Below are 511322 nucleotides of genomic sequence, written 5' to 3' on the forward strand. Positions count from 1 at the left end.
CCTCAAGATCTTCGAAGGTCTCTTCCAACTGAACTACTCTATACGCTCATTAGTTAGCATAATCTTTGAGTATTCTTTAGGCTTTTATGCAATGCCTTTTATCCAGTTCTTTGCCAACAATCAAGGCAGGCAGTGTGTTTAAAATTGAGAGAAGGAAGCTATCTCCTCAAAGTCATTGCTTCTTAGTAGATAAATACTGTATCATACAGTAGATCTATTTTCTAAATGAAAGCCATTTTTGACATAAAAAGTCACTGCTTAAAGGCATTTTTATGCCACACGTTATTTGAAGTTTTGAGAAAAGTTTTTTCATTGAATGATGTTCACTTGAAAAATGAAGAAAAAAAGAAAAGAGAGAAAAATTAAGTATGAAAGTTTTCCTTTAAATATTTTGCATATGAAACCCACTAATATAACTTATGCTGTGAGGGAATGCACCACTCTTCATTCATACACTGTCAAAATGCATGACAGTAGCCTAGGTTTTTTTTCCCTTAATTTACTAATTGACAACAACTGCATTATTGGGGATTTTAGGTATTTTGTTAAAGCTGAGTAAATCAATGCTCCCATTAATTTGGCATTCAATGTCAAGACAATTCTAGTTTAAAATGAAAAGTAGGAAGAGATTGTCACATCTTGAAACTAGGAAAGAAGTTAAGTTAAATTTAACTCTCATTCTGTTTGTCACCAAGGATTCCAGAAGGAATGTGGAGAAGAAGTTTAAAAAATATTGAAAGTTGCTAGACTGACTTATTTTTTTTATAAGATATGAGATTTGGTGCTATTCATATATGCTTCTAAATCTTATTATTTGGTCTTCTGTTGGTGACATGTTGTTAAACAGCACTGTGGGTGTTTCAGAGCATTGTGACTGTCAGCAGATACTATCCTATGTAGATAGAATGCAGGGATGCTTTTCCCTGTTGCAAATAGGAAAGATGTCTTTATAAATATATCAATATCAGATATGATAACATTCCATGAACTGACAGCAACAGGAACTTGAGAAGTATACTCTGCACATCCACTAGCATCCTCTAAAATAAATGCTGGTTTCTGTTCACAACAGGAGGACACGTGCTCACATAAAAGGATAAAGAAAAAGAAGGAGGGATCACAGAATCACAAAATCATAGAATAGCTAGGGTTGGAAGGGGACCTCAAGGACCATGAATCTCCAATCTCCCCTGCTACATGCAGGGCCACCAACATCCACATTTAATACTCGATTAGGGTCAGTAGTAAAATCAGTGAAAAACAACTCAGTTTTCTGACTGCAGTTGCTATTCTTCTTTTTGGGGTAGTATCTAGGAATGCTAAAAAGAATTCTATCCTATTGTGGGCAAGTCACTGTCTGAATACCGAAAGATAGCCCTAAGGTAAAATTCTTATGCTACTAAACGTGAGAAAAGCAAGAAGAAGAGAAGCAGATAAATAGTACAGGAAATAATTATACAAAGTTGATCACTGTGATAAGCAATAAAGAATTCTTCTAGGTCATAATTGATGGTAATTTTGCTCTTACTGTGATCTAATTAAAACCAAATGGAATTTTAGTCACGACAGAGTTCATCATCATCATGATTTATCATTACACGTTCACTGAACAGTCAGAATGCTTTATTTTGCTATTAGAAGGCTTCAATGATCTGGACCAAAAAAAAAAATCAGTTATCTTTTAAAATAATCTTTCTAAGAAACTTCAAAGAATCTGTGGAATTTTGTGGATGACAGGCCATCTTTTTGAGCTATGATGACGTGAATATAACTTGTGGGAAGATTGCTCCAGAAATGCAAAATACTGCTCTATACATATCCAATTCTTACACATTCTTTCTTGCGCACAGTCAGTACTGACACACGCACAGCAAACCACTGCTGGAAAAAAGATATTGACATTCAGTCTGATCTAAACTAGCTGTTCTCATCTTATGGAATACTTATTCTTTAATAGGAAATATGAGTTGTTATACCTTTTCTAAAGAGCCAAGTGATAAGGGACAGATGCATTTTTTTAAGTGTATAAGTACTCCTCAATAGGTTTGAATATAAATGTATAGATCTGTTCACTTTTAGATATAGTATGCACAAAGGTGATTCACTGATATATTAATAAACATATCACTTGAGAATTCAAATTCTTTACAGTCTTTGCTAACTGACCCTCATAGCTATGTCTGATTCTTACATATTGCAGATCACATGAAAGCTTGATTATTTTTTTTAAACAGAAAACATCTCTTGAGTTCTCATTTCAAAAAGACTCCCTACCAAGGTAGCTTGAATGTCTGTCTACACCCATCAAGCACAAACAGCTTTTTTAAAACTCATTCAAAATAAACCGTACAAACGGAAGTTTTCATGATATCCTACATTGCTTAATTTAGTAGCAAAACATGAGGAGAAAATTGCGACAAAATTCTGAACCTGTAGTATGTGCTTTATCACAATATAGAGTCAGTAGAACTCTCAGTTCTGCCCTTTGTAGTCCTAGGGAATGAGACTTTAACAGAGAACAACCTCAGAAAGCATTTACTGAAATGTGAATAAGAAAGGTCTTCTCAAAGATTCTCTGAATGTGTGATGAAAGAGACATAACCCCCAGATGCAGTCCCAGAAAACACAGAACATAAGTATAGTCTAAGGTCACAGTCAATCTTGTTAAATGTAATCAATTCTTAAGGAATATAAAGTTGGAGCAACAAAACTTCAAAAAGGTTTCCATTATACAAAATGATGCAGGTCAGAACAGATTACGTCCTAAGAAAAATTCAGTGCAGCCAGTTGAACTGCTTTCAGTGTAGAAGGTAAAAAGTGTGGATGAAACATCCATGGTTGTGGTGTACAGTAAATCATACAAGTATGGAAAATGAAATCCAGTTCACCACATTTATCTATTTTAAAATTAGTTACAGTGTCTAAGTTAGGAGCTCATTTCCGAAGATGCCAAAAAACTTTCAATTTAACTCAGTTTTATTTTTAACTATCTGCATTTTAGTTAGTCCAATGAGCATTTTCATTATCCATATGCTAAAAAAAAAAGTCTGAATCAATTTACAGAAAAGGTATTTCTTAGTACACATATTCGCAGTGTTGTCACCTTATGATGTAACTGTAAGCTGCAGGCTTTTATTTGCTCTGTGGTGTATTGCATACACCTGCTCGTCAGGTTAGAGTTCAGGTGTTTAGCAGTCACAAGTTGAGCAACCCAGTGTGCATACAGTTAGACAGTTGCTGCCACAACAAATTTAAAGCAAATTTGTATCAACAAATTTAAAGCAAAGACTGCAGTAAAGTGTACAGGGTAAAACAAAAAAAAAAGTGTAATGTTTCTTTATATTATTTAACTGTTCTTTCAGCTAATGGTAAAGATGAATCAAGAAAACAGATGAAAGAATTCAGAAAAGGAAATGATATTTTGAACCCGTATATATTATTAGCACTGGTGATAAAATCAATGCATAGAAAATAAAACTGGAACACTGGTGTCAAAAACACATAAGATGGAGATGATAAGGCAATGCTGCTGGAAAATCACAACTGTAACAAAATTGTAGTGATGGATCAAAGGCAATATATACAAACTGAAAGAAAAAATAAGGAAGAAGAGAAAAGGCAGTCTGGTACAGACTGTTAAGATTTGATCCTGATGTTGAATTCCAGTAGATGATTATCAATCTAAAAATTACTTTGAATGCCACTGAGAATACAGACTTTTATATTTGATTGTTTTGAAGGCATTAAATTTATCAGCTATTTTACTATAGGTTTGGAAAAGGACTATATTTGTTCTTCAATCTTTTTGTCATAACAGATGCTACGTCATTGCATAACTATTATTACATTTTTTCCTTAAGCTTATCTAATATGGAAGAAGTAATTTAAGCTGTAATACCTGTGCACTTTAAATACTTCAGCCAAGATAAGGCTTGTTCTATTAAACAGCTGAGCTAATAGTTTTTGCAGTATTGACAACTGACAAGGTCTCTAGGATTTCCATCTCTAAATTAGAAACAATCGATATAGCCTATTGAAAATTGTTCAGTGTAGAAAGCAACTTTTCAGCAAAAATACAGAAGGATGGCAATTAGTCTAACAATGGCAAGCTAGAAAAATTAGAGTGTACCTCGAAGCTACTTACTTTGGGCATTCTTTGCTCACTAAGTTACAGCATTTCCAATTTCAGATGCTACTAATACATAAATATTGAGAGAGAGAGAAAGAACAGTCTCTTCAAATGATATCCTACATTTTGATCAGCTAAAAAAGCTTTGGTGGAAGCGGCTGAGTCTGTCACGGCTTGTTTTAAACCAGAGATGAAGAAATTGTTTGTTTCCTTCTGTTCACCTGAGTCTTTTGAACTGGAAAAAACAGGCAGAAGACTACAATGGAAGAGTACTGAAATGAGAAGATATGCTAAAAGATGTTTTTCAAAATTTTTGACAACTAAATATCGTTTGCAAATTAGCTGCTGTCATTATGTGTTTATATCATGATTTATTCCTTGAATGTAATAGAATAACAGTTTCTACCTAGAAAGAGATGGACTTATTTGCCTCAAAGTACTAATGAAGGGGTTTGCATAAACTTATGTTTCTATAGTCATTTTGCAAGGCCTTAAGATTACTATATTTCTGAAAGCTATCACAGTTCAAAAGTGAAAAGAAAAAAAAAAGCTATTATTGCGAATCTAGACAATATTTTTTGAAAGTGGCAATTTTAAATTATTGGCCCAGCTCAATCAGTTAAATGCAAGGTAGTGCCATTACCTTAGCAAAAAAAAAAAAAAGTACAGGAAAATACATATCATTTTAAAATAACTGAGGTTGAAACATTAAATTTGAAGGATTTCATTTAAGCCTTCATTTAGGAGGTTTTTTTTCCTTCCTGACATAGAAAAGACATAAAATGTAAATATAAATCATTTTACTTCTAATTTATTAAAATAATTATCTTATATCTGAATTATCTGAGAATTTTTTTCATGAGAAACTTCAAATATATTTTCTTTTTATGATGTAGTGTGAAAAAAATATTGAAGTGAATAAATTAGATATGGGATGCAAACTCAGTTGCAATCAGTTCTATTGTTTACCTTTCTCTGTCTCTGCCTGTTAATATCCTTGATTAGGCCAAAGTTAAAAATATTTTTTTAACTGCACGTTATTAGACCATCTTTGTGATATTCCTTGTCTGGATAAAGCAATGAAGCTTTCTAGAGGCAGGTCATCAAGATTATCTAGCCATTTCCTTCATGCAGATTTAACTCAAGTGAGGATTCAATCCCAAAGCATTTACTGTGAAGTGCCTGGTTTTTTAAACAAAATAGAAGGTGACTGATATTACCTTTAATGCTTGAACATTTTGTATTTGCATCTTTGTATTAGCATAGCTTTACTAATTTCATTTTATAAATATTGTTCTGAATTACTTGGATATCACAGTTGAGGTAAATAATGTAAGGTGATGGTTCCATTGTCTTGCATATGTTTGTCATGCTTATCACAGTAACTTCTCTACATTTTTCTATATTTTCAATAGAATCATAGAATGGCCTGGGTTGAAAAGGACTGCAATGATCATCTAGTTTCAACCCCCATCCTGCTATGTTCAGGTTTGCCAACTACTAGACCAGGCTGCCCAGAGCCACATCCAGCCTGGCCTTGAATGCTTCCGGGGATGGGGCATCTGCAACCTCCTTGGGCAACCTGTTCCAGTGAATCATCCATTTTCTATCATTTGCCATGATATAGAGGGTAGAAATGAGTACAAAAATTTCTGTACATAGAAGATTTTATTGGGTCTCCTATTGATGCAGAAAAGCAGTCAAAATTAATCACTTTGAAAGTGATCAAAAATAAGATTATTATAGACATCATAAAAACATGCTAGAAAGTTCTCAAAGGAAAAAATCATGAAGTGAAATTTTGAATCATTGTCAAAAAAAAAGGAATTCTCCTTCTATGTTTTTTCAGCCAGCTTTTTATTATTCTTTGCCACCTGGAGTCCACATATTTTTAACTGTTTAAGTTTGAAAATTTATGGATAAATCAGTAGTGCCTCTTTGTGATTCTAATAATATAAATAGCTTTGAAAATCCAGCTATGTATCCGAAGGACCTTCTCAATTTTTTGAACATTCAGAACAAATCTGTTTTGACATATGTTTGAAGAATGGACAAAGGTTAGGGCTTGTTCCTATTTCATCTGAGTTAGTTTGGCTATGATAACTTGCAAGGAATTCATTCGTTCCCATGGCAATGCAGTGAATTCTGAGAAACTTTGCTTCTGTCATAGTAAATGAAGCAATTTTTTTTTTTTTTTTCCCTGAAAATATACCAATTAAAGGAAAATATCAGGTAACAGACAAACTGAAGGTCCTTGAAGATATATAATTAATTTCAAAGGGATTTGCAAGTACTTCATAAACCAAAATAGGTCAATAGAAATTTGAGAGCACTCAGATACAATAAAATTCAAAGAAACTCAAGGTAGGAATTCTTAATAAAATTAGAATTAGAAAAGTTCCCCTCTGGGACATCTTCTCGGTATTGCAAATGTTGCTTAATGTTAGACCCTAGTAGCTACTGAGGAAATACACAGATTTTCTGCCTCTCATTCTCTGTCAAGGAAGAACACGTCCCAGAGAGCATGCCATTGCTAGGAGAGAGATGACTGTGCATCCCTGTGAGGGTGACAGGTCTGGACCTCTCAGAAGGCAGCAAGAGTCTTCTCAAAGGCAGGAATGGGAATTCTGGTGAGGATCAGCCAAGCGTCTCTTTTTCTGTAACTCTTCTGACAGCACCAGAGGGCTTTACTCGGGACACTACACAAAAATTAATGCAATACTAATTGAGCCCCCAGAAGGCTTTTTTTTAGAAGAGTGCAGGCTATTCCTTACACAACTCAGCTACAGCTGTTACAGACCCTGAAACCACTAGAAAGCTAATGTATCTAGTTCTCTGCTGTTTCTTTATTCATCTGCCACAGGAAAAAAAAATAATGAAAAAATGAAAAACAAATTGTAACTTGTCAATTATTACATAAAACATTACATGAAAAAAAAAAGACAGTGACTTAATATAAAAATTATCAAATCTGGTTATAACTGTATTATGCTAGTTATCAATTTACAGGAATAAACTTCACTTCCACTTATGAATTTGTGAATTTATCGGCATAACTTTCTTCTTCTTCTAAAATAGATGGGACTAGGTGTAATAGTAATAATAGAATTTATCAAAAATTGTTTCTTTGAATAATATGACAACATATTAGCCGAAGAGGAAAACAGAGCATTGTGATTGTACTCAAACTCTTTTCCGCAGTCAGAGCATATAATGGACTTAGTTTAGTGCATGGAAAGTCAATCTCCTGCTTTATTTATTCCCACAGCACTATGACTTTATCAGCATCTTAATAGCTAAACAGTAGTGCGATCAAAACAGTTACCATTTATCTCCAATCGTTCTTCCTATTTCAATGTATGTATTTCAGTTGCAATTGCTTGATTTCTGTTTAATGCTTCAAGTATTTATGAAGTAATTGTATTGAAGTCATCCTCTCCAAGGCAAATAGTCTATTCTTCTTACTCTCTTTGTCTTTAATAGTCATATTTAAAAGAAAACTTCTGCAGTTTTCAGTCCATTCGCATTGCTTGTATTGTCCTTGGAAAAATTTGGATACAGCACCATTAAATTGAAATTGTATATCACTGTTGCTATTTTTCAGTTTTATTTCAGATCTTAATTGAATCATCCATCTATTTTCAACTGTGATTGGTACAACTTATTTGTTTTCTAGTTGGCTGTCAGGGTCCCCATGCTGAAATCATGATTTCAGTATGCTGAACAGACACACAGTGAGACAGCCTCAAGTTGAATAAATTATAATCTAAATAATTCCTGATAACAAAATTACACTCTGCTTTCAATTGTAGTTGTGAAAGTGAGGAAAAATCTAGGCAAATTAATTCATTTCACTTCTGGGGCAGGATGTGAGATGTTAGTGAGTTCTGTTGTCCAAATCAAAAGCAAGTGATCTAGTTGTTCTGTTGTACATTCAATGGTACACCCGTTCATTCATAACATGTGTAGGTGTGACAGGGAAAATATGATCCTCAACCGCACATGTAAGTTCCTTCTTTGTGTACATAGCTCATGTATCAATAGGATGGGTGGGGCTATTTAATATAAACTTGTGTTTTATGTTTAAAATTTAAACACAGGGAAAATCTACTTGCTTCTACTGTTTTTGGAGCTCTGCAATAAACTGCATTTTATAACTTCTGCAAGGATCTATTTTTCATCACCATAGGTGGATGGAAAATGGTTAAAAAAAACCAAAACACTCTAACGATACTGTGATTCAGTATCTGGATAAACATGTTGTCATGATGGTCTTTGCAGCTCCAGGTCTCCTGCTGTCAAATTATGCTACACTTTTGGAAAACAAAGGAATATTTTCTTGTATCTCATCTGCTCATTGTCTAGTGTATTAGACTGAACTACTGAAGATGATTTGTCCTGCTGCCCCAGACTGTGACCTCTGCTCATTGCAGAGCCATAAATTTAGTTAGTTTACTTCCCCTGTTTTGTTTGTTTTTGATTGTTTGTTTTGGGTGGGGAGGGGAGAAGGGGGTAGATTTTGGCACAACAGCAGTCAGCTGTGAACTGATAAATTATGTGAGATCTCCAAAACTGAGTTATTTAACTTTTTTAACCTCTCCAGCAAGTAATTCTGCATTTAACAACTTTTCCTTTACACAGTATGCATGTATTTATATGCAATGTCAAATAGAGTGCTTAAAATTCAACTATCCAACAGTTAAGGCCCAGTTTTTTTTATAGAAATAAGTGTTAATAAGTAGCAGTATCTGTTTGGGAGAACATGATGTAGATAAATACTTGTAAAAGCAAGTTTGGAAAGCTTTCTGGAAAAACTATTTTAAGTGATCATGTCAGTATAACTTCTACTGCAAGAAACAGCTTCCCGTGAACTTTTCACGCTGAGTATAAAAGCATCTTAAAATAGTATAGAATATCCCCTCGTCTGGAGAAAAATAACTGTGACAAGAAGTACCTTTATGCTAAATCTAATGATGCTCATTTGGAGATGATTCGTACTGCTTTTTCATCAGTGGAATGGGTAAAGTGAGGGGCTTTTAACATAATAGTAAATTTTGTAATATTTCTTCAGGATCTATCTATCTATATAAAGATGGGCTCAGTACATTTCACAATGATTTTAAGCTGATATTGAGTTTTACTTCAAGTTGGACCAAGATCTTCTCACCTCTAAAAAATGTTTCTAATGGAACATGGTCTGTTAGATTTTTCAAGTTTTCCCAGATCTTCAGGTTTAGGGAAAGTCACATTTCTTCTGAACTCCAAGCATGAGAATTTGGATTTGACTTTGCTCATGATTTTTGGCTCAGTATGCGGAAGAAGTAGCCTAAAGTCCAGACGTGTTTTTTTAGGTGAATTGAAAAGGATATTATTCTCATCATTTGGTAGCTATATCTTTTCCATCCATTAGGAAGATGGCTAAAATTGGGATATATGGTAAAGCAAACATTTGAAATAGGCACCAGCCAGAATGATGATTATTGACAGAGCTTCAAAGATATCAGTTAGTCACCATTTAATATGTCTTATGTCATGAATTAACATCCTTCATTTAAGACATTGTGTCGATGAGTTCCTTGATACCTCTATCTCCAAGTCACTGGTGCATCAAGAGAGAGAAAGAAGAGAAACGGTATTGAGAACACTTATTGGTTTTAACTTATATCTGAAGAAGTCAAAATCTTCCAAACTCAGGCTGCTGGTAGGATGTAATGAATCATACCACTTCTATTACAGCAGGAGAAAAATGAACCTTTCTGATTATGAAGCAGAAATAAAAGTCATCAGTTGATGTGGGCTGTACCAGTGATCTATTAAGCTAGGCTGAAGTTTAAAAAGTTGGAAATGGAAATCTGAGATTGTTAGATTTTGATTGTAGTCTGATTTTGAAATCAAATCATTTTGCAATAAAAAAGGAAACAACTGAAAAAAAAAAGAATAAAAGAAAAAATGAAGTAGTGAGCAGTAAGGGGAAGAGAGGGCGACACTCTAGCTAAATATTTATATCCGTATGCATTTATCCAGATGGAAATTTAACAGATTTTGAGGTCCATTATTTTTTTACCCTGGCTGCTCATATTTTCCTGTGTCATCCACTAGAGATTTTTAACTTTAAAAACTATAGAATAATGAGTGATATGACACAAAAGAATTACAGTGCACACAAAAAATTATGGATCTGTCAGTTACAAAAAAGATATTTAGTACCATAGAGTGATTTTTCCAGTGTTGCAGTCAGCTGCCTTCAATGTCTGTTGTCTCCAAGGCTGAGTGAATCACCTTTTAAATATATATAAAGATCTCCTGTGAAATCACTTTGTCAGTAGCTCAGCTACACAACGTGGAGATAATCTGTATCAAAAAAAATCCTGACAGGGACTATGCTTCCTTAGCAGGTCTTTGAAAGCTTTCTACTTAGTGACCTCAGGCTTCAGTGAGTCACTATAAAAAGTCAAGCTGCTGGTATGTAGGTAATGAATGCACAGATTCATACCTCCACTATTGCAGCTACAAAAAAAAAAAAGTGAACATTTCTGGAAATGAAAATGTGATGTTTGTATCTGGAAAAGAAATGTAATGCAGTCTTACCAATTTCATAGTGCACATCTATGCTGTCACATGGGTTCAGTGCCTCTTTCACTCCATGACACATCTCCAAGTAATTTACACTGCATATATGCTGCAAGCCAAGTTATTTCCTTACAAAAAGGAGCCAAAATATAGTTTTGCTCAGAAGGTTGCATCTTTATGCAGTTGACAAGCTATATGACTGTGGCTAGTCTACTTCATAAAACTCTACATTTGAGTGGTATAATTGTGAGCTTGCATGTCTGGATCAACAAAGAAATATCAAATGCATACACGCTGAACACAGTATTAAGAGGAATTTTTTTTGTTCTATACACTCTAATCACTCTTTATGGAAGCCTTCACTCAGTATATACATGGAGTGACTCTTTCTACCAAGGCACAATGTGAAGCCTTGCCAAAGCCCGGGCAACTTGCTCTAGGGGTTTTGGACCCAATGATCTCCAGAGGGCCCCTCCAACCTCAAGCATTCTGTGGTTTTGTGACACAATGAAATCTGCTGGAGTAAGGAGGAAAATGAAGTAGACTCCTACTGCATTTTATTTTTTTCTTTTCCCAATTAAAAAAAAAAGATAGTCCAACTTAAGCCACAGTCTAATTGTAGTCTTAGGTGACAAAAATGTTATAAATGAAGTCTTTCACTCCTGTATTTTTCATAAGGCAGTGTAGTATTCAGGAATCAGAGAGAGAAATTGATATGTAGTAATTTTAAGTGACACAGACAGACTGAGCCCTCTGTTAAATCCTTGCAAGGGGAAGAAGCTAAGCTAGCTTCCAAACTTGACGAGACAGACCACAGAAATACACAAGATGAGAGATCCTGGACCTTCATCTCTGCTCAGGGCAGAAGGAGTCTCCCCTTACCCCAGAAATGCCCCTACAGAACAATTACAAAGCTTTTGGAATAGAAAGAGGAGTGAGTGGTGCTATTGGTTCAGACCCAGCAAGGGACAACCAATGTTAAATTGGTCCAACCGAGGACCCAAATCAGAATCAGTACCGCCAGAAAAGGCCAAGAATACTGCGTTTCTATGTGGGGACTCTTTGCTGACAGACATCAAACGACAAAGGACATGGCCCATGAAGCAGCAGCATGGCAGCCTGGAGGTTTTGTGTGTAACTTACAAGTGTTTTAGTCTGCTTCATGTCCTAAAGGCAGTGATGAGGATACACATTTGTGCGCCTCCCTCCATTTACTTTTGAGCAGATGCCCTCCTCCAGGTCTAGCTGTGCTGAAAGCCATTGCTGATCTCCTAGTTTATCAGAGACTTCTATAGACACTTTGCTCTCAGTGAGTTGTGCAAATTCACTCCAGAAGCAGGTGAAACAAAGGCAATGTTCCATGTGTACCACTTGTTTCATTTAATTAATACTCCACATGGTCTCCCAAGCAGGGAACAAGAGTTATTTTATGAAACAGATGCACTTTTTTTTCTTAAATAAGAAAAAAAAAAAAAAAAAAAAGATCACTGGGGTTTCAGGGATTACCTCATGTTTTATTAAAAAAAAAAAAAAAAAAAAGAAAAAAAAAAAAAGAAAGAAAAGGAAAGAATTTTAATAACTCTAAAATGTTTATTTGATATACAGTTAAATAATACATACACACAGAAATAAACATGTATCAGCAATCACACCTTGAAAATGCAAGAATACAAAGCATTTCCAATTAATTACAGGTCCATCTGGTCTCTGTGGGTTGTTAGCAGAGTAGTTAGTTTTATAGTTGCAAACTCAGGAGCTCAAATTCAAATCCAGTTTGTAAACTACGGATTGTACTCCAAACTGCAGTCATTAACAGCTCTAAGCCTGAGGGCCCTACTGTACCTCCAGGGCTATTTTTAGAGCATAACACTCCAGTCTTGGGTTCAAAGTTTTCCAACATTTTATTTTCCAAGTCATGCATACAGAATTTATTATCCTTTTACATCTGTTTAATAGAAAACTGAATGCAACATATTAGGACAGGTATTTTACGTATTAAAATGTTTTATGACAGAATCTGTATTCAATCAGATGAAGTGAAGGGTATGAAAAAGCTTATTCCAAAGAAGAGAATATAGATGGAGTATGTATGACACATCATTATCAGGAGAACTGCCCAACTAGGACAAAGACTGCTTTCGCTATCTATAACTTTGACATCTCAAGAATTATTGCTTAAAATTATTGTCTTTATATGGATAACTGAAGACGTTTCCTAAATGAATTATAGAATCATAGAATAGTTTGGATTGGAAGAGACCTTTGAGATCATTCAGTTCCAACCCCTCTGCTACAGACAAGGACACCTCCCTCTAGACCAGGTTGCTCAAAGCCCCATCCAATCTGGCCTTGAATGCTTCCTCACTGGGCAACCTTTTCCAGTGTCTCATCACCATTGCAGTAAAGAATTTCTTCCTAATATCTAGTCTAAACCTACCCTCTTCCCATTTAAAACCATTTCCCTTTATTCTGTCTTTACATGCCCTTACAAAAAGTCCCTTCTTAGCTTTCCTGTAGGCCCCCTTCAGGTACTGGAGAGCCACTGTAAGGTCTCACCTGGGCTTGCTCTTCTCCAGGCTGAAGAGCTCCAGCTCTCTCAGCCTGCCCTTACTGGGGAGGTGCTCCAGCCCTCTGATCATCTTCGGTGCAGATGCATAACCTTGCACTTGGCCTTGCTGAACTTCATGAGGTTGGCACGGGCCCACCTCTCAAGCCTGTGCAGTTCCCTCTGGATAACATCCCTTCCCTCTAGCATGTCAACTGCACCACTCAGCTTAGTGTTGTCTGCAAACTTGCTAAGCGTGCACTTGATTCTTCTGCCCATGTCACCTACAGAGATGTTAAATAACACCAGTCCCAGCACCAGTCCCTGAGGAATGCCACTCATCACTGGTCAATACTTGGATATTGAGCTATTCATTTTAACTCTCTGAGTGTGAACATCCAGCCAATTCCTATCCAGCACATAAGTCAAATCCATTTTTCACCAATTTGTTGACCAGTGAACTGTGCAAGCACGTTTAAATACTTTAATTTCCTTCCAGTGTGAAATTGTTTAAAATCTTTCTGGTAAAATTCCGTGAAAATTGTCGTACATTCCATCAGAAGACAATGAAACTAATTCCCATTGCCTATGCTCTTCATAGCAATTTTTTCTCTATTCACACTTGATGGCATAGGCTCTAAAACCTGAAAATTGTCTCAGAATAATTTCTAGTAGAGTATTACTGGTATTCCAACCATTACAACAATAAGCAAATACACAGACTATATTCCTTCAAGATTCACTACTTCCTGAGTCTTTTAGGAGGTGGGAAGATACTTGAGACTAGAGTGTTCCTTGGGAAAACCCAGGACTTCTAGGCTGAAGGAGAAGAAATTAATTTTCTTTCTTTTCATGTGTTATTCAGTCTCTGATTTTTGCCCTTGCTCTTATTAATACATGACAAACCAACTTACTCCACTGATTTCTCTCAGTTCTTATACTAGAGATATTTGTTGTTTTTCTGATATGCAGAAAACTCAGCAGGGAACAACCGATACTTCCATCCTGATCCTTTCAAATTCACCGATCAGACTGTTACCTAAATATCTTATAACTTCAGTGCTGTTCTCTATCAGCTTCTAGGGTTCTGGATAACAAAGACAAGCACTGAAATATCTAAACCATTATTTTTTTGTCATCTTTTTAGACTCATGTTTGTCATCCCACCAACAAACATTACAACTCAGATTATCATGATGTTTGGAGAATACTGGTACACATGAGCACAGAATTTTAATTTCCTGGAAGAAATTCCTAGGAAAGTGAAACTAATAGGCTAGTGTTTGTTTGTATGTTCGTTTTCTTCTGTGCTATGTAAACAATTCTGCTTGCTTTGTTCTGGGATTAGTTTTTTTCTTTTCTTCTACTATTGTATTTTTGTTTAATTTGACCTATGCCTTTTGCAAAATAACAAGGCTTAACACTGTATTCGATATTGTTATTCATATGAGGTCAGCATAAAACACTTCTTGTTCTCTCCTTGGATTTTTCAATCCTTACATGATATACACATATTTTTCTGTTAATTCCCTTGGAATAGCTACTTTGTTGCCTTCAAAAAAAGTTCTGCATAGTATTGAGACACACTGCCAAATGAAAATATGGTCTTGATACATCTTGTCCATGACAAGCCTCAGTTTTCTTTTATCCTCCAGGGAAGTCTATACTTTAAGTCTAGACTTGACTCCAACACACTTTAGGCAAATGCTACAGTGTGTGCATTTCAAAAGAAAAAATTCTTTCTGTTTTCTCTTCAATTACGAGAAGGCCAATAAAAAATTTAAAAGTGATTCTTGTGCTTGTGGGAGGCACAGAAACTCATTTATTGTATTATTTCGGGTAGTCATGAGTTCACATAAACAGATGTTTCTCTAGCCAGTTTAGAGCTTCGCATAACCTTAGAAGGCAGCAGACGTAAAAAATATAGAAAAACAATTTGGAACCTAAATTTGAATTTTGGAATTCAAATTTTTTCTTGCAGATAATGAGGAGCATTACATCACATATTTTATCTCTTCTGCTCTGCATAAGAAGTAATGTTCCACCTTATTTTTCTCCAATAGCTCATGCTTTCAATCATTCCCATTCTTCTCCTTACTGTATAAATTTGAATCCCATGGACTTCAGCTTAAAACTTCTACTTTGCAAGGTGTATGGCTCCTGAAACTCTGCTGACAATTGTCCTGTGACCAGAAGGCATAATGATTTTTGATCTTTGCTTTTCTGTTAAATTCACCAGTTAATTGAACCCTGAGTATTTCTCATCTGCCCTGGATTTCTTTTTGTAGAAACATCATAAAAATATATTCTGGTTTAATATTTGAATAATTATTTGGATTCAAACCTATTCCATGTAATTCCCCTTCCAAAGATTAAAGAAAAGACCTTTGTCAAGTACATAGTCACCTAAGTTTCTCTTCACAATCAGAGAGAAGCAATGAGAGAGACAGACAGGGGAGATCCTCGTAGACTGATCCTGCGTGATATTTTGCAGGTGATTTGCTTCTTCCACTGACTGCAGAGAAAAGTCTTTTGCGGAGAGAAGGAATCTGGACTCCTGATACAGACACTCTGATGATGAGTCCAAAATTAGATGAAATAAACCTGAGTGTGATTCACTACTAAGCACTGAACTGCATCCACTTACCTTCATGTGCTCATGACTCCTTTTGCCACTGATTATTATATTGTTTCTCTCGCCACATTGTCTTGTACATATCTGAATTTAAATTGATAAATTTTCTGTGTTTCCAAATACACAGTTCATGTATCTCAATTTGTGGCACTGATGATATTTCTTAGGAGTTCCTCTGGACTGAAAACAGAACAATTCCTTCCTTGTATGAGCTATGCTTCCTCTGTTGGTGTTGCAAGCTCATATATTCTGACACAATTCACTGAAATATTTTTGCAGTTTTCCATCTGTGAACTTCTTTTGCATTTTTAATTGTGAACTGCTCCACATGTATTTATGATTCAGGTACCCATCCTTGCAGTGTTTCATATCTTTAACCAACTCCAGCATGTGAAAATTCTCACCAGGTCTTGGGGCTTTAGAGATTTTCTTGAACTGGAAAAAAACTACTTTGTCAATGGCAAGTTCCAATTTTTTTAGAGTGTTTTGCCCTAGATGCTCTCATGATTTAGCCAGATGCTAATGATTGAATTAACTGTAAAATTGAAAGATTTCTACAACTTATAATTCTATAAATTCCTCCACAAATTTCTGCAAATCTTTCTTCGGAGTCTATCTAAAAATCTCCTACATGTTTTATTTCTATGCGAAGTGTGAAGTACTTGAATTTTCTACTGCACTTTCACAGTTAGCCTTCTCTGCTTGAGCTATTGAAAACCATTAAAACATCAAGTAGTTCAAAACCACCTACTGTCAGCAAGAAGGCTGCTTTCTCTCTGTCTTCCTTTTGCTGGTGCCCATTGCTTGTAGTTCATTTTAAACTTCCTCTGGTTGTCCTCCACATTTCCCAAGGGGTTTAACTCTGTTGGGGCCTTGAACTACTTACTCCTTTGTTCTGTGAAGGGTGAAGCTCAATTGATTTTATTTCTATTCCAGTGTTTCATTCAGCAGCCACACAGGGAACAGGGAGATGGCTGATATCAACTGCACTTGGTGAGGGTATCCTTAAAGAACTTTTGAAGTCATCCTTCCTTCACAACATGTCACTTTCTTCCAATTATCACAAGCAAAAACATCCTGACTGAGGAGTTTCCCAGAAAGTGAATACTAGCAAGAAAGCAGACAGGACTAGAAGATAGGACTAGGAAAACTGTGGAGAAATTAGAACTGGTTTTAGCCTTCATAGAAATGCAAGCATCTAGCAAGAGAATCAAATGTAGCAGCTAATGAGCCTCAATAAATAGCACAGCTGTTATCCTTTTGATTATATTCCTCTTCCTCTTGTCTTGCTGGTGACCTGAGCAATGAAGAATCTTTGTGGAAGAAGAAAGCAATTCTATTTCAAGGTAAATAGTGATCTGAGCTGAATATGTTACTCTTCTGAGATATATTTTGTCATCCTATGTGATCAACAGTGGAGGAAATGAGCATATCTCAAAAGGAAGAAATAGTATCATTTTAAGCAAAAACATACAAAAACTCTGTGTGATCAGCATCATCTATTCCTTCTTCTAGAGCTTAGAAATTGCTATTTTGTCTCTAGAAAGAAATAGCTCCACACAACTGAAACATTTCCATTTGATGATGTTCAGTTTTCTATACTACTGTTGTAGAAGGAAAATATTTTGTTTTTTTTCAGTAATTAAAAAAAAAGGCAAGTGGCATATAGATATGGAAACAGCCAATGTTGTAACTAATAAGGTCACTAGAAGGGATATGAACACTTCTTGACTTTGTTTCTCTTTGTATATTCATTTAAGTATTCGCCACAATAGGAAGGTGCAGATGGTCCACCTACAAGCTGATGAAAAAGGTCCATGCCTAGCCTGCAAGGCTCTCCCTTTCATTAGATTAGTCAGAGTCTAGCTGAATCTAGTAAGTACCAGTTACTGTGAAGTAGTCTTCTTTTTTTTGTCTCCTTTTTTTTCCCTAAATATCCCTCCTTGATTAAAAAAGAAAGGAAAAGAAAAGAGGAGAGGAGAGGAGAGGAGTGGAGAGGAGAGAAGAGGAGAGGAGAGGAGAGGAGAGGAGAGGAGAGGAGAGGAGAGGAGAGGAGAGGAGAGGAGAGGAGAGGAGAGGAGAGGAGAGGAGAGGAGAGGAGAGGAGAGGAGAGGAGAGGAGAGGAGAGGAAAAGCAGCCAGGAAGATGCAACTTTTGAATGCACTATTTACTTTTAATCAAAATTTTATTATAAAATTATAAAATTATTATTGTTATATAAATATTGTTTAATTTAATATTTGATATTAATTAATTCATATTAAATATATAATTGTTATTTTATTATAAAATTATATTTTCCTTAAATGTAGTAAAGTTAGTTACTTTTAACAAAAGCTAAGATATTTTAGTGTTTTTTCACTCAGAAATATTTATTCCCCTTTCTTAATGAGTTGTAAGTCTAATATTCTACTTACAAAGTACAATTCTTCATTCAGAACTAAAAGGTTACTAGTTTTTTTCATTGACAGCAGCAGTGTTTTTTCACTGCCGTATGGTATTTCAGTTATGTGCTCTTACGATAGGATGGAAATAACTGTCAATATAATGACAAAAATGGCATTGTGAAGAGATAATCAATCTCTCATTTCTAGAGGAAATTAGTTTTGCATACTAGGCAGCTTTTAAAATGCTACACAAAAGGAGGTTGGATTTGCTTGCAAGGAATATGTACATGCGATCACCACCCACTTAATGTTCATTCCAGCAGAGGGCTGAATTCCTGTGCCAGCAACTGACCAGCGTACTTTGGATTCCAGGACATCATGAAACCCTGCTGTTGTTTTGATAGAAGAGAAGGAGGGATGAAATGAACTGGACGTTTCAGCTCTACTCTACCTCAACTTAAAACACAAGATGCTGTGAGTGTTGTTCTGCTGAACACTGATCAATGTGATTGTAGCTTTGAAGCTGGCTGTACATCATGCAGCAAAGATATCTTTGATTAATCCCCTCCTGGTTAGTTTAAGTGATAGAAAGCTCCCTGAGGACTCAGGCTTGCTCTCCTTCTTTGCAGAGATCAGAGACAAATAGTTTCTTCCTGCGTTATTCTTGTCTTGTGTAAAGAGGATTTGTACAGGGAAGTCCCCAGTGTAAACAGTATTGAAAAATTGTTCTAAAGGATTAAAGCTTCTCTAATGATCTGACCAAGGAGTGTGTCTTCTAGCAGCCTGCACTGAGGCACTGAGGTTTTGGCTTCAAGTTATGAGGCAATGCACTAGACATAAAATTTCAAGTGGATGTGAAAAACAGAAGCAATACACATCAGCATATTTATTAGAATTAAAAATGAATAACAGTTCTTCCCCTTTAAAGGAATGTAATTTGCCCAATAAATTATATACACTGGTCTAACATCTACTTTTTTCTCCTTTTTTTGCCTTGTGAATAAAAGGTAGTACTAGGAAAATAGATTTAGACAGAAATGCTGGAACTTGACTGAATTCTCAGATTTCCTATACTGTTACTTTAAACCTGATAGGGACACACTTTTCTCCCTAATTAGAATATTGTTCAATGTCACTTCTAATTCAATAAACAGGTATGTCCATATGACTGTCAAAATATAAAAATAAAAAAAAAAATCTACATCACACTGACTTTTCACCAACTTTATCCTATATGAATCTGTCTTCTTTCAAACAGTGCCAAAAAGACCAATTTTGCACCTTAAGTGAAACTTCAGTGAGGAATTCATGCTTACAGCATCTTTCAAATTCATTGCCTGTCTCTTACAAAATGCATATTCTGTTAACTGACGGACTAAGAAAAAGGTAGCACAATTTGATTTAATAGTCAGGATATCTATACAATAATTCTGTTTATTTTTTGAAGTGAAGCAACCAAAGGAGCCATAGAACGGTCACTTTTGCTTAAAATATAATCTGTGTCAAGATTTAATTCTACCTATGGCTCTTTTTTTATAGCAGGGAAACTGCACAGAAAAGAGATAAGAAGGCTCCACCAAAATATCACCTGAAAGAATTCTTGTTCTTCCATGGAAGAATCCAGAAATGAGACTTAAAAGGAAAAGTAAAACAATTGATACTTTTCTGTATAAACTGTGATTCTAATTGGAAAAAGTACTTTTTGTGTGCATACATGTGTGCACTGAGAGCAAATTGAAATGTCATGGATTAATTCACTTATTTTTTTCAGAGAACTTGACTGGATCATCTGGATGGTATTTGTCAGTGCTTCTTTGTTGCTGTGTGAATGAGAAGATGCTTCATACTTTCTGTGAAGCGAGACAGAAAATATCTACGTGCAATGCTGATAAAGGTTGGTTGTTAATGGATCAAAAACAATGTAGCTTTTAAATTTACCATTCAGCATCTACTGCGTAAGACAGAGGAGAAATAGATAACACTGATACCCTCATAATGGACTATCTGTTTAGTTTGAGTTTGTATAAGAACTATAGCAAGAAAGAGTTTTGGGTTTATATCTGCCCCAGCCATGCTATCCACCTATGGAGCGTATCTGATGGGTTACAGACCATATGTACTCTCCTGGCATCACTCCCTTCCCATCTCCACAAAACTGCTACCCTGCTCCTTCCAACTTCTTTTGGGCTTGTCTCACTCCTGTTCTGGCCTCAGCCCAACTTCACTGTTCAAGTGGCTGCCACTCTCACCTGGATATCCATTCAAATTCATTTCTGTAAACAGGTGAACTCTCAAAGCTGGCACTAATAGAAGTAATTTCACTTTTCTACTCAACACAGTTATCTTGTTTCAGTTCAATGTTTTGTCAGGCTTATAGCCTGAATCTGTCTCAAAGCTGTCCTACTCTCAGTCTGCCTACCAATCCTAAATAATCTAAATGATCCTAAATGGTAAAGATGAGTCTTTAGCACTTTCACCCCTTGCCTGGGTTGTGTACCTGTCCTTCCAGTGCCCTTCCCATGGACCATATATTATTTCCAGTCACATCTTCCATTGTCCTTGCTGATCATGTTGCCTTCGTTCAGGTTGGCTATTAGGAAAAAAATTCTTCTCAGAAATAGTAGTGATTTATTGGAAAAGGCTGCCAGAGATGTGGTGAAGTCACCATACCTGGAGGTGGTCAAGAAAAGAGGCAGATGTCTCACTAAATGACATGGTCTAGAGCAGTCACAAGCATGGGTTGATGGTTGGGCTAGATGATCTTATTGGTCTTTCCAACCTCAACAATTCTGTGATTCTATGGTTTATTTCCTCTACCCTGATTTCCCCACTGGATAAGTACAGGGATAAGTGACACTGCTTCTGGGTGCAGCTCCTGGGGGCCCCACACCAGGGTCTGCCATGTTCCTATCTAGACACAAGCAATGCAGTGTTCACCACAGTGAATCAGCTGTGACTACAGCATAGTTCTATTGTTTTATGTTTCCAAACTTCACATTCTTTTATATGAAATAAGAACAATGCCAACACAGCCCCATTTCATCAAGGCACTTAAGCATATATTAGTCATCTATATTTATACTCAGCAGATGTTTTACTTTAATTCTCACGGAGGTCAGCATATAAGAGAATATTTAAATGCTTACCATAATGGAATTAGGATGAAGCATCTGTGTTTGAGAAGAAAATCAGCCTGCTGTGCAAAAAGCAAAAGAAATCTGAAGGTATAAAAATATCAAATTTGTTCTTTTAAACAGCACCTTGTTGCAGCTGAATATCAGCACACAAGAAAAAAGTAATAGTTGCATACTTTTCTAAATTTGGAATATTCTGTACATTTGTTTTATTAGATACATTTCTTGGTCAGCTGAAATGATCCCCATAAAGTTTTCAGTAACCTTTCCCATTTTTTACTTCCTTTTTTGTCACATTTAATAAACAATCAAGGAAGAGAAAGCCAAAAATCCAGAAGCTCTCAAGAAAGTGATCACGGATCTCGCATCTTCACGGATTCTCCAGTTACTGCTAAAATAGCTCACTGAAGATGATGTGTTATGCTTCCTTTCCATTTTTCTTTGGCAGTCCTCAAAACACATCACATATGTGACCTCCCTTGTCCTATCTTTGTCCTCAAACATTAATTAGTTTATGCTTTGTGACTAGCTCCTGCCAACTAATATCTCTGAAGTTAATCATGTCACTTGGGACATGTGTATAAGCTTAGATTCTATGTAATAGTACTAATTATAAAATGAGATGTAAGGTTATTTGACTACATAATTGTATTGTTTTGGGAGGGTACAGAAAAGCAAGGTAAGTTTTCAGATGTTGCTGGTGAGAGGAAAAGTTTGAGTGTAAAGTGCTGCTCACCAGTTCATTAACACCTTTATTTGTCTTTCTTCACTATTCCTTTCCCTCTTCCATAGCAATATCCTACGGCAATGGTAAAAGCTACAGTTGATGCCAGTGAAACCAGTGGGAATTCTGATAAAGTTAACTCTGAATGTTTTAGCAATAAAGCATGGTGTTTGTTACTGCTATGAGGCTCTGAAGTGATCTTCAGTTAGGACAGTGGTATAAATACAGATAAACAGTTTGAAACTTTACCTGCAGCACTGATAGCGTCCTTCTCACTTTTTATTTATACCAGTAATCTTAAAAATAAGGCCACTATAAAACAAAAGTATTCACTACTATTTCAAAAAAGAGATGATATGAATTTTTTTCAAATGCCCAGTAGATTTTAACTTAGAAGAGATGAAATTTCTGGTTAAGAAAAGGAAGGATTAACTAATATAGAAGCTGAAACTATATTTAAAATTAAAAGATGATTGTCTCATAGAGTAGGATAGGATAGCTGCATTTTGCAAATTATATAACGTGCTACTGGAAGTAAATAACTGCCAGAAAACATGCTTTGATCATAAAAAATGATTACCAAGGAGGATAAAGGTACATGGTGGTACAAGAATAATCCTGTCTTTCATAGCACACCCATTGCAGTACGTGTGGATAACAGAACAGCTGTCTCAACAACTAACACTCTCAGCATATGACAGCATAAAAGCTGGTGCCAATGTCAATCATTCCTCCTGATGCTAAATCTTCTGATGCTAGATCTTTAGCAGAAGAGTGATAAAACCAAACTGTATTCATCTGCAAGTGGTGGTGCAAGCCTGGCAGAGCCCCACTTGCAGTCCTGTAGCCAGTGGCAGGAAGCAAGCCTGAAGTTTGCTTCAAGTGTCTGTCACCTGATGTGTGAAGTAACAGGATTTCATCAGCATGATCCCCTTGCCCACATTTTAAGGGGGCAGTTCAGCAATTTAAATCAGGGACTGATTATGTAATTATACCTAAATATTTTTCTGAATATATGCAGTGAAAATGTGATTTTTGTCTAGGAGATTGGTTGGCTTAGCACTTCCTCCTGCAAGCCTGTTTGAATTTGGAGTAGACAGAATTTCTTGGAAACTGCTGTGCTTCAATATGCTGTTATTTGTCAAAGTTAAATTCATCAAAAACTTCATTACTGTGTAGTCTGAAACTACTATCACAACTAGGAGTCGTGTATGCACTTTTTGGCATTGTTAATGAACAGAGAAACTATCTCCCATCCTTCCTGTGCTACAAAGATCATGCAGACTATGTTCCTCGAGGCAGAATGCTTCGAAAAACCCATCACTGCCACTGTTCTGCTGTATGACTTTGATAGAAGATTCACGATGTGATGGGAGCCAATCTGCTAGCTGCCGTTAAAGCCATTATTTGGTTTTCTATCTATTTGTAAAATAACTTCCTTTAAAGTAGTAATTTTGTCTCTTTGTACATAGACTGAATTGAAACTATGGTTTTGAGTTAACAGCTAAGCAAATACATGGGGAGTTTTCTTCTTCGAATAAGCTAAAATTGTTATATATTCTATTCCATCTAGTTAAGTAGATATAGCAAAATAAATTATTATTTTTGCAACAGCTTGGCAGGCCTTTCTTGTATTTTATGCTAAGTCTTCCCCCAACCCCCCCCTACTCTTTATCTGAATTCTACGTATCTTATTTGTCTGCACAAGTAAACTGTGTAACAGCAGATAATTGTTTTCTTTTCCATATGAAGGAAAATACTGTGGAAATGGTATAATAGTGAACTCAAATCTCCACAGAGTTCTACACACTGTACTTAGTGTCTATGTTTTTTCTACTTTAAATATGCATGAATTCAGTCTCATAGATGTTTCTGATGTGAAAACAGCTAGATCTGAAACATCCTACAAGCACCTAAATGTAACATACGAACAAAAATGGTTTCAGAGGAAATACTCTTGGAGCTTGTGTCTGTACTGTATAATGCTTGTTTTGATGTTTTCCTTGGCTATTCTGTATTTTCAAGTCCTAAAGACATGTGAAAAGAAAAAAGATATTGATGGGGGAAGGGAGAGAGAAAAAGAAGGGGGGGGGGGGGGGGGGTTCTCTGGTGTCCTTGAAATGGAAAGCAGTTGGGTAAAAATAGGGTTTTTAGGAGAGATTTATCGCATTCAGCTTTAGCTCTGTGAAGGTTAAACTTCTCCATTATCTGTGATGAGAATCGGCAATAGACAACCATCCATGACAAATATCCCTGAAAGTTTCTGCCTCTCTCTTTTGGCTATTGGAGAAGCCTGTTGACAGCCTTGGTCTAGGCTCCTGATTTTTTTATATCTAAAGTTTGGATAAATTAAATCTATCCATGGCCATCATAATAAATGTCACAATAATCTTTATTTATTATAATAATTCCTTCAGCGTGGGGAAGATCATAGTAGATCAATTTTTCTGTATTTGATTAACAGTCCTTTATTCAATGTTATATTTTACCTTGAGCACGAAGTTGTCTCTACAAATGTAAACCAAAATAAAACTACAAATATGCCTCCATATAAAAGAAATTTCAGTATTTCAAATTCCTCATGCTTCATATGAGATACGATACTCATCACTTTGAAAATCAAATTGTACCAATTCTAACAGATGTTTGCAAGGAAAATAAAAAGTGGCACTGGGTAAATAAAAGGGTTAAAGAGAAAATGAGACTTAAAATATTCCTGGAGAGACCTATAGAGTAATAACAACTAATAACTTGAGTTCTCTGTTTGTAAGCAAGCCCTACCTACAAACATATTTCATAGAAGAACATTCATAATATTTTGATGACAAAGTAATTCCCACCTTAACCTACAAGAGTAACACTCCCTAGAGGCATTAGTGTTGTTCTGTCTGCATGTTTTATGGGTTCTGAATCCAAATGAAAAATTGCATTTACCCTTTCTTTCAGAATAAGGAAAGCAGAGAGGCAGGAAGGGTCTGAGTTTTGAAATAAATATTGATTAAAAAAAGAAAAAAGTGTTGTCATTCAAGAAACTTCAGTACTATCATTCAAGAATAACAATCTTGTCTATTCTAAATATATGAATATTTGTTTTAGATCCACAAAATCCTTTGGAATAATTATTGTACAGAAACTTGTGGCTTTGCCATAGAATGTTTTAAGTGCCAGCAGTATCCTTTTTACAGTTACCCCTTTATTTATTGCTGTGTCAGAAGGGCATAGGTCAGGAAAGACAATATGAAGTAGTCTGTTCACTAGCAAAACACTGACACTTTAGAGGCTATATTTTAATTTCTCCACAAATTGGTCCTGAGTCAAGAATGCACTTTAGCAAACTCCTATCGTTATGCACTGAATATGACCTAGGATATATGCATCCCTGGACTGAATCCAGAGACGAATGCTTTGTCATTAATGTACTGATACACACATTTTTACTATTTCCTCTAATTTCCCTAGAAGACAGGGATTCACACCATGCTACTACAGAGTCTGTAATTCAGATAATCAGAGGACTAACACAGTGGCCATATTTGTCAAACAAGAGGCATCCATATTGGGCTAGAAAGCTGCAAATGAGGTCATAGTTAGATATACACTAAAAGAACTTGCAAATTTGTAGCTACTTGACCCTGTCCCCCTCAGAAAGCATCGACATCTAAGTGATTATATTTATGAACAATCTGATTAAGGTCCTGGTTTTTTTTTAACATAGAATATTGTTAATATTAAACTTAAAATATATATTCTAAATATTTTAAATTATCTGAAGCGTTTATCCTATATATTTCCTAATGATTCCGGAAGAATCTGTCTATGCATTGTGACAGAACAAAATTCTTTAAAAAACTAGCATTTAAGACAAATGTTGCTACTACACCTTCATATCCATTCATATGACTTTTTAAAATAATGTAACAAGGAAATCATAGGATCCACCATTTTACCAAGGTGACTTCAGAACGGACATTTCAAAGAAGAAACCACAATTTTTTACACATAACACATAATCTGTACAGACCACAGCCATTTAACTCTGAACAGACAACACTTGCTGATTTTAGCATGTTGGTGAAAAGAGTGGGTATGTTAATTGCATAATTGCAGTTTTATATAATGATATTTGTGATAGGTGAGTTTCTAATTTACTACTACAGCATGTTACAATGGATTATTATCCACTTATCAGTCTATGAACGGCCCTGTATCCATTACACTGAGACTCACTTAAGGGTAGAATAATCACACTAATAGAATAAATCTATTCTATACCCTGTTCACAGGGCAGTCTTTTATTCAAAAGAGTATGTGAGATCTCAGCAAGGACAGAAAGTCCTTGAATGGGTTCTCTTGATCCTTAGCATTGCTGATCATTGAGCTAACTCCTTGCAATTTCATCATCCATCTGTATCCTAAACAGAGTGAATGGTCAGTTAAGGTGATAGGGATATATGGAATCAGCTCCTTTACATCAACCCTTTACAACAACATAAGTAGTTAAATGACTCTCTAATGAGTGCCTGACAGGAGTACACTGAAATTAATGAGATTTTCTATTGCTACGTTAAAAATGAAAAATTTTAGAACTCTTCATGTAGATTATGTTTATTGGTGGAAAACTGTTGTCAACTTGTCTTCTAACAAGGCCTAAAATGCAAACAATGCTGGAAGACTACTGACCAGAATATCAGGATAAAGTAACAAAAATTTGTTATTAAAGGAATAACAACCAGTGTGTAGCTCTACTCTAATACTGAAGGTATTATGAAATTACAATGCAGCTGTGGTAGAATTTCTCAACCAGAGCAGAACTACTCACACTGTCACCCCAGAAAACAAAATGTCACACCACAGTTTAGGCCATCACTGTATGCCAATGGCACTGTGATGTGGGCATGCAGCTGCATTGGTGTCACATAATATGGAGATATGTATACTTTATATGTTTTTTGGGGGTCAATTTAGGAGAGAAGTACTTTGAATATCCCAGCTGATATAGTCACAGCTTTGCAATTTGATCTCCTTGTAGCATCACAGCATTATGCAGAGACTGTGGGACTAAAGATGGAGATGTGTTTCTGAAGCAGTCATGCCTTTTTCAGTTGCAATGAATTGGTAGAAATAAACACTGCTGGGATACAATTCATCTTATCCTTAAATAAATGCCTAAAATAAGTCACACAACACCTTGAAAGTGCCTATTTATCTCCACTGACATTAAGGACTGCCTAAGGTTAGATCTAGAATCCATATTACAGGTATATTTATTGAAATTAACTAGAAGTTCAGTGGAAGTAAACATTTGCACATCTCACTTTCTTTGATAACATCTACAATTTTTTTTTCTGTCAAGGCAGCAAACAAACAGCAAAACACTATTTAAGTGCAGCGGACCAGCTTATAGCTGTACTGATGAAGTTTTAGGGGCCCTAAGAAGCACAGGTTACATCTGTAATGTAGACCAGCATATTTAGAATTTGGCTCCCAGCCCAACTCAGACTGTCCTTAGGTCTGTGTGTCGAATTTAATACTGTGATTATTATTTGATATGTATTAGAGTAGAGCCCAGGTAAGAAGAAAAATCTGTGCACTGTATTGTAGTTACCTATCTGTCTACAACCATACACATATTAATTAATATGTAGATTAGCTACATATTAATTATGTTGTATTACATGAATACATTTATATTTGTGTACATATATTTTTTCTATATATTAGAAAACAAGGCTCAGTGAAATAGTAGCAGCAAATGGCAGGTGCTTTAAACAATAACACTGTCACCATCTAAAGGTGCCCTAAGCAAGATAAAGACTTGTCACATTTCAGTGGTTCTGCCTACTGATGTGACTTTTGCTTGCAGCAAGAGGCAAAATCTTATGTATCCAGCTGTGTAGAGACAGGGGTTTATTGATCAATATATGTCTTACTGTTTTATGAACATGTATTGCAAGAGATTGTGTGTGACAATCACTGCTCCTTATGTGTGTGTGTGTGTGTGTATATAGGCAGCAGATATTGATTTGGTTATCTTACATATAGCTTTATGATTATCTTTTCTTAGTAACATAAATGATATAGAGACTACAACTAGTACAAATGTGTACACGTTAATTGAGATATTTAGTTTACTTCAGGTTGTATTTCTGTCTTGATGTGTAAATGCAGAATCAGATAAAAACTAGCCCTGTTTATGTAAAGCGTCATATTATGAGAGCTATAAGATTATGAATTTCTCCCACTGAAAACATGCCTGTTCTCCTCATCATGCATCAGAATATCTGTTTAGAACATAAGTTCTTCAATGCAACTTGAATAGACCAGATACTACATTTAGTCATATAGAGTTATTCCACCAGCAATTTCTAAAATAAATAAATAAAATGACCAAAATGGTTTAAAGTTCAGATATACCTAGATAGATAGATAAGAGAAAAAAGTAGGAATGGAAAGGAAATATACTGTCAAAGTGCAGAAGACAGAAAGCATAGATCAAGAATATTGTGACTGAATGAGAGTTGTGGTAGCTGAAAGTCATCAGTTAGAATGTGCCTGATGGCAATTTATACAGGCAAATAAAATTTCTGTATGCACATGGAAATGTCAAATGCAAATATATATGTGACAACATTATTCAAACTGTGCAATATGACCACAAGCAAAACAGTTCTATATCTCGTCAGTGTACTCTAAAAGTAAAATGATTTAAGTAAGAACTCAAAAGAGAACAAGCAGAACAACAGATTCAAAAATTCCTTTGTCAACTCAAAAAGGTTAGATAAATTACCAGATAGACTATTAAGAGGAGAAAAACTGCACTGAGAGTAATTTAAATTTACACTCAACTACTGAATTTGAGCCTTACGTATTTGTGCGGCCAGCAGCTCCAAAAAGAAAGATAAACATTATTTGACAGCTCTGGAGTAGCATGTCCACATTATTTGACAGCTCTGGAGTAGCATGTCCACAACACATGTCCATAGCACATGCCTTAAGTGTTAAACATGCATTTCACATTGAAAAAAAAAAAATAAAGAAAGAAAGAAAGAAAGAAAGAAAATGCCCAAAATGTTCTATACAATATTCTTACAATGGGGTAAAGTGTGCAGATAATCTACCAAAAAAACAAGGTATCTGAATGCCCATCATCTGTGATGGGTAGGCAATGCTTGGATGTAGTTCAAGTTCCTTAAAGAGATTGGAGTCTAAGTGAAGTGAGCAGAGACCAAGTAACTCTTTACAGTATTTTCTATCTTTATTGTGTTTAAAAATGAGTTATCTTCTGATCTTTCTCACATTTTAATCCTGTCAGATGCATTTATGCATTTCTAAAGTATCACATGTCTGAACTAGGGGATGAAACATCGATAAGGGTAAGTGTTGTTTACAAGCTATTGCAAAGAAAAGTTAGGATTTACAGTGTAGAAGTTAATTCAGTGGTGATGATAAGTTGATAATTATGGAGGACAATAAGTTGATAATAATGGAGGACAATTTCCAGCCTCCTTCAGTTCAAGAACTGTAAGGTTAGGTAATTGTCTTTGAATTAGGGTTCAAAGAGTTTCTGAGAGACAAAGACTAGAGATGCACTGTAAAAAAATTCTGCATAACCACATTTGACAATTATTTCTTCAATGTTAAAACACATCAGTGTTTCCAACATTAAGAATTAAAAAATAATTACATCCTCATCCCTTATTTTATATGACAAGTTTCAAAAGCTCATCTCTGTGGCATTATTGTATTGTCAAAACGAAATTTTCAAACACTGTCTAGAAAGCATAAAAAAAAATTGTCAAGGATAAAACATGCCAGAAAATTCATGCACTGCACTCCAGGCACATCTCCTTAATAGACATGAAGAAAAGTCAGTATGTTAGTCTAGGCCAGAAAGCCCTGTGCCTTTGCTACTACTCTAGATTATTTCTCTGAATTAATGTAGACAGGTATCTCCAAAGGATAATGTATCCCAACTGAAGATGGACTCATAAGATTTAGGGCCTCCTGAATTGCTCTCTTGAGTTTCTACATCTCTGAGGGAAAACTAGACAGTTTGGATTAGGCAGTAGACTTTTAGATGGTTTTAGTTAGGTGAGATGTACGTGCCTATAGTACATTCAAACAGCATAGTAGTAAAGAGAGGCAGTCAGCTTTCAGAGCTGATTCATGCTTTGTTAGTGAATATGAAGAAAAAGATGTAAAGTCTTCATTTTTTCCCATTGCTAACAAGCAATAAAGAAAATCATGTTAAGTTTCAGCTGTAAACAGTGAAATAATAGCAGGCAAGTGAGCATTCAGACTACTAGTAAACACCAAATAAACACTAAACTGTGTTTGTGAAATAATGAAATGACTGTCTATGCCTATATCTTGGAAATGTGTTTCAGTGCATTTCTTATTCTGCAATCCATATAGACATAGCTGGACTTATTTTAAAACAGCTAGCTAGTGTGGGACCTAGAGAGAGGTCAATATTGCAACTAAACCTTCACATTATATTTTGTTGTGTACTGATTCTCTTCTTGTAGATCACACATCCAACCAAATGAAGAGCAACTATTTTAATGAATTCCTAAAATTTGGGGTTATAATGCAAGACCTCCCAGAATAATGAGGCGAATAAAATCAGAAATGAGGACACATTTCCTCTGGGTTTATCCAGCATTTAGTTATGTAGATCGAGAGGAAAAAATATAAGTTGAAGTGATGCAAGGAACATATTGTTTCTTTCAGATAAGGAATGTTTTATGAATTCCTATGAAGTGTAGGGAAATGCATAATGAAAAATTATGCCATCAATAATGCAAACTAGAAGGGGAGAAATGGAACAAGTTGGGCCTGAAGCATTCTATTTATGTAAAAGAGCACTTCTGTAACCTTGTCCTGATAAACAAGGAAAAAAGGTTTAAAACATTCCTTTTAATGAATCTTTGTGGTTTCATTCCACTGATGAAATAAGACAGACTATAATTGGTAAAAGATACTAAGTATAGTGTCGTGTCTTTAAAAGCAGCATATTTGAAAGATTTATTTTGACGGTGTTTAAATACAGGGTCCAGAAGGGAAAAAAAAAAAAAAAAAAAGCATATTGCTTATTCTCTTATAATGCTTTGTATTGGTAGAAGACCAGTGGGAGATGCTTATCCTTACTTATTTCTGGAGGTAACCCTTTGCATAGGAGAAATGAATATTTTTGTGCTGAAACGTGCACTTATTAGAAGTACAAGCAATTATCCTAACATTATGTGTGAAGCTGCCTGTAAAAATTGTACTTGGTAAATGTGAAGAAAGAAAAGAGATAGTAAAATTGTTCAGAAAGAATATATTCTGTTGTAGTTACTAAGAAAATCATTTTAACCTTGCTCTGTTGGTGTTTGCTGTATTCACCTATGAGACAGGAGGCAGGCCCGATATGGTAAAGATTTTGTCCCCAGTGCAGAATCAATTGAAAGAAAGGACATAACCTGATTCAATGCCATCAGTATAGAAAGGATGAACAGAGCTTTGACAGTTTCTAATAACAGGATCAAATTAGAGGGAATCCCAATTATCTGCTGTGGCTTTATTTGTGAAACGGCAAATTAGAATAAATTCATATGACTAAATAAAGCAATCAGTTTTCAGAGGAGACAAGAGTGCTTACAAGGTAAAAAGAAAAAATGAAATAAAACAGTGCTGTTTTTCAGGACTCCCTTGATTTAAGAACTCTGTGTGCTAAAGGATGCATTCATAACATAGCAAAACGAATGCTAAGCGGTAAGTGTAGGATCTGGCAGAAAAGTCTGGATCTTTCTTGATTTTCCTTTAATTTAACAGTGAAAAATATTTCAGTAGTACGGATCTCTGCATTGTATATTTCACTTTGAAAATTACTTTCCGTCTGCCAGATGAAGGAAAGAAACAACATGTGTTCTAGATAGGACTCCAGAGGTCACTGGAAATGTCTGGAAGCTGCAGAAGTGTTAAAAATGTTGGGTTTTTGTGTGTGTGCTTTTGCTTCCTGTATAATAACATGCGGGTGATCTCTGTGTGTTTAGGAAATGTTTTGTGTACTACAGAAATGTTACGCAGCGGTCAGGAGCTGTCTAATGCTGTTAACGAGCTCTCTGCATTAGATCCCCTCATGGAGGATGAAAGACATTTTTAAGTGCAGTCGAGTGCCATTCTACGAGTGTGGACTCTGAGAAAATAAATAGACCAGATTCAAGGTATTGCCTAAAAAAAAGATGGATGAATGGGAAGGTGCCTTTATATTAACTGAATTGCTATGAGCTTAGATAAAAAAAGAAAACCGTATTGCTTAGAACAGCAATGGTATTATTAAAAATGGCTGGTCTGGGTGCAATCTCCAGCTAAGTGCCTGAGGACAAAAACTATCACAGTTCTGATGCTGGTGTTTAATATGAAATTATATCTGTGGCTGGAAAAGAGCTCTTTGTCTGACAGAGCAGGGAGCTTTTGTTTATGATGTTTATTAGAGCTTACCAGGAAAGGTGGCTAATGTAGGGTGATAAGAGCATTACTAATTTTCTTTGAAAAATGGCTCTAAGATATTTTCCATTGTGAATTGTACATTAAACTGCAATTTCTTTCATGAATTTCCTTTTCTTACAGCTATGCGATACTGATTCTATACCCATCATATGGCAATTCTAATGCTCATATACAATGAAGTAGTAAAACGAGTGCTAAAAAAAACAAGATTATAATAAATAAACATTGGGCTAAATATTTTTGCAGTCATGCTTCTTCAAACAAACCATAGCAATACAGAGCCGAGTGTAATTCAAAAACACATACCTAATATAGAAATGCTAAAAGAAATTATTGTCTTCTCTTCCCATAATTTTTGGTTTGCCTTGATTCTAAGTAGTTCTATCATTATTACAGATACTGCTTTCAGCTAAAATCTGAGAATACTGCAAGACCTGCTTTATGCAAAAGAATGAGGTAGACTAGTATAGATTTCTGTCCTTTTATTCCCAGCAACAATTTGCTGAATAGTATGAAGAAGGGACAATCAAATATTGAGATGAGATGTTGGCTAGAAAAATTATTCCCTCACATTCTCATCAAAAATATCAGAAAAAGTTGAATTTAAAATAGCAATAATAAAATACTATTTTCATTATGGTTTTTTTTTGTTTGTTTTTCTTTTTTAACAAGGTAATTAGTTTAACAGGAAATCTCTGAAACCTGAAAAACCCTAATGTTCTCAGCATTTAAAATGAAAATATTTCAGACAAACATAACTAAATCCTGGAACTCTTGGAGACATAAAAATGAAAATGAAAAGTCTTGGAGTATGGGGGTGATGGTTCTTTTTCAGTTTTCTTTGGAATTGTAATGTTGTAATAAATTATTTTTTTCACTGGTACAGATGAAAATTGTGTGGACTTAGTATGAGGCCTGTGGGATTTTTCATAGTGATTCATGTCATCCAGACAGTCTCTTGCCAACTTTTATAGTCTTGAGAAGATCATATGTGAAGTTCTGTTTCCATTCCGTGTTCTCCTTGAAGACCAGGAGATTTCACAGGAAACTTGTATTTTGAGCTGTCATTTTCATAACTTTGAAGAGAGAAGTCAGGTATAAGGCAGTAGCAACATATACTCTACTGCACCCAGTCTATAACCCCAGAATCTGCTTTCCATGATTACGTTTTCTGTAATGGTACAAGTTCCTGGAGATAAAAGTGTTTATTTTTGTGTTTGATGCTGAAAGATGTTTTAAGAAAGCAAATATATTCAGCTCCTTATAAGCCTGAATTATTTAAGTGATGTATAATAGTAACTGCTGAACCTTTGTCCTGTAACAAGAAGTATACTGGATGAAAGAATGAGTAGTCTGAGAGAAAATGTGCTATTGAATGAAAGCCAGTCAAACTGCCACCATAAGAGAGTGGAATCATCTGTGGACCCTGAATTCTTTCCTGCCTAAGCATTAGTAATCTCTCACTGCCTGTGAGTCTGTTTTATTTTGCAGTGAACTAAGCCATTTTTGTACAATTTCTGTAGACTTTTCACCTAAGGATTCAGTACCCTTTAACAATCAATACAGTTGTCCTTATATTCTTGAGCACTTAACCCCAGCACAATTTTCATGTCCTCCATAACTTCTTTGATTTTTCAGCATTATTCTTCTGTATATTTCCAGTTCTACTGCAAGGAAGAAAATTATTTTCTGTGGCTGGAATTTAAAGTTTCAGTAGATGTCCTTTCTGCTGTACTAATATAAATGTCATCTTCACTCATGACAACTCATAACATTGAACTCCTGCTTTTTGTTACTTATAATTCATTAGCTGTATTGCAAGTATCAAAATATTGAGTAAAGAACACTGAGGAACCATCCAAGAAACACAGCTTTTAGAAATTTCCAAAATTGGAGAGATTTGAAGGAGCAAATGCTGGGCAGCTCCATACGTTATTACAGTTATCCTTGCTGATTTGTCTCAAATTATAAACAATTACAGTGTAAAGCTGGAAAAGGGACGTAAAGAAACTAGATTGCAAGGGAGGAGTTAGAATGCAAAGAAAACAAAACTGAGAACATAAGATGATAAAAAGGAAAGGAAGAAAAGCAGTGCATTTATTGAAAAGGGGTTTAAGGAAGGTCAGATTAACTCTGGGATTTATGAGCATTAATATGAAAGAAAAAAAGATCACACACACACCCCCAAAAAAGAGGTTTATTAAAGTGCTTATATACAAAAGCAGCAGAGATAAGAGAGCTAACAGCACATACACATTTGAGACTTATGGTACTGTGGGAATAATTCAGCTGGGCTAGAAAACAACAAGAGAGAAGAAAATACTGTGAAAGGAGATACTTTTGGATGACAGAGATAAAGAGAGGAGAAATCTGCCGATTGGTGAGAGAGTTTAACGCTATCACAAAGACTAATTCAGATTAGATATAGAGATGTTTGAAAGAAGATTCTGTTATTTTAGGCCATTATTCCACCATTCCTTTATTTAACAAATTAACAAAATCAGTGTGCAAGCTGTAAATGAAATGAAGGATAAAGTTGGAAGCATAGTGCATGTGCAGCTTAACTCTGCACATAATATAAGGAGGTACCAGAATGCTATTTATGCATTTCTACTTGGATCTCCTGTCTACTAGGCGTTATATATAGTAGTTATGGACATACTCATTTTTTGTTTGTGATGCTTTTACTATTCCAACTTCTAACCTTAAGTTATTGATTATCTGAGTTTCCACAGAACTCCACAGGAAAGGAGAGTGCACAGAAGAAAAAAATAAGCTTTCTTGAACTTGATTTCCATTTATGATGTTATGAATATGTGTTGCAGCCAAATGAAAAAAAAAAGAAATAGAGAGAGGTGAGTAGGAACAGTACACGAGTGTTGCTGGTTGGTGAAATCCAGCAGTATGGGCTTCCGCTGCCTGCCAACCCACTCTTCCACATGCAAGAGTAATTCATGGGAAGGTTAATGCCATCTCTTGTAATGTTTTTTACGGTAAGCAGCGCATCAGTTTTTCAAGCTCTTAAGATTATTCTGATCTATAATAGCTGCACTGAACTCCTGTATGCAGCCTGAAAGATAAAACACTTTTTTCACATGGCTACTTCACAGCTGAGTTTTTATTTTTCAGCTACTATAGATTTAGGATGGAGAACCTATAGAAAAGAGACGACACTATGAATTTAAAGGTAAAGATCTGCTGCAAATTACTTTGCTAACTGTGCTGTGATGGCAGCTGCTATGGAAGGTTTTTAGAACATGATTGCAAGAATGACCACACTTCTATCAAAGCCCAGCTAGCCTTATATCCTGTTTCTGACAACAGTTCATCAGGAAAAACAGAAAGAAATGGCAGATATGCTATGAAATTCCTCTAGAAAGGCTCCTAGTTTCGCAAATGACCAGCTCACAGAGCCTCGGTACCAAAGGCATTGGATTTTTATTTAAAGGATTTTTTATTCTTGAATTTGTCTCACCATTTCTTGGACTCATTTTTTGCATTTGCAGTAAAACATGTCCTGTGACAGTGATTACATGGCTTCATTACGTACTGTGAGAATCATTTCATTTGGAGGCTTTGTAAATCTTATGCTGTGAGAAACAATGAATAAACGTCTCTGTTCACCTACTGTATTAATAATTCATGATTTTACAGATCTCTGTCTTAATCGTCTTTTTATCTTGTACAAAGAGTTCTAATCTATCAACAGAAGCTATTCCTTACCTTTTATCTCACTGGTTGCGTTTCATTCTAATTTTTATAGTTTCCTATATGTTTTTAGTGATAAGAAACACCAGAACTGTACTCAGATATTCAAAGACTGAGCAGACCACTTGCAGTATTACATAATGATTTTTCCTGCTTTATGTGGTGTTTATTTCTTAACGATTCCTTTTTTTTTTTTTTTTCTTTGCTCTTTTGACTGCTGTTGAGTATGGAGCTGTTATTTTCATAAAGCTATAACTCTGACGTCTCTTTTTCCTGAGTTGCAATCCGTAGTAGAGAGGATATCTGTGTTTATTTCTGTTCTTATTTTCTCCCAGATTTACTACTTTTCACCTGAACATAGGCGAACAAAGAATTTCACCTGCCATTTTGTTATATTTTATGTATTTATTCAGTAACACAAACAAATTTCTTTCAATCAATATGTTCTCATGAAAAACACATTTTGATAACTTAGAAATATATATTTTATGATTTCTGAAACTGTTTATGTCCTCTATAGCCTCTACAACTTATGAACGAGATAATAGTTGAGAAGAATGTAGGAAAAATATCCTCAGGGAGAAATATGTATGCATAGTTTTTTCAGGATTTCACTTCTTAGAAAACCTACATAGATTGCTCTTAAAGTAATGCTTCCTGTTCTTTTCTGTGGAAACTAAAGCAGACACAAAGAGCGCAATTACACTATTTGATAGAGCAAATTCTCAGCTTGAAAACATTATTTTTTAACATAGTTGCCATCATTAGCTATGTATTTTCACTGGCAATGAACAAGAGCCTACATGCCACACTCATAAAATTCTGCACTAGCAGAACTAGCAACATAATAAAATTGCAGATATTACTTTCAGAGCAGCCCTCATATTTGTGGTTTCCAAGTTGCCGTAAAGATCGTGAAGCCAGCACTACTGAAAAGGACAGACTTCTTCTATTATGACCAACCCATGTGACGTCTGACAGGTTTTTTAATGGACTTTGATCTGTTGTTCCAAGTATGAGAAACTATATATATCTTCTTAATGATTTGGATGGCCCAGTTTTACAATGCATATTATGCTCATTAGCTCGAAGGTATGGAAAACCTTGATTTAATAGTCAGACTTGTATATCTGTATTGTAATTAACCTAATGCTTATCATCAGAAGATTATTCCCAAACAAAATGTTAAACTTTGCATTTTGAGAAAAATTCATCTTCTTTGTTAAGATTCATAGCTCACACTAAGAATTACATAATTTGGTTTAAAGCAAAAGAATACAGAAATAGATCAACATAACCAACCCCAAAGACATTCTCAGAGTAGGCCAAGACAGTAGAATTCTTCTCACATAATATTGGAGATATGTATTAAAAACCATTAAAATATTGAAAAAATGCCATGAAATGCTAGAATCATTGAAATTATATATATTTTTAAGATTTGAATCATTTGAATAGCTGTAGCAAAGGATTAATCTTAATTAATTAATTTGAATTGTAGAGATCAGAATTTCAATGACCATTTGAGATTCTGGGGTGACGGGATAAGGTGAAGCCCATTCCATACTGAAACAATGCTAATATGCTGTGGAAGATGTTTTAGTCTATAAGTCATGCTGAAATACAATCAATAAGATCATGTTTTCCAATCTAAATAAATAAACGAGTAAAGGAAGAAAGAAGGCAGTCATCAATGAAGTAAGAGACAAAAATGTCAAGTAATGAAGTATTCTAAGAATGACACTCTTTTCTTTTTTCATTCAGGCAGAAATCTGAAACAGTGGCAGTCATGAGCGGCAGTTTAAGACACACTTGCTTCTTAATAGTTTTAATGTGCTTGTCTTCCCGCTCAGCAGGAAACACATTAGTGAAAAAATGTCAGATGCAGCCTCACTGGAGAATTAGTCAAATTAATTTATACAATGTTATAGTAATTGTGAAGCAGTAGCAAAATCAAAAACAATGTTAGAATAAAATTTTCTTTGCTAGGCTGGGTAAATTAGTGATCTCTGTCTCTGCTTCATAGATTCTGAAACATTGCTTTTGCCCTAAAATTTTGTATTTGTTTGGATTATGTGTTGTGTTTAAATTAAAACGAGGTGGCAAACCATCTACAAACCTTCTGATGTCACTAAAATTAGCATTTTTTTTATACTCATCTCTTTGCTAGTAAGAAAAATATTACCTTTCCTTGTTCATTTCCTTATTTTCCCCTTTTACAAAATGTGTTCACTGACTCAACACTTAAACTTCAGTATAGAATTACTTCATCTGAAATAAGAGCCAGTCATAATTTTCATATCTGACACAAATTAAGTGATCTCAGAATTTAAAAAATAAACTGTTCATTGTCGTCCCATGTCAGTTTTCATTCAGTCTGTTTCTTTTTGTGCTTCAGTCTTGTGTGGAAAACGAAAACAATTCAGAATGATCTGCTTTCTATGTAGGTCATTTTATTTCTTTTTTTTTCTTTTTTTTTTTTTTTTCCATTGACTTCCTTCGCACCAAACAAAGTTTGCAAGCATGAGGATTCACTTCCATCCAGCTTTTGCAGACCACAGGAATCAGTGAAGATCTCACATAGTCTTAAGGAATATCCACTTGAACTACAATCTCACCACAAAAACAGGTTATTAGTCTATACATACACAGTGTTCTTGAACGTCAGTGGGCAGTTGTGGATTTTCAGTGGAGAAAAGCTTTTTAAGTGCTACAAGTTTAACCTGTTCAGTCCACTATCATAGTCAGTAATATCTTCTGAAAAGGCCGTCTGGCACAGATGAGTTTCTACAAAACTTCTCAGCAATAATAATTTTATTTAATTTAGAACTATAACAACTTCAAAATTTCCTTTTTCTCAAAAGGTCTTTTGAGAATTCTTATGGGCATACTATGCATTATGGAGGATTAAAAATTTTATGATAGAAATACTGATCTAATTTTTGGGGCACCAGATACTGAATTTGGATCATTTACAACCAGTACAAGAGTGATGGAGTGTAACCAAAGCTTCAGACAAATAGAGTTAGCAAAAAATCATAGAATGGCTTGTGTTGGAAGGACCCCAAGGATCATAAACTTCCAGCCCCTCCAAAATGAACTAAGTTTTAACACTTTCTAATTTTCCTTTGTGCAAAAAGCTTTCACTTTTATGTCTAGATCAACTTCAGTGAAGGCAAAGAAAGAATGTACTCTTGATGAGATTGCTTATAATTTTTCTCTAAAACAAAGGGAAGAAGGACATATCAGTGTAGAGCTGAGAAAAAAAATACTAAAGAGGCCAGACTGTTAAAATTCATGCATATTAAATGAACATAAGAAAATAAATGAGAACAAATTACATAAGTTTCATAAGCTACACATAAAATGAGTCACCAGATAGAATCAATGGAGCTCTAAATGTTATTGGTAAATAAATGATAGATGAGATTGGCAGTCTTGAAATGTGTGAATTGTTATTTTTGCTATTTAAAAGAGAATTTGAAATAAACCATCTCAAAAATGAGATCTGTTAGTCTAAGGAGAATGTTTTCGCTTTCATTTGTGAAAATAGAAAATAGATAATATGCATCCAGGACAACAGCAATTTGACAGAAGAATCAATCTCAAATTCTTAACTTCTGACATCTGAGAGGGTATTAACAAACTTTGTAAATATTTTTCCAAATTTAGGGGAATTTAAGGAGCAGTAAATGTTAGAGGTCATTGGTGATATTACTAAATGTGAAGGCAAACAAAGAATCGGATATTTAGTTAAAATTTCATCATGCCAAATACTTTAAGAGAGAAGCCTTTGTTGTTAGTATCTTTTGGAATTATCAAATATTTCTTACGGTCCAGGTATCACTTAGAAATATGAAACTGGGTAATAATTGCCATGATTTATTTTATGGAAAAGTGATCAGAAAAGGATTGTATTTTCAGACTATTATACAGTTAAACACCTGGAAGGAGAGTTCTGGATATTTCATCCCAAAAAATTTTAAGTATCAGAGATTATTTCTAGTTACTGTATCTGTTCACTTACTTGACAGTATGACCTGCTTCTTGGTGCAGAACTTCTTTACTCAATCTACAAAATTTTACAAGTCATAAAACTACCTCCTGATTTATTTCCTGGTTATGTGCTACTACTCTAATGGAAGTATTTTCAGCAGCAGCTTTTCAGTTTACGCATTTTATTCATATATGGAGTACAGAGAATTTTGTCTTCCAGTGATTTTGGTTTTAGTCTGCTTTTTGGAGAAATAAAAGAGTGCATGATTATGAGACATTCATTATGCTTTTTTTTTCCCCCTTATTTTATATATAAATTTTGTAAATAACTATAACAAAATATCACAGAGTAACTACGATCCTAAAATCTTCCTGAAAACAGAAAAAAGAGAAAGAGATTGTTAGTACCTGAAAGCCTGAAATGAAAATGTACCTCCTATTAGATACAAGAGAATAAGCAAAAAGATACGACAAAGTTTCTTAAACCTTCTTAGGTAGTCACTCACATATATACCAAATATTTTATTGAATATATCACTCTATGTAGAGTATATTTCCATCAAAATTAATATGAAATTTCTGTAGATCTTTTCTATCAAAAGTATAAATAAAAAATAAATACATCTGTATAATGGGTGTTTTTCACATTGTGACATCATACCAGGTTTCTGATTGGAACTATTTATCAAGAAATAAACCAATGGAAATACAGTCACAATGAAAGGAAGTTCGCACCATATTTCTCACTTTCTTGAGAAATAATTATTCATATATGTGCATTCAGCAAATAAATCTCCCACTCATTCTAAATAGAGCAGCACATACATTATTTTTAGCCTCCAAAAGCTGAAAATAATATGCTAGGAAAAAAAAAAAATTGAACCATAAGAATTCCACAAATTCCTTCATGGTAAATTTGCTAGTTATTTTCTTTTGCATATGCTGCTGATTTCCAGCCAAAAAGCAAAGTGACAGATTAAATTTCTCCGGATTTGTAAAAATTTTTTCTAACTCTTTGGATGTGCTTCAGTGTCTCTTGTCAGATTAAAAACCTTATGTTCTTGAAGCATGAAAACCATGAAATAAAGCAGAGTGATTCTGTCACCCTGAGGACTTACTACAGTCAGTAAAAGAAGTCTTGATTTGACAAAAACTCAGACAAGCAAGGCCACTGAAATATTTCCAGATGTTAATTTTTAGTCATTAAAAAGGTTCCTTTTTTTTTTTTTTCCCCATATAACAAAACAAAGCTGATCCAGAAATATTAAGAAGACTTCTGGTATATATTTTGAGTAAAGAGAGAAACTAACTAAACCAACTCAAGAAGAAGCACTTTCCCAGAATGAAGAACAACTAGTCACATACCCAATTGCCTTGGGAAATATGCAGGGCTACTACAAAAGGTAATGTGGGTTTTCAGTGGGACTCAAAATATCTGAACATATCTTAACTACAGCACTATCCTCTATAGACAAGGAGATTTGGGTGGATAAATATGTAGAAACAAAACTGGAAGGATTTGTTATTGGTAATTTTCCACTGCAGGTACATTGGCAATATACCTGCAGGATAGTAATTCAGGTGACAAGAGGCACATCAATTAGAGTTCAACTTATTTACTTCTTGGTTAGTTGTTGGAAATGGAAACTGAAGTGCAATAAACTCCTAGGGTACAATCACTTGGCCATTGTATGATTTCATTTAACTGAAATCTTCAGTAAGAGCATTTAAAACATGCAAATGATTCATTTATTTCTGTTTATTATTATCTGCTGAGGACAGTAAATGGAAATATAACCTTTAGTTCAGAAGAAGTCAATGAAATTGCTCTATTTACTTCATGGGAAATTGAGCAAATTTTGCCGACTGAAGATCCGATCTTATTTTTAAATTGAAGAGAAATATAGAATTTGAAGGCAATTGGGTCTGACACAAGCCTTGTAATTACAGTAGATCTGTACATCATGTTTGCTTTATTCTTCCATGAAGCTGACCTCACTGGGTTTTTCAGCATTAAGCAAGGCTAACATACTTGTTTAGCTTTAAACTTACTTCATCCTTTGGCATTTTAAAAAATTTGGACAGAAAGTACTGAAGGATCAATCTCTTTTTCTACTGAAAATGGAAAATTCATGTTAAGAACAAAATCAAACAGGTCATGGCAGCTGACAGAGAGGCAAAACCACAAGCTGTATAAAAAATGACTGGCAGAATATTTCTGGTGTCACATCACCAAAACCCATTTAAAGCTTTCAGTCTTTCACAGTGAGCAGCACTCTCTGATGCTAGTTACATCCATGGGACTGCTCTCCCCTTCCTGGTGTCATGCAGAGGAACAAAACCATGACAGTTAGGCATTGCTCAAAGGAATTCTGTTTGCTCTTTTAGTAAGTGCCTTTTTCCAGACATCTGCAATTCACAGAAGACAAGGGCCTCTTTCTAAACAATGCTACATATTTTATCCTCTCAAATTGTTTAGCAAATCCTTTATTGTGTCCTAAGTTTTTCATTTCTTCCCAACATTTCATCCACTGTATTATGGGCATCATTTGAGGATTTAAATCCAAAAACTGTTACTGTGGCTCCAAAGTCTCAAATGAAAATTGAAAGATGTAGTTCAGCTGTTCTTCTATAAATATGCTGCAATTATAAAGAAATAAGGGTCAATACAGAATCCCAGAGAGCATTGCAGTAACCTGCACTCACTATATTTAACTAGAGACATGAAAGCTACTTAGTTTCAAGGAAGCATTTAAGTATTACAAATGATGAATTTACAAATTCATGAATTTACAAATTCATGAATTATTGATGAAATAGAAACGTCTCTGGAATTTGAGCAACTTTTATTTGAACATAATTCCCCATATTTCAGTACAGGCATCTTAACAGCATTTTTTCAATTCAGTTTGAGATTTTGTATAGATGGCAAGACTCCTTATTCTGTAAGTATCTGTGACCATGTACTGCAAGTACAGTTTGCACCAGTGACTGTAAATCTATTGTCTCTACAGTCAAAAATCCTCCAGCTCAAAACAACATCCAATTTCCCTCTATCCATCCTGTTCGGTTGAACAGGAGACACTGACTCTGTGAGACACTGGAACTGGTTGTCCAGAGAGGTTGTGAATGCCTCTGCCCTGGAAGCATTCAAGGCCAGGCTAGCAATGGCTTTGAGCAACCTGGTCTTGAGGGAGGTGTCCCTGCAGGGTGGTTGGAAATAGATCTTAAAGGTCCCTTCCAACCCAAACCATTCTATGACTCCATGATTCTATGAAGAATGTGGCATTTGGTGTGTAGAAGTAGCCAAAGCGGTATGCTGGCATTGGGATCAGGCCGGTGAGACAAGCACCTTTTGCAAAGAAGCATAAGACTTATTGTCACCTTGATTCACAATCTTCTGTCTCATTTCGGATTTATTTATTTTTCTCATAATTCCTATTTACACTGTTCAGACTGAAGAAATTCATGCATTTGTTTCAGAAAATTGTATGAGTGGTAAATTTGTAGCCCTAATTTTAGCGAATATCAGCAATCACTGAGAACTTTCCGAATGAAAAATTAACCACTTTTCAGCCTCTATTAAAATACATAGATGTCCATGAAGCTGTGTTGTGCTTTAACCCAGCAAGCAACTAAAAACCACACAGCCTATTTCTCACTCCTCTTCCTCCCAGTTGAACTTGTAGATTGACATAAAACCTATTTACTATGACAGAAAAGCAAGAGAGGGAAAAAAGTAATGATAATAATATATAAGTGATAACAATATATATATAAACATAAATACATACAAAATAAGTGATGTAAAAAGCAATTGCTAACCATCTGCTGATCAATGCTCAGCCAGTCCTTGAGCAGAATCTGCCTTCCTGGACAACTACCTTTGGATTAATAGTTTTTTGCATAATGCTATATGGTAGGGAATATCCATTTGGCCAGATTAGGTCAGCTGTCCTGATTCTCCCCCCTCCCACCTCCTTGCGACCTCTCCCAGCCTCCTTGCTGCTCTCCAATTATCTTTCCTTGCTGCGTATCCATGAAGAAGCTATTCTGGGAAAATATTTGAATTCTTCTAATGGGGAATGTGACTAGTGAAGGAAAATTTGTAAAGGTAACTATTTTAAAATTCTTCTTTGCACAAAAGGAAATGGAGTTATGAAAAGGAAAAAAGTACACAACATTATCAAACAGGAAAACATTTCATTTTCTTCATTTGACTACAAAAATGACAAACCCTTATGACATATCCATTACTGTTGCTATCAAAAGAAGTCCATCAGGACAACTTGCAAGCAAGCAAACAATACTGAGCCTTGCCTCAAACTCAACGTGACAGACACTGTCCCGGTGCCTTCAGATTTTATTATTACAGAACTCAACATGTGGTTAAACAAAAACATGCAGAGAAATCAGAGAAGTTTATTTCCCTTCCTGTATTTAAATTAGACATGATTTCAACCACATGTCCTCAGAAACATTTCTCCAGTATGACTTTCTACTTAGTCTCTTCACTCCACATCATGTAGTTATAATGCTCATATTTCTAGATTTTAGCCTTTAAAGTACAAGTCTACACTGTCCAGTTTCGAGTTGCAGAGCAGTTGCAGAGCAGATAGACTAGAGCTGCACATTTGTATAGTCAGCCCAAAGTTAAAATGATTACCAGCTTGAAAATCACATGAACAAAAATCAGTTGGCTTTCCTGACCTTTTCCCTTAGTTCTTGACCTTTTTTGCAGCCTACTGTACAAATGGGGATTAATTTATGAGTGAGCCCCGAAGACTGCATTCATCTCTTGCCTTTTATCATCTGAATATTTTTCCAAGGAGGTTGTTTTCCATTATTTCTTCTTCAAATGATTGTTTCTCCTTTTCTTCTATTACGTCCAATGTCGCTGCAATCTTTTACCCTGAATTGATGTTGCTTTCTAGTAGTTTCATTTCTGAAATTCAAGACTGTCTAAATTTTTAAACTTTTACACCCTTTTATATCTAAAATGACTATTTTATAAACCACATGCTACCTTTCTTTCCGCTAATCTGAAGGAGCTTAATTACCCAAAGCTGCAAAGAGATCTAAGACTACAAATTAGTTGTGCACACCAAAGGATGAAGACACAACGCCATCCTGTTCCCACTGAGACATTTTTACAAAAAAGTTGCTATGGTAGGCTGCAAACCCAACACTAACATGACTACCCAGCACAAAATGAAGTCCGCTCACACTTCCTGCCTGTTGTTTGCAGTCACTTTCACCTTCCATAATAAAACTCCTCTGCAATGGTAACTACAGAGAGCACCTTTGACTGAGATAAGGAGCTTCTTATGATGTAACATAAAGAAAAAAAGGAAGAAACTGTTTTTTTGGGATGACTTTCACATTATATGTTTAACTTGAGGCTTGGTAGGAGTTTCAGTGAATGATTGCTATAAAATCTGAACAACTTCTGTATTAAATCAGAAAGACTCCCTCTCTTGGGTCTTTTCACCCTCCCTTTTGAATGGCCTGGTAAAATTTCCCAATTTTCTCTTGCATTACATGTTTCAGCTGCATGTAATGTATTTTGGTCCCAATGGGGCAGCCTGGGAATTTGATGTCTTCCTAAGCCATGAAGGAAATTCAAAGTTTTTACCATGCATTTTGTACCCCTTCAGACCATCTTGTCAAACAATGAGAGCAAAAATTATACTGCTCTTTTGATGAAAATAATCCTCAATAATAAGATTTTTTTAACTTAAGATGTGTATAAAAGCATTCAAGATTTCTGAAAGCAGAATGCAAAGAAATGTAATGCTACTTTACTATTTTATTTCTGCTCAAAATCTAGCAAAAAATCAGAATCAGCTATTGTTGTTATGATTGTCTATATAGTGACAGCCCATGAAAAAGTCTGTTTGCTGTTACTAATCCTGCATTTCTCATTTTCAAGAAAGGAAAAGCCTCAAAAATTAGGAGCAGTCAAAAAACTATTCTTTTTGAGACTTCTCACTTACAAATCAAGTCTAAGAAGAAAATGATTATTAGATAGACACTATTCAGAAAGCTTTATGAAAAAAGAAAAGGCAAAAGAAAAAGAAGACTCCCACAACAAAAGAAAAAAAACATTATATTAATTAGCATGAGTGATTTCTCCAAAACATTTTCAAAAGTTATCAGTATTTGTAATGCAAAAAAATAAAAGGTTCTCACACAGATGTACAGAAAATCCAAGCACCTAATGAATTTGATCTCCTTTTTTAAGATGGTATAGTGGCGAACACTTGCTCATGAATGGTATTCTGCTATTTTTATAGGAAAATAAAAGCTAATAGTTGTTGTCCAAGGTGTATTTTAGGCTGTAACCTTTAAATTGATATATAAAGAAACAGCTCTGAATTACTTTAAAATAAAAATAAAATTGAAAAAGTTAAGGCAGAAACAGGTTAAGAATTCAATTATGTGGTTGAAGACAAAGATTGAAAAAATGCAAATTGCAGCAATATATTTTAAGTTTACCTCATCCAAATAAAGACATCATATAAGATATACTTTAGATTTTTCTGCAGTTTATTTATTAAGTTAGAGTTAATAATATTCCATTAAGTGTAATCCACAGAGTAGTTTTAAACCTACTAAACTAAGAGCAAGCTGAACTATGGAGCAGAGCACAGGCACACTGATCTAAGCCCTAGCATGGAATAGATACCATTCCCAGGGGGAATTCAAATGTCACTACCCTATTTTGGGCATTGAGAGGTTTGAATCTGGTGGACCAAAAGCATACCACAAAGTCAGCTGACAGTGACATCAGAAAATATGTTTTATTTGGTAGAATGGGTATTTTATAATGGAACTACAAATTTGTAAATTTAGATCATCAGACTAACTTTCACAGACAGGATTTAAGTCAGTATTGTGTACAATGGGGGTTACTTCCTAAGTAGAAATGCTATGGCTGCTGGCTCCATCCATTCTTTGGTTTACTGCTGAATAATTTATCCTTTTGTCCCCCATCCATTTGCAAGAGGATTCTCACGCTGTTTCCAGAGAGAAACAAAATTGCACTGCGTCACTCTGTCTAGAATGACAAATTTCCAGTCATTCAACTTTACAACCCTTCTTATTAAATGAAAAGTTTGCACTGAGAAACTACTATTTATTCCATGAAGTTTGTTTAATTTCTGTTTTTATCATATGAAGAGGAATTCTATAGTTCTGTTTATGATATCAAGTGCTCTAATTTTTCATAATTAAGACCATTTGTTTGTCAAATCATTGGTGTTTGCACATCACAGCAATGGAAAGAACAGTGCTGAGTACATATGGAAGATGTTCACTGAAAATGCAACTGCAGGCTGTTGCTGTTTGCACAAGCTGTAGCTCTCAGCAGAATCTGGGTTGTGTACTGGGACATCACTGTTTAACTATTACTCATTCCAAACTTTCTGGTCCTCTTGCATTAGGGAAATCTTTCATTTGAATAACGACCTCAGAACTACAAACCCATTTTCTGCTTGATTTAACACCATGGTTTTGTTAATCTGGTGCCAAGGATTATCCAATTTGCATGTGAAGCAGGAGTATTTTAATTCTGGGACCTGGATGAAAAGTTTGGCCCATGAAGTGAAAATGACCTTTCCACAAAAAGAAACAAATAACAGAAGAGAAAGTTTTCTGAGTGCTACATATCTGGTCAGGAGGACAACTTTGTATGATTCTTGGTTCTAGCTGATGCTTTTCTGCTCTGTGCTGTTAATTACCCTTGTGCAAGCAGAACTCCTGAATTAACTCCATTCATCTACTGCTTTCCTACTGCAAATCTTGTTTGAACCATGATAAAGCCATGCAGTTTCACTGAGATTTCATTAATTTCCATGTCAGCCAGGGAAACTGATATACTTTTAATTCTGAACGCTCATTCTGATAATGTTCTGATAAGAACACTGAAAAGCTAATTAATAGTATGATGTAGTCTTATGAGTTCTGAAACACAATTGAACACAGTGCATTTGCAAAACACGTAGAAATGTGCTTCTCTCTCTCTCTCCTTTTTTTTTTTTTTTTGTTTACAGACACTTTCCTCTTTTGTTTTATACTGAGATACAGTACATAAAGATGGGTTGGTTGAAGTCAAAGAACAGCACAGAGCCTACTTGCCAATTTTCTTGAGATATGGAAAAAGTCCGCCTAAAACTTCATGTGGTTAATTAAAGAAAATTAGTGTTTCCAAAAGCCCCTAATGAAGAAATGTGCTGAAAAGTACAATTGTGCTCATGTCTAGCTGTCTTCAGAACTGTCCATAAGAGAATTCTGACTTTTTGTGACTTTTGAAGAGTGCCTCAGTACTTCTGGATTCTGTTCTCACAATCATTCATTTGTTAAATTAAATAGTTTTGACCACTTCTTCTATTCTCCAACATCTCTTTCTGATTCTTGTCAGTGCTTACTGTGAAGACAGCATTCTGAAAACAGAAGTCAAAGCTGAACAGTCTCATTCATTTCATATTTTTTAATGCAAAAAATATAATTCTTTTCTTTTTTTTTCCTGCCTATTCTTTCGTGTAGTTTTGAAATGCATTGACATTGATCTTTCATTTCATATTAGAGAGATTGTCCAGGAAAATTACATCAATAGAGAGTTAATTATATTTTTAAAATAAAAAGTTATTGTGTTGTTTTGAATTAGTATAAGTCTCTGATTTCAGATTCAGATTAACTACTAGCACGTTTGAATTGTAATCTGTTTAAGATTTATGTTTCCAGCAGGAACTTTTTTAAGATCATTGATAAACATGAGAGATTGCTGGACATTCTGTATAGAGTTTTTAGTTTCATAAAATACCTCAGATGTCTTCTTTAACCATATGCAATGCTAAAACATATGTGTATTATTGGACTTTAATAGGTTTATGTATAAGCCAGGGAAACATAGATACTTTAATTCTGAATTTTCACACTGATGATGCTGTGTTAAAAACACTGAAGAGCTAATGTAGCATTATGTGGTCTTATAACTTTTAGTGCATTTGAATATGGTGCATTTGCAATGTAGGTTGGAATTCACTGTCTGTTATTGTTTACAGATAACATCTCTATTCTAGAAGAATTTTCATAGTTAATTTTAATAAATTTTTACTTATTCAATTTTTGTTATGTTTTGTTTGTTTGTTTGTTGGTTTTTGTTGAATATATTAACTAACAAGAATATTAACAAGAATAACCTACAGTTTACAATGGTCAGGGATCCTCTGCTAGTGCTTTTTCTACATTATTTTAGGTAGGCAGTTAATGCTTTTGCCAGACTGGAAAGGCCACAAGGTTAGTGCTAAGACTTTCCTCTTTAACATTAACAGGGCAAAAACTCTAAATTTTACAATAGCAGGTTGTCTTCTTTTTACCAGTGTGGCATCAGTACAAACTTCCTTTGGACACGTTAGCTAATCTGCAAATTTGCCAAATTGAGTAAAACATAAAACACATCTGAATTTCATGATCAGTACGTGTCCCAGTTCATGGAAATTTTTTATTCCAGTATATCCAGATTGCTGTGATACTTCCTGAAAATGTATATGCATTGTATGTGCAATGAATATACTTCAGCTAGATCATAGCAATAATGATGGCAGCACAGGTCTGATTCATTTTCGTTGTCTTCTATTTTCTCTTTTAACATCAACTTACACAATTATTCTGCAGTAGCTGAAGCTCACAGTGTGATTTGTTCTTTTGAATTTTGGAGAGGCAGCTTAGTAACTACAATTTTGGCACTTTGGTGAATACATAATATTTCTCAAGATCTCACAGTCAAAACACAATAGATCCAGTAAATATTTTTTTGCTATGCCAAACTACTGAAGAAGTTTTGTTGCACAGAGATGTCATTCTTAACTGAAATTGTGAGTAGGAGGTACAGTAGATAAGTTTAATTTGCATGAAATTTTTTTTCCATTACAATTATTCTGCTATTTTGTTCATGCCATCATTTTCTGATAGAATATTTTTTCACAGAGATTTCAAAAATGTACCTTTCCTTTTCTCTCATTTTACATTCTCCATTCTGTGTCAAATCCTCTGGGATTGTAGAATAAGTCATATATCCTGAATTTATAAAACAGTAATATTAATTTACATTTGTTTTATTTTGCAAAGTTTTACAATTATAAAATGTGCATTGATATTTTGGAAAAAAGTAAGTAGAGATGTCCAGGAAAATACTTTGACTTTTTCTTCTTCACTGGAATTTCTGTCTCTTTGTCTTCCGTTTCTGTAATCAACTGTTAGAACAAAACTTTAAAGAGCTGTTTTTATCTTTGATGATCCATAAAGCATCACACTTCAACAAATTATTGTTTAATAAGCTTGTCACAAGGACCTAAGTGCCAGGAAGTTTCATTAGTCATTATATAATGGATTAATATTCACTGGTGCAAAAATCACTCTTCAGAGTTTTACCTCCATGTAACTGAATTTAAGGTTAATGGTTTTGAAAAATATGATGCAACGCTGTTCAGCTTTAAGTGGGAAAGATAATTTTTTAAGAACTTTCCCATTAAATTTCTTTTTCAATAAACCAATTCTCTACTATAATCTATTCCCTTTATTCATTATTTGTTACATAATTGAGTACTTGACTGAAAACTGAGTTATTTGTGTTACTTCTGAAGTGGTTGGCAGTTATCCTACTACATGCATCACGAAAGATCAGTGACACACAGGGAGACTGGTTTGTTCTGTCATAGGGAAGGATTTTGCTTAGTGAACGTTCGTCCTCTGGGTGTGTTACATAAAGGGCTGACTTTCAAACTCCCATATAAAGTGAAACCCAATAAATACAGCAATAAAAGACATGCTTCATATTCTGAAAATGGCATATTATGGAAAATGTAAACAAATCTTTATCCAGGCAGTCTGTATGTATAATAACTGCTGCTCTAAGGATGTTTATTTTTTTATTGAATTAGCTTTGTTCTATTTGTACTTTGAGGTGTAGCCTCAACAGTGATGAGTACAAAGGGGTGATCACATCCCTGCTCCTGCTGGCAACATTATTTCTGATACAAATGAAGATGTCATTGGCCTTGTTGGCCACTTAGGCACACTGCTGGATCATGTTCATCCAAGCACTGACCAATACCCCCAGGTCCGTTTCTTCTACACAGTCTTCTAGCCAGTCTGTACCATTACCTGGGGTTTTTGTGACCTAAATGCAGGACCATGACTTGGTCTTGTTTAACTTCACCTCATCTGCCTTAGCTCAGCTATCCAGCCTGCTCAGATCCTTCTGCAGGACCATCCTACCCCCAGGCACTTCCTGTCAACTTAGTCACCAGCAAACTTACTGAGGTTGCACTCAGTGCCCTCAATTATTTCTTTTCTACTGATCTGGAGCAGTTCTCCCTTGGGTATGTAGTATAGTGAAGAGCTGGCCACTCTCAAGGACTAGAATTGATAGTCTTAAGGAAGACTCAGTGATCAACATATTCTTTTATTATTATACGTATATTAAGGCAGCTTACTAATAGTTTGAGAATGCAGATTTATTTATCAGTGTATGTCATCATACCCTGTCCTTTGTTCTGCACATACTGGATTCCCTTTCCAGGTTATGAAAGAAGTCAATTCAGCTACGTGGAAAACAAATAATGAATGGAAAGCATGAAACAGATACATTATCTCTTTCTAGAGATACAGAGTCCATGACTTGGTCCTTTCATTCATGCAGTAACAGTTCAGGAATAAGAAAGAAAATTAAGTGAAAGGCTCCGGAGGAAAAAAAAAATGCAGATGGAAGAAAGGAAGAGGAATTAGAAGAGAAAGAAGCAGCTTTCACGTTTCTTCTCTCTTTTCCACTTGTCAGATCTTGCTTGTCCCCATAGTATGAAGGTGCTTCATTCAGAACATCACCAGTTAAATGCTATACTATAGATCACTTTGATCTCCATTTAACTGTACCTTATTAGAGGAGCATGTTTTGTTTAAGTAGAGATGAGGTTATTCATAAGTAATTTAGTGCCACTGAGAAAAAAATCAATTGTGGGAACATTAAATTTTCATTAAACATGTTAAATGTAACCTGACAGTCAAATGGTTTCCAGTCATATGGGCTTTACTGCAATATTACTTTAACTAACAGATGAAAGAAGAATTAGGTAGCAAAGAATACTTTGCATGCTTTAAGATAGAGAATAAAAGCGGGGTATTTCTCCATTAGCTCTCATTTTGCAGGAATCCTCAGCTACTTGAGATTTATCTGCATTTCTAGATATACTGTGATTGTGGAATGAGTAGTACATGCAAAACAAGAGCAGACTGGAGCTGTCTGGGCCAAAAAATATCAGACACTCATGTTTTTCTGGGAAATGACACATTTTGTAAACCCTGCAGACCTGAGAACATCATACGTTGAGATGCTTTGCACTCCATTCTTCCTAAAATCACAAGGATTTTTCCACATTCGTTTCAAAAATTTTGACATATTTGCATGTATTTCTGTCCTATAACATTGATCTCATCATAATCAAAACAAAATTTTCTAGATACAGGGTGACAGCATGCTCCCCCAGACGCCAACCTTCTCCTTTGACCTGCCCATTATGCTTATGGTCTTGCTCAGGACTGATAATATTCTTTTGTTAAATGCTATGAGAATGAGTCAAACATTTTACCCAATAAACAGTGAGTGGCTTGAGTGCCCCTTGAGATCTAATCCTAATAGCAAGACTGCATGAGACCTCCCCAATTCCTTCTAGATATTGTGAAGTTTGAATGACTATAGTCTTAGGCTGGATTATGTGGAATATTTACCCTTGAGAGAAGATACACCTCCAGAATGAAATGTGGTGAGAAATCCATTCCACGATAGTTACCTAAGCAATTTAAGACCTTCAAACTTTAGATTGTTAGCAAATACCAGGAGAGCCTTATATGCTGACTCTAAAAAAAATACAATATGGAGTATGGAGTAGGGTGGAGGTATCACGTCCAAACTCCATGATCATCCTGCACAGATGTGGACTTGATGAAAGTATTGGAACTGACAAACCATCTTGTTATCCTGAACCAGACCTGAGCCATCAGCTTTCCACCTTTCTATCAAAAACATGTTCTCTAAATAAAGTTTGCAAAACAAAGATATGTTTTACTAGAGTCGCTCAAGCTCTACCTGAAAATTGTATAAAAATGGCTTAAGAGAGGAGGATTTTTGGGAAAGATACCACTGCAGACAAGTCAAGGGGACACCTCTGGCTTCTGGATCCAGTCAGCAGGCTAAGCCTCTCTTCTAACCCCACCTAGTGATGCCTATTCGGTCAGATTCACGCACTCATTATATTGAATGCTTCACCCAGAAAACTTAGAAATCTCTGTGGAGTTATTCCATGACTCAGTGCTTATGGTTGGCCATATTCTTGGTTAACTTCATATCCTTTGGGGTGTATTTATCACCAGCAATCCAAAATTAATCTGTAATCCATTGCTTTCAAAAGCTGCACTGTTCACTAATCTAGCTGTGAGAGATCTGATTGACTGGTCAAAAAGCCCATCTGAACACGATTAGATAAACTGTGTAAAAAAATATTTGTGAATCTGTAGTCATGATAGTTCGTGACATCACCAAATTGGGCATCATTCAGAATCTAAGATCAACCATCCCAGGTCATCTGATGTCTGAGGATAAACTGAAATGCAAGGGGGTTTATTTTCTGCCAAATTTCATTGCCCTTTTCACATAACATACTGTATGAATGACATGAATATGTATGCTAACGTACTGCATATGTATGTCTTAACAGTCTAAATGTAGAACTTGAACTCTGAGAGTGCATGCTTGATTTGTCAAGTCTCCCAATCTCTATCACAAGTAACAAAGGAATGATGCTTTCTAACTCCACACTGGAGCTAGAGTGTTCTCTTCCCAGATTTTAGATGACATTCCCTAATCTAATTCCCATTTTCACACATCCGGTCACCTAGTTCCTGGTTTGTATTTCTCTCATAGAAATTACACAGTTCTCAGTTCCATGAGAGTGCCAACATTGTCCCTCACTTATTTGCACCCTAATAGTGCTCCTGCAAGTACCTCATCTTGCTCTTTTCCTGGCTGTTCTTGTCTCCCACTGCTACTCCTGACCCACATTAGCACCTAATGCTATTGTTCCTTCACTCCAGAAGAAAGGTTCCTGTTCTGTCATCAGCCTAAGGTTTTCTCCGAGAGAGCAAGCTGCAGGTAATTTTTTCCTATAGAAGCTATGCTGCTGCCATGAGTTGTACATCCCTAGACAGTAGCATAGGGTGGTAGAGCTTCTTCCCCACCTGAGGACTAAATATTGTGGAAGGCTGTGACAGTCTTCCAATGAAAGCTTTTCTGAGCACCACCACTTTTAAGCTTGAGCTAACTGAGGTTTATGACTTGCCCAGCATCTCACAGCTGTCCTCTCCAAGTTTATCAGGTACCAACAGCATAGTCTGATCCTATTAATTTGAGTGTAAATTTTCACTCAGTCAGCTACTGCCTGTGATGTTTCATTTCTGTTTATCTATCAGAAATAAGTGTCTGCTTTTCAGAATGGGGTGTATATATTTGACACATCTCTCTCTGGTTCTTCTGATAAGTCACTGTGTAACAGTCAATCATGCCAAAGTATGAGAAGAATCTGAGCTTTATTTTACTGTTACTGCCAGTCTCTTTTGCTCTGATACATCTGCTTAAGTATAGAAAATGATGTTGTAGAACTACCGAAAATCTGATTAGATGTATTACTGCTTTTTCTGCCTTCCCAGATAACTGAAGTAATACAGTTCTACCGTATGAGAATATAGTGTTATTTACCTGTTCTGGCTTTTGAAAGACATCAGCAACTGCTTTTCAGAACATATCCATGTCGAAATTTGCTCTTGATTTCTGCAGGAGCTTAAAGAAAGACACATATGCTGCCATTTGTGTCCTATTCAGCTTAGACAGTTTCTGGTAAAAATGCTTGATTTTGATCTTGATATAGCAAAACTAAATAGAAATTGCTAGTGTCTTACAATAAACACTACATGGGTTATAAGGAACAGGGCAATAATAAATGTACTTACTCATTTCAGAAGTTTGTCATTTTAACATTACTATCTCTTACATTGTTAACTTAATCTAACATGTAAAAAGGTACATTTCAAATACAGAACTGCAATGAAAGATGCTGGTCAGCTTCAACATATGTCCCAAGGTTTCAACTTTAAAAAAACTGAAGGCAGCTTTTAAAAAATGGACACTTCCATTCACAGAAAGCTTTTATGATCCCAAAAGCTTTTATTTTGCATGTATAAATCAGGCTGTGGAAAAAACTGCCAGTTTATACTCTCAAGCCAAGTAATGTGAAAAATTCCAGCTATTCTCCTCTTAACATCATTAATCTGTGTCTTCTCTTCATAAAATTCAGCCCAGAAAAATGCTGTGTATTTTCCCATATATTCCCAATAATTAGACATTTCTACTGAACACCACACCTTTGAGTTTCACAGAATCCAACATCCAACAAGAAGCTGAACCCTGAGTGTCGAACTCCTCACCCCATGATGGGTGGTGACTGTGAAAAGACCTTCAACTCGTATCTTTTGCCTGATAAACACTTTCAATGACCAACTGAACAACATTGTTAATACACCATGGCTAAGAATAATTGCTTTTACACACTGAAAATAAAGATTTTATGCATACATTGGCTTGAACAAGTTTTCCAATTTTAGAATGTGCTACGTTAGCTCCTTCCAGCCTGTTTTAACGCTGACCTCCCCAGAGAGTTTCTAAATAGTTATATGATTGTCAGTTTGAGAAAGCAGCAGAATTTCTGGCACCCTAGAGGCAATGAAGATGTCATAGCAGGTTCGATCATTACTGCTTCAAAAAATGTTACAAACTTTTGATGGATGACATTTCAGAGGATGTAGTCATGTTAGTTGCTTAATTTTCTTTTAAGGACAAGGAAAGGTGGGGTTGTTTTTTGTTCTTTTTTTCATTAACAAATAAGCTTTTTTTCATATGCTCTAGCTTCCAGCATATTTATCATTGCATTCTTTAAGGGATGCATAGATAAAAAATAATCCCTTACATACTAATATTGGTTTCTTTCTGGTTTGTATCCAGAAAAATTATTTGGAGTATGCAGTCTTCAGCAGAGAAAAGCACCTCAGAGGAGAGGAGAGAACTATCCAGCAGTGCTCTTCAGTGGTTTCCAATCAACAGAGCATTTGTGAGGGGATCACTATCTACCACTGCTTAGACTCATAAATTAGTTTTATACAAGCTGAAAGTACTTGTTTCTGTGTGAAGGCAAGCTAACAATTGAAGGGCATATTGCATCCATCTTCTATTAGCAGCTCAGAACTCTTAGTTGTCAAGTCTTTCAAATATTTTCTTTTTCAATGTGATTGACAAAGCTAGAGGTCACTGATTTTTTACAAAATTCTTTCTTGAGGAGTTTTTTCTTGCATTTCTATGGACAGTGAGTGAAAGCTGAATGGAAGTTATCAGGATCTGGACAGTTGTGAACAACTTGCTATTCAACCTTCAACAAAATATTTAAACTTTGTTTTGGAAACCTAGAGGTCATTTTGATAATGAGAATGTTGGTATTTTTATGGTAATCCTGGACAAACATGAAGAGGGGCAATGTAAGCAGTTTGCTGCGTTGGTCAAAATAGGTGCGCTAGAGCTGAGTAAGGCAAACAAAAGAAATAAATGAACATAGGTAATGATTTTAGAATGTACAAAATATGCTGGAGTAAATATGCATCTGTGTTCATATGACAGAAAAACAGAAACATGATTATGTTCCTTCAGATTTACTTATAATTTATCTCACTTTGTGAAATCATACATGATACCTTGATGTTTTGAACTAAGGTTTTTGAGAATAACTCAGGCTTAAGCACAGTTTTGTTGCTTGCTAAATTCTGAACCATTTAAAGCTTTGGTGTGAAAAATGTTTTCAAAAGAATTGTTAAAAATTTGATATAATGGGCTAAAATATTCAATGTTGATGCTAAACTTAATACCGGCATATATGGGAAATGATATGCATGCCCTATCCAGTCCCTTGTTATGGTATTTAATTAAGAATAAAACATTAGCACCATTTTGTATTTTGTTCTACAGGTTTATTGTATTTTATATATGCGAAGCCCCAGATGACTGTTTTTGACCTCTGTCACTCCAGAAATACCTTTGCCATCTTCAGAGACTGCAAAAATGGAACAGAGCTCTGGAGAATGGCGAAGAGTGGAACACAGAGTGGTGTCCTTGTGAGGGTCTTCCTATGCTACTTGCTGGTCTTCCACTGTGCTTTTCTGCTTAAGGTCTCAATTTCCTTTAAAATATCTGAGGATGAGTTTGATTCATTGCAATGAAAATGGGTTTGCAAAAACCTCAGGCTTTTCTGCTTTGTATGTGTGTGATTGCTGTTATTCCAGTCAAGGAGAGTGGAGGGCTGGGATCTAAACTTTGCAGCCTTTCAAATCCTTGGTGTTCACTGCCTTAATCATTCTATCAGATCTGTCCTACTGAAGACATGGCGCTGTGGGAAATTCAGGAATGACAGTTAGGAGAAGAGAAATATGCAGCCCAGTAGCGTTGAGGGAGTTCTGAGCTCAATTTTCTGCTTTCAGCACTATTTAAATAGTTTAAGTTCACTCATTTGGTAAAAGTCTTTGTGCGTGAAAGATATTGTGCACCTCAGTCTTTGGAGTCCATTGTATCTCTAGCACTTCAGAGAAGACTCTATCCAGTAATCTATATTCATGTCTCTCAGATAGTCCTTTCAAGAACAATTGTTATGGGGTCTGACTCCACCCAGTGTATGTGCCAGACTGAGCTGGAAAGAATGTGTGCTTTTATATCTATCTTCTGCATCGTAATAAGGTATATAGCCATCCAAAGACCACAGCCTCTTGAGATAGAATAAATTTGTAAATCCCAAAGAAAAAGCTTAGTTGTTGAGGGAACTTTGAGGTCAAGAGAACAAGCACTTAGGAAATGCCATCTGACTAGCCTTTGAATGTCACAGTGCTCCTGAATCTTAGGAGCATTTAGAGAAGGTGGTTAGTTTTGTTCCTATGAGTCAGTTCCTGCTTAGTAGCTCAAATCAAAGCAGAAACTGGCTATCAATATGAGAATATTTTTGAGGAATTAAATATTGGTAAAACAACCTTATTTAAATTGTATTAGAAGGTTAAAATATATTAATTTGGCAGTTATTCTGGAATAACTGGCAATTCATCAGCTCACCTTAGTTCTCCATCCTTTTCCTTTGCCCTGACAGAGCTATTGTGTTATTACAGACTGGACTCAATACACAAAATCTTTCTAATAAATTTCAATCTTATTTCAAATATTGATACTGTGCATGAACTGCTCTTGTGAGGGTTTGTAAAGGGGATCTTTTGCTTCAGGGTAACTGAGAATCTCCTTCTTTCATTGTCTTGATTTATCAGCAGCCTTTGATACTGGGGTCCTATTACACTGCCTTCAGCACCTCCTGGGTTTTTCAGGCTCCATGCTGGACATACACATCATATTTAATGAAGTCCTGTCTCTATAGTTATATGCTGCTCTTCTCTTGTCATACTGATGCCTAAAGCCGTGTAGTGCAATTGTATTTTGATGGTGCAATTTGCCATGACAACACTGCAGTACAGTAAAATTCTCACTTTTCTTTGTTAATTTTTTATGTATAACTTACACAACAGGTGCACAGAGGTGATAATCATCTGAGAAATTATGCAGCTGTTTGTTTATGAATCTATATGATAATGTGATCTCTAACAATGCTTGGCACTTACATACAACTGACAGGCTCAAAGACCATATGGTGTTAAACTTACAGTTTTTCTGTTGAGAAAAAACTATTTTACAACAATTGAAAAAGGTTAGTTATGTTTCTAAATGTATTATTTCCTTCTCATTAGCATATGTTAAAACAAAATTGTTGTTCTTTCTGATAAAAATTCTGTTACATACAGCTTTTTACTATTTCCACCATTTATTGATCCTAATGTGGAGCCAGTAACGTAGTCAGGCAGCCTGAACATCAGAAAGGTAAAAGTGGGAATATCTCGGGATAAAAAGCTGTTTTCCATTTCCTATTCTTACATTCACTGATCAGAGATACCCTGTTTATTCCTGCTGTTCATCCATTTCAGGACATCCTGTGCAGCCTCCTCGCTGCTACAGGGCTTTAGCAGATATGGTGTCAGCATCCCTCCAGACCTGACTGAAACTAGTCCCCTGTATGTGTGTATGAAACCTTCAAATTTATCTGAAAGCTATGAATCAGGTTTGATATATTTTCTGGGAAACTGCCTGAGCATCACTGCCAAGTGAGAATTTTGACAGCCCTTATTACTTCATATATACTGAGTTTCCGAAACATGTATTTCCCATAGAGTAATTTAAAGTTTCATAGTGGTGGGGATGTTACTGTGAGATTTGTATCCACTGATTCAGAATGAAATCAGTCTTCACCATTTAACTAGCACTTAAAGTAGTAATGAAATTAAAAAAGATTATCTTGTCTGAACAAGTCCTATTGAAATTTTTAGTGAAAAATCTACAGTCCATTTCTCACTTCTACTTTAAATCTTTTGATACACAGAATACCCTGTCATAACAGAAAACGTTAAGAACTAACAATCTCACTCCTTGCATAGCATGGTTTGGATTTTTTCATTTTTCACTTTGGTTCCTTTTTATTTTTCTGTCTTCATTTTCTTCTTTTTCAGTTCATCATTTCTCTTGTGGACAACCATGTGAGTGCAGTGTAGCTAGTAAGAGAAAGAAGAGATTGTCAGTTCTCATTTTTGCCGTCACATCTGCAAGACCTCCAGAATATCTTGGTCCACAATCACCACTGTGGTAAGAACTACAGTGTTACATCCATCTACGTTGTGTCCAAATTCAAGGATATGATGTCTTGAGACTAAAATGTCACTTCCTTAACCTGTATTTACTATCTGGACTGCTCTCATCTTTCTCTTAATCTAAGTTCATGAGCACAGAATCAGATATACTTCTCATTCTCAATACAGAAGTCCTTCCAATGTGTAAAGATTGGCTTTCATCTATATGAGCTTCCAACCTTCTTTGTACACCCTACTTGTCTTTTTATGTAAATTCTAATCTCTAGTCTAATGGGATATTAAGTCTCATACACAAGGTGTTCTTTTCTAATAGTAAGAAAAAAATTCTGGTGCATTTTTTCAGATTAATTCCTGCAACTTTTCTTTGATAGCTTAAAATCCAGTATTTCTGGCTGTGGAGGACTTCTTTCCATGGACCAGTGACTATGCCTGTACTGCTAAATGAAAGGGTCAGAGTATAAGCCTCAGTTCTGAGCCCCAGATGACTTATCGCTTAAGTGCTAATATTTCCCTTCACTACTCTTGGGCAGTCAGGTGGACAGCATGCATAGATGAAACCAGGTTTTGAGGGGACTCAGGATCAGGCACTGCAGTTATCAATTGGTTCCTTTTTATTTGATTTAGACACAGCTAATGAATCTGCATCTTACATCTCAGGTGTGAGCTGGTAGCTGTTAGCAGAGGAAGTTTTAGCTAGGTTGAGGACACTCAGATTAGAGTGTCCTTCACATCAAGGCATGGAGGAAGAATTATTGTTGCAATGTAGTTCTGAAGTACTGACCACTTGGTTTGGTTTCTCTGAGCTGACATTAAAATAAAAAAGATGTAGAGTAAGAGACAGATAGCAGCCCTCCCCATGCTGACTCCTATATTCCTGTAGAGAGAGCTTTCACCCTGGAGAAAGGTAAATGGAACCTTACCTTCAATGCAGTAGCTGCCATGTTATCTTACTGCAGATTAGATGAAATATCTGATTTTCTGGAATCCTCCTGATCACAGTATGACCTTCAGCAGACTAGGACATTATCTGCAACATTTTTTTTCATATTAGAGATAGGCTTACAGAATGAAATTCAGTGAGTTAAGGTATTTAGCTCCAGTGTTTTGGTTCAGCCTCATTTCTGCTGCACTGTACTTTGCACTTTCCATTAAGTGAAGAGTAATTTAAAAATGTGGGAAGAAACCCCCTTTTGAAACCACTCGCTATCATCTTTGCACGGCCCTCACTTCCAAATGTTGCAAAGTAAAGCAATGTGGAATCCATTCATTAAATGACACATTAAGCAGCCAGTGCCTTTTTTCTATATTGCCTGCAATAAAATATATTCAAAGCACTTCATATTTCATTAAAATTATCAGTGAAATGATTTTCATCTAATGTTATTTCTGCTTTTAATAAAAAGGCCCTACAAAATGAATAACTGAACATTTTTCCTTCCTTTCTTTCTCCTTTTACAATTATGATATTGAAAATATCCCACAAGTGAGGGAATGACCCATAAATTGAGTTATGAAGGTCATATTCTATGAAAAGCGGATATTTTCCATATATCTTTAAAGGCTTGATCAGACCTACTGGGTATAAGCTATTTTAGTTCATGGGGAAATTTAAAACTACTCTCTTAGCTTGCTGTAAGACTATTTACAGTAGTCTATATCAACTTTGAAGCATGGTCTAAATACGTGCATATATTGTTGTTCTCTTTGTATGTATTTTGGCCGTGTTAAACATATAATGAAAGGTTTGCTTAAACTGTCAAGTTTAAAGTAGTTCAGAAAGCTTTTTTTCAGAAGTCAGATCTGTGACAATTAGATTATTTCACTGTGATGTTGTTCATTGTTTGCTGATTAGAGAAAGACTTTGAAAGCAGAGAAATGATTACATTGGAAATGGTCATTTAGAAAAAGAAAAAGATTTCACAGACAGATTAATTTTGTTTCTTTTGATCGTAAGCTTACTGTGAACATAGATAAATTTAAGCTTTGCTGTAGGTGTCTCAGATGGGTACCAGATACCCTGAAAATATGAAAGTGGGAGGGCAGCTCCCTCAGAAGCTACAAAGGAGAGTAAACCCATGGGGTGTGTGGAAATAATCTGTATTTATAAAAATAAAGATAATTCACATATCTATGCTTAAAATAATTACAGAATTGGTAAAAATCGGGGTTACAATCTGAACAGTTAAGAAATGTTAATGTTGTGACAAAAGAGATATACTGGAAATTCTATTGGGTTCGATAAGATAGCTGGACAGGATTCACTTTTAATTTTTGGATATTAATAGAATAGGAACAGGTCATATCATAGAAGGGAAGTTATGAGAAATTGTTTGCCCTGAAGCAAAGGAGATTAATATAAAGTACGTAGGGTTTATCACATAATAATGTGCTATTTTTTAACAGCTTTAATATGAGCTGTAATTATAAGTGTCCCATCTGCAGTATTAGGAACAAACACTGAGCCAAAGAGAAAAATTAATAATTTGGGTTAAGAAATTAAAAAAGAAGATACAAAGTACAGGCAGTTATTCAGTTATTTCTTGGCAATCTGACTTGGAAATTCACAAACATATTCCATTCCAGCATCCTATGAAAGCATAAAGACAATAAGTACAAAACTGACATAGCACAGGGGAATGTATGCACTGAAGAAAATAATATAATAAGATAAATTACTCTTGTGGCTAATAACCAGAAGCTAAAAATTATATCTGGGATGGTCTTTCCAAGTTAAAAGATGATTCTCCCCATGTGTTAGGATTTAGGGCAGAACAGCGCTTCAGGGGCTCTTTGGCTGTTGAGCTCCTCACTTTAGCTGGCTGGTTTGTTCAGTTTGAATGTTGTTTATCAGATTTTTTACAGATCACTTTAATTCCTTTCTGTTAGATCAGCCTGCCTAGTTTCTGCACCTCACATGCTGCAGGTGCCCCCTTAGAGATACTAAGGCTCTGGCCTCATCAGTACCCTGCCGAGACATTTATCAATTGCAAGCAGAGACTTTTCTGATTGGATTAAAGATTGATTATACACTAATCACACCATCTAGACAGGCAGACAGGCAGCTTGTGGTCAATGGAATCTTGCAATCAGCACTGGGATAATAATATGCAGTTGGGATTGTTGAACAGCAGATTTCAACGCACAACCTCCATACTCTGAAAAAGACCATTTACATCTTAGACATCTTTGAGAAGAAATGGATAGCCAATTTACCAGTGGGAACATTAGTTGAAAGTACTTCCTAAAGCATTAAGGCTGCCTTTCTAATGGGGGTAAGTGCCTTCATTTCCAAAAGCTGTCTGCAAAGATCTTTGCAAAAGGTCCACAGAAATAGCTGCAGCTTATTGACTGTACGTTTGTAAAAGCTTTAGAGATATTAAAAATTTGACAGTTTCCAACTACATTTGCCCACAACTACAGAAAAAGTTGTACTTACTTTGGATCAAATCAATCTTCACTTTTTAAAACAGCAAATCAACTTGAGGTGAAATTGTGCCTGTATTTTCAGCATACTGTGGAATGCAATCTTTACATACAGTGTACAGATGAGATAAACCGAGCTGCAGAATATGTTGTCCCTGTAGCTGATTAATCCCGTGTTCATAGGCCCCTGATCAGGAAATCCCCAGAAACCAAAGCACATCCAGCCAGAAAATTGATGGTTCTGCATCTAAGAAAGTGTACTAGAAACTTAATAGAAACTCTTTTCAGTGGTCTTTGGGGATAGGACAAGGGGAAATGGACATAAACTGGAGCATAGGAAGTTCCGCATCAACATGCGAAGGAATTTCTTCACAGTTCCATCACAAGGGTGATGGAACAGGCTGCCCAGGGAAGTTGTGGATTCTTCTTCTATGGAGATATTCAAGATATTCATATTGCCTGGACACCTACCTGTTCAGCCTGCAGTAGGGAGCCTGCTTTGCAGGGGGGTTGGACTTGATGATCTCTGGAGGTCCATTCCAATCCCTACAGTTCTGCTGTGATTCTGTGATTCTATATGTGTCTGTGTGGAACAATAATCAATGTGCAGCCCTTAGCTGTCAATTTACAGAAGTAAAATTAGAAGTCTAAATGTGCTTTTTCATTACTGATATCTACTTTTTACACAGTTGTTCTCTTCTACATAATGAAGACATCCTCATCTTTTTTTTTTTTTTTTTTTTTTTTTTTTGGTGAGGGAAAGCAGGAATCAACTTGTTTGCTGTTCTAGTCCACATTTCAGTTCTTCCAGTATCTAAAAGGGGGCTATAAGAAAGAAGGGAACAGACTCTTTAGTAGGGTTTGTGGTGATAGGACATGCGGAAATGGTTTCAAACTAAAAGAGGGGAGATTCAGACTGGATATAAGGAAGAAGATTTTTATGGCAAGGATACTGAAGCTCTGGAACAGGTTTCCCAGAGATATTGTGGATGCCCCATCTTTGGAGACATTCAAGGTAAGACTGAACAGAACTTTGAGCAACCTGATCTAGTTGTAGGTGTTCTTGTTCATTGCAGATGAGTGGCACTACATGACCTTTAAGGGTCCCTTCCAACTCAAATGACTCTATGATATTTCATAGGATAAGTATCCTGCCAGGGAAGGTTATGGAACAGATTATTTTGAGAGTGATCACATAGCAGGTGTGGGACAGCCATGAGATCAGGCCCAGACACCATAGGTTCATGAAAGGCAACTCTAGAACAACCTGAAAGGAGGTTGTATTGAGGTGGGGGATCAGCCTCTTCTCCCGGGTAACAGTGATATGACAAGAGGGAATGGCCTCAAGTTACACCAGGGGAGATTCAGGTTGGATATTAGGAAATACTTCTCCAAAAGAGTGGACAGGCATTGGAACAGTATGCCCAAGAAGGTTGTTGAGCCACTTCTGCTGGAAGTGTTCATGGTACTAAGGAGCATAGTTTAGTGGGAACATTTGCGGTAGGTGGTTGGCTGGACTGAATGATCTTAGAGGTCTTTTCCAACCTTGGTGCTTCTAAACATGTGAATTAGGTGCAACTTTTGACAAAGTCTGCTCATCTCATACATAGTTTTACAAATATTTTGCTAAAAGAGTACATTGGAAAAAAAAACATTTTTTTTCTTTTTTTTTTTTATTTACAAAAAAAAAAAAAGGTACCCTGTAGGTGCATTTAAATGCAATGGTCAAAATGTGGTAGTGATTATGCAATCAAGTCATAGTCCCAAGTGCACGAGAGTTTTCAAGATTTTCAGTCAAGTAAACAGTTACAGCGGACATAGGCAATTGGTTGACATTTCTAGAGATTCTTCTTTTGACTACTGTGTATTAAGCAGAGCTGCGCTCCAGATTACATATGTTTAAAAACAGCAACTAGAACCACGAGGACTTTTCTCTGTTTCAAATCTAAATGCAATGATGTATAGAGAGTACCATAAAGCCTCTAATATTTTTTTATGTTGCCTCTATGTTTAGAAGTATGATCACAGAATCATAGAATTACGGAACTGTAGGGGCTGGAAAGGACTTCTAGAGATCATTTAGTCCAATCCCCCTGCCAAAGCAGACTCCCAGATTGCACAGGTTGGCATTCAGGTGGGTCTTGAATGATCTGAATTTTTTAAGAAATTGCACAAGAATAAGTATGGATAGGAGGCTGTGCATCATCACCAAATAGTAGGACAATACAGTGGGGTAACATTTGTGTGAGAACATTTACACGTTCAGTGTGGAACAATAAAATATATTTCAGCATTGCTTTTAACTCGTAAACATGCTGATAACAATTATCTTGTGCTTTCAGTTTGCAAGCTATAATTACAATACCTGCAAAAAAGCATCAGTGAACAGAATCCTAATCACTGAGAATGGCAGCCACCTAGAAGAGATTTAAGCTATGTTTATTTCATTTTTAAAATTCAGCATTACTTTCAAAGACTTTAGGTAAAATTCAGAGCTAAGGAATATTCTATTTTCAGTTTCTTACTATGGAATTAAAAGGGTCTTTAGTTTTCTCATAAAATTTGAACATTTTTGAACAAATTAAAAACAGCATTAATTTTCTTGGTTTTGTTATTTCTAGCCAGAAATATTCTGAACAAATTACTAAAGTAGAAAAACAAAGAAAAGAAAAACTGCTAGCTTAGGTGATTCTTTAGAGTAAAAACCATGGAACTCAGTCTCTGACAATATGTTTAGTTACAGTCTGGTTTTGTTTACTACAGGAAGACTGTATGCAGTATTACCGTAAGAAGAATTTCACTTAAAGACTCAGAATCGGGATTTTTTCAAATAATGATAAGCTAGTTATCCAGGTTGTGGAAATCTTAAAAAACAAACAAGCAAAAAAGTGAAAAAAAAGAAAAAAGAAAAGAAAAAAAAAAAAAAAAACAGCTTAGGTTGTTAATGTGTGAATACAGACAATAAAGTTTCCCACTTTCTCTACATTTTAAGCATCAATAAACAATATAAACTCTATGTCTTCCTGGCTGTGCAGAATAACTTTTGCAACAGAATACTTGGCATTTCAATTTATAGGAGTAAATATTGCTAACGAGGAGGAGCTGCCATTCCACACCATTGAAGAACAAGTTTGCAGCACTGGGTAAAATAGGTTTGTCTTCTACTCCTTAGAGCAGATTTTGCTTTAGTATTACTAAATGCAATTTAATGAGCAGCTGATTGAACCATGTACCTGGTGGAACTGTAACTGCAGTGCTGACTTCTGTTGGGAACAAAGGCATGGACATATGAGTGACAGCTCCTCCTCCCAGATGGTCTCCCATGTGAGGAGAATCTCCATGATAACTGGGTGTCGTGGTTTTGTGTTTGTTTTTTTGTTGTTTGTTTTCAGTATTCCACATCATAACATCATGTAGTGCACTGGTGCTAATGCTCAAATTCCAGTACCTATCCCTATACATTATGGAAGTCGTAGGATCTGGCCCTTCTGGGTGGGGCGGTCTCTTACAGCCTTGCAGTGGGTGCTGGAGGGTGCTTTCCTAGCTGTTCCAAGCTTTTCAGGTTTGACTTGGTCTTGGGAACTCTCTCTCTCCTATTTTATTCAATTTATTAGTCTCAATTTCAATTAGATTGTATTATATTGTGCTATCTTGCATTCTGATATCATAGTTATTAAAATAAGTTTTCCTCCATAGATCATTGCTGCTGTTTTTTTCTTCCTTCCTTGTGCCCAGCTCCCATCTCCATCTCTTTTCCCTTTCCCTTCCATTTTGTGGGGCCGGAGGGGGGAGCGAGGGGCCTACTGCACCCCTGTCACAGGAGAATCTAGTTGACTCCATGACAGTTTTTGGTGGAGAATGCAGGCAGAAGTTGCTTTTTAGCTTTTAGAATGAATCTCTTTCTCTGTTCTCAGAGAGCTTCGTTAGGGAACATTATCAGTAGTTCAGGTTTCTGTGCTGGAAAACTTGACCTTGAAAGCCCAGGTGTACTGCCAGTATTCTGGGATATTTGTAAACTTTGAGCGCTGCTTAGTCTGGGCAGTGCTTTTTCCTTTTTTTTTTCTCCTCTCGTCAGCTTCCATTCATGAATCCCTTTTTAGCAGCTACCAGCAATAAACCCACTCTTTATTGTGGGGGTGCTGTGTAAGAGATTAAAAGCCATCATGTTTCTCATGATTTATTGGCTAATTATCAATGTCATGATTTCTTGTTGTGGAATTGTGTTCATATATAACCAAATAAGGGCACTGATGGAGACACCTGCATGGTACTTATATGTGATGTGGTATGATTTGAATTTTGACACTTACATCCCAAATGGAATAGCTAATTTTACAAACAACACAATGTTCAGACAAGTTTCCAGGCTTTCTTCTCAGTTTGTCACACGTTTTTCAAATGCCAAATTGATGCTCCTTTTTGTGGGCATACTCCTGTGTGTGTTATTAGTCTCCCTGAACATATTCCTACGCATTTGTGGTATGTGGAAGGATATCCTCCAAAACCATGACACTGGGCTTCCTTCTCCAGGGTCTCTTCAATGAAATAGAAGAGAAAAAAATAAAGCAAGGCAATCCCAGAGCACTAAGAGGTTTCCTGAAGGATGTGGCAGCAAAAAAAATAAAAGTTCAGTACAAGCTCCTCCTTGGAAAAATGATGGCATAACGGTGCAACACTGAGAACTGAAAATTTGGGAGTTACCTGTGACATTACATCTTTACTGAATTACCACTGACATTAAATCTCTGTTGGAATATTTAATGTCATACGTTGGTGATATACAGAAGGGAATGCATCTAATAAGGATATCTGGAAAGGTAAAAGCCTATATTTCTGTTTAATAATTTTATTTTTACTTTTGGAAAGAAAGAATTTCTTGGTAGTGTTTTTGACTCTTGAAGTAATCTCCAAATAGAAAAGAGACGTAGATTTTAAAAATAAAAATGTAAGATTTTATTTCTCCCTTGGTACCGTGAAAAGCCTAATCAGGTTTGCATGTATTCTGATTACCGTTTCACCACCTTCTGTCTTCCTTGAATGATTTTTTCACTTTTTGTATAGTTTCAATCTCTTCAAATCCCAAACCAATCTTGAAATGAAAGCAAGAAATACCAACTTTCCCACCACTCAAATACTGTAAGTATAACTATTACAGACTTTAATAAAAATCAGTGAAAATCAAATCTGTTATTCACTTTACCTGTAATCCGAAGGCCACAAATACAGATCTCCTTCCAAATTTTTCTAAATGACGAAAGTTTCAGTCTGAATTGTATAATAAGGAAACCAGCACTGAGACCTGGAAACCCCACTCCCTGTAAATTTTTGTGAATACAAGAGCTAACACACAAGTCCCAGTGAATTTCTCATTTTTGTGCTGAGAAGTAGTGTTTGCAATAGTATTACCAAATAAATAAATAAAAACATTAAAGAAAGCATATCTGAATATTGTGTGTAACTGGAGAATCTGATGATGGAGATGATATATTCATGGCAACAGATTTAGTAATGTCTGAAGAAGAGGAAAGAAAAATACTTAGTAATTAGTTATCATAGGGCAATGCAGTTTTCAATAGGTAAAAACTAAGACTGAGGGAGAACTATAAGAAGTTTTGTTAAAATATACAGTACCTGTTTTATCTTTTTACTTATTTTAATTAAAATTTCCAAAAGGAAAAGATTCTAGAAGTTTCTTCATACATGCCCATGTTTGCCCATGTTTGCCTACACTGCACATACCAACATTAAGTTTTAGTGCACCCCACTGGGAAATTTTAAAATGCATAATGAAAGCCCATATCAAACATTTCCATTAGAAGCTCATCTTCTGGAACAGAAAAGTCTTTGACTGAAATCTCTATGAAATTCTTTTGCAGAGGGAAAGTAGTGATTTAAAACATGAACTATCTATTTACCCTCATTTAGTTACAGTTCACCATAAAGTAATTCATATTTAGCACTTTAACTCAAGCTAAGGGGAAAAGGGAAAGTTGAAAGTCAGCATAAGATATGAATATATGTGATAAAATTTTGTAGCAATGATCATTGCCTCTTAATAGAGTAGTTGAAGGTTAAGGTAAAGGTTGTCAAAAAGAGAAAAGTTCCCTATCATTTAATGTTCTGCTGATGAAATGACAAAGTAATAATTTCACTTGTGGTTATGAAATCACTACAAAGTTGGAGAATTACATGATATGGAAGAACTTCTTGAAGAGAATAAAAAGCCTGTTTTGCTGCTAAAGAGGAATATCAGAGATTCAACTAAAAGGATGTGGGAGTGAGGTAGGCTCTAAGCACAAACCCAGCAAGGAATAAACGATGACAACAACCACCCTGATTTCTAGCAAATACTGAGAAACCTTGTGAAGTGCTTGAACTGAGCAGGACGGGACAGTTGAGTGAGCAGCTTTAGTGAGTATAGGTATGAGAGGACTGGATATAGAAGGATCTGTTTACAAAAATGGAAATATGGAAGTTTCAAGGGTAAAGTTTTCTTCCACAGTGATATCCTGCAAAGAAAAGTCATATTATCTGCAGATTTGAATATGAAATGGATTAAGTAAATAGAACTTTGAGTGCAATTCTGTTAAAAATGTAGGCCATACTCAGTGCTTGATTAAAATCTCTTAATAGCACAGTATGTTTAGTAAAATTAAAGTTCTTAAGTAAATACATGAGTAAATAATTTGTAGGTCCATTTACTTCTTTTATGTCTTAACACAGTTTCCCTCAACAAATTATAAATGGACATTGCTTGTTTAATCAAAGAAGCTCATACATCATGTCAGGAGTTTATAAGCATTTTTGTTCCTCAGGAGAAAAAAAGGGCAGTCTGATTACAGAGCTGTTGTACATCTCATTTCAGGCAGTAAATGTTGCTTGATTCTTCCTCACAGATTTTACACCAGAAGAGATTTGCTCTGAGGGAGGCTAAACCCAGCTGGGACAAGGCCTCTCTCTTATGCTCTCAGTGCTGGGAGAGCTTTCATTGGAAACAGCGCTTCTGACAGCCAGTATTGAACAAAGTTAACAAGATGTTGTTTTAAAAGAAAAGCAAAACATATTGCAAAGCAAAGAAACTGTAACACTGTAGGGGTTGTTTGCTCTTTAGACCTGCTGGAGGTGTTGCAGACAAGAGGATCTAGGATATAGATTTGATGCTAAGATTTTCTGGTTTTGTTTATTTGTTTGGGGTTATTTTTAAGCTGAAAAATCTATTTACATCCCTTAGGTATTCAGAGTAAACCTTTCTTCCTGAATTGTTTTACAGAATGAGAGAAACTCAGTGCTGGAACACAGTATGGGAATTACAGAAGTCAAATAAATTTCAGTCTCCAGACATAAATTGCATTAACTTTCCATGCATTCATTTTTCTCTTCTTTTTATTAAATATAGCACTGTAATTCATTTAATAATCCCAGTTGTTGTGTATGGAAAGCATATGAGGTAGTAGTGCACTAGTGAGGGCAGTCTCAGTGGTGCTGAGCTGCTAGAATATGAAAGATTTCTCTTGGCAACTGAGCAGGTTCTTAGTACATAAAGTCCATTCCAACACTAGATAAATTGTTATGAGGAAAAAGTAAGTTTATAGCTTAAAAATAAAATCGAAACAAATACAAACAGAAGACTGTGTTTAATATGATATCATTTGAAAATGGGAATAGGAGTTAAGCTAGATAATGAGGTAAGGTAGTTTCCTAATGCAGTCTGATTATAACATGAGAATCCATAATGGTCACCAAGAAAGATGTGAGACAACTAAATGCAACAGAGACTCAGGACATGAGATGTGTAGTGCTTATTGGTGTGGGACCATTATGCTTAAACAGCAAATGTGGCATAAAAATTAATTTAAGATTTTCCTTTTTTTTTTTTCTTCTCTTCTTTTTTTTTTTTTTTAATTTTTAAAAGCAGTTGTGATGCTTAATTACGCACTGTTTCCTCTCTACACGACTGTCATAAACATTGCTACTTGTCCTACAGGAAGGCATGTTTGTGTGTTGCTAAGCAATTGATACTTATGGAAAGAAGCTAAACAAACAGACAGTTTTCATGGAAGTGTATGCAGTTGTGAACATGCAACCAATGACAATCCTTAACAAAAATATATTGAGACCATTGTCATGTATTTCAGTGCAGTAGTTATTTTCTGGTAAGTTGGCCTCCCATTCTCTTGTGACTCATGTTTATCAGTATATTTTTGTACATAGGAATTTGGGAGCATTCAGAAAGGTTTCTCTGAATAAATGCTAATGCACTGGGAACTTGCAGAACTACGATATCTACTTCTGTGGAAAAATGTGCTTTAGTGCATAGATTATTAAGACAAGGCTGGATAAATACAGAGAATGCTACTGTGTGACAACTCGGATGGGGGATATCCTATGTAATGCACAGCAACTTTTGCCCCAGTCCCTTTTGAATTTAGGTCAGAGTTCAGTCCTCATCAGTTCCTGATTCACAAATCCTTCTAGCTTCTTGTATTTTTCAGATGCTTAGCAGCTGGGATGAACTGAAACCCTGATTCCTCTTCTGTGCACAGAAAACATATAGGAAAGCCACGAGGCTCGAAGCAGGTAGGTGTATAAATTCCTGGATTTCCTGCTAGAATTCACTTTTTTGTTTTTGTTAAAATATGGGCAACAGCCTAAGAGTAAATACTGCTGTGCATACAACCTTAACTTAATTAAATGCTTGGGGAAGAAAATGGCTTTTTGTGGACTTTGACTCAGGAGAGTGCATTTATTGCCTATGAGCCATCTTGTGCTCTGGAACTGGTTGTGCTTTAAAATCTTAATATGGCCTCTCAGCTAGCTTCTTTGTCTCTGAGATAGATCTGTAATGCTGAGGTATTAACAGGTAGAAAAATTAACAGGTATTAACAGTGACTGCTCTTCTCTCAGTCTGTTCCTGAAAGTTATGCTCATTGAAATGTAACTGGATACAACATGAGCTCATGCTTTATATCCTCATAGAATCTAGACCTGAGGCCTTGTCGTTCATATTTTGTATTGAACCACTGCTGATATATATTTTTTGTATATCAGAAAACATACATTTTTTGTAATAGTAAGTTGGCTACAGAATTCTTCAAGCCACTTGATAAGAAGTCTTCAGAGCTGTATAACTTTGAAAAAGACAGAAAACTCATGAGAGGGGAAAAAGATAAAGTTACTTCCTAATTTACAATATTCTTTGAGCATTGAATCCTTTCATCTTTTTCAACTGGGTGAATGTTTAGTGGAAAACTGCATGGCCTGTGGGAATACGAATGATTTCTGCTCAAAATCTGGACATCTGTATGTCAGAACAAACACAAACCAGTCTATAATCTTGAAGACTGGCAAGGTCAGTTAAGTGCATTTAACATGATTCTAGCTGTCTCAGACTTTGAAGAACTGTCCCCTAATAAGAATGGATTTGTAAACAACTAAATACATAAGATCTGTAATATTAGCTTAAAAAAGTAAGACAGTCTGCATCAACTCTTTAATAAGCAAACTTTGGCATTTTACTTTAAACTAGGAACGTGGTCTTTGTTTTTCTTCCTGTAACATATATCTTCCCTATTTAAAATAGATTAAATAAATAAGTCTGTAAGCAGCAAAATAAATTGGATGGGTTGCATTAGCAAAACAGTAGTTCAAATGCCACTGTTCAATATTATCATTATCAATTGAGTATTTGAATAGGCACTGCATAAGATTGGTCTTTTATTAAAGGAAAAAAGATTTAATACAGATATCTAACTATGTATTCTATGTGATGATTGTAAATGAAGAATCAATAAAGGCCTGGAAAAGTTGAAATGCAATGGTGGGATTTCAATCTAGGAGTGCACCATATGATACCTGTAATCCTTATTGGTTTTCAACCATTGTGCGAACACATCAAACAGTAAAAATCTGATTTCTTATGGGATTGTGACTCACAGTCACAAATATACTGTGTTGTGTAATAAAGGACTCATACTGCTGCCTTTCCCTTCTGAGTATATTAAGATGGTCTTTGATCTGTAGTGATCATCTTCTTCAATAAAATACATAGGTATATTATACCTTTGAAATTTCTGACTATTATCTTTAGCCCAGTAATCCTAGAAGCTTTAAAGGTGACAGAGGAGTAAATATGTATGTAATTCTTGGGAAACTGGATGGAAGAAATGACTGCCCAAAATAGACTGGGTCATACAAGAATGAGATAAAGCTTGTGCCAGTGTCAATTACTACATAAATTTCCTGATATGATTCACACTGACACATTTTATATTTGTACTAGTAATTTTCACTGACATTTAACTCAAATGTGTAGCTCCATAGAGGCAAAGGAAGCTTGTGTGGGAAGAATAGTGAAATCCAGATTATTTTTTAATACTGAGTAATAAGTCTGAACTGCTTATTTTACTATAAGGGATTTGGTATAATCAAACTGTATTTGATAGATCTATCTCCCAGAAATCAATCTATCACTGGACCGAATTCCCCTTTAATTTTAATGTTCAGTTTTATTTATGACTGTAATTTTATCAATTATTCCAATATGGGGTTTTATAATACACTTCAATTATTCCAAAAAATAGAACACGATTTTCACTATAATGTACGTAACATGAAATTCTGTCTTCTACCACACAAACGCAACTTGGCTCACTGAAATGGGTAAGTGTAAATTTAGTGTGTAGCTTCATTTTATATCTGATGTATACTGCTACCAAAAGGGGCTGCTCCATTCTGCTATGCAGGCAGTCTTTCTTTGCATTTAGTAATTAGTAGAAGCACGCATATTAATGATTTGCATTTAGTAAATGGAAAACTGAAGAGTTGGACTGAAAAAGATTCAAGTTTTTTGGTCATGGGTTTCTTCATAACATAAGCCAATCATCCTGTCCTACATATTACTAAATGTTACTTTCTGGATATCTGGCAATATTCTTTAATACTTAGATGAAAGTAACGTGTAATTGGCAGACAGAAATTAAGAAGTAATTCTTTCTGTTCTTCTTTTCAGAAGATGAAGGAAAGGGGATGATCAAATAGGACATGCATCTTCTTAAGCTGCCCAAATATAAGACAATTTTCTGTTTGAACTCGAAGGTATTTTCAATTTATCCACCAAACATCTAACTCTTTGGATAACATATTTTCCTGATGGGTCTCTGTCCATTTGGAGATGTGACTAAGACTATACAGAAACAAAGTAAAAAATTGTCTGAGGCATCAGACCATTCAGACAAAGTGATAAACATTAGCTTCAAAGACAAAACATTAGCTTTGAGAGATCTTTTAAACATATTCTGATCTCCATAAATTTTAATGAGGTCAGCAAAAATGATCTGAAATAATCATGTATTGCTGAGTTTTAAAGAAATGTACCTGCATGACAGTTCCTCAGAGGACACAGTTCTCTTTACAGGCTTATTTCCTCCTGCCTTTTTCAGAGGCAGTTTGTATATTCACTTTTGTAAATGAGATGGAAGTGAAATGATGACATGTAACATAGGCTCAGAACCCATCTGAAAGTCAGGCATATGGGAATAGGGCTGTGAAGGTGCTGCATTGTGTCTGCCTAGCTTTGATATTCTTATAAGCATTTTTATTGGAGAAAGATATGGAAACAGTTGGAGGGAATCTTTGTTAAATAATAAAAAGCCCTCATAGAATCATGAATTGATCAGGTTGGAAAAGAACTTAAAGATCATTTCCAACAGCATACTACTCTTACTCTAACAACCCTCTGCTAAACCATGCCCCCAAGCACCACATCCAAATGGAGTAAGAGGATTTTCCTCTTCCAACAAAATGGATCTGAAAAGTGCAATGAATTTCCACTGCTTCACAGGAATTTTTTTCCAGTGGAAGACTGTAGAAATAAAGAGGAGTGAGGATAATTTTTTGAACTTTTTTGGAGATAAGATACCTTGCTGCATGGTGTTTAGGTGGTTTACAAGCTATGGAAATCAAGAGTGTAGATTGTGTATTCAAAATGCAGTCTGGAGGTACATGGCCAGAAAAAGTTTCTGTTTTTCTGCTTATACATTCAAATGACCTGATAATGACCTAAATCACACCAGAAACCAGAAGCAAGAGAAGGGTTACCTTCGTTAGAAGAAAATAATCTGCCAGTCAGAAACAGGACATTGAGATGTACAGGTGGCATGCTATGACAGGTGTCATAGGAGAAAAACTCAGAAGGTTTCTGACCATATGCCTGTTGGGCTATTCATATCACAGTACAAATCATGGGAGAATGCAAAGTGCGTTAGAGCTTTCTAAACACTGCTTAAATAAAATCATCACAGTGGTGCTCCGTATCCTGTTAAAAGCAACCCTTGGGTTGAAACTTTTGTCACTGGCAAGTTCTCATTTTCTGACATTTGATAGAAAGTGCAGTATGTGATGATGCTTGAAGACAAATCTCTTACAGAGACTTGAGTGGTTGAAGTTGTATATCCCCAAGGAAATAAGTCAGGAGAATGTCAAGTCAGCAGAGGCAAAGCCACATTTGAAGGATGGAATGGTTTGGGTTTGACTCACTAATGAAACTTATCAGAAATCAAAGTAACCTGTTTACAGTTCTGAAAGTATTTAAGTCTTCCATAAAGCACATGTACATGGTAGTAAAAGCATAGTTTTTCACTCTTTGAGACATTTTTTATTTTCAAATTAAACTATAAATAGATTGATATCAAGAAAAATACACATTAATATAATGATAATACAACACAACTATAATTGCTTTATAACTACTGGCTTATTTCTTACCCATACATATCCAAACATTTAGGGATGTTACAACAGAAAGCTGTCGTCTTGTTGAACACTAGAGCAGATGACCTTGAAGTGCAAGCTGTCCATAATACGTAGCACAAATATTTCCTTTTGCAATTCTAAACACCAGTGGTTTGAGAACAATAACTTGTTTCAAATTCACTGATAATGAAACAGTGAGGATCTCCATTTTTCATCTTGCATGTAAAATGACAAATGATTTTCAAGGTTTGATCTCTGCTTAAAAACAACTTTCTACTCAAAGGCTCTTCGGGTGATCTTTTTATTTGTTTTCCTTTTCAAGACTTCACATGTAACTTCTAAAGGAAGATGACTTATAAAATGAATTTTCCTAAAATGTAGTGAAACCTTCTGTTTTCAATGCAGCGTGTTTATGAGTTGTATGCTCACACTGCTACGCGTGCCATGTGAAAAGAACACTCAGCAGTGTACCTGTGTTTCAGCTGTGTGATACACTGTCAGGCTTTGGGGAAAACAGCTGCATAATTTTGTTCAGAAAAAGTCTTCAGGGACATTTCACATAAGAGATTGTATTCACTGACTATGATATGAGTCAAAATCTCTTAGACTTGCTACCAGAGCTATTCTTGACTGCAACTGATGATATTTTCTATACATATAAAATGTCATTTCCTTCAGAATTCAGGGATGAATTCCTGTAAAAAGCTTCAATAAATGATAGAAATACATTTCTTGCCTTTACATATAATTATGTAAAATAAGGATCTTCAATTTTAAACTAATCATGCTCTCCATTCTAGCACAGAAAATATGTTCTAAGAAAGGGTACGTGATACCATCAATTGGAGTAGTGGTGTATAACTAGGGATAAAAACTGGGGTTTCAGAAGATCGCTATCGCTTATTGAAAAAGCAGGGATGTACAGAGACTCAGTTTATTAAAAAAAAAAAATCTGTAGATAGCATTATTCTGTGCTTGTAGTGAACGCAAGTTTTTGCTGCCACTCCCACTCAAACCACAAGCAAGCAGGGATATGGAGAGATTTCTCTGATCTGGGAAAAGCAGGCAGCGCTGCCCAGCGCTTGCAGCTTCCGGAACGATTTGCAGTGGAAGACGTTCTGTAAAGTCACTGCATATCAAAAGTTTAAATTGAGTAGATAACAGGATAAAGTATCTGCAGGATGGAGAGAAAAGTTGAGTATTGAAAAGCGAGTTTGAGTTTAATTTTTGCAGGAGAGAAAGTGGGTTAGAAAAGCATATATGCTATAGCAAATGCAAGAATCCATTAAGTCAATTAATATTGTCCCTCAGGTTACCGCTGAAGAGATTCAGTCTGAAAGGTTATGTTGCTTATTGTTCAACAAATCTCTGAATAGGCTTCCCCAGGTACTTGGTATAAGCAAACATTGCAAATGTATGCTTTAGAATGAGCGCTAATGTCTCTCTCCTGATTCCTGACAATGTCTTCTCTGTAAAATCACCTATTAAAAATCACCTGTTAAGTAAATGAGATACCCAAGAGTTAGGTAAGAAGATTTGCTTTTCTTTGACTTTTGGTTAAATCATAGAAATCTCTCAGTAAGATTGTGGAGAGGACAAAAGAAAACATTACTGATGGAAAATGTGGTGGTTGCAGGTGTCAGAGGAAAACTGGTCCTGTGTAGGTAAGGGGGAAATTTTGTCTTCAGTGCAGCTATTTCTTTGCCTTTTCTGCCCATTAAACAGAAAATTGTCCATGGTATGAGTCTCCAGGTGCTGTTGCTACTTACCCAGGCATGCAGCTTCCTACATTATTCTAAGCACTAAAGGGAGCTGTTCACCACTAAACTCTTTTCTCTGCCCACCTACCTCTGTATTACTGCACCGTCCCATAATTTTTTTGCCCTCTACACAGTTCTGACCAACTTGGAGATAGAAGCTTGAGAAAATTAAGCTCCTGAAAATACTGTGAAAAGCAATGACAATATCACATATGTGAAGCCTCTGCCATACACTTCTGAGAATTTCCTGCGTCCTAGAAAACTTTATCTGATTTTGTGCTAGGTAATATATATCTTTTTAAAAATAAACCTTTTTTCAGACTCTGATTTGTAAATCGCTGAAGAGAATATCTGTGCGCATGTCTGTGCTGCTCTGCTGTCTGCTTCTCACATTCTCATGTCAGAGATTATAATCTCCTTGGAGGGAGAATTGCTGTTAACATAAACAGAACAGAGGTCCCAATTTGCTTTAATACAGAATGAAAAACTCCCTTACATGAAGGCAGGAAGCAACTCTGAGCAAGGAGCACAGAAACAATGGCTCTCATGCCCAGTTTAAATAGCTCTTTAAAACAAAATATGATGAGCATCCAGCAGTCTGCTTGGTAATGCAACCATTTATTTCCAACTTCATAAAGCAAAAGAAAGGCTGTTAATATCAGCAGCTAATTACAGGACTTCCTTCTCTCTTCAGGCACATAAAAGAAGCTGTGAAGTGCAGAAGGAATAGACTGCAGCAGTGGCAGATTGAGGCTCTTCTCGTTAAATTAAATCTGGCTGAAGATTTAATGTGTTAGAGTGGACAGCAGTGATAATGGGTACTGTTTCTTTAGTGTGCCTGTGTATAAATTAACTACCTTTAAGTGCTATTTGGGCAATAAAGCTTCAGCAGTTTTGCTTCTAGTTCCACATATGCTGCAGTAATTACAAGCGTAACTTTATTTACTTCTGGCAGTAAAAGTATGAATAAATGATGTCTTGTTGCCTTGGTCATATTCTGGTTTTGGCCTCCTCTCTCAGTTCTGCTATTCTTGAGTCATGTCCTCTGCTCTGCTAATGCTATGAAACACAAACTTGGCAGATGTCTTGCTGCGTGACATATTTCCCTTTCACTCAGGTCTTTAAACATTGTCTCCCTATTTTTTCAAAGAAATGTGAAGCTATAATAGAAAAATAGCATGCCTGTAGGGCCCGTGCAAAGCAGGGGTGCTGTGTCATATCACAGGTTATTTCTAGACAATTTAAACATTGCTGACTATTACCTCTTTTTTACTTTATCAGTCTCTGCGTTCCAATCATAGTACCTCACCATCAGTACTGAAACTAATTCAGATGTGAACCTTAAGCTCAGTGACTAGATTGATTTTTCTCTTCCTAATTCTTGTTTTCTCTTCCATTACGAAATACCACCAGGAATCCCACATGGGTAATATATCACAGTTTTTTAGACAACTGAGTAAAAAATCCTATATTCTCATAACTTTCAAAAACTTGGCCTAAAAATAGCAGTATCAATCAGAAGAAAAGATAACCTAGTTAAAAAATAAAAATAGATTATCTTATTAGTTTTGCAAAGAAATTTTGGAAAGCTGGTTGCATTTTTTTTTTTTTTTTAATTCCTATAATGCCTGAAATTATGTTTTCAGAGAGTTTATAAGATTATGCTATTTAAGAAGCCTGTTAGGCTAATATTTGCAACTTAATGAATTTTGTCTTGAAATGACACAATACAGGAAAAAAAATACTGCAGTATCAGTAAAGTTGTAAAGCCATCTTTATCCGGAATATTCAGGTGATTTAAAAATTAGACAGAGGCACTGAAACTACAGGCAGGGCGTGTGTTTGTGTGTGTGTTGTATTTGCTGCTTTTAATTCAGATTTACTAACCTTGCGATTTAAAGAAGAGCACTGACAGATTTGGGCACAAGCAAAGAATTGATTTTCAGACATTCTGCATATTCACAGCTTGCAGTAATTTTTTTTTTTTTTCCTAAAAATCAAATTAAGGTTCTCAACCATGAGGTTTTGCTCCTAATTTTATATGTCCAAGCAGTTGCTAACTGGAGATTACTGTTGTACTGTTGTATTTACATTAAATTTCACCATTGTTGTTTGCTTGCTTTCTTCCTAGTACACAAAAAAATGATTATAATTTTATGGTTAGATGCAAGAATGCTAACATTTGAAGGAAGAAATACATGAACAACTCCTAATTCTAGTATTTAAACACTCTTTGGATTCAATATTGCACTTTTAGGAGAAGACTTTATAGCGTTTTAAAAACAGCTTCACATACAAAAGGCACCGTTGTGGCTACTGCAGAGGGAATCACACAGATCTATCAAAACTCTCCAGTCTGGAGTATTCTGATAGTGTGTATGTAGTGGAAAGCTGTACACATTCCAGATTTAGCCAGTGAAAAATTGACCTCTAAATTCAGTTTTGTAAAGCTTCATTTTAGGCTGAAGGGTTGACTTTTCTTTTTAACTCTGTCACTGACGCCCTATGTGATCCCATAGCAGCCATTTCACCTTTCTGATATCACTTCCCTCCTGCTGTTTCAGCTGCTGTTGTTTTGAAGTTCAGTAGAAATACAAACACATTTTCCTCTTTCTACACAGTATCACAACCAATTGCCCCCCTTTTCTTCATCTCTAAGCTTCTCCAAAGATAAATATGTAGTACTTTGTTGGCGCTAGTAGACAGGCTTCAGGAGAACTTGAGCTGGAGTCACAGAAGTAGGAAGAAAATAGTCCTGCTGCAGGTTTTAATTTAATTTCCAGAATAAGAGAAATGGTATTCTGTTTCTCCATTGCAGAGCTTTTGTCTGGAATAATTGTTTCACTGCCAGAGATTCAGAGCTTAGACAAGCAACAGTTTAATGGACATTCACTCTTATGAAGACAGTTTTTGTATTGCACTACTTGAGAAAGCTGGTGCTTGAAAATAAATTAGCATCTGATGTGTTGTGTTCTTTGCCAAATGAACTCACAGTGAATAGAGACGATTCGCACAAGTACTAAATGTCACTGGACCTGATAATCTTGCCACACCCAGTGTTAGGTTATTATCTTCTGTCTTGTTCCTCTAAGTGTTCAAAACTTCATAGTCAGTGATTACGATGCTTGAAACTGTTCAGTAACAGTTGCCTGGGGTCCCATATTGTGCTCAGTTTTGTCAAGACAGAGCTGCCAATTGCAATCTCATGCTCTGGAGCCAAACATGATCACTGGGAAAGGAATTTGGTTCAGATTGATTTCAAATTGGTGATGTCTAAGATTTCTAATATTTATGTTTTATATAGATAGGTGCATTCAATTATGTTTCCAAAAGTAAGTCACAGTTTGGATTTTTTCCTGGCCAATTTCATCAGAAAAAAACTATTTTTGAAAGGAAATCAAAGGTCTTCCATTTTTCTCTCTTCTGTACGGTTTGGTGTGGGATACATTTTACCTTGCTTGACAGCAGCACAATCCACCAAGCCTCCCATGGCATCTCACTGCTTCTGACTGCAGAGCCTTATTACAGAAAGCAGTCCTCAAGCCTGCCCTGCACCACCTCAGCTTTGTGAGAACTGTTTCCCACACAGATGGAGCTCTTCAAAGCCATCAGGAGACGAATATGAGATTCCTGATTTCTCGCTCCCACCCTGGGGTGCCCTTGGCAGCACTGCACCTCTCATGTGAGCAGCAGAGTCTCCACTTCCCTGGTGCACTGGCTGGCAGGCAGTTAGGCCTTGGGGTGTGGGCAAGGAGAAAGCAGCACTGCTGTGCAGAGGGACAGAGATGTCATCTCTTAGCCTACAAATGCCACTTTCCTGACTGGCACCCACCTGCCTCACTGTTCACTCTGTAAATGTTATACCCCCAGAAACTTTATGCAAGCAAAGCTTGCTACTGTGGCTGTGTGTGTCCAGAGATCCTTATTCTTTCCAGGGAGGAGAAAGAAGCTCCCCAACAGAGGGTTTTGTTTTCCCTTCCCCACTTTCTAGGAGGGATCATGAGTGTAGGTGATGTTCATGTATTTTTGGTTACGCTGATAGATTAGGCTGGAGATACAACTGAGATTTTGAGGAATATTTTTTGCTTTGAAGCAGAGGAAACTGTCCTAGAGATCATCTAGACCAAGTGGAGAACTTGTCGTCAGTGAACACAAAGCACCAGAACCAAGGGGAAGCCTGTCATTTCCTGAAGGTTTAAAAAGGGTCCACCTCTTCCATCCTGGCAGAAAACATCACATCAATGACAGTGACAGATATCTGGGCCTCTTTGTATCTTAATTTATTCCCAGTCAAAATAAGTTTGCTGCCAGTTTTATAGTGCATTCTGTGGTACTTTTATGAAAGAGATTTCACCAGTGTAAATTATTATTTTATTACTTTTGGCAGACAGAATGTTTAACAACTCATTTGAAATGTATGCTTTTTCAAAACTCGCTAACTGTACTGGGAATCTTTACACAGAATCTTAATTTATCCCTTTATACTTCAGTAGTTTTTTGAATCCTTCTTTTGAACCACTGAGCGATTTTCAATCTGAAAAGAGAATCTAAGGAGCAATATGCAATTGTCACACACATCAGGCTTTTAAAAAATTGATTTTATGCCTTTGATGTAGTCTAGACAAATGAACATATTTCAGAAACATCGCACATCTTACGCTGCTGACTGGCTGATGAAAGTGTTGCCTAATTTTTAAATAATTAACTCTTCTATTTTTTGAGATATTAATATCTTCAAGAGAGGACTTTACCCAGCAAGGGGTACATGCCTCCATGTGGACCTTCAAAGCACGTGAGCAGGTGTTGCTCATCATCCCCTGCTCCACAGCTGGGAACTGCTCAGCTAAGCACTGACCTCCTTCTCCATTGACAGATACAGATGGGTAAAGCAGGAGGACTGACAGAAGAAAATGAAACACTGTGTGAACAGGCCTTTCCATACAAAAATCTCTCCTTAACAGCATGAATATACTCAGGTGTTTAGAATATATATATTTGTACAAGTGCAAATGATTTTCTACTGCAATGATCTTTTGGAAGGTAGGGATTACTTTTTATCCTTTTTTGTATCATCAGGCTAACGAAACAGTCAATTAAATTAATCCTCTGCAAATTTAAAGTGGATGAGAAATGAACACAGCTATAAGCTGTAAAATTCACAGCCAGAGGATATTGACAGGGAAACAGGTTAATGCAATCTGATAAAGAATTAGACCCTTAGCCCAAACTGCAGATGCTCTGTGCATAGTGTTCCTCTTTATGTCAGTGAGGACAGTAATGCCAATGGTTGCAATTCTTAACAAATCTTAATTTACTTGACAAAATCTGCTGCTTATCTTTTCATTGATCCTTCTGCAGAAATGGCTTTTCCTTTAAATTAAAGCTGATTATTTCTAGACTGGAAACATAAAATTAAGATTCTTTATCTCCTCTATGTGCACATCTTTACATTCCCAGCTTTTTTGATTCTTACATTATCCTTACCTCCAAAGTGAGTCTCCTTTTTGGAAGAAACCATTGCACTGGAGCACAGATAAGCATAAGGAGCTGCCAAGACAAATCTCATTAATCCCTTAACAGACCAATCTTCATGACTGGATTTTGAAATAGGAAATGCAGTGTTGCTTCCTTTATTAGTTAGTCGGTGGAATCAATTGTCTGCTAACTAGTAACTAAATAGCCAAAACACTTAAGCATCTGCATATCTTTAGGTAGGAGAGGAATCCTTCTGACATTGATGGGAGAAATGTATGTTTAAAATTAAACCAGATTGTAAGTGTTAGTGAAACAGAGGTCTTAATTAAAATATTTCTCTATGGAGAAATATTTATCAGTGTTGCTTTCTAATTTATACACGAGTAGGTTTTATATTTACCTGTAAGTGTACTGATCTGTCTTTAACTGAAGAAAGTCTTATTGAAAGTAAGAATGTATGTGAATCAAGATGGAAAAGCACGAGCATCTTCTATACTGAATTTTTTCAGTAATTCATAAATAATGAAAAAAACCCACAACCATATATTGTGGTTCTTTTCATATATATTAATTTTCCACTCACTTTTCAAGCATTATGCTTTTACCTAAGCTGTCCGTTCAGTTTCAGTTCTTAAAGCCGCCTATAAGCATGTAAAAGAGGTCCCTGCTCTGCCTCAATACATGCATATTTATCATAATAGGTCCAGAAATCTGGCCACTCTATAGTTTGTCAACCATTGCCACCAAGATAGTTGACATCACCTTACTGAGTATATTTACCATTCATGTTCGAGACAGATTTGTGGTGCAGCTTCAGATTTGCCATGGTGAGTATATGAGGCTCTGTACAAGGAACCAACAGTAAATGTTGACCTGCACCTACCTTACTCATATGATTTTCTGGAAGTCAAGCAAATATAGAAGTGCCAACTGACTCTAATGTCACTGTGTATATTTTATTCAGAACAAATAAAAGGCAAAAATCTGACTTTTTTACTGTTGGAATGATTTGTAAAGGATCGGTCAGTGTATCCGGTCTGGTGGGTACATGAGAGGAAGGTATTTAGAGAGCACTTTGTGAGTTACATGTGAACGTGCAAAGTGAATTTCTGAATTCTGCAGTTTTGTGGTGTTTGTTGGGTTTGATTTGTTTGTCTGTCTTTTTTATTTGGTTTGGTTTCATTGTCGCTGTTGTGTTTTCTTTTGTTATTTTTTCTATATAACAGCCATAAGTTTCCAGGTATTTAAGGTACTTCAGCTACATACTTCAAACTACAAAGCCATGGCCACTTTTTAGCATACATGAAATGCTAAGGCTTCTAGATAAGATGAGCTTGATTTTTTAAGAAGTGTTCCAAGATTTTCTTTTAAAATACTTCAGATGTTACAAATTTTCTTATTTAATCAGCTCAGATGTAATTTTGTACTACCACAAAATGCACAAGTCATGTCAATGTGGTAGATTTGCTTTGTGCTTAAGGAGAAGAGATAATCTTATTTAAGATGTCAGTTGGATGAAGAACATTTGGTATGAAAAGGCAAATGAGCAGACACTGCCAAAGTATCATTGCTGTGAACCAGTTGTTCAATGTTTGATGACAAACATACTGAAGACACTTAATGTACATCAATTTTCTCTGAAAATATGTCCACGATGCTGTGGAGTCAAAGACAGCAGTTGTGGTGACATAACACATTTCTTATGTGCTGTACTGAGTTGCAAGAATATTTCACATCCTAGAAAATTGTGTCTTGACAGTGTCCCTTGGATTTTATGCAGAAATTATGATTTTCTTGTATAAGGTTACTGGTGGCCTGCCTTTCTTCATGCTCAGGCTTAACCTTGGAAAAATTTACTCCATGTAACAGAAACAAGCATCTGGTATCTTAACATGAAGGAGAAGAATAAACTCTGCTATTATTGAGATTCTGTTGATTCTTTTTTTTTTTTTTTTTTTTTTTTTAAGCTATCACAAAAGACTGTAAGTCAAAATGTGTAGAACATAACAAAACAATGAAACAGACTACAAACTGCATTTTGCAACTCTGAACTTAATATTCTTGTAATGCCCAAACAATAGTGCATCTTAGGAACAAGATAAAAACAGTAATAGTGTGTCAAATTCCTGTGAAATGATTCCCCTACTTTGAATAGTATAACATCACCTATTGAGGAATGCATTTGTTTAAGATGCTGCTACATCTGATTATAAGATTATATTTAAGCAGATAATATATACTTTAGTAAGTATTATTTTACCACTTATTTAGTGCTGAAGTATAATCCTGTTCAATGTAAAGGGCTGGAATACAAAATAGATCTGCCCTGACTTAATGAAGGATATTTTCCTCCTTCAGTTTATGTTCTTTTTCAGATATAAGCTTTTTTGAGTTGTAAATGCATCTTTTTAGAGTTTTTCCTCTTCACACCCTGAAGGGGCAAAAAGTAGATTAATATTTTTGGGTTTTGTTGGTTGTTTGGAAAAGAAGTTTTTCATGAATACCAAAGCGAGAACTGTAGCATGAAGAATAACTTAAATGGCTTTCTAGCATTGTACAAACAAACCATGAAAACTTGAGATAAATGAAAAATATTGAACTATGGAATTGAGTCTCTGGGTGAAATTAGGCACAGTATGAATTTAATATCCAGGATACATCGTCTGTTTGGGATTACAAAAGTCACCTATTAAAAAGCCAACATTTACCAATAGTTATATCCTGCACTGTGTGTATGCCTATGTGCATATTTCACGTGTTAAAAAAATTTTAACTGATAGCAATTATTAACTTTTCTATGGAAAATAATTTATATTTTGTGCTGCATTTACAGATTTACTAAATCATTAAATTTGGGAGGTGACTGAATTTGAGCACCAAAACTCAGACTTCAAGGTTTAAAATATAAACTTTAATGAGGAAACCGTTGGAGTTAGCAGTGCAGGATGGAAAGGCACATTGTGCTGATTCAGAACTTCTTTTTGTTTTGCTTTGTTTTTTTTTAGTTTTTTGTTTTTTTCTGTGTGTATATGATTTCCCACAGACTGACACTCCTTCAACCCTAATTTTCTTCTCTCCTTTCATCTGGTTGCAGCCCCTAAAGGAAATAATATTCTTATATGTACAGTATCCTAAAGCTATATAGCTTTTTCCTGGCAGGCACTTTACTTTTGTCAAAAGCTACTTACATCTAGAAGATATATAAAAAAAAAAAAAAAGGTATTTCAGAAAAGATGTTATATTTATAGACCCTGCCTCACTCCCGTGGGCCAGCTTCCTCTGCCAGCCAAGATTTCAAAAAACTCTGCTTGGGGAAGACATCTGCTGGTTGTGGCAAAGCATCTGACAGCTGGGAAACCCAGAAGTACTTTTCCACGCTGAAGTGATAGTAGGACATTTTCCACCTGGGTCTGAAGGAGCATTAAAGATGGATTTGCGTGACAAATGATATAGGCATCTCATCCTCTTTAGCAGAAGGCTCCTCTGGAAGCTCTGCACCATAACACAGTTCTGAATCTTCCCTGAGTTCTCCGCTGTTACATGTGCAAATTCAGTATTTGAACTATGTTTCTAGGTAGGCTATGTAAGACCTGAGATAAGCTGCAACAGTCAGATGCTGTGTCGTACTTCTAAGTCCTCTGAACTTCTGTAATATGGCCTCCCTTCATCTCATTTCCACATGCTCATCACACACAAATTTAAATAGCTCTTTTAGATTCACCCAATCTCAAGTGATCTAAGCTCCTCACTTCTCCTACTTCCTTTAGTTGGTGTGTAACCAAACTGTTAATGCTCAACTGCAAAAGGATATTCATCCCCAAAACTGTCTTCAGATGGCAGTGGGAAATCAGAGCAGATGAGGTGACAAGGATGCCTGACCCATCGTTGCCATTTTTCCAGTGGATTCATCTCTGCAAACAAGTTATATTTGACAGAGCTGGCTACTTACAGTCACAAACCAGTCTATATGTCATCCAATTGCATTTCTCAGTGTTGCAACAAGGCCCTAGTTTGATGTTCAGGATCAACTGAAGAACCAGGTTTTACCATATGGATTGATTTGCTTGTTGGCTTTTCACGTTCTGATAAAAAGCAAAGCCTTATATATGATAATAAAACTTCTTCACATGGTAAAATATAAGTGCTTTATTTTGAGTGGACAGAAAGTTCTTGGATATAGAATGTTTTGCCTTTAGACATTTTTCACTTCTGTTTCAATGTATATGCAACACAGAAAAGGAGGAAAATTATTTTTTTCATTACCAGCACAAAAGGAAACTATTTTGTGTAAATCTTGTCTTAAATTATCTTAATCTACCAGCAGTACCTGCACCACTGCTCTACAGAGGCTGTTCCAGAAGCATAATTGCTTTATTCCTCTATAAGGCAGAAAATAGCCACATATAACTGCCATATTTTTGATGTGATTTTCCACCAAGATGGCAAATGAGAGCTAGACAAATCCTGTTTAAATTAAAAGATTGGGTGAATGACACCCACTGTGGTTCCACGACTTTTTGTGAGATAGAACAGACTAAAATTGTTAAGTCTGAAGTTCTGCTCCTCTGGAATATGTATCTCTATACCACAGGACCACATTCCTTGCAAAACATCAGTTCAGGGCTGTGTACACATATTCTCATAGTTGTTATAATCTCAGACTTCTTATGTACAGACTAAAAAAGTCTGTGTCTGTGCAAAATGTTCAAAAGTCTGAATTCTGAAAGGTCTTAGGCCTTACTACAGAATAGAGTTACTGGTATTGTCTAAATTCATGGGTAGACTGGGCCTTTTTTATAATGGCAAAATATAAAGAGAAAGAAGTGGATGTAGATTCCCCATAATTTTCAGCTTTTTAAATTACATAGGGGATATGTAATGCTGGGAGTTAGTAATTTCTTTCGCAACAGTCAACTATCTTTCCAGTTCCTCAACCCTGGCCCTAAGGGTTAGCACAGATTGAGTAATGAGCTCCATATTCTCATAGTTGCAGTTTTTATTACAGTAGTGCTGTAGGGCTCCCCTTCACATACCTTCCAAAAGGAACAGGTTAAGAATTATGTATTACATTTTTTTCCTTTCTTTTACCAGAATCCTCTCTGTCATGTGCAGGTTTCATTTTAACTAGTTGTTTGTCATGTCAAGCTACATGTAGTAAGAATTAAATTCATCCACAGATGCTATGCTATACTATGCCTGTTCTTCCCTTAAATGTGTCAGATCTGAACTGTGTCTGAGTTGTGAACTGGTAGTTCTCTCTGTATAAACACAGTATATGAATGCATTTCTGAGGGTTGGGGGGGGGGGGGGGGGGGGTGGAAGAGGAGAGGATGAAAGAAGAAAAAGAAAAAAAACTTGTTCATTTATCCAAACTTCACTTCACCCAAAAAGTTGCTTTCAGAACTTCTGTTAGCAAAGGCATTTATTTTGCAAACCAGGATGCCATTTCTCTACTTTTTTAAAGGAACCCATTAGGCTTCTTTAAAGACAAGATCTTACATTTATGTCATGCATAATTTTTTCATAAATACTCTTGACTAGTTAGGAAATACAGAGGTTTTTTTGCCCTCAGTAGCCTGTGTTACAATTTCAAGTTTCATGTTCTGTTGTGCCACTGAGATAGAAGGAAAGAAATGAACTCTGCTATGCTATCCTTCTTGTCTTGCAAGAATACTAAAACTGAGTTACACAGAACTGTGTACTCCTCACTGTGTTGTAATCACTTGCAGTGTATTCTTTTTTATTTATTGCACAGATATGGGAAAAATATTTTAAAAATAACACAGAAGCTCTGAACATTCTCAGAACTGCTTCCTTCTATTATTGCAATAATGCAGTTAAATGCTGAATAGATCTAGTATTTCTAAATTTAATTAATATTTAAGCTTAATAATATAATGCATAATATCACTATTTTCTGACATTAATGAAGTCTATTTTCTAGCACAAATTGAACCTGCAGCTCTAAAATAACACTAAAATACATTAACATTAGGTCATCTGCTTTGCATTTACAACAATAAACTCACATTTTCAGAAAGGATAATCTTAAACAACATTTTTTTCTGTACCAACTGTACATCTTTATCTTAAAATTCCAAATGTTTCAACAATAGAAGACAATTAAGGACTAGACAATTATTCTTCATCTCTCAATGATTTATGGCACAGAGGAAGACCTTTTCTTGAGATTTTGAAGTGCTAAGAAGGAGAATATATTTAAGTTGGCAGCTTCCTGCCCTCTCCCTTATTTACTAGGCACAGGAATTACTTCGCTGTAGCCATCATACTAGAAAATGAGGCTATCAACTTGATTACGTGTTTGGCCGTAGGTGTGGATGTATATAAAAGGTTGTGTCCCCTGGCATTTATATAAGCACATGTAGAAAATGAAAATAAAGCACACACATTCCTACAGCAGCTAAAATAGAAAGAAAACAAGCAAGACACAGCTTTCTCTAATAGGCTCTAGTAATTATTTGCAATAACATGTACTATGTGTTACATGCATTCCAGGCACTGAAAGAACTTTTCTTATTCCAAGGAGCTCACTATATAATCGTGGAGAAATAAATAGCCAGTAAGAAAAGGAAAGGAAAGGCAATGAATATTAGAGAATGTTTACAAAAACCTGTGCTGTTTTTTTAATGTTCATGTAATTTACTTCAAATATTGAGCATATTTGCAATAATCTGTATAACTACTGACTTTAGGGCTTTACTAAATCTGTATTAATAAAACAAGTGGTACATTTGAGTGCTATTATTCTGTCTCTATTGATGTCAGCAAAAGGAAAGTTCATTACTTATTACTTATAGAAAGATGCAATATTACACCTCAAAATTACAACTGGGGAAAAAAAAAAAAAAAAGAAAAGAAAATTAATACATCAAACAAAAATCTGAGCGGAGTAAATAATCAACCCACCCTATCAAAAGACTACCAGCAGAATGTTTTAAAAATTGTATTAATATACTGTGCCTTTTCTCTTCCTACTTTGTTTGCTCTTATTTCTTTTCACATGCCACTACCAACTCAATAATCTCCTACAGAGCTTGTCATACTGAGGAAAGTAGTTAACAATGACTGAAATTGTGCATGTAGCTCTTAAGTTCCCTGTTAATAAATGGTATATGAGCTGGATACAATGCATGAGGTTAAAACATAAGACCTTCATTGATAGGAGATATGCAAGAGATCTCCCTTAGCATTCATATGCGTACTGACTATTAAACAATGGCACAGCATGGATCCTGGTTTACTCCAGCTTGGTGCTTCACTAGCAATCAACTTATGTTAAAACAGAACATACATACACCGGACTTTAAAATTCACATTTTTTTAAACCCAGTTATGTAGAAAAGAACAATGCTTAATGTACCATTGCTGAGTTTGCAGTGGTGAGTGGCAAATCAAAGAGTAGTAAAAGAAATACCGCTTTCTACAACTTGTACAGTTATTTAAGGGAGGCAACATTAGAGTAATTTCTCCCATTTTTCCTTGTCTGCTTCTATTCCACAAGTCGACTGTGGCTCCTTTATTCACTTTTGTTATCCCCCTTTGCCTTCTTGCCATGAACACAATATTTTATTTAAATGTTCTTTGTCCTCTCTGTTCTAATCCCACATCTACTTAGCTCCTAAGATTGCATTCCTGCACTCATCAATAATAAATGACCACTTGTCTTTGTTCTCTAAAGATGTGTGTTATTTTCTTGGGCTTAAGCATATTCTCATTGCATATTTTCTTCTCAAGTAGTGCAGGGTGTATCTTTACTACACACATAGCTAATGTGAGATTATTTTTTTTTTCAGTGTTTTACTTGTGTCAGATAATGTTGAATACATAAGAACCACCCCCAGGCACAAAGTTCCTGTGAAAAGTTGTCAGCAATATTGAAGAAGTAATCTTGAAGTGAAAGAGACGTAGTTCATTCTCATCAACTTATTGAGGATCTTTCCCCTGATTGAGTTAGGTGGAAAAGTTTTGTAGTCTAGGTCCTCTTACTGCTAATATTCACTGTTGCACATAAAAAGTCTGTGTATTTCACCCAGAAGGTTTGGTGCTTTATTATTGTGTTTGGTTTTTTGTTGTTGTTGTTGTTGTTTTTGTTGTTGTTGTCATTGTTTTTGGTGGGCTTGGTGATTTTTTTTTTTTATTGGTTTGGTTATAGTGATGGCTTTTTCTGGAATTTTTGCTATATATCTCATAATAATTAGTCATGTGTATGTGTCCAGCTCCAGTATCCTAAACAGCTATAATGGCAGTTGATCTTTCTAGGAAGAGCTGTGATAAGAGAGATGTTATTCTTTGTGTTTAGATTCCAGTTAAGAAAGCTTGAAGTGGGCTACAGTGCATTCAGATGGGGTTCTGTTCTAGGCAACTTTGGCGGCCTTCACAACCAAGCCACTGGGATAGTAGACTCCGAACAGGAGTAGAAGTTCGGTGATTCCCATTTCTCTAGACTTCCTCTCACAAGAAAAAAATGCTGCTCTGTGATATTTAGGAATTTACAGCTTTAAAAGATTTTCCACAGAATTTCTCCAGTCTATGTGAATACTGTCAGACAAATCTCATTTGTGAGATACTGAAGTGGACTGTTATGAATACATATTCCCAGGTGATTTGTGATTAGTATGTGCCTTGTATTTACAGCTGGCATCAAGGATAGAAGTACAAAATAATGTAATTCTTAAATTGTATTAAATGAACTAAGAGTTATCATTATTATTATGATAAAAAAAAAGATTTTGTACATCTATTTTTAAACCCTGTGTAATTCTATGATGCTTCTCCATTTAATTAATGTGCCAGTACAATAAAATAACACAGAAAATCATTATTTTGTGACATTAATGAAGTCTACTTTTCGAGCAAAATTTGAATAGGCAATTGAACAACAGTGCACTAAAACACATTAAAACCAGGTCATCTGCTTTGCATTTCTAACAATAAGCCCGCATTTCCATGAAGGGTAATCTTAAACCACATTTTTTTTTCAGAGCAGCCAGTACATCTTTATCTTAAAATTCCAAATGTTTCAACAATGGAAGATTGTTAAGAACTAGACAATTATTTTTCAGCACCCATTGATTAATGACTTAGTCTATGACACACAGAGAAAATGTAGAACAAAGGAGTGCATTATAATAATGCGCAGACATTAAACCATCTTCATTAATAGGGCCTTTTTGGATTCTGCTTAGCATGAAACAAAATATGCCATAAAGAAAGTGAAGTATTAGATTTAAATATCTCTTTAAACTTGCCTGAAAAAAAAAAGAAAGTAAGTTTACACTGTGCCTCTAGTCTTAAAAAATGTTGTTTTCTGGGATTCACATGTTCTCCAAACTAGGTGAACTGCAGCCAGGCTTCTGAGTTGTTCTTTTGAGCTATGCTTCATGTTCTTCATACTTAATTTTTTACATGAAGGCTTTGCATTAAAATGTGACTGTATCATCCTTATTTCTATTCTCTGCAATAGCAGAGTTCAAGGTATTGCTCAAAACTACTATCAAAATCTGAATATGTTAAAGAGCTTAACTAATACAGAAATATTAAAAGCTCTTGAAGAACGTGAGAAATAGGTAAGAAAAAGGTGTAAATAAGAACAGCTTTAAATATTAAAAAATCAATTCTGTTAGTGTTCTGTTTCAGTTGACACAACCCCAAAAGTTATTTCATGTTTTAATCCTTGGGCTACTGTGGCTCTTCCGTTCATAAGTAAATTTTCAACTTTGGCACTCTGTCTCTTGCCATTGACCTTGACAAGGTTGCTATTGATTAAGCACATATGCACATTTGCAAGACCAAGTCCTTATGTGTTGAATGGGCTCTCTATTTTGTTAAGATAGTTGTACTTTTTTTTTTTTTTTTTTTTTTCCCCCACCTGTTATGTTCCTTTTATATTTAATAATGATTATTTTGCTCAGTGCTGTTGTGATTCCTTACTTCCTGTTTTTCTTCAGCTTCACACACAGTTCAGAGAAAGAGGCTGCAAAATGAGCTGAGTATAGAGGAAGTTCATAGCATTTGGGATGGATGGAAGAAAGATGGATTGTGGAGAGGTTGTTGGAGCTAAGTGAATAATTCACAGTGCATAATTCATCTTACAAACTTAGCCTTTTTGTACATACAGAACAGATAACAGTGTCTTCTAGTTCATCCATTATTCAGATTTATTCTGTTTCTTTTGAAAGTGCACAGCACAGAGCATCTAAAGCATCTCATCACAGCTCCTAAAATGTGAATTAAAGTATCTCCCTGTATTCATAGTTTATTTATCTTTTCTGCAAATCAGGACCATTTAGGCCAAGGAGACAATCAGGGGAGCTGCCATGTTGTGGGCCAAGAGCCCATCCAGCCCAGCATGTCGCCTAGAAATATGTATATGATTCCAAGCAGTAGAACAGAAAAGGCTTCTCTCTTTTCCACCTTTGAGAGAAAATTGTTAGGTAAGAAGAGACTCGCCTCTGTGAAGGATCGCAGTACACCTGGCTGCCTGTTTTGGAAAGCAGCAGATGAGTCACCACAAATATTTGGTGGTTGACAATGAACACCATAATTGTTATTGGCTATAAAATTTCCAGTCTCATTTGGGGATCCACAATAAAAATTTCCCAAAGAGCTTAGACAGCATAAGAGATGTAGGGGACGAAAGTGAATTGTGCCTAATTGGCTTTAGTTTTATTCACTTGCATGAGAACCATTCACACAGAATTTTATTGCTGATTTGAATTCCTTTTAGTGTATTTCATATACAGTATGCTATATCTAACAATGGTAATTACTGATGGTGTTGTTTTCTAGCTAGATATAACAATGCTTTGATGAACAATTTTTTGTTTTAATTGCATTAATTTAAATATGTGTATCTGACAGAATATCTAGTGACAGCTTATCTGGCAAGGACATCTGTGGTTCAATAAACACAAATCACACTAGTTTGTACATATTCTATAACATTAACTTGTTGATCAATGTTTAACAGCTTAATGCTTGAGACATTTCATCACACATTATATTAGTTTATCAATAAATACTCATATCTTCTAAATGATAAGCTATAAAAAGAAGGAAAGAAGTATAACCCTCCCCATCTCTATTAGAATACAATGGACAAAGATGGACAATGGACATTTAATTAACATTAATGTTAATTAAAATGTATTGATATCACAAAATAATCATGATTTTGAAATGTTATATGAAAGGAAAAGTATTTTTCTTAAAAAAAAAAAAAAAAAAAAAAAAAAAAAAGTTATCTTTTATACTATCTTTAAATCCTTTAGGAGAAAGCCCATTGTCGTGGGTACTGCCTTTCCATCATCTATTCTGATGAAAAAGAAAGCTAGAAAAAATCACTTTTTTTTTTTCTTCTAAGCTTTATTTTACCTTATTTTATAGGTCAATAACAAACTCTTAAGCTCTGATACAACTTTGTTTTTCTGCGAGTCCCCTTCAAGTCCCACACAGTGTCTTACAGGAGCAAAATTACTGATAGCCTCTGGACTTCAAGGGCAGGACCCTGCTGTGATCGGGTAACAGAAGAAAGCCTCAGAAGTTTCTTCTAGCTATCAGAACTGCCCATTGCAAAATGAGCTGGATGATTTTAAGCATTTTAAGTAGTCACCTTAGATAGTGCTGCTTAGCACTATCATCACTAGAATTAGGGCTTCTTTCCTCTTCAGGTCTGAATACTGTTTTTCCTGGAACTTTGTTTCTCCAGGTCCAGTGCGTACTGGAATCATACCCACAGTGGAACTTTAGAATCAAGGATTTGAAGGACATTTAGATGGTTTCTGAGTTAAGGCCGGTGTTTCTGTTTCTCTAAAAGATACATTGAATCTCATGGTAAGTAGGAGCTTCCCTGTTGCAACAACTACCGAAGTAGTATTTGATGTCATTGAAACCCTTCCATGCATAGTTTCTGGCCTGCCTACAATTCACTACTCTCACCCCACACATTAGTTCCGTTGCTTAAGTTTTCTTTTATACTTTTCTTTCTAAATCATGATCTAACTTGAACTTACTTATTCATTGATAGAGGGAGCATAGAGAGGACATTTTTCCATATGGTTTTAGTAGTTGACAGAAGCTACTTTGCAACCACAGTGCTAAGTGCTATAGTTTGCACAGAAAGGCACTGTTAGTAATCAGCCAAGACAATAGTGAAGTCTCATCTAAATAGTCCTAAAATAAGGCTTATTGTTTTGTTTGTTTCAGAAGGAAATTGGGTCTTTGCAGAGATGTTATAGATGTCCCATCCTTGAAGGTCTTCAAGACCAGGATAAATAGGGCCCCAGGTAAACTGATCTCGTGTCTGATTTAATTGTTGGCAAGCCTGCCCACAGAAGGGAGTGGAAACAGGTGATCTTTAAGTTCCATTCCAACCCAATCTATTCTATGATTCTATGTTTCTATAATCTGCTTGATGGTTGAACTTGCTGATTTTAACTGTCTTTTTCATCCTAAATGATGCTATGGCACTACCATTTTTGCTCTATTTGAGCTATTTTGCTGTAATGTTTTAGTACTGTACACAAGTTTCAGTGAACTATTGAGACAGAAAATAAATTGATTAATGTGATTTGACTCATATTGCTTGGGCAGAAGTTGAACTCTTCAAAGATTGAGTGCTTCCTATGCATAAGCAATAGATGCTTCCAGACAGCATGGCAACATTTGATTTTAAGTTTTGAGTGCTATAAACAATCAAAATCAGGTATAATCTTCATGTTCATCTTTTACAATGCATTCTTTCCATGCTTCTGGAAGAAAACAAAACTTTTATCCTACACCACAATATTTGATGGTTCCTTGAAACATTACTGTTTGAACAAGAATTTTAAGGCCTGGGAATTGCAATAAAAGTCATCGGGGCTTGGGGTGTATTTTTTCTTCTGTTAAGCTAAGGTGATTTCTTCTCTTTTAAGCACTAACATTCATAATTAATTTTAATTCATATGGACTTTTCCTGGATGCAGCTGATCCCTTTCTCTTCCAGAAGCTTCTTCCTTTCCTTGTAGTAGTTGCAGAAGGTGCCAACATGCCACAACACCTGTTTTACAGAGAGGAAGAGTTTCCAGTGCTGAGTTGTTCCGTTCAACCAATGCATATATCTGAATTGTTTCATTCAAGGATAGAGGGGTCAGACCATTTTTACTGTGTGCTAATTTGCAGCACTCTAGTGAACAGTATTAACTCCTGACTCTTAGTGTGATGTGTGAGTTTTATTCATTATGGATACATAAATGTTCACAGCAGATAATCTACTCTGACTTGAAATTCCTGACATGTGTCCCAATTCATAATTTTCTCACTGATGTCTCTTCTTATCCTGAATAGCACTGTATTTTAACAATCAAGGATCAGTTCTTGAGTCCACTAATTTAGCCTGTAGCTCCATTCTATGTCTTCCCTTGTAAACATCATTCAGTTTCTGTAATCGTTGCCTATTTCTCTCTTCATTTCAATAGTACTACCATAGGCCTTTCCTGCCTCAGTAAATATTTTTTTTCTGAATGTGCTGTGCACAAAAACACTTGCTACCTGAGGACTTAACAGTGCTAAGCAGGTCAGAAAGATTGCTGTCTGAGCCCAGTAGATGGTACTCCTGTTTAGATAGTTCAGTACAAAATGTGTTGCTGCAAAACGCAATCTGTCTGAGCCAGAATACTGGAAATATGCCACAAGAAACGATCGTACAATGGATAGAAGAGATGATCCAGACAAACTCACTGATATTCTTCATGATTTTCTTCTGTTTCATGAATTATACTGTATTCTGTATTGTATCTATTTCTGTTCATATTGCAGTTTTGCAATAAACTCCTACTGACTTTAGCATCAATGGGAATTTCTTCATAATTTCTGTTGATTATATAGAGGCCTGCAGTTATATTTCTCATTTATTGTGTAGTTGCAATGAAACATAGATACATCCATATAAGATGGTAAGAAGTTATCAAACTCAGCACTTCCAATGCCAAAAATGTAACTCCGTGCTCTTTCAACAAAGCAGAATGCTCTTAGTAGAAATTAGCAGTCTAAAGAAGGCTGTGTACCACAGGGAACACAATCAAGATCTTTACAGACAGCATATCTTGGGATGCTTTTTATTTAAAATAACATTAAAAAGCAAGCACAAGAAATCAGAATGCCTTTTAGAAGTTTATAAATCTTATTTCACTATTGTATACATGCCTCAGAGGGATAAAAAAGGTTTTCCTTTCTTCTTTGACCCTCACCCCTCCTTTCCAGGAGGCTAGATAAAGCTTCAATATGATCTGATTCTTTGAGATAAAAAGGCTGATTTTTCATTTTCCACCAAGAAGAATCATGCTGTCATACGAGCATAGTGGGGAGATTTGGAAATCAAGAAAGGAAATCCCTGGAAACAAGCAAAATAAACAATAGAACTGCAAGCCTATTTACAAACTCCTCAATATTTTGTCTATATTCTGATACCATAAATACTTCTTGAACACAGTAGCTTTAACCACCACAGGCAAACAAGCTTTGAATTATTGCTCTGCTGCAACGTAACAATTCCATTGCTTTGACCCTTGGTGTCTTGTAAAATACAGTAGAACAATAATTGTCAATCCTTCCAATACAATGTGTTATATTTGACAGAGGTCAGCATTAGCTACAAGACCTTTGGCTGGTGCTCAAAGAGGTAATATCTCTTCTCTAGTTCAGCTGATAAAATGTTAAATAGAATCAGTATTGTCCATGCTTTTGCAAAGACAGAGATAAAAACAGTTTTTATACTATACCATGTTTTTAACAGTCAGAAAAGAGATGACAGTGTATGTGAACTGCTTTAGTAAATATACTATTTAAATGTCAAAAGTTTTAATTCCTCTGAAGATAAATGACATAATTCTTTCCAATTTGCAGTATGATTAATTCAACAGGGCTTTGCATTGTGCAGAAAATAGACGACTTTGTTACAAATCTTACGTGAGTAAGATTTGAAGGAAAGGGACTGACTCACAGATATTTTGTGTCAGCACATGATTTGTATAAAGAGGGCATACAATCAGACATAGTGATAAAATGCACAAGCATCGGGAAATGCTCTTCTTTGGCACTACACAGGATCTAGTGGCAAGGTCAGCAGCTGCAGCTTCTACTTTTCTCGAGTTATAAGCAATCAGTGGTTAACATTTTGCTTGAGTTGTTGAGCACATCTCCTGTCTATCATTCCCGAGCATTTTGACTGAAAATAAGACAGATATGGCATGAGTCAGTACTCCACATATAAGGGAGAAATCAGACTTTTAGACCAGAAAGATCTGGCATATGAGAGGGAATCTTTTTTTTTTTTTTTAATTTAGTTTGATAAAATTATTCCTAGTGTTACAGACTGTGCATGTAAAAAAAGCACAATGTTGAAATGCATATCAACAAAATGTTTCTCGTGATTGCTTTGAGTATAATCCTTCATCTCTGTCTATGTAAGTAAACTGCACACCAAACAAATCTTTGCTTCCCACCTTTCCTGAATGTTGCTGGACATTCTATTTTGAGTTAGCTGTCTGCTCAGATTCATGAAGATTGGGGCACTGAGAAGACATTTTTTGGTCAAGAAGCAGTCTGTAAGAAAACAGCCATTTCAAAAAAGTAATTTGACGTTGAGCTTGAGTGCCCACTGTGATCTTCCTGGTAAAGATAAAACCAGGATGTGTTTGAATCTTAGAAATCCAAACCTTCTGAGTGTTTGAGAATTTCCTCTGTGCTGAGATACTGGAGGTCACAAGCAGTTTGTAGCAAAGACCTACACATCTTCAGAGCATCAAGTACAAGAGCAAGAGAAAATGGTGGAAAAGAGACACTTGAAAGATTCCTAGTCTTTGATGATCATTTGTGTTATGCTTACTCATACAGAAAAAAAACCCATCTCCTATCTTACTCAATCTGCATCGCTGCCCCTGCTTCCTTCATCCTGACTTTCTGTAGAACCACAGTGTTCCTGCCTCTGCTGATACAGAAGTCTGGTTCTACAGCAAGATAACAAATGAGATAATTATCTAAATGTAAAATGGGACGGAGAAAAAAAGCCCTAGCAGTGTTTACTGAAAAATAATTGTTGGAGTTCAGCTGTCTGCATCATTCATTCCCCATCTCCTCTCCTTGCCCAAAGGCTGAGCTCACCTAGTTTACCTTGCAGTAAACCTCCAGTGTCTTCAGTATGTTGCTGGTAGTGTTTGTTTGGTTTTTAATATCAGATTGCTAAACACTTTAGTTATGAATTTCTCCAGAAATTAAACACTGACCTGTGATTCATGAGCTGGAAGAACAGTATTACACTGCCTGGCCTCTGTGTCCAGAGGGAAGGATTCATATTTCAGAGGTTCATGCTTCAAATAACAACAATTGCCAGTAAATTTCTCACAAACATGTTGGGGTGCAAACAATGTAGTTGTGCCTGAGGAAATCAATTTCATCTGACAAACAGGAGGACAAGCAAAGTCTCTTTTGGCAAAAGAACATTACAAGCAGACAGGAACAGTAAGTAAGGGAGAAAGAAAACAGAAAAACAAATGGGGGAAACCAGATTATCTTTTGTTGAATTGCCCTGTAAAAGAGAGAAAGAGAGAAAGTGTAAGAGAAAGAGAAAGAGAAAGAGAGAGAGAGAGAGAGAGAGAGGAAGGAAGGAAGGAAGGAAGGAAGGAAGGAAGGAAGGAAGGAAGGAAGGAAGGAAGGAAGGAAGGAAGGAAGGAAGGAAGGAAGGAAGGAAGGAAGGAAGGAAGGAAGGAGAGAAAAAGGAAGACAGAAAGAAAGAGAAAGAGAAAGAGAAAGAGAAAGAGAAAGAGAAAGAGAAAGAGAAAGAGAAAGAGAAAGAGAAAGAGAAAGAGAAAGAGAAAGAGAAAGAGAAAGAGAAAGAGAAAGAGAGAGAAAGCAAGGAAGGAAAGGAAGGAAGGGAGGAAGGAAGGGAGGAAGGGAGGGAGGAAGGAAGGGAGGAAGGGAAGGAGGGAGGGAGGGAAGGGGGGAGAGAGGGAAAAAGGGGGAAAGGAGAGGGAGAGAGAGAGGGAGAGGGAGAGATGAGATGAGAAAAAAAGAAAAAAAAAGAAGAGAAGAGAAGAGAAGAGAAGAGAAGAGAAGAGAAGAGAAGAGAAGAGAAGAGAAGAGAAGAGAAGAGAAGAGAAGAGAAGAGAAGAGAAGAGAAGAGAAGAGAAGAGAAGAGAAGAGAAGAGAAGAGAAGAGAAGAGAAGAGAAGAGAAGAGAAGAGAAGAGAAGAGAAGAGAAGAGGGGAAGGGAAGAGGGGAAGGGAAGGGAAGGGAAGGGAAGGGAAGGGAAGGGAAGGGAAGGGAAGGGAAGGGAAGGGAAGGGAAGGGAAGGGAAGGGAAGGGAAGGGAAGGGAAGGGAAGGGAAGGGAAGGGAAGGGAAGGGAAGGGAAGGGAAGGGAAGGGAAGGGAAGGGAAGGGAAGGGAAGGGAAGGGAAGGGAAGGGAAGACTGTATGGGAGAGAGGCTTATTATTTATGAAGTAGAGAGAAATCTCTTACCAGTCCTCTGTTTACTCCCTTGTTATTTCCCAAATATTTACCAAATACCAAAACAGCCATCCGTTCTCCTGCCTCTCAGACAGACACTTGGCAATGAGAGCTCTGCAGAGGTCCTGCACTCCCTCTGTGACTGTGTTAAATAAATAAATAAATAAATAAATACTTTCATCTTTGCCTCTGAATGCATTTGTACTACAGACATACATGGGATTTTTCTACAGAGACGAGGAAGTAAGGGCTACTTTTATATAGTGTTTTTAAAAGCAAACTCTCACCGTGGCTCAGAGCTTTGTGAGCATGTGAACAGCTGCATCCTTTCACATATTTGTTTCTCAAGAAGCCAAACACGCTGAACAAAGACACATGCTTTGGTGCTAATATTATGAGAGCATGTACACTAATGGCTGTATGCATGTATTTCTGTATTTACAATAGGTGTGTCTGAAAAGCAGGGAGAAAAAACACTAAAGGAAAAAAAAAAAAAAAAAGTCTATTACCAGGAAGGGTAAACATTTAGTGACAAAATTTAGTAAATTGTATGAAACATGGAGTTCTGTGCTCAGGAAAACATCCAGATATTCAACTCCTTATCTAAAGCATGTCCAAACTATCTGCACTTCTCGAATCTGCAAAGCTGAACTGGAAATTGGACAAGACAGGCTTTTCTAGTATTGCCTGTTTCTGGTTTAGACAGATAGAGGCTGATAGCATCTTCCTTCACACACTTTTGCAGCGCAGTTAGGTGGCCCAGGCCAGCCACAAAGCGCAGTGATGTGCAGGAGCGATAATGAAGCCCAGGATTAATTCCAGCAGACCCTTCATTTTATTCTCAGCAGAAGTCCAGCCCTATGTGCCCAGGACAGGATCCTGCCTGCCCTTTTGTGAGAGGAACATGGCCAGCTTCTAAATAGTGGCAAGATGTTGGGGGAGGCTGGAGGCTCTGTGGTGGCTGCATAGTCTTCCTTATCCTCTCAGAATTATGAAATCATAGAATTGTTTGAGTTGGAATTGATCCTGAAAGCTCATCTAATCCAGTTCCCCTGCAATGAGCAAGGACACCTACAGCTGGATGCTGCTCGGAGCCCCATCCAGCCTGACAGAATTTGTTAATCACAGAATTAAAAACTCCCTCTGACCTTGAATATCTCCAAAGATGGGGCATCCACCAACCTGTGCCAGTGCTTCACTGCCCTTGTTGTAAAAAACTTCTTCCTTACATCCAATCTGAATCTGCCCTCTTTTACTTTGAAACCATTTCCCCCTGTCCTGTCACAATAGACCCTGCTGAAGAGTCTGCCCCCTTCTTTCTTACAGCTGCTCTTTAGATACTGAAAGACCATTATCAGGTCTTTGTTTCCTCAACGACTTCTACATACCCAAGACAATAAAAACAAGGAAAAAATAAAGCAATAGATTCTACAGATATCAAATAGGCCATCACTTGTCTTCTTGATTCCTGGGGCATTTCCTTGTGTTAGCAAATGCAGACATCTGCCAAACTGAGATCTGTGGCATTTTGCTTAGTACTAGAGGATACAAACCCTGCTGTGGACTCCTTGGAGCCTGAAAAGTACACCCACCCCAATTCAACCAAAAGCTGTCTGCCCTCCAGAAACCAGGAGAAAAATGGTAGGAGCTGTATTGCAAAGGAGAAATTTAAAAGAGCTTAAATTTGTTTGCTCTGAATTCATTTTCACATGCAGAAAGATTATTTTCAAAGAACAAATTGTTTCTTATAGCAGCAAAAGCAAGCAGCCACATTTAAATGACAGGAAACAATTTTACAGAACAAATACTGATCTATGTTTGCAGCACATTAGCAAGAAATTGAACAAGTGTTTTGTTAAGCGTAGGTTTTACTATAACCTGAAAAAAAAATGGACATTCTCAGGCCTAAGATGAAGAAAGGCATACATAAAATTTCCTGACATTGTGAAGAGGGGGGAAAGGGATGTACAGAGTGATTGTAAATAGCAGACAGTATCGACAGTGGTGAAATATCAGGAACTCTGCAGAGCACTTTTAGTTACTTCTCAGACTTGTATTGGGTTTAAACGTTACATTTAATATGTGAACGTTTAAATGGGAGTCAGGTTAAAAAGACTCAAAGACATGAGGTTCCAGAAAATAACCACTGAGTTTGATCCCAATGTCAGAACAAAAATTGCAGGGAAGTACTTCATATTGTCAGACTCAGAAATTAAATTAAAAATCAATGAACAGTTTTTATTCATCAGTTCAGTTTTTATTCACCACGTGAATATTAAAAAGTGAGTATGAGGAACTGTAGAAGATGGAGAATTTGTTCTATTAAAACTGTGCGTAGTCTTTTCTGTTCTGAGTTTGAAACAAAAAAAATATTTAATATATTATTTTTCTTTAAACCTGATAAAATCAAATGAGTGGTTTTGGTTTTTTTTTTGTGTTTTTTGTGGTTGTTGTTTGTTTGTTTGTTTTAATTTACTTTCTTACATATGATCTTTTGCTTTCCTAAGGAAAAGCTGTGCTGTGTTTCTCAGAGGGAAAATCGTGATATCTTTTAAGCCAAGCACAGCGGTTCCATTCCGTTCCCCACAGGATTACCCCAGCTGTTCGACTCTGTTTTTAAGGACAGCCTGATGTGAAGACAGCCTTCCTCCTTCTTACGTGTGTGGAGTTTTCTCTGGTGTCCTCTTCCACTTGGGAGGTGGGCGCTGACACTCGGATCGGCTGCTGGCGGCGAGAGCTGCATTGTAATGCAGAACAAATGAGGGTTGGATACATGCCCTCATCGCATTCAGCCGCCACTGCTGCCACTTACAATTACAAAGGACAAGAGCAGGAGACACTTCAGCAGTGGGGAAGTATGACCTGCGAGCCGCAGCTCATTTTGCACTGCACTTATTCAATACAGCGCTGCCCTATAATTTCCTATAGCATTGTTATCTGTTAGCCGTTTACACAGTCACACCTTCATTATGTCCCCCGTTGCCAGCGCTGGCTGCTTGTCACATCTATTGATTGCACTCAAGCTGCAATTTGCATGGATCACTCGTGACTGTCCTCAGACAGGCTGATGTCCCTTGCAGGGGCTGATAACCCTTATAGGGGCTGGTACCCCTTGCAGGGACAGATACTCTTTACAGGAACAGACGCCCTTGAGAGGAACTGGAACTCCTTGTGAGGACTGAAACCCCTTATAGGGACTGATACCACTGCCAGGGACCAATACCCCTACCAGGTACTCATGCTTCTTATGGGGTCTGATACCAATGCCAAGAACTGATGTCCTTTAGAGGGGCTGATATTACTTGTAGGAACTGATACCCCTTTATAATTGATAGTCCTGCTGGGAACTAAAAACCCTTATAGGAACTGATACCCTTTATAAACACTGATAGCCCATGTAGGGACTGATACCCCTATGAGGACTTATTCCAGGAAATGATGTCCCTTTCTAGGGGGCAGCAGTCAGCAGAATACTGGCAAGGGAAAGTCATGCTCCCACACATCCCATTGCACTGGAGGATGAAAACCGAGCAAAGCTTCTTGCTCTCTTTCCCTGGATGGAGACCCTAACTGTGAAATTTCTGAAGGGCAGAACAGGTTGCCAGAGCTAGGAAGGTTTTTTCCTAAGTTGCCCACAGCCTGCTGGAGCAGGAACTCTCTGGGTTCAAGAATGGCAGGGGCTGGGGGCTCTGGGCTGCTCCTCCCAGCAGCTGACAGTCACAGGCAGGGATCCCAGCTCCCCCATCCATGAGGACCACAGAGAGACCATCCTTGAGCCCTGTAGCACACACACACTTGGCATGAACGAGTTACTGTGTCTGCCTCAACAATAACTACAAGGAGCTCAGTACTTAAATGCCTCTGTTGGGTATTTCACATTAATCTCTAGGATGTTATAGTGCAAGGACTTGAGGAAAGTCTGAGAAAGGAAGGGAGAATTGTATTAGACAGCTCTCAGCACTGTCTATGTTGCAGTAGGCTTCCTTTTTCTTTGTCTTAATAAAGTAGAAACTATTCATGTTAGTCTGAGGATGTCTCCCACACATTCAAGTTGATACATCAACACTGCATACATGCTGTGGCTTGAGTGCATTATGGCATGAACCTGGAATGCTGTGCTCTCAAACTGCATGCATGTGTGAGTCTGGCTGTTGCAGGCATTCTGCTGGAACCAGAGGGATGTGATTCTCAATTCTGTTTGTGCTGAAGTCAGTAGTAAGAGATCTGCTGTCTCTGGCTCAAAGCAGGACTGGATCTTGTAACAGTTTAAGTGGGTGCACAGGCAGAGGACAACAAGGTGATCAGACGGAGCTGGGAGAAGTGTTAATTGGCAAGCTCCAGGAGGAATATAAATAGTCTTTTGAAAGGTTTGATGATTCATTTGCCCTTTCCCTCCTGTACCTTTGTGTTTCAGTGAGAGGTTTTGTGAGATTCGGGCTGCAGGAGGAAAGAATCCAAGCTATCTGAACCAACTCTGGTAGCTCAGCCGGATAACAAAACCTTCACATTACTGCAGAGCAGGCAACTACGCAAACCCTTTCAAATCCTCTACACAAGTAGAGCGCAGATAAAAGCAGGCAGCAAAATGTTTCTGAAATTATCTGTGATGGAGTAAAATCATGCATCATTTCGTGAGGGATGCTGAATCAATGCTTATTACTAACAAGTAAGGTGCTTAAATCTTTCATTGGATATGGAAAGAATAGAAAGAGAAGGAAACGACTGACATGAGCCCGGTAAATTGTAACATGAATTTAAAATAAATCCATCCTAATTATTATTATTTTAAATTGTAACATATATATTTCCAATCATTCTCTCTTACTAGACATTAGATAACTTACTGATCTATCTACTTCATCTGCCTTTTGTCTTCTCATTTTTCTCTTGTTGCCACATACAGCATTTTAAAGGGATGATACCAGTGTATCTGAAAGACAGACATTGTAGAAAAAGAATCCAATCCAAGTAAAATGTTGGTAACTGAGAATTTTGTCATTGTTTTAAGAGAAGTAAAATCAGATAACCAAGACTGAAAACAATAGCTACTTTTAATAGCTACTTTTGAAAATTAATTCTGAAAATAAGCCAAGTATGCCTCCGTTATTTATTTAATAGTTTCAACATTAACTACTATGCACTTCATATTACCTAACCAATATGTACTTCAGAAATGTTCAGTTTCTGCATTAATGTAAAATATTATAATTTTATTTACTATTGCATCAAAGTAAATTATATTAAGCTACGAGCTTTCTACATACAGCTGAGTCTGGAGTTGCTTTGGTTGGATATCTTCAGCAAAGTACTAAGCTTCTATTCCAAGCCAGAAGGTTGTGAAAGTCATAATACAGTCCAGCCACTTACCTCTTGCTGTTCCTGCAATACAGAGCAACATGGTGTTGCTGTAAAAATTTGCAGCTAAGGTCAAGGCCAAGGGAATCAAATACACCCATGCAAGCGATAGAGTGCTGGGGTCTGTGATGGCAGGTTATCCGCATGGCAGTAGTACTGTGGAATGCCAGCAACATAGACAGGGTGAGACTTTTGAGACCCCATGTAGCTAACATGGCATGTGGCTTCTGACCTTGAATAGTCACTGATAATTACATTTTCGAAAGGACTTTGAAAACAGCTAACTCAGAAGTAAGACACGATTAAAGGATGTGCAGGGTTGGGGTGGGTTCTTCTCAGATAACAGCAAAGCTCATCCTGGTAGAAATCACGTCACAAAATCAATCTTCCTGTGTGAGCAGAGGCACTCAAGTAGATGAGGAAAGAGAGAGAGGAAGAATCCTCCTAAAACTTCTTAAAGTCCTGACGTGCTCTGGGTCAAGCTATCAGCAAGAAACATGTTTTCTATCCACATTGTCCTCTGAGCTCAAGGAAACTATATTCTCAGCCTTCTATCTCAGTATGATTAAGGGGGTATCTTGTACAATAAACACCACTCTAAATTATGATTTTTCAATAATTGTAATTTTACCTGAAATTTTTTATGTGAGTTGTTTAAATCCAAGAACAATGGTGAAGATAAAAGAGCTAGAAAGCTTTCTTGTGCTATTTCAGTATTTGCTGAAACTAATAATTCAGTGTCATATGTGATGATGTAGTGAGTCAGCAAACGTGAAATATCTCAAGGGAGCTCTTTGTTCTGCTATTTTTTTTCCACCCAGTGCTTCTGGTTGTCAACAGAAAAAAACATAAAATAAATTTTCAGATTCTAAATAAAGCATCTTGTGTATGATTCTAATACTTCTTGCTGTAAAAGAATGTTCTTCAACTGATTTTCCCTTTATAAAAGCTGTAAGAGGAATCTTGAGCATTTGAACAAAAGGATATTTATGAAACTGATTCTAAAAATGGGGGGAAAAATGAAGAAAATCAGTTTGCATATTTTATAAGCATTTTGTAAACTATATTTGTCTCACTTCAACCTACCCCACATTTATTCTTCTTTTACTTTCACAGTGGGTTTAGTTTCAGTTTTAGTTTAGTTTAGTCATTCAATTTTTCCCATTTTTAAGACAAGATCTACTTTAACTAATTGTGGTTGCTTTGAGGACTTGAAGTAACACTCAATTCACCTGTGGAAAAAGAAAAAGGTATTTCCACAATGTACTTGTTTCTACCATCTGGAGGCCTGTCTTTCTCCAGTGAGTGCAAAGAAGTGGAAGGTGACAAGATTCTTCATTTAGGTCTTCACCTGTGCCTAGTGTCAAAATTAGGTGGAATGAACTCAGGCTTAGGTTTCCAATCTTGTGATTAAGCAACGGAATTGAAGTTGCATTTCCACTGATTCTTTCCAAACCTCTAAGCTTGCCAGAGTTCACAACTGCCAAATTTATTCAGAAAATGTCCAGCAGTAAGGAGAAGTTCATTATTTTAAAATAAATCATGTCAGTTTGGCTAAGATTTTATTTGATACAGCAGTTGTGTTTTAAGGCTTCAGTGAATGCCTGTCATTGTCACCCTGATGTAAAGCTGATATTTACTTGTATGACACACAGAAAGTAATGCCTGAATGCAACTTCAGCAAGAAAAACTAAAAGAAAGAGGGTGGAGGCTAAAACCTCAGGCTGAAGGACTCCGTAGCTACTATTAATTAGCAAGGTAATTGACAGAGCCACTGTGTCCCTAGAGAACTGTGTACGAAATACACAAAAGTTTACCTGTTTATTATATAATCGAGTGTTTAAGATTCATCACTGATGGACACATTGTGCTTCATTACTTTTACCTGAGGTCTTCAAATAACATATTCCACCTCTATCTGTCTGTTGAGTATAGTCTGGTCCACTGAATCGTCCACAGATACCAGATTGCTCTGGAGTAGGGGAGATGCACTGTTGTCTCTGTCTCTCTTGATGTCTCTGCTTTTCCTGATGCGTGTTTTGGATCTGTTTTCCATCTCTGCTCAACTTTCCCTGACTTGTCTGTTCAACCTGGGTGGGATAAGTGTCATTTTCCTTCAGTGGTTCACTTGCTGAAAAACCCTCCAAGCCATCATCTTTAGATGACTCTTTTTTACCTGCCAGAAGATGCTTCAGCACCTCTATTTTCCTGATGCCTATCAGGGCTCAGGTTTTGGATGAAAGAAAATTGGTTGTAGTGCATGGAAAATAAAGTTAAGGAGAATTTGATGTTGAAGGTAGTGGATAAACCTGTAATAGCATTGACTGCATTGGATTATCCAGTCTCCTTATTCAAGATAATTTGAGGTATTTATTTTTTTCTTTAGAAAATACTACTGTTTTGTCGGTGGTGCTGGCAAACATTAATTTAGAGCTGTGATTGCATTTATATCTCCGTGATATTTCTATATCCACATTATAATATCATCTCAATCAAGAATTGGTGTCCATATGTGTAATGGATGAACCTAGACACAAGCAAAAGACAGCATTTATCTCAATAGTTTGTAGACTAACAAATGAAGCAAAAATGACAAGGAACAATATGGCTTGCCATTTTGTAGAACATAGATGATGTACCTCTTGCACATAGATGATATAGGTCACGCATTTCAAGTCTGCTAGAATTGAGACTTGATTTCTGACTGGTGATGTTTCAGTCTTACACTGATTCCATGATGATATTGTCATACAGTATGGACATCTATGAGAGGAGTTCTTGTAAAAACAGAGATGCTCCTTTCTTTTCATGTCTTTTTCTGTATTTTCCTGTTGCTTTTAGCTGTGCAATGATTATATGTCATCTTAATAGGAATGCCTTTTGAAAAAATATGTTTAAAAATAATGTGAAAAAACACAGTGAAGCACCTTCTGTAAAGCAATAGGATATCATTGAAAGCTGATGAATATGCTAGGGAATCTAACCAGAGGTTAATGCAATTTAATGTACATCTCTTACACTGACTGTTATTGTACCTTAGCTTCAGCCACCATCACTACAAGGTCAGTAACTGGTGCTGGAGGTCTAAAGGAAGGCTATAATACTAAACAAATGCATGCCTGCAAATACAAAATTTAGTCAAATTATACTTCTGTAATAACTTCTTTAAACTCTAGCACACTGCATTACTGAAATAATGCCATACAATTACTATGCTGTACTATTTTTCAGTACTGCCTTATTTCTTTACAATGCAGTTACTGCATGATTACTCTATAAAGCATTTTTAGAGTCCCAGAGAAGTTGGTTAAGGTTTCTCATGACATAGGCGAGTAGCATTCATTTTAGAAAATGGTTGAGTCTTACATCAAAAACTTTACAAGTCTTTGTAAGCCACCCAGCTGCTAGGGGGAGAATTTATTCATAGTGTAATTCCGGAAAATTTCCAAACTGGAAAGATTAGGGTGAGAATATATTGTATACAAGCATCCCTTGGTCACTTGAGATTTTCTTAATCCCCTGTGGTAAGCATTTACATCCATATTTTACTGATGCAAAAGCTGTCAGTGCAAAGAAATGAAGGTCTTTATTTTTATGTCTGGTCACTGTTTTGGACGCTTCTCAGCTGCCAGATTTCTTAGTCTGTGGTAACTGCAGCTGGAGGGTAATGCTGAGTTTCAATTCTTTGGGAATTCCTTGCAGACCGCCATCCACCGAGGTGGGCTGGGGACACACCAGTAACAGTGCCCCTAGTCCCAGTAGCCCTGCTGAGAGCTTATAGGGCTGATCATGTGCCCATGATGTGCTTGGGTCAAACGGCTGCAGTTCCTTGTGCTGCACAGGGAAGGTCCCCTAGGCAGATCCAATGTTTCAGATGGATAATTCAAAGTATATGAAGACATAATGATTTTTGATGTTTGTTAACAAATATTTCATAATTAAAAAAAAAAAAATACTGTCTAGCTGTTGTAGCACTGACACATTTTTAAGTGCTTAAATAAAGAATACAGCTGCTTAGCATTCTGCATATTGAGAAGGAAACCTGATCAGTAGAGGCCTTGCAGACAGTCTGTGAACAAGGTAATGTCAGACACAAACCAGAGGTGATCAGGCCAAGCCAGGACAACAACACTTAAGGGCTAAATAGGGATTCAGACATCCTTACTTTGGGTTCACTTTCATCATTCCATGTTTTGAGTTAGTTCACTAGACACACAGAAAAACATGATTAAAATCAAAAGCATTTCTGGTGATGAAATGTATGTCTACTCCCTTCCAGACTCAGAGCTGTTGAGATATGTTTTAATATGCCAATATAAACATCTTTCAAAACAGTTGTTTCATCCCCATCCCCAGCAACTGCTGCTGTTTTGCATGGCACACACAGACTTACTAATTACATTGATTTGCAGTCTTTGACATCTAGGTATGTTCCCCATTAAAGAGAGCATTGTCGGAGCAGTTTTGAAATGTTTATCTTACACTCATCGGGAGCTAAAATCTTTTTAGTGTTGTCTTAACATCCTGAAATCCAACACCACAGCTATTTTACATATAAGAAGATGCAAAGAGACAGACAAGAGGACTTGCCTGCAGTAAGGAGTTTATCTGGTAAACTTGATGCACTGAATATGGATCCATATCCTCATTGCTTCATCACCACCCTCACCGCTTCATCACCACCCTGTGATGCTTGGCCCCAAAGCTAAAGTGGCTTTTGCTGCAAACAGCCACACTGACAGCTCCTTGTAAGTAGGGCAAGAGTGGATTAGTGCAGGCATTTTGCGGCAGAAGGCTCTGGAGTCTCACCTGCGCAGCCACACAATTGTATTTCTGTACTGCTTTAATGCCCTTGAGCACTGTTTTGTCTTCCAGATTCTGAAGGACCTTTCTCTTTTCTCCACCTACCAGGCAGGAGATAGCAAAAGCAAGCAGAAAGTGGGGAGGATGGTAGAAAAATGGAGCACTGCTGCTACATTCCTTTCCTCACCGAGGAGCCTGTAGGACCCCTCTGCATATAAGCAGCATGTTACAAAGGTCTCTATGATGGCCTGCTGCTCTCAGCATCCACGGCTCCTTATAGAAGGGGTGGTACAGCTGGAAACTGTAGGATGTTGCAGCCAGGCATTCTCTCTTTCAAGGATTTATGCATGTCCTGGGATGTGCACAGACTGGAACTTGCTTCTGCTGCTGGCTGTGCTGCTCAGCAGGACCCTTTTTCTCTGGGAGGAGCACACATTGTAGATGCTGCAGCTCTCCTGTGGAGCATCCCTGGCATGCCTTAGATGCTCAGCCTCATTTTTAGGTATTTGCATTTCTAGAAGTTCAATGTATTTTTTTTCTCTTAAAAAAAAAAAAAAAAAAAAAAGATTTCACACACAATTTTTTGTAGTATTGTGTCATTAAATTACTTCATGTTTCAAAATACAGAGGAATAAAGAAACAATGGATTTCATATATAATCAAAATATTTTTATATGAAAAAGTTTTGTCTACCAATAATGCTGATTAAGTTTGTATTCAGCTTTGGATAACCTTCCTCAAATTGTGTTCTTGAAGTTGTTTATCTGAGCAATAAATTGCTTAAATAAATATGGACTGTTTTTTTCTCCTCATACATTCTCATTTTTCTCCATTTCTGTTAACAATTAACTCTACACTGCTTTCCTGAGAAATGACAGTATAAGTGGCAATCTGTAATTTAGGTGCATATACTGATATCCGGTTTCACACTCATTCTCCCCAACATTCTCTTATCAATAATCCAGTTAATAAACTATTTGGACTCTTCTTAACATTTGAAGAAAGTTCTCTGTGAGAACTTGAGTGAAGAAGTGTTCTGTCACAGATCTGACAAAGTTTGGATTCCTTACTTGGCTGTTTCCAGTGCTGAAAGACCTGCCTATCTCTCTAGAACAGGAATATTGGTACTGATGTATGGCCTGGGACGTGCTGTGTTGGGTCAAAAGAGAAGTCATAGCTCCTTAAACAAGATACTTGTACTTTGCAGAACTTGTACTGTAAGTCCTCCTATTTGTCTGGTTCCCAACTGCTCTGCAGTGCTGCAACTGGAGGTATGTAAAGCTACTGCCTTTAATATTATGGAATGTCTGCTTGAAGGTGAAAAACATAATGGCCTCCCCAGCCCATGGGAATAGGTGAAGCTCTAAGCTGCTTTATGAAAAGGAGCATGAAATGCTACTAAAGGTCATTACCAGGACATGCAGTAATAGCCACAATTTCTGTTGGTCACTCAGATTATCAACTGCATTGGCCGCTAGTGGCATAGCACATAATGGAAAAAGGGGTGTTATTCTATAATTTAGCCATTTTTTCTGCCTCACTGTTTCTGCTTTTGCATTTCCGAGATTGAGCTTCTCTCTCTGTCTTTACCATAGCTCTTGAAATCATGTACATCTTTGCCTAGGGGTAGATTCAAACTGGTGATGGGTGTGGTGATCTTGCACTGTCAAAAAAGGTGCTGAAACTGGACACCACTGAGTGGAAAAGATGTCTCCTTCCATTATGGAGAACAAGAGGAATAAACACAGCATACCTAAGGAATTTTGTTGACTTTGTAGTTGAGCACTACTGAAAGTAAGATTGCCCTGCACATCAACTCACTTTCAACAGGGGTCCTTCTACTAGTGTGAGCTCAGCTGTCCCATGCCTTCACCAGTCATGGAGGAAGCTGTACTACCAGCATAGTTCAGCTTTGCTAATGCTGTGCTGATAATAACTGGCCTGCTCAATGAGTGTGCCTAGAATGGAAAGCATTTCATGAAATTGTTAGCACTGAAAGATAGCTTCTGAGAATTGGTAAACTGTCACAATTTTCAGGTTGGCTTGGTAGCATGCCTTATCTAGGGACTGGCAATGCCATCTGGACTGTCTATCTTCTTATATTTCTGATTTCCTGTTCCAGTCATTTTGAGAGTTTAATTATATGTTATCAGAAAGAAAAACTTCAGAAACTTTAAAGAATTTGTTGAGCTGGAAGCCATCCCTAAGGATAGGTAAATGTTCTGGGATGCTCATTTTGTTCCTAATTGGGCCTTGCTTCTCATTTAGATTCCTAATGTATAAAGCACAGGTTTACTGAAGCATAGAAAGCACTGTTGACTAAATCTGGTTCCTAAGCTGAGTGACTTAATTTGCAGACTGGACAAGAGTTTGATAGCAGTTGAACATGCGATTGAGTTTTGCTACTTCTCATGCAAATGCAACTTTTTTGCTACATTAATAGAGAGTCAGCTGTGGTCAGAGCAACAGAAACCAGAAGGAAAAGGGGAGAGTGGGCGGTTAAAGGCTTAACGCTCAAGCAAAAATAAAAGTAATAATAAAATAGTGATTTTCTCACATATTCTGCATACGTTTTTTTTTTTTTTTTCTCTCTTTTTTTTTCCCTGACATAAATAGAAGCTTTCAAAGAGATGTTTACTTAAGCTACGGTTCAAAAGTTTGACTCTTTTGGGTGATGTGTATGTTATGAAAAACTACAGCCCGTAACTTGTAAAAGCCATGCATTTAAAAACCTACTTCCATGTAGGGCTTCCTGAATTACATCTGACATCCATGCAACACTGGGACAAATTCTAAGGCTCTCTTAACTTAGCTCATAAGGTATGGGGACCATTTCTTTTTTGTGCTTTGTGCTGTGCCATATAGCTAAAATTGAGGTTACGTGGGGCATACCTGGGAAAAAAAAAAAGCAGAACCACTCGTTGGAGGATCCAAGAGGTGACACCATTTTGGTATAAGTGCATTATCCAAATTCTTGGCCAACTGAGCACTTTTAGAGATGATCGTGGAAATATTTTTGTTTATTTAGTTAGAGAAATCTGTGTAACATGTAGCTCTGCTTAATCCAAAAACAACAGAGAACTAAAACAGCCAAACACAGAGGGTTTCTAATAGCTGGGAGAGTTGCAGTGGAAGTGCTTAGCAGCAGGAGCTGGGTAACCTACATTCCAACAAGAGGAAGTTTTAGATTAAAGGAGTTCTGATAAACAGGGTTTTACTGTGCTTCTCCAGCCGACTACAAATAGAGTCAGCACTAATGATGACATTAATTATTTAGCATAGTTTTTTTTTTTCTTGATATTCTTCTGTTTTCCGTTCACTGCCTGTGAGTCCAGATACATATTTTTAACTTAGATAATAACTAAGGAGGGAAGAGCACAGAAGCAGTAGATCCCCTGTAACTTAAAGCAGTATCTTATCTGTTGCATATGCTGGCTTTTTCTAATGAACGCGTAATGCTTTGTAGTCAAGCTTTTTAGAGGAATGCTGTTGTCATCTTTCCTCCCCATAAAAGCCCCTCTGCTCCCGACACATTAATTGCACAGTTGCCTAAATGAGGCACTGCAGAGCGTTAATGTATCAGTCTGAGTGACAACAGACCCTTCTTTTCACAGAGCTTTTGCCCTTGATTGTGAATGTAGCGGAGCACGTACCTTACAAACAAGTGGAGATTCAAGAGAAATCGCTACACTTAGCCTCTCACGTAAGGCTTGCGGATCAGGGATCTTTCGACAGTAACTCATACTCTTTCCCTGGAAACAATAAGCAGCGCAATTAGCGAACTAGTTAATAAGTGCTTGGTTGAGGAAGACAGCAGCAGCATTTCTGTGCTGCTGGAAGCAGAGTGTTCGGTGCCCACATGGTGTAAAGAGAAAATTAAAAGAGAGAGAGACAGAGAAAGAAAGAAAGAAAGGAAAAAAGAAAGAAAGGGGGGCTTGCGATCCTGTCTGCAGCATCTCTCCTCGCCTGCCGCCCTCAGGCTTTTCCCGAATCGGGCGGCAGGACGCTGCCGTTTCCCGCGGGGCCGCTCTGCGCGTCTCTCTGCCGGGAGCCGGGCACAGCCGACAGCCCGTGGGGAGCGGAGTTTGGGGGCGAGGGCTGGCGGAGCTGATGTCAGAGCAGGGCGGCGGGAGCGATTGGGCTGCAGGAGACTTTGCAGCAGCAAATCCGCCCCCCCTTCCCCCCTCCCGCTCGGCTCCGCACCCCCTCCCTCACTCCTCGCGCAATCCCTTCAAAGCGGCCGGGGCCGAGAAAGTCGCAGAGGTACCAAAAGTGGGCGCGGGGCCGGAGGAGCCGCGGCGGCCGCTCCCGCCCCCGAGCACCGCACGGCCGGGCCCGGCCCGTCGGGGCGGAGGCGCGACCCCACGCCGGGCAGCGCCGAGCGAGCGGCCCTCCCCTGCGCGCTATAAAAGCCGCCTCCAGAAAGAGAGGAAAGTCGGCGGGAGAAGAGCATCGCGGCGCGGTGCCGTTGCTCTCAGGTACGGGCATGACATCCGTCCTCGGCGGCAGCAGGGCGTCGGGAGGGCCGAGCGGGCAGCTGAAATGCAAGTCCAAGAGGAGGAGGAGGAGGAGATCGAAGAGAAAAGGTAAGAGGAATTTTGTTTCTTTTTCTTTTTCCCTTGATTTCCCCTCCCGCCCCCGCATCTCTCTGCCCGTCTCCAGCCCGCACGCTGCCGCACGCCCCGGCTGCTCCTGCACTTCTCGACTCTGGATGGCGCCCGCCGGCACCGGCCTCGACGGCCGCGCAGGGGCGGCGGTGCTTTCCTGTCCCGCGGGGCGAAACGGGGACCAGAGGGACCGCCGATCCCCCCGCCCTATTGGCTCTCCTCCTCTCTTTGTTCGGGGCCGCGGCTGAAACCCGCGGCGGTGCTGGCGAGGCGGAGCTGTCCCGGGTGCTGTTCCCCGGCTCCGCGGAGTCCCGCCGCGTCCCGCGGTGTCCCCGTGCCACCCGGCAGGACGTGCCCGTGTGGAGCACGAAGCGGTGCGGAGCCTCTCGGCTGCAAGTGGTGACCCCAAAGCTCTCTTTTTTTATCTTTTTTTTTTAAAGAAGGTCCGCCAAGTTTAGCTATTTTTGGTACTGTTCTGCTTCCCCCAGTGAAAAACCTTTGCTAGGGAAGTACTAATTGTCATGAGCAAGAAAAGTAAAGCTACAGGATGTCACTGCAAACAGGGAATATGCCCTAGATAAAAGCTCTTCTGAAGGCTGTCCTGTTTTCTCCTGTAGAGAGGATGACACACGACTGCCTGAGTTTTGATGTTTTGCCTGAAAAAGTCAAAGTTAGCAGATTGTGAATACTACAGTAAAATGAATGAATACAGGAAACAGTGCCAGTTGCAGTACACTTGGGCACAGTGATGCTAACTCCAAGTACTTATCTGAGCAGTAAATATCCCCCAACCTGTCATTATCACAGTTACAAGAGGTTGACACAAGTTTCAGCTTGTCAAGTGAAGCTGATACTTCGGCTACATTATTTCTTCTTCTGATTATAGAAATTCTAATTTATAGAGCACATTAGCTAACAGTCTTTTAATTATTGATTTGTGTTAAAGCCAATAATCATGTTACTGGATAACTTTTTAGAAATGTCAAATAAGGTTTTGTGTGGTAACAAGTGAAAATGGGTCAGATGCTGAATTCCGGACTCCAGTGCACAACTGCCTCTATTTCAACTTTCACTTTGTACTCTATTTTCATAACCATACTAACAAACAGTGACCTGAGCACAAGTGAGAACAGCAGACCTGCAGAAGCATTCATGCTTCTGGTATGTGTGTAGTCTTGACTTGCTGTTCCACATCTTTAGTATGCTGTAACATCCAGTGGTAAAGTGTGTTTTATGCTGTTTCAAAGCAAATATTAAAATATGAAGCAAAGAGAGAGCTCCCACACTCATTGCCTTTAAATCTGCTTGTACATAAGTTGCTCTCTGCAGGCTTTGTTATGTTTGTAAATGTTTGAGAAAAACAACTTTTGGGGGGTTACAAACTTAGCCTAACTACCCTGTGCTTGGCCAAGAGAAAAATGTGGCCAATTATCCACGCAGTGGAGAAAAGGTGCTTTGTTATGACAGAAAATCATGTGTCAGTTTTCTTTCTAAGAAACAGACAGAAATGAGGGTCTTTTAGTAATACTTTTTTGCTGCTCTGTTTATTCCTCTGTTTTGCCAAAATAAAGAGGAAGTTGAATGTCTAAAAACAAACAAACAAACAAAAAACACACCCACACACGCACACACAAAAAAACCCCTACACAAAACAAATGAAAAACTTGCTAAATAATAACCTGGTAAATGACAACTATTTGCAGAACACATAGCTGGATGCTAATAGCATTCTAGAAAGTATTTTTCTGGCCAGTATCAATGAGAACGTGCACGTGAAGAGTTTGTTTTTCATTCCTTCAAGCACACTGTTGTAACCACTTTACAACCAGGTAGTTACTGTACTTGCTATTGGGAGAAATGCATGTGTTCATGTTATTTTATTTTTCTTTTGTATATAACCACTGTATATAGTCTTAAAACAAACAAAAAGAAAATACACATTCCTGTGAATTTATGCTGGCAAAATTCCTCTAACTTGTGGCATGTCCAGTAAAAAACCTATTGGTTTTGATTATTGCAAAATCTTATTTATTTATCATATATTCCTATGCCTTTTTCTGATGGTATCTCCTGCAAAGATGTTGTTTAACAACTAGCTTTCCTGGAGGTTCATCAAAAAAATGTTTATTAGGCTCACAAATTACTACATCTTCACAACAATTAATATGAGCTGCATTATTCCGCAGTTCTGATTATTTAATAGATTGTGCGAAAAATCCTTTTATAGAGTTACAACTAAAGACTTGCCTTTAACAGTTCTCCAGTACCTATTTTGTTATTTATAGTAAGAATAATTTTAAATGATGCTTTAAAGTGTGTAAGCACACACATGTATTTACACAGACACGCAGATACATCTGGACACATATACAACAATTGGTTCTTGTTTTATGTTCAAAAGGAGCAATATCAGGGTAAGAAAATGAAATTACCTCTCACACCCCCACTCCTCAAGGAGGTGAGCTCTACAGATTATTTATACAATTTAATGTATTTTATTAGGTACATTATATAACATCTGTACTTAAAAACAAATTGAGACAACGTCTTATGGAACATCTAAATGCATAGCAGTAGAAGTAGAATATTATTCTCTATTTAATAACATTATTTTTCCTCTTCTATTTTACTGTCTATGGTTTTACTCATGTTTTGTCCTTGGTGTGAATTGTAAGTTAGTTTTTCTGTTTTTGCAATTTCCTTCATTCTCTGTATACCTGGATGCTCCGCTTTAGGAGTTTCTTGGGGGCAGAAAGCAAGTTCAGGCAAGGAGAACAAACAACATTCTTTGAATAGCTAAGTGTCTTTGTGTATTTATGGTAAAAAAAAACAACACCCAAAACAATGGAATCCATGTGCTGTGCTGGGAAACACAGAGAGAGAATTTCCATATATGCAAATTGAGAATTGAAGACACTGAGTGTGATTCCAGTGTACAAAGACATAGACTAGTAATTAATTTTCACGCACCTAATTTTTAGGTATATGAAATTCAGCAAACTATTGAGTATAAATATCTCGCCTTGAAGCATTAACATTAAATGTCCACTGGATATCACATTCCAAGCATATATTTGCTCAGAGATTCCATTCAGTTTTACACTGCTTGCAGAAAGTATGTTAAAAACACTTAAACGGTTGGATATTCACAGCTTTAGTTAAATTACTGGGGGGGGGGGGGGGGTGATATTTTGTCGTTTAAAAATAAATATTTAACTCTGAGCGGGAAATAAACTTCTTAATTTCTCTAAGACCTAATGAAAAATAAATGCAGCTGATTGCCAAAATATCTGCAGGCTAATTTTGTGCAAAAGTGGAAATGGATATTTTATTCTCTCTTTCTTTTTTTCTCTATATATGTGTATAAAATGACCAGAAGTTAAAAAGCTCCAACTAATGATTTAATGAAATCCATTCTAAATATTAGATTTGTAAAGAAAATTGTTGGATATGTGGGTTTTTGTGGTGTTTTCTCCAAGGTTTTGAAGCATGGCAGAGTATTGGCAGAATTCAGTGCAGTTGCCTCCCCATGCTCTGTGCAAATTTGATAGCCTGCAGTACCAATTTTGAAAAGCAAGCTTGCTTTCTGAGATAAATGGTTAAAAGTAGACCAAACAAAAGCAGAGTTGCCATTCACTGATAACATTAAAAAGGCACACTTTGGCAGCTTCCATTAACTTCTTAGAAATCAACACAGAGAAACTAAATATGAAATGGATGACTGAGGATATGTCACTTCTTAGTTATTTTCCAGCGTAAAACAACAAGTAAGCCACCTCATTTGCAATACCTTTTTATAGACCTAGCAATTAAAGTTAATTATAGGGAATGAGAGGGAATCGGGTATCCCTGATATAATGTAAAGCTTTGTCAGGGGTTGTTTTTGATAAAATGTGATATGAGATAAAAATTGACAGAATAAACTAAGAAAGGGCAGCGAAAGAACGCGAGAGAGACAAAATGATTGTGAAACAAAATTTCATGAAAAATTAATGAAATAGAAAGAGTGTGCTGAGGACAGAGGGAGGAAACCAGCTTGGTTCTTCATCATCCTGCAATGCCAAAGTAATAAATGAGAGTGTTTCATCTCGGCGAGGTTCAGGGACACAACTCTTTCCCCACAACAGGATTGTGTCGTGCTTCAAGATGTGTTCCGCTTATCTCATTCCCTGGCAGCTTGAGAGGAAGGGACTGGATTTAGTGATAAAATTAAATTGATTAAACCTTTATCCATCATCTAATTTGGTACCTTTCTTTTTTCTTTTCTTTTTTACTATTACCTCCAATTTCTAGTGATCCGTGTAATGACAGCAATTTGAGATAGCATCAAGGACATTAGCTACAATGACTGAACTTAGATTTAGAATAAAAATATGGGATTCATGAGTCCATACCTAAATAGCAGACAATTAGGTTATAGTGCAGCTGTATCTTCCTAGCAACAGCATATAAGTGTGAGAACAATAAAATGGTGCATTTTACTTTAAGACAGAACAAAATATTTCAACTTTACCTCCAAGAGTTAATTATGTAAGCAGAAAAAGCAGTAACACAAATGTTGACCAGATCGTAAATAAACAGCCACAATTATAGCCATTTTTGCCTTTTTGAACACAGGAATTTAGTCAGAGGTTTTGCTTTCTTCAGTAATGATTCACAAACACTGAAAGGTAGTGGCAGTGTATATAGTATTGGAAACTGCCTCAACATGCTTTAAAATTTTGTAGCTTCTCTGTGATTTGGATAGAGAAATTCTCCTATAAGGTGATTCTTTACAGCTTTGCTTACAAATTGCTGTTTAAGAGATATTAACAGAGTTCTGAAAATACTTAATGGCAGCCCTTTATGAAGTGCTACCCTACAAATGGAAAACCCCGCACTAAAAATTAAAGGTCACATGAAATTGCCTTGTGAAATATCAGGGGTACCAAAGGTCCATGGAAACATTTTCTTAGGTTCTTTCAATTCTCTTCAGGTTAGCGAGTTGCATTAAAAAGGCGAGCATTAGAATATCTGTCTGATCTCCATTAATTGTACTACTTTTGAATTACTGCTGTCCAATATTGCCTTGGTTTTGCAAGTAGTAATGAACCCGAATTGATCCCTGTGTTCACTGCTAACTATCTCTACAACCTTTCAGACAGTTTAGCGTTTTTTCCCATGTAAACTATTAGTTATCCAGACAAAAAAGCTGATATGCATCAGTAGATAGATTATTCTCAAGGCATTTGTGATGAACTTGACATTTATTTGTGTGTAAAACTGCCTGGTTTGACTGCAAATCATGTAAGTTCTAGCAGGGCTTACATTTCTTCTCTGACTTTTGTTTCCTGGTGCATGAATTTTAAACGAAGCAGCCAACCCAGAGGTGTTCTAACAGCATGTTGTGTTATGCAATATATTACAAAGACCACTTTGTTAACTGGTAGAAACAGCTTGTCAGCTCATACTAATAGGCAGCCCTCCCTGAGTCATAAAGTAACCAAATTTAATGCCTGAACAGAAAGCATTTAAATGGGCAGTGTTATCATTGTTGTTCAGTTGGTCTCAGATTTCTTGCTTCTTAAAATGGATTTGAAATATGAAGGTGTATTTGGGGCTCTGAGTTAACAACGCCTGTTCGAGACGAAAGACTGGTCTTTGCTGTGGATGGTTTGTGGAAATCTCTGCTAACCAAAGTGTGGTAATGAGGGAAGCACAGAGCAGGGCCGGGTGCGTGAAGAACAGTGTGGTTAATATTGAGAATATTATGGTGTCATTAGCGAATGAAAGGTATGTTCTTGCAGAGTGCTTTCTGCCTCATCTGGCTGTTCTGGCTCAAAAACGTATATTAGAAACATTGAGGATTCAGAGGCATATGGCAAAGGGATTAGAGATGTGTAAAACTTGAGCAGAAGAAAATTGATGAGATTTATATTGTTTACTTTGGAGATAAACATAAGAAGGAATACAGCAAAACCATATTAATGAAGGAAAGATTACAAAGAAAGTAAACTGGCTACTCTGATTTATTCCTGATTTATTTATTTACAAAGATAAAAGCCTTTAAGGAAGCTGAATTTCAGCACATTTCAAAGGAGAGAGGACTTTCTTCCGAGACAGCACATAGCTGGCCTGTGGGACTCACTGCTTCCAGGTATGAAAAAACAAAATGTACATATGTGTAAGGAGAAGAGGCACTTGATTAGCTCAGTTGAGAATAAAGATAAAAAGTTTGCTGCTCACTTCACTGAATACAGGTTTGGGCTTTATTTTGGATGTACCAAGAAGGATTTGTTAGTTTGTTTTTTAGTATGAGTTATGAATCCTCTTTTTCAGGAAGCTATCTGGCATGGATTAAAGGGAAAGGTGGTTTGTAGGTGGTTTATTCCCTTGTGGTCATTACTGGGCTGGCACTGAGCAGCCGCCCTTGTGCCTTCCGACATTGTGGAGAACTGCTGGAGGGAAGGAGATGTATTTTCTTGCTTTTTCTGATGACTTGTTCAGTCCTTGCCCTTTCTGTTACCACTCATTTCCCTGTACATAAAGACAGACCAAAATTCCCAATCTCCTTGATGCCGTGGAGAGTTTAGAAGGATGACAATATTAATATCCCTCCCTCCTTTTTATTCCCTTGGAAAAAGGAACAAAGCAGTGGGATATTGACAATGAGTCGTGTAACCACACGATGATTTATTAAGCAGTAGAAAGCCAGTTACTGACGTGACTGTGAGCGCGTTGCTGCGAGATGAATGCTGTGCACAGGAGATGGCTCCCACAGACAGTGGTTGTCTTTGTGCCGGTGTGGGATGGAGCTGTACCAACCATCTCATCCCATGGTGCAGCCATGCCACTTGTGAGTGCTGTTTCTGAAGTCTACCATGTGTGGCGGTGGTGCTTCACATGCATCTTGGGAAGCAGTGAGCAATAAGCAGATCTCAGCGAACTACTTCTTCAGAAGTGCTGCTTTTCATATTTTTTCCCCATTTTTACATCAACCTTAGGAGGTGCTCAAATTTATTAGCAGAGTCACCTTTCTCTGCCTGCTAATGAAACAACAGCATGAAGAGTCAATGCTGCTCGGAAGTGTAGGGTGAAATAAGTTGTATTTGACAGATATTTTATCTCCATTTCCATATTTACACACAACTAATTTTATGCGACTTACCTGCATCTTACCATCTGCAATGGCTACTTGTTCCTTAAATAGCAGGGTTTAACAAAATGATGGCCAACTCTAATAATGCTTACCTTTGTGTGAGGTCTGATGCTGCTTCCCTTGCTTCCAGTAAAATTATAATTGAAACTTTTCCACATGAGTTGGGTGGCAGAATTATGCTGCTATATATACGTGTATTTGCGATGAAATATTTTTATACAAAATAGGGACTTTTGCGGACTTCTCTGTCTATCTGTGTCAAAGCAATGAGCATATTAAACACCAATTTCTATTAGACAATGTCTATCAAAGCCTGTAGAATCCCCCGAAAATATTTTCTTTAGGAATTTTTATATTAAGCTGAATAATTTTGTTCAGAGATGTAAAGATAAAATCCATTTCTAGCATGTGTATCTTTATGCAGATCCATCCATACGTTCATGTGTGTGAATTTGCAGTTTTGAATACATAGGCATATGTGTAAACATTCTCATAAGATTTCTGTATTATCTCAGTCTGCGTAATATCAGCAGTCTTATAGACAAATCACAAAGACATAGCTGCGTAACAATTACAAGATTATTATTTTTTTAATTGCGAAATGAGTAAATGAAAGAAATTTCTTATAATCCAGATTTTTCAGGATATTTCTATGTTCTATTTTTGTATATATGTCTTCTGAGTAGCTGAGTAATTCAGAATGGCGAAGACAGAGACACTTGTGCAGAAGCCTGTAATATTCATGTCAGGAAACCCCAAATGTTCATCAAAAAAGGCGGATTTGGTCTGAAGGTTGCTTTTGTACTGATCTTTCTCCAGCTGATTTCCATGGAAAAACTGTCATTGCTGGGAAGAACAGAAGCCACCTTGAGCTGGTGCTCGTTTTCACATCCATGCCAGCAGACATGGCACACAATGCCAGACAAAAATGCCTATGGATCCTTCTGCAATATTTGTCTTAAATTAACGTTCATTAGCTGATTTCCAGGCTGTAATCTTGCCTCCCTCATGCCAATCATGAATTGCTGTTTATGTGCTCACATGAATGGCAATTTTGGGCGGTGAGGGGCAGAGCCACAGTGGTCTGCGTTGCCTCCATTGTTGAGCAGCGCAGATAGTAATTAAATTGGAGCTCAGCTCTTGCTGCTTGTGGATGAAGGAGTTTAAAAGATGCAGTACAAAGAGAGGCAGTTCTCTGCTATCACTGACAGCAGGTCTCCTCCAGCTGCAACTGCTGCAAAGAGTATTGATTGATCTGTGTTTATCATTTATTTATGCTAAAGCATCTGATGCGCGTCTGTAAAATCTGTTATTTCTAAAATCGAGATATTTGGCTCGTTTTCAAACCACATTCACCAAAAAAAAAAACCAAAAAAAAAACCACGGCTTTTGCTTTTGCAGATGTATGGCAGAGGTTTGCTTTACCCAGTGCTGTGCCCAACAGGAGCACTTTTTGTGCCCTCAGCTGAAATCCATAAGCACAAGTCATTTGATGATTTTTTTTTTTTTTTTAAGGAAATAAAAGTCTCACTGTGCGAACGCTTTAGATTTTGTATGCAGACATGAAGAGGGAATATACAGTGCTCAAACATAAACTTAAAGCATAACAATTCAAAAGCAAGTGTTACTGGGATAACTTCAACCCTGACTATAATACTTTTGCTCTGCATGTTTGTTTTTTAAAAGAAAAATTTTTAATTTTCCTGCATGTTAAAATATGAAGTGTAAGTTGTAAGGTAGAAACAGGCAGCACAACACAAAAGTATCCCAATTCCCACAACATGGTTATTAGGTGTCAAAGAATAAATGGGAGGATTTTTTTAAAAAATGTTTTTACTTAGTCTAAAACGAAATAGCCCTTGGCGGTTGAGCAGTGTGATTTGTAATAGATGCAGCTTAACAGGACACTGCTTTTTAGATTTGCCAGCACAGGTACAATTTTAACCACTGCTAAATGGTTCAAAGTTAGAAACCACAGAAAAAAAGTTTTCCTGAAGGTCAGTTCTTAAGTTTACTCTTTCATGATGCAAGACACATTGAATTAATTTTTGCCCTTCCCTTGGGATAATCCCAACTCTCCCTTGCCAGCAAGGACTCTTGTTGCCTAGAGCCACCCAAATGCACCCGTCATGGCACCACATTGCTCAGCACTGCCACAGTGGGACCTTGTTATGCCATGGCTGAAGCCCACACATCTCCACCCCATGGGGCAAGTGGGCAGGCAGAGCTGCCTCTGCCACAATATGCCAGCAGGGTTGTTTGCTCGACTTCTCCCTGGCTGCCCAGAGGCCTCTCTGTTTACTTCATTTTTGAATGTACTGTCTGCTTTTACTTTATTTTTTGATTTTTGATTTTGCTTTTTACTTTATTTTTAGATATCGACAAATGTATGGAAACGGATTTTTCATAAATATGATCTAAATTTCATAGCTATTAGTTCCACTAAAAAATTTAATTACAATGCCTACGGTATAGTTCATCAATTTGGGAAGTGCATGTCCTCCTTGGAGGACCAGGAGATTTTTTTCATTTAAGCTGAGACCACTGTAAATTGACTGTAACATTTAACCATAAGATAAATCTCTGACTAAAATATGGGAGATGATTCTAAGTTAAAAACAGAAAAAAGCCAAAAGCTCTATTTATTGAGTCTAGGAAAGTAATTCTAAAAGTTAAAACAATTTTTAGCAAATACAAACAAACAAATAAAAAACTATTTTCCATGCAACAATATTTTAACTTTGCCTCAAAAAACTCCAAGCCACTATCAAGAATCTCTAAAATGAAATCAAAGCAAGAAGCAACAAATTACAAATTATTTTGGATCTCATAGAGTGCTTTTTATAAAGGGACTGCGAATTAAACACCGTAGAAACCATCTCCGTCTTTCACATTAATGATTAAGATAAGTGCAAAGGCTACAAAAAGCCACTTTTAAACTAATACTGAAGGTATGCTACTCTGAAGATCCATGCGTTTATCACATTTGCAGTTTCTGAATTTGATTCACTCTTTACAAAATTCCTCTGCTTCTTGTCATTATCTCCTCACGTGTATCCACGCTTTATCCTTACAGATTATAGAAAGGAGTGTATATGGGAGCTTGGTGATTGGGTCAGACTAATATCTCACAAAAGGTTTCTGGGGTAGCGTGTGGCAAAATCACTTCCTAAGTCAGGCTCAGGGAAGCAGTAAAGAGCGAGTAACAAGATCTGCATACGGATATACAGGTGTTTAAATTTTCTGTGGAATCAGAAAAGAAGCAAGAAGCTGTTATTGTTTCCCTAAAATTTTTCCACATATAAAGAAGTTCCTAATGCACATAATTGTTGAAACATATTACTTAAGACCTGGTCTAATTCTGTTTCAACTTATCTAAACTGATCCTAGCTTGCTGGTCTGAATAAATGTTTCTGTGACACTGGCAGGTAAAGCTGCTGCCCCGTGCTTTTTAGACAAAAATGGGAGATAGCAAAAAATCAAGGTATGGGGCTAAGATTAATTTTCTAATCACGATGATAGCAAAAACAATGTTTGTAGGCTGTAGGGTGGCAGCAGTGGTTTGTTAATCTCAGTATTAACTCATTTGACTTCTGTTGATTTGCCCCAGGCTCTATTGTGAATGTTGGTGTGGGGCAAGTACCTGCCTACAGCCCACAGCAACACATGAAATTCCATCTGCCACTGCCCTGGGCTCCAGCAGGTATCCATGAGTTTATGCATTGGAGAACAGGTGCGGATTATTCAGTGAAACTTGTACAGCAAAAAAGAGACTCATCAGTGATGACTTATGATCCTTATGGATCCCTTCCAACTTGGGACAATCTATGAGTTTATGGTCACCAGCACAGTCCAGGCATAAGCATGATGCACAGGCGTGAGATGGGACATCTTGAATGTATCAGTGACCAAAATCATGGCGTGAGGGTAACAGCAACACAGCCCCTGACCGAGTGTGGGAACCTGGAGTCTGTCAGTCCTGCCTAACAGCTTGCCTCTGCTGAATGTTGACAGTATATTACATAATTTTCCCTGCAACAGCTTGTTTCAGAAACTTTTCCCAGTAATGTAGATTGTAGAATTTTGTTTTGACTGCTTTAGTGCATATTCATTAGATAAAAGCCCAGACAATTACTGTGATAGTTTCACTAGCAGGTGGAACATGTTTTAGGATTTGATGGGCAAGGGATTTGTTGGAATAATCTCAGAGAAATTTGGAGGATTATTTTTATGATGGGGGGTTGTATGAAAAGTGAGAATGTAAGCAGATTGGAAGGTGATTTCATTATGTTTTTACATTAGTTTGCTTCTACCATTTTAAATCTAGAATAAGTTCATACTTTGAACAAATAAATATCTCTTAGGGCAAGCAGTGAACCACACAGATAAATGCTGCCTAAACAACATAGCTTAAATAGTAATTCGTAAATAGTATGCAGCAGTATTTCTTAAGGGATATGATTTTATTGTGTTCATTTTCCAAAACAGTAAAAGAAGCTAGGAAAAATGTTTTCTGTCTTCACTTCTACAATGATTATTGTCATCTGTTATGTACATTAAGGTTACAGCTTAATTTTTGTTGAGTAGGTAATAATTCAGAAAATATGCATGCATCAACACTGCTTGTTGTGAATTTGCAACCAAAAGAACCATTTCCTTTTTTGTTTCCACTAGAAAAGAAAGATTGAGAGCAGAGTCAAGATGAAGAGAATAGGAGCCTGATCCTGCTTTGTCACGTGGGACACGTTCCCTCTTTTTCAGGAGGACTGGGCTCTACTGCTTACAGGGACCTTCATTCCATGGGTGGCCATTCTCCCATGGGTGGTCACATTGTCTTCATTGACCTCAGTGGTAATTTTTATATGGGTTAGGATCACAACAACTGGCACTGACAGTAATACATCACTGCCAAATTAGAATTTCTAAAAGAAAGCGAGAAACTTAAAATTACACGTTCAGGAAAGCAATTTATTTACTTCCTACATTACAGCAACAGAATTTAACATTACAGGAGGTTTAAAAATACATTTGCATAACACAGAAGTTATCAGTCTAGACTCCCCATCTGTTGAATGCCTCGTTAGTAAGTAGCTGTAGCACTTCGGTATTTGACTTAAACATCATGTAAAAAAATGGTAATAATTTTCTACACTATTTTGCTACTAATGAAACTTCAAAGCCATGAATGCCTGTGTTTATATTCAATTTCTATTTATATACTTAAACACAGACACTAGTACTATGCATATTAATGTGCCAATATGTGCTTCAGCATTGCGTACATTAACTTACATGCATATTCAGATAAAGGGCTGAGCTTGATGGAAGCTTTCTCCTAAGCTTCATACAGACCTTGAATCAAACCCTTAGTTTTTAATAAATATTGGCCCACACTTCCAGGAATTCTTCTGGTTCATTGTTACTTTTGCATGTGTTTTTTCTTAAGCATAAGCTTTGCATACAGGTGTTCATCTGTTGACTCTGTAGTGCTTCCACACACTCTTGTCCATTCTCCTTTGTCTCTGTTGTTTTCAGTGTATTTTAATCATGCATTGTAATCTCCCATGCCGCTATAACTGATTAATTAGCAGCCTCTCCAATTCAGGCTCTGAATCATTCTCTTATACTCAGATCATTTATAACCTTAGCTGAAAAGACAAGATTGAACATCTCCCTTGCAATTCATCTCTTTGCCTTGTGTAACTACCATGATTATTGTTTATTCTTTATTATGAGTGGGTTTTTCTAAGGATGAAATGTTAACTCTCTGTTATCTTGGCTCTTAACCTGCAATTAAATCCAATCAGATAGGCTGATGGGAAATAATGGAAAGTCAGAGAATCCACCACTCATGTTTCTTTGTAGGTCTGGGGACTTCAAATGTCCTTTTTTTTTCCAAAGATTAACTTAAGGAAACTGCAACTAGAAGAATTGAATGACAAATCGATTATTTTGCAGAGATTTCATTTGCTTATAATCTCAAATTTTCTTTACAGATATGAGGGATAGAAGTATGCATATATTTGTATATGTGTGAAAAGTAAACAAATCTGACATTTTCCTTGAACATAAGGATGCAAAAATCTATGGTTTACAGAAAATCACATCACAGGACCTGCTTGTGTTCCAGTAGCCTTGGCTGCAGCAGTTGCAGAGCTGGACAGCCCAGGGAAAGCGCTGTGTCCCAGGAGGATGGGCTGGCAGAAGGTGGTGGTTCAGGTAACACACCCAATGGGACAGAAGGCAGTGGCAACAAAGCTAAAACGCATGTCCTTAACAAAGAGAATGCAGGCTGCAGGACTTCTGGTGGCAGAGAAGATCTGTCCTCCACAGAAGATCGTATCTGAACTTCCCTCAATTCTTTGTCCAGATTTCCTTTTGAAGTTCACTGCTCAGAGCTTGTGCAGGAAGCATTTTTCTCCATTATGTTTGCCCTATGCATATTTTTTGAAGCAGGTGGGGTCAAGATATCAAGAGATTGAAAGGGGATCAAATACCCATTTGCAATTATCTATTTCAAGCATGAAACCATGAGAGCACAGCATGAAGGAATAGCAGAGGAGAAATTTTGCCAAGACAGTTTTCCAGGACAGATAGAATAATGAAGGATAAAATATTTCTTTGCTCCTCCCATGTACTGTCCCAGTCACCTACTCAAGCACCAGCTAGCAGCACAAAGATTTATTTCTCTAGAAGGAACTGGCTGTCTCCAGGTGTCACAGAATTTATGCAGCAATTGCTTGTTTACTTTCTACTACAGTTAGTGTCCATGTGGAATTCTCTGCCCTCATGAGGCCCATCTGGAGTACTCCATCCAAATCTGGGATCCCCAATACAGGAAAGGTGTAGAGCTATTGATGCAGGTCCAGAGGAGGGCCACAAAGATGATCAGAGGGCTGGAGCACCTCTCCTATGAAGACAGGCTGAGAGAACTGGGCTTGTTCAGCCTGGAGAAGAGAAGGCTGAGAGGAGACCTCATTACAACCTTTCGGTATTTAAAAAGGGATTATAAACAAGAAGTAATCAACTTTTTACTCTGGTAGATAGTGATAGGACAAGAGGGAATGGTTTTAAGCTCAAGGAGGGAAGGTTTAGGTTAGATGTCAAGGGGAGGATCTTCACAGACAGAGTGGTGAGGGCTGGCACAGCTGCCCAGACAGGCTGTGGATGCCCCATCTCTGGAGGTGTTCAAGACCAGGTTGGATGGAGCCCTGGGCAACCTGGTCTACTACCAGATCTGGAGGTTGGTGGCCCTGACTGTGGCAGGGGAGTTGGAACTTGATGATCCTTAGGGTCCATTCCAACCCACACCATTCTATGATTCTATAGATATTTGTAAAAATAGAAAGAAAACAGCATCTGATTTTATTTTAACTGTTTTTGTTTGTTTGTTTGTTTGTTTGTTTCCTTTCACGACTTTATGTGATTACCCAGGAGCTTTTAGGGAACTATATAAAAAAAAATATATATTTTCAAACATGAATAAGAAAAAACATGTGCATAGAGCTTCATCTCAACTACAATAAGAAATGTGAGGTGCCTTTCTGAAGCTGTGATTCCAATTTGCTGGCTTCCCAAAGAGCACAGAACAAGCGTGTCTGTGGCCAATGGAGCCCATGAAGCATTTTAAGACTGTCTCTAGCTCTTGTTTCATTCTCCCGGAAGAACTGATTTGAAATATTCCAGCATACCTTTCTGGAGATACAGCACATTTCTCTCCTGATTGCCTCTGTTTACTGTTTGTTTTTGTAGAGATCTCCTCACTTTCAGATATTTAATCACTTACGGCCTCATAGTGACCAGATGCACACTTCTCCTCTCAGCCTCTGCTATATTGGTTGGTCCCCTCAGCTGCTGTCATAGAATCATAGAATCCTTAGAGTTTGAAGGGACCTTTAAAGGCCATCTAGACCAACTCCCCTGCAATGAACAGGGACATGCACAGCTACATCAGGTTGCCCAGGGCCTGATCCAGCCTCAACTTGAAAGTCTCCAGGGATGGAGCATCAACCATATCTCTAGGCAACCTGCTCCAGTGCCTCACTACCCTCACTGTAAAAGACTTTCCTTATATCTAACCTAAATCTATACTCTTTGAGCTTGAAGTCATTTCCCTTTGTTCTATCACCACAGATCCTGCTAAAGAGTCTGTCCTCTTCTTTCCTGTAGCTTCCCTTTAGCTACTGAAAGGCTGCTCTCAGGTCACCTTGGAGCCTTCTCTTCTCCAGGCTTAACAGCCCAGGCTCTCTCAGCCTGTCTTCATAGGAGAGGTATTCCGTCCCTTGGATCATTTTTGTCTCTTTCCTCTGGACATGTTCCAGCAGGTCTATATCCCTCCTGTACTGAGGACTCCACATCTGGATGCAGTACACCAGCATAGAGAGACAGGATCACCTCCTTTGACCTGATGGCCACACTTCATTTGATGCAGTCCAGGATACAGGTGGCTTTCTGGGCTACAAGGGTACATTGCTGGCTCATGTCCACTTCCCATCCACCAGTACCCCCAGATCTTTTTCAGCAAGACTGCATTCAATCTGTTAATCCCCCAGCTTGTATTGGTAGTGAGGTTTGCCTTGACCCAGGTGCAAGATCTTGCATTTAGGTTTGTTGAACATCATAAAGTTCGCCTGGGCCCCCTGCTGAAGCCTATCTAGGTCTCTCTGGATGGCATCCCATCCCTCTGGTGTGTTGACTGTCTTTGGGCAGCACTGCATCAGGAAGGAGCTGTTGACTGATGCAACTGGGTTAGGCTAAATTTGAGGGCAACACAGTATTTCTTGAGGACCCATAATGTTTCAAGTGCTTGGGAAAGATGAGCTGCCGAAATGTTGAGGTGGTCATGAGGTGGTGCAAATACAGCTAGTCTCCCGGAAGCACTTGCACATAGAGTGATTACAGATGTGTTCCTAGCTGGGGAGCCCTGCAGCTGTGTTTACTCTTTGTCTTCTGGTGGTATGATGGGGACAAGGTAGCCTGGTGGTGCTCCCAGTCCTATCAGCAAGGAGGATATGTGTTTAGCCTGGTGTTCATATGAGGCTTGGGGGCACATTCTCACACCTACAAAATAGATTTCTAATAAAGGAAGTTCTATTTTGAAATTAGTAGTGCTGAAACTTAAAATTAACTTTTCCTTTATTACTAGGGCATATTTTTAGGTCCCAATTCACGTCTCATGGAAGTGCAGTCCTCCCACAGCTATGCTGGGTGTACTGAGGGCAGGGTGTTACAATTTCCAGAAAAAAGATGTTACCCAAGAGCTTGAATATTTACATCCTTTGCTTTTTATAAAAAGCATCCACTGGTTTTAGGCCTCTATGTGGTTTTAAAACAGTGAAAAAAGTATGAAATGCTATGCTTTATTTTCCTGTCACTTGATCTTCATTTTAAATTTGGCTGTGTGAAAGAGATCTTTGCTTGAGTGTATGTGCTGCAAATTGAAAAACAAAACAAAACAAAACAAAACAAAACAACAACAAAAAAACTCTACAGCATAGTCCAAAATTGCTCTAAAATAAATTTAGGTCTTTCTTTATTTTTTGCAATCTCCTGTTGAGCTACTCACAGGTAGCTGAAGATATTTATGTCCTCCTGTCTTCAGTGGTAGTGTGAGGCTGAAACCAGTGATGTACTCGCATTACTTGCTCACTGAAGCACATAAAGCTACTGTTCATGGTGGTAAGATGATCCAAAACTTTATTTCTGGGAGCCCTAACATGCTCCAAGGACAGTGTCTGGCCTTTGGAGAAGGCTTCAAGAACTGGATCAGTGCTGGTGACTTTGAAGAACGGAATTTGGTAGGACTCTACTCATTAAAAAACCCTGCTGGTGCAAAATTTAACTAAATGATGAACCTGAATGAGGACAGGAGTTTATTTACTCCAGGAATACAGCAACAGTTCTCATTAGCGCTGATGCTGTAGGCAGAGGCAGCTTGCAGCTGCATGCTGGACCTTGCCTTTCCTGGCTGCAAGTGCACACTTGTGAGTGTTTTCATCGTCCTCTTTCAGATGTCACTGTCCCCAATAGAATATTTATGGCGTTCAAGCTGTATAACAACTAAGCAGAGTGTGTTCCTGCATCCCTTATTCCCAGGAGCTGCTCTGACACACCAAGGTGGGATAATGGCACGAGGCAGCATGGCAGGAGTTGCCCTTTGCCACCCTATGTGAGCGACAAAGGTTTCCTCATGCTCATGAAACTAAATGATATTTGAGATCCTTTTCAACCCAGGCCATTCTATGATTCTATAATTCTGTGAACTATGTATGATTTGCCATAGAACAGGGATGGAATTATATACCAAATAAAACATCAAGTTATTATTTTATTTGAAATAATGATAAAGCCAATTATTCTGGAAGTATGTTGCACATACAGTTGTGACCAACTCAATAACTGCTTGCTTGAAAAAGAAAAATAAAGCCATGTATGGAATGTGGGAAAGATGTTTTGTACTTTGACATGAATAACACAAAAATAAATGAGACATTTAGAAAATGCAAATCATATCTGTTCTTTGTTTTAATCTACCATCCTGGGAGTTTGGAAAAGATAAGATTAGAGAGTGATCCGTGAGAAATATCATTGGTATACTGAATGCTTCAAATCATCAAGGACTCTTTCATTTAAAATAAAACCATCACCAAAAGGCTGTATCAATATATGAATGGAGAGGAATCAGATATTTCTGCCACTGCAAAAAGTTAATAAAGCAAGTCATTAGCATTAGTGCAACTTGCTTCTCTTTCTAATTTACAGCAACATATCTAGATTAACTGTAAAATATTCCTAGGTTTAGGACACACTGTCCTCCATTGAATGCTTAGCAGGAAAAGGTTATTAACATTGAATGGGGACTGTTCTCTCAGGAGAGCTGCAGATAAAATGACCAGGGAAAGAAATAGCACAACTTCTCAAATTAGCATAATTAGTAATTATCTCTTAATAGCCCCACTTGGCTTTGGAGACTTGGCACTTGAAATTCCGCTTAAAGTTCAGTGAGGAAAAACAAATTTCACGCTGAAATGTCTCAATAACACAGCTGAGCTGCTGAGGTAATCGTCTGGTTTAGGTAAAGGGAAGGAGATGAACATATGGATAGCAAAGATCTTTCCTGTAAGCACTGTGTTTGTGTTTGCATATGCAAAGCACTCAAGGCTTAATGGTACAATTGCGACTTTCTCTGGGGCTGTGGAGAGGGCAAGAGGATGAGAGAGATTTTTCCCCTTTAATGGAGAGAAACAGATGAAGATAATAAACTAAAAAGCGGAAATCCCATCCATTTTGCACTAGAATTGTGTGCACTCTTTTGCAAATCTAGCTGAGATAAAAAATCCCGGGACAAACAAGCCTCAGGGTGGATATAAAAGTAGCCTTTATTGTAGCCAGTGGCAGAAGTGAAACCTTCCCCCAAATGGGAGAAGTTCTCGAACATTTCACTCCAGGCAAAATCAGATGAATGAGCAAGGAGCCCAGTAACCCTAATTTTTTTCTTTACATGGCAAGGAAACAGATGGCTCTCTTTAAATGCTTTTGGCTGGGAAAGAACAAAAGCGGGAGAGAAATTTTTTTACCTACCTAAAATTGAGTCCTTTATCCGCAGTCAGAAAGCAAACTTATCAGCCCATCCTGATCAAAACAAGCCTTTGTTATTGAGAAGGCACTTTCTGATTTACATGTTGCACAGCTGGTTGGAAGCTTTCCACCAGGAAACAAACATACAATTGATAAACCTTCCTGAACTAGTTTGAAACAGGAAAAGAGGTTGTTTCACCCCATCCCCTCTGACAAAAACGTAATTCATGTTGGGGCCAACACATCTGGAATGGATTGATTGAAGTGACTGTTTAGGAGCTCTTTAGTAGGACAGTGGATTTTCTTTTACATGCTAGACACTTAAGGTGCAGGGAGTGCAGCAGCTCATGCCATGCATGGCAAAATGTGGGGCAGAATCAGGCTCTGTGGAGAAGAGGCAGTTTTTGCTCTGCAAAGCAAAGAGACACTTTGCTGCTAAGTAACTCTCCTTTGGTTCCCTGTCAACACACAAAATAGGAAAGATGAAGATAAACTAGTCCAAGGAGTTTGGCAGCTGTTATAAAACTGATAGGCTGACACACTCATGGCCAGAGGAGGAAAGGAGTTGGCTTAGAAACTCTAATTAAGGCTGGCCAAGGTCCATTAGCTCGTCTTCATGAGTATCTCCGCAGTCTCACACTCTATGTATCACCCTTATTATACAGGTTCTAGGTGAGAAATGTGATTAAGCAGTCTGCTCTCCTGTGTTTCCAAGGCCCAGCCTCTGAAAGCATTTCAAATGCCTCTATCAACCAATAAAATCCATTTCAAAACTCAAAAAGAGCATGAAGGGAAAAAGGGAGAAGGGAGTAAAGAAGTGGAAGCAGATCAAAAGAGATGAAATGACATTTGAAAAGTATGGAAATGAGGAGGATATTGAAACTGAATTAATTACAAAATATCCTAAAAGATGCAGGAATCCAGCAGGTCTGATGTAAATATTTGCAAGCTGACACAAAACAGGGAGATTGAGAGCATCGCAATGAAGCAAGCACATTTCTCCCTGTCCTTCCCCATTTTCCTACTTCCTAATAAGCACTTGACAAATAAATTAAGCTTCAGCACTAACAGTGGAGAGAGTACAAAAAATATTCTGATGGACACCTGAGATTTCTCTTGATAGTCTGTACGTGGGCAGCTGCAGTGAAGAAAATGCTACAAAAGGAAAATGCCCACTCTTTGACAAGACTCTTTGTTTAGTGATTGATACGTTTCTGCCTTCTTCCTTCCCTATAATATTGGGAACGCAAGCTGCTACTTCGAGGCCAGAACTATTAAAAAATAATAATCTGTGAATACTAGCTTGATTTTTTTTTTCCTTCAGAATATATAGCTGGAGGTGGTGAGCGTTGATTTGGTACCCCAAACTGGATACTTTAGGGTAGATTTTTCTGAGTGATTCTGTCATTATGCTGCTAAATTTCATATGGAGAAATATAGGAGTTTCGGTAGGATAGTCCTCTGTTTGTCTTGTTTGATTGTAAAATTCATTAGAAAGATGATCTTGTTCAATTTGAGAACTCCGGATTTGATTTTTGGCTCTGCTGCTGTCATTTTTGTGACTACGGCAATCTGCTTGCATCCCTTCTGCATGGAGTTCATGGGGACAGAGAAAAACCTTCCTCATTATTATTTATAATCTCCACATACTGTGAGCTCTTTAGAGACCACTAAAATATTTCTGAAATGATGTGGTCCTGAACTGATTTTGGACCTCCTGATTACTATTGTAAAAGAAAAAGCAACTTTACTAAATGGCATTTTTAGGCATAGAGGAAGCTGAGTCACCTGCAGGTGAACTTTCAAAGGCTACTTCTTTGACATTTGATCTTGTCTGACAGCGACTAATTATTTGACCTAATTCTGCAATGCTTGGCAAACCTTAGTGAGGTGCAAAGAGCATTTCTGTTCTGCTAAAACCAATGATAGACTGCTCAGCAGTTCCATCAGGATTGGACCTTTAAAATTGGACAGAGCAAGGAAGAGGAGAAACATGCAAAATTACCTGAGCAGAAAAATGCCTGAGGATAGTTCTTTCTTTTAAAAAATGCCATGGGGTCATACTGGCTTCATGGGTAGCATTTAATTGTGTCAAGATGATGATCTGTCACCTTGTACCATTTTTTCTTTCCTTTTCCAATTTTTGGAACCATCAATTTTAGCTATTTCTTGAATTGCTGGTAATTCAGAACAGGGAGTGAATAAGAACATACTGTGCATTACATTTGTGTTGCTTTCAAACAGAGTTAAGCATAACCTGTATATACAGATCATGGTAAGGAAATATCTGTAATTTTAAGTGGAAGAGTAAATTGGACAGCCTAACAGACCTATAGGCCTATTCCTTCATTTAATAAAGTAGGTCAATATTTCATGCTGTTCACATTAATGTCATTCATTTTAGCTTTACTAACAGAAGCTAATGTCTGGTTAAGCATTACTGGAATATAATAGATTTTAGAAAAGATTTTAGAAAAAGATAAATGGGTAAAAAACATAATTAAAAAAAAAAAATACAACCAAAGCTCTAGGTCACTGGAATGCACCTATAAAATTTGTTAAGTAACATCAGCTAGCACCATGGTTTTGAAACTCCTGTGTGTATTAAGAATAAAGTACAAATGAACTGGCATATGGAAAGAAAAATCTTGTGTACTTCTTTAGCTTCAGATGAGCTATTAAATGCTCAGGAGATATTAACTATGAGCTTTGTACAATTCTATCATAATTCCCATTTAACTCTCAGGGGGTTTATTGACTATTGGTGACTATCATGGTCTGGCTAAGTGCTATCCTGTGCTGTGCTGCTTTAGCTAAAAAGTACTTGTGGGTTTAACTCCTGTCTTCTTTGTTAGCTAGGTATCTGCCTCAGGGTATGACTTGTAGCACAAGGGATGCTGGGTTATTATTATAAAAGATAGGGAGAACATTATTCTATCTGTTGTTATTAGCACATTACCTGTTGTTAAACAGCTGTTTAGTGAAGGAAATCAAAGGAGTACATAAACACAAATACATTTAATCCGTCTGGATTCTTTCTCATTTTTCTTTTACTTTTTTTTTATAAAGTTAGAATTATTTTCACAGCTAAGAAACTCTTTCTTTAGTATTTCTCATACAGAGCTTTGGAAATTCACAGATGATAGGAGAAGGAATTGGGGTTCTTTTTATTTGCTTTTCAGCTTTTGGTTAAGACAGACTATGCTTTCATACCTTTTCTGAAAGAATAAAAAGCTTTCAAAACACTTCATAAAGGGTGAAAACCTTGTTCTTTTTCACACAAAAATATATAGATTTCCTCCATAACCTGCACCTTAAACCACCGTCTTTTTCTCAGACTCTTCTTAATACATGAAAAAGAGCAATTTAACCTGTATCTCTTCCAGTTCATGTTAAAATTCATTTCTTGTATTGGATCTATTTTTACATCGCTTGTGGAACATTTGTCTTTAACTCTTCCCATGGTCTTGTGCACAGTCCCCCTGTCATTCTGTAGAGGTTTTATCTTGTATCATCTGGTAACCTGGAATAGCTGTGGGACATGGAAACCTTTTCTGCTGTTGTCTCCTTCATCCTTTCGATCTCTTCCATTTCATAAACCATCACAACTTCAACAAAAATAGTAAAGGTAAAAACCCATGTACATGAAGTAATAAAATCCACTAACAGGTGAAGAGTTTTTAGTATTTTTACGTTCTTAACCTTTAAAAATATTTTCAGGGCTCGCCTCAGGTTCTGAACCCATGTGAACATGGAGTACTTTGGGTACAGCATACCTAATACTTTGCTAAATTATTTCCTACATTAAGAGGAAAAATAAGTCCCATTTTTACATTTGCCAAAGTAAAACAAATTCCTCACTGCATTCTGAACTAAGGATATCTCTTTTTTGTCCCCAAGCAAAATGTTGTAGTAGCAACAGGAAACCTTATAATTAACAGAAAGTAGGAAAGATGAGTTATTTCAGAAGGTCATAATCTAATAAGTGGAACATGCCCAAGAACTGTTTCTCTGAATAACATTGCAACAACAAGCAGGCAAACAGGCTGGAAAACTTGAAGTGGCTCAAGTGGACCTAGACAGAGAATGTAAGGTTGAGACGTATAGCTCAATGGGCCTATGAAACATTAGGACATCTATGTTTAGATGCAATATTCAAGTAGGCTCATGATCGAGGGGTGGATCTGACCATTGAAGTTGCCACACAGGTCATTCATTAATATAAAACCTGCACCACAATCAAGCCAGCTACACAAGTAAAGTCTCCTTCTCTCATGCAGTGGTAAATTCAACTCAGATCTTCTGGGCTGTGAACTTGTCTAAACAGACAGAAATTTTGTCGTTTGCTATGAAACACAGAAACCAAAGGCAGGCACCACACAGAATAAGTGACAAAATTTCCTGCAGGGCTGTTTTTTTTTTAAATGAGACTGGTCCCTACCTACAAGTTATCATTAGCTGACCTAGTTGATGGCATGCAATATTATTAGGTCTTATGGGAAGGAAGAATGATGTACCATATACGGGAAGTCAGCAGAATTTTGGATGAACAAGAAAGTGAGTAGATTTTTAGCAAAACAAGGTGAAAGAGCATAATCTCTGAAGTAAGAAGGGTGCATTAGACTTGATTGGTAGCACTGTAGAATATTTGCTCTTTTCAACAATCATTGAAATCAATCATTTTAACTTTACCCCTCAATATGGCATTCTATTTTAAAACTTCTCTGAATTCAATTTTGATACAAAGTCCCCCGTGTTTGCTGTCACTTCAGAAAGAATTATTTCATGTACAGATGCACACTATATTTTCTATTTTGTTTTTCTTTGTTTCTTCTCAAACAGAGAATTCAGTTGACTCCCAAATGACTCTTCTTAATCTGATCTCAGCTTAGAGAGTGAGCCATTCTCCCAGAACCAAGATATATCAGGATTTCTAGGAGGTTCATGTCATTTAATACCACAGAGGTGCCAATAAGCATACAGCTAGCACATTCTGATCTTGAAGGATACACAAAGTTGTATATTAACATTACTATTTTCTCCAGGAAGGCGGGCCACAGATGAATTCCCAGCAGTTTGATGGGCCATGTAGAGCTTTGTTTCAGCAGCACTATCTGAACCATTTCTTGCATGATATACACATGCCTTTGCAGTATAAATTCTAAGCTGTAAATGCTAAAGTTTCAACAAGAGCATTTTAAGCTTGTATTGGTAAAGTTGCTAGGGATCTGTTTTCATTCAGTCTAGTTCATTTAGTCATAATTTCATTTAGTCTCCCTGCCCTTCTCCCAGACACCTGTGGTTACACACACACACACACAAAAAAAATCAATCTGGTGTCACAGTAGAGATGAATTGTTGTTGCATACTTAATTTTTAAACAGTGTTTTACTCCCAGTGACCCCAGATAGGTTCATATGAGACCTTACACATCCAGAGATTCTAGACTCCTCATCTACTTAAACATGGTGAGACTACATCTGGAATACTGTGTCCAGTTCTAGGCTCACCAGTACACGAGGCATATGGTCATACTGGAAAGAGTCCAACAAAGAGATAGTTAAAGAACCGGAGTACCTCTCCTATGAGGAGAGGATAAGACAGCTGGGACTGTTCAACCAAGAGAAGAGAAGGCTCAGGGGGATCTAATCAATGTATACAAATGCCTGAAAGGAGGGTGCAAAAAGGATGGAACCAGGCTCTTGTCACTGGTGCCGAGTGCCAGGACAAGAGGCAATGGGCACAAATCTGAAATGCAAGATGTTCTCTCTGAACACCAGGAAGTACATCTGTGCTGTGCAGGTGACGAAGTACTGGAGCAGTTTGTAAGGAGAGGCTGTGGAGTGTCTTCTTTAGAGTTCTTTCAAAGCTGCCTGGAAGCGGGCCTGTGCGCCCTGCTCAGGGTGTCTCTGCTGGAGCTGTTAGTGGATCAGATGGGCCCAGATGTCCATTCCAACCTCACCCATACTATATCATCCTATATGGTTTTGCATCTCCTTAAAATACAGGCATCCTGGAAGGCAGGCATCAATATATTTTGGAAATAATAACAATAACAGTGTAGGACAGAAGATCAGAACCCAAAAGAACCCAGCCCGGATAACTCCACTGAGCCTTAACCAACAAGATGCTGCAGACACAATGAAATGAATCAGAAAATGTAGTTCAACTCACAGTGGCATGAACTGCCAGTTTTCCTTCTGTCTTTGGATGAAGAAAGAGTCAAGATCTGCTTTAAATTCTGACATCTGGTAAGTGTAGTGATATATGATTTGGCACACAAGCTAGTACATTACACAACAAAGTATGCCATTTATGAGGCTCTCTAAAAATAGGAAAGCCGTTTTTTTAAGTAGTGCAGTAAATAACAGAGTGGATATTTTAGTTCAAGGGAATATATAAGCCTTGGGGCTGAATTCAAGGAAGAACATTTTTATGTGGATTCACATCTTGGATTATCGAAACCATATGCCTGTCTCTAGTTTCTGCATTACCCAGTGATCACTACCGCCTGACATCTTGCAATAAATATTCATAATTGACCAAATGTGGTGATACAAGAAACAAATTGATCTCAAATAATGTGGCCAATAAAATCTGAGCTGTCAATTTCAAAATTTTCTTACACAAATGTAATAATGGGACTTCATTGTTCAGATTGGCATGGAATGGAAATTAGAAGCTTTAACACTGCTAAATGTCTTTAACTGTGAAATCTCAAGGAAAAATATTTCTTTGTTCATTCCTCAGCTGAAATGAGAATTTGGCGATTGATTTCAGGAGTGGAGCTTCATACTTTTGGCATAGGACTTCTTGACTTCAATAAGAGCAGGCAGCTGGCTGGTATCTGCCTTTAGCAGTCATCAGAAGCAGGTGCTTAGGAAGGTGGTTAAGCACAGGACAAGCAACACATAAGGGATCTTCCTGTCCTGTATGTATAAAGTGAGGAAGTTACGGGAATACCAGAGCTAGAAGTTTAACCTGATGAACATAGCTTACTCTGACACACTGTTCTTCAAGGTTTTAAGAGAGGAATGGATGGGATCACAGAGGGAAATAAGCAGCGTCTTAATTTGCTGAAACTCCAGTAGATCTGGTAGATTGCACTGAGTTACATTAGTACTATGGTACTTTGTAGCTTTTAAAATGAGGCTCTGACCCTCTGACTCTCTGCTTTTTCTGTTAAGAGATTTAAACTTTTTTAAAATCTTTTTTATCTCATTTTATGACTAACTACTATTAGTCTATCATGTATTAGATTTGCATATACTTATATGCAAAATCCTATTTATGTCCAAATTTCCTGCTCTAATGATTTCTGTTATTTGTTCAGTACCACAGCATAGTGTGGGGAGAAGAATAATACATCAATTTTCCTTTTATATCAACTCCAGAGCTTTACAATCCGTCCAGCTGGCAAGGCCCACAGAAGTCACTTTCTCATAAAGCAAGAGCAGCTCCAAGTCTGCAGCTTGCAGTGCCAAAGTACTGGTTCCCATATATGTGGCCCCACATGCAATTATGCTTGCAACCTACACCACGTTTCCATTAGTGATTACAGGTCCCCCTTAAATTATGATTTTCAAAAATTTGTTGGACTGGAATGACCATTTTGTTGCCATCAAAAAGCTTAGATCAGATGTCTATGAATTGACTATGAACAGAAATAGCCAGCATTCACGAGGTAGGTGCCATTCTCATCTGTGCTTTTCCATCTAACCATGTGCATGTGCTGTTAAAATAAATGAGACCTTGTTGGCTTAAAATCTGTACATTTCTAAAAAGCCTTGTTGGACTGGAGGTTATGGTAGCTCAAGTGCATAGAGCCCATGTGCATCTAATGAAAAGTTTCCTAACCTTTTTTTCTATTCAATACCATACCATTTCCTATGCTGCAGTATAGTATAAGAAAGGGAAATTCACGTATAAGAAAATGTGTATCCCCAGAAACAGAAGTATTCTTACTGAGTGAAAGAAAAGATGAGATAGAGAATAAAATGTTTAGCTGCCACTTATAAGACTGGTGCAAAATTAACAAAGTTTTAGATGGAACACTTACTGATACTGCTATATGTGTAAGAAGAGTAGCTGAATCTGTATGTTTTCAGTAGAGAAAACATGCCAGATCACCTGCAGCTTATACAAATGTATCCAAGAGAAGTCAGTTTTGTTTTTTTCAGAATATTCAGCTCTGGTAGTGCATTGCACTAACACAGGTGTTTGTCTTGCCAAGGATTGAAAGGAGTAGGGTTGGTCAGTTCAACACAGTGTTGTAGTCCTTCTCTTGCTATTTTGAAATTAAAAAAAAAAAAACAAACAAAAAACCAAAAAAACCAAGGTATTAGAAACCATAGGAAGGGCATAAGGTTAGTGAAAGAAATGTGGTCTTTGAGTTTTCCATTACTCTGCCAGCAGCTCTTTCTGGCAGATTACTTATCTGCCAAATTCATCATTAATAGCTTTGAGAAATTCCAGCATGTAGCTCATCCACACTCCTGCTCTAATCCAAATATTAAACTTGCTTCCAGTTTCGTACAAATTAGCTGCTCATCAACTCTTGTTATTACACAAACATGTAGCAGCTGCACTGCAGAAACTGATTACTGTGAAACTCCTTCAATTCCAGCTCTCTTACGCAACCTTCCTGTCATTTTACTCAATTGATTAACTCAATCCAATTTTACTATTAATTTAATTTCACTGTTGTCAAAGGCCTCATATAATTTTTCATATGTTTGTGTCTTTTGGGCCCATCTGTGCCCAATACATACTTAGATCAATTATTTAAAGAACACTGTTAGGCCTCAGTAATTGCAAGTATCACCATCCATGAACAAATATAGATTAAAAGTAAGTATTTTAAAATTATATCAACTGCAAAATCTAATCATGTTGAAATAATATGGGTTATTTCATTGATTCAGAAATGTATTGTTCATTTCATCTTGCCATATTCAATAAAAATTTAAGTTAAACTTTGTGAAAAATTCAGAGATTAGTTAAAAAAAAATAAAAATTAAGGCTTGAAGATCTCAGAACCGATATTTCTGACTGCAATCATAGTTAATTACTGTCAAACTTGTCTCTTAGATGCATCACCTGGATGTGTAAGTTCTTTGCACATTTCAATTCATATTTTCTCCACGTGGAAAAAAAAAAGTCCAGATAAGTTGGAAAGTGGGAGAATTTTCTTGATCCAGTTTTCTTCCAGGAAAACAGTCCAGCATTTAAAAGTTAACCCTGCCCCCCTACTCCTCTCCTCTTCAATGGTGAAATAAAAGCTTCTCCAGACAACAGTGTCCAGCTTCTCTAACAAATTCAGGAGCACAATAGCCATGGTCTGACTGCATAAGACCGCTGGTGCAAGGCAGATTTTTCTTTATTTAATATCTAGCATTACAGGATTCCTGCATAATAGTGCAATATAAATAATAATAATGTATGAAGATCATTTCCTAAGTAAATCACAAAGCAGTCAGTTCTAATACTGCACTGCTATTTGTTTTTCTTGTTCTGTGTAGATAAAACCACAGGTGTTCTTTTTTTTTCATGTGGAAGGTGACTTATCTATAAAACAAATAAGATGGGTGCCAGCTGCCCAAATTGCTCTCTAATGCTGTTAAAACAGTGTGCTTTGTGTTTCCAGGAGAAAATCTCTTCTTTAAATCTATAAATGGCAGTGTAAGTTCTCTTACATGTACAATAAATGTTCTGCCTGAAAGAAAATATTACTGTTCAAATGACTGGGTGGAATAAAACAAGGTTTTTTCATCAAGCACCAGTGATATATGCCCACAGAAAGGTGCTCATTTGGGTCCCTAAGACACGAATTTCCTGATGAACCATGAGACACTATAGGACCCCATGACACATCTGAACAACACCCAAAATATATTTTAAGGGATATAAGGCCCTAATATTCTCTGTTCTTATCCCATATCCAACACAGTTCTGGAAAACCCTTCCAACTTGATAACTAATAAAATGTTGGGGCCCTCTTTGGATAGGATACCTTGGAGTTAACTCTATTATATTATTGTGCTGCCTTAACTTACAGATTAAATGTGTTTAATATGTACCAAATTTTAGTTTCTCTAGTCCAAAGAACTCTTTCCAGAATACCAAATCAGCTCCTTGGCTGTCCTTTATTACTCTTTCTTGCCTCCTTCCCAAGCCAAGCAATAGCAGATGACATGCTGACAGCATTGTGCATTGCTAAGGGCAATTTCCACTGATAGATGATATGTCCATAACGGGTGAATCATCATTCTCATTTCTGTCTTTGAAATACATTAGTAACTATTAGTCAGTGTTATCACTGGACTTGCCTTCACAGCAGCTGTGCTGCTCAGACTGCTCCACTTTGTCACTGTCTCTGCCCCTTTGCTTGTCCAGCACTTGACATCATGGATGTTGACCTGCTTTGGCCTCCCTCTTATCAATATAAATTCCATTATTCTAATCATCTGGCTTCTTTTTCCACTTTTGCCACTTTTATTCTTATTTATTTTAACAGGTCCCAATTTACTTACACATAGGTGAGATTTTATCCCCTTTGGGTAAGCATAAATCACTATATATAAAATTCACACTCTGGATTGTAATCCAAAGTCTGAATTTTCTAATGATTGTTTGGGAGCTTATTTTGTGTTCTGATGGCTTTACAGGAGGTGATGAGTATCTTTTCATAGCCCTTGATGTCGTTTGTTTCTTCTTAGAAGGAAGCTATCACTTACTGCGTACATGAAAAAAGGTTTTGTCCACATCCTCCAATGAGGAGGATAGGATTAGCATATCAAGAAAATTGCTGATAGAATTAAATTACATTTCAAAGAGACTTGAGGGGTGAAAATTAAAAACAAATATTTCTTGGTAGGTTTAGGAAACAATATACAGTGTAAATCAGGATCTTCTGTTCCTTTCTCTGTTTGTGAAGGTTTTGTATTCCAGGAGCTGTGGAACGTAAGGTGATAGAAGCCTTACCAAAAGATGCAAAGCACTTCAAACTCTTTCTCTCCCCACTGGGCTCATCTGTCTTCTGCATTTCTAAGTAAGTAGCCAGGTCACGAAGAATTAATCTTGCAGAGGTTGAAAGTGCCATAGCATTTGCCAAGAAACCTTTCAGTTCAGAGCACTGAACTGAAGCAACCACAATAGAGAAGAAGCCTGATGAAATGGATCATAATCAGCTTTCTTGTGAAGCAGCTCCACAAGATTGTTGCCTCAGAGGCTCCCCAAGAGTGTGACAGACCTCTGGGTTTCTTATCTCTGAGGGATTTAATCTTCTGTCTCCTGAAGTATGTGAATGAGATGTGCTGCTGCTTCTTCTCCCAGAGTTCTGACAGGCAGTCGAATGGGTCATGTTCCTTCATAGACTCTGCTCAAAGATTTGGTCCAGTGTCCTTCTCCCAGGTGTAACCCCACGCTGTGCTATGAACAACAATGCAGGGAAACAGCACAGGAGCAAAAAGAACAGGCCACTTTTATCCCTTTACCAAATATTGATTAGCTGTTCTCTTGCTACATCATTCCTGAGCATGCATTTGTTACTGTACTGGATTCAATAATTGAATACATCAGTGTGCAGTGCAACATGAGGCAGGCTCTCTCCTGCACCTGCATCAGTATCTCTCTTCAGCACTTTTGGAATAAAAATAATTTCTTGCAAAGTCGCTTACACTGTTTCTAACTTTATTGTAATAGACACTGACCTTTTAAACCACTGAGACTATAGGGGGCTAAATTATAGAGTCTGCCTCCCTAGATGCTTCTTAGCTGTCATAATGAAGGAAGTTTACAGTGGGAAAGTAAATGAAACAAGCATGTTTTTAACCATATGGTAATTATCTGCTATCTGTGCAAAAGACATAAAGTGTTGTTTACCGGTTGTGAAAAGAGCATCTGAGAAGGGATTCCCTGGAGAGAGAGTGGGGAAGATTTGGCACAGTATCTGCTCTTCAGCTGGCTTGTAATAGAGCCTATCAATTTGGAATATGCAATTGTTGGTAGGTGAAGACTGGTCATGGCTGGCACATAATGTTTAAGGGGCAGATGATTGTCTTGTCAAGCAGATAGAGGTTTTATAAATTCGAACTGAATTTTGCAAATGCATGATTATTGGTTGAGCTTTAAAAGTGAAGAAAAAAAAAAGTAAAATGACACTTTTATATTGGAAATACATTAAATAAGAAAAAGTTACTCAGATAGTAGAGTCATTCAAAGACTAATAAGCTGTAAGCTGTATTCACTCTCTTAAAATTAAGTACAATGTAGTTTGAAGACTCTTTTCTTGCAGTACTGAAGTAATACATTCTTAAATAAAAAAAAGGAGGGTGGAAAGAAAGAAAGGAGAATGTGTCAGAGTTATAATTGTAACCACATAAGATTGCAAATCATTTAATTTTCAGTACATTAAATTATTCAGAATAATTGCCATGGCTCATTTGCACAAATCTACTTAAACTGCTTTTGTATTTCAATAACAAGCAAATTAGTTGTGAAAATCCAGGCAAATCATTTGCACTATACAGGCTGAACCTAATGCACACTTATGATCCTTTAAAACTGCCTGGTAAAGCATAGACAGGTTCAGCCTCAGGCATGTAAAAAACAGTTTTTGGTGGAAACTGATGTGCTAAGTGTCAAGTAAAGAGAACTCATTTCATGGTTTCATTTTTTTAACTGATTTTTTTCAGCTTTAGCCCTAAAAAACAGCAGGTTTTTTTCAGTGCTGAATGCTGAAAGTATTTGCTATCTATTTAATGCTCATTTCTTATGAACGATTCTTCAGAGTGGTGGGCATACATGCTGTGGTAAAAGCACCACATTTCGAAACAAAAATGTGCCTGATCAGTCTTTAAATCAGTTTTCCTTTTTGTATTTCTCAAAAAACAACATTTGCTGGAGAAGGAAAATGTACATTAGTCACTTTTATTTGTACCTTCAGGTAGACATTTCAGGAAAGGAAAATAGGAAGCTGAGTTTTATGGGTGAAAGAAACTCATGAATAAGAGTATAGGAGATACACAGAAACAGAATAATCCATGACAGTATATAAAGAAAATAGAGGCAGGATCCTAAGCAATGTGATCATTAAAGGAGACATGCATAAGCAAACTCAGAAGGGTTTAAGAGAGAACCGTTATGAAAGTGGTGGGAAGGCAGGTTGACTGACAGATTTGAAGGCAGCAACAAGGAAAAGCAGCTGAAACCCTTAAGACTGGGACAAAAAGAACCCTGCTCCTCACCACTACATTCTGTCCATCAGTATCTCCTGAAGATGTAGGAGCTGAGCCTTGAAGTCCTAATTTGTACCAGCAGTCCTTTGGTATCTGCCAGACTTTCAGCCAGGTTACTTATTGGATTGGTGTTTCAAAAAGTCTGTAAGTTGTAAATTTTTCTTAGCAGAGTTATTATCTTCCAGGCTTTAAAACCCAGCACACATTTATAGTGTCATTTAAATGAAAAACAATAATATATGATATACTCTGAATACTATACTTAATGAGCTATATTTTCTTTTAAAATAAGATTACAGAGTATAGCCAGAACATTATGCTGCCGTAAATTTCATGAGACTTTTTTCCAAACACCTCAGTCTATAAAAGTCAATGACTCACAGAGCAGACATAATCTAAGGGAACTTTGACCTTTTGTGTAATGACAGCCTTACAGCCTGTCTTGTCAATGCTCTGCTTCCTCTGAGTGTTCTCTGAAGACCTTAGTAAAATAGCCATTAAGGCAATTTCCATCTGGAATTTGCATTTTAATAATTCCATAATTATATTTAAGGAGTCTTCTTTATGTGATGCTTTTTTTGTATCATTACTCAATGGCCCACACAATTATTCACCCCTTAACTCAGAGCCCTCCTCCACATAGAACTAGAAGGAATAGGCTGCAAGAGGTGCAACAGAGCTGCTGTTGTTTCTCAATGACTGTCAGAACAAGCTAGATGTCTTTATTTAAACAAGATAAATATTACTATTTCTCAGATAAATCTGGGTGCAGGTTATTTAAGCCTAACGGCATAAAAAGCCTTCTGTTTCTGAGCACATCGACCCATTTCTGTCTTACACAGCTGCCATTCACAGTAATTTCAGTCAGGTGTGCAGAGGCTGAGCTCAGGTGACATTTCTTTTTCTTTGAAAGAAGAGACAAGACGTGTTTTTGTCTATGAATTATGCCTTCTCACTTTCTTCATATCTGAGTTTTCCTTGACAGATGCAAAAAACATGATACCTATCCATATTTTTCTCGGCTCAAGTTGTTAATTCTTATTTTTCTAGCTTTCCCATGTTTTACAGCAATGTCTGTGGGCACATTTATACAGTGGAAAGTGTAACTTTTGGTTACACTAGAAGTAACTGTGGTAGAGGATCTGTGCTGCTTTTGACAAAGAAATTTGCCCTTCATCTGCCTTAATCTCAAGAGCCAAAAGCCATTACTCCCTTGATATCAGGGTATATGCAGCAGACAAGGATAAAATTGACTTTCATTTACTAAGATGACATTCAACAGGAGATGAAAATGATTTTTTGTGATTATTTGTATTGAGGTCCTTGGGTTTCTTGAAAGTGCTTTGTGTGAAACCAGGCTTGAATGGTTTTGTAGGTCAGGCAAGCAGCATGCCACATCTTTCATGTTAGTGAACATCCTACGTTGGTAAACAGTTACCTATCTCTTATCAGGGATCTGCGAATGCATCTGCTCAAAAAGAATAAAACTTACCCACAAATGTGGGTTGAGTCCTCCAAATGTACTTTTCATTCTATGCCAGTTATATGAATCATGGGAATACAAAAAGGAGGAGGACAGAGGGGGAAATAAGGTAATTTAAAAGAATTTTGCATTATTTGTCCCTCAAAATTTTTTGTTTTGGGTGCATCTTTACTGGTTTACATATTCTCTTTTTTGATAATTTATTTTTTGTCTTGTCTTCAGCAAATCAGAAAATACCAATAACGGTATTGTTTGCTGTAAAGAGAACAAGAAAAAAAATACACAAAAAGCAAAAAATGCTGTGGGTATTACTTTATACTGTATTGCATACTATATCAACCTTTGTGCACAGTTCTACAAATAATACCTACATTTAGTTCACTGAAGACAAGCTGTGAACTTCAACAAGTAAATATCTGGTGAACCATATCAGCATTCACTGTCTTCATAGTTGTAGTGGAAATGTTAAGTCACAGCCCGAATCAGTGATTGAACACCTGGTGGGAAGGCAGGGCCAACCCAAAGGAGCTCAGCTGCATGAAATGTGCCTGAGTGACCACAAGGAGTGGAGTCAGGATTCATCATTTCCCAGACTTCACTGAAGGGTTGGCAGTGGATGTGAAGGTAGCTTGCTGGAGATCCTTGTCTACCTGAGGTGTTCTGAAGGTGAGCAGCTTTTTCTTTGTTTTTGTATCTAGGGCTGTTCCACTTGGGCATCTCCTTACTTGCTGTAGCCTGGGACTCTGCTAACTGACTGTCATTGCTGTGCTTTTCCATCAAATAGCATTACAACAGTACTTACAGGTGGCTTCAGAATATATTCTGTACTGTCCTACCTGGTAAATGATGCTGGTTTGAACTTAATAAAGTAAGATGGACAACCAAAGCAGATGTTTATTACCTTTCCTAATTCTAAGTTTCTTAGTCTGAAACAGTGGAAAAGCTTTTAGTCAGCTGTATTCTGGAGCAGTACATGACTTGTTAGGTTCTATAAAATTGATGGTGCGATCTGGAAAAGGGCATATAGGCTGCCCTTCTGTCACACATCAAAGCAAGAAATGTGTCTCTGAAACATCTCTTTTCTATACTTTGCTTGTTAATTTCTTATGTATTTTGTTCATCGGTGGTTAAGTTCACTGGTACATTAACTTCAATGAAATGCTTTAATTTAAGCATGAACTTGTTTGCTAAGAGAGGAAGCTTAGAAGGTGGGACTATGAAATTGGATAACAATTACTGTGATCTCTTTATCATTTAAAATCTTCTTAAATAAACTACTTTTTTCTCTTATCATTTAAGGAACTAGCAACAGAATGATTTAGCCTTTTTTACATATGTACCTTTACTTCTGCTTTTCCTAATATATTCTTGAACGTTATTTTGACTGCTAAATGGTAGTGTACACAACCTGGTAACTTTTGCTTTGGGAAATTCTAACCTTTTGGTTCTGTATAGACCACTGGGTATGAATACAGAGAATTTATATAAAATATTCTTTGCAATGCAGGATTCAGGAAATTGGCAAATTGGTTTTATTTTGTGCTTCAAGTGAATAAGCCTGACTTCAGGATGTTTGCATTTTTTTTTTCCTCTCTAGAAGGACTAAGTGGCTGAGAATACTGAATGGAAATGTTGGGATTTAGTTGAGCAGTAGTATGAGTTCAGTGTGTTTTTTGAATGTGAATGTGGTCTCATTGGCAGGAGTTGCACACAGATGTGTGGTATTAACATAGTGGATAATTGGATATTGCAAATGAATTATCCAAATGTGGTGGCTAACAGGATAATGTCCTTAGCTTATGTATTCAATGCTCCTCTAACATTAAGAAGGGGGAAAAATATAAGAAAAAATGTTCCTTTTTACATTTGGATTTTTAATCAGTAACAGTCTAAATTATCTTGATGCAGTTCACTATATTTGTATATACACCTCCATTCTTGTATGTTGAGTATATCCCCATAGTAATATATATGTGTATGCATAGAGATATATGCTCATAGCATGTGTACTTGGTTTTGGGAGATATATGATGTGCAGCAAAATAACATACTCTATCAGTGGGCCTCACAATGTTAAGAAAAGGTTGACTTCTTTTTCTTTTTTTCCAGCACAGTGCCAGAGAAAATCCCATTACATTTGTAAGGGTAGTGATGACAAAGCTTAGATGAGTAAATCAAAAGGACAAAATGGTGGAGAAACTGGGAGATCCAGCTATGAGGGATCTTGTATGTTATCACAGGTTGATCAATAAGAGGAAATGTACTGATTCTTATCAGTTAAAAATCTAATACTGATATTTTTATTCCAAATCTTTCATCTTTCCTTTTTTTTTCCACCTTTGCTAATAATAGGTGGTTTTCTGTTTCAGTCAATTCTGTTCCTTTTTTTTTTTTTTGCGTAACTCTTTACTCTAAGAAGAAACCTTTTGAAATTTTCAGATGAAATACTGTTGTCTACTGTACTTGGCATGGAATTTTTCTAAGCCTTGTTTTCCTTGCTGTTAGTTAAAAGAAAATATCATGGTGAGTTATACACTCAGGTTCTACTGAAAACTACGTTGCTTTCTTATCTGCATGTTTATTTACAGAGCACTATGCATTTTCTTCTCTAAATTAGTGAAGGCTTCCAGAAGTCATCCTTATCCACAGACATGGTTAAAATGCAGCGTAATATCTGATGTTCATATAGTGTTACCGTATTATTTTCTTGTTTGACTAATGTGCGTGCACTGAATATTTCTGCTTACTATTTTGAGGGATGTTTCAGAGGCCAGATATACTGCCATTCCTGTAATTTTTTTCTTTGAATTTTTAGCTCAGGGAAGAATTTGCTGTCTACCACTATAGTTACAGAAATTTCTCAGCCTCTGTTGTCTAAATGCAGGGTAACTTTTCTCATCATAATTGTCAGCAGATTTAGTATGTTTCCTAAGATATGTGACTGGGCTGCTCTTACCTTACAGTCTGTAGGCTGCCTGGGAAGAATCTAGGACACATCTCTGGTAATAATTTTAATAAAACTAACTACACAACTTATTCAGGGATTTTATTTCAGGTATCTCAGTTCGATTTATTTTCCTTGAAACAAACTGGGTATTAAATTGGTCTTCACTGATGGCAGCATTTGGCTTAAGGTATACTTGGCTATTTAATGTGGAATTTTAGATCAAAGCAGTGTCATCTGTGATATGAAATTTAATTCTCTTTCACTTTATGAAGAAATACTAGGAGGTTAAAATCACACAAAAAAAGTTTGTACAGTTTGCTGAACTATGCTTCAAAAATAAATTCAGAAAATGGATAAACATTTCTATAATCTAGAAAATGTAAAATATTGGACTTAACTATTTGAATTCTTAAGCTTTAAAAACATTATAAGATGTACAAGGCAGACTAAATCCATCAAACAACTTGCTCCTGGCTAACTTATATACACCAGATGGATGTACATGCTGTAACATTAATTTTAATAGGTTTGTCTTAAAAGGTGTGTATGTAGGTGTGCCAAAGACAGAGCATATGCAATAGAAAAAGTGTAATATTTTATTTCTGGATTTCAGAGAGAAAGAAGGTAAAATTAATGAAAGGCTATTAGGTACAAGAGCTATGAAAGGTAAAAATTCATGTGTTGTTAGGAAAAATATTTTGGGAAAAACAAAGCCTTCAAAAACAAACTTCTATAGAGATCCGTGAAACTAAGTCAGTAATTGTTTATTACTTGGAAACATTCTTAATTTTGGCTTAAGAAAACAGTCATGTCCCTACATGTTAATTAAATTTTTGTGAATGAATGTATATGGCTTAAAATGGAAATTAAGATTTGACATGAAGTATTTCTTTCACTCCAGACCAGATAGATGTATTGCTTTGTGTTTTGTTGCATCACTTACTGTTGATCATGAATGTTGATCCCTTAAAGAATCAAAGCTTACACTTCAGTATAAAATCAATATAATGTTTTTCAACATATAACTATAAAATTATGGATGAAATCTAATGAAAAACGTGCAATGCAGACTGCTGCTCTGTCATCACTTACAGGAGGTCTGAATCTTTAAAAAATGTCTGGACACTTTTCCCCAGCCTGTAAGTCACCTCTCTGAGTCTTGTGTGTGTGCAGAAGCAACACAAGCAGCAGGTTTCTGTGAATATTCCACTTCTCTCATTCTACTTCTCTCCAGTGTAAAGCCTTTAATTTTGATTTTGAGCAGGAGTCTGTCATTTTTTTTTTTTTTGGGGGGGGGGGTCCAAGATAGAGAAGTCACTGTTTTACCAGAACCACCATACTCATGAAAGTAGGCTAAGTTTTGAGATGAACAGTATCATCTGATGTATAGATGGGTAAGTTTGGACTTGCCCTCATCTCTGGCTTGGACACATTGTTTGGTTGTGAATCATTTTCTTTCTCTTGCCCTGCTTGCTTCCTCTGCCTTAATTTCAGCATTACCTGCTGGGATCAAGGACTAGACGGCTTCTTATTCTAAATCTTTCTTCTGGTCCTAATACTAAACCTTCAGATTATACCATAGTACAACATTATAAAATACATTATAAAACTTCATGGAAAATGAATACATCTTAATCTTGGGACAGGGTTGGAAGAGCACAAGATCTTGAGGAGTCAAAGCACAAAACATGATCAGAAATATGTTATCTCACCTTAAGCCATACTTGACCTTGTCATCACAACTGGCAATTTAAAAATAGCCTTAAGTTAATAAGTTAATAGCTAAGTTAATACTTAGATTTGATAATGTGCATGAAGCTTTTCAGTCTCCAAAATATGTAAGAGTTCTATTGATTAATCTTATCATATAACACAGAAGCTGCCTAATCCCTCACAATGTGCTTAAATGTGAAGGAGAAGCAGTGTTGCAGGCTGGAAATGTCACAATGAAATGCAAACCATTAACGCGGCATTGTGAGACATATCTCAGGTTAAGATGGCAACTGCCACCACACTGCCAAGGGCATCATTTTAAAGGGTAGCACTGAGTTTGAGAAAGACGTGTAGGTTCAAAACATGTCTATGCTGAAATGAACAGGAAAGAGTTTGATATTAGTTTGTCAACCAGCAGCAATCCACACTGCTGCTAGTATGCATTAGAAAACAGCAGCGCCAACCTACCTCACAAAAATCTCCCAAATATTTTGAGAAATTTAAGTCCCTTACTGAGACATCTGTCTTCACCATTCATCCCCCTTCCTTGTCCACTCCACACATCAAGAGCAGTACAGCTTTTCAGCAAGAAAATGACAACCAGTTATATCCACTCTCTTGCCCCTGAAAGGGAGCAAGCCATTGGAAGCAGTTTTTAGGACCTTGGAAAAAATACTCATCTACCAGTAGATAACCTCTTTAGCTTCTGTTTAAGACTGAACAGTGATTATCTAACACTTGGCAGTTATAGAATTGGAGAATCATTAAGGCTGGAAATGACTTGTAAGATCATCTAGTCCAACCATCCACCTACCATCAATGTTGCCTACTAAACCATGTCCCCCTGTACCACACCTACATATTTATTGAACCCCTCCATGCTTGGTGGTTCCACAACCTCCCTGGGCGAACTGAACTGTGTTTTGGATGATGGTAGTTCAAAAACACTTCTACTAACAATATTTACTGTCCTGTGAGCTCATGAAAATTATCATGTCTGATCAAAGTAAATATTTAAGGGAACAAATATAGGAATAAAGTACTGTCCTTCATGCTTTAAGTAGAACTATATTGCTGAATGTGTGTAGATGTGGAATTGGGCACTCTTTTTCCAGCTCATTAGTGAATTTAAGTCTATCTAAAGTAGAGGAATTTTAAGGGGATGAAATAGATTTTTCTCTTCATGACTTGAGAATATCCAGGAGATTTTTTTCACAAAAATTATATGAAGAGACTACTACCATTTCCATGACAATAAAGAAGAGAGGAGATATTATATATGATATAATATAGATATATATATGTTCATTTTAGCAGTGTGCAATCAGTTTGTGGCCTGATGATGGTAAAGGAAGGATTCTAAGTGTGATTGACAGAAGAAACCCTAGGGCAACCCTCTAAAGATGGCCATTATCATTTATTAAGCAGGTGTTGAAATGAATTGGTCTTTTATCGTAATGCAGATTTACAGTGCATTAGGCAATCCATTTTTCAATTTAGTGTACTGCCTCTGATAAATTAACAGATGTCGATTGATTTTTTTTTTTTTTTTTTTTCCTTCAGTCCCCCTGTTTACACCTGACAGCCAGTGCTTTATAGCTCAGCAGTTATTTGAAGTTATAAACATTATAATTAGCAATTTTTTAATTAGGCTGACAATTAACAGGAGATTTGCAAAGCTGCTAATTTGACATGTCATACTCTCCACAGTGTTTATGTTAACCACTACTTGAGTGAATTCAATTGAACAGAAATACGGTGTCTGCAAAATCAATCTCAGAAGAACCCTTCTCCCCACTTGGCTAACATTATGGCACTTCAGGCAGAGAAGTGGGACTTCAATGAAATTTTACAATATGACAATTCAAACAATTGAAGTTTAAGCAAGGCACTCATGTTAGCTCAGAGATGCAATTAAGCATTATGTGCCAAACACAGGCATGTTTTGAGTTGTTTTTTTTTTTGTTGGTGATGTTGTTTTTGTCATGTTAGAGTTCAAATTTATTATTTGATTGTGTGAGACAAAATAAACAAACTAAACAAAAAAAAAAAAATCAGTCTCAGCTCTGAAGATAACCTTAGTTACTTGAGTTAAGCAAAAAAAAAAAAAAAATCTAGTAAATATCACTGTAGTCACTGATTAATTCCATGTAACATTTCCAGTAGAATTCTGAATATCTTTGTGCCAACCAGAATGTTGTGAACAGAAGTGCTACTGCTTCAGCAGGTGGGAATTTTTTGGCTCTTTTCCCTAATCAGATCTTCCTCTCAAATAATAAGAAATACCTTTTTTTCTGATTTAATTTTAGCATCTTTATCTACAGAATTCTGTTGGTACTCCTGACATTGGAGTACCAATGTTGGTTGGACTGGATGATCTTATAGGTCTTTTCCAACCTAGTGATTCTGTGACATTGAAAAGGCTGGGTGGGTGCAGGGCAGTAAGTAGAATGCTCAGCAAGAGGGAGGAGTTTGTGTAGGGAAAGAGACAACTGATTAAAAAGTGAGCTGCCATCAACATGGTTAAGATAAATTAGTGGGGCAGCCTGGGAAAACACGTTTTTGGTAGGTTGTAATTGAAAGGACCAGAAGTAATATGTTCTTAGCTCATTTCTGTGAATTAAGATACTTGATCACATCCACTTTGTAAGGGAGGAAAAAAGGTTAGCATTTAAATACTAATAGACTTGATTTTCACTGGCAAGGCTCTCTTTGTTTAAGAACATGGATATTTCCTTCCCTTATATAGATGTTTTTTTTTTAAAAAACTTTATTTCACTTTTTTTTTTTTTTTTTTTGTCAAGCCATTTACTTTCATTAGGTGCCTACTTCTTGTATTTTGTTTCTGTATTGGCTTGTCTGTCTTCTCACTTGGTGTTTCCACCGGATGAGCTACCATCAGCCCTCAAACTAGAAGATGATAACAGTGAAAATAAAGAGAACAGAAAAACAGCCTCTTGCACATCTTCTTAAAAGTGTACTTCTTTAATCCCCTCTAGCCATCAAAAGATGTTTTGTACCCTTTCCCATGTTACCTTTTTTGCTCTGAAATCCTCACGTATAATGGATCCCTAACTTGACCCTAGATGAAGCATCAGGAGTAATCAGAATGTGCAGAAAGCAGTGCTCACCAAAATACTCACTCCCTGCAGTCTTCCAATGGGAACTTAAAAGAGAACCCAGACACAAAGTTATTGAAACCTTTCCTTCTATTAATACTATTGCCTGCATGTATACGTAACTTTAGTTACTTTCTGAATGTGCCTGCTTCACAGAAGCTGTGTGAGAATGAAAAAAATGTTATACTTGGTTTTCACTCCAGTCCAATAGGATGATAAAGAAGGGCTTATTTAAATAGGGAGCTCGAGAAAGACCTCAGAAATTGATTCAAAATGGAAAAAATGCTTCATATGTATTTCACTTGAAATGGGAGCTTTAATAGAGAAAAAAAATCATATTTAAAAATATGGCCTCTACTGGTGACATTGGATCTTGTTTTACTGGGGAGTCTTTACCTGGTGATAGGTCCTTGGTACAAATTTTCATAGGACCTGCCTCTGAAGTATCTTGTTTTTTCACGTGAAGTTAATGATTCAATATTGCATTCCCTTTCAGTGACTAAATGGGAATGATTTGGGGTTTGCTGTTCAATATTTTTTTTTTTATAACTTAAAACTTAAATGCCAATTTATTTTTAGAGCAGTTAAATGAAGGACATCTTAAAATAGCTCCATCAGAACAAATGAAGAATCAATACCGAGTGAGTTATAATTAAATATGTGGAGCTGTGGTTCCAGTATATCTTACTATTTTTGAACTTAAATTGTTTTAATTAGCTGCGTGGATAATACCACATTTGACATAAGGTATACTGAAGAATCCATCTACTATTTCTTTCATATAAAATTCCAGTTGCTCATTTCAAACAGTGAGTCAAACCCTGCTGGCAAAGAGTGCTATTAGTGGGCAAAGTATCCAATTTTTACCCTGTGGGACCAACACCCACCCCAGAAGCAGCGATTCTCCTCTGAGAATGAGTCAGAAAAAAGTACTTGATCACGAACAGCGTTCACTGCAGAACTTATCATCCTTATGTTGATAGGGCACAAAAGAAAGTTCTGTATTATGAAAATTGTCCTTGGGAAACTAAGAGTCAAGGGTAATACAATAAATGAGTAGGAGGAGACTTTCAGGGGAAAATTTTAAAAAGAGAGAAGAGAGGAAAAAGTTGTTTAAGACCTTGAGTTCAAACTGCATTTTCCTCATCAGCAAGATTAGGTACACAAAAGGAAGAGTGTTGTGGTAGGTGAACAGGCTGCAAAGTGAAATACTTAAAACGGAATCAGGTGGACAAATTTCATGTAGGGAGGTGCTGAAGAGGAAGGACTAATGGTCAAGCCTGAGGGTATTTTGTTAGCATGGGAGAAGCTAGTTAGTTTTAAGTAGTGCTTACAGAAAAAGGGAAGAGACCATCACTCCTCCATGGTACTATGGATTAAGGGGGCAAATAGGTAGTGCAGACTATGTTGGTGTTATGTATGCCACTGGCAGGCTTCAACCCATCAGTGTATCAAACCCTATAACCAGAAAGAAAGTGTATATTATAAGATAAAATAAATCTTTATGACAAAGCTCAATAAAATAGATAGTGTGGGAGAGGTGAGGGAGGCAGTTTAGCTTCATAGTGCAAACTGGCTAGTGCTGTTACAGTCTTTTGAATCTCTTGCATAATGTCAGGAAGGCCTTGTCCTCTTAGGGTAAAGGAGACAAAGGAGACACTCTGCTAATGAATATCCCAGAACAGAACGTGAATAACACTCTAATTGATAAAACTATTTATTTTGAGCTGTTTATTTAAGCACAGGAGGATTCCTAATGGAGCCATCAGACCTCACTCATTGGCTAATAGTTTAATTAGGCCCATCTGGTGAAGGCTGTGGAGAGAACTGTCCCAGTTCTCATATTGGCAGAGAGGTAATTTGTCATCCCGTGGCCCAGTGACTGGCACGCGAACATCTCTAAAGCCAAACAGAAGCTCAGCAATCTGTCTCACATGAGAATAGCTGAGAGCTGTTGGAGGCATTTGTGTAGTTCACCTTGGCATACTGTGGAGAAATGACGCTATCCTACAGTATCCTTGAGATAACCTCAGTAGAGAAATTCAGGCAGACTCCCTGAAAGTCAGGTTAATCTTGCCTATGTCAGCCAAACCAGGTATGGAGATGTTTTTCTCTCTTTTTCTTAGCATCCCTTCTTTCACACTATCCTAATAAAACAGTATGGTAAGGATGTTTTCTATTAGTTTCTATTTAGTGGCATCTTTGCTTCAGGTACAAGAACAGTAATGCTAAAGAGTTCATACAACCAGTCTGTAAAATGTGTATATTGATAAAACTATGGTTTAATTCAAATGAAGAAAGGAAAAACTTCAGAACTTATGGTAATTGCCTTAAAAGCTGAAATAAGTACTTTCTTCCCAGCCTGGTGTTACAATTAGTATAGGTTTTAGAAGACATTAAAACCACATTTGCTTCCATAGGGAAAATGTGAGAGAGCACGGGAGACAGCAAAGAGTCACATTTATTTACACACTAGAATTTATGTGGCACTTTTTCTTATTCTTCATTGTAGTATCACCCTCTGCCTTTTCAAAAACCCCTAAAGCACTTAATATGTCAAATGTTGACGTTTTTTTCCCCATCTCATAATGTCAGTGCTGACTAAACTAAAAGAAGCAAAGAGCTCATCCAACGCAAACATTGCTGTTTCCACTATAAATGACACTTGGAGAGTCTGAATAGTCTCAGAGGAGGCATCATCACTTAAAAAAATCTTCAAGTCAATAAATCACTCATTTTTATAGATCTCAGGTACCTATCTGTACCTTAAGAAATGAAAGATTGAGACAATACAGTCATTAAAAGGAATTGATTCTTGAGAGCTGAAAGCATCTGAAGTGAATGTTTCAATTAATCTAATGGGCAAGTAGTCCATTGTAATCTTCTGACCAAAACATATTAGTAAACTTAAATGTGTATATATATATATTTGACAATATTCACTGTCATTTTATAAGTATATGTTAGTACTCTTATGATTGTAGGATTTTTTCATGAGCTAGACATTGCAGAACTAAAGCAGTGTATTTGAACGGCATAGATTACATTCTGAGCTCAGCTGCTCTCACCTTGCCTGGTTGTGCATGTTGTGTCAGAAGCACAGTTATGCACTCACACCTGATAGATGCCAATTCCTCTCTATAGTTTTTACAATGAATAAATGCATTTTAGAATTAACACAAGTGAATCCAAAGAATTTCAATCTGCAGTTTCATATCTTTGCAAATAGTGTAGTTTATCAAAATTTTGCCAGTCTAGTTCCCTATTAATTAATTTTGCCTCATATTCAAGTACACGCATCATTAGTTTGTATCATTTTTTGCAACATCGTGAAAGAATCAGCAAGTCAGTTTTGTGCTCAGCCTGATAAACTGTCAAGACAATTTTGCTGGGAAAGCTAGCTGAAGCAGCGCAAATATTTACCAAGAGATTATCTATTCTTAAAACAAAGTCACTAATCCAGCTTGTCTCTTCCAGACATAATTCTGAACATGTATATTGAGCAAGCTAAAAGCATAGTAACAAAAATGTTTTGCATTGTAAGAGCCTCACAATCATCTGCTGCCTTCACCCAAATCTCTCTTGAAAACTCCTTGTTGTCAATCTTGCTGCATTGTGAATTCTGTTTTACTTACAAGAGTAGAGGAGACAGTGGATAAACTGAAAACATTTTTATTATTTATATATGTACTTGACTGGTAATGGCTGAGATTTCGATTCCTACCAATCAGTTTTCTCTTCACTCACCTGTCTTACTTGTCAGCACTACATGGGACAGGTGACAGACTTGTTCCTTGTTTTCTGGATGAAATATGGTGTGTCTGTGGTATATCTAGTTCTTGTCTTGGATTGGTATTCTTATGATGCAAATCATTCACAATAAATAAAATGCTACCAAAACAGTTCAGCAGTAAACCTACTTGCTGTTGGACAAAAAGCAGTACTGACTCACATCATTTGCAGAATGTGGAACAGAGTTGATCTGCCATCATCTCTGGGCTAGTAAAGGCAGCTCGTAGAAATGAGGCCTTGTAGATGAGAACAGCCTGAAACTGCAGTGTCGAGCTATGTGGACCACAGCAACCATATCCCTACCAGCTTGACTGGTAAAGGAATGCATTTCCAATGGGTATTTTCCACTGGAGCTGCATCCTGAAGTCCTGGTGCATCAAAGAGAGGCAAACAGGATAAATTCCTAAAATTAGCATATGTCACAGACACAGGGCTGCCCAGTTGCCCACCTGTGGGAGAACAGGCCTGCAAGCCAGTGCATACATTGAAGACAAAAATGGCATGGGGCTAACAGATTACTTCACTGAGACGCAGAGTAAAGTGCTAGATTATTTCTGGGACCTCAGAGAACCCCAAAGTAGATGAAAGGAATGTTTTTCCTACAAAGAATGAGAAAAATACGTATCAAAGATTTGTTCATTCTTGTATGTTAGGAAATGTGATCCAACAGGAAAAGGCTCAAGCTATCCATTTGTGGAAGACTGTATGGTTATTTATCTTGTTTAATTATGTTTCAAAAGCAACATGGTGCTGCAATAAATAACATTAGGCAACAGTGAAGGGAACAGCACAGAAAGCTGATTGTAACTTGTTCCTCTCACCCTTTTCACTTTAACCTCCACAAAAATGTGGGTTTTTCCATGTTGTCTGAGATATTAGGGACTGTGATATTTCTGGAAGCAAGTGAAACACAGCTGCTTGCTGATTAAGGGGATACAGGAGATGGCAGGATTACATTAGTATGATGCATGTGCTGCTACTCAGGGACCAGTGAGTTCCCAAATTTGGTGCCAGGCACACACACATGGTTGCACCTGAGCACATCTGAAAATGTGGTACTTCCACCAAAGACTAAACAGAGTTTATTATCACCTGTGTGCTAGAAAATAGGCATAAAATTCCTTGACTAGGATTGGAAAACCACCAATACCTCTCGAAGAAATCTGAAGAAGTCTGAGGCACAGTTTTCATTTTAACTCCAAAGATGCCAGCTGGAAAGAGCATTTGAGCTGCCAGATTCTGGCCAGGTCTTTTGTATGGTTTAACCATTTTCAGAAGTAATTTTTCAGAGCTTCACTTGGGAGGTTTTCACTCAGGACACTTATGAAGGGGGTTGCTTTCCTGACTGAATGACCTCTCTCCAAGTTTTGCATTTTTTTGAAAGTTTGTCTCAGGTTGGGCTCACTGCTCTTTCTTGGAAATCTTGCTGCTTAGTGTTTGGAAGTAAATTAAAGAGAATTAGCTAAGAATTTTGTAGGTCTAATTTTGACACTCAAGATTTTTTAGAATTGCGATGGCCGTAATGTAACAATTTATCTTGCAGACAAATGTAACAATGTCATAATTTCAAAAGCTAAACAGTCTTTCATATTTATTTCAGTTGCAGAGAATTGTTGGAGTTTTCATGTATGTTTTGTCTTTGTAAAAACAGAGAGTTTGAAGTGTGGGATCATAGATCGTCCTTCATGCTCATTAGCATTTTAATGGCTTCTCAATCATTAACAGATTTGATGTAGCTACTAGAAAGTTAAAACTGGGTTTCAATTTACATATGCACCTCGCAATCCGGTAGTAGTCAGTCATATTTTGTCTTACCAAGTGTGATGTTGGTCTCTGAAATAAATTTTCAACTCACTGAGAAAAGTAAGAAAGGAAAATTCAGTATGTCGTCTCCAGTTTCTGTCAGAAGCCATAATTCTGATTTGATATTTTTGCAGCTCTCAGAGAAAATTCTATCAGAAACAACTATTAGCAATATAACTTGAAAATGTAAGTTGAATGTATTCTACACAATTTAACCATATATTGTAATAACAGAAAGCAAGATAACCATTCATAACAGAATGATTTGCATATATTATAATATAGAGAAGATATTTATTTATTGTAGTCTAGCCTGGCAGGTGTCTCAGCGCCACACAGTCATTCATTCACTCGCTCTGTTCCTATGGGATGGGAGAAAGAATTGGAAAGAAAAATGTAGAACTTGTGGGTTAAAATAAAACTGTTTACTAAGATAAGAATAATAGCTATTATTCTTATATATATATATATATATATAATTTTATATAACAAGCGATGCACAAACAATTGCTCACCACTCCCCAACTGATGCCCAACTAGCCACCCGAGGAGCAGAAGAGAGTGAAATGAACTTCCACCTACTTCAAAACTCCTTCTGCATGATCTCATATGGTATGGAATATCCCTTTGGCCAGTTTAACTCAGCTGCCCTAATTCTGTTCCCTCCCAGCTCCCTGGACCCTTCATGAGAATGGCCTTGGCATTGCTTAGCAGCAGCTATGAACATATGTTATCAACTTTGTTTTGCTCTGAGAACCAAAACGCAGAATTATACCTGATGCTCTGAAGATCAATCCATCCCAGCTAAAACTAAGACAATATCCATCTCTTATTCCATACCATTTATATCATATTCAGAGCCCACCATTTCTATATGTTTTAACTAATTACCATCACCTACCTTGTCTTTTTTATACGTTTACACATATTATTTCCGTAGTCTATGAGCCATCTGTTTAAATTTTTCATGGTATTCATTTAGCTCATAGCTTTAAGCTGCATAACTTAACTGTCCTTCAGTGCTGGAGGAATCATTTGTAGTGTTGGGTTATTGCATACAGAAGCTAGCTCTGGTCCCATCAGAGTTTGTTTTTCTTTAACCTAGGTAGTTCTTACTTTAATACTGTTAACAAGGCAAATAAAAACCATAATAATGACAACGTATAGTATTATGTAGCCATTTAACATACAGAATTTAAATTACTGGCTGTTCTCACTTAGCATCACATCACCTTGAGGAACACAATGGACATCCCCATCGTACTGCATCACCCACCACATGCACCCAGGACCTAGAGCAAAAATAATCCCGTCATTAAGCTTGCCTTTGCCCAAGGCAGGAATGACCCAGACTGTCTTTCCCACCATGTTCTTTATGTGCACCACTGGGACTTTATCCCCTTCTATGGTATAAGAGATTTGACTGTGCAGGAGCAGCTTGATGGGCTGGTCCCTAACTATTGATTAACCAGGAGACTTTTGCTAAACGTGTGTCCCAATGTTGGAATGTCCCAGCATCCGTTACTCTCAATGTAGTATTTATCAGTCCATTGTATTGTTCAGTTTTTCTGGAGGCTGGTGCACGATAGTGGATGTCATATACCCACGTAATGCTGTGATCTTTAGCCCAGGTGGTTATGAGATTGTTTTGAAAATGCAACCTATTGTCCAACTCAATTATTTCTGGGGTGTCATGTCACCACAAGACTTGCTTTTCAAGGCCCAAGATAGTATTTCAGTCAGTGCCATGGGGCACAGGATATGTTTCCAGTCCTCTGGTGGTTGCTTCCACCACTGTAAGCACATGGCACTTACCATGATGAGTTTGTGGGAGTGTGATATAATCCACCCAACAGGCCTCCCTGTATTTATATTTCAGTCATCATCCTCCATACCAAAGAAGGTTTATCTGCTTGGCCTGTTTCATTATAGCACGTGTTTCACTTTCATGGATAACCTGTGCAATAGCATCCATAGTCAAGTCCACCTCTCGATCTCAAGCCCATCTATAGGTTATATCTCTTCATCCTTCTGTTGCTAGTCCAGATCTACATGAGTCACTTCAGTCCTACCAACCCAATCTACCTGCTGATTGTTTTGATATTCTTCAGTGGTATGATTCTTAGCTACATGAGCATCTACGTGACACGCTGTTACAGCCATGTTCTCTGCTCAGGCAGCAATATCTTTCCACAGTGTATTTCACTGTTTTTTTAAAAATATTTGACTATATTTTATTAGAACCAGATTATGTGAGTTGGCTTAATGTATAGCCACACCTTTCTGAACATGGCTGGTGAGGATGTACATATTATACTTAAGTATACTCTTTGTTCTCAGAAGCTACCATCTCCAAAAAAAGAGATGTCAAACCCAAAAGCATCACAGCATTGTATTAGAAATATTTGTAGTCAGGAATGATCAGAACAAATTAAGTTACCAAGTGCATGTGAGCCATTAACTGACACTCACCAACCTAGTATAGACTGTTATTAGTCCCATCTGACATATATCTATATCTTTCTTCTTTTCCTCCCTCAAAAACAGATCTGAAACAAACCTAAATGTGTTTTGAACTTATATACTGACAACGTATATTTGACATGCATATCTGGTTTGACTCCTTTGTGGTCTGGCACTCATCGCTCAGTAGTTATACTTCCTGTAGCATCAATGCAGAATCCAGAACATCATTGGGATCATCAGTAGATCCACCAGAGAGTGTCATTACTGACTTAAACAGTCAAGATTTCTGAAATAACAAAGGATTCTTCTGTTCTGAGAAATCAATGTGTCACCCCAATATGGCAATCTTTTTTTTTTTTTTAATTTTATTTTTTATTCTGAATTTACTTTTCTGTTCCCCATATGCTTCTAGGCCTTACTGGGGATCCAGGCAGCACTGACTTTTTTCTATAATATATAAAGATATCCTATGATAGCTCTGTTATGGTCTAGAAAGTCTCTGAAAAAATTCAGACAAAACAGATAACTACTTGGTCTATTTACTTCAGCTGAGAGGCTTTAATATATAGAAAGTGTGAGTATCATTATTTATTCTGTGCTTACTGTATGGAGGCCAAAGTTTTGAATTTCCAGCAATGCTTATTCAATATTTCCTTAGCGAACTTGAAGGAAAACTGCAAGTTTTGTTTGTTATTTTTTAGAGAAAGAAAATAATCTGAAAAGCTCCCTTGCATGACTTGTCCAACAGGTCAGATTGTAGATGACCTGATGGTTCCTTTGGATCTAAAGATTTGATAATCACAGTTCAGAGTCTGACTTAATGCCTTGAATTAGATATCTCAGTATTGACTGCAACCATCTGGTGACAGCCCTTATGTCCTGCAGTGATTAGTACTTTCTTTGAACTGGAGCATCAAAACCTTCTGGACCTGTATATTTTGGAGTTACTGTCTTTCCTGGATTGTAGGGGGGAGCAAGAAATGTGTTGGGCAGCTTTTCTCAGAGAGAGCGTAATGAGGGATGATATTCGCACAGTGCTTTTAGAAAGTGCCTTGAATGCACTTTTCATCACATGGCAAATTAGATCTCTTCTTGACAGAAAGTTAGACTTTAGAAATGTAAAATGTCTGTCATAGAAATTTCTAGCCACCAACAAAAGGCTCGCTTTCATCAGGAAAATAATTCAAAATCCATCTGAGTCATCATGAAAGATACGGGCCATGACTGTGTCTTCAAAACCCCATTGAGCTGAAGTACCGAAGACAAGAAAAATTGCATTCATTCCACTGTGATCATCATCTGTCCACTCAGTGCAGTACTCTCCAGGAAAAGACAAAGTTGGAGTGACAGATTAAGGAGCATCATGCGCATTTCTGTGTCACTGCCGGTGAGAACCTGTGGCACCATGTGGCAGTGGGTGTGTAGGGGGGTGCAAGAAAACAAACCCTCTGCACAGGTTTCTTTTTCCTCCTCTCTTTTCTTCCTCCCTGAAGTCTTGATATAAACTTGCTGTGATAGATGCAGGTGGCTAAAAATAGTGTGTTTTGTGTGTACCATACAAGCAAGTGAATAATTTTCTGCTGTGAGAAGGATGCCGAGGGACAGCAAAAACCTGAAGGTAATGGCAGGTAAGGCACAATGATGGAGTGTGGCTTCCAGCCCACTAAATCAGTGGCAGAGAGTACTTGGCACACTTGCCAATGCTGCTGCAGTCAGAGAAAAGCCCTGGAGAAATGCCCCCTGCATTTAAAAATTATATTTGAGATATACATGTTTTATGCTGGGAGCCTGATAACTTATCCTTTCAGTGTAGGGAACCCTGTAGTAACAAGGGATAGATTTTGCTATTTTACTTGTTACAGCTTCTGTCTCCTGGATTTTTAGCTTCTCTGCTTCTGGCCAAGAGGACACCATATATGTTTCCCCACAGCTATAATTGTTGTGCGACATGAAAGTTCAATAATTACGATAATTACATTGAATGCTGGACAGGATCTAGGAAGAAAGCATTATAATCAGTTCAGATTTTCTTGGTTTTATCTGTCACATCATTGGCACTACACCTGGAATTTACTTCGTATAAATAATAGAAGAAGAGGCAGTTCTTATGTATAGGATTATACTCCGACCTTTGGACAAGAAGGGAATCTGCTATAGAGGCTGCCATTTTGACACTTGGTGAATATAAATTCTGTTATTCTTTAGAGTCCTGTGCTGACTCTTACTTGCAGTAGTTTCCATCACTTGGAATGAAATCCTGATCCGTTTGAAGTCAAACAGCAAAATTCCGATCCATTGCAGTAGGACAGATTTAACTCCCAGAGTTGTGCAAGACCGTAAGTCACCTGCAGCTAGATGGTTCCCTCAGCAATGGATATTTTTATCGAGTCGACCTCATTTATGGAGTTGCGTTAGAAAGTCTGCTTAGGCTCAGAGAAGATACAACTGGAATAAAGCAGGAGCCTTCCTAATTGGAAAGTGGGGGAGGCCAAGTTTTACAAGAGGTATTCAGAGCTAAATAAGGAATAGAATAGATTCCCTGGGGAGCTTGAAATCCTTTTAAAACTTTTATAGCTTCCTATTTCTTTTCCTCTGGTTCTCACTGCCAGATGGAGGATTTCATATCCCAGCAGTATACACTTCTGTATCCTCACTACGATTGCTGCACAAGGGATAACTGCAGTAATACCCAGGAAGTGAGCCCACTGTTTAACAGGGGGAGAGAGCAGATATGCTGCTTATGAGGTACAAAGAGGTAGAGCACAACAGGCTGTCTGCCCCTTCCACGCTTAGTACTGTTGTTTTTCAAAGGATGTCTGAATTCCTAAGCTGAGTGAGGGGTTGTGAATGATACCCTTCTACAGCAGTATAATATAAGAGGTAACAAACTCAGAATGTTTCTCTCATCATTTAAAGAAAGTCAGATTTGGAAGGATGCTTTATATCTGGATGATGAATGCAGACTATAGCCACACTCCCCTTCATTATACAAATAGTTCAGACAAATATTCTTTCTCTCTACTTTCCTATTTGTTTTGCTGTGAACAAAAGACATGGACTAGTTACAAGGACTAGTATTAGATTGTTCATATCATTAATTTCAATGAGATTATGATTTTACAATCTGCATTTGATTGTGCTCCATTCAAAACAACGTCCCTTTGTGTCATGTCCACACATCTATTAAGAACCTCCACAGTATGGGCACTGTCCACATCCTTGGGCAGCCATTTTCAATGTTTAACCACTCCCTCTGTAAATAAGTATTTTCCTAATGTCCAAACTAAACTTCCCCTGACATATCTTGAGACTGTTTCCTTGCATCCGAGGACTTGTTACCTGAGAACTGAGACTCACACCCTCCTTGGTGCAATCTCCTTTCAGATAATTGAATTGAGCAATGAGATCTCTCCTCATGCTCTCCTCATCCTCTTCTCCAAGTGTCAGTTCCTTAGTCACTCCTCTTAAAACTTGTTTTCTAGACTCTTCACCAGCTTAATTGCTTTTACTGCCAGTCTGACTGACATCCCTCCAACAGCCTACTTTACACAAACCTGCACGCTTCCAGCAGTGCCTCCAGTTTTCATGTTAATGTGTGCATTTGGTGAAGTTCACCCATTGTAGAAGAAATTGCCTGTGCCCCATTTTGTGCTGGTAGCAATTCCAAACTGCCACATCCCTTCCTCATTTCTCTTGTCAAGATGTGTGAAGGCTGCTAATCATCATGTTCCAGGCAGATGCTCCTGTTCTACATCTCATTTCAATTCCCACTCATTTATGTGCAGTTTTGGGCACTAAAATATAAGGACATAAAACTATGAAGAGCACCCAAAGGTGGGCTACGAAGATGGTGGAGGGTCTAGAGGATAAGACATATGAGTAGCAGTTGAGGTTGCTAGGTTTGTTCAGCTCAGAACTGAGGGGAGGCCTCATGGCAGCCTATAGCTCTATAGGGGAGTGGAGGGGCAGCGTTGGTCTCTGCTTCCTGGTGAGAGCAGCAGGACCTGAGGAAATGGCATGGAGCTCTGTCAGAGGAGGGTCAGGTAGATGTTAGGAAAAGGTTCTTCACCAGTGGGAGGTGGGCATGGGACAGGCTCTACAGGGCAGTGGGCAGAAGACTAAATCCAGGATAACGTTATGGTCATGGCAGATTGTTTATAATATATAACACAAATCATTAAATTTGCATTAAATTGCAGAGGGAGGGCATCAGAATTTGGCTGCTCTGATTGAGGTATATTTGAAGAGAGAAAGAGTCGTCCCATTTACATGTGAACACGCAGAGTTATTTCTTTCTCTGCTTTCATGTCTTTCCTTTGCCTTCATTCAGTATAAGAGCTTCACATTATGTCAATTTTATGGCCTTATGTCTTGTGGAGGCTTAAGTAATAGCAATATCCATACAGCACATCATGCACACAGCACACAACACAAATATTTCATTAAAGGGAGATGAAAGAAGGCCAGAATTAAGTTACTGACCTGGGTTTTAGGAGAGCTGAAAAATGTTGCCGGTATCTGGGTACATTCAGATTTTAATTATAAGTACTATTTGGAAGATGGTTGCAGGACACTGAGCTTTAGTTTGCTGCAGCTTTTGTGTAGACAACAGTTAAAGCTAATCCAGATACACCTAAACAGTATTTCTCTTTTTAAATAAACATTATGCCTACTTGTGTACCTAGAAAGTTGCATTACTTTCCAAAGTATGGGTCTTTCTGTTATTTTTTTGAGTGAAACCCATATTTTAAACAGCAATGTAGTTCCTGCATCAATCTTGCTTTAATAAATTATTAGAAATCTGTTCAATTTTTTCCTGTTTAGTTTCAAGTTTAGCATAGTCCTTTGAGAATGGTAATGGCAGCTAATGAAGAGTCTTCTGCTGTTTCAAAGTACGGTAAAGTGAGAAGTAGAAAGCTCAGATTCCCTTACCCTGGTTGTGACCTGACTCCAGATGATACAGTCTCTCTGCTGGAGAGAAGGTAATTTAATGCCCGTTATTATCATACAATCCTGCATCTCCTTTGAAGCTGTCAGCTTCAAAATCAACTCCAGTCGTGTATGTTCATTTGAAATCTTTGCCAAGGTTTTTATCAAAGCATGACACAGAGCTGTTTCCTGAACACTCTCCCTTTCTTACACACCCAAATTAACCACTTTCCCCTCATCTAACCAAAGGGAGAAGTTCTTTGAGGTCCAGGCATATACAGTAAATGTTGAGACATGATATTAAGAGAAGGAGCATGCTAATTAGATTACTGACGCACTTTAAAAATATTTGCTTCCTCTGTAGAGCATGCAACATAGCTGGCATGTTAATTCAATTGTAAAGTAAATAATTTAAACTTGTATATTATTAACGTCGCGTTTTAGCAAAGTATGTATTTTGTTAAGTTGCAGAAACATAGAGATGTACTTAATTTATAAGTAATAAACCATGTTCATTGTTTGTGAGGTGGCAGATTCTTAGCTATGGGGTCGATATGATCTACAAGTGTCCTCCAGTCCAGTTCCTTCATCTGCTGACCTTGGTACCTGATATATGGGCACATCACTCAGCAGTTGGCTGCAGCAAAACTGGAGTACTTGTAAAGGTTTTACAAGCTGTAAGGGAATTCAGTATTGGAAATAATTTCTTTGCGGAAGGACACTGGGGAACATTTTATGACCCTTCACTTTTTTTTTTTTTTTTTTTTTTTTTGTAAACTGAGCCCTTTCTTGCTTCTCAGATGTTAATTCTCTTTGTGTAGTGCTTTTTCTTGTTTAATATCATTCTCTGCTCTGCAGCAGTCCCTCCTCCTCCTCTCCTTTGGACCAGCAATGGCCAAGTAGATCTAGACCTAGATATTAGTTATTTATGGCTGTTACCAAGGAATACAGGCATTTTTCATTTCTAAGTGACAAAATACTCAGGACAAACAGAACAGCAACATGTAAATTATTTGGAGAGACTGTGGCATATCTGAACTGCATTTATGATAGAAAAATGATAGAATCCTCATGTCACTCCAACACAATTTAGCCATTTCCCTAGGGAGCCAGAATGTCACCAGTGCCTGTGGGTGAACTACCTGACCAGCATGTTGGAAGGCAACACCTCAGGCACATCAAGAGGGAAACAAAACCTTTGTTGGTTTCTGTATATCTGATTTAATCTTTAAGTCAAAAAGGTAGAGGATGCTAAGGGAGAACAATGTGAGAAAGGCAGAGAAGGGATGCTCACAGGCCATTACCCTTCAATTCAGATTTCTCCTCCACTAGAATAAGGCCCTAGTATAACTTGCATAGAAGCCACCTTTTAGGAAGTGCAGTAAGATCAGTACATACCTTTGGCTCATTTCTTGGTGGTTTCAGTAAGTAAGTCTCAGGAGGCCTGAAAACGTTTCTGTGACAGTGAAAGTCAGAGGAACATGGCATCTCTATGGATTTGGCATTTTAATTGCAAATCAACTTGAGCATTAGCAAAGCTGAGATTCATGCAGCAAATTTCCACAGTTTGTATACAGAATGTAGAAATATCAGCATCTGAAAACAAAACCAAGGTTATCACTACTGAATGTGTTCTTTGTTTATCCAATCAAAGTCTATTATTAATTACAGTGGTACCTATACACTTCAAAGAGGATTATCTCTTCATATGAAATCCTGGAAGAGACAAGACTGGCATCCTAGTTCCAGAAGGAGGAGGTCACCTATTGTTAATATGTAGTAAAAAGTGTTAATAAGTACCCAGAACCACTAGCAGCAAAATCTTGCAACTGATTCACAGAGGTAAGGTGAACTCCAGAATCCTTCATAACCAGTTTCAAATATTTGATAGCAAGTTTCTTTAATGCATATATTCTGATTGTGAAAAAAAGAAAAGAAACAGGACAGTAACATCGATCATGTGCATAGGATTGGTGTGCAGTTATTGGCAATAAAGCTGTGTTAAAAAACAATATGAGATGCATGATAAAATCAGAATATAAATGATGCATTTAGGATGCTTTGAAAAGCAGTGTATCCTATTCTGATTATATGGATCAGTGTGTCACTGCACGCCATTAGTGGATGGCTCATGTGCCCACATCTGGATCATCCCCACGGATCATTTAAGGGATGACAAACTGAAGATGCTTGGATCCACAGAGTCCAGTTGTACCTCAGACAAGAAAGTTCCAGCTTTGTGAGAATGTGATGGAATGTATGTTAACATATGTGGAAGTTTAAGCCAATCTGTCCTGTTTATAAATTTGATCTGCCTAAGTTACTGGGAGGAAGGGAGAAACAAAAATATCATTAAAATAAAATCCATTAGTATCATCAGTAGCAAGCTTACTGCATTTCAGTAACATGTTAGTTGCATTCAATGTTCAGTGAGTGCTAAAGAAATATTTAAACTATCTTGCAAGGATTTTCTATAAATACCAGTTGGTTTACTTAAATTCATCCAACTGTGACAAAGAAATGGTAAGAGAAGAAATAAATCAGAAGGAATTAAAATGCATTTGTTTTGAGAAGTGTCTACTGAATTCAATGAATAGCCATATCGGGGTAAATGAAAGTGGTGAATATTTGCTCATTTATTTAAACTATTTTCTTTCCATAAATCAGTATCAGTCCCACTTCTAATGAAATGAATTCAATTAAGTGGGTTCATCAAAGCCATATCAATTAGAAAAATTAAACCAGCAACAGTAGTGTAAAACCTAAGTCTTTGATGCAAAAACAATAATCTCATTGAAAATGATAAAATAAGCACAGAATAAATCCCAGGTACTACAATGAATATAAATGAATTGAGAAGATATCTTGCATGTACAACTTCTGCATGTTTATACTGTATAGTGTATAATTGTAGGCAGCAATTAAGCATGGTACTTGAGCATGGCAGTGATGGTTAATATATATGCAGCTGTTCTTTGACAAATCCAGCTCTGAAATGCAGGAGTTTGGGGTACTGGATTCACATGCATTGGAGAAAGAAAAGTGGAAAATCAAGGTATTTAGGGAAGATCAGATTTACGCAGTGAGCCCTGTGAGTATAATTTTTTGCCATATTACTATCTGTCATCTTTTTATGTAGTTTTAGACCTGTGCATAGCTTTTAGTGCATTAGGAAGAGTTTCTTCATGCGACTTTATAGAGATATAACCAAAGCATACTAATCATCAAAGACTTAATAGAGAGGGGCACTGATCCTCTCTATGATCTTCCAGCTCTTCATCTCCTTCCAGGAGAAACCACGGCTGCAATTTAGGCAGGGCAACACTGAGGAGTGCTCTATGTGAGTACCATCCCATTACTGCCAAATGAGACCTGTTCTGATTGTGCTTCCTGCAGGCACAGCAAAGAGCTCAAATTAAAGTTAAGGCCACACAGAGGCCTATGGGAATGTTGCTGTTGAAATCAGAAAACCCCAAATTCATTCATGCAGTGTAGGTAACCCAAAGAGATGATGGGGATGCAATTAAATAAATCTTGTAATTCTCCAAGTTCAGCTCCAGAGCTCTGGAGATGGTGCCCTCACCATCAGAAACTTCAGCCCCCAGATCTCATTTTGATGGAACTTTTGCAACAGGATTTGTACGTAGCAAGGGAAATCAACAACAACAACAACAACAAAATATGCATTTTTCTCATTCTGGAAAGCTTTTCTGTTTTGTTGTGCTTTCCACGTGTGGTGCATAAGATGGAGCCATGAGAATCATTTTTCAGGATCAGAGCATTCTGCTTTAAAAGTGAGAGGTCTCTGTGCTGTCCCAGAGTTCTGAAGTATATTTTATATGTTGGAGACCGTTTCTTTCTGCAAAATAAACTTTAAAAAAAAGTGCCTACTCTTATTTTTTAGCATATTTCGTATGCTTGGATTTTACCTATTTAAACCAGTAAATCCCTTATTCTGCAGATGAAGCTGTCAGAGATGCAAAAAATATCTGTTGGCAAGAGTTTCATCTAGTGTATGAGTACAGCACAAGTAAGCATATAAGTTTGTCCCATGTAAGGAGCAGATCATAGAGTTTGCTTTGTAATAAACTTTTACTGCTACCACCTCCCCTCTCCGTAAGTTATCATCTTCCACAATAATAAAATAGTTGAGCAGCTATTAGTGTAATAAAGGAAAATATATTAGAACAAAGGTCCCTTCACATACCGAGAAAAGATGTTGATCTTTTCTGTAACATCTTCTTTTCCAGATGGCTACATGGAATGTGCTGCTGGTTTGGTTTGCTAATGATTTTATAATGTATTTTAATGTGACACCACGATTGTCTAGATCATTCTTACAGATATATTTCTTAAAAGCCAAATAAATATATCTGGTAGTACCATGTCATCTGAATGTAATTGAGGAAGCTACAGGCTTCCTACCTGCATTAATCAAGTGTAGATGAGCTTAATTAATCTCTCAGATGTAAATGGAGGAAGAGAAATGAGAGCTATTTTCTTGAAAGCTACTATAATAAGCTTTGAGAACATAAAAGCTGTCCTGTTTACAGGTAGGGATGTATATTGTTAGAGTCTTGTTTAAAAGCAGTTCAGCTCTATGAAGTCAAACACCTGGGTTTTGGTTATCTTCCAAACCTAATTTCTCTACCATGACAGAACTTGCCTAAAGCTCAGCTATGTGCACAGTTTATCACAAATGCCTCTCATTACTGAGCTTCCTCTCTAACTGTTCATCACTCATTTCCAAGGTGAGTAAAAGCAAATGTGTCATTTTAAATAATATTTTATCAATTTTATGGAGTTAGAATAATAACAGAATACCCATTTACAATCTCCTTTTAGGCTTCTCCATTTTGTGGCAGCTCTATTACAATTTGAGCGGCTGAGGTGGTACTTAAACAAATATCCATTGTAGCTGAATTTCAGATGCAAAGATCTGTTGATAACAGGATTTTATGCTTTGAACATAAAACAAACAAGTTCCCCTCCACATAACATTTCACAGTTCTTTAATGTGTCATGTGGGGGTAAATTTGCCAAGGCGTATTACACAATTAGCAAACTCAAATTTGAGAAAGGAACTTGTGTCTTTTTTGTCTTCTTCCCAACTGAGTCAGTAGCTTCCTGGTGCTAGCAGATTCGTGAAAATTAAATCAGGGGATCATTAGTTTGTCCAGTCTGACCAGTCTATTATGAGTCATTAGATCTCACTGCCTCTATTGAGTTCTGTAGTTTGCACTTCGCTGAGGCATGCTTTCCAGCAAGCTCTGCCACTTGGAAGAGATATGAATGTAAAGTCTACCACTCCAGTGGTTAGTCACCCTCACTGTTGCAAATTTGTGCTTTGTTCCTAATTATAACTTGTCTGGCATCAATTTTTTACAAATAGCATTGCTGGGCTCAGAAACTGATGTCCCCTACATCTCTCACTCTTCCTGTGACATAACTTATTTTTCATGAAAAGCAAAGGAAGGCTGAAATTTGCCCAGCAAAACAATGGGAGCCATACTGGCTCAGTAAGCCTCTCTGAAAGATATGAAGGTAATTTTTTATCCTATTTATTCCAATATTTGATTGAGCTTTCTGTCATGTTTAGTGGATACTCTTTAACCATGACTTCCTCTGAGGCAACACTTTGTTAATACTAATACTGAGAAAATATATTAATCTTTTGGCCTCTGGCACACTCTGCTGTCCTTCTCTCTTTAGCATATTCTCCCATTTCTCAATAGAATGGAAATTGACATGCAATTTCACTATCTTGCCAATGGTTCAGATACACATAATTCAGATCTCTGTTCCACACGTATGTCCCAGAAGAACTGCTGCTTCTGGATTGCTGTAAGCTCCTTTGCATATGGATACACAGTCCATGTACATGTAATCTCATTGTATAGGCACAGGGATGCATGTGCAGATGCTCCCAGGCACTACATCTTGTTTAGATAATAGCATTAGTTGATAGCAGAAATTGATTTACAGAGTCTCTTGATGTTTTCATTAAATGGATAATTTATGCACTTAACTTGTCCTTTTGGTCTTGTTGTAGCTCTTCCCATATGGAGATGTCTGGAGTTTTATAGATTAAAATCCAAGAAATGAAAATTAAACACTTGCAGGTTTCACCAAATTTGATGTTTATTGGGGAAAAAAAAACAACAAAAAAACAAAAAAACATTTCTAGCTCTAATTTGACAACAATATCCATTCATTCTCATGAAACAAGGGAATCCAAACTGACGGAAAGTCTCAGCATTTTTCTGGAGAGAGGCCACTGGGACTGTAAACTTGATCATGACAGATTCTTTGGTCTGGGGTGAGATTTATAATCAGAATAACCTAGAGATGGCATCCCAGAATGGCAGATCTGCAGCCAGTATTTCAGATTTGTACATCCCAAGTATTCCAGTCTTAGTTATTGCTTTTCCACACCCAGACTATCTACTCCAATAATGTAAATATGGAGTCTGTTTTTCCAGCTACTAGACCAGTGCCACTTATTTTAAAGAATGTCCCTAACTCTGGAAATACTGGAATTTCAAAAATTGGTTTAATTCTGAACTGGATGAAAGCTTATTTCACAACATTTCCTGCAGACTAGAATTAAAGAAAAATCACATTTTGAAAAATTTAATATGAAATAAATTTAAAAGGTTTTTTATGAATCCCTCTAATTTTCAGGATCCTGTCCACTATTACATAAATTTAATCTTGTGTTTATTACCAGAGGTAATTGATGATAGAACAGATTTACTATAGGGTATAGAAGCCCATTACTAACATTGCAAATAGCACAGGTCTTTCACATGACTGTATTGTGGGTCAAACTTTTAAGGCTGACCATTATTAAGCACAAGGACTTCAGCAGAAATGAATCAGTTGCATCTGTCTTGATCTTGATTGAAGTTAATGTTAACTTGCATAAGGCAGACTGAGTGTCAAAGCTCTTATCAGCAGGCAGCTTCTTTTATATCTCATTTGGAAACAGTATTTTCTGTTCTGTGAAGACCATTAGTACCTTGTCCATTTTTTGACTAATCATAATTAAAAAGCAGTGCTTATATCTTCCGAAATCATAAGGGATATACTTACAAAAATTTGATTAAAACATCCATTCCAAAAAACTTGGAATCTGAACACAACCTCTTTAATCTTCGCATTTGCTTTGTGTACCAGGGGGTGTGGATTTATGTGTAGGTGAATGAAAAAAGAGTTTCAGAGAAGTCTAGATAGGATGGTAAATGTCAGTCCTGTCTTGGAAGAACCTTTATTATCAGTGATGGCTTGTTGAGTCTCAGATAAAACAAAATTATTCAAAACATCTTAATAAAAGTGTCTGTTTGTCTCTCCTTTGCTAAATAGCAGCTTATCGATCTCTTAACTGTGCTATTACAATAGCAGAGTTTGAAATGTTTTGAAAACATCCCTTAGAGCCACACAACAATAATTAACAGCATAGCAAGTGCCGAGCAGCAAGTAGCTGATAATGACAGCGTCTAATGTCGATTGAAAGCAATTAATCATGGATACTACCCATAGAGCTTAGGATTTATACTTGGTTATTATAAAGCACTGATGAGGTCCCCTCTTGGTCTTTCACAATGTATGTATTAAGAGTATCTCTTTTCTATAAGCAGAAGAAAGCCGAAGGAATGCTTTGAGACTTGGGTTTCTTAATATATTTACTATCGCTCCATTATGCAGCTAGTGGCTGATATTCTCCTAGGAAAGCAGTATCATAGAGAAGCAGCAGCAGTTCATGCCTCTAATCTTTCCAGCAGAAAAGACAACAGGCAGTATATATGCACAATCCCAAAGTGGTAAATAAGTGCTAGCATTGTAGGATACCTTTATCCAACATAAAAACAAATTTTCATTGCCTGGCTTTCCTTAGGGTAAGCAACCAAGATCAGTACAGTGTGCATACCATGGCTTCATAATTCATATAAAACGGCATTCATTCTTTTCCTTCTCTGTTGTTCCTGACATCATGTTCCACTTGATCAATCCACTCTAATAGCTGTTCGGCACTTGAAAAGTGACTAGACTCTTAACCCTGAAGTGAGTTCACAGAAAGCAAAAGGGTGCAGGAGTTTGTCATGTTGCCACAGTCAGAGGATTTCAGCATTCAGAATTATCTCCCTGTAAACTCGAATCAAACATAACTCACAATCTCACCTAATTCCCAAGAAAGAAAGCAGCAAGGAATAGTGATTTTTAAACTGCAATGTGTTAAATATGCGTTCTACTTCCCAAGGAGCTCGCAGTGGAAGGGCCATCCCTATCTTCTCCCTGATGTCTAAAAGAAAAATGTTTACCTCTCTGCATTGTGATTAACTAAAAAGTTGAATATGAAGGAATCTCCACTAGTTTTGTCATTTGTCCATTAGTTTTGTCATTTCTATTAGCGGAAGCACTCATGAGATGTTTTATCAGATCAAATGTCTATCTAATTAACATCAGCATAGGACTTATTTTTCCCTTTGATATGCAATATCAAAAAGTATAAAAAAGCAACTGTTTGTTCAAGGCAAGGAGTCAGAAGGTATGAGTGCCATACTGTAGTTATGAAATTTATTTTCTTCCTTACTACTTATAATCAGTGTTTACTTCGCTTATCTCTATGATAGAGGAACTGACAAGCAAGCACCTGAATTTTTCATTATTTTCTGAGACATATAAAAACATTGTTCCTTTACTTTCATGACAGTGGCTGCAGTGAGTCTGAATTAATGACTCTGTATGTGTATTATGTTCATGATGGACATTAAGTCTTCCGGATATAATTTTCTGTAAAGAAAAGTCATTTTATTTCCAGATGAATAGGCACTCGATCATACTACCCAAGTCAAACAAAGTTATTATTTGGCTTTTTGCCTCATTGTATAGTATAGAAAGGTCATATTTTTAATAGCTTTGTACTCCATGGTAATCAAATTTGTAAGCCCGGAGAAATAAACTACTTGAATCTATCAGTGTCGGCACGTTTAACCACTGCTGTTCTGATAGTACAGTACGTTTCCTCTAAGCTGCAGCAGCAGAGCAGGCAGTGTTTTAGCTTGGTTATTAGGTTTGTATATTAAGATATAACGTACTAAACATATAAAATCAGGGTGTGATAATTTGAGCCATTTATTAAGCTTAAGTTTTGAGGACTAAACAAACCAAAAGACTCTGGTCCCAATCACATGTGTTTGTACACCAAACAAGTTTAGAATACTGTTAGACCAGAGTATAACTAAGTGTTAATAACTTGCTTGAATCAACAATAATTAGAAAGAACACCTGCTTTTAAAAGTCATTTTTCTTCTGGTTGACTGGACATTGCTTTTGCAGGAAATGAATGCTGATTACATGCAAATGAAATTTCTAAGGTTTCTGTGTGTGTGTGTGTTTCCTTTTTTAAAACAATCATGCCCTGTCGTTTGTCAGAAGCAATCCAGCTTGGCTGCTGCTCAGCAGCACCCATGTGTCAAGAAGGAGCTGTGAAACCTTGAGAAGTCCAGAGGAAAGGAGAATATCTTGCATCACCACTTGGGCTATCTATCTTCTGAAACATTAGATTAACCTGAGGTTTTTGTGCTTTTATAATAGCTGTCGTTATGAATTGGCTCAGAGTCAAGGTACAATCTGACTGGTGAGAGGAGTTGAATTATTCACCCGTAACACAACGGCTGGAAATAGGGCCTGCCAGACAGGACCATTAATGCAATGTGTGTTGATGGCTTCTTGATGATCTGCTTCAAAGTAGCTGAGGCTAGCTGCGATAGCCATATTGCTTTGGTAGTGACGTCTTGCTTAATCACTGATTTCATTTTCTTTTTTTCTTTTTTCTTGAATTTTACCTTTTCTGCAAATTGGTGGTCTGGTTGTGAGGCTTTGGTCACACTTCTGGAGCTCTAGAATAAGGAAACACTGATCCTAACAATTATTTTAAATAGTTTCTCTTATTTTCAACGGTTACTTATAATACATATTACTATCAGAAAACCTAAGCAATATCGTCATGGAGACAAAAGTCTTCCTCACCTGCTAGAGATTTCCTCGTTACTGTATACTGCTGGAACCATGTATTAGCATTTTGCTCATATGACATATGCTATGAAATTGGAATCTAAACTACCTAAGGATGTTAATTTAAAGTGGATTGTTAAATAATATGATGTAAATCCCTTATTCAAAATTAAAGTGATCTTCATTGGATTTAGCTTAATTCACTTTGGGAGTGTCCACATAGAATTGCCATTCAGTTTAATTAATCAACTTAAAAACCTTATTCAATATAATTTGCTTGAGCATTTTTCTTATTACAGAGAACAGTACTCTTCTATACATTCTCTGATAAAAAACAGAACTTGTCAAACTGGTGCTTTTCATAAGCACTAGAGGAGAAGCAACATATCTTCATGAATGGATTTTGCAGTAGAATGCTTTAACTCTCAGGACTCATCTCTGAAAGGCACACTTTGGTGTCTGCTGCAGTGTGCACTAGGTACTCTCCTGTAACTGCAGTCACACAGCAGGAAGCCCCAGCCCACTGGAGTACTCTGCTTCATCCAAGCACAAATCCATCAGCTCAGCTGGGCCCTGCTTTACATTTTTTGTAAGAGGATCGCAGAAGCAAGGCTTCTGTGAAGTAACCTTGCATAACTTAGAAAATAATCATTTTTTAGAGAATTAAAGGGATGTTTCTATATGCTTGGGACAAATTCTTCAGGCGTAGACCTTTTGAATGTGCAATAAAAGTGAGAATGACTCATTGTGTTTTGATTATTGTCAACAGTTCTGGGCCAATTTGGCTTGGTTCTGTGACTAATGGGGCAGCAGGATCCACGGACCCCCACCCCCGGAGAGGGGAAGAGGGAAAGGGAAAAGGTAGACAGATGGGCCTAAAAACAAAGCAGCAGTAATGAGCAAGGGGAGAAAACTAATTTACTAAATATGATAGCAGAATCTGAGATAACACAACATAATGCAGTATAATTGGAATTGAAGTTAATAAATCAAATAAATGAGAAAGAGAGTGTCCAAAACTAAACTCCTTACTCTAATGCTGAGATGGCAAAGGAGCAAACACACTGCAGAGGTGAGAAGAAAATAGAAGGGGTCTCACAACTCCCAAACAGCCTTATCTTTCCCTCTGAATGGAAAATGGAAATGGAACAGTGAAGTCTTCTGGGAACTGTAGTTCATTCTTTCTCTTTTGAGAACCAGGTACTTGGAACTATTGACAATCCATGGAACTGCAGCATTAACTCTTTAATTCCCAGTGCACTACATGATGTTATGATGTGGAATATTGATAACAAAAAATCAAAGAACCATGACAATTACTTCTCATTTTCTTTCTCAGATCTCCAATTTGTAACTATCTTTTGTTCCAAATGTCTTTTTTCATGCCTACTGAAACTGTTTCTTTTAAATACAGTCTAAAAAGTAACACTTTTAGTTGTAAGATATTTTTTCCCTATCTTCGAAAAAGAACTTGTTATTGTGCCAACTTACTCCAAGGTAAGTTTCTGTTTCAGCTAATTAACATCAAGTAACTAACATAGTTAGTTTTACAAGACAATATTTTTTCTGCTTAGAGATTTTAATTCACAGAACTTTGCTCCATCGAGATACTTCATTCTGAAATCTCTGAAGTCATAAATCATTTTGCCATTAAGAAAGACAGAGGTCACCTACTGCCTTCAACAGAATGAACCGGTTCACAAAGTGAAGATTTCAATTGATAAAAGGCTGAATTTAAATATTTCCTCTGTATCAAACAGAAAGCTCTAAGTCACGCACAGGCAGAGTAGCTGTGTAGAGCCAAAAAGTACCCCATGATACTGTTATGTCACTCAAATGACAGTTTCATTCTGGATGAGGTGATTAAATGAAGTCCATTTGCTTCAGTTGTGATGAACGTAGTTAGTGTGTGGCTACAGTGAGGCCAGAAAGAAGTAGCTTCAAAACTTTCCTCTTTTAGGAAATGGAGAATATCTAACTTGTCAAAATCTGACTGTATGATCAACACCAATCTTTGGGAGTAGTTCTTGTGATGGCAAGTGTTTTATTATCTTACATTTTCCCACATTTTGGTGCTTTTCTCCAAAGTTTTCTGCAAATCAGTATTGACCCATGAGATCTGGAAGCCAGAGCTTTGTTTTGGTGGCTAGAAATCGTTCCTAGACAGGAAAAAAAAGGGAACGTTAGCCAAGTTAAGTTGGTAAAGAATAAATAAATTATAAAGGAAAGCTACACGAATGTTAAAGTCTGTGTGATAACATATTCTTTTTTTTACATTCTCTTTAATGTTAAACAAGGGCTATTTCATTGGAAAGGCAGGTTGATTGTCTGTGAAAACATCAATTAAGCTTGAAAGGAAATCTTCAATGAGCATAAAATTCATGAATGCATTAATTCGTAACTTTGTATGATGTGAAAAGGAATCTAGTAGTATTTTTCCCTGTCTTTTACAAATTCCATCTCATTAAGGGAAGTTCCCAGGGACAGATCATGGAGAAATGTAAAACAAGAGATCTGAGTACAGCAGCAGGTTAGAAGGTAAGCACAGAAGCAAATAATCAGTGATGGTGCTGAAAGTCCCAGAAATTCAGGCTAATTGATAGAATTGTGTTCATTATGTGGTGAGAATCTCTGGTGTGGGCAGAGACTTAGTGGAATACAGAGAGGAAAACTAAAACCTAGGGTTTCCAAAGACACTGAGGGGAAGGAACATGTGTTCAAGCCTCTGAAACTGCTGAACAACCTTTGATCTTAATGCCATGGCATTTTTTCATTTAATACTTGTAATATAGTCTGCAGCCATTGTGCCTGAAGCAGCCAGCCAGAGTGTGAAAGGGCAGTACCCAAAGTCAGACTACTCTCTATCTTCCCTTCTCCTTACCGCTGGGCAGGTGGAGAAGGACAAAGCCACAGCGTTCACTCATGTTGAATACCTGTCACATACGACTTTCCAGTATTTCAGGTATATTTCAGGCATTTTCCTTGCTGTGTCTACTGCGTAGTGCTTGTACTGCTGTGGGTAGCTCTGTCCAGAGGTATCTGACTACAAGCAATGATTATTCAAGGCAAGATAGAGGGGAGGTAGTGCAGGATACAGGTATATGTTAAAGCCAGGTATGCAGTTAATTTTCCATGGTGCCAAATCCATTGCCCCCATGCATATTAAAGGTAGAGGTCAAATCCATTCCAACTGTGTTTTACACAACTGCATTAAATAACTCTGACCACCTCCCTCTGCCTCCCCCAAGCACTGAGAAGGGCAGAGTTTTCACCAATGAGCAGCTATGCAGCTAATTGCTTGCCCATAAAAGGCTGATAGATTGTATGATAGTGCAATGGACGTGTATTTAAACCAACAGAGAAATCACCTAGTGATTCCTTAATTGCATTCATTTGTATGGTTAAAGAAGTAAGTTGTTCTCTTAGGATTTTCAGGCAGCATAACACTGCCTGAACACTGGGCATCTCATGCATTTATTTAATAAGGGTATGGCATAGATTCCAGCCCAGAAAAAAATATATATATTAATATATACATATATATATACACACATAAATCTGAGGTCTGAGTAAAATCGAAGTAAAATATTTCTATGCAGGAAATAAAATATGAATTGTGCTCTCATCCAGAACCGGATTCAGATGTTGTGAATATGCTTCTAATCGGATCACTCAAGGTATTAGTAATATGAGAGCCATCTGGGAAAGAAGTATTCATGTTTACAAGCATCTAAGAATTACTTGGAGTCACAAAACAGGAAATGTAGAACAAAGAATAGATTGAGGGTGATGAGGAAAGGTTTTTTGTGCTTTCATTCCTTTCTCTTTCTTCTTAAATATTTGTACTGCAACACTGAGACAGCAAATGGTTAACAGCCAAAGACAAAACCCACTGTGACCGTCAGGCCTCTGTGCAATCATCAGCAGAACTAGCTATTCTAGCCAATTTAATAGCTTGAAAATGAACTCATTAGTGGTCTTTTATCAGTGGAAAAAAGTCTATTAAATCCGGATGTGTGAAGAAGCAGTACAGAGGCTCATTTCCATCTCACTTGTGACCTGAACAAATCAGAGAAATGCTTTTCAAGAAACAGGGTCAGGCTTGACTGCAATAAGATATTTTCTACACACAGCACCCAACTTGTATCTTTCCTTCAAGTTTCTGATGCAATTCATTTTAATTTACAGTCTATTTGTCACTCCCCACATCTCTCCCTCATGCCCCCTCCGCAGTACCACTGTCATCCATAAACATGTGGGCAGTTTATAAAGAGAAAATGTACTACAGTCTGTTGGATTTCTTCATATGCGCGCCATGTGACAACCCTCTGACAGGTCTGGGTTGCACTTCTCATTGACCAAGGTGGTAAGAAAAGAGTCAGGCCCTCATCTGGAAACTAAGGTTCGGAGCAGAGTAAAGCTAATTTACATTAGCCTGGAATCCAGCCAGAGCTGTGAAAAGGGGCAAAATGTGCCTTGTGTCAGTCCCTTTGGTGAACAAACAAGCAAATTTGAAGTGTTTGAGATGTACATCCTCCGAATGAGACAGAAGTATTATTCATATGAGGATACTGGTGTTGCTCAGAGATTATGTCTCAACGTTATCTAAAAGTAGCTTTTCCAGTATTTTTTGTTTCTGACGTGATGCACAATGCTGAATGAGCTAGCAAACCTGTGTTTAAAACGCATATTTCCCCCAGGAGGTGGTATGTCTTTGGAGTAATGCCATCACACAGCAATCTGCCTTTTACTGATAGTCCACAGAGAGTTTTAAATCTTCAGTCTCTTGAGGAGAAGCATTTAATGTCTGATATTGACAGAAATATTCAAAAGATGTCTCATACACAAATGAGGCACAAATGAGTTAATTATGTTTATAGGACTACTTGTAAGGACAGTGTCTTCATATACTTGTGGAATACTGCATTTCCAAGATGACCAACCCTATAGTTTGCATACAGCTGTATCTGTCAGTATACAGTGAAATACCACTGTCTTAAACACTCCAAGGGAAAGACTGTTTCCCGTCTTCCTTGCAACGATTTGGTCAAAAGTTAAACTCGTAATGGAATTAAATTATTTTCTTATATTTAATTCCAGACATTTATGCACATGCATTTAAACTTACATTACTTAATAATATACTAGGATTGCTTAATAGCCTCTCATCCTGCCCTGAAACATAACCCTATTATTCCAGCCTTAGCTCTGTTATGAATTGAAAATCCCAGATACAGTAAATTCCTTTGAAATGATGCTGGGATTTTACTGTGAGGCTGTGGGCCAGTTTGAGACCACCAAACTCATTTACTGTTGTCTGTTAAGCCAAGCATGAATCACTGATCTCTGGGGTGAAAACTCACTTTATTAACTCCCTGGGTCACCCAGCTACCAGGGCAACGAGTTTCTGCAATGAATAACTCCATAACTAACGCATAAGCTACACAAAACCCAAGTCCCTTGATTAGAACAGGGGCTGGCAAACCTCAAATCAGGCACATAAATACTTCCCAGAAGTTTGTTTAGCTCTTAGCAGAACCCGTTCTCTTGCATTGCTTTGAAAGGAGCAAAATGGAAAATTGTTCCCCAGCCTGCCTCGCCAGGCTGGAGCCGGGCTGATAACTTGATTTGTGCAGTCTCAGCCTCTCAGTAGCATTCTCTTGTCATTGCCTCATGTGCTCCTTCTTGCGTGCTCATGTCCTGAGGGATGCCCACGAGTCCGGGAGTCCTGGGCATGTTATTAGCTTGTCTTGTAGATGCTGTAAGGTTTGCTGCAAGACTGTGCTGTGCATCAGAAAGGGAGGCAAAGGGGAAGCTTTATCCCATGTGGTGCAAAACTAAATAGAGTTATGACTAGGTATTTCTTTCATATTTTAAGATAAAAAGAAATTTCATTTACCTAGAAAAAGATTCTGCCTTCTTACATCTTCTGAAGTCTGGTTTAAGTTTTGCATCTTTCTCAAAGACATAACAAAGTTTGCAGGATTATAAGAATATGGCACATGGATGTAACAGGAGACTGTTATTGAACAAATAATGCCCCCATTTAAGGCGTTAATGTGTCCCCATGCAGCAGTAGCTGTCCTGCAGCATAGGCAGGCTGTTACAGGGCGCTCTGAGCCATGTACCAACATTACAGAGCACTGCTCAATCTGCTTTCTTGCTGAAGCTTTTGACACGCTGTAAATTTGTTTGTAAAATTCCACCGTGCTTTGCTTAGCACGTCTATAGACTAGCAGATGCATGCATTTGTTGCTGCAAAGTAATTTTATGTTATCTGAAGTCCTATTTTTATGTTTCAAAGTCTTTCTCCACACATCACTGAGAATGTTAAACTCTCACAAAGAAAGGGGAGAGAGCCATTTAAATAACAGGCATACAGATAACATGCTGCCTTTTATTCTTTGTTCTCACAGAGTATGTGCTGTACAAGAAAAGAACATGGTCACCTATCCCCTTGCTAGAGAAACTGTCATTCCTAATTCATTTATACAGGGTGCTTAAGATGCCTTGAGCAAACTGAAATAGCTTTAAAGGAAAATTAATCTAGTTTGACTGGAGCAAACTAGGTTTTTTTTTTTTCTAGAAGTGTAACACATTTGTTAAATAAAGGGGTCACGCTGCTTTTGTAGGGCCATTTACAAGGCTGGTTAATAAAAATCCTTTGCTGTACTTCCACTGTTCCGTAAACAGCCTCCAATGGCTGCTTCCATCACTGCTCCTGTTCCATGGCAGCACTGTCAGCTTTGAACACCCCCTGCTAAAGCAATGATGAAACAAGTGAGTAAGTTCTCAAGTCCCGAGAAGGAGGACCAGGCTTGTGTTATGATTACTGAGAGGCCAAGTAGAAGTTCCTGTAGAGGTTGCTGTAAGAGGAACCTCATGGCTCAAGAGTGCTCATGATCCATAGGATCTGAAGTAGGCATGTAGATATGATGAGTAGATACCTTCAAGGGAGGAATTCAACCTCTTATCCACAGAAATAGTCATTGAAGAAGCATTTGTTGGCTGAGGATGTCTTCTCAGCCATGTCTTCATTTCTTCCCATGTCTCAGGGAACCCCACTCTGGTGGCTTTGGAAGAATTTCTACTTTGTTGTTTTGTTAATAGAGATGAAAACAATAATATCAACATGGATTTTCTAGGGACTTTAAGAAATACTTCTTTAAAAAAATAACACAGATTTTTTAATATTAAATAAATCAACTTCTTTTTGGGAGAGGGAACACAGCACTGACATGTGTGGTTGTATTTTGGATCTTACAATATATGCTGCTCTCTTTTGTCTTGGTGGCAATGTCAGTGCACTATTCCTTAGAATAGCAATCAAAATTAATTAATGGGTAACGTGTCAAAAGAGCAACTTTTCTCCATGTGACTTAGTAACCTCAAGAATACTACAATAATCTTTCTGATGCACATGCAGCAGTATTTAATGAAGCTGTTGTATAATAGCACTATCATCACTAGATTTTTTGGAGTTTATTCCTATATCTTTAAAAAATACAGAGATTATTTAAGGGCTAATTTTTATCATCTGTATTCATGGAAAACATTTGGACTTTCATCTGGAAATTGAGAGACAAGCAAGAGCCATATTCCATTCTGAAATGGCAGATGTAAGTAAAGAAACAAAATCCCAAGTTAGATGTTTTTGATTGCTAATATTAAAGTTATATTTTTCTATGAGGAAAAAAAGATTTTTTTTTGACAGAATTGCCAAGACATATGATTTTCATGTGAAAACAAAACTCTATTTAAGATATTATACTTGATTGCAAATAAAGCTACTTAGAATGAAGTTGAACATACTGGAGTATTTATTTAGAGACTGAAATGATTCCAGAGTTATGTCCTTGCATCACTGAAGAAATTTCTTTTTTTAAATGCTAACTTAAATGTTCTTTAGAAAAATGGGAGATTGTAGCCAAATATACATTTTAAATAAAGCATGGATTATATACATGCAAGATCTTGTCTTTTTTATTATTATTATTATTAGCTTTACAAATGGTACTGGTGTGGGACATAGTTAGAGCTAGAACTTGCAGCAGAGCTATTTATTTTTGCAGCTCTCCACAAAATTGCATTTAGCTTGTCTTCCCTGAAGTCTCAGCCAGTACTTATCCCTGTAATGTTTTCTGTTTTTTGAACTTCAGTGGTCTGTTGGTACCAACATAATTTCCTGTTACTCAGGTTGAGCAGGCTGTGTAACACCCGTTGTGCATGTTAACATGTGCTAAGTAGTGTGAGAACCATTTAACAGATACTCTTTTAGATAAAAATCTTTCTGGGTTCCTGTCTGAATTCTGTAAGATATCCATGTTTAAACATCATAGCAATAAGAGCATGATGCTATTAATGAAAACACATCATACACAGGCTGAAACGGCCATCCTGAAGGTCAAATCTTAGAATTTAGTAATTATTGATTTTGAATACAACCCAGTGTTATTTTAAAGTGCCTATAATTATGTAAATGTTTTTATAATTTATTGTAGTGTTACAGTCTCATAATTATAATAATGCCAAGTGCTTTGGTTTCAAATATGTTTTTCTCTATTTCCTATTCTACTGATTGTTCCCTGTGTAGCACAGGACACGCTTAAGAAAATGTACCTTTTGTTCAGTGTTGATGGAGAGTGAATAGAGAGCATTAGTCCGCCTGATGATTGAACTGTTGCACAAATTCCCAAACAACGATGAATTCCACATCATTGTTTAAAAAAAAGAAAAGAAAAAAGGCATCTCATTAGTTCTATGCTGTCATTTCCTGCCATGTTATCATCCTTAGAGCACTCCTTTGATGTGTCATATAGCTGATTTAAAATAGGAATAAATGATCTTGGAACTTTTTGAAGGATATTGGCATTTTTTCCTTTAACAAATTAGAAGCTGAAGAAAGAGAATTGGGGAAAAAAAAAAAAAAAAAAAAAAAAAGTGCCTTATCTCTCCTCCCTGCTCCATCAAACGCTGTCCTTTAGGCAAGATCTTTCAGGGATATACTGTCTCTTGACTGACATCATTTATATCATAGAGAAGCAGCTACGCAAAGCTGAGAAAAGCATTGTTTCATCAGTCTGCAGACTACTGTAAGTATTAATATGGTCATGTAAATATTCTTAAAATATTGCAATAATACTAAGAAATGACAATAGCATCTGGTAATGACTTACATTTCTGAGCCCTCAATGTCAAAATTTTCTTGTTCAGACAGATGGATTTTGTTTTAGACAGACAGAAAATGTAGTAACTGCTACTCTGTTTCTCTTGTCCAGTAAGTCTGAGCTTTGAAGAAGTCACTGCATGATTATTTTGATTTAAAAGAAAAAGAGATCATATTTTCCAGTATAGAATTTTGCCTAATGGGGGACATACTGGCTGTACTTAGGGACCAAAACAGTCTTAAATTAATGTTAATTTAATTTGTTGAGTGTGTTTTCTCTTGCAGTCTTTTGTTAATTGGAGTGGTCACTACAGAACTCTCTCACTACAGACTGCTCTCATTTCTGAAAATGATTTTGGCATAATTGGTTCACTCTGACTTCAGCCTACCTTTTCATATCTGCTTGTGAATCCTGGGTAACACAATCTGAAAGGCAAGGTGCCCAGCTCACAAACAAATTTGTTGCTGCTCCTAAGGAATGTGCAAATTGCAAGCACTAAAATATATATGTATACAACAGTAAATTACCCAAGCTTCACTGGAGCTGTATCTTTTAGTATCACTGTCAGACTGGTAAATAAACACACCTGGAAGCTGCTGCTGTGGCTGATGGCCACAAAGAGGGTGGTGGCTCGGGGAGCCTGACATACTAAGGGCTGGACAGAGGGGACATGAGCAAAGCCATGGGAGTGGATTTGCTGGAAAGGATAAGTAAATAGGAGAGATGCAAGGATGGACAAACAGGCAGGAGGAAAGCCCAGAAAACCTTTAGCCTCCCCCAGAAACATCACTCTTTGATTGCTGGCTCCCAGATTATTTTCTCCATCACAAATAGTCAGCTGACTAAAACCCAATCAAGCATCTTTCCAGTCATTCCAATTGTGCTTTGCATTTCTCTTCTGTATTCCCCAATAGAAGATGTAAGGGAAACTTTGTGGAGTTGTAACATAAGTAACACTTCACCTGAGGTCAGAAACCCAGAATCAGGTTGTAAGGAGCATGAACAGACGATGTGTGTGATTTGCTTTGTATGAGGTATTTGTTCCATTTTGCTTTCTCTGTGCTTTCTTGTGCAGTTAACTTCTAATGAGAGTGAACTCTTTTGAACAAGCCTCTTCTTCATACATTTTAGTACTTTCATTTATCTCTTGATGCCTGCTGTGAATAGGATGCCTAAAGATATTTCATTAATGAAGCATGTGAAAATGAACCAAGTGGACAAGCTATTAATTGATTTTCATGTTTGTTGGTTATCAGTTGTGTGCAAAATTACTTAGACAGATTAAAAACACATTTTAACCTCATCCCAAGTTCTAGCTGTCTGATACTGGAAGAAAAAGCATTTAGCAGCTTTTGCAGCACACGCTGCTCAGCTGTTGGCAGTGGGTCAAGAGTAGTAAGAGAACTGAGGTCCTTTTGGGTCTCCAAGCATGAGCCACTAACAATTAACTAAATGGGGAATATTCACTTGCAATAGCGAGTGGCATCTCGGGTATGCAACTATCAGCAAGGAGTTTTTCATAGTAACATCTGAACAGATTTTTCAGTGCACAGAGGACATAGAAAAACTACAGCAGTACTCCTATGTGGGTTAAAAGTGGACATGCACTTTAGAAATGTTGGTCTTGTGAATGAAAAGATAGAGAGATTTGTGATTACCATTTCTACCATAAGAACTGAGGAGGGTCCTTATGGCTGGCAGCTGAGCTATATAAGCTCCTGATTTATGGATCCTTTCCTGGAAGAGTCAAACTCCCTCCACTCCTACGTAATTCAGTGCAAGTTAAAGTCACAAGTTCCTGGCAGAATTTATCTGCTAATCCCAGTCCCTGTAATCATTTGTTATTTTGTTTGCTGTATGATCCACTCCCTTGCCTGGATTCCAGTTTTGGAAAACTCCCCTTGCATTGTTCAGTCTGTCCTGTCTTCTGAATGGCACAAAGTGTCTCAGCATCTCATTTCTCTCTATTACACACAACTTTTAGACTACTGTTCAGACCTGCAGATCTTTCACTGCCTAGAAATCTGTTCCTTTTTAAAATCTGTTTGGATACTGTTTTCAACCTCTTAAACAGATGTAACGTTATATTTTTAGTTGATATCTACTAGTGCATTTTATTTGCCTTGAACAAACGCAGCAGTACAAGTCCCTGTTCCCTTCTTATTGTAGGTTACGATTTAATGAACTTTAACAAGCTTAGATGCTGAGACAGATAGATTCTACTTTCTACATTTAATGTAATGTGTTGCCATGGAGATAAGTTCTTCTCTATCTGAAAAGTGACAAAGAAGCCAAAGAAGGTATTGCCAAAATAGTTCAAACATTGGAAATGTGACATTTAAAAATCTTTTTGCCACTGAACTAAATTATTTATTTTTCCTGTCTTCTTGCTGTTCTATTTCATCTCTTCCCTCTGGAACTATACTGAACATCTCTGCTCCTGCTCACAGGACTGGCAGATTTCCCTTTGGAGCCCACCCTGGTTCTGCTCTATGAATGGGATTACATGTTACTCAGTGATGCAACTAGCTTTTCTCTCCCTGGTCTTGCTCTCTGCCCCCTCATCAGCAAAGACTGAAAGGCTTTTCTTCATCTCCAACAAACCACTTGGGGTTTCTGTGATCCTCCATCCAGCAGTTCACTGTATAGTACTGCAGGGATTGCACCAGCTGGGATAACTCACAAGCTCATCTCCTTCTGGAGTTTACAGTCTCATTATTTTACTTTGTCCTTGGTACTTTGAAGCTCTTCACCACTGTGTGAATAACTATTGGATTAGCAATTTAGGGTTTTGTTCTTGAGGTTTTCTAGTTTAATCGGTTAGATCTGTTGAATAATCCATTTAAAGTACACACCTATCATGTTAGGAGAAGCCAGTCACCACTCTACGTGTGTTCAGACACATACTGAAGGTCTGACGTCAATGTGATTCTCTCTTGCTTCATTAAACCTTAATGCAGAATAAGAACTATTTGCTCAGGAAGCATGAGACAAGTTTGCTTTCTTGGCAGTGGAAATCGTATGAAATGTTATGATATTCCAGTAAGGTCTGTGGTTTTCTTGCACCAATCTTTACAATGGAGCGTGTATTCCATCTGTAGCGCATCCATAACTGCACAATTTATTTGATTTCAAATAAGAACTGATTGAATGTCATGTATGTTGTGTAAATACCAACATTTTAAAGAAAAAATTCTGGTTGACGGAAATGCACAAAGGGCAAAGAACTTCTAGCTTGAAATCCTGTCCTGCCCAAGTAGAAAAACTCTTATTACACATTAATTCACAGAGGATGTTTGCTTTTAAATACAAAAGACAAATATTTTTTTACTTGCAGCGAGGTTTGAACAGAGGTTCATTTTATAGACAGTTAATACAGTTGTTTTTGTTTTTTTACATGAATATTGACTACTCCCCATTTGATGTTCTTCTAATCAGCAGAATAATTTCTCATCTACTTCACAAAATGTTACTTTCTTTCCTACCTTGATGATCTAAGTAATACAAGAAAGCCATACCCAAATTTGTTGCTCACTTTTTCTGGCTTCCAACCAGAACTTAATTTGGCTAATTTAACCATATGATTTTACTATTTATTATTTTATTTATTTCAAATTACTGCCTTGAAATTTGTATCAATCTTTTAAAATCTAACTCAGAAAATCCAAATTCAAAGGAGGTCTCTTGAAACTGAATAATCAATAATATTCTTAATTTCATGTAAGTACCAACAAAAGCTCTTTGGCTTTCTATAAGAAAGAAATGAATAAGAATTCAGGAGTCAAGAAGCAGGAACAATGGGGGTTGGGTGTATAATGCCAGAGAAAGGGTGGAATATGTATCTGATCTTTGTATTTAATAGTTCCTGATGTTTGGGTTTTTTTTTTTTGCTTAAAATTAATTAGTCTCATGAAAACTTGATTGCCTTCATTAGCAGTTATTCTTTCAGTTGCATATGTTCGCATTTTTGGAATTTGTTTTGATTTTTCAATTTGGAATGTATCAGTTTAAACCACTTAGTTTCACTTGGCTTCACAGTAGAGCTATTAAAATTCCTGTCACTGTCTTTCTTTGCCATAAATGGAAGACAGTGAAAAATACTCAGTGAAACTGAACTGGGCTTTTAAAAAGTATTTGCTTATTTTAGGAATTATTGTGAACATTTTACATTATTTTTTTAATGTTATAAAAATATGGAGAAAAAATATTCTGAAAACTGCACTGAGCAATGTTGATGTGCCAGAGTAAATCATGTCTCATCATTCCAGATTCAAAATGTCTTGTCAGTCAACTGAGGTTACCAGCTTAATGATGAGGTTGACTATGGAGGGGGCTCTAAATTCAGCAGTGTTCTGTACTAAGTTTGGCTTATAAAATCATCAAATTGACAGAATGGTAGTTGCAACAAACTTCATGAAAGCTCCAGTCCAATTTTCGAGCTGAAATAAATTCCTGGGTAACACTGGATTAGATCAATAGATATATGTCTAGCGAAGGGCGGAGTCTCCATGGCTTTGTTCTGACACCCTTTCCTACTAAAAAGAATTTGTCTCTGTCACCTTTTCAAGTCCCCTTCAGGTAGTCACAGATTGCTGCTAGATCACCCCTTTGCCTTCCCAGGTGTCTAGGATTCTGCGTGCCATTCTCTGGAGCTTATAAGCAACTTTGTTTTTAAACTCCCTCCAGTTTCTCAGAATAGCACTTAATTATGCAGTAACACGATATTCCATATTTAGCTTCACCAGCACCAAGTGGAGGTGGATAGTAGCCATGTTAACTTGCTAGCCAACTACTCCTACTGCAGCCCTTTGGATTTTGGTTTATTTGCAATTAGCACATGCTGTTGGCCTGTATTCAGCTCTGTCCTTCATGATCCCAGGTTGTCTCTAGCAGGGCTGTTGCTCGGTCAGCCACTTTCAGGTGGTAAACCTGACAACCTGACCCAGCAGAACAGTTCACATCTCACTGAATTCTAGAAGATTCTGCAGGTTTTCCAGTGTTTGGCTTCTCCAGCCTTACCTGTTAGAAGACAAACCACTCCCTATTCTGGGATCATTTGAAAGATTGCAGTTCTCTCTCCTAATCATGGCAGAAAAAGATATTGAACAATATAAGCCTCAGAGCTGACCCTGGGATATTCCCCACAAAGAATTTGCTGTCTTGCAGTCTTCCTGATGTAGAACATTGCTTGATTTCGCTTTGTAGGAAGAATACTTAAAAACACATTTAAAGGACAAATTCCTAATACCTTTTTACATTTAGGGCAGAAATATTTTTCATATAAATATTCTGAATTTGAAAATGATTTTTCTCCTTATTTGCGTGAGTAGATAGAATATCCTTTCACAGCAGTAATCAATGTTATCAGAAGAGTTTCACTTTTATATTGAGAAGCCATAACTTTGAGAGAGCAGAACTGATTTTTTTAGAGCCTTGCTAACCAATAAGCCCCATAATTTTCTTGTCATGTAAAGATGTTCCTGTTCTTACAGACATCCATCTAGGTTCAGAAAAGCTTCTGTGAAATGTTATTAGTGTATGAGTAGAGGCACTGGGTATTTGTCAAGAGCCTTACTGTTAGCAAACTACAGGTGTACCCTTCAAATCTGGGCACACTGTATTTTACTATTCATCCAATGCTAAGAAAACGAGCTGACAACTAATTATCTGCACAACATCATAGAAGTCACTTATACCAACTCCAGTTCAACATCACTGATGTGAATATTAATTATATCAATTTTGAAGTAGCATTTTTTCAGAGAAGACTAGAGCAAATGCAAATCTGAATGATGTGCAGCACACACTTTTCCTTTGTGCTCACATAGTCAGCAGGCTTCCTCCATGGGAAGGTTCAGACTCTTATTTTCTTGATAAAGAAATGTGGTGACAAAAATCTATTGGAAAAATGTCTTTTTCCACATACCAAAAAAATGAAGAAATGCAGATCATGGACATGCAAACCCAGACTTATTCCAAGGATTAGAAGTGGCAGTTTGCTCAGATCTCCAACATCCAGTTGCAGGAGAACTCAGATTTTTCATGCTGCCTCTAGTATTATAATTTTGCTTTTCCTAGGGAAGGTGCATCTCCTTTTGCTGTGTACAAATCAAGTAGACTGCTCTTCTCAAGATTACTCTTTCTTCCTCTCCCTATCTCTCACACACATCCCCATCACTTTCTAGGAGCTGGCATGTTCTTGACATTTCACTAGTAGCAAATAGGGCAGGAATCACCTTTGTCTAAAACTGTCTTTTAGATAGATGACTAATGTGAAATGTTGACTGCTTGCATGTCAGATGAATTTGTTTTCCTAAGGGTTTTGGAGAGAAAGAACACGAACCTGAAGGGCCTGTACAATCATGTAACATTTCTTCATCTGTTTTTTCCTGTTGATGATGACAGCAAAGGGATAGACTGACTTGGTGCTTTAACCAGTACAGTAGCCATGAGACAGTTTTACTACTAGTTTATTAAATTCCCTGGCAGGTTGCATATGTGGAGGGAATATCTTGGAGTGTGAGTGGGTGGATTTATCACTGTACAAAGTTGGCTCAAGTCCTCTTGCAGAACCACTGCCATGTTGTTATCCTGGGTAAGTTTGTAGCTTGAGGTTTGGACAGCCAATCCATGTGATATTTCCCAGGATTCACTTTCAGCCCCTGTGCTGTTTTATATCCACCAGCTTCCTTTGGGAAATGTGATTAGAACATGCCGCTCTGTTAATGATAAATAAACAGCATGCTTGTCATTTTACCTGATGGTGCCATGAATGCTTTATGCTGCCCTTAACAGGTGTTCTTTGATGGAAAACTTCAAACTGGTTAGAGTAAAATTCTCAGTGGTGAACGTTTGTATTCTTGACTTCCAGATTCAGTCTGAGAATGGATCTTTGGTTTATAATAAACACCATGAGAAAGCCTGGAACACTTCCCATCCACTAAGTCTGAATGTCTTCATTAAATATTAAAATATAAAGTGTGCCACACTACCCCTAAAACATGAAGCCTGATTTGAGGCTTCCATTATGTACAGTCTTATCCAAATCAGCTTTTCAACCAAACCAGCTGGAGCTGAATGCTGCAGGAAGCCAGTCTGGGACAGGGGCAGTAATCATCTGGAAAGGTAGCACATTCTCCTGGACTTCTACTCGTCACCAGGAGCACCTGTTGTCAGAATGCCCAAAGTAAAACTGGGGTATTAAAGAAGTTGTTACAGTTTTGATATAATTCCTCAGTTTTGTTTCTTGTAGACCTATCTTGCTGGCACTATTATAGCATTTCAGAATTATTATATCGACTTTTCTGTGTCAGAACTGGGGATTTTCTTACATATTTGTTTGTCTGCCTGTATTCTGACAGTAGTTGTTACTACCAAGAAAGCAGTCTTTAGATTGGAAAGAAGAGGTGCAAAGAGAAGTTCCTTTATTGGCAAGACCAACAAAATCTGGAAGAAAACAGCACCAAGATTCTGACATCCTGTCCTGCGCCTCTGTGTCCTCTCATAAACCCTGTTCTCCAAATATATTCTTGTCCAGTGCCTATTGGGTAGGTAGAAAAACATTCTGTAGTTTTACAAACAGTAATAGATTATTACTTATCCTTCATCATATCTTTGAAGCAGTTACCTTCATAAGCATCAAAGCCATCTCTTCATGCATTAGATTCACAAGAAAAGACTTGTGAGTCATCTTCCTTTCCATTTATGTGGTTTTCCTTTAACGTCTGGAGAGATAGCCTTTTTTAAAGAGTGGCAATCAAAAGTATTAATCTTCTGCCTAATTTTGCTGCCCCTCTTTTACCCAGTAATATTTTCTCATTTCTCTTTGTTTAAAAATAAACATTGTAAGCATTTTTCTCTGCTATCTCTAGAGGAGCGCACACAAAAAAAAAAAGTATTGTCTAGATTTTCATACAGGCATCATATTCCTGATGAAGTCTGATGTGGCAGACTTGTAATTCATGGTATGGAAATGTTTCAGAAATTGTATCTGTTTGGAAAACAACTTAAAAGAAATTAGTGAATGTCAAGTCTGATAAATGGAGCTATGAATAGTTCTATGAAATGAAATCTGTTACTCATCTATCAAACAGCTACAGATTGACACATCTCCATACTGATCTGCAGGGATTACTACTGTGGGTGTTCTCCACAGGCAGGCTACTCACCATCTTTCTTGTGATTTCTGTAATCAAACTGCCAGCTCATATTGGTTGTGACACTAATTTGTTAAGAAACACTTTGAAAAGATGATGAGTTGAACCGCAAATGAGGGAATTGGATATTGGGAAAGTGTAGCTCCTCTGGAAACTCTCAGACTTGGTTCGATGTACACATGGAAGAAGATGGCTGAGATTATCAGTATTCTCCCTGCCATCAGTAACCTTCCCTTCTGTGATTTTCAGTTACATTCTTAGTTAGCAGGAGGTAACTGAACCTGATCTCACTCATACTTTTTTCACATCAGTGTGGCTCTGTTGACTTTTAAGCTACATTACTGTGAAACAAAAATGTGATGTATTAAGGAAACATTTTACTCTTTCTAATCACAGAAAGGGTGATATATTTTTAGAGTGGCACAGGGAAAAGCAAAGATGAGTAGTGTAACAGAAAGCAAGACTTGAACATTCAATAGAAAAATGAGGCTTGGGATGCATAAAATTTCTTCTAGTTCAAGCTAATTTTATGAACCGTTCACCCAGTTCCACTTTCTTTTCTATCTCATTTTTACTTACAAGCTAAAAACAAATATAGCAAACATCAGTAGACCTTGAAAAACACATTAAAATTGCACACAAGGTTCTTCCTTTCTTTCAGTATAACTCATCTAAATTGAAACACCACTATATTTTTAAGATGACAGCTTTCAAGAAAATATGATATCCAATTTAACTTTAAAAAAAGACTTTATTTCAATTCAATCTAAGAAACTTATTCAATTATATACTACAGAATATGTTGTAAGGAACTATTAAATGCACCTTAAGGCAAAATACAGTACACCAAGTTGTTTAAAGCTCTGTGTTTGTGTTGCTAGTTTCTACATGTTTTTAATTAATAAATTTATAAAACACAAAGAACCTACAGTTGGAAGCACTCATAACGAAATGTATACTATTGCATTTGCGTGTACTCATTTCTTTTTTTTCTACTGCTTTGTGGATATGGGCTGGCATTTCCATCTCCAGGAAAAGAAGGAATTTCAAATTAAATCCTTATGCCATAAGAGCCAAGCAAAACCAGTGACTGCTCAGTGCCAGCACCATTAGACATGACATAGTTTCTTTATGGTGGATCTGAATTAGAAAAGTAAATGCTATTAACTGCTCCCAAAATTCAATTGTTTGTGTAGCTGGCAATTTAACTAACACCTTTCAGAGGCTCTTCCAAATACACATTTGTGAACTGATGCACTGGAGAGTTTTACTTCTTATATGAACATCTGCTCCCAAGATCAGACAAAGAAACTGCCTGTCTTAACCCAGTAAACTAACAGCACTGAAGTATTGGGAATGGTTGGTGAAACCAATTCTAAGTAATTCCATTCTGGTGTCATTATCAAGATACAGAGACTGTTTCTCTGAGATTATTGGTAGTCTTCAGTGATGGGAACCCATGTGCATTTTGAGGGAAAGGCATGAGGATATACTCTGAATCTCTCGTAGGTCAATATCCTACCTTAAAACATGGATCTTATACAAGAAAAACAGACCACAAGCACTGTCTCTTGTGTCTTGAGTTCTGGTGTTCTGGTGATTTGTTGAAGGCAGCAAGTTTAATATTTCAGTGTGGGGACTCACATGCTGTTGGACTTCGGGTGCTTTGCCGTTGTCCTCTACTGGATCAGGAAAAAGCATTTGGATTTGCCTCTCCTGGTCAAAAATCAGGAGATGTAGTAGGAATGAGTACAATCAGTACAAGTGCATGGGAGCTCATAGCATTGTCTTGATTATCATCATTTGGGAGATTTGTTCTAAAAACAGTTTTCTTATTAAAATTAGGACAGATGATACCTACTGAGTCTCAGCACAGCTGTTGCTCTGCTGTTTATATATGAAGGTAAACTTCACTTCCTTAAGTGAGAAAAATGTATCCTCCTCTGGGGCTGCCCAGCTTCTCAGCAGGATCTGAATCTCTGCTGTCCTGCCTGAAGCATGAGGTAGGCTGATTGCATGGGCCGTCAGTAGAAAATTATAATAAGTTTCAGCCATTAATAATTCCACAGGGTCACTAGAAGTTACTGATAAGACAGCGTGATTTCATTTCCAGGAAGGATTGTATTTGCTTTTTCCAGAGTGATTTGGTGAAAAAATGTGACAGTATCATAAGCATTGAGAGGCAGAGATTTGATATTTCAGGATGCAGTGTTTCTGCTAAAATTTACAAAAATATGACTTTCACAGAATCACAGAGTCACAGAATCACAGGGGTTGGAAGGGACCTCAAGAGATCACTCAATCCAACCCCCTGCCAAAGCAGCTTCCCTAGAATAGGTCATACAGGTAGGTGTCCAGATGGGTCTTGAACATCTTGAATATTTCATTGATATCATGGCTGAAAACCACTATTACTGATAGTATTTTGATGGAATGGAAGGACTAATGTTCCATATCATGCATCATGTGCAGTTGTTTACTTTGCTTCAAGGATCTTCATTACTATGAAGTGATTTGCCTGGATGTGATATCATTAGAATGCCAGCATTCTCCACGTCATTCCAACTTGGAGCTAAATGGTGAAACTCGGCAACAACAGGTCTGGTCCCTTACACAAGTTCTAAGCTTATTTCTGATTGTGTAAACTGTGAAGATAAATATAATAGCTAGGGTGTAGGCAACAGTCTTCTCAAACTTCTGCAGTAGAAGAGATATAGGGAGATCACTTTGGAAGTTGTGTTTTCCACTTCATTTAGCCATTGCAGGATAGTTTTCTTGGCTTATTATTGAGGTTAGTGATGGTTGTGGCCTGGAAAAAGTCCAGAATTTCTTTTTTGCAGTTAGAGTTCACCTCTAATGAGTGTGCAAGATAAGCAGGCAACTAGAGTGCAAAGATAAGATAATACAGTTTCTTTGTTTTCTTGCTGTATTGTATCTGCAATTAGTATGGTGCTATTTGTTTTATTTGTACTTATGAATAAAGTTGTGATAGATTCCTGTTGTCTTTTATAAATAGCAGAGCACACAGACAGGTCTAGCCTTGAACACAAATTCAAGGGATTATTTGAGGCTCTGCAAGCCTTTCCAGTATACATCCAGGCCAGTTTTCTGACCAGCAGATTACTGCTTGGTACCTACCCAAGTACCTGCTTACCTGGTAATGTCTGTTGGGTTGGTAGTGATCTCTGGAGATGTGAAAGCCTTGAGAAGCAGCAATTTAGGATTGGATGAGATGGGGATGTGATGGAGTATAGGAGCAGAGGATAGGGCAAGTCGTGACCCGAGGTCTCAAAATGTAATCTAGAATGAAGCCTGGGGGAGAGGGAAGAACAGTGGACAGTATGAAAGCAGAAGACAAATCTGCATTTTTAGGACCCACCTCGGTCCTAAATGTTATGGGTGGTGAGGCACTGGCACAGACTACCCAGAGAAGTAGCAGATGCACCATCCCTGGAGGCATTCAAGGGCAGTTTGGATGGGGCCATGGGCAGCCTGATCTGGTGGATGGCATGACAGAGGGTTGGAACTGGATGAGTCCCTTCCAACCCAAACCATTCTGTGATTCTATGATACTCTCAAGATCCTATACATACTAGCATAAAATTCTCAGATTTGTATTTACATTTATATGTTTCTACAAGGGATGCTCTGAAAGTAATGCTTCCTATTTTATGATATTGGCCCATGACATCAGAGGCAAATGTTCATGGTATGGCAGTAGAGGTTGAGCCTTCCTGCCTATATTCCACTACATGTTGTTACCATGTGACAGATGGCAGCAGTGGGGCAGTCTAACAGCATGGCATTTGACATGTAAGTGCATATGAAGCAAAGGTGGGGATTTAAATTCTTCCATGCTGAAAATATTGCACACGTTAGCATTCATCGACATTTGATGAATGTTTATGGTAACCTAATGGTGGATGAGAGCACGGTGAGGCAGTGGGTGGTGCATTTCAGCAGTGGAGACAGTGACATGAAGACAAGCCATATTCCAGACATGCACAGCTATCACACCACAAAACAAAGAGTGTTTCAATCAGCTCATATTTGCAATTTGACAGAGTACAGCTAGGGAACTGTGTATGGAACTGAATTATCAGCTTCAATGCATTGGTTGCAGTGTTGGAGAATTGCAAAGTTTGTACCAGGTGGATCCCAAAAATGATTACACAGGAACTGAAAGAACATCGTATGCAAGTTTGTGAGTACCAATTAAACCAATAGAAGGCTGAAGGTGACAGTTTCCCTGATCACATCATTATCACTGATGAAATGTGGTGTCACCATAACAGGCCGGAGTCAAAAAGGCAGCTCATGGAGCGGTGAGATGTGAATTCCCAAATTAAGAAAAAGTTCAGGATGAATCCCTCAGTGGGTAAAGTGATGTACACTGTCTTTTGGAATAGAAAAGGAGTGATCCTTCTGGATTTCCTGACAAACCATTATCTCTGACTGCTATATCTCAATTATCTCAATGCTGACTAAGCTGAAGGCTTGAGTTTCCAGTGTGATGCCAGAGAAGAAGACAGCCTTTCTCTTGCAACATGATTATACCAGACCCCCTCCAGTCTTAAGACCAGGAAGCACATTACCAGTCTTGGCTGGATTGTCCTACCACACCCACCATGTAGTCTGGATTTGGCACCTTCTGACTTCTATTTGTTCAGGCTGATGGAAGGCAGCCTGCATGGACAACATTTTTCTAGCAACAACTTCATCATAACAGCTGTGAATCAGTGGGTCATCTCCACCGGTTCAGATTTTTACAAGCTCAAAATATGGACTCTAGTTCATCACTGACAAAAATGCATAGCAAAAGGTGGTGACTGTGTTGTAGTTAAGAATTTGCTCTGTGAAATAGTGTTATTGTGCTCTTTGTTATAGTTCCCATGGAAATAACTAGCAGACATAACTTTCTGAGCAACCATATTTTATGTATAACTTGACCACTTCTGTATAGAATATATTATGGAGAACACAGATGAGTAAAATTTCCTGCTAAAATGTGATTTATAGAGGGAAAACTGAAACAACTATATACAGAAATGCTGGGGTAGGGTGTTTTAATCAGCTGATTCGAGAAGGTCCTTCTGAAAGACATGTAGAGCAGAAGAATAGACAGGCACAAATCCAGTGAAATAGGGTGAAGGAAATTATTATTTTAAAGCAAATTCTTATATGAAAATGAATTTACAGGTTTTAGAAGAATTCTAGGTGTCCAGTTGTGTTTAGAAGAGATGACAGTGTGTCAGAGTATGCTGCAGGACATTGAGGAAGTACAAACTGCTTGTCAGTGACAGAAAGGGGTGGATGTTTCACAGCTAAGTCAAACTACCTGCTTGAATAAACCAAACTGAATTATTGCTTCAATATTTACTCTAAAAAGTTGTATTTGACATTAAGATGGAAATATATTACTTATTCTCCTAGTAAACCTTGTTGAGTAATTGTCACATTCTGCCCTTAACATAAAAAAAAACATAAGTACAGAGAAGGTGGCATGATTGAAGGGATCTGGAGTTCTGTTCTGCTTCAGTGTTGCATTAGATGGGAAGAAAGTCAAGCAAAACAAATGTTTGCTTGGTACTAGTGAACAAAAACATCCTCTACATTGGCATAAGAGAAGTAAAACCTGAATAGAAAATACTTGCATATTTTTCTTTCTGCAAGTATCATCATATATGAACTACAACTTCAAACTCTAGTGTTAGTCTTCATTATGTCTAAAATGGGACAATTTTGTTGGTGCAATTCCCTTATCTTTCACAAAAGAATAGGAAGGTGTAATTTGGCTTAACTGCATAATTTTAAGTCAGAGCAGTGTTTCTAGCCTCGAAGCTCAGAGCCTGAAATGGCAGAAGTGTCTTTTACTTCTTTTGGGTACTAAACTGGTACAAATGTGAAAGGATGTAGCTCAGTGTCTGACATTTCTCTCAAGTCCTCTCCACATGTGCTTGTGTACAGCTGGGTGGGCAATGTGGCTTCGACCGAACTGTACTCTAATCAGGCTTTCAAATGAAGATGGTGCATAATTAAAGTCAGTGTAGAACTACCCAGAAGGCACTAACACATTTTAACAGGCTGTAGCTCTTTGACATTTATATAATAAAAAGTATGTTCTCTCCTTAGGGGTGCAAACCCAGAATGTGTTTGATTTGACCTAGCTGAGGAGGCTCGTGACCTCCAAAAGGATGTGTTGTGCCTTGTAGAATTCAGCTATAGGGCATGAAAATGTACCCGTGCTGCTTTCCACTTCTCTGCCGCAGACACCAGCATGGCTTGCAGCCTCAATTCACACACAGAGAACAACAGAAAATAATCATTCTGTTCTGCAGAGGCAGCAGTGCAGTGGTCTCGCTCTGAATGTCACCTCACACATCAGCTACTTTTTGCCTCTCAAGCGTGGAAGTACTTATACTCCCTGGAGCAGCAGAAATATTTTTTGCCAGCTATCGTAGACTTGTTTGCTTGAGCTGCATGAGCTTTCAGGTGGCAAGTCTCTAAAGGCAGACAAGAAAGTCCCTGAATGTGAGGATCTCTAGTGAGGATCTCTCCAGCTTGGGGACCAATAGAATGAAATTTATGTCCAATTAGGGACAAATTCCTCTTCCCCTGTAAGTGCTTAGAAATGAGATTCCTATTTTCCCATAGCAATGAGGTTGATTTGGGATCAGTATTGACAGTGGTGTATAGAAGACAATGCAGATGTTTCATAGCATGCTCTGCTGCCCTGCCAGGGCTGTGTGGCCACAGTGACCAAGAAGAAAGCAATATAAAAAAAAAAAAGAGTCTTAGAAACAAAGAATTTCTTGAGTTGAAAGGGAACTTTAAACATTATCTTATCCAATGATCAAGGACACCCAAAGCTTGATCAGGTTGCTGAGAGCCCTGTCCAGCCTGACCTTGAATGTCTTCAAGGACAGGACATCCATCACCTCTCTAGGCAACGTTATAGTACTTCACTACCCTTATTGTAAAAAACTTCTTCCTTACATCCTGTCTAAATCTCCCCTCTTTTAGTTTGAAACCATTTCTCCATGTCCTGTCACAACAGACCCTGATAAAGGGTCCCTGAGCCCTTCCTTCTTACAGCCTACCTTAAGATACCAAAAGGCCACTTTCAGATCTCCCCAGAGCCTTCTCTTCTTTAGGGTGAACAGCCCCAGCTCTCTCACCCTGTCCTCACAGGGGAGGTGTTCCACCCCTGGGATCATTTTTATGGCCCTCCTCTGAATGCCAGCAGATCCACATCTCTTCTGTACTGAGGACTGCACGTCTGGTCACTTGTTAGAATGTCAAATAAGGCAGGAATTAAATTCTCTTGTGTATAAATTTATTTGTGATTACTTCTCCTAAAAGAATTTTTTACAGTGGGCTTAGGAAAATATTAATGAAGTCTGGATTATAGAAATAGGGGTCTTGCACTTGTACAAATTTATAATATCCGTCTGGCTGATTTGCCGCATAGGTGGGACTTCATGAGTGAAGTCCCCACGAGACATACTGACTCATTCTGCCAAAAAGGAATCAGTGAACATCTGTGAGGTGGAAACCATGAACAGGGTGGCAGTGTGTTTTTAACGACTATACCCCATACTGACAGCAGAGGAGTAGTTCTGTTCTGTCCAAAGGGTTCAGAGTGTAGCTGGGTTCCATCATTCACTGTTTCAAGGTGAAAAGCCACTTTTAATCTGTTTTGCTGTCTCATCATCATCATGTAGATGGAATGCCTCATGTTTCTGCAAGAGTCTATTAGGCTGCTAAGGCAAGAATTTTCAGCTTGAATGGATTAAGTAAATATACATGGACTTCAGATTCCAAAACATACTTCCCATTTTATTTATAGCCAGTATATAGGAAAAAAAAAAACCAAAAAAAAACTGATGGACCGTAATCAGCAGTAAACACAAGCCTCTTCAAATATAAAGCAACATTCTTACTAGGTTGATATAATGTCAATAACTTGGGAATAATGTTGCTGTGTCATATTTCTATATACTTTTCAGGGGTTCATAAATCTCTGATAAAATAAATGAAAGCCCACTAGGCAAATTTAATAAAAATCAGATAAGCATTTGTTGTAATTTGAAATATTTTGTAGTGTCTTTCACTGCTGATTTGCTCATTGTTGACAAAAATGACAGAGTTACTTATAAAATAATCCCGAGGAGGTAAAAAGCTCTCATTGTAGCTCAGCTGTTCAAGTTTAGACTCCTCTGAGCTTTGTGTTTTCCTTCCCACTGCCCTGCTGGGAAGGCAGCAGGAGAGAAAGTTGGCAGGAAAGGTTGTTTTCAGTACCTCAACTGCTTGTCTCCATGCATGCAGGTTAGGGCACATAGCTTGTACTTGACTTCCAAGCATGTTTCTACTGAGACAGTGCCCACAACATCTTGTGCCTTCTAATGGGCATATGTAAACCTGGCTGTGTCTTGGCGATGGCATGCTGTTTCAAAGCCAGAACGAGGTATGGCACTCCAGATGAGCATCCTACTGCCTGTTTTGCTAGTAGGATACATCTAGGCAGTGCAGCCACCCCTACATGATCACACAGAAGACTGGTATGGGTTGTGTGAAAATATCAAAGAGCTGTGGAAAAAAAGGGAGGGGAAGGAAAAGGGGCAGAAATGCTATGCTAAGGTTGCTGTTTCAAAGCACAATGTTTTTAAAGGTATATAGGTACTAAAGATACAGATGGTCTGAAGGCATTTTCAAAACTGCATGCTAAACATGTCTTGAGCCAAATGGACATAACTGGACATAGCTCAAGTGTCTTTAGACACCAAACGGTCTTTTAAAATTTGGCCTTACATCCAACTTATAAAGCTTAGATACCTTCAGAGTTTTAAAGATCTCAGCCTTGGTATTTTTTGTCTACTTAGCCATTTCTGGATATTTTATGGATAGTTTAGCTACATTAAACTACAAGAAATTGTCAGGTAACTCTCTAATTGGAATTTTATGGTTTTATATTCTGTATAATAGTCCTTAAGACTTACAAAACTAGTATGAACTTAGTGGTCTCTAGTTCATCAAGAGCATTGAAATAATGATGATGTTAATTAATTCAATCAAATGCTTATTAGCATGTTTTGAAGGTAGAGTAATCCTAGTGGTTTTGACTTTTCTTTATTAAAATAAAAACGAATATATTTTTTATTTTGACATGAGTTTCTCAGCTCATTAAAATGTAGTGGCCTGATATTGCATTGTTACTGCTGATTATTTCTACAGTGAGAAAATGTATGGTTATTCCTTACGAGCAGTAATGATAGATAATAATTGGTTTTTAGCATGCCACCAGAAAACCATAGCAAATGGAGAAAGTGAAAGAGTGCCAACGTGACCAAATGAAATAAAAAATACTATATATTCCCATGCATTATAAAAATACTTATTGCTCAGTACTGCAAAAAAATTCTTATGAAGTTTTTTGGTACTTGGCTAGAAGTCAGCATATGTTTTTATCTGGTACATAATTACATATGACAATAATGTACAGGAGGAAAGTGAACCAGTTTCTGGCAGTTCTGTTTGATTTGCACAGATACTATATATGGACACTTATTGTCCTACAAGAATTTTTAGAAATCAGCTAAAACTAAGATTCAATTGAACATCTGCAGTATCCAAATAGAACAGTGAATAATTCTTCAGAAACAAGGAGAAATACCTGCAGAAAAAGAATTGCTAGTTCAGGTCTAGCTATATTTGCTTTCTTTCTTTGCTTTCTTTTCCTTGAATCCAATAAAAGGGAGATATTTTATTTGCCGAGGCATCTTTGGAAAATTGCAGTTCTCCTTCTTGTGGAAAACAAGGTTTGTTTTACAGTGGATTGTACCTGGTTATTGCTTTATTAACTGAAATTTACTTTCCACACTATATTAATTCCATTTGTTCATCATTCTTCCCTGCATTTCTGTCATGCCTCTAGTGTTGTTGTGGGAGTTTTTAGAAATTAGGAGAAGTAGTACTACTGGTTGTAATGAGGGGCTATGTTGGGACCAAAAGTATTTGGCTTTAAAAAAGAAATTCATTCAACAAATTCTTGTAAAATAGGTCGGAGTTCATTCCTCATAAACTAAATAAAATAGAGTAACCAGACAAAGCAATTATATTGTGGAATAAGAAATCCCCAAGGGGTGTTACAGAGGTTTAATTACTGTCTGTAATTATATCACTAAAATGCCCTGACAGATTGGGCTGAACAACCATTCTGAACCTAGACAGTCTACAGAGTCTGTCTCAGGATGCCCAGTGTTGCTGTGAAAATGAAAGGATGGACTGTGGGAGAAGAAAGTTGGCTTTTAAAGTTTTGAATAAATATACTCCTTCCAGGTGAGAATGCAGAATTAAAGATTCCCTGATCAATGTGAAAGATGTTTCCTTTGCAAAGCCATACTCAGGTACCACAAAATACTACTAAGTTCTTCTAAACTCTTCTAAAGTGTGTATGTGGGGGAGTGCGAGGGGAGACGGGAATGGCTTTTTATGAGGGTGGATAGTGGTAGAACAAGGGGTAGTGCTTTTAAACTAAGGAAGGGGAGGTTTAGGTTAGATATTAGGAGGAAGTTTTTCACAGAGGGTGGTGATGCACTGGAATAGGTTACCCAAGGAGGTTGTGGATGCCCCATTCGTGGAGGCCAGGCTGGATGTGGCACTGGGCAGCCCGGTCTAGTGGTTGGCGACCCTCATTTTTGTTCTTAGATTCTGAAATTATGTTTCAAAAGACCTGAGGGTTTTACATGTGTTCTGAATACTACCAGCTTCCACTAAATTAGACAGAGTCTCGGTCACAAAGCAAATAGAGTTTAGATTTTTGGGTTGTACCCAGAATGCTTTCAAAATATCTTCTGGATAAATTGTGTCAGCTTCATTTCTTTTCCATTTTGCCCCTTTCAGTGAAGGTTGATTGGAAATTTATTTTGTTGTGAATACAGATAGCAATGCAAAATCTTGGGAAACTATGACACTGCTAATAGTCAAGAAGTTGGCTGGAAAAATAATTGCCACCTAAAAAGCCAGATAACCTAGGAAATGTCAAACAGTTATTCATTTGTTCCTGTTTTAATACATTTCAGCAGTGGAATTCTTAACTTCACATCACTATCAGCTCTGTGTTTTTCTAGAGCGTAGTGTAACAGCTTTCATCCATTAACCAGAAGTATCTTGAGATCTAGATGCAGTATATGCTATCAATACTTTTTGAAAGGTTTGCTTTATAAGAGGAAAAAAAAGAAAAACAACTAAGCCACAAACCCCACAAAATGTTACTGATGCGCAAAAACTTTGTTAGAGATGGAAATAATTGCATCTGAAGTGATAACTATCACAGTTTTCCATTACTTTTCCCTCACATTTTTATCAGGTGTAGTACAATAGTGGGCGTAATCCTGGTAATCTCAAGAAAACAGAGGTTTTACTGAAATCATAGCTTTCAGTGTACAGTCACAATCTCTAACAGCATAAATGCAGCCTATTTGCACTGTTCACTTAAGCAAGCATACAGACTAGGGCATTTGATTCCCTGTCACACAGGTGAAATTTTCAAAGATATTTTTGGTGAAAACATCTCTTTCTACACTGGTATTTAACAAAATGCATGCTGATCAAAGCTGGAATTTCCAGCTACTGTTGTAATACTAACAGTAATAATGATCTCACCTCTAAGAGGCAAAAATGAAACCAGCCAGGTAAAATTAATTAATGGTAAAGAAGAAAACTGAATTTGGTTGGAAAGTTATTGTCTTTGGAGGGATATTTTCTTTCTCTTCTTTCCACACTGTGAATCTCTCTTGACTTTGCCTGTACTGTGTGTACAGTTTCGTTTGACTTGGTGTTTTACCTTTTGAAACCAATAGTGATTCAAATTATGTGGCTTTTATCTTTAACCTAACACTTTTTTTTCTGTACAGAATTACTAAATCTTATTCAAAACAAATTCTCTTTTTTCCTCAGCATACTTTTTATAAAAAATTATTCATAAATAAGCATCTCTGTGCATGAGGAAATAAGAATATTTACATGTTCTTGAGTTGTTTTACTATGAGATAGATTGACCTATATACAGAAAAGAATAAAAACTAAAGATTAGTTTCGAATTGTGCAAAAGATCAAGCATTCTGTAATGAATACTTGTTGGAAATGGGAGTTCTCAAACTCACTGTCATGGTAATTACTCTAATGTTCAGTCCTTTAACTAATGCAAGTTAGAAATCGTGACATTAATTGTGATCTGTTTCTAGTGACCAACATCTCTATGCTCCAGCACTTCCAATTTCAGTTTCAAAATAAAGAAAAATATAATATTTTTAAAGGAAAATGAATAGTAATCCTTAAATCATTAACTGTTCTATCTGCAAAGGTCTCTTGCTGGGTTCCTGTTTTGAAACACAGCATATTACAACACTTAGTCAAAGCTTTCAGTTTCTGCAATGTCTTCCTTGAGGAGGTTTTCATAGTACTTTGCAAATGTAAGGAAAGCTTGCCTTGTTACCAGAGGCAGACAAGTGTCAAATCTATTGTACTAATTATGAAATAAAAATTTCATTTACATTTTAGTCCCTTTAGAAAGCAGAGTTGAAAGACAGTTTCAGGCATTACACCTGCCTGCTGGTGACACTGACAAATAGTAAGGTTTCACAGTTGAATCATAATCTTAAAAATGTTTTTCCATCTTCTTTGTTCCTCAGGGAAGAGCTTACGTGAACAGGAGAGATAGTAATACCAGAGAGAGAGAGCAAGGGAGTGCTGACTATACACAAACTACTTACTGTCTAACTGTTATTGTCACATTATCTTCACTGGCACAGGCTGTGCACAGAAGCTGTGGATGCCCTATCCCTAGAGGAGCTCAAGGCCATTTTGGATGGAGTCCTGGGCAGCCTGAGCTGGTGGGTGGCAGTCAGCCCACAGCAGGCTGTTGGAACTCAATGATCTTTAAGGTCCCTTCCAACTTAAGCCATTCTCTGATTTCATGATTCGATAATCTGAAATGATGGAGGAAGTTACAAGGCTTAAGAAACTCTTTTAATAGAGACAGATAAGTTTCTCTTTAAGAGTAAAGTTAACTTTTTTTTTTAATACTCTGAACCAACCCTTGGTTTATTTGACAGATATTTCCTACGTGGTCCTGAGCAGAATCCGAACCTGTGGTCAAACTATAGCCCGAAGCTGTTTTTCCTTCACAAGGCTATGAGGTTAAGAACAGTGCTATGAGGATCTCCCTAAAAAGCCACGTGTGTCCTTTGGAGCCGCACACTTAGCCTTATTTGAAGCTGGTCTTTTGCAGTTTAAGTGGTACAGGCACCACCACATGCCAGCACGGCATCCTTAATGGATGTAGCACAGAAAGAGAGTGACTCCATCAAACCAAAGTGTGGCCTTTTAATTCCCTTTGGTCCTGAGCGCTCACTTATCACTATCTCACAGCATCCTATATCCAAATCAAACCTGTCAGTTATTAGAGCTCTAGCTGTATTTAATTTAGTTAGTTAAAGCAGCACCTCGACTCTTCCCTCCCAGCTGCAGATAGGTTTCTTTCAAGCTATGCTGAGTGGGCGTTTTCTCTCCTGACATGAAAGGGCAGCCAATTTGTAAGGGGAAAGATTAAATTTAGGACACTTAGTCCATAGGAGAGGAAGGAAAATAGACCAGGGAGCTGAGATAGGGGTTTAGGATTTATATTGTTCATCACAAACTCGTACACACGAATGCACGTGTACACACATATACGTTAATAGATGCATTCAGAAGCAATAAAGCTAATAATTTTTTAACAATTGTTTTTGCTGTGAATCTTTCCACAGTAGGCAATTCTATGTCTGTTGTTAAGGCTTCATGAGTTTTATCATTTCCTTTTTTTTTCCCCTCAGGAGAAAGAAAAATCAGATATTTTTATATCCCTGGGAATCCAGTAAAGCCCTAAACCAAAATATTTTACCAATAACATAAGTGATCTGAATACAAATTTTGATGTGCTCAAGAGTTACTCGATGACTTTGAACGTGTCACTCGGCAGTTAGTACTTACCTGTATTCCAGTCCTCCATCTGTGGAATGCAACTGGATCATAGTTTTTTTGGTCTCCATCTTCACTCAGAAATCCTCTGAAGCGAGAATTGGCCATGGTTATATGCAGTACCTATCAAAATTAACTCCAAGGTCTGTTTTCCTTTCAGTCTACCTGCTTGAATCCCCTTAATACCAGTCCCTACAGAGCTGTGACCCTGAAGCAGGGGATTATAAAAGAGGATTTAACTGTGGGAAAGAGTAAGAATGGATATGTAAATGTTAGAAAATATTGAGTGATTGTTCAGCAGGAGAGGAGGCATGTGCTGTGTGCCTTTTTTTGGGAACCTATCAGTAAAGGTCCTATGGAAACACTTTTTGTTTTCATGTAGGAAAGACAGGCAAGTTTTACTTTCTAAGGACGTAGACTGGAGGATTCCTGGAGAATGGCTTGTTTGCAGAAATTATTTGTGTGTAGCTTGTATTTACACAGTAGAACAGACTCCTTTTGGCACACAAATGTTCTGAATGATGGTGAGACAACTGTTGTGGAGGCTTTGTTCTACTAATTCTTCAAACCCAGGCTGCTTGTTTGTTCCTGAAGAAAACAGGTTGTTGAACATCTACTGACAAACCCTTAAGCTCAACTGTTACAGTGTTAGGTATTGTAATCAACAACCAAGTCCTCTTGCATACAGTGTCATCCATGATCCCTTAAAATATCATCTCGATTTTTGTATTAAAACCATACAAACAAAGTAAAACAAGTGAACTGGATGAATAGGTGAAACCAGAGAGAGAAATACCATACTCAAGACACATCTGTGAAAAAGTCTGGATCTGTGCCCAAGGCACAGATAACCTAAACCACAACTTCAGGTCCCTGCTGTTGCAGGGCAAATAACAGGTTTTGGAATTTGTGCTGAGTTAAATCTGTTCTCTCCATTCCTACAGCTGTGTTCTGAGTTTAACTGGTTGGCTTAGAGGTTCCTCATGAGATTTTGAAATAAACAGCTTTGTATGATTTAAAGTTCACAGAATTCAATCTGCTGTTTTGATATACGAGGTCAGTAAATATTAAAAAGATTATAAACACCAACACAGCATTTGATTAAAAGGATTGTTCCTTTCCCCACAACTGATTTGTTGTGATGTCTTGAAATTTATGCATGTAACAGAACTGTGATGGATGATATAAATTATCTTCTTTTTCCCTTTTGACTTAAATAATAATTGCCATTATCTTAGCACAGTATTAAAATATGGGGATAGAACTTGGCAAAATGTGGCAAAGTTACTTTTTTTTTTCTTTGAAAGAAAAGACAATTATTAACATTATTTCATTACACAAAAAGAGTGTTTCTTAAAGAAAGTGAAAATGTCATCGTTTAAGAACATCACTTGAATGTTGAGAGGCAATGCAGCTGGATGCATTTCTAAATAAAAGATTACCAAATGAATATGTCGGAGTTTTTGAGCCAGTGGTCCTTTTTTGAAATCTTAATTCATTGCAAGCAATGTAAAATTAATAGGTTCTGAAGATGAAAATGTAGGTTCTGACATAAAAGTACGCAGTTTGTAGAGCTGCCTCTTATGCATCTCCCTTAGGACAGAAGCTTATAAATACAAATTGGAACTGAAAAAAGCAAAATTAAGCAGCATGAGACTACTTATCTGAACCTTGTGGTGTTGCATCCACCCCCAGTAATGATCACTGTCTTTGTAGTGAGTCTACACTTGTCTTCGTTATTACATTGTTTTTAAATAATTGTTTCTGTCATAGTCTAGTGTAATGTACCACCACCTGCCCGTAAAGTTTACTAGAAGTATCTCAGGAGTGTATACATGGGCAGAAGAAGTGTCTTATACAGAACATATCCTCTAGTTCAGGGGAGACCAGACTTACTGACTGTGAGCTGCGTTCCAATCACTTTTTAGTACTGACCTCATTACTCCTCCACCAAAGAGGCCAGACACTGGAAGTCATGGCAGAGGTTCTCCACATAGTTGTATTTTGGGAGAATACTAGACTAATAATTTTTGATCAAAACAGGACTAAAACAAGGCTGGAATAGGACAAAGGAAGCAGAGTGCTCTGAGGCGACTTGTGACATCCCAGTGAAGAGGTGCCAGCCCAAATCCTTGTCTCCTGATGCCCAGTGACTCATGGAGAAATAACACTGCCATTTTCCTTTCCTCCTTGTAATGGAGAATGAGTTTTCCCAAATAACAGCAAAAAAGGTCTGGGGGGGGGAATATCTTCCATTTGCCATTTCAGACATTATACACTGGAATATATCTACTTTTAAACTACTGATCTGCTTTCAAGTTTGCATCCACCAGCAGAATCTTGCTTCATAAAACACCAGTCTACCAAGTTCATGAAATCCTCATCTTTAACGCTCACTTTCTGGATTACATATCACAGACAGGCCCCTGTGTAGGATGGTGCAGTGGCTGTTCATGCAGAATCACGAAGCAGGAAAAGCCTCAAAGAAATAAGATATTTTCTGTGAATCTGCCTTTCCAGAGCCTCCTCCCACATTTTCTGCTGTGACTGCCAGGTAACACTGGGAGAGGAAGTATCTTTTCCAACACTGTGCTTTTGACCTTGTGGTCCCTTGATGAAAGGGGCTAGTGCCAGGTCAGTGCAAGAAATAACTTTCTCCACTGGGATATTGTGTTCAGAGACGGGGCTTGCAAGGATTATAGACTGACCAAGAGGGTGGAATTCAAATAGTCTCTTTTTCCTTACTGAGACAGTGCTTCAGGTACACAAAAGACAGCGGAGTGTCTGTATCAGAAGCTGCCAGCACTACAAAGGGTATTGTTCCTGCTGCTTCCCATGGAACAAAGGCACACATATAGGAATCACGGGATGTGATAAAAAAGAGGAGATAGCCAAGAGCTAACAGGAAGTGGCAAAATCATTCTTATACACTTTCTTTGTGTAATATCTAAACTTGTTGCTTCAGATACGTAAAGTGCTCTGCTAGACAAGAAAAAAAGATCAGATTCAAGTATGAAAAATTAAAAAAAAATTGTTTGACAACTATTTCCTCTATGCCACAGAACATGGGGCTTTCAAATAGAAATCCACCAGAAATAGGTGAACAAGCAATGTATTAGAAAGTCTGTAACCAGAAATTATTCTGGTAAACCTGTCCTTACATTATTTATGCAGATAACTTGTATATGTTCTTACAATAATCATCATATTCCATGGATTTCTGTATTACCTGCAAAGCACTAGGGCTGATTAGGACAAAGTTTAATTTGGTCCTTAATCAGCTCCAGGCAAGTGGACCGCGAAATTGGCTTGACACATTAATTATGTGTTTTATAGGCGGTAGCCCTGCCGAACTTCCCCAATTGCACTAGACCAATTTTAGGAATATATCTGTATAAGCATGGATATCTATGTTCATACTTTCTTTGTATATTCCTGTAATAAAAAAGCGTTTCATCTGTCTGCAACAGAGGTGCCACAACGTAAGATTTTCCACTTTGCCTTTGGACTACAGGCAGTCCCTCTTGGGCCTCACATTTAAAGCATCACACTTTCTTTTAGTTCCAGTCTGTTGATGGTGCTAATGTTTAGTGACAGTTACTCAGTACTAATGATCACCTTTGGGGATTTTCAGAGTGCTTGGCTCTTGCTGGTCCTTGGTGAAATGTAATCAATAAATCTGCCAGCCAGGCTTTTCCTCTTGCCTTTCCTATTAGAATTAAATGAACATTGCAGTAACTGATCTGTGATGGAGTCCCGTTGCCATACAGAGCCACTGTGCATGTGCATAATGCTAGTTTGACAAATCTATGAAGCATATCATAAAAGTGTAAATCAATTAATTAATTAATTAAATGACTAATACTTACATTAACATTGTTCTTACATATAACTGTTGAGTGGAATAAAAAGGAAGAAAATATTTTTTAAAAAATATATATTCTCTTTGGTTCTCACTTTTTTTCCTGATGAATTGCTTCAATCAGCTTTTCTCTCTCTAACTCATGTCTTTACTGGCATAAAGAGTCATTCCTTACTTTCCCATTCTGATGTTCCAACCAGTTCTTTCTTTGATCTTTTCTGTGTTGTTGCTCTCCAAAGGTTACTTGTTTCTTCTCTGGATGGAGCAGGGGATGTCATTAGTATTATTGATTAACAGTTAATAATCTGTCAGCTGAAAAATTGCAATGTTTATTTTTAAATCACTGTCCTTACTACACTGACATTATTTTCCATGGATGATTGTAAGAATAATGCTTTAGTCTTTCCATCTGTTTGATGGAAAATAACAAAATTCAAATAAATCCTAGGTGTTCTCCATGAGGATGAGAAGATTGTGCTTTTGACCATGTAGAAAAAAAAGTTCTTGGGAACTGCAATGAGAAAATTCAATGGAATATTAATGTTGCATTCAGCTTAAGCAAGTTTATGGAAAGCTACTTCTAGAATACAGGGATCTTTCTTCACCTACTAAGAAGTAGTATAATGCCAGAGTCACTTGTGTTTGTGTTCCAGGGCTGAGAGGCATTGGCTGAAAGTACCTTTTGTGATACTAAGTGAGTAGGAGCCTCTGTGACTTATAACATTGATAAAGAATGAAGGCTTCCAGGCTTTTCAGAAACAGCATTGGCTGTTGCATGATATCAGAAAAAAATCAGAAGAGTAAAACATTGATCTGTTCACTCTGCTTCATCACTTCATGGGTGGGAAAGCACAGAGTTTATGCCCTTCTGTAGCTCATTAAGCTTTTCTGAGAATTGACAATTTAAAAGCTGATTTCTGTGACTAATTGGTTAAAATAATTACGGTCTAAATGTGGTCAACACCTGAGGAAGCTGGGAATTAAGAGAAAACAAGTGTGCTACTGGCAGTCACATCCTTATCTTGGCCAAATGCCTATCATTTCCTTGGTTCCTGCTGTCAATAGCTGTAACACACGTCTCTTGAACACCTTGTCTTTTGAGAGCAGCAGTGGAAGAGGAGCACTAGAGCAACTGCCCTGGCTGAGCATCACACAGCTGAGGTCATCCAGGGGAGGACCATCTGTGGCCAGGAGACTTCTCTTTGGCTACCAAGAAAGTGCTGGGTTTTTTTCTTGCTTCAGGTGTCAGTGCTCCCTGTGACTGTGTGTGTGTTTGGTATGGGAGAGGAGAGGAGAGGAGAGGAGAGGAGAGGAGAGGAGAGGAGAGGAGAGGAGAGGAGAGGAGAGGAGAGGAGAGGAGAGGAGAGGAGAGGAGAGGAGAGGAGAGGAGAGGAGAGGAGAGGAGAGGAGAGGAGAGGAGAGGAGAGGAGAGGAGAGGAGAGGAGAGGAGAGGAGAGGAGAGGAGAGGAGAGGAGAGGAGAGGAGAGGAGAGGAGAGGAGAGGAGAGGAGAGGAGGCAGAAACAGCTGAGTTCATGCTATTTCATGGTGATCTAGTTTGGTTTGGTCTCAACTCCCAGAAAATAAAATTGCATCGTCCTGAAATTTTAGGCATATTTTGACATAATTTGCTTATAAAATCAACAATTCTCATTCTGTCAGTAAAAGTAGTTTAGATTCCATATCTTTTTGAAGATGTTAATCATCAATGCAGTGGATTTTTTAAGACAAAGGTAACAAAAAACTGAACCTGAAAACGACATATGTGTAATGAAGTGTTTCAGAACCAGAGCTTAGGAATAGGCTATGAACATATGCACATAGAAAATGTGTAACACCTACGTTTGTGGTCTGCCTCACTCCTCATATATGAGTTCTGTCACACACGTGAATAAGTAGCATATGGTCTTCAAAAAATAATCTTGTGGATACTCTTAAAATACATAGCACAAGAAGTGATTCCCTTCTTCTGAGGAAAACTGTGATAGTTTTTCTCCCCATGTGCAGTGATATTTTAGGCTTTTTTTTCATCAGCATATTGTTGACAAGACCAGCAACTGTGCGGAGGCTGCTCAGCTCCTTAAACTGTACAGAAATGTTCTCCCAAACCCAACTTTGACCAGCTGCTAACTGGGCTCTGTGTCTCATTATGGGAATGAAATGCTCTGTCCAAGGGCAGAAGGAGAGTCTGCGTCCTCTGGAAGAAGGGACAGGCTACTTGGGGAGATTACAAGGGAGTAGCTAAGGTATGCAGGGAGGAAGTTAGGAAGGCAAAAGCCCAACTTGAACTCAGATTGGCCACTGCAGTAAAAGACAATAAAAAATCCTTTTATAAATATATCAACGGCAAAAGAAGAACCAAGGATAATTCTCATCCTATACTTGATGCAGCAGGGAATGTGGCCACTGAGGATAAGGAGAAGGCTGAGGTCCTCAATGCCTTCTTTACATCTGCCTTTAATAGCCAGACCAGTTATCCTCTGGGCATTTTATGCCCTGATCTGGAAGTCTGGGACGCTACTCAGAATATACCCTGAGCAATTCAGGTGGAGACAGTTAGAGAGCTCCTCCTCCATCTGGACTGTCACAAGTCCATGGGACCAAAAGACCTACACCCTCGGATGCTGAGGGAGCTGGAGGGGGTGATTGCTGAGCCACTCTCGGCCACCTATCAGTGCTCCTGGTGAATTGGAGAGGTCCCAGAGAATTGGAGGCTTGCTGATGTGACTCCCATCTTCAAGAAGGGCCATAAGGAGGATCCAGGGATCTATAGGCTTGTTAGCCTGACCTCAGTACCGGGGAAAGTAATGGAGCAAATCACCTTGGGTGAGATCACACAGCATGTGCGTGGTGTCCGGGGGATCAGGCCCAGCCACATGGGTTCATGAAAGGCAGATCGTGCTTGACCAACCTCATCTCCTTCTATGACTGGGTGACCAGACTGGTAGATGAAGGAAAGGCTGTTGATGTAGTCTACCTAGACTTCAGCAAAGCCTTTGACATCACAGGCTTCTTCTGGGGAAACTGGCTGCCTATGGCCTGGACAGGTACACACTCCTTTGGGTAAGAAACTGGCTAGAGGGCTGTGCTCAACAGGTGGTGGTTAATGAAGTCCAGCTGGCGACCTGTTTCAAGTGGTGTCCCCCAGGGGTCGGTACTGGGGCCTATCTTGTTTAATATCTTTATTGATGACCTAGACGAGGGGATTGAGTTCACCTCAGTAAGTTTGCAGATGACACCAAGTTGGAAGGTGGTATTGATCTGCCTGAGGGTAGGGATGCCCTTCAGAGGGATCTAGATAAGCTGGATCGCTGGGCTGAGGTGAATGGGATGAGGTTCAACAAGGCCAAGTGATGGGTCCTGCACTTTGGCCACAACAACACCATGCAGCGCTATAGGCTTGGGGATGAGTGGCTGGATGACTGTGAAGAGGAAAGGGACCTGGGGGTGTTGGCTGATGCTCGGCTGAACATGAGCTGACAGTGTGCCCAGTGGCCAAGAGGGCCAACGGCATCCTGGGCTGCATTAGAAATAGTGTGGCCAGCAGGAGCAGGGAGGTGATCATCCCCCTGTACTCAGCACTGGTGAGGCTGCACCTGGAGTACTGTGTTTAGTTTTGGGCCCCTTACTACAAGAAAGACATTGAGGCCCTGGAGCGTGTCCAAAGAAGGGCAACGAAACTGGTGAGGGTTCTGGAGCACAAGTCCTATGAGGAGCAGCTGAGGGAACTGGGATTGTTTAGTCTGGAGAAAAGGAAGCTCAGGGGAGACCTCACTGCACTCTACAACTTCCTGAAGGGAGGTTGTGGTGAAGAGGGGTTTGGCCTCTTCTCCCAGGCAACGAGCAGGACCCGGGAAAATGGCCGCAAGTTGTATCAGAGGAGGTTTAGGTTAGACTTGAGGAAGAACTTTTTCTCTCAGAAAGTGGTCAGGCACTGGAATGGCCTGCCGAGAGAAGTGGTGGAGTCGCCGTCCCTGGCTGTGTTCAAGAGGCATCTGGATGAGGAGCTGCGAGATATGGTTTAGTAGCTTGTGGTAGCAGTGGTAGTGTGAAGACTGTTGGACTAGATGATCTTATAGGTCGTTTCCAACCTTGTGATTCTGTGATTCTACGATTCTATGACCCTGGGGAAACAAAACACCAAGATTGGTAAGCTTACACTCTCTTACATTTGTGACATGGAGGAATTTTCCTACTGTGCAACGGTATAGGGTATAGGAAAGAATGGATGAGATTATAGTAGCACTGTGAGAGGGAATCATTTCTCAGGTTATTCCCACTGCTGCATCTTCCTGTGAAGTCTTTGAGGCAACTACAACAGCATCACTCTGAGCTGCTGATGTGTGACCACCTTTGCCTGCACTTTTCTGCTCCCACCTCAGCCTGCCTTGCCCACTAGGTTGTGCCACCCATCTGGCAGAGGGGCTGTCCTCTAAGATGAATCATTAACATGGTCCAGGTTAAAAATATACCTCCAAGGAAAAGGAGAGAGGTTATATTTAACTTGGAGCTGTGATTTGTCCACAGCCTGCCCTGGTGACATCAGTGCAAAGTGGGGACAGTGAGCTGTGCTGAAGAGAGAAGTGAGGATGGGAGAGTATCTGGGGGAAGGGCATCTGCTGGGCTGGTCCCTGGAACTCTGATCCACTGAAATGTCAGCAGGAGATTTCCACTTGTATACAGAACTGTTTTTTACATATATATATAAGTGTTAAATTACATTTATAATTTGTTAAATTGTTATATTCTAAGTATAATAAAAAGTAAAAATTCCAACCAGACCTATATCCCTTGAACAATGCATTGCTCTGCTACAGGGAAGAGCTTTACATAGGACAGTGCAGTCCCAGTACCATGCGGGCATCACCACCCACAGCAGGCACACCGACTCAGTAGGAAACATGCCATGCAGTTCTACACTCCCAGGCAGAAATGTGCTTGTGGTCCTTCTTGCGTAACCAGCAGCAAGGCAAATGCTCACTGCTGGGCTCGAAATGTTTCTGAGCAATGAAGAATAACTGCACAAGGCCTCAACTGCAGACATATGATAGGCAGGTCCATTAGGGTTGCTCTTTTCTGTTTTGTCATATTTTGTTTTTTTTTTTTATGCGCTGAGAGTAGAGTAGTGTTGCCAGCACTTATAACAGAGCATAACGAGACCAAAGACAGTATGACTGCTCACAGAAATAAGCGGCATGTCCAATACAAAATGCTGACGGGATCAGGCTCTGGGACTAAAAAATTCTCATTAAAGGGTTTTCATTTTTTATCACTTCCATTCAGCCCTGTCACCCCTGTTCAATAACTAACACTATTGGCTTCAGCTGAGTAAAGATTACATGTGAATGCAATGACTGATGGATTAGGCCATGACTTGTGAGATGTATTTTCTTTTTCCAGAACACTTCGCTTTGGTCTTTTTACAGATGACAATTATAGCATTTGTGCAGGCTGATAACACTACAGTGCTGCAAATGCCAAATTAAATAGTTGCTCTGTTTTTTCCCCTGTTTTCAGGAATTGCATGCATGCCAACATATTTTGAATCCTGTCCAACATTTCTGCACTCTATAACTTTCAGAAATGCAGCAATTAAAAGCCATTAAAATGAACCATTTTATGAAATACAGATGCCAATTTATAGGAAAAATCAGTGCTTGTATTATATTGCAAAATTGACATGTACTAAGTAATTAATGGTTAGAACAGGCATTTCTTCAAGACACCCATCATTACATGGGGCTAAATTACGATCCAAAGGGATAACTGTAAATTAACAAACTGCATTGGTGCAGATGTTAGGGAGCCATGGGGAGACTGGGAATTTTGGATTGTGTTTTCTATATGGAGATGGCACAAACTTTCTGCAGAAAACAAAGCCTGTTCACTGGCGCAGGAAGGGTATGAACTGGGCCAGAACACATTTCTGTACAACCAAACTGATTTTCGTATATATTTTTCTAGAGAGAAGATATTGCTTGGGCTAGATTGCATAAAAAACATGCAGAAGAAAACAATTTTCTGTGGGCTTATTTCTGTTTTGACATGAATGATGCATACTTCCATGTTAACATTTCCATATATTCCACAGTTTATTCACAGTTAACCATCAGTCCAGACCTTACAGGAGAGGGAAGCAAAGAATGATTTGGCCAGTACTGAAGGTACACTCTGAACAGGAGTTCACTCCATATATTCATGCTTGCACTGCTAGTAGAAAAGCCAGTTTTCAGTAATCTGCCACTGAGAGAGAAACCATATGCCCATCCTGGGAGGGCTGATACCACCAACAGTCACAACATCTAAAATCTGTTAGTGAGGGATAGGGAAAGAAATTAGCACACTTTAAAAAGAAAAAAAAATCACTGTAAATTACTAGCATATAAATCAATTTTTGTAAATATGAACCACATTCTACTGTAACATAAATCTAGAGCCACTCCATTTTCTTTGTCTGAATAAATCACTTTGGGTTCTTGACCTGCAAAAGGCAAGATATCTACATGCAGCTTCCTTTTTTATTTCCTGCTTCTGGTTTTATGTTTCTGTTACACTGCTTTTTTTCATATACAAACCCATGTTGGGCTGGAAAAGAAGGGAAGTAACAATTCTGTTGTGCTCAAATAAGCATCTAACTTTTTTCCATGCATTGAAGTAAAACCAGAAGAAACAGAACTGCAAAAAAACATGCTGTTAAAGTAACAGTGTTTGAATGAAAGCAAGGAAATCCAAAGTTAAGTGCCTGGTGTCCTTTAACTCAACCACATAGTGTCTAGAGAGATTGCACTTTGCAGCACTTCACTGTGTGATCGTTTCCATCCCTGCAATCCCAAACACAAAGGGGTGAATTAAGACTAGAGGGGAGACGTTAACTCTTCGTTGCTGTCAGACAATCTGACTGTTTGTCTAATAGCTAGCTGAGAAGCAAGATTCAAATTGCCAAGAAAAATTAGGGCTATGGTCCCCTGTGACTCTGGTGTACTGCTTAAGACCAAAAAATTAACAGAATTAACCACCAACCAAAATGCTACAGCACAGACTCTCTTTCAGACTGTTTTTTTTTCTTTTTTTTTTTGCCTCTCATTTTGTGAGCCTTCAGGCACTAGATGTGTGAAGTGAATGTTTCATACATATCCTTATACACAAAAATTTACATACATAATACATTATGGATCCTTTTGCTTCCATACATAATATCCCACGTGGTGATGTCTTTTCCAGAAGAGGATTTGCGGGAAAGTAGGAAATCTATTCTGGGTTGTAACTATAGGCAAAATTTTACTAAGCCCCTTGTCACCACAAATTGAATATAAAAGAAACTATGCATCAGTTCAGTATAATAAAACATGTTGGTTTTGGAGTTTCAAAATAACTCTCACGTGTAGTGTGTTATTTCTGGAGCTGTTGACTGCAGTTGCTAGAGCTACAATAGCTCCACAATCAAGTCTGGGCTGCTGATATAAGGATAACAGTATTAGATGTGGCTCATCAGAGATCCCAGTTGTCCTATTGCTCTACAAACAGAGGTACTTCCAGTATATGACATGTGACAGAGCATTTACCCAATCAGATATTCATGCAGGCTTCAAATGGGCCAGAAAGTTGTCAAGAGCTTCCTGTCCCAAAAGGATAGGTATCATCAAACTGTACATAAAGAGATTCACAGAGTGGAAGTGAACATGGCCACATGATTTCTAGCATAGATGCAGTGAGCAAATCAAGGCCAGGTGTAGACCTTGCTAACTGACAGACCAAAAAAGGTTTGTTGTTAGGGCACACCACTGGAGGCTTAGCACAAGGTCTTCATGCAGCCATTCCTAAAGCCCATTCCTGAGTATTTTCGTACAACCTGAAGTCACAGACAGATTTTCAGCATATTCCACTCTTGCCACAAATAATGTGCAGTCTCAGAAAATCAAGCTGCATGTTTGATGCCTGATTTTTTTTTTTTTTTTTTTTTTTTTTTGTATGCGGCATAATTTAACTTGAGCCCTCTCTTTAGCTTTGAGACTTACTTGTGTGATTTTGAATACCAAGGCATGGGGAGAATAAGTGGTTTTGTCAGTGACTTTCATTACTCAGGTAGGTCTGTCATTACTTTCATTACTGCGGTAGGTCTAGGCATTAGACCTTGATGTTGGGTATTCAGAGGAGTACTTTTCTTTCCTAATAACTGAGTGGGAATACACTGCATTCTTATTTTGAAGATTCACATTTGATTTTCAATTCTTTCATCTCCAGAGAAAGGAGCACTCTGCCTGTGCAACTACACAAGCCAGTATTTCTGTCAATTAATGAACTGTAGCAGAATGGAGAGTGTTCATTCTGGCATACTCATTTAAAGCAACGGGTGAACTAGTAGGGAATATTGTAAGCTAATTGTTCCCATCCAAACTGTTTTTCCCAATGACTTTTCCTTGTGCTTCTATTACTGGTTGAATTCAACTACTCTTTAAGCACATATTCTGTATGAAAGACATAATGGCTGAGATGAAAATAAACATAAAAAATGCAGATAATTTTAAAATAAGTAACCAGCCACCATTAATTTACTTGGTGCTCATTACAGTAATATGAGTAATGATTTATACATTTGATATTAATATACCCTCCAACTGAAAAGTTGGTTTGCTCTTAATTTTATTCCAAGAAAAATAATTGATATTTAAAACTTCACTTATTTTACCCTATTTTCAAATCTTTTAAAAGATAAGATCAGGAAAGTAAATAATCTGTAAGGTGACAAGCAGTGAGCTATAGAGCTTTTTATCCAAAAATAGGTGACACGCCTGCACCCATTGCAGACCAGGTATCTCCAGTGGCTTCTCCAGGGGGTTTCCTTGTGCAAGGGCTAGTGGAACTGAGGGCAGATATTTGAGACAGTAAGAATCAACCTACACAGGAGACTGCCCGCATAGTTACTGTCCGGTGTGTGTATGTGTTCTGTAACCCATGGTGGAAATAAGAGTTCCATTTCCATGACTGTCAATCTAGTGCATTTTATTAGCAATATTGCTTTGTAGATACAGGAGTCACACTTACTAAAATACATGGTGACACTGATCTGACACAATAAAAGCAGAATCCATTGCCTTGGTTTGTTCTGAGGTGGTGTTGATTTTTTTATGATGTTGCCTTCCATAGCAAGAGAAACCAGAAATTTTGACACTGTTTTGCTGTTTGAACCAATAAGTTGAAATGGCAGTGTCTCCTCTAGCATGCTCACAGAAAATGCAATCTTTCAGCTACTGGAAAAGACCTGAACAAAAAGTTTTTGCTTTGTTCCTTGTTTCTGGTTGATTGTACTTTTTTTGGATGTGTTACGTGTTCCACAAATTAGCCTTCATCTGATATTTTGTATGGAAATTTATGTGTCTGCTGGTTTTATGGAAATGTAACGTATTCAGATCACTTTTATACAATGTGAATTCTTTTGAGAACAAACATGTTTAACAATGGGTACTATCATCTGTAGCCTGTGAATTTCCTAATTGGCCTCCAATGAAGTCTAACATTATTGTGGATGTTTTAATTGATTCTGCTCTCAGATGCAATAAACTATTAAAAAACGGATTTCTAATTTTGGACACAATATAAAAACAATGGAAAATTGTTTGAAAGGGAATAGCTTACTTAGTCCTCACTCTCCATCCAGACTGATTAGCATTGCAGGAAGTCTGTGTCTTTATAAAATTGGTTTATATAGTCATTAGTGTTTAATAGTCAATGTTTTTCAGTGATAGTTTTATTTTATAATTGATATCAGTAAGACTTTAACTCCTTAATAATACAGTCATGGAGCTGGCACAAATAAAACCCAACAGTACAAAAAAAAAAAAAAAAAAAAAAAAAGGACACTGTTCCTTTTGGATTAGGAAAGTATGAAACAGTTGCAGTATAGCCTTGCTCCTTTTCAACTGAAAAAAATTATCTTCATTTCTGTCCTGTGTATCATTTGACCTGAGAAGGGCTGGGAATTAGCTTTGGTGATCACAGCATATTCCTGAAGGGTCCAGTCGCTTAGTAGTGCCCTGCCCTCCTTTTGAGTTAACGCTTGCAGCTTGTTCCTTGCTGCCTCTGACCTGTATGTAATGGATCATCTTCATCCTCCTGTGCCAGAGCCTGAGCAACTAACCCTTGCATTGAGTCAGTACAGGTAGGAGAAAGCTGTGGCCAGTAACCTCTTCCTTTGCCCTAGGAAGATGTGGCTGGGCACGTCAGACAATTCCCTACCACAGCTATTTGTTTCCCCTTGTTTCCTTATATTTGTTTTCACATGCACATTCTCCAGACATTGTCCCCTTGTGCATAATCATTCACTGTGTATGCACTCCAGGGACCCCCTGTCAGACATGAGCCAGAAAGAAAAAAATAACATTTTTTCCATAGTTATTGGCAAATGTGTGTCGAGGGGTGAACTTTTATTTGTTCCCTAAACAACAGCTAGAAAAAAATCAAAAGGAGTATCTGCCACTGCTCAGATTAAATCCAAACTGTCTGTTAAACCTCTAATTATCAGCTTGCCTTGTGGGTAAAATGGTACCATTCAATTATTGTTTTTTGTTCGCTTGTCAGCTGCAAAAAAACATATTATCACTGCTTTTCAAACCAGCAAAAAGAGCAGAAATTCTGCAAATTGCTTTCTAAACGTAGTTACTTTAAAGCTAATACCTCTCTACAGCATGTCAGCAATTGTATAATGCGACGTTGCATGCAAATTGTATTTAATGTAGGTATTCCAATTATTTGTTTTACATTATGTAATTTTATTGAAATGATTTCTTTTGTTGCCATGTTACGTGTGGTTCGGTTTGACACATCCAACTTAGCATGTTAAAAATAAACACACACACATGCACACGTACACTTGCCTGCACACATTTCATCAAGTACGTATTTACGTTTGTGTATATTTACTTATTTATGTAATACATAAGTAAAGCAAAAATTGCCAAATGAAGGTTAGTTCTCTGCAGCTGCAGGGAGGAGAAAAATAAAACTATCTTTTCAAGAGTAATTTCAGGACTGATTGTATTGGACATGCTTCCTACTTATTTGTTTATTTACTTAATCTTGGAGGGTACGTGTGTCTAAAATATCTTTGGTCAATTTATTTTCTCTTTGTCTGCGGGTGGCACTGGCAGTAGCTGCCAGTGAGCACCATAGTATATATCCTCCAAGCCAATGCAAGTAGCATCACAGCTCTGCTGTACAGCTGGAGGGATTGAAGCTTCACTACTCCCATAATAAAGTACATTACGCTTTTACATCAGACCTGGCTGGTGAATTTTACATATTACACTTCTTTAGTTTTTCATTTTTCTATTTCCATCATGTGAAATCTATTTTACTAAAGCATAAGTTCAGCAAAGAGATTTCCTATGGAATTTGTTAAAACTCTCCCTCCATTCTCTGACTTCTCTCTGCATAGCCCTGTAAGTGATCTCTGCTGTAAGCAGAGATTGGTAACACCATCAGTGTGGCAAAGAAACATACTTTTTACTGAGCTTCTAATTTGCAAGAAATGTATCTTAGCAAGGCAGGTTCAAAGGTGGTGCTGCATCAGCCTTATTGCATCATGTGTTGCTGGGTATTGCTTTTTTGTTGCTGTTGCTGTTTTCAGAACAATGATTTTCAAAATATTCCAGCACTTGCTAAGGCACCAAAAAGGAGGGACCTGTTTTTCATCCTCCCACTCTCAGTGGGAAATTCTGTGGTTTTATTTGCAAAAGAAAAGCTATGTCTCTAATACTGCTTGAACCATGTGTTACTCTCCTTTCTTAATGTTAGAAAAAGCAATATATTTATTTATTTTGTGAAGTAGCTGGAGTTCTCTGATATCTCTACTTTAAAAGGCTACTGGGAAAATTTTTCAGTTTTCAAATATAATCTACTCTTTGTCTTTTCCTATGAGAGGAAATACTGCGCTGAGAAAATGCTCAGTGCTTGACTTGCCAATTAGAAAACCTACTTGCCCTAGGCAAATGGTGAGAGGAATCTTACAGTGCTGGTTTAACCCCCTGCTGGGTTTTTATTTAGCTGTCATGATAGTAGCACAGATGTTTTTGTGTTTTTTTTTTTTTTCATGGACACAGTACAACAATGCAAAAGTACACACAGATTGAGTTTCCCCAAAGTTTCCATCTCTGATCATTGCCTGTCCTTACTCAAAGACAAATGATGCTTTGACTTCTATTGACTGAGAAGAGACCACAAGAGGTCAGAGGCAAGGAGATTCAGTGAAGCCAGGCAGCCAGAAGGGTCGGGTCACACCTCATTAGTAGGCATGCAGGTAGGAGAGCTTTAGATTTGTTTCAGGCCCCTTGCAAGGGTGCCTTGACAGCTTGAGTTATGCTGACAGCCTCCCCTCAAAGGGAAAGAGAGTGTCAGGCAAGAGAGATGAAACATGTTTCACTGTCACCCTCCGCACAGCATAAATGGATGGCCCAGCACCTTGCCATCAGCGACATTCCCATCTGGGGAAAAAATGGAAGAGTTGAGCTTGATGTTATAAATCACCATAATTTGTTACAATTTCCAAAGACAAATATGACAGGGTGGAATTACTTTGCGGTGCTGAGACAGTCATTTGCGAAAGCCATAAAGTGCCAGTATAAATCTAAGGATCAGATATATTTAATGTGAAGAAACAAAGCACAATATAACCTCAGTGTGTTGTATTTACCAAGAATTTAGCTGTGGTGATGCCATGGTATCGCTGATTGTTTGTTTCATTTAACACTTTGAAATCAAACTAACTCTTTTCTAAAAACTTTAATGAGCTAGCAAGACTCTTCTGCATATTTTGTATTTGTCCACTGATAGATGAAAATATTTATTATGTTCTTCAAGAAAAATGATGCAGTGCTCAATTTGGACAAAACAGTTTAGGGAGGCTATAGGTGAGATTCCAGAGAAAGCTGAAGCATCGCAGATGCATTCAGGGCTGTGTCTTTGCAGCCATTCCCATTTACCAGTGCTTAAAATAACAACACGCTGACATACTATTCCTTTTGGAAGGGTGCAAGTCACAACCATTACTTCCAAAAGCTGTATCTTGAAACATTTTTTTCTTTTTTTCTCTTCACTGATGATGGCAGAGTTCAAGAAGACATTTTGAAGACACGTTGTTGAAAAAATCAGAGGCAAATTGAAGGTGTTACCCTGTGACATTTCTGTGGTCACAGTATAGATCATTGATTTTGTATGCTTTATAACAGTCGCCACTTGAGGAACCTCTTTCTGGCATACATAAAGGAGTGTGAGTGTTCAAAGTGTAGCTGAAGCCAAAATTGCTAATCATTGCCTGTGTGCTCTGGGTTTGCTTAGCCTGTCTGCACCTTGATTTACCCACACTTAAAATGAGGACATCTCTAGCCTTCCTCACCTTTCCTGTAAAATGACTGGAGTGACCCATAAGTAAAAGGATTTTCATGGAAAAGTGCAAAGTCCTTGTTAATATTTTTCAATTTAATTGCAGTCTTTTTTTTAATTTCCTTGGTAAGAGAAAGATGGCACATTATGCACCATTTTGTAAAGGCCAGAAAAAGAGAGAAAAAATTCTAAGTGCTGATTTGGCACTCACTTAGATAAGTCTTCCCCAAGGCCTGGCTTTTTGCTTCCATAAATTCCAGTGTTGTTATGTCAGTGACTAGATGATGATATGCTCACCCATTCCACATTTGGGTGTTATCAGGAGAGTGATGAAACACATTTTGGTGTTGCAGTCGCTACTGAATAAATCAAACCCCAGTGATACAGTGTGATGGTATGAAAATCTCACAGCCTGCAAAGTCAGTCACTCATACGTGATGAAACTGGATCACTCTCCTTAAAACACTCTCTTAGCCAGAGCTCTCAATATGTCAGCTTGCAGCTCTGGAAGAAACTGGCAGGTGGTTTGAGCTTGTTGCAATGACAGTAACTTAGCAAATGTTAAGAAGGAAGGTTTTACTGCTGCTTTTCTCACTTCCCACTGTCCTACGGATGGAGTTTGGCTTGTTTCAGCCCTTCAAGATACCATTCATGAAGTCTAACAACGGCACGCAGGCAGCCTGCAGTAATTGCCTTTACAATTTGTGCTTTTGTCACTTTATGATTTCCTGGGCTCTGCACTTGTCAGTGTATCCAATACATGATGATAATAATGAGACATTTGTTTTCATGCTTGTATTATCATTGTGTTTTCATTTTGCTTCTTGAGAGGAGCTACTGCGAGCAGATACTGTCCATGAAAAGTGAGGTATATTTCTACAAGGCTTGTCTTTCAGGAAATTGCAATTGGCACATCTTCACCAACACTAGAGAACCTGCAGCGGTTTTGTAATCCTGCTTTGAATGGAATGGATATCATGCGAACAGTGATGACAGTCTCCTTTTCCCTGCTGAACTGATGCACAAGGAAATTTAAGGCAGTACGGATACATACTACACATACTGTGAACATGGCAATACCTGCTGAAATAAATGCTGAAGAAGCAACTGGGTTGCACCATGTTTCCTACAGACTTGCCTGGATTGCCTGAGTGGGGACCTGAGCTGCTGCACTCCAAGAGCAGCATGAAGTAGGGAGGGAGGAGTAGGGAAGGGCCTGCATGGGCTGTGATGAGCACTGTGGGCTCCTAATGCAGGGAAAGTGGGATGCTCAGATCAGCTAGAACTTGCATAGCTGAGTATTTCCTTCCAGATGAAACCTGGATCTGAGCAGAGAGGATGACATGTCTGGAGCCTGGCGGTGCCTGCGCTTGAGGAGACAGACAAGTGTGACATTATCCCTGGCATGAAAAAGAAGCGTGAGATTCAGAGATTGAGAAAACACTAAGTTTTGTGCCTTTGTTCATCTAAATATCCTCACTTTCTCGCCTCTGCGCTGACCTTCATGTCACACCAAAACATTTCCAAAAGCATTTCAATCCATTTTGCTGTGAGTGCTCCTGAAGGGAAGCAGTGGTGGGAGGAGACTAACAGAAAGCAAGAAGGGCAGTGGGCCTTCCTTCTGCACAAAGCACAGCCACCAGCCAGCACACTGCTGTGCAAGCCATCCCCCTCCCATTCCCACCTTTCTGCCCCCTCGGGGCTCAGACAACCTTTCACTCTGAGGTTGTGTGGCTTTCGTGCTTGTTTTTGATATCTTCAGCATTTCAACAATAGCAAAGTCATCACAGTTGTATCACTTCGTGCAGGTTGTCGCCTGCACTTCGTAAAGCTGCTGCCAAATCGGGGATGGTTTGCAGACAATGTCAGCTAGAGGAAGAGGAGCTGTAAGAAAGAGCAGGAGAATGCTGTGAGGTGCTGTAGGCTCTCTCAGGAACAGATGGAGTGAGAAGGAGCTGAGAAGTGCTGCTGGTTGGTGTCTGGTGCTTCACCAACCTGAGCCTGGCCTGTTGGCAAAAGGATCAGTTCAGCTACTCCATACTGCTGAGGAACATCCTCCACCTTTACACAGGTGTTTTTCTGCAATTCTATGTGCTTTAATCATAAAATCATAGCATCATTTGAGTTGAAAAGGACCCTTAAAGGTCATCTAGTACAACTCCCCTGCAATGAACAGGGACATCTGCAGCTAGATGAGGTTGCTCAGCACCTGGTCCAGTCCAACCTTGAATGTCTCCAAGGATGGGACATCCACCACAACTCTGGGCAACATGTTCCAGTGCTTCACTATCCTTACTGTAAAAAGCTTTTACATATCCAATCTAAATCTCCCCGGTTTTACTCTGAAACCATTTCCCCATGTCCTGTCATCACAGACCCTGCTAAAGAGTCTGTCCCCTTAATTCTTATAGTCCCTATTTAGATACTGAAAGGCTACTCTCAAGTCCCTTCTCCAGGCTGCACAGCCCGAGCTCTCAGCCTGTCCTTGTCAGGAAAGTGTTCCATTCCTTGGATCATTTTTGTGGCCCACCTCTGCATGTGTTACAACATGTCCATGTCTCTCCTGTACTGAGGACTCTACACATGGATGGATTATATCTCCTACTTCTGTTGTTGATTCTCACCTTAGCAAGCTCTAAAATGCACAGGTTTAGCTGAGCACACTTTCATTTCTTAATATTATTAATCTTGCAGTGTTTGTTTCAATTTGGAATGGACAAAAGCCCAGAAGCACAGCTGTGTTTTTTTTTTTTTCTTTTTTTTCTGTTTTGTGTGTGTGTGTGTGTGATATGAACACTGCTAAGTGCCTAACCACTCTGGCTGAGTTTAGATCTCCTATGGTAAGACATTGTCACTGTGTCTTCACTGTCATGGTCTGGCAGCTCTCAGTAGTAGACAATCTGAATTATTTTTTAGTCTCTTTGACCTTAAAAACAAGAGTAGACATGATTTCTCGGTCTGGCATGTATCGTTGACAACATGAATGTTGCCCAGAAGGGACCTGGAGTTGTTCAAGTTCACAGTGACCTGATATAGACTTCCAGTGTCTGGGATTGGAATAGCGACACTTATCCACACCCCTCATCTGTACAGAGACTGACAGAAATGTGTGTCAGCACAGTAGAGTGAGACAAGTCAATAAGGAACTGGAAGGCACGTCCAGAGAAGCACTGCATGCAGAATTCTTATGAGCATCCTACTAGATACATGAGATGCATCTCCACTTTCTCTGCACCTACCCCTTAGGCATCGTGCCTGACAGTGGGCTGAGAGGTGGGAAAGGAACACTGGTGCATCTTCTCTATTTAGTGCACTGGGAATTGGATTCTGAAAGCAATCAAAGGTTTACCGTTTGGAGTGGAGAACAGAGACGTTTGGGGAATTGATTACAGCCCCTTTACCTAGAATAACTCACGCCGATGAAAATCAGAGCAAGTGACAGAGATATTTGCTGCAAGGAATAGATGAAAGTTGTCATTTGCTCTTACATCCATTGCACCTCTTCTTTCTTACCGTCTGCTGCAAAGCTGAGGGTCTTTAGGCTCCCCTTTCTCTCCCAACATCCTTCTATCAACAGCATTATTTTATAAAAAATGAATCTCTGTAAGCCACTTCTGGGCCAATTCCAGTCTTTGTGAAGCACAGTAGGTAGAGCAGAGTGGAGAGCCAGTCCTTCTAGCTGACTTTGCTTTGTTCAGACACAAAACTTGGAGAGCCTGTCATCAGGGAGAACAATCTGATCAGCGGAAAGCCCTGTGCCTCAGGAAAAAGATAGCTGCCCAGTCTTCAAAACAGAAAGCAGGAGGAAAGGCATTGTTCTTTGGTTCTCAGATCTGGTGGCAGGCATCCCATTGCTCCTCTGATTTTCATCAGTCCCATCTGGGCAGAAAGGATGTCCTACTAAGCTTGCCTGTGCTGTAGGGCTAAACTCAAGTAATTTAATTTAATGCTAATTCAGTACCCAGTAATTGTACAGTCACTGTGAATGTGCCCTCTCATCAGTCTGATAATAAAGAGCATATACTGCTCCAAAAATTACTGGAATTGTGAACTTCATTAGTGTTCATTTTCTTTGGGGAATCCTCTGTTTCTCTCTGTCTGCAGTCTGGCCACAGGAGTTCTGTAAAAGAACAGTTTATTAGAGCAGAATAACTGTCTGAGCTACAAGAAGTGTATATTGAGAATTCTGATTGCAGGAACACAGTAATTCAGAAATTCAGGGGAGGATTGGTCCAGGGTACAATTCATTTTTCAGTTGATTTTATTGGCACAATATACATCATAAAAATGCATACTATAGAAGTGAACAAACCCTTAGGTTAGTTAGGATCTGTTTATCCTCCAGTATATATGTCTGTTACTTACCGTTTTATCTTGTGCCCTTTTCATCCTCAAATGTCAGACTTCAAAACTTCTCCATGCAGATCCTCCAGCAACCTCTGGCAATTAGCAAAATGTTCCATATATGCAGCTAATATGGTATTGATTTACTCCTTCCCTTTCACTGCTACTTCTTGGGACCCTCTGAGTAATAAGATTCTGCATCTCAGAATAATTTATAGACTCTTTGCTTGAACACTCTGTCTTTCAATAATCAGTCTAAATACTTTAAGCAGTAGCATTGTTTGCCTGGCACTACTTGCAAATTGTGAAAGCAATGGAATAAAGGATGAGGGAGCAAATCCATTATCCACTCAATCTAGTACCATCCTTGAGAAAGGGACATTGCAAAGACATTGATTTATAAGTGAATGATAAAAAATTAGATTTTATATATTTTGGAAGTGAGGCTGAGGTATTTATCATGAATGGTGTCACATCTATATAACCAAAAAACAGTGCATATTCTAGAGGAACATGTCTGTATTTCTAAAGTTAATTTAGTGTCCTTAAGCATGCCAGACTGATTGTAACTTGCATTCATAGAACCAGGGTATGGGCAGCTACTAAGCAAACTATACCTGAAGAGATAGTCTCAAAAAAAACAGCAGGAGTTAAATGTTCTCTAATTTTTCTGTCTTTATCATGGCTGAAACCTTTCTGGGCCATGGGAGTCATTGTAGAACTACAAAAAAGCAGGGCTTAATGGGAGACATGGTCTCTACCACAGTGAAATGGGAGTTCTCCCAGCACAGGTGGTGGTGAATGAAAAGGAAAGCAACCTCAGCATGATGAAGAGCGGCCTCAGCTGACCACATTACTTCTGACAAATAATAGTTTCATTCTGGTTTCTGTTCTACTCAAAATCTTCTTTGTATGCACATTATGTGAAAAAGCCAACAAGTTATTACTAGTGTAAATCAATATTAATAGTCTAATAAAAGAATAACTACTAGTCCAGATGTCATTACATCAGAAGGAAAAAGGAAAAAACTGCAGAAAAAAGTGTCAATAATGCTAAAATTATTACACACACTCTTCACCACTTTTGTGAGCATTATGCTTACCCTTTCCCAGCTCCTCTGGATCAGTCTGGTATTGGGGTAGATGCCACAGCAAGTCATTGGCATCTGGATTCAATCTAGAATCCACCAAAGTCATTTCTATATAACTGATATCATGCTTTTACATCTTGTGCTTTCCTCATTTGTCTGTGGCTACAAATTTCTATGTATATGTATAATGTCTTTTGTCTATGTTAGATAGGGGTTTTTTGTTTTTTTCCTTTATTACCCCTTAAAGCAGTTTGGTCCAGCAATGGAAAATTTCAGTGGTCATAGGTCTTCATTATTGTCCTGTTTGGCCAAAGAAATCTTTGTATATCTTTGGCCCTTTCCTCTGTGACAGAAGCATTAATGTATTACCAGTGATGTGTATGGATTAAAATTACAGTATCAACCAAAGCAAAACACTAGTCGGGAAGAGAAACACTCTTTCTCAAGTAGAATAACGAAGTAGGATAAATAATTACAAACCATATCTCTGAGTTCTGGAGGACTAAGCCTACTCTAATGAAAGATTTATTGAAATAAAATGATTTAACACAGTCATATACAATTAAATGATTTAGCACAGTTATATACAAGAAGCCAACATCCCAAAAACGATAATCAAAGCGAAGAATAGCTGAAAAGCCGAGAGGTTTCACAGCTACAACTCAGCAAACCCAGCAGCTGGCTAAATCCAGACCTTGTGTATCACTGAAAGAAGGCCAGTAGGACAATGTGTCCTGGCAGTGACAGCTCATTGTGAGAAACTTATGGCAATGTCTCACTTTCCACAGATTTATAAAGCTCAGGCCAGAAAAGATCATCTAGTCTGATATCCTATATATCACAGGACATTAAATTTCTTCCAGTTAGCTCTGAGTTGAGACCAATAACTTAGGTCAGTCAAACGCTTTTGAGTCTTTAGAATGTTAAATGACTGTGCACCAAAAAAAGACATTTGATAGCTTGCTGGTACTTAGTATTATTTAATAATGAACTGTGGATTAAACAGCGCTGCAGATGATTGTAACTGATTTTGCAGCTCTATGAACTCTAATGAATCTTGCTTTTATGGTGTTGTCAGAAAATATCTGTATAGTTTTATTTCAAGGTTTACAGATACTAATCTCCTAGTAGTGCATCTTCCCAGACTCCATCAAAATCAGAAAGTCTGCCCTTGAGATATATTTGCCAAATGCCTGCTTCTGCACAAAAAATCTGTGTAGAACATAGAAGTTTCAGGGAAACATTTTTCTTGATTCTTTTCCTTCTTCTAAGAATGTCCCTTGTGCCTCTCTATCCTGCCAAAGCAGGTACAAACAGCAGTCTGTGCTGGTTTCTGACTATCTCCCTGTACTCTTTTAGTGTTTCACATGTTGATCGAGTCAGGAAAAAGATGCTGATTTTACAGCCTTTGAGTCATTGATTATTCCAGGTAGCCATTATTGGGTTCTATTCACTTATACTTTTTTTTTTTTTTAATCCAAATTCTAATTGTTAAAAAAATTCCAGGGAGATCCTACAATCTGCTTTAGATTAAAGGGGGATGGCACCATATTTTTGATGTATAGCTAATGATATAAACTTCTCTTCAAGTATAGGATTAGGTAGTGCAAGGACTGATCTTTGGGGTTGCTCAATAAAGGAGATATTTGCAAGGAAGAAAACTGCAGAGTATGATTTTTCACAGTGCAAAGGTGGTGTAGAAAACTTCTGTCCTTACATTCAGTACATTCAGTATTTGATACAGCACATGAGGACAAAATGCACTGAAGCTGGCTGGCAGAACACATGTAATTCACCTATGCCCTTGAGCACAACTTTTATATTTCTTGGAAAAATGATTTTGATGAAGATGATTAGGTGGTCTTTGTTCCATCTAACTGGCAGATCTGACTTATGCCCAGCTCTCTTAGTTTAGTCAAGTAGCTAAATAAGTGTGCATATTCCCCACATGAGCAATAGAGACAATGAAATGCCTCTGGAGGCCTCCAAAAGGGGATCCTTCAGAAGGCTATCACAATAATCTGGTTCATCTGATTATGTTAGGAACTCATTCTACATAAGCTGCTTCATTAGGTGCCTAAAATGTAATGAAGCCTGCATATTTAAGTTAGGTAGATAGGATCCTATAATCAGGACATTCACACCTTAAGCTAATTACACCATATCATCTAACTGCTGATAAGAGCATCCTTTTAATGAGCCTGTAGCTTGGTGTTTGGAAGGTAACTATGAGAAGTGTCTTTTCCCCCTGAAAATGCACCATGATTGCGTTAAGTCAAAGGCAAATGAGTAAATGTCTTGGATCCATTGCAGCAGAGAATTGACAGGCTTCATAACTTCATGTCTTTCTCTTTAGAACCACATATTTATGCTGGGAGTGTAGCTCTTCTCTGAAAATAAAGGGAGCAATGATTCCATTTAAATTTGACTCAGCAGTGTTCACATAACCCATCAGAGAAATGCTAATTAAAAGGTAAATTAGATGCCTCTGTCTGCATTTGTCCTTGGAGAGATGGTAGATATAATTTTATAGCAATGTTGTTAGCCTCTTCTCATTCAGTAGTCTGGATTAAAAATGGGTGCAAATAACACAATGGGTGTATCACATAACACAATACCAGTTATGAGTAAAACTCTGCTTACCTGCTTATCACTCTGCTAAGCTACTTTGTGCTTTGGAGTAACAGAGTATGAGGAGACACTGGAGATCATTCATAAGTTTCTCATTTCCTCACAGCCTCCTGACAGCTAAACAATATAATCTACTTTGCAGTGTATTGCCTTACTATGAGAAACATATCTCAGTGTACTGCAATAAAAAAGAAACATTTGAATGTTCTACATCTCCATTGCACATACCTGTCAAATTTCAGATGGTCATTTAGATGATGCTATTGCAATAGATGCAATAATGGAAGAAGCCACTTACACCTTTGTTTCTCAAACCAGATCTGCTGCCAAAAACAATGTCTGGAAATAGTGTCTTCAGGCTTTTTGGGCAGACTTTCTATTATGATACTATGAGTGTGGTTTAAGCTGGCATGTTTTTCTTCACACTTGGAGTAGTCTTGGTGCATGTCCCAAATGGTTATGAAAGCAGTGTGTGTTGTGTTATTCGTAACAACTCTGTGAACAGTAATATGCAAGCATAACTACAAATAACTACAAGACTAACAATCTTCTAAAAGGTGACCTAATTTTAGGGAATTTAATTACAAAAAATACTTCCAAGCCATATCACTCTCACAGTTTTATCTTGGAACAAGTAGACACACTCTGCTTTGTCACTGTGCTAAAGTGGTTTCTCCATTTCTGGTAAACAAGAAACTCTTCTGGGAGTCTGAATTCCACCAATCTGCTGACAAAGCAATGATTTTTAGGTTCACTAACTAAGCTGCATAAAGTTTAATAGGATTTGGAAAGGACTGTAATGGAAAAGCAAGTGATTGCAATGGCAGGCTAAGAGTTTGAAATGATAGCAGGAATATAGAATAAGAAACATAAGAAATGGGATTTTGAATTGAAATGCAAGGGTGATCCATCTAAAGTATAGGAAAAGGGTTCATTTATAAGGAAGTTACAGTGCTGATGGGGATACAGATGTTCATCAAGGACCTTCCAAGTAGCCTTAGGCAAATCACTCAGTTCCTCATTTGAGAAATGAATATAATAATACTTCTCTGCAGCACAGTAGAGTTTGTGAAAAGACACATTAGACATGAAAGGGGGTGCAGTGCTTTCCTATATAAGTACGTAACATGCAGGGAAGAAATCCCCAAGAAGGCATTTGATCCTGCTGCTCTTTTAAGACTAGAATCTCTTAAAAATCAAGAATCTAATATTTTGCCCACTGGTCTAGATAGTGTTACATCACAAGATGCTAATGCAAGATCAAGACTAAACCTCCAGCACTTGATAGCTAAATGCTGGCCTGAAGCAAGATCAGCTGGAATTGAATAATTTCTATACATTTTACTATGCTTGTAAATGAGGCTTTAGTAAGGAATAGGACCTCCTCTGTGGAAGAAATTAAAAGTATGGTTTATTTTTTTTATCTGTGGTAATTTCTTTATAGCTGGTTAGAAGAGATATTTGAATTTTTTTTTGGAAATTTATATTTTAGAATTACATTTACAAAACATCTAACTCATATTCCAAATGACTTGCACTACTGAGTGCACTTAGGCACTAATAAAGATACAATTCTTCATCTAATTTCATTATAACACTGGTCTATCCAGTCTCATAATACAAAAACAACATATATTTCTTGAGAAAAAATCTTTTTAAAAGATAAGAAATACTTTGTTCAAGCTAGTTTTTAAACTACATTATCATGGTATCTTTGAGGCCAAGAATATATCAGGATTTTAAAAGCATTTGGCATTTATGCATACAACACAATTATCTGGTAATATTAAAAAGGTTTTAGAAATAACACAAATCCCTGTGCTGCGATGCATAAGCCAATCTCTTATTAATCAAGGTTAGAAATAGATCTTTAGGAAAAATGCTTTATTATGTGATTTCTTCAGCTTGTTTTTAGCTTGTTACTCTCAAGTACTTGATGTTGAAACAAGCACGGACTAGAAAGATGAGCGATCAGATTCTATGCAGGATTTGCTGTTTCTTTTCCTCATTATTTATTTACCACACAGATATTTATAAGTCAGTATTGTGTGTTGTTCCACTTTTGTTGGTGTCACGGTCCATTCAAAATCTGATCGAACAGGATATTCTTTGCTCTCTCACGAACACGTTAATGTTCTTTCTTAACTACACGACTCAGCTGTCTTCATTACATGTCTAATCAATAAATATCGAAAAAAGTAAAGTGAACAAATGAAAAGCACTCACTAAACAAGGTTGTTTCGTTTTTTTTTGTTTTTTTTTTTTTCCCCAAGAAAGCCTTGATTTCAAATATTAATAAATATTTATAGCAAATTCATTACTTCCATAGACTTTGGAAGAATGGAGAATTTGCAATTACTTTTCATTGTACTTCCAGCAACCCATGCAAATTACTTCCTTGTTTCTAAAATCCATTATGTACAAGAAATAATGCTTCCCCCAAGTATGAATGAGGGTCCTCCATGCTGCCAGCCAAGTAAGTTGAAAGGACTGTTACTCTCAAATCCCAAATCACAGGTCAAGTACGGGCAACATGCAGCATGCAACTATAAGCATTTCACAGCTGAACCTTCTTGTCTCCTTTCCCCACACTGCAGTCTAGCAGACAGCGCTTTTTTGAAGTATTTTTAACTAAATGATTTCACATTTAGCGCCTTTTTCATTCCAGAGAATACTTTTCCAAGAAAAAGAAGACTTGCACAACATCAGTCTGGTGATAAGAGCTACAACCAGAGTACTGTAGTTTTCTATTTAGCTACTTCCTTTGCCTGATTTAGATCAGGGACGTGACCCTGGTTCTCACACATTTTAGATAAGTGACAAAATCGCTGAGCTATCAAGACAGTCATTTTTGCTCTCTGTCCTATTAATATTTCATTAGTGAATCAAATAGAGTGCCAAGCTGGATCGCTGTATCCCACTCCCATGCGTGTGCCAAGCTGCTTGACACTCAGCAGCAGGGATCTCCATCTTCTCTGAAACACCTCCAGAAGATCATGACTTCATCTCACTGAGATTGAGGAGAACTTTTAAATCTCAGGATGTATGGTGGCTCAAGGAAACTTTCTCACTCAGCTTTAACATCATGTTTCACATAGGTTTTCATTCACATACCAGGGTCAGTAAATATATGGCTAGAAGTCAGTACTTCTGTCATATTGTGAGTTGATTTTTGCAGATCTGGAACAAATGTAATCTCTTCAATTTAAGCTAGCGGATAGGGGTACAGTGAGATAAGTGCTAAGGGTTTTGGAACCACCAGTATATGCCAGTCCGATATAAGAATGATCACCCAAGACCACAGTCACAAAGAAGGTCTGCAAATTCAAAACTGCAAATTTGACAGCACAAACAAAATTCTTAACATACATCAAAACTGTTGCCTACTTTGACTTCCCAGTTGTGGCCAGAAGAAAACAATATAAGGTGAATGACAAGGGTGCAGTCAGAAAAGTGACAAGCTTTAGGCTTTCAGAGAAATATGCATATATGTGTGTTGAGATGTCCACTTTTCATAGAAAGAAAAGGATGAAAAATTAGAGAAGCATTTTTTTAACCCGTCTGTGCTAAGGATACATATTAACTTTGTGGAATTGCTGAAGCAAGTTGTAAATGATGTATGAAATAGAATATCCTTGCCAGTGCACAGAGTATATGACAGCATTGTGCATTCATCACTGGACTGTCCTATTTGCAGTGCCAATCAATTCAGACAGGAGATACAAAACCCCACCAAGCTCAGAAGTTTTGTATAAAAGAAACTAAAAAGGCAGAATACAAGTATTCTATTTTGTGGGATGACTTAGTGGTTTAAGCATCTAATCTGAAACACTTAGACTCCGTGAAACCACAGGTTTAAATCCCAGGTGGGTTCATTTCGTCCTTTTATCTCTCAGAACAAGATAAATTGAGTACTGTGCAGTTTTACTCTGAAGGGTTTCTCACAGATGAAATCTTTAAGAGAACAAGGAAACTCAAGTTCTTAATATTTTGGAAATTTTTGATTCCCTAGTTTAAAAACAAACAAACAAACAAACCACTCTGCTGCTCTTGATGGCAAAAAGTGTATGTTGTTTACCTACAGAGAGCAATAAAATAGAAAGGGTTTTTATGCTCATATCGACTCTATGGGTTTACATGGCAAGGTTTTTTAGTGGGAGGGCTACAGGTATGGTTCTGTGGGGAGAGCCCAGAAGCCATGTCTCTAAAGGGACCCACCCTTGTGGAGAGCTGAGCTGTTTGTGATGCTGGGTGTGCTCTTGGAGAGCAGATTTAAGAAAGGGAAAAAAGTGCTGTGCACCCAGCAGATGAAAGACAGAAATGAGAAATGAGAAGCAGCCCCGAGGCCACCAAGGTCAATGCATAAGGAGGGCAGGAGGTGCTCCTGGCATGGAACAGAAGCTCACTGCAGCCCAAGAGAGGCTCATGGAGAAGCAGGCTGTCCCCCTGCAGCCCATGGGCACCACGTGGAACAGATCTCCATGTGCAGCCACAGGGGAGCCCACTGTGCAGCAGTGGATGTGGCCTGGAGGAGGCCACAGCCATGAAGAGCTGCTGCAGAAACAGGATCTGGGCCAGAACCCATGAAGAGAAACCTGCATTTAAGCAGGAGGGCTTGGGAATTTGCCACCTTTGGGGACCTGTGGTGGAGCATTTCCTGAAGAGTTGGCCCCCTGGTACAGACCCATGCTGGAGCAGTGGTTAAAGAGCTGCAAAGGATTTTTTGCTCATCAAAGGCTACTGGACACCCCTGAGTGAGAGGATCCCACCCTATTTTCTCAACACTGCTTGAAGCCTAGATTAGTTACCACTAGCCTATCAGAAAATGGTCAAAAAGTGAGTAAAGCAGACCCCAAGAGAGCTCATAATCTCCTTGGTTTTACTTCAGCATTAAAATTGCTCTTAAGCTGGGCCCGGCTCCTGCCATCAAGGCTCAGCACACAAACTTAGTGAGGCCATCTTGTCATTAGTTGCCTTCAACCCCATCTCCACATCTGACCAGCTCTGTGCCTGACCCATCTCAAAGGTTTCCATGCTCCTGCTCACACATTTCCCAGTTTCACCATTTTTGCTGTGAGAGCTTGAATCCTTTGCTAAATGACTAGCAGAGCAGAGTGCCAAGGATGCTAATAACAAATGAAGCTGGACAGGTGAAGACCCGGTATTGCAGCAGCTGAGGCCTTGATGCAGAAGAGAAAAGCTAACCACACCAGGATGAAAGGAAAAGTACATCCTTGTGTTTAGCACTTCAGAAGATTTCCTTGGGTGGAACAGCTTTTGTCTCGGGCAGAAGCAGTGTCATCCCCTAGGAAACAGTCATCCTCTTGGAAATAAAGACATATTTATATTACAGAGGCTTCTGGAAAAAAAAAAAAAAAAAAAAGACAAAAAAAAAAAAAAAAAAGACAAAATCACAATACAAAGCATTAAGGTTAGATTGTGATGTCTGCTTTGAAAAAAAAAAAATGGATCAAATACTTACCAGGGCTGAGAGTGTTCTGTCTGAAAGAAATGCCTTTACAAGAGATATAAAAGTAATGAAAATAGCCAGTACTCAGAAGAAATGGTAAAAAATTAGTCTCTTTCTGGGAGAAGATGTAGCTGTATCTTACGTAAAAAAAAAAAAAACAAAAAACCCTAGCAATCAAAGAGGATTTTTCTCTCCAATGTGTATTTTCTTGGCAGTTGTGCTCACTTGTGGATAGTGTTAAAGTACTTCAGTTTTCGCTGAAGAAAACAGAATCAGGGAACACAGAAGTGGAAGGGACCTTAAAAGGTCATCTTGTTGCCCAAAGGTACAGTCAGCTGTGCCGACACCATCTGGACAGATGCTTTGCTTCTTAACCAGGCATTTCACACATTCATAAGTACTGTTTTGAAATTAGATGACTTCAAACTTGTAGTAGAGATAGTATTTAGCTATGTTGTCCTAGGAACACCCAAGAGAAGGAAATTTTTTCAGATTTCAGTTTCTCCTTTAATTTCCTGCTTTGCTTTCTGGAAACAGATGCTAATTCATTGTTAATAGCAGGGAGATAGTGGCAGGGCTGGGGTGAGCAGTGCTATTCCCTCTAGCTGCAGATACAGGTAGAGCAAAAAGAGTCTCCTTTGGGAAAGCATCCAGTCTCTGCAATGACAGGGTGCCGATTGCCATGAAGTAGATCCCAAATTTAGTGTAGTGGACCCAAGTAATAAACCTACAAGGAATTCAGTTTGAGAGCAGGAGTCGACCACTGAAAGGACATCATGAGACCAGAAGTGAAACAGAAATGAAGCTGTTGGGACATGTGAGGAAGAGATTTCCTGGTGGTACTAAGAATACGCAGAAGGCTAAGCAAATGCACTGTACTAACTATTGACTCAGGGATGGTTAGAATTTATTTGAGTCGAGTTTCTTCTGACTTAAACTGCATTTTGCACCTTATTCAAATAGGTATCTTATTTTTAATTTAGATATTACTCTTTGTGTTACTCTTCATAGAGGTTATGGAATAATTTATTGAAATCAGATATGAGCATAGATGTTTTGTAGAAAGAAAACAATTAAATATGCAAGTGCCAGAAAAGTGTTACAATTGTTCTTTCCATCCAGATCAGTTTTCATAAGTGAAATATTTAATTTTGGTAACAGTTCTGCATTCTACTTTTAAAGTTATCCAGTTACTTCTTTCACTTATTTGGTCAGGCCTAAGTTTTAAGTGTGAGGATTTCACATACTCTTTGTAGGTGATTCAAACTTTGAAGTTTAAAATTCAGTTTTTATTTAATAATGTAAATTTTTGAATATAAAGTTTGAAGACAGAAAATCTTCCCTGACTCTTTATTTTTTAACCACTTACTGCCCAAAACTTAGAAAACATTCAGGTGGGCACCTAAGCAAGAATGCTACATTAGCTACTTGAAATTGGACATTTAAGTACTACATAATGAGAGTTCAATAGAATCTGATGTGACTGTATAACTGTGGCGAATATGAGGTATCAGGTAGTTACATGTAGGACTCCAAACATGGCTGGCAGAATAGTAGGGAGACAGAAGATTTTAATTTACTGCAATATCCTGGAGTGTGGTATTCCTCATTCAGAAGTTTATTTTCAGGTAGATTCGTGGATTTTTCACTTGAAGATCAGGCCTCTTCAGATCATTTTACCTTGGCTGTGAACAAAGTGAGCTACACAACTATTAAGCAAATATGTAACTGCAATTTTCAGCTAGTAACAAGACAGTCAACCATGCAGTGGTTTTCACCAAAATTTCATCACTGCAGATTTTTTTTCCAGTGAAAATACCCTGAAGTATTTTCTCTATTGAGGCACCATAACTGTCTACTTGTATAATAAAGGGAATATTTTTATCCTGTGCTTGGACATGTCATAGCCAGAATAGGTAAAACTTTTAGTTCTCCTACCAGCCAAAAATTTTATTCAGACTTTCTTTAAGCTCCAGTTCATACCTTTGTCTCTTAAAAGCCTGAGAATGGGCCCTCGGGACAGTGTTTCCCATCTGTTGCAAAGACAAAATTCTATCTTTGAGACATATTTGTTGCTGCTATTGTTTTTTTTCTAGGACATAACCTGAGTTCTTTAAAGTCATTGTGAAGACTTCAGTTCCTCCCTGGAGATCAGGATCCACCATGAAGAAAAATGTCTTAAAAACATTTTATTGTTTTTCGTAAGGTTCGCGCTTTCTAGACATCATCATTTGAAGCGTCCCCACACATCTTCCTCCTTTACCTTCAAGACCTTTATCCTGCATGAACCATGATCTTTCTAATGTTTTCTTTTGGTACAAAAGCCTATTCTCCATATGCTTGTTTGCCAACACGAACTTTTCAAGGGCAGTTTTGAATATTTATTCGCACAGCTAGAGTATTATGCTCCTTTTTGTGGCACCACAGTACTTTGTGTCACATTATCAAAACTTGTACTTAGTAAAGAAAACACTGGGAGGAAAGATTTCCAGTGCATATTCCAGAGGTCAGAAGTTTGCTGTTCTCTCAAGAGATTATCACTGCTGTCAAGATGAGCTAACTCATCATGACATGATGTATATGCAAATGACTTTTTCACATACTAGATATGGGGAAAATAGACTAAGTACCATATCATCGGTGAAAGCAGTATTGCACTGCTGTTTAGGATCTACATAAAGACAGAATAGATTAAAAATAGGGTGCTGATATTCAGATCACAGCTCTCAGAGCTGCCCAGATTCACTAAGTTATTTAAACTACTGTACTGAGATTATAGTTTTGTCACTACTGGATATTAATGGATGATTACAAAATTTAGCCCCAGGATTTTTCCAGTAACTTGCATATTTTCTGGTAAGGGGAATATCCCAGAAGATGAGCAGACTCATTTCTTTCATTTAAAAGCTGGTTGGTGCCTTCTGTATCTAATGAGCATCTCAGAAAAACACTTCAAGACAATTTCTAAAGTGCAATTTCTGATTGAGTTAGAAAAGCTAACAGACTGCCAATTGTTATGGTATTTATCTTTTTTTGAGTACTTTCTTCGAGGTCATCTAGATTCAGGAAATAAAGCCATAATCAAACCCAGTCTAAAATCCTTTTGACCAGGCTGAATTTTGTGCACATCTTTCTGTTGGTTTTCACCTTATTCACACTGATCATCTTGACTAGTGAAAATCAAACTGTATAACCACGAAGTAGTTATAAAGCACGTATGGTTTAATCAGTGCTGTGCACACATGCTGGGTGCAAACGGGATAGCCCCTCCTAGCTTGCTCACCATGAGGCAGAGGTTAAGAATATTTACAGAGACAAGTCATACATATGCCATGAATAGGAGGGATATTACAATTACTTCCGAGAGCTTATTATCATATTCTCCACCCCTAACCCAGCCCCTTTCAGCATGTGAACTGAATCGTGGTGGTGGTCTTCAGGGGTCATAGGATGAAGGCTCGATGTCTTCCTCTTGTCCTATTTCACCTTTGGTCTGAGTTAAGTCTATTTGCTAACTCTGTCTTTGTGGCTTATCCATTATATTCTTTTCAAGAGTAGTGTATCCTGGCCAGATGCAGTCCTCTCAGTCTTATCTTCCCTAGCTTTTACAACTCTGTTTTGCAAATCTTGCCTTCCCTTATCTTCCTTAAACAGTTCAGCAGGGTTTGAGCAGTGCTTCCCCTTTTTAAACAATTTTAAAGAAATACATTCCACATCAGTTACATCAATCTCACCTCCATGGTTGCATGGTAGATAGTCCAGATCCTGCATACGTGTTACTGGGACTGCTTTTCTAAGTGCAGTGTAATCTCATGGTCCTCAGAAGGTCTATTAGCCATGTGCATCCTATATTAGCCTGCCTTTAGTACCTTTTGCAGCAGAGACTTTGAGTATATGCTATAGTCTTTAAACTTGGAAGGATTTATGCATGTGAATTATGAATAGGCCTATAAAAAGTAGGATCAAGGCCCAAGATCTCTCCAAACATCATTTTTAAAGATTTGGGGTTTTTTAGTTTTAGTTTGGTTTCTTATGTGTGGTTGTTTTTGTTTTGTTTTGTTTTTGTTTTTGTTGTTAGGAAAAAATAACTATTAATCTCTCACTGCAACACAGTGGTGTTGAATGGGAACAGAATCACAGAAATATTTTCAACACTTGGAAGAGTATTTGCCTTTACAGAAAGTTTCATTAAAACAGTATTTCATGAAAAAGCCCTTTAGTTATTTGTTGTTTTTCCTTTTCTTCCTGAGATGTTAACATCATCTTAGAAAATATGATCACCTGAGATTCTAATGATGCAAACAGAGGTCCATTATACCTAAAGTGATTTACAACAATTGAGAATCCATCCACAAAGCCAAATCAACCTTTAAATTAGGCTCAAAAGAAATACTACCAATTAAATTTACTCTGTGACCTCTAACACAAGTTTAACAAGCTCAACGTATCATAGATTTCAGCAGGAGAAAAAATCAATTAAACTTAAAAAAAATATATCAAATCCCCAAAGTCTAAACCTTGACAAAAGTAGTTCACAAATCCTGTAGTATCCAGCTGTTTCCATGGTATCACATCCTGTGTGCCAGTTTTTAGGGTGCGATATGGGATGTAAAGGCAGCATGGGGGGAAAAAAAAATCCTTCACCAGAAAAAAACTGCATTTCAGTTCCCTTTTCCTTTTTTTTTTTTTTTTTTTTTACCAACTGCTATAAATTTTTGTATTTTTTCTTTCATTTTTTTTCTGGTAATTTTGTTGTTTTCGGTTTTGGTTGGTATTTTCTTGTTTGCTTGTCTATGTTCTTTTGTTTTGTTTTGTTTTCCCTGTAAAAGCTGTGTATTTTAATTTACGTTTGAATACTTGAAGCATCCGGAGATCATTGTCCAACTGTGGACAATAGCAAAACTTTCATTGCCTTCAGTGGGAGCTACACTGGGCCCCAAGATAAAAAGAAAAAAGGGAAAAAAAAAGCATCATATTTTCCCAAGCTTCATTTCCCCCAGAAATAAGCTAACATAACCACCCTGATGCGACAAATTTATTAAAAGCAAATAGTCATCTTGTGCTACAAATCCTTCTGAATACAATGTTTTGACTAAATGACATTTAGCAGTGTTGTAGCTTTAATGGTAAAGAAAACACTAGCAGCTCAGTACTTAAACCTCTGTCCCACGGTGAATATCATTTTCAATATCCTGTAAAAATTCTTTGAAGTGTTTGTATCCAGGCTTCCCCAATGGATTTACTCGGAATTAGTTAATAGTGAGAAAGCATTGAACTAAATTTATTGGTTACAGTCTCTCATGATCGCATAAAAAATAAAATTAAAAGGAATTCTCTACAGAATACTCTATCAGGCTTGGTAATGGCATCATCTCTGACAGTGAGGCAATAAAAGCATATTAGTGACCCCCTGATGAAACATGTTTACAGGCAAAGTCAAGGAGATTGATCATTCTATCTGGAAAGTGGCATTTTCATTCTATGCACTGTTACTGTTAGTCACAGAAGCATACTGATCGGCTAATGCATGACAAGAAACAAATGCGTGAAATGGGATGTAATTATCAAGAATTGCTCAGTTTTTCAAGGAAACTTGGGAATTGTTTCTGCTCCCAGCCTGGGCTCCCTCCTTGTGCGAGGAACTTCAATAGCATTACAAAAGAGAGCCCAAAGATCATAGCCAAGACTACAGACATTGTTGTGCTGGATTTCAGACAGGTATCATTTTTTCCTGGAGAGTTTTCCGTATAAATAGGTCATACAGGCAAGAAGGAGAAGAAAATAATAATAAGAAGAAAATAGTTAAGGAAGAGACTTTCCCAGTGTTAAAACAAACCCTGGGAAGACACCACTCTCCTACTGCCCTGCAACTATGGTGGGCAGCATAACCTTGTAGTCACTGTTGGGTTTTTTAAATTTGATCTTTAGGATATTTTCTATATTTTCATACTATCATGCCATTTGTCACCTAACAAAAATCTCAAGTCCTGCTAACACGGCAGTTGTTTCCCACAGCTACATCACCCTGTAGAATCCTCCTATTCTGTCACTGTCTTTCTCATTTTAAGACTTTTTAGTCTGTCATTCTTAGAATCACAGAACTGTAGAATCATAGCATCATTTGAATTGAAAAGGACCTTTAAAGGATCTCCCCTGCAATGAACAGGGACATCTGCAGCTAGATGAGATTGCTCATCCAGACTGACCTTAAATGTCTCCAAGGACGGGGCATCCACCACCTCTCTGGCAACCTGTTCCAATGTCTCATCATTTTTATCGTAAAAAAATTATTTTGTATATCCAATCTAAATCTCCCCTCTTTTACTTAGAAAAAATTTCCCTGTGTCCTGTCATCACAGACCCTGCTAAAGAGTCTGTTCCTTTCTTTCTTATAGCCCCCATTTAGATACTGAAAGTCTGCTATCACATCTAACCAGCACCTTTTCTTCTCCAGGCTGAACAGCTCCAGCTCTCTCAGCCTGTCCTCCTAGGGGAGGTGATGATCCCTTGGATCATTTTCATGTCCCTCCTCTAGATGTGCTCTAATAGGTCTACATATTTCCTGTACTGAGGACTCCAATTCTGCATGCAGTACTCCACGTGAGGTCTTACAGTGCAGAGTAGACTCACAGGCCATGCTTCTTTTGATGCAGCCCAGGATATGGTTGGCTTTCTGGTCTGTGAGGGCACATTGCTGGGTCATGCTTAATTTGCCAGGTCCTTTTGAAGAGAGATGTTCTCTATCCTTTCATCCTCCAGCTTGTACTGATAGTAAGGGTTGCCATGACCCAGGTGCAAGACCTTTCACTTGGACTTATTGAACCTCATGAGATTCACCACTCAACAAAATCTGTTGGTTTCTCTGCCACACTTAGCCCATAGTCATTTCTCACCCAAATGTTTAAATCAAGTATCACCACATATGTTATATGGAACCCTTGTACACAAACCAGAACCTTGTGTTTTCCCACCCCATTTCTCACCTTGTCCATCATTACACAGATATGGCTGAAAGGGAGAGTTCAAAATATAAAACTATGTTCCTTCTATTGTTTTCACAGATAATAACTGGTCAGTGATTAACCAACTCAAGTGGAGCTTATTACTGCATTAAAACTCTCTTCTTTGACTTCCTTTATCATTGTCAACATCACCCTTAGCGTACACTGAGGATGAGTCAGACTGGTCAGCCCAGTCTGTGTGTAAGATGGGAAAGGATGGGCTCAGGGTGCTGTCTTATTAACAGGACAGTGTGTAGTGTGAAGATAGTAAGAAGATATGTATCTGGAACAGCTTGTCAGGAAAGAAAAGGGGTTGAGAGCCAGGAGGCAATAACAGTAGCTTTAAACATAATGTACATAGTTGCAGAAGGGAAGAAGAAAAAACTGAGATGTTTTTTGATTAATGCAGAAGTTTTCCTTAATGTGATCTAACCATTAGACCCATCAGATGAGTTCAATATTCTTTGATGCTCCTGACTGCTCAAGAGATGTCTGTATTAGAAATGCTTCCTTCTACCTAATCAAGAGACTGGCTAATCTTTCTGCCATGTGGGAGGAAGATCAACCAGACTTGTGTTTGTCACCTTTATATTAAATTCTGAACATTACTATACAAAGAATTGATGGAGAATATGATGAAGAGGATCCAGATGGTCCAACACATGGTCACTTGTCACATCAGCAACACAGATTGATAAGAGTTTATCATTTCATTCACTACAGACCACTGTTGGCTCCTTGTTAAGTACTGGGTTTTATTTTTAAGAACCTTTATTTTCACAGCTTTCAGTTGTCTACATCTTGACATTTTCCTTGACCCCATTTCTCACTGTGCTGGTCACCTATGGCATTAATATCCTATGGCAAAAAGTTCTCTGGAACAACAGCTGACACACCAGAACAAGATTTCAACAAAGATGACAGGACCTTCTAAATGGACCTTGAATCAGACTCAAAGCAAAGCTATGCTCTTGGCAATATCCTGAATAAGGTATAGAATATACAAAATATTAATTTCATGATGTGACTTCCTAGACTGACAGAATGGAGGGAAATGAAAGAATAAAAAAGAATATTAGTGAGGAATGCAGGTACAAGAGAACAGACAAAATTCAAGTTCTCTCTGAAAACACAACAAAACAAAACAAACAACAACAATATTACAACCCTGTTCAGAGAGACATTGGGACATAGGAGAATCTGCTCCCATCTAATATTTGCAAACTTGAAGTTCAAGAGTTGAAATGGTATTCTGGGTAGGGGTCAGTGAGGTACATACGTCTTAATGAAGAGGATTAAAAAATAATGAAAACATAACACACAAAAGCATTTTTAAATAGAAGTTTCTCAAAGACTTTCATAAGGCTTTTGCTTTAACACTATTACTGTGGGATACTATTGTACTGTGAAAAGCATTTCATCATCTGCAAAGCAAGAGGATGCTGGCTCAGACAAGTGTCTTTATCAAAGACAATTTTCACAATGCATTTGAAAGCTTCATTAAGTGCCTGCCTGAAGATAATATTGGACCTTCTATGTTTAGGCACTGAAATACAGATTCATAGCTGGCTACTTTTTCAGACTTGTGAGGTATATGTCCATCCTTAACCTGCAGATTTATCTAAACTCACCACATTATCTGTAAGGCATCGGTCAATATAAGTCTGTATAATAAAAAACATCCTTGTACTGAATGGTTTTCAGTTAAAAAAAAAAAAAATACAAAAAGACAAGAGAGTAGATTAATTGTTTTGTTAGAGCTTCTTCAATCAGAAGAGAACAGAAGACAGATAAGGGCAAAACTGTTTAAGGTTTAAGGTAACTCAATACATCAAATCTTAAATCCTTTCCTCATCTCATACCTCAGTAAAATGATGACCAAAAATCACAGAAAGATATCTGACATATTTGAAACCCAGTTTTCCATAACATTACAGGTTTCTACCCAGATTATCAATGATAATGTTTGTTTCAATGGTCTGGAAGCAAAAAACAGCCTATATCCTTGTCTCAGGTGAGATGTCAGAATCTATCCCTTTGTCTCAGTTTATCCTGATACTGGTTGTGAAACATGGTGAGGGAAGTTACAAAGAAATACAGTTAGTATCCATACTAGAGCATCACCAAGATATGCAGAAGTGTTCCAGCCAAAGTCTTATTTCCATGTCATAAACATCTACTAGAAAAATACTCATGTTGGAAGATCTGTTCTTTCAACAAGTTCATATGCCCTACATACAATGATATCTCCACCTATGTTTAGCAGCTAAATCACAGAATCACAGAATTGCCAGGGTTGGAAGGGACCTCAAGGATCATGAATCTCCAACCCCCCTGCCACACGCAGGGCCACCAACCATCCCACCTAATGCTAGACCAGACCGCCCAAGGCCCCATCCAATCTGGCTTTGAACACCTCCAGGGACGGGGCATCCACAACCTCCCTGGGCAGCCTGTTCCAGTACCTCACCACTCTCTCCGTAAAGAATTTCCCCCTGACGTCCAACCTAAATCTCCCTTCCCTCAGCTTAAAACCATTTCCCCTTGTCCTGCTGTCACTCACCCTTTCAAAGAGTTGATTCCCCTCCTGTTTGTAGGCTCCCTTTAGGTACTGAAAGGCTGCAATGAGGTCACCCCGCAGCCTTCTTTTCTCCAGGCTGAACAAGCCCAGCTCTTTCAGCCTGTCCTCATAGGGGAGGTGCTCCAGTCCCCTGATCATCTTCGTGGCCCTCCTCTGGACCCTCTCCAACAGCTCCCTGTCTTTCTTGTACTGGGGGCTCCAGACCTGGACACAGTATTCCAGATGGGGCCTCACAAGAGCAGAGTAGAGGGGAACAATCACCTCTCTGTCCCTGCTGGCCAAAAGAGTGCTCAACTCCAGCTCATCTCATGGTGTAAAGGCCTGGATTCAGTCTTCAAGGGGCTTTCTTCTTCCATCCTAAAGAACATTTCTAGCACATTTAGGTTGCAGATTATGCATTTGGTGAAATGTGAACTCCAAATAATTTTAATTTATTATAAGACAAGAAAAGTATGTGCAGGGATCACATTTCCTTATTATATATAATTCCTCTGCCTTATATCATGTTATACAAATAACAGTTTGCCATCAGACTCTTGTACTCCAGGGTCTTAAAAGATAGATAAGAAGGACTCTTTCTGTTAATTCTAGAGGAGTCAAAATACACTAGAAATTTCAGTCAGATTTTAGTGCTTCTGAGCACCTGAAGCTCCTAAGTGAGTCATTCACATCTTTTGACAATTGATGCATAAGTAACATGCGCACAGTAGCACAATGACTCCCCAGCAGGAAACAAGGCCAAGCCTAGAAAATACTGGTCATATGTGCTGTAGCAATTGGTTCATATTCTCCTACCTAGAAAGCATCAGACTGTTCATCATCAGTCATCTTTCTTGTGGTTTCAAGAAAGCTAATTAATCTTAAACTTAGAAATTAGCATATGCAGAAACTACTTGATCTTGGTACAAATAAGTATATTAATAAAAAAATGTTTTAAAGACTAATAACATTGATTGATTTATTGATTGATTGCTACTCAAAAAAAAAAAAAACAAACTAAACTTTTCCTGCTAAATTTATCAAAACGTCATCCTTCCCTTTATTGTTTTAATACCAAAACTTTCCCCTTTATTTTTCCAGATCCACTCAGAATAAGTATGACACCTTTAATTGCAATGTCTGCAACTATTCCAATGTAATGGGAATAGAGAACAACTACTACAAAGTTGATGACATAGTGGTGACATAGTCAGAAGGCTGTGACAGCTGATGTGACATTACTAATCCACTAAAAAGACACCAATTTATCACCCTGTTTTTCACAGAGCATTACCAGAATTGCTTAAAACTGCTCAAAAAATCTACAAATAGAGTTCATGGCCTTTGCAAATCTTTATAAGCCCGGCTTTGTTTTCATGGACTCAGGATTAAACATAGACTAGTAAAACTAGAGCTTTAGTCAACTAAAGGTTATCTGTCAACTAAAGGTACTGGACCTTAACTTTGCTATCACTGTGTCAGAAGTTAGCATTGAGTTAGGCTTGTGGTTGCAGGGAAGTACAGTATTTCAGTATTAGTCTGGTTGATGTGCTGCTATATTTCTTTCCATCTTGGAATTTCTCTTTATTGAACAAATGACACCTGCAAACCCAGCATCTGCATGGAACTAAGCTGGAGATGAGGCAGGAAATTCTTCAGGGCCCACAACACTGCACATTGAAATCTAGGACACTGTATCACGCTCACTCTCACCTCTGTTGTTTTCTGACACCATCATAGCATCACTATTTATCAGGATTTACTACATGAGAAGACCAGCATAGACATTTTCTGTCAGCCTCCCATGAGCAGCCAAGTGGCAGCTACACTAGGTCAAATCAACAAGTCATATTCTTGAGTAAATCATATCTGGTGACAGCCCCATTAGATGTCTCAGGAAGTATAGGAATAGGGAATGTGTTACAGCATTTTCCTGGTGTACACTCTCAGCTTCCTGTGATCTACAGGATCACGACTATCTGTGTAACCTTGGTAGTTCTTGTTCAAGTATTCTTCCAAAAAATCATTTAATTGTTTTTGGAAACTGTTTACTTTTCGCAGATCCCTATATCGAGAATTTCTGCACCTTAACTTATGCATAAGGTAAAAAGTGCCACCTTATCTTGTATAGTGGCTATTCTTTGAAAAATAGATATAAGTAACTAATGTTTTTTTTCCCAAAGAATGAGTACTGGATCATAAGGACCTACATCTATCTCCAGGAACAAGGCCTGTTGTCCTCATTGTGCAGCATTTGTGTGTTTTTCACACAGAGGGTGGTGACGCACTGGAACAGGTTGCCCAAGGAGGTTGTGGATGCCCCATCCCTGGAGGTATTCAAGGCCAGGATGGATGTGGCTCTGGGCAGCCTGGTCTGGTGGTTGGTGACCCTGCACATAGCAGGGGGGTTAAAACTAGATGATCACTGCGGTCCTTTTCAACCCAGGTCATTCTATGATTCTATGATTTTAATCAGATATTTGGACAGGAAAGTGTGGGTGCTCTCCTGTGTTGCGATGGCCACTGAAATGTACTTGGAGATCATAGGTTCCCAACAACAGATCTTTTAGCCTCTCTACTATAATACTGCTATCAGGACCTCTGTTTATTTTCATAGGGACATACATTTGTAACCACCACCTGTACAATTTTCCATACAACTACACATAATACAAAATATACAAGTACAAAAATATCTAACTATACATACAAATTTGTGTCTGTGTTTTCCTAAAGGTTTGCTTTAAAAATTAAGAAGGAAAAAGGAAATTTGGAGAGGTTTGGAAGACAGGCAATGAATTGTGAATGTGAGGATGCCTAGCGTGCAGAGGTATAGTGCTAGATTCAGGGTAAGCAGCTTGCTACTCACAAGCATATGCTGCTGTAACAATGGCCGCAGTACAGAGAGCTTTGCTCAGAGGCACTTTGGAGTGGCAACCTGTAGGGCTGCCATCTGTCCTACCTCAAGCAAGAAAATCATGCCCTTTCACAGTTATGGAAGCAGAAAACAGATCACAGTCATATGGAATTGGGATTTCCTATGTTTTTAAGAATGTCTGGCTAGATAACCCACTGTTTTGAATCAATTCATAAATGTTTGAATATGGTATTCACTTACTGATGATCAGTGTCATGTGGACACCCAAGTCCTGATAGTTTGTTAAAACAGTTACATTCTATGTGACAGAATGAGCAAACTGCACTGGCTTTTTGTGTCAGTCTTTTAAAAATGATTCAAGAAAAATATCGTCTTCTTTTGGAATAGTGAATGGCAGAGAAATGCACCAGATGACCTCCTGAGGTCCATCTCTCCAGCTCTGTGGTTATACAATAGCTAGAGTTCAGGCTTAGGGCTCCTTCAGCTTTCCCCGGAAAATCTTCCTAAGCCTCTGAATATAAAATGATAGTGAATCAGAAAAGAAAAAATAACATTCCTAGTAGAGCTACACATCTTTTGTTCCTGTACCAGTAGCCAGGTCAGCACTTACAATGAACTTTTGCGTGTTTATCCTGACCTCCTTACAGGAACTGTGGTGTGTTCAACAATCATCAGTAGCTTCTCAGCACCCTTGTGGTTGTAAATCCAGGATGCTTGTATCACAAACTACAAAAGAACCAGAGTAAAATTAAATACTGAAGCTACAATTTACTCACAAAGTAACAAGAACACATTTAGAATTGGATTCATTTTCAGAGTTGTGATAGTATTGCTTTAGCTGCAAGCACTGTCTCCCTAACCAGCACACCTGAGTATACAGAAACATGCTCACCTGCTCTCTACCTTATGGGATAAAAGCAAATGGGTGAAATTAAGGCACAAAGATAATAGCACACATCAGGGAAAGAGAACTAAGCTTTTGCTTCAAAAATATTCTTCACAGAAGTATCTAGTGGGATTTGAAGTTTTCTTCTGAAAGTAGGTAAAAGTTAGAGCTTTCATTTGAGTTCCACTTTATGTTTCGTGTTCATTTCAACCCACAGCTCAAAGTAAAACTCCAGGATTTGGGGAAATGAACAAAAAAATGAGGAGGTGCATTAAAATGTCGTGTGCAGAAATATTTCAGTTGGGCACTTAAGGCCCCATCCTTTTTAAAACAACACTGGAGTTTCAGCATTTGACCTGAAAAGACTTCTTTGAAATTCCAGCCTTAAGCATCCTGTCCCACAAAGGGCAGCAGCTGAGGGTGTAGGACTGTTTCCTCCCACTTCTACCGCATATATAGCCTCTGTATATTGGAGCAGAATGCGTAGTAAATGCTAAAATATCCATCATCTCCTCAAAACTGGTTTGCAGTAGCAGTATACGTGATATACAGATACAAAGGTTTCAATTTTTTTATTGGTATAAATAACTATAGGTTATAGTAAAAACATTTGAGAGTGACGTCCAACTACATGATAAAAGTCTTATCACATTGAACTTCATTATAGGGGAGTTAGACCAGATGACCTTTAAAAGTCCCTTTCAACTCAAATGATTCTATGATTCCATGATTCCATGCATAAGGATATGGAGATAAAGGAAAGGAAGAACAAAGTTTGTGAGGGAGTGTCACAAACTAAGCAATGAAAATTCAAAGAGATTTGGAGAATACATTTTAGTTGTGTTCTGGTAAGGAATATAATGACTTTGTTTCAAAAGCTAAAACCTCCTTTTCCAGCTCTGTATCTGAGTACATCTCCAGCAATCCATGAACCATCTCGGGTGAGCTGGATTGTTGTGAGGAGGGAGAGTGCCACAGAGGCTCTTACAGGTCTGAATAAACATGAGTTTCTTAGTTTTGGGAAAATTCATCTTTTGAAACATGCAGGAGGTCTTTGTGCTTTTCACAAGCTGTAGTTCTAGTAGAGAGTTACTGCAGCATAACATTTCATGAGCTCTTATTGTCCCTCCCGTGAGAGGATGATAGGTTTTTGTATTTGAAAAGAATGAAAGTGAGGTGATAATTTCCAATTTTAAATTTTAAAGAACTGTCCATAAGGAAATGCTCATAAACACAGACATATTCAGACAACTCCGAAGGTGATAAAAACTGGGATAATTTTTATTTATGTTCACTCCCACTAGCTGAGTTTAGAAATGATTAGGATTTTCTCCACAGCTTTGTTTTCATTCAAAAAAGCTGAATCGGAGTTAAAGGTCAGTTTCAACTAAGCTTTCTTCAGCAAGAGCTGCTGATCTCCGAGGGCTTCCTGCTCAATCAGAGCAGGAGACAGAGGACCCAATTCTTGTAGTACTGTTCTTAAAAGATCTGTTTTGTCCCAGGTCTGAATAGAAACAGTCTACACGGAGAATACAAATGCTTTCACCAGAGCAGTATTTGTCCACCACTGCCTTTGCTCCTCTGCCTATACTGAAGCTTTTCACTTTTTCCTCTAGACCTGTTTTTTTCCTTATCTTCCCATCTCTTTCTCTCAACAAAGCTCTCTCACAGAGAGCTCTTTACTGGTTTTCCTACTCCTTCTTTTTGTTTTTTACTTTTGTTCTCCTGCTCAGAAAAGCAGATTGGTGCATCAAGGATGGCCTCGGGCTGTGTTATTCCCTGTGATGACTCCTTCAGCAGTTATCTGGTTGTGAACTTTCACCAGAATCAGTGAATAAATATGAATTATTTCACTGTTAATCTCAATCTAGTTTTATACAAGAGAAGTGGAAATGAAAGAGGAGGTTCAGCACTGCCAATCAGAAAGAGAATATCAACTGGGTCCCCTTCACTACAGAAGAGGGAAAATCTGCAAATTAGATCATGATGACCTCTTCCAGGAAACTTGGTGTCACTGGTGGAGAGCAGTTCTTCTCACCTGTGAGAACAGCACTGCTCACTTTATATACCTAAAGCCTCTTGATTGTACAGTTACTTAATCACTGTGAAAGTGCACATTATTGCTGTCACATGGCTGTAGTAAAAGGAATATTTAAAAGGAAACAGAGCTTAAGGGTAAGCCAGGCTTTGGTGATCTGCCAAGCTGAAAATAGCATTTAACAGGCTTTTAATCTATTTCATAGGTTATTGTCCCCGTGAGTGCTGTTATAGTCTACAGATACGAAAAATGAGAACAAAGGGTTATTTTCACTTACAATTCAGCAGCTGCTGGTATTATTACTGTGACATTGGTAATCAAACAGAGGTAAACTAATAATTGTATCTTTTAAAATGCAGAGTGCGGTAAATATTTGTTGATTTAAAAGTAAGCAGGCCGTAGAAATTAGACAGCTCTTTCTGACAAAGCTAGCAGATTAAATGCTCACAGAACCATCAAAAGAGAAACGTCTGCTATTTGAGGAAGATTTTGTTGATCTATACAAAATTGCTCAGGTCTGTTTGCAGAGGGAGAAAAACAGACATTTGAAGTAAAAATGTAAGTAAAATCAAAATTAAACACATGTTTTTACTTTGAATCCTAATTGGTAGGTAGTATGTAAGACAGTGTTTGATACCTTAGAGATAGGCAATTACCAAAATAACCCGCTACTTGCATCTGTTTGACTCACTCTAATTACCAGAATACACAAGGCATGGGAAAAGAAACTTTTGTATCTTCCTGCTCATCAGCTCTGCTTGAAGTGGAGAGTGCAGCTTTCTTTGCACATTGCAGAGGACAGGCAGGTGTTTTCCCTGTGCTCACTGCAGGGGAACTGTTGGAGACTTCATTTTCCCTTTTAAGTGCAGGAGAAGGGAAAAGAGAATTCCTAGAGCTTGGCAAGTTCCTATGCTTTCAACTGTGGCTGTCCTGGAGAAAAGCAACAGAGCAAAGGCTGGGCTGGGGTGGCAAAACCTCTTGTCCCCCGCTGTGTGTGTGAGCTGTCTTAGAACTTAGAACGCTGCTTTTGTGTCACATTCCAGAGAATCTGAAGTGAGACTGTGCTCATGGCACAAACTTACAGGGCTTGACAGGCAGAGGAGTGATGCTGGGGAGATGACGTGATGTTATCTTCATTAAACAGCAGTACAGGTGTATAAGGGAATTTTAGCCTATTATTAGGAACCTATGGAGCAGCTTTTCCACTGAAGCTGGATGGAAAGAAGCATCTCAGGGAAGACAGATGTGTAATATCCATGCACTATTTGCGTCCACCAAGTGTAAAGGGAACGCAGAGTAACTAACTCATGTGTTAATTCATTCTGGAAGTGCCAAAATGATGTAAGAGACTTCTCTTATTCTGATTTTTCAGCCTTTGTATCACTAGTGCTTTGGTCTTGAAAATGGCATTTCAATTTTGAAAGCAGAATATGCTTATGGAAATGTCACCTAAGATGACTCCCCTAGGACTCCCTATGGAAAAATAGATGTAGCTCTGAGCTGTGATGCACACTTTGACAGCCAGCCCAAATTGGCATTCCAAGGGGTACCGAACTGCCCAAATTGCCTTTTAATAGCAGAAAGCCCAGGTATTTTTGATTTGATGAATTTTCCTTTAAACACCTTGAAGTATTCGTGAGTCTTTGAGATTTATTTATAAATATTTTTAATAACAATGGACAATACTTTTGCTGTGCTCCGTGTTGCATCTATTGCAACTTTCAGGAGCCAGGGAGTTTGGTTTTGTACATGAGGAGGCTTCAGACAGTAATAAACTGAATCTGAGCTACACATCTGCTTTTTCAAGTAGTGTTTGATGCAGGGGTAACACTGACATATTTCATTACAGCAGCCTTTGCAAGCGTTGATGTATTAACACTGTCATCTCACATGCAGCTTGGATGAGAGAGCTTCTGAATGAAGCTGAGAGCTTCTGATACCTATGTGGCAAATGATTCAGCGCAGATCATTACACGCATTGGCCTGTTATCTCCTCCACGACGTGTGAGGCTGAGAGCGAGCTGTCTCCTTGGTTCATTATTTATTTTTGCTCCACTCGAGGTTCTGCCAGCCAAGCAACCTGAAACAGAGCTGGCGAAGTTGTTTTGGATACAGCACAGCATGTTCTGAGGCAATGTGAGATCATGGCCCTCACAGCATCCCCACCAGAGCTGAAATGATGACCCCACACCCTGGTAGTGGGAGGGGGACAGGGGCCTCACAGGACACCCAGCTGAGGAGCACTGTGACTTGTCATCTGTTTTTCAGACAGGCTTTGTGGGACGGTGCTTCAGAGGGGAAGGTCAGCTACTATCAGCCTTTCTGTCTGCTGCATCTTTCATCTGAGCAACTTTAAGCTCTTCGGCAAGCATTAGACCTTTCCCTACTCCCCTCAGATAAGCAAAATTAGCTCTGTTCTGTAGGTTGGAAATATGTAGCAGTGAGATGATAACATTTTCCTCAGGACATATTAGAAGATCAGAAGCAGAATGGGGAATAAAAAGGGAAATTCCAATGCCTGGAGCAGTATTCCACCATCCTGGGGACAAACACAATCAGGCTACAGTCTCTGGGATATGCAGATGAATTTCTTTACCTAAAAGCACGATGATGAAACATAGGAGCATGGGACATTTTATGCAGGCTGCAGTGCCTGCAGTGGCTGTGTGCCTGTTGAGGAGCACACGGGTATCCAACACCATGGGGCTCAGGCTCTGAGGCTGCTCCAGGTGTAGGGCCCTCATCTCTCGGGTTGTGGGCTGCCAGAAGAATGCATGCTCTCCTCTGTACTACAGACAGTCCCTCAGCACATGTAAATGGATAGTGTGGTCTTACCCCAGTGGAAATAGGGTGGGTGAGTCTAGCCCAGTGCTTGGTTTGTGTCTCTCACAATAGGCTTTATCTTATAAAAGCCGGGGGTTTTCTGCTTGTCAAAAAATACAGACAAAAGCTCTGTCTCTGACAAGAGCTCTCTATAAGCTCCAGCAGCTATTTCATTTCATCTTTGCCCACGAAGAAAGCCGTATTGTAGATCGAGGTGAGGAGAACTTGTATCAAAAGCTTTTTAAAAGTTACTTTGAAAGTATATTTCATCTTCAAATTTTAAGTGGCTTATCCAACTTGTGGCAACTGAAATCCGCTTTCCTTATCTCGGTGTATGGTATCCCTCATCCAGTTGCCAAAATCCTTTCAGCTGAGGAAGCAGTTTTGGGGTCATCAGAAGAGTCAGCCCTGTGTCAACACTGCTGCTGAGAATGCGTGTTGTGATGTTGTGGTGGTTTCACCCTGATGAGCAGCATAACTCCAGCATAAGCACTCTCTCTCTGCCTTTCTTCAATGGAAAAAGGGGAGCAAACATGATAGAAAAAGGCTCAAGGGCTGAAAAAAGGACAGGGAGATCCTTTAATAGTTACTGTCATGGGCAAAACAAATCAACACAGAGGTTAACATAATTTATTGCTTACAGACTAGAGCAGTGAAGAACTAAAGGCAAACTAAAAACAGCTTCCTCCCCATCTGCCCACTTCTTTCTCCTCCCATGTATAGTGCAGGGGAGCAAGGAACTGAAGTTATGGCCAGTCCATGATGCTTTGTCTCCACTGTTCCTTCATGGTCACTCTCTATCCCTGCCCCACTGTGGCCCCTCTGCATGGGCTGCAGCTCTGGCCTGGGTCCTGCTCCTGTGGGGGCTCCTCCAGGCCTCATCCACTGCTGCACAGTGATGTCCTCCATGGCTGCACGTGGAGATCTGCTCCATGTGGTGCCCATGAGTTTCAGGGAGACAGCCTGCTCCTCTGTGAGCCTATCCTGGGCTGCAGGAGTACCTCCCGCCCTCCTTCTGCACTGACCTTATGCCTGCAGAGCTGGTTCCCTCAGATTTTCTCACTGCTCTCTCTGAGCTACTGTGCAGCATTTTTTCCCTTCACGCCCAATTTCTCATGGCTCAGCTCTAACCAGCAGTGGGTCCCTGTGGGGCCAGCTGGACCTGACTCTGATCTGACATGAAGCAGTGCTGGGCTCCATTCACAGAGGCCATCCCTTCAGTTCCTCCCGCTACCAAAGCATTCACACATCAACACATTACACATGCCACAGCCCCATGGAGGGTGCTGGGATGCAGGCACTGCATACATTTTCCTGTCATCTCTGGAGATCAAGTCCTACCTGGGACCAGCAGTGGAAAGTGTAGCTGATGGCCTTATCTCAGCCGCTGTGTGACCTCAGTGCAAAGCTGCCAGTTTCTTTCAGGTGTAAAAAAGACTAAAAGCCCACACTTGACATCATGAGGATGCTTCAGTTCAGGATTCATAGAAAAACAGCCTGGAGATAATTGTACATATCCCACCAGCATCCTGCATGGCTGTAGCTGCTGTTACAAACTCTATTGTGAATAGGCTTAATTTGCTTCCAATCACTGCCTACGATCCCCTTCCTTCCCAGCAAAATCCACCCAGGTGCCACTGTGTGCTGGATACAAGGGATATTAATGAAAGCTGAGCAGGACACCACGTGTGGTGAGCTAATTAGAGGGATCCCAAAACAGTGAATATCTCTGAACACGGTAAAATCAGAACTTTACCATAGAGCACAGTGTAGTATTTTCTCAAATTAGACATGCAACTTACACTGGAAGTGGATGAAAAGCTCTGTAACTGAGCTGCACGTTGTGTTGAAATCTCTTTCTGTGTGCATTAAAGCTGATTACTTGCTGAAAGCACCTTGCAACGTGTTCAATAAGAGTAGCAAATAATAATTGTTTGTGTAGAGGAGAAAGGGAAATGTACACTTTCCACAACTCTTTATTGCTGTTAGAGCATTTGTCTATTTTTACATCGATTCAAAAATGCAGTCCCTGAAGGTCACTCTTTAGCAAAGGGCTTAATTAAGATTTCTGCCTGCAGCAAATCTTATGAAGTATAATATATCACGCTGTAGCAACCCAGATACAGATCACTGGCTACCTTGATCCAGTCATGTGGTATGAACAAATATTACCATTTTCTTATTGTCAAGGATCTTTTCACAATGTGAATTAAAAAAAAAAAGAAAAAAAAAAGCATCCAGATTTTCTTAAAATGTCCATAATAAGACAGAAAAATGTCTGCCATTCAGGCTAAATAAAGCGTTGACTCAGGGAGTGAAGGTCAAGCAGAGACTAATACTTTACTGACAGAAAAAATGCAAATTTCTTTGCATCATAAATATTAAAAACAATACTGTTTAAAAGGTCTAATTTATTTTTATTGAATTAATTTCCTTCCATCTGTTTTTCTGCTTTGGAGCTCCAAGGGCTAGTCTTCCCAAACCAAGGACAAATCCCGTCTGCCTGCCAAGCCTGGAAGTTCAATTTGGATGTGTTTCCCAACATATCCAGAACTTTTTATCCTTCTTTTCCAAAGCACCCAAAGTTCCAGTTATGGTCAATGACAAAAGAACCTATGCAGTCCTTCATTTCTGTGTCCATCTCTTTAACCCTTCCACTCTCACCTCCAAGCCTTCCCTTGCAGGTCTTTCTGGGACAGCCTCTGTTCACTTACCAAGTTGCACATACACACAAAATCCACTCCTTCAGAGGTATTTACAATATCAGTGTCAGAATGAGTGATCATTTTCAGGTTTTCTGATCTATTACTTTATTCAGCAGCGTCCCATTTTTTGCTTGGGATATTTCTGCCCATGCACCATCTTCAGAATAAGTATTTCATGTTGCATATTGGTGAAATTATTCCCAATTTGAAAAGGAGCTTAATTTGGGTGTGTTTTGTTCCCCAAGACTCAAGTATTTTCTGTTTGAATGGGAAGGGGAAGGGGAGTGGGAGGGGGAGGGGGAGTGGGAGGGAGGGGAGGGGGGGGAGGGAAGGGAAGGATAAAGGGAGGGAAGAAAAGAAAAAGAAAAGAAAAAGAAAAAGATCTGTCTCACACTTACTCTGGGGTAGTTTTTGGGGTTTTGTTGGTTTTTTGGGGGGGGGAGGTTGGGGTTGTTTGTTTGTTTTTGAAGAAAGCATTTATCATTACCAGATGACAAGACAGTGAAGAACAAGTTATTGTTTCAGCCTTGAGGGTCATGAGAGGCCAGTAATCAACCACTCCTGGAGTCTTCGTAGCATTTAATATCACATTTTTATAAGGCATGGCAGCATATATGGCCTTGAAAATGTGAGGGTGAATAACAGCAGTAGGTATTTAAAGGATGCCTGTCTTTAAACACAAAGAAGACAGTGTTCTACCTTTGCTGGTATGCAAAAGACTCTCATGATGCAAAGCAGTTAGAAACAGATGACAGTAACATTTGAAAGCAATCAGCATCAGTACAGCAGCCTAACTACCTTCTTTTCTTTCATTATTTAAGTTCAGTGTCATATTCAAGGAGGGTTTTAGTATAATGTTGTGCTGTGAGACAGATGGATGATGTATAGATGGATAGATAGATAAATAGATAGGACAGTCTTCACATGAGCGAGAGGCAGTTTACCTATGACTTTCTTGCGTGTCACTTTTCAAACAGATTTTCAAGGATTTTTTCTCCCCTTTGCAGCTGAATGAGAGAAATATAGCCTGCACATGAGAGATAATATTGTCCTGGGAAATATCCAGTGGATTAATGTATTTCTACTGAAGCTAGCAGGAAATTGTGTTTCAGTTTGTGCTTATGGGCTTATTGTGAATACGTCATATTGAGAACAATTTGTTAAACAAGAAACATAGGGTGTTAAAAAAATCAAAAGGGAAAATAAACCAGGAATGTCAAGTTCTATAATAGGCTTGATGTGTATCTGTATTGTTGATAACCCAGATGCCAAGATGTCCAGATGCTTTGTTTCGTAATGAAACAAAGAATACTGTGGCTTTGTGAGTTTTTTTATGGTCCATGTCTAAGCTTCTCTATGTAAATGGACTCTAGCAAACAGCCTTTTGATGACATCATTAGACAACTAATTCCATACCTTAATTAACTAAGAAAGCTTTATCTGTAATGCATTTTATCTTGTGCAAGCTCTACCTTTGGGATGGAAAACCTCTGAGCATGAATGCATACCATGAGTTTTAGGTCTAAATCAAGGCATTACAGCACAGTAGATGGATGACCCAAGTGAATCGGAGCCTAGGGAGAGGGGATCAATAAGGAACTGGTGTAATGCAAGGTCAGCTTCTTGTATGTGGCCAGGGCTTGATTGGAAATTGTATATTTTGCCTTCTGTTTGTTTGTTTTCAATGAAACCATGTCAGCATTCATGTCCTACTTTCAGAACATACTACTGATTGAGCCCCAGTCTCAATCACAACAAGTGATGTTTCCTGATCCATCTCCAACCTCACATATTCTCTGTGCATGAGCTTTCCTAGGATTTTCTCAGCTTGTTCAAGAGTAAATAGGCTTTGCAGCAGGCGAAAAGAGACTTAGCTCTTCTAATGTAAATGTGGTACGTATATATATAGTAACTAGTGATGCTGGGCACCTACATTTTTGCCTGTCTAGCAGGAATTATGTCTGAGAGGCTTAATTTGCAGAGGGCAGAGGGTCTGGTTCTCCTGTTGTCCATTTGAAAGTGTCATATTTTGCTTCAAACCACTGCATTTGTGCTTCAAGCTCTCTGAGTGTTCATGCTGGGCAGTATGCCTGTGCTGGGTACCAGTCCCTCTCTGTGGGTGACACCTTTAAGCGAGAGTTCTTCCTGCTGCTGACGTTTCTGATCCTGTTGCCATGGAAACCAAGGTCAGATAACAAAAGAAAAGGTTAGGGGATATTTTTCGCTTAATTATTCTAAAATCTTTATCTTATTTTCCTTTTTCTGCTGTCATTTTCAGAGAAGGGAAAGCAAATATGTTCTATTTCTGTGTATTAAGTGGCACCCTGTATATATGAGTGTGCATACACACATACTGATACATAATGAGACGTATATTTTCATAGGAGAGATCTCTTCGAAGTTTACACTGCATTTAACTGAGGGACCCTTAATTCAACTTCAGATGTTTTTTTCTAATTTACACATCTATCTATAAACCCAATAAGAAATAGAGTACAGTGCAATATGAGTAATACCAGCTGCTCCAATTTGTAATAGTGTTTGTGTCATTTTGATGGATCAGCAGCTGAAAGAGAGAATATTGATGTTGGAAGTAAACTGATGATTCCAAGCCAGAGTCGCTATAACATGTAGGACTGTTACAAGCACCACTTCCCAACCTCAGTGTCAGTCAGGTTCAGTCTTTGGTCCTCCTTCTTTCCTCCCAGGGAAAAAGGATAGATTTATAAGGAGCCTGAGATGTGATAGAGAAAAACAAATTCTATCTGCTACTTAACAATTTGAGGATAAGGCACTGAGAAAATGGTTCGTGTCACTGTTGCAAATCCTGCATAGGTCACAAAACTGATGCAGGCTGCAAGTTGCTCAGAAATTCAGAGCTAAGCACAGGCCTCTGGTCTCCAAGGCTTGAGGGAAGCTGACAACTATTTTTGCAGTTTAAAAAGGTAGTTAATATACATGATAGACAGTGGGTGCACAAGCCTAGCAACAGACTATTCCCATTCCTTTGTTCGGTGCAACTTTTATTTTCCCATATCGCCAGCACTGTCTCTCTTTTTCATGTCAGGACTAGAGAGAATGAGTGCTCATGCTTTCTGAAGGACTAGGAGTATACTACAAAGAGATTACGAGAGCTGATAGTGTATTGCATGTGTTTGTGATGAGCTGTCTCAACTAGCTTTGGGTATACGGTCTGAAGAACTTCTTTCCACAGCAAAATGAGGAGAGATGGACACTTCCTGAGGCAGTCTGCTCCATCCTAAGCCAGAGGTACTGAAGGCAATTAGCTTGAGCATTGACCTGCATAAGGACAGAGAAGACAGTAGGGTAAGATTTCAGATAAAGATTCTAAATGCTACGTAAAAGAAATAGACATGGATGACACATACATTGGAATTTCCTCCTAACAAATATCTCTAAACTGGGTTCATTGTTAAACACTATAGACTGTTGCCATAACACAAGGTCTCTCATTAGCTGCATTTACCCTTCTCATATCTTCCTGTAGCAAAAAGAAAATATTTTTCTATATCTGTCCACATAGAAAATTTCCATTTTCAGAATATCACAGTGAAATACTTTTTTCTTGATAAAAATTAACTGATTTTTGAAAATAAAAAGAAAAGAAAAAGAAAAGATGGGTTTTGCCTCTACTTTCATGCTGTCTGGCAGGAATTTTTATACATTGTTTTTTTATTTTATTCTGAAGCTTGTATTGCTATCAGGGACACACTAGACACTGCAATCAGTGTATAAAATAGCAATTAAATCCCTCTTAGGTGTCAAAAAGTAACATGTATGTCAGCACTGAATGTGCAAACAATCCCGTGCCAGTTGGAAATATCAGAGATCTGACCAAGTGAATAAGGTAAGAGAAATGAATATACGGGGCTGATGCTGAACTCCTGCAGTTTCCTTAAGCATACAACCAGCCAAGAGAAAGAGCTTTTTTGCATGTAATATTTAAGTGGGATGATAACAATTGCAGGTATTTCGATGTGCCGGGGATCTAGTAGGTGTGAACAAAGAAAAGAAATCCCTGGGCCATCTCTTCTGCCAGGTAAATGATTCATCTCCACGAGGCTGAGTGGCAGGAGGCTTCCCTCTGCCTTGTCCAGGTTCAGTCCTTTGCAGATCTAAGAATAAACAGAGACAGCCACAGAAAACAGGGCCAGAGTCTATAAGTGTCTGTTAGCAGATGAGAATAAACCATTCTTGGCGTTTCTGGGTGAACGTGATGGACTGCCAGGACTCGTCAGTCTGCCCCTTGTCCGTCTTGCAGCTTTCTGCCTGAAAATGCTCAGCTGAGTCAATCTTTGATACGAGGAAACTAGTTAAGGGGAGTGTCATCAGATCACTGAACTGGAACAGTGCAGAAAACCCTATTGCCTGCTGAATGAGCGTTAGGCTTAGAGTCAGAGCAAGGAAGCAATGCAGAGAGCTTTTGATGAGAACTCTATCACTTGAATTTTGATCTAGCACATTAATTAATTGACTATGCAAGTCAGTATTTTCCAGACGGTAAATCAACTTCATAACAGGTTATTCATGAATAATTTCAACCTGTTTTTCCATTACTTGTAATTATTTGTACAACAATGTGACATCAAATGCTCTAATAAATGCAAGGCTTTATTGTCCTGGACACTACAAACAACATAATAAGTGGCAGTCTGATAAGTCTTATTAGTGGGCTGAAAGAATGAATCAGCATTATCTGGAAAGACTCTTGCTCCATCGTAGGATTTAATTGTGAAAAAGTGTTCCTTATGTTTCCCTCAGAATTGTCTGAGAGTGCAGAAGTGCCTTGGCCTGGATACCAGAGAAACAATAGAGCTCTTCAAGTTTCATAGAAATACCAGAAAAATAGTCTAGCAGCTTAGGTGGGATAGGAGCAATTCATGTTCCCCTGTACCTGCAAAGCCTGTTTTGCTCTGTGAGCATCTTTCACTGTGTATACTTTCTGGTAAGATTTTTCCATTTCATCTAACTAAAACAGCATTTGGCCAAACAGAGGGAAAGAAACTGGGTGCTCAGGGTGAATACATAGGAGGAATGATGAGAGAGCCACAGAGGGGAGAGCCATCAGCATGGTTGTGTCTCCTCTAACCCTGGTGGAGAACTGCCCTGTGCAGGTACTACCACACACACAAACTGATGCATCCTGAACTCACAGGGCTAAGCTCACACCAATCATCACAGCAGCTCCTGCTCACGCTGAATGCAGCTTGCCCTGGATAATGTACATGCAGGGGATGTTTTTCCTGAATATGGGGAGTACAGTGAGTGGATAATGCAGCTTTTGGTAAATCTGGATATAGGGAATCCTGAAGCATTCACGAGTGGCTTCAAGCCTCAATGCAAATCAGGAATATCAAAGAATACAACAAAAATTTATTCCGTGAACTTTAAAAAATAATACACGTGATTTTCTTTCTGGAGCTAAGAGCATAACAAATGTCATTTGTAACAAGTATTTCAGCTGATGATGAGAAAAATGGATCTAGGTGGCTCACAGGCAAATAGATCAGAAAAAGCAACAAACCCATCTCCGAGGCTAATTATTAAATTATTACTGTAAAGCTGTAGCAAAAAACATTTCATTTAATGTCTAAAATTTAAACAGAAGTTTTTAATGAAGTGTCAAGGCTCAAGCAGTCAGAAATGTTATGGCTTGGTAACCTGATCTTGAACCCAAACCTACTGTCTTAACTATGTCACATTCATAGTGGTTTGTTTTTAAGACATGCATACCTTATTCTGATGGTGCTTTTACTTTATTACAAAGGAAGGAAAAAAACTAATCCTTTCTAATCCAGAGAATTTTCACAGGATCTTTTCTTTCTTTTAAAAATATTATAATACTGTAAGCTTAAAAAATCATTTGCATTTCTCAGCCATGAAATATTAAAGGAAGTTTTAAAAAAAAAGAAAAAGAAAAAAAAAAAAAAGAAAAAAGGAAGAAAAATGATTGTTTTTGACAACCATATTATGCTAACATATTAAAAACATATTGCCTGAGAAGTGATGATTATAAATAGCTGGCACTGCAGCTCAATGCATTAGTGAGCTAGTCTTTGATTCCTCTATAATTATAGAATGAAAGCTTCAGTCCCTGTGTTGGGTGAGCATTTAATATTACAGCTGAGATAGTAAATTACTGGTCCTCAATGTCCTAGTCAGACAGATTGCTTTCAGTTCATAAAGAGAAACTCGTTGTTGTGTCAGAGGCAGATTCCCCAGCAAGCTTAATGTCTTCTATTTAAAAGTAGCAGGTGAACTAAAGGAAATACTAGAATATTTTACAATATGCTGACATAAACAACAATTCTTACTTTCTGAAACAAGCAGCACCAGTGTTGCCTCAAAGTGTTCACATTGTTCATATCGATTTTCGTTTTACACATCCCCGGGAACAAAACATACTGGCTAATAGCTTGTGTTTATTAGTTGCACTGGATGCTGTATCAATAATGGGTTTAACTCTTGCATGAAGAGAACGTGCTGGGCTCTGTGAACCTGTCGATGGGCATTTGATTCAAAGAGCCATTCTGTCAGTAGGAATCCTAACAAGCACACACACAGGAGAAAAAAAAAAAAAACAACACAAAACAGGAAACACTGCAATGAATTCTAACAGGCTTAGTCTTCTGACACATTATTATCTTCTAAGGATTGTTTCTGAAACATGGAAAAAAATAGGTATTGGTCTAGAGGTTAATTTCACTCTTTTAAGGCACTGCAGAATACTCTGAATGAAATCACTTTGCCATAGTCTCGGGCAAAGTCTGACAGAGCATGTAGCTGCACACTGAGAAATGTCATATCCACTCTACTCACTTAAGCAAAACAGATTTAGGCATTGAGCCAGAAGTGCATTCTCTTAAATCCGTATTTAGGTGTGTAAGCAGCTACCTTATCCAAAACTGAGTAAATTCAATGGGCATTGTACATCCAGATTCATAGTCTAAAATGATTCTGGTTTTCACATCAGTGCAAGGTTGGTATCAGCATCACTTCAAAAGCCAGAGGATGTGGGTAATTTGAGCCTGACTTCCATCACCAAGGATAGAGTCTCCAACTGGAGCTCTTGGACAAGTAATTGCGTCATGGAGAGCGAAAGCCTCCTCTGCCTTGAAGGAACACAGACTGGGAGCAACTATGAAAGGCAAATGTGCTCTGGATATGTTTGCTGAAAAAAGTTATTTCCATTTTTGGTCTATTCAGATTTAGCAGAAAGGTCAAGAATTAAATGGGCAATGAGATGAAATTACTTTCAGAAATAACTACATTGGTGTTCAAATGTATTTATGCAGCACAATGAAGAAATATGTTCAAAGTTCTTAAGGGAGACAGTAAACTCCAAGTGCCAATGAAATGTGCTCAGGAAGCTTAGAACTTGCTTGGAAATTTTTTGAAAATATGCCAGTACTCTAGTAGATGGACATCTATCTGCTGAAAAAAAAAAATATATCAGATTAGGTTAAATAGAAGCTCAGGTAAGGGCACATACTTGTCAGAATGTCTGATATTTTTTCTCTATTCTGCAAATTTGCACAGTCTTGGTGAAAACAGGGCTCAGTGAGTTATTTTTTAATGAACTGCTTTATCTAAGCATTGGCTTTGGTACATAGAAATGAAAAAATATTGTTCCTCTGGATGACCTTCTTTCAAATGAAAGGTCTTTGGACCCGATAAAGGATTAGAACATTATTCTAGATGAAGATGACTTTTGAAACACCTTTGTTTAACTATGCAAAACTAAATGTGAAATAAAACTTGAAAAAACTAATCATTTTAAAACATATACCCATTGTTTCTTCAACATATTTAAATAGATTTTAAAGTTTTTCTCTTTCACTATTGGGTTGATTCTTTTCCTCAGTGTTCTCCCAGCCTCATTCTTTTCATAAGCTGGCCATGTTGGAAGGCTGCAGCTGATGATAACAGAGAGAAAGCAGTTGCACTCTTACAGAGCAAAACGATATTTGCAGTAGAAAGCATTGCTTCCCTTCTTAGGTCAGTAGGTTGTGTGGAAACATGCTAAAGAAAAAGACAAGATACCTACATGATTTCATAACATTCTAAAAGCACGAACAGATGTCTGATTAAATTCCAAGCTTTTGGGATTTCTTTCTACAGACATTTTCAAGTCAGGAGAAAACTCTTACCACAGAAGTAAATAGAATAATCATTCTCCTGAAGTCAATGGTTTGGGGCTTATTTTGGATTTGTAAGTAAGAGTTCTTTGGAGAAAGGAAGAGAAAAAGATGAGTATTCTATTTTATCATTACAGGCAGAAAAATCCATTTTACTGCAACGTGTTTTATAAACAGAGTGAGATGAAAATGATGACATTTGCCCATGAGATGAATGACTTCCTGAATGAATATATATACTTTCAATGGTAAAGAAAAAAAATTAATAATTTCATACAGATAAGTTTGAATAGATATCCCCAAATAATGTAAACTTCATTTGCATCCTGTGGAGAGAAATTAGTAACTTTAGGGAGTGGTTCGTCTCTTTATAAAGTAGACATCTTCACTGGCTGATCGAATAGCACACTAAAAATTGCTGTCTCCCCATTGTGTCTTCACACTATTCATGCATTCTTATCTCAGAGAAGAACAGGAATCTGTTCCATTAATTTCTGTAGAATTCTATATCTTTTAAATAGATGTGTGTGTACAAACCTTTTTGCACTAATACAGACAGCTTTCTAAGCGTGTATGGGACTGAAAAGTGTTGCTATGTCTAATTCCTCAATGTTAAGTTGTTCTGCTGGAGAATTTCTGTACATCTTCCCTGCATGCGTCAGCAGTATGAATCTGATGAGACAGAAATGTACCACTTTTGTACTGACACTTTCTGTTCTATGACTATATGCTGAAACAACCAATCCAAAAATACACCATAATATTTCGCTACTCTCTTTTCTTTTTACAGCAAACTTTATCTATCCAGCTATTTTATATATTTCAAATACATATATATATAATAGATGGAAAATAACATGCCTTTTAATTAAGCTCTTCTAATTTCGTAGAAATGAAATAAATATTTCATTAGCGTTCTTAAGATCTGCACTTATTTTCCAATGTACTTAGTTGCATCTATATAATTATCAGCAATATACAAGGAACATCTCAGTATCTGATTGAACATGTAGAAAGAAAATGTTTTTTTCTGGTTTAATTTTGTCAGAAGCCACCAAAGTTTCTCTTGTACTTTTTTAGTGCCAACTGCTTAATAGAAATACCTTCCTTTACAGTACAGCGAATCTCATCTCTTATTCCTTATGGAAACTAATTCAGCTTTTCCTACGAATTTATTCTTACCAGTGACTTTAGTGGTATCACACCTGATCCCTGTAAATATAGAGAAATTATGACTATACAAGGATGTTTTAATAGATATATATATGAGAAAATATATATGAGGAAAAGGAAATGGAGATAGATGAAACTATGTGAAGCCATCTACTACAGTGGAATTTTCACTTATTTGCTTTAACATTTTATTTCTGCTGGAAGGTTTGTGTCTAGCGGGGGGTGAGTACAAAGTGCTTGCTTTGCACATGGGATGTATTTGAAGGAAATGTTGAGCATAAGGTGCACTCTGCTCTTGTACAGAAGAATTGCAAAGAGAGCCATAGGTATCTATTAAGGACATAACAGAGAATCTCAAAAGGCAGTAATATGTTACTGTGTCTTTCATCCTAAGGCTAGCTGAGGTGTTTTCTAATAGCAGCATGTGAAAGAAAGAAAACAGGAAAAGAAAACTGAACATGAAAAAGAACGTCATTAAGCTGGGCATGTTCCTGGCTGCCACATTAGAAATGGTCTGAGTTCAGCCTCATCTTCGCAAGCATTTGTGTCAGCATTCCCCAAATGTTCTGCCTCGCAAAGTTAGCCATCCAGCAGCACGAGACTCTGTGCTTCCCTTTAACCTTACTTTTAAATTCTTATTGTCTTCTGTCACCATCCAGCCTTGGATGGACTCATAGGCAATGTCCTCTTGGGACAGGAACTGGAAATCCCTGCAGACTGGTGAGGACCAGAGGCTTTGCAGCTTCTCTCCTCTACTCTCTGCTGTTGACAGACAGCGCACAGCCACATCCTCCACTTTGGACCAGGTCTGTACTCTTGGTCTTTCTGGGTTTTACATCTTCAAACGTCCTCAAGCAAAATACATGAATTTTATCAGAAACATTAGCCTGATTTCACATTTTCTGTTGATACAAAATTATCATGACTATAAGAAATTTGAAATGAAAATTTTGGTAGGTGAGACATGATTTCCAGAAAGAGATCTTTCCTGGAAACACAACAAACGCATGCCTTTTACTCTGTCCCGTGTTCCTGAAATCTGCAAGAGGTGGTGCAACTGGAAAGATCCTATTTTCCTTTGCACCAGGAAAGATATAACAGGAAAAGACTCAGGGCCTCTACACAAAGGCAGACCTTTCCTTTTCACCTTCCCTCAAGTTCATTCCCCTGACTTTGCACTGTACCCAGGTGCCTGCTTGCTTTGCCATAATGTTAGGGTACTCCCAAAGGCACACCTCTCTAACTTAATGGAGGTGTTGCTTTCCCTTCAGGGGACACATTAAAGGGGAAAGAGAAAGAACCTTTATATTTAAGACTTCTCAGGTTGAGGCCCTGGAGCTACACTGCTACTGTTAAGAAGTGATAACAGAAATCCTGTGTGACTTTACCAACTCCTGCAGAGCACGTATGACATGGTTGGAAAATAAATGGACATGAAAGTATCTGTGGAGTATCAATTAGATAAAGAGAAGGTCAAAAACAAAGATGACTTCCTCTTTTTTAATAATGAATTTTCATTTCATAAAATACTAAGTCAATAAATTAGATTGAAACTCTTTGGTCTTCTTGTAATTATATATTACTGATTTTCCCATTTATTAATTATCCAAGAAGAGATTCAGTAATATAATAACCAGAACTGAGTTATGCTCTCCGGGAGATGAATCCCTCTCTTATAAATGAGCTCTCTTCCTGGAAATTCTAGTTTTTCACTGTTGATGATAAATGGATTCAGATCAGTCCTGTGGAAGAGATGATTATTATATTTCTTAGAAGAAAAGGAAAAGAAAACTTAGAGAATTAATAGTGTTAACTTATTTTAATTCAAATACCTTTATAGAACAAACAAAGACCTGTCTTCAGTTTTTTCAGTGCACAAGATGTGTTTTCACATAGACTCAAATTTTCTGTTTTGAATAATTCTCAATGATTGGGTTTTACAACTTGCATGGAATTTACATATGTCTAGATATTTACAAATTCACTCCTACTGTACCTTCTTTAGTTATAATAAACAGAGGAAAGGACAAGTAGCCTCATTACAAATACAACCTCAGGAAGGTAAAGTGAAGGCATTCCCTTGTAAGATCTTTGAATTGTCACCTTATGGTCAGATAAAATGTTAATACAAATAACACAAGTGCTTTCTCCAGCTAACAGGAGCTTAACTTTCCATCAAAAGTCTAAGTTCAGCTGAATCTCTGACCTAGAATCCACCACTTACTTTATTTACTAGTAAATGCAGGAAGGGATTGCTGTTATTTTATTGTTTCAGAATGACAATGGCTATTTCATTTGCAAACCTAAAAAAGTAATCAAATATTATAGCCACTAGCAACACCAGTCACAGCAAATTAGTGTTGTATTTCCTCATCAATTACCTACTCCTTAAAACATTCCAAATTAACATTTTAAATTCATCACGTTGCTGTTTTTTAAAGTAATATCTAATGAGTAAATTCCTGCCAGGTGGTGCCTGATATGCAGCTGGCAAAAAAAATATTGAGGCAGCTGCACTTTAACAAGTAGCCGTCTTTTCACCTGCTAACAAGCATCTGTCAGCTGGCTGTATGGATAAGCAGGACGTGAATTTTGCATGTAAATAAATTGTACCTGTGAAAATCATGTGGTGCAGCTCTCCCCTACACAGAGTAAAAAGGAAGGAGGGGGACTTTTTCAGGAGACTCTTTCAGACAGTATTTTAACCTTGGGATATACCAAAGTCCTGTTCACCTAGATCTTCTGCAGCCCCTCTAATAAGTTGGAGCCCTTGAAGGACAGAGGGCCTTGGAGAACTTTGACTGAGGAAAACACAGTTATCACATGGATTTTTTTTGAGGGGAGTTATAACAGAAGGTGCAGATGTGCAAAGGAAAATGCTTTTATTCATCGCAAAAGCAAAGACCTAATGTAGAAAAAACGTATATCAGCCCTTATGGCAACCATCTCAAAACTTATTCTGCCTGCACATTTTGAGATCCTTCTACTGGTTTCCAAATAGAATTGTGGTTTTCCAGAAATGATACCAAGATCTCCATTTAAACAGTTGGTCCTGTCATAGGTTCACTACAGCTAAAACTAAGCCATCTGTAGCCGATGCCACTAAGATCTCACAGCTTCTCCCTGTGCACTGGCAGCATTTGCCTTCTGAAATTGCTCCATATTTGTTGTACCAATCAGATGAAGCACTCCTAGAAAAAGATTTGAGTGCTGTCTTGAGTCCCCAGACCTCTGAATGTTTTCTAAATTTTGGAGAAGATCCAGAAACTTAAGTAATGTCCATAGGAGGTAAGTTGCAAGTTCTCCTAGCTTTTCTCTGCCTAGCCAAAGGCTGTGCAATGTCCACTGCAAATGTGTACATGTTCAGAACATGTGAGATAAATAACAAGTGCAGCATCCCCCTCACATGACTCTCCATACCTCTCCATACTCATTCCAAAATGTTAGTGTGCAGTCAGTCATCATCAGCATCAGTTTGCCTGGGGAAGTCCTCTTCAAACACTGCACACAACAGGCATTGCTGTGGCTGCAGAGAATCTATGTGATACTCCACTGAAGCTCCAGGGACATATGTCATATGTCCCAGCATTGCTGCACTTCTCTCAATGTGCTCTTGAGCAGAGGAGATAGCATTAAGCTTTTGAACTAGCAAAACATGGAGAAGGAAATCTTCGTTTAACCCAGATACAAATGCACACAAAACAAGAACAAAAGAGTACAACAGTCTTCAAGTGTGATAAAGAAGAACAGGACAAATCTGGCTGTGCTCACCATACTGCTCATGAATCTGCTTCCACCTGCTGCACCCTCATCCTCCACTTCCTTCACTCCCTCCTGCTGAGCTCATTTCATATTTGCACCTTCAATCCACACACCCCAAAACTAAAATCATACTTAAAAAACAGAACAAAATTTTCCCAGCATCTGGTGGTGCTTTAGTGGGAAGCTTTCTGCATAAGCATGGGATATTTTCTTTGGTAGTTAGCTAAATATGAACCCATCACAAATACCGGAGCAATCCCCATAGGCCATTGCTGCAAGGTGATCATCACTAATTGCAAGGATCATTGCAACAGTTCATAGTTGGCTGAGGGAAAAACAGTTACATTCAGTTGTTTTATTTAAGGAGCTTTTATTTGGCAGACAGTGTTCAGCTTAGGAAAGATAAAATGCTGTCAGTGTTATTGACAAAAGACAGATTTGAGGTCAGAAATCCAGTGTAAGCTTTCTTGTCTTTTTGCATAACAAAATGCTCTGTGTGCCTCTTCCTTCATGGCAAGATACTAGTCAACAAAGCAGATGATGATAAAAATATTTACACTAATAAATAGGAAAAAAATAGCTAAATGTCCATGTATTCTCACTAACCATGCAACTTTCTTTCTCACAATGAATTATATTCAAGCAAAAGTAAATATCAGGTCTTGAAGGTTATTTTAAATAAATAGGTAATTTAAATGCAACAGTAACTTCCTCACTGTCTGGTGTTTATTTTTAAAAAGACCGCTTATCAGGAGTATGAACTCCTCTGAAAGCACATATGAAGGTCACTAACTTTTAACAATGCAATACATAGTCTGTCCAGACTTTTTTAAATCAAAGCTGAACCAAAAATTCCCTAATGATTCTTTTTACTTGAAATTTATAGAGGAAATTAATTGACTTTGAGAAGCTGGAAAGTGGTGATTTTTGCTTGCTGAACAGAAATGTTTCTAGTCTATATCCATGGGTGCATGGATGAATGTCCAAAGTTAATGTAAAGAATAATGGAAAATTAGGAAAGGTCTTGATAATGTGATGACCTTTGCTCAAGCTCCACCAGCCTGAAAAACAGACTCTCTCAAGTTCAAGCACTTTTCTTTCAAAAGTCAGAGGGGCAATCTTTAACAAGCCATCTAATTTCCCCTGAACTTAATTGGAGTATAAGTAGTATGTGTTTAATCCTATTTATTTTACCAAGGCATGCCAAGATTTTATTCATTTGCACACAAAAATATTATAAATCAATATAGGTTAATAGGTAAATGCACACAGCATGATGTATACAATTCCACAAAAACCCAGGCAGATTTGCCATGGGCTCAGGCAAGATAGGATAAGATTTTCACCCGCTATGTTTTGAAACACCTTGTTTATATAAAAATATTTCCAGTTATGTTTACTACCTTGTGGAAGCACAGGTTTGATGTTAGTCTCTTCTCTCCAGCAGGGAGAAGCCTATTTGTCTTATCTTTTAGCTTTGTTTTTTTTATTACAAACAGAGCTGTGTTCAGTAGTCCAGTTAATTTTCTATTAAGATTTTTGCTCATAACCACTTCTTAGATCAAGACACTGAGTGAGCTACAAGCACCGTTTACCTGAAGCTTGTTAGTGAAACATAAGCACAGTGCTGGTACCCAGATAAGGTCTCCATAGGGATTTTTAAGCTTTCTTAGGAGTACTTGTCTCAGAGTATCTGAGTTAGCTGACACATACGAGGATGGAGGAGTAGGAAAACCTCCCCTCAGCAGGAAAAATGCAGTTTCTCATTTTGGAGGTTTTCAGTGTCCTTTGGAACAAGTGGAAATTCCATTTCAAAGTTACAAGAGTTGAATGGGCATAGTTAAGAGTTAAAGCATTACCAGCCTCAATCTTGCACTACCAGGGTTTTCCCACCAGTATTTCAACATTAGGGAACAAGCCAGTGAATGGATTGCCCTTGTAGGTTGTGGAAGATCTCAGAGACCAGCTGGTATTTGTGACACACATTCTCTTCACCCAGCAACACCAGCTTACAGAACATCAGGTCATGCCTGGCCTTGTCTTCTGTTCAGAGAGTCAGAAGTACCATTACATTTTCATCAAACCACTCTGACACTTATGTAATATTTGTACCCTAAGAAGTATGAATTAACGTATCTATGCCAGGTTAAAGTCTTTAGGATCGAATGCAAAGGGAAATAGGAACATCTGTTGACTTTTCTCTGAAGCTTGTTTTAATTACAAGCATGCCTTGGTTTCTGTTTTTCTGGCTATTCCAGGATTTGTAGGGAAGTCAAAGGCTTCCCCACACTGATTTGTTTAGAGGTGGTATTATAGATAGCACACGACTTAAACCACCTGTTTGATTTCATTTTAATTGTAGGAAACTACCGAAACAGCTGATAACAGCAGTTTTATCTGAGGTTGTACTCTCTTCACTTTCCTCTTTTTAAGCTCTTATTCAGTAAAAAGCTGAGTTTAAACGCTACAGTTTAAACATTACTTACATTGCCAACAGAGGCTTCATTATTATTTATGAACTTACAACTGTACAACTTCACTTCAGATAATAATTCAACATCTTAGGTTTTCTAATGCTCTTTTTGTATAATTTATTGCAGTCTTGATATTATTTTACCATTAAAATATAATATTACTCTCTACTTTGATTATAATGATTTATACTTCTGTTTTTAAAGCTGCCTATCTGGGCAAGGCTTGGAAAGACATGAGCAGAGGACCAAAATGTTTTATAACTCCTTATTATTATCAGGGGCTTATCCTAAGGAAATTCAGTAGTTCTTAGATGATATTGTCCTTTTTATGATTTACAGCACTGCTGTTGGTGTAATCAGTATTTATTCCCCCCATGTCCAAGAAGATGACTTAGGAATCAGTACATGTCATCTCAACTCTTCCAAAGGAATTCATGACCCCTTCAAGATCTCAGATGCTACAAATTATTCATTTTCCCGTTTGGGAGATAACCAGCTGCCCAGCTTCATGCCATGATAGTTTCATCACTGCAGGTAGCATACGTTGCTGCTATTGCCTTTCATCCCCAGGCTGACTCTAGATTCAGGCAAGCTGATGAGAATATGGCAGTTTGCATCCTGCTTGGTCTTACTGCAGCCTTGCCAGGGAGCACTGCTTTAGCTAATGGCCTCTGAGGGTTTTTGTTATAAAATCTGCTCAGAGATATTTGCATTTTGCAGTGTCATATGTGTCAATAGCTGAATGGGGGTTATTCCATCTGTGGGCAGTTGTTTTGCCCAGTCTTTTAGTCTGACTATTCAGGCTGCTGCCAAACCTTATCTGTGCCTTATGTAATTGGTTTTAGTATTACGTTCTTTCCTCTGTCTGTAGTTAAGGTTTTATAGCATCTGCTGGAAAGCCAGTGTTTCAGCACAGGCATTTATTTACAACCTGTACAGAAGTGCATCTCTAGTCTGTCAGGAAATGTGCATTTATGGACAGAAAAGTGCACCCACCATTCCTATCTCTTTTCAGCATGGACAAAAAGTACTTCAGAGGCATCCTCTCATCTGCTGGGTCAGTCGAGCTGCTGCTTTTGAGATCCTGGTGATTACACAATAAATATCAAGGCCCAGGCAGGATAGAAAGCTGTGGATGGAAGAGGCCCATGAAATCACCAGGGCCACCTCTTCATCTGAGCACAGCTCATGTCAGTGCCATGTCCAGAGGAGTGCCTGCTCCACATCAGGATGATATGATCCAGTATTTCTTCTGGAAGCAAAGCAGAGAGAATTATGTGATGCATTAAAAAAAACTGCTCTACTATTAATTCAAGCCACTGAGAAATTTCAGCATTTTTTGTCTTCTGAGTGTGGAAAGTAATGGCCACAGGAATCAGATGAAACAGAATGAAGTTGCAGGATGTAGCAAGCAGGGCTCTGAGGAGTTTCTGTCAGTGCTCTGGGTGATAAGGCCATATAAGATCTGGTTAAAGGTAAGCATCCAGCTAATTAATAATCTGTCCAGCTTCTTAATCATACAAATAACAGATTTTTTTCAGCTGTATTTGGAAGGCAAATTACATTTTCACCGTATGACTCTCTGTGGCCCATATCCACAGTGTGTAATGTCAGATTGTTTTCTGAGTTACATAGTGTTTTAGAAACCAAGCCCAATCATTCTGTGAAATCTAGAGCACTTGGAAGCCTTTCTACCATAGTTTCTGCTCCACTTTTGCCAGAGTGTGTCAGTAAGTTCTGCCAGTGACCCAGCTGACTTCTAACCCGTAACGCAATGCATATCTCCCACTGGTCAGCCTACTTAGCCATGGGAGGGATGGCAAGGCTTCTCACTCAGCCATGGCAAAATTACACTGTACTGATGAGAAGACAAAAGTGTAATGCAGAGGTCTGATACAGACGATCATTATTATCTCAAATGCTGTTGAGATTAAGATGCTTCTTCAAATCCAGAGAGAGGAGATATGAATGTAAATGAGGATTTATTATCTGAGAAAAATCTATCTTCTAAAAATGAGAATTCTATAGTAACAACAAACTACAAGCAACATCCTCATCTAAAATTACCCATCTCATTTTACATAAGTAAGTGCTAACTTACTTTGTACGTGCCCTTTTAACTAAGAAAAATAACACCCATTAAACCAGTTTATTGTAAGGGAAATAATAGAATCCACACTATGAAAAACAAATAACATAAACTGTATACAAAAGAAGAGAAACGTCATTTTACACTTTTCTGAAATTATACAAATGCAAGGATTTTCTACTCTATGTATCTGGAAAAAGTGGTACATGGAACTGATATTAACTAGTCTATAACAAATGAAATCAGGTAACAACTATACAGTCTTGCACTTGTTGGCTAGACTTGACAGTTCATATTTAGCAGTGATTCAACTGACACTACCAAGTGAGCTTAAAAACCAGGCTGTCACACTGTGCAGGGAGAAGTTTTAATCATTAAAGGTCTGTACACAAGCAGCACTTGTAACCAGCCTGCCCTATTCAACATATTTGACTGGCAGCATGTAGCTTGTGTTCACAGCAATAAAATAATTTTTTATTTCAGTGTATCATGTTTTATTGACACTATATATAAAGTATGCCCACTGTTTATCCTAAAATACCATGATTCAGTATATACTATTCTGGAATACATTTTATTACAGAAATACTAGGTTAGAGAAACATTTTGTTTGGAATCTGTGTCTCACTTATCTTTTTTAAATGTTTTATTCTTTTTTTTTTTCCCACTCAGGCAATAAAAGTAGTAGAAAATTGTATCTTAGCATGCTGATATAGCAATGTTTTGCCTTAGAATAGCCTTACTATATTCCAACAACACACTTCCACAGGGAGATTTTGATTTTAAACTCAAGTCTCCAGGTGAACACAGTGAAAAGACTGGCTGACTAATTTAGTGAGAGTTAATTTCAAATGGCTGCTTTTTGTGTCATTTGAAAAGGAGACAGGAACTTACAGTGTGTTTAAGTTTCACTTCTTTCTTGTCATTCTGTTGGTTTGAGGACAATGTTTTTGTATGTTGCTGTGAATAGATCCCTTCCAACCCCTACGATTCTGTGATTCTGTGATTCTGTGATTCTGTGATTCTGTGAATACTTTTTCAATATTGATCCCATAGTAACAATCAGTAAATCCCAGATCATCACTCAGTGTGGACCTAAGCACAACCTGAGAAAGACCTAACACCTATACAGCACTAAAACAGTCTTTTTACTATTTAGAGTTTTTCTCTAAGGTTACTTTTGGAAGTGCTCATGTGCAGTGATAATAGACAGGCTCCCTGCTTTTGCTGATCTTATAATGTTACTGATGGTCTGTGTCCCCTTTTCTCTTATTAAATATGAGCATGAACTTCATGATTTTCAAAATGTCCTTTTGGAGCTGGACCTCAAGTCACTTAACTGCATGAATTCTTCTCTCAGGGGACAATGGGATCTTGCAATGAACTGCATGCACACTCAGTGTGAGATATCGTTTGTTGAGTAGTAGCATTCATCAGCCATCCTGCTGATTTCTTACATCAGTGGAAGTGTTTGTATCAAAACCAAAGATAAAGAAAGAAGTGATGTCCAAGAAGGACAAGTGGATTTTCCTGCCAACTAAGTCTTTTTCTCCTGGTTCTCAGCAGTTGTAAGAGTCACAAAGGTGGCCTCCTTCAAAGAGCAACAATCAGTGCCCTAGCCCATACCTTGATCTTAGTTAGTACAATCTGTTGAGGAAACATTATTAGGCATTAAGACTATTGACAATGTACAGATCCAGGTATTTATTTAGATATCTCTTGCTCCCAGCTAACCATCTCTAACTCACCCTCGGAATCCAGTCTTTCATGGATTCCCAATACATGTGTAGAAGTTTATGAATCTGTGCAACCTTTCCCTCAGCATAGTTGATCTTATGGGCAGAAAACATTTACAATTTGAAATCAAAAAGCCTCAACTTTGTTTCTGTTATCAGTAATACTGAATGTGTGTGTGGTCTTATAAAACTTCTTATTTCTCACTTCTCTTCAGAGAGCTGTACTCTACTACCACCATCCATTTCCAATTTACTGTTAAAGCTCAGTCTAGTAAGATCTTGACTTCCCATTAATAACAGTGAAACTGGTAGAGCAGATACTTTCTTAACAATTAATGTGAGCTATTGCTATGGCACTCTTGTTTCAGTACAAAGGCAGGTTTTCCCATGTGTGAGTGCTTGTTGAAATTTACAGCATGCTGTTTGTGCATGAACTGAACCTGTGTTTAAGTTGGTGAAAATCTATGCTAACCAACCTCAGGAGATTTCATCCAATTTTACTGCATAATAATCCTTTTTAAGTCATGTTCATACAAAGGTATATAACATTATAGCCTTCATTTTAAATCTAATAGAGAAAATGCAACTGGAATAGTTGTTTTTTTGTTGTTTTTGGTTTGGTTTGGTTTTTTTTTTTTTTTTTTTTGTCAAATGTAAAGATGTTCAGCAAAAAGATGTGGGTTTTTTTTTCCCTAAGATTCTCTTCTTTTTTAAAAAGAAGAGCCCAGTTTTACTGACAGTGAGATAGAACTTCAGAAAAGTAGAAGTGGAAACCTGAAAATATTTTAATTTCTGAATTTATGATGAAAAGATATTTTTGAGATAGGTAACTTTTCTCTTAGCATCTCTAAGAGCTGACAGCAGAGTATTTTATTCATGTGAGTACAAAGCATTAAATCCCTCAAATGTATTTATCCAAATATATAATTACCTCATTTTCCAGTTTTTCCTCCCAAATTTCGTGGATATGCTGAGATTACTATAAAGCATTATGTAGTAAGAAATATGGAACAGGGTGTAGAATCTCTTCTTAAGGAATCTTCTCCTTGAACGAGTATATAGTCAGTAATAAATCAACATGCTGCAGGTTACTTGAAGCAGCTGCATTTCCATCCCAGAAAATAGAATCCTTTTATTTAAATGAAATAGCTGACTTAAAGGAAGAATATAAAACTTGAAATGACAGTTAAGTTATCTCATCCCCAGGGGAAATTTAGATGTACCTGGATACATTAAGAGTTCCCGCACTGACTTTTTCCCCCCTCAAAGCCATTGCAATTTAAGACACACTGTTGGAAGTCCCAAATGATGTGTTACTTCCCACCAGTGCATTTGTCTTGAGAGACAGTGAAAAGCTGTACTTTCTGATGTCAGTAACATTTCCTGTTGGCTCCAGTATGGCCAAGGTTCCCCTGTGGCTGCTCCCATAAGAACTTTACGTCTTAACAATTTAACTAATTCCATAAAGGTTGTAGCAAAATTGCAGTGGCAGGGATGTGGAAGTCCTGAAGAAGCACCAGAAAGTCACAGGAACAGAGGAAGTTTAAGAATTGTCTGTGTATTACTTTCTACATAAGAACTTCACAAGATTAGTCCTCACCTGTAAACTCATCACTTAGTAAGTGCCATATCATGAAGCACCTTCTGAAGACTGACCTCTGTGATAGACTGGCTAACACCAGAATCACAGAATCATAGAATGGCCAGGGTTGGAAGGGACCTCAAGGATTATGAATCTCCAACCCCCCTGCCACATGCAGGGCCACCAACCTCTCCATTTAATACTAGACCAGGCTGCCCAGGGCCCCATCCGATCTGGCCTTGAACAACTTTAGGGATGGGGCATCCAGTATTGTCCATTATCACCTTCTGCTGTTTATTCTTCTTCTGTCTTTACAAAATGCCAAATGTCATTTCACATACCAACCTTACATAGGTTTTAGGTGATGTCTGTATCAGGAAAAAGAATCTCAAACTACATAAAGGAATAAAGCATCTTCCCAAACAGGTCAGATTGCTGCTGAGAAAACTGCTGGTGGCTTGTTGTTATGTCCCAGTGTTGTAAACTTTCCAAAAATTTATGGATAGTTTATAAATGCAAGTGACTTCAAAAGAACAGCTCATAGCTGCATAAAAGTATTCATTCTGTTCATAAAAGAAGCTGAGGGTTTTTAATTTATATCTCCCATAAACTGACATTATGTTAAAAGACATTCTGATTGGTATGCTGAACCTAAAAATCTTCCTGCATTTCCACAGAAAATAAATAATTCAACTATGTTTACTTGGCTAATAGGATACTTGCACCCAAAGAAAGGACACCCAGCAGCAGAGGGAAACACATTAGCTTCCATCAAGAGTCTTTCTGGATGGCCATGCAGGTAAAGTCAGTCAGAACCAACCTCTATCAAACTTCACTGAGATGTAGATCTGCCTTTTGCAAAGTGCATTCAGAAACCACTTTGGCGTGCAGCTGGGAGTGACATTCAGGATATAATCCCCTTCATAGGTCAGGTTCAAGAGTTACAAATCGATTCTTTATGTTGCACTCTGCATTCATTTTCCCGGTCTCTCCTCTCTTTTGCTTGGCCTGAAAGAATGAAGGTGATAAAGAAGCAGGAAACTGTAGAAATGTGGGATTTTTTAAAGAAAAATAAATCCTACCTTGAGTTCGCCCATCATGCCCCAGTTTCAGCCTATGGTGCTTTTGTTTTTCTATATTCACTGAAAACTGACAGCAGCTGCAGAAGCAAATGGCATGATCATTTCCATAGGTGCTAGAGTCCTTTTTCACAGCCAGCAGAGATTATAAAAAAAACCTTAACACAGAGAGACCACCAGAATTAATCCCTGCAGGAAGAAAGGGTTTTCAGAAATCTCTGTCACATCAATTTTGCACTAAGGCAAACACAAGCAGACAAGTAAGGAATTTTTAAATAAAGTTTTATTTGTTTGACCCTGATGGAGTCGGTGTATGACACTGGGGAGAAATATGTGCCCAGACTTGCAATGTCCTATGAAGTTTAAATCAAATCATGCTAAAAATTGGGTTCCTCTCAGGTGCCTGGCTTGTGCCATTTAGCTTTGGGTTTGATTGCAAGCAGTATCCATCAAATTCTCTCTAAATTGACTCTGATTTTCTTTTCCAGTCGATGTAAAATATACAGAAAGTCTTGTAGTAAAGGCATTTCTTGTAGTCTTACAAGGACAGGGATGTGTGATAATAACACCTACAGATTAAGGAGAGAGGGAGGAAGGCAAGCTTTGAGCTCCCAGAGTCCCATTTGCCTCAGTGGCATTCTAGGGCAATATAAGAAATTATATCCAGTGCATGTGTAATCACTTGATGAAAACCTGGGAAAATAAATATCTTACTATTGTTATGATCTCTTTTAAACTAGTAGATAGGAATAAGAAAGTCAAGGCAAAACACTGGCACAGATTATGCAGGCTTCCTACTTTAGGTAACTACTCACGCGTCTGCCTCAGCCTTTCTCCTGGTCACCTCAGCTGCCACTGTTTGGACCAGCTCTAGTTGAGGAGTCTCCATCCATGGAGATACTCAGGTCTTGAATGGACCTGGCTGTAATATATACTGCATTTGTTTTGAAATGCCTGTCATTAAATTCAAGTTATGGTGGTGTATTGCAAATCATTCTGATTAATTAAAGAAATACATGAGTACCTGATTAACTATTGATTGTCAAAACGAGTATTTTTGGAAGTTATGTGCCCTATGTGCCCTTCAGATACGGAAGCTACCTCTGTGTTTCATAGTTTTTCTCACATTTCTGAGTACTATTTACGTATATACTGGCCAGACATTAATAGAACCTGAAATTCACACCTTCAATCAGACCTGCATTCTCATGCCAGAATAGCTCTTGACTGAAGAGAAATGACTTAAATTAGTCACATAATCAGAATTTAAAGCAGCAAAGTATTTGAAATAAGAAAATTTAAAAAAAAAAAAAATCAGACTGAAAAAGAAATGACATCAAACACTTTGATTCATTGGTAGGGATATGAGGTAAAATAAACACAACAAATCATAAGTCACAGAGCTGTCTTTCAAGGAGATGATCAGCATCAAGAGTTATGTGGAAAAAAAAACATTCTCATGCCTATATTATCAACCCATATAAACACAGAAATCCCTTTACAATTTTTACTCCTCCTTGACAAATCAGACTATTTATGGTCATGTTCGTGATTTTAAAGACCTAGTTGTACAAAGGTGAATATTAAGATGCACCAAGTGCATTTTCTGCCCCCTATATTCCAGTGCAGTCAAAAAATACTCAGCTGTAGAAACAGATGGAAATGTGCACACGGACAGCAAGAGCAAACAGACCGTCTCTTACTCAAGTGATTTGGTTTCCTCTTGCAAATACAAAATGTCTGAAGAGACACTACACTGAAATTTCCACACAAAAAGAAACAAATTCACCACCAACGATACTCAGAACAGCTGGTGGTTTCTACCAGCTAGTCCCAAGTGGACAGCAGTCACAATTTGTGACTAGTCTTGTCTTCAGACATTCTCAGGGCAACAGAAATGCGACAGGATGACAGATAGTCATTTCAATAGATACTGACAAACAAATTAGTGCAAAGATGCTTTTCATAGCATACCAGATGTGTTGAGCTCTATCATATGGAACAAGGAATGAAAAACTGTCTACATCCCATCTGTGCTTTTTCAGTAATCACTGATGCACTAGTTGTGGAGTGTAAGGTGCAGTAAACATTTGGACTGAGTTTTACGTGTGAAATCAATGGAAAACCCCAGGTCTTGGCCTCATCATCACTGTCCAAAGCGTTTATACTCACAAGAATACCTTAAATGCCTGGCAGAGATACGTTCAGGAGTTAGGGTATTGTCCTGGTGATTAATTGAAAAATTATGCAAATGCAAAAGAAAGGTTTATGCAAATCAGTACAGACTGCAAAAATGCACTTTGCTTCCAATCACACCCAGGGCTTCAAGCCTGTCATAGAAAAGCACTAGGTTAAAGAATTGCTATTTGGATTTACATCATTTTCTCTCTTGGGGCTTATCTGTCCTCAGACTGTTAACCCAGATTTAATTCAAAGAGGCTACAACTGCAGCTGCAAGAACAGCGCTGAAATGGAAACAATGAGAAGCGAGTGCTCTCGGCAGGTGATTGAAAGGCCCTGGGCGCTGCAGCACATGCGTTTCTAGCCCACTGTAAATGAAACCTATATCTCTCAGGAAAAGGCCCTTTGTGAGGGTTGTCCTTCCATTCAGAACAGAAGGCTGCAGGACTGCAGAGGGAGCAGGGTGGGGGTAGAGGCAAATAATGTATGCCAGATATTTAATGAGGGAGCACCAATAGGAGGAGTGTAGCAGAAGATCTGGTCCAGACTCTCTGTGCAGGGGTGAGATTTAGCTGTTCTGAACAGGTTTAACTTAGGCTGACACACTGTTTGTCATTCCTGCCGTTTCTCAGAAAATCATTTGCTAAAAGCTTGCTGCTAGGGAATCCCTTTTTGGCTCCTAATGTCACCATGCTCTGTGCCCTAACCACCCTGGTTCCCCACCACTCTGGGCCTCACAGAGGGTTGTGTCATGGATGGAAACAACTACACTGTTGTAGTAAGAGAGAAGCAGAAATATATTTATTGATATGACATAATGTAGTAATTTAACAGACGTGTAACAAAGTTTGAGATGGCTGGATATACTTGATTATTTACTGCAAAGAAGGTAGGGTTAAACACGCATACAGGAAACCCTCCTGTTGAATCACAAGATTCAAAGTGGACCAGACTTGCTTTCTAAACCATGGAGGAAAGGAGACTAGGTGTATCTGGATCCACTTCTAGCCCCAGACTTGGTCTAAAGGTCAAGGAGATCCTCCCACTGAGTCATGAGGTTCAGAGTGAACTCCGTTTCTTTCTAATCTTGTTGAACCATGGAGGTAAGGAGCCTAGGTGTGACGGGATCCACTCTTAGCCTCAGACTTGGTCAGTTGTTTACAACTAAGGTATTATATGTGCACAATCTCAGACATATTCTTACCAAAGCTAACAATGCCTAAAACAAATTAGTCATTTTCCAAGGATGCAAGGCATCTTAACACCAAGTTCTGAGGTAGCACCTCAAGAGGTGTCCCTATGTGAGGCAATGTCCTGCTGTGCAAACTGCTTCCATGCAGGAGAGTTCAAGGGGCTCTTGGGTTGTTCACAATTTATTGGGTATGATTGATTCATAGTCACACTTTGTTTTTAGGCACATGCTCAATTGGCCCTCAGCTGTTGAACTAGGTGTCTGCTATCTGTTCTTTCACTCCCTCCAGTCCGAGATAGATTTGTGATTGCCAATATGTCTTAGCAAGGATGTAATCAGTACTGTTGCTCTTTGACTTCCTGTGCAAAGATAAAAGAGGAAGCTAAGGGAATAAGAAGGGAGGTGAGCACACCATCACAGGATGTGAGAGTTCATAGCACCTCCACCCCATGTCCAATCCCCACCAATCCCTGGTTGCAGGACCTGCTGTAAGAATGGAGGGTTCATTATAGCATCTTCTTCCCGTGCCCCTCTTCTGCCATGCCCAGGGCACACCAGGAGGCAGCTGTGCTGAGGGTATGTACAGCCAAGGCTGGTGCCTCACTGACAGTTTTGCAGTGAGTCCAGGCACCAAAGGATCTTTTTTCTCACTGGGCACATTTGCTCATGTCTACTGAGACTTCTCGCCCTTTCCTCTCCAGCCTCTTGGAGCCCAGCAGATGCCCAAGTTCTCACCTTTCTCCCACCATGAAATGGTCTCATTTTTGCTGTTCCTCTCCTGCCTTCTCTGCTCTTTTGCACAAGTTCTTAGTATTGCATGAGAAATAATAATTTGTTCTTCTGAATAAAAAAGCGTTTTGCTTTCTCTTTCCCTTTCAGTTGGTTAGAAAATTATTAACCCACCTCCTCTTAATAAAATAGCCACAGCCATAATAATAAAGTCAAAATATGATTTCTCCATAATATGGTATAATCTCTTCCTTTTCTTTATTCCCTGCAGATGGTACACCTCTTAGCATAAACTGCATGTTAGTGTACTGATTCCAGATGCATAATATATGTACAAATCTTCACATTTTCTCTCTCTCCCCCTGAACGAGTGTGTGTATATATATTATCCTTGCCATTTAATTTTCTCTGCTTTTCATTTTGATTTCTCTTTTAGGACGACATGGACTTGTCATAATCCATCTGGGATTTTATTCTTCATCATATAAAAATGTTGCTTGAAGGCCAGTTTTTACTTGGCATTAAGAGACTGAAGATCAGCCTAAATCAGAGTTTTATAAACCTCTTATAGCAAAATCCCTTCAGTTGTAAATGTGTTGTCTCAATAATTAGATAAATACACCAGACCACTTGTTACCAGACTAGCACAGGAACTAATTACATTATTTCCTGTGGCTGCGTGCATTGAGCCAATTCACTGTCAAATAACAGCCTTCAGTATCTGTGTATCTTCTTCTGATGTTGTTGTAAATAAATGGGGTTCTAGAAAGGAGTTATAGCAAAGACTCTATTAGAAGCAAAAAGCATTTAAACAAAAAAAATATAGGAAGATACTTTGTGGACTAAAGGATAAACTGAATTATTTTGTATTGGTAGGTAAGGGGGCTTAAAATTCTCATTTGATCATTTACAAAAAGCTTCTGACTTGATTGTGAAATGTTTTCTCTTGTGCTTAAATTTCATGCCACAGATTATTAAAAATTGACTTTGCAGTATTTATTTTACTTATCTACCCCAGCCAGGCTGTGCTTTACCATAGATTTTGTGAATTATTAAATTTTAAAAGCAATTTTTCTTGGATTTTATACACCACTTCTGTCTATGGGGACGTGCACCTCCAAGTCTTATCCTTGAAGCTGAAGCACTTTGATTCATCTTTAATCTGAACAGTTTTAAAAGTACATGTTCCAAGATGTAAGACATGATGGTAGTCTCCAGTGTAATGCTTAACTAACTCCTTGTTAGTTTTAACATTTAGCACATGATGAAAAATCACTAGTTTCAATAGGTTGTTTGAGCCATAACAACGCTCAACATAATTCATTCAGCTGGATAACAAGAACTGCTTTCAAACATAATGAGAAGATAATAAAGGTCACTGTGTCTACAAACACATATAGATCACTATTAAATTAACAGCACCAATGCAAAATGCATGCATTTCAACTGCAAATCTCTTTAAATGAAACCACTTGATGTTGGGTGAAGGAAGGTAACTGAATAAATCTTCAGGGTTTAAATTAAAGCTAGGCTCAACTTAACAAAACTTAAATCTATATCAAGAATTAGCTAGTGCAGATTTTGAGTAACACGCTTGAATTACCTAAGTGTAAACAAGGCCTGAATTTCTCTAAATGTGAAGGCAATATTCATGTTCTCTGTTAAAATTAAGGGCAAAGCTGTAGTTTTTATGAGTGTTTTTCAGTGCCTCCTTTTTGGCTTATGTAAACCAATTTCCAGAAAAACATCAATTCTTTTTCAGGGTGTTCTCAGATTTCTTCTTGAAACTGAGTCCCTGTATGAAGGTGGAGAAATCAAAATGCTAGAGTTGAAAATTGAGAACTGTTTTAAAACCTTTGTGCTATCACTGTGCAGAAGACAGTTGCAGCAGATCTTTGGAATGGTGAATGCATTAAAAGCAAACGCTGAGTTGGGATGTACTTGGGTTTTGCCTCTATGTTGTGTCTTTGACTCTGGGAAAAGTTTTGCTGCCCAGTGAAATTATTGTGGTATTACCCAATCATACAGGTACACCAACAGCAAGAAGCAACAACTAGTATGCAGAAAATAGACTGCATAGAAAAAAATCCAAAAAAATCAAAGACAAAGCAACATAAAATACTCCACGTACAAACCTGTTTTCCAACTATGTCCATGAACACAAAGTGAAATATTAAGACTTGGAGTTGCTCCATATTATAATAAATGCCAGATTTCAAGGTGAAATTGTTTTAATTACACAGAGCATTGGCAAGATTACTACATCGAGTGTTGACCTGGTTGTTTGTTGGTGGTTTTTTTTTGTTGCTGTTGTTTTCTGGTTGATTGCAAAATTGATGCAATTATTTATGGGAGTACTATTTATTTTAATGCCTTTTCTTGTGCCATAAAGCAAACAGTAAATCCCTGTCATCCTGCTGAGCAGCCTGTCAGGACTGGGCAGCATGTAAGAAAGAGGAAAGAATGGAAGGAGACCTTCCCTTTTGTTTTTCTAATTTATTTTGGAGAACCTATGATTTTTTTACATTTTCAATAATATTTTAGAGCTGAACTTCAAAAAGTAAACATCATTTAGGATCAGGAAATACTACTCTTCTGGTGGGTTTGTTATCAAGGATAGCTAGGCATCCTGAATTCCAATAAGATGTCTTAGTAAATATGTACTTTGTGCTGCTCCTTACAAAGCCACCATTCATCCAGATCTACCTCTCTTCAGATCTCTGTATGGCCCTGGTTTGTCTTTTACAAGCTTTTTTTTTTACATGCTGGCTTTAAAATCCTTCAGGTCTACAAAGGTTTAATCTTTGAAGCAAATATGAAGGTTTCCTCTTGGACATGGGAAACTCTGTTTCAGACAAGAATACTTTAACCAGATTACAAAAACTCTGAGACATATATGGTTCCTGTGTGTTTAGGTGTTTGGTAGCCATAATGTACAAATTAGGTGACTGCACTCAGAAAACTAGAAGGGTTCCTGTAAGTACATATCTTTATGTATGTGAAGGTTATGTAAACACACATTCTCTCATACACGTTATCTATAACAGAGCTCTAGGACTTTCCACAAGAGTTGACAGATAATCATTGCAACACATATACAACATCACTTTGTATAACCTTCACTCCTGTTTGCAGACAGGAAGCAGCTTATGGAAGAGGTTTTTCAAGCTGCAGAAGCATACATAGAAGACCCATTAAAACTGAAGGTGTGCAGCATGGCTTTGAAAATCTCAGAGTGGCCTTTTGCCAGCTTTTTCTGAGTCACACCTTGAAACCAGCTTACAGTATCTTTTCAGTGACAACAGTGCACACTGAAAGGACAAATCTACACAAAGGGCTATAGATAGTAGCATTGAAATTAGAATGTTACAGAAAAACCTCTGTCAGCACAGTTCTTAAAATAACAGTACCAAATGACCTTCTTCTGCACTTAAAAATACATGTTACCTATTTTAAGTTAGATATCTTTATTTTCTTCTAATTATGCCACATGTAATGATGAGTGTTACCACAAGGAGACACAAGAAGGCATCTGGGGTTATGCACACTCTGATTCAGAAGTTACCACTTTCAAGAGCCTGGAATTTTCTAGCTAGCTACAATCTCAGTCTGGACGTGCAAAATGTTCTGATCCACAATATGTTTCTAATAAAGTTATGAGAAACAAACACAACCCCAAGTGGTGTCTGGGACTTCACTGAGATAATCATAGAATCATAGAATCACCAAGACCCAAAATTGAACATCATATTTGAGATGCAGCCTCACCAGTGCTGAGTACAGAAAGACAATCACTTCCCTGCTGCTTCCGGCAATGCTATTTCTGATAAAAACTAGGATGCTATCAGCCTTCTTGACCACCTGGGCATGCTGCTGGCTCATCTTCAGCTGAGCACTGACCAGCATTCCCAAGTCCACACAGTCTCACAGTCTTCCCAGCCACTCTGCCCCAGGCCTGTAGCATTGCCTGGGGTTGCTCTGGCCCAAGTGTAGAACCCAGATCTTGGTCTTGTTGAACTTCATCCCATTGGCCTCATCCCAGCAATCAAGCCTGTCCAGATCAGTCTGTAGGGCCTTTCTAATCCCAAGCAGATCAACACTTCCTCCCAGCTTACTGTCATCTGCGAAATTGCTGAAGCTGCACTCAATCTCTTCATCCAGGCCATCAATAAAGACATTAAACAGGACTGGCCCCAATACTGACCCCTGGGGATCACCACTTGTGCCAGATGGATGTGTGACTCTGTTTACCACCACTCTCTGGGTCCAGATGTCCAGCCAGTTCTTTACCCAGCAAAGAGTATATCTATCCAAGCCACGGGCTGCCAGCTTCTCTAGGAGAATTCTGTGGAAGACAGTGTCAAAGCCTTTGCTAAAGTCTAGGCAGACTATATCAACAGCTTTTCCCTCACCCACCAGGTGTTTAACTCAATCATTGAAGGAGATCAGGTTGGTCAAGTAGGACCTGCCTTTCATAAACCCATGCTGACTGAGCTTGATCCCCAAGTTGTCCCACACGTACTGTGTGATCTTGGTCAAGATGTTCTGCTCCATAATGTTTTCTGGCACTGATCTCAGGTTTACAGGCCTGTAGTTTCCCACATTCTCCTTACAATGCTTGCTGTAGATGGGAGTCATATTGGCAAGCCTCCAGTCTTCTGGGACCTCTCTGGCTGACATGGAATGCAAATAGTTGGTGGAAAGCAGTTTGGCTATCACCTTCACTGGCTTCTTCAGTGTATCCCATCTGGCCACATGGGCTTGTGATAGTCCAGGTGAAGTCATAGATTTCTCACTGTTTCCACCTGAATTGTGGGAACTTCTCTGTACTCTCTCCAAGTTGCCCATCCCTTCTTCCACAGGAGGCAGGCTCTCCTTTTCTCCTGGAGCCTAAGGAAAAGCTCCTTGTTCATCCGTGCCAGTCTTATTCTCTGTTTGCTCATGTTACAGAGCAGAGGGATAGCCTGCTCCTGCACCTTTAAGGCTTTCTTCTTTAAGGCCTTCCTGGACCACTTTACCCTTCAGGACTGAATCCCAAAGGGATCTTCCCTACCAGTGTCCTGAGCAGTTCAAAGTCTGCCCTCCAGAAGTCCAAGGTAGCAGTTTTGCCTGTACCCCTCCTGACTTCATCAAGAATAGAGAACTCTACTATTTTTTGGTCCCTTCTGCCCAAGACAGACAATACATGGAGCTACAGTGAATAACACACATTCAAGGACCCTATTCCATAGCACTCTGAACACTGCTGCATCTTTGCCCGCAGATACATCATTAGCAGTCAGATTTCTTCTGCAAATTCATTCCTAAATGCCTAACTAACCATAAAAAGAGCATCTGGGTTCCATGGAGGACCCTACGATGAATGCAGTGTTACTTCTGTACCAATCCACCAATCTTCTTTGAACAACCAGGAACTGGTAGTTGTTATAAGTCAGGTCAGTCAGGGCAAGGCTCATCTTACCTAGCCTCTGCCACTGCTGTGCTAAGTGCCAGTCTGACCAGAAGAAAGACTTGTGTAATCAAAGGATTTGTTATCATTTGGTCTCAAGAGGTTGTCTGGTTATATTCACTAAGAAAGCAGGTCTGCAGCCATTATCAAGAGCAGAAAATTCACTTCTTATTACATGGTAAAAACCATACTAACATAACTTAGCAATGGATTCAAACTGGGGATGTAGCTATGCTGTCCAGACCTCCAGATCTCTTCATAAGCAAGGTTAGAGATAGGTGATGTCATGAACAGAACATTAAAATTAATTCACTTATATTAGAAAATTTATTGTACTTATTTTCCATAATGAACTCTGCAAGACAGCATTTGTATTTTTATTATATTTTACAGAGTTTTCTGGAAACGTGTTTTACATTATAAATATCTGGATAATAAAGAATCATAAAAACACCCATTCTTCAACTTTCTTTGTGCATATGCTAATGCACTCCATCAGTTCTTTTCGTTTCTGTCAGGACAGTAAGCATATCTGTTAGAGTCAACAGATACTGACCCCTGTTACATGACTGAGAAATAGCTTTTGGTAACCTTATTGGGTGACTGAAGATAGATTACAGTAGAGATCTGCAAACAATTCAGGGGACTCCAGGGATCAGTCATCTGCAAAAGCACTGGAAAGCTGCAGTTTGCCTTAGGTGGCTGGTTACACAGCATGAGTAGTGAACAGTCAAAACAAATAGTTTGCATGGGTTGAAATATGTTTACAAAGTGCTTTTGAACAAATGCTACTGACAAATATATCTGGAAAAATCAAATTCTGATACAAACAGGAAAAAAAGCCTAAAACCACAGAGCAAATTACCATGTACAAATCACTCTCTCAGCAGTAGATATGAAGCAGACAGATTCCAAGTTCTACATGTATCAGTGACACAGGCTTCGGTCTACAGCCTGAATCACCTTACAGTGTCAGGGCCACATGGAACATGACTTTATGTTCTCATCCCTTTTTGGGAAAGATATAGTTTTGTTCCCTATTTCCTTTTGAATTGAACAAGTTCATTTTTTGCTAGTAAGTCATTTCTGGAAGCAGCAGTGGTTACAGACAGCTCCAAAGTTTTGTCCCTCTGAGATGGGTAAATGAATGATGGGATTGTTTACATTTAAATCATCACCATTAGACAATTAGTTTTTTTCTGAAAACCATCTATAAAGTCTAGAATCAGATTAGGAGAAACCAGCTTGATGGACTTTCTTACCTAAAACTCTGTTCATTGGAGATTTACTATGTGGGTACTTCTGTAGACAGTTTGCTACCTTATCCCTCTCCCTTCCATTCTCTTTTGTTAACATATATAAACAAACCTACCCCTTGAAGCTCAGTCAAGGCCAAGGTGTTTCAATTTTATTAGCAGAAATGATCCTGGACATTCTCAATAGTCCCAAGCTTGGAAAAGTTAATAAATACAGTTGCAGCATCCTGGTCTTTAGCCTAGCCACTACAGATATGATCCCAGTAACTTTGAATACATTGCCATATTCAGGATTCAAGATCTTATCACGAATAATTCAAAACTGATCAAATCAGTGCACTGTCTGATTGTTGCTTTGAAGAACGAAGAATGTAATAATTATTTTGCTATATTACTTTGCATTTGATGGCATGACAAAGAAGCCACTTCACTAGTGAAGTGACCAGCAGTGACTATTCACAGATGTTTGGTGCAGAGTACTGCTGTCAGCTATCAGCAATGAGGCTGTGTTTGATGTTGATGAGGTGTATGCATACTTTGCTGGAAGTGACCATAGGAAAAGCCACACAGTGATGGCTCACAGTGTCTTCAGTGTCTTTGTTGTGTGTAAGAATCTGTATTTCAGTCTACAGGTTTGGAAGCCAAGCAAGGCCATGGCAAGCATGGTTGCTAAGCATCTGCTTACTACAAAGACTGGTACGTTAGACAGATTAGTGCCTGCCATAATTGGCAGAAAAAGAAAAAATCCTTTTCAAAAAGAGTGGTCAGGTACTGGAATGGGCTGCCCAGGGAGGTGCTAGAGTCACCGTTCCTGGAGGTTTTCAAGAAAAGAGTAGAAGTGGTACTGAGGGACATGGTTAGTAGCATGGTGATGATGGGCTTACAGTTGGACCAGATGTTCTTAGTGGTCTTTTCCAACCTTGATGATTATGATTCTATGACTCTAAAATTCAAGTCATGATCATTAGAGTTTGCAGAACAAAACAGATATAGGACTAAATGAATAAGGTGCTGCTGTCTGTGAGTATACCCACTTCTGCAGCAGTTTAATTTCTATAAAGAGGTAGCTTTTATTTTCTGGTCATTTAGGAGAGGACTGTAGTCATCATGTTCTAACAGTGTATCCATAGTTAGTAAGAGCTTGTTAGCTCTGTCAGATAGTCTGGTCTTTTGAATTAGTGCAGTTCAAAAAAACTTCTGCTTTACCAGAAAAGAGGATTTTCTTTGTTGTTGTGGAAAGAGTGAAAAATGGCTTGTAAGAGGGAAGAAAGATTCTGAATTCACATAACTAATGGAATTAGATACATTTGAAGAGTGTGAGCTATATACATTTTCTAGTAAAGGGGTTCTCTCCTCACCAGGATTTCTTGTGCCAGGGGGAAGAAGGTTTCGGATTTCTTTTGCATTGTAAAATGGAAGAAGAGAGCATGGGAGCTGTTTTATAATCTCTTGCTGAGATCAAAGGAGAAGGGAAGGTAAATGTTTCTGTACTTCTTTCTCTCTGGTTCTGTACCAGCTATTTAGTAGAACTAATGGAGGCTCCAGTGTAGAAGAATCAGGGATTAGCCTCTTCATCTCTGTTGACTGTAAAGAGTCCAAAAGGATTAATACTATTAAGAGGAATTTCAGCTAAAAGTAAGAAGGAAATTCTCTCTCCCCTATTCATCTTTTCATCTTTGTTTCCAGAAATAACCCTGAGCCATTGTTTTCAGCCTCCCACCCACTCCTATTTTTTCTTCTTATTTTTCAGTAAAGACAGACTTGGAAATATTTAACACCACTGAGTAGCTTTGAATTCATAGGACTTTTGACCAGGTTGCATCAGAATTGTGGCAAACTAACAAAACTGAATAGCATTGATAAGTTTATCAGATCGGATTCTTAACTGATTTGAATCACTGTTATTCCTCTGACCTAAGCTGATATAACGTCAGGTGTGCTTGTGAGCTTCAATAAAGCCACACAAATTCACTCCAGCTGAGGATGTGACCCATGAAATTATGGAGTCTTATCCAAAGCAAACTGAACTTCTGTTGTGAATTGGTCTTCAAGGGAAAATAATTGCTAATTCAATGACTCCCACTGTTTTTATTGCAGCTGCTAGTCGTTCTGTGCTGCCAAAAATCTTTACTTTTAACTGGTGAATCAGGAGTTTTCCCAGCAGCTTCAATACACAGAAGATCAGAGGTGCAGAAGTGTATACGCAGGCCTCAAAAGTTTTCTGTTAAAAGGCAAGACCTAGGGTCAGTCCGTGAAGTAAAAGTGACATACTCAGGAGAAATCTTCCCAGCTAGACTTTTCACCTCAGTGTCCTATCAGATTTCCCAGTAAAGTGGGAGTATTTGTAACATTGTATTGTCATAGTCAGAGTTTATCTTGTGTTGAAACAGCCTGAAAGAGCTCAGTGGGACCTATTTACAGCATGTCAAAGCAGCAACCCTAGCTTATGAATCAATGCTGCAGCACCATCCAGTAATACCAGTCCTCGGAATTGCAGAATTTGGATTTGAAGACAGTAAGCAACCTGCTTAGAAGGTTACGGTTCTGCGCTGTTCCTTTTGGCAGCCACTGAAGGGAGATGAGCAGAGAAGAAATGTGATAAAAAGTAAATGGCACTTTCCTGCTAAGCTAATCAGTTCTGTTTGAGAACAAAGGGCTGTGCCAACTGCAAATCAATGCACTAAATCACTTCTGCTCTTGTGTGAGTCCTGCCACCGTGGCAGCTGCTAACAAGGGAATAAAGAAAACTGTTATTGGATAGTTAGTAGACTTCTTAAGTGCTTGTGTAAAATAACATATTTAATTTAATGCTATAAGTTATAAATGTAATTGGAGTTTATGGACATTACAGCAGGGAAGAGAAGAATAAGCTGCTGCTTCTTTCTGCACAAAGAGCTCTTTTATGCTCCCAGACTGTCCTTACCAGACTTTCTGCACTGTGAAAGAGCAGCTTTGCTGTGCGATTTTAGCACTTCACCAGTTTATAAAGGAGTAGATGTTGAGATCATGATAAGTCTAATATTTCACATAGCTCTCAACATTTTCAAGTCACAAAACAGGACTTATACATATTTCTTTAGGACAGTGTCTAATGTCATAGGCTATGTTAACTAAATCTTCATTGACTATAAAGAAAGCCTACAGCTCCATATGTTGTTATGTACACAAGTGTGAGTAAACTTAACTGGATAAGCCCACTATAGAACACAAGAAGTCCATACTCAATTGATGCATTTAGTGGTATAATACTGTGTACTGTTTTTTCCATTTTCCTTTCCAAATAATTCCCAAATAGCAATCTTTCTTGTCCCTGGCTGTGACTAGCACTAGTTCCTTTCTGTGACTAGACTTTTGGACATTTTCAGTGATTATATTAAATTGTATGTAAGGAGGCTGCATTTTTCCTAGAAAGCTCCTTTTCTACAGCATTCTCAGAATTCTGAGAAGTCTAAAATACAGGACTCCCATATCTCTGAATCCCTGGCTCAAGCCACTGTTGTACATACAGAGCAGTCCAACTTTGCCATCATTTAAATCATCAATCGTAGCTGTGCACTGAAATGCTTGATATAAAACACCCACGGGCAAACAGTAGACTGCCTTCTCTTTAATTACATCAATCTTCAATCACCCCAAAGCAATGCCATCCTTGGAAGTACTAACTCTGACAGGTAGTACTTCTGGGAATGCCATAAAAATGCCAACAAAGCAGCAATGGCAGAGAAAATAAGCTGCCTCATCTTTGGAGAATTATTGGACTGTACTAACATTCAAGGGTACAATGTCAGCACAATGCAGAAAGAGTTAGATGCATAGCCCCCATTATTATTGTTGATGGGAGTCAGGTGTCAAGTTTCCTTTGCATCACTCTGAAAACTAAGCCTCCTTTGTAAAGCTTCAGCCAACTTTTCCTTTGCCACAACTCTTAATTGAAGGACAAATTTGAAGTAACTTGTGTTCTGATTCAAGAAAGATTAAAATGGTAAGAAGAAAATACTAATCAAGTAACAATGATGAACCTGAAACTTTCAGACTCTGCCAGCTGTGATGGAAAACTCAATAAATATTTAAGCCTCATGCTTTAAAAGGTGAAAATGGAACAGCTGTGTTGTAGTAAATGGCACTGTAATACCAGCAACACCTGGGACAGCCCTGAGGCAGCCCTCTACTCTTTCTATCTGTCTCAGCTCCCACATGATCAAATGGGAATTTAAGTGTTTAAATGCTTAAATAACTGGCTCAATTAGCAGACATGACTTTTATCCGTAACATCTTGCCTGAGAAACCCCTGTAAAGTTCAGTCCTCTTATAGTACCTGGAGAGAATTGTTGGCTCTCAATATGTGCACATTTCTCAGTATTAGCATCTCTAAATTCTAATAGCAGTGCCATTAATTTTCTGCCTGCTAACATATTGATTGACAGAAGACTACCTCATATTATAAAGGATAAATCAGAGCAGAATTCACATTAAGCATGTGTTACTGCAGATGTAGAAGAGACAGAAGTATTTAAATTACTGATGAATAAACATCCCGTAAGCCAAACTGCACTTCATATAGTTTTCTAAGTAGAGCCACCATTCTTTAAGTAATGAACACTTGCATGTAGACATAAGAAATTAGAGAAATTAGCCTACTCATTTTAATTCCAGCCAAACTAGTTTCCCACATGACTGAAAAAGTACTTTTGCTTTTTGTTAAAACTATTTGATATGCAGCTGGCATACAATTACATAGTCATAGGTAATGTCAATTATGCAGATTTATTATATGCCTAATAAATCCAATGGGCATTTTTATGCTGTCCATTGCAGGACATCAGCACAGAGAGCTGAGCACTGGTGGCTTTATTCAATCATCCTCTCTTGTGCTTTTCCTGTTTTCTAAAGTGATGATATTAAAAAAAAAAAAAAAAAAAAAAGTGGGGAAAAAGCCTGATGCAGCTTATGGAAGGCAAAATAAAAATATTTCCAAAATGAATGTTCAGACAGCATAAGAAACTTGGGAAGATGTGATTTTTAAACTGCCATCTTCAAGCCACAGTCAGATTGGTTAGAAAATACCTAATATAGTTTACTCCACACACAGACATAGATTCACCTAAACTGATAATAACTCAAGAGTTTTTATCTCTGTGTATCCTCAAGCAAAGCATCAGGAGAGAAAAACACTCCTGAAACAAAATTAAACAATTTTTGATCTAACTTTACAAGACAGAATGAGATTTCAGATTGTTTTTTGGGGAATCTAATAGAGAACAACACACGTACACGCTGCCTTTCTTATATAAAATCCATCAACCACCTTGTGTTTTTACTTACTATGCTCTTTACAAAAAGTAATAAGAAACTAATATATCACCACACAAAGTGTTTCATTCTATAAATGGTCTTCCATTGTAAAGGAATTGGGAGTAGGCTCTTAGGGAATGCTAAAGTACAGGCACTGAGACTTGTCTGCTCAAATGCTTATTTACATTTATGTGGTGAAACTGCACCTAAAGCCTACCATTTTCATCCTGGGAAAGCAGGACAGAGAACTGCAAGACAAGCTACTGTGCAAAGAAATAATGCCCTAAATGCTGCAGATACTGGCTAAGGCCCATATTGTAATCAATTAAACATGTGCCAGAGCATAGATCCTATACCACAAGCTGTATTCTATGGATCCATACAAATCACAGTTCCAGATTTGTTGATGGCTCTTTCTGCTTCCAAAGTGATAGACAGAAATTATTTTGACCTCAGAATAAGTGAGAAAGGCTGTACGCAGAGGCACTGCTGGGATGTGTGGAACTGAGTGGCCAGAGCATGGGACACAAACTGTGTAAGGGGCTGAGTCATCACCAGCAAAGAATCTCTTATAGCTTCCACCAAAGCTTTTCTAGGATGGAAATCCTAGGTCAACAAGCAGTTAAAGTAGGAAGCATGGAGATAGGAGGATTTGTTCTGTTACCAACACTCCAAGCTCAGACACTTCACAATTGGTGTTCCGCAAAATAATGTAATGCCCTACATTGATATCATTTAATATACTGGTGTTTCAGAGCTCTTGTTTTGAACGAGGACCCCATTTTGAATATTGATAGAGCAGAGAGATATTTCCTGCTCCAAGAACTAGCTAAATTAATAATAAAGGCAGGAAGTAAATCTATTTAGGGCAGATCCCTGCTCTTGGCAGGTCATGATTGGCTTCCAGGGGAAGCACAGGTGCAGGTGTTTCTGTGTGTGGGTGCTGTGTCATACCAAGCAGCTTGTTGCTCTACTTCAGAGGAAGCCTCCGTGGCTCCGGGTTCACACCTCTCTCTTTTAACTCAAAAAGCAACCAGCCTCCTGCAGCCACCAGCCTTACCCTGAAACACTGACTATCCTAACGTTCCCTGTTTTTCCCTTCCCTTTGATTTTCAGGCAGGGAAAAAAAAATAAAAAAGAAAAGAAAAAGAAAAAGAAAAAAAAGAAAAGAAAAGTGTTCTGGCTTCTCACATCTTCATTTCAGTTCCCTGATGAAGCAGAAAACAAAAGGCATAATGTTTAATACTTCTTTTTTCTTTTAAAAAATTAGACTCCTTAATTTGAATATTTCCTTGCTTCCCTGTTTTAAGAAAAATGTTCCAGACCAAAATCCCATTCATCCCGAAGATTTTTCTCTCAGCACATTCCTCTGTTGCCTTGAAGAAAAGCTTTCCGTCCTGTTCCCACATGGGCTACTGTGTGATATCGCAGCAAATGCCTTGGATTGAAAACCAATTATAAAAAGCAGATCGTTAGTAACTGTCCACCTCAGAGGCCACACTCTCAGGGACCCCAAGCAGCATAGCTGCAGATGGGAACAGTCCCACAATATTTAACCCATTTCTATCTTCCAGTACACAGGCTTTTCTTCTTTTTTTTTTTTTTACCCTTGGGCTCCTCAGTTGGATGCAGTGCTCCAGCTGCTTTACCTGATGGCTCTCAAGGGCCCATGATGCCAGCCAGACCTCACCTTCAATCTTCCCTCTGTAGGAATAAGAACAAAAAGCAAACCAAGGAGGAATTGGCACGTGCTACAAGCCCCTTGCAGAATATGCAGGCTTGAATTTATCTAGTGCAATGTAAGGCACCAAAATGAACTCCTGCACCCTTAATACAGCCATGCCAAAGCTGACACAACCATGCCAAAGTTGACATTACCATGCTAAGGTTGCTGCCTTGTCTGTTAAGAAACATGAACCACTTGAAAGTATGTAAAGCACCCACATTTAAAATCTCACCACAGATAGAGGAGATGGACTGAGATGGTCATCCCAGCCACTCTGGCACCATTGTGGTCATTTGCATCACAAAGAGCCTTCCCACTTGTCTGTTCAGCCAAAAGCACTTGGGCAATGGTGTTACAGCACTTCACACTCAGTAATTCCTGTCTCGATGGCTGTTTCTCAAATTCATCTGTACAGGTTGGTTTTGACATCAAGAAAGTAAATCCCTATCTGGAAACTGGCTGCTTAAACTAAATGATGCAGCATGGTGGCTGTACAAGCCATAATTTAGGAGGCTGTGAGCCTCTCTCAGTAAGTGCTGTGGTTTAAAGACATCGTTATTTTTCCCACAAAATTTATCACATTCTTCTTCTCTGTAAAGAAATCCCATTTGCTGTCAATCACCGTCAGCCCAACTGCCTAGGATATCAGAAAGAAGGCAGAGAACCATCTCCTGATGTGCAGGCTCTCTTCTCTCCCTATTTCTCTCCTTTCAAAATAAAGCAAGGCTAACGTGCCTGTAAAAATGCAACTGTTTCAATAGCTGCAAATGCCACTTTAGAGAAATCAAATGAGCTTTTTCCAATAAGTTCTGCATTATTACATCAGAGTTGACCTGTCCTTGGTAATTTCATACTCCATAAAAACCAAATGAATTATTTAGGACTGGTTTATAATGTCCACATTGTGTTTTTAGAATAACACTATTAAAGAAACCTCTGACAAATAAAGAAGCTTATGGTAATCAATTAAAATATGAGAATTAAACTAATTCAGTAAAACATTGCTAACACTGATCTGGCAAACAACTGGTAGCCATCTGTCAAATCCTTCCTGTGTTCAGAAGTTGCATTTTAAAACACAATTATTAATAGTACTCATTAGCTGCCAGGCAAAAGAGCATGCCACACACTTCTGCTCAGTGATTAGCTAATATTAACACAAACTACTCAGTTTTCCAAATTTGAACTAAAGCTTGCTTTTTGATATCAAAGCCAGGACAAGTCTTTCTACTGGGGACCAAAGAGATAGGAGAGACTGTAATGATGATATCAGCCCAAGGACAACACCCCGCAGGTGCCAATCATCTTCCTTCAGCCCTTCTGCAATAACAGTTCCTCAACATCCCCACAAGACTGCCTATTCCACTGCTGCACTGTCCTTGCTGTTACAAAGGTTTTTAATGTCTAAAGTGAATTCTCCTTGGTGCAATTTAAGTCATTACTTCTAGTTGTGTTAATGCACATGGAATGCAGTCCATTCCATTCTTCTGTGAAGCAGCTTTTTATGACTTGGAAGACTGCTGTTATGACCCCAGTCAGTCTGCTCTTCTTAAAGCCAAACAATTTGTCCAACATGTATACGGACTGATTTTTAAAAGTGTTGAACTCCTGCCATTCCCATTGCTTTTATTCATGTGATTGAGAGTGAAAGAACCTCAGTATGTGTGATGATCAAGTTGTATTGTCTGATGCACTGTAAATGCTGATAGGTACGAAGGGCACAAAAGCTGTTTATAGCTGTATTTGTGTATTCTTGTCTGTACAACAAATGTATATTTAGAGAACCTATGACCAGCCTTCTAACTGCAACCACAGGACAGGAGCTGCTTTACAGTAAGAGCAGATTTTAGTGGAAACTTGGCTGGCTTGTATGCCAAGCTTTTCTGAACCATTCAGATGAAATTGTTTTCTCTTGTCCAAAAAATATTGGCTGATGTTTTATTTTTAATTTGTTTATATGATTACATGACATAGCTACTGTCAAAACTGTGTTTATTTTAATTTTTTAAGTAAGTATTTACTGCTGTTGGAAAATACATACTGAAGAAGCTTGAATTCAAGTCCTTTTCTGTCCCAAAACAGTGGATAGTGATGTTTCTTCCTATAATGGGCTTCTCATGTGGAGTAATGGTGATTTTGATTTTGAGTTTGAGTTCCAGATGGCATCACTTGCAAGTATGTTTTTATCATGAATATGCTACAAAATATGGTGTTACTGTCCTGTGTTAGCATTCCAACATGGCTTGAAATAAATCCCAACACTACCTGCTTTTTGTCTTTCAATTTCCATTGTGAATACAGATTTTTTTGTGCCTTTGTAGGCCTTCAGGAAATAGCTCCTTCCTGCCATTGGAGGCTGTTGGTACAATTGTAATGCAATCAGTGATGTCTCCTCATGTAGCTTCTCTTAAATGTAGAGTTATATATTCTGTCTTTCTGGAGAAAAGAGTGTTTGAAATGTCTTGTTTATCTCTCTCCTGACCTTTGAAAATTTCCTTTGACAAATACAAAGAACATTTTCAGTTATAAATAAAAATTACAGTTTGAAATTTGGGCGTTTAAATTTGGGCCTTTAAATTTTGTTTTGCTTCCTTTTGGGGAAAAAAAATCATAGGAGGAGAATAAGGAAAAAAGAAAAAAAGGAATCTTACTTTAAAGGTATTTATCTGAGGAACTGTGTGACATTTTTGTATCCAAAGAAAGATATCCTTTAATTTTATTCATAATATTTCATCAAATTGACAAAGACTAATAGTGATGCACATTAAAATATATACAAACTGTAAAGGGTGAATACACAATTTAGCTAATATTGTTCTAAAATGTTAAACAAAGATAACACCAAATTTCACCATGGACAGTAAAGCTAAAGCAGTGTCCTATAGTGCATATATGGTAATAGGCAATAACACCATCATTGTGGTAGATATATATCTAGCCAGATTAATTCCCTGTAAACACCTACTTCTAATTATCCTGTCATCTATCTTCCCCACCTCCACAGGCTTCATAATTCACCTTTGCTGTGTGCATACTGAGGTTTTTCTCCTCCTCCTTTCAGACACATACTAAATCTTCCATTGTTCAACCAATGGATTGAAATATTAATTTATAATTTTTATTGTCTGTAATGATTGAAAGATAACTTGTTATTAGAGCCTGCCTGAGTTTGGTTGACATGAACCCATCCATTGCTGCTCTAGGGACGCAGTAAATTTTGCTAAGATCTCTGCCACAGAAACTGAAGGCACAAAGTCTTTGGGGACAGATTCTAAGCAGGAACATCAAAAGCTTAAGGTGGCTAAAAGTCCTCCCAAAGCAAAAGGGAAAATAATTTGATAGGGTTTAAAGTCATACTGTAAAACTGGTCTACTACATGGCTGGTGTGAAAGATATCCAATAATAGTATAGTATAAAACAGTTTTAAGCTAAAAGAGGGGATATTTAGATTAGACGTTTTTGCTCAGAGGGTGGTGATGCCCTGGAAAAGGCTTCCCAGAGAAGTAGTGGATGCCCCACCTCCAGGTGGTGGAGGCCAGGCTGTGTGGAGCCTTGGGAAGCCTGATCTTTTGGGTGGCAACCATGCACATGGCAGCTCCACAGTTGGAGGTTGATAATCATAAAGGCCCCTTCCAACACAAGCCATTCTAGGATTCTATGATGAAACTTTACAGTTTTACTTTTTGATTGATGGTAGGTATTAGCAACCTCATCAACAAGCTCCTGTTCTCATTGCTTAATGGATGAGAAATGAGAGTATTTTCTCATGGAGGAGCTTTAAGTTTGTGTGTGCCATCAGTGTCTTGAGAGTCAATCCTGAATGTCTGACATCAACAAGCAGCCAGGCACAGGAGGAACACACTTCAGTTCACTGCATCTTGATATCCAGACAGTCATTGCTGATGCTGAAGTTAGGGACTGCTCTGGTCCTAAGTCTATCTGAAGTGTTCTTCTTATCAAAGATTACATATGTTGTTCTCATTGCAATGACAGAAACTGGTTAAGAAGTTATGGAGAGAATAACAGCCTTAATTCTGATCACAACTCAACAATCTAACATGCACAGAGACAGCATCTTACAGAGATACTACATTTCTCAGGAAGCAAAGCCTTAGCAAAAAGTGTCAAAGTATTCACTTAAGAAAATCTTTTGGCTAAAGCATTCATAAATAGCTTCATTCTTTCGGTTCGTGACATCATTACAATCTCTTAATGAAATTGCAATTTAAGGAGGCTAATTTGTGCTCTAATTATATATTAGTCTGGGCTGAAAGGTTTCTGGACAGAAAAAGGTTTTCTTCAGGCAATCTTTTATTCTCCTTATTGTATTTACTTAACAAAGAACAGTCAGCTTTTTCTGTGCTTTCTCATAATAGAGTAGAGTTGTAATATTTCCTAGCTAAGGGCAAACATCTGCAGTAATTTTTTGATGGATTCTGATAACAGTCTTTAACAAGAGCAAGGATTAATTGCAAATGGAGGAATAACCAAGCTGAAAAGCTAACGGATGTAGTGGTGAAATAGAAAATGTTTAAGAGCTCTTCAGCCATAAAGCCTTCCAGATCAGTAGCTGCCTGAGAAAAGAACATATTAGCCAGGTAATTCAAGGAAATTCAGAGAAATACTTTCTCAATGACAAAGAAAGTTTCCAATGCAAATAATTTGTCCTGCATGACTTGACAGAAGACATCCTTAAATTGTTTTTTATGCTTTTGCCATAAGATGAAAGCCCGGCATTGCTCAATTCATATCCTCTTCCCCTCACTAAGACTTTTTAAGCAGATAAATATTGGCCATGGCAGGGGAAGTACACCTCTGTGCCATCTGCTATCATCAGCATAAACAAAAAATGCAGATTAAAAAAAAAAATACACTTAAATTGAACGTGCATAAGGATTTCAAACAAGATTCTTGTAGTTTGAACAATAGTTTTCTTTGTCACATTATAAAAAGTTTTCCAAACACTAAATCAACAAGTTCTAGAAGAATTAGAATCTGTTGTGGTCTCTTGTGCCATCTCTTGTGTCCATTCTCCCTGGTTCAAACTCTGTCAGTCAAGGGAAACAAGAGTGAGTGAGCTCATGGTCTCACTTAACAAAAGAGTTCCCGACTCTCAGAGCTGCCTACCTCCAGCTCCCACCTTCCTGCCCCTTTCCCAGCCTTTATTTGCACATCCCACATCCCCAGCTCCTTCCTGCCCAGGGTCTGGTCTGCAGGAAGGCAGTGCTCAGGCTACATTGCTAGGAAGCACAATCAGAAGCACCACCTAAAAATTTGGGATTAGCCTCTTTTCCCAGACAACCAGTGACTGGACAAGAGTTTATGGCTTTAAGTTGTACCAGGGAGATTCAAGTTGGATATTAGGTAAAATTTCTTCTCAGAAAGAATGGTGAAGTATTGGAACAGGCTGCCCAGGAAGGTTGTGGAGTCACCATCCCTGGAGGGGTCTTAGTAGTCTTTCCAACCTTAATGACTCTATGATTATATACAAAAGTCAGTAGAGATCTGTATTTGGGATCTGCAGTGCCAACTGTAACGAATGTGTTACAATTCTATGGATTTTGGTGGAGCTGGGTAAAAAAGACAGGAAATGGACTTACCACGATGTTTTCACTTGTCTAAAAGTGTGGAGCAGATCAGGGTACATTGACAAAATGCTGAATTTATGTCTTTTATTTTGTTTTCTTCTAGAAAAAGTAAGCATACTGTCAACCTTTATAGCACCCTTCAAGTATCTGAGTCCTGGTTCAAGCACCATGGAGGATGAAGACAATTTAAGTAAGCAGCCTCTTTTTTTTATAGGCAAATGAAGTCCAGAAATAAAAGCTCTGTGGTGTTGGGGCAGTTGTGGAAATAAAGATTTCCAAACAGTGACAGACCCTAAGTCCAGTCCTCATGTAAAATGCAAAGATCTCTGATGCTGAGTGCAGACATATTCTCTGGTCTCCAGTAAGGGAGACAACTTCAGCCAACCTTCCCACTTTTCCCTGGTGAAAAAGAGTTACAAAAAGGAGATGTTTATAGTCAGGGTCACAGGATTGTGGAGCTACTTCCCTGCCCTCACCTCCTCTCTCCTTCCATTATCTTATTTTGTTTGCTTGCTGACCCAGTCTACAAAAGCCAAAACTATGCTTGCACTATGTCTTTCCCCCCAGTTTATTCTTCCACAATTACAAAGTTTTTGCAAAAGTAAATGCTGCAGGTTTTGCAAAATTCTTTTCCCCATCCACCTGGAGAAAGAAAAAAAAAAAAAAAAAAAAAAAAGAAAGAAACCGAATTCATTTGAGAAGGAGATGACAGGATGATGTGGTTTGTTACGTAGATGTAGCCACAAAATTAGTCACAGGGCACTGTGGATACAGAATTAGCTCTGGGGCACTTACACCCAAAAAATAGCACTGACATTCCTCGTACCATGACTGCGGAGCTAGATGGAAGCACTGCTGAGCTGGGAGGAGATGTGAAATCTTCAATACACCTGCCAGCCCAGGAATGTGCTGCTAGGGCTGGACAGCCCTCAGTGAGCCCTCCATTTATCATCCAGAAGCAATTATCACGTGTTATCAAGCCCTGCTTATTGAAACATAACTCGAATCACTCAAAAATAAATAAATAAAGGGGGTGGAAGCTTTCTGAATCAAATGAACAACTCTCTGAGTTTAGTATCACCTACCAGATGGATTCCTTTCCCAGCCAGACACACACTGATATGTTGCCCTATTAAAGGCAGTGGGTGGGAGGAATGTTTTTTTTTTTTCCCTGTTGTTGCTAATCTGCCACGGTTTGATCATGATGCAGCACAAAGGGGAATAGCTTTTGAAGGAGCAAAGCACTCAGCTTTCTGCTGCTGAGGATCACTCTGTACTGCTGCACAGGGAATGGCAGTTTTTTGCATAACTTAGGAAAGGTGAAAAAAATCTTGAAAATCCGTCAGAACTGGTCCCAGGGAGGCTACATTTTAGGAAGAGATATGAGAAGTGCATGCTGGAAACATATTATGCACATGATGAGCTTCTGCAGGCACCTCCTGCGTAATGTTTCCCAAAAGTGCTGCTTAGTTATTTTTAGGTAATGTAGGAAGTTTGTGCAAGCCAAACACTGTAACACCATTTTCTTATTGCTGCTGTAATGCTAAGACTGTTTTGTGCCTGTGCTGGTTATAAAATAGCTCACATGGACAGGGTTTGATATTTTATGAAAAAATAGCAAATTTCACTGTTTTCAAGAAAATTGTGCCTAGGCCTCTCTTGGATCAAACATTCACTTCTTGTATAATGGCATAGATCCCAATAACTTCTATAGCACGCAGCAACTCCTGTACTAATTAGACATTTCAGTGACTTGCTCTGAAGAAGCAGAAACTTATTTTGTGTTAACAATTTAACAAAAGTGTAGGAGAATGCCAACAAAGTAGAGCAGTGGTTGGGTTATCCTTGCTAACTGTGCATTCTCTGAGAGCATCCGTGCCCTTACTGTACTGTATCAGTAATCAGTATGCAAAGTCCCACTAGCTGAAATGGATTCAAGTTCTGTTTCACATTCCTTTAGACCTGCTTTAATAGGGGAGCCATACCAGGTTAACTGCAAGCCTGTTTTCAACTGGTGTTTATTAGCATATAGACAGTACTAATGTGGTTTATGACCCATAAACTAATGCTGGAAAAATATACTGAAGACTCTAGGCAATTTTGGAATGGCGTTTTTGGGTAGGCTATAGTCAGTCTCCAGTGCGGTCTTTACACTGACCATGAGAGAAAAGGAACACCCTATATATTCCTAGTGTTTGGCAGCTAAGGGTTTAAAAATTGTAACAGGGTTAGAAATAGGATATGTAGCTCTGTACTCTGTCTTCTACATTTGCTGTTAGTGATGCACTGAGAAAAAGGATGCTTAAATGGTAACTGTCCCCTCAGTTTATCTTTTTAGTGCTCAGCAAGGAATTTACTCAGCTAGACTTTGCACCTGAATCATCATATTTCTTGTTCACCAACAGACCTGTCTAGTCCTCTCCAGAGCCTGCTGATACTTCTGATCTCAACAACAGCAAGGAACAGCAGTTCAGTGATTTTTTTGTGTTATAAAAAGTACACCCTTTTGTTGCTTCAAATCTCCTGTCTCCAGGGCTTGGACTGATTGAAACAGTAAATAATCATTCCCTGTTCACTGCCTGCTTTCCTTTCATGATGCTACAGACCTCTGCCTGCCCTGATCTTGAATTGTTCCATCCACACTATGCCACAGCAATGCAGACTACCACCCGACACAGATACTCACAAATCTGGGCTCTGCCTCTAGCAGCAGCGTATGATTCCTGTGGATCTCATTGTGCTGTGGTGCCAAATGTGGTGTACATACCTCTTCTCAGGGCCTGCAGAGAGCTGCTGCTGCTGATGGTCCCCACCATATGGATCTCCGAATCCACAAAATTCATGTGCGATGACTCCCAGCCTAAAATTCAGTGTTTTGAAGCTTGTTTAGTTTTGAGCCTGTTGGTCAAATCCCTCTTCAGGCAGCATAAGGCCCCAAAGCTTTTGATGGCACATTTGAGATACAGCAAGCTCCACATCTCTAAAAATGCAGTGAGAAAGTCCTCCAGCAATAAAAGCCCCAAGCTATCTCATACCAGCAGACGAAAGAGAATCAGACCCCCTGGTTTTATTTTGAAAGCTGTATCTATTGCTTCCATTTGAATCTCTCCCATGCTTAAAGCTAAGCTAAACACTGGTCCTGATTTTAAAGGCAGATAAGTACTTACATGTATTCCTGCTCAGAGCTGCCCAAATTGTTGGCTGCACATACTCATTTGTTAACTTGGACAGAGTGCATGAGAGTATGAGCATAAGCTTGGTCAGGTCATGTGAGTAACTTCCCACATTGTTAAGAGCTGTGCTAGAAGTGTATGAATTTCAGTTACTTCAGATAATACTTTGGGCAAAGTTCAGTACCTTCATTCTGGAACAGCCAAAGGCAATAGCAATCACTTCCAAAATTTTTCAGTCCCCAGTTTAACTAAACAAAATCCTGTACTTTTGTGCATTGGTAATGTTTCCCTTCACAGATTGCTGCTGCATGCCAGTAAATCCTAGCAATATTGTTTTAAGCAGCCTGAGCCCTATGAGCTGCTGGGAAAGGCTACAGCTGCAACAGCGAGATCAGGGTTGGTTTCTCTTAAGTAGGTTTACCATGCTGACTTCTTTCATGGGGATTTTATGGAATATGTGTGCTTGCATGTTAGAGAGAAAGGAGTGAATCCTGCTGTTAGCTACAAGTTTACTATTCTAAAATCAAGAATGCAGACCTAGAAATCCCCAGCCTAAAAGTCCCCAACCCTCTATTATGAATTCAGTAAGTGTATGAAAATGTCATCTGCTTGCACGAAGAAACAGCCCTACATTGCTTTTGATGTAGTAGCTGACCTTGCACAAAGGTACTGAGGCTCTGGATCACAGGTTCATACCTATTGCTTCTGATTTAAACATTTTTAATTTCAAGAATGTCAGGAATTACGGAGGTCAGTCCGTTTAACCTCCACAGTTAATGTAATGTAGATGAACAGCAAAAACATACTGTATGTAAGCAGGTCAAACAGGAGCTAGATATTAAAATGCAGAACATGGAAAATGAAAATTAAGTCCTACCTGTATTGTGGAAAATGCATTGGTAGCAACATTGTGAATGCTAAACATTCATAACAGTAATAACTTCCTGCATCAGAGAAATCAGTTGAATCAAGAATTTTGCTACACTATAGAAACTGCAAAGTCTTTCTTTCAATATCACAGCTTCTCAATAATGTACTGCCCCTTGTGACTCAATCTGAAAGATGCCAGCCACAGTGAAGATGTCATCTACCACCTCTCCTTCCCCATCCTCCCTGGAAGTTGGCTAGGCAGCAGAATAACCTTCAACAGGAACAATATTATCTCTTCAAATGTAGCGTGGAGTATCGGATGGGTAGTTCTGCAGAGCCCTTATGACCCAGAGACATAGGCAGTGTCATTATTAGTGATGCATTATAGTTCCGAAAAGCTCTTGATGATGCAGACTTTCTAGGTTAACTCTACTGTGCATAATGACCAAAAGGAAAAAAAAAAAAAAAAAAAAGTATGAAAGAACAGTCAGAAAATTGAGGAACAGTGCATAAATAAATGTATTTCACTAACTGCTTTCTTCTCTCCCATTCAATTATTGAAGCCAGTACAAGTCTGCAGTGTCTCCTCTTGTTTGTGATACTGCAGAAATCAATGAATAAAGTTACCCGAGCAGATATGACAGTTCATAATTATTTTTTTTTTTAGAAATATTACACTATAGACTAGAAATTGTTGCAAAAAAAAAAAAAAAAAAAAATTGTAATATTTTTCTTTCTCCTTTTTCTTAACTCTAACCCCTTTCAATTTTATTATTCACCAACCTTTCATCATAGGAGAGACATATTTGATTATCATTTCTTCCAAATGTAGAGAATGTGTTTGGGGAACTCAAGAGCAAAGATATTATGGGAGATAAGAGCTAACAGGGCTGAAAATGATCCACAGTTTTGCATCTTTGCTGTGTGCATCCTCCGACTTACCCCTTTCCTTTTAGTGCTCTTCATTTCTAAAATTGCTTGTGATTGTTCTATTACAGCTGCTTACAGTATTTATCTTATGTAGTTTGGTGTCATTTGCCTGCTTTGTCTGATTTTCACAATAGAAGTACATGTGCCACCATTAGAGAAATAATCTCATGTCTACTACACAGAGGTCTCATAAAAGGCACATTTCAAAGACCTCCTATTTCAAAGATACCTGAAAGTATAAAGTAATTTCACATTGTCCGGCTGCTGTCAGATATCACACAAGTCCATCAGGCTTACAGGCTTTTTGAAGCTGTCTCTGTTTTCCATGACATGATGACTTCTGGCCTGTTGCAGCTTGCACTGAAGTCTATGAAGAAGACAGCTACATCCCGGTCATTCAGAGTAGGGTCCTCTGGGCATCCAAGTGGCTGTAAGGACACTTGCATGGATTTCTGCCACTGTGACCAGGCAAAAGCAGATCATAAATACAGCCATGTCACTTTCACGCACACCCACCTTTGTATCCATCTATTTGTCATGCTTGATGTCTCAAGTTTTAAACTTGAATCACTGCATTTTTTTTCACTACATCAGAGAGAACTCTGGTGGCTGAACACTGCACTAGAGAATTTCATGGACCAAATTTAAGTAATGTTTATTTTATATCCCATATGTTTAGTTAATCAAGTGTTAGTGAGAGTGATTAAGGCACAATGCTTTATGGTACTCTGACTATGAAAGGAAAAAAAAATAGCTGCAAAAGATACTATACAAATTACTAATACAAATAACCCTTGAGCTTTCCTATTCTGTGGTGCATAATCAGTACAAATTCTTTTCAACCCTGAATACAGTGTGAAGCATGTACTATCTTTCTTTCCACACTTTCTGACTATATCATAATGTACCATATCTGGGTCTGTAAAACCGTCTGGGTAGGAGGAGAGAGGAGGAAATATAGAAGCAAATCTGCTTTCTTAAAACAAACAAAACAAAATAAAAGTGTCAAAACATAAAAAAAAAAAAAAAAAAAAAAAAAAAAAAAAAAAAAGTAAAAATCTATGTTGAAGGGAATGAAAGCGTGAGAAAGTCCCAGTGGAAAATGGCTGGCCAAAGTCACTGCCAAGACAAACAGAGCAAAGTTAAAATTGGCATCTCCTTCCCCTCAGATCAGAGCTTCCAAAAATAGAGTTGTGAACTCAACAAGAAAAGACCACGTTATCTTTGTGTCTTACTTAACCTGACCTTTTAAATGTCTTATTTCCAGTTAGGCTGGTTTAGAGATGTCACATTTTATACAGCTGAATGCCAAGTGATGAAGCTTTTCTTTTTCTATTATGTATTTCTTTTTCTTTCCTTCCTCACCTGTCTTCTTTCTCTCCCCTTAGCTTCACAAAGTAAAAATTAACTAGTCACTGTAGTCACTGAAGACCTTAATTTGTCAGTCCATGTTCTGCCTCAGCAAAGTGCCTCACACATGTACAGAGCTCAGCAAATAACGTCAGTGAAACATATGCAGGCTGGAAGCCTGGTGTGTGCTGAAGGGTTTCCATGAGAGGGGACCAAAAGCCTTAGCCATACAGATGGGATGCCCCATGTGCAGTCACACCAGAATTTTTACTCAGATCCGAGCGGTGAGATGCTCTTTTTGAAACAACTCATGTGAGAGCAGCATTACCGTTCTGATGAGAAAAAGTATTTTGATGCAAGTGCAGCTCATCAGGATATTAAAGGAGGTTTTTAATTAGGATGGTTCGTTTCATATAATTCTCTGCATGCTCCCATGATGTCAGCACAGCCCAGGACTGGGCTGCAGCAGACATACTGCTCCAGCAGAAGCTCCTGGAGGCACAGCCGACTGCTCACCAGTCAAATCCTTGCAGCCAGTTTGCACAGAAGGGTAGAGGCTAACACGGCTATGGCACTATAGCAATTGAGAAGATGATTCTCTGCCCTCTCTCTAAGACCACATAGACCTTCCCTGTGCTTGGGAATAATGCAGCCTGCAAAGGTGGCAAGATCATGTCTGACAGTAACAAAACATGGAAAGGGTTCCACAAGCACTGCTGGCTGGAATGCAGCAGGCAGGCAGACAGTGCTCTGTTCTGAAAGGGATCAGGTGCATCGCTCCAGGGATGGGCTGCTTCAAGGGCTGATTAAGATCTTGTTTACTTCCCCAGTTTGGTATCTGCCACAAGCAAGTCACAGCAGGGCTGGGGGCTGCATCCGAGATGTAATACATTTAAACAAAATCATCAGAAACTACAGAAATGTTATAGGATGATTATTTAGGTATTAGCACATTTTTTGTGTCATTCGGGACATCAGTGAAATGAATCTCTATTCTCAAGTCATACATCTTCAGTAGCAAAGAGCTCTGCCTTGCAGCACAGGCATTGAACAAGTGTAGTTGGGAGCAAAGTGTGATTCACTGGCTCAACAGCAGCAGAGTGCTCCCTCCATAGCTATCGTGGTCATTTCATTCCCTTCCCCCATCACAGTAGTGCTTCCTGGCAGTCTCTCTCTCCCATTGCTTTCCTTGACGTAGATCATCCTTCACAGCAGTAATCACTCCTGTCATGATGCTCTGGCTTCTCATAGTCTGATTCAGATTTACCTACATTTTTTTGCAAAATTATTTGTTGCTGATGTGGGAGCTAAGAGTATCTGCAATTGAACTTGATGGAAAGACTTTCACTTATTAAACCAAAATCTGAGCCCAGACTAAATTATGGTTTCAAATGCAAGAAAGGTATGTCTGATAATTTCTTAGGCTGGATTTGTGATGTTAGCAAAAAAAGAGCCTATGGGTTGAGTACAACCGGTCAAAGTATTGATAGCAAATAAATTATTCAATGCATTTGCCCATTTTTCTATTTGTGAATCATTTGTGAATCATTTCTGATTTCTAATAATGTGTTCATAAGCATTCACCCACATGGATTATGGAAAAAAATCTCAGCCTAAGGGAGCTTTGCAAAGTATTCACTTTCTACTAGTGATTATCCAGTGTGAATACAGCTTTTTATTTAAGTCACAAGGCATCACTTTTACTTTATCTTTGAATGACATAATCTTTTTAAAACAGGAGGCTATTGACCAATAGAAGTAGGATTTAGGGACAAGTAATCATTCATCTATGCTATAACAAGTAAAGCACTATTTGAGGAGGAAAATGAAAACAAAAACAAACAGGAAAAGCAAAGATATCTATCATTAACCTCTTTTTTATTTTTTGGCTATTTTGCCAGCCCCAAACATGATGTCAGCTGCTCTGATGACAACTGTAATGTGAGGTTTGTTCTTTCTTTACTGACAGGTACCAGCAGTGCAGAAGTAAAGGAAAATCGAAACATTGGCAACCTGGAGGATCATCCAATATCGTCCAATGAGAGGCCAAGAGGAGGAACACCTAGCAGTAAGAGAAAAAGGCCCTTAGAGGATGGAAATAATGGCCATTTCTGCAAACTCCAACTCATCTGGAAGAAAGTATCATGGTCAGTGACACCAAAGAATGCTCTGGTCCAGCTACATGAACTTAAACCTGGTTTACAATACAAAATGGTTTCCCAGACAGGCCCAGTGCATGCTCCAGTCTTTGCTGTTGCTGTGGAAGTAAATGGACTTACGTTTGAAGGCACAGGACCCACAAAAAAGAAAGCCAAAATGCGTGCTGCAGAGCTAGCTCTGAAGTCATTCGTTCAGTTCCCCAATGCCTGCCAAGCTCACTTTGCCATGGGGAACTGCATTAACCCATCCACGGACTTCACTTCTGATCAGGCAGACTTCCCAGATACTCTGTTCAAGGAGTTCGAACCATCCACACACAGTGAGGACTTTTCGGTCTATAACCCAGTTAATAACGAGTTGCTTTCCACCGCTTATCGACATGGGCGCTTACTCTGCCACACGTTGGACTTAATGGGCCACGGTAAGCAGAACAGACACAAGATGGCATGCAAAGCAGAGAGTGAGAAGAACCCAGTGGTGTTGCTAAATGAGCTGCGCTCGGGCCTGCGGTACGTCTGCCTGTCGGAGACCGTGGAGAAGCAGCACATCAAGAGTTTTGTGATGGCGGTGCGAGTAGACGGGAGAACATTTGAAGGCTCAGGACGCAGCAAGAAGCTGGCTAAGGGCCAAGCAGCACAGGCCGCACTGCAGGCTCTCTTTAACATTCGGCTGCCCAGCCACATTCCCAGCAGGAGTAAATGTCACCATTTGCCGCAGGTGAGAGCTCCTGTGTAGCCACCACCACGTTGGAAGAGCTCATTCAATTAGTGCGATCAGTATTGCTATAGCTGTTATTGTTCTATCAGATGGCTCCTCTGACATTACAGCAGAAGCTGTGCAATGAAATAGCTATTTTCTCATAGAAACAGCTATCTGACAAAAGCAAAAGCTTAAAAATCGTATCCCAAAATCATTGGGCAGAATTTGCCGGCCTTTTCCATGCAAGGCATAGATGGGAGGGCAGAAAGCAGGGTGAAATGTCAATGTTTCCATTTGCTAAAGAATGATAACATTGATACACGCAGAAAAAGCAAGTCATTTTGTAATGCTGACTCTTTCTTGACAGATAGAAGTGCATAAAAAAGGGATATCCCATGCCTTCTTTTCACAGTTAATTTTTGCTGAGGACAGCACCATCCAGAGGAAAGAGCAATGACAGGACACGTGTCTTTGTTAGAGCAAATTTTGCAATTCTGGAATAGAATTTCTGCCTCTAGAAAAGTTAAGAATTTTTGTATGGTATAGGCTTATTTTTTGTTATGCATTTTTTTTTTTCTTTTTCCAAATAAGCCTCTAAAATACAGGGAATAGTGAAAGCTCAGAAGTTTTCCTGGGATAAATGTAGAGATTATAGTTATGTTCATACAGAAAATACAGACCTGATGTACATACTTAGCACATAAAAATTTCATAGTTGGTCCTATGCCAAAGGCTATCTTAGCATTACACAGACTTCTGACAATTTTCTAGGTTCAAAGGAAGCCAGGATTTACAGACACTGAGAAGCATTACATGGGCTCATGTAATTTCTTGGTTTGTTTCTACTCTCATAAAAGGTTTGATCCACCAGCACCAGGAGGTGATCTACCACCACAAAGCTCCTTTTCTGAAGGGAGTTGTTAATGTCCAGGATTTATTGCAAAGCACTAGGAGCTCTAAGAATTATTCTGCTGCTGGCTTGCTGTGAAACCCTAGGCAAGTCATTTAAATCCAATATTCCTGTAATAAAAAATGGGCATATTATATGAAAGAATACTTTAAGATCTTTAAGTAGTGTGTAAATGCAAATAGGTAGTAGCTATTCCCATTAACATTAGTAAAGATGTTCATTAACAAGATGGTGTTGCATAGGATCTGAATCCTTTCTGTGACATGATTGCCTGTGGGATCCAGGAATTTTATCTGGTGACCCAAAATTTTTTTCCTATGTTTCCAAAAATGAAATATGAGAAATGTGAGAAATTTTAAATGCATCATAATCATTTACCTCTTTCCCTTTAATTCTGGTCTATAAACTCCATGTGCGAGTGGGATACTAACACAATTGAATAATAGCAGTCATCTTCACAGAGTGCTTTGGCCAACCTGTCAGTTCCATCCATCCAGTGCTCCTCTGAAATATGGGTGAGATTTATGATAAATCCATGTTGTCTCCTGGCTTAATTAGTTCTGGTAAAAAAGCCGTTTGCCTTGACCAGCTTGCCTGTCCTTCCCCTTGCAAACCTAACAGTCGAATACATAGAGGAGTCTGTATTTGCATCCTATTGTCTGCTTTGCTGACCCCAGTGAACTTTGCTGGGTGGCTTAGCAGGCCAATACCATGCATTCATTAACAGATACTTCACCATATTCTAAAACTACACTGCAAGTAACACAATCTCTCTGAGATATTTCCTGATTCCTTGGCTTCAAGATCACGTTCCATGAAGATGGATTGTTCCATCCACCCATGTCCCAAATTGTTCAGTACATGACACATTCTTCAGTTATTCTTTTTATGACTTTTTTCCTTTTTGTAGATTTCTGTTAGTGAAAAGGTGTAATTGAACTAACTTCATCATTATTTTTGAGTTTGTTATGTGCGATACAACTAAAAGATTAGTCAGACATCTTTAATGTCAGCATTCAGGGTATTAATTGAGAGAGAAGCTTTAACACTGATTTTTGCTGACTTCCTTGCTAATTGCTTTCATGAGTAGTCAGAGAGGCCATGACACACAACCTGAGTTTGCTTTACTCACTTATGTGACAACCCAGCTTCCAGTGACACTAACAGATGTGTTTCCTATGACTTCAGCTGGGCTGAAGCTGGATCATTAAATCCAGAAGCACCTTTTCTTGTTCTGGCTCTGTTATGCAACATTTCATGTAGTGAGTCTTTGGTCTCTGCTTCAATTGGCCCAGCTGGCTGTTTTTGCCAGTCAAAGCGATGTTATTCTTATTGAGCTGTGGTCAGAACCAGCTGCCTTGAAACTTGTTTTATATCCTTCCTCTCTGATCTTCCGTGAGCCATATTTTCAAGAACACTTTTCAAGCCATGTTTTCAAAGCTCGACTTACTTTTCATTTAGTAGGTTCAGCTTGGTTTGTGTCCAGATCTATTTAAAAGCAAGAGAGTGATATGAAACTCAAACAGCTTAGAGTTTTAAATATTAGAGGGGGTTAATTTCTTCACAGAATAAGGAGTAACTACTCAGACAACACTCTTTTTGCATGCTTCATTTTATTAGGATATCAGATAGCTAACTCATTACTAGTAGGGAAAGGCAAATTTCACCCATATTTTTGAATATTTTCTAGAATACAGGACTATGTTCGACTCCAAAGAATATTCTGCCCTTGTGTGTCTCTGTTCCTGTTGCCATTGCTGTCATCAGTGGCTTTCAGAGGCCAGAATATGCCCTTTCCTCATTTCTCCCTTACTGAAAACAAGAAAAGCTAGTGATCTCACGATACTGGTTGTCCACCAGTGCTCAATTTATAGATTTGACTTTGTCCAAGGAAGTGTCAAAAATTTTACATGTTCTTATCAGCCGGACTTGTGACCATTGACGTTTGTGCCTGGCTCATCATGGCTGCTGGGAACATGGTGTTCCTCAGCCTGGCCCTCAGGCATGCTCTCAGCCTGAAACCATTTTCCCTGCTGAGCAAGGGAGATTCAGTGCAAGATGTCAAAAAAGGCACCGTATCCTCTACTCTGTCCTAACAGGGGCTAGTTACACAAGAGGCTTCCTGAACCGCTGGGAAATGTAGAGCATAGACATAAATTCCTGCCACGCTGGTCTCTTCTAATTCAGACAAAACAAAGAAATGCAAGCACAGCAAAGATAGAAATAGATTAATTCCCTTAGGCAGCTGCAGTCCAACTTGCTTCTTCAGCTGCCTCTTCTGCCCCTCACCTGCCAATGCTGAAAATCCACCATGAGACTTTTAGAATTTTACATTATTATTGCTGGGAGTAGATGATCTTATTGGTCCCTTCCAACCTAACTGATTCTATTATTCTATGCTTTCTTAACAGAGCAACGCTGCACATCTGAGTTTCTTCCCTGTCATTGTTCCACTCTGTCTTTGAGCTGACTGAAAAATTATGCCCTCTTCCCTCCTCCCCAGAAAAATCATGCTTTACACCAGGAAAAAAATGTTGTCTCAAAATTTAAATCCGAAATCTACCTTATGACTTCTCTGCTATGGGGCTTTGATTCACTTCTGTGATTCTCATACACGTGCAATGACAGCTGAGTTTCCAAGCTCTTGAACATATATATGGTGAATAGGAGGTAGCTGAGATAAACCAGCTAAAGTGATGAGAAGATTTGCCCATCAATCTGCCAGCTACTGTTCTTTCACAAACCAGATGTCTTATCTGTGCTATGCTGCTGAAGTCCAAGATAAATACTATCGATGGTATGGGGCTGGGCCATTTCCAAGTCACTAAATAATTGCTCCTTTTTTCCTAGAATACTTGGTCTGAACTCATACTGTCCATCAAATAATATGCAGTTTCTTTACTTATCAGCTTTTATGGAAGTCTGACAATTATTTTTCTCCACATTGGTAACTAATATTCTTGTAATCCAAAGTGGGAGGTGACACTGAGGAGCACTGACCCAGCCAGTCCTAATGAGACTGCTCTGGTATATGGCTGCTCACACGCTCCCCGACTTTCTGAGTGCAATATGCTCATTCAGGAGATCAAGGTGACCCCCAACTGCATCTGACCAATTTACAGATTGTTTTTCTAATCTTGTAGTCCTTCCAATCTATCTCACTCAGTCTAAACAGCATTCTTACTGCTGTACAGCAGAACCCTTAATTAATATTGCCATTTAAAAAATCTGTAATAGAGGGGTGCTTGGATTTCAAATGGATCTAAATTAAAAGCAAATAAGTGTGAAAATCGTATTCACTCTGCTTTGAAATTGCTTAACGCTGCTGTCGCTGGTTCATATCCAGAGCCTCCAGAGCAGTAGCTGTCAGTTTGTTTATTTAAATGAAACCTCACTTTGTTTTCTGTGTATGTCACCAAAAGGAAGCAGGCTGGTTATTTTTTCTGCTGCAAATAAAGCTAACCATCCAATTCCAGTTAAATCCCCTATAATTCCAAAGTGTCATTTACAGACCAGAACTACCTGAGTTATCCCCACTGCACTGATTCCTTACCCTGTGCAGGTCAAGGATTCCTGCCAGCTGACTTCAGCATCACCCCGTAGAACAATGGCATGGGAAGAACAAGCGCCATGTCAGGGAAAGCCCTGTATATCCCACGCCTCTCATCTACTTCTCTCCAAAAGCCTGTTTCTCTGGGTTGTAAAACACTTCATTTCCATTCAGTATCAATTATTCCTGCCTCCTTCACTCTATTTCACTAACTATCCTCATTTGCCAACTTCCTTGCAAGCATGCCCTGTCACCTGTGTTGCAATTAAGCCAGGGCTGAGGCTGGCAGTGATAGATTTCACTCTGGTGCAAATATGGACAGCACAGAGCTGGCACTGAGTTTTGAGAAGCTGTTCCAGTGTGTTTATACAAAGAGCTTTGTCTCATCGAGTGACTAGGTACCTTTTTATAGCCGTCTGTCTTGCACACAAAGAGAAGCAGCTGATAGGTATGTGTGTAGCTCTTAGACAAGAAAGGGAAATGCTTGGGACCAAATAAATGCCTCTGCAGTACAAACAATGTTTGATTTTCAGCCATCTATTTCTGACTCTGTAGGTGAGGGAGAAAATGGACAGAGCAATGGGCAGTCAAGACACTTACAGGATTACAGTTTCTTAAGGAAAAAAATAGCAAAAGAATCACTTTAGAGGCACAGTACATGGGCACTGCTATAATTCTCCTGGCTGCTAATAAGATTGCAATCACTTCCAGGCTCACAGCTGACCACTTCCTACCCCTCAAAGAAGTCCAACATAGAAGGTGATTATTGCCCCAGAGACATTACAACTGGAGTCTTAGATGAAAAAATTACCATGTTTTAATGTATATAATCCATGTAAGATCAAAGAGAGATGCAGAAGGGCTACCTACATGGAATCAGAAGAAACAAGTTAATAAGGCAGAAAGGTCTCTGATCTCTTGCTCGTACAGTATCATCACATACGCATAGCCACATTAAGAGGTTACAAATGAAGTACTGTCATCACTGCAAAATAACACATCATTTTGCATCAGCTACACTCTGGCTAGCTGCTACAGGAATAAGTATCTGACACAGCTTATGTATCTCTACCCATACACCACCAAAGGCATCAGGGCCTGTCTGTGGAGCACATCTGGGGAGGCTGTTTGACAGCATGTGAGTGTGAGAACACCTCACTCCATAAGGACCTCCATGTTCCACCCCACATTCCCTCCTCCTGCCTTCCCACCATCCTGATGGAGAGCAGCATCAGCCCTGCCAGGGCTGTCCAGGACAGGCTCATCTGTGGCAACATGTTTATTTCCCACCTACATCTCACTCTTCTGCTCCTCAGTTGTAGTTCCCTATAGCCCCGTTCCCCCCTGCCCATAAATAACTGCAGCAGGACCCCAAAAGGACTCTTCTGTACTTGTCTTTAAGTGAAAGTGTAGTACTTGCCTAACTAATAATAGATAGGGCTGTAATAATGATGATAATTGGTGAATGAATGGCTGACTCCATTTACAGAAGTGAAAAAAAAATAATTTTAATATTTTCAAGGAAAAAAATCTTTGAAGCATGAAGGCATTTTTCTCAAGTGTATGGACTCTGCTGGCTGCCGCTGTTTGCCACACTGACCCAGCCTTGTCTATGTGGTGACTGGTGGTACGGATCTGATTTGTGAAGAATTATTATTTGTGTGACACGTTATGGAGAGAGAGTTTGTGCGCAGCTCCGGCGACGTGCAGAGCTGGTTAGTATATGAAAGCTGAATCCCAGCCTGGTGTCATCCGCACATAAAACTTCCCTCTCAAGCAGGCACTCTCACAGCTGGCAGAGCTGCCTTTGTTGCTTTCTGGCTTTGTCAGGGAGCTAGGGACACTTCAAAAGGCTCCCGGCAAGCTGGACCTCATTAAAGCTCCTGCTTCATCCTGCATCCTGACATTGTTTATGGTGCTTCATTATTATCTACTTAATACAAGCCATGATTGTTCTGCTCCGCTAAATGGAGCTGTAATACAAGCGCCCGGAGTGGATTTTTCTTTGGTCAACTTCCATGCAAAGCCCTCTCAGTCTGAGCTGGAGTGTTACATTCATGCCAAAACCCCCTTCTTTCTCTATTTTTATCTGTAGTGACATCTAGGAAGCCTTAATTATTCAAGCAGCTTTCTCCTTCCATGAGCAGAGGATGAGGAGTGAGCTGCTCCCATCCATTTGGCGATGCCTACCTCCCTCTTGTGGTGCCTGGGCCAGCTGCGTTAGGACTTAATTTTAGGATTGGTGAGAAATAATGGAATGCAACAGACTTCGGGCTTGATATAATAGATACAAAATATTCTTTATATGTTCAGGCATTCATAAAACCAAAAAAAGCTAGAGAACTTGCTGAATATCCCTTGTTGGTCCTTTAGTACTTTATATAAACAAAAATGATTTTAAGTCTCTGATGGGAGTAAAATTTATCTGAGAAAATTTTAGGTTTTTTCACATGCAGCATGTGTAATGTGAACTTCTGTTAATATACAACATTTTTTATGAACTCCTGAGAAACATAAACGAGAGGAGTAGGTAAATTAATTGTCTGCTTTCACCACAAAGTTGTGTTCAATGAAAACAATCAATATGCTCTATGACTTGTGATACCCATTGGCTTCTTGGGCTGAATTCTAAGAAACATGAAATAGGAATGTAGCTATAAACCTTTCCTCCTTCACTTCAAATCCTCAATATTGCCTTCAGACAAATCGTGTTACTTTTTTATTCTTCCCAGTTTTCTAATCAGTAACGCAGAGTTTATTTTCCAGTTTTCCTCTTTGTTTTCTGCACTCAAGAAGATATGAAAGAATCTAGCCATGATTGTTCTTAACCTACATGTCATCGTATCTACTGCAGGCGTGAGTCACGTAATCAGACAATGGTACCTTAAAATCAGGGCCACACAGAGGTGTCAGCCACATGAACCCATGCTACTGAAGCCATGCTGATTTGCTTTATGAATTCCTTGGTGAGGATTTTATTCTTTATCTAGCTCACCTCTAAAACTAAAGGTTGAAAGAGAACATTCCCAAACCAACAAACTGAAATGAACAAAATGGATGCGTTTCAGTTTGTTGAGAAAAGCAGCCTTAAAGTCCCATGATTTCTAGGTTTTTGTGCTATTTCATTGCGGAGTTCCTGGTTTTAGACCATCTTCTGTGAACTGGACAGTATTACTTACAGAAATAATTACAACTCCTTTCCCTCCTATGTGGGTCATTGCTTTATTAGGTTAAATACAATGAGTAATGCAAGTCTCCAGGGTCTAGCAGGGAGAGTGAAGTCAGCAACACCAGTTTCATTTCTTGTTTGATAATTAGTTTTTATCCAAATCAACTCTGCCCCATACTTTTAAGGAATAATCCTCTCAGGGATATTAGAGAATAAACTCATTACTCCTGGATCAGCCCCCTCTTTTTCTTTCACTCTCCTTGATGCACACAGAAAAGTCACTCTAACCCTCTGTGCCTAATGACCCATGTACACTCATAATATGGAACAATAGTTCATAATAGCATCACAATTAAACTTTTAGGGCTTGGCTGTCCTGGTTATTGCAGAGAAGTGCAGAAATAGAACGTTCCTGTTTAAAGCTGATTGGGCTACACATAAACCCTCTGCAAAGTGAGTCAGTGGCCATCAACACATAACAGCAAAAAAATAAAAGCAAGATACAAAACAAAAAGGAGCAATGGTTGACAACACAGCAATCAAAAAGTCAGTTTCCTTATACACATGGCAGCAGTGAGGTGGCAGATAGCTGACTGACATGCACCAGAAGACAGAAATCAGAGCCTCACTGGAGTTTGTGTTCTTGTGTATCAGTAATCCAAATAAAAATGGAAAATGATCACATAGCTGTTAGAACTGTCCCTCGAGCCAGAAGTTGGCTGTTGTACCACTTGGAACAGCAGCATGATTCACCCTAGACATTTTCTCATAATAATGCTAATAGAGGCTCATAATATGATAAGATGAGAAGAGGAATGGTTCATGAGTGTCACCATTCTGGAAAACACCCTCATAGATGCTAAGGGCAGTTATCAGCTAGCACCTCAAAAAAAAAAAAAAAAAAAAGAAAAGAAAAGAAAAAAAAAAAAAGAAGAAGAAAAAAGGGAAAGGGAAAAAATAGGAAAAGGGAAAAAGAAAAAAAAAGTCCCTGGCACACACATAATTATGGATCATATGGTTCACTGAGCCTGCAGCTCAACCCAAGAGTTTTGCTTTTCCCAGACAGGACTGGCAACACATTAGAACACTGTCATATTTTGCTGCCTTTTGAATGGATATTCTCCCTCAGCTTAAAGCCACTCAGCATCTTTTTCTTCAGTGCACAGGGGGAGCGAACACTGTATTATTAGTGTAGGCTGATGGCTATGACTTTCTGATATTGGCTTCTGGTAATAGCTCTGCTCTCCTGGAGCGTGTCTTTGGCGCTGGATGACTTGGGGGAAGTCACTGGAAGGGTTCATCATAGCACAGCAATCATAATAGAGAGTTACACGGACATTAGCAGAACAGCAGATATGAGTTCTTAACACAGAAACATCTCTGCCCGTTTTGTGTTTGTCTTCTTCCAAACTATACCTTCTTCAGTGCCCCAACACATTACTCCTGACCATAACTCATGCACGTTTTTCTAAGTTTCCACATGATTTAACCCAGCAATATTTACTGTTTACTCTAGCAAACAGTCTCAGCATGACTGGAGGAATCTCTGCATAGTATTTGCCTTTCCTGTAGAGTCTGCCTACTAAGCAGACAGTGAGACCTCTTAAAAAATTATTTATATATAAAATAAATGTAATATTTTTCTCATAAATCCATGGAGAAAAAAAAAAGTTTTGAAAGACAAAACACAAAATATTGTCATACAAACTCTCAACTAGAAAATTTTTGGATATTTTTGGTTGCAATCATAACAGTCATAGTAACAGCAATGCCCTTTCCTTTTCCAGGGCAAGCTCTGTGTTTTACATTTTGACTTTGAAGGAAATTAAAGCACAAGAGGGGTGAGACTGCTGCTGTCACCACATTCTGGAGAACACTGACAGGAGTAAATGAATAACATTCCCCAAAACACTGACAAGCTGCAGTGCATAAATTTTCCTTTTAAATCTTGTATTCATCAAAAAGAAAATAATGTGACTTATATATCAAAATTTAAGCCAGGGAGCCTAACTAGAAAGTGAGATTCCTGCAGGCAAAGTCGCTGCCTTGTCATGTGAACAAGTTGAAATCAGGCAGATATGTGAGCAAAGTTTCACTGTGGCAGAACAGGAGATCTTGTGCAAATCAGAGAGATCTGATGGGGAGACCTTGATACCCACAGGTCAGCAGCTGAATGCCAATGAGGCTGAACTGAGCAGCAGCAGAGAAAGAAATGTTGCAAAGGCAGGGTGGGATGGAGAGGAAGCTTCCAAGATGCCTTTGATAGAAAATGATCTAAGCAAATTAAACACTCGTACTTGTGTGGTTTGCAAACTAGTATTTCTGCTTTTTGAAATGTGAGGTGTTGGCAGCTCGGTGAGAGCAGCTGGTTTGCTTGTTCCCAGCCGCAGACATGCTGAGAGTTTAGCGGGGTCTGGAATTAATATTCAAAATATGAGAACCTGGGAATTGGGTTTGAGGGGCAGAACTCACACCTGTGGTGAAAATCAGGCAAAAACTTCAAGTCTGGGAGGGAAACTTTCTGCTATTGCACAGATAGAAGTGAAATCCCAGTGAAGGGCTCTGTGGTGCACACAGGGACATGTTTTTCTGGGAGTGGGAGCTGTGTTTTGCTGCCCACACCACGTATTGCATTCTGGGGGCTTATTCCTTTGCATCTCTACTTGCTAGCATTAGAAATATTAAAAATTCTTTATGTGGTTGTGAAATTAAGGTGATTAACTGAGGCAACATAAACTAAATTTACTCTAATATACGTGGGCATGGAGCCACAAAGTAATGTGGGAAGCTAATGCCTTTATTCCATATTCCCACAGGCATAAACCAGAGCAGAATTTGAGTCTGTGGATTTGTAGTGAATAAAATATCAAACTTACTCAGAAATATGTTGCAGCTGTTTCTCATTCCATCATGCAGCTGATAAATAGCTAATCTCCGGTTCAGGCCTCTCTGTTTAAATAGGCACAGTAAAAAGTTCAGCTATCTCTGCCTGAACTACTTCAGCTGAATATCCATAGTTCACTGCTTCTGGCCCCTATTAAATGCAATTCAGATAAAGTCTGTTTTCTACTACTATTTGTTTTTTTCTTGACACTGTTGTTATCTGCTCCCGCTAAAAGCCTTAGACAGGAAGAATAATCTACCGAAAAATGTATTATTTAGCAAACACAAGTAAACATCGCTAATGTTAGGAGAACAGAGAACTTCCTCTTTGTTAGCCTTTAGTACGTTGCTCTCTGCAGGCAGCTTCACCCCCACCATTAGAACTGATCACTTTGCAGAGCTGGAACAGCCCCCAAAAATGAGATGACTACATCTTCCCCTGTGGTATAGCAAACAAGCAGTGAGACAGCCTCTTTCCTCTTCTTGCTGCTCACCTCACTCACCTGCTTCACCAGTGTCACACGCAGCTTCCTGAAATCTTCTGCCTTCATTCCCTTTCCTAGCTCCAGTTTGCCCACTGCTAATTTCCAGTCTCCTTTGTCATGCTCCCATTGTCGGGAATGGTCTGCTCACCCGTCTGGGAGCAGGATGGAGCTGGGAGTAAGGAAGCAGCTGTGAGAACAATTCAGTACAATCTGGGTCAGATATTAGGTGCCCCGTCCTTGTGATAATCGCCTGCATTAGAGCACATTAACACGATTGCACGTGCAGTAAATTAGCAATGCTCTGCGCCGAGGCACAAAATCAAGTCCAATAATACTAGAAGTGTGTATGAAAAACAACTGTGATCACTATCTAATTAATTAATAACTAGTTACTGATGAAGAGTGGAACATTTGAAGCTAAATGTGTCCTTGATAAGGCCAACAGGGTTGTTTTTAACACATCGTATTTTACCGTAAGATATATAAGTACAAATAATTGCTTCCACTATATCATGGCATTAGTTCCACGACAGTTCAGCTGATTACTTCAAGGTTTTATCTGCGTTTTGTAGCTACTAGATCTGTTACCATTTTGCACCTTGTTAGCCAGGAGTGAAACACTGGCATCTGTTTACATGTATTGCATGTAATGTAGCAGGAGAAGCAGAATCAATACAATAGATATATACAGTACCTGCATCACAAAGGTTACCGCGCTCGGAAAATAGCTGATGAAGACCTGAGGTAATGAGCTGAAACATCCTGAAAGTAATTCCTAGCAGCACTAAAGACAATAATATAACTTCCCTTGACATGGGTAATCCTCCGCAGACTGAGGGAAGAGTAATTTTTTCTGGAAGAGAGTTTTGTGGTCGGCTGAGAGTTTGAGTGAGATATGGGCTATACCTTAGGAGTGAGGAGCAGCTCGTAACTCAGGAGAGGCGGAACCTGAATGAAGTCACAGAGGTCATTCCCATTTTATCACTGGGGAAAGGACGCCTTGGACATCGCTCAGCATTTTCATACATGTAGGTAGAGAGAGAGTTTTTTTTTTTTCACTATGGATTTCATGAACAAAAAGCCTTTAAAACAATTAAAAATAGCTGTAGAGTGACCGTTTGCTCTGTGAGTCCAAAGCTAGATACATCTAATGAAACACATGGGGATTCTCTGGTCCATGTAGAGAATGGAACTACCAGCTAAACATTTTTGTTTTCTTTCAGTACATTTTTTGCTGCTGCAGTGCACTGTCTGGAAGGGTGAGTGAAGTCATCAGAGATGTTTGCCCATCGTTTTATCTCCCTTCTTGATAGCAGCCATTCGTGTGATGTGAATATTTCTGCAGAAGTGTCTGTGCATGTTTTCAGATTGGTTTCCTAGCAAAATTATCAAGCTTTCTGCTGTGCCTCATAACATTTGAGACTGTTCAGCTGTATTTGATAGCAGCAAATATCTCAAGACACTCAGTCTCTAGCTGTACAACATGAAAACAGGGGCTTTGTAGAAGTGAGAGAAGCCCAAGCTTGTGCAGGACAGAGGACAAGGAGATTGTCCCCTGTGGGCCAGGCAGCATGATGGCAAAGCACATGGAGACATAGTCGTGTCTCCATTTGATGGTTTCTTCTTTTCTCCATACAGGGGACTCCCTCTTTTGCAGAAGTATGACTCTGCTTAGCCTGCAGAGTCACAGAGGCCTAGGTTTAGGAAATGCTTTCCTATGGCTGCATTATGGGATTCCTTAGGAGCAGGGAGGGAATTGTGCAGTTGCTGACAGCAGTTCAGACCTGGCTCCAGCCTGAGAAGAACTAAAGCTTGTGCAAAAACCTACTATGTCAAGGCAGCTTCCTCCTCTTACTTCCACTCAGAAAGACTGGGAGATGTGGACTTGTGTTTACTGCAAAAATGGCATCAGTGGGATCCTCAAGAAATACCTCAGAGGCATGCCTACAGAGGCATTAAGTCTCTGCATTTTGTGTTGAGGTATGGCTGGCTGTCCTCAGCCTCTCATCCTTTTTATGGATACCACATTGCATCCAGAAATCTTGTTTCTATATCATGAATGGGCACTGTAACATCAATCCGCTGTGAGTGCAGGAACACAGAATACAAGAAGGGAGTAGATTTCTGTCATGCATGTTTGGACTTCATAGCACTAATTTATTTTTTTAATGTAGAAACATTTTTGCTTCTATGAGATCTGTGAGCCTATTCTCGCTTTTTACAACACAGAGCAATTTAATGGGTGAGATTATTGTTAAGCATTAGAGAATGGCCTTGATGAAACAGGGAAAGTAAACTCTAGTATGTTCCCTATGTCTGAACCCATGTCTCAGGCTTGGACAAGACTGCAAAGGGAAAATACAAAGTCAGAAATATCAGTGCTTGATTGGTAGTGCCAAAGGAGCAGAAATGAACAAGACATCATTTACTTTATTTGCACCTGTGGTAGTAACTCCAAAATTCATCATCTAAATTTAAGTGAATTCCAGTAACATCTGTGAACAATTTTCTTGTTTTTCAACCTAGTATGTTGCCAAGTCAAGGGACTGTTAATAATTCCATTAAAACTATTTATCCTTCTCTCAAACAGCGGAATAAATTCAGACATGGAATTTTTTTTTTCCTAACATCCTGATTTCTGTGGGATTTAATTGGCAAAAAGCAAAAGAATGAGAAATGATTGATTAGAGATTCAACTGGAAATGTAGTCAGGTGTCTATTCATGATTCTACTATAGTACACTTGTTATAAAATAGGTGGGGCTAAAATCCTTACTTTAGCAAAACTGAAGACAACTGTGTTGACACTGGATTACACAGGGACCTTTGTTGTCCTAGGCATCTGTGAAGGGGGTTGCTGTGTATTAGGGAAAGAGGATGGTCTGTGATACATCTGAGAGCCTTGTGGGCAATATTCCAGGAGTATGAGGTGGAAATTAAGTGGGTAGCATGAGAACAAGCCTGTGGGAAACATAAAATCACTGTTTGTGAATCTGCACTGACATACTGGTTTCCACTGAATGCCAGTGGCAAAATTATGTTGATTCCAGCTTTCCAATTTAGAGAACTACATTTGGGGAATATTTGGAAAGGAAAAGACTCAGATACTACAATTTAAAAACCACATCAATGGGTGTTCTCAAATAGCTGCCTGGTTCCCATTCATACTGTGAGGGTCTAATCAATAAAGTATAATTATCTCCTCTGTTTATAGGGTGATGCTTGAATCGAGAACTATTGAAAGGCCATACAAAGAGGACCTGAGCATATTCATGTATCAGGATCAATTCTGAGTTTAAATTGCTTATAATGGTTTTTTAATGTCAATGCAAATATCTCAGCATGGCCTAAAGAGAGGGTTATAAAAAAAGTAAGTGGCTGCATCACCAGCTAGTTTTGCTTTTGTAGTTAAACTTGAAACTTAGGCAAGAAATTAAAAGTAGTATTAAATACAGCATTTTGCACCTTGATGCCATAGCTTTTGGTTGTTTCATTTCTTTTAGCTTTCTTTCCTCTCTGATTGCTGTTGAAAGATCCAAATCTCCCTCTTGTATGGGAAGAACAGCACTGGACCCAGTACTCCAAATGTGGCCTCATCATTGCTGAGTAAATGTGAAGGATCACCTCCTTCAAACTGCTGGCAACAATCTTCCTAGCACATCTGAGAAACTGTTGGCAATGAGGTCATATTGCTGGCTCACAGTCAGCTTGTTGTCCACAAGGATTCCAAGGTCCCTCTCAGCAAACCTGTTTTCCACTTGGTCAGCCCCTAGCATGTACAGGGATGCACAGTGCTATTCCTTCCCAGATGAGAACTTCAGCCAACTTGCCCATACTGCCCAGGTTCCTTTGGATGGCAGCACAGCTCTCTGGTCTATCAGCCACTCCTCCCACCTTTCTGTCATCTGCAGACTTGCTAAGAGTATGCCCTGCTTCATCCTCCAGATCATTAATTAAGCTGTTATACAGGACTGGACCCAGTATTAACCCCTGGAGCACACCACTGCTGACTGGTCTCCAGCTACACTTTGTGTCACTCATCACCATGGGCTTGGGTCATTCTGTTTTTGACCCAATGTCCATTTGTCTAATCTATACATTGACAGCTTGTCTATGATGATATTATTAGACATCACGTCAAAGAGTTTATTAAAGTTGAGGTAAATAACATCCACCAATTCTGTCACCTCATTACAGTGGGCTATTATGTTGGTCAATAACTATTTCATAAATCAATGTGTACTGCTGCCAATCACCTTCTTGTCCCTCCTGTATTTGGAAATGTTTTCCAGGTTACTTTAGTCCATCATCTTCCAAGGACAGAGGTGAGGCTGACAGCCCTGTAATTCCCGAGATTTTCCTTCTTCCCTTTCTTGGAGAAAGGGGTGACATTTGCTTTGTTCCAGTAACCTCTGCCAGTTAACTATGAGCAGAAGTGGGAAACAGCAGAATGCTTTCAGTTTGTTTTCACTAATGAGATGCAAATTACTCAGCTGATTTTAGGAAAATCTGCTGTAATACTTTCATGGCCTGTTAGCTGGACAAGAACAACGAAATGGCCCCTTCTGGCTTCAGTCTTTGGCTTTAAAATTATTTATAATTCTGTCAGATCAAATACAACCAATACAAATACATCACCTTTTTAAAGTCGATAATGTCCCTTTAGCAGGATTATTTAATAGTCCCAAATACTCTTGTTAATAATGTGTGACAGGCAAGTGTGATAGGAAAGCTTCCTGATTGCTCCTTGTGCAATATCACACTGGGATTGCAGACCTATGCTCTGCTGTTTACGTTATCTGTACTTCACTTCAGACATATTTTATTAAGGTACTTTAAAAAGGAGAATGGAACATTTTATCATATTTTCCTGCCAACCCCCTTGTGTCTATTTTTTTCCTTAAAGAATTGTTTTTATCATCTGTCTTTTACTGTGTATCACAGCATTATCTTCACCTGTTAAGGGAAAAAAATGAATGTTGTACAGTCAGTGCACAACAGACTGACAGCAAATCATGGCATGGATGTTCCCTTCAGAATGACAGTTATACCCTAGACAGCATAGTGACTAAATAACTCATTGTGAGAAACTCCTTTTCAAAGACAGTTGTTAAATTGAAGGTATTACCAAAAGAGAACATAAGAATTATTGCTTGCTCCATGGTCATTTTTCTTGAGGTAAGGATATCTGCCTCATTTTTTGCCTTCTGTAAGAAACAAACTGAAAGAAGCAGTCCAGTCCTCAGCACCACTACAGGACCATTATAGCTTATGCTGACTTTGTATTTTCACTATAAACCCTGTTTTCCACATGAGTCTTGAGATCAGGGTTCATTTGCAGTTCAGGCTTGTTTGAGGAAAAGTATTTTTTAATGTACCTTGAGGACTGAACCAAGCCCTTTTAAAATTTGCAGTAGAGGGAGAAAAAAAAATAAAAATGAATGATTTCATATGTTTTCTAATTTTGTTCTTTCATTTCTGTATCAAGGATCTCAGTTTGAAGTTGAGGTTTTGCTGACTTGTAATGGGAGATAACTACTATGATGTTTAAATTAGAATCAACACATTCAGGTGAATGGCTTTATTTTTTTAGAAAATGTCTACATTTTCCTAGTGAAAAAATATTCAAAAAACTTTGCAGTACAGAAACTCAGGTGTGTCTTATAATCTAAAGGGTGGGAGTATTTTGTCTTATTAAAAGATCATCAGCAGATCAGTAATCCTAAGAAAGAGAGGAGGGAAGGAGGAGGGAGGTAAGAAAAAAGGAAGGAAGGAAGGAAGGAAGGAAGGAAGGAAGGAAGGAAGGAAGGAAGGAAGGAAGGAAGGAAGGAAGGAAGGAAGGAAGGAAGGAAGGAAGGAAGGAAGGAAGGAAGGAAGGAAGGAAGGAAGGAAGGAAGGAAGGAAGGAAAAGAAATCACTGTCACTGAGGAGTTACTTACAAAATCTTCCTATGTAAACAACATTTTTGTGATGCTTTTTAATATTGTTTTGGATCAATTTCTAAGACTGTGTTTATCCAGTGCATCCATGGCACGTATGTGTAGTGCCAGTATTTTTGTCATGAATTTTTCCCCTTCCAAGCAACACTGTCCTCCTGTAGCCTTTCCTTACAGAGGATTTTCGGTGCTCCCAAAATGTTCCAATGCAATTAACTCTGTCCCAGCGATCTCAGCTGTCAGCCCCAGTGAACACCTCAGTGACATCCAGAAGCAGCCTTGGCAGCCTTCTTTGCTCTTGCAGGCAAAGAAGGAGGCAGCAAGTATTCAAGGGGCTGGAAAACAGCATTTCTGCCTGGTGAAGGCATCCAAGCCGTGCCAGATGTTTGCAGTGGTTCTTCCACCAAAGCTGCACATTCCATGGCCTGGATGCTGGAACACACATCACAAAAATGCTGTAATCCACTGGAGGTGAAGGCAGTTGGATTAATTCAACATCTACAGCAAATATTGTTTGAAGCCTTTGCTTTGGAGCAGGAGAGTGGATCTCTTCAGCAACAGAGCCGGACCATTCTGAGGTGCCTCAGGGGATGGCAGTGTCTCCAGCCAGCATCAGTGGGTCTGGCAAAGGAGGCCTGACCACAACTCCAGCTCCTGTTAGGGTCCATGTGGTCTGACTCAAGAGAGGAGAAATGTTCTTTCAAGCTAATTCCCAACACAGAGTCTGTCATATGCTCAGGCAGTTCTTGGCATTGTGCACAGCTGACTGGGGACTCTCGATTCTCTCTGTTTCCCCATGTCCAGGAGGTGGTCTTTGTGAGCCATAACAGTGGGCCACATGTGGGAGACCTGACTGCATCTTTTTCCCTGGGCTCAGGCACAGCAGTTGTCAGCTCTTCAGCAGAAAATTGCTCCTATTCATAGCATCCAAAAACAACAGATAATTCAGACTCCAATTCAGTCCTGTACCTGGCAGGACAGCACTGCGTATTGAACAGTCTTCCAAGTCCCTCATTAACGTCTATCTCTGCTTTTTACCGAATAGATGGAATACTCTAGGTAAGGCCTTGTTACATGGCATAAATGACCCAGATTTAGCCTGAATCCATTCCTATCCCCCATAATGTGTTGGTTTAGCAAGGGTCAGCTCTTCACTGTCTGGAGTCCTGTGCTTGGAGGGCATCCACCTCCTGAGCTAGGACAGCTCACACTGAGCACATGGCTTTGCTTCAGCCATCAATTTAGTGCTCAACACACAAAAATCTGCCCAGCAGGACAACTGAGATAATCAAGATTTGTTATCCCAATCCCTACTTTCCAGAGCCTGAAGGAGAAATTAAAATTGATTCTTGCTTAAAAATGTGATAGAGAGGGGATCCGTCTCTCCCTGCCATCTTCTAAGTACATGCAGATAACATGACCACCACGTATGGGTTCATAATGTTTTAGCTTTACCCAGGATTTAAAAGATTACCAAGTATAATTTTTCTGTTTGGAGAAAATTCAGTTCCACTGGAAATCAATATGCTTAGCCATTTCCAAAATTTTGCCCTGTGCAAGGCAGTATGAAATCCTTTAACAGTTGGTTAAGTGACTTCATGAGATGCAGGTCAGTGCCGAGTCAGGCCAGAAGACAGGTTCTGATAAAATCTATTTTCTGCCTTCCATTTAACACCCCCCTTCATTTATTTTTTCCAATACCAGTGTTAAAATGACATCAGGATCCTAGTTTCATCTGCTAAAGATTAGGGACAGCAAGAGATTGAGAGGGCTGTTTGCAGAACTGTCAAGAACATGGAGCAGCCCAAGTGTAAAATCTATTCACCTTTACTTTTTGCTACTGATGGGTATAATAAGAAAATATTTTTCATTCATCCATCAAAAAAGTTAGAGCTATTTACACATATATATATGCAGAATGCATGATGTGATTTGGTATAAATGCTTTAATCGCATGCATTTCAAATGTAACCTACTTGTAGCTCCAGAACTGGGGATCTATTTGAAGTGCAGGCTGATAATAAGCATCATGAATCTTCCCTTTCCATCTTGCAACACTTCGAGTCAAAGGGCTTACTTTTGCCTGGGCATTCATGCAAGGGTTTCACTGAAGACAAAAACAATTCCTTCTGCAAAACAGCCAATGCACTACACAAAGACAGCCACTTCTTGGGATAAAGCAGCGTAAATGCAGCCGCAGCATCGTCACTGGGATAATTTTCTTTTTCCCTAACAAATACTTGAGCCAGGAAAGGAAAAATGCATACAGAAAATGTCACGATATCATTACCACCCAAACAATGAGGGGACTACTCTGTGAGACACCTTGTAAAACTGGTGTGCCTTCACAATGTTTTAAAGGAAGAAAAAAAAAAAGGCATGTATTGCTCCGGCACATCGCAAAACACTGCACATAGGGAGCAATAGAAATGCATAGAGTAGTATTTTTTGACATGGGGAAAAGGCAAAAAGTCAATAAAATAAGAAACGGCGCCCAACTATAAAAGGAGGATCATTTTATTTCCTTGAAGGTATACTTATAAGACATTTTCTTTCCTGTCTCAGCACTGATGGCACGAGGAGAAATAATTTAAATCATATATTGTGGTGCCAGCTAGATGAAAAACAGCTTCACTGTAATGATTTTTGCTCAGTTTCTAATGTACATAACATACTCATAATTGCAGAGAGAAATAATGGGCAAATCTGCAAAGTGATTTGGGCTAACTCATTTGCTAAAACAAATCATTTATCATAAAATCTCAAACAGGCAAAATAAATCGTGAAAGTGCCTATGAATAAAACTTTAAATCTTACATACATTCCAGAAATATTTGCAAAATTATCAGAAATGCTCCATGAGCCTGATCAGAAATGGTTGAGTGAGAATTTTCTTCATTGTCAACACTGGAATTTATTCAGCATGTTTACACAGATGAATCCCATCTGAAGAAGGAGAAAAATATATTATATTTCTCAGGATTTTCAAGTTTTGATTTTTTTTTTTTTGTCTTAGCTTTGCAGACATTTACAATCTAGGATTTTTGCTCAAAAATTGCGTCTATGAAGTTTAGTATATTTATACCTTTAGAAAGAAGTCTGCTTGAATTAAGTGTAAAGTTCATATACAGTGAAAACCTTTAGCATTAATTACTCCTGAATGTTTGTGAGTATCCGAAATCCTGACATAAAAGCTGTAATTTCTATGCAAAGTAGATAGGATGATTGAGTTATAATTAAAATGGTAATTATACCCTTAATGCTCTGTATTTGACTTTTAAAAAAATGTTATGCTCCAAGAAAAGCTATTTAAAGATCAGAGAAAAATGTTTGAAAAATGAATGTATTCAAGACATTCTAGATCTTTTAAAATCCCGTTATTGATTTTTACATGCTTTCATGTGTAGTCTGAAACATTTTCTTCATTTATTTTGGTCGATGGAAATAATAAAAAATCATTGGAACGTGAAAAGCTTAAACGAATGCAATATTCTCCCAGTTGATATTTAACATGATAAATATTTGAGACGTTGGGGGAGAGGCGGCAGCATCACTTGCTGGCTGCAAGCCTGGCCTTCATCCTCTCAACCAGGTGCTGCCAGCAGAGCCGAGCAGCTGCTGGTCGCTCCGTCGCCACTTTGGATGTGTCACACTGCACCCTGCACAGCTCCAACGTGGCATTTCCTCTGATCCTTCATTGACTCCTCTGAATTAAACAGAGAGCACCTAGAGCTATACATCAAATGTCAGGAGTGGCAGCCTGCTGGAACCGTATCAATGTTTGATGATGAATGGCTCGCTCCGAGGCTCACGAGGCGCTGGCCGTGGCAGTGCTGACACCCGGTGTGCTTTGCACTCACTCAGCTGTGGTGCATGGCCGCAGCTGCAGGGCACGGATTGAGGAAGTGAGATGTGCGTGCAGGAGCAGTTCACACATCTTTCCAAGCTGATGCCAAGCTTGTTTTATTCAGTGCTTGTGTACCCCCTCGCCTGTGCAACTAATAAATCTAAAATGGGATTAGGAGTCTTTATTCACCCTGTTACATGAATCCCTTCTGCTGCTCAAGTGATCACCGATCTCAGCAAGGCAAAAGTAGGACTATGGTTTGCTAAAAGTAAAATCAGTGAAATCCTGTAGTCTTAGGTGCTCAATTTTGTAGCATTTCTTTCCATAGCCTCCATCCATCTATTTACCTTGGACTTCATGACCTTACATTCTTACTAATCTTTAGCTAAAGCTGGAAGTTTTTCCTTATGTTGCATGGCATGGAATGTTTATATCCGAGTGCTAAAATTTTGTGATTTCTGTAAAATAAACTGCAATTATTTCCTTATTTCTAGCTAGCTTTCTCTTGTGTGAAAAGGGAAAAGAGCCAGGGACTTCACTGCTTCTGGTCTATTTTCTGCTCTCTTATTCCACCCATGGGTGGTGGCAAGAACCTTTTGACAGTTTCTGAAAACAACATAAAGTTAAACCATCACTGGAAGAAATGAGCTACAGGTTTGTTATGTGCAGTCCTTCCTCCTCAGATATTGGATATCCAAAAGCAGGACATGCATTCATCTCACTAGCAGATAGTTCTCCTGGCAACTCCTGCCATTCAGCCATTTCCATAAGGTGTCCTGATTAATGGCAGGGATGGCCACATTTTCCATTGCAGGCACTCAGTGGCACCCTTAACTTGCTGTGTTGTAGATTGTGTCTCTGCCCACTGCTAGGTTGTACCACCCAAGCACAGCATCATATTTCTTCCCTTCTCATGCCCTTATGCCTGGTATTGAGGTTTGCCTTTCTTCTCCAAGTGAACTAGAAGTGGCAGCATAAGAAAAATAAGCATCTAAAGAGTACACAGGAAAGGAGTTAGCATGTGAGAACAAGATAAACCTCAGCAAAGACCACCTGGCAGTGGAGAAGACAAAAAGCCAAAGGGCAAAAAAGTGCAATACAAGCCAATAGTGCATGAGAAAGAGTGGAAGTAAGAATGGAAGTAAGATCTGGAAGTAAGAAGTAAGAGAAGGGGGCAAGGACTAGTGTCTGCCATCTTCTCTTTCTTCTTTTCAAGAAACATTTGTAAATTTATTCCCATTTGGAGCTGAGCCTACTTCATCCCTTCTTTCACATAGTGGTTTGTTTCACATAGTGGTTTGTAGTCTGTCTGCCTTCAATAATTGAGAGCAGCTATTTCTAAACCCCTGCAGTAAGTTCTGAGTGATTGATTTTTAGTAATTGAGATCTTTCAAAACAGTACTAGTTAGCAAAAGATGTGCTATGGGTATACATTAATGCCAGTTGACCCAACAAAATGTGTTGTTAAGCATCAATGATAGCCATTAGCTATTTCAAATTTCTACAGATATAGACTGAAATGAAATGCACAGACAAATTTTTTAACAGCTTTGCATAGAAAGCTCAACTTACAAAACAGCAGGTATCTTCCAAACTGAAGTCTACTTCAGTAACAGTAAATGTTTCTATGGATTTCTCCAAGGTTTGGCTCAGGTTCTAAATTCTTCCCATATGTCAGATAACTACAGTCTGTCAAGGAGGCTTTGTGAGGGAAAAAAAAAAAAAAAAAAGCAACAGTAAAACATTCTCTAAAGTTATTAGTGATAGTGGATTTGGAAATTGTTTTTTGGAAAATTTTTAGCACTAAGAAGAAAGTATAGTGAACATCCATGTCCAATTGGTCTCACCATATTGCAATTAATGTAGCTCACCCTTCTTACTAATGGAGGGTCTCAGCACTTGTTATTCCTTTATCAAAGCTGTCATGGAAATGTTCCCGCCATTAACACTAATTATTTCTTTTGTCTTTGTTTTGTGCTCATGCCTTTTGGACTGAGTTTTATATTTGAGGCTTCCTTAACTAAAATTCTCAGAGTAGATTGCTTTGTACCTTTATGATACTTTGCTAAACTCTTAAGAGACTTTTAGAGATGTTTGTGGTATGAATGCTCCAGGGTCCTCAGCCTTCCTGGGAAAGAATAACTGCACTGATGAGGAAGACCTCTTTCTCTCTTATTCTGAATTTTACTGAACAGTTACATCTGCAAGCTACAAAAGCATTTCATTGCTGCTGGGTACCAAACTAGAAACTGAACCAGCCCTTGGTCGCCCATAGCCCATATAAGACATTTTCTCCTTTAAATGAGTAGTCCCTAATGGCTGTGGTGTGACTGACTGTGATAGAGGCTCGTGCCTGAGCATCATTTCTGCCTCCTTTTGTGATGTCCTATTCAATGAATGCCATACCCTTCTGAGGGGACAGCTGTGTTCCTGCTTGGAGGTCTTGTGGCTATTTTGTTACCAGCCTGCATGCAACGCAAACAGCTGCTGATAGACCTTCATGAGATAAAGTGACCCTTCAAACTCTTCCACTATGCAACTGCCTACACACTGCATCGTTATGAACACAAGGCTATTGAGAAGGCAAAATCAGCACACCAACCCATCTATGTTAAATATGGGAACACACAGATGGAAAGACAGTTTTGCAATGTCATTTCCCATGAGGTTTGAATGGCAGGTTACAAAACAAGCTGTTACAAAAAGCTGCATTTTACCTATGAGGTAAACAATTGTTCATTTTTGTTCTTTTTGTTGCAGACTGGGATGAGTTGTCCCATACTGCTGATGTAATGAGCCAAAGAGATTTACGTAATGAGGCCATTTGCAAACAAGGACAGATATTCTTGACATCATATAATGGAAATGGACAAATATATATCTAGTTTGGGCCTACAGTGAGACTGAGCTTTTCAAACACCACCAGCTGTCCAGCTATGCAAGTCTGGAACTTAGATACTCTGGGGAAGCTCATATTTTGTCTTTTTCAGTGGTACATCAATGCATTTTGCGATGACAGCAACTTCCCTGAAATGACTCCCACTTTATACCCTGAGAGTTTTCATATCATCTTTGCCTTGAAAGACATCTTCATATCTTTTTGGAGAAGCTTGATCAGTGTTTTGTGCAGGTTTTTTAGTTTATCTGCACAAAAAGTATTAAAAACAAAACACAAGTAGTAAAGCCAGTAAACACTTGTATAAAAAAAAAAAGGGGTGACACTGCTGCATCCCTGCTAGAAGCAGATGAGTGTTCATCTTTCAATATGGAAAATCTCTACATGCTGAAGAAACCATCAAAAACATTACATAATTTCTAGCAAAACTGTTGTTGAGATGTGTTGTAAATGTCAGCTAAAGAAAGTCTGCTTAACCACCTAAATATATATAAAATGGCAATCTACAACTTGGTGTGACATATGCATATATATATATATATATATGTATATATAAAGTGCATGAAAAAATACAGCTGAACCACATCATTTTAGCCTACAGCTGAACCACATCATTTTAGCCTACAAGGGTAAGACTTTCTTATTCTGTTTGTTTGCCAGGTCTCAGTGTCCATCATAATTTCATTAGTCACTAAAATATATTTTTACTGCTTTCCAAGGGCAATATTAAGTGCACAGGACTCCTGTTATTGGCAGTAAAAATTAATATATAGGACTTGCAGATGTGGGAAAGCCAAGGCGCAGGCAGAATTCATGATTCTTGAGGTCCCTTCCAACCCTGGCCATTCTGTGATTCTGTGATTCTGTGACATTTCAATAGGATCTGAGCATTTCACTACAAGGATTTAAAAGAGGGATCTTTTTTTCCCATGTTCTGGTGTAAGGAAATCACTTTATTTCACCTATTACTGGTACAACCTATTCATTACTACAGCACTGAAACTCGAGAGAGAAGTAATTTTAATCTGCTATTGCAAGCCAGCAGATCTTGGCTCTCTTCCTGGTCAGGAGAGAGAAACTGACCCTGCTGAGAAGAGATGGCCAGAAAATGGCCATTGCTTTGGTACTGCTTGACTCAGGTGCTCAGAATTGAAAGGAGGGTAATTACTGAAATGTTCACCTAGAAATAACAAGCCAAGGAATAACTCAAGGAAAGCTGGAGGGTGCTCAGTTTCCTAAATCCACCTCCCCTAACACAGCCCCTCCCAGCATAGTTGACTGCCTAGGGACCACAGACCTGCTTTCCATCAGGGCACCTTGCCTTAGGATCCAAAGCTTGTTTTCCTCCACAGAGGCAGGCTACATCTCAAAGCACCTTTTGTTATTATTATTCAAGGAGACAAAAATGTGTGTCATAACATTGCATCCTTTCACAGCACAATCTGAATTGACCCATCCCTTGATTTCTGACGGAAAAAGAGTGGTGGGGTAAACTGGGATGCATCATATAGACTAATATGCAGATTCGGTTTTAAGAACACTGGGTTGTAAGAAGAATGGAAGAAGAAATATAAGAAGCAATTAAAAAAAACTCAATAGTAGTGTTGGCTGTCGAGAGCAAAGCCCCCGAGGGAGAACTGTATTGTCCAGCAATGCATTACCCCACGATTTGTTGAGGTAGACATCCTTGGGCACCAGAGAGAAGTGGCAAGGAGCCATCAGTCAGAGGAAAGTGACTCCATGGAGCTCAGGGACAGCTAGAGGCATACAGCTTCTGTGAAAGGGTGTTTTGACATGAGAACCATAGAGTCGCGTTTCCCAGCTCAGTGACCTCGCAGAGTGCTGTCTGTGCTGTGAAAAAGAAAATGTGCTCATTTCAGCTGTCACTGCTGTGTGGGCAAAATATTATTATTATTATTACTGCATTATTTTATGGCTAACCAAATGTTAAAACGCAGTACATCACCCACCACTTCTCCACTAAGGGATATGATGGCTTTTCTTTCTTAACCTCTCTCCTTTTTTCTTTTTTCCTCTCTTTTTAATCAGTTTCATTCCTTAATAGATGCCGAAGTTGTTCTGGGAGTCAAACGAGCAGTGCTCAACCTTGGCAAGAGAGTACGGTGTTTTTAATGTTTTGTCAGTTGCAATCAATGAGAGCAAGTCTGATGTTTTTCTGTTCCTATCTGAGGTTTCCTTGCATTCACCCTCCAAAGAGCAGCATCTATTTGCAGGGTGCAATGACTGCTACACGTCTCCTGTGATGAGGAAAGAGCGAATGTCTGACCAGGTTGGAAAGCATATTATGCACACACATTCATACACACAAATTTTTTCATACGCCCTTTACCCACATTACTCTGAAAAGAGAAAGAAAAAATGCACAAACACTGCTAGAGGGTCTTTGCCAACCTGCTACTCACCTGTGAAAATGAACTACCTAGATTAATTACCTGACAAAGTCTGGACCACAGCTGCAAGCTCAAAACAAAAGAGTAGCTTGTCAACAGGAGCCAAACCAGGGTCTTGAGTGTACTGGATTTTTCCTTTCCTTTCCCCTTCTTTCCTCTTCTTTCATCTTCTTTCCTCTCCTCTCCTTTCATTTTTTCTTTTGTTTTTTTCTTTTCTTTTTCTGCATAGACTCGAGCAGCAGGGCTGTCAGCCATGAGGCTGCACAATTATAACGGAATGGGGAATATTAAGGAGGTGGCTGCTGCCTCAGCCACAGTCACCAGTATCACATGGGTGGTGGTGAGAATGGCGATAGTTGCATCAACCTTATACTGATTAGAGCTTTTATTTTCCCTGGAAGGACTCAAGTGTTGTGCCAAAGAAGCTGCTACTTCTCATGGTGCAGAGCAGCCACAGTGCTCGTGCTGCTGAGTGCAGGACCCAGCCTCTCACCGGGGCTGCTCACCTGGCCATAGGTTCTGTGCAGAGAAGAGTGGTGGGCAGGATGGCACCCATCCCAGTAAACTTTGGCCCTAACATTAAGTGACAGAGCACTTTGACCTCCACCTACATTAAAGAAATCACACTTTCCCGATTTTACTGGAAACTGAGGTGCAGGGGTGAAAGTGTGTTTGGCATCAATATGCAGAAACCCATCTCAAATCCCTGATGTTGAATCCACCTGCCCAGATTGGCAGGATGAGTGAGTTTTTTTTCATGCTGATTTTATCAAACTGAAAACAATACTGGAAGTTGCTGCAGCTTGAAGCTTATACACAGACACGGGAGCAGCCCTGATCTTGCAGATGAAATATTTGCAATGCAGGCAAGGGTGACCCGGAGTCAGCAGCAACTGTGTAAATCACTGCTCTCCCTGCAGCCGCCTGAACTTCCACCCTATCCGCTACACCTCCAGTTGTTTGCAAAGCCTTTCTTCACCCAGGGGGAATTTTCAGTCAGACGCGTGTAGAAATACTCGGATTAATTTGATTTTTGAGGGTATACAGGGCAATTTAAGTGAGGTTTTGGGTATTTTTTATTTGTGTTTATTTCTCCCCTCCGAGCTGCCTTTCACTGCACATTTACTAGTTCTGGAAGACAACACCCTGCTGACACTTAGAGAAGCATCAGTGAATAAAGTCTGTTGTACAGGCTGCAAAGCCATCTGGACTTTCTACTGAAAAGGTTGGACATGGTTTTAGGCAAGATTTTATCACGTCTGAAAAAAAAAAAAAAGACTTCTGCACACAGTACCTCTTCCAAGGTTGATGTCAGACTTTTTTTTTTTCTTTTGTAGGTTGCAAAACAAAAAAATTGACAAACAGTTGAAAGGCAGTAAGGATGGAGATATAAATCTCTAGAGGAAGCTTTGTCAAAGGTAGCAGAGTATAAACAAAAAATAAATTAGTTTTGGTGTTATCAGAAACCGGACAGACTTCGATTTGTATAATAGTTTGTCTGGGTTTCCAGACCACCTAGACAATACTGCTGTGAGGCTGAGCACTGATTCACTCAACAAAGGTATTTTTTTTCTTCTCTTCTCGGAAAGGAAGAAATGGTTAAATATAAAATCACAGGAGCAGACAGGATGGAGAAAGACAAGAAGGAAAATGTGCGATGGCAGGCAGCCTTAAATCCTTTCTCTTTGCCTTTATTATTTTCAGGGGCTCTGAGCAGCATGTATTACCTTGCCTTCAATATTAGCCCAAGCCCAAGAATTTGCTGTAGTCTTTCTGTGCTCTTGCACACCCAGGTTTTTGCAGGGCAGTTCTGTGGACCAGAAAGTGCAGAATGAGGCTACGTGTCAGCTCCTCTTGGCCAAGAAGCCCTGAGAGCAGTGCAGGCGAGCAGCTTGCTGGGCAGAATTGATTGAGGTGCCCTTCAGGTTATGTGCTTCTTAGCAAGTGAGATAACATCCAATGATTACCTCAAAAGTGCACACTCTGGTAACACAGTTTTATAGATTATAGGAGCTGAGTGTAGAACTGAAAAGCTGCAAATTATTCTGCTACTCTTCATGGAATTATTGTTTGAATCTTGGGGCATACATATTTTGTCCTGTGGCTGTACATAGGAATGTATGTGTCCCCAGCCACCCTAACGACATGTAGAGGGGTCCTTCCAGAGGTATGATGTGACAATGAAACAAATCTATTCAGATTTGTATGGTCTCTTTTCTGCAAGGTAAGAATTGCACTTTTTATTTATTGTCTTTGACGCTGACTTCCCTGAGCAAAATATTAAAGCTGGTTGTCTATTAAATTAATTATCAACTTTGTAGGAGTAAATATACCACTCTGAGATTTCTTCTAAGTAGTTAAATAAATAAAAATATTTTATTTTGAATTTTATTACTGGGTTTATCTACATTTTCTTTGTCGTCTTCTTCTCAAGAAGCTCTTTTTTCGTTGGCCAATTTGAATAATTTGCTCTCTTAGAATGAGACATTTTCCTCATAGACGGTATTTGCAAAAGAAATCTGACCTGCAATTGGCAGCACACTCTGCCCCTCCACAGCCTCCTGACCTCCTGCTCAGTCCTTCCCTTGGGCTCTTGCTTAAAGATAGGTCTGCTGAGACAACAGGCTTTGCCCTAAAATGTTATCAGAGGGTTTCAGAAGGCCATTCCTAGGTTGCAGGTATGGACACTTGTCTAGCAGATGGAGGGCAGGGTGATAATGAAGTGATACTTATTATTAAATAGAGATCATAGGCTAAATGCTGAATTTTTGGCTTCAGATGCGGGTTCTTAGCAGATATATGACAGTAAAACTCTTAATTAATATCGGCAGTGTTATATTAATGACTCGTGTTTGTCCAGTAAAGAACAGTAAGTGAGGAACGGACTGGTTTAAGCCCTGGTGCCACACACACACCACTCCAAATGGCTGTGTTGGTTCATGGGTGGCAACAAGGAGCCAGCAGAAAGTATGATTTATGCCTTTGCTGGCACAAAGTCACCATAGATGGCAACCATCCCTATTTACACCTATTTACCCCTATTTGAAGAGAAGCCCAGAGAAGGGTGAAGCAACGTGAAATGTTGTTTGCCTTAATACCTGTCCCAGACAAGGAAAAAGCTGTTAGAAAGGTTACAGCTGGATTTTGAGAATTATTACAGCAGATGAAAGCAAGATCTTTAACAACAGGAGAGGAAAAATTCCAATGTCTGTATAGTAATTGTCATGTAGTGTATTATACAATTTGCTCTGCATTGATTCAGAAAGTTGAATTGTGCAGTGCCTTGCTGGGATCAGCAGCTCAGAATAGATTAAATTTGTTTTGGACACTGCCTGCACCCCGTTTTATCTAACAAAGCATATGTGTGATGGGGATGGCTCTTAATGGTGCAGCTCCTTAATGAGTACCATAAACACATAGATGTAGATTTTCAAAGTGGTGCTCAAGGGATTTGAGCAAGTACAGCTCTCTCACTGCTTTCAGCATGTACCCAAGAGCTGCTTACTGAGTACATTTGGGAGGAGAGTGAACCTTAAACAGCCAAGAGTATGGTATATGACAAGGGTTTTTCTCCTGCTAGTTTCCAAAGGATATTTGTTTTAATGCATCTAAGAAGAATAAAGCAAGAAAATAGAAAACTGAAAGGACATTTCTCAAGTAAAACTTTGATTTTATTAAAGAGATATGCCTCATAATATGAATCTAAAATCCGGATTGTATAGAGAGTGTAAAAGCCTTTATAAAGAGTTAGCCATTCTCAGGTCCTGGTGGCTTTATAGAGCTTTCATCTAGTTAAAGGAAACCCATTCGTGCTAATTTAATATCTGTAGTGTACAACAGCTTGACACCTGAGGCTTGTCCTAAAGCAAGCACGAGGCTGCAAAGTGAATGCTACTTCATTGTTGTGAATTATTCAGCACTCATAGCCAGCCTTATGTGTGTCTCAGTAGGAAGCTGGCTGTTGGGTTAAGGATCAGTAAGAGAAAAAAAGCAAACAAACAACCCCTCCTTCCTGGCGTTTGTTAGCAGGTGCAGTATTGACTTCAAGAATGATTTTACAAAATTGGTATGGACATCCTTCATTACCAGAGCGATAAATGCAGAGCTGTACTCAGAAGCAGCAGAAGCTGGAAACCGAGCATGGCTTCCTTTAGGGAACAACTGTACATGTCAGTGTAAAAGCTCGTTTCCTCTAAATTCATTGAAATGGTGCTCATTGGTAGCATCTTTTTAGAGCAAGATGAATGCAGACAGAAATGAATCAACCTCAAATAGGGGGGCTCATCTGTTAGCATCCCAACATTAACACACTAATGTGAATTTAAAGATTCTAATTAAAGCTAAATACAAAATGTTTTGCTTCTAAATAGGAAAACGTACTTTTTGGAGGAGCTAGGGCATTTGGATTTGACAGTATTTCCTTTTTCTATAGTATGCTTTTTTATGTGTACTATTTTCTTTCAGTCACTCCAGGGGGTTCTGAAACAAATAAAAAGATACGTTATATTAAGTTTGATTGATTCCCTGTAGTCAATGCATATATTGAGAAAGCAGACCATTTTTTTTCACTGAGCTCTTGAAATAAATGCCTGTTTGATTTTTGTTCCTTCCCATTGTTGCTACAAATTTCCTTTTAGATATTTAGCATTGATTAATCTCATTTACAAGATCACATCATTGTTCTTACGGACAAATTCAGAAGCTGATTCAATAGCAGGACTTGCTTCATAGCTGCCTGTTTCTAAAATTATCCATTTCTCTCCAAATACTCCTCCAGTAAAGTTTGCTTTTTTTTTTTTTTTTTTTCCCCCATTCCATATTTGATATTTGTGAAGAAAAAAAAATCAGTATGTTAAGAAAAAATGCTGTGAATATTCGTGTAGCACCTCCATGCTAGTCATGAGTGAAAAACATTCTGAAGATATTTAAAACATTTACTAGGAGACCTTTGGGCTCTCTAGTACCTAGAGTCAAGCATCAGACAGAGGGAAGGGCATTTAGCTTGCATTTAGCCACTCTGGAAACATCACAAGTGAGAAACGTACTGCTGTCTTTAATCACTGGTGGAGTATACAGTGGATATACGAGCAGTTCGTCAAAATCTGATGAACTGGTGTTTAGCAGTCATTGGGAAACCTTCCAGGCATAAAGATGCTGAGATTCACCAAAGAAGAACTTTAACTAACCCTCCCATTTGACTTTTGTCCGATCTTAATTTCTCTGTGCATGTTGTATCCTCTCAGCCCTAGTGAGCAGTATGTCTATTATTTTCATACAGACATAGGGTTAATGGGAAACCCAAACTGCAAATGGGTACAAGAAGGAATTTTCTATTCTGGGTACTTTCAGTGCAGTTTGTCATTTTTTCATCTGCCACACAGGCAGACGCTGCCTCATACAGCAACCAGCACAGCATTGAAATTTACTAAATGATCACTAATGATATAAATAATGGTGTAGAGGCAAATATATTCTGTGGGGCTTGGGAAATTAGCAGAGCAATCAGCCTCCAGCCGGGGTGAGAGGGGGAGAGACAAGCAGCCAGCAATTGATGGCTCTGAGCCCACGAGTCCCTTGCACAGTCCGGACAAGACATCCAATGCAGATGAAGTCAGCCAAGCCTTTACAAATGCAGAGCAAATTCAGAGCATTTAGTGATTACAGAAATGAGGGGTTTATTATGATAGCTCAGCATCATATGTAGCTAAAACATTTGTAATAGGACTGTGAACAATTGGAGGAAGTTGGTGAAAGTGATTCTTTTGACTGAAATAATTGAAGCAGTTGATCTTCCCATCAATCTTGATAAGAAAACGATGAGGATATTCAGCATCAGAAATGTGTTGTTTTTGGAGTTTTCATTAGAAGCTTCATGTGGGAATGTGTTCCCAGCTGCTGTCTGTGAAGCACAAGCACTGTCCCCTCTGAGAATCATGAATGAGGAGACCTCTCTAAATCAGGATATACACAGAATATATAAGCATGTCCAGTTGAAATGAAAATGTACCAGACACAATAAAATTACATCCATCTAGAATAAAACAAAGCCCATATATGTTGGCCCTGAGGGATAAGCCAAAATGAGATGTAATGATCAATACTGTAGGAGTTCTGATTGGAGAAAAATAATTACTGCACATCTCAAAATAAAAATTAAAAAAAAAAAAAAAAAAGCAATGAATTCTGTGGAAATGCTTTGTTCTTGGAGTAGTACTCTGTAAAAGCCTGTGCATGCTGAAGGAAGGCTGAGTTATGAGGGCTGTGCTTGCAGCCCCCAGACCAGCTACAGAAGTACTTGCATGACCCTGTTTGGAGGTTCTCATTACTGCCAGTGACATTTGCCTCTCATGTGAAGTGGATAAAAGTCAAACGCTTTTAGCTCTGAAGAAGGGGTATTCATGTTGAAGCAAGACTTGCACTGAAGCTGCTGGGAAGAAAGGCAAGAGTGAACTAAGCCTCCAAGTGGCTGGCTGACTTCTTTCCATGGCATTCCCTGCCTGTTCTATCTTCTAGGTTTGTGCTCAGCCCTTCTTACTGCACCAGGGGAGCTCCTGGCGACAGAAGTTAAATTGATGCCACGAGATGGATGGTGGAGGGCAGCCCATGACCTTCTGCCATTTCTCTTCTCAAGGCTGCATCTTGAAGATGATGTAGTGCTGGGGAAGACCCTAACTAATTAATTGGCTCTAGGGTACAATCACTTAGCAATGAATCTCCTACTAGCTACAGCAAACTTATTTACAAGCCTGGGAAGGAGTGTGTTGTGGAGCAATTTGCTGTACATCCTGACTAGAACCAGCAATTCAGGACTGATATTCACTGTACTGTGTTTTCTTCCCTTCCCATTTAGGTAGTGAGAGTACTCCACAGGAAAAATATCAACTTACACTGTCAAATAGTGCATGTTTCTCCCTTGAGCAGAAAAAAAATAAGTAAATGTGCATCTCCTTTGATCAGTGAAGGAAGTTGTGAATTTAATTCAACCCGACCCGCATTCATTGTATTCAACATTTACCCCCAAATGTCAGTAATATCCTAGAAAATAAAGTACTTGGGAGACAGGAAAAACAGCGTCCTTGGTGATATCTGTATAGTGGAACACTTCTTCCCATCCATATGCATATCTAACCTTTATGATATTACAACCCTATAAGCCCTAAGACAGGATTTCAATAGCAAATGTTTACTAAAGGCTTTCTCCTTCATAATCTATTGATTTTAATATCCTTACTACTCCAGTTGAATGTCAGTTTTACCCCGAAGACTGCCATTGCAAACTTGAACACATTTAATTATTTATGCTATTTGAAATATTAGTGTTGAAAAATGACTGAAAGTTTTTGATTCTGTAATGGAAAGATCTAAAATTTGATTTTCCCTTGTGAATAACACCATTAATTTGATATGGTAATAGAGGAGAGATGAATACTTCAGACAATACAGTGCTGTTTTAGTAGTAATTACATCTATTTTTCATTTTTCCAGCCTGCTTTAGACAATAAAATATAGTTTGTTAAGTATTGTAGTATATCCCAGTCTTTTTTCACAATTGGAGTTTTAGTAGTCTACTTTCTTTCTTCTGCTGGGTACCTGAACAGATTTTGATGTTTCCACCACTGACAGTAGACTTTTAGGCAGTGTACATGACTTCAGTGCAACTAAGAGCAGATTTGGGTCTCGGTGTGGGTCTAGCAGTCTTCTCTGCCTCGCTGCTATCCCTCACAGTATTAAAGAAAGAGTAAAGATTTGATCTCAAAGACATTGCCTTTGAGACAAATACTGTTTGTACGGAAAAAAAAAAAAAAAAACAAAAAAACCTAAGGGATGATATATAAAAGCCAAGATTTTGAAAGCAAACAAACCAAAGCAGGGTATTTGAAAGAAGCACGTCATCTGGAAGGTCAGTCATTTTGTAGAGCTGCATTTTCTCCTCCCAATGCTGGGTACACATGCACATGCCCAAAGCTGTCATGGCCAAGCTCATCCTGCCCAGCCATGTGAATTCACCTCTTTGAGGGATGAGCCTGAAGGAATATCTCTGAGCCAGGCACACTTCCACTGCCTGCAGTGGGGCTTTGGAGCTCTTAGGTCAGAGTTCTGACTGTCCACATCATTTTAGTTTCTCTGTCCCTGCCCACAGCTGCTATTACTCTGTCATCACATGTTTCTTTTTCACAAGGAATGTTTTGACTCTTTTTTTTCCCTCCATCTTCTAAAATTTTCCCTTTTTCTGCTACCAACCTGGTAGTTGTTCTGAAGCTGCCAAGATGTATTTGGCTCTTGTATTTACTCCAGATGGAGACTCTTATTCTCACTCATATCTGGCAGTGAGAACTATGGTATCACCAAATGCAACTTCTCTCTGAGATTGTTTTGCTAATGGAGAGTAATAAGACTGGTTTCTTTTGCGCAGGGGTTGTAAGTTATTTTTTAATGACAGATGACATAGTCTAGCATATATCCCAGAAGTTCAACCAGGCTCACAATGGCCATCAACTGTGGGATTTTTCTGGTTTATATCCCATCAAGAAAGATAACCCAAATGTGTACCTTTTAGTAATCTGGGATTATTGTTTAATAGTAAAGCATGAAAATATCTGAAATAAAATCTCAGATTATAAACTAAGGAGGGGTAAATGTGTGGACACTTGCCGCTACTATACTTGTCTTCTATGCATTAAATACATTTGTTGTCTGTTTTGTTTCTGTACAAAAACTGAAAGCCAGTCTAAAGATTAAATAGGCAGAAATCCTGCTGTTGATTTCAGTGTGTGTGGCTGGCACAAGGTGTGTTGGAGGGAAAGGCAGCACACTACAGTTCTTGTAACTTATCGGTGTCAATAAACTAACCCTACATACTGCCCTGCCACTGGGCCTGCTTTCAGGGTTGCATTATTCAGAACCCTGCATTTAAACTGCAATGCATGCATCAATCCTTGGGGTACCAAACCCCCCACGGGGCTGAGTCCCGCATGTCTTGACATCTTATTTTTCTCCACATATTTTTCTTCCTTTCCACTGTACTTTGGAGTAACCAAAGATAGAGCAGTATGATTGCCCTTACATAACCTCTTGGATTAGACACTGTGGTTCTGTTTTGTTTTCCCACATCCTCCATTTATTCATGTATGTTACTCCATTGCTTCTATTGATTTCACTGGCTTCCTTTTAGGCAATGTATTCAAGACAAAAAATATTCGCCTATTTATTCTAGCCGAGAAGCTTCACATTTAGTGGATTTGCTACTCTTTAATGTCCCAGGTCACTTCTTGAGATCAGCAAATGCTGAATTCCTTATCATCCCTAAATATTATCTGAAGTCATGTCATTATTTTGCCTTTAGTGAGCTTTCTGGCTTCGGAATCTACTGCCAAATGAAGTAAGGAAAGCTCTGACAATAGGGATTTCTAAATTCAAAGTTAAAAGTTATTTGTTCTATTTAGCATTTTTAAAATGATTCTTTTAGGAATTGCATGTGCCTCTAAGCTAATTAACTCTTAATGAGTGCAAAATGCCCTGGGATGCAGATTCGGAGGGTAGTCAGAAATGCAGGCATGGATTGAACTGCAGTACTGTAGGAGATGAAATCTGAGATTTGATGCTTGTTTAAAATGATGGTACAGATAGTTTTATTGTTATACTCTTTCTTTTCCCCTTTCTTCCTAGTCTAAATAAAGCTGATCAGATTTTCAGTACACCATATGGGACCCAGCTATATCTGTACTGCAAATACACTTTAGTTTTCTGTTATGGATGAAGTCACTCTCCAGTAGGGAAAACAAGTTAGAAACAAACTTTCCTATTATGAAAGGCAGGCAGTGTTCCAGCACTGAGCGCATAGCCAGAACATCGGTAAATCAGAACACCTGGCTCTGCCCTGCTCCATGCTATTCCCCTGGACCAGTCCCTCACCCTTTTAGTGCCTTCATTCATTCATCTGTAAAGCAGCTATAATTGCATTTATATCACAAGGGTGCCTTGATGCTTGACAAATGAGAATTGACCCAAAATTCATCCTTCAGAAGCAGTGTATGAGCAATGCCTTGCTCACATGGTGGTTGTGGACAATTAGATTAGAAGACGTTTAAATGCAGTCAAAGTGAAATTCCATTTAGGAACTGTCAAACGGTTCTTGATAATTTTTTTTAGTTTTCATCTAATTCTAGTGTAGAATTTTGCATGTATCCCACAGATGAGTTTAAATGCTTCTTTCCTTATTTGCAACAAGCCAGCACATTTTACTCCATGTTATATTAAACTGTCTTCCTTCTTGTGGGTAAATGGCTGTTTCCAAGAGCAACACCTTGGAAAGCTGCACTTAGCAAAACAACGAAAAATTGTCATGTGGAAGGAATCCTATCTTTATGTACTTGATCAAGTTACAATCACTTGCAAGAATTGTCCATGGAAAAAAATATTCCAGGTTTTATGAAAGGGCGTGCCTAATTGTTGTTGTGTTCTATTTAATTCATCTTTTTATGTATTTTTCTGTAATTATATTTAAAAATTAAGCTGACTTTCATCAACAAACTGTGGAAACATATGGTGTGTAGCCTGTAGAGGCTCTCAGTGGCACAAGTATAACTAAAAATATTGGTGAATTAGAATCTGCTTTCCTCTAAAAAACAGTTGTATGTTCTCCCAGTTAAAATGCTATGTTTTCACCATGATGTTTTCATAATTATTAGCAGTTTTAGAAGAAAAAATACATAGATCTTCTTAGATATATTTCCTTACTTCTGCATGACCATGGAGCTTTCAGGGTAAGGGAGGCTGAATATCATCCTCAGCATCTTATTCCTGTGCCATGAGCCCACCTACAAGAGGACCCCTTATAACAGGACATTATCCCAGGTGAGCTTAGCCCAACACCAGAAGAATAACAGGAACTGTTGCTTGGTCAAGTCACCTTTCCTAACAAAGGCATGCTCACTTGGGACCAAACACTACAGAAGGTCTCTATCCAGCACCCCAGACTAATCTCTAGTCTCCAGGAGCTGGCCTCAGAAGGATTTCTATGTACAGCTTGGTCTCACCTGAAAGCTCAGATGGCTTAAATTAAAAATCCTATGTATCTTACTTTTTTATGCTCAGACTGGCAAAGCATTTTGAGAATAACTCATGCTCACGAACAGCATTCCTCTGACTTATCTCTAGTGTATGCTTGAAAGACTCCAAACAAAGTGCACAGATTAAGTGAATTAAAAGATACTAAATGTTTCTTCAGGGAAACAGTCCAAGAATTAGTGTTCTCAGGAGCACCTCAGATGTTTTAGGTTCACATTTGCATGCAGTTTACAGAATTCACTACTTAGACTTTTTACCCTGCTTGACTTCATTAACTAGCTTCTACCTCAGTACAAGCTTGTCATCAAAACTCACCTTTACTTCAGTCTTTTGACACCTTACCTGTAACCCAGTATTCAGCTCAGCTCTTAGGCTTAGTGGCCTAAAGGAATTTTTCCTTCCTCAGTATTCATTGACAGTAAAAATCCTGAGAAACAGTAAACCTTGACATTGGTGATATCTAACCCACATCCCCATGGCTTTGTGGAGCAGATGTTCACCTCTTCATCTCTTACAGGACCAACACATATTCTGTGAACTGATCCTCCACCAACAGCCAGGGGGCTCAAGAAAAGTCCCTTTACCACTAATCCTAGTCAAAACAGGTCTTATTTTTAAGTCAGTTCATTTGGCCCTAGAACCTCACACTAGCCAAATCTGAGGGGGATGAGGGCAGTCAAAAGAGATGCTCCTTTCATCTCTGCTCAGGTAGGTGGCGTCTAATTCTAAAAGGAACTTCTCAGCAGTTGACAGCAGGTGATTAATCTGCAGAAACGCCCAGGTGCTTCAATCAAAGAAAGTGAAAGAATTCTTTCTGACTGTGTCTTTCAGGACTTTGCGGACTCCGTGTACCAAATGGTTACACAGAAGTTCCAGGAGCTGACAGACAATTTCACTTCCATGCATGCACGCCACAAAACTCTTGCAGGAATTGTGATGACCAAAGGTAAGATATCCTATCCTCTCATTTATTTTCCTTGGCATTTTTCATGACTAAGTAATACATTATTTACCTAGTCCACAGTATTGAAGGATGCCTTTGCTCCCACACAGAACAATAAATAGTAATGCAGAGAAAAGAAGCATTAAATATTTACACTTCAAGTAGGTTCACACAAAAAATATTGGCAACAGAGGTAAAGATTTATTCATAAATTTGTCCCTACATTTCTGTGTCTACAGAACAAAATGCAGACCTGTCTGATTTTGCATTTTCTAATAGATGGGGTTTTGGTAGTTATCAATAACAAGGCTGTATTATTTACTAACTGGGTTTTTTTTAAGATTTGGAAAAATTGAGTTCTGTTTGTACAAGACTACCTTAAACTTTGTTTCAGATTGACACTAAAAGCAAATCTCAGCCTGGTTCTTTTCCAAAGAAAAGAAACCCAAAGCATGCACAGTTTTAATTCTGCACTTCTCTGACCACAAGAAGTACTTATCAACAGGGTCAAAATTTGATATTCATGCATGGTAAGACTTAACTGAATCCTTATTTCATGATGAAACTGTTGCATAAATGGCCTTTCCTCCATTGCAAGCTTACCTCAGTGCAGGCACCTCAGTATTTATGAGGCTGCCAGCAGTAGAGAGGCTGCCATAAACTTCATTCTCATTCAGACACATGGACTGGTGGACTGAGTTTAGAAATGAAGGGATAAGCTCACAGGGGAAGGACATGTATAATTCATCCAGGCTTGTCTTTCTGGTTCTTTTCAACAATTACATTAGCTTGACTCAACAGGAACATCTGTGAATATTGCGAGGGAGCAGGATAGAGACAGGATTGTCTGCTGGGTCTTTCCAACCACAGAGCCTAGATACCGCTACAGATTATGTGCAGAGTAACTTATTCTTCTTTCTGATGTGATAAGAGTGAGCAATGAAATCCAGAAAGAGCCCTCCCACTATGTTTTTATCAGTCCCATGCCTTTGGTGGGTTTGTACACGTTCACATTTCATGTTCTTCTTAGTCATCTTTTGACAAAGTATAATTGTACTTCTGTTCATAAACCATTTTTCTCAAGGCTTCTGTTTTAACTCTGAATATCCTATTATGAATTCCCCCAACTTGTCAACCACCCAGTTCATCAATACCTCACTAGTCTTGTGGAGCCTAAGAAGTAGATTCACAGATATAATGCAATTCGCAGGAGATGGAAAGCTAAGAACAGCCTTATCTAGGCACATTTTCCAGGAAGATCTGAGTTACTTCCAACTTAAGAAGGTCTGCCAGACATCACATGACAAATAATTCACCATTTGTGTCATTTCCTGTACTAAACTTGTAGCTTTGTAGCTCTGTGGTCTTTTCCTTAAGGGAGCAAGGAACTGATCAAAAATGGCACAGACAGTCTTTTCCTATCGCAGAATCAAGTATGTACAGATTTCTCATGTTTTTAACACAGAATCTGGCAGAAAACTTAGATCTCTGAAAATAATATGCTAATGATACCAATGAAAACAAATCTGGTAATGTCTAATTGTGTTTGGTATTATAAACAACTCTTTCAAAAAAAAAAAAAAAGATTTATTTTTGCCTTCATTTCTCTTCAACGTAATCTGAACTAGAGACAGATTTATCTGTGCTTGTAGGGTTTTCAGGCAAAGCTGGTAAAAAGCACAATGTGATACTGTGGTAACTACTGTTGAGATAATACAAACTCTCTACAGACAAAACAGAATTGTGTTAGATTGGCTTTTGGCTTTCTTTTCCTGAACCCTGACTTTTTTTTTTTTTTTTTTTTTTTTGCCATTTCAGTTTCCCAGGGAAACCGGGGAGCTACATTTGGTCTCTGTAATTGACTTATGCTGTGTCACCCAGGGCAAATTCCAAAGCAGGGGGAGGGAGAAGTGTAGAAAATGGTGTTATTGACTGACTGTGAATGTTCCATAGTAACAAATCTAGCCAGCAAAACATTGCAGTCCAATGTATTTGCATATCCTTTGCTCTGAATTGTGATGAAACTTAACATATCAATACCTTTTGTGAAAGTAACTTTTGACTAGTAGATACCAAGATATTCTTTCAAAAACTCTGCCAAGGTAAGAGCAAACTACCACACTGGTTGATGTGATGTTCTCTGATGTAATATAGTAATTGAAACATGATAATAAATAAAAAACAAACTTAACTGATTGCAACACTTTTTGCCTGAAAGATTCAGGCATGTTAATTGAGAATACTGTGCATCAGACAAAGCCCTCAGTCTTGTAGTTTCCATAGATATATCTAAGCTATGGCTCTTCTCAGTGGTACATAGTGATAGGACAAGGAGCAATGGTCTAAAACTTAAACATAAGTTCTATACAAACATGCAGAAGAACTTATATATGATAAGGATTATGAAACACTGGAACAGGTTGCCCAGAGAGGATGTGGAGTCTCCTTCTATGGAGATATCCAAGATCTGCCTGGATGCCTACCTGTGCGAGCTACTATAGGGTACCTGCTTTAGCAGGATGTTGGATTCGATGATCTCTTGAGGTCCTTTCCAACCCCTGCAATTCTGTGATTTCCTGACTTTCTGTCTCATATGCAGTTTTTCTGGTTGCTGCTAAGCAGACATATCTTTAAAATACTCTCAAAAATTACTAAACTCAACTTTTCAGATGTTTCTTACGGTCATTTATGGTTATACATTTTAGATGTAGTCTACGGTCATAGAATCATAGAATTATTCAGTTCTCGTGGGATCTAAGGTTCTCAGAACAATGCCTTTGTTCCAAATGTTCATACCAGCCCTTTCTTCAATATTTCTAGGGACTGGCTTTTAGATTTTGAAGTTGGCAACCCTCAGGACAAAAAGAGAAAGACAGCAGACCAACAGAAAGGAGGAAAGGGTGTTGAGAAATATCGCTGGCCAGCCATAGAGGGAGACATATTTCATCTTTCATGCTGAGTGCTACGATCTAAATGCAGGTGGCATTCACAGTGTTTATCCACATCACTGACAGAGTTTGCCTCTGCCAGCTCTGAACAAATATGAGCATACATTTGTGTTCTACATGAAATCAATGAACTCAGTAAAGAATACCTGCTGCTCATTGCAAAGGTGCTGATTGCTAAGGTCCTTTTTGCTAAGGAACCCTCCCATAATTACTATAGGCAAAATGAGACTGCAATTTAAACACTACTTTCCCATTTGTGTTTGACAAATCTTAGCAGTTTAAATACCAATAGGAACCTTTTGTCATGCCTTCTGTTAAAAATGAAGCATTAAGAAAGTTCAGTCCTTTTCACAGGAGCATGGCATTCATGGAAAAAGGTTATAAGTTGATTTCTCATTTCAATTTTCTCTCTTCTTCTATCCTTTTTTTTTTTTTTTTTTTAGTCTGACAATCATTTTGATGTTAAAAGCGAACTAGGAGGTCTTTTCAGTTATCTTGTATGAAATAAAGATGAACTGGACAAAAGAGCCCTAAATAGCAATTTCATGCTGTGATAAAAGATGGTAAATTATCATCTATACCTCATGGAACAGATCTTAATAATTGCTAAGTGGAATAACAGAAAAAAAGTAAAGATGACAATATGTCTCCATGGATCTTTACAGTATATTAAGATTCATAAAGCCTGACATCTAAGAACAATCAAGAATATTGATGTCCAATTGCCTTCCCTTCTTTAGCTTATGTAGGAAGTTGGAAAGTAGTAAAATAAAGTAGAAAATTCAGGCCCTGTGTAGAGAATCAATCTGCTCCATTCCAGATTAAATTCAAACAGCCAAAAAACAGTTAGAGGAACTGAATAAGTTACAGCATGGCAAATCCCCTCAAGAAGACATTCACAGGAGGAACTCAGGCTTTCGAGGCCCATTAAATGGAAGTTAAATGGATACTAAGCACCTGTGTTCCCTGAGACATGGGTTTTCAGTGAGACTTAGATTCCTGAAATGGAAATTGGGTGCCCATGTTTTTGAAAACCTCATGAGGTCTCTTCAGCTTCTTTTTCCTGATGCTCTTAAGGAGGTGGCCCAAATTCATCTGTCATTCTTGGAAATGTTATTCACTGCTTATATGTGCCCAAGCTGACACATCACAAGATGCTGGGTTTTCCTGAATTGTTTTAAAACAATAGCTATCTAGTTAGAAACCATACATGTCATTGTGCTTCTCAGAAAACTGTTTTTCAGTTGTTAAAAGCCTTAAAGCAATAATCTTCAGAATCTCTCTAAGTTACTTTGAGTTCAATTAGAACATTGCAGCCTAAGCTGCAATTCTATTCCACATTGTATGATCTGGATTTATAATGGGCATACTGGGATTTCTGTGACCCAATAGATTTAGATTTTCAAATTCCAGTCCAAAGGACAGAATGAGGATCAAACTCTGGTTCCACCAGGTTCACCACTTCTTTCAAAACATGGGCTTAAGCATACTGCTGCAAGTACTCCCCTCACAAGAGTGGTACAGAGTGTTTCTCCATTTCTTTTGATAAATCGGTGCTAAGGAGTAGAAAATAGCTCAAGATATATTGTCTTAGAGACAGAAATTATGAGATAAGATGTGACTGTACAGCCTACTTCTCTTGCATCAAGTGGGGAAAAAAAACAGGCTTAAGGTTATCTCTCTGTCCCTTGTTATATATTTTATATTAAACTGAAATTAGAAAAATGCAGGCACCAGCACAGAACCAGGGCTTCCCTTTTCAAGGTGAGCACTCCAGCCCTTCCTTGCTTCTGCAGTCTAACCTAAATCTATCCTTCTAGCTGTTTGGTAGCAGAGATCCAACAAGAATATGAGAGAATGCCCTCTTCTCTCTGCAGGCTTAGGAACACCCATGGTAGAATGACCCAACCTGAGGAGACAGTTGATACCCCATGTTCCACCTATTGCATAAGCTGTAGGCATCTGAAGCATTCCTGAGCTGACATCTCCATCCCTGCTGTGCCCACTGGTTGCTTTGGTTTCCATTTCAGAGCAGCTGGTTCTTCACAGACATTGAATATTCATTCATCTCAAATCATTGACTGTCTCTGGATCTTTTGGTTCTTGCTGTTTAAACAGTATTTCTGAACAAAATAGCAACTGTACCACTCAAAACCTGGATGTAGGCAAAGCCCTGTTTTTGAGTTACGCATTGCTGCATTAGCTACTAGGTGATGATAATTAATATGAAAATTGAAAGCAGACATTCTTTCCTGGCCCTACATATAAGAAGCAAGAAGTTGGGAAGTTCAGATTTTCATTCTGTTCTCTGGAAAGTCAGACTGGACATTGTCCAGTCCCAACACAAACAATGCATCTGATTTGAAACATCAACATTTCTTCAGCAAATAAATGCTTAGGGAATCAGTGACTGGATTTCTCTGTGGCCCAGTAAAAAAGATAGGAAGATTTACAAAATGAAAGTACATTTAAGAAAAAACATTTGAGAATAACTTTCTTCTACATTTACCTGCCAAAATCCACATTCAGCATTTCATCCTTTCTCACTGTAATTAAGGATCCCACTAGCACAGAAGACTGTCAATTTACTTAATACTTAGATATCAGTGGCACAGCATTTATTAGAGAAACAGATGCATACAGAAACATGTATGCAGAACCTGGCAAGGAAAGCGCGATTCACTCTTGTTTTAAAATTAGAAGTCTGTAAGTTGCAACATAGCTCTGTTCCTGAAAAGAACTTATGTTCACACTCACATGAAAGAACCCTCAAATAACATTGATTCTACCACAGTTAATCTAGTCCTTGTGGACTTGATGTGGGGTGGAGCATGTGGAGATCTGCACTGACTGTCCCTCCTCTCTTACTCTCCTCCAGAGAGAAAGGGGAAGGGAAGGGAAGGGAAGGGAAGGGAAGGGAAGGGAAGGGAAGGGAAGGGAAGGGAAGGGAAGGGAAGGGAAGGGAAGGGAAGGGAAGGGAAGGGAAGGGAAGGGAAGGGAAGGGAAGGGAAGGGAAGGGAAGGGAAGGGAGCTTAAAAGCACAGCATCATCTCCTTCAATTCTTTGTAGAAGCAGATCTGATGGGATTTTCTACTTTCTGTCTACTAAGGAAAGGAGAGAAATGGACCATAGAAATGAGAACTGGGAGAGACCAGTCCATTTCCCTGCAAGTACAAGATGGTTCCCTATAGTGCATTCCTGAGTGCATTTTTCTGATCTAGATTTAAATGAATCAATTACCAACATGGCTTTCAACACTACCTTGGGAAAGCATTCTAGTCTAATAGACCTCATTGTTAATCATTCTCACCAGTTATTTGGGCTGTTTTTATTTCCTGCAATTTCATTCAAGGTCCTCAGTCACACTGTCCTTAATTGTGCATTTGGTACCCACCTCTCTCCTTGGAGGTTGTACCCTTCAGCTATTTGTAGGCACTTAAATCACTTTCACAGGCATTGCCTAGAAAAGGCTTTCACATTTAATTCTTGCACTCTTTCTGTCTAGGACTTTTTCTGGGCTGGGAAGGAGACTTACTGGAAAGACCTGCATAGGAGCATCTTGCAAAATGCATTAGGTGCAAGAGCTCTTTGACAGGGACCAAGAGATCTGACTGAGCTTTTCAAAGCCACCCTGTGTCAAAAAGGAATTTTTCTTCTGGTCAAACAGGTCCTGGGCTTTGTGTCGCACAGCAGTGCCTAGTGGTACAGGGAAGCTGGGCATTCCCAGCTGTGAAAGAAGAGGCACGGCCATTTTCATACAAAACCATGGGCCTGGCTTCCAGTGGCAGAGAGGGCTGCCCCTACTCTCTGACTAAGGAACATGAGGAGCCCTGCAGACATCAGTCTTCAGCAGGATTACCCACCAGCAATTCCCTCTGTACCTGCTCCTCCCACAGAAATACAACATATTCTCTTTCTCATAGCCCACAGTATTTTAACAGCAGAAAAAGGAATCCCTGCACAGCTCCAGCATTTCAAAGTCTACATTCCATTTACACTTCTAAATATCTTTAACTCCACTGCTAGCGACTGCTGTATTCCTACTATTTGTTAGCCACGTGTTTGTCTGTTATTCAGACTCCTAGCACTGCAGTCTTTATGACTGGCAAATTCATAGTGCTAGTAGCTGAACACATATTGTAAATTGTACCTGCTCTGCACACTTCTTGTCATATGGTTGCATGTCCATTTTTTGGAGTGGTGAGTGTTTTTTTCTTTCCCTGCACAGACCTGGGAACAGCTGAGCTCCCCGTGATGGAAGCGCACAACCTGTGGGCAAAGCATGCTGTGCCACACACCCACGTCTCTCGAGCCTTAGCTTACTTGATTTCACCACATGTTGATAGCACTGCTCTTAAAATCTCAGGAGAGGGAGAAATAGTGCATCACCAAATTATGTGGCAGCTGGAAGTAGCCCAGACTGATGAACATGGGTGAAGACATCCTTCACTTCTAATCATAGGCTGACCCCTAAGCAAGCACAGCTGAAGAAGGCAAATATTTCAGCTCCTTTTCAGAACAGTGTATGCATTACCTGGTGTTTTCACAGAATCACTGGCCCATTAAGGATGGAAAAGACCACAAAGATTATCTGGTCCGGCCACCAATCCATCACCAATCCATGCCCATTCAACCATGTGCCTCACTGATACATCTGTATGATTCTTGAAAACTTCCAGGGAGCACTATTTTGGAGGGCACAGGGAGAAGAGTTCTGTGGCACTTTTGCAGAAGCGTTTTGCATGTGGCCCCTGTCTGCAGCCTGGTGGTGCTCAGGGGCCTGTCCTGGAGTGGTCATGCACCCCTGGCATGTCCCTAGGGGCAGTTTTCCTATGCCAATGCCTTTTCATATCTTGACTATCTCTTATTACAAAAATGAAACCATTCTGTGGATATGGTAGAGCTGCTATGGAAGGAGATAGCAGAAAATAATGCAGGACTTGTCAAGACTGCGTAGCGTCAAAAAATTTTCTTTCCATAAACAAACCTGAAACGGAAACCTGAACTTATTCAGCTGTGAGTAGAAGGGATTAAAAAAACTCCTCTGTGATCAGAGGTCTATTAAGCTACCTCGAAAATTATTCCAAATACACTATTTTGCAGATAACAATAGACAATCCTTTTGACTGACTTGTTAAAAAAGGTAAAGAAAGAACACAAAATTATTGCTTATCAAAGAGAGAAGCTGCACCATTTAAAATAACATGAAATTGTACCCCATGAATTATTCACAAGAGCTGATGTTACACCATCATTATTTCTAGATTTCCTTTTCACTGCACAGTATTTTGTGTCAGTTGTCTCCAACCAGTAAAAGAGGTGGAGGTTTTTTTTAATTAATCACACCTGATTTTTCTGATTTTTTTTTTTTTTCCCAATTTAAAATGAATATATTCCAGGTAGTAAGTTGTCTTCGCAGAGTCATGTTGAAACAGAAGATAGATTTCATTACCACTAGCTGGGTATAAAACATGCAGCGAAATTGATACGTGAACACTGACTGATATTTCTCTCCGTGTTGTGCCAGCTGCTGGGAAGCCAAAGTGTGATCCCAGTTGTATGCTGGCATTAGCGGTTACAAACTCCATTCTGTTCAATGTGAATTAAGCCCACTGATTTTCACAGACATACAGCAGGTGCGATTCAAGTTTCGTGTCACCAAGTGCTGTTTTCTGATTGCAGGTAGCAGTCAACATCTCTTGCAATTACCTACTGATTTTGATTTTCCTTTCCCAACACATAAATATGCAGGGCTATGAATTCTGTATTATGGAAGGTCTTAATGAGCACAGCATACTGGAAGTGAGAGTAATTCTATTAAAGTCAGCTGAAACATCAATTAGACCAGCCAAAACTCTGCTTCTGGTTTTATTGGTAGAGCTTTGTCTGGAAACAGATGGGTGCAGACAGTTCGCTTTTATGACCATGGCTGAGCTCGTAACTGTAGTCCATAACATGTCATCCAGTTCTCCGTATTGAACTTATTTGCTGAGTAAATCTACATACTTTTCTTATCTACTGTCTCTTCTGTCAGTACAGTATCTTTCTGAACCACTCTGTTCAATCTCTACTGCCATAAGACTGATATTTTGGGAGATCACATGAGAAAGACAGTATTGTTTGCTTTATTTGCATAGTAGCCTAGCTCAGGGCAATATGGCAATCTATGAATATATTGACATTAATATAAAAAATATATATTATCAATTATTGTAGGGAAAAGAAAATTAAAGATTTTGATTTTCTCAGCAAGCTTGTGGATGACACCAAGCTGTGTGGTATGGTTGGCACACTCAAAGGATGGGATTCATTCAGAGAGACAGAGACTGGTTTGAGCAGAGAGCCCAGGAGAACCTCATCAGGTTCAACAAATCCAAACGCAAAGTCTTGCACTATAGTCATGCAACCCTCACTATCACTGCAAGCTGGAGAATGTAAGGATCGAGCACAGCCCTGCTGAAAAGGACTTGGGGGTACTGGTTGATTGCTGGACCATGAGCCAGCAGTGTGCCTTTGCAGTTCAGAAAGCCAACCTTATCCTGGGCTGCATCAAAAGAAGAGTGGCCAACAGATCAATGGAGGTGATCCTGTCCGTCTGTGCTGTGAGACCTCACCTGGAGTATTGCATCCAGATGTGGAGTCCTCAGTACAGAAGAGACATAGACCTCTTGGTGCACATCCAAAGGAGGGTCACAGAAGTAATCCAAGGGACAGAACATCTCTGCATGAGGACAAGCTGAGCTGGGGCTGTTCATCCTGGAGAAGAGAAAGATCCTGGTGGACTTGATAACAGCCTTTCAGTATCTAAAGAAAGTCCATAAGGAAGGAGACAGATTCTTTAGCCTGCTAAAGATGGAGATAGGACAAGGGGAAATGATTTCAAAGTAAAAGAGAGGAGATTTAGTTTGGATATAAGGTAGAAGTTTTTTTTTACAGTGAGAGTGCTGAGACACTGGCACAGACTGCCCCATCCATAAAGACATAAGAGGTCAGGCTGGACAGGGCTCTGAGCAACTTGGTCGATCCCTTGGTGTCCTTGTTCATTGAGTTGGACTAGATGACCTTTAAGAGTCCCTTCCAACTCAAATGATGCTATGGTTCTATGAAAAAAATTAAAAGGCGCTGATTTTACTTTGCTGACCCTTTCATGATTTGGGAAGTTTTGATTCATGAATGAACATCCATAAGAGAAATCTTAGCACAAGCAACTGTCTATATAAAACTGTGCTGCTGCTGGATGGTTACAGGTTTTCAGAGTTCACAATGAGAAAGTGGCATTATTGAGGCATAACTCAGACTACCTAAAATAGGCCAGATGAATCACCTCCCAGGAAGGTTTCTCTCCATTGACTGTAAAGAGAGTTTACTGCAATTAGCTCAGGTACAGATATCTAAACTCTAGTTATTCCAGATAGCTGAAATGAATCCCACCGCTGGTGGCCTGTGGTAAAAACAAGTTGCTTTTCAGCCGCTTAGCTGTGGTGTGAAGGCCTGGAGTATCATTGACACAAAAAGATGTGTATGAGTGGGGTTGAGTTCCCCCTTGGCTGTGAGAAGGGGCACAGCCTGCCTGACCTTGAGAGCACCAGGAGGACTCATTACCTCACCAGGTCATTAGATGGGATCTGCCAGAGTGAGTGAGGCGTTTATGACTGTATTTTTGTTCTGTAACGCAACTAATTAATTGGTGCCATTTTGGAAAAGAAAAGGTGGCAAATACTCTTTCTGCTCTCCTTGTGAACACAGTGTTAGCCAGTCCCCAGCCTACACACTGACACAGCTCCCCAATCTTCCCTCCCTTGCTCCATTTCCTCCTCAAATTGAAAGCTATTAAGAGTCTTTAGGCAAATAATAGAAACCTAATGCCGGTGCGTGTTATAAATCGCTCACCTACTTGCTTCTAGCCTAATGTCTTCTCAAACATTACTTTCACACAAGGCAGTGAGGGAAGGAAATGCTTCATGTACTCCGACAATCAATGGGTCAGGAGTTAAGGTCATAATAATGTAGCCCATTTCTCCTTGTTTGTCCAATGACCTGAACACAGTGAGATTCCTGGGTCTTCAGTCTGAGGCTGGCTTTCCTCGACAAGAACGTGGATCTTGGTGAGAATCATCCTGCACTGGGATTATATCCTGTTGCATTCTCCAAAGCAGAGAGAGCAGCATATGGCTGATAGCGCCAAGTTAGAGCTAGGATTTTGTCACACCCAACGCTTTCCCCAGCATTGCTTAAAGATGAGCTCTATGTAGGTCTAACACGTTAGAGGTTAAATTAATCAACGTTTAGGAGGTAACTTGATACTTGTAAACAGAAATCACTTTTTGTAAAGTAAAGTATTCTGCAGGCAAAATAAGTCAGGAAGTAATAAACAATGAACATGAGAAAAAACTTTGAAGGTTAGAGAGCTGCTCAGAGAGGTTGTGGATTCTCTTCTGGTGATATTCAAAACCCACCTGGGCACCTACCTTTGCAACCTGCTGTAGGGAACTGCTTTAACAGTGAGTTGGACTAGGTGATCTCCAGAGATCTCTTCCAACCCCTACAATCTCATGATTCTGTGACTCTGTTAAGTATTAACATAAAGATTTGGTAATTTTTTTTCTTTTAAGATAGACAAACACTTAGAAGATCTCTTTAATTCTGAATCACTGAAGTGTGCACGTAGACTCAAGAGCTGGAAAAAACTGCCTAAAATGCCAACATGATCAGTCAGTGTTAAGATTTTCCACCATCAGCTGAGAATTGTATGTCTCATTCTCAGAGACAAATTCCCCCTACATTTGTTGAAAGCAGTATCAGGCATTTCACAGGGGTAAACCTCCAAATCTATGCACATACAAAATAAGGCATGTGAGAGAACAACCTATTAACATATATGCCCCCAAACACATTGTGAAACTGTCTGACTGTTGGTTGCATTTCTCACAATGCAGAGTGCTCTCACATGTGGTGTTGAGCAGTGGTATATTGGTCACAGATCACTTTCTCTATTTGGCTCCCCAGTGAGGTGTAAATATTTCAGAGCTGATGCATAAGTCATGTACACCTGTGTTTCTGAGTGCCTTCATAGTGAGACATAACTCTTGGGTATTTCTGAGAATGGAAGAACATGGGTTATATTTTCTGTCATTGCAAATGAAAAATACATGGAGACTTTTAATGTTTAACACTCAGACCAGTTCTGCAGATTCTTGGAAACTGCTGACTCCAGCCCTGGGCAACATCAACATCAAAGTGATGTGGAAACACGTGCACCTTGCCAGAGCTGGCAGACACCCCAGGCCATGTCTGCACATGACTATCTGCTGGGCTCTGTGTCAGTGAAAGCCAACATATGGAGCTAATTCACTCAAAACCTAACATTCTGAGCAGATTTTGCTATTACTGTGTGAATAAACATTATGATAACAAACAGAGGTATTCATATTATTCATATTCTCATTCATCAATAAGTGTTGGGTGCCTTCGTATGACTGTTTTTCACTTGTGAGCAAATCCAGACCTCACAGAAAACACTGAACATGTTGATCCTCATGCACTCATGATAGAAAAAAAGATTGTTTATGGAAAAAATGTGTTTGAAATATTAAAATTCATCATACAAATCTCTGGGCTGACTGGGGGACAGGGAATGAGTAAAGTACACCCACTGAAGAGCAGGATGGCTTCTGCAGATAGTTCATTCTGTGTTTGCAGAGGCTGGTACAGTCAATGCAGGGTGAAAGGGGAAAAGGAAGGACGCATTTCAGAAGGTGAAACAATCAGAAAGTCAGGATAAAAGAAGAAAGCAGCATTTCTCAGTGCTCTGAGGGGCATCAATGGAGCTCTTCAGGTTCAGGAAGGCAGAGGTAGGGTTTGTGGGTTTCTGCAGTAGGGAACTGCTTCTTGCTGTTTTGCTTCTGCTGTACATTGGAAAATAAGACCCTGAACATTTCTAAATAAATAACAAACCTGAGCCTTATCACCAATGAAAGTAGTATGTATAACACCTCATGAAATGCTTGGGATTAGCCCCATGAAAAGGACACAGTTAACTAGATGGGCATCAATCTGATCTAAACCTATTACTTTTCTCATGAAGGCAGTGCCCCTAAAGCACCAAATTCTGATGTACAGAGTATAAATAGAACAATTTACCCACTTCAACCTTTTATCTAGTAATATAACCAGGATAAACATTCTTCCATGTAAGCAAACATCTTACAGCTTCAACTTTCGTGGATATTTTTCATGGTTTTGCATTTGAATACTGCCAAGTACATTGTTATGGCCACACTATAATGTAATGAGAGATGAAATTGCAGGCACAGGTGTACATGATGTGCACTGTTGCACTAGTACCAAAAATGACACTGCCATGACCAGAAGATCAGACGTGTTTAACTGAACTTTTAATCTACTTATACCTTCTCCATATGTATCACAGTGCTACAATGTCATGATAATACCAAACCTTTTGGACTACTGATGGTGCTATCATACTGGTATAGATGTAAAATAATTCTGGAACAATTTCCTGGTATATACATTACCAGCAACACCATCCTTTTACGTTTAAAGTATTTTAAAGTATTCTTTCCTTCCCTGCTCTGCTGTTTTCTCAGATCCAGCCCATGGATCTTATGAGAGAACATGGCCCCAACCCTGAAAAAATCTCTACAATTTTTTGTTTCCTTTCTGATGCTCAACAGAATAATAGAAAATAAGAAAAACAGATTCTTGACCTTATAAAACAACTCCTAAAGCTTTTTCACAGCTAAAATCAGATCACAGAAATAAGAACAAAGTGAATGTGTATATGGATTTTGTATTCATTCTCAAGCAAAACTTATGAAAACTAGAAGCATTTGGCCTATGGTGAGATTTTTTTTTTTTCTAGTCACCCTATGGCAAAAACTTTGAAGGATTCATTCGTGCCTAAAGGCAGGCTTTGTTTCCACTGAGTCACCCTGTGGATACCTATGCTGGGGAGGGCAAAGAATATCCTGGATGTTCTTCCCCTCCTGGAGCAGCAGCCAGAGGTTAAGCAATCACTGAATGGTACCTCAGTGCCACTACCTGGGCACAACTAAGCTTGGCTTGCTCTGCTGTTACATGTGCATATTTAAACACAGTACACATGTCTAATTGTCAAACAGTCTGTTCCTCTCAAACTGCTTTGTCATGCCTGGAGGAAACACCTATATACCAGAAAAAAAATCATTTTTTTTTCCTCCAGGAGCTGCTCCTCAGTTCTCTCTTCTTCAGAGAGATGCATTCTGAAATGTACTGTTCAACAGGTAATTTCAGTTTGGTCTCAGTTCATTCTTAGCTCTTCCTTCAAATTGTCTGCAGGGTTGAATGAACCACTTTTTCAGTGAAACTCGTGTCCTGCTGAACTCTGTGAGCATTTTGCTACAATGCAGATTTAACCCTAGCAAGTGCTTTACTGCACCAAGACAGGCACATCTTTCCTTTCACCTTTAACTGGAAAGACAGTAGATGGAGCCAGTCTCAGGAAGGGATGCTCCATCTGCCACAGCAGAAAAGGCACTGATGTAGCTGCTTTCAGAAAAACAAGACAACGACTGTACTGAGAATCAGGTCTGTTTGTTCTCTGACATTTTTAAAGAGCAGCTCCAGAAGTGTTACTTGCATTTTATTTAGCACTTCTAGTGCAATAGCAATGAAAACTAACATTACAGGGAGTGTGTGTTCCCACCAGAAAATGTCTTCAACAGCTCATAAAAGCCTAGCCATTTTTATCAGCACTGCAGGAGATCTTTTATTACCTCTCTACTGCATGTGCACTGCTAGGATGTAGTTATTGATTTAACAAGTAAACTTTGTGACACACTTTTATCTTGGAATTAGCAGCAAGACTGAAATAGAGCCATTATTATACTAATAACACTGAAATGCGAGATTCCTGAATATTCCAAGGCCATATCTGCACCTCAACAAGCATCCAATTTAGGCTGTCTCTACAGCCACATCAAAATGTCGGCTGTGAGAACTTTAATAGTTATGATATCATGCTCACCTCCGGGCAGTTTCACAACCTTTTTGTTTTTCTTTCTACAGGTTTGGACATCAGGCAAGCTCAGGTTATTGTGCTGTCATCGGGTACCAAATGTATAAATGGGGAATACATTAATGACCAAGGGCTTGCGGTCAACGACTGCCATGCAGAAATTGTGGCAAGAAGGGCATTTATTCACTTCCTCTACTCACAGCTGGAGCTACACTTAAGGTAAATAATTCTGCTGACCCTTTTTGAATGTTACATTGCCTTCAGTAGCATACATCCATCCTTCAAGCATTTGAAATATTTTTTCTTCGTGTTCTTGTTTCTGAGTCTTTGGCTGATGAAGGACCAATACACCGTACAGTACAAAATGAGTATTAGACAGTCTGAAGTGTTGGGTCATGAGCTCCCTTACTTTACCTGGTTTCCTTTCAGTAGCAATTAGACATGACTCATAAAGTTGTGTTTTATGAAGCCTAATGATTTTGTACAAATCCTTACGTGCAGGCTTATTAACATCATCCACTAGAAGGAGGTCATTCTACTCTCTGTAAACACTTTCCTGTCTTATTTGCTGTGCTGAAATATCTCAAGGAAGTGATTTACTGATAGTTAATACCTTCATTGAGTCACCAGAGAGCCAGTATTCAGTACAGTAAACTTCTTGCCAAAATACAAAATGCTCTCATTCATTCCTTCTTTATGAAGTTTTAAAATGTTATTGTATCTAGAGTTACTATGGACAAATTATTGTTTCTGTTTTCAGTCAGACTTTCCTTGTTACTATTTAAATGAGTCAAACACTGTCTGGAAGATCCTCACAAGTAGGAAAACACCAGAATCTGTCCTGGGACTTCACTTATTTCTATTCACCTGGAGAAACAGGATGGCTGACCCATTAAAACTTATGGGAGGTCATCAGGAAGGTGGAGTTGGGGTTTTTACTGACATTCAAAATGGAAATATGACAGACAACTGGCCAGCACTTAAATAAGAGAAGTTTAGTATATAAGGAGAAATTGTCCACACAGGAACAGGCAAGCAGCGGAAGGTGACACCCAGCAGAGTTGTTCAGTCTCACTCCCATCCTGGAGGTTTTCAAAAGCCAATGGAATAAAGTCTCGTAGTCTGGTTTAAATAGTCTTAGAGGTGACCTTGATTTGAATAGGAGGCTGGTTCTAGAGACTTGAGAACCCTTCCAGGATTATCATTTAATCCTATGAAATCCAAGCAGAAGTCATGAGGTGATGTTTACTTATATGGAAGTAACCAAGAGAGAGAGGGAAGCAAGGAAAGAAAACAAAAAGCCATTATCTATACACCATACCTCTTCCCTCCATTCTTGCTTGCATTTTGATGGGATTTTATCTGAAGGCCATTAACCTTGGTACAAAAGCTCCCTTTGTTTTCAGAAGGCTTTGCACCAGGTCACAGGCACAAGAATTAAACTGTGTGCTCTTGTGAGCCCCTATAATATTGGTGGCTCCAAAGCTATGATAATAGGAACAGTGGTTATTTTCACTTCAGGCTGGGACTGAAGAGTATATTGAGTAGATGAGCTTGGCTAACAGAGAAGGACAAAAGCCTTGAAGGGTTTAATCAAAAACAATATTCTCTCTATTTCAATCTGAATTGCTGTCAAGTTTACATTAAATTATGTTTTCAGCAGTGTAGCAGCCCTAGTTCTTGCTTTGTGCTAAAGTCTCTTGGGAAACAAGTGTTGCCACTGTACCTCAGACTATTGTATTGATTCACATCCCTAACATGTTCAGCCATATTATTATTTTATTTGGATCAATGTTAACAGTCTTTTGTTAAGAGAATCCTCAGTGCAGCACAAGCTCTGTTCACAATAACTTCAAATCACTCCCTGTTCAGTCAAGATCAGACAACACCACTTCTCTGACCAGGACAAATAATAAAAATCTCAACTGAAATTGTCAAGGCTAAGCAGCTTTGAAAGACAGGGCTATAGATATTGTAAAGCAAGTTTTGCTTTCTTAAAGTCCATGTGGAAGAAAAACTGTGCTGTAATATATTCTCCAATTCCCGTATTTACTGCTTATCAGTTTTACACCATCATCGGGAGCTTCACCATATAGAGATAAAATGAAATGAGAGCACTCAAAATGAAATTAAAAAAAAGCATTTTTGGCATATTGAAATCACATTTACCCCTTTCCTTTAGAAAAAGAGATGATACTCTCACTGGCAGAGAAGCCACGTGGCACTGCTGCATAGCTAAGACAGTTTTTCCTGGACAGATGTGTTAATTCAGCTTCACTCTGACTCCCTGCATACTTGTTCCTCAGACTTGGGACTTCTATGTTGTTGCACATTTGCATTGACTCAGTCCAAATTCAAGTCCTCTCTCTCCTGGACCAGCAACTTGTTGTACAGACTGGTATATACACTGAAAACAAAAAGATGATTCCCTAACTAAAAATATAAAGGAAGGCTAGTACACATCGCAGGCTCAAAGAGCTTAAATTTTCCATCTCTCCCTATGAAACAGGAAAGATTATTCTATAGGACAGTATTCCCTATTTGTCACACATCATCCTCCCACCAAGCCTACTTTCTCAAAATGATTTCCATACATGGATTTCAAACTTCAGGAATTTTCAATACAATTTTCATTGTCTGCAAACTGGCTGGCCAGGTGCAGAATAGATACCCCAAGGCTACTATGTCATCAGGAGAGATGGGCATCTATGGAGTGTGACTCAGCAGACCTAATTAAGGTTTTCCTTGTGAGATGAATTACCATTTATTTCCATTGCCGTAAAGAGAGTATAGGGTGACAGCTTCAGATATGCTAACCATGGAATAGTTCCATCCACAAGCTGAAGTTGCAGCAATATGTAAATTATATTTTTCTTTCTCTTCATATTGTTAAATGTTAGAGGTGCAGCTTTCCGAGTTTTCTTTTGAAATAGAGATCCAGAATGGGAACTTTATCCTCTCTAAGAAGCAAGAGTGACAAATACTTCAAAAGGAAACTTTCTTTCAACGATCCATTGTCTAGAGCTTGAGTTAAATAAGAGCTAAAAGCACAACTAAAACCTGACAGTCTCTAACCAGACTGATTAAAACCCCTACCCCTCCCAGATTTCATTTTTATGACAACCATAATCCTCAAGTTCTCAGTACTTTCATGGAAAAGATGAAAAGTAAGACGGGAGTTTTCTGATGTACAAAAGAAGGATGAGAAAGGCCTTTTGAGAAGATTTCTCTAAAATTCACCCATCAAAAGGTACACAAATATCATAGCCTGATTATCTCACAGTGATGGCTGTAAAATTCACATTGACCTCAGTGGGTTTATTTGTATCAACAGACCAATAGGGAAGAAAAAAATCCAACACTTCTTTACTAAAGAAAAATAAAAGTAATAATCTATTCTTAAAATAAATCAACACTGTAACATCTTACTGTTGTAGTGGCCCTACAGGTGCCAGAGGGATGATTTTGTCAGAAGTTCTTTAAGAGATTTAGATTCACACTACTGTTGATCTTAAAAGTAAGGAACAATCTTCATCCAGTCCACTCAGGTTTTTTTTTTTTCCTTCCCCCCCAGAAAAACCTGTTTGCTGTAGATCTACTATTTCTTATCTTTCTCCTTTTATCTTCTCAATGAACACAACCTTCTTAAGCCATCTGTTAGTTTCTCCAGGATGCTGTGCTTTATGCTGAGCAATGGATGTAGCACTAGAAACTCCCTATAACTACATATACATGCTAAAAATAGCTTCTCTATTCTTTTTTTAGAGCAAAACACATATATTATACCATAAGTACATGCCAAAATGTTCTTACCATCAGCTCAAAACAAATGCATGTATGTTAAATAATGAACTTAAACAAAAGATTAAGTTATGACATTCTTAGAAGTTTCTCTTGAGTTTTTCCTCAAATGCTAAATCTCTAGTAATAAATCACAACAGGCAAAGGTTTAAGGATAAGTTCTGCTCTTAGCCACTGCCAAAGTGGCTAAGGTGGAAAGTGACACATTAATGTCACCCACTGAATGAACTTCATTTGCACACTTACTATGGGCTCATTCCTCTTGGCTTTGTGCAGGTGTGTGTGGCTCTGCATGGTACTCACAAGTGCTGGGGAAAGAAGTGATTTTGCAGAAGTATCTCTCGTACCCCACATGGCCACTTTTACACAGACCACATGTCCCTGGGGTCTGACATCCCCCAAGCCTCCTGCAAACAAGACTCTCTGCAAAGCCACTATTGATGATACTGCATCCCAAACTCACTTACAACAATATTTTCAGTTCTTAAATTCATCCAACCACCCAGCAGGGAAAAATCTATTGTTTGAGTTCAACCCCCAGAAAAACCACACCAGAAATGGATCAGAAGCATATGCAATACAGAGGAGTTCATTCAGTGGAGCCGCTCATGGTTAGATCCACCATTGTACAATCAATAGGTATACAGAGGTTAGGCTCAATAAAATTATCACAGTGGAAAGCTAATAAAATAAATGGAAATGCTCACCAGTATCATAGACTTGCAGTAAAACTCCACAAAGAGCAATCCCCAAAAAGATATCACTCCTCAATGGCAGTCAGCACTTAAATGGGATCTAGGAGAGGTGCAGCCAGGCTCCACCCTTCTGATAGCACAGGTGAATTGCCTTCACCTGTGCTCCCATGGCTGACTCATTGTGGTCAATCAGAGGTTCAGGCCGTGATCAACAGTTCCCATACAGCCATCCATCACCCAATCTGTCAACCACTCTGGCCACAGAATTTTCTCAGTACTAAAAAGATCCATGAGAAATAGTCACAGAATGGATGCTGATTGCTGTGAACTCCTGCAACCCAGCCCAAAAAATGACTGCTCCAACCCTACCTAGCAACTGTTTCCAGGTAGAACAAGCTGCCCTGGCACTAATAAGGCTTAACATAATCACAGCAGATGCCGGGACTGCACAACTCTGGTTCTCCCAGCTGATTTTGTAGTGAATTATTTAAAACCAACTGCACTTGCTACAAAGTCCAAGCAGCAGGACTTAATTCATAGGTATTTTATTATTTCAGAGAGCAGTATCAGGGCAATGGTATAATTAGCATGGTTGGGAAATTCCACTGCAGCCTGCAGAAGGAAGGAGCGATGCAGCTCCCTGCCCCTGGCAGCAAGGTAATGTGCCTGTAAATTCCTCCTGACAGCAAACGCATCCCCGCATCAAAAAATGACAAAACACCCAAAGCATGCAAGAGTGACAGCCAAACAGCTTCAATAACACTGAGTCTGCACCAGAAGAAAGCAGGCAGAGTCAGCTTGAATGGAATTCAAGGACTGCTCTGAGGCTGGGTAAAAGCAGCCCTTCTTGCACTGATGGAAGGCACAGAGACGAGCAGAAGTTGTGTCACTTGAGGGGCTGCCCTGGTGTGAATTAAATGGGTAGGGCTTCGGCTTATTAGGAGCCTTCTAGGGAACCACCACCTGCAGGTGCAGTTATACTCAGTCATTCTTACAAAAAGGCCCTTGAATTTTTGAGGGAAGGGCCAGAGCATCAGCATCTGTCATTAGAATTTCACTAATCGCATTTTCACCTTCAAAGTGATAATCACCACCCAAATGTACATATCAGAAGCAGCTGTCTGTCAGTGAAATCACCCATGTCTTCAAAAATGTAAATCATCTGAGAAACACACACAGCATAGCCCTAATGCAAGCTGCTGCTGCAAACTGCAGGATGGGGAGGGCTAGGCCTCCTGGGCAGCTGCTGCTAATGGAATATAAGCAGTGTCCCCATCTAGCTGCTGAACCACTTCACAGACAAAAGCTTCATCTCAGTAAGTATCTTTTCCAGCTTAACCAAGAAGGAGACTCCACAAGTTTTGTCTGCACTTCTCAGGTTGCTTTCTGATTTTGAGAAATGTCAGGTGGCCAAGGAGGTGCTGCTGGCTGGGATGGAGTGCTCATGGGTGGCTGTGGTTGAACAGGGAGGGAAAGCGATGCCTTGGGGAGCAGAAGGGTTGACTGAGTAATAAGCTCCGGGTGCTTTGTTAGTGATATTTCCAGTGGAGAAAAACTTACATCTTGGCTGCGGTCATGTTAATGGATTTAAATACGTGGCTGAGCACAGTGATGAGCAGAGCTGATTTTCTCAGCTGAGAATCTGAGAGAACTGTCTTTCTTCATGTGCCAGAACCTCTTTAAAATCAATGTGTTTATGCATCTGTGCTTTGTTTTTAGAATAGACTCCAGGTAAACAAGCCAAAGCACATTGACAGTTTTGACCCTCCTAGCATTTCTTCACTTATTGTTTTTCTCTCATTTTCAGCAGGCAAAATATATGATGCTTAGTGCTAGTAAAAACAAACAAGAAGAAAAACACAGATAGAAAGAGCAGAATTGTTTCTGATTTGGTGTGTAACAAATGACCTGGATCCTCTTTTGTGATCATAGCAAACGACGAGAAGACTGGGAGCGATCAATCTTCGTGCGATTAAAAGAGGGAGGCTACAGGCTGCAGGAGAACATCCTGTTCCATCTGTACGTGAGCACTTCGCCCTGTGGGGATGCACGCCTCAACTCCCCCTATGAAATCACAACTGACTGTAAGAGAAAATATTTCCCTCTCTTTTTTTCCCCTTTGTGCCTTTTATTGTTAATTTGTTTGTTTATCCTAAGACCGATCCTTCTTTCTTTGTTGACTGACTTGCAGAAAATATTTTGCTTGAAAGCAGAAACACTGCAAGGTGCATGGCATGTGTGTCTGTGCAGCTGGTGCTCCTTCCCCCATGCTGGGAGGGACAATCATGGCCAGGCAGAACTGGAATTTCTCTATCTTCCTGAGGCTCTGTGGCTCTGCTGGGTGGTTCCCAACCACCTGCATTTCCTGATGGGAAATGGAACCCCAGTAATCAGACCTTGGGAAGGGTCCTCATGATCAAACAGATCCTTGGAGCCACAGCCATGGGCTGGACTAGAGAATTATGTATTCATTTGAGGCTGCACGAACTTTTCTTGAGGGTTAGGCAGTACGAATGTGTTGAAGGGCTGCATTTATACCAAATCTGTACTGTCCATACTTAAGTGGCTGGATTCTGAGGTGGAGCAATTAGATGAGATCAGGTAGCTTTAGCACTGGTTGAAAGCCAGGTTCGTTTCAGATGCTACCTGCCCTTGAAGCAAACAGTGTCAGGGGCCTTTTGGCAAGAATCCTTCCCAGACCATCCTGCTTGGGTCAAATCAACTGCGTGGTTGCTGGATAGCAGATAAATTAGATGGAAGTCTTTGGAGTCCCTGGTCCTATACCTATGATATTCAAACAGGAATGTGACCTTATGAGGAGTTATGATTTAGAGGTGACCCTGCAAGTGAGGTGAACAAGCTGTGAGCCAGTGCGAATGCCACCAAGAGACTTGCAGGACATGTTGGCCATGAAGGAATATCTGACCTCCATCACATGTCCCAGTGATCTCATGATACAAGCTGCCCACAAACATTCTTGTACCTGACACTGTCCCACTATTGTAGAGGCACATCACAGTTACAGACCCCCTGCACCACCTTTGCCCCAGGCCATGGTCGCACTAAGGAACAAGGGACTCAAGAGAACTGTGGCTTGCTATCACAGATATCTGTCACTCTATGATCCACTTCATGATTCACAAGGTGCACACTTTCCTCTATCCTGAGGTATCACTTCTCACACATGCATTTTACTGTGCTGTAATACTCATAGTGCTCACTGCTAAATGTACATATAATGAGAAATAGTTCTTGCCCTGACTACCTTGAATGTGAAGCAGGCAAGACAGAAGAATGAGCAGAGGGAAAAGTGTAGATACAGGAATGTAAAATTAATCATCCAAGGTCATGCAACAACCTGACTGCCTCCCAGGAAAATTCGTCTGATCGTGGTTTTACTTCTGGTTCTTATTTGTAGGAGTTATTTATTAACGATTAAGCATTATTCTCTCCAGACTGGAATCCTTTTGTCATGTGTGAAGCATAAGCTTGCTGGGGCAAGAAACGAGAATATACCTATTCAGAAAGGAAATACTCTTCCTCTTTTGATGTCATTTCTACATTCTGTCAGTAGGGCATATAAAATAAAGAAAAGCAAGGAAATTTTTAAGAAGAAAGCAGCAAACAGACAAATTCAGGATGTAGCAGCAAAATTAGGAGACACAGACATCATCTTAAAAATGAAATTAAAAGCAAGTGTCTATGAATGTCAAATATGAATAGTGATTTTAGCCTCACACTTTTAATATTAGAGATATCAAAGAAGACTTTATGTTTGATTAAGCACCCTCATATTTTTTAAATGTGGGCCATTGTCACGAATGGCCACAGACTATCCAAGACTGGATGCTACCAAAAGATGAGAGAATGCTTCTTTAATTGACTGTGCATGTAAGAAGCTACATTAAAAATATATTTTCTTGCAACTCCTGGCATTCACAGGGTGAGCTTGAGGGGCCATGAAAAATGCTTTTCCTAGTGATTATTACACCAGATATAGTTTGAATTAAAAAAACTGAGACACCAAGGTCTGTGTGACTTAATGAAGGTTACAGTGTGATGCAGAAATAGGCTTGAAGGGTCATCACTTGATTTGTATTTCACTGCTTTAAGCAGCTCCCTCCACCTTTGTCCCATGCTCTTAAAAGCATTTAGCTCTGTATAAAAGCTATGTTGCCAAAAGCTGTCCTTCTGTGAGATAAGCATTTCATTTTAGCTCACGTTATCCCAGAGACATCTGGAAAGATAAGTATTTTATAATGTTTATCATTCACATCTCTTTTTCTTTTCCTCCTCTCTTTAACTTCAGAAATAACCTTTCTTTCATCCAGTAATGACAAGGAACTCCAGATGAATGCTGTTTCATTTCTTAAACAACAAAGACGCCCCTCCTAGAGCTAGCACAAGCCATCAAACATTGCTGATTATTCTCTAAAGATGCATTAACATTTAAAAACAGTGTCTCGCCATGTGGTTTCTGTTTTTGCAAAGGAGCATGATAAGCCTTTATCAATGTAGTGAGTGAGTAAAATCCACTTCTCAAATCTCTTTCCAAAAATTTCCCATTATCCGCTGTGTCTTCCCAGCACCCTCAGGGAGGCCTCACATTTTCTTCTTATGAGCTTTGTTCTGGTTAGGGAGGAGATAAGCCAGCATGCACTTGAAACCCCATTTATGTCTTGCTGGATAGTGCTGGGTACCAACTCAACTGCATATGTAAGAATCTGACCTTACTGTGGTTCCTGTGAATGGCTGCAATGCAAAGCAGGAGAGGTTGGAGAGTCCACAGCCATGATAGTTTCACTCAGTAAAGTAAGAAATTAAGGCCAAAAAGAGCAAATCTTGTATTGATTTGCAATGATACCCTTCATGATTCAGAAGGGAGCAGACTTGCTTGTTGATATATCTCAAGACAGCTCTAAAGAAAAGTCCATTTGGAACAGGGCTTCTGTGAGCATGGAGAGGAGTTCTATAACTCTCTTTTAGTGTCTGTAGGTCAGGAGGCTGGAAATCTGAAGCTTTGGAAGGGGCTGATACAGTCCAGGAGAGCAGGGAGGAGGCTGAGGGGAGAGGTGTTGGGTCGTAGAGAGCAGGAGAGACCAGCCAGGGTCAGTGGTGTCAGGAATGGGAGGCTGGGAAATACCAAAGGTATTTCAGACTGCTGTGAGGATTTGTATGGATTTGTCCTGGGTCCTTCTCAGCGTTCCCAAACTCTCCTTCCCTCATTTTCCAAGGTCACCCACTAGGCTGTAATGCGCTATGCCATAGAAGAAGCAGCGTCAGTGCTGTAGGTCAGGTCATCTCCCTTTCCAGTACCTTTTTCCTCTGTGTACATGAAGGCAAGTTATGCTTGACTTTCTGACTTCTGCTAGCACACACAGTCCAGCTCATGAGCTGCAGCTGCAGCCATGGGGACAGCTTGCTCTATAATATTTGTTGCAGATTTTGCACCTTTCCCTGAATCTAAAGCAAACCACCCAATAATCAAGCCCTTGATCTGCTGAAGTACCTTCATAGTTAATTTAGGCTTCTTGACTCGTTGGCTTCTTTTTTTTAAGCACCTCTTGAAAAGGAAAATGAATTGCTTAAAAATTGAGCTAATAAATTCTCAACTTCCCCACTCGTCCTTCCAGGCAGGATTTTACCTCTTCGTCCATCTCTCTCTGAGAGATGCACTCTTTTTCACACAGACTGACAGAGGCAGACAGAAACTGCCCCAGGGCTCGACTCCATTCTTGTCCCCTGGGCTGCTTTTCTATCTCTTGCTAACATGCTGTATTGCCTTGTACCATTGACTCTTTGATAGCCCAGCTCCTGTTTCACCCCATGCTCTCTTTAGGTCTGAAACACACCATTGCATCTGCTCCACAAGGGGTCTTCCTCCTGCTTGCCTATTAACCTACAGCTGTGTTGAAGCTCTCATACACATGCATTCAGCAGAGCTCTATTTTAACAGGATCCACTTGCAAGCACGTGAGCTGGATCACTGCCCGAGTAGGTGATTTGATGGGGATAAGATGTACACCGAAGTTTGTGTAGAATCTGGATAGTTGAGTGCTAAAAGACAAGTTTGCTCTGCCTACTTAAAGTATGTGTTTCCTGCACAAGCCCTGTGCTTTCCCTGCTTGTGCTTCTGACTGCTGGATTTTACATCTCATTCTCAGACAAAATGTTCTCTGCTAACCCCCAAGCTGAGGGTGCCCTGAAACATTGTCGTGCTCACACTGGAGACTCAGCACTCCATGTTCAGATGGAGCCTTCTTGGACAGAGTGGCTGAAGAAACAGAAACCATATCAGGAGCATGTCCATCTCCAATTGGTGGACACAAATGATCTGTAAATGTCAAGAGACTCTCAGCCCCAGAGCTCTGCATTCAGGCAGATATCAGGGGCACAGGTATATTGGTGGCACATATGATAGCACCTGGAATAGAATAACACCCAAAATTTTTAATTTTGGTAATTGCTATCAAAAGTGCAAGGGAATAATAGAATCATATAATCACAGTTGAGTTGAAAGGAACCTTAAAAATCATCAAGCTCCAGCTTACTTCCATGGTTGCCACTCACTAGATCATGAATGAAATCTCTGCCTTACTTCTGCCAATTCCATGTTTTATTTAAATGGAAAAAAAAATCTTGATAAGGGGGAAGAAGTATTTCAAGAAGAACCATCTAAGTAACTCAGTGACCTGAAAAGAAATCAGCTATCTGTAGTTATTGGAAAAGGCAAATTCTAACATATTGATATATGCTCCTGTTAGGAAAATCAAGGGCAACTGTCTGTCATCCTGAGCAGTGTTTCCACTGTACAGGTTCTCCCAGGTATCTTGTAGTTCCATTGTGACTGCTGGCCTGCAGCCTCTTGGGAATACACTTTGGCTATTCAGAGCATGGAGCAGCTTCCTCCTAGGTTGTAAAGTCGATTTTTCAATGATGAATGACCTGTCTGTGGAATTGGGATGAAGGTGCATTATTTTCCTATTTTTCATATGACTGAGCAGAACAATATCTTGGGGAACTAAAAAAAAAAAAAAAAAAAAAAAAATTATCATACAGAACCATGCCCAGAAGTAACATGAAAGAAAAAAATACATACAGCACTGTAGGCCTTAACACCAAACACTGCCTTGGGAGAAATAATTGCAGCACTAAATGAATTTCTGTGGTCAATTCAGATTTCTTTGTCATGTATAAGATGCTACAAAAAGGGCAGACACAGCATGAGGCGGTTGAATTACTTCTCATGCTTGGGAACTGGTTATTAAAGGTGAGGTGAAAATGTTCTTTTGTTTTGTTGAGGCTAGATTGAGATAATCCAAAGTTTGGGTTTGGAGTCCTAAGCACGGCATCCTTTGTCAGCTTCCTTTGGGATTGAGTCCTCTTGAAGCAACGGTCCCATCCTGCCTTTACCAATGGCAAATTCTCAATTTGCCAAAGTAAATACAGAGGAAATGCAAAGATTTTCTTCAGTTGACTAGAAGCCGGACTGCCAAGGATCTTATGCTCATCTTCAGGTCTAAAAGCACTCATCTTTATATACAATGTAAGACTATCTTCTCACACTGTTGAAATGCCATTTCAGATTGTGGTTACTCACACGCAAGTTAGTTACAGCCACAATTGTGTGAGGTTCTGGAAAATGTCCTCCATTATGTACCCACATCACACTTGGCTGGGAGCAATGAGAGAGAGTCCAACAACAGAGCCCAGCCCACGGTTTTCTGTTCCCCTGAGGTATAAGCAATGGTCGTTCCCAGGTTTAGATGTGCTGGATTTCTCCCCAGCATCCAACCAAGGGAGAATCTTCTGCAGGAGGAAGTAGGCAAGAGAACTTCAGGAGAAGAAAGTGTGGTGGAGAAGGATCAGTGGGACTCTGCAACAGGAGGATTGTGGTGATAATGGGAAATCTAGAGAGTTTGTATTGTTCAGCTTTGCCAGGGTATAGGCAGAAGACAGAAGTATAAGGCCTACAAGGAGTAGGTGAGGACTTCAGAAAGCTCTGAAATCCACCTTCATCCATCTTCCAACACACGAAAGTCCTGCAGACAGCGGCTTGAACTCCTCCAGCACTGCAAGAAGCTTTTTCTCCTCCAGCATCTCCTACTCACATTGCACTCTTCTAGAGCTGCACCAGAGCAAGAGAACAGAGGAAGAAGAAGAAGAAAGGTTGAGGTCAGAGGGTAGGGATGAACAAATGTGGGGAGGCTCACACCCTCTGCTGTGAGCTCTGCAGCCTTTCTGGAGCTGTCTAAGGGAAAATTTGCAGAAGCATGAGCCATTACATGTTCGTGCATGAATGGGCCCATCACTCAAGGAGCAGTGCCAGAGGCTCTGCAAATAGAGTGGGGATTATCTGGTCCCGGTGTTCTGGGTGGTGGAAATCTCATTGATTTTGATAACCCAAAGGACATGTCTGTTATCCCAAACAGTCAGCCATACAGAACCTTTGGCCAGTGCCCAGGTTCATCTCTTATCCATAAACCTATCAGGGAAACCAGTGATCCCCTGGCTTAGAAAGGCGGAGGATTGAGTGAAGTGAGATTGTGACAGGACAGGTGGTTTTAGTGTTGGTACTATCCTACTGGACCACAGAATGGACCTTTGAAAGAGGCTCTGGTTTTGCTACATTGGAAGTTCTTAAGTTTTGACACCAAAAAATCATCTTCTGAAAGTTTGCTGTTGCTTCATTTTTTATTACTTATCTTCATCAGACTGGATATTTAAGTTTTTTAGTAGACTTTTTCTATAAAATGACTAAAGAATCACCACCTCATGGACACCTTTCAGATCTCAAAGTACTGGCTGCAAAGAAATCAAAACCTTCTAGGCAATTTTTTAAAATACAGAAATTGTTGAAAATGAGATTGTATCACTTATGGTTCATGTCTCCTGGTTAGTAGCATACTAACTAGGGGTAGAAAACAAGCACATCATTTTAATTTGGGATTTTTTTTGTCATACAAGAACACTTAGACTCAAACTGAAGCTTGAACCTGTACCTCTCAAGTCCTAGATCAATGCTTCAGGAAATTGACCACTAGCTGAGTTAGTCAGTCTCCCTCTTTTCAGTCTCAGTTATAAAACTTTGTCGAACTGACACCTCATGAGAAAACTCTTTGGCATTAACAATGCATTGAATATGTCCCAAGTCCCTCTCCTTGTAATATTCTTGGCTGCCTTTTCTTTATTTGGGTTTTGTTGTTTCAGGGGGAGTTATAAAGTAGAAAATAAGATTTTCTAGGATGTGCCTGTATAGTATCTCAGCAAAGAAAAAGAATATGCTGGAAACTATGGAAAGTTCAAAGTCAGCATTGGCCAAAGCATTGACAAGCTTTCATGTAAGCAAACTGTGTCTGTTAGGATTCAGAAAAACAGGTTTCCACAGCTATAATCATATCCGAAACTTAACAGAATGCTTGAATCACAGAAGAGAATTGCACTGTATTTATTGATTTTGTTTTGTTGCTGGGTTTTACTGCTTTGTACAACATTGCATTTGGACGCAATGTTCAGATGTGATAAAAACACTACATTACTCAGCAAAGGGCCATGGTTAAGAAGCTTTCAGAATAGCTGTAGATATTTTCACCCAGGCAAGCTGCATGGATAGAATTTGTCCATGATTTCCAGGGTTCCAATGTCTTCTGCAGAGTGGACAAAATGGCTGCATATTAGGACATAGCTGTTTCAGCCCCAGCCCCAACATCCAATAGTCTGCTAGAGTTCAGAGACTGAGATGCTCACCTGACTGTGGCAAGTATTTGGGGCAGAAAAGATCAAATCGTAGTTGGGAAAAATCACGGTGGCAAAAACTGTATCTATCTAGATCTAGTTTGGTCAAACTCTTCCATTGAGTACAAATAACGGGTAAAGCTTTTGAGATAAGTTTTATAAAGATTTTCAGGAATCTCCGGGTTAAGATCTCTATGGGACTTTTCAAAGTCCTTAGACTTCTGGGGAATTTCTTAGAGTCTACTAAAGACAGCTGTGTAAGAGCAACGAACACAATTTAATTTAGCCATGACAGTGCTACTGCTTCTATAGCTAGCCTCAAACAACTCACTTTACTCTGGTTAGTTCTATTTCCATGCTGATAAAATGGTAGTAAAAGGTATCCATCTGTCACCACTTTGAGGAAGAGTAAGTAGTGCTCAAAGATATTAAAATGGAAAACACTGTGTATTTTAAACACTGTTCAGGATATTCTTTATTCAGGATAATTTACTATTCACAATTCATAGATTTTTAAGACTAACGGGGACCATTTCTTGGTGATCTAGATTCAGTTTGCCCACTCAGAGACCATAGGACTTTACTCCATAATCATCATCTTCACCTCCAGAAATGGAAGTTGAACTGCAGTATGGGGCTGCAGCAGGAGCCACAGTCTCTCAGGGCTCAAAGAAACCTTATGGGGGCTGAAGCTCATCGTAATGCAGAAATATTATTGACGGTTTTCTGTTGTTTCTATCTTATGGACTTCATCTTCTGTTTTCACTTTGTTGCAGATTTCTTTCATAACATTTTTTTCAAATGACTCTTGAAGATTCCAATTTCCAAACAACAACAAAAATCTCAAACTCACATGAATAATAGCATATTTTTTTGATAAAGGAGAATGAATAACACATTCTCTCTGTGTATGTGTAATCTTTTTGATTAAAACATGCCAAGGGAGAAAATTGCCACCAAATGGGCAACTTCAGAAATGTTGACAATTTTTCACAGAAAGCATGTTTGAAAGATAAAGCCCAGTTATAAGAGAAAAACTTCTTCCTTTTTTTTTTTTTTTTTTTTAATAGGTAGAAGATATAATGTTGTGTAGCTTAGGATATAGATGAACCACTAAGTCTCTTCCTGTCCCCATACAGCCTCTCTCCACTGTTTTCTCAGCTGCTGACCTGGAGACCAGATAATTTTCCTTTGTGGCTGGTGACAAGGCTCACAAAGGTTTCAGTGGCAAAAGTTTTCTCCATAATGGAGTTTCACAACACCATTCCAGCCCTTTGCCAAGTCTCCAGACTTTTCTCTCCAGGGGCAGCTGCACTTCAAAAGCAATGGCATTACACATCTAATTTTAGATGAGAGAAGCAATTAGTAATTAAAAATAATAATCTTGGAGTGTTCAAGTTTTACTTTCCTTGATTGCCACATGAACAGAATCTTAATTCCATGGAAGGATCCACGGCTTGTGGCTTCAACATACTAATGCATTTCTGCCCAGAATAGGCTGGAGTCTGTAGACTGGGTTTGTGGGTGGCACGAAGGATTTCTGTCACGCCTGACCCAGAACTTCTCACTCCTTCTTGCCAGTAGTGTTTATTTATAGCTCTCTGTGCATGACTTGTTTGACAGCAAATTGTTTTAAAGAAAATTTTAATTAGTTACACATATTGGTGTACTATGAATGGACATATTCCCTTTGATTTCTTATCTGTACCTTATCTGTATATCACAAATTATTGGCAGATAAAAAAATCATGAAAGAGATAAAAAGATTCACAAATGTTATCTGAAACTTAATGATGAAGAAAAAGAATAGCATACTAAATATATCACCTACCAGGCCGTGGGATATCTGATTGTTGTCCAAAATCAGGATGTTAGTCAAGCAAGGCACACAGAAGAGGGAAAAGATAAGGAAGTTCAGTTTCAACATCCAACTTCAGTTTCACAAATCAGAAAAGTTCTTGGATAAGGTTTGTATTCAATACTTATATTGCATATCTGTCTTAATAATATAGTCCAGCTTCCAGATATGACCTGAACGTTTCTAGGAGGGGGAAGAAGAGTTTCCTGGAGCTGGGCTCAGATATAACAGACCTCCTTGTCTGCAATTAAAAGCATGTCTGGACTTTAAGGGGTTCGCCTGCATGTACCTGTGACACATGCAAGCCAGATGTATGTGTTTCCCAAGGGAAGAAGGCATCCCTGCACTCGCTCCCGTGAGAGCTCCACAGATCCTCATGCAAGACCGCGGGCTTTACCTGCCTAGCTCATGATATGATGAATCCCACAGTCAGTAGACACAGTTCAACTTAGTCCTTTGTGGAGGGATCTGTTCTATTTTTCCCAAATCCAGCCTCCTTTCAGAATATCCCTAAAGTTTCTCAGTTTCCAAAGCTGGGCCATCACGTTTCAGCCTCATCCGCTGACGGTTTCTAAAGCACACCAGAGCAGAGACTAATTTGGCTATGCACACCTCCCAGCAAAACAGATGTGTCTAAGGCATTCAGTGTGCTCATTTCAACATTTCCAGAAACTGGAATATCATGCATTTGTCCATCATCATCTTAAGGATTATGTATCTCTAATAACCATCAAAACACCAAGACAGTCAGATGTTAACAGTTCTCTCTTCACCTCTTTGTTTCATACCACTCTAAGGAAGCTTTATAAACCATTGTGATGAATGGAGGGTCCAGCACTGGAAAAAAAAAAAAAAAAAGCAAGATGTGCTGTTTTATTTCTTCCTTCATGAGGACAGAACAGACTCCACTGAAGCAGGGAAATAGAAAATGAACCTCTGAGGCAGTCATGCAAAATCTCCGACAGTGCTTTACTCGTGTGATTCTGTTTAATCACCGTCCATTTCCACTTCACTCTTCAACTAAATAATAAATATGGAGGTAGCTTTTTTCATTAACATTTGAACCAGAACCAGTCCTGGAGAAAATGTGAAAAGAAGGGGAAAGCCTTGAAATCAGTGGGTTCCAAGATGCTGTTCTGAATACAAGCCACCTGTGAACATTCATAATCCAATAATTAATAATCCAGCATCTTTTTATCTTAGAAACTCTCAGGAGTAATTTCCACATCTGAGCACAGCACACATCATAAATCCACTCCAAATGATTTTTAAATTCGTCCTTTCCAATTCTGGTTTAAATTGACATTTTGTTCTGGTTGAAGTGGCATCCTCAGACGCCTTCTCCCCTGCAATTAGCTGAGATTAAGCAGTTGGAGAAGCAGCACAGGAAAGATCAGCAGTGCTCATAGTCTCTGATGCTTTGATCATACTGAACAGCAGAACAGCAGTCAGCTGTAGTTTGTGGCTTTGTTACACAAATAAATATATTTCTGAGGCTGCTTTAAAATGATCCATAATAGGCTGTGCCAGCACATGGGCTGCATCTCTTACTACAGGCAATCGTGTGCCAGAGTCTGTGTACAATACACAAAACTCATCTTTTGGTTTCTTCAGTATTTGTTGTCTTCCTGAACTATTTAACTATTTAATGTTTTGTTGTTGTTGTTGTTGTTTTAAAAGCCCTAAGCATGTTGCAGTTGTCGATCTGGATTTATTTAATCATTGTCATTCTGAAAGCATTCAGAGCTCTGAGTTATTAGTATTTCCTAAGTGTGCTACGGATCTTTGTGCAGCATGTGTGCCGCTATCCCAGTAATGTGAGCAGCCCGAGACAGGCAGCACAGCTGAGGGTTTTAGTCACACCCTATTCATTGAATTTAATAGCAGTTGAGCAGCTAAAACCCCTTATCGGTGCTGTGGGAGTGCATCCCAGGGTGAGCGTATGCCAGCCCCAGCTGCCCGAATCCTATCAGCTAATGCTGCCCGCTTGGCTGCACCGTGGGTACGGCGCGCATTAAGGGAGCAAAGTTTGATACATGGGCTGAGTTAATGCGAGCATTTGGAAAATGAGATGATCTGAGCAGTCACACGCATTTCTTAATGTTTTAAAAAACTTTATTTTTCAACATTGGGTATGGGTAGGCCAGGTCTGAGATGCTACAGTAGCAACCACACCTGGAGTAGTTTGGTTCTCGTAAAACAGACAAATGAAATTGGATCAGTAAACCCACTTCAACTCACAGAAGAGTTTCACATGCTCTCCCCTTAAATTGTTAGCCTGTGCTTTAAATGCCCCAGATACTCAACAGCATTTGGCAGTGCTGATGGTTTTGTTCTCCTCTGCCCCTCCCTAGATAATATTTAGGAAGTGAAATCAAAGTCATGTACGCAATGAGCTGCTCATCCCTTCATGTGGCCACTAAAATTCCCCAGCAACTGCATGTTGCATGCATTTTGCATGCAAAATGTGGGATCTTCAGTTGGGTGAACCACTTTTGAAACAGTGGTGGTGGTCAAAGAGGGACAAGTGCACGGATAGGAGGGCTTGGAGCTGAGGAAGAGAGGTGGTTGCAGACTGAGGATGGAAATGAAGACAGAGATGCTTAGTAGAAGAAAATACTTTTCTAAAAAAGATGGGGAAAAAATGTTTTAAAAAATCATTTTGTGCTAGGGGAATTCCTGCAGGTGGACTCCTGTGGTAGATCTTTATTGAAAGCATAACATCTGGCTCTCATCAATACTTGTTGAGCAGTGCCTTTAAATGAATTTGCAGAACAAGAAAGCATCATTATCTTCATTTTACCTGCGGGAAAGCTTAGGAAAAGAGAACCAATTTGCTTAAAGTAAAACTTTCTTCCAGTTGAAACAGCAATAACCTCGAGTCACTCTTCACTGCTCCCATGGAGGGGATCTGGCTCTGTCATGCTGCAGATCTGGGTGTATGCAGGATGAGGCAAGGGGGTTTCACTGTACATCTCTCTCTGTTGCACAGCTAGACACATTTGTTAGACAGAAGCAATCATGTTCTCCTTTTGTTGTTCAAATTTCATGGTTCCTTCCCCACCACTCTGTTGTTTAATAATAAAACATGCTGCTCACTGCTGCTCGAGTCATGTTTTGGAAGTTTCCTGCAGAGTCCCCATAAAAATATGGACTGGTTCCCAGACAGATAATCCCATATACGCACAGCACAGCAGACGTCCTCTGGATGATGCTGCACAAGGAACACCAGATATGTATCTAGTAGGTATGATGGGGCTTAGGTTTGAGTGGGAATCAGTTTTGGCTGTGGCCACTCCATTCAAGCTGGCCCAGCCTGCTGCTCACCTTCAGATTCCTATTTTTAGACTTAAAAGGGAAGAAAGGAAGGAATCCAAGAGGAAATGATCTGTGTGGGTTCAGCTGCTGTGTCTGCTGGCAGGTCACAGCTGACTCTGCTATTTGTTCTACACGTGTTTGCTGCCTTTGCTAATCCCAGCAGGCCAAAGTGATTTATTTTACTCTTCTCATTTTGTAAGTCATCCACTGGCACCAGCCAAAGTCAATCAATTGCTTCAAACAGAGTTCACAGCACAGGCAGCAGTTGCACAGAGAAAAGATGGTGAGGAACAGGATGAGGAAGAGAACGGGTGCCTGGTGAGCACTACAGACCCTGCTACTGGTAGCCAGAGGTTTGGTCAGACAACCTGTGGCACCCAGCTTTACTCACTGTGAGGAAAGAAGCCAGGGAACAACATAGCCACTAAGGGCTGAGGAGCACCACCTTCACTAGCAGAAACTTTCTGGTCCAGCTAAGGGCCATGAAAAAAAAAAAACTGGAGACCTGGAAATTGGCTAAAAGCCTCATGTCTGTAGAAGCAGCACTCCTTTCCTGTAAAGCAGAGTCGCCATGTACCTACTGCCTTTCTTTCTTTTCCTCTGGGCTGCAGTGTGAAAGGTCTGCTGCATGCAGAAAGTATCCTCCAGTTAAACCCCCTGAGGGTGAGAATGAGATGCAAAGGATTTCCTCGCTCCTTTTCCAACATTGCTGCTCTTTGCAACCAAAATACCTAGAGAGTAAGAGTAATTTTGATAGTGAACTCCCACTTTTTTCATTCCATAAAAATGATAGCAAAATACTTTATTTAATATCTGCAAATTAAGCTCACTGCAGCACAGGATAAGTGTGTTAGCTGTTTGCCCTGCACTGCCCCAAAGGCAGCCACTTTGTACTCAAATGTAGTATCACTGAAGTGATGGATGGCAAAGTCATAGCAGATACCAGTTTGAGAAAGGGCAATAGTGGGCTTCTCATTAGGGACACTACAGAGGGAATTTAGGCAAGCAATAACTGCCAAATTATGATTTGCTTTAGACTCAGAGTTTAAAGCTTTAGCTTTTGAGAATTTTCAATGAAATTCCTTGATAGCAAATAAGAAGCTCTGTCCTGAAATGATTCAGAAAAGGCCACTGAGTATCACATCAGGCTATGGAGTTGACTCGCACAGGTGAGATTTTGGTTGCAGTTCTTAATCCAAGGCTTACCAAACATTGGAAATTCCAAACATTTAGCATGGGAAACTAGGAGAAAAAAAAAAAAAAAAGAATCATATGCCTCTATTCTTTTCAAACATGGTAGGAAATGGTGACTTCACCTTAGTATATGTTAATTACAATTTTGTGAGAAGCAAATCACACGAGGAAGCACCAATTTTTCTCCATTGTGCTCCTTGCTTAGGCTATGGTCTTGTCTTATTTTGCATTCAGCTTCAAAGACCTCCACAAGTGGTTCTGCAAATGCAAGCTATGGCATCAACACAGCCTGTTAGTTTCAGAAGGCACCTAAAAACAATTAATGATTGCCATTCTTGTAATTTTGTGCAGTGAACAGCAGCAAGCACATAGTGAGAAAATACCGAGGGCACCTCCGAACAAAGATCGAGTCTGGAGAAGGAACCATCCCGGTGCGGTGCCATAACGCGGCTCAGACGTGGGACGGCGTGCTGCTGGGAGAGCAGCTCATCACCATGTCCTGCACAGACAAAATCGCCAGGTACTGTAGCATCTCATGTGTGTGCTAAGCTGCTTGCATGTGGAAATGAAGTTTGAGGGTGATGGCTGCTGGTGGGGAATAGCTCATAGGTTCTGACATAGCCTCCCCTTGTATGCAAAGATAGATCCTATCAATAGGTGGAGTAAATAGAATGGTCTCCCAAATTCTCTATGGGTCATTAGTTGCTCTTTACAGTGTGACAAAAATATAAACTCTCTTTGCAGCATTTTCTGCCAGTAGAATTTCAGTGTGCAAATAAAATACATACACTCTGCTCTTACTGGATCATTTACTGCAAAACTTGCAAACCAACCACCATGCAGATAAACTGACCTCATCTGCACTGATAAAGTGCCCTAAGTGCTGTTAAGAATATTGCTACTATTTTGAATGTCATTGCAGAGCTCTCATGTCACACCCACCTCTGTGGCTCTCTACTCTGTCTTGCACATATAGTATATCTTTATGTAGAATAACTTCAAAATAACAAATATTTCATAATTATTTCATGGTGGTACATGAAACAACAGACTTATCTTTCTCTATTTACAATATTAACTAATAGCAAATGAAGGATATCACAAATTGAAACCAAAATGTGCACATTGGGATGCATATTTACTATATTATTAGTATATACCTATACATACATGTGTACTTTTGCTCATGATTTTATATATATATATATAATGTGTGTTAGCTATATGTCATAGAATCATAGGATTGGAAAAGACCACCAAGATCATCTAGTCCAACCATCCACCCATCGCCCCCATGCCCACTGATCATGTCCCTCAGTACCACCTCTACATGTTTCTTGATCACGTCCAGGGATGGTGACTTCAATACCTCCCTGGGAAGCTCTGTATTTAAAATATAGTACATGCAGCTGTAAAAATGTAAACATTACAGCAGAATTCTCTGCTGGAGTATCATGTATAAGATCTCAGTCAAATTACAGTGGCCCAGAATTTGATTCAATTATTGAAGGTCAACATAAACAAAATCTTTTCTTCTCTTAGCTTTAACTGGATGGCCTACTGAAGTTCAATTTCTCTTTAGGCTTAGCAAAGCCAGGAGTTTCGACTGAAAAAAAGTACAACCTAACTAACAAATGGTTCAAAGGACAGAAGACAAAATCCACACTCTACAAAGTGTAATCATCACAAATATTGTGTTTACACGACAGATAAAGAGCATCTTCTGCTATCATATTTTCATTTATTCATAAAGAGATAACTGAAAACCTAAACAGTTTTCAGCAGGTCTCTCTCACTCTTTTCAGGTACAGCTGGGTTTTCCAAATTCAGACTCAAAAAAATAAACAAATTCAAATTTGTGAATTGAAATATTGCACTCTCTGAGGTTTTGACTGTCATTAGCCAGTGAATTAAATATCAGCTTTGCAAATAGTATTACATTTGCTGTTGATGGGGATGCTGACTCTAACTCACATTCTCAGAAGCTGGGTTTTCTCCAAGCACATCTGCTATAGCACAATCAAAGAATCCTTTCCTTTTTGCCATGTATCTAAACAGCCTTAATGTCTGTGAAGGAAAGAACATACAGGGTGGTGAAATAGAGATTGCTGTGTGAGGGCCTTTTCCTCCCCCTCTCTACCTTCCTCAAGAGACCAGAAGGTGGTTTCTGTGTCATTCTTCAGACTCCAAATATTTGCTCTAACACATAGACAGTTGACTCTTCAAATGTCTGTAGGAGGCAGGAATTTGATTTCACATCATTTGGACTTGTCTCACAAACAGAAGAAAAAAAATCTCTGAGGCTGAAATTCATGTTTGTATAACCAAGATTTGACGAAAAATCTGACTTGTATACTTTGGATTTTATTGCTTATAAAAGCCCCTCAGGAGCGCTGGGCTATTAGAGAATGTTTCCCCTTGAGAATCTAACCAGTAGCTGTTAAAATATACATCATTTCGCATTATTTGCAAAGGACATTACTATCAGAATATCAAAGACTCAAGAATAGAGTTACCCAGAAAAGTGAGTAATATTCTATAAATCATGTATCTAACAATTTATGTTCTTTCCTGCTCATAGGATAGCCACAAGCAGAGAGCGATTTAATCAGATTTATTTGTTATTCAAAGGAATTTAGCAATTTTTATTACTATCAACACAAATTTGAGAGGATTTGATGCTTGGTATGCATTATTTGAGCTCTGTGGCTGTGTTGAGATTGCAGGATAAACAGCCTAGTATCATATCCATTCCCTTACTGAATTAAAGCACAAACACTTCTGGCATGAATACTCATGTTATTTGGCTCAGGCAGGGAATTATGAGGTGAAATTCTGTGGCTGTATTATAGAAAAGGTCAGACTAGATCTTGTTGGCCCCTTCTGGCTTTAAGAACTTATGCATTTATATCTGCAAATTTAAAGTTAGGGCTCTGTGAATCCCCAGATAACACACCCTGAGAGACTGTTGGCTTTTACACTCAAGTTCTGTGAGTCTCACAGCGCAGCTGAAGTCAGTTCAGCCTTCCTGCTGCACATTTTAGGATTCAACCATGTTCTTTATATCCAAAATTCAGTAGTTACACTAACACCTAGGATTCTGACTATTCATGTACATTGTGAAAAAGGAGCAACATCATGAGTAAAATAATTCTGAAAAAGAACAACTTTGGTTTGGGGAAGCAGTTTGTACGTATTTTAACGTTTTCTTGATGGCAATCACTAGTTGTATTAACAACTTTATATCAACAGAGACATCTTAGGACAACATCACAGCACCAAAATATCTGCTTTTCTTGTGGAAGCAAATCCACTCATCCAATGATCCTTTACAGGAAGTCTGTCACACAGTCCAGAAACCTCCTTCCATTTTTTAAGCTTTGTCTTCTGACTTATGGAGATTGTCTGAGCTGGTTCACACCCTAGCCTTACCATGCCACTGAGTTTCTTCCATGCAGAGAAACTGGAGAAATTATTTATCCCAGCATCCATCAGTCCATAATAACTGTGTTTTCCTCCCTGATGGCTGCATGGAAAGGTTTAATGATGACTGTTGTATGTAGTTTGGCACTGGGAGTGCGTGGAGGAGGCCACCATGACCCAACAGACACACAGCATAAACCAGCACTCCTAGGTGAGTGAGACATAGCACTTAGTCTCTTTCAGAAGCTGGCATCTGCCAGCTGCCAATCTGCAGCTGCCCTTGCAGGGTGCAGGTTGAAAAATGTGTTTACACAGGCTTTGAGGGAAACAGTCCTCACAAACACTGTCTTTATTCAGCAAATAAAAGCCAGAATTCAATGTGTACCTTGTAAGCTTTGGCCTTAAAATTGTTTTCTTGCTACAGCTTCTCAAAAGGTCACCTTTAAAAGACTGTGTGTTTTCTTGCCACCAGGTTAATGGTCATCAGCTTCCTTTTATTTCACAGAAACAGTGGTGTTAAACCTGGAGGTTAAATAGGACCTACAATATATTAATTATACCTCACCTATAAAATGTCATAAGCAATTACAAAGAACCTCCAAATTTGGCATTACAGCCCTGAGAGTCTATTCCTGTTTATGGATGATGTGGGCCCAAAAGCTAGAGGAATCTTTTCTGAGAGTATCTTCAGAGTATTGTAAGGTGATGTGGTCTTGAAGTACTGTTTCAAGTTTTAGCAGTGGAAATCTGCAAGCACTTTACAAAATGATTTGGGCACATTGAGTTACATTTAAATGTGTGTAAAACTGCAAGACTAAAAGTCAGTGTTAGAAATTGGCATTCTTAGATCTATCTTAGCATTAGCCTCTTGACCAGAGCCATTGTTAACGGAAGACCTGACAAGGTAACTCTTAAGAAAAGCTACTTCAAAGGCTGCATATTAATGTAAATGAAAATCAATTAGCACAGCAAGATCTTCAATTAGAGGTGATTTGTGCACGATTTGTAATTCTCCCTCTTAACCCCTTTCTATGTGACTGAGATTTCAATTTCAATCTTTCACCACAAGGTATATTCGAGAAAACATATATAAACCACCTACTGTTAAAACACAGATCAAAAACTAATGCACTATTTCCAGTTTCCTAACCAATAATAGCTAAATGGTCACATAAATAGAAACACCACAGGTGTTATGCTGAGTGCAGGCCATCATGATTAACAATTTATATTGTGTGAAGCATAGCTAGAAATTTTGGTAATAGAAACTATGGCACGGGAGGTTAACAATGTGCCAAGTGGATAAGACTTAAAGCTTTTAATAATGACCAAAAAAAAAGTGTGTCTATAAAAAAGCCCTAAAAATATAAGCTTTGAAATTCATCACCCGAAGTCTCCAAAGGTCCCAGGGAGACACTTCAGACTCAGAGAGCTTCAATGGAAGGTGGACACTTTTCTTTGAGATGTTTTGTTGAAGCATTAATGGCAATTTCCCCACACCTCAGCCTCAAAGAGATTTGAGAGCTGGCATGCGCCGTTGTTTCATTTTGTATGATGTTAATTTGTATGATCATATGGCTAATGCTGAAAATAACTTGGGGATGACATGGGGATGCCTTTCCCTGCGTGCCTTCCCAGTGGTGCTGGACAGCGAGGAGTTTTGATGTGCCCAGTGGGGCCAGGAGAGCACAGCATCTCATTGCATAAAGACTGCCTGCTCTGGGATGCCTCCCACTCATCCCTGGCATTTCCGTGACTGACAAACAGGAGAAAACATATTGACTTAAGGATTATCTATATTGGAAACTGGACGCAGGATTTTGTCTTTGTAAACAGTTCAGTAATATCCGGTGTTTGAACAAAAGGAAAAGTGTGCTTTTCCTCCATTTAAAGTACCAAAATCCCCTATATGTAAGTGAAAAGGGGAAGACATTTGGTTTTGTTGATCCTGCTTGCTGAACATTTGGGGGGTTTTTAGAACCATTTGTGACTAAGGGAGCAGTGGGTTGATTTTCTCTGTATTGGAAGAATTATTAAGAAGAGTACAGCATATAAATTATTAGAAAGATGCACAGACTTGAAAACAATCCTTGAAATCCTTCACAATTATGAAAATTCAGAATGATCCAGCATTTTTCGTCATATACTTTGATATATCAAGGACCCAAAATGTAACACTGCATTGCTCTGAATAATAATTTTATTTTGGAAAGCTGCATTTGAAGTGAGTACTTTGTTACAGATGGGAACACAGCTATTTTCATGCACCTAAATCAGACTACAGAGAAGTCATTTCTTCAGAAGTTAACAATGTTAGGATAATCTCACTGTTGCTCTTTCCCTATTATCTACCTACAAATAATCCTATAGGTGCTCTGTCTATTAAGGGCCACGTTTAGTTGTTATAATTCAGTGTAGTATCCATGTTTGTTGGCCAAGGGATAAACAACACAGAGGACAAAAGACCCCAAAGACCTTGCTCTAGGTATTTCTCAGTTAAATCTATTCTCTATGCAAAATGCTGAACTGGCAGCCTTTTAAATTGGACCCAGAAAAGAAATGAAGTGATTAAGTGAAACCATCCACCATCAACAACATGCTTTTACTGTGCTCTGAGGGATGGGAACAGCAGTGCAAGGACCTTGTTTTGCTTGGCAGCTCAGAGCAAAGCAGCTCCTAGAGCTTGGTTGGACTTGGTGGGACTCATGCATATGCTCAGGGTTGCTTTCCAGAATGAAAAAAACAGCCAAACACTGACACTGACACAGATTTGCAAGCAAAGCTTCTTTGTTTTCCCATCCCTCTTCCCTGAGTGGATGCTGACAAAATAAGGCTTTATCAAACCAGGAAGCAAACAGTAGCATGTCACTCATTGCGTGTACTGGTGGTGGTGCCATCCCTGTTGTCCTGTCTCCCCACTGCCACCATGGTCTTACTCAGAGAGAGCCAGTAAGGCTTCCAAGCTGCTTTCCCCTCTGAACCTTGTCTTGTTGGTGTCAGCACCTGTTCTGATTTCTCTGCCCTTTGTACTAAATGGTGCTACCTAGTTCTGGGACAGCCTTTTTTTTACAAAACCTGTTTTTCATCAGCCTCAGCTGTTTTTGTGCCCCATGTGTCCCCTTGTTTCTTTGGTGTGACCCCTCCATCCAATCAGTCCTGGGGCTATTTATACCTTGATGTCAAAACTCACCATTGCTAACATACAATTTTCCCATTTCCTCAAACCTGACCGGGTCTTCTTTTGAGACAGGTTTTCTTGAGGAACTGTGGACTCTAGCTCTGCTGCCAAATAATGCAGCAGACTTCAGCAGATCATACTGCCTTTCCGTCTTGATTCCCAAACATATATAAAGACTGGGTTTTGCTTCCCAGAAGCATTATGAGAATTGTTTACAAAATGCTTTTAACACACAGGGGCCAACCTGATCACGGTTATGCCATGATTTCCAATAATGTATTTTCATCGACATCTGAATCCCTTTGTATGCAAGGATGAACATGTTCAGAATTAGGCAGAGAAATTTACCTAAAGAAAAGGCAGATTCCTTGCAATTAATGAAATAATCACTATCACCCTGTAATTTATGATCTGAACACAATTCCCTATTTTGGTAAATAAAGCTCAGATTGATATGCATATTGTCAAAATTCCAATGGTGTTGAACATATGTTGGTCTTCTGTTTAGCTGTTCTTTTTTCTCTCCTTCAATCAAATCTACAAGAGATATTTTTAAGGAAATGTCAAACGAACCAAGATCTCACAAATTTCCATCTGGACAAAGACATCACTGTCTAATTTCTTTACCATCCTCAGAAGCTGATCTGAAGCATAGTGCTGTTATCTGAGTTCAACTCTGTTTCTTGAGCCTGCATTATTAATTTTGCATCATGATAACATATTTATTCAAGGAGGCAGCTAGTTCTTTCCTTTAAAAGCGATGTTATTTGAAGGAATGACCACACTTTTTTTCCCAGTTGAAGTTATGCAAATCTGATTGACTAAAGTAAATGTTTCATAAAACCAATGACTGTTTAAATTGTGGGACTAAATTGTTTGTATATAAATATTACCTTTTATATTCCATTTGAGTTTTATGTAGATGAACACATTACTTTAATGACCTGCATTTACAGAGGGAGACAGGGAGAGTCTGACTCTGAAATCCTCAGCAGCCAGATGGCTGCCTTTTCTTGCATGAGATTAAAAGATGTTTCTCATTCACAGCCCTGCTTCGGAGGCAAATTAATATAGCCAGCTAAATTGCTTGTGTTTTTGGAATAAAATTTAAAGAGAACTTTTTAAAGCAATTGGTGTCACAGGTTCTTAGAGCAGATTGCTCTCCAGGTACAGCATGCTGGTTTTAAACATTCAGTAATTAATGGAAAGTATTCCGTGTTAATTGACTGCTTCAGGAAAGGGAAATATAATGACTTCTTATTAATCATGAAAAGAGACATACAGCATGGAGGTATTGCAATAATTGCACTAACAGTTGAGAAATGTTAATTAATGAAGAGAACAATGATGTAAGAAATTAGCTACATAATGCTTGCTGCTGATGGAGATTGCGCTTTAAACACATTATTTAGCGTGGCAGCTACTGGATGTTGCTCTAAATAGCAGGCACCTCTTATCCTTTTCTTCAGTCAGCTATGGATTTCCAAATGTTGCCAGTATTTCGGCTTTTAATGAGCCAAAATATGCTCTGCAAAACTACATTTTCCAAAGAGTTTTCAGTTTGAACTCCTGAACTCAAAACTATTCAGACAGATTGACAGTATTCAACTTACATATAAAACACAATCCAAGGGTAAGAGAGCATTCATGCATATTTGTGCTTAGCACAATGTAAAATGTGTAGTATATTAAAATGATGAACAGTTCTGGAAACTAATCAACCAGCAGTGACAAGGAGCTCAGTCATCAACAAATTGAAGGCCTCAAGGTTTCCACCATCACTTTGTTGCACATTTTGAGACAGCAACAAGGTGAGATATGCTCATCACTAGGAACACTTTAGAGCAGGTTAAGATGTTGGTTACGAATACTTTGCCTTAGCAAGTAACTCTTGCTTGGTCTTCAGGAACAGAATTTCATTCTTATACATATCTTCATACATCTCTGACTATTTGTGCAAGAAAATGTCAGTCTATTAGGTTTTCAAAAATTATTCAATAAGACCTTCGATCTAAGTCACATAGCATCTTGGTTGTACAGGTAGGGGAAAGTAGTGATACAGGATAATGGATAAAGAAAGATATAATAACAAAAGTGCTCATTTTAGTTCTACCCTTGTAAGTGAAAAAAATATGGGTGCAGGAAAAAAATTAAATCTGCTGAAGACATGCCAAAAGATCTTCAGGCAAACCAAAATGCATGTATAAAAATAGGCTTCCACAGGCAGCTAGTGTTTGCAATAAAAGAAAACAGAAATATGTCCCTTGAGTCAGTGGAATCACAGTAATATAAAACCATTGTTTTGGGGGAACTGGTCCCAAAAGCATATCATAATCCACCAGTGCAGTGCCTCATGCCTCATAGCACAAGAACGGGAAGGTTTCACCCTTCACACCTCCACCCCGCACGTTGGCCTTGCAGGTTTTTCCAGGGCAGCTCTCTTGTGGCCATTCCTTCACCCATGTATTATTTTCTCCCTCCTGAATTTCTTTTCCAGATGGAACATCCTAGGGCTCCAAGGTGCTCTTCTCAGCTCTTTCATCGAACCCATGTACTTACACAGCATCGTTGTGGGAAGCCTCTGTCATACTGGTCATCTTTCCCGGGTAATGAGCCATAGAATAGAAGACATTGGTCAGCTGCCAGCTTCATATCGGCGCAATCAGCTTCTTCTCAGTGGTAAGCTAACACCTGCCTGCACGACAAACGAGCCCCTCTCCCATCACTAACTGTGCAGGTCGCCAACAGGAAAGTTTGCATACTTGTAAGTAAACCATTAGCCCATGATTTCTTTTTTTCCCACTGAGTATTAACTTGCAGAATGAAGAAACATGCATTTAAAGTCAGTTTCTCTTTCACAAGCAGAACAGACTTCAGTAGTATATACAAGCTAAGTAGGAAAACTGCTACTATACCAAGTGGGAAAAAAAAGGAATTTCTAAGTAAAAGATCTCTAAAAATCAGGAGGAAAGTTTTCAGTACATTTTAGGTTTAAGTCTCTCATCCCATCCTTCCTCACCCAGTGACAGCACAAATGTGCAATGTCAAGAGAACCATTCCTCATATCTTTGAATCATGAATGCAGCATTTCTATCAGTGCCTTTTACATGACGCTCCTGCTCCTGTACTTACTAACAATCATACTCAGTAGATGGCCATCCAAGAAGAGCTGTTGGCTGGTGGTCCTGCAGGTGGTCCTGCCTGCTCATCAGACCTCTAGGAGGCATTGGGGCTGTCTACTGAGGATCTTGCTGGTTGTGTGAGCCATTCTGTGGCTTTCAGCTATCTTTCAAGGTTCCTCTACTGCCACCATTCTTCTTCTAAGCTTCTCTTCCTACCCCTGGTCACCATTCCTTTCATTTCTAGTCCTTCCCATCTCCATCCTACCTTCCATATCCTCCAGACAACAACTGCCCAGCTGCACTGCACAAATTCCTCAAAGCCTCAAATGTCTTCAGAATCTCATGAAGCATGTGAGTGCTGAGGACCACCAGCTCTGCACAGGATCACAGCATTATTTTGCTCTTTGGCATTGATATTTTCTTTTCAAGAGGATTCACTAAGAAATAAATACACTAAGAAAGAAATACAGAGATGGGAGGATGAGCTGTGTTAGTGGAGGATAACATTGCCTTTCACAGTCTTCTAGGTTCCTAAGTCAGTGCTGTTTTGTCCTTTAACTTTCTTGGCTTTGGTGTTTGTTTTTTCTTTTTATGTGTCTTTGTGACAAAATTATTTTGACTGAGGCAGAAGTGATAGTTTAGCCACTGGGGAAATTCTCAGGTTCTGTGTGGCTTAGTACATCTGGTAAGTGTACTGTGCATGCACTTATGAGGTGAAAAGGTCAAAAAACTTACCTTGTTTTAACAGCCTATCTCAATTTTTAACCCTTCAGTGCAGTCAGCCAAAGCCTGTGTAATGCAGGTATGCAGAAACACTTCTCCACCACGAAGTCCTTCCTGGCCCAGTCCATCATGGTCACCACTAAGTCTCTTCTTTCTTCCCTCTGCAAGCAACAGGAGGGAGGAAGGAAAAACCTCTCCATTTTCTAAATCTGTCTGTTGACGTGGTAACACATCCCTGCTTGCAGGAGGTGTCTGCGTCTCCAGAGCCACTTCTGCCAGTCCTCACTCATTGCAACCCACCCATATGATCAATATCAAACTCAGCTTGAACTGCTGAAGGACTGAAAATTCAATAAAGGATTTAACCATAGAATAATAGTATTGTTTTGCTGGATTGGACTTGCAGACAAGACATAATGGCTCAAATACGTATTAATGTCTATGAGTGATTATCAGAGATTTCAAGGGAGTTAGAAGAGCATCAAAGAGTACCTGGTATCACTGCATGCTTCGTGGCTGGCTTCCTCCTTCCCTGAGATCCCTGTTGGAAAAGCTTTTGCTTTGCTTTTGGACATGTTTGTGGGTATTCTTCAGCTTGTGAGAAGCAGTGAGAAGAATCTGTCTCTCTCTGTCTACATTGTTTTTGTCTCTAAAGCCATTATTTGTAATCTTTCCTCCCCTGTAAGTCCCAGGGAGCCAGTGCTGCAGCCCTGCTTAAAACTTACATCACTGAGGTTTGTGCTGAATTTCCTGCAGATGGAAAACTGTGCCAACACCATATTCGGTGGCTGTGGAAATGGCCACCTATCAAAAGCCATACTGAAATCATTACAGACTTCAGCAGCCTCAACCAGGCAATTCTGCCTCCCACTTTCTTCACAGGAATCAGACCAGCCAGGGATTTTAAATTGCAGGAGTCCTTCAATTATAAGGACACCAATAATTGGGGCACTTCATCATAACACTACAAGCATTTTGTTGGAGAGTCAGAGTGTGTGATGAGATATCCTGAAATAACTCATCGGCCCCACAGAAAAATAATCAGTGAGGTTTTCCACTCACTGCAGTCCCAGATGGATGGAAATCCTTTCATTTGCTGGAATTACTCTTGGGTGCATTTTTTAGAAGAAAGAAAAGCCCTGTTTCATTTTTATTTCCTTTTCTTTTAAGATTCAGGCCATTCTAAAGTGTATTGTGAAGAAGCATGAGGCTTAAGGAGGGAGAGGAGAATAAGAACAGATTTCAGTTCATATTCCACAATGCTCAAGTTCATATTGTTTGTACAAAGACTTTCCTATCCCTTCAAGTTCCTGCAGTCTTCTATTGTATTCTTTGTTGTGTTGGTTTTAAGGAAGATATTTTACATAAAGGAGAGAAAATGATCTAGATTATTTGGGAATTACCTTTCAAACAAAGTCAGAACAATCACTTGTCAAAAGAAAAACATGAAGAAAAGTATTACAGAAAAGATCAAAACCAACATAGAATATATCCAGGCTTGCCATCCCATTTGTGGCTGTCATGATTTTCACAGTTTTTGCTTTGAAGCCTTTTCTCAGACAATGATGTGAAAATATCCTCTACTTACCTAAATGCATGAGCTGATATAGGATGGCTGAGAATGAGAAAGAGAGAGAGCTGAACCAGCCCCAAGGGTTTCCTAGGCACTGGAGACAAGAACCCTCCTCTCACAGATGTCCACCATGAGCAGAAAGAGCTTTGGGGTGGTCATAGGATGGGATATACATCCCCCACTTCCCAGATGATGAATACCACAGCCTGCTCTGTCCCTAGTGCTGCCTTTCCTTTTCCTCTGCTTGGTGTTTTCATGGCATTTTGACTGATTTAGTGACCTGTGGCAGCTTCACAAGGCAGCGTGTTTGCTATCACATTTTTTTGGCACTCAGTCCTTTTGGGTGCTATCTTTACAGAGACTGTATGTGGTGTCAAGCAGCAGATTCTGATCTTGTTCTGTACAGAGGCGTTTCAATAGCGCCAGGAGCTATCTGATTTTCAGGCTTTCAGTTTATATCCTGTTGCCTAGGTGAACTGGAATTTTAGATGCAGACAGATCTGTTATCTCAAGGGGAAAAAATCAAACAAGGTATTAATACAACATGAACGTGTTTACAAATTCTGGGCGAGGTTACGACTTAGCTGTCATTCTCTTCTACATGGTAGTGAGTTCAGTCCCAGTGATTGAGAGGGTCTCTGCAATTTCACGATACAAAGAGGTAGTGCCAAGCAATTTTTCCCTTTATTGGTCACCTTTCTCATTGTGTGGGCTCAGTCCTGCCAGGCTCTTTCAACTCCATCCCAGGACAGAAGGGACGATGCTGGAAGGAGCAGAGAGAGCAAATTAATGATATATAAGGAGTCTTCTAATCTAAACCATTCTATGATTTTGATAGTTTTCCTCAGATTAATGATTTTTTTTTTCCTGCCAAGTTAAAAAGATCCACAGGAATTGCTAAATTATCTCTCTGAGGTGCTCAGACTAGTAACAATCAGCGGTGACAACAGCACAAGTCACTGTATTTACCCAAGGACATCTCATGTGCCTCAGTGAACCACCAAACTATCAGCCTCTGAGGGTTTCAAGATCTAGATGATACTGGTGTCCTTCTCTCCTGCCAGGGGTTAGTCATGCTGATGCTCGGCAACCTGGAAAGTCTCCCAGCTTTAGTGTGAATTGGATTGTGGGGAACGCCGATCTGGAGGTTATCAACGCCACAACGGGGAAGAGGAACTGCGGGAGCCCCTCACGGCTCTGCAAGCACATGTTCTTCACTCGGTGGGCAAAGCTTCATGGCAAGGTAGGCCTGGCACACTGATGGGACGCTGCTGCCAGCAGCAGGTGGGCTGATCCTTACCCTGTAGTCAACCCTGTTTTGGGAATCATGTGATGAAGGTGCATCCACAACAGGTGTCCAGTATTCCTCCTCATGGGGCTGGAGGTTACTAGGAGCCAAGATCCTATGGTTGCTGAGGACACAGAGAAAGCCAATAGCAGAAACCCAGACATGTTTGGAAGGGAGATGGGTGTTTTGGTTGTCCATGGCACTGGTTTCAAGCTCAAACAAGCAGTGTTGAGTGTCCAGTCAAGTGCAACAGAAAATTTTTTCATGTCTTGCTCCAAGTATCTCTTTGTCTCCAAGGGGAATCCTCAACTTACCAAATCTCAGGGGACTGAGAGCAATATTTGTCATGGCCTTAAAGATATCTGCATCATTTCATTGCCTACACAGCAATTTAAACTCCCAACTTCAGCTGCTCCCAGTCTCACTCTTGTTAGCTGATTAAAGCACGTGCTATGGATTGCTTATTCCTTTTCTCTCCCCCATTCCCCTAGATGTGTCATTTAATACTGATAATACCCAGCTGCTCCTCGAAAAGTGAGTTGACCAGATGCTAAAAGCTCTCTGATTTCATTACTCAGCACCAGTACAATTTAAAGGTATTAAAACATAGGCTACACTCAGTTAAAATGACAACCGCTCCTTGATAGCTGGGCTTCCTCTAGAGAAGTTGACTATGAACTCCCTTATTTGAAATGGCACTGAAGTCAACTTGCCATTGCACTTCACTTCCCATGGATGGAGAAGTAACAGGACAGATGGATGGCTTAAAACTGCAGGGTGAAGCCTAGAGCTGAAGGAAATGAATAGAAAAAACTTCATCTGGAATAAGGGAATGAAAGAATAAAAGGGTATGGGAAGTAAAGGAGAGCCAAAGGGAGTTGGAAGCAGTGAGCCTCTTGCCAGGGCTGAGTGAATGCCTCAGAGCCTTCTGCTAGCCAACACTTGAGAAACACAACGTTGAGGAAATGTGGGTATATCAGTATTTTGAAATAGAAATGGGCCTAACATACTAAGAATGTTTTCTGTAATCCAAGTCCAAAACCAAGTCAAAGAAAAGGGTGTTATAACAGCAATTCAAATCTATGCTGTGATTTTACACGAATAGAATTTGGCCATCTAGCAAGGAGCACATTGTTTTCTAAATGCTTGTCTCAGACATTTCCTTTGTTTCCGTCATTATTCTTGTTTTGGAGTGAATGTTTTTCTTCCTGTCTGAGCTTTCAAGGAGGTGCTGGGGGAGAGGAGCACCCAGATACCGAGTCAGCAATATTGATTCTACTACTACTAGGAGGAGCAGCAGGGAAAACGCAGTGTTTCTCCAGCTCACCTTCTTTCCCCAGTATAACATTATTTTGCTATACGAAGGCTTGTCAAGAATTGTCCTGCAGTCTAGAAAATGAAGACAAGAAATAAATTTTTTTATTAAGTGCCCAAACCTTATTCGTATGGGGAAATAAATGAAAAAGGCAGAGAGGTGGCAGGAAAGTTTGCAGCCACTTCCATCAGCAAAGTCATTCAGGAAGGTCCATTTACCCTCCTGCTGGAGCACCACCTCCTGCACTAGGTGTGCCAAACATCTCAAAGCTGAGCAGGCCCATGGAGTGCAAACACATGGCACCAAGCAAACCAGATCAGCTCATTCCAAGCTGCATGATTGCCCTTTCCTGGAGTCTCTCTTTAGAATTTCCCCATTTTACAGAGAAGAAAAACAGTGTTGTTTACTTGCTGAGGCTATGCTTTGATGGTGTGTTTTCCTACAGGGTGCTATTTTACTGGCTTGTAAGCATTGGACTTTCACCTGCCTGCTTGCTCTAGGGCATTTTCCTAACTTCAAGTTCTTTCACACCATGTCAAAGGCTCACAGCTGTTTTGGTACTGCTGAGGCTTTGGCAGGTCAGAGAAAGCTGTTTGGTCCTTCTGCACAACTCAGGGTACTGCAATCTCTGCGTGCTCCAGGCGTGTGTGCAGGCACTGTCTGTCTATCTATCTGGCTGGCTGGCTGGCTGGCAGCACAGTGCTCTCACTCGTCCATCAGCATGGATCCAGACACTAATTTGTGCCCCATTCTGGGCAGTTCTCACTGCATTTCTGACAGTAACAGATACAAGAAGGAAAAGGGAGAGTACACGAGGAGCCTTTCCTTCTGTGGTCTGCTCATGTTACTTTTGAGTCTAAAGCTGCTCAGCTAACCTGAGCACTTTATTTAAAAATTCTCAGACTGGATTTTCCCCTTTCATTTCTAAAAATCATCTCAACCAACAGGTGGATTTTTTGCAAAGCACATGAATGTTTGCTGCTGCCAATGTCGACTCCAAGGCAGAGCTGTTTACCTTCCTACTCTTTGCAATGGTTTGGAACAGTGTTGCAGGCATTCAATGCTTCCATTTTTGTTGTTGTTGCTAATCCAAAAGTAAACACACAAAGCACAGTGATAGTTTGTTTTTCGCTGATGACACGTAGACAGGAAGATTATATGGCTACTGAACCTCCTGTTTCTCTTGGCTCGATAGCTGATTTTTTTATTATTATTTTATTTTTCCCCTTCCCTGCCTCTTGCTCTGCAGCTGAGCACGCGAACACCAAGCCATGGAGACATGCCATCGATGTACAGCGAGGCGAAGCTAGTGGCTCAGACATACCAGGCTGTCAAGCAGCAGCTGTTTAAGGCATTTCAGAAAGCCGGGCTGGGCACCTGGGTGAAGAAACCCCCAGAGCAAGATCAGTTTCTACTGACTGGGTAAATCACTCAACACCTTTGCTATGCGACCAGATCGAATCAGCTGGTGAGGAGTCTGGGCAGGACTGAGAATGGAAGCGACTTGGTATTTAGTAGCAACCTCCACAGAAATATTTTCTTTTAATTCTGTATTGGAAAAACATAAATATAAATGTGTCTGATGCACTGAAGTCGACTTTAGAAAACTGCTTTTTCATGTTCCCTTCCCAAGAATGCACCTGCCCAAATTAGAATGCACACACAGAGATGCGCCCACAAAGATTTTGCTTGTCATAGTTTATCACTGTTGGTATTCACAATCTGAGGTGTTAGCAGGCCACCTGGCTGATCCCAAACAGAGTTTGTTTTCCCTCACAGAGTCAGTGCAAGAATCATCACTGAATAATGGAAAACAGTAAGCAGAGATGGAAGCACCCCGGGCACTCAGCAGGGCTCTGGGCATCCATAATCATCCACAAATAAAGGTGTTGAACCTCTATGCAAAATCATCCTGTTCATTGCCTAAATCTGTGACAAAGAATTTGAGGCTTGAAGATATTCAGAATTTTTAAGCTCTGCTTCCCACTGCTGGCTCTGAGCACAGTGCTGGGTGTCAGCTTTCCCTTGGTGTTTACACTGCACTCCTCTGATGCCATGGATGTACTATTTCCCACCACACCTCTGAACCTGGCCATGAGTTTCACACACTGCAAATATGAATTATCTGAGCCTATTTGCACCACATATGTCCCCTTATAAACCAACTGGGTGTCCCTCACCCCACTGGAGTGCCACTGGGGCTGGTGCTCTCTGTTGTGCTGGGCTGTAGGATCACTGTGAGGATGCTCCCAGATCCAGAGATCAGGGAGTTGCTGCAAATCATTCAGGCTGGAGCCAGCATGCAGGGCCTCAGATCTCACAGCTCCTCAGAATCCACTGCTCTAAATTAAATCGATGTGAGCTCAGGATGCTACCAGTTGTGTTGGGAATCCACAACAGAGACATCCCAAACTAGGCAGTACGTTTGGTACTTGGCTCTTTTCTGCCTCAGTTTCTCCATCCGCAAAATGGGGATAATAACATATGCTTCACATCTAAAGAAGTTGGCAGGAACAGATTGCTCTGGCCAGGTTCCAGATAAGCCAGATGCTGTCACTTTTACAGTGAGTTTCACCTCTGCACATTGTCCAATTGACATAAGTGCAGTAGATAGAACTACAAACTTGGGTAAGGTCCCTCTCCGTGTAAGAGTTTCCAGATTCTAACTCTGTATAAATGACAAATATTATTGTTTTTCATTTAGGAGGCAAGTAATCTTTCCTGTATAATTGTAACTAGATCTGATATTATCTCATTTTTGAATCATCCCAAACTTCATCAGAATGCAAAAGATACTGTCGTGGGAGAACCAAGCTTTGATAGTCCCACTGCAGAATCAACCTTCAAATGCCCTGCATATTTCTTTTGTGTTTTTATTTTTTTTTTTAAATGACAGGATTTGCGGGTATATAACTACTGTTTTCTTTTTATTCTTGTGATTCTCTTTAAACCTGTATATAACATGCTGCTACTGATTTGTGATAATTGTCTTGGTATTTTCTCAGAACTGTCAAGTTGAGTTACTTTTCAAACAACACAAGGCTCATATTTTTCCATGTAATTTCCTTTACATAAGAAACTGTTCCTATCAATAAAGATAGATGTTCTTTGTATAGGGTTTATCATGTTTGGAGAGCCATATACAGTAAATACATTGTTTATTGATGCCCACAATAGAATAGCTACAGTATTTTGATGAAATTTTATTTTTAGATTATAAACTGCAAGATGTATCTATAGTGTCTTGTATAAAAACAATTGTGATAAACTAGAATTTTTAAATTAGATAAAACAAAGCTCCCCCCTTCCAGAAAGCTTTTCAACAAAGTAATACATTCCATATTAACTACCAAAAATATTTAAATTAAAAAAAATCCTTAGAGTAGAAATAGTAAAAAGAAAAAATACCCAAGACATTTTCAGTAATAGAAGCATTTTGTGGTACCCACTTTGTCAATATTTTGACTATTTTCTCAGCCATTCTGGTTAGCATTCTGAATATTTCTGGCACCTGCTGGAGCTTCTCACTCCTTCACATGGCCCTTTCCTCCAGCACAGCCATCCCTGCTGCAGAGCCCCCACAAGGTCTGGGCAGCTGGGGGGCAGCAGGAGGGCTCAGGGTCATGCCCATGGCCAGTGGTGCAGTAGATGCTGTGGGTGATGCTAGTGGTGATGGTTGCAGGGGCTGCTCCCAATGAGGGAAGGAAGCCATGGGAAAGCCAAAGAGGAGGAGGAGTGCTTTTAGGCAGAGATCCATAGGACATGGGGAAGCAATGTCTTCTACTTTTCCTCTTCAAGTTAGTCTTAGGTGGCACACGAGAGACCTCAAGACTTCTCCTTACATTTCCCAGCCCTCCCCTGCTCTCCTTCAGCCCCAGCACAATGGCTGCTCAACAAATGCATAAAGCTCCACAGGCTGGTGTTGCAGCTAAGGTGACAACAAAAGGCTGCACCTTGTTATTTTTAAGGACAAAAAGAAAAGTGTGGCAAGATTTAATTATCCTTTGTTGCAAGAAATACATAAATGAAATCCTGGATTCAGGTGCAGTGGGGATCAAACGGAGCTCCCCCTGCTAGTGGGCATCAGCTGGTCCCTCTGAAGGCAATGGAATTGCCCTTCCACTTGCACAAGGGATGAACATGACCTTAAATGCCTACTTCTTCTCATGTGCAGTGATAGAGTGTGGTGGGACCAGCTCCCAGAAGCACGCATGACCTACATGCAACATTTCCTGAAGCAAAGGAAAACTTGCTCAGTAGTAATCTTTTAGTGAAGATTCTGTACATAACACGCATGAGTGAATGGCAATACTGTACTAATGGATGTATATTTGTAACATTTGTATAAAAAAAAAAAAAGAAAAGAAACAAAAAAGGACAAGAGAAAATAAATCTAAATTTACATATGTGAATTTGCTGCTAAATTCTGTAAATTGCACTTCAGTGATACCTAATAAGTGAATGTTTCTGTTAAGTGAATAAAATGCCAAGTAAAATTGTTCTTTCACTGTTTGTTGACCGTTTTTCACAGTGGCTTAGAAATCAGTTTGCAAATGCTCCAGGATACACTAACATATTTTTACACACACATAATAGATCTCTAGTCAACATGTTCTTGTTCTGTTTGGATTTGGTGTGTCATAGGAAACATGCACTTACATTGATGGTTGCTGGTAGAGAAGAAGACTTCTAAGGACAGTCGTAGATGACTGAGCTGAGACTGCCACTAACTTATTTCCAGGTAACTCTGAAAACTTTTTCTCAATGGAAATTAAACACATCTTTACAAACTCACACTTCATGTGTCTTGCTGTCTAAGCTGTTTAAGAAAACTGAAGCGATTAACAAAAGGTGTGAGGTCAGTGCATCTTTGCAGACCACTTCATTGGTGGAGTGGCCCTGGCTTTAAGTATTTAGTTACGGCAGACAAGAATCACACTGAACCCATATGACATCATTTATGCAAAGGTTTAACACACTTTAGTGCTTAGGCATCACTTTATGCGCTGAGATTACTTCCACCAGCCAGTCCTTACAGAGATCTCCAGTGTTACCAGTCTTTCAGAAGTGCCCACTGTCAAAGTATACACACGCTTAACAGTTAAAATTTTCTAGAAAGAGACTTTCTTACCCCCGTCCTTGTGAAGATTTGTTTCCAGGATGAAACTGAGCCTAACAGCTTCCAGAGAGCCTCTTCAGCTCACTGGACCCCATAGCAATTTTTTGCTCTTGTTGAAGAATCTGATGCTGGACCTGCGTGGGCTATCCCATTCCTGGCACAGCAGGACATCCTCAGTGGCAATGCATATCATTTTTTTCAAGGTTAGACACTGCAGCAGTTGCCTTTCCTTAGCTTGGGTCTATGTTGTTAGGTATTTGGGTGGGAAAACTAGGAGAGGGGAAGAATATAACATTTATAGGGTGAGGTTTTTTTCATGCGAAACTGTCACTGTGAGCTGATCCATCCACGCTGGACTTGTGACTTGAATAATAAAAGCATCAGAATCTCAGTATTTATAGATCCCAAAGTTTATTTTCATATATAAATTATATCACTTTTTGTAGATATAGGTGAAGCAAATCCCATCATCTCTCCACAGCCTTGTTACTTCCCTATGTGCAAAGATGCTCAAGCCAGCAGAACGTTACGAAAGAAGCTACACCAATGAGGCTGTTTGTGCCACTAACCACACTCAAAGTGGTGAACCTGTCATTATTTTCATGTCAAAAAGCGTAAATGCCAGAATTCCTGGCTTGTTTGATAAGCAGCATCAGCTTGCCCCACAGAGGAGCTTCAGAGGGGCAGATATGGGCCATGAAATGGGTGACAGCCCCACATGTCTCCCTGATCCCCATCATCTGGGGGGCCTCTGCCAGCCTTCCCAGCATCCTGGGAGCCCCAGCCTACACCTGGGCAGTTTGGCCATAGCTGAGCTCACTACAGGTGGTTCCCAGCCTGTTTTCCCCTCCACAATCAGCCGCTAGTGCCCAACTACAGCAGACACAGTGATGTGATTTGGCTGCTGAAAACAACTACAAAGCAGTCATCAGAGGAAATTATACGGATGGATTCTGTATTTAATCTCATTGAGTTTAAAGGCTAAATACCAGAACTGCACTTAAAACTTTACAGGCATCCACCCCAGGATCATCAGGCACAGTTATTTCTTTTCCAACTGCATATTGGAAAAACAACAACATAAAACACGAACAAGCTGGTATATCAGCTAACAGAGGGCTTGAGAGAAGTGCTTGTTTCTGAAATAAAATAAATAAGTCCTTCTGCTGCAGTTAAACCTCGACAGCCCTGCTTGTGTGTTGAAGAATGAAATAGCAATTTAAAAGCTTTTTAAGCCCCTTGATTCATTATTGTTGTGCCTACTTTCCAGCTCTTAGCCCTGATTAGTTTGGTTGGTTTCAGCTTGATCATGTGGATACACTAGTTTAGTGGGAATTTGTGCAAAGTCACAGAAAACCTGAGACTTTTTCAAGCGTAGTGACAGCCTGTCTGGATGCAAAGACACATACATACAAAATGCAAACAAAAAACCACAAAGACATGCAAGCACATCCATACATATAGACACATGTAGAATTTCTTGTCAATCTAAAGCTTCCTGAATAAATAATTTGGCCTTGGAGAAAGGGGATTCATAATCATTGTCTTTTCAGAAATTAAATGGTTCCATTCAGATGCTTCATTCAGTCTGGCTTTCCTGGTAATTAAATCATCCATTAGATAAGTTTATGTTCTATTTTATCAACTTCCATTGTGATACAGAATTACTTCCAGCAGACCATGAAAGCCTTGTTCTGCCTGGGAGAGGAAAAGGTCCTCTTCGCTCTCCTTTGGCTCTGAAAAGACACCTTCACAGCAGTGCTCAGCAAGGAGAGATGCAGCTCCTTCCTTTACACCCAATGGGACAAAACCAACCAGGGGTGAAAGGAAACATTTGCAGAAGTAACAACATGATTTACATGCTATCACACCCTTGACACCACAGAATCCTAAAATCTTGACCTTTACACAGAGTAGTGAGACTTGGACTCCTCAACTACAGATTTCAGTCATAGTTAACACCTAAACTCTACACTGCTGGGTACCAAACCCCTTGTTCAACCTCTCAGCTTCTCACATTAAATATTCTCTAGAGTCTACAGATCTTCTGGATATGCCTTGTCTTGGCTGCCTGCTGCCGGCCTGGTGTTGATCCTCTCTGTGGTTTGAGATCTGTCCAGACTCACCTACACAGAGTACCTGTGTTCCTCTCAAAACAAGATCATGCTCAAGAGAAAAAGGAGGGCTCCTCTTTGTTAAGTAACTCAGTTGATAAATGGCTCATGCTGCTGTCTAAAGGGACAAGAGAGTATTGAAGTCAACAGATCAACAGGCACTTTGAAAGAAATGTATCAGGATATGCTTTACATTTATGATACTGTACATTATATGGAGGAAGCTAAATTACTTGTTATAATTGAATAACTTTTTGGCATGAGAAAGAACAAAAAGCACATGATAGCTGGTTCTAGGACATTTCACTGGGAAAAGGACATACATGAGTTCTGGTGTAGGCTTTACCTTTCAAGTGAGGAAGAGCCAAAACTTGGTTCCTAGGCCTGATGCACCTGTACTCGGTGGAAACCAAAATCATCCATCACTGCCATCTGAACCTCTGCCTTTGAATTTCCTTGTTGCAGCTCTTTTGTTACATCTGTCCCAGTAACTCTTTGACCCTTGGACAGGTGGGAATATGTTTGTACATTCAGTTCTACAAGTTCAGCTCTATTTTCTATGTATGTGGCTTTCCTAAAATGTTCTTTTATCTTTTGGGAGGATTACTCAAGGAGTGATGCAGAGATCAGGACTAGTAATCTGTCTATATATTTGTCTCACTGCTTACTTATCTCTCTTGAAGCAGTGTGGCAAAAGCAAAGACTGACAAAATCTGAAAATATCCCCTTGTTCACTCAAGGAGTGATGCAGAGGTCAGACTATCCCAAAAGTATCATTGAGATGTACCAAAACATAATTTCGGCTCACTGCTGTACAAGATCATCAAACTAAGGTATAGCTGTTAATTTAACACAACTCCCTTGACTTCAAAGGACTCGGACTACTGTAATGGAGCAGAATTCACTTTATGAAGGAGCCAGGGTGTTAAGGTCAGGTGAAATAGGTACATGAAAGCACTTCATCATTCCTTCGCCTTGTACTTCACTGTGCAACTCAATGATTTGCACCGCTGAGTGCCAAAGCAGCCTGCTAGTGTCTCTAGACAAGGCTGGCTGAGGATTACCCTCTGAAATGACATTAAACTGGTGAAGCATTTTAGTGCTTATAGGATTGGCCAGCGAGTGCCATACTCTAATCCTGCTTCAAATTCTTCACCTTTTTTTTTGCCATATTTCCTCCAGTTTTCATGGGGAAAAAGCTCTATGCAGCCATGGCAGTGAAGATTAGTCTTTCGTGAGAAGATGGGAAGGACAATTCAGTGATCTTATATGTGGCACAGCAGTTCAGCACCTCTGTCATGGGAGCAGATTCATAACATTAGAATTACCTGGAGTCCCCCAGACTGGTTGGGTTGTGCCTGGAGCAGCTGGAGAGTGTGTGATTGTTTGCCTTCACCCAGCCTTTGTGTCTGCTTCCCTCACCTGTAACAGGGCCATAGGAACCATCAAGGGTGATTAATGCATTATTGTCACCAGTGATAAAAGAGCACGGTCATGAGTCCTCCTGGCCTTTAATAACTGCAAGCTAAAGAAAAGCATTAATTTATATTCATTCCAATAAATTAACAGACTAGAGCCCTTCAGTCCTTTACATCCCTCTCCCCAAGCTCTGGCAGCAGCAGCTGGTGCTGGGGCTGTCCAGGAAAAGAAGCAAACCAACCAGCTGCCCCCAGATCCTCTTCCAGATGAAAAAGCTCTCGGTGTATCCAAGGGGCTGCTGCAGCTCACAGGCTTTGGAGTGTCTATGTATTTGTGTGTATGTCTGTGAATATATACAAATATACATTATTTGCTTAAGAGCTACTTCCCGAGTGCCTCATCAAGACATTGACACTCAATGGCTCATTATCTGGCCAGTGCCCCCACACACCAGTAAAATAGGAATAAGAGGTTGTGTATCTCTCTGTTTAAGCCCGTTTTCCCTTCTCTTCCCTCCTCCTCCTGCACATCCTGCCCTCTTGCTGCCATTCTCCCAAACGGCTTCAAATCACTAAGCTAGCAGAAAAACTGACACAGCAGAAAATATGATAAATGCTTCTAAGGCTGGAGAGTTGAAGCCATTTTCCAGAGGGTCAAAAGGCTGAGGAGCTGTGGGAGGCAGGGAGGACTGGGGCACAGAGGGGATCTTCCTGTTCCATAGCATCATCCTCAAGCACAAGTGGTTTCTTCCTTATTTCCCCTCATTTGGCAACGCTGCACAATTTGTCTTTCCTCACCACCTCTGAGTGCCTTGGACCCATCCTGGGACACTGGGGAAACTACAGCCTCGTGCAGATGCTCCATCAGCACAGCAATGCTCTGCACCGGCTCTGGGGAAAGGAGTGAAGTCAGATGAGTTACGAAGAATTCCCAGCCCTAGCATTAAATCAGCAACAGTGGCATTTTCAGGAACGTTGGTAAGACAAGGCCAGGCTTCTGGAATGCTGATCAGTGCATGCAGGATGGTCTGCGAATCTAAGGAGGACTGTTGTGGTTTATCTGGCAGGTGGCTCAGCACCATGTAGTCATTTGCTCGCTCCCCCTAGGAGAAAAAAAAAAAAAAAAAAAAGCAGAACTGAATGTACGTAACAAATGCACAGACAATTGCTCACTACTCTCCAGCTGATGCCCAGCTATCCCCTGAGCTCCAGAAGAGACTGAGATGCCCTCCCACGCCCTTCAGAACTTCTGCATGACATCAAGGGTATGGAATATCCCTTTGGCTGGTTTAAGTCACCACTCCTAATTCTGTTCCCTCCCAGTTTCTTGGGTTCTTCATTGAGAATGGCCTTGGCTCTGTACAGCACTGCTTCACAGAAGCTATGAACATCGGTATGTCAGCAACATTGATTTTCCCCTAAAACCAAAACATAGCATCATATCACACACTGAAGAAAACAATTCTGTCCCAGCTGAAACTAAGACAAGGAGCAACCTCACAGCCCTGGCTACTCCCTGTGCCACTCTCTGCCCACCTCACTCTGAGCACATCATGGCTTTTCTATGGCATTTCACAGACAGAGCTGAAGATTAGTTCCCTAGAAACAGATTTTTATACACAGGAGTATGGAAACTGCTGAATCACAGCCCAAACCTCTGATTGACCACCTGAGGTGAGCAATGAGTCAGCCACAGGAGCACAGGTGAAGGCAATTCACCTGTGCTACCAGGAAGGGGTGGAGTCTGGCTCCACCTCTCCTAGACCCATTTAAGAGCTGACTACCAGTAGAGATGGGTCTCTTCTGGAGATCCCCTTCTCTGGAGTTTCATAGCAAGTCTAGGATATGGGTAAGCATTTTATCTATTTTCTCTTGGTATAGTAACTGCTTAGTCAAACCCTCTGGTATATTTCATAATTATAACATCTGTAAGATGCTTACTGTTCTCAAACTATTCATATTAAAATATGTTGCCCAGAGATGTGGTGGAGATTTTGTTCTTGGAGATATTCAAGGTCAGAATGGATGGGGTTCTGAGCACCCTGATGGAGCTGTATGTGTCCCTGTTCATGGTAGGGGAGTTGTACTACATAACCTTTAATTGTCCTTTCTAACTCAAATGATTCTATGATTTTGTTATGTTATCTGTAGTACTTCTAGTCCACCCCTTGTCCTTACCATAGCAGCAAATCACACAGTGTATATAATCATCTCTTACTGATAGAAAACCAAAAACAAGTTACCTATGGTGAAGCCCCACAGATGAGTTGTGCTTCCACAAGACCATGTGTCCTTTAGGCAAACACAGCTTCCCACGAGCCTTCCTGCCACCTATGCACAGAACTCAGGGTAAAGGGCTCTGCCTCAGTGAGCTAGAGACTGTATGCAATGATCTTGTGGCCAAGGACTGAGCCAAGTGGTGGGATGCCCTACAAACATCAGTTACTGTTACATCTGGGTGGTCCTGGATGTTTGTGACAGTGTAGTTCAGAATGGAACATCAAAGTTCTTGAATAGGTCAAGGCACCCACATGATTTCTTTATCAATATTTGTTAAAAATATTATACAGGGCAGACCTGTACCAAAGCTTTCAGGTGTGTGTGTCTCTACTTCCTGACAGTAACATTCTGAAATGCTCTGTATTTCACTGCTGGAGTAGTTAGGTGTAACATCTATTGTTTTCAGATCTTCCTATCCATCACCCGGAACATATAGCTGAGGTGTTTGGCTCCAGTACATTTACATGGTAATCAAATCATTAGCCTGGGGGAGGCATAACACATTAATGACTTCAGAAATGTTGGTTAAACTCCAGTCCTGATCAAAGAGACCAAAATTTATTGTCGTTCCACTAATAGCTGTGTGGTAACCAAAATGAAATCAATTTGATGGAGATAATTAGCTTCCCATCTCTATCACCACATGCTTAGAACAATTAGGTAGAATGAACTTCCCTGGCTAGCAATATGATACTGTTAGCACAGATGAAAACAATTCAACTCCAACAACAGCCAGGAAACCTTTACTGGAACAACTGTTTCTTAAATTAGAAGTTGCTGGTTCACCAGAATCTGAATGTACTCCCAGGAGATTTGGTACCACATGCACCAGGTCTGGGCAGAGCTCACAAATAGACACAGGAAGAGGTCTTCTAGAGCAGACTGGCGTCATTTCAGGACTTTGCCTGGGCTGTTGGATGTCCATGATCAGGTCTTAGAACACCACCTTCCTGCTTCTGATGAGTGGAGACAGTGCCCACTGCTGGAGCAAGACTGGTCCCTCCATGCTGAGCCAGAGCCATACCACTGAATGCAGCTGGTGGCTTCTGAGGAAGCCTGTTCATTGTGCCCAGGTGAGGAAAGGGAGGATGCCAAGGTGAAGCTCAGCAATAGTTTGGGGCAGGAGGGTGGCTGCTCCCACCAGCTGGGATAATTGTGGGCTCTGTATCCCACCTCTCCCATTTGCCAAGCTCTGAGCACAATTATTTTTCTTAGTGAGAGGTCTTTGTATCAGCTTACAGCTGAGCAGGAAAAGCAAATTATATATTTGCAGAGTAAGGAAAACTTCTTCCAATCTTACTTATTGGACCCAGAATTTCTCTTTGCCTTAGCTTCACAGGTAGAATATATTAGTGCCCTTGCTAATCAAATAATGGAAAACTTGATTTGTCCATATACTCATTAACAAGCAGTCAAAATGCTTTTCCAGTTTTCAAAAAAATAAAATATTCCATTTGTGAACATTGAGCTGATACTCATTTAATTTATTCTGAATGTCTGAAAACATACATAATTGCATGGGTTTTAGCAGAAATGACCCATATCTTTTCAACACAGACCTTCAGCTACACAATAACTGTTGCCAGCTCTTTGAAACAGAGGTAAAAACTTAGTGACTTAGGAACACAAGACTTGACTTCTGGTCAAAGATTTTGAAAGCTTAACCTGAAGTTTCATTCTGTGCCTGCCAAAGAAACAAGATATTTTACTCCTGATATTATGCCCTTTGAAAATAGCAGTCTTTGTATTTCCTCGTATTTTAAAACCTTACATTGTGCTGTATCTTAAAAGACAACTTTCCAACAGAAAACTACTTATTACATCACTTCTATGCAACTTCTGCCTTTGTGTTTTCAAGAAATCCCTCTAAATACCTTCATGTTGTTCAGTGTTGCACACAAATCAGCATAACATTTGATACAGGTTTTCCAACAGCACCTCCAGACTTCATAGTGAGAAGGATTTTATAGATGAATGAGGTAGAGGCTCTATTTTCCAAAATAAAATCTACTTTATGCCCTTTTCTTTTCCAATCATGCTCCCCTTTTGCTGCCCTCGGAGTCCTCCCTACACACATTTTAGATCAGGGCAACCTATGTCTCCATATCTGAACATCTCAACAAAGTTTATCTGGCTGCAGACTTATTTGATTCCTCCTCTGTTCTGGAAAAGGACTATGAATTAATCCTCTCATACTATGTATAATGAACAAATTAATATAAAAGAAATAAATCTACATAAAGTTATGAAATATGAAGCCGTTTAACTGGCTTTAAAAGGTTCTGTTGATGGAGGCTGAGACAGCATTCCTGAGAACCATTAGTGCCTGCTTGTACTGTTCTTATACCCTTTTCTAGAATCATCCTTAATCTATTGTCAAAAACAAAGGGTAAATAGAGGTTGGCTTGGCCCACTAAAGCCATTCTGTAATATTTAACTTCTGTTTTTTTAATTGGTAATCAGTCCAGGACCAAAGCAAGCATCCCTTATGGATCTTGTAGGTCATTTCCAACCTTGGTGATTCTATGCTTCTATGATCTTATAGTTCTCAGAATGCTTTACTAGACCTTGCTAGACCTTGAAGCTGTTACTTTAATTTCTTTTCAGTTGGATCTACTGGTGTGTAGTAGAATATGACTGTAACCTCAACCAGAATCTGAAGAGCATAGTTTATGTGCAAGGCACTATGCGTGTTTGCCATGAGTATATCAGGAGTGAAGGCTGTAAAGCAATTAGACCCAAAAAAAGGTGATAGAACTCTCAATGAAGGAACCACACAAATTATTCCTGTACTTAATCACAGACTCTGATATTCTCAGTGGAAATACTGTGGTGAATAATCAGAGCAAATGACCAAAATTCTTGTGTAATGAGCCTGTGTTAATTGCCCCAATGTCCATTCAAATACAGAAAGTACTAATGAAGCACACAGTCTCATCATCTTCAGACTGACTTTTGTTAGGCCTCTGTTAGAAGTTATTCACCCAAAAGAAATAGCAGAACGTGGTGAACTCCAGTGCAGGGCGCTGTCTTTCATCTGGAAGTGAATGTCCTTCAGTGGGACCTGACTCAGAACTGCCCACAGCGACCCCAATCTCTGCACAGTCATTGCTCCCTTACCACATTCCATGCCACACACATTCAAGATTTGACAGCAGTGGGATGGATAGAGAGTGCATTTTTTTTCTCTGTTTCAGTGGGACAAGTGGTCATCTCTAAGAGACTTTTTACTGGCTATGGGATTTAGGAGAAGATAGTCATCCTTTCAATAAACTTTCAATAAAATGAGGTGTAACACAGATACCCTGGTGAGCTTCTTGTGAATAGGCAGGGTTACCACAACCAAAGAGTAAGGCAAGCAAGGAACATGTGCCTTCAGAGCAGAACTGGACAACAGAGTGCTTTTGGCATTGCTGACTGTGTTCTATTTATTCCCCATGCAGGAAGGGGAAGGTGAGCATCTGGAGATTCTCTGGACCTACATGAAGGTTAGTTTGATCATGTGGACTGAAGTCTGATCTGAGATTTCCCTAACAGACAAGTTATTTTCATATATCGTCTTTGGTTATTCAGCCAAATGCCCTGAAATGCCAACAAAACCTTTAGACCTTTCCCACATTGCAGCTTCCCAATGTGCTCTCAGGGGGGAGATGTGGCCATCCTGCACAATCCATGCACTAGGCTATGGGATGGATATAGTGAACCTGCCCCCCCCGCCACCCCCACAGCACTGGAATTGGATCTCAGAAGCTGTCTTGAAAGATTCAGCCACCTGCTGTTGGTTGGCAGTGGACAATAGCAAGAGTTTTCGTTTCCCCCTTCCTCAAAAATTACTTGAGATCCCTAGATGAAAAGATATTCCAAGTGTGAAGTGGTTTTGCTTATGAAGTACTTAAGAAACGTAAGTCTGACTCACAGAACTCATTTCAAACAAATGAACAACATTTGAAAACATATTATGGACATTATTTCTTCTTCAGCTGAACTTCATCTTTTGAATTTAGTCTTATGTTATGGTCTGATTATTTTCTGAAAGAATTAAATTGGAGAAGGGAAGAAATGAAGGTATTCCCTGGAAATCCTTTCATTTTATTAAAGTCTCTGTTATTGCTTGTGTTGTGTTTGTCCAAAACACTTGTCAAGATTTCATTATCCCAATTTAAAACAGCAGCACTATGTCTAAATGTGGTTATGACTGAAAATGAAAGCATTCTGCAATATTCCCAGAGAGAGCAGAGCATGCTGCTTTCCTGGGCTGAGTTTAGAGAAAATAGGTTATAGATAATATACACATTCATCCATCAAATATCACGCTACAAAGCAGCATTAATATGCTAAAGGAGAATTTATAGCTCCAAAGCATTAGTGAGTCAGACAGAAGTTACCCTTTTTAAGACAGGAGTGACCAACACTAATCAGTACAGAAGTGATCAAATGTAACTGCTCATTAAGCGCCATGAATAAATGGTCCTCTGCAAGATTAATTAGCAGCAGTAGTTTCCCCCAAAAGAGCTTGTAAAGGGACTCAGTAAGAAATCAGCACAAATATGCACTGGGGCAAAAAGTCACTGAAGCCTCTTGACACTGGTGGGTACAGAACAGTTGGGAAAATGAGGTCTGGGCTTTAAGCAGCTGAGAAAGACTGGTACAGCCCAGTACTACAAGGCAAGGATGGAGCATGCACAGAAAATGAAATGCTGAAGAGCAGAGAAAAGGTGCCCACACAGAGATGGCTTTCAGGAGCAGTGGTTTGCATTCTTGCCCTGTGTAAGAAAATGTTCAAGATCTGTAAAAGGAAGGTTCAGGCAAGGTCTGTCACCTTGAGTTGCTGGCTGTGGGTTGGACAGAGCAAGAAGTCAACATATTGCTTACCCTCGGTGCGAGGCATTACCCCCTCATTTGCCCAGTGTTCAGGGCAGGCAGGAATGGCGGAATGGCAGCTCCAGCCTGGAAGGGAGAGGTTCTTAGTTCCCCTCTTGGATTCAACCACAGCCTCATCTATTCGTCTTTAAAAGCTGAGAGGCTGTTTACAAGAAGTGACTGCTTATGATCTACTAGCTTACGTTTTTCTATGAGGTTTGCATGATTTGCCAGCTCGAGGAGCACAAAATAAACCTAATGACTGTATTCCAAGTCTTCTAAGACATTTCTAAGGCCTGCAATCTATAAAGAATATATGACAGCTATAGCATAGAGTGGCTGCCACTTAGCCTGGGACTAAGTTGTGATAAACACAGGCACATTGCACAGAGAAAATAAACATATGAAGGATGGGAAAAAATGAGATAATTATAGGTAGATATCTTACTTTTTTAAGCCACATCTTAATCTAGGAAAAGCATGATTTTTTCCCATACTTCAGAACTGCCATTTTACTGAAAATATATTGGAAAATAAGATAGAAAGAGATGCAAAAAATACAAGAGGTTTGGATTTAAGTTTGTATTTCTGTAAATGTTTCATAAAGACCTCCCAGTTACTCCTCGCTTATTGGGAATCACATGGCTACTTGAAATTTTGCATACATACCTACAGAGCATACATGGGAGTTTATCTCCTGTGATAGTAAGACCACTGGTTATGCTGGGCTGCTACTCCTCTTGCCACTGGCTGAATGTTCAGGAGCTTATCCCATTTAGGGAATTACAGAGCAAGATCTTGGCAGAGCAGACAGCATGAGACAAAACCGGTCCATAAGTTTACAGGGCAGGGTTTAATGAACTCTTTGAGTCCACAGAGGGTAGCAGTGCCTTAGGTGCTAAACATGTTTGTTTACTGCTCCACCAATTCTCCTCTGTTAGTTAGAGTTTATGCTCTGGCCAAACAAAACAAGTTTAGGGGCGATTTTTTGTCATTGCTCTGATTCAGGAGAAGATATTTTATTGAGAAATTGATTGCGTACCAAAGGCAGTATTGGAAATATTCCTGTATCTGTGTAAAGTAAATCTTCTCATAAGGTTCATGATGTTTTCCACCTACACATGGCTTTTACAGTTGGAGCTGGGACAACCTGAATATTTCTGTGCGCTGGGTTATTTCCTTTCTGATGTGCCAAATAACAGATATCTCTTTGGACTGAAAAATACATTTTGGTTGACTGCAAACTCCTAATTCCATTTGGGTATCTTCTTACTTCTCAGCTAAAAGAAGTAAATACTGCTTTGTAATTTTGAAAAACAATAGTAATTCAAAGCAACGCTAGTTCTCAAGGGTAGAAAATGAAAATCACATTGGGTTGGGCCAATTGTTTTTTGCCTAAATCCCAAAAAGACGTTGGAACACAGGGGCGTGAGAGCCACTAGGGCTGGCACTGCCCCACCTCTGGTTTGCAGCACAATGCTGAGCAATGTTGCAGTTGACTTACTGCAGGCAGGCACCAAGACCCTGCACCCACCTGCCAAACAAAAACTTTAGTGATGAGAAAACTGTGCTTCTGATCTATGAGAAACTAAACAGCATAGAAGAGTCTGATTAAACACTTTGCCTGATTAGCTAAAACACTTTTACTATCTTTAAGCACTTAAAAATCAAGCTGAGATCTTTTTATTATTTTTTTTCTCAACATGGCACAGGCTTTCCACTCCCATGGTAAGCATCAGCTCCCAGACTCCTGGGGTTATGTGGGCCATGGAATCACCTCAGCACCTTGCCCCTCCAGCCTCTGTCCTACCTTCAACTCATTCCATCGCTCTGGTCCCACCACCACCACCTCATCCCATCACGGCTGGTCCTGCCACAACCCGAGCACCAGACACAGGGACACAAAGGACAGGGGACACCCTGGGCATGATGGCTTTTCATAGTGTCCTCTGGGAAGAGCTATCCACTGTGTAGTTTAAAAGTATTGAATCAATAGATGTCATTAATATCTCTGGGAGGATGCAATTGTATGTTGGCACTGCTCGCATCTGCTGTCAGCCAGCTGTCTGCGAGATGTTTTGTTCTACAGAAAGATTCACATCTGGGTGCTCAATCAGTAGAATGTTCAGCGTGCGCAATCCCAGAGACCAGCACATTAAACTGAAAAATATCTAATGCCACAGACTTACAAACTGTACATCTAGCCCTGCAGAGCAACAGAATTAACATGATGTAAATGCTGGAGACACAGCTATTTAAAACCAAAAAGCTTCTGTGCCTTTAAAACAGCTAAACTCTACTTTCAGCGTTATGCTTTACTAAATATTGTGATGGAAAAGTTAATGGGAAAGGACTAGGTGAGCCAGGGGAGGGAGTCACTTTTCTTTTTATCAGCAGATCTAAAATTACGCTACTTTCATGGTTGTTTTAAGATATTTTGTCGACAGCATTTTTCAAAGCAAAATACCACCACTGCCCTGACAGACCAATTATATTCCCTTACAATGTCCTACAGGCATATGAATTATGAACCAGCGCAGTTCTGCCTGTCTCCATAGACAAACTGAACATGCATAATTTTGTTTTTTCCCCATCTGCGTGTCTCGGTGTGCCCCCTGGTGGCTTTTATTCCCAACGACATCGCTGTGTGCTCCAACCTCCCGTGCTGGGAATGCTTGAGGCCAGCAGTTCTGCAAATGCACACAATGAGAAATTTCAGGAAAGAAAATTGAGACAAATGCAACCTCCATCAGCTTAGTGGTAGGAGACAGCCGTCGCCATGCACAGATCACTACAGAGCTGCTGTCCTGCCACAGCCCAATCACTTCTGTTACTCTTCCCCGAAGTTCTGATGTAGTTTGGTGCAGATTTATCTTTGAAAGTCAGCACACTTGGAAAAACAAAACGTGGAAAGCTGATGCTGTTAACAAAACTGCATTGGTACAAAATCAACATGATGGAGAAGAGATGGGTTCTCTTACAGGGAAAAATGGTGCAGTCCAAAGGCTGTGAGAGTTCACAGCACACATTCTTTGTGAAACCCTTGGACCGACCAGAGATGCTCTCAACACACACATAAAGGGCCAATCAAACAAGCACCTGGGCTTCACCTCCAGTAGCTGGTGGAAACATCAACCCTGGTTTGTGAAGGTGGGAGCAGTGGCCATGGGAAGTGAAGATGATGTGTTTAAGATCCCGCTGCTCTGGAGATCTGCATAGGGTCAGATAGGAGACAGTTGAGTACCAGCAGCCTTTTCATGGCCAGAGCTCACAAACAAGTCTGGTTGACCTTTCACCAGCATCTCATGGACCCAAGAGCCAAAGAACAAGCCCCAAAACTTTGAATTTATACTGTATTTAATGACATTTATTTGCAATAAGGGTGGTGAAACATTGGAACAGGTTACCTAGAGACTTAGTGGATGCCCTGTCTTTGCAGACATTTAAGGTCTGTACAGGGCTCTGAGCACCCTGATGGAGCTGTAGGTGTCCCTGTTCATTGCAGGGGGGTGGGACCAGATGGCCTTTAATGGTCCCTTCCAACTCCAATGATTTTATAATTCTATAAGGTAGTCAGATCCCAGAGCAAGGATCCTCCCTCCACAATACTTGAAAGTTAAAAAACTATGTATCATCTTCCAAGCATGCCCAGAAAGGGGATCCCAAACACATCTTCACACCCAACCACCATCAGTCCCAATCTCCAAACTAGAGCTGACATTTCCACCAGCTGACTCATGTACTTGAAGAAAAACCACTCCAAGGTATCAGCAAATATTTTGTATAAACCTCTCTGCTTATTGGCAGTTTCATGCAAAGTCCACACATGGATAGAGCTGCAGCCCTGAGTCCACTACTGAGCTCCTCTGCCTTGAGGCTGGACTTGCAAAATGGCTTGACTTGCAGGGTTAAGGCCTGTGTTTGCATTGTGACACAGTTCATTTCCAGCAGGAGCTCCATACCTTGTTGGCAGAACTGTCTGAGTTTGGAGGTCATCTGTTCCGTTGCTTCTGGAGAAGAGGAGATAATTTTAAACACTTGTAATCAGCTTATTAACAAAGTGGATCAGAAGTTAGATACCATTTCTCCAATGATTTTATACTTGTAAACTTCAGGAACACAAGTCAGAGGAAAAATCAAAAGAGTATTAAATAAGGATCAAGATCAAATTAAGCCGGATTAAAATAACTCTACATGTTATCGAGTACAACACAAGTCTTTGTTTCAAGGTGGTATGGACATCCAGATAAACTAATCTTTTGCCTTCAGGATGGGAAAATAAACATAAAGGAGGCTATTTACAGAACAGATTCGTTGGAGCAAAAAGGAAAAAGTCAAATATGGACTTGTTCTAGTGTTTGCTTTTACCTTTCTCTCCCATTTCAAGTCACTTTGAGACAGGAAGGCACTAAAAGTATCTTTTTCAGTGGAGAGGAGATCAGAAGGGGACATCTCCATATCTGTGACTTTCCAGTGAGAACAGAAATACGTTATATTTCAAAGGCACTTCTATGTGGTTCAAGACAATACTCAAACGAGTAGATGAGAATTGCTGAAGACGCACACTGAAGCCAACAGAACTGCATAGATTCAAGGGGTTCAAGAGAACTGAAACATCTGGATGCATAACATCCATCCAAAATAGACTACTTATAATAGACATTGAACACTAAACAGTGTTCCTAGAGCACTGAAGCAAGGCACAGCAGTACTATAAACATGGTAACTTCTTGGTTCAGGTCCTTACTCTCAAGGAGGTAACTGAAACATTGCACGTGCTTACAGCAGTGCATCTTAGATCCAATAACAGGAAGTGCTGTCCCTTTGGTAAGGAGAGCATCATCTTTCTTAAATTTTGGTTATTAATCCAATGTTCTAGGAGACTGGGGGGAGGGCTTTTGGCTTGCTTTGTTGTTGTTTTTTTTTTTAGTAATCGCCTTGATTTCTCAGCCTGTGAAGGCGTCAGTGAGGATCCATCTGAGCTGAGACCCATGCCCTGAGCTTTACCTGGTTCCTGCTCAAATATCCCCAATCCTCAGCCCCCCAGTATCACTGCACTGAGTCACACCATCTTCCTCCAAAAGAAAACTGGCAAAGACGTGATGTCAGCTTCCCTGTCCCACAGCCTGTTCCTCCTACTCTTCCACAGACACTCATTTTATCTGGTTTTCCATCTTCTAAATCCTTCACTTGCCTTAGTGACTCAAGCCCATCGCCTTTACACCCACTCTCATCCTCTTCTGAGCATTTTCTGTCCTTTTCATACACATTTCTCCTACTCACACACACCCCAAAGCTTTCACCAGAGTCTCAAAACCTGAACTGGAAGACACCAGGCCCTGTCCTGTGGCGCCACAGGGTCCCACCACTGGTGTCTTTCTGGGCCTTCATGATGACGTACAAACCCACCTCTTTCTACATCTGTTCCTTCTACCCAAATACTAGTTGTCCCAGCTTCTCCCCATTCGGGTGATAAGGAAGTAGTTTTCTTTTAGTTCTAATGCAATGCTCCACCATTCTGTGATGTCGTCACATCCTTCTTTGCACAAACGTGTCCTTGTTTGTGAAGGCCCACTAAGACCCACTTTCCATTTGCTCATGCTCCCCATGCTGCACCTCCAGTACCCACCTGTCCCCAATGAGAACCCCAACGAGTCAATGGAATGGCTGTGAAGGCATCTACAGGTTATGATGACAACGATGATACTGGACTAACCAACACCAATTTCCCTTACATCATTCTCCAGAAGTACCTCAACCTACTTGTCTCTATTCCCAACAGAACAAAACTCAAGCATTGGAGATGGTGTTGCTTTGTGACATTCATCTTTATTTTTGCAGGAGGATGGCCCTGCCTACTATTTCCTCTTTCCTTCAGAGAGGAAAGAACTTGTCAGTGCTTTTTTCAAAACAAAATACTGGCCTGACAAAAATTGAATTATTAAAGATACCACTAAAAGCGCATGCTTGCAGCAGAGCAAGCAAAGGACAAGAAAAACACAGCTAGAAGGTAGATGCAGGGCCCCTTCCAGCATGACTATTCTGTAACTGCAACATTCAATTTTGCTCCAAGAGCTGAAGAGACATACTAAGCAGCAAGGCTTAAATGCAGATAAAAACCACTCAAGTGCTGAACAGGAATGAAATTGTGTGAATGCACTCTTAAAAATGCTTCTCCCAGAGGGTAGGACCCCACCAGCAGAGCTGCTGGGAAGGGGCCATGCACCCCCAGCTCTGCAGGAGGCTGCCCACAGCCCATTCCCCCTCCAGCCTTGGCTGACAGCTGCCTTCTCACAGCTAAGGCTCTTTCCACCTGATTTTTGTAGTTTTCCATTAATACTTGGTCACAGAAGCTGCTTCCCATTAGCTCACCTGCTTATTGATATTCAGTGGTACCCCCAAGTTTAGCCCTGGAGAGATCAAACCATAACCTAGCACACTGTACAGAAACAGGGCACCAGTTTGAAAGGTCAGATCCCCATAAGGATATGATTTGATTTCTTCCATTTTGCTTATAACAGAATTATTGGGGTTTTTATACATATATTTAGATGAGTTCAGTCACCCAAATCACTTAACAGACTTCCTGAGGACCTATAACAGCATCCTTAAAAACCATGTGGTCCACAAGCCCTGCAGTGAACAGGGACACCTGCAGCTCAATCAGGTCCCATCCAGCCTGACCTTGAGTGTCTCCATGTGCCATGACTTCTGCACTGGTTGGAAAACTTTTGCAAGAGGAGCGATGAGAATCTGAAAGAATACATTTACTCAATGATCAGTAAGCAGTTGTATCTGGAGCTGACACAACACAGCTTCAGTTTTCTAGTAGTACACTCCAAGGAGCTCTATATAACTCAGGAGGGAAAATCATCTCTCTAGCTTTCATGTATTTCATTAAACCATGCATTTATGCCCAAGAGCTTCTCAGTACATTAATTTGGCAGCAACATAAAACGCACACAAAATTAGGGAACAGTTTTCAAAAATAGGTACCTGAAGTGCCTTATTCCATACTGAGGTATGTGAGTCTGATTTTCCATACCACCAACCACCCTCAGACTGCACAGAGGGCAATGGGTGCCCAACACTCAATGAGTTGCACTGCAGAACAGCAACATCCCACTTGCTGACAGCCTTCTGGCAAAGATATTTGCACAAGCTTCATAAAATGCAAAAGGCCAAAACAATATGCCCTGCAATTATCCACACTGAAAAACAATCTTAATCATGATATTATCACTGTTACCTCTATCCTTAAACTGCCACTGAAAAGTTTTGCTTTCCCTTCATTTCTCCCCCTCCTCCCTAATGCTTTAATCCTCCCCTTCAAGTTTTATCATCCTATCAACACGATTAAAGCAGTTTGTTGTGCAGTGTGTCAGATTTTTTCCTTTGTTATGTTTAGGAATAGTCTCCTTAGTATATATTCAGCAATTGCAGCTTCAGAGGACAGGTGTTCTTCCACCAAAAGATGCTGGTTTGGTTTTACGCACGAGGCTGATCTGGGTGATACTGCAAAGATTTAGATCAGGTTTAGAAACAAACAGGAAAATAAAAGTCAGGCTTCTGGCTCTATCCACATAGAGGACTTGGAGAAAAAAATATTAACTAAAAATATTTAACACTAAAGCTACAATTTTAGAACATGACCTTGATGAAGCTGACTGGTTGTTCTCCTTTCCATCAGCTAAGTGTTGATGTAGGCACAAAATGCCGTGTTTTCTGAAGACTAACTCTGTATTCTTAGGTGTCTATTTAGTCTAAAAGTCATTGAGGTAAACTGAAATCAGAAATTTGAAACAGAGAATAATCTTTTTAATCACTTGGATTTGCAATGGAGTGCATCAAACTTTGTCATCTAAGGAAACGAGAATGTGAAGGAAGAGCTGGTTTCATCTTTCCCAGAACAAAGGTAATTACTGGAAATAGAGCGGTAACTCCCTGATGCAATCTATCCATGGAAATGCCTCTATTTTGGCTTGGTTGAAAAGACTCTCGTCAATTCAAATTAAATTGAGATAAACAGAATTAAGGCAAGTGTTCATTTCGGTCTGGAATCATGCTTAAGCTTAAAATGCTGAACATTTCTTTGTAGACCAGCCACATGTTCCCAAAGAAACCTCATAGAACAGCATTTTTTTTTTTTCCCCAAACCAATTGTTCATGCAAATAGGAAGAGATTTCCACTCCAAGAGTGGTTCCTAACAAGCCACATCATGCTGTCATACCTCAAGTTGGACAGAGCTTGTTTGCACGTAACATTTGTAACCCTGCACAGGAATCAATCAGCTACTCAAGTAGTCACAGTACCATTACACTTGAAAACTGAAATTAAAATGTTGTTTTATATAACTGAGTTTTTTCTTTCTATTCTTATTAACATTGCAAAGATCTTTAACATCTAGCAGTACCCAGTCTAAGCTCAGGATGCCTGTGTTTCCAGAAAACTCAGTCCCTGCCCTCCTCCTTCCACTGGAAGCAGGTGGAACTGTGCAGTCATCAGCAGCTGAAAACAGTGCCTTGAGTAGCACAGGTCACCTTATTAATTAGCTTTGCTGTGATTCCATAGGCATCTGATAGCTAGAAAAACTGCTTCCATTTTCAGTATGTAGACAAAACTTTTCTACTTACAGCTCCCTTCTTTTGTACATGGACACTTTGCACCATTCCTATATAGCAAGAAGTATGAATACTTAAATTCCTAATTCCATACGTAGCACTAAGCCACTCTTTAAAAACTTTAGAAAGCTGTACGAAGAGCCAAAGCTGCTAATTGAGGCACTTGGGTGAGGTAGCAGTCCTCCTCACCAGCCTCACCTCTTTGCTGCTGAGAAATGGACACTGATGAGCAGCAACCACAGAATGTTTGCAAAACTGCCCTCCTCCTCCAATATGCTGCCTCTCCCAGTCACTGGGACATTTTGACCAGGAGTTAAAGTTTGAATTAAACTAGATTTCCAGGTAAGCTCCTGCAATTACTTCTCAAAATTACGAGCTGTGAGAATTAGCAAAGGTAACACTATTTCTTAAAAATTAAAATATCTCAAGGCTGATTAAGCTTTCAGAGACATATTTTTGTCTCATTGGAGCATTAAATAAAAATTCTGTGTCAGTCAAGAATACAGAGTGACACGTGATAAGAGCAGTTCTCCTGCAGCTCTTCAAGTTAGAGTAGACATTCTACTGAAACCATTCATTTGTGCATGCTATTTACTCACAGGTTTATAAAAGAGATACATTTATGCTTCAGTGTATGCTCATCTGCAAATCCTGTCAAGCCAAAGAATGAATAGAAATAGCCTTTGTAAAAAGCATATATTACCTAAGGCATAAGAAAATAGGTTAGAAGTATCACAAGTTCAAATCAGTTGCCATAAGCTCTAATTTAAATCCCTCAATTAAAATTGACTTAAATAAAATGAGAGTGTGGTACTCTATCTCAATCCAGCACCCAAGTCAGTTGTATCACCTTGTAACTTTGGTCTTTTATTTCTGATCCACATCATCAGTAACACTAAAGTCATTTTCCAGAGGACTAGAAATCTGAAGGTTCAAGATGTGGCACACGCAGATGTGTTCTGCACTTGGGTACTGGCTGGCAACACTGCTGAAGCACCTGGAACCAGATGACATGGCCCACTGCAGCAACAACCCTTTTCAACACTGCAAAGCTCTGTTTCAAAGGATATGAATGCAACAAGCAAGCAATATTCAACCTACAGAAATAATGATAGCAGCTTTTAGACCATTAAAAATATTGATTTATATAATACTGTGAAAAGTCACACAGAGACTTCAGTAATCTGCAAAACAAAACGTATTTACAAAATACCTCATACAAAATCAAAGACAAGAGTACAAATATCAAGACTGAGCACCTTCCTATGTCAGCATGACCAAATGTACACCCTACTTCAGGGGTTCACCTGGCCTTCTTCCTCAACTGCGCTCATAATTGCACTGATAATTAACTTTTTGAATAAGAGAGCAGAAAATGGATAGGAAAATCATTTGACTAGTAATGAGATATTAATATTAACCTTAATGCAAAACAGAAGAACAGTAACTTGCAAAAAAAAAAGTTGAATGTTTTAATGCAGTTTTGAATCATAACGAAGAATAAGATTTTACATCTATAAACAAATCAGCAGAATAATAAAAAGTGGTTCCACGTAACTTATAAATTCTTTTTCCAAAAAGATGGTTTTCACAGATTTAGGCAACAAATAAGATGCTGCATTCCCGATCTTTCTGATTTAAAAGTACACACACAACTTGTGAAAACTGATGTGCATTTTTTGAAAGATAAAAGCTTGATTTTGCCCAGTGATGAACTTTCTGTGAAGTTCTGAATATTCTGTACAACACTGAAACTGTAACTGCAACTCTTCTCCATTTTATGAAATGTTGGACATTGCTCAATGCTGAAAAAGCTCTCTCTAGAATATCCAAACCTATGAAATGTTTCTCACATATTTAATCAGCACAGTACTGTTCACTACCACTGCTTATATGTGATTTGCTTCAAGGGAAATGGAAGCTTGGGTTTAATCTTCAGTACAGTGTATAAAATTAAGCGAAGAGATAGTTCAGTATCTAGTTGAGTATTCGCCTGCTCATAAGAACGTGGCTGTAGCACCTTGTTTGATATTTTTTCAAAAATGAATGCATATAATCACCCCATTCTGGTGCCAGAGGTCTGTTCCTCTGGTGATATAAAAAGTTTGCAGCAATGATTATCAAACTATATAGAGTCTCATGGTCCTGGATACATCTGTATACTGGAGACATTTAAGCAGCCAATTCAGGCTAGCAGGACCAAGAGCAGTAACCTTCTCTCCCTCACCTCACATAACTGATGGTTGGTCATTGCTCAAGATGTTACACACAAGCTCTGCTACAGAAACTGCTTCTGCTGGCTGGAGAACAACTTCTCTCTTTGTTAAGCAGCACCAACCTGCATAAAGTTCTCTTCGCTATCAACTGAAAGAAAATGTGAGCCTTTCTTTTTCCTTAAAGAATAAAATCTGTCAACATCAAATGGCTTTAAAAATCCAAAAAAAAAAAAAAAAAAGTGAAAATAAACGCTGACACCATCTTTAACCCTTGTTATCAGAAGACTTAAAGCTCTGCAGCCACTTTCCTCAACTTCACTAGTTCTGGTATTTTAAGACTGTTTCAGTACAATTCTGTATATAACTTCTACCTCAAGAAAATAAAAAAGAAAAATACGCTATGGAATTTAAGATTAAGCTACTATGGTGGCTCATACTATAAAGATATTACACCCATTTTCCATTACATACCTTGATCTTCCACAAAACCAATTCTAGGACTCTAGTTTCCCTGCAACTACTCAGTCCCATCCCATCGCACTCCAATGCTTTTACACATTAGCCAACAAGGAACCCAATTAACACATCAGCCTGAACTGTGTTTAGACCCGAGCACAGCTACAGCTTCACATATTCCAAAGAATGAGATACAAAGTTCCAATTACTTATCTAATGGTAGCCCAGCCTAAACTTTCCCACTGTAACAGCACACCTTAGCTTACCCTCACCCTTCATCTTCCAGTGTGATATGTCAGACAGTTAGGGGCAGGATCTCCCTCTAGCTAAAAAGAAGTGTCTGTCTGAAGCAGCCTTCTTGTTCTTTTGAAGATGTCAGCTGCCATTTGCATTTACATAAATAAGCAGCAGTTGTGGTATAACACCGCATTGCCAGTGCAAAAAAGGCTGAGCACAGTGGGGAGCAAAAGCAGAGTAAGATCCTTTGGGAGAAAGAAGGGAGGTCTACATTAATTATCCCGTGTACAACAGTATAAGGACTGCAGCAGCCCCTTGCCACAGCTGAGAACACAAAGGTAACAGATGATGTTTACTTATCATATTGCTCCATTAGCCTTAAGTGTTAATTATCACATTAAGTGTTAAGGATCACATTAAGTATGATTGTCTTTCCTCTCATGTCAAAAACAGTACTTCAGCCAGAGACCAAAAGTGCTTTTTTCTAGGCTACAGAGAGATTCAGCGCATCTTGACCAACATTCACTTTTGAGGTAGTACTAATTTACTTTGTATTGCTGGCTCAAAAAAAAAAAAAAGAAAAAAGGAGAAAAAAAAGAAAGAGAATGCATTTAAAAGTATATTCATTGTAGGTATAGGAAAAAAAAAAAAGACAAAAAAAAGAAAAAATTATATCCTTTCTGGGCAGATCACCAAAAAGAAGCAATCCTTCTTACAAAGGTCAGCTCACATTCACTGGTAAAGTCAAACTTTCATAAATGGTTTATAACAATAGCTATAAACTAAAGTGCTTCAAAATTTGCTTGACTAGATCATAATATTCTGGATTTTTGCTAGTGTGAAATGCCATGAGATTTTTAGAATCACTTTATATAAGAAGGGCAGAATGAACATTTTCCTTTTTCCAAAGAAAAAGTACAAAAAGCTTTTAGAATACACCTTGCAGTCTATAATCACTACAAGTTGTTTATATTTTCCTTCTCAAGTCTACTATTTCTCCCATAGCTGGACTGAAAATGGAGTTGAAGTAGCACTATACTGCAGCACTAAAAATAACCGTTCCAATCAGATGCAAACAAGAAAATGTTTACAGTCATGTAACTAGTGAAATTCACACTTCATTTCAAACTTTTAGCCCTGCAGATTCTTTTCAACACAAGGCAGATATGTAGATCATGGAAAAATGTAACAGACTGCTATATACTCTCTACGTTAACTACATCAGTTTCACATTTATGTCACAAATGTAATGCCCTACTGTTTATCTATCAAATGCTAAATAACTTATGAACATTTATGTACTCTATGCAACAGTGAACATATTGACCAGTGGATGCCAAAATATAAAAGTTCATACACAGGACAAACTAATTTAAAAAAAAAAAATCACATTTTCTGTACAACTCATGCAAACTGTGCACAATGTGGTAACAAGAACAACATCTGCTGAAGTTTCCAATTAAGGAAGAGCTTTTAGACCAATAGCAGACCGGTATTCAGAGAAGTCTGCAGAAGTACAGCAGTCCACAGCAACATAAAATGCAAAAATTCTTCCAGCATTTCATTTTTCTTGTAACAAAGCAGGGATATTGATGTTCCAGCCAATAGCCTGACGATCAAATCCACAGGTGAAGAGGTTACATATTGGGTGGTCTTCACTCCAGGCTGAGCAGCACACCATTCTTCTGTGGCCCTACAACAGGTCAGGAGATGTCAGTATTACTTAAAACATTTCTGAAAGCTTCTGTGTGGACAAATTGGCAGGAATCACAAGGGAAACTTGCTAATGCTCTGCATTTTTATAAATGGAATGTGAGAATCCTAAAGATCATGGTTATTTTCATCTGTAAGGTAAAATCTTATGTCTCATGATAATGAGACTGCTTAATGCTGGCACTGGATCCAAAAATACAGGAGCAAAACAGGACTTCCAAAACTTTAGTTTTTCACAGTATGTCTGCTATCTAATTGGCATTCTATTTACAAAAGCAAACTGGATTTTGAGCACTGAATTTTAGCACTTTTACTTATAAAAGCAACTTTAAAACTAGGAACTACTTGCTGGCAACAACTGTCTTATGAGCCTGCAAGATGACGTGTTGATTTTTCTTTCTGTCGATCATGTTTGTAACTCAGAAAGAATAACAGTACAGCGGAAGGAATGTCCTACTGAGCAAAAACAGTGCCCACTGTTCAAGTTCAATAGCAAGGAGAATACCCCAAGGAGGATTCTGACAAGCGCTCAAGTAAAACAAATAAATAAAAAAAACCTCCATTTCTGTTGTGTCAGCTTTAATGAATACTAATGAAAAATAAAGAAAAAAAAACAGAAAAATCACAGTATCAAAAGTAAACAATAGGTAAACACTTAACAGCCCTTTTGTATATTGTCAGCTGTATCCACATACATGCACGATGTCCATAAAGCTGTGAGCAATATAGGACAGTCAGAAATGCTGCCTTTTGTGTGGTTAAACACACTGCTTATGAAATATATCAAACGTGCCAGACAACTGAAATTAAAAGAAAGTTTATAAAAAGGTCCCTTTAAGTGGTATAATGGAATTAATTTCACTTAGTCTACCTTGCTCAATTAGCAGTACTTGCTATTCCAAGTAACACCTCAAATGCACAAAACTTTGAACGCAGTAAGGATAGTGTAGTACTTGGTATCAAGAATTGATTTGCATTATCATGGGGAAAAAAGAAAGATTATCACAAGAAGAGCTTTCAGAATCAACTCCCATTTTTTCCTTTTATATTTTTTATGACAAATTCTACGCAGAAAAAAAAACATGAAACCTCAAAATCAATCACTTTTTGACAAGACTCACATCAAGACATGAAAATACATTTAAAACGCTCAAACATTTTTTTTTCTATTTCACAGAGAAGGCAGACATTACTACCACTTCCACTAGGGGAAAAACGCAGTGGAACTCAGTTCAAACACCATTTCAAATGCCAATGAAAAAAATCTAAAATACGTCACTTATTTGCATGTTGGTCATTTTCAATTACAGTCTATATGTACAGACAAGCGTCTTTCAGCATTTCTTCAGCTTCTGTACTAGAGACATCAAACCCTATTTTTATCCTTGTATAAAGAGAAGAGCAGACATACTTTAAGGGTATAAAAACTCCATTACCTGTCTATTACTGCGAGGGAGGCGTGCTAATCGCACTCCTGACATGTCAAATAACCTAACCTGTCGGTTGTCGTGTGGAAGGGCAATGATTCTTTGGCCAACACATACGTTAATCCTGTGCAGAAGAGAAAAAAAAAGTGGGTTATGCATACAACAGTGAGTCTGGCAAACAGAACTTGACAATATAAGTTTAAGCTCTCAAGAAGTGATATAGCTGAATTCCTTCTGGATAGAATCCACGCCAAAAATAAAGTGTATTAAATTGTTAAGATAGTTCATTGTGCCAGATGCTCTAACAGGCTTAACTTCTGCACCCAGTATAAAAATCTCAGAAAAAAACAATGCAGTGTGTTTATTGAAAGTGAATGCTGACTAAATCTCTAGTTTATTAAATCACTTCAGACCTTTTTCAAAATCTTATAAATCACACTATACAATTCTAATTACAACGACTAAAACTAAAGTTCTCTTAATTAAGAAAATAATAATTTGAAGGTCTGCTTACCTATTTACTGCAGAATCTGTACGAATGGTAGCAATAGGAGACCTCATGTTTTTCAAATCCCAAACTTTTACAGTGCGGTCATCACTACCAGAAACAACATTGTCTCCCACAGTGAAAACTGCAGATGTCACAGTGCTAAACAATTAGGAGTAAAAAAGAAAACTGTCAAGCCTTGAGGTTTGTTATTAAACAAGCAAGTGATTTAAAGTTTCTGTTCCTATGCTTCCATTAGAATGTATAGCTTGTTTTTCTCCTTCTCCTTCTGTGGAGAGTCAGTCCAGAGGCACTTCTCATATTCCATTTATCCTAATGGGACAGGAAATGCTTAGCTCATTAAACCTTAATTCACTTTTGAAGTTCTATATTAATGTAAACATCAAACACCTACAACTGAATCACTAGTACTCAACAAAATACTTCCCCATGTGAGATTGTAACCAATACTATTTTGTAAATCCATCTAAACATGGTACTACACACAAGCACAGAGCTTCCAGAGTAACTCTGCTAGCAGCAGCTATCTAATCTAATAATTTTGAATTCTGATTTTAATCCCTGTTTTACAAGTAGCTTAATTCTAACAGTCAGGTAAGACACATGGCAAGTAGTAATATCAGGAAGCATGAGCAGCCAGTCCTTCAAATGTCACTCATTATGGCTACAAATGGGCAAAATCAGCCAGAGAAAGACTATCAAGAACCTTTCTACCAAACAGAAACACAAAATACTCCTTTCAGGAACCATACATTATGTACTTTTATGTATATGTAATTATTAAATATTAACTCTATTCACATATATAAAGGATTTTATTACATTCAGATTTTATACTTTCCAAGAATAGCATACTGCTGAACTCAACCGAGAAATTCTCATGACTTCTTTCTACATCTTTTACCTATTAGTTTATAGTAAGCAATTAACACTTTTGTACTGTTTTCAGTTAAATTCTATGCAGATTCTCAAATGAAAACCAGTTATTTATTTTCTGTCCTCAGAGTGTACTAGCAAAGCATTTTCGTCTGTGCCTAAAATCATTAGGGAGGCTTCTCAACTCTGTTTCTACAGATCTGATTTAATGACCTATCTTGTAACTGGGGTCATGCGTATCAATTTCTTAGAATTTAGTAATTTTAATTTAAGTTGTCAGTCGTTACTGTCACTTTGGTTGTTCTGCAGAAATTTGAATTCATGTCCTATCCAAGCTGCTGATTGAGATTAGCATTAGCCAGGTCACAATGGACCAGTTTATGCGAGCCTCTTAATTTAAACTGACACCAAATTAAGTTTTAATTAGGATGAAGGTCCACTTTACTCATGACACCAAGCTTCCTAATGCATTATTAGAGTGCAGCTAAGCTATCAGAAAGATTATTATAATAAGAATCAAGAGGTCTTCACCTAATCTTCTGGAATTCATGAACCAAAAGTCAAAAAGCCAAAAGATACACGAAGGCCACAGCAGATGAATCTTTCAAGAGGCACTTTTGCATTTGGTAAGAGAATTCATTCACACAAGCAAATTACTGCAGACTAGAATTTGAATGTTCTTTGCACACAACTTGATTTCCGCTTGCCTAACCTACACAAATCTTACTAATTTTCTTCATTTATTTCCTCACAAGTCCTTTACACAAGCTGCAAAACACCTCAAAAAAAAAAGTTTCACACCTCCATATTGCTGCAGCACATCTGAAATAAGGTTTAGAACTTTCACACTATTAAATCTGTACAGTTCGCACACTGTGAGACCTCCTTATACATGACAGTATGAAGAATTCAAGTCATAGAAAGGCTCCAGGTGAGTGAATACACAGTATTTTAGTATTCTGCTACCAACACACAGATATGATCTGTTTTCCCATCATACATTTTATTCCAATTATAGCTGGAATATGTTCTGAAACTGTCTTAAAATAACCCTCCAATTTTGGATGCTTTTTTCCACAACTTTAAACAGTTTTCCAGCTTCTTTGATCTCATATTGGTTCTCCTTTATCGCTTATCACTGTCAAACATAGTTAAGTCTTTTTGACCACATAAAGTTCTCTTTCTTAGATTTATCATCTTTCAAATGAAAACAGTCAAAGCCATCGCCATGCAAACAGAATGTCAGCCCTAGATTAGCTCAATCCTTCCTGCTCCTGTCAAAAGAAAATGATTTTCAAAATAAAACAAAATCTTCGTCTGTACTACTTTCAGTTTAACTATTCATACAGATGCTACTGGAAGTCTGTAAAACAGAAGAGCTGTGAAGCTCCCCCGTAGCACTCTGATGACTGGGTAAAGGATAGAAAGGCACAGTGAAGGCCTGGAGCTGTTGGAGCAGGTGAAGAGGATGGCCACAGACACGATTAGAGGGCTGAAGCATCTCAACTCCTCTGTGAAGACAGGCTCAGAGAGCTGGGGTTCTTCAGCCTGGAGAATAGAAGACCCAGGTGACTCATAGCGGCCTTGCAGCACCTGAAGGAGGCCTACAGGAAAGCTGGGGAGGGACTTTTCATAACGGCATGAAGTGACAGGACAAGGAGAAATGGTTTTAAACTGGAAGAGTTTAATATCTAGTCTGATTTAGACTAGATATTAGGAAGAAATTCTTTCCTGTGAGGGTGGTGAGACACTGGAACAGGTTGCCCAGAAAGGTTGTGGATGTCCCCTCCCTGGAAGCATTCAAGGCCAGGCTGGATTGGGTTTTGAGCAACCAGGTCTGATGGGAGGTGTCCCTGCCTATAGCAGGGGGTTGGAGCTAGATGATCTTAATGGTCCCTTCCAACCCAAACCATTCTATGATTCTATGAAAAGGAAGACTGCCTTGCAGTTTTCCATGACACCTTGACAAGTGTGTTTAGTAGTCTTCATCTGCTGTCTACCATCCCAAAATTCATCACTGAAAGGCACTGCTGACTAGGATATGCACTGTTTGCAAGCACAAGTGACTACAGAAATAGCCTTTCTTGTAAAAAGCTCTGAATTCAAAGACTAGATATAAAAGCCCCACTTACTGCAAAATAGCAACAAGAAGAAAGCCTGTTTTCTGAGAAGCAAGCAAAGCAAAGTCTGTGGTGGGAACAAATAAGTTGGCAGAGCAGCCAATATGCCAAAAACCTTTTGGTAATGCCTCCCTAACTCCACTCACATTAAAACATTAAAAGACATCGATCTGCATTTTCACTTGGCCATTTTTACTTTTTTTTACTTTCCATCAATAGTAATCTTCAGTTTATTCTAACTATACATAAACCTGTGGTTAACATCTCCTTGGCTACATTAATAAAAAGTGTTAACAAAGGATCATCAAACCTTGTTAAGGGAATGCTATAAGAGATTAGGTTTTTAATAAATCAAAAAAGATGACAGGTATCGTAGGACACTGGAAAAAAAAAAAGCTGGCAAAAAAGAAGCAGTCTTATGACACTTCAAACCATGGGTCCCAGGAGGAGTTTGGTGTGCTACAACTATTCTCCAGAAAAGCTTCAGCCTCTGCCAAACCCCAGCAAAACTCATTTATCTTGTCGTAGGGAGCAGCCGAGCGTGTACTTCCAGCTGACAGCGTGGCACTTCCTCACCACACACCACTGCCCGGCCTCGAACATTCTGCTCCCTCCGTGGGTCTCAATCAACAGAAATACTGTAGTGCTAGCACTCCTCATTAGGCCGAACAGCTGTCTCCCCAGTCATACTGAGACACAAAACTGTTTTGCATAACAATCTGCTGAAATTTCACACACAGGGAGAAAAAAAAAAATGATGTTGAAAATGTTGGACCATGAAATGCTGATGCAGAACACTTACTGGCAATGCATCAAAAAAAAAAAAAGTGAACACTTCTGTTTCCATTTTGATTTGCAACCCATACTGGGATTTGCAATTGAATACTTGGAGAAAACATGTTTTCCTGGCAGCAGAACTAACGGGCACATGGGACTAAGTTCATGAGCACTAACAGGCACGAGGGACTAAATTCTGGAGAAAATGAACTAAAAGAGAGCTTTTGGATAAATATGTACACCAAATCATAGTTAAAAAACAACATTTGAGTGCTCAAATATGGGTCTTATATTTTAAGTGGTAACATTCAGGAACTAAACCTAAAGAAAGAGGTATTGGGAGAGATACAAATTTTATTAGGGGAATAAACCACGTCCTTACACAAAGCAGCCCACAGCCTGAGGGGAAGCCAGGAACTATGTTTAAAACCCACAGGTATGGATGGAAGCTCATCCAAAAGGATTGCTGCCCTGGCCACATAAGCACCCTGTGAGGAACACACCAATACCTTCACATCTGAGTGCACAGTTAGGTTTTAGGAGTGCTAAAGGACCTCAATGCCCAGAAGACATAACATACAATTCCTTACGTCTATTTCTGAGTTTATCTCCATATATGAGCAGAGCTTTTTCCTCCAACTTGAGAAAGGCTAAGAACAAGCCATGAAAAAAAAGTAACATAGAGAAGGTGGGAATTCAGAGACTGTCGTTAGCACTGAAATGTCATTTTCTAGCATCTAAACCAACAATGCCTATTCCAGAGATATGTGCTTCATGACACTCAAGAGAAAACAAATATCTCCTTTTCTTTCTAGCTGTCTTAAAATAATAAAATGATGCAGTACTGAAAACCAATCAGTAGCTTTTATGAGAATTACTCAATGGCAAGTTAGCAAATTAGTTATGGTGTCTTTAAAATCAATTTCATTACCTCTAGGATGGAATAAAAAAGGTTCATTTATTCCTGCAGTATTGCTGCATACGTTATGTAAGCTTTAGAACAACAAAACACTATGAAGTGTTAGACTCCACTGAATAGGATACAAAGAAAAGGCCTTTGACCACACTCTTATGTGGGTCAATTAAAAAAATATATATATAATAAAAAATATTTATTATATATATGCACACACACCGCACTTTTTAGAGCATGCATTCATAAACAGAGTTAAGATTGGCTCTGGGCAGCCTTGTCTAGTGACCCTGGTAACCCTGCACATGGCAGGGGGGTTGAAAATAGATGATCATTGTGTTCCTTTTCAACCCAGGCCATTCTATGATTCTATGATTCTCCAGGATTTACTGCCCACATCTTTTTTTTGAAGTGACTGCAATGCCTAACATGAAGAGCATTCAAAATTTGTATGTTACAGATCCAATCCCCTAACATAAAACATGTAATGGATTTTCTTATTTTAGCTTTCAATTTTAAGCACTTACTCTTCTAGCTTAAAGAGGGCATACGACTGGTTATACAGCAGAGAACTTGCTAAGATAAGATCAGTCACTTAAAACTTTTAAGTAGTATTTCCTATAGGAAAACCTCCTTGCAACTGATTTTCACCACAGTCCTATGCACATTTCTTTTATAGGGCACAGCAATTAAAAGTCATCAGCTTTTCATTATTCTCTTAAAATAAAGATGAAAAAATATTTCAAAAACAGAAGCAGTCTAATTTTCCTCACTAAAAAAAAAGAAGTTACAGAACCTAATATCAACTCCATAACCTCATATTTTAATGCCTTCCCTCATAGTTTGACTATAGGTTTTTTCCCCATAAATGTTATAAGTTGAATACTACTAATCATTGTGTAGTAATTCAAGTCATGTTGCTTTTATGTGAACATGGCAGTGACAGCCTAACGAAACAACTTTCAGGAAACGGAACAAGGCAGTACCACTAAAGTAATGGAGAAATTATGTAGTTAGTCAGAAAGGCTTGGGAGAAAGCTCTGAAAAATTCCACACTTCCTACAGCAGCTGAACTGAAACCAACTCATGGGGAATGATTAGGAGCAGTAGAAAAAATGGGAGGTAAAGCATCACTAATGGCATGAACAGCTGAGGTAAGAACAGGAATGTCTCCAGAAGAACCAATGTTTAAACTGGTTGAACTCCACCGAGAGCAGCAAATTGGTGACATTTTGTTTGTCATAAGAAGCCTGTAAATACTTCCTTCTCACTACACAGATTTTAGTCAAAGGTGCAGAACTTGCATGTCTAAAACAGCATGCAGTTACACATTCATTTCACTAAGTAAGACACATCAGAGAGAATGAGAATTAAATCTTGCGGAACAAAGAATCAGGGAAAGCCTGCTGACCTTGGCAAACCTGACTGCCCATGAAAATAAAACAACTATTAGTATCTTGGTAAAGAAATTAATTTTGAAATTAATTCCAAATTCACTAAATGTCAGAATTCAGCCCAGCATTCTAATGAAGTCACTACTTCTTTACATCCTTTTAATTTAGATTTTCCAGAAAACATAGGATTTAAAAGATAAAAAGTTGAAGAAGCAAGACATATTTGCTCTTCACTAGCTTCACAGTTCTCACAATAAACAGGAAAGGGAAATGGCTGTTTATAAGAGTCGATAGTGATAGGACAAGGGAGAATGGTCTTAAGCTGAGACAGGGGAGGTTTAGGTTAGATATTAGGAGAAAGTTTTTCACTCAGAGGGTGGTGAGGCACTGGAACAGGTTGCCCAGGGAGGTTGTGGATACCCCATCCCTGCAGGCATTCAAGGCCAGGCTGGATGTGGCTCTGGGCAGCCTGGTCTGGTGTTGGGGACCCTGCACAGAGCAGGGGGTTGAAACTAGATGATCATTGTGGTCCTTTTCAACCCAGGCCATTCTATGATTCTATGATCTAGCTGACGTTCTGGAGCTTTCCATTCCTCTCCTACAATCACATAATCTGAATGAAAGAAGGAGGAACGTGCAGTAGTCAGGAAGTCCTACAAGCCACCGCCCACTGCAGCGCAGCACTGGGACTGGAACTAGACAATATCTGAGGGCCCTTCCAATCCAAGTCATTCTAGGATAATTTCTGGAAGGCTCTAACCTAGGAAGTCCATTCAATTAACACGTAACAAGTAAGTGGATGGATAACATAAACATTAGCTTTTCCCAGGGTTCTGTTAGACATCTCATAGATAGAGAGGGATTAACAGCACTAGGAATACAAGTTTGTTGTGGTGCACACACAAAATGCAGAGAAAAAGAATATTTAATTAAAAGTTAGTATTATTTCCACACTAATTCATTATTTTTAAACCTCTAAGAAATAACGAGTGAGGCAAACTGGAGGTGTATCAAACCTAAAAAAAAAATGCAACACAAGTTAGGAACTGAAACAGTCATGTGCAAGAAAAAGGTCAATAAAGTTTACAGATCTTCAAAGGACGACCTGAATGCCCTTTAGAGACTTAGCTGAATGTAGGCTTAAAGTACAGAAGTACTGTTCAGGTACTGACTTGGCCTCTGGATGAGTAAAATGTCAAAACATATTGGAAAACATGCTTTGTTTATAAAAAATAAATAAATGAAACTGTTATCATCACCTAAATATCTATTAATACAGGAAACAAAGCTCTTTAATATTAAAAAGGCAAGATAAAATTCAGTTGTCAGAAACTGAAGCTAGTCCAACTAGGAAAGCACAAAAAGTTTAGCAGGGAGGTTAAACACTGGAATGAGCAACATAGAGGATTTACCAAGGGCTAAGTTAAAATCATTATCACTAGAAGAGCCTCATATGCAATTGGACAAGTCTACTACAACTAATTCAAAATAGGCATCAATGTAAGAAGGCCAGCACAGGTGTGATGGTCACAACAGACTCCTGCCTTTGCTGGAGGATGACTTATTTTCTTGGACTATAGCAGAACTGTGACAGCAGTAAACAAGAAGAAACAGCCCACTTTTAATAGAGTGAACAGTTACATGCTCAGAATACCAAAATAACAGGTAATTTCTTAGTCCATTTACTTTAAATACAAACAGTCCCTCATCACTGGCATACACACTTATTTTGAGAGAATATCACTGTATAGTACAAGGCAATGCACAGTAATTGTTCATCTTTTTTTTTAAGCCAATTAGCTTTATAACATCATACTCTTACTTAGCCTCTCAACATCAGTGTCATTGCATTATATCTCTAATAAATCATGTGCCATTTTGACTAAATCTTAAATCTAATTCATTACAGCTACTAAGGAAGGAATTTGAAATTACACTATCCACCTATGCTTTTAATAAGCAAACAGACACAAAGTATAAAATGGCAGTGAAAAAAAAAAACAACAACAAATCTCATCAGGTTTGAAGCCTTGGTTTTCTCTTTGATTTCCAAAACTAAAAATCGCTCTTGGAACCAGGAATCATGTGCCTGATGCAAAGTTTAAGAGACAAAAGTGGTAGGGTGGTCAGCTATCACCTGACTTCAGAGGCTGGAGCTCTGAGCCTCTCTTTGAGAGAAGTTTTTGGAAGTCGTGAGCCAGAGCTACAGACACCCAGTCTGGCAGTCATGGCGGAGCTGTGGTGCCATCTGCTGACAGGTCTGCTGCCTCTGCTCACAGGCTCCACAGACACTGAGGTATTTAGTAAAAACTGCTTTTCCTCTTCAGATTCACATCTTAGTTCCAGTGCACTGAGAAGCACTCACACCCAACATAACCATTTTACAGCGTCCAAGAGAGAAGCAAGCTGCAGTATCAAGTGCAGCACAAAGGAATGAAACTTCAACTCTGAACCACCGTGCATTGCTAGGATTTGATGATGTTTTGGATCTCAGATCAGTACAAAAAGGCAGTAACAATCTGTATGTGTGAAAAAAATCTGATTTTCAGAGAAAACTTCTGTTTTCTGTGAAACATTATAAGCAGTACTTAGTTTTCAAGCCAGCAGCTATAGCTTATGGTGTGATATTATTTATATGTTATATCTAGATAAAATTTATAATTAAAGGTGATTTAAGGTATGAGGATAGTTAGTTGATTTTTTTTGTTTGTTTGTTTTAGTTATGCCTGTAGATTAGGGGTACTGCTGTAATACAGTTGATCAGACATTATCTTCGCTTGTCACAATATATGAAATAAATCACCACACTACAGAACAGTTAAGGTCAGAAGGGACCTCCCAGAGGTCATAGGGCAGCTTGGGTTGGAAGGAACCTTAAAGATCATCAAGTTCCAAACCCTGCTGTGGGCAGAGTTGCCACCCACCAGCTCAGGCTGCCCAGGGCTGCATCCAGCCTGGCCTTAAACACCTCCAGGGATGGGGCAGCCTATTCCACTGCCTCACCTCCCTCTGAGTAAAGAATTTCCTCCTCGCACCTATCTAAATCTCCCCTCTTTTAGTTTAAAGCCATTCCCCCTTGTCCTATCATCTATCACACCATATAATAGTCAGTGCCCCCCCTGCTTGTAAGCTCCCTTCAAGTACTGAAAGGCCACAGTGAAGTCTCTTCTCCAAGCTAAACAAGCCCAGTTCCTTCAACCTTGCTTCGTAAGAGAGAAGCCCCTCTGGTCACCAGTATGGCCCTCCTCTGGACCCACTCCAACAGATCTGTATCGCTCTGCATCTTTCTTATGTTGGGAGACCCAGTACTCCAGATACAGCCTCACAGGTGCAGAGCAGAGGGGAGCAACTACCTCCCATGCCCTGCTGACCACTCCTCTTGTGATGCAGCCAAGGATACATTTGACTTTCAGGGCTGCAAGCACACACTGCTGCCTCATGTACAGCGTTTTGTCCACAGATTGTCTGGTCTGTGAAAACAGGTCTTACAAAGTAGGAAAGTTAACATAGTACCTCAAAAAGAGAACACAAACAGTTCTGTTCATATTAGCAACCAAATACATTTATAACTTGTAAAAAATAAAAATATTAAAAAGAAATAGAAGAAACTGTCACTTACTCTGTGTGGCCCTGAAAGACATTCACAGAATGGATAGAAGGATCTCTGAAATCCCACAGACGGAAAGTTGTATCACGTGATGACGTCACCACAAGACGCTGGGTGGGATGTGTACAGCAATGTGTTAGCTCTTGGTCATGCCCTACAATCACAGATGAGAACATATAAGGTAGTGAAAATAAGACTTTTCATTTCCACATATGCTTGGAATGGAACACTGACAGCCTCTTAAACTATCAGTGAAAGTGTACTAAGTATTCCAAACTCTGATGCTACTTGTTGATGTGAAGTTTGGAACTATACTTAAAACCAAAAAAGTACAACTCATTTCACATGATTATTAAGAAACTGCTCCTACTTAATATGCCATAGACAACAGAAATACTTTGCAAGAATGAAAATTTGGCTATATTCAGTTTAAATCAACTGTTCTGTTGGCTCTAGCACATGCTTGAAAGAACACAAATTCATGCTTGGGGGATTTACAAGGTTGGAATTTTAGAAACCACTGCAACATCAAGCAGCAACATAAGTTGCTCACCATACTCACACCATACTCCAGAGATATAACTTTCACAATAAGGAATCCCCATAAAAATAAATCACCAATTATAACTTTTTTGAGTGAAGAAATACCTGTAAGAGAATGGACTAATTCAGAAGTCTCTACATCATACAGGTTTGCTGTCCTATCCCACGAAGCCGTCACTGCTTGCTTCCCCCCAACAAGCCAGTCAGCTGCTATGACCACTCCTTGATGACTTTTGAGTGAAGTTAAGGGGGCTCTGACAGTGGGACAATCGCTAGAACCATCTCCATCTCCATCAGGTTCATCTTTATCTGAGAACTCAAATTCATCTTCTCCAGACACTTGCTATAAAATTCAAGAGGAAAAAAGAATGAAAACAAATGGAAAAGAATGTCTCTAAGTTACATTTTACAGTGCAAATGCTTCCAACTCCATGTAATATGAATGTGGGTAGTGTAATTCTGCAGAACTTTGTCTATTTAAGTACCTACTATCAAAATCATAGTTGAAGGGAAAAGACAGTAACTTCTTCATTTCAAAATCTCTATTGAACTGTTTAAATATCTGTCCAACATATAGTCTGGCAAGCCTCTTCTGTAATTCCTCTCACTATATTACCCATGAGTTTCATTCCCATGCATATTATCAAGAGACTTTTCCCTTTAAATTTTTAAAGATTAGAAGCATCTAACAGGGCACTAGTCTTAATCTTTGGGAAGACAACCATTTAGAGTCATGTTTTTATCTGTTAGAATCAATATCTTGACATTGCCTTTTGGTCTTTAAATAACGTATCCTGTATGTAAACTGGATACAAAAGAAAAGCATTGATCTCTGAACCCCACATTACTCACGCAAGACAAACACACTCCTCTTTCACTTGGATGGGAAAAGGTAACATTTGCACTGCTCTTTCAAAATAGAAATTCCAAATCAACTCATCTGAATCAAACATTTGCCATGCAGAAATCTATCCATGCATTTCATATTACATGGCCACTTCTTGTCCCTACTTCATTTACTGAGAAGCTCATGCTACAAACTACATCTGTCTTCACAATTTAGTGAGGGTGATTTGAAGCTGCATACAGCATTTGCCAGCCAGAAAATGTTGTCCACAGGTTTTTTTTTTTTTTTTTTTCAGTCAGCAATGTCAGACAGTGTGATTAATGCTGGCAAAGGTCAATTAGAAATCATATTAAACATATAGTTAAGAAAATGCCAAAGATACACAACTTTACCATCAGTTTTGAATTCATAGCAACTATAGTTTATTCAAATACCTCAGTGAGGTAAGCTACAAGAATGTAAGCAGTTTAGAAATAATTTTATTATTATTTATGATTTTAATTGTTATGAAAAAACTGCACTTGCCACTTCATTTACTTATACCTTATATGCTTATTACCTTGAAAAAAAGACAATTAAGGTACTTGTGCATTGTAGTTTCTTCAAAAATATGAAAGGAATTACTTTTTTTTTTTTTTTTAAAGATACAACATATTCAAATAAAACCTTAAACCCCCACCTTCTGCAATCCTGAATTATGTAATTTTTAATTATGTATAAATGTAATGCTTAGTACTACCACAACACCCACATCCAATGAAATTGCTGTGCAATTAGTTTAGTTGCAGCAAGTTGATTGCTTACATTGCAGTCTGCAGTTGGCTGAGGTGTAGGCAACTGTACTATGTATCTCCAGATGTGAGCTGTCTGGTCTCCAGATGCTGCACAGGGAAAAGAAAGCAAAAAGAAATGGAGGGGGAGAGAGAGCGAGCGCACTGATTAAATTAGAGTATTTCCATGAACAATCAAAAGAAGCTTTCATGTTACATATTTGGCTGTTTGCATGGCATCTTTTTAATAGACACTGTTACAACCTTTTTGGTAAGCAAGTCTCAACATTAATGAAATGGTTACTTCCCTGACTTCAATACAGATGAGAACTCATGTAAAAATGTAAGTAGCTACCAAATTGATCATTCCTGCAGTGAAAATCCACTTAAATCCTACAAATCAGAACACTAATTTCACTGCTTTTCTAATAAATTGGATTTGAAGAAAGTATTTTATACATCAAGTACAATCTTTCATATGCTACTTCCCAAATATGCTGAAGTTCCTCTTCATTCAGTGATTTCACCTATTAAATGTTTCTAGCTCATTTTTTAATGAAAAAGCCAAAACAGCAAGATTTAAGCTATTCTGCCTTTACATTAAGCAACTCAGCTTAACTAGTTCCAGTTTACAGCTCAGTAGTTGATTTCACGATCTACTGTTTTTGAAAGAGATTTATCCATTACTAACCAAGATTTTCTTTGCTATGGACAAAACAAACATGCTCCTAATACTCAGGGGTAGTTCTGAGAGTCCTACATTGAGATGAAAAGCAGTTTGGTATGCACGTGCACAGGCTTGATACATAAACCATACATAAATGTGTTTTAAAAAATTTCTTATGTAATAGATCAAGAAGGGTAGAAGAAAGCTCATCAACTCTGTATGATTTTTGGTATCAGTAAGTCAGTTTACATAATATTGTTTATGGTACTCTAACACTGACTACAGGTAACATATGTAAACAGGAAAATCTAATTAGTCACATCTCTTTAATCCCAACTGTATTGCACCAATTGCTGGGCTGCACAGTCCACAGCGTTAAACACACAGGATCATTTTCAAACTCAAATTTGTACTGATATTGACTCTCTATCCTGAAAACCTTACACTAACATTTGTGTTTTCATTTTCTCTTGTGTATATTTTGTAACATTCTTTTACTTTACTTCCAGAAACATCAAATAATTCAGAAGTACTAAGATGAACGATTCCGAGTGACCAAGCACAAAAGTCAGTATGGTATGATAAACACAGATAGAATGATGTAGGTCTGATTTCTGATTCCTTAAAAATAACGATAATTTAATCAACGATGGTACTGACAAAGTAGAAGAAAGAGGCCCCTACAACACCAAAAAGACAGTAGCAAATGACACACTTATTTTTCCAAAATAATTAAATAGTCACTAAATGAAAAAAAAAAACATACATACCTGTAAGAGCCACTTGCTCTGTTGGATGAAACTTTATCGAATTTACTGCATAAAACAAAGCAGAGCTTTAAGCTAGTGTACTAAAAAAAGTATTTCACAATGTTTTATCATTACAAGCATTGAAACATCAAGAAGTCTTCAGTTTTAATTGACTTTTTGTAGGATTGCAACCCCCTAGTTGAGAGAAACCATAATATTTGAGCACTGAAGCCTATGCAGTATCAAGCAAAGCAGTCATAGAATGACTTGGGTTGGAAAGGTCCTTTAAGATTTAGTTCCAGAAAGTCAATTACAAATACCACAATATACATTTTCTAGCAAATTATTTCCTGAACCTACTACAAGTGTTTCATGTTAAAGAGAACAAACAAACTACATTCAAGCAATTGTGTGCAAGCTAATCGGAAATAATGCTCTGGATTTCCATAAGGTGAATTTAATTATTCATAACTATTCCTAACCTAATCATTAAACTTACTATATATGACCATCAGCTTCCTCACTGTCACTAAAGGCTGCAAGAACAAATGCCTAAAGATCCAATGCAAATAACAAATTAGATTTCAGTCCTGCAACTACATGTAATTGAAGCACGATTGTTTTAAAATACAGCCCTGCAAGAATTCTGTCAGCCTACAAAGCTGCTCTTCATTTTTTATTTCAATGAATAAGATTTAATTACATTGCTAAGCATTTTTATTTGCAAAACCCATAAGCTTCGCTTCAACAGTTTGAGAAAGAACTTAAAAATCATTTGTGTTCATCATTTAAGTAAAATAGATGCCTATGCTCTCAAGAGAATGCTAGAATTTGCTGAGTATTGAGTTGAAAAAGATACTCATTGTTCACACTAAATCACCTCAATAGCATAATAACTGCTGACATCCAACATTTCAAATCAACTGCCACACGTAAGCAAGTGAACAAAGTTTTACTAAATGAAAGCTACATAAACTAGAATGTAACAATGTTCTTTTTTCTTTGGTTAAAACAGTTTACAAACATCCATTTAAGCATAGTTTAGAGCCTTTCATTAATTTCATCATTATCCAAGTAGCAATTGAAAAATAAAAATCAAGAAAAAACCCACCAGTTGTTGGAGTTTTTAAAACCACATTTGTGGCGCTCCCTAGGGCTCAATTTCAGGGCCAGTTCTCTTCACTGTTCTTAATCAATCACCTTGACACAGCAGTTGAGTGCATGCTAAGTTCATGTATGATAACTAAGAGAAGCCACTGATTCCCTTGAGGGTTGAGAGGTCTTACGGAGATATCTTAATAGATAACCATCAATCATACGAAAAATTTAACAAGAACAAATGCTAGATTCTGCACCTGGCCCAATGCAATCCTGGAAGTATATATAAACTAGGGGACAACTGGCTCAGTTTTGGCTCAGAATAAGCCAACAATGTGCCCCCTCAGCCAGAAGAGCCAACTGTATCCCAGAATGAACAGAATAGCTAACTGGTCAAAAGTAATTGTCCCTCTATATTCAGCGCTGATGTGGCCTCACCTCAAGTATAGCATGCAGCTTTGGGCTTCACAATACAAGAATATAAAAATAATAGAAATGCCCTTCTTTGGACGGTGAAAAGACTTGAGGATATGACTTATGAGAAGCTGAGGTACTTGATTTGTTCAAGAGAACAAGGGGTGACCTCATTGCTGTCTACAATTCCCTCATGGGGCAGGAGGTGCCTATCTCTCTATAGAGAGGCTACAGGATGAAAGGGAATTGCTTAAAGTTGTGTCAGGAAAAGTTCAGACTGGAAACTGGGAAAGAAACTTTTTCACCAAGAGCGCAGTCAAACACACTGGACCAGGCTCATCAAGGAAGTGTGAAAGACCCAAGTCTGTTGGCATTCAAGAAGCATTTAGACAACACTCTTAAGTGCATGGTTCAACTCTTGTTGTAATTATACAGAAAATTTACAGGCACATGTCCTTGTTTATTCAATCAGAATTTACAGAACTATCTTAATACTCCTCTCTTAGAAAACATTCCCTGTAAGAAGACTGATGGAATTTTACAATTAACTTGCTAATGGTATGGACAAACCATTAAGTCAAACCACAATAAACTTTTTTGCAGGTGTCCAAAAAGCACTTCCCCCTCCCAAAACCACTGTTTCCAGTTTACACAACATGCTCCCATCTTACCTGATCCAACATGCCCTACATACTTGACAAGGCACTTCCCCGTTTCTATGCTCCACAGCAAAGCAGTATGATCTACAAAGATTGAAAAGTAGCAATAAATATTTGTTACAAACATACACTTTTCACTTTTACCTCTGATTCAACAAGCAAGTTAACTTGGACTGTAAGGAAAAGGCCAGCTCCTCTTTATCATTATTTTACACATATATTTGAAAAATGTTCCTATCATTACAACTTACTTAGCACATCTCTCAAAAGAAGTAAAAGGAGCTACCCCAGTCAGAATGATTTTGCACAAGTACAGAAAGGCAAATTTTTCCTAACTTAAGTATATACTTATGTATAATGTTCTGATCACCTGTCATGAGATTAAGAAACACAAAGAGTTCAGCAATGAAAATCTCAATGTGTCACTAGGAACAAAAGTTCTATACACAAACTATTTACTTTATGCTTAGAAGTCTCAAATGCATGTGTCTGCTGAACACTATGAAAATTTACTTAAAAAGGACTCCAAATGTCACTACTTTACCCACCCACAACCGCAAGTGAATTATTAATACAAGTATTTTTTAACCAAGGAAAACTTTTATCCTGATTTGGAGAACGGCTGCTTCCAAGTTAAATCAGTACAAAGACAAAATGTGCCCCTCAGTGAGCATATAAAAATGATAAAAGTTCAGTTTATGAAGCAAAAAAGGTTTCTGGTCCATAGTATTTGTGTATGGTAAGTTGCCCTCAATTTTTATTTCCTCTTCAAAAGACTGACAACTCAAACTGACTAACTCTAACTGATTATGATTTATTTCCTAATATTGTTGCAAACACACAAGCCTCTAGACTCATTTTTGGATCATCACAGGTACTACTGAATAAGTCAGTAAATCTGTTTCCTCTCTTCAGTGGAGAGTGAGAAATCTAGTTAGATGCATAACAACTGACAAAATAAGGTTTTTAGCTGCCTCTAGATCCTTAAGCAACAGCCCAAAGAGCTTAAGTACACAAGAATATGCAAACTATGAAACCCATGTCAGCAGATTTTATAATGCTAAGTAACACTGATAGAGAACCTTACAGGGAGCAAGACACCTCTTCAAGCAAGCAGCTCCAATAACCTTCCATTTACATCATCCAACAAGCCAGACCTGGCCCTATGGGAAGAGTGACCTGCACCAAAGCTAACTGACATATACTTAAGAAAAATGAGGATGTTTGAATTTTCTACAGGATAAATGCATTTCAAGGAAGGTCCAATTTATTTTTGAGCTACTGAACTCCTTTAAATCAACTCTTTCAGTGTTCAGTGGTGGTATGAAGAATTCAGGTACACTCTTGATGTACACTTGCTTTTATTTAGAGTTTAAACCAGAATTTTCTGAATGTGCAAGCAACACAAAAGCTTACCAGCAGAGGCAGTTCCCAAAACCACTGGCTGAGTTTTCGCAACACTGACATCCCAAATTCCATCCCTGTGGCCAACATATTCCTTTACCAGCTGACAGATTGCTCTTGATGTTGTAGTTTTAAAGCTGGATACAATCTGAAAGAGTAGAAAGATGAAATTTTTCTCACACAGACACAAGATTAAGTAATTATTTTACAAACACAAATAGATACCATTGCTAAGAAATATTTGATGATAGAAAAGCAAGTTGCAAGGCAAACATACTTGATTTCTTACAGCATGCCCCTATTTACAGAAGGCTAAACTACTCTGTACTACAGTAATACAATGTCATTGGAGTAATCAGTTGTACAAATGTAGTGTGAACTTCCTATCAGGTGTGGGTGAGGATTATTAAAAAAAGTCTATTCCCAAACAACTTCATCAGACAACTTAAAGACAGTCCATGAAGTCGAGTGTATTGTCTTTGATAATATGCACTATTGTATGATTCCAATAAAGTACAGAAACATTCAATTTCACAAACTCAACTCCATTTTTTTCAGAACTGCAAAAAGCTAACCACATCAAACACTAACCTGAGAGCACCTGCCAGGTTCTGTGTAATAACACATTTTAAAGGTTCATCAAACATTTAGATGAGTTTGACGATTACATTCCCTCAATGTTAAGGGAAAATAGAGAAGACTCAAATTAATATGTGCATAAATCATACTAAATTAAAGGAAAAAAAAATGTAGCAAAAATGGGAGAACTGCAAGATACTATAAAAAAAGAAAACCGAAAACTCCAGACAATAAAGGTATCACACTTGCAGAAATTTTCAGATAACAGAGGACTGTAGTACTTCTAAAATAAACAAACTTTCTTGCTTTCTTGTAACATTTCCACAGACAACAGAAAACAAGAATGCTAAAAAATTGCTCAAGAAAAAAAAAAGCAAAGCTAAAGTTATAAATATCCTATTATTACCCCACAAATATTTATCTCACAAATTCATAACTGAACTTTGCAAAAGACTTTCTGAAAAGCTTTAAAACAAAAGCAAACAAAGCAATTCTTCAGTGCTTTGCTCAGCATGCAATTACGGGACAGTATCTATCTGCATGACCTGTTGATTCAAAACCTTTGAATACTTCAACACAAACCACATCTTCAACTTCATAAAAGTTAGGAAACTAATTGTCTACATTTCAAATACAGTAAAAGGTATAATACAAAAAACATTAAAAGTTAAAATCCTATTCATTTGTGGTAACAAAAAGGCTCTGAGGCATGTCATTAACTTCTAAAAACCTTAATTTGCTTTAAAGGACATCTTTAAGACTTAAAACTAGAATATTCCAAATCCTGAGCATGACAGCTTTCCAGTGGTAAAATGACAATGCCCTATTGGAATTTCAAATTAACTGTTAGTGTGCATTCCTATTTTATATCAACAGAAGCAACAATCATTAAGGTTGCATTGAAAGGAAAACAGGTTAATGGCAAAAATTAATAGTTCACACTACAGTTTCATAGGTTTTTACTACGACCACATGGATGAGATTTTAACATTGGACATGGTCCTTGAACTAAACTGAATAATAGATGAGAAATGGAACAGTAGAATTAAGTAAACATACAGTGCTCCTCTCAGATTTCAAAATAAGTTTTTCAACTCTCAATCCTATACTCAAACTACACTTGCACTCTGTTATTCTAATTTTGAGTCAAATCCTTATGCAAAAGTTTCTGGGGAAAAACCCCTCTTCTATTAATCAACGAGTACAAACATTTCCAAAACTTCTGCACAGTTCAATAATTACTTAATGACAAGGCCATAATACTCCTTTTTAGTATAAGCCATTTTCTACAAACACAGGGAGTCAGAAATTCAAGAACACTACAAACTTATAGACAGTCATAGATACTGATTTAATTGACACTTTCTCTACACATGAAATCTTTGGGTTGTTGGTTGGTTTTTTTGTTTGTTTTTAATTCCTACTAGCTGTACCTCACTTCATATGCTAGTTATTGGCTCAGCTGGTGTCAAGGTTATTTCTTGGCTCTTTACGCATTCAAACATTTTTCCAAGAAAAGAAAGCAAATGTTTAAATGCCATTGTACAGGTCTGAGGAAAATTTTTAAATTATTTCAGCAGATCTCAAAGTTTCGTATGCAGATAACCAGGTAATATCTGACTGTGTTTCAGCTTTGTCCTATTTGTTAAATCCATATAACTTCACATACTTCCTTCTATACAGAGAACTCAATTCTCTGCAAGTAAACTCAGTCAACTCATTTTTATTTCCCTCATCAAAATGCTAGTTCTCCTTAAAGAGCTATTGCTCGTGCATATGCACACAAATGTTGTCCCCCCTTCACCATCCATTTTTTTCCTAAATGAGTAGTTACTGTAAAAAAAGTAATAGTGTGGTACAAGTAATGAGAAATTAATGCATCCAAGATAAAGATACTGTTCTTCCCGAGGCAGATCTACATAAAAAAAACAGCACTACTCAGCTTAAAGAAACTATAATTTAAGGCAGCCACATTAGTCTCATGAGTACACACTGATGAGTAGAGATTTAATTTGTCTCATACCTTGCTAGTAGATGCCTTGTAAGTTGTCTTTAATTTCTGAGAAAGTTGACTGGTACTATGGCTGGCTGTTGAGACAAATAAATTCAAAGGAAGATATTTCAAACAACATTAATTTATTTTTATAAGTAACTTGTCAATAGATTCCGAGTTTGGACCAACCAAGTACAAAAAAATTACATTCAAAAATACAATTTAAGATTCCTTGTGGTTCTCTGACCTTTTGTTTTCAGTTGTCCTTTGCTCAGTTCAGCTCCATCAATTGTCTGTCCTTCGGCTGCTAAACGCTCATTAAGCGTATCAATCTCTCTACGTACTGATAACAAAAATTCAAATTAATACAAAAAAAGAAGTACCATTAACAATATCATTAACATTCACAATAAGAAGCGTTACGGTTAACAAGTAATGTGTCTTACACTGAAGACAGGAAAAGAGATGAACTTTAATTTTATAGAAGCAATTCTCACAATGACATAAACAAAGACTCATGCTGAATCTTCCAGAGATCTACCTTGACCCAGATTCCAAGGAAAGCATTGGTGGCTTCTAATTAGATATTTTTACTATTAAATGTGACTAAATATTAACAAAGCAATTTCTGTTAAATATATGGTCCACCTATGCTGACTCAAATCCAATAGAAAGCAGAAAACTTACTAATTGTGTAGCTAGTATATTTATGGCAATGTATGTTGCTTCTTGACAAAGACTTCATTAATCATCAAATAGTATTCTTCCCTGACCTCTTGTTTACAGTTAGAGAATCCACAAAAAAAGAGCGCAAAGACACATTTTATTCTTTGAGATACATTAAAAATGCAGAAGAATAATGTATATATTTTACATTCAAGTATTTTGGAAACATTAAGTACCATCAGAATATTTTTTGCACTTAACACAAACTATTCATTTGAAACAAGAATGTGCTTTTCTCTCAATTACTTATAACCCTTGCCAGCGTCATTTGAACAACAGAGCAATGGTACAGCAAGATCAGGTACTCTTAAGAGATTTCCAGTTGCTTAGCTGGTTTAAATGGTTTGATTTCACTTCACAAAGAACATTACCAGTGGCTTACAGTTATTCCTTAAAATCTGGGCTGATATCTTTAAACATCTTCCTCAAGTCAAATTTCATTGAAAGCCTTTAGCCAGGCAGTTTTCAGCTTGTTCTCAAGAATAAGGCTAGGTCTGCCTTTCCCACAAATTCTTACAACTTTCTCAAAAATGTCATTTGTTCCCAGACTTTGAGACAATTTCTGATTTGGGAGAACATGATCCATTAGGATTGTGGTTTTTCCTCATTTCTGAGAAATGCACAACAGAAGTCTCAGTCATAAGCTCTAAAAAAAAAGCCAGCTTACACTTGCATACCACCTCCAGTTTGCTGGAAATGAGTAAAGCAGGATTCTCTTTCCTGTATTTCTACTCACAAACACCTAAACTTACTAAACACAAAATGAAAGAGAAGTAAACAAAGACAGATGACTGAAACAAACAAGTCAGGGAGATTAAAATAAACAGCCAGAAGAATTAAGGAATTAATTAAAGAATTAGAAGAGACTAGAAAGTAGTTGTAATAAGGGAAAGAGAATACACGAAAAACCAGGAAGGAAAACCTGGGATTCTCTACTGAATGTAACTGCAACACCAATGAAGGAGTTAGACCAAGAGCCAAAATAACAGTGAACAACTTGGAAGTCATCCTGGGGGCTGAGAGATCACAAATACCAGGAGTGAAACATACCTTTCTGGAGAAAGGTCCAGAAGTAAAAGAAATGGGATTGATGGAAAATTATTACACTCTGAGAATTACAGGCAAATTCACTGTTTGCTTTTCTGACGAGCTTTTGTGAAGTTTCATGAAAGTTTTATGTAGGGAAAAAAAAAAACAACCAAGAACAAACTTTTCTCACTTCCAGCCAACTTAGCAGGAGACTGAAAAGTCAGGTGTGCAAACTTCCACTAACGTAAAAAAAAAAAAGGCGTAGTGTTGAAAGCATTTAACCAATACAATCTCAGCTTTTTAATAGAATAAAAAAGCAGCACATTTCCAATAACAAAGCAAGAATGTTATTGTAACTTGAGTGTTTAACAGTAAGAATAGCTAAAATGTGGAAAAAGGTTTAACATGGAGCCAAGGTAGACAGGTTTGACAATGCAGAAGCCAAGCTTCCAAAACCCAACAAGGAAAATTTAGGAGGGGCTTTACTATATAGCTGCTTGTGTTACTCCAGATTGTACATCACTTTGGATCACTTCAATATGTTATATTACACGTCATATTTTTTTGCAGATAACACTTGGAGTGTTTTTACTGAGTGTTTTAACTGAGTGCTCAACTTCAAAACTCATGAGCAGCTGCAGGTGCTAGTTACATGATGCACTAACAAGCACTTTCAATACAAGTTCAAAACAACTGTTAAATGCCGCGCAGAAAAACTCAATTGATTACATTACAGCACTCAGTGCAATCTTTTCAAGTACTATCCTAGATTCAATGAGTTGCCAGAAAAACTATATACTCACATTCCAAATTTTCAATATATAAATTTTCAAACTCCCGCTCTATTTGTCCAAAAAGTTCAAGGAGTGTGTTCCGAACAGAAGATGGTAGTTTAGAATCCTAGGAGGCAAAACATCAGGTTTAACATTTAGTTACATATATATACACTAAGTTAAATATGTAATGTATTTAATACATATAATTAAACTTAGCATTAAATTAAAGATGTATATATATACACATCTCTAATTGTGTTTCAATCTTAAGCTCGCTTTAAAAGTTTTCTAACTCCTGACAAAAAGGAAACTTAAAACTTCTTCTGGAATGTAACATCAAATAAAAACTGGGGCACCTTTCTGTACAAGGTAATTTGTGTTATGTACTCTTTCAAAGGACAGAATTCAAGTGCACAGATTTTTTTATACATATATACTGAACAATTATAAAAAAAATACAACTCATTATAGAAAAAAATGAAAAAAGTTGTTGAATTGTCCAAATGCTTTTAGACAAAGAGGAAAAACACCTTTGGTTGACCAAGTATTTCAGAAGTTGACTACACACGACTTAAGGTGTTTTGCAATGATAGTTTATTTACTAAAGCTTTAGACAAACTTACCTTTTAAATAGTTACCTACTCTTATCACTAAATGTAACTAAGCAAGAAAGAAACAGCAATTTCTAATCCCTCTCTCCTCATGTATCATTCTAGAAATCTCCTCTTCACAGAGGATATTTTCAGGCAAATGTACAGAGAAGGGCTGAATTTTTCTTCTGCAGAACTAATCTAACACTTCTGAGGAATAAAAATAAGTACAGGATAAAACCACCAACGAAAGATGTAAATGACCTCAGTACACAGCTGGCTCACGAGTTTCTGTAGGCAGCTGAATTTTATTGACTTGCCTACAAAACAGGGTTCAACACCATGTTTTCAGTAAAGAAACACACACCGCATCCCAACCAACCAAGTATTGATTTCTGCTGGGATTCAAGGTGCATCAGTGCATCAATTACCGAAAGCTGCTGAGAAGACAGCGAGTAAAGACAACTGAATGTAATACACTGATTAACTCAAGATGCAGCATTAACAAATATCTTATAAAATTTAAAGCAAAGTGCACCACTGAAAAATGGCAAGGAAGAAAGGAAAAAATATAGACTAATGACAATATAATAACCACACTAAATCAATCTACTAGCTGCTCTAATCTACAAATATGAATCAATAATTGGGCCATCCTTGTGCAATATACAAGTAAATTCTACTAAAAGTATTCCTTTCTTCAGTTGCTGATACACTGCAACATAGAGCTGGCTTATGCAGTTATTACTTATCTAGTTTGCCAATTGTTTCAAGAAGAGTTTCTGCTTAGTGAGCCTTACCCTAACAGTAAAAAGGCCCAACTACTCCCTTCCCTGAAGGCATTCAAGGCCAGGCTGGATGTGGCTCTGGGCAGCCTGGTCTGGTAGTTGGCAACCCTGCACATAGCAGGGGGGTTGAAACTAGACTGTGGTCCTTTTCAACTCATTCTGTAATTCTATGATTCTTTCCAGCATAACTGTCATCTCAGCATTCACCTATCAAATACATCAGATGTGTGCATTTAAGCAACTTAAAAAAAAAAAAAAAAAGAAAGAAAGAAAATGTGAAATAAAGAAAAGTATTTAATTTCAAAGTCTTGAAATCATCAGCTATTAAAAAAAAATCCAGTCTGCTTCTGCCACAATGCAAATCACCACTATTAGAGGTCTTAAGTTATAGAAAAACCATTACAGAACATAACATTAATACAGGACATCACCCAAATTATAGTGAACATCATTATTTCAAAGGAAGTTTAATGATGATTATGGTTTGTTTCACTGTTCCAGCAAAGCCAAACCAAAAAGAAATTGCTTCCATTCTTATAAACTGAAACACGAACAACTGTGCAAGGTAGCCACTAGAGAGCAGCAGGCATCTTTGATCAAGTCAAGCAACCAGAACTAAACATAATACTCTAGTTCTTACGTTCAGGATGACTATCTTCAGAAAGCCAGATAGGTTATTTATGGACATCGAGTTTAAGGACAAGAGCAAGAGGAATCACTAATAGATGCGCACAGAGCACACCTGCTTTGTGCATGAGTCAGTCTTATATGAACGATGCAATACTTTCAGCTTGCTAATTTCAACTCACAGAAACAGGCACAATGCTGAAAGGAGCAATCCTGTGCTCCTCACAAATTAAGCACTGTTAAGAGAAACACTAAAGATTGAACAAATACTTCAGATTTAACTACCCACTAATTCCGGATTATAAAAGAAGTTCATTTATCCTACTAAAACTTCAGAATATAGGGAAGGTTTTTAAAACCTCCTTCTCAGAGCCTGGAAGCATTAGCAAATCTAAACCAACATGGTTGGTTAAAGTAACCAACATGGTAAAAAAAAAACACAAACATTACCCAGATCTCACTTCATTTATAGCTCCATTGTGAAACAGCATTAATATTCTCTACAAGTTAGAATCGGCCAGTGGACTGTTCAAGGTTAAGTCAACAAATTAAGAAAGATAATTGATGAAGCATTTAAAAATTCTACATATCATACTGTAATACATTTGTAGAGTTTGATGAGAAATACCAAAATAGGTTAATATTTTTGTTTTCTACATAGATGCAGCATCAAGGTTTGATCTCTCAGCTGTCCTTTGTTCCTGAAGTAAGGCTGCAACTGTTTTCAGTTACAGGACATGAGTAGTCTCCTGTGCAGGAAAGTATTTAAATACAACTTTCAGATGACAAAACTAACATTGTAATTAATTGAATAACAGACTCAGTAAGAAAGCCTGTCACAACAGTGAAATACAAGCTATTCACTTCAGAGTACCAGCAGACAGCCCAGAAGAGAAAGTGAGATTTCGCACAGCAAAACAGTATTTCAAAATAACTCTCTGATACAAATCAAGTTTTACATCATCTTTGCCAGGCCCACATTAACACTGCATATTCAGTTTGATACTAAGTAGTCTTCTGTTATTTGCTTATGTTAGCCAGCACTGCTTGAAACACTTCCTGTAGGAGTGTTAGCTACAGTTAATTTCAATATTGTAAGATGAAGCATTAGGCTCCCGACTACATTCACTACTGAGGCTGACATGATTATAAACATTATGGAAGTTTCTTATTGTTCTTCATTCATTTAAATTTACGTGCACAGAAAAACCGCATCTGCAATTGAGACAAGTTCAAAAACAAAACAAAAAACCCCACCGAAAAATATAAGTTAGCTCACACCTGTCAAGCAGGCAGAAATACAGCCAAGTAGAGAGTATTTCACTCTACAGGAAGGAAAGCCAAATTGCGTAACCACCAATACCTTCCCTTTCAGAGTTGTAGTAACAAATATTTCAGTTTATTCGTAGTCCTGAGTAACTACTATTCCAAATTCAAACTTATGAAATCATGAATCATTCTTCAGCTTTGAGATGTGGGGAGATGCAGGGGGAGGCACAGCATGCTGAATAGGGTGTTTCTTTGTTAAAGGTTTTACCACTCATGTAAGAATATGTAAAAGCTAATAAAAGGTTTCATGAGCCTGGAAACTGCCTGAAACACTGCCAGTATCTGCATCAATCATCCTTCAAAGATGGTCAGCATTGAAAGCAAACAAGTCTGTTGTTTCCCTGGCTTTCCTAGATGTATTTCATTACTTATTTTTGTTTTTTTCCACATAGAATACACTGTTCATAAAAAAAACCCCACCCCCCACTAAGGAAGTTACCTAAGCAGAGGTGTATTACTTTACCTGCCCTTCCAACATGTCTCTCTGCAGTCCTGCCCGTTCTTGCTCAGAACTGTTGGTTCTTCGGATCGAAAGACTGTGCGATTTGCGTTTCTGCTTTGCTTGGCGAGCAGATGCACAACTTCCACTTTCTATTGGCATTACTTCAGAAAAACAGCTTCACAGAGGCTCCTACAATAAACTAAGGACAAGCATTAAACATCACCAATTGCTCTGCCAAAGCAACTGAAGTTTAACACTCTTCCTCCAAATAAAAATATTAGGTATACTACATTTTGGAGTTGTTTGGGGTGTCATTAAAGCAGAGAGCTCCTTATTACTTAGAGCTATTTGGGAAACAACATTAAACTCAAAAACATGTAAGTTACTATGCAAATAAAGAATGGGATCATTTTCTGCATTGCTTTTGATTTAGCTAACAAACAACCACAAAAGGAAAAGAGAATTCATTGCCTTCCTGACTTTGGTGAGTACCAGCAGCAATAGCCCCAAAACGCTTCCAGGAAACAATTATTACACATACCATATTTCACTCAAATGCATGCAAAATTAAAACCCAGCTGGAAAATGAAAGCAAACAGACATGATAACTTAGGGACACTGTCAGGTTAGGAATGTATAATGCAACGTTAAGCACTAGTGTACAAAATTGAGTTCATGTGCTTGTTTACGTATAGCAGATGCATGTCCAATGACTTTCCAACATTTCTGACAGCTCACAGTTTCACCATCTTAGAAAGTAAAAGTGCATTTGACCTATCAGGACAGTGAAAGTGAGCCTGACTTGCCAGGCTGCTGTTGCTAATTTTTAAACTTTGGCAGCTTGTTATGTCAAATATGCATTTTAGTATCCTTACAACACCTGACAGTATCACTGAATGGTATTACCATGCATGATCTACTGCTTTCCCCTGCTTAAGAAAAATCAAATGGTGTTTGATTTCTTGCATAAACAAGTGGAGATGTTCTTCAGACAAAATATTTTTATTTATTTTTTAAAAACAAACCATTTCTGGATTTTTTTTTATTTTTTTTTTAATTAAACCCAATATTCAGCAGAAATTACTTTTAGCTTTACAAGGTACCAGCTGCTAAATGTTCCAAGGATTTTAGGAATTATTATTCAATTTTTTTTTTTTAATCATGAACATTGAGAACAAAATAAAAATTCATTCTCCAGCATAAATGATTTCCAAAACAACAATTATAACTTAAAATAACTGCAACAGTCTGCAGAGAAATAGGAGAGCAGAGTTGGCAAAGCTGACAAGGCAACTGAGCTTCCTTTCAGACAAGCTGATCAAAGAAAAATATAAACCAAACCCAGGGCCACTTCCAATTTAAGATCTGCCAACACACCAGATCTCAAGCTAGGAATGAGCACCAGCACTATGAAGAAGATCCAACCTTAACCAGTTTAGTGAATTCAACAGGTATTCTTAACTTTTTAACATATCGTAAAGCCAAGGAAAAGTATTGCTTACTAAAAGAATAAAAACAGCTTTAAGTTTGCCTTTGTTTCTATACCACTGTATAAAAATATATAAAGATAGATAAATAAGACTGGATTTAACTAGGGGTTTTATGCCCATAATCCTCACACCTTCTCAAAAAGTACCCAGTATTTTATTAGCTACTGGAACATCTGAGTTCCAGCAACCTGACACCAAACCCACAGGGAATCTAGAACAAAAATTCAGGTCGTCCCAGTATTCTGTTCTTCATTGAAAGGATTTTATTAATTTCCACTGGACTCTGCACAGTCCTCCCCCGCACCTAATCCCACTGGAGCTTTTCACATGTGATTAATCAGCAGTAACTAATTTGGTTTATATATATATATATAAACCTAAGAAGAAAGTAAAGAACTGCCATTAGATAGTTTCTTATTTCACTAGGTCTCATTTTTCCCTGTGTCTACACGCCTCTATCATAGAAATACAGGGCTGAAACTTAAAAAAAAAAAAAAAGTCAACCCTGTAATCAAGTTACTGCCAATTTTCTGGGCTTCACTGAATATCTTCCTGTTCTTTAACATATGGCTAAGAATTAGGAACAGGCTTGCAGCACTCACCATGTTTGCATTTCTTTTCAAGCTATGACTGGATACCAAACACGACTGAAGATTCTCCTCTTTTCTATTCTCTGTTACCTCACTTGGGAACCACTCTTTCGGTGCTTTTCAGTTTAGAGGTTCCTGCAGTGTGGCCCAATGCAACAAACTGTGTGCAGACAGATGCACTGAACAGTTATACATCTATACATACACACAGTTGCATACAATCACAAAAATCAGCTTACACCATTCACTTAAATGCCACAAAAAGAAATCTAACAACCAGTTCCTGTCAGCTACCGGCTTCTAAGCTGTGGGTGTATACAGAGGCATTAATACGGTTTGTAGTTACTCTTACTATGCATTGTTCTTACTGTGTCAATTTCTACTTGCCCTCTGCTGCCAAGCTACTTCATTTCAGAGCACTTCACCAAGAAACACACTGTTCTGGACTGCTCTGGGACACATATATTCAGTAGCTATAGAGCAGCACACTGTGCCATGTAGAATTTAAAGGGACACGGTCAAGGACGCAAGATGATTATTTTCACAGGGTGAAATTCTCACATGAAATACACAGGAGTTTCTACTTCCACAGCGAACAGAACAGGCCAGATACGAAGCACTCGCCGTGCTCTGCTCAAGCCCCAGCGTGACCACATCCATGCACTGTTTGGGAGAGCAAGCATGCACAGCTCCCTGCAGCGGGCTGCACGCAGCCAGAGCAAAGCTGCAACCGAGAGGCGACAAGCAGGCATGTGCACAGAGACAGGAAGGAGGAACAGAGGGGGTCCGGCTTAACTGCTTTTCATATTACTCTTACTTCCACCAAAAGGCCACGTCACCTTTCAGTAAGGGAGCAGTAACAACCAGTTTATAAAAGCCAGACATAAATTTGAGTACAAAAGTCATGACGGTGTCCCTTTAAACACGAACTTCTCTTTGAAATTTCAGAAATGTTTTCAACACTGGCTGCAACAGTAAGCAGCTGCAGATTTTCCAAGAGTTGATTTTACAGAACAGATCCTTGGCAATACGATGCTAAAAAAATAAGTACATCAGGTGCTCATTTCTAGCAGTTACCTGATTCCCCTCATTACGTAAGGTTGTCAAACAGCGAGAATTACCTGTCCAGAATATCAGTGTCATGTTACATATCCTATGAAAACCACATTAAATATTGATTAGTGAAACAGTCAGTAGTACACAAACCAAAGTATTTCACATTTTTGAAACATCTGTAGTTAGAACACAGCAGGTGATGGGAAGGGGGCAATGGAGTAGGGAACACACATCAAGGCTGAGCGACAAATCTGAGTCAAGCAAACTAAGAAAAAAGGCATTAAAATGACCCCTCACATATCATTAGTCACATAGTGTTAATCAGAACATTCAAATGTTACAAATGGGTTCCGAGAAGCTGCATTCATTTCCCCCCCACATCCCCTTACAAATAGGGCAAGCAGTGTGAAATATCACCAGGAAGGATGGGAATAGCTTCCTGAATAAATGAAGCTGAATTCACAGAAGCTAGAAATAGAGCAGATAAAAGTGAAAAGTGCTTCCAAAAAAATAGAAAAGGGAAAAAAAAGAATGGTATAACTAAAGTATATTCAGTAAAGGCACGCTGGCAAACAAGCACTCCGTTATTACAAGTGAGCTTCTAAACCATGCTGAGCATTTCTGCTCAGCCGTGTTGGAAAATGCCATGTTTGCACAGTGCTCCTCACACAGCGATCTGTCAGAGCTTCAGGAGAATGGCACCAAATGAATTTCTGACCAAGTCAATCAGCAGAAGCAGGGGGAAAAAAAAAATGTCCTAAAAAAGAGTCCACAGGTGATTAGAAAAGAGACCAAAGGTGATTACTACTTCCTGAATGTAAAGACACTTCGGTATTTCAATTACGCTGTTTAATTAAACTCAAATCATACTTTACAGTCTGTTAAATTAAAGTTCTGTCACCTACCTTTCTGTAACAGATGTTACCATGTATTCACAAGAAATAGTTCATTAGAGTAACAGTAAACAGCAGATGTGCAGCCAGTTACCAATTTATTCAGCTACAATAAAGAAATGGCACTGAACAAAGATGCCATTGGTCTTGTTGCCCATGCATACTGGTCTCACTACTCAAAAATTAATTCAGTGCAGCAATCAACCAATTCTACTTGCATGCTTCTACTTCTGAACATGGAATAAGAGCAGCAGGCCGCTGAAAGGAACTCCTGGAGTGTGGATACTGGTGAGCCAGGAAGAAAATGTTTTAAGAAGTGTCAGAGCTCAGACCAAACAGCTACAGTACTGCATTTCCTTTTTTGTTCATTGAAAACAACATACAGGTCTGGAAATTTCAGCACCATCTTACCCAAGATCTCCCTGCTCCATTTTGTTAAAACTTTAGCAATACCAGCACTTACTATTTAAAGGATTGTATCAAAACAATTGTAGTGAATTTCTGTGTGCTCTTAAATCTCTTACACAGTTTCAGGTCTTTCTGTTGCAAATATGCTTCAGAACAAAATTCCAGTGCATACTAAGTAAAAAACAAAGGTTTACTACAACAGTAATTACTGTCCTGTGCAACAACAACACCTTAAGAAATAAAAATGCCAATTAATGTGTTGTTTTCATGCAGCAATGAAGGAAGGGAAAGACAGGAGAATTTTTACAGTTATTAAGTTCTTAATTACATATAACTGAGTTTTGACAGTATTACTTGTGAGTTAAGGGAATTTGAAAGTCAATCTGCACACCTACAACCTTCAGTAATATGCAAAGGTGTCAAATTTAAAAGAGTGAAACTTCCATTTTGAAGTCATAGAATAGAGTCAAAGAATCTATAGAGTTGGAATTGACCTTTAAAGGCCATCTAGCCCAACTCCCCTGCAGTGAACAGGGATACTACAGCTACATCAGGTTACCCAGGGCCTGATCCAGCCTCAATTGAAAGTCTCCAGAGATGGGGCATCAACCACATCTCTAGGCAACCTGTTCCTCACCACTCTCAATGCAAAAGACTTTTTGCTTCTATCTAGCCAAAATCTGCCATCTTTAAGTTTGAAACCTCTTCCCTTTGTTCTATCATCACCAACCCTGCTGAAGAGTCTGTCCCCTTCCTGTAGCTCCCCTTTAGATACTGAAAGGCTGCTATAAGGTCACCTCAAATCCTTCTCTTCTGCAGGCTGAACAGCCCCAGCTCTCTCAGTCTGACCTTGTAGGGAGGTGTTCCATCTCTGGGATCATTTTTGTGGCCCTCTGGATGCGCTCCAAGAGGTCTATGTCCTTCCTGTACAGAGGACTCCACATCTGGACTTCAGTGAACAATTACTTTCAAGGACACTATATATTCAAATGTAGTTGGTTCAGTACGAATTCCAAGAGTACAGCACACCCAAGAAAGTTCAGGTTAAACAGACTTCTTTGTAATACTGGGTGTTTTTCTAAAGATAAATATTTAGGAAACAAAAGCACTCCTGATCATCACAGATGATGCCAGAACCAGTGATAAGTGCACTCAAACACTACAAAACGCACTCAAGCATTACAGCATGACTTGTTTATTCCTAAATTTAGTACTGCATGCTTTCAAACAAAACTGGATGTTATTTGACATGTCAGAGGGGTAATCAGCAACCAGTGAAAAGGTGACAACTTCCTTCATAAAGAAACCGCACAGATGAATTTTAATTACATTATGCAGCTGGAAGCCAGTGATAAAGACTCCAGCACATTAGTAAATACCCACTCTGAGCAAGCTTCTAACACAAAACTGAAGCATAAAGCAGTCCAGTTTTGCTGCTAGCAAGCTTTGATGCTGCCAATTCGACTATGTCAGCAAATGTTGCAATCCCATCAAAATGCATCACTGACTGAGCCTGCCAACTACCACAGCAAAAAAGCCATATCCTTCACCATATATACTTATTTTAGCTGATATTAAACAATAACTACTATTAAAAATAGATGACTTTTTATCCAGAATATGAAAGAAACCTGGTTGGGTCCACTGATATCATCAGAGGAAGAACTCTGAAGTAGAATTGCTGAAGTACTGAAAGCATACAGCATTCCTTAGAGAGCTGTGTTAACCACACTCACTGAATATGCTGTTTCAATTAGCTTAAATACTACATGCAACATACCATACAACCTTGCATTTAACACTGTGAATACCTATCTACCCAAATATGTATTGTGCTTTGTTTTATTAATGAGTATTGATCAACTGATTTTTCTTGGACAGTTCAATAAAGAACATCAAGTCCTGCTAAATGACTTTCTGCCAGCTCAGTCCTAAAGAGCAGCCTCCAAACACGCTTTGTTTCCTTAGCTGTCTCACAGACCCTTTAGCTCTCACTCCTGTATTAGCAAATCCCTAACTGCTCAGGAGCAGTCTGGCTGCATGCACAGGTATGCAAATACAAGACCTGAGGGTGAGGAATCCCAAGGAAGTTCAAGCTCAAAGGTGGTTTACCTTAAACAAAAGTATTTGTTTAAGGAAGCACTGCAGCTCATTTAGAGGCCAGAGTCTTACTGTGCTGTCTCTAAACAAACAATGATCAGGCTTTTACTACCTGCATAGCAGATAAACTGATAGCATGTTTTTATGCAAGCAGAATGATCTCTAATGCCCTCATTTAGGAATACATCAGTTGCTAATAAATTAAAATATTTTACTGTTAAGACAGCAACAGAAGCAAGAAGCTCTGACACTAAGTCTAGCACACTCAGCATGCTTTCCTGAAGCACTGATAAGCAACCTTCACACCACACACTCTCTAAGCATTTCCTCGTATGGCCTACCAGATCTCTGGACAGCACGCAACAGCACAGAAAGTCCCCAGTCCTACTGCTCTGCAACACTAAGTCTCACAACCATCAGTAGGTTCACCAGATGGTGAAAATACAACAAACTTCTCCGGCTTGGAAGGAAACTCTCCCAATTCCTGGTGCTGGTCCATGCTGCAGAGGTTGGAAGCAGCAGCATCCCAAACAGGCCTCATAGCCTGGCCTTCATCTCCCAAAACAAGCTGCAAGCCTTTGCTCCAAGGCCTACAAACTCCACAACATAATCCCTGCCTCATCACAAACACACCAATAACACCACCACTTCTACCTGTATGGTGTAGTAACTCTGGTTTGCAGTTTCTAGTTCGTGCAGAAGCTTCTCATTTCCACGCCACTCACAAGATTCCTCACATGACTTACCAACACTCTCAGGCACTTTAGTCAAGAGGCTCAGCAACTATTAAGAAGTCCTAAATTTAACTGTAAGACAAGGTATGAGCATGTCCACATCAGACAGCCTCAGAGATAGTTATATTTAAATGTAACATAATAAACCTAGTTTAAGGACAAGTGTTCACATAGAGAAAGCAGCATTAAAAATACAAATGACAATGGCCCTTTGCCTTGAATTCTAACATCTCATGAATGCACTTCTCAAATAAATTGCCCCAGCCCACAACACACAAAGCTATGTTAACATTAATACAGAAAGACACATTAGGAATGACACATGCAAGCAAGAGATCTTATCTAATATAAACTATTTGTATGAAAATATATCTTTGAAATCTTGATGTTACCAGCTTGCTTTTTAAAATATCATGTAAAGAAAAATGACAACAGCAGGCTTGCCTGGAAAACTGCTTCAGAACTTTGTTTATTGAGAAAGATACTGCTGTGACGTTCCAAACTGAGTGCCTGAACAATAGAGCGTGCATGATTTCAAGGTGTATTCAGTGACACTGAATCACTCCAAAGAAGTGGTTCCACCAGTTCTTTAAGTAAATCTTCCAGGAGCTACTGTTATAGAAAGCATATGTGGAAACATTGTAACAAGTCAAAATTTGACAGGCTGGAAGAGGCAGCTGCAAAGATAAGGACAGGCAGAAGTCTGTCTTCTCAGGTACGCTGAGAACAGACAGCCCTGAACAGCGACTCAAGGCTCAGCTTGAAAAAGTTTTCCTCATCTTTACACAAGCACAGTCTTCATAGTTTCCTCCTTCTGCACCTGGAAACTGAAATCTACTCAACCTTTGAATATAAGAAATATACTCATTCTCCTCCAACATTCATTTCCACAGTACTGAGCTCAGGCAAAGAGAAAGAAATACTGCAAACGAATCACGGTGAAGGTGAGCCACACGCAGCCGAGTTCCAGGCCGCCTCCCGCTGCCCAAGGCCAGCTCTTGCCAGCAGCCCGGCTCTGCCAGCAGCCCGGCTCTGCCAGCTCTGCCGTCCCTGCCCCGCTGCCCGCGGCCTCCCATTCCCGCTCCACCTGCGCACAGAACAGGACTGAGCCCGCGCGTTACCCAGCCGCCACGCCTGGCCCTTCCTCACGCACACAGCAGTGCACACACAGAGTTCGCAGCCTCCTAAGCCGGCGTCCCCGTCTTCGGCCGCTGCGGGACCGGATGATCCCACAGCCTCAGGCTTAGCGGTTACAAAAATAATAACGGGGCGGCTCTCGCTTTCAGGGACGGCCGCGCAGGTCACCTCGCGGGACCGCGTCGGCAGCAACACGCAGGTAACGGCCCCGGGCCCGGCCCGAGCCCCCGGGGATCCACTGCCGGCCGCGGGGGTCGCGGCGGGCGGGAAGATGGCGGAGGGTCCGCGCCCCGCCGAGGCAGCGGGGAGGGGGCGGCGCGGCCCCGCACTCACCTGTCAGCCCCGGCGGGCGGGCGGGAAGGGGCAGGGCTGCGGGCGGCGGCGGGGGGAGGAGGAGGAGGAGGAGGAGGAAGGCGAGGAAGGGAGGGGAACGGCGGCAGCGAGCAGCCCGGCGCCGCGCTCCGACAACGACGCGCCCGTCGGCTGAGCGGCCCTCGCGGCGACATCCGGCGGTGGGCGGAAGCAACGCGCGGCTCCCGCTCGCCGCCCCGGCGCCATGGAGACCGGGCCCGCCCCGCCCCTCCCTCAGCGCCGCGCTGAGCGCCGAGAGGGTCGGAGCGGCCCGCGTGGGGCCGATACAGCAGGGGGTTGCGGTACTGCCCGCCCGAGTCCCGCCCGCTGCTTCTCCCCCCTGAGGGGCAGCAAACGGCTGCCCGGCGCCTCTGGGGAAACGTGCCTGAAGCACTGCTGGGATTCCTGGGTTTTGGCAGGGAAATGCCAGATCCGTAATTCTCGTTTGTCTGCAGCGTGGCAGGAACGGTAAATCAAGGGCGAGTGCTGCGTTCTGCGAGCGGGCTGCTGGCTTTGAAGCGTACAACTCATAATTGAAATGGGATTTGTTCCTTTGGTGATTAACGCTCAGAAGCCTCCACCTCGCATTCCTATTCATTGCGGCGGATGATGAAAGTCAAAAGAGGCCTCTGCCTAATTATTTCCTCTCCTCCCTCAGATGCCTGCAGCCTCAGAAGAGGTCCGTGGAAAGGCCAGAGAACATGTGCCTTATTGCAAGGGCTAAAATGATTAGCACATTTTCTTTTCATGTCCTTCCCAGCTACAGCTGTGCCAGCCGATCTCTTTTGTCTTCTTTTTTCCTTTCTACCTCCTTTTGTGCACTCTTGCCTTAATTGTATCGACACAGACAAAATCCACGTGGTTTAGCTACATACTGGCATCTTCACTGGACGTTGTGTTCCAAGACAAGCAGCCTAATGGCTTGAGGACATCCTTTTTTTTCCTGTTCCCTTATTTTCAGTGCCACCAAAGGCAGCAGGGAACAGAGCAAAAAGAATATCTCAATAGCTTCAAGGAGAGGGAGACAGCACCAGCAGAAGAAGATGGACAGGAGGTAGAACAGAGCTGTCTGGGGTGGAACACAACCTCAATAGATGCCACTGTTGACCACTTTGAATTCTGTCTGTAATCGGTGCAATTGCAGTTATCTCAGCCATGTTATCCAAGTCACAGCTGAAGTCCTCAGCGATTCAAAACCCAGCTAAATGTTTAAGCCTTATTATCCCTACAAAAATCACATCATCCTAATACAATACTACTGTACCATTACATTTTTTATGGAGGAAGAAATGGGGGGGAAAAATGCCAGAAATCACACATGAATCCACATCCAAGATTTCCCTGCAGTAACACTTCTCTGCAACACTCCCTCCCTCGCTCACTCACTCTCTAACAGCAGGGGGCAATAAAGATAGCACCATTTCTTTCCCGAAGAAGCAATGTGAAATACCGCAGTAAGGAAATGATATTTAAATGATTTCTTCCTTGATAGGGGCCAACTCTCACCTGAAAACCAGCAGGCCTCATATGGAAATGTGTGGTAAATGGCACTGCTATCACACCAGCCCTGTGACCATTTTGGTTTTGATATGCATCCCAGGGGTAACAAGGCACTGTTTAGTCTACAGCAGCAAGTGAAGAACAAACTGCCTTTCACAAGCTACTTGATTTTTAAAAAGGACACTTAGATAACTATACAGGAGCCTAGAAAAATATGGGGCAGGATTAGTCAGCTTATCAAGAGTTAAGTGAGGGTTTTGTTGTCGCTGCTGTTTTGTTATTAAATAAACATTAGTATAGTGGTAAAAGTTAGGGTTTTTTTTTCCTGGATATCACCTTCCAGACCATCTGCAGCTCTCCTTCCTTACTCATGGCTGGATTGAGAACGCATGATACAAGGTTTAGGAAACAAGCAAAAGAATAGAACATTCAAGCTCCAAAACAAAACAAAACAAAACAAAACAAAAATTAAAAAAAAATTCAAAGCCTGCAAAAGTGGAAGCAGGAAAAGGCAGGCTTCCTATCTGGTGCTCAAACTAAAAGAAAGAAAAACAGATCTAGAGGAGAAAAGCACTGTAGGAGATCATTTCTTCCTTCATATAAGAAATTTCTTAATAACTCCTGGCTAAATGTGCTGTTTACTATATTATTTATCATCACCTTATGCTGTGCAGAAGCTTCCAGAAGCTCTCTATCATAACACTTTCCATCACAGCTGTCTATCCTCTGAAGCAAGCTAAAAGCAATGCACCCTTCTGAAAAAGCGTTCTAAGAATGAAGGGCCAAGCAAACTGCAGATTGTTTAGGACAGGGACGTACTACCTGCCAGAACTGATGAAGTGCAGGCTAGTGTTTTCTCTGCATCCTTCAGACAAATATTTTCTGAAGAGCTATGTCTCTGGGCTAGAAGCAGACTTCTAGAAGGATTCCTCAGGGAGATCAGGAGCTGGGAAAGCTCTGTAGCTAAAAAGAGCAAGCTGGCAGTCTTAAGCTTTAGAACAAATGAGCAGGAAGCATTTAAAAAATGGCAGACTGAATGTGATGAATGGAGAAACAATATATTTTCTTTGGCAAATGTAGAACCTCAGTTCTACAGGGGATAGGTTTATTCCACAAGTCTGTGTGTTGTAGATTGAGGTCCAATGCCATGATACTCTGCATTTATTTATCCTATAGTTTGCTGCCTTCTAGTTTACCTTCCTGGGTAATTAAGATGTTCTGCTCCAGTTTGTGGGATTCGCATTTCCCTTTAATTGAGCAGACATGAAATGCCATCAGTGATTTGCAGCTGTTTGAATTTTCAGGTGAAATGACAGACTTCCCAGCAGTGACAAGAAACTGCTTTCTTTGTTTTCCTTCTTGATACAGTGTTTGAAAATAATCAGCAGACTTCAAGAAATGCATAAATTAAATCAAGTCTTAAAGAAATATACGTGTCATCTTTCTGTTTATGCAGGGTGGAGCAAAACTTCTGAGGTTTCAAGGTAATGTATAGCATTACAAAAGCTATGATGTTTTATTTTCACAATAACACAAATAGCTTGTTTGAAGGTACAGGGCAAGGCTGGAGGAGGGGGAGTGAGTGAGATGAAAGATGATACAGATGACATCAAACACCTGATGCTGAAAGTGCTTTTAGTGAAAAGCTTGGGAGATCTCTCACTTGTCTGTTTTGTGATAAGGGTTTGTTTTGACTCTGCTGTCCTTTCTGGCTGCTCGTTTATCTCTTATTATCCACTGGGAACTGGGACACATTGCTCACAAACATCAGTACAGGTGAAATACTTTGCTTCTCTGCCCAGAGCTAAAGACAGACATTTCTGACAGTCAGGTTCTAAAATGCTTCATTACTAGGGAGGAAATATCTTCCTCATACTGTAGGAACACTCTTCTGTGTGCTTCCATTGCATAGCCTGAATAATCACTGTGTATATCTGCACATGTAGAATGACCTGATCTGAGTAGTTCACCTTGACATCTTGCCTGTGCTCGATTCCTGTCCAGAAAAGGCGTTTCTTTCTCTGTCCCTGAAAAAATCAATGAGTTGGGCAATTTCAGTGCTTGACCAACACCATAACTGTCTTCTATAAACTGCTGCTGACAGTGAGCTGCTCCTCACCTCCCAGCGTGTGGCAGGCTGTAACCTGCATGCACCATGCTCAGCCTCTGTGATGGGCACAGCGCTGCTGCAGGGCAGAGAGCAGCATTCCTGAGTAAATGTTGCTGAGCGTCAGCTCTGCCTCACTTACAGACAGCACCTTTGGCTTTGGAGCAGAAGATTCTTTGCCAGCACAGCTTCATTCTTGGGAGAATGTGCTGTCAACTGGGCTGTCTCTGTATGTGATGCTGGATGTCCTCGGCAGTTAGATTATTTTGACAGATTTGTATAGCTAATACATGGTTATATTAATGAAAGGAAGGGAGACTTGCAAATATGACAGATCTAAGGAAAAGTTGAGGGAGCTGAGATTGTTCAGCTTGGATAAGAGAAGCCTCTGGGGAGACCTCATTGTGGCCTTCCAAAACTTGAAGGGAGCGTGTAAACAGGAGGGGGAACGGCTGTTTACAAGGGTGGATAATGATAGGACAAGGGGGAATAGTTTTAAACTGAGACACGAGAGGTTTAGGTTAGATACGAGGCGGAAGTTTTTCACACGGGGTGGTGAGGCACTGGAACAGGTTGCCAAGGAGGTTGTGGATGCCCCATCCCTGCAGGCATTCAAGGCCAGGCTGGATGTGGCTCTGGGCAGCCTGGTCTGGTGTTGGGGACCCTGCACAGATCAGGGGAGTGGAACTGGATGAGCATCGTGGTCCTTTTCAACCCAGGCCACTCTGTGATTCTATGATCTATTTTCCTCTGGAGCAATAAAGCCAGCAAGTCAGGTATATGGTGAACGAGGTATATGGTGAAGGATGTTTGCAAGTCCACAAGTCCCAACCCCCCTTGCTCAGGACGGGCGATTCAAGATAAGGAACCACCTCACACCCCCCCAGTCAGGCCGCGGCTCCGCCCCGCTGGGCTGGTTCTGGCCGGAGGTTTCCTCGCTCTTATTGGCTATCTCTCCGCTATTCCCTGTTCTTATTGGCTAGCGCCTCCACCCAGCCGTGTCGCCATTGGCTGCGCCCGACGCCTTACCCCGCAGTGAGTGAAAGCCCCTCCTCCCGGCAGTCCCGCAGCGCGGTGGGGCGATCGGGCGATCCGGTGACGTCAGCGCCTGGACGCTCCGCTATTGGCGGCGGCGGAGTGACGGCGATGTGGCGCGTGCTGCGCCGGGCCGTTGCCGTGGGCCGCCGCGGGACCGCCGTCCTTCAGGGGCGGTGCTGCCGCCTCAGCGCGTGGGGTCACCGCGAAGCGCTGCCGCCGGCCGCCCGTCTGCGCTCGGAGCCGGCCGTGAGGTGAGGCGGGCCGGGGCTGCGCTTGGCGGCCTGCGAGGGAAAGCTCGGGCGGCGCTCCCCGGGGCGAGGGCTGTCCGGCGGCCCGGTTACGCGGAGCCTCGCAGCCCCGCATCGCTCTTGTCTTCCTCGCTGCCCTCAGCAGAGCCTGCGCGGCCGTCACGATGCCCGAGGTGAGCACGGAGCACCTGGACGAGCAGCAGGTGCAGCTGCTGGCTGAGATGTGCATCCTCATCGATGAGAACGACCGTCGGATCGGGGCGGACACGAAGAAGAACTGCCATCTGAATGAGAACATCGACAGAGGTGGGCGCTGCGACCTTCCGCCGAGCCGAGTGGGGCCGGGCGTCCTTACGGGATGCTGGCGGCTACGGCAGTGCGTCCGTGGGTGGAAGGAGCGCGGCTCCTAAAGCCTTTCTCCGTAGGAGAGCTGCCCAGCCCTCTGACCACCTCCACTGCTCTCCCCTGGACCCGCTCCAACACCGCCGCATCTTTCTTGCGCCTGGTTGCAGTGCTCCAGATGGGGTCTCAGGAGGGCGGAGCAATGGGAGACAATCGCTTCCCTCGCCCTGCTGACCACTCCTCTGGTGATCCAACAGGCTGCTGTTGGCCTTAACATGTCGTATTTTAAAATAAAACAACGTGGAGGAAGAACACGGTGATCCACTTCAGCCAATTCTATTAGGAAAGGGTTTTTGTTGTCATTTTAATTGATGGGCTTTCCTTTGGGTTAGTCATATTTGTGAACTTTGCAGTTTGTGCCCTCCGTCTTTCTAGACAAGGAGAATGTTTTCCCAGAAGAATGAGGAACAACAAATACAGAAGTTGTGTTGAGGACAGGAAGGAAAATAAAGAGGCGATTGTTCTGTGTTTGAAGAAGTTTATTTTCCAGTGCCATTTTGAAATTCTCAAATCTTCTTTAAATTTCCTACACCTTTTTCAGGATTTTTGTGTTGTGTCTTTTTTTGAATGCTGGATGCCTCCTTAGCTTGCCTGGCTGTCCATCTTAAGACTGGTGAATGGGCAGAGCTTCATGTAACTCTTCTGCTGCATTGTTCTTACACTCTTCTAACCTCAATGTTTAGCATAAACTGGCACAGGAACCCAAGGGAAAGCTCTTGAGTTTTTCCTCAAATCCTTGCTTTTAAACACTTGAATTTTGAATTTAGTTTACCAGTAAACTGAGCAATTCCAAGCCTTATGTTTTCTTTTCATGATTCTTTTCCTTCGTAAAACAGCTTTCTGTGTTTTTGCTTTTTAGGTTTATTGCACCGAGCGTTCAGTGTTTTCTTATTTAATACAGAAAATAAACTGTTACTGCAGCAGAGGTCAAACGCTAAAATCACATTTCCAGGTAAGTACTGAAACACATTGCACATGGAATGTATTGCTTTAAATCAGTGCTTTAAGATGTGCCAGTCTAATTTTGCAGTGCAACTCCTGCAGAACGTAACGTGAAGTTCTAAAATGTTTGCAGTGGTTTCAGGATTTCCTGATTTGGAAAGGAGATACTTTTAAGAGTTTGGGATGTGCATTTATTGTGGATGGAGCAACATAATGAGAGCACTAGCTTATCATTATATGTGCTCTTGGGAAATTATTGCTCCCTGACTTGTCTGGTCCTGTTTATAGTAAGGATAAACACCATATACTCACCTGTCGCAAGACACATTTAATGACATTGGAGAAATTGTTTTGGTAGATGTGAAGAGTGAGTGTTTTAATTCCTCTGGTTAAGAACAAAGGAGTATTTGGTAGAGACAAATCCAGAAGTATGCATAGAAAGAAGAAGAAGGGGTAGAAATATTCTCCTTTACATCTGACCATCCTCTATGAATGAGAAACAAAAATGCGGTGTGTTGATTGGCTGCTCTACATCTCAGGGCTTTTGTAGCAATTTATAATGTCAAAAGTGTACTGATAAAAACTTCTTTCAGATTGCTTTACCAACACTTGCTGTAGCCATCCACTGAGCCACCCACTGGAACTGGAAGAAAATGATGCCATTGGAGTTCGGAGAGCAGCACAGAGACGAATGAAAGCAGAGTTAGGAATTCCTATGGAGCAGGTAAAGGAAGGAGAAAGGAGGGGGGTTCTTAACAGCACTAAGAGTCTTCACATCTCACAGGTGTGAAATCTAAAACTGAATTTAACTTTAGAAATGCAGAGGATTTGATGAATTGGAGAATTCTTTTATTCTGGACTGTCAAGGGCCAGGTGCAGATGTTTGTTCATCACTGCTTTCCTAAGCGTACATTAAGCTTTGGTAAATATTATCTGAACTTACAGGGTAAGCCTAACTAGAGAAATGCTGTGCAGTTTACGTGGTCAATATATAATAACTTTTTTCATATATATATATATATTTTTAAATGCATTGCAATTGTACACTTGAAAAAAAAATTCCTAGGAAGAGAGTAGTATCTGGCAATTGTTCTGTGCTGTCAAGCAGTTCAGCTATTCTGCTTTGCTGCTGGTCCTAACGTGTATTTTGGTTGTAGGTTACTCCGGAAGAAATCTTCTATCTGACACGAATTCACTACAAGGCCAAGTCTGATGGGATCTGGGGTGAACATGAGATAGACTACATCTTATTTGTGCAGAAGGATGTAACGCTGAATCCTGATCCCAATGAGATCCAGAGCTACTGTTATGTAACCCAGAAAGAACTGAAGCAACTTCTGGACAAAGCCTCGAGGAATGAAGTCAAGATTACTCCCTGGTTTAAACTAATTGCAGAGACCTTTCTTTTTAAGTGGTGGGATAACTTACCTAATTTGAACAAATTTGTTGATCATGAAAAAATACACAGAATGTAATAGCTGTAGTGAGAGATGCTGACGGCTGAAGTGATGCCTGTGTGGTAACTCAAGTGCAGGGAAAATGGCCCACCTGGAGCATGTTTAACAAGTGACTTTGAACAGATGGTTATAGCCAATGATTTTTCCTATCTCTTCACTTCTTCTTCCATCCCAGTAACATAAGAAACCTCCTTGATTCATCTTTCTGTTACCTCATGTGGTGCTAAAGAACCGTCAGCCTGTGTGTACCCAGTTTGCTCTTGCCACCTTGCACACTTACATGTGCTGTAAGGGAGTGTGAGCACTTCCTGCCCAGTTCCTTCATTAGAGATGGTGCATTTTCAATTTTATATCACTACAACTTCCAGAATGCCAATTACAAACCCATGTGAGTTCTGCACTGATGTGACAGAACAGAGTCTGTGAAGAAAAACAATTAATTCAAAGTGATCAGGAGTGTTTTAATTGCAGAAAGATCTCTCTGGCTGCTGTACTGTGTAGTTAATCAGACATGTGAAAGCTCAAGTAATTGGATCATCTGTGTGGACTAAATTTCACTTTGCACTGCTACACGATGTGTTACAGCTTTAGATAATAAACACTGATTTTGAAATTCTTTTTTAAATTTTTTTAGCCATCCCCTGCCTGTTTAGTGAGCAAATACTGCGCATCTTTAATTAGAAAGTAATGTTTAATTACCCTAAATGTAGATGGTAGGTAACTCCCTATTGACCATAGCCTGTCCTTGCGATGGAGAGTCTTCCTCACCTTACAGAAAACAGAGGCAGCTTGAGACAAACTTTCTACTGCAACATCTGATTTCTTCCCAATGTCCTGGAAAGCTCAAATCTCCTGAACTCCAAAATTCAGATTGAGAATTTATAGGCATACACAAAGTCTTAATTTCAGTCAATTAGAAAATCTACTAGAGGGTAAGAGCTAAGCCACAGCCACCCCATGTAGATTTCTGAAGTTAATTTCTCTGGGTTTTCTCAGTGAAATAGGGTATTTTCCACACTGATTTTCCCTTTCTTGTGAAACATGATTTTAACTAGTCTGTGTCTGATGGCAAGGTAGATCTGACTTTTCTTGTTTGTTGCTCATCCCAGTTGTGTCCATAGTTCTACACTTAGAGGTTTTAGGGCCAAGTTGTTGTATGCTAACCTGAAGCGAAAAATGGTGGAGGGAATAGCAATGCAGTGTAACAGATGTCTTGAATTTGGTTTCATCGGCTACACTACCTAAGTAGCCTCTTTTGAATACCTTCTGAAATACCTGAATTACTTTTAAATGTTCACTTAGGGCTGACTATTAAAATTGTTAACCTAAAAACCTGGGCTAGGCTTTTCTTTTTAGACATGGGAACAAAATGCTGAGTAAGCACTGAAGTGATATGGTTGGGAGTGAACAAGGTGTGGTTTTATTTTAACACAAGTTCAAATAGTCAACTCGGGGCAAAAAGCTGGGAAAACAGCCTACCATAGAAACAGTGAGCATAAAGACAACAGCAAAGTTTTCCCAAACACTTCTTAAAATCCTGTGAACAGTTTTAAGTACTTTTTGAACTTCCTTGCAGCACAAGTGTTTTTAATAACAAATCACATGAAGTAGATGAGGGACAGACTACAAATGGAAATCCATAAAGGTAACATTCTGGTACATGCAAGCTGACACCTGAGCACTCCACAGTGCTGATTTTGGCTCACATAGTGCTGTATTTTGGATTTTTGGTGATGAAAAACAGTGTTGACAACACAACGATGCTTACATACTGCTGAACTGAATCAAGGGCTCCTCTGCTTCTCATACTACCCTGATACTTCAGAAGCTGAGGAAGCACAACAAATGGGGAGGGTACACTGTCAGGACCACTGAGCCCAAATAACCAAAGGATTCCATACCACAGGACCTTGTGATCAGCAATAGAAGCTAGGGAGGAAGGAAGAGGAAGGGGGAAATCCCATACTACAGGGCATCACCCTCAGCAATGAAAGCTGTTGGGGGACAGGAGAAGGCATTAAGAGTTACAGCATCTGTCTGCCTCAGTAAATAACCATCACGTGTGATGGAGCACTGCTCTGATGCAAAAGGCCTGCCAATGGGAAGCAGTGAATTAATTCCTTACTTTGCTCTACCCGTGTGTGCAGCTTTTGCTTTTTCTACTTAACCATCCTTAACTCAACCTAGGAGTGTCATTTTTCAAGTCTATTTAGAAACAGCTTCTGCCACAGCTGTTTATAAGTCTCTCACAATCCTACTGACTCACTGAGACCTCCAAACTCCTGTATCAGAACTCTCCCCCTTCAACTGTCTTGCCCCTAATACAAATGTGTGCTTTTGTTAAATATTCTCCATTACTAAAAGGAAAAACAGGACTAGAAATTAGTTTTAATAATTGTATGCTTTAATTCAGAAGACTGCTCATCTTCTCTGTGTTTTACCGGATTTCCTCTTTCCAGCCAGCAGATGTTTTGGCTTGGTGTCAAAGATGTGCCTGTCTGCCTCTCCTTTCCTGCCCAGGCGATTCATTTTCTTTTGAGCCTTCTTTGCCATAGTCTTGACTTTCTTCACCATCTATTTAAAAACAAGCATACAAACACATGACTTCCTCAGTAGCTCAGGTAACTAGCTTTACCCTTTAAAAAAAACACAAAGGATTTTCTAGGACATGAAATAATACTTCACGTAAGCAACCATCTGCTACTCTAGAACACTATCAGTATGACACTAATCTCTCTTAAAAACAAACAAAACTCTTCCCCAACACACTAAAAATGCAATCATGCTACGCCTGAAACTCCAATCTTATTAAAGGTAGAGCCCTTCTAATAGGTTATGAAGTATGTACAGATTATACCATTCTTTCTTCATACTTAACATTTAAAAAGGTGCTTCCTTTGTATTATTACATCTTACTGTTAAGAATGGTTTTTTTTTGTTTTTTTTTTTTTAAGAACAGAGAGTTCAAAAGATCAGAAGATGAAGCTGCAAAGAGAGATGAACTCTCAACTGCAAAACGGCCCTAGTATGAAGTTTCCCAGAAACCAGTTTAAGTACAACGATGCTGTTTCATTTGCTGTAAAAGGTAATTAGCTCTAACAAACCTTTTCGTCACGCAGACCAGAGACATCCCGTGGTGGACGAGAGGAGCTGCGACTGCGTGCCACAGATCTAGGGGTTTCAGACTCATCACGTTTACGTTTCCTTGTAACACTACGAGACCTTCTGGCATAATGGGCCTGAAATCCAGAACAGCACTTGGGTTATTAACAATCAGCTCCATTTCTAATGAGACCAATAGGAAAAATCAAAACAGGAAGTGAAATGCTACAATACATTGTCAAAGGACAAGTGGTTCTTTTGAATACTGAAAGACAAAAAGATGCGAAGTTCCACAGTATCATATCTTATCAACTGCTGGTCATTGTCTCACAGTAATATTCAAGTCCTAGTGAATACTATTATATCCTTTTCAAAATTAACTCCAGTTTTATAAACCTTTTTTTTTGCCACTTCATCCATAAGTAAAGGATTAAAAAAAAAACCCACAAAGGAATGAATAGCAATACTGAAGCAGTTCTGCAACAGCAAAAAAGCAACGACAAAACCTGCTCTGATTAGTGGCTGTTTACAGGACAAAACCCCAAAGAACTATCAGCGTACAGCATAAATATCAAATTCCTTTGCACAGAGATAGCAACTGAATCAACATGGCATATCAGCCCTGAGAAGCACGAATGCTTACTTCAGATGTGCAATGTTGACATTCCTTGTTTCCAAAGCCCTTGCTCAGTTAACAAATTCAAGGTCTCAAGCTCCACACAGCCATACTACTGCTGGATTTGCTGTACAAAATGGAGTAGTTCTTAAAATTTATGATAAAACAAAATGGCTCCCAAAGGTTCAAAGTACTTTGACTGCCTTACATAAAAAACTCCAGCCAGGCTATTAAAACTTCAGTTATAAGTCACAGCATTAATGAACTGTAAAAGGATCAGCTCGATCTGTCATTATTGCTAATTCTGACACAGCTGTGTCTCACAAAGCAATCATGAAAATCATTCAGCCAAATCCTATTCTTGAATCCTACACAAACTGCAAACAACTTGTAATAGAATGCAGTGTGTATGTAAAAGGAGTGATTCTATTCAAACATTAGCACTTTTCAGCCAACACTCAAAAAAATACCAGTATTGACTGCCTATTTTCTTCTCAGCAGATCCCAGCTCTCTCTCATGCCAATTACAATGTGCAATTCAAGTGTCCTTGAAAAAAATGGAGTGGAACTGATCTCCTTCAGATAAACACAGTGTTAAATTAGCAGAAAACTTACATCATCTTTATTAGTCATGTCAAGTCCAAGATCGGTCATTTCTTTCTCTAGCACCTTCCGCTGCACCTGGAAAAAGAATTTGGAAATTGTGTGTTTTTCTTCTAAAAAAATGATGTTTCTATCTTATTTTTGACTTAATATATTCAAAAAAAAAAAAAAAAAAAAAAAGCAACCCAATTAAACAAGCTGAATTATGTTTTTAAAGAGTTCTTCTATAATATATACGGAATCTTACAATAGACTCACTTGTATAACAGGAATAAAAAAGGCAACTCTTATTCATTTTTTTTGGCACCCCTCCATAATTTAGTTATCAGAGCCTTAAGGAGCACTTCTATGTGGGGGAGGGTCAAATATCAGAAGAACATCAGTGCCAGTACCCCAAACTGCTACACATTCCTACAGTTACTATACATCAGCAACTACAGGGTTCTCCACTCACCTTTTTAGCTGTTCTGGGCATCCTTGGACCTCGAGTGTCTTTTTCCTTTGACTGCAGGATTTTCAGTTTCTTTTTTTCTCGGATCTGTTTTGCCAACTGTCGGATTTCCATCATCTCTTCATCTTCACTTTCTGGTTCGCTGTCATACTCCCCAGCAGCTTCTCTCAGCTCTTCTTCTTTCTCTAATTCTTCCAGTTTCTTAGAAGAGATTAAATGAAAATCAGGATGCTCACCAAATCTTAGACTTATAATGCTCAATGCAACTGTGCCACTTCTGGCAACACAACCTCAAAAAACCTTCTCTCTCTGCATTTACCATGATTCTGGAGCACTAGCAAACCAGATGAACCCAACTGCCCAACCAGCAGGCTCTGCAGTCTGCACTCACAACTTCTTAAGGACCAGCAAGAAATAAGAATGGGGCTTGTTATTACATAAAAATGCTGTCAATTGAGAATGCAATCTATTTCCTTCAATAGCATGCTCCAGCAGACAGAAATTTGATGGGTTAATTTCTTATTATTAATAATATATTTTAATAACTACATTCCTTCCAGCAACAGTCAAAGAGTAGGGAAATACAACCTTCCCTGTAAATCTCTGCTCTGATAAAATAAAGCAATTTTCCACTCTCCTGAAATTGTGTCTTTGGTCACTCAGAAAACAGTGTCCTTTCTCACAGCAAGTGCAGACAAGTGTGGAAGAACTGGCTTACAGTTTCTGGTTTTTATCTATGAATATCGTAACTTAGAGAAAACAACAAAGGGATGAAGAGGCAAAAAAGTGTGAAAAGAATGACTGAAAACTCACTTTCATTATATCTGGATCAATGTAATCAAGGATATTGTGACCTTGCCATATCTCTGGAATCTTATCATACTTTTCAGATGAATTCATTAAGTCCCAATATTCTTTAAAAAAAGAAAAAAGAAAAAAGAAAAAAATGTTAATGAAAAGATTAAGATGATTTCAAAGTAGAATGTTCAACAACAGAAGACAACACATCACAAAAAAAAACCCAAAAAACAACACACCCCTAAATGGGAAAAATTTCACAGTATCTCTGACACATTCATAAATCCTTCTGATCCTCTGCCTGCTGCCAAATATTGTTCAGGAATCACAAAGTCCAATGCATCAAGAATTAATGAGATCAAAGGGAAAAATAACCTGAACCATCAGATCAGCCATTTTATGTCTGTGACTAAAACAGCAACCACTCAGAGGCATCAGAAAACATGAACATCACCAGTTGTGGAACAGAAGGACTATAAAAGGTGGCATTCAGCAGAAGGGAATCCATTTTAAGTTTTCTCCAATAAGATCAAACTTTACTAACCAACAATAATACTGACTTATGTAATTACTTACTCTGAAGATCCAAAACATAATCATCTCCCATTTCAAGTTCAAGATCTCTCTCCTGCAAAGACAGATATGATTTTATATCCACGTGCTAACATTACGTATTTTAAAACCATCTGTAGATTTCCTAATTAAGAGATACCACTTACTGATTTCCTCTTGGGTGTATCTACTTCCATGCGCTTCTTACGTGCTATTGCTCCCTCAGGTATAAAAGGCAGCCGCTCCTGAAATTAATGCAACAATTCACCCCAGGAAAAAGGAAAAAAAAAAACTGTCTGAAACAATTTTTTTTAATAATATTGCAAATCACAGTTTTAATGTAATGTATTTCTGGGAAATGAAGTCCCAAGCTGACTAACCTGTCAGCAAACTCAGTTGCAGATAAAAAAAAAAAGCAACAAGAAAATCTCAACATATATTTCATTAATGTGTTATGCTAAGAAAGAATTCTAGTCCTATTGAAATTCTACTGGGAAATATATTGAAGTGTAAACGTGCAGCCTACCTTGTTATCTCTTTTGGCTGGCATGGCCAAGTGTAATCTATTCAACACTTCATTCACTTTATTTCCTTTCATTTTAGTATCAACACGATGGGCCAGCAATCTGTCACAGGCCTGAAAGTGCACGAGGGAACATAAAGTAAGGAATAAAGTCATCCTGATATGACGAGTAGCACAGCAAGGTTTAAATCCCAAATACCCAGCTTCTATCTAATCTTCTGCCTCACCTTTCTAGCTCTCAAGAAAGGATCAACATATTTTATATAACAAGTAACATGAGTATATGCATATGATCCTGTTTTGTTGGCATAACCAATATTTTATAATGAGCTGACAATAAGAGAACGGCCTTAAAAATCTTACAGAAAATGGATTATATCTAACACAATGCAAATCATTACCTTTCCCTTTGCACCCAATGTGTTCAATGTGCTATTAAGAACACCACACTAAAAGCTTTTAGCACAGTTTAACTGACAATAAAATCTAAGCTCAAAGAGGGCAGATTTAGTTTAGATAGAAGGAAGAAGTCTTTTACAGTGAGGGTGGTGAGGCTCTGGAACAGGTTGCCCAGAGATGTTGTTGATGGCTAGAGACTTTCAAGGCAAGGCTGATCAGGCCCTGGGCAACCTGATGTAGCTGTGGTGTCCCTGTTCATTGCAGGGGAGCTGGACTTCAGAGGTCCCTTACAACTCTAAGGGCTCTATGATTCTCTGATTAATCTGAATGAAATTGAGAGAAAAGAGACATACTTCTGTTTTAACTTGCATCACACCTTCTTCTGTTAGGGTACTTGTCTCTATTACTGAAAATCCTTCTGCTTCAAAAGATTCAAATATTTTCTGAAATAGAAACATTACCACAAATAATTACATTCTGCCTATTACTTAATATACCATTACACCAAGGACTGAAATTTTAACCCAGTGGCAATATATGCAACTTGTTATTGAGGAACTTTATTAAAATGTGTTTCTAAAAAGATGACAAATTTTACAATTGCAGTTCTATTTAATCTGTTGATTTGTAAATAAATAACCACTTCCTATATAGCAACTGTAAATGACACATCAATAAAATAGAAAAAGAGATGGAGGGAAAACACAAACTGCATGTGTCCTTGAACTTGTAGATACAAAGGAACTATATACAGAACTGCTGCCCAATAGAACTCCCATTAAAATCAGTGCAGTACCACTTATCAGTCTAGGGCTCATTATCTCTTAAACTACTGAAACAGCCCCTATTGAACAAATCTATTAATTCCAACTATAGCAGTAACTAAAAGATCTCACAGTGTCTGAGATTTCTAAAACTGCTAAGGAGCTGCTTACAGTTTGGTATTTACAATACTCTGGTAAGTATGCATACTAAACAGTGCAAGTATACGCACCAGGCATAAAGATCAAGACTTGGAAAACTACCTTCCAGTACACTATTAAATAGTTAAGAAGTGGTCATGTAATTTTTTTTTGCCCAATCTAAATTTTGTCAGTCCACTAATTGTGCACACAGCACTTTTGTTAATTTTGGAAGAAAGACATGGGTGGGAACATCAGGCTCACCCGGCTCTCTTCAGGAAGTTCTTCAATTCTCTTCACATCACATTTGTTTGCAACAATTATAAGTGGCTAATAAAGAAAAAGAAAGAACAGTCACAATCCAAGCTATCACATTACGAAAATACTGATTTTACAAATAACGTAAACCAAACTTACCTTGTTAGCAAACAATGGCTTAATATTTCTGAAGAGTTCCACTTGTTCCTCCAGGCTGTGCCCACACTGCTCAGATACATCCATCACATAGAGCACAGCAGCACGCAGATGTGCGAGCGCAGTTATAGCCTGCATCTCAATGGTGTTCCTGTCCTCCAAAGGATGGTCTAAAATACCAGGAGTGTCTACGACCTAAAATTAACATAATTGATACACTGTTTGATAACATATTCTTGATTTCTTGTCCATATTCTCAAGACTACAGTATTCCTTTCAGTCATAAATAAGACCATAAACTCAGTTAAATTGAGAATGTGGAAATGGAATAATGCAAACCAATGAGGTTTCAGAGTAAGAAACAAGAAGCAAGTAAGTATGGACAGCCCTGCCCCAAACTGGCTCTGAATTTAATACTGACAAGAAGGGACCTGGCCTTACTCAGACATTCCAGTCCCAATTCTTCCCCCAAACAGAATATGTATACATATATGCATGTTTTTAGAACAGATTTGGACTACTATCCCTATTTGACACATAGCAGCTCTCAGGCACGGCGTTTCTCATCAAGGCAAAAAATGTAATTCAGGTTGCAAAGTGGCAAATAGTAACCAGTTGATTCTGGCAAGAAAACGCAAAATGATACCAGTTCTTACCTGCCAGCGCAGGTATCTGTAATCCATATGTCCCACAAACAGAGATTTGGTGGTAAACGCATACGGCTGCACTTCTACATCTGCTCTTGTGACCTTAAAACAAGATTTATCAGGACATTTATTGAATATTTCCTGAACTTGCACACTGTGTATCATAATCATAACTCACTGCATTTACTACAGAAAAGCTAAAGAATGGTTATTTGGGCTGTTTCTCTGCAATCACTCATCTGTCAGAAAATGCATTAATCATGTACACACTAATTTGGGAAAGATAATAATTTTGAGTGGAATCTGCTCTAATTTTACATATAACCCTTCAGAAATTTCAGTCAGCATCTATTCACCCATATGAATTTGCTAACTCTCAGAGCAGACAGTGCTATAACAACATCAAATGGTTCAAATTTTATTCTACCTTAAATAAATAGTACCTCAATATTATTTAAAGAAAAATCACACACCTTATTTATAAAGCTCGACTTCCCAACATTTGGATAGCCACATAACAGAAGAGTTCTTGTATTGGGATCGATGGTTGGCAAACGAGACAAATGTTGTCGCACTGAAACATTTAAAAGATGTCTGAAGTATTTGTCTTAAATCACATTTGAATGGAAGAAAAAATTCATATAAGTGTTAAAACACAGCTCAGTAACTTTTTTTTTAACTTCAGAAACCGATTGAGCAGTCACTTATGAAAATGCACTGTTGTCTGTTAACTCCAGAAGTTTCACACAACAAAAAAAAGAAACTTTACTTTATATATGAAGACCACCGTTCTGTAGTTAGAGTGAGTGCATCATATCAGGCAGCACAGCCTGAGGTAAGCAATAATGAGCCTGAAATAAGGACCGCTGCTTGGAAAATGTTTAGCAATAATTGATTATTAGATTATTACAGGGCTGGAGCACCTCTCCTATGAAGAAAGGTTGAAAACTGAGCTTGTTTAGCTTGGAGAAGGTTCTGGGGAGACTTCATTGTGGCTTTCCAGTATTTGAAGAGAGTGTATAAACAGGAGTGGGAAAGACTATTTACGAGAGAGGACAGTGATAGGACAAGGGAGAATGGTTTTAAACTGAGACAGGGAAGGTTTAGATATTAGGAGGAGGTTTTTCACTCAGAGGGTGGTGACACACTGGAACAGGTTGCCCAGGGAGGTTGTGGATGCCCCATCCCTGCAGGCATTCAAGGCCAGGCTGGATGTGGCTCTGGGCAGCCTGGTCTGGTGTTGGTGACCCTGCACATAGCAGGGGGTTGGAATTGGATGAGCACTGTGGTCCTTTTCAATCCAGGCCATTCTATGATTCTATGATGAATTTTTCAGATACATATATGTGAAAATAATGATAAACACAAGCATGGCTACGACCTTTCAGTGAGTACAGACATTTTGTAACTATTACTAACAACACAGCATTTTAAATTTAAAATAAGAAAACTATTTAGTTGAAAATTAATTTCTAAGTGTTTGGGGGTTTGACAACTATTTTGTTTTCATTACCTACATTCTGTATCTAACACATTTTTCTGTTATTCTTCGTTTGAATAACAATGTACACTGTCTTCATATTCCTGTATTTATTACACAAACCTTGCTCCAAATATTCCAAGCTTTGTTTCTGCCTTTTGATAATGGTGCACATCCGTCCCAGAGCAGCACGTTTCAGCTGTTTGCAGCGATACAGAGAATCCCCATACTTCATCAGGCGCACGTAGTCCTTCGCAACACTGCAGGGACAGCAAAATAGGAAGTGATGCAGCAACCAACCTCACAGGTACAGAACTGAAGAAAGAAATATTCCTTACTTGTCAATCAGATTCTTGGCAATATTAATCTGTCCCAAAGCCAGCTTGTAGTGATCTTTGTCGTACAGAACGTTCATCAGATCCGCATAAAAAGGATGAATATCCTAAGACAAAAAAAAAAAAAGGACATAAAATTAACCTTATTTTCTTGAAGATGACAATTTCTTGGCAACTATGTAAGTTCATTTTGTCCTCCAATACAGCAACACAAGTGACAATACAACCCAAACAGTTTTCATTACTATCTCGCCTAGCAAAAATAATCCCCTTTGTCAATACATGCATAATTGTCAATACTTTGAATTTTTATGCAATGATACCTTGGACTGGCTTAGACCAAGTTTCCATTTTGTCTTTCACACTGCAAAATACTTTCAGATTTCAACTCGGAACTTTCCTCTATTGAATAATAAAACTGCAAGAAGCCTGCAAAAGCACTTTCTAATAGTAAATTCATCTTATAGAAGAAACACAGAAATAGTGTTAACTCCTCTTGTTTGAGTGCTAAATTACGGGTAAGACTGGATAATAAGGGTTTATTCAATGTCCAGATAAATCTCCAGGCTTTCCAAGAAAGCAACACCTTCAATTCTTCTAAACTAATTAATTTTAGCTATTCATGCATTTATGTGGAGAAATTTCATCATGACGTATTAAAATGCAGGCAATATTTGCAGGAATTCAGGGGGTATAAAAACAGCACGAAAAATTAGGGCTGCGGGTGAAGGGTTTAAGCACGTATGCGAAGCTACCCATGAAGAAGCCCCAGTGGGCACCTGGACACAGCTGTAATTGGGAAGTTACGGCCACGCACACTGTGTCAAGAGTGCATTTCCAACACTATCTCTGATGCGGCTGAGAGTAACATTCATTTTGTCAACTGAAGTGACATTTCTGAAGGACTGAAGGTGGGAGGCAATGCGATGTGCTTGGCTACCTCCGACTTCCAGCACTGCCAACAGCATTTCCAGCCAACAGTCGAACAGCCAAACCTCTGCAAAATGCATCCTTCAGCAAACACCCACAGACAATTACTTCTCTATACACCTCTACAGAACACATCTGCCCAAATTTACTCTCATCAGGACCTGCTGGGCGCCACTCCGACCCGCAAACTGGAACTGGTGCAGAATTACCCCCAGTTACAGAAAGCTCCTTTGTGAGCACTGGGGTTGCACTTACATCCAGCTTAGGGAAGTCTGCCAGGATCTGGGTCAGCCGGTCGTGGTAGTTCTGCTGGGTGTATTTCACCTTCCTCATATAGAACTGCCGGATCCGATGGATTTGGTAATGTTTGTGAATGACAGTCGGGGTTTTCCGCTGAGTCTTGGACAACGTCAAATCGATGAAGTCCTGCAAACCAAAGCAGCGCAGTCAGCTACGAGCCGTCACGATGTAACAGTGCGATAAGCACCCGCTTCCTTCTGCCGGAGGCCCGGCAGGCGCCCACACCCCGCCGGCACGGGGTGAAGTTCCCCGGCCAGGCAATGAACGCCCGGCCCAGAGCCGCACCTCAGCGCCATCAACGGCGGCCGGCAGCCGCACGGCGCGGAGCCCGACGGAGGGAGGCGGGAAGGGAAAGGGGGGCGCTCTCCTGTCAGCGCGGCACCGCGCGCGGCCGTACCTTGGCGGACGGCACCACCGTGATCTTCTTGAAGTTGTACAGCGCCATGCCGCCCGACCAGCGCCACGCCGCGGGAAACAGGAAGGCGGTCCGCAAGTCTCGCGAGAGCTCCCGGCTTCCGTCAGGGCGGGGCGGGGCCGCCGTGGGGTGGTGAGAGTCCATCCGACTGCACGTGCGGGTGCGCTGGTTGTGGGCGGGCTGCCGTCCTCATCGCCCTGCAGCGTGCCCTGAGTGGGTGCCTGCGGAAAGGAGCAGAGATCCCGCCTGGAGAGCTGTGTGCGTGTCTGGAGGCACCAGCACGGGAAAGTTGTGGAGCTGTGGTGTGGGTACAGAGGAGGGCCACGAAGATGCTCAGAGGGCTGGAGCACCTCTCCTGTGAAGACAGGCTGAGGGAGCTGGGCTTGGTCAGTCTGGAGGAGGGAATGCTCCTGGGAGATCTCACTGCGGCCTTCCAGTACTTAAAGGGAACTTACAAACAGTCAGCTTTTTACATGGGTAGATAGCGATAGGACAAAGGGGAATGGTTTTAAACTAAAAGAAGGAAGGTTTAGGTAAGATGTGAGGGAATTTTTTCATTATGAGGACAGTGAGGCACTGGCACAGCTGCCCGGAGGAGCTGTGGATGCCCCATCACTGGAGGTTCAAGGCCAGGCTGGACGGGGCCCTGCGCAGCCTGAGCTGGTGCCTGATGTAGTGCTTGGCAGCCCTGCCCATGGCAGGGGGTTGGAACAGGATGATCTTTGAGTCCCTTCTAGCCCAAACCAATCTGTTATTTTACGAAAATGGAGGAATCAGCAGCCTGGTCAGTGTGTGTGTCTGACCACAGCTTCTCTTCATGAGTATGAATGCCACAAGCTGTGGACACCTGGAAAAGCTAGGCCCTGAAACTAGGTGGTCTGAATGCCCAAAACCAGCTACTTGATATATCTTACACATCTTCTGCTGGCAGGCTTTCATGCTGCTCAGGAAGAGAAAGGAAGAGGATCATGTAATTCCATCTGACTGCGTGTGAGTGCTGTATGTGTGCTTATGGCAGGGACAAACCCAGCCTTCTTTCTAGTTGGCTGTGGGGGCATGGAGCAGCAGCAGCCTCACTTCTGGCAGGCTGCTGGGTTTGGAAACCCCAAACATGCATGCTCTTACCTCTCATTTTGTTGTTTTTTGTTTGTGGTGCTTTGTTTTGGTTTTTTTTTTTAATAATAACTTTTGGTGGCTTGTCTCACACTAAACTGTAAGAGCTTTCAGATAAAGGTGTAGCCTGAGTGAATTCTGTAGCAGTTTTTTTTTTTTTGTGTGTGTGTGTATCCCTTTCTTTTTTGCATATCTCCAGCAAACAGTGAAATCCAAACACAGACCAAAGACATAAAATTGAAATACACCTAAATGCAGTGTGCTTGTCTGTTCCTCTTTTTTACTTGACACTGATAGCAAGTTGGCATACACCAAAATACGTCTGCTTTAAATGAATTACAGATTATGTGGTATACTTTGGAAGATGAGTTAGATGAAAAATTGAAAATTCCCTCCATGTTTTTTCCCCTCTCTCTCCATAAAGCATGACATTTTCCCCTTGAGAGAATTTAGTTACGTATTATTCTATCACTGCACATTTTTCTACAGTATTAGAAATTAAAATGCATAATTCCTTCTGCATTTCCTTTATTTCACTGCTTTACTAATTTTGCTGCAACGCTTCAAACAGCCATCCAATGCAGTGGAAATTTTAAGGTGCTTGAAAATTAAGAGTCTCTCTAATCAGACAAGCCAGTAGTTAATCCTTTCCAGAGATTAATTTCAGTAACGACTATATGAACACCATTCAATCATAAACATGCAGTTAGAACCATCCCATTTGCTGTAGCCACTCAACAGCACTACAGCTGCCCTACTGTGATGAGTTTGCTGCTTCATAAATATTTTTATGCTAAAACTTCTGTCTGCTTTTTTGAAGCATTCTTGAAGCAGTGAGATATGACTTCATATTTTATTTGTATTGTGCTTTGCCTCCAAAAACATAGTTTCATAGAGGAGAAGGAGCTTTTCTCTAGGCATATCCGTAGGTATCCCAAGTTTCTGGTACTTTTAGAGCAGCTGATGACACCCAGCAAGACCCAGATCATGTTCTGTGCTGATTGTCTAGAGAAACACTTGGGAGAATTGGCCGTGGGAATGGACACCACAGGGGAACCAAGGAGGCACTCTAGTACAATATGTGTGACATTGGCACTTTGCCTAGCTGTGACTTCAGCTTAATATTCATAGTTTCTCAAAAATGTTATCCCAAAATTGCCAAAGTAGCCTTAGACTCGGGGCATTTGGTCTGCATTTAATGTACACAAAGATTTTTGTGTCTGTGTTGGATATACTTAGCAAATTGGTGTGGATATACTTGGTGGATATACTTGGCAAATTTAGATGGTCCATATCATTGCTCTCTTGTCCCATAAGATAAAAAGACCAGTTCACAGTTACAGAATCACAAGGTAGCTAAGGTAGGAAGGGACCTCTAGGTACATCTCACCAACCCCTGTCCCAGCAGGGCTGCACAACGCAGGGTGCCCAGCACCACATTCACACAGCTTCTGAAGAGATCTCCAAGGATGAGACCTCACAACCTCTCTGGGCAGACTGGTCCAGTACTCCATCACCCACACAGCACAGAAATGCTGCCTGGTGTTCAATGGGAACCTCCTGTGTTCGAGTTTGTGCCCATTGCCTCTTGCCCTGTCAACAAACTGCACTGAAAAGAGCCTGGATTGATCCTCTTGGCATCGTTTCAGGTATTTGTACCCACTGATAAGATCCCATTCATATAGTTCTCTTTCTTTAAGTACATTGATTCTATGGAATCTCATCCAAATAAGCTAGTTTCAATCATTTCAACAGATTGCTATTATAAAGTCCCCTTCAGCATCAGTCCTCATGTATATGTGTGTTCAAAGTCTTATTAAATCTAGTTTATCAGGCACACGCTGCACACAGTGAACAGTCTCCAAGTGAAAAGCTCACCCTCCTCTTTCCTTATCAGAAAGTGTTTTAAGTGGGGTTCATCAGATAATCTTTTGGTCTGGCAGCAGTACACATTCCTTCTTGTCCTTTGATTTCAGCAGCTGAAGCCCAACTAACTGGCGGGCCAGAGAATATTAATTCTGGCAGCCATTTTATTTCAGTGGGATTATTTGGATTTTGGTGAGAGCAGATGAGAAAGAAGAAACTGCCTTCCAGCCTGAGAACCCAGCCTGGGAACTGGGCCCATGAGCCAGAAGCATCCCTGAGAAGCACTGCTGCCTCTCTGAAGTGCAGCTGAACACCTTGGAATTGGAGGCATCCTGCAGATACCATCGATAAGAGCAAACTGAGGAATGGGAACAGCAGCTTATCATCTGCCACAGTGAAAACAGTCTGGAGGAAAGGGGAAAACATCCTGAGAAAGCAGGAACCAGCACTGCTATTGGCTGTTTTAGCTGAAAGAAAGGAAAACAGTCTGGGATAAGCAAAGTTCTGTCTGAGAGAACTGGAAACATCATTGCCTATTGGTTGTTTAGGTGAAAACAAGAGTGGAGCAGCATCCATTGGGTGCTCTGAGAGGTGGTGTCCCACAGCCTCCTCAGTCCCCATGCTATAACAGGGACCAGTTCTCCATGCTGATAGAGCCTCTCTTGGAGAACACCCCATGCTGCAGGGACTCATCCTTTCCCTCCAGGATTTCTGAATCAAACTGAACCTTTGCTGTGGATGCCTGTCTGCTTCTGGCACGGTGACGTTGCTCATCCTCACAGTGAGTCTGTGTGCATTTGTTATTTGGTCCCCCTGCGGGGCCTGCTACTGGGCTCGGTCTTTCCTGGCCCATAGTTTCATAGTAGTTGGTGCTGAAAGCATTTAAATAGATAGAAGTATATACATATGCATTTAAGTAATTGATCATGAGTATATTTGCTACTTTATAAGTGCTGTGTTTGTCCTAACCAATAGTATTAATATTTGTATATACTTCCTGTTATACTGACTGCTACCAGGATTGATTTCTGCTACTATTTGTAATAATAGATATGCACTTTCTCTCCTGGTAACAGTTCAAAATAGCTTGATACATACCTGCTTTGTTACTCATCGTTATACTTGAGAGTGGTGATTTGTGGTAATCTTTAATAAAGTAGGGAAACTTGGAAAATAAAGCTTCTGTGACTTTGTGTGCTGCAGAATCCTGTTAACCTACTGTTGTGATCTCTATAAAACCACAGGCTTGGTGTTATTAATTGGTGTCAGAAGCAGGATTCTGTAAGAAATGCAGGTCATGGATGCTTGGGAAGAGGCAGTAGAAGAGCAGCGAAAATGGCAACAGGAGAAGGGATGGCAAACACCCAAGTGGGACAGGAACTGGGTAGCTGAGAATTGTTTCAATTGGGAAGCCCTGCGAGCTGAGTTTCAGAAGTGGCAAGAAAGTAGTAAAAGTAATGGGAAGGAAGAGAAGGGATCCTTCATTGGTCTCCTCACAGAGGCATTAGCAGCTGCAGGCACTTTGTTTAAAACTACAAGGCAGAAACTGGAAAATGCCTCACAAGGGACTTTGCAGCAAGCTACAGATGCAGAAGCACAAGCTAAAGGTGGTGCCTTTGAGTCTCGTAGATTTATTAAGAGCCAGTTATTTCAGCAATTAAAAGCTAACCTCACACCTCTGGCTTTAAGCCAGCTCGAGCAAGAACGTGTGCACCCAGTCTCCGAAAGTGAGATCATTGAAGAAACGCATATGTTGAATACTGATAATGAGGAGGATTCTGATTTTAGCAACGGGCTGTTCACCCCCACCTCATTGCCTGAATCTAATGCAGATGAAACTGCTTCTCTGTATCCAATCACCCAACTCCCACCTCCAGGCAGAGATGAGGGCTCTCTCCTGCCACCTCAGGTCATGATGACTGAGATAAATCTGAATGCAGGACAGCTATGGCAGAAGTTCATACAGTTTAGCAAGAAGTCAAGTGAGGACTGGCTCGGGTGGGTAGCACGATGCTATCAGATGGGAGCTGGAGCTCTTATTCTTAATCAGAATGAAGCTAGACAAATATTCCTAGGAGGTGGAATAGTTCTTCACAACCCTGATGCAGAGGCTGGAAAAAATACCTTTTCTCTATTATCTTCAATAATACATGCTGTTAGACAAATGCAAGTGCGGTGGGGATATAGTCCACCTCCTCCATGGAATACCCGGGATGGGTTTGCCAAATGGACGATGAGACTGGCTGCCTGGGATGCCCTTAAGGCACAGGGTGCTATACCTGAGGACATGATGTCTCTGATGGCAACAGAAGCAGGGAAATCGAGACTATTGGAAAATGCAGCATATGGAGGAGCAAAGGGTTTAGCCTTAATGTTATACAGTAGGACTTATGACTGGAACACTATAATGGCTCAAGGTCTGCAATATTGGGTAGCCTTTATGAAATGCACCCCCAAATCAACAGCTCACCAGAGGGAAGGGTGGGTCAGAACCACCCAGACACCAAGAGGAAATCACAAAAAAGGACAAAACGTTCGTAAATTCCCTGTTGAAATAAATCGATCTGATACAAGAAGAGACCCTGATAAACAGGAACGAGATCTGGAACGGAGGAGGCACTTACGGGGTCTCCTGCAGGGAATAGGATTCACACCAGGTCAATTAGATAAGATGCCCACATCCTTCTTACAGAGACTATGGGATAATCGCAAAATAGATTGTGACAGCACCCCAAGTATGAGTGCTGACAGTGTGCCAGACAGTACTGATCCACCTGCTCCTCTCATCCCGATCCCAGATGATCCATCCACTTCCCTGGTCTCTGTATCAGGAAACTGACAGAACTCCCAACTTCGAGCTCAGAGAGTTCTGACAACCTGTCCCAAGTGCCCAATATTTTCAGAACTGATATTAGCAAGTAAACTATTAGCAATAAAAGATAAATATTTTTTCTTTTTTCTCATGGATACAGAAGCCTCAGTATCAGTGAGCAAAGTGGGGGATATCCATGGATTAATAATGAAAACTTGAGAAAGGATTTGTGTAACAGGAATTGCTGGAAAAAGACAAGAGTTTCCCATAGCCAGCATAAAAGTGGCTTTGGCCAATGGAAGAACATTGATTCCTGTAGTGGCAGTAGGTATTAGGTATAGATTTGCATGTTAAATTCTCAGACTATTACAATTCCTTTAGGCACGTGGGTGCTAAACTATCAAACTCATCTCTGTAATTTCTGTAGATGAAACCCTTTTTTATTACAGGCTGTACCAAAATTACCTAAAAGTACCTTAAGTTGTGTACAAAATATTATGTTAGCCCTGAAGTCTCATAAGGCATAACTGCTATCATTCAGGATTTGCAATGATAGAGTGTTGTTCAGAAAACTCAGTCACTGTATAACTCCCCCCTGTGGGAGTTAACAGCACCTGGCATTTGTCAGTAGATTATCATAAATTGAATGAAAATAGAGGACTCTTACATACTGCTCTTCCCTCTCTTACCAATCTTACTTTTGCTGTAGAACAAACAGTGCATCTGGACAAGAAGGATGTATTTTTCATGGTCTCACTCCAAGCTGAAGATTGAGATTTGCTTTTATCTGGGAAGAATCCAGCATGCTTTCACCTGCTTACCCCAAGAATTCACAGAATCACAGAATCACAGAATTGCCAGGGTTGGAAGGGACCTCAAGGATCATGAATCTCCAACCCCCCTGCCACACGCAGGGCCACCAACCATTCCACCTAATGCTAGACCAGACCGCCCAGGGCCCCATCCAATCTGGCTTTGAACACCTCCAGGGACGGGGCATCCACAACCTCCCTGGGCAGCCTGTTCCAGTACCTCACCACTCTCTCCGTAAAGAACTTCCCCCTGACGTCCAACTTAAATCTCCCTTCCCTCAGCTTAAAACCATTTCCCCTTGTCCTGCTGTCACTCACCCTTTCAAAGAGTTGATTTCCCTCCTGTTTGTAGGCTCCCTTTAGGTACTGAAAGGCTGCAATGAGGTCACCCCACAGCTTTCTTTTCTCCAGGCTGAACAAGCCCAGCTCTTTCAGCCTATCCTCATAGGGGAGGTGCTCCAGTCCCCTGATCATCTTCGTGGCCCTCCTCTGGACCCTCTCCAACAGCTGTCTTCCTTGTGCTGGGGGCTCCAGACCTAGACATAGTACTCCAGATGGGGCCTCACAAGAGCAGAGTAGAGGGAAGCAGTCACCTCCCTGTCCCTGCTGGTCACCCCTCTTTTGATGTAGCCCAGGATACCATTTGCTTTTCAAGCTGCCAGAGCACACTGCTGGCTCATGTTAAGCTTTTAATCCATCAAGACCCAGAGGTCCTTCTCTGCAGGGCTGCTCTCAAGGACCGCTCCTTCCAGTCTGTATGGATGCCTGGGATTCCTCCAGCCCAAGTGCAAAACCTTGCACTTTGCTGTGTTGAACTTCATTAAGTTCCCCGTGGCCCACCTTTCTAGCCTGTGGAGGTCCCTCTGAATGGCATCCCTTCCTTCCACCGTGTCAACCGCACTACTCAGCTTGGTGTCATCAGCAAACTTGCTGAAGGTGCACTCAATTCCATCATCAGTGTCATTGATAAAGATGTTAAAGAGCACCTTTATCAATGAAAAGAGGTTGGCAATGTCACTTTGGTTCCCACACTTAAGATATTTATAAATATTAATAAGATCACCTCTCAGTCTTCTTTTCTAAGGGCTGAACAGACCCAGTTCACTCAGCCTATCTTCATAGGGGAGATACTCCAAGCCCTTTATCATTTTTATGGCCCTCTGCTGGACTCTTTCCAGGAGATCCCTGTCTTCTTTTGTACTGGGGAGCCCAGAACTGGACACAGTATTCTAGGTGAGGCCTGACCAGGGCAGAGTAGGGGGGGAGGATTACCTCCCTTGACCTGCTGGCCACACATCACCCCAGTATCCCACTAGCCTTCTTGGCCACCAGGGAACACTGCTGGCTCATCACCAACCTGTCATCCACCAGGACCCCCAGGTCCTTCTCCACAGAGCTCCTCTCCAGCAGGTCATGTCCCAGCCTGTACTGATATTCACAATTATTACTTCCCAGGTGCAAGACTCTACACTTGCTTTTGTTATACCTCATCTGGTTTCTTACTGCCCAGCTCTCCAGTCCAGGTCTTTCTGAATGGCAGCACAGCCTTCAGGTGTGTCAGCCACTCCTCGCAGCTTTGTATCATCATTGTACTCGCTGAGGGTGAACACTGTCCCCTCATCAAGGTTGTTGATGAAGAACAATGAAAGGTCTTGAAATGAGGACCCACTCCTTATTCCATATAGTATTCATCATGCTCAGGTACCACATGCATCTCAGTTAACTACCATCACCTTTCCTGCCTTTTGATATATACACACATATATCATTCCCATAGTCTATGGGCCCTCCCTCTAAATTGTCTGTGGAGTTTATTTAGTGCATGACTTCAGGCTGCATCTGTTAAAACAGTCCTTCAGAGCAAGGAGGATGATGCAAAGTGTTGGGCTGTTGCATGCTGAAGTCAGTTTTGGTTCCATCAGAAGTCATTCTTTAATCTGGGTGATTCTTACTGTAATACCATTGATAAGGCATATAACAACCATAGTAGTGATGACATGCAGTATTAAGTAATGACTAGCATCATACAATTCAAATTACTGTCTATTCTCACCCAACATCAAATCCCTTTGAGGTACACACCTGACTTCCCCATTCTTCCTTGCTGCCCACCAAATGCATGAGGTCCTTGAGCAAAAATAGTTCCACAAACGGGCTTGCCTTTGCCTGAAGCAGGAATAATCCAGACTGTCTCGCCCAGCATGTTTTTTCATGTGCACTGCAAGGACTTTATTTCCTTCTACAGTATGTAAGAGTTTTGATTGGGCAGGACTAGTTTGATTTTGGCAGATCCCCGGGTGTTGATTAATCAGGTGGCTTTTGTTAAATGTGTGTCTCAGCGTCTGAACGTCTCTACTACAGTGTTTTGTTTTAATGTGCTCTGGACAGATCTGCTGTTATCTCAATGCTTTGTGCCCCATGGTGGCACCAAAAGGGACTGCATTGAACCACCCTGGAAATGCTGCCCTTGCCCATTCAGGAGGTACCATTTCCACTCCCTTTACAGAAGGATGCTGCCTGGTCTGTGGTTGGATCAGCTGTGAGGAATGAAGGGGAGGGGAGGGCAGGCTGCACTCAGAGCTGAGGATGGAGCAGCCAAAACACAGGAGCTAGATGGGTTGGTTGTCCTGCTGGCTCTGAGCTTAAACACCAAGTCCTGCACAGGTGGGCTGGGACTTGGCAGTGGCTTTCATATTGAGAAGCTTCAGCATCTGCACTGTACAGTTTCAGACATAAATGGTCATCACTTATATATTGGATAAAGTGTCTGTGTTAATCACCTGCAAAGAAGAGCTTTCCTTGCATATTACAAACACTCCTTCAGACTGCTGTATGAGAGGTGCTAGATCAGCAGGGTAATGAGCTTCTTCTCTCTGAACAGTGGATTTCCAAATTAGTCAATACCCAAAAGGAATGAAGCGATTTTGTTTTTTTTCTTTTAGGTTATCCTGACTGCAACATCAGCAACCAGAAGCTCAAATCATCTTGGATCCTAGTTCTACCTTACTCAGCACGTGGGTTGTTTGGCAGATTGCCATGAAATGAAGCCACACCGAGAGCAATTTCCTTCCCCTCTTATAATTGTTATTTTATGTACACAGTGATTGGGTCATACCTAATAATTATAATCATGTTTGTTCTCTTATTCCAGGGGTGGAACAGCAGTCACGTTGTTCAATTTATGAAGATGATTTCTCAAATGGGCAATGAATCAGGTTGTTGGGTTTGCTTATACCACCCTCATATGGGATGCTATATTTTGGTGGTTAGCAGAACCTATCCCTGAGGCATCTTGGTCTCAAACTAATTTGGCATACTAACCCCCACTACTCCAAATTATTGACAAGAAGACTTGTAGCACATTCATATAATAATTCCCCATGGAACATTACAGTGCCCCAGGTTATAAGTTCAACTTGGGTGGAAAAGATGAAAAATGGTAATTAGGCTTAATATTACAATCACACCCAAGTGCACGTTCAATTTAACTGTGACAGACTAGAAGCCAATTAAGCCAAACACGCTTAATGAAATTTAATTATTTTTCTAATCCATGGTGTTCATTCTGCAAGCATTGCATGGGCTCTGGATAGAGACCAACCTTTTTAATACCTGGGTGGTTCTGGCTTTGTGTCGCTTATGTTGGTAAGAGACAACTGCCAGGTACGTAGAATCACAGAATCACAGAATCACCACAGTTGGAAAAGACCTCTAAGATCATCCAGTCCAACCGTCCACCCATCACCAATATTTCCCACTAAACCATGCTCCTCAGTACAACATTTAAACATTTCTGGATCACCTCCAGCAATGGTGATGCCACCACCTCCCTGGGCAGCCCATTCCAGTGCCTGACCACTCTCTCGGAGAAGTATTTCCTACTGTCCAACCTGAATCTCCCCTGGTACAACTTGAGGCCAGTCCCTCTAGTCCTATCACTGGTTACATGGGAGGGGAGACCAACGCCCAGCTCACCACAACTTTAGGTTGTTGTAGAGAGAGATAATTTCACCCCTGAGCCTCCTCTTGTGCCACAGCTTGGCCTGGTCTGTGTGCTGCCCCTAGTAGGGATTCGGTTTGTGGCAGCATGTATAGTCAGTAAGCTCACAGAGCTTGAATCCACACAAAGGTCTCTACTACAATTCTTTCCCAGATGCTTGGGAGTCTTATGCAAAGCAAGCACACCCCTAGTTAGAAGTGCAGTTACTTATATATAGCTGTTTACAGAACTGTTTCCCTTTACAGATCCTAATTTGTTTTTCTGTTCCATCAGACAGAAGCTTTATTAACTGTGATCATCCTGAGAGAACAATCAGGCAGCACTCCCCTGTGCCCTCATGTTCTCTACCCAAGGGTGCAGAGCCCCAGCTTACAGACTTTTTCCAAGAAATGAAAGAAGGAAAATTGTTCTAGGCATTGTTAACAAAGCCTGGTGTGCATTCTTGGGAAGAATGGACTCTAGCCAATTATTCCTATGTTAATGCAGCCCTGAACCTGATCCTGGTATGGATGGACTCCTTAAGTATCTTGTTAACTGTCAGGACAGACAGTGGTGGGGCCTCTGGGAGTGGCACAGAAGTGGGGCTTTCTGAATCAGGCTGGTATTTTTTGCTTGAAAGGAATGTTCTTCTTGTTGGGATAAAATTCTTAGTCAGATCTCTCAAATCTTAAAAAAATATTTTTTCTATCACAGCTTGAAATTAACCAAAATGCATTAAAGGCTCCAAAATGAGATTAATTCATTCTTACAACTGGCTATCCAAAATTACTAGGCCTTGGATTATCTTTTAGCCTCACAAAGAGGAATGAATAAATACTGCCTGTTGCTCTTATGCTAACAAATCCAAACAAATCTAATACAATGTGAATATTATTCAGCTATGTCTGTACATTCCACCAAAAATCCCAACAAGCCCCACTTGGAGTCCTCTCAGCAGAGTGGTCATAGCTGTGGTTTACATACCAGACCTTAAAGCACAGACATGGTAATTTTAATTATATTAACTCTCGATATAGCTGTAGGATTTGTGCTTTTCTGTATCATTTCTTATGTCAAATCACCATCTGTGTCACTTTTATCTAAACCAGTACGGTATGCTCATGTCTCAGTTAGCAAACCATCCCAGAAGGTGTGGCACTGGGCCTAAATGGACACAAGTCTGCTCCGCCTCACGCATTAGGAGGCAAGAGAGACGCACCAGGCGTGGTGTAGTCTCACTCCTAGTGATCACAAGGGGCCATAGCTCAAAGTGTGAAGTGATGGAAGCAGCCATAAAGGTGACCTAGCTATAATGGGAAAAATACTGACAGTAAATGACTGCTGATCCCAGACAGAAGAAACTGCCTTCCAGCCTGAGAACTGCCAGCCCAGGAACTGGGCCTGTGAGCTAGAAACACCACTGCCTCTTTCAAGGGTAACTGAGCACCTTGGAACTGGAGAAATCCTGCAGATATCATCAATAAGAGCAAACTGAGGAATGGGAACAGCAGCTTATCATCTGCCACAGTGAAAACAGTCTGGAAGAAAGGGGAAAACATCCTGAGAAAGCAGGAACCAGCACTGCTATTGGCTGTTTTAGCTGAAAGAAAGGAAAACAGTCTGGGATAAGCAAAGTTCTGTCTGAGAGAACTGGAAACATCATTGCCTATTGGTTGTTTAGGTGAAAACAAGAGTGGAGCAGCATCCATTGGGTGCTCTGAGAGGTGGTGTCCCACAGCCTCCTCAGTCCCCATGCTATAACAAGGACCAGTTCTCCATGCTGTGGAGTCTCAGAGAATGCTCCATGCTGCAAGGACTCATCCTTTCCCTCAGGGTTCCTGACCTGAATTGAAGCTTTGCTGGGGATACCTGGCTGCTCCCAGCACCGTGACGCGGCTCATACTCACAGTCAGACTTTGTTCATTATTTATTTGGTCCCCCTGTGGGGCCCAATCTTTACTGGCCCATTTCTGAGGTGGCTTTGTCCTCTTCTGGGATTGGTTTGATAGATATTGGTATCGATAACACTTTGAAATATATACATGCATTTATAAGTAATCAATCATAAATATATTTTCTGCTTTCCAAGTGATGCGTTTGTTGTAACCTGTAATATTAATATATATAGAGAGATATATAAGATACTGAGAAAAAATTGCTTGTTGAGATGTAATCTTGTTAGGCAGCTGAGCATCCTACATAGAATCAGAAAGGTAAAAGTGAGAAAACTCTCCTGTTGGGATAAAGACAATTTAATGGGTAAAATAAAAGCTGGAACCACAAGCAAATCAAAACAAGGAAGACATTGACCACCTCCCATCTGCAGGGAAATGCTCAGTCATTTCCAGGAAAGTGAGATCCAACACATGTAATGACTACTTGGGAAGACAAACACCATAACTCGGGAGTGGTTATCCCCATCCTTCTTTCCCCCCAGCTTTTATTGGTGATCACAGCGTCTTACGGTATGGGATATCCCTTTGATTACTTCTGGGGCTGGCCTGGTTCTGTCCCCTCCTATCTCCTTGAATAACCCCAGCTCCTCAGGGGCAGGACAGCACAAGAACCAAAAAAGTCCTTGAGCATGTAAGTACTGCTCAGCAACAATTATCAACAATATTTTCATCACAGATCCAGAACTTAGCACCAAACCAGCCTTCATGAAGAAAATTAACCCAACCAGGAACCTGCAAATTGCTGCTGTATTGTTGACTGATGATGATGATTTCTGCTAGTGATAATATTGATTTTTGTTACTCTTGATTATGTAGGTGTAATTGCTTTCCTTTTAACTGTTGCTCAATACGTACTTGCTTTGTCAACCATAGGTATACTTGGGAGTGGTGATTTGTAGTAACCTTTAATAAAGTAGAAAAACTCAGGAAATAAAACCTCTGTGTCCTTCTGTGTTACAGAATCCTGTGAACCCACTGTTGCGATCTCTGTAACTCTTTAGATCCTGAAGGATTTTAAAAGCTGCATCGTATCAGTTGTCAGAAAAATTGTCAGTCCTATTCTGTCCATCACATTGAAGAGAGACAGGCCTGAAAAGACCAGGCAACCTCCACTACCCTCTATCTCTATAAGTTGTATGCAAAGAGTATGGTCCATGGGACGCTGGTAGATGGCTGCTTCACCTCTAGCCAATCCTCAGGTCTTGGTCAGAGAACCTTCTGAAATGTCAGCTGCATTGCATTAATTAAGCACAAAAAACAAAGCTATCAACAGGCAGTAGTACTTACACATATCTGCAGAATCTGAAATACTGAGTATACAATTTCGTTTTGAAATGGTGTGTATCAACACACAAAAAGCAGATAAGGAGAAACTCCAAAATTGAATTAGTAAGTATCAGACTCTTACTAAATTGCCACTACAAAGGGCATGCACAGTAATAGATCAAAGAGCTTTTGAGAGCTGCAGCACTGCAGCAGATGAGTAATGCCTTCTGATCTGTCTTGGTTACATGGCTCTGACATGCTTAGGAACACTCTCAGGAATGTGATACATGCATGTTAATAGTTGTAGCCACCCTATAATCCTGGGAAAACTTTCAAGTTGTTGAAGGAAGTATAATAAAGACACATCGTGTTGCCTTTCCCAGCTCTTCCTCTCTACAGCTGTTTGAGGAAGAGACAGCTTACCTGAAATGGAGATGGGGAGCTTTGTGGAAGGAGGCCCTCACCATCAGCATTGGAGGAGCAGGGGCTACATCTGTGCCATCAGCATCAGGCACACCTGCACAGGTAGGGGAGGGCTTATGAAGGGCTGCCTTCTCCTGTCCTCAATCCTGTGTAGGCATTTGACCATAATATGGGCTGGGAAAATCCTCAAAAAGCCTTAAAGAACCCCAGGGGAACTTCTGAAATGTCTCATCCACCCTCCCCTCAGGACTGAACAGCCAAACTGCAGTAAACAGAGCCTCAGCAGATCAGTTACTAACACTTAATGTCTGTGCATTCCTGATATTGTGAGAAATACCCCAGGACCAATTCAAAGTCTGGTGATTATTATAGTTAAGAAAGAGTTGTGTTGCTAATCTTCCTGAACATGGAGGCTCAGCCTCAGGGCTGGCAGAGCTTCATAATGCTTTAAGGAGCAGAGAATTCCTCTGCACAAATAGTGCCTCTTGTCAGTCCTGTCAGATCTCTGGCCTACACAAAATGACACCCATGGCTAAGGTTCTCAGCAGGAGTCATAACCAGCACGCCCTGGGCAGCTCTCTGACACCTGAGGGGCACGGTGGACTATCTCTTAGGTAGAAAAGGAGAGTTTTTATGCTCCACCAGCTCAATTTTTAATATCGACTGGTCACTCTAATTTTAAATGACTTCAAATCCTGGGTTGCTTACCCATCCAAGACTCTCTGCTGCTCCACGGAAAATGAGGTGTTGGCAGGACCATGCTGGCACCGCCTGTGATCAGAGGCTTTTGACAGAGCAGCTCATGGTGTGGCATTCCGTGGGACTGAGGATTACACTGCGCTCACAAAAGGCAATCACTGCTGCAAGCCTTCCCTAAAGGGAAGGAACCAGACTAGGGAAAAAATCCCATGTGATTTCTGATGTTCTCTGATTACTGCACTTGAGAACATCTGCAGGTGTAATTCTGCTGGCACATGTAATTGCAGGTACATTTTATTGTACTTAGATGCCTATTTTGTTTTGGCCAGAGGGTGAGCAGTTTGACACCTAAATACCCTTGCAATCATCTATGACATAAACTATATCTACAGATGTGTTCTTGACATAAAATTGGAAACTGAGTTGATGTCCTTTTAAGAAGCAGTGTCTTCATCCTCACATTGATTGACTGAAGACAGCAGGTTTCAGGTTTCATAATAACATCAAATCTAATAATATAAAACCTTTGTCAGCATATAGTTAAAAGGTGTTAGTAATGACATTTTGAGAAATAAAATATCCCACTGGTATTGTTAAACACGTTGATGTACAGTACAGCAGCTGCAAGCAGGCATTTGGACATGGCAGCTTGCAAGCTGTGCTGCCGTGCTGGCAGGCAGCAGGTGGTGCCTTTGAGTCACAGCATTTCCTCACTGCCAAAAGCAGTGCCGTGCAGCTCTTGTTCCAATGTAAAGAACCTTCATGGCATTCTGCAGGGTCTTCAGCTGAGGGTAAGGTACAGCAGTAATGTTCTTGTCAAATACTGTATTCTGAGCTATTGATATTGTTACAGCCTGGCCAAACCACTCTGGATAGACCCATCTGTTTTGGATAGATCTATCTTTTTTGGGTAGCCTCAGGACCTGATGTGCTTGTAACATGTCTGGGTGGCAATTGCTGGTTAGGCAAGTACTGGACAATCAGCTGTGTTCACTGGTGCAGAGCCCACCAAAGGACCATCAGGCTTCTGCCAGTACCACTGGCTTTGACTGTGCAGACAGGGAGTCACGTCATCCCATCGTGTCAGACCACCAGGTTTTGCTGTCATAACTAAGAACACAGAAAGGCCATTTGCAGCCTGTTTTTTGGCTAGCCAGAGGTATTTCCATAGGTCCATATTCGTGCTGTCGTTGAGGCAACAGAAAAGTCTCCTGACGTGGAGCAGAATGCTCCTCAGATGACAGGACTTTCCCCTCCTCAGAATACAAGTCCACCAAAGGAGCCCACATTCCACAATTTGAATTTTGCATTTTCTTCACATTCTGCTCATGACCTCCTCCTCCCACAGCCCTTCAGCTGCTGGCCTCCCTACCCCTCACAAGCCCTTTCTTTTCACATCTTTCATTCCTGGCTGCACAGATCCCTATTTCTCCCACACCAGCACTGTCCTTGTCAATCACATGAATGCTGATTGGCATTCTTACTGAAGGAAACCTAAAAATGTTGGCTGCTTATGTCACTCCTTGTTCTACAAATTCCTTTTTTTTTTTTTTTTTTAAATCTTTCATTGATTCGTTTCAACATGAATGCTCCTACAGAATTTTATCTTGGCTAATAAATTAACAAAAGCCCATGAGATATAACTGTGAATTGGAACTCAACATTTCCTTTCCTGTTGCTTTTCCAGTATTCCAAACACTGTGCTGTGAAAAGACAACATTTGTGTGACAGTGGGATGAAGAAAATAACATTAACAAAAAAACTTCCTGACTATTTTCTTTCTAGTTTCTTTTTTGTTTGTTTGTTTGTTTTTAATACTTTCTTCTTGCCCCGATGTTGTTAAAGAGCCATAGGTACCTGAAAATCCCCATCATTTCTTTAAATAAAGTGTGGTGCATCCAGAAGCACCTTTAGTAGAAGTGATGGTGGGAGATTTAATGTGTGTAATTTGCTATAGAATCTCATATTTGCTGTGAATCATTGCTATTAAGGTACTGTCAGAAACCCAGGAATAGTGGTCCTAAATGGACCTGCATATTACTCCTGGGGGAAGGTATCACCACAGTATAATCTGTGAAGAATTGCTACATCTTCCCTTTATTGTATTGTCCCCCTATGTACACACATACACGCACACATATACCTGCTTGAAATGCATATATATATGGATACATATGTACATACACACACTTCTGTAGACGTGTTTGTATACCTACATTTATACAATTACAAAACAGTCATTGGTTTTAGAAATTGCTTCACACATTTCCAGGGAAAATAATTTGGCAAGTTGGACTATTATTGTTCATTGAATTGTGCAAAATGAGCAATAGGAAGAAAAAACTGCAAATAAACAGAAGGGAAATAAAAGGTTGTGAATTGTTGTTGTGCAGTACTTGATAATACTCAGGAACACTTCTCTAGCACTTTTCATTTTCCCAACTTCCAGAAAGCTAATTAATTAATCTTCGCAACATTCCTACATAGTAAGTGCTATTCACAAATAATACTTTAATTAGCAGATTTCCAAACAGTTCCAAAGGAGAGAAAACACCCATGCTGCACATGGAGAGCAGTCTTAAGCCCTCACATGAAGCCCACGTTCTGTGATCACCCTCTCCATCTGCTCCAGGAGGCTGGAACTCCCAAGAGACACCTTGTCACGATGTAAGCTAAGTTCCAGTGTGAGCAGCAAGACATACCAGAATAAGGTCACTCAACATCTCAATTAACCATAACAGTCTGCAGGTGACCCACAAGGTGGTGGAATCACAGTTAATAAGGTCAGCTCCCACGAGTGATGTGGTGAGTGTGGAAAATAAGGCTCAGCTGAAAAGCAGGCGCTGTAAGAAAGCTCACGGCGAGGTCGTACACACAGGAAACAAAAATGTAGGTCAAAGCTATGGATTGGTACTTGGAAAAGAATGATTTAGAAAATGATTGTGAAAGCCTGATGAGTTAATTAAGAGCACATGAACTCCCAACATGATGCAGCAGCCAAAAAATCCCCACCAAAACCACAATGTCTGGTATAAACAACATTACTTCCTCTGAGAGCAACAGTACTAAGGACATCATTGGAGTACTGCCTTCTCTCTTCTCATTTCCATTTGTTAAAAGAATATTGCTAAATGTAAAAGGGGTCAGAAAAAGTCTATAATAATTATTTAAGGTTTGGACAATTTCTTCCAAAGAGAAATCAAGGCAGTTTAATTCCAATAAAGGGAAGAGACTACAAATACTTGTATAGAAATACACCTGGCTATGAAAGACTTTAAGCTAAGAGGAAATGGGTGAGAAGTTGAAATCTACAAATCCAGCCTAAAAGGAGAGATAACTAGTGATTTCTAGTTGCAGATTCTCTCCAACTGGACATTTTAAAGCATTAACATGTAATTGTTAATGGGATATAATTTGTCTCTGGAAGAAGCTGCAAGACTGAGGATGGAAGTACTAGATGAAATCGTGATGCAGCACAGGACATCTGAGCAGATCATTATAACGTCATGCTGGAATATTTCCAACTCATGCAGGGTTTCAGGTTGTCAGGTTGTCTAAACTGTACATACATTAGCTCTCATTTGGTCTTATTCTGAAAAGAAATAAGTTGTTTCTTGTCCAAGAAAACTCAGATGTAGACTAGAAAGAACTAAAATCCTATTCCTCGTGTATATGTCCTGCTCAAAATAACTCCTCTTGGCCTTTCCTAGCTGCCATTCAATGCAAGTTGCATAGTACCCCAGGCCTCTTCCTTACCACATAAGCACTGTGCTATAATCTACGCGTTTCACAGTCAGAGATACACTGCAGAAAGCCACATCTGGCTGACCGGGAAGCAGCTGTTCATGTGGTCAACATCTGCAAACAACCATGCTTGCACCTGCAGCTTCTTTGGCAGGAAGATTTGCTGGCAGCAAAATGAGGAAATAGCACAGGCTATTCCTTAACCTCCTTAAGACCAAGCAGTACTGGTTTGCATTAAAGAAGCTGGAAGTTGTATGTAAACATGGAAACGTCAAAAGCAGTGCTTGGCTGCGGGTAGAAGTGTCCGATGTGCCAATCTGTTGTATCCTCCACCCTGTCTTGTGTCTCACAGCTACTGCCAAGTGAGGATGGGCTTGCCATAAGCCACAGGATGATTTCTATGCTCTGGATACAGGAGATGAGGCTTTTTGAAAGATCCAGACACAGAGTGGACAGATATTTGGAAGCCGAGGCTTCCATGGCCGCCCTAACTACAAGATAGATTCCTGGTTGCCCCAGCCCAAGGACTGGACCTGCAGGAGTGAGAAGGAGCCAGACTGCTGCAAAGCCATTGGCAGTGACTGTGGCACCAACACCTGTATCAGTGCAGCCGCCCATGGGAGTGCAAGGGACACTGGGGCTGTGGGACTGCATGGGTCTGGGGACTGCCGAGCCAGAGCTGTGGCCCTGCCTATGCCCACTGGGGCCCCCAACTGACCCAACAGAACCCTCTATGCTCTGAGGTCCTCAGGCCATGCTGTGCCAACTCCTCTGCCACAGCTGGGACCCCTGGTGCTGCCCAAGGCAAGTCATCACTGCTTAGAAGTGAGCCACATGATATTCATGGCTGTACTGAGGGCTAGATGCCTCCCAGTGTTCTCTGTACATCCAGAGACATAAATAAAATAAAGCCACCTAAGGATAAAATTATAGGTCATAAAACCCCTGGAGTTCGTGGTGGATCAGACTGCATTTCCAGGTCTGTAGGGATCTGATAAGTCACACCAGCAGTAG

The 511322-nt window shown here is 39.0% G+C and overlaps 4 protein-coding genes and 2 long non-coding RNA genes across 10 annotated transcripts; 4 read left to right on the forward strand and 2 right to left on the reverse strand.

The window, feature by feature from the left end:
* Window positions 1-17178: 17178 nt before the first annotated feature.
* LOC149917572 (uncharacterized) lies at window positions 17179-22322 on the forward strand. The gene is made up of 5 exons (XR_016467545.1): window positions 17179-17225; window positions 17640-17754; window positions 18587-18740; window positions 20038-20160; window positions 21714-22322. It is a non-coding gene; the product is annotated as an uncharacterized LOC149917572 (long non-coding RNA).
* A 93250-nt stretch (window positions 22323-115572) lies between these two features.
* On the forward strand, window positions 115573-407555 carry ADARB2 (adenosine deaminase RNA specific B2 (inactive)). Of its 2 annotated transcripts, XM_031616085.2 has the most exons (10): window positions 115574-115854; window positions 308671-308757; window positions 316860-317767; window positions 355734-355848; window positions 370860-371028; window positions 377238-377389; window positions 391762-391930; window positions 400509-400690; window positions 404494-404672; window positions 407282-407555. In XM_031616085.2, exons 1-10 carry the CDS (start codon window positions 115755-115757, stop codon window positions 407456-407458), a joined length of 2238 nt encoding a protein of 745 aa, XP_031471945.2. In that variant the 5' UTR covers window positions 115574-115754; the 3' UTR covers window positions 407459-407555. The 2 variants fall into 2 exon arrangements, with proteins under 2 accessions (XP_089999231.1, XP_031471945.2); XM_090143105.1 differs by lacking the exon at window positions 308671-308757 and having other exon boundaries at window positions 115573-115854.
* An 18345-nt stretch (window positions 407556-425900) lies between these two features.
* Window positions 425901-471664, reverse strand: WDR37 (WD repeat domain 37). Of its 3 annotated transcripts, XM_090143107.1 has the most exons (15): window positions 471461-471664; window positions 465921-465952; window positions 462741-462918; window positions 458971-459067; window positions 456660-456755; window positions 456443-456507; window positions 453853-453988; window positions 452449-452520; window positions 450287-450331; window positions 448884-448960; window positions 447338-447575; window positions 446702-446843; window positions 437009-437143; window positions 436504-436618; window positions 425901-435047 (listed from the first exon to the last, which is right to left on the reverse strand). In XM_090143107.1, exons 3-15 carry the CDS (start codon window positions 462876-462878, stop codon window positions 434916-434918), a joined length of 1488 nt encoding a protein of 495 aa, XP_089999233.1. In that variant the 5' UTR covers window positions 462879-462918; window positions 465921-465952; window positions 471461-471664; the 3' UTR covers window positions 425901-434915. The 3 variants fall into 3 exon arrangements, with proteins under 3 accessions (XP_089999233.1, XP_031471848.1, XP_089999232.1); XM_031615988.2 differs by lacking the exon at window positions 465921-465952; XM_090143106.1 differs by lacking the exon at window positions 471461-471664 and having other exon boundaries at window positions 464812-471091.
* Window positions 471250-472544, forward strand: LOC149917573 (uncharacterized). Its single transcript, XR_016467874.1, has 2 exons — window positions 471250-471326; window positions 471934-472544. It is a non-coding gene; the product is annotated as an uncharacterized LOC149917573 (long non-coding RNA).
* Window positions 472545-476209: 3665 nt separating this feature from the next.
* LOC116244372 (isopentenyl-diphosphate Delta-isomerase 1) lies at window positions 476210-480504 on the forward strand. Of its 2 annotated transcripts, none has more exons than XM_031615986.2 (5): window positions 476210-476374; window positions 476514-476677; window positions 477633-477725; window positions 478309-478439; window positions 478873-480504. In XM_031615986.2, the coding sequence occupies exons 1-5, from the start codon at window positions 476232-476234 to the stop codon at window positions 479188-479190; spliced, it is 849 nt and encodes a 282-aa protein (XP_031471846.2). In that variant the 5' UTR covers window positions 476210-476231; the 3' UTR covers window positions 479191-480504. The 2 variants fall into 2 exon arrangements, with proteins under 2 accessions (XP_031471846.2, XP_031471847.2); XM_031615987.2 differs by having other exon boundaries at window positions 476211-476374; window positions 476517-476677.
* Window positions 480505-481554: 1050 nt separating this feature from the next.
* GTPBP4 (GTP binding protein 4) lies at window positions 481555-491772 on the reverse strand. The gene is made up of 17 exons (XM_031615985.2): window positions 491622-491772; window positions 491180-491350; window positions 489998-490101; window positions 489783-489919; window positions 488653-488753; window positions 488189-488281; window positions 487536-487727; window positions 487383-487448; window positions 486570-486659; window positions 485821-485931; window positions 485462-485539; window positions 485319-485370; window positions 484758-484858; window positions 483948-484145; window positions 483506-483571; window positions 482277-482411; window positions 481555-481746 (listed from the first exon to the last, which is right to left on the reverse strand). Exons 1-17 carry the CDS (start codon window positions 491667-491669, stop codon window positions 481594-481596), a joined length of 1896 nt encoding a protein of 631 aa, XP_031471845.2. The 5' UTR covers window positions 491670-491772; the 3' UTR covers window positions 481555-481593.
* Window positions 491773-511322: the final 19550 nt, after the last annotated feature.

This window comes from Phasianus colchicus, chromosome 6 (genome assembly GCF_987193195.1).
Source record: "Phasianus colchicus chromosome 6, bPhaCol1.hap1.1, whole genome shotgun sequence".
In the NCBI taxonomy this organism is placed as follows: Eukaryota; Metazoa; Chordata; class Aves; order Galliformes; family Phasianidae; genus Phasianus; species Phasianus colchicus.

Coding starts and splice junctions, on each gene's coding strand:
- GTPBP4 (XM_031615985.2), bottom strand. CDS start 491,669: ATGGCGCTGTACAACTTCAAGAAGATCACGGTGGTGCCGTCCGCCAAG. Junction 488,282..488,652: donor AGTCGAGCTTTATAAATAAG/GTGTGTGATTTT, acceptor TCTTGTTTTAAG/GTCACAAGAGCAGATGTAGA. Junction 487,449..487,535: donor AGCCATTGTTTGCTAACAAG/GTAAGTTTGGTT, acceptor TTTCTTTATTAG/CCACTTATAATTGTTGCAAA.
- WDR37 (XM_031615988.2), bottom strand. CDS start 462,878: ATGCCAATAGAAAGTGGAAGTTGTGCATCTGCTCGCCAAGCAAAGCAG. Junction 456,756..458,970: donor ATATATTGAAAATTTGGAAT/GTGAGTATATAG, acceptor TTTTGTTATCAG/TACGTAGAGAGATTGATACG. Junction 452,521..453,852: donor TTTGGGAACTGCCTCTGCTG/GTAAGCTTTTGT, acceptor CAATCTTTGTAG/ATCATACTGCTTTGCTGTGG.
- ADARB2 (XM_031616085.2), top strand. CDS start 115,755: ATGACATCCGTCCTCGGCGGCAGCAGGGCGTCGGGAGGGCCGAGCGGG. Junction 371,029..377,237: donor CAGCTGGAGCTACACTTAAG/GTAAATAATTCT, acceptor TTGTGATCATAG/CAAACGACGAGAAGACTGGG. Junction 391,931..400,508: donor TGCACAGACAAAATCGCCAG/GTACTGTAGCAT, acceptor TTTCTTTTCCAG/ATGGAACATCCTAGGGCTCC.
- LOC116244372 (XM_031615986.2), top strand. CDS start 476,232: ATGTGGCGCGTGCTGCGCCGGGCCGTTGCCGTGGGCCGCCGCGGGACC. Junction 476,375..476,513: donor CGCTCGGAGCCGGCCGTGAG/GTGAGGCGGGCC, acceptor CGCTGCCCTCAG/CAGAGCCTGCGCGGCCGTCA. Junction 477,726..478,308: donor CGCTAAAATCACATTTCCAG/GTAAGTACTGAA, acceptor AACTTCTTTCAG/ATTGCTTTACCAACACTTGC.